This window comes from Bos taurus, chromosome 21, assembly GCF_002263795.3.
Source record: "Bos taurus isolate L1 Dominette 01449 registration number 42190680 breed Hereford chromosome 21, ARS-UCD2.0, whole genome shotgun sequence".
Taxonomy (NCBI): Eukaryota; Metazoa; Chordata; class Mammalia; order Artiodactyla; family Bovidae; genus Bos; species Bos taurus.
Window position 1 is genome coordinate 29,791,613 of NC_037348.1, and position 502,474 is coordinate 30,294,086.

General features: G+C 43.5%; 3 protein-coding genes, 1 long non-coding RNA gene and 1 other non-coding gene across 8 annotated transcripts; 2 read left to right on the top strand and 3 right to left on the bottom strand.

Moving 5' to 3' along the window:
* The first annotated feature begins 38,322 nt into the window (after nt 1-38,322).
* OTUD7A (OTU deubiquitinase 7A) lies at nt 38,323-442,992 on the top strand. Of its 3 annotated transcripts, XM_005221993.5 has the most exons (14): nt 38,323-38,410; nt 238,547-238,674; nt 274,173-274,266; nt 275,822-275,976; nt 352,917-353,099; nt 362,725-362,943; nt 387,612-387,713; nt 391,348-391,475; nt 392,208-392,320; nt 411,585-411,712; nt 413,755-413,904; nt 432,488-432,602; nt 432,793-432,877; nt 433,978-442,992. In XM_005221993.5, exons 4-14 carry the CDS (start codon nt 275,826-275,828, stop codon nt 435,421-435,423), a joined length of 2,820 nt encoding a protein of 939 aa, XP_005222050.1. In that variant the 5' UTR covers nt 38,323-38,410; nt 238,547-238,674; nt 274,173-274,266; nt 275,822-275,825; the 3' UTR covers nt 435,424-442,992. The 3 variants fall into 3 exon arrangements, with proteins under 3 accessions (XP_005222050.1, XP_010815397.1, NP_001193897.1); XM_010817095.4 differs by lacking the exons at nt 38,323-38,410; nt 238,547-238,674; nt 274,173-274,266 and adding an exon at nt 275,038-275,215; NM_001206968.2 differs by lacking the exons at nt 38,323-38,410; nt 238,547-238,674; nt 274,173-274,266 and having other exon boundaries at nt 275,826-275,976; nt 392,229-392,320; nt 433,978-435,732.
* Nucleotides 173,264-181,917, top strand: LOC132343355 (small ribosomal subunit protein bS16m-like). The gene has a single exon (XM_059879310.1). It carries the CDS (start codon nt 173,859-173,861, stop codon nt 174,189-174,191), a length of 333 nt encoding a protein of 110 aa, XP_059735293.1. The 5' UTR covers nt 173,264-173,858; the 3' UTR covers nt 174,192-181,917.
* A 5,941-nt stretch (nt 442,993-448,933) lies between the features above and the next one.
* Nucleotides 448,934-460,125, bottom strand: LOC132343356 (uncharacterized). Its single transcript, XR_009492148.1, has 2 exons — nt 459,018-460,125; nt 448,934-449,779 (listed from the first exon to the last, which is right to left on the bottom strand). It is a non-coding gene; the product is annotated as an uncharacterized lncRNA (long non-coding RNA).
* An 18,119-nt stretch (nt 460,126-478,244) lies between these two features.
* Nucleotides 478,245-478,317, bottom strand: TRNAK-CUU (transfer RNA lysine (anticodon CUU)). Its single transcript has one exon. It is a non-coding gene; the product is annotated as a tRNA-Lys (tRNA).
* Nucleotides 478,318-488,782: 10,465 nt separating this feature from the next.
* On the bottom strand, nt 488,783-499,777 carry LOC530472 (relaxin-3 receptor 1). 2 transcript variants are annotated; one of them, XR_003031416.2, is made up of 2 exons: nt 498,293-499,775; nt 488,783-495,253 (listed from the first exon to the last, which is right to left on the bottom strand). XR_003031416.2 is itself a non-coding variant. In XM_024982016.2 (2 exons), the coding sequence occupies exon 1, from the start codon at nt 499,646-499,648 to the stop codon at nt 498,491-498,493; it is 1,158 nt and encodes a 385-aa protein (XP_024837784.1). In that variant the 5' UTR covers nt 499,649-499,777; the 3' UTR covers nt 488,783-495,253; nt 498,463-498,490. The 2 variants fall into 2 exon arrangements, 1 of the variants encoding a protein (XP_024837784.1); XM_024982016.2 differs by having other exon boundaries at nt 498,463-499,777.
* Nucleotides 499,778-502,474: the final 2,697 nt, after the last annotated feature.

The window sequence follows — 502,474 nt, forward strand, 5'->3', positions numbered from 1 at the left end:
AAGAGCCTGTTTGATTGTAGCATGCCCCCCAAAATTAAGGAGACACCTGTGAGCACCAGAACCCTTCTGGGCACTGGAAGAGACTCCCATCCAGGGGCAATTATGCTAAGAAGGTGGATCCAGCAGCCCCAGCTCACTCTTCTCTCCCCATAACGCTATGCCTGCTATTCCTATGTCCCTCTGCCACTTCATTACTGCAGCAATACCAAGTAAGTGCCTTGCCCAGGGGTCCAGCTTCTAATCCCAAGAAACGTCCTTTTCTTCCCAACTTGACTACTTTGACTGCATGTGACAGCCTGACACACTGCCGCATGTGTATGTGCACGTGCCCAGCTTCTTCTGCCTGAAAGCACAACCATCGCGGCACACACTGTCCCCACCTTTATGTGTTCTTCAACATGGAGTACAGTATCTCGGCAGGCACCATGGACCTGGGTAAATGTTGAGTCATGACCCGTTCATTGTGTGTCCGAGGAGAGGCAAGGTGGGACGGCTCTGCAGGACATCCTGGGAAATGCAGCCCTTCCTTCCAGTGCTTTATTTGAAGTCAAGGTGCAAATGGGTTCCCAACCCAAAGCACAGGTCAGTCCCCACTGCCCTGGAACCCAGGACTAGACCCCTGTGGTCCAAGCCAGGTTGCCTTACTGCTGCTCACCGATTCCTTTTACGGTCCTAAATGTTGCCTTCTCAATTACAAGTGCCTTGAAGGGAAGGCCTGTGACACATACTACCAAGATTACCATGTTTGTGTTTAATCAGTATTTGGTGATTCAGTTCTTGATTTGTTTTTTCCAGGGGATGTTTGTCTGAATGACCTGTTGCAAGAGCGGCAAACTTCTGCCTGGAAATGAGAGGGTCCACAGAACCACCTTCTGCTGTTTTCTGTTTCATGCACTCTGCTACAGTGAAGTCAACATTTCATCTCTAGCCAATGTCACAGGGGAGCTACTGTCACCAACCCGTTTGCCTGTGAGTAAACTGAGGTGCGGAGAGTAAGAAATTTCTTTGAAGTCAAGCCAGCACCCACATTCTTGGCCACTTGGCTCTATTTCCTACTTCGTGATCAACCATGTTCCAGGCTCAGAGCTGGCACAGCCAGGACAGAGGACAGGGGGCCTGGAGGGCTCCTCCACAGCTCTCTAACTTCCCCAGGAAGTGAGGGGCTGAGGGGTTCTGTGCCTCTAACCTACTCTTATAAGTGTGCAGAGAATCTCCAGTTAGCAGTCAGTCCAGGAAAGATGTGAAATGCTGTTTGCTGAACTCAAGGTGCCACAAGGGAGACTCAGCTAAGCTGAGAGCCAATAGAATGGATTTCTGTCCTTGGAACTAAGGGGTGAAGCCTCTTTCTGACAGCCAGCACCAACTTGCCAGCTGTGGGGGTGGCTGCCAGGAAAGCGGATGCCCCAGGCCCAGCCAAGCCTTCAGATGATGCATTCCCAGATGACAGCCTGAATGCAACCCTGTGGGGTTCCTGAGCTGGGGACACCCAGTCAAGCATACCCAGATCCTTACCCGGAGAAACAATGTGAGATGATAAATGTTTGTTGTCTTTAGCTGCTAAATGTGGGGGAAACTTGTTACAAAGAATAGACAACTATTAACATTATGTATTTGCATGCACTGTCTCCTGTATTCGATTTTATTTTTTAATTAATAATTTATTTTTGGCTGCTCTGGGTCTTCTTTGCTGCGTGCAGGCTTTCTCTAGTTGTGGCTTCTCATTGAGGTGGCCTCTCTTGTTGCAGAACATGCTTAGAGCTCTAAGCACAAGGGCTCAATGGTTGCAGCTCTTGGGCTCTAGAGCACAGGCTCAGTAGCTGTGGCATGAGAGCTTAATTGCCCCTGCAGCATGTGGAATCTTCCCCAACTAGGGATCAAACCCATGTCCCTTGCACTGGCAGGCAGATCCAACCACTGGGCCACCAGGAAGTCCTGTATTAGATTTTAGATTCCTTAAAATGATGATTCAGATTTATCACATTGTATCTGGGATAAGGCCTCAATCTTGATAGGTATTCCAGAAATGTTCATTGCTTCTATTAATGAATCAGTGGATTTCTGATCAACTTCAGGGCTCATTTTGTCACACATTTTTTAAGAATCTCATCAAAGTCTGGCATTCAACTGGGCTCTAGGTCATGTCTGAGCTGGGGGCCCAGAGGCCAACTCTGAGATGAACTATGAGCATGCTCAGAGTCATCCCAACTGAGACTCCCCATTCTCCACCAGCCTCTTTGGTCAAGGCTGCCAAGAAGCTCAGATACTAGTTGAAAAAAAAACCCATAATTATAATGAAATATTAGACAGAAATAATAAAAGTAAGTTGCTAGAGCCATGAATGCCCTCACTGCCTGTGACGGGTACGGGGACATGAAAGTCTTCACAAGGGGTGACGCATGAATCACTGCTGCACAGGGATTGCCCAGAAGACAAATGGAGACGGGGTGCCAGGAGGGAGCAGTGTGTGCAAAAGCGTGGATGCATTCTCAAATTTCCCAGAATTCCCAATTGTCCCCCAATTCCCAACATTATCAGCACTCCCAACATTCCCCAAATTCCCAATAGACACTCTCAACTTTCCTAACTATCTGAACCCTCCCAGGAAGCATCATGTACCAGATGATTTCCTGACCTCTGAAGGTAAATAGACCAGGGGCCAGACCCTGCTGGGATGAGCAAGAATTGGAGGTTTTCCTGTTGCTTCTGTGACTGCCAGGCAACTGAAACCTATATTTGCCTATATTTACCTATATTTGGAAGTTGTTAGAGGGCAGACCAGAGAAGGCAATGGCACCCCACTCCAGTACTCTTGCCTGGAAAATCCCATGGACAGAGGAGCCTGGTGGGCTGCAGTCCATGGGGTCACTAAGAGTTGTAGATGACTGAGAGACTTCACTTTCACTTTTCACTTTCATGCATTGGAGAAGGAAATGGCAACCCACTCCAGTGTTCTTGCCTGGAGAATCCCAGGGACGGTGGAGCCTGGTGGGCTGCCATCTATGGGGTCGCACAGTCGACACGACTGAAGCAACTTAGTAGTAGTAGTAGTAGTAGAGGGCAGACACACTGAAACCATAATCACAGAAAACTAGCCAATCTGATTACATGGACCACAGCCTTGTCTAACTCAATGAAACTATGCCATGCCATGTGGGGCCACCCAGGACAGACGGGTCATGGTGGAGAGGTCTGATAGACTGTGGTCCACTGGAGAAGGGATTGGCAAACCACTTCAGTATTCTTGCCTTGAGAACCCCATGAACACTATGAAAAAGCAAGATGGTAGGATACTGAATCAGGAACTCCCCAGGTCAGTAGGTGCCCAATATGCTACTGGAGATCAGTGGAGAAATAACTTCAGAAAGAATGAAGGGATGAAGCCAAAGCAAAAACAATACACAGTTGTGGATGTGACTGGTGAGAGAAGCAAAGTCCGATGCTGTAAAGAGCAATATTGCATAGGAACCTGAAATGTCAGGTCCATGATTCAAAGCAAATTGGAAGTGGTCAAACAGGAGATGGCAAGAGTGAACGTCGACATTCTAGGAATCAGCGAACTAAAATGGACTGGAATGGGTGAATTTAACTCAGATGACCATTATATCTACTACTGTGGGCAGAAATCCCTTAGAAGAAATGGAGTAGCCATCATGGTCAACAAAAGAGTCCAAAATGCAGTACCTGGATGCAATCTCATGGATGCAATCTCAAAAATGACAGAATGATCTCTGTTCGTTTCCAGGGCAAACCATTCAATACCACAGTAATCTAAGCCTATGCCGCAACCAGTAACACTGAAGAAGCTGAACAGTTCTATGAAGACCTACAAGACCTTTTAGAACTAACACCGAAAAAAGATGTCCTTTTCATTATAGGGGACTGGAATGCAAAAGTAGGAAGTCAAGAAACACCTGGAGTAACAGGCAAATTTGGCCTTGGAGTACAGAATGAAGCAGGGCAAAGGCTAATAGAGTTTCACCAAGAGAACACACTGGTCATAGCAAACACCCTCTTCCAACAACACAAGAGAAGACTCTACACATGGACATCACCAGATGGTCAACACCGAAATCAGATTGATTATATTCTTTGCAGCCAAAGATGGAGAAGCTCTATACAGTCAGCAAAAACAAGACCAGGAGCTGACTGTGGCTCAGACCATGAACTCCTTATTGCCAAAATCAGACTTAAATTGAAGAAAGTAGGGAAAACCACTAGACCATTAAGGTATAACCTAAATCAAATCCCTTATGATTATACAGTGGAAGTGAGAAATAGATTTAAGGAACTAGATCTGATACACAGAGTGCCTGATGAACTATGGATGGAGGTTCCTGATACCGTACAGGAGACAGGGATCAAGGCCATCCTCATGGAAAAGAAATGCAAAAAAGCAAAATGGCTGTCTGGGAAGGCCTTATAAATAGCTGTGAAAAGAAGAGAAGCAAAAAGCAGAGGAGAAAAGGAAATATATAAGCATCTGAATGCAGAGTTCCAAAGAATAGCAAGGAGAGATAAGAAAGCCCTCCTCAGTGATCAATGCAAAGAAATAGAGGAAAACAACAGAATGGGAAAGACTAGAGATCTCTTCAAGAAAATTAGAGATACCAAGGGAACATTTCATGCAAAGATGGGCTCGATAAAGGACAGAAATGGTATGGTTCTAACAGAAGCAGAAGATATTAAGAAGAGGTGGCAAGAATACACAGAAGAACTGTTCAAAAAAGATCTTCATGACCCAGATAATCACGATGATGTGATCACTCACCTAGAGCCAGACATCCTGGAATGTGAAGTCAAGTGGGCCTTAGGAAGCATCACTATGAACAAAGCTAGTGGAGGTGATGAATTCCAGTTGAGCTACTTCAAATCCTGAAAGATAATGCTGTGGAAGTGCTGCACTCAATATGCCAGAAAATTTGGAAAACTCAGCAGTGGCCACAGGACTGGAAAAGGTCAGTTTTCATTCCAATCCCAAAGAAAGGCAATGCCAAAGAATGCTCAAATTACCACACAATTGCACTCATCTCACACACCAGTAAAGTAATGCTCAAAATTCTCCAAGCCAGGCTTCAGCAATATGTGAACCGTGAACTTCCTGATGTTCAAGCTGGTTTTAGAAAAGGCAGAGGAACCAGAGATCAAATTGCCAACATCTGCTGGATCATGGAAAAAGCAAGAGAGTTCCAGAAAAACATCTATTTCTGCTTTATTGACTATGCCAAAGCCTTTGACTGTGTGGATCACAATAAACTGTGGAAAATTCTGAAAGAGTTGAGAATACCAGACCACCTGACCTGCCTCTTGAGAAACCTATATACAGGTCAGGAAGCAACAGTTAGAACTGGACATGGAACAACAAACTGGTTCCAAATAGGAAAAGGCGTACGTCAAGGCTATATATTGTCACCCTGCTTATTTAACTTATATGCAGAGTACGTCATGAGAAACACTGGACTAGAAGAAGCACAAGCTGGAATCAAGATTGCTGAGAGAAATATCAATAACCTCAGATATGCAGATGACACCCCCCTTATGGCAGGAAGTGAAGAGGAACTAAAATGTCTCTTGATGAAAGTGAAAGAGAAGAGTGAAAAAGTTGGCTTAAAGCTCAACATTCAGAAAACGAAGATCATGGCATCTGGTCCCATCACTTCATGGGAAATAGATGGGGAAACAGGGGAAACAGTGTCAGACTTAATTTGGGGGGGCTCCAAAATCACTGCAGATGGTGATTGCAGCCATGAAATTAAAAGCTGCTTACTTCTTGGAAGGAAACTTATGACCAACCTAGATAGCACATTAAAAACCAGAGACATTACTTTGCCAACAAAGGTCCATCTAGTCAAGTCTATGGTTTTTCCAGTGGTCATGTATGGATGTGAGAGTTGGACTGTGAAGAAAGCTGAGCGCCGAAGAACTGATGCTTTTGAACTGTGGTGTTGGAGAAGACTCTTGAGAGTCCCTTGGACTGCAAGGGGATCCAACCAGTCCATTCTGAAGGAGATCAGCCCTGGTTGTTCATTGGAAGGACTGATGCTAAAGTTGAAACTCCAATACTTTGGCCACCTCATGTGAAGAGTTAACTCATTGGAAAAGACCCTGATGCTGGGAGGGATTGGGGCAGGAGGAGAAGGGGACAACAGAAGATGAGATGTCTGGATGACATCACCGACTCAATAGACTTGAATTTGAGTGAACTCTGGGAGTTGGTGATGGACGGGGAGGCCTGGCGTGCTGCTGTTCATGGGGTCGCAAAGAGTCGGACATGCCTGAGCAACTGAACTGAACTGATGGACAGAATATTTGTATCCCGGAAAAATTAATATATTGAAGCCCTAACCCCCAAAGGAATGGTTTTAGGAGATGTGTGTTTGGGAGGTGATTAGATTTAGATGAGGTTCCGAGGGTGGGATCCCTATAATGGTATTAGTGCCCTTATAGGAAGAGACACATTATAGCCACCTTATAGGAAGCTTATGAGGACACAGGGAGAAGGTGGTGTCTGCAAGCCAGAAAGCAGGTCCTCACCAGAACTTGACCATGCTGGGACCCTGGCCTTGGCCTTCCAGCCTCCAGAGTGTGAGAAATAAATCTCCGGTATTTAAGGCACCCAGTGTATCATACTTTGTTGTGACATGTTGAGCTGACCAAGACAGAGACTCTGCTTATAGAGGAAGGTATTTGTCTTCAATTACAAAAGCCAAGAAAATTCAGATAGTCTTGTTCTCCAACCCCCACAAACTGGAACATAGGCTGTGGCCTGGGCCAGGCCCACAGTATGTGGGTCTGCAGAGAACATAGAGTTCTCTGTCGGGAAAGTTCAGAGGTGACACTGACACCTGGGGACCTGAAACATCATCATCCCCCTCTGCTAGAGAGGGGACAACTAGGGGTCAGGTAATAAAGGGAGACATAGTCCAGGCCTTGTGGGTGATGTCCAGGATTTATGTGTTTAAGATATACAAAGTGGCTGGTACACCATCATCATCAATCCATGCCCAGTATTGATTTCTTCAGTCTTCATTAATGAGCTTCTTAAAAGGGATCCCTTCCCTTATAGGGCAGGTGGCTTTGCTCTAATCCAGTTCTTCTTAACTAAGATCTGCTTTCACAGAACTTTCATTCTGGGCCTCATACTCACGCTAAGCTGCACATCAAAGAGACTGAATTGCTGTTATCAATTTCTTTAGATGAGACCATTTCTTATCTGGAATTTTACTGGTATAGAAGAAAATTGCTCTCAACATTATTATTGTGATTTGAGAGTCTATTTATCTACTATTTTCATTTTTGTTTTTGTTCTAGGAACAAAAAATGTTGGCAATTTTATGTCTTTTTTTTTTTTTTTTTAGTTTTCATAGCAGTAAAAGATTCATTCAATAATGACGTTTATAATTTTTCAACTACAGGTAGGATTATATATATTTATTCTTCAAAGCCTTGGCAATAAAGCTTTCATCCAACTATACTCTGATTTTTTATGTGCTTAAATTTTTCTCTAGAGAATAAATAAAATGGAATAGCAGGGCATGAATCTCTAAGTTTTTTTTTTTTTTTTTTTAATGGAGCTTTTTGTTTATATAAGATAATTTTTCTTAAGTATCCTTCCATGGGAGAAATGAAATTTCAGGCAATTCAGGTCTCCCCCTGCCACACACACCATACACACACACACACACACACACACACACACACACACACACACACTTTCCTTTTCCTGCCAGTATGCCTATGTTTTCGGTGGTTTCTTGGTGCTGTGGTGTCAGAGAGGGATGGGGATGAGTGTCTGTCTCCACTGTGTCATCCTCTGTCTGCCACCCCCTGAAGGGCTTGCCTGCACAGGGGTCCCTGTTACTGCTGCGTGCAAGCTGCTGCTCAGTTACCCTGCACTTGTGGTTGCAAGGCCCCTTCATAATAATTCAGTGATTATTACATGACAATCAGTGAATATTACATGAATTATTACTCATAATAATTTGACTCCGACCATCTCCACCTGCCCTCCCTGCCAGGCTCTCCGGGGGATTGCCCTGGGCCTGTGGCTCAAGCCCCATGATTCATTTCCTTTTTTCTTCTCAGGTAAATATCTTTATATATATGTTTATAAATATATTTATCCTTCCCGCCAGCCCAGGAAAATTCAATCTACTCTTCAGACTAAGAGAAACTGACTCAAAATGAGCACGTATTGTCTCTCAGGGCCCAACTTTTGAAACTCAAGATGATGTAAACATCATTCCTGTTTCAGATTTGAATTTCCGAAAGACCAGTTTTGAGACATTACAGCTATGTTGTGAAATGCAGGCTCTCACTCTGCTGTGTGTGGTACATACAGAACACACCAGCAGTGCCCCACAGTACTGCAGGGCAGTTAAGATCAAAGGACGCCTGGAGGTATTGTGGACAAAGACTCTGTAGTTTCCCCATCAAAATAGGACCCCCCTGCAGATGTAAATATTTGAATGTCATCCAGATAGGGCCTTTTGCATCTATCAGATCCTTTGGGGACACTAATGATGACTGAATTATGCATTGTGGGAAATCACAAGCTAGGATACTTTGGGAGACTGGGCTTCATCAGAGACCATTGAAGCAGCCTGTGATGTGCCCTCAGGGAGATGACTTGGTCAGTCCCCAGTGCTCCATGCTGTGGGGAGCAGGGGTATGGGGGCCTGTATGAAGAGAGACAGGTGGTGGGGGAGCTGGGAAAATCTGGTTTGGGGATTTAATCACACAGCATGGGTGACTCCTTATACTGCCACAACACAGAGGAGGAAGCAAGCAGGCACAGTGGAGTGTGAAGGGTATTTCTTGAGAGGCCCAGTTCTCTAGACACCCTCCACACAGGACTCCCAGAGACTAGCGTGGACGGCACTGGGGTTGAAGGCTGGTGTACCTAGACCCAGGTCTTCTCAACCTCCTCACGTGGCCCACAGTATACACAGTCCCCAGCCTTCCAACTCCCTTCAAATGAGGGTGTCAAGATGGACTCTCTCTCTCTCCTAATTCATTCAACCAGAAGCCTTTTCCAGTTTAACTTCTCCTGCTCCAGGCTAGGGTTGTATCTCCATTATGGAGGTTGTGGACTTCCCTTGCTTCACTTAAGGGATGAATACAGTAGACTGCAGCTGAGGTTGGGTATGTTTCGGGCTCAGCCCTCAAATCACACACCAGAGCTATTCTGTGCTCTTTCAGGCTGGTCCTGAACAGCCCAAATCACCATGCTTCTCTCTGCAGGAGGAAGGGAGAAATATGGAAAGTGGGTGCTGATGAGCCAGGGCTGAAAGTGACCTGGGTTCAGAGTCTGATGTGTGGAAGGTATGTATAGGAAGAAGAAAAGTGGGGGTGAAATCATGGAATTTGGAAGATATTGCAAGCACTTAAAGACAAACAAAAACCTGGTTCATGGTTTGAAAAGTGAGTTTTCAAGGATACCACATCCTCCCTTCTCTGGGGCACTATACTTGGCCTTCTGTGTCACCCATGATCTGGTTCTCATAAAGCACCACCATCAAGTCTGTTCTGCAGGGTTTTCCCAGCTTGCAAGAATCCAGGGCTCTTCACTTGGGCTCAAGGGCACCTTAGGGACAATATCCACATTGGTTCCTATGGCAGGAAACATCACTTTCAGAAGCCCTACTCTGTATTCAAAAAAGATCTTCACGACCCAGATAATCACGATGGTGTGATCACTGACCTAGAGCCAGACATCCTGGAATGTGAAGTCAAGTGGGCCTTAGAAAGCATCACTACGAACAAAGCTAGTGGAGGTGATGGAATTCCAGTTGAGCTATTCCAAATCCTGAAAGATGATGCTGTGAAAGTGCTGCACTCAATATGCCAGCAAATTTGGAAAACTCAGCAGTGGCCACAGGACTGGAAAAGGGCAGTTTTCATCCTGATCCCAAAGAAAGGCAATGCCAAAGAATGCTCAAACTACCGCACAATTGCACTCATCTCACACGCTAGTAAAGTAATACTCAAAATTCTCCAAGCCAAGCTTCAGCAATATGTGAACCGTGAACTTCCTGATGTTCAAGCTGGTTTTAGAAAAGGCAGAGGAACCAGAGATCAAATTGCCAACATCTGCTGGATCATAGAAAAAGCAAGAGAGTTCCAGAAAAGCATCTATTTCTGCTTTATTGACTATGCCAAAGCCTTTGACTGTGTGGATCACAATCAACTGTGGAAAATTCTGAAAGAGATGGGAATACCAGACCACCTGATCTGCCTCTTGAGAAATTTGTATGCAGGTCAGGAAGCAACAGTTAGAACTGGACATGGAACAACAGACTGGTTCCAAATAGGAAAAGGAGTTCGTCAAGGCTGTATATTGTCACCCTGTTTATTTAACTTCTATGCAGAGTACATCATGAGAAACGCTGGACTGGAAGAAGCACAAGCTGGAATCAAGACTGCTGGGAGAAATATCAATAACCTCAGATATGCAGATGACACCACCCTTATGGCAGAAAGTGAAGAGGAACTCAAAAGCCTCTTGATGAAAGTGAAAGTGGAGAGTGAAAAAGTTGGCTTCAAGCTCAACATTCAGAAAATGAAGATCATGGCATCCGGTCCCATCACTTCATGGGAAATAGATGGGGAAACTGTGGAAACAGTGTCAGACTTTCTTTTTCTGGGCTCCAAAATCACTACAGATGGTGACTGCAGCCATGAAATTAAAAGACACTTACTCCTTGGAAGGAAAGTTATGACCAACCTAAATAGCATATTCAAAAGCAGAGACATTGCCAACAAAGGTTCGTCTAGTCAGTGCTATGGTTTTTCCTGTGGTCATGTATGGATGTGAGAGTTGGACTGTGAAGAAGGCTGAGCACTGAAGAATTGATGCTTTTGAACTGTGGTGTTGGAGAAGACTCTTGAGAGTCCCTTGGACTGCAAGGGGATCCAACCAGTCCATTCTGAAGGAGATCAGCCCTGGGATTTCTTTGGAAGGAATGATGCTAAAGCTGAAGCTCCAGTACTTTGGCCACCTCATGTGAAGAGTTGACTCATTGGAAAAGACTCTGATGCTGGGAGGGATTGGGGGCAGGAGGAGAAGGGGACGACAGAGGATGAGATGGCTGGATGGCATCACCGACTCAATGGACGTGAGTCTGGGTGAACTCCGGGAGTTGGTGATGGACAGGGAGGCCTGGCGTGCTGCGATTCATGGGGTCGCAAAGAGTCGGACACAACTGAGCGACTGATCTGATGTGATCTGACTCTGTACTCACCTATCCTGGAGAACCCTGGGCCATGACTCACTGGTCAGTAAGGACCCTCTGGGGAAGGTGAGAAAAAAGGTCTCCAGCTACAGTTACCAAAATGTACCTGGAGTCTGGAGGGATGGTTGAATTTCTAGGTTTTAACAAGATGTTGGCATTTGTTTTGTGTAGTCAAGGGATCAACCCACAGAATGCTAGATTTGGGAAGGACTACAGAAATCTGAGAGGAAGGTATGGCAACCCACTCCAGTATTCTTGCTTAGAGAATCCCCATGGACAGAGGAGCCTGGTGGGCTACGGTCCAGAGGGTCACAAAGAGTGAGACATGACTGAAGTGACTTAGTATGCATGCACAGAAATCTGAAACTCTCTTTCTTGTTGCTGAGGACTGTATCCATCAGCTTGAGATTTCATAATAAAGCACCACAAACTTGTGGCTTAAAAGACAGGTATTTATTCCTTCACAGTCTGAAGCTGAGAATTCAAGGTCAAGATGTCAGTAGAGTTGGCTTCTCCTACGGCCTTTCTCCTTGGCCTCCTCACTGTGTCTTCATGTCGCCTTTTCTCTCTGTGTCCATCATTGCTGTTTCTTCCTTGTCTTATAAGGACACCAGTCACATTGGATGAGAGCCCCACCCTGTGATCTCATTTAACTTAGTTACATCTATAATGGTCCTATATCCAAATATAACCAATTTGGGGGTTAAGGCTTCAACACAGCAATTTGGGGGACACAATGCAGTTTATAACAACAATCCATTCTCTTCTGCATGACCTGGAACAAGAAAGTATTATAGTATCTGCTGGCTCCAAAATAATCAAGGGTGTGAATGGAATGAGTTGGTGCATTGAAAAATATTTCACTTGTCTGAGTCTGTATTTCTTCTTGGAAAACAGGAAAGTTGATATATATACATACATAAATATGTATATATGTATATATATGCTGTAAGGATGGGAGTGTTGGAAATGTTTGTAAGATGAGTACTTAATAAACAGTGCCTATCCTTGTGAACCATTAGCATCATTCTGGACACTCCAGGGAGGCCCAGGGTCCAGTGAAGCCCTCAGCCTCCTCTGAGAAGCATTTATCTGGAAGGTTGCTGCACATGGTGCTATGTGACCAAGCAACCCCCGGCTTGGCACCTGGGCCAGACGCACACAGGGCTTGACTCATGCCATCTGTCCTGTGGGAACATTACGTAAACTTTCCGTGGGATCCTGAATGAACATCTGACTTCCCTTGAGGACCGGATCTGCTGCTGGGAGCACATCCTGTGCTTCACTACATCTGTCTATATTCTTACATAAACTTCTTCACTTGAAGTCTCTGGAATAAGATATTTTTTACCATACAGCCTGGAAAAAAATTTTGATTAGAAACAGATAAATAGATAGATGGATGTACAGATAGATAGATAATGCATAGATAGATGATAGATAATCTTCCATAATAATAAACAGGGTTCATACAGTACTTAAAGTTGCAAACTAGAACAAGGATTTTATGGAACTACTTTGAAATTCTTATCACTAGGGGGATGTTCTACCAGGATCTGGGGTCAAAGAAAGGGCTGGGGAAGGAGGGCAAGCAGCAGCAGGGAAGCTGAAGTGACTGATTATGATGACAAAGGAGGCCACACAGTGGGGCAGGGAGAAATATCTCGGAAAATAAAGATAGCTAACTTCCTGACAAAATGGAATAACAGGATTTAAATTTACTCACACTGGACACAACTGACTTTTCAAAAAGACAAAATAAATGCAACAATGGTGTTTTGCCACTGGACATTAGGCAGCAAAGGAAAGTAAACCTGAGAGCTGGAAACAAAAGAAGCAAGACTGACAACTGTCTTGAGTTTCCAGACTGTAATATGATGAGGTGGAACCCAGAGCCCAGAAGAGTCTTTGAATGGAGGAGACAGAACTGAGACCCCAGGAGAACAAGAAGGATAGAGCACTCCATGTGCCAGGTGGGCACTGAGTGGTCAGCAGAGGAAGACTGAAGCGTGCGTGTAAAGACATTCACTGGAGGCTGAAAAAGCACTTCCTGAAAGGAGCACAGAGAAAAGGGCTTGGCACTCACACGGGCCAAAAATCACAACTATTTCCACTGCCAGGCTGGTGCGTAATTTATGGGGCATTGGGTCGTTTCCTAGGAAAGAGTCTTGCCTCACTGGCGGGCAATACTTAGCCCTGTACTATTCGGTCCTATCTAGCAAATAGTAAAAACAGGACCCTAAGGATGAAACCGTTTCCACATAACCTGATAGCAAACACGTTACCCAACCAAACTTGGGTCCGCTTGCCTGTGCACAATGAAGCCAGCCAGCAGACGATTAGCAGACTGGCACCAGGTCGTGGTGAAGGAAAGTGCAACATTTATTGCAGGCACCAAGCAAGGATTCAAGGCAGCTAGTGCCTTAAAGACTCAAACTCCCCAGAGGCTTTCAGGGATCGGTCTTTAAAGACAAGGTAAGCAAGGGGGCTTGTGGGATGTGTTATCAGCTCATGGAAATTCTTCTGATTGGCTGGTGGTGAGGTAATTGGGAGTCAACTCCATCAACCTTCTGGTTCCAGCTGGCCTGGCGTCTACCATGTGCTTGTGGCAGCATACAGTTAACTTCTTCCACCTGGTAGGGGTTTTAGGCTCTGCCAAACAGCTCAGAGGACATGGCTTAGAACACTATCTGTAGACTGTGAGGAAGAACCAATGTATTGCTGAATGGCTAACCTATTATTGTTTTATCTTGCATGATTGTTTTCTGTTCATTTCCTCACTTCTGATTAAATTTACTCTTTGGAAATCAAGGAAAGCCTAGGACGCTACATTTTTTCAACAAATAAGAGGCAGGTGGTGGACATGGTTGGGGGTAGGGAGAGTCTGTTTTGGAAAGGCCTCAAAGGGTTCTGCTCAGTTACAAATGGAGCTTAAGAATATTTACATGAATACAAAAGTCAAGCACTCAACAAGATAAAATTCACAGTGCCAGATAGCCAATCAAAACCCACCAGACATGCAAAGAGCAAGAAAATACAATCTGGAATGAGAAAACAAAAAACAACAAACCCCAAACTGATAGAGGTGTTAGAACTGGCAGAAAACAACATTACAATTGTGGTTTCAACTCTATTACAGATCTTCAAAAGAGTTAAATAGTTAAATATGAGCTAAATAAAACTTTCAGAAATGAAAATTACAAGTCTGAGGTGAAAAATGAAATACACGGGATGGCAGTAAGAGCATGCTAGACATTGCAGAATAAACAGATTTACAAATATGAAGACATTAGCAATAGAAACTATTCAAGAAAAAACACATACAGAAGAAAAAATATACAATAAATGAATGAAAAGAGCATTTGTGAAGGGCAGAAGAAACTTGAAGTCATATAATACAGGTGTAATTGGTATTCATAAAAGGGGCAGGGCAGAAAATGTATCTGAAGAAATAATGGCCTAGAACATTCCAAATTTGATTAAAACTACAAGCCCAAAGACCAAAGCAATTGAACAAAATCTGAACACAAGACATGAAAAAGTTATACCAAGATATCCTTGGGAGAAAAGCTATGATAAACCTAAACAGGGTATTAAAAAGCAGAGACATTACTTTGCTGATAAAGGTCCATATAGTTTTTTTAGTAGTAATGTATGGATACGAGAGTTGGACCATAAAGAAGGCTGAGGGCCAAATAACGGATGCTTTCAAACTGTGGTGCTGAGGAAGACTCTTGAGAGTTCCTTGAACAGCAAGGAGATCAAACCAGTCAATCCTAAAGGAAATCAACCCTGATATTTATTCAAAGAACTGATGGTGAAGCTGAAGCTCTAATACTTTGGCTACTTGATGTGAAGAGCTGACTCAATGAAAAAGACCCTGATGCTGGGTAAGACTGAGGGCAAGGGGAGAAGGGGAAGACAGAGGATGAGATGGTTGGATGGCATCACTGACTCAATGGACCTGAGTTTGAGCAAACTTTGGGAGATAGTGAAGAATGGGGAAGTTTGGTGTGCTGCATTTCATGGGGTCATAAAGTCAAACACGACTGTGACTGAACACCGACAACAATACTACAATCAGATTGCTCAAAATACTTGATGAAGAGAAAATCTTTTATATAGCCAAGAGAAACACTCATTATATACACAGGAACAAAAATAAGGAAGACAGCAAATTTATCATTTTAAAAAAGAAGAAGACAGGAAAGAGGGTGGAATAACATCTTTAAATCCCTGGCTGAAAAAACTGTTAACCTAGAATCCTATATGTGGAGGAAATACATTTCAAACATTAAGACAAATAAAGACATTTTCAGACACACAAAAACAAAATAATTACCACACAACAAGAAATGCTCATGGAAGCTCATCAGACAGAAGAAAGATAGAAAGAAGGGTCTATACAAAGGAATGAAAGGACTAGAAGTGTAACTACCTTGGGTAAATACAAAAAGCTATTTCTAAGTATCTAAATCTTTTCAAAAGAAAATTGTTTAAACAATAATAGCAATATAGTTTGCAGCTTATAGGGCTTCCCAGGTGGTGTTATTGGTAAAGAACCCGCTTGCCAATGCAGGAGATGTAAGAGACCTGGGTTCAATCCCTGGGTTGGGGAGATCCCCTGAAGGAGGGTAGAGCAACCTCTCCAGTATTCTTGCCTAGAGAATCCCACGGACAGAGGAGCCTGGCAGGCTATTGCAGGACTGAGTACACACATATACCCATGCACATGAGCAACTTTACATAAATAAATTTGACAACTTAGATGAAATGGACAAATGTCTTTTGAAATACACAAACTAGAAAACACACTCAAGAAGAAATAGATAACATGAAGTATCCTCTATCTACCAAATAAATTAAAATATACTTAAAATCCTTAAAAAAAGAATACCTTTTAGACCCAAGCATCTTCACTGAGGAATTTAACCAAGAAAGAATACTCATTCTGCACAAACTCTTACACAAAGTTGAAGAGGAGGGAATATTTCCCAATTCATTTATGACACCAAAATTATTCTAATACCAAAAGTAAGTAAAGACATTACAAGAAAACAAAACTATAAGGATTAATGTTTTGAACATACAAAAAATTCTTGACAAAGTACAAGCAAACTGAGCATAGCATATAGAAGAAATCAGATAGGTGACCAATTAATTAATACACCATTGATTCTAGTCATTCCACAGCTAGGCACTTATTTACCCAACAGTAATCAAAGCGTTTGATTTGTGTTTGATCCCCGGGTCAGGAAGATCTCCTGGAGCAGGAAATAGCATACCATTCCAATATTCTTGCTTAGAAAATTCCATGGGCAGAGGAGCCCGGCAGGCTACAGTCAATGGGGCTGCAAAGGGTCAGACATGACTGGGAAACTGAGCACACAAACAAAGCATTAAATCCATGTAAAAACCTATACAGGAATGTTTTTAACAGCTATGTTTATGACAGCCAAAACCTGTAAACATCCCAGATCTTCACCAATAACTGAATAGAGAGACACAGACTGAGGTATGATAAAATGGAATACTACACAGCAACAAAAGGAGGAATTAATGATACATTCAGTAACATAAATGAATCTCAAAGTAATTGTGCCAAGTGAAATGACAGTTTTATTTAAATTCCACAAGATAGAAACTAACATATAGTGCTAACAGATCAGCGGTTGTCTATGGATGGGGGCAGACTGGGGAGATGTGTGAGGAGTGATTACAAAGGGACATGAAGAATTTTGGGAGGTGTCACATATATTTATTATCTTGATTACGAGATGTATTCATCTGGTAAAACATCTCTAATTGTAAAACTTGTGTCCACCTTATTAAATGTCTATTATATCTTGAATAAAGCTATTTGATAAAGAAAATAATAGTAACTTTAAAAAAAAGAAATAAAGTATTTGAGTCAGAACTTTAAAAGCTACTCTAATAAAAAAGTGGTTTCTGCTCCCATTTAGGATATAGAAAGTCACTAAGGATGTAGCACAAGAGAGGAAACCAAATAACCTGAAGAATCCTAGTTTCTAAAGCTCATCAGAGAACTAAGAATGTAAATAAACCTAAATCACCTGAAATCTAGATATTAACAAGTCCTTCTTACAAAGAGACACAATATTGTTAAGACAATATTAAGGTGTTAAATAGCCCCAAAATACTGTCTGAAAAAAGAGTACTAATGAATGTATATGCAAAACAGACTCACAGATATTGAAAACAAACTTGTGGTTACCAAAGGGGAGACAGAAAGGGAGGGGGATAAATTAGGGATATAGGATTAATTGGGCTTCCCTGGTGTCTCAGATGGCAAAGAATCTGCCTGCAGTGCAGGAGACCCAGGTTTGATCCCTGGGTTGGGAAGATCTCCTGGAGAAGAGAATCCCAACCCACTTCAGTATTCTAGCCTGGAGAATTCCATGGACAGAGAAGACTGGCCATCTACAGTCCATAGGTAGAGTCAGATGTGACTGAGGAAGTAGCACACGCGCGCGTGCACGTGCGTGCACACACACACACACACACACACACACAGGATTAACAAACTACTATATAGAAAATAGATAAGCAATAAGGATATACTGTAGAACAGGAAATTATAGTCATTATCTTGTAATAAACTATAATGGAGTATAATCTGCAAAAATACTGAATCACTATGTCATACACCTGAAACTAATGTAATATGGTAAATCAACTATATTTCAAAAAAATAAAAGTTTTTTAAAGCTGTTAAATATCCCCAGGTTAATCTATAAATTCAACACAAGTTCAACAAAATTCCAGAAAACTTTAAAAAAGAAATTGACAATTTAATATTTGAATTTATATAAAATGCAAGATACTTCAATAAAAATAATAAAGAAATAAAATAAAACAAATTTGGGAGACTTATTCTTTCTGATTTCGAGACTTCATATTATACAACATTAATTAAGACTGTGGTGTTGGCATTAAGATAAACAAATATACAAATATAACAGAATGGAATCTAGATTTGATTTTTGATTATGGGTCCAAAGTAATACAATGTGAAGAGAAATCTTTCAATAAAGCATGCCAGAACAATGAGAGCCAGTAGCAATAAAATGAACATTAGCCCATTATGCTCCACCATAGACAAAATTAACAGTACATGGATCAGACACCTAAACTGAAAACTGAAAGCTATAAAACCTCTGGAAGAAAACAGAAAATGGCTGTGACCTTGAGGTAGTAACATAAAATGCCAAATTATAAAATAAACACGTGTAGTGTGTGCATGTTAAGTCCATTCAGTCGTGTCCAAGTCTTTGCAACCCTTTAGACTGCAGCCCACCAGGCTTCGCTGCCCATCAGATTTTCAGGCAAGAATACTGGAGTAGGTTGCTGTGGCCCTCCTCCAGGGGATCTTCCTGACCCAGGAAATGAACCCACGTCTCTTAGTCTCCTGCATTGGCAGGTGGATTCTTTACCACTAGCACCAAATACCTTATTTGGAAGCCAAAAATAAACATAAATAAATTGAATTTCATCAAAATTTAAAAGTTTTGCTCTTTAAAGTTAACCATTAAGAAAATCAGAAAGGCGACATTTGAGTTATGCCCCCTCACCTGCAGGCTCAGCGGAAAGCAACTCATGAATGGCCGTAAGGAACAATTAACAGCACCTAACTCTGTTGCACTTGAAAGAGATTCCAGGTGGAAAAGGAAGAAGATCTTGCTTTGGGTTCAAAGCCCATCAGCTGACTTAATTTCTCATATATATTCTTGAACAGTGCCATTGCTTAAGAGATCAAGCCCTGAACCTTTGGAGTGGGAATACTGACTCCAAGACCCTAGATTACCAGAGAACTAACCCTAGGGGTAGTGAGAAGTCACACAAAGGAAACCACTGGAATACAAGACCTGGCATCACCCAACCACCAATAGCACCCTGTGCAGGACACCTCATCTAAACAACAAATAAAACAAAAATACAAACCCAATCATCAGCAGACAGGATTACCACCTCACTCAGACTTGGTCATCAGAGGAAAAACAAACAAACAAAAACTCAGCACAAATCTCACCCTATAAGAAGCTTACACAAACCACTGGACCAACCTTTGGAGAGCAGAAATCAAAAGGAAGAAACAATTCAATCTTGAAGGCTGGGAAAAGGAGACCTCAAACACAAAAAGTTAAAAAAAAATAATGAAAAGGCAGAGAAATACTACACAAATGAAGGAACAAACTAGAAACACAGAAGTCCAAATAAATGAAGAGGAAATAGGCAAACTACCTGAAAAAGAATTCAGAATAATGACAGTAAAGATGATCAAAAACCTTGAAAACAGAATGGAGAAAATGCAACAATCAATTAACAAAGTCCTAGAAGAATTAAAGAATAAACATGCAGAGACAAACAACACAATTACTGAAATTAAAAATACTCTAGAAGGAATCAGTAGCAGAATATCTGAAGCAGAAGAATGAATCAGTGAGCTGGAATATAAATGGTGGAAATAACTTTTGAAGAGCAAAATAAAGTAAAAAGAATGAACAGAACTGAGGATAGTCTCAGAGGCCTCTAGGACAATATCAAATGTACCAACATTCAAATTATAGGGGTTCCAGAAGAAGAAGAGAAAAAGAAAGGGTATGAGAAAAATTTTGAAGAGATTATAGTTGAAAATTTCTCCCACATGGAAAAGGAAATAGTCAATCAAGTCCAAGAGTCACAAAGAGTCCCATACAGGATAAACCCAAGAAGAAACACACCAAGACAATACTAATCAAACTAAGAAAGGGTAAACACAAAGAAAGAATATTAAAAGCAGCAAGGGAGAAGCAACAAGTAACATACAAGGGAAACCCCATACGCTTAACAGCTCATCTTTCAGCAGAAACTCTGCAGGCCAGAAAGGAATGGCAGGATATATTTAAAGTACTGAAAGGGAAAAATCTACAACCAAGATTACTGTACCCAGCAAGGATCTCATTCAAAATTGATGGAGAATTAAAAATCTTTTCAGATGAGCAAAAGTTAAGAGAATTCAGTACCACCAAACCAGGTTTACAACAAATGTTAAACGGACTTATATAGTCAAGAAATACAACAGAAGAAAAAAGATCTACTAAATCAACCCCAAACAATTAAGGAAATGGTAATAGGAAAATATATATCAATAATTACTTTAACTATAAATTGATTAAATGCTCCAACCAAAAGACACAGACTGGCTGAATAGATACAAAAACAAGACCCATATATATGCTGTCTACAAGAACCCACTTCAGACCTAAACACACATACAGACTAAAAGTGAGAGGATTGGAAAATATATTTATTCCATGCAAATGTGAAGCAAAAGAAACCTGGAGTAGCAATCCTCATATCAGACAAAATGGACCTTAAAATAAAGAAGATTACAAGAGATAAGGAAGGACACTACATAATGATCAAGGGATCAATCCAAAAGGAAGACATAACAGTTGTAAATATCTATGCACCCAACATAGGAGAACCTCAATACATAAGACAAACACTAACAGACATAAAAGGAGAAACTGACAGTAACACAGTAATAGTAGGAGACTTTAACACACCACACACACCAATGGACAGATCATCAAAACAGAAAATTAATAAGGAAACACAAGTCTTAATGATACATTAGATGAGATGGATCTCATTGATATCTTCAGGACATTCTATCCAAATGCAGAAGAATACACCTTCTTCTCAAGTGCACATGGAATATTCTCCAGGATAGACCACACCTTGGGTCACAAATCAAACCTCAGTAAATTTAAGAAAACTGAAATCATATCAAGCATCTTCTCTGACCACAACACTATGAGACTAGATATCAATTACAAGGAAAAAAAAAACTGTAAGAAACACAAACACATGGAGATTAAACAATACGCTTCTAAATAACCAACAGGTTACTGAAGAAATCAAAGGGGAATCAAAATATTTCTAGAAACAAATGACAATGAGAACATGACAACTCAAAACCTAAATGGGATGCAGCAAAAGCAGTCCTAAGAGAGAAGTTTATAGCAATACAATCCTACCTCAAGAAACAAGAAAATTTGAAGCTGTGATAAAAAATCTTCCCCCTAAACAAAAGTCCAGGATCAGATGGCTTCATAGGAGAATTCTATCAAACATTTAGAGAAGAGCTAATGCTTATCCTTCTAAAACTCTTTCAAAAAATTGCAGAGGAAGGAACACTTCCAAATTCATTCTATGAGGCCACCATCACCCTGATACCAAAACCAGACAAAGACAACACAAAAAGAGAAAACTACAGGCCAGTATCACTGATGAACATGGATGTAAAAATCTTCAACAAGATTTTAGCAAACAGAATTCAGCAACACATCAAAAAGCTCATATACCATGATCAAGTTGGGTTTATTCCAGGAATGCAAGGATTCTTCAATATATGCAAATCAATCAATGTGATACACTATATTGACAAGTTGAAAGATAAAAACCACATGATAATCTCAATAGATGCAGAAAAAGACTTTGACAAAATTCAGCATCCATTTATGATTAAAGTGAAGTAAAGTTGCATAGTCATGTCCAACTCTTTGTGACCCCATGGACTATAGCCTACCAGGCTCCTCTGTTCATGGAATTTTCCAGGCAAGAGTACTGGAGTAGGTTGCCATTTCCTTCTCCTTTTCAAGAAATGGGCATAGAAGGAACCTATCTCAGCAGAGTAAAGGCCATTTATGGTAAGCCTACAGCAATTGTGAGTTTCAATTGTGAAAATCTGAAAGCATCCCCCCTAAGATCAGGAACAAGACAAGGGTGTCCACTTTGGCCACTATTATTCAACTTATTTCTGGAAGTCCTAGCTGCAGCAATCAGAGGAGAAAAAGAAATATCAGGACTCCAGATAAGAAAAGAAGAATAAGGCTCTCACTATTTGCAGATGACATGATATTGTACATAGAAAACCCTAAAGATAGTATCAGAAAATTACTAGAGCTAATCAGTGAATTTAGCAAGGTTGCAGGATACAAAATCAATACACAGAAGTCATTTGCATTTTATATACTAACAATGAAAAATTAGAAAGAGAAATTAAGGAATCAAATCCATTCACCACTGCAACAAAAAGAATTAAATACCTAGAAATAACTTACCTAAGGAGACAAAAGAACTACACACAGAAAGTTATAAGACACTGATTAAAGAAATCAAAGACAACATAAACAGATGGAGAGATATTCCATGTTCCTGGGTAGGAAGAATCAATATTGTGAAAATGACTATTCTACCAAATGCAATCTACAGATTCAGTGTGATCCCTATCAAATTACCAATGGCATTTTTCACAGTACCAGAACAAAAAAATTTCACTATTCATATGGAAATACAAAAGACCCCAATTAGCCAAAACAGTCTTGAGAAAGAAGAACGGAGCTGGAGGAATCAACCTTCCTGACTTCAGATTATACTACAAGGCTACAGTCATCAAGACAGTATGGTACTAGCACAAAAACAGAAATATAGACCAATGGAACAAGATAGAAAGCCCAGAAATAAATCCATGCACCTATGGGTACCTTATTTTTGACAAAGGAGGCAAGAATATACAATGGGACAAAAAGACAGTCTCTTCAATAAGTGGTGCTGGGAATACTTGACAGCTACATGTAAAAGAATGAAATTAGAACACTTCCTAACACCATTCACAAAGATAAACTCAAAATGGATTAAGGACCTAAATGTAAGACCAGAAACTATAAAACTCTTAGAGGAAAACATAGGTAGAACACTCGATGACATAAATCAAAGCAAGATCCTATATGATCCACCTCCTAGAGTAATGGAAATGAAAAGAAAAGTAAACAAGTGGGACCTGATTAAACTTAAAAGCTTTTGCACAGCAAAGGAAACTATAAGCAAGGTGAAAAGACAACCCTCAGAATGGGAGAAAATAATAGCAAAGGAGACAACTGACAAAGGATTAATTTCCAAAATATACAAGCAGCTCATACAACCCAATGCTATAAAAACAAACAACCCAATCAAAAAGTGGGGAAAAGATTTAAACAGACATTTCTCCAAAGAAGACATACAGGTGGCTAACAAACACATGAAAAAATGCTCAACATCACTCATTATTAGAGAAATGCAAATCATAACCACAATGAGATATCACCTCACACTAGTCAGAATGGCCCTCATCAAAAAGTCTACAAACAATAAATGCTGGAGAGGGTGTGGAGAAAAGGGAACACTCTTGCACTGTTGGTGGAATGTAAAGGAAGATGGTATAGAGATTCCTTTAAAAACTAAGAATAAAACCACCATATGACCCAGTAATCCCACGCCTAGGCATATATCCTGAGGAAATCAGGGTTGAAAAAGACACATGTATCCCATTGTTCATTGAAGCACTATTTACAATAGCTAGAACATGAAAGCAACCTAGATGTCCATTGACAAATGAACAGATAAAGAAGTGGTACGTATACACAATGGAATATTAACGCAGCCATGAAAAGGAACATATTTGAGTCAGTTCTGATGAGGTGGATGAACCTAGAACCTATTATACACAGTGAAGTGAGTCAGAAAGATAAATATTGTATTCTAATGCACATGTATGGAAAACAGAAAAATGCCTGAAGAATTTATTTACAGGGCAGCAAAGGAGAAACAGACATAAAGATCGACTTATGGACATGGGGAGAGAGGAGGAGAGGGTGAGATGTATGGAGAGACTAACATGGAATTTACATTACCATATGTAAAATAGATATCCAACAGGAATTTGCTGCATGGGTCAGGAAACTCAAACAGGGGCTCTGTATCAACCTAGAGGGGTGGGATGGGGAGGAAGATGGGAGGGAGGTTCAAAAGGGAGGGGATACATGTATACCTATTTCTGATTCATGTTGAGGTTTGACAGAAAACAACAAAATTCTGTAAAGCAATTCTCCTTCAGTAAAAAATAAAGAAAAGAAAAGAAAATCAGAAAGGCAAGCCATAACCTAAGAGAATGTATCTGTAATGAATGTATCCAACCAAGGACTTATATTCAGAAGACTGAAAGTGTTCTTACAAAACAATAACAAAATACAAGTTATAAATGAGGTAAGGACAATATTTGAATAGCCATTTCACAAATAAAGAAATACCAATAGCTGATAAGCAAATGAAAATGCGTCTAACAATATTAGTCCTCAGGGAAATGCACATTAAAATCACAAGGAGATACCAGTGCATGACCACTGGAATCACTAAAATTATAAATTAGAAAACAAAACACTGACCTTACCAAGTGTTATGAGAACACGAATAAATTGGAATATTCATGTCATACTGGTGGGAATATAAAATGATACAACCTCTTTGGAAAACAATTTGACAGTTTGCTAAAGACTTAAACATTCTCCTGCCATATAAACCAAACACTTTACTTCTGCTTTTTATTCAAGAGAAATCATAAGTTTATGTCCACACAACAACATGTAGACAAATGTGTATAGCAGTTTTATTTTCAGTAGTCAAATACCGGAAATAACAAAAATGTCCATCAATAAGTAAATGGATTAAAAAAGTGGCATATCTACACAACGGTAAGGTGGTCTGGTATTCCCACCTCTTTAAGAATTTTCCAAAGTTTGTTGTGATCCACACAGTCAAAGGCTTTGGTGTTGTCAATAAAGCAGAAGTAGATGTATTTCTGGAACTCTCTTGCTTTTTTGATGATCCAATGGATGTTGGCAATTTGATCTATGGCTTCTCTGCCTTTGCTATAGCTTGAACATCTGGAAGTTCACGGTTCACATACCTTTGAAGCCTGGCTTGGAGAATTTTGAGAATTACTTTGCTAGCATGTGAGATAAGCACAGTTATGAGGTAGCTTGAACATTCTTTGGCATTCCTTTCTTTGGGAATGAAAATTCTTTTTTTTGGTGGGGGGTTGTGGAAAATTCTTAAAGAGATGGGCATACCAGACCACCTTGCCTGCCTCCTGAGAAATCTGTATGCAAGTCAAGAAGCAACAGTTAGAACTGAATGTGGAACAACAGACTGGTTCAAAATCAGGAAAGCAGTAAGTCAAGGCTGTATATTGTCACCCTGCTTATTCAACTTCTATGCAGAACATCATGTAAAATGCCAGGTTGGATGAAGCAGAACCTGGAATCAAGATTTCCAGGAGAAATATCAATAACCTCAGATAAGCAGATGACACCACCCTTATGACAGAAAGCAAGGAAGAACTAAAGAGTCTCTTGATGAAATTGAAAGAGGAGAGTGAAAAAGTTGACTTGAAACTGAATATTCAGAAAACAAAGATGATGGCATCCGGTCCCGTCACTTCATGGCAAATAGATGGGGAAACAACGGAAACAGTGAGAGATTTTATTTTCTTGGGCTCCAAAATCACTGCAGATGCTGACTGCAGCCATGAAATTAAAAGACGCTTGCTCGTTGGAAGAAAGCTATGACCAACCTAGACAGCATTTTAAAAAGCAGAGACATTACTTTGCTGACAAAGGTCTGTCTAGTCAAAGTTATGGTTTTTCCAGTAGTTATGTATGGATGTGAGTTAGACTATAAAGACAGCTGAGTGCCAAAGAACTGATGCTTTTGAACTGTGGTGTTGGAGAAGACTCCTGAGAGTCCCTTGGACTGCAAGGAGATTAAACTAGTCAATCCACAAGGAAATCAGTCCTGAATATTCATTGGAAGGATTGAAGCTGAAGCTGATGCTGAAGCTGAAACTCCAATACTTTGGCCACCTGATTTGAAGAATTGACTCATTGGAAAAGACCCTGATGCTGGGAAAGATTGAAAGCAGGAGGGGAAAACAAGGATGAGATGGTTGGATGGCATCACCAACTCAGTGGATGTGAATTTGAGCAAGCTTCAAGAGTTGGTAATGGACAGGGAAGCTTGGCGTGTTGCAGTCCATGGGGTCGCAATGAGTAGGACATGACTGAGCGACTGAACTGAAGTACACAATGGAATATTACTCAGCAACTCATGCAACATGAATCTCAAAATAATTATTTGAGTGAAAAAGCAAGTAAAATGTGTATTGTATGTGCATATATATAAATGTAAAAATTAAAATTAATATGTCGTGACTGAAAGCAATTAGTGGTTGTTTGGGAATAGTGATGAAGGGAGATCTTAGGGGTGGGTAATCGAAAGGTTTGTTCATGATTGTGGCTTCATAGTTGTATATATGTCAAAATTGGTCAAATTTTTAACTTTATGTGTTCTAGTATAGTTCAAGTTTTCCCCAATAAGAAAACAAAATTCTATTTTTAAAAATTACACAAAGAGCTCCCAATAGCCAAAGCTAGAACAATTTGAGAAACTAAAGTAGTTTTGGATTTATAGTCCAATGCATAAAATCAATATCCATGTGTCCATACAGATATAGATAAATGATTAAATAACTGAATTAATGCGAGAGAAGAGAAAAATATCCCAATAGATAGTCTTCTTTCAAGGAGGGGAAGCATAATTCTCCATTACCTATGTTTAGGCTGCACATAGTAAATTTCTTCCCAAAAGTATAGTAAGGAGAGGGAGAAAAAGGAAGTAATTTTACAGTGGAGAAACCTGACAAACACTGTCTCAGTCAGATGATCAAAGTCAATATCAGCAGTAATAAATGGTGTTGACACTACATTCCTTTGATATGATGTGATGGGAACAACACTTCTGTGCTTTTCCTCCTAAAAATACATAATCCCAGTCTAATTATGAGGGAAAAAATCAGGCAAGTTCCAATGAAGGGGTACTCTACAAAATACTTGACTAATACACAAAATGGACAAAGTCATCAAAAACAAGGAAAGTCTGAGAAACCATCACAACAAAGAGAACCCTAAGGAGATATGACAATTAAATATAATATGGTATCTTGTGACTACAAGAGATTCTGGAACTAAAAAAAAAAGAATATGGACTTCAATTAAAAATAATTATCAATATCAGTTTGTTAATTGTAACAAATGAACCATATTAATGTGAGATATTAACAATAGAGGAAACTGAGTGTGAAGTGTATGAGAACTCAAGTAATTCTTCTGTTTAAAATGAAATCAGAAGTTATAGTGAATGATAATAAAAGTATAATATATTTAAATGCAGGAATTGAAGCTAAGGATGAACTAAGAAAAACAGGTACAAATATTTATATTATATAATGTGCAAACTACAAAAACTGAATAACTAAAATCTAAATTGGGTAGATGAAGGAAAAGTAATGATAGAAGGTCAATAAAATAGAAAATTTACAAACAGTGGAAAAAGCTAATCCTCCGAAAAGACTTGTCAAACTGCAACTTCAGCAAGATAGGTCAAGACTAAAAAAGAGAGAAAACAAAAATTATCAATATCAATAAGGAAAGAGACATCACTACAGATACAGATACTATGGACATAAAAAGGATAGTAAGGAAATATTATGAGTTTTTTTTTAACAAAATTTCAACAACTGAGATGCAATTCTTTGTAAACTAAAAAATTACACAAACAAGAAATATAAAGTCTGCATATATCTGTCACAGACATTGAATGCTTACTTAAGGGAGATATAACAACAATCTTACACAAAAAGTAGACAAAATGGAAATATTTCTGATCTCATTTTATAAGACGACTATAATCTTGAAACCAAACCAAAGAAATTGCAAACAGAAAACTACAGATCAAATACAATGAACAAATATGCTAAAATCTTTAATAAAACTCTGAGAAATCAAACCTACTAAGAACTCACATCTCTTATGTCTCCTGTACTAGCAGGTGGGTTCTTTATTGCTAGTGCCACCGAGAAACCCATATTCAATTAAAAAGGGTATTTAGGAGGGCTCAAAATTAAAAGAGGAGACAAAATGAAGTTAAGAGAGGAGTTTGAAGCCTCGGGCATGTACAATAAACGTAATGCCCCAATCCTAGCCATAATAATGTCAATCCTCACTCTAGAGGACTCTTTACCTGAGGTTCCATTACCCAATACCATATGTCTGGATTTCAGCAAAAATTTACAAGGGATGATAAAACAGGAGAAAAACACAGTCTGAGCGATAAATGAAGCAATAGAACTTGGTATGGTTAGTTTTATATGTCAAGTTGACTAGGCTATGTGCATGCTAAGTAGCTTGAATCATGTCAGACTCTTTGCAGCCCTATAGACAGTAGCCCACTAGCTCCTCTGTCCATGGAATTCTCCAGGCAAGAATACGGGAGTGGGTTGCCATGCCCTCCTCCAGGGGATCTTCCCAACCCAGGGATTGAACCCACATCACTTATGTCTCCTGTACTGGCAGGCAGGTTCCTTATCACTAGTGCCACCTGGGAAACCCATATTCAATCAAACACTAATATAGGTGTTGCTGTGAGTATATTTTGTAGATGTAACTAATATTTATAATCAGTTGACTTTACATCAAGGACATTTTCCTTGATAATGTGGGTTCAGTTCAGTTCAGTTGCTCAGTCGTGTCCAACTCTTTGTGACCCCATGAATCGCAGCACGCCAGGCCTCCCTGTCCATCATCAACTCCCGGAGCTCACTCAGACTCACGTCCATCGAGTCAGTGATGCCATCCAGCCATCTCATCCTCTGTCATCCCCTTCTCCTCTTTCCCCCAATCCCTCCCAGCATCAGAGTCTTTTCCAATGAGTCAACTCTTCGCATGAGGTGGCCAAAGTACTGGAGCTTCAGCTTTAGCATCATTTCTTCCAAAGAAATCCCAGGGCTGATCTCCTTCAGAATGGACTGGTTGGATCTCCTTGCAGTCCAAGGGACTCTCAAGAGTCTTCTCCAACACCACAGTTCAAAAGCATCAATTTTTTGGCGCTCAGCCTTCTCCACAGTCCAACTCTCACATCCATACATGACCACAGGAAAAACCATAGCCTTGACTAGACGAACCTTTGTTGGCAAAGTAATGTCTCTGCTTTTGAATATGCTATCTAGGTTGGTCATAACTTTCCTTTCAAGGAGTAAGCGTCTTTTAATTTCATGGCTGCAGTCACAATCTGCAGTGATTTTGGCGCTCAGAAAAATAAAGTCTGACACTGTTTCCACTGTCTCCCCTGTTTCCCCATCTATTTCCCATGAAGTGATGGGACTGGATGCCATGATCTTCATTTTCTGAATGTTGAGCTTTAAGCCAACTTTTTCACTCTCCACTTTCACTTTCATCAAGAGGCTTTTGAGTTCCTCTTCACTTTCTGCCAAAAGGGTGGTGTCATCTGCATATCTGAGGTTATTGATATTTCTCCCAGCAATCTTGATTCCAGCTTGTGCTTCTTCCAGTCCAGCATTTCTCATGATGTACTCTGCATATAAGTTAAATAAGCAGGGTGATAATATACAGCCTTGATGTACTCCTTTTCCTATTTGGAACCAGTCCGTTGTTCCATGTCCAGTTCTAACTGTTGCTTCCTGACCTGCATACAGGTTTCTCAAGAGGCAGGTCAGGTGGTCTGGTATTCCCATCTCTTTCAGAATTTTCCACAGTTTATTGTGATCCACACAATCAAAGGCTTTGGCATAGTCAATAAAGCAGAAGTAGATGTTTTTCTGGAACTCTCTTGCTTTTTCCATTATCCAGCAGATGTTGGCAATTTGACCTCTGGTTCCTCTGCCTTTTCTAAAACCAGCTTGAACATCAGGAAGTTCACGGTTCACATATTGCTGAAGCCTGGCTTGGAGAATTTTGAGCATTACTTTACTAGCATGTGAGATGAGTGCAATTGTGCGGTAGTTTGAGCATTCTTTGGCACTGCCTTTCTTTGGGATCGGAATGAAAACTGACCTTTTCCAGTCCTGTGGCCACTGCTGAGTTTTCCAAATTTGCTGGCATATTAAGTGCAGCACTTCCACAGCATCATGTTTCAGGATTTGAAATAGCTCAACTGGAATTCCATCACCTCCACTAGCTTTGTTCGTAAAGATGTTTTCTAATGTGGGTGGGCCTCCTCAAACCAATTAAAAAGCCTTAAGAGCAAAATGAAGGTTTCTCTTAGGAAAAAGAAATTATGCCCCAAGAGTGCAGCATCAACTCCTAATGAAGTGTTCCAGCCTACCTGTCTACACTACTACACTACTGACTTTATACTTACCAGACTCCAAAATTGATTAGCTGATTTGTTGAACCCCTATTCAGCCACGTGTATTTCTTTTAGGAACCCTGACTGACATAGGCTGTAATAAAAAATACATAATTTGCAAGAATACATGGATAATATAAACAGTGAGATGGATAGTCTAAGAAAAAATAACAGAACATGTCAGAAATTAAACATTCACTATAACAGAAATGATGAATATCTTTGATGGGTTCATTAGTAGAACTGACATAGCTGAGAAAAATTCAGTGAGTCTGAGTAAAAATCAACAGCAACTAGAAGCAAAAAGAAAAAAAATAAATGAAAAAATAAGTACGGAACAGTCAAGAACTGTGAGATAACTGTAAAATCATAACATGTATGTAATTAGAAAACCAAAGTAGGGGAAAAAAAGGCAAAATAAATAGCTGAATAACACCAGAGAACTTTACAAAATTAATGACAGACAGGAAACCACAGACCCAAGTATCTCAAAGAACAACAAAAAGGATAAAACAATACCACACATCACAAAAACTATACCTAGACACATTATAGTCAAATTCCAAAATACCAAAATCTTGAAAGAAATCAGACCATGGGGTTGAGGGGTAGGGATTACTCATAGAGGAAAAGGGATAACAATTACAGCAGTCTTCTCATAAATCATGCAAGCAAGAAGAGGGTTGAGTGAAATGATTTTGGATTGAAAGACAAAACAACCAATCTGGAATTCTGTATCCAGAAAAAATATCCTTCAAAGGTGAAGAAGAACACACTACACCTGTCAGAATGGCTATCATCATAAAGACAAGAAATAACATATGTTGACAAGGATATGAAGAGAGGGAATCCCAGTACACTGTTGGTGGGAATATAAATTGGTGTAGCCACTGTGGAGAACAGTATGGAGGTTCATTAAAAATTAAGACTATAACTACCATAACATACCATACTATCCATCACGCAAAACACTAGGCTGGATGAAGCACAAGCTGGAATCAAGATTGCCAGGAGAAATATCAATAACCTCAGATACACAGATGACACCACCCTTATGGCAGAAAGCAAAGAAGAACTAAAGAGCCTCTTGATAAAAGTGAAAGAGGAGAATGAAAAAGTTGGCTTGAAACTGAACATTCAAAAAACTAAGATCATGGCATCCGGTCCCATCACTTCATGGCAAATAGATGGGGAAACAATGGAAACAGTGAGAGACTTTATTTTCTTGGGCTCCAAAATCACTGCAGATGCTGACTGCAGCCATGAAATTAAAAGATGCTTGGTCCTTGGAAGAAAAGCTATGACCAACCTAGACAGCATCTTGAAAAGCAGCGACATTACTTTCCTGACAAAGGTCTGTCTGGTCAAAGCTATGGCTTTTCCAGTAGTCATGTATGGATGTGAGAGTTAGACTATAAAGACAGCTGAGTGCCAAAGAATTGATGCTTTTGAACTGTGGTGTTGGAGAAGACTCTTGAGAGTCCCTTGGACTGCAAGGAGATCAAACCAGTCAATCCACAAGGAAATCAGTCCTGAATATTCATTGGAAGGACTGATGCTGAAGCTGAAACTCCAACACTTTGGCCACCTGATGCAAAGAACTGACTCATTGGAAAAGACCCTGATGCTGGGAAAGATTGAAAGCAGGAGAAGTGGACGACAGAGGATGAAATGGTCAGATGGCATCACTGACTCAATGGACATGAATTTGAGCAAGCTCCTGGAGTTGGTGATGGACAGGTAAGCCTGGAGTGCTGCAGTCCATGGGGATGCAAAGAGTTGGACACGACTGAGTGACTGAACTAAACTGCCCATACTATCCAGCAATTCCACTCTTGGGTGTCTGTCTGAAGAAAAATAAAACACTCATTCAAAAAGATATATGCACCCCAATGTTTATAGCAGCATTATTTACAATAACCAAGATATGGAAGCAAACTAAGTGTCCACTGATAGATGAATAGATAAAGAAGATGTGAGATATATATACATTCCTTTTATGGTCAAGTAATATTCCATTATATATAACACAAAGAATGAGATCTTAACATTTACAACAATATAGATGAACATATAACGTATTATACTTAGTGAAATAAATCAGACAGAGAAAGACAAATACTGTATGTTTTCCCTTATATGTGGACTCTAAAAAATGAAATAAAATAAGTGATCAAATACAACAAAACAAAAACAGACTCACAGATGCTGAGAATGAACTAGTGGTTACCAAAACAGAGATGAATGGGGAGGAACAAAATAAATGAAGGGGATTAAGAAGTTATTATAACTACCAGTTATAAAATAAGTAAGTTATAAGGATGTAACATACAGCACAGGGAATATAGTCAATATTTTGTAATAACTTTGTATGTTATATAATCTATTAAAGTACTGAATCACTATGTTTTAAACCTGAACCTAGGGCTTCCCTCGTGGCTCAGTTGTAAAGAATCCACCAGTCAATGCAGGAGACAAAGGTTCAATCCCTGATCTGGAAAGATCCCACATGCCGTAGAACAACTAAGCCTGTAGTCTCATCTATTGAGCCTCTGCTCTAGAAACCCAAGGTTGCAAATACTAAGGTCACATGCTGCACCTACTGAAGCTTCTGTGCCCTGGAGCCTGTACTCCTCAACAAGAGAAGCCACCACAATGAGAAGCCTGCACACAGCTAGAGAGTAGACTGCTCCACAAGCAGAGACAAGTCTGCGCAGTAGTGAAGACCTAGCACAGTCAAAATAAATAAATAACCTGAACCCAATATATTACTGCTAGAGAGTAGACTGCTCCACAAGCAGAGACAAGTCTGTGCAGTAGTGAACCTAGCACAGTCAAAATAAATAAATAACCTGAACCCAATATAATACTGTAAGTCAACTATACTTCAATTAAAAAGGGAAGAAGACATTTAAGACTTTCTCAGGCAAAGAGAAGCTGAGACTATTCACCAGCAGATCTATCCTTCAGGAAATGTTAAAAGATTTTTTTTCAGACAGAAGGAAGATGAAACAAATCAGAAACTTGGATCTACAAAAAGATGGCAAGAGTATTGGAGAAAGAATTAATGAAAGTAGAATAAAATTTTTAATTTGTTTTATTCTTGATTGATCTAAAAGATAGTTGTTTGTTTACAGGAATATTAGAAGTAGAGGAAATTACACACATGGTTAAGCGAGTGAATGACAACATCACAAGGAATGAGGAGGGGGGGATTGGGAACACATGGTTATAAGATGTCTATACTACATGTGACACTGAATAGTATTATTGGACAGTGTACATAAATTAGTTAAAAACAACGAGAAAAATAACTAAAAATTCTTCAAAGAGGTATAATTGATACTCTAAGAGAACAGATAAAGTCGAGTCATATAAAATGCTCAATGAAAACCAAAGAGGGTAGAAAAATAAGCCACAGGCAACAAGTAAAAAATTGTTACAAACATGGTTTATATTAACCCAAATTTGTCAATAACTATGTTAAATATGAATAGTTTAGCACATGAATTAAAAGACTGCTGCTGCTAAGTCGCTTCAGTCGTGTCCGACTCTGTGCGACCCCATAGACGGCAGCCCACCAGGCTCCCCCGTCCCTGGGATTCTCCAGGCAAGAACACTGGAGTGGGTTGCCATTTCCTTCTCCAATGCATGAAAGTGAAAAGTGAAGGTGAAGTCAGTCAGTGGTTTTCTACTCTTAGTGACCCCATGGACTGCAGCCTACCAGGCTCCTCCTACCAGATTTTCCAGGCAAGAGTACTGGAGTGGGTTGCCATTGCCTTCTCCAGAATTAAAAGACAGATGTTGCCAAAATGGATAATAAAACAAGATACCACTCTATTTTGTCTATAAGAAGCCCACATTAAACCATAATCTGTTTGGTTAAAGGTTAAGGTGTGAAGAAAGATACCATGCCAGCCCTAATCAAAAAATAGAGTAGCTAAATTAATTTCAGACAAAACAGACTTGAAGTGACAGTATTAGGTAAAGGTGAGGGGAACTGTACAATCACAAAGAGACCCATTCTCCAAGAAGACACAATAATCCTACATGTGCTTGTATCTAACAACAAAGCATCAAAATATGTGAAGCAAAAACTGATAAACCTGCTAAATGAAATGGACTAACACACTACTACAATTAGAGATTTCAAAAGTTCTCTTTCAAAAATTGATAGCTCAAATAGGTAGAAAATCAATAGGGACATTGTTGGCCTGAACAACATCAATCAATCACCTTTATCTAAGTGACATTTACAAATACTCTATCCAAGGACAGCATAATATACATTCTCATTGTGGGCCATAAAACACACCTTATCAAATTACAGAAAAGTAGAAATCATACATAGTATGCTCTTAGACCACAATTGAATTAACCTAGAAATCAGAAACAGAAAAGTAGCTGAAAATCTCTATAATTATTTGGAAACTAAACAATACATTTCTAAAAACATTTGCCTCAGAGAGGAATTCTCAAGTTTAATTAAAATGTATTGAATTAAACAAAACTGGAAATACAATTTATCACAATTTGTTGTATACAGAAAACCTGTGTCTAGAGAAAAACTTACGGCATTAAATGGAAAACAGGAAAGAAAAAACTCAACAAGCTCTATATTAGCATGCATGCTAAGTCACTTTAGTTGTGTTTGACATTTTGTGACCCTATGGGCTTCTCTGGTGGCTCAGATGGCAAAGAATTCACCTGCATTGTGGGAGACCTGGGTTCGATCTCTGGATTGGGAAGATCCCCTGGAGGAGGGCATGGCAACCCACTCCAGTATTTTTGCCTGGAGAATCCCTATGGACAGAGGAGTCTGGCGGGCTACAGTCCATGGAGTCTCAAAGAAGTCAGAAACAACTGAGTTACTAAGCACATCACGTGGACCTTAGCCTGCCAGGATCCTCTGTCCATAGGATTCTCCAGGCAAGTATACTGGAATGGATTGCCATGCCCTTCTCCAGGAGATCTTTCCCATCCAGGGATCGAACCTTCGTCTCTTAGTCTCCTGCATTGGCAGGCCGGTTCTTTACCACTTGCACCACCAAATTACTTCTATCCAGTATATGCAAAGAACTCTTAAAACTCAACAATAAGAAAAATAATTTAAAAATTGGCAAAAGATATGAACAAACGTGTCACCAAAGAAGATAAACCAGTAGCAAATAAGCAAGTGAAACAATGCCACACATTATTTTTCATTAGGGAACTTAATATTAAAGCAACAATTAAATTTCTTCACACCTATGAGAATGCCTAATATATAGTAAATATCAAGTGTTGGCAAGGATGCAGGTAAGTGGGACTCTCATATATTGCTGGTGGTTATAGAAATGGTATAAATACTCTGGAAAACTGTTTTTAGTGTTTCTATAATGATAAGCAAGTTTACCAAAAGACCTAGCATTAGTACTCCAAGGTATTTACCCAACTAATTTGAGAACTTGTCCATGAAAAACTCTGCATGCAACTCTTTGTATCAATAGAACACCTATTTACAGTCACTCCAAACTGAAAACCTTCAGTGGATGAATAAACCAAAAAAACATACAAATGCAGAAGGTGACTGTAGCCATAAAATTAAGACACTTGCTCCTTAGAAGAAAAGCTATGACAAACCTACACAGCATTTTAAAAAGCAGAGACATCACTTTGCTGACAAAAGTCTGTATAGTCAAAGCTATGTTTTTTTTTTTCAGTAGTCATGTATGGAAGTGAGACTTGGTCCATAAAGAAGGCTGAGCGCCAAAGAATTGATGCTTTAGAATTGTGGTGCTGGAAAATGCTCTAGAGTCCCTTGGACAGCAAGGAGATCTACCAGTCAATCCTAAAGGAAATCAACCCTGAATATTCTTTGGAAGGACTGATGCTGAAGCTGACGCTCCAATACTTTGGCCACGTGATGTGAAGAGTTGACTCATTGGAAAAGACCCTGATGCTGAGAAAGGTTGAAAGCAAAAGAAAAAGGAGGCAACAGAGGATGAGATGGTTAGATAGCATCACTGACTCAATGGACATGAATTTGAGCAATCTCAAGGAGATAGTGGAGGACAGAGGAGTCTGGCGTGCTGTGCTACAGTCTGTGGGGTCACAAAGAGTCAGACACAACTTAGCAATTGAACAACAATACCCAATAATAAAAAGAACTATTGATAAACGTGGGTGAATCTCAAAGCCATGATGATGAATGAATAAAGTCAGTTATAAAATGCTGCACGTTGCATAATTCTGTGTGTATAACATTCTTGAAAAGACACGCTACAGCAATGGAGACAATGCAGAACATATCAGTGGTTGCCATATGTCTGAACATATTAGGGTTTGGAAAGGGTGTGGCTATAAAACAGCAACAAGTGGGAGTTCTTGGGGTTATGTATCTTAATTGTGATGGTGGTTACAGTAATCCAAACTTACAGGGCTGTATATCCAAAAGATCCATTCTACTGTATTTAATAAGTCAAATAAACTACTAAAATGATATATATTTAGTAATTCACATATATACACATATGGTGTATATATAACTCCCCGGTATAGGTACACCTCCCTGGTGTAGGAAATGGCAACCCACTCCAGTACTCTTGCCTCTAAAATTCTATGGGCAGAGGAACCTGATGGGCTACAGTCCATGGAGTCTGCTGAGACTAAGCATATACATAACGTTTAAAAAGCAAGCAAGAAATCCTAAACCAAGAGCGAAAGGATTGTTAAGAAATGCATGAGAACAGTACTTCTTGTCCCTCAGTCGATCAGTTGAGTCTGATTCTGCGACCCCATGGACTGCTGCATGCCAGGTTTCCCTGTCCTTCACTATCTCCTGGAGTTTGCTCAAACTCACCTCCATTGAGTCGGTGATGCTATCCAAACATCTCATCCTCTGTCAGCCCCTTCTCCTCCTGCCTTCAATCTTTCCCAGCATCAGGGTCTTTTCCAGTGAGTCAGCTCTTAGCATCAGGTGGCCGAAGTATTGAAGCTTCAGTTTCAGCCTCAGTCCTTCCAAGGCATATTCAGGATTCCTTTGGGATTGACTGGTTTGATCTCCTTGCAGTCCAAAGGACTCTCAAGAGTTTTCTCCAACACCACGGTTCCAAAGCATCAATTCTTTGGCCTTCTTTATGGTCCAACTCTCACATCTTGAACGCGAATACTGGAAAAACCAGGACTTTTGTAGGCAAAGTAATGTCTCTAGTACTAGTAACCTTTAACATATGGTATTATTTGGAAGAACCGGGCATAGCTACATTGAGAGGGTGATACGAAAGTGGGCAGTAAGCTGTGGGCCCGCCTTGGCATCAGAGAAAGGAACAGTTCCAAGTCGTGGTGTGAAAATACTTTTAAGAGGAAGGTAAGAAAGGGAGAAAAGTCAGAATATCGGTTTAAAAAGCTAAGGGAGCAACTTCAGATGAGATGTGATGCACTGGCCCCAAAGCAGGGCTTGGCAGAAGAGCCGAGACAGGATGGATGGGAGAAAGTTTGAGATCCTGAAAAAGAAAGTGTGAGCAGAAAGCAAGAAAAGATAAAGGTGGGCGCAAACAGTGTGAGGCAGGCAGACGGGCAAAGGCAGGTTATTTCAGCAGTGTCTTTTGCAGTTTCTGAGGCAGGTACCAAGGGGCACCTGGAAGAGCGAGCGCAGGCGCCTGGGAAGGCGGGCGTCTGAACGCCCGCGAGGGGTGTCCGGTGTTCTCCCCAGAGACCGGGTCTAGCCGCGGGTGGCGGCTGCGAGCACGCGCTCTCGGAGCCGGCCGGCGGGGCGGGGGCGGGGCGGAGGTGGGGCGCGCGCACGTCCACGCGGGGCGAAGGAGAGGCGAGGCAGAGGCCGGTGACGTCAGGGGGCGCGCGCGGCCGCGGGCGGAGCGGAGAGGCGGGCACAGCGCGCGGCCGCGGGCGGAGCGGAGGGGCGCGAGGGGCGGAGCAGAGCGCGGGAGGAGGCGGGGGAGGAGAGGCCCCCGGACAGCGAGCGGCAGCTGGGTAGGGGGCCGCGGAGCCGGAGCGCGAGAAACAGCTGATCCGGTTTTCCTTAAAGCCAGAGAAAATGGAAGTCGGGTAGCAGCTACTGCGGCGCTGCGGGCTGACTGAGCGGAGCGGCGCGGCAGGTGAGACGGCGCTGGCCGCGGTGCTGCCGGCGGCAGTGGGGCCGGGGCAGCGGGCCCGGCAGGTGCGCTATCCGTCCCAGTGCTGCGTTGGGTGCCTCCGCAGCTTCGTGACGGAGCAGGTGGGCGCAGAGGCCGGGCGGCCCCGGGTCTGGGGCGCGGGGGTCGCGGGCACAGCGCGGGGCTCGCCGGCGCGTCTGCATTGCGGGCTCGGCTCTGGACCCCGCGGGCGCCTCGGCCACCGGCCCTATCCCGACGCGGCGCGCGTCTCCGGGCAGGGTGCGGCGCTCCCGCTGGGTCGCGGACGGTGTCTCCTTCGGGCCCCGGAGCCGTCTGCACTGGAACGTGATGACGGGCTCGGGGACACCGGCTCCTCGGTCCGTTGGGCGCACTGGGGTCCCGGGGCGCCGGAGGACTCCCAGGCACGGCCCGGCAGCATCGCGTGAGGCCGCCGGCCGGGTGCCCGGGCCGTGGCTGCGTGGGCCACCGCGGCCCGGTGCGCCGCTCGCTCGTTCCTCTGGGTCTGGCTGGACAGTGGGCGAGCGGCTAATGCAATTTGGCTGTGAACCTGGAGGCCTTCCCTGGCATCTTTTCACTGGAGGGGGTAAAATCGCATTTGCTGTGCTTTAAGTGCTCCTTTAAATTCGGGAGATGTCAGTGATGTCATCATTAACAAAAACTTTCCTTCATTGGACACAACCGCCCAAGTGCACCCTCCTCCAGTGAAGCTATTGCAGCCCTTTGAGAATCTTTGCTACAAAATAGATTTGTCTTTGCTCTGTGAACTCACCAACCTTACACAGGTGAAAACGGTTTTTGTTTTTATTTCTTGGCTTGAGAATGAGTAGATTCAAGAGAGGCTGAAGGGAAACTTGTTAGATCCTCACAGATCCGGGAATCACTCCATCCATATCACAAGCATCCAGGGGAAAGTCACGCATGACACTTCAGTGGCTATTACCCGGCTTTATCTTTATAACTGAAAGTGAGCTATAAGATGAGAAAAATTAAAAGACATTGTATTTGAGGTGGCAGATGATGTGTTCAGAAAAGGTAGACAGTGTGGCCTATATCTTCACAGGCCCTGATTGCTTCAGGAAAATCTGCTGGTCTTCTAGCTCTCCATCACCACCTCCTCCAGGACTCCCCACCATGATGGGCCTGGGAGCAGTCTGCTCTGGAGAAAGGGGTGACAGCTTCTCTGGGGCCCTCCCTGCCTTTCCTGTAGCAGCTGTGTGGCCCACCAGCCTCCAGGGCTAGTTTAACACCTGAAGAGAGTTGAGAGAGTGCAGAGGCTGGGACTTAACCTGCATGGCACACAAAGTTCTGGGGAAATTTCTCCCCATAAATGGGAGCAGAGTGCCAGCATTATTGTGTGTGTAAGTGTTCCATTAGTATGGACTGTGATGGGAACAGAAGTAAGCAAGTTCCCAAGACAGTCTGCACTTCTACTGAAGCCTAGCATATTGAAAGGATATTCAGTGAGGGACAAAAATATTGACATTTGTGTATTTAATAATTAATGACTTCCTAATTGGTGCAAAGAAGCATACCTTAAATTATTAGTGTGATCATATTGGGTCTGTAAAGAATTTAATACCACAGGCCATGCAAAAGTTTGAGTCCGGTCAGGAGGGTAAGCTTTCAAAAACCTTGGATTGGTGGGAAGAAAACCGGAAGTAGAGCATCACCTTAGGCTTGGCATTCAGGGTGGCAGTGGATGGAAACCATTGCATTACAGAGTCTTGCCTCATGTGGGTCTCAGCCTGGGTCCTGTGTGAGGCCCCTAGCCCTGGGAAAGGCTAGCTTTCCCCTTTTCTGCGGGAAAGCTGAATTGTCTGTTCTCCCCTGTGGAGAAGGAGAGTGGCATGTCCGTCTGAAGCAGCCACGTGCGCATGGCCTGTCACAGCCTAAAGGTGCCAGATTTATTCACAGTGGCAAGGCTGCCTGAGACAGGAAGCCTTATAGCAGAACTGACTTTAAATATACATCTTTTCAGCAACTTTGCCCCCACTGCATACGGTTATTTTAGAAATCGACCTTCTAAGTCATTGCTGAGATTTTTTTCTATAATTGAAGTAGCCTCAAGTGTGTGAAAATTGGCTTTTAAGTCTCTGAGCTATGAACTCTTTAGAAATTGAGTTTGTGAAACCACTCTGGCCACATATCCTTTTTTTTTCCCCCACCTGTAGACCTGTGAAAGTATTCATTGTAATTTTTTTTTTTTTTTTAATTTAACTCACTGTAGTACTTTTGATAATACAAAGCAAGTGTTTTCACTAAATGTTGAGATATTAGCCACTGGTTTCCTAAAACATTTCAAAATCCCTCACTTTAAAGCCTTTTCATGCCCCTTTCATACTTAGAGTATCACATCCGATTCTAAAAAGCCAAGATTGCCTTGGCTTTTCTTCTTGTTTCCTTTGGATGTTAAGGTCATTTAATTCTTGTCTTAGGCCCAAAAGATAAAGGCTGAGTCAGCTCCCGAGGGGCCAGCAGGGGGCGTGCTAAATGCATCTTGGCAGGCCTTTACCTGAGCCACCTTGAAAAGTATGGAGGATCCCCAAACTAGGGGTGCATACCTGTGAGCCCCACATCTCTGTGTGCCTATCGCCCAAGGGATGGACACTGAAGGAAGGATATGCTTTAAATAGCCAGAGGTTGCGGCTTCTAGAATGGGTCTCCCTCCATGGGGCAGCTTTAATGGCTCCATGTCTTTGGAGAGTGATGGTTGGTCCCAGTCAGAAGATTCAGTGCCTCCTCAGACAGCAGAAGGGAGAGTGTTGGCTTGGAGAGGAGCGACTTGGCCTCACAGAAATCCCTGCCTATATCTTGGTCCTGGAGAGGGCATGATGGTGCCAACCAGGACAGCCAGTGGATGTGTCTCCCATCCCCCAACAATATTTTCTCTTGGGTTTGACAACTATTGACTTAAACCCCAGGACTCTGTGTCAGTAGCACCTCTCAGGGGGTTTATTTGCTGGCCTTGCCAACATTATTGGCTCAGGGTTTCTCAGATGAAGAAAAGCAAATGTTTAATCCCTGTATGTGTTTTTACCTGAAGAAAATGAAAATGGGAGAAAAGAAGCAACTGTGCTTTTCACTTTAGTGTGCTTAATCTGATTTTAAGTGTGTGCCATGTTATTCATCAGAAAGTTCCTGGTGAGTCTGGAGAGCTGAGCTCCTGCCGGGAGGGTCATCTTGCCAAGCTGGGAGGGTTGTGTCTCAAAGCTTGGATGATCATCAGTGTTTCTAGTTATATGGTGACTTCCTCAAGTTCCTTGTAGAGCCCACATGCTGAAGGGAGAGATAATACCTTGAAGGGAATAGATCTTTTACTGGACACCTATCCAAATGCTATGACTGGATAATTCTTTATACTTCTTATTCTGTCAAAATGCTTTGTAGAATTGAACTGTTGATTTTAGAGAGGTAAAAGGAAAAAGTTTTCCAGCTTTGTGCTTCTCTTGGAGCATTTTAAATGGCTATAGGGGAAGTGCCACTCAATTAAAGACAGGTGGCACCTGATCCTTTTGGAAGCTGTCCATCCCTGAGGATGACCACAGGATATCCTACGCAAGAGGGAATCCTGAGATCCACAGGCTTTTAAAAGGAAGCAAAACATGCTGGTTCCTTTTTATGGTATATCTAATTTGAAAATATTTTACCCTTGGAAACTTGGAAGCAGAGTTTCATTTGCCCTTGATAGACTGCTGCATCCCCCGAGCAGTCTGTGTGTCTGACCAAGAAGAAGATGACTTTAACACAGATGTGACAGAGCCAGTCAGGGAGAAGCTGCCCTCTCGTTTTGGGGATGAAGCTCCTTGCCATTCATAGTAACAGAATGAGTACATGGGTTGAAAACAAGTCATTAAAATTCTGAAAATGAGAGGTTGATGCTGCCATTTTTACCTACCCATGTTTTGGAGGTGTGTTTAGCTGGCTGGTTTACACATGGTATTTCTTTTGGAGCTGGGGGTGTGTGGGCTGTGGTCAAGGCAGGGATTAGGAGAGAGTAGACCTTACTTTTCCTTCTGCATTAGCCACAACCCACCACCCTGAATGAGGCATGGCCCTGTCATGCTCTGCTGCTGCTGTTGCTGCTGCTGCTAAGTCGCTTCAGTCGTGTCCGACTCTGTGTGATCCCATAGACAGCAGCCCACCAGGCTCCCCTGTCCCTGGGATTCTCCAGGCAAGAATACTGGAGTGGGTTGCCATTTCCTTCTCCAATGCATGAAAGTGAAAAGTGAAAGTGAAGTCGCTCAGTCGTGCCCGACTCTTAGCAACCCCATGGACTGCAGCCTATGAGGCTCCTCCGTCCATGGGATTTTCCAGGCAAGAGTACTGGAGTGGGGTGCCATTGCCTTCTCCGTGTCATGCTCTAGGCCACTCGTGAGAAAAGGAGAAAGTTAACCTCCATGTCTCCAAGGCCTTATCTAGTGAAGCTGCAGGATTCCACAAACCCCTAGTGCTTGCTATTAGATTTCTTCTGTCCACCATCTGACATTCTTAGAAGTCAAATGTACATTCATGCCAATGCAAGTTCTAAATACATGTCTCTTGCAGTTAGGGATAAAATAAACTCATTTTCTGGGTTTGAAGGATCTCACCTTTCTCCTTGCAAGGAAATATTTGTTTGAGCTTAGTTTATCCTTCCATAGTTTTCCTTATAAATGTGATGGATATTTGATGTCTGAGTGAATATGCATGCATAAAATGCAGTATAAGTTTTACAAAATACAAAGGCATACCTCTGAAATTCTTTTTCTTTTCTGCTCAGTGTTTCATTCAATTGTTTTATTAAATCAGCAGTTTCTCACGATGCTAGGGATGGGTGTGAATGGACCACTCACCCTCCTTGAGATTCAGTCTCTCAGTTGCTGAGATGAGTGTAGGAGCAGATGTCCTGGTGTTGCCCCTGCCAACTTGAGCCTTGCTACTGCTGTGAAGGCCCCCCAATTCTGCTGCCCCTGAGGCTGACACACCCATGGTTTACTCAGATCATCTCTCTGGTTCCATATTAGAAGTTGCCTATGATGTGGGGCTCCTCAGATATTAGAGTATGCTCAGGGCTGGCCTGGCAGGACTGTGGAAGAGACCCCACGATGGACCACATCCTGGGATGTGATGTGCCTCCTTCCAAGAAGGCCACCCTAACCCCCAAGACTGAGTCAGTATCCTTTTATCTTGGGGGTCCAAAGACCATGGTTCCAATCCATTTCCCCACACTTCTTGTAATGATGATTTGAAGCTTTGGGAATATGTATATTATCAAAATATGAGGCAACATATTTGCATGTGTAATTTTTCATGCATTAAAAGGAATTGTCCAGCATCCAATATATATATTGTTCACTTTTTCTTTTTATTTATTAATTGAAATATATTAATTTACAATGTTAATTACTGCTGTACAGCAAAGTGATTCAATTATATATATATATACACACACACATATACTTATGTATATACACATTCTTTTTTATATTCTTTTTCCATTATGGTTTATCATAGGATATTTAATATATCTGCTATTATAATAGGACCTTATTGTTTATCCAGTCTAAATATAATGGTTTGCATCTGTTAACTTCTGCCTCCCAACTCATTCATCACCCAACCCCCTTCTGCTTGGCAACCATTAGTCTGTTCTCTATTTCTGTGATTCTATTTCTGTTTCATAGATAGGTTCATTTGTATCATATCTTAGATTCCATGTATAAGTGATATCATATGGTATTTGTCTTTGTCTTTCTGACTTACTTTACTTAGTATGATAATCTCTAGTTGCACGCTTTTTCTTCTTAAAATGGAGTATGTTTTGCCAGTCTTTTAAATAATATCATGCTATCTCTTGAAAAGAATCATCCCTGAGTAGATAAGAAGATGGTTGAGTTGCTAGCTGACTTGGACAATGTGACAGGCTGTGTGACCTTGGGCACAGTCCCAAGTGGCCCCCCAAGAGGAGAATCTCTTCTCTGGTTTTGTGTAGGTTTGGGGGGAGAATCAGATGAGAGAGTGTGCAGTGAGTCCTTCAATTCTAAAGAGATCATTCCAGTAAAAGGACGTGGGAAGCAGTGTGCCCATCTCATTTACCACGAGCCCATTGCTCTCCCTTGCCAGTGTTGTCTGTTGATGGATTTACAGCTTACACTTGTAACTCAAGGCCTAGCTTCAGTGAACTTGCTTTTAACTTTTTTTGCAGAGGAAGCAGGAGGCATGGGTAAGAAGAATGGAGGACCTTCTTTGGCTTAGTGATTCTTATTGTTTATCTGGAATTGTCAGCCAGTTCTGTTAAAATAGGCTAAAGGAAGTTCCTCCAAGTCAGGTAGACTACAGACCCCCTGAGAGTTGGGCTGCATCTCCTACCTCTAGCAGGCCCCTCGGTCTCATCAGATGGGTTGTTACAGAACACACTTTCTTACTCTTGGAGTTGATGGAAGAATTAGTCCTTTACATGGACAACTCGTGGGTGGAAAGAGAAGAAGGAGAAAAGCATTCCAGAGATGGGGTCCTGCTAGTCCCAGGGACAGGGAAGCCTGGTGGGCTGCCATCTATGGGGTCACACAAAGTCGGACACAACTGAAGCGACTTAGCAACAGCAGCAGCAGTCCCATGTCTGTGAAGGGCAGTGACCGTGGCCTGAGGCCCCACCAGCATGGGTGGTCTTGGCATTTACCCTTGGGGGAAGTGTGTGGCTAAGCTCTGTGTCTACACTGCTCTCCTCACCCTGAAAGAGCCCCTTGGCAGGGCCGGCTGCTGTTCTTGGAGCACGTCTCTGGCCTCTGAGACCAAGGGGCATCCTCTCATCATTGGTGTTGAATGTGGTGCAGGGCAGAGAAGTCTCTGTGGCTTCTGAGGGACAACACAGGCCCCTGTGGGAGGAAGTGGCTTTTTTGCAAGCCCTGTCACTTGCTGCTGCTGTGCTGCTGCTAAGTCGCTTTAGTCGTGTCCGACTCTGTGTGACCCCATGGACAGCAGCCCACCGGGCTCCCCCATCCCTGGGATTCTCCAGGCAAGAACACTGGAGTGGGGTGCCATTGCCTTCTCCGTGTCACTTGCTAGGTCACGTGAAAGCTGCATGGCTGTTTCGCTTGGCACTGTAGCTGCATAATTATTGGTAGGCGAATTGAAAGGCCACACTGGATCTCTTGGGAGCCTGTGGCCTGGACTTGTAGGAATGGGTTGCACTTCATGTCCACGTCTCTTGATTATTTCGTTTGTAAAATCTGTCTGGTCTGAGGTGCCGACTGTGAACTAGGCCCTCAGGGCCCCCTGGTTCAAAGTGGCCAGCAGACTCTGGCTTGTCAGGCCTGGCATGTGTGGGCAACCTCCTTCTCCCCTGGGTCATCTGCCCACACTGCCCATGACTGACAGCATTTCCTATGGTTTCTTCCACCCAACTCCACTTATCCCATGAATAGTCTGGAGAGCCTTGTGTTCAGAAAGACTTTGTCACATAGGGTACGTAAGGCTTCTGGGTTTTGGGAGGGGTGATACAGGCAAGAAATTCCACTGCTTCAAGTTAGAGGTTTGTTAGAAGACTCTGTGCTGCTGCATTTAAATTAGGAGATACTGTGGAGGTTGCAAACACCACAGTAAAGCAAAACACATGAAGTCTTTTGGTTCCCAGTGCATATAAAAGTTACATTTACACCACCGTCCTATCATCTATTAAGTGTACAATAGCATTATGTCTAAATATATCTCTCTATATGTACACCCCTTAGTTTAAAAATACTCTATGGCTAAAAAAATGCAAGCTACCATTTGACAATACAGGGTTGCCATAAACCTTTAGTTTGTTAAAAACAAAAATGCAGTATCTATGAAGTGCAGTCAAGCGAAGCCCTGAAAGGAGGTCTGCCTGTAGTAGGCTGTGGGGTGACTGGAGGACCAGGTGGGAAACGTGGCCATGGAGGAGAGTCTGTGTGTGGGCCCTGCAGGTCAAGGCGGGGCCTGCTGGGGAGACTCCCAGCCTCTGGACCAGGCCCCCACCTTGGGCATCTCTCTAGTCCTCTGTTTCACAGGTGAGGTGGAGACAGGTAGCTGTTTGACCTCTGATACCTTATTCAAGTCCATATTCTGTGCCCAGTAAGCCCCTTCTTCTCTCCTAGTGCTGACTAATCAGGGGAAAGAAAGGCCCACTCACTGTTGCGAGAGAACAGCTAGGGAAAATTAGGCGTCTTTTGAGAATGTTTGTATCCGTTTCTCTTGCTGAGGAGAATACAGAGCATTTGAAGAAGGATTTATAGTTAGAAATGGGCTGTGTGGTCAGCATCCCTCCTTCTGACTGTGAGGCTCCAAGGAGAAGGCTGTGCCCCAGCCTGTTCAGAACAGGCTCTCCATGCATGTTTATGAAATGCATTCACTAGTCCTGTGGGAATTAAACTTAGAAATTTAATTATTCTTTCTAGAATTGTTTAGCTCCCATGAGTTCAAAAGTGTTAGGGTTGAGAATGAGGCTCATGTCAAATTTGACACATTTTCCAACTTGAGCCCCCCAGTTTGGCAGTGAGCAAAGAAAAAACAAACAGCAAGTTATTTACCGACTCACCATGCTGTGGCACACTGCAGAGTGCCATTCTCTGGGGAGGTATAGTTCTGTCTTTTCCATATATGTGTCACAGACACTGTATGCGGTCTCAGGGAATATTAGCTACATCTATTTGATAAGGAAAATAACTGCATTCCTGATTTCTTTTAAAATTGGAATATAATTGCCTTACAATATTGTGTTAGTTTGCACTCCAGATTTTGAAAAATCCTCCTCCCCACCTCCTTTTACCTGTCTGGGGTGCGGAGGGCCTTAAAGCAGCAGTCCGCATCATCCATGTGGCTCAGCCTGGGGAGTGGGTGGGACCCCAAACTTAGTACTTCCTCTGGGACTCCCTCCACATACTGACAAATGTTCTGCCCTCTCTGGCCCCCTGAGCAGCACTGCCCTCTTGCTCCTTGCCATACCTCTCTCCTAGGCTTGTCTCCCTGCTCTGGAGAGCCTCCAGGGGGCTGCTGGTGCCCCCAAACCTCGCCCCTGAGCAAGATTCCTTACTACCCACCTCCCTTTTATTTCAGTTTGCCAAGAGGATAAGATCTACCCAACTTCCCGTAACAGAACTATGACACCATAATGGACAAGTCTGTCCCCATGATATTGAGTGGGAAAATGATGCTTTCTGGATAAAGTATGCTAGGATTTTTTTTTTCTTTTAAGTAATTGATAAGACTTCTCTGTCACTATCCTCTCTTGGTGTTCTCTTGCCTGCAAAAGTTGTCCAGAAAGGAACCACTGTACTCATGATGATAAAGTGGAGGTTCATGATTCAACACTGTAGCCTTAGTGTGAAACAGCCCTTAATGAGGCTGGAAGGTTGATGGTCCCTCCCCTCCCTTCCCACACCCTGAGTGAGGCCAGGTGTGGGGCCCTAAGGATGGGCATTGCTGAGAACAGGCTTGTGATCAAGTAGTAACCCCTGCAGTAAGATGATGCCCAGGGCACTAGAAAGTCTAGTGTTTGAGAGTATGTCTGGTGGCTCACACGGTAAAGAAGCCACCTACAATGCTGGAGACCTGGGTTCAATCCCTGGGTCGGGAAGATCCCCTGGAGAAGGGAACAGCTATCCACTCCAGTATTCTGGCCTGTAGAATTCCATGGACAAAGGAGCCTGGCAGGCTACAATCCATGGGGTCACAAAGAATTGGACATGACTGAGCTACTTTGACTTCCCTTTCACTTGGAGCAATCTGGAGACCAGACCCCTCCCCCCCCAGCCCCCAAATGTACATTCTTCCCTTAAACTAACCCTAACAGAGAGGAGGAGAAGCAGAGACATTTTCCAATCAGGAGAGGGTATTGGCCATCCACTCCCCGTCGTGATGAAACAACCTGTCTAAATGCATAGAGCTGCCAAGCCTGCAGCAGGGAGGATTGGGTTCCTTGTGTTCCTCCCACCAGTTCCTTGTGTTGCCCAAGAGATGGGCAGTGACGTTTTGTCCTGGGTTTCTGGTGGCATCTGTGGACCAGTGGGCAAAGGCATGAGAAAGCACCTTCGACATAGACATCTGGATGTGCCAACAGCAGACTTCCTCTAAGGGTCCTGGGTGCTGGCCTGGGCTGAGCATGCGTGACACAAGGGAAAACAGGGCACTGCGTGATCACTGGGCAGCTGTCAGGCTGGAGGGGAGGTCATACCTGAGGCATCCTGTCAGCGGAGCTCAGCCAGGCGGGAGCCATGCTTCCTCCATGGTAGACGGGTGGGGTGGGGGCCTCTGGGGCCCAAGCACATTTTCAAGAGAGGCAGAGCTCTTCACAAGTCCAGGTTGGGTTTCTTCATCTAGACATGAGAGTGTACTTTATAAATTGTTTAAGACTGTGGCTCATACAGTAAAGAATCTGCCTGCAATACAGGAGATCTAAGTTCAGTCCCTGGGTTGGGAAGGTCCCTTGGATAAGGGAATGGCAACTCACTTCTTGACTGGAAAGTTCCATGGACAGAAGAGCCTGGTGGGCTACAGTCCATGGTGTTAAAAAGAGTCGGACACAACTGAGCGACTAACACTTAATGCACTTACACAAATGTAAGAAACTGTTTTGAGGGTTTTTTTTTTTTTTTTAACATTGTTATTATTGTTACTTTTCAGAAGCAGAAATAAAAACCTGAAATGTAGAAATAGCCTAAGTCATTTGGAGACACGTAAAATTTTGCGTGAAGGTGTTAGGTGGCTCCTAGTGATTCACAGAGGAGAATGGCCCCCAGGCATCTGCTGCAGGCCCAGCAGGCTAGAGCTAGACCCAAGGCTGCACGCAGGCAGAGCTCAGCTGCGGTCAGGCTGTGGGACTTTTCTGTGGGACCCAGCAGGCATGAGGCTGCATGCCCATTCCCTGGTGCTGTGCCACATCCTCCCCAGGAGTTGTGTTTGCCCCAGTTCCCTGCATGTTTCTGAGTACTTGACTCTGGCTAGCCGGTGAGTGTCTGCTGGATGGACCCCCATGCTCAGGGCACTGAGTGGAGTGGATCCAGATCAGATCCCTGCTTGGACCACCCTATGGTTCTATACTTGCTCTGTCCAGCCACTCCCATGGGGTCCTCTGTCCCCAACATACTCTGCTTTTCAGAGAGTCCACAGAGGAGGTTGTGGGTACCCAAGTGACTGCAGAGGTTGTGGGTACCCAAGTGACACTCAGAGCCTCTGAGTGTCCAGGCCAGTGGGGGTGGGACACTGCCATCCCTGGGTCCCCTGTGGGCAGGGATGTAGGAGAGGCTGTGCTTTGGGGTCAGGCACACTGGGTTCCATTTCCATGGTGCTGTCTCCTACTGTGAGTCCCTGGCTGGCACAGGTTGTCTCCTAGCCTCCGCATCCTGGCAGGTGACAGCAGACCCAGGGGTATCCGTCAGCTCTCTGCAGCTTCTCTCCAAGCTCCTCTCTATTCAGGATGGAGTCCTAGGCATTTGTTCCCTTCCAGCAGAGTTGGGAAGAGACCTATCCCATCGCTGGGGGCCCTGGTGACCTTGGGGAGGGGTCTCATTACTCTGAGTTCCCATTTCCACATCTGGAAAAAGGGGATGCCCAGGTACCTTGCTGGGTTTTTGTGAGGACCACAGAGGCTGGTGGACAGGTGCTTGTGTCAAGATCAGAGAGAGATCACCCCGGAAACAGAAGGGAGAAGCGACCCTCTGGGAGCCCCAGAGTGAGTCCCACAAGTACCGTCTTCCTGAGTTGGTGGAATGCTCCAGGACACAGAACAACCTGGAGTAGGATAGGGCGGTCTAGACCCTTTGGACCTTCATAGGAATTCACTTTGCATTTTCCTTTTCAGGCAACAAACTGGAGGATCCTTCAAACCTTTGTCCAGTGTGCATCATCGACATTCATTTTTCAATGGATTATTAATAATTTAGTTGACATCCGGGGAAACCTATTTTACTGCACTTGGCTCTTGGTGTTTTTAGCATAAACCATTTGTTTTGGAGAAACTGTTTGTAAAACGCATCCATACAAAATACTGAAATCTAGAAAACAAAACTAATACAGATCTTGCCACATCCTGTCCCCAGCCCTACAGAAAGGTGGGAGAACAAGTATTACTCCATGGAAATAGAAAGCATACTAGTTTTTACCCTTTCTCCTTTGCTCATTCAATTTGGTTGAAAAATGAGAAGGCCATTATTTACACAGGCTAACAGAATTCAAACAAAACAAGAGTATGTAGTAAAATGTGAGTCACTTTCTTATGCCAGGCCCAATCCCTCTCTCAACAGGCACTGTTAATTGCTCCTGGGTATCTTTCTGAAAAAATTCTGTGGATGCTCAAGTATGTATTTTTTTTTTCATATTTAAACACATGGGAGCATACAGTGTCCATTTTCCTCTGGTTTCCCTTTTTCTCACTTAATCATGTTGGAGATTATTACATTTTTAGTCTTTCGGTCTATATAAAATGTACTCATCTAAATTTAATTTAATAATGACAGATTTGCTGAATTTAAGCTCAGTGTCTTCTATCTTGGAGTTCCCAGCATGTCCCTTCCTGGGCTGGTGGGCCAGCCTGTAGTAAGTGCATAGTCCCAGAGTACGCAGCGGCCGGCCCATCACAGGGCTTCTCCCTTCTGTTTCCGGGGTGATCTCTCTCTGATCTTGACACCAGCACCTGTCCACCAGCCTCTGTGGTCCTCACAACAACCCAGCGAGGTACCTGGGCTGGCCCTTGAGCAGGAAGGAGTGCCCCTCTATCCACGCCCTGCCATGTGGGTTAGGCGGGTACTCAGAAAGAAGAATTAATTAGGGAGAAGCTGTAGTTTCCATTCAGCCCCTGTAAAGTTAGGGGGAAACTCTGAAATGTGTTTGCCAGCTGCCATGAGTGGTATCAGCTTAGTTCTGCTCTGAAAGCTGACTGAAGTGTGTGCCCCGCTTCTCTCCTCACCCTCCCGTGCCTCCTGTCTCGTTATTTATGTTTCCATTCCGTCCACGGTCTAGACACATACTGTTTGCCCTCTCATGGGTAACCTCAGCTTCCAGTTACCTGGTCTTTGTGCTGTGTTTAGATGGATTCCAGGATCACACAGTACTGGTCCTTTATTAGTAATTCTAGAGGAATTGTCAGGGCCTTTCTTTCAATTCCTCTTTCAGTTGGAGTTCATTGTAGAGTTTGTGGATTGTGATCCCCACTCTCTTCTTAAATGGCTCATGACCCTCAGTGGAGAATTTTTTCGAGCTCCAAAATATCTCCTGCATGAGTATAAAACTCTCGTGTCCCACCTTCCCTTTAAAACTTCATAGAAATATTTCCGTCGTTTAGCATTGAGGATTATTGTTCAGGTATTTGAGCTCAGCCTGTCTTCTGCCTGGATGTTCATATCATTCTTTTGATTCATTAACTTCTCCAGGCTATTTCTGTATGTTCATCTTTCTGTATCACTTTTTTTAAAAGCTGCGCACAGTATATCCCATCATCTGACAGAGATAAGTCACTGTTTCTTCTGTGTCTTATATATGTCATCTCTTTGAGAAACTCAGTATTTCACATACTTTGCCATTTCATTTGCTTGTGTCTTTGGTTGGTTGGTTGTGTTTATTCTATTTTTTAATGGCTTCTAATGTGCTCATCATTCCTACCCCATTTATTTTCTTTTTCTCCATTTCTTTCCCAAGCTCTTGTCTTTCTGTTGGTTAATAATTTCTTCTTTGATTTTTAAAAATCTTTTAAGGAGAGTACAGTCGGCAGGATAAAGGCCCCTCAAAGATATCAATATCCCAATCTCCAGAATCTGTGAATATATTGGGAGAATTGGAATTGGAAAAGTAAAATTGAATATGGAGTTAAGGTTGCTACTGTCTGACTTCAAAGTAGTGGGATTATCCTGGGTTATCTTAAGTGGGCCCAGTGTAGTCAGAGGGTACGTGAAAGGGGAAGATGGAGGACCAGAGAGGCGTCAGCACAAGAAAGACCAGTCCTGATGTTGTTGGCCACAGGAGGCCATGATCCAATGCATGTATGTGGCCTCCAGACTGGATACAGCAAGGAAAATGGGGCTTCCTACAGTGGCTGGAGTCATGACCCCCCAATGACGTTCATGTCCCAACCTCCAGAAGCTGGGAATATGTTCAGTTATTTGGAAAAGGAGACTTTGCAGATGTAATTAAATTAAGAATCTTGAGTTGGGGAGATTGGCCTGATTTTTCCAGGTGGGCCTGAGTAACCCCAAAAGAGCCAGGAGGAACAAAGTCAGAGCAGACCTGAAGATGGACTCAGAGGTCAGGGACGCAGTTTCTGGAAGGCGAACACCAGCCAAGGAATGGGAGCAGCCCCTGGACACTGTGCAAGGTAGGGTACCTTCTCCCCTGGAGCCTCCAGAAGGAACACTGTCCTGCAATACCTTGGCTTTAGCCCAGCAAGACCCATTTCAGACACCTGATCTCTAGAACTGTAGGAGGATATGTTGCTCTGTTTTAAGTCACCAGATTTGTAGATTTGTTGTGATTTGTTTCAGCAGTAACAGGAAACTCACCGAGACTGTAGGGGAGTATGTTACTAAAAAAGTTCTTTACCTCTTTCCTTAGGAGGCTTTCCTCTGGGCCTACAGGTGCTTACCCGCCACCTCCACCCCATTTCTAAGCCTGATTCCCAAGTTGGTTACTTTGTGACTTTAGTCAGTGCATTTTTGAAGAATGGGGTAGGGTTGCACTTCATTTCAAGTTTATAGTCTGGAATGCAAGAGTACACTCTTCAGGTTGTATTTCTTTTACCCAGTTAGGAGCTGTGTTCCCCAGTTCCTCATGAATAAATTGGGTGTTGCTCCTGGCAGGCCTCAGTGTCATGTGTTTGCTACCTGCCTCTGCCTCTATACGAGGCCAAATCCACAGGCCACGGTCTACTCAGTGGTTCTGCGCACATGTCCACATGATCCTTTGCAAGCTGCTGTGGCACGGTCTTTATCTCCCCAGGGGTCAGGAGTGGGGCACTGGCTTGCTGTGTCTCTTCCTGATGCCATTGGTCTGGTCCACCCAGGGATTTGTGTACTCTGCTCGTGTCTGTTTTCTTGATTTGTCAAAAGTGGAATATATTTCTCTTTCTAATTCTCTGTCTCCCTTTTCATTGTTTTGAGGGCTTTCAGAGAAAGTGTGGAGGAGTAAACCATTCAATGGAAACTGCTTTCTGGTGGGTGCAGGTGTAGATGCTGAGGGATTTTACTCACCATCTTTGGGGAGCTCCTTGTGCTTTGAGAGAGAGAAATGGGTCACCGTTTCTCTTGGGGTCTGGACATTGTTGAGCATTTGTGGCTTTGGGATTCCTTTTCCAAGAAGATTTTTTGTTTTACTCCAGAATGCTTTTTGTGTAAAAGCCCTTCCATTAGATTAGACAAGCTATTGTATAAAAGATTTGACCTCCCATGCTAGCAGCCTGGGAGAAGGTGGCAGATACGTGCCACACCGGACCTCTGGCCCAAGGCTTCCCTACCTCTGAGGCCAGATCCTGCCCCTGCCATGCCCCAGCAGCCTTGAACTCACTTCCTGTGTCTCCAAAATCTGTGTGGCTTTTTGTATGTTAATCAATAAGGCCTGAATGAACACTTGCTGCTTTAATCACTAATGAATATTAAATTAATGCTGTAATCCCTAAGCAGTAGGATAGCCTCCAGTGATTGCTGTGTGTTTTTCTGACACTATCTGGTTTAAATCTCACAGCCATCCTGTGAGGCAGGTGTCATGGTTCAGCCTCATTTGGCCGTTAAGCCAGGTTGGAGTGCCTGGAGATGCCATTTGTCTGTCTTACGAAGCGCAGGCTGCCTTCACAAAGGCTGGACCTGGTCCTTGACACCCAGGAAGTGTGTGCTTACTTTGCTGGGTTGAGTTGAAGCTTATGAACTTCTTTCATTCTTTTCCAAGCTCTTTGTGTGTGCAGATCTGTTGGCCCCAGATATGTTCGGAACAGCTTCCTTGTAGTGATCTAAGATTCATTAGTTTTAAATGTTGAATTTTAGATAGTTATATGTTAGCAACCTTCAGTTATGCAGTGTTTCTCTCTCATTCAAAACCCAGGGCGACTTAGAGGTAGGAAGCCCTAAATTCTGAGGAATGAGAAATCATGAGGATTTTGCTCCAGCCAGACCCCCTCTGGGCTGTCCTGTGCACACACAGCCCCTCTAGTGTGGCATCCCTGGGGTGACAGACTAGTTTGCCAGCCAGTCAGTGTACAAGGAGGGGAGTGCCCCCACTGTCTCTTCAGTTACTGGGAGAGAAATCCACTGTGCAGTAAAGATGATAAACTGATAAGTAAAAAGATTGTAAACTAGAATCTCTAATTTTTTTTTTTGCCTGCCTTTCATTTTGTAGGGTCCATAGGGTTGTAGTCATGGGGATGAGTGACTGGTGGGCCACGGCCTCAGAGAGGCCTGCTGGGTCAAGCCTTGCACCCCTCTAGACAGATGGTCAGCAGCACCCGAGAATCAGGTGAAATGATCACTGTGCTGTTGCCAATGTGGTGGCAGGACAGAATGTACCTAGTTTTTGAGAAAGACCACGTCCTTGGGTTCCCTGTACAACCAGAGTGTGCGACTCAGAGAACGTAGCCTTGTAGCCTTCCTGAAGCTTCTTTGGACACCTGGGATGTTGAGAGAATGAACTTCCTCCTGCCCGCTCCTCTGGGCCTCCCCCGGGCATGATTCATGCTGGGATCAGTTCTGTGACATCAGCTTTTAGCTTTTCAAAGATTGCCTGTTACCACTTCCCTCTCTTCCTTCCTCTCCCAGTTTGTCATTTATTAGTCTGTGGTCTTCCCACGTGGCACAGTGCTAATGAATCCACCTGCCAGTGCCGGAGATGCAGGAGACAAGGATCTGCATTGGGAAGATCCCCTGGAGTAGGAAATGGCAACCCACTCCAGTATTCTTGCCTGGGAAATTCCACGGACGGAGGAGCATGGCAGGCTACATGCAGGTCATAAAAAAGTCAGACATGGCTGAGCGACTGAGCATGCATGTTTGTTCTGGTATCCTGATTTTCCAGCAGTTCTCTTGTGGTATGCCTTCATTTAGCCCCTGCAGTGCATTCTGGACACTTTCCTCGGTGTTGCCTTCCACCTGGCTCATCTGCCCTCTACCCGATCCACATCAAATCTACTGTAAAGAACAGTCACTTGGTTTTAAGTTTCTGTGATTGTGTTATTCATTTCCATAAATTTTCTTAACTTCTCATATTCTTGTCTTTTTAAGAGGTATCATATTATTTACTTAGGTTTTGATCACTTTAAGAAGTACTTGCATCTGTCAATTAAAACTGTATGTTATGGTCTCTGAGTAATGATTTGTTATCTGAACTTCTTGATGGTGGTGAGCTGGGAGTTTTTGTCTGGTGTTACTGTTTGCTGGGCCTGCTGGCCCTGTTCTTGGGGAATCACTTCTACTTGTGTCTCCTCACTTGATTATAGCTCTGTCGTTGCTTGGTGCCAGGGTGGGTGCATCTGGCCAGTGAGATCGTATTTGCTTCTGTTAGATCCACGGGGGGCTGTGAGCCCAGGGTCACCTTGCGTGTCAGCTCCCTGGGTTGGTGGTTTTGGAAATGGTGGCTGTCTGAGGTGAGCACCCGCTGAGACTTTGCCCTTCCACTCTTTGTCATGCAGCCACTCCAGTAGCTGTGGCAGTGCTATGTCTGTGGCAAGGATGCAGTCAGTGGGAGGTCAGGACTGGACTGGCCACAAGACACAGATCCTGTGCGCCTGTTGAAAGGGTGGCTGACTCTGAAGTTGGCACCAACTTGGGGAGTAGAGCTACTAACCGACAGGGCGGTGGTGAGTATGTATGTCTGTGTGCCAAGGCCTGGGAATGCCTTGATGAGTCGTTTCCTGACAGTGCCCTGTGGTGGTAGGAGGCTCTGTTGGCTGTAAAGAGACAAAGGACTGGCAGGCCCTTCCCAGCTAAGCATACTGCAATTTCCAGAGTCTTGCTTGGTTCTTTTTATCGTATCAACAAGTTTAAATGCAAAGCAATGGATATAGAAGAGCACAAGATACCCCAGGAATGAGTGCCAAGTCGGTGCAGGGAAGGGAGGAGGGCAGTCCGTACACTCTCTGCTGGAATATTCTTGAGCCTGTTACGTAGCTGTCTGAGGTTTCAGCTGTAGAAAACTTGAAGAAAAGAAGAGCACAAAGCATTTTAGAGTGTTGGCTGTAGCTAGGGAACCACTACTTGAAAGTTCAAGCTTAGGCACTCCCTCTAAGCGGACTGGTGCAGCCCGCCCCCTCGCCCCGGACACACCACGGTTCATGGATCTCTTGCCACATCTTGGCTGCTGGCTCCCCCGCCCTTCCCTGGATGCAGAGCCCTTCCAGCACCAACCCCTGTGTCTCCCATGACACCTTTATGATTTCCCCACTCATGGCACCTGGGAGCCCTGCTCTGCGTCCCAGGGTGTGTGCTCTCCCAGGAGCACGAAGGCTGGGCTGCAATTCTTTGTGTTGGTGCACCTCACCCATGGGATACCTTCTTATGGCGACCAGGCCATGACATTGGAAAAGCTCTTTAGATTTCCAAAAGAAGGGAACACTTAACTGTGTTGCAAGTCCTCGTACCCTTAGTGCCCTGTGCCCCCTGTAGAGCCTTGCAATACCCACCTGCCCTCTGAATCTGTGCACACACAGTACATACAGATTTGGTGGCCTGAGGTAACTTTGTTGCTTCCCGGGAGTGTAGTATTCATACCACATCACTGTGGCCTGGGTCTTCACAAAGAGCCACCTTCTTCCGGTTGTAAAGGGTGGGACCATGGTTAGTTGTACTCAGTGGAGGAGAGCTCCTGTCGTGCTCTGATGTGTTCCCATGCCCTTCATTCATTTCCATTGTCTGCTCTGTGGTGTGCTAGTGTGCACTGCTGTCCTGCTCTGGACACTGTTCTCCTGCGCGTAGGGAACCAGGCAGCATTGTCTCAGGAGTAAAAGGCTTCAATCACCTCTGCAGCCGGCCCTCTGTGTCCATGGGTCCTGCATGCATGTGTTCAATCCACCACAATCAGTGATGTTCTAAGAACTATTCCATAAAGTTCCAGAAAGCAAAACTTGAATTAACTGTACTTTGACAGGTATTTACATAGCATTTACATTGTAATAAGCATTATAAGTAATCAAAGGGTGATTTAAAGTGTAAGGAAGGATATACAGTGAGGTATACGCAAATATGATACCATTTTACATAAGGGACTTGAGCATCTGTGGATCTTGGTGTCCTCAGGGGTCCTGGAACCAACCTCCCATGGATACTGAGGGGTGACTGTATTTGATCCTGGAAGGTTTGAATCAGTTGTGCTTTTATATAAAATATCCCCAGGTGTTCCTATTAATTACATCTTGAACTTCCTCTGCAGTCTGACCACTGCTGCTGCCCTGACACACAGGGCTTATTCAGTGCAACCCAGTCCACCCAAAGGGATGGCAGACCTACTGGGCATCCGTCTTCCTCATCATAGTTTAGGGGAAGGGCAGGGAGGACTCTGTGGTGTCCAGGAGTGGTGGGACATTTTATTAACTGTCTTGGCATTTAATTTTTTGCAAAATTATGCTGCCCTTGACTTTGTGTCATCTCATTCATTCAGCAGATATTTTGTCTAAACATTTTCTTCCTCCTAAAAGTAAACAATAGCCTTTGGGAAAAATACTCAGTGGAAAAGAAGTAATCATGTGCAAAGAATGTTTCCTCTGGTTTTGTTTTCCTCTTCAGCTGGCATTATTTCTTGAGCTTTTCCCACATTACTGAATAGCCTTAAACTGAGGTCCCCACGGCCACATGGCACTGAGTGGGCTGAACATGCTATAGTCAGTGAATGATCATGGACTGTGGGCTCCGGAGGGCTAGGCAGGCAGCCCTGCCCGGCACGTGCTCCAGGTCAGACAATGGGTCATCTAGTGCAGCATGTCGGTCACCACACATGGGAGAGCCTGTTCTTACTCCTGAGGCCACTGCCGGAGCCTTCCTTTCAGTCCTGATCAGGGGCCCCCGAGGTAATTTTACTCTGGTCTCTGTCACACACCATCATTCCAGCTTTCTGAGCTTAGCAACAGTGTACCCAAGGAGTTTAGATTCCACATCCTTCCTCTACAAGCCAGCAAAAGGACGTCTGGGGCGGTAGATAGAACAGTAGCCGCCCTTGGAACAGCAGAAGGAACTCAGCACCAGGAGAGGTTGTGTGGCTCAGATTCCAGAACTTGGGATTCTTGGGCATTTGAATTGGGGAATGTGGAAGAAGTCAGGCCCCTGGGAATGACAGGAGAGACCCAGGAGGCAGGAGGTCGAGAGAGACTGGGGGGACAGCAACCAGCAGTGGATGGGCCTCTGGGAGAGTGGACCAGACGAGCAGGCTGTAGGGGCAGGAGGCTGGAGACCCAGTCCTGCAGGGGGTAGAACCAGCATCAGCAGAGAGGAGCAGGAGGAAGCAGCCTGGATCCCACGTTCCCAGGGCTGGGCGGCTGACAGCTGCCTCCCCACCCTCCCCACCCCCACCACCCCCACCACCCCCAGGACTGTGGGCGCAGCTGTTTGCTGGAGACCCTGGGCTCCTGTCCCTCCCTCCACCCCTTCTCCTCCCCTTCTTTCATCTCTTCCCCTTCCTCCCCTCCCCCTCTCACTTCATCTTCCTCCTCCCTCCCTCCCTCCCTCCCTCCCTCCTCCTCCGGGGGAGAGCCACCAGTGTGCCCCAAGGGTCTGCTGGCCTCTGTTTGCTATAGGCAGAGTGCTGGCCTCTCCGCCCCCACAGGCCCTTCTTCACTGTGTGTAGGACCAAGTTAGAGCCTGGGGTCCTGGCACATCAGTGTGGAGAGAAAGGAGGTGCAGTAAGGGAGGAAGTGTCTCTGGAGATACTCGAAGGAACCTGGTGGGGAGAGCACTGGGTAGTCGAGGACCTTCAGGCGGGCCCCATCCCTTACAGTGGGTGTTTGCCTGAGGTCTCAGGATTTATAAAAGATGCCAGGCTGATTCTCCTGCTCAACTGGCTCCCCTGACCCCCAGGGTACGTTGTGTGGTAAGAACCAGTGTGTGGCCAGCTTCACGAGGATAGAGGATCGAGAAGCTGGCTGATGTCCTGGGGGCACACAGGTCCACCTGCCTGTTGGGAAAGCTGGGGCCAAGCACTGGAGAAAAACGGGACGGAACTCTAGGCCTCGTGCCACTTGGCGGCCTCTTTTATTCACCTGCCCTGAGAGCAAGGCTCAGGGCGGCACAAGGTGTGTGTAGATGTCAGGGTGCAGGGGTGTGCCATCCAGGGCAGGTGAGGGCATGCCTAGGACCATTCACCCTGGGGAAGGTCAACACATCAAGGATCCTGCTTCGTACGATTATCATTGTAAAACAAGTAGTGTGATGGAAATAGGCAGGTGTTTGGATGGCAAGGAGCCATCGTATTTGTGGTACCTCTCAGGAGCCCAGCAAGGAGGAGCAGCCTCCTGCCAGCTGCAGAGGGGAGAATGGATGCCTGGCTTGCTGCGGGGAAGCGGTGTCTCCTGGCTCCCCTCTGTGCTGCTCTGTAAGTGATGGCCTCACCCCTGGCTCACGGGGACAGTGAAGCCACGGGTGGTGCCCTAGACGGTGAGCAGAGCCCAACCACGCCTGCAGGATGTATATAAGTGCCCATGGAGCAGGGCAGGCCTTGCCTTAGGCCTTGTTCCATGGGGCCCACCTGTCTACCTGGTACTAGCTCTTACCTTTTGTGCAAGGTTGGGAGGGTTAAATTTGGAATTTAATATTTGTTATTTATTTAAAAATCCTCTATGAGTCCTTAACCTTGGGGGGCCCTCTGTGTTCTGTGGAATCAGACACTCTGAGTGCCCTTGGGCCGTGTGTCAGGACTGGAGAGACAGGCAGATGCAGCTGTGGAACTGCTTGTGAGTATTGATTTTGTTTTCCGTTGCCTTTTGTGCCACGGTGTGTGGGTTCCTGGGCCACTAGAGCAGCCTCTGCCTGCAGGGTCCAGATAAGAAGAGGCCGTGGAGGAGGCAATGGAGGGACCATCTCCCCCATCTGCATGGCCTCGGCCCAGGGTCCAAGAGTAGAGGAGAGCTCAGGTTCTCTGGGAAATTGTGAAAAGGTGTTTCCAGATGATGAACAGGGGATGAAGGGTCATTGCCCTCCCCGTTTTCAGATTTCCCATGAGCATGTCCTTGGAGGTTTTGCTGGACTTTGCAGAGGAAATTTCATTTGAAAGCTCGGGGGTGTGTTACACTGGCTGGGTGGTCCTCACACAGGCCACATGTTAGCTGGGCCTCTGTGACTCCAGGGCATCCTCGATGGTCAAAAGTATTTTGGTGCGAGCTCAGAGCTCACCCTGCACAGAATGGAGGCGGTTCCTGGACTGTACATTGTATGTAACAGACTGGCCCTGCTAGTCCTTAAACTATTTTGTTTGAGTCACAAGGACAGAAATAAATAAATAACAGGCCAAAAAGGATTACTGTGACACGGCCAGGGTTTGTGCATTGTCACTGAGCCCAGCGAAGGCTCATCTGTGATGCTGCTGCAGATGTTTGCAGGAAACGTGGCTGTCGCCTGCCGTGAGCCTGGCAAGTGGACATGGTACCCACTTTCATTTTAAGTTTTAAATCTTTTTTCATGTTCTTTTCCAGTATGGTTTGTTACAGCATGTTGAATGAATGGTAGGACCTTGTTGTTTATCTATCTTATATATAATAGTATGTACCAGTTAATCCCAAACTCCTAATTTGTCCCTCCCTCCCCTCCCCCTTTGGTAACCATAGATTTGTTTTCTATGTGTGTCTCTTTCTGTTTCATAGATAAGCTCACTTTATCATATATTTTAGATTCCACGTATAAGTGATATCATATGGCCTTTGACTTTCAAGTTATAAATTTTAAAGGAAGAGCTGGAAACAGAACAGGTAGAAAAAGTTACTGTCAGAACGTGTTTTAAAGAGACCAGATTAATGAAGGCTCAGTTGTAATTTTTATTTTCGAGGAAACCATTTTAAAAATTCTTGTCATGTGGAAGATGGAAGCATCCAAGAGAAATCCCCCAGGAGATGGGTGAGATTGGCTTCCATGTGTGCAGGGCATTTTTCTAGGGCTGTCAGGAGGGCGATCCTGGGGAGGGTGGACAGAGCAGGGCGGCCAGGCCTGATTGGCCTTCCTTTACTCGTTTCCCTCGTTGAGTGAGGACTGAGGTCTGCACCGCTGAGGTGTGAGGTTGGTCACACACCTGGCAGCATCTCAGCCCTCTCCTGTGGGTCCCAGGAGCTTTCATTGCAGTGCATGTTGCATTATCCTTTGGGATCTTCGGGGGCAGGTGCTAAAGGTAAATCCATCTTTCAGATTGTGGTGAATTGGGAATTTTCTTCTATTCTGTTCTTGCTTCAGTCAGGAGAGACATGCTTTAAATAGGGAAGTGGCGATGTCATTTCCAGGCACTTTCCCAGCACTAAGTAGGTCAGGGTTTTGTCACAGTTTTGACGAGATCACAGGTGAGTTGCTGTAAATTTGGAGAGAGTCACGAATCTTGTCAGAATACAGAGTGCACTTGCAATCTGGTTAAATAGTCTTAATTCCTGGCCTGTGGAGTCCTCTCGCTCCCCACTCCCCACACCCCTCCTCACGGCACAGTCTCTGCTGAAGACTTAGAGGGTGGGGGAGTGGTGGTGCAGTGGGTCCCTGGGGACATGCCTTCCCTGCTGGCTGAGGACCATCTGTCCTCTTGCCTGCCTGACAAAACCAAGTCCTGGACGTGGATGAGAGAACCGTCCCTTCCTCCTGACCTAAGCTTTTTGTGCAAGCGCAGCCTCATTCAGAAAGGTACATAAGCGCACACAGACTGACACCCCTGTGATCACACTGGCACCCGGCCACTGCTGTCCCCGTGTCTCATGCCGCATACCTGCCTGGCCTCTTGCACTTCTTGTCTGCGAGATCCCATAGCACATGCTCTTCTCCGGCTCCTTTGGCTCCTCAGGGTGTTTGTGAGGTCTGTGCAGGTCCCCATGCTTCATTGGCTCTCGTTCATTCCCAGTGCTGTGTGAATAGGCGACATTGCCTGCTGACAGGTGTCGGGGTGGTTTGCAGGGTAGGATCTTGGGAGCAGAGGGCTGTCCTGGAACATGTCTTTGCTGGACATTTGGCTGCAATGTCTGTTGCGAGCACACCTTGGAGTGCAGGTGCTGGGTCACGGGGCTGCGGAGCTTCAGTTCAGGAGACCCTTTGGCTTCCCCAGCAGGTAGAGGCCAGACTAAAGTTTCCCAGGCAGAGAGAATAAACCCCAGTGGCAATATGGGACTTATTGGATTGACATGAGTTCAGGTAAGGATCCAAAGGCACTTTAGTCAGCAGTTACACTCAGACAGCTGACAAGAGGAGAACTGGTCTTTATAGAGGTGGATTCTGCATTTAAATGAGGGGTTTCTATCCCACTGTCTGCTGTGTAGCTCACATAACTTTTTCTCACTGTGCTCAGCTGATGTCATCTACCAATAGGACATGTCCTGCCCTGATAAACCCACTCTGGGTGGGGGGTGAGGGACTAAATCACATCTTCCTACTCCCCAGGGTAGGCAGAGGCTGAGTAGGCCCACCATGCCATCACTGCTTGTTACATGTGCTGCAGAAGCTGCATCTTATATTAAGCTGTGTCTCAGGATGGCCCTGGGGCTAAGGAAACCCGCCACGCACGTGTCATGTCCTGGGTACCTCGTGACTTAACTCAGGCTTCGATCAGCATCACATCCACACCCTCTGAGGTTGGGGATCAGAGACAGGGCTACCCTCTTATCACAGATGATGAAACAAAGGTTCAAGTTAAGTACTGGTCCAGGGTCTCAACTTGACTAATAAGAAAAGGGGGTCTGGCCTGTATCTTCTGGCCACAAACCCCGTGGTATTCCGCTACAGTGCAGCCCCCTCCCCTGTTTATCAAGCAGGTAATTGAAAGGTGGTATTTTATTGTACAGTGACTCTTAACAGATTTGTCTGGACAACTGGCTCCTTTGGTCTTGGCAGAGGGCAGCCTTTGCAGCCTCCTTCTTGCACAGGTGATGGTGCACCTCTCCAGCCACAGGAGCAGTGGTCCCACTAGGGTGAAACCATCATAGGCCTGTCATTTGGGTATTCATTGATGTGCTAGTTCACACCGATTCTAAAAAGTTATTTTAGAAAATTCAGGTAATGGGATGTAGTCCATCCAGTCATGTGACAGGATGGGGAGCACATGTATACCTGTGATGGATTCATTTTGATATTTGGCAAAACTAATACAATTATGTAAAGTTTAAAAATAAAATAAAATTAAAAAAAAATTTTTTTTAAATAAAAATAAATAAATAAATTTGAAAAAATAAAAATAAAAAATAAATCTTCGAGAACATTTGGCAGTACTGTAGATTTTAACCTTTCCTGTTGGTGTGTGGTATTTTCTGAAACCTTAGAGTTAACCTCAAAAGCATATTTTCCAAAATTATTGATGTGTATGATAGGAAGAAATAAATAGACCAAGAAATAGTATAGTTAACTTCATGGTATGTCTGTCATTAAAGGAAGCTTGATTACCTCCAAAATTACCTTTGATGATTCTAATAAAAAACAGATTTTTATTGTTAGTAGGGTGAGCTTTGTGCTGTGACTTTCTAATATTCTATAAAATTATTTCAGAAACTGCCACCCGTACCTTGAAATCTTCAATGGGGACTATCAGTCAAAATTAGTTGGTTTTATTATCAAAAGAGATTTTCATTTTGTGTAAATTGTTTAGGTCAGTTTGGACCAAGTTAAAGAGCTATAAACATAAAACAACAAAATAACCCCTAAATTGTTTTTTTTTTAAGTAAATAAAACATCTTCCTGTGTCACTTATCATTTTTTATCTGTGTAAGTGATACAAATCATATCACTCCCAGAGAAGCAATTTAGTGTGTAAGGATTCCAGCCCTGATGTGAGAGTTTACATGTCACAGTAGGTGATCCCAAGTCAGTTTTTATCAGGGATGTGGGCGCTCTTGTTCCTCCCAGGAATCCTGCAGGAGACACACCAGTTCCTCACTCTGGTGGCGGGAAACCAGGTGGCAGTGGCCAGAGCTGTGGAGACGTAGGGAGGCTGGAGCGTCTTCCTTGGCCTTTTCCTCCAGCCGTTACCCTCAATTTCAAATTCACGTGTGCTTACCGCTTTGGAATACCATCGTGGTGACTGGTGCTGGTAAGTTCCCTGGCCCACGGCATCTGTGAGGGATGTCAGCGCCGCTGACACACTTCGTGCCTGTGCTGAGCAGAGGCCAGCGCCGCCTTCAGGCATGGGATGTCTTTGGGGTCATGTTTGACTCCACTGTTTCAGAGCCTCAGATAATGGTGTGTTCCCTTCAGAGTTCAAGGTGAAATCCCTCTGAACCCTCATCCTGTTGGTCACTCTGTTCTTTGGTCCAGGAACCCTCAATGTGCTGGCAGACCTGCTACCAGCGATGGCAGAAGGAACAGCACATGAAAGAGAAGGCCTGCTCACCAAAGCAGCCACTGCCGAGTGACTTTGTCACTGCATGGAGGGACATCCAGTGCCCAGACCAGCATCCGCCCACTACGGGGAGCAGCACAGTCACCGCTGCTAGCCAGGGGGAGGAGAGGAGGGGGATGCGGCTGGCTTCTACATTGTGCTTAAAGCCATGCTCAAGCTAGAGGGGGCCTGAGTGCCCACCAGCCTTGCCCTGGGAGCACATGGACACCTGCTGGGAGGACAGCACACCCAGCGTCACGCAGCTCCCACCCCAAATCAAGTGTGGGATCACTTGATCCATGAGATCTGCTCTAATGTTTTGGGATCTCAAAGGATTCCGTCAGGATCATGATCAGAAGTGAATCTGACAAATGTCTCTCTGATTATTAAATGGATTGTGAAGGATTTGGGAATTTGATTCTAAGAGAGGATCCTAGAGATCAATTAGGATGGTGGGGGCTCTCCAAATTGGGGGAGGGTCCTTAGGATCACCGAGGAACAGGGTGGGATGGTCCTCAGAATCACTGCGGAGCAATGGAGGGGGTCCTCGGGGTCACTGAGGTCTTGCAGCCCTGTGGGCCCTGGAGACAGTTGAGGACCGTTTCGGCTCATGTGATGGAGGTGGAGAGAGGCCTGGCTTTGGCATCTGGTCAGTGGTGTGCAGTGGACGGATGTGAGACAGAGCACGGTGTGCAGGTGGAACCAGGGCCTGGTATGACCCTGGGGGTGTGCTGGTTGGCTGAGGTAGTGATACTTGAGCTCTTCTAAAGGGTTTTCTGCCAATCAGAAAGTGTTGTTTCTGTTTGTGTTTTTAAGTTTGAAGTCCAGTGTATTCTTTTTAGCTATTTCTGGTTTATTGACTGTGCCAAAGCCTTTGACTGTGTGGATCACAGTCAACTGTGGAAAATTCTGAAAGAGATGGGAATACCAGACCACCTGATCTGCCTCTTGAGAAATTTGTATGCAGGTCAGGAAGCAACAGTTAGAACTGGACATGGAACAACAGACTGGTTCCAAATAGGAAAAGGAGTATGTCAAGGCTGTATATTGTCACCCTGTTTATTTAACTTCTATGCAGAGTACATCATGAGAAACGCTGGACTGGAAGAAACACAAGCTGGAATCAAGATTGCCCAGAGAAATATCAATAACCTCAGATATGCAGATGACATCACCCTCATGGCAGAAAGTGAAGAGGAACTCAAAAGCCTCTTGATGAAAGTGAAAGTGGAGAGTGAAAAAGTTGGCTTAAAGCTCAACATTCAGAAAACGAAGATCATGGCATCTGGTCCCACCACTTCATGGGAAATAGATGGGGAAACAGTGGAAACAGTGTCAGACTTTCTTTTTCTGGGCTCCAAAAAATCACTACAGATGGTGACTGCAGCCATGAAATTAAAAGATGCTTACTCCTTGGAAGGAAAGTTATGACCAACCTAGATAGCATATTCAAAAGCAGAGACATTACTTTGCCAACAAAGGTTCATCTAGTCAAGGCTATGGTTTTTCCTGTGGTCATGTATGGATGTGAGAGTTGGACCTTGAAGCAGGCTGAGCGCCGAAGAATTGATGCTTTTGAACTGTGGTGTTGGAGAAGACTCTTGAGAGTCCCTTGGACTGCAAGGAGATCCAACCAGTCCATTCTGAAGGAGATCAGCCCTGGGATTTCTTTGGAAGGAATGATGCTAAAGCTGAAACTCCAGTACTTTGGCCACCTCATGTGAAGAGTTGACTCATTGGAAAAGACCCTGATGCTGGGAGGGATTAGGGGCAGGAGGAGAAGGGGACGACAGAGGATGAGATGGCTGGATGGCATCACTGACTCGATGAACGTGAGTCTGAGTGAACTCCGGGAGTTGGTGATGGACAGGGAGGCCTGGCGTGCTGCAATTCATGGGGTCGCAAAGAGTTGGACACGACTGAGCGACTGATCTGATCTGATCTGATCTGATTGATACCATGTCTAAGAACTTTTCACCTAGGCTAGCTCCTGAAGATTTCCTCTAATTCTTCTAAAATTTTATAGTTTTACATTTTCCATTTGTGTATTTGATCCGTTTGAGCTAATTTGTTCAGGTGTGATGTCTCGATGGAATTTCGGTGTTCTGCCTGTGCATGTCCAACTGGCCCAGCACTCCTGGTTGAAAAGATGAGCCTTCCTCCATTGAATTGTTTTTTCACCGTTGTCAGAATCAGTTGGCTGTTCTTATGTGGGTCTGTTTCTGTTTTGTTTTTACTTCTGCTCACTGATCTACTTGTCTGCCTCTTGCTAATATTTCACTGCTTCAATTACTGCAGCATTATGGTAAGCCCTAGTCTCAAGTACAGCAATGTCTCACATCCCATTCTTTTTCAAAATTATTTTAGCTGTTCCAGTCCCTTTGCTTTTCCATAAACATTTTAGAATAATCATGTCTATTAAAAACAGCTTGGATGATTTGAGAGAATAACATTGAAACATGTATTATATGTGAAATAGATCGCCAGTCCAGCTTCAATGCATGAGACAGGGTGCTCAGATCTGGTGCACTGGGATGACCCTGAGGGATGGGATGGGGAAGGAGGTGGGAGGAAGGGTCAGGATGGGGAACACATGTACACCCATGGCTGATTCATGTGAATGTAGGGCGAAAACAACCACAATATTGTAAAGTAATTAGCCTCCAATTAAAATAAAACAAAACAAAACAAAACAGCTTGCTGGGATTTCCAGTAGGAATTTGGATAGAATTGACATCTTTACTACATTGAGCCTTATAACCCATGAAGATGGTTTGTCTCTCCATTTATTTTGATCTTCTTTGATTTCTTTCATCATTTCACAGATTTCAATATGTATCCCATACATGTTTTGTTCAGTTGATGCCTAAGCACTTAATTTTATCTGAATGATTATAAATCATATTGTGTTTTTCCACTTTCCACATGTGCTTTGCTAGTATGTAGATTTTTGAATATTGATCTCTTATCATGTGACCTTACTGAATTCATTGAGTTCTAGGAGGTTTTCTATAGATTCCTTAGGATTTTCTTTGTAGACTATTTCATTATCTGTAAAGAACATTATTTCTTTTTCAACCTGTTAATATATGCCTTTTATTTTCTTTTCACACCTTATTCTACTTGCTAAAACTAATATTGTGTTGAATAGCAATGGTGAAAGTGGACATCCTTTCTTGTTCCAGATGCCCTTAATCAGTGTGAGAAAGATCCTTTGAATTCCTAGTTGCTGAATATTTTATCTTGTGTGTATGTTGGATTTTGTCAAATGTTTTTCTGAGGCAGTTTATATGACCATGTGACTCTTAAATGGGAAGCCCACATGGTCCCTGTTAATGAGGGAATGAGGAAGGTGGGTACTTCTTTTGTGATGTCTTTGACAGGTTCTGTTATTATGGTTGTGGTGGCCTCATAAAATCAGTTCACAGTGTTCTTAGTAAGCCTCTTTATGAAAGAAATCATGAGTTTAACATTGCATTGCAAATATTTTTTTAGGTATTCTCAATTTAAAGTGGTTTAAATTCATGAAAAGTGTAGGAAAGAAAAACAAAATACTTCAGAAGAACTGAAAAGTGATTAAGTTATACAAGTTACCTCTTCTAGGTTCTGTTCCAGAGAGAATAGTGAAAGACAGCATCTGTACCACAGTTCTGCATTAGAATATTTAAACATTTCAGCACCAAATACCACCTTTGGAGTTTGCCTTAAATATGTATGTTGAATAAAAGGCAGATTATAAAACAGTGCTGAGTTTCAGGGAGGAAAAAAAAAGTTTTATTTATTTATTTTTTTGGTTTTGCAGTAGCTCAATCATGAGAGAAGTATTGAGTTGGTCATCTCAATCCATGTATATACATATATATATATATATATATAATAATTAAATATTTAAATCTAGATCCAAAAATAGGGCAGTTTTGGAGAACAAAGAGGAAGCTATAATTTAAAAAATAATGAAACAGTAATTGCATTTCCTGTCCAACATATCCAGCTGTGACTGCCTCTGGCTTACTGTTTGCAGTGAAAACCAGTGACATTTTGTCTTGTTCCATATTGCTTGACCATTGTATTTGGTAACCAGTAGAGAGGGTTTCAGGAAGAGCAAACAAGTTTATACTTCCTTTTTACTTGCCAGGTATAGCAAATAGAAATATAAGCTGCCTATTTTTATCCCAAATATTACAAACTTATTAAAAACATTTATTGTTTATCTGAAATTCATTTTTAACCAGATGTCTGTTTTTCATCTGGCAGCCATAGATTTTTCCTTGTTTTTTTCTATACTTTGAACCTTGCTCATTTTCATTCAGGGTAAAACCATCAGAAGGTGTAGAGGAATGTCAAAACTCTGTAGCAGTTGTTTTATTTCATGTCAGACAGTTATCTTCCTGGCAGGTGAACATGATGGTGGACCTTGTGTAATATTTCGTGTTTTTTTCTCTTATGGGTGCCTGCATCAAGGTGTGAAACTCTGGGCGGAGGTTTCACCCTCTAAGGACCAGTCTGTACCCTGTACCGACAAGGCCTACTCACACTGTGCGGTGATCTCACTCCATTCTCTTGCCAGCATCTCATGATTCAAGAAGATTCTTACTCATCCATATATTCCCACCTCTGTCTCATTTGCAGTTACCCTCTTAGGATGCTGCCTGAATTTGTGTCCATGCAATATAGATACGTCATATGTCTTTCATCCTCCTGGGTCAGATGTGTAAGTAGAAACAGAGTTTTTCTCTTGCATGCTTTGCTTTGTGCTGGTGTCGTCTGTGGTGCCTGTATTAGATGGTGGGTTTGTGAACACCCTGAGGCTTCAGGTATCAGCAGGAGGAGGCCTGGTCTCAGCCACCATCCTGCTGTCTCTCTTTCCAGCAGCACTAATCTCTAGAGTCCCCAACCTGTCCTCTTCTGCTTTCATTCTGTTGGGCAGCTGGCAAAGCCACACTATGAACTTGAACCTCTTTGCTGTGGCCAGTATCCTTGTATCTGTTAGACTTCATTTTAATCCAGAGGACAGAAATGCCCCTGACTCTTGTTTGTATTTTTGGCTGCTTTGGGGACTCATGAAGCTGTTAGAATCACAGCTCTGCTAAATAACAAAGATAAAGAGAATGGCTCTTGTAAGGGCCGAATACTCCTTACAGTCAAGTCAGAGAAAAAGCATTACAGTCAGTTTACCAGCAGCTAAAATGAAGTCCTTCCTCCCTACACCATGGTCTTGCTGTTTCATTTGTAAGATCCCAAAGAACACGGGGCCCTGGATGGGGGTGAGTTTGGGGTCCCCCTTGAAAGCAGTGTGGCAGTTTCTAGTGTAATTTTCTTCATGCTTTGTGAACACTGAACTCACTGTTCCTGCATTTGTGATTGATCTCAAACTTCTAAATTTCCAACTAAATTCACTTAGAATGCAGGTTAAAATATTCCTTGTGATGGGCTATTTTATTTACTCAAAATACAGAATTGAGAAATTTGATAATTTCTAGTATCTCTGGAATTCTGAGGATATTTAAATCTGGCCTACTTCCTAAAATGTCAAGAAATTTTTAAGTATAACATTTTATATTGACTTAAGTATGTTTTTGGAGAAGGCAATGGCACCCCACTCCAGTACTCTTGCCTGGAAAATCCCATGGATGGAGGAGCCTGGTAGGCTATAGTCCGTGGGGTCGCTAAGAGTCGGACACGACTGAGCAATTTCCCTTTCACTTTTCACTTTTATGCATTGGAGAAGGAAATGGCAACCCACTCCAGTGTTCTTGCCTGGAGAATCCCGGGGACAGGGGAGCCTGGTGGGCTTCCGTCTATGGGGTCGCACAGTCAGACACGACAGAAGTGACTTAGCAGCAAGTATGTTTTATTGCTTAATTTGCATAAATATTTCCTAAGAATTGGGGTTTCAGTGCTCAGAATATATATTTTTGTATAATTTTGGAGTTAAAATAGGAAGGACAAAATTTACTGCAGTTTTATTCCCATTTGGGGGAGTGTTTCTGAAGCCATTAAACCTGAATAAAGACTTTTCCAAATGGAAATTGTTTCTTTTATAAATATTTTCTGTTTATTAACTTTAACACTTAAACATAAAGAACTTGCTTTGGTTTCTAACAACTAGAAATTATACACACACTTGCATTAAATAAACATTGGCCAAGCCTTGTGTGCACATGTGCAGGGGACTCTTCAGAGTCTGGCAATTTGAGGATATGCCCCTCTTTTATCCCCTGGGCCTTCTTCTCTGCCTCAGTTCCCAACTGTGAGCCTCTGGACCTGTTGGGAAATTATGTTGTAAATAAACCATCTTTATTTTCCTATGGGAAAGGAGCCTAGAATTTCTTCTTTTTTAAAAGGTATTAAGAATGTTACCTTACCTTGATTAGAAGGGCTATCGTTCCCCTCCCCCCACCCTCCACCCCACCAGCAAAAATTAACCCAGAAAGTAACATGTGTTGGCGCCAAGATGTGGCTCTTGTGTACTGCAGGTGGGAGTATAAAATGGTACAGCCACTATGGAATATAATACAGTGGTTCCTCAAAAAATAAAAATAGATTTACCATATGATCAACAATCCTCCTTCTGGGTATGTACCTAAAAGAAGTAAAAAGCAGGGACTCTAAAAGATATTTGGACACCCGTATTCATAGCAGCATTATTCACAGTAGGCAAAAGCTGGAAACAACCCAAGTGTCCACTGACAGATGAACAGATAAACAAAATGTGGTATTAGCATCAAAGGAGTTGTTGTTCAGTTACTCATTCGTGTCCAACTCTTTGTGACCCCATGGACTGCAGCATACCGGGCGTCCCTGTCCTTCACTATCTCCCAGAGTTTGCTCAAACTCATGTCCATTGTATTGGTGATGCCATCCAAGCCACCTCATCCTCTGTCGCCCCCTTCTCCTCCTGTCCTCAATCTTGCCCAACATCAGAGTGTTTTCTAATGTGTCGGCTCTTTGCATCAGGTGGCCAAAGTATTGGAGCTTCAGCTTCAGCATCAGTCCTTCCAGTGAATATTCGGGGTTGATTTCCCTTAGGATTAACTGGTTTGATCTCCTTTCTGTCAAGGAATTCTCAAGAGTCTTCTCCAGCACCACAGTTCGAAAACATCATTTCTTCGGCATTCAGCCTTTTTTTATGGTCTACCTCTCACGTCTGTACATGACTACTGGAAAAAACCATAGCTTTGATTATATGGGCCTTTGTTAGCAAATGAAATAATATCAAATGAGATATTAACCTTAAAAAGGAATGAAGTTCTGACACTTGTTAGAACATGGATGAATCTTGAAGACACAGTGCTCAGTGAAATAAGCCAGGCATATAGGACAAATACTGCCTTAATTGCACTTGGTGAGGTGCCTAGAATAGTCACATTTATTGAGACAGGAAGTGGATGGTAGATACCAGGCACTGAGGGAGGGGAGAAAGGGGACATGTTTTTTTGAGGTATAGAGTTTCAGTTTGGGAAGATGAAAAAGTTCTGGAGATGGATGGTGGTAATGGTTGCAGGGCAGTATCAGTATACTTAATGCCACTGAGTTGTACACTGTGTTGATGTTGTTGTTTAGACACCAAGTCATATTTGTCTCTTTTTCTGCCCGGCTCCTCTGCTTATGGGATTCTCCAGGCAAGGATACCATTTCCTTCTCCAGGGGATCTTCCCAACCCAGGGATTGAACCAGCATCTGCTGCATTGGCAGGCAGGTTCTTTACTGCTGAGCTTCCAGGGAAGTCACAAACTGTATGTTTAAAAGTGGTTGAAAAGGTAAATTGTATATGTATCTGGCCAAAATTTTTAAAAAGTATCATGGAGGTGTGCCCGTCTAGAGGTCAAGGGACTACTTATGCCTTCCTGTGGGTTACTTACAACACCTTCAGGCACTTTAGGTTTTGTTTCAGGGTCTGTACCCTGAGCCCCCATATGTTTTTCTGGCTGCCCAACATTGTCTGTCTGGTGTGGCCAGTGGGTGAGAGGGCAGGATGCCTGAAGTACCTTTGGTTCAGGCTGGATGGAGGGGGCAGTCTAGATTGTGAGCCTACCAGCTCCGCTTTTTCTTTTCCCTTTTTTGGGGAAATAAAATGGAATACACAGACAATAAGAATACTTTTCAGCTGAGTCTCAGCAAACACGCATCTGTGAAAATCCACATCCCCATCAAAATACGGAAGGGTTATGCCTGAAAATTTTCTCAGACCCTGCCTCCAGCTCACCCCAGGCAGCTGCTTTTTTGATTTCTCCATTATATATTAAATTTCCTGTTTTAGAACTTTTAAGAAAGGAATCAGGTGGTAGGTACTCCACACAGTGTGGGGTTTCTGCGATTCATTTGTATTGTTGCTTTATCAGCAGCTTGTCCCTCTTCCTTCTTGTCTCTCTTTCATTGTCTCACGGTGCCAGGGCTTGTTTGGCTACTTTCTTGTTACTGAAGTGCTAGGCTGTTCCTAGTTTGGGACTCTTATGAATAAGGCAGCTGTGAACATTTTGATGCAAGGCTTTTTGTGGACTGATGCTTTTGTTTCTCTTAGGTTAATACCTAGGAATGGAATAAATGGGTCGTGGGGCAGGCCTGTAAAAGACTGCTAGACCATTTTCATACCCCTACCCATGAGGCTTTAGGGTTCTGGTTGCTCTGCATCCTTGCCAACATTTGGTACTGCCAGCCTTATTTCCGTTAAGGCATCCCAGTGGGTGTGCAGTGGTGTATCATTGAAGTTTTAATTTGCATCTCCCTGGTGACTAATGATGTTGAAGTGCCTGGCCAGCTCTTTGCTTCACTTTTCACCGGGTGGTTTGTCTTCATATTACTGAGTTGTAGTTGTGACTTTAAGCAGAATTTTAAAATGTCTATGAAGTTATTAATAACTTGTCATTTATCAGTTATATATATCATTGCTTTCCATGTCCTAAAAAAACTTTTGCCTACTGTAAGTCATGAAGATATTCTACTTCTTGAAGTTCTGTAGTTAACTTTACTGAGGTTGTGATTCAGCTTCAATTAATTTTTGCATATGGGGTGAGGTAGGGTTTGAGGTTCATCTTTTTCCATATGGATATCCAGTGTTTTCTAGCACCATTTGTCCAAAAGACCATCCTATCCATGCTAAACTGTTGTGGTGGCTTTGTCAAAAATCAAATGGTCGTGTAAGAGAGGATATATTTCTTGTCTCTTTATTCTGATCCATTGATCCATTTGTCTCATTATGTCAGTATCATACTGCCTTGGTTACTGTACCTTTATGATAACATCCAAGATCCTGCCCATCACACTCTCCTGGCTTTGCAGGACGATACAGTAGATGATATTCACATTGTTTGCTCACTCATGTTCCTCATGTGTGAGACAGTGGTGCTGCTGCTGAGTGATGGTGATGACCATGTGAATTACCTATGGTGGTACCTGGCACAGTGCCACACACAGGACATACTCAGTAAGTGTTTCTCTTCCTTTTTGATTGTATACCTTCACTATATCTCTGGCATGACTGGGAAGTCAGTAGAGAAGCAACAGGATGAAATAATTTTTTATTGAAGTATAGTCGATTTATAATGTGTTAGTTTCAGGTATACAGCAAAGTGATTCAGTTATATAGCTAGATAGATATTCTTTTTTATATTCTTTTCCCTTAGATTGTTACAAGATAATTGAGTATAGCGCCCTGTGCTCTAACAGTAGGTTCTTGTTGTTTGTTGTATATATAGTCGTCTGTATATGTTATTTCCAAACTCCTAATTTATCCCTTTACCCCACCTTCCCCTTTGGTAACCATAATTTATTTTCTGTGTCTGTGAATCTATTTCTGTTTTGTAAATAAGTTCATTTGTATCTTTTTTTTCAAATTCCACATATAAGCAATATCACATGATACTTGTCTTTGTCTGGCTTACTTCACATAGTATGATAATCTCTAGGTTCATCCATGTTGCTGCAAATAGTATTATTTCATTCTTTTTTATGACTGAGTAGTATTTCATTATATGTATATGTGTGTGTGTATATATATATATATATATGTGTATATATATATATCTCACATCTTCTTTATCCATTCATGTTTCAATGGACATTTAAGATAAAATAATTTTAATTATGATCCTGGATTCTGTGGCAGAGGACAAAACCAAGGCACTGTCTACTTCATTTCAATATTGACCTTGACTGTTTAATTTTGCAGCATTCTCTAATTTTTTAAAGTGTACTTCTCTAACCTTGGTTTTTTTATATGTAAAATGAAGATAATATCCTTCAAGGTCACTGTCAGACACATTTGTATTAAAGCATGTGAAAACAGTTTGTTGGAGCTAAAACATTTTAATAGCGTCAATCGCCATCTTTCCCACTCTCTCTCTACTAGGATTGCAAACATTCAGGGGGCAGGGGATATATTTCCCCCTTTTTGTGTTTTACTCAGGCACGAGAGCTCACATCATTGATCTGGTACCTATTTCATTTTTTTTTTATTGTCATTAATGTAACTGTGTCTATCAGGATTTTCTCAAGGACCACAGATAACACAGTGTATTTGAGTTCCTCTCGTGTTTATTGTCACACTTTACAAATAACGCATTAAAATTATTTAGTAGGAGAGTTTACAGACTCAAAGAGACAGCTCCTTCCTTCTTGGATTTGATTTAAGACACAGAGCAGGGCGGGTGTGAAGCAGCAGCAGCAGCGATTGTAGGATGCAGGCACCCAGACCTGAGTAAGTGGCAGATGGTGGTGTGAGACTGACCGTCTGCTCTCGAGTTGTCCGTGCATCCTGGGGTGTGTCTAGAATATTCCCTAGTCCCTTAACACAGAGGATAGGTGGGAGTCCCCTGCAAGGGCAGAGTGGATGTGCAGAGGTTGAGAGAAGGGCGAAAAGTGGCTCCCTGGAGGCAGAGATTGCCGCTGTCATGCTGAGCCCTGAGTGGAGGCTTTGAGAGCTGTTTAAGAGTGTCTCGGGTTAAGTGTGTCTGGATCTCAAGCAGCAAACTCAGGTGTCAAGGAAGAGCCCTTTTCCTTTGCCATCTGTCTGCTCTGATTCTGATGCTTAGCCTCCATTCCCTGTGCCACAGTCATTTGGGGTGCCCTCTGCCTCCCTGCACTGTGCCCCAGGTGGGCTTTTCAGAGCCGAAAGGAGGTGGTCTGCAGAGGGAATGGCTACCCTCCTGCCAGTGGTCCACACAGACGGACCCTGAGTGTCCAGGCTGCCACCTGCCTGACTGTGTGTGCACCTGGAGGAGGTCTATACCTCTGGCATACCTCCGGTGACATCCTGACCTCTCGTGTGCTCATATCACTGCATGGTGGCTTCTGCTCCCTGGAGCTATTACCCTGTTGGGGGTAGAGACCTACGGAACCAAGAATGAAGACTGCAGTAACTTTCAGAACAAAACTGGCATGAATGAGGATGAAGTGTGGGAAGCCTTCCCTTATTTGTATTGATGACCCCAGGCCACACCTACACCAGAGATTTGCTGGAGCTGAGGGAAGTGCCAGCACATCCCCAGCCCTGGCCTGGATCTAGGACCGCACTTGCTGGAGCAGGGGGTGCCAGCTTCATGCCTCCAGACTTGACTTGCAGACTGTCCTGTGACTGCCTCCTGGTGTGCTGTGCTTGCTCTCCATGCCCTGCCCTGCATTGTTTCTTCATCTGGTTAACTTGTTGACTCAGTATTCATTCCTGTAACAGATGTTTATTGAGCATGTACTGTAGAGCAGGGACAGCCAATGCAGAAGGAAAAGAGCACTTTCTGCACTCAGATGAAGTCAGGTCAGTGCCACTGGGTGTTCACATGTGACCTGCCACCTATGTGCTGGTGTGACCTGGCTCCCAGCTCAGGGACTCGGCCCAGGCAAATAGGGAGAGGGAGGTCTGGGATCCCCACCCAGTGGGTGGGCCACAGTGAACACCTTCTTATTAGCCAGCCCTACAGTAGATCCAAAAACCCAGGGAGGCAGGTTCCTGGGACAGAGGAAGTCCAGATGGATGAGAAGATATTCCAGACATATTTCAATCAAGGCCTTATATTTTCTCAGCCTAATCAAACAGTTTACTGCACACTCCTTCTTTGATAAATAGCTAATCTCATTAAGGGATGACTAAGGACTACAAAAGAATTATAAGAGAAACATGAAAATAAAGAAAAAGAAGAACACAAGCCAAGATTACGGGAAAATGTGGATGATTCAGAGATTAGCTCAAGAGTTCAGAAAAGTAAGTTTCCAGGTGCTCAAAGAAAATGCTGGCATCATGATCTCTTAAGTAGAATTGAGCATAGAAGAAAGATTCAGAGGATTGAGTGAGACAGAAGAGAACAAAGCCCACGACGGCAGAATTTAGGGGAAAAAAGTTGGAGGAGAAAAAAGTAAAAATGATAGTGACACAGAGACTAATTCAGAAGCCACAAAATAGGCCTCATCGGACAGGGACAGGGTGGAGGAAATGCCAAAAAGGAACCAAGTACCACTGTGATTTGATTTCCTAACAAAAAGTTTTAGAAAAGAAGGGGGAAAATTAAGTAGACAGTCAAAGAAAACTGTGTAAATATCCAGACCAAACTTATTGCATTTAGTTAAGCTTTTAAAAAAATGACCAAAACTAGACCCTTATTTTATTATTGAGTTCAGTCGCTCAGTCATGTCCAACTCTTTGCGACCCCCATGGACTGTAGCACACCAGGCCTCTCTGTTCATTGCCAACTCCCGGAATTTACTCAAACTCATGTCCATTGAGTCTGTGATGCCATCCAACCATCTCATTCTCTGTCATCCCCTCCTCCTGCCTTCAATCTTTCCCAGCATCAGGGTCTTTTCCAATGAGTCAGTTTTCACATCAGGTGGCCAAGGTATTGGAGTTTCAGCTTCAGCATCAATCCTTCCAATGAATATTCAGGACTGATTTCCTTTAGGAAAGGCTGGTTGGCTCTCCTTGCAGTCCAAGGGACTCTCAAGAATCTTCTCCAACATCACAGTTCAAAAGCATCAATTCTTCGGTGGTCAGCTTTCTTTATAGTCCAACTCTCAATCCATACATGACTACTGGAAAAACCATAGCTTTGACTAGATGGACTTTTGTTGGCAAAGTAATGTCTCTGCTTTTTAATATGCTGTCTAGTTTGGTCATAACTTTTCTTCCAAGAAGTAAGCATCTTTTAATTTCATGGCTGCAGTGATTTTGGAGCCCCTAAAATAAAGTCAGCCATTCTTTCCACTGTTTCCCCATCTATTTGCCATAAAGTGGTGGGACCAGATGCCATGATCATAGTTTTCTGAATGTTGAGCTTTAAGCCAACTTTTTTACTCTCCTCTTTCACTTTCGTCAACACACTCTTTAGTTCTTCTTCGCTTTCTGCCAGAAGGATGGTGTCATCTGTGTATTACATTATACCAAAAAAATCAACTCAAAACGGATTAAAGACTTGCATATAAGACTTAAAACCATAAAACTCCTTGAAAAAAGCAAAGGGCATAAAATCCTTGATGGTGGTCTTGGTGATGGTCTTTTGGATATGATACCTGAAGCAAAGACAGGAAAAGTCAAAATGAACAAGTGGAACTACAATAGACTACCAGTTTCTGCACAGCAAAGGAAACCATCAACAAAAAGGAAAGGCAGCCTGTAGAGCGGGAGAAAATATTTGCAAATCATATATCTGATAAGAGATCAACATCCAAAATATGTAATACAACTCAATAGGAAAAGAAAACGAAGAAACAAACAGTTTGAGTAAAAAAATGGGAGCAGGGGCCCTGAACAGACATTTTTCCAAACAAGACATACAGATGACCAACCTGTTTAGGAAAAGGTGCTCAACACTGAAAATGATCAGGGAAAGATGAATTAAAAGCACGATGAGATACCACTCACGCCTGTCACTTAACTGTCATCCAGAACACAGCAGATATGGGCAAGTATCTGTGAGGATGTGGAGAAAAGGGGACCCTCCTACTCTGTAGATTGGAATGTAAACCAGTATAGCCACTGTGGAATACAGTATGGAGGTTCCTCAAAAAATTAAAACTAGTACTAACATAGCCAGTAATTCGACTTCTGGATATATATCTAAAGGAAATGAAAACAGGCTCTCAAAAACACACCTGTATTCTCATGTTCATTGCAGCATTATTCACAGCATTTGCACTGCTTCTGCTGCTGCTAAGTCGCTTCAGTCGTGTCCGACTCTCTGCGACCCCATAGACAGTAGCCCATCAGGCTCCCCCGTCCCTGGGATTCTCCAGGCAAGAACACTGGAGTGGGTTGCCATTTCCTGAAAGTGAGAAGTGAAAGTGAAGTCGCTCAGTCATGTCCGACTCTTAGCAACCCCATGGACCGCAGCCTACCAGGCTCCTCGATTCTCCAGGCAAGAGTACTGGAGTGGGGTGCCATTGCCTTCTCCGATTGTATATATATATATACACAGAGACACAAAGGAATATTATTCAGTCATGAGAAAGAAGCAAATCTTGCCATTTGTGAGAACATGGATGAACCTGGAGCACATTATGCTAAGTGAAATAAGCCAGGCAGAGAAAGACAAAAACTGCATGGTACCACTTATTTGCTGCCAAGTCACTTCACTCGTGTCTGACTCTGTGCAACCCCATAGACGGCAGCCCACCAGGCTCCCCCGTCCTTGAGATTCTCCAGGCAAGAACACTGGAGTGGGTTGCCATTCCTTCTCCAATGCATGAGAGTGAAAAGTGAGAGTGAAAAGTGAAAGTGATGTCGATGTCATGCCCGACTCTTAGCGACCCCATGGACTGCAGCCTACCAGGCTCCTCCATCCATGGGATTTTCCAGGCAAGAGTACTGGAGTGGGGTGCCATTGCCTTCTCTGGTACCACTTATTTATGGGATCTTAAAAAGAATTTTTTTTTAACTTAGAAACAGAGAATAGAAACGTCCTTGACAGCATCGGGGGTGGAGGAGATAGGGAGGAGCTGATGAAAGGAAAAACTAACAAAGAAAAAGGAATGACTGAGTCGTGGTGATTTTCTTCACTTCCTTGCTGCCCTCCATCTGGCATTGGGGCAGAAAAGGTAACAAGCATCAGTCATGGTAGAACATGCTGTGCCAGCCTCTGCCGAGTCGCACCCTCTGAAAGGAGCCTGGTGGATTCTGAGTGGAACAATGGATGTCCCAATAGTTCCTTATTTAGCCAAACTGACCAGTGTAAAGACAGAGACAATGGACAGATATTCTTAAGCGTGCCAGAAATTAGAGAGCTTAGCTGCTGTGAGCCCTTCCAAATAAGGGTTTTGAATAAAACCATTGAATGTCGACATCCAGCCAAAATAGAAGTGTATAAAAGTTCCGCACTTGTTATAAGATGGATGGTGCACCTCAAATCTGTTTAAATATAAAAATAAGAAAGATCAGCCGTCTGTGTGAGTTACAGTGGCAGCACATAGTATAGATAATATAAACCTTACAAATAGTAATATAATTTAGGAAAATCACTGGGAGGGGAACAGGAGGGGTCAGGGAAGTATGTAATGTCCTCATCTTTCTTAGCATTTTCACTAAATTGAAAATGCTTTTTTACAACAAGAGCTGTAAGTTCAAGGTTTTTCATATATATGTTACCTTTAGAGCAGTCTTTTAAAAAGATGTCTTCTATAGCAAAGAAATGTTTCTCTGAAATTTAGCAGTTCTTTCTGTTTTTCTGTCACATCCTTGCTTCCCTTTCTTTGTCCTCAATGAAAAATGCTGCTCACCGATGCTCAGTGTGCTGTAAGGATTGACAATACCTAGTGAGCTGGCATCCATGAACAGATGATGAGAGTGCTATGGAAGTGAAGCAGGTGAAGTGATCAAGAATAGAGAAGCGATGTGGCTGAGGAAGGCCTCAGGAAAGAGATGCTTAGATCAGCCCAGATGCTGATCTACAGCCCACCAGGCTGGGGAGCAGGCTGTAGAACCCTGGATGGGAAGGGACCTGTTCCAGAAACAGAACAAGGGCCTTGTGTTTGGTGCCTGCTTTGTTAGTAGTCCAGCAGATGGCCTGTCTCCAGTGTAATCCTGTCCCTACTATACTCTTCCTGCCTTGAACTGTGTCATCGTGTTTTTTACCTACCTAACCATCATTTAGCACTGTCTGGAAGATACCCAGTGAAGGTGGCAAGATAGATGAGTGAATGAACAAATGAGTGAGTGGATGGATTTTTGAGGGTGTAAGTTAATGACATATTACAGTTTGTGCCATTAGCCACATTTTATGTTTAAAACTTAGTATTTTTTTAAATAAGATTGCTTTTTGGGAGCCTTGTAAAATCCACGTTTAGGTGGCTAATGATGGCCCAGGACCAGCCAGCTCAAGATTCTAGCCTCTCATGAACCATATAGATTTATCTTCTGAGGGTTTTAGGTTCTGAGGTACTTGTGCACTAAGAGAAATTAAGTTCATGGCCAAGATCCTCATCTGTGTTTATCTGAGAAGAGAGTGAGTTAAGATATTTTCTATCAGATTCCAGAGGCAGTGCCCTTCTGGCTAACTTCACCTGTTCTTTGCCATGAGACATTGAAATCACAGATATGGTGACTTATGGAAGCAGGGTAGTAAGTCATTTTATTTCCTTTAGGATAAATGTATCCTCTCTCTTGGCAAGACTGGCTGCTGGGAATCTGCATATATGGATCACATATAGATCCATTATTTCGTTTAGGGTGATGTACTGCTATATATGTAGAGTGTTCTGGTTCTGAAGCCTGTGGGGTGAGACAGTGGTGGCCTCCACCCTAGAAGCCTAGGTTAGTGAGATTTGAGGGAGGTTCCTGACTTAGAGAGAGATGGGGAGACGTCCCAGGAGTGGTGCTCTGTGGATGCATTGTTTTTTTTCTTTGAAACATGAGCTAGAGCATCCTTTGAAACAATGTGTTTCAACACTGCAATCCCAGCTCCACCAGTCAAGCTTTTTTGTCCTATTTCACTCTGGAGTTTGTATGTGGAACAGTAGATATGTTAGTTTTCCACCCAGAAAATTTATAAAATTGAGTTTTGTGTTGCTCTGTTTTGACCAGTCATGGTCCATAGAGACTTTGGCAGCTTCCGTTCGGTCACCAACTGTCCCTCTACCTTGAGGTTCTGTCTGCACCTGGATGTTTCCTGAGCTCGTGTTACAACGTTTGTCTTCGAGATTTGCCGTCTTGGTTATGGCGGGCCTGCTCTTCCTTTCTGAGCCATTCCACTGGACCAGCCAGGGTGGTCACGGAGCGCTGCCTCTTGTTGGCTCCTGGCCTCCCTCCAGGATTGAAGACGAAGCCTCTGCTGACTGATTGCTCATTTCTATCATGCTGGAAAGTCAGGGCAGCTGATGCGGTGTGCTATTGAAAGGAAGCTCTCTGTGTACCTCTTTGCAAGTGAAGGTGCTTGTCTGCTTCTTTGTGATGATTTTGCCCACAGGGAGGCTAGGGGGCCAGGCTGGGACACAGGCCATGTCAGAATACTAGTCCTTCAATAGGACCTGCTCCTCTTGGAGCCTCTCTTTTCTCATCTCTAAACTGGGTACACTGGTCAGACTGCTTGTTTTCTTCATTGTTGTTTCTTTGTCTTTTTGCCAGCAAACAGATGAAACTAGGCAGAGCTGAGAACAAGTATCCAGAGTCCCAGTGAGTCCCCATCACATCCAGTGGGTCTCAGGTGTGCTGACCTGAGAGGCTGGTGCTGGCAGAGCCCAGGCCTGTCTCCCCCTCATGGTTCTACCTCTCACACATTCGCCTGCATTTCTCACGGTGTGACTGTCATTCTCTTTCCACGTGGGCTGACTCCCTCCTGACACCCCTCATTTACCTGGTGGCAGATGGCTGCCAACAGCTCCCTCACTTCAGACAGCTACCACCCATGACACCAAAGCACAGACAACTAAAGAGCAAAATAGGTGAGTTACAGCAACGTGTAAACTTCTGCACCACAAGCAAGGCCTTCAGGGAAGTGAAAAGACAACCCAAGGAATAAGAGAAAATATTTGCAAAAAGGAACTCATATCCAGCATATATAAAGAATTCTTACAATTCAGTAGAAAAAAAGATAAATATATAGACCAATAGAAAACAAACAAAAAATTTGAATGGACATTTCTCCAAAGATGATACGTAAGCAGCACATATATTTCCCAGGTGGTGCTAGTGGTAAAGGACCCACTTGCCAATGCAGGAGACGTAAGAGACATGGGTTTGATCTCTGGGTCGGGAAGATCCCCCTGGAGGAGGGCATGGCAACCCACTCCAGTATTCTTGCCTAGAGAATTCCATGGACAGAGGAGTCTGGTGGTCTACAGTCCATGGGGTCTCAAAGAGTTGGGCACAATTGAAGCAACTTAGCACAAGCAGCACATGAAAAGATGCCCAACATACAATCATTAGAAAAATACAAATCAAAACCACAATGAGAGTCTACTTCACACCCACTAGGATGTCTAGAACCAGAAGAAAAAGATCAGCATTGTTGTGGAGGTAGAAAGATTAAAACCATTACACATGGCTGGTGGAAATATAAAATGGTGTAGCCTCTTTGAAAAACAGCTTGGCAGTTCCTCAAAAAATTAAACAGAATTTCCATATGACCCAGCAATTCTGCTCCTGAGTATATATTGAAGAGAAGTGAAAACACATGTCCCCACAAAGGCTTGTACATGAATATTCAACAACATTTTTTATAACAGCCAAAAAATAGAACCAACCCAAATACCCATCAACTGATGAATAGATAAATAATATGTATTCCAGTCCACCATGGAATGTTATGCAGAGTGGGATCCTTTTGTAAGTACGTGGGGACCTTGTGCCCCTGTAACACGAACCTGGCGAAGAGCTGAGTTAGAGGGAGCAGTGGGTGTCCATGTGGGAAGATGGTAGTGTGTGTATCAATAGTGATGTCAGGATGAAGATAAATAATTGCCTTTGAATCATTTAGTCCAGAGCCTGGCACACCACACACACCAGCTGCAGCGGTTCCATCAGTGTCATGCTACACCTGGAAGAATGGAGAAATATGGTGCCCAAAACATGATCCCAGGATAAACTTAACCTCAAGGAACCCGAAGACAAGTCTGAGAATATTAACTGATAATGCCCAGTTGCCTGCTTGTATGACAATCTTTACAGGTTTCTGTATGGTACTGTCACTACTTTCTCTTGTTGCTTCCTGTGATATTAAATATTAAGAGATTGCCGACAGACGTGAATAACAAGATCATTTGAGGGGAGCGAGACAGGGATGAGCTTTCTCATGAACCTTTGTGTCTGACACTTGGAGCAAAAGTTAAGTATAGTTTTACTGAAGTGTAATTGATATGCAATATTACATTCATTTCAGATGTACAGCATAGTGATTCAGTATTTTTATAGATTATACTATGAAGTTGTTTTAAAATATTAGCTACATGCTCTGTGCTGTACAATATATCCTTGTTCAGTTCAGTTCAGTTCAGTCGCTCAGTCATGTCCGACGCTTTGCCACCCCATGAATTGCAGCACTCCAGGCCTCCCTGTCCATCACCAACTCCTGGAGTTCACTCAAACTTACGTCCATCAAGTCAGTGATGCCATCCAGCCATCTCATCCTCTGTCGTCCCCTTCACCTCCTGCCCCCAATCCCTCCCAGCATCAGAGTCTTTTCCAGTGAGTCAGCTCTTTGCATGAGGTGGCCAAAGTACTGGAGTTTCAGCTTCAGCATCATTCCCTCCAAAGAAATCCCAGGGCTGATCTCCTTCAGAATGGACTGCTTGGATCTCCTTGCAGTCCAAGGGACTCTCAAGAGTCTTCTCCAACACCACATCTCAGGCATCTCATCTGCCATGAGAGCATTTCCTGCTTCACAGTGTCCAGGTGATGAGGACAGGGAAAAAAGGAGGAATTTGAGTACCTAGAATACTCACAAAGCCATAATTCAGTTTAGTTCAGTTCAGTTGCTCAGTCGTGTCTGACTCTTTGCGACCCCATGAACTGCAGCACGCCAGGCTTCCCTGTCTATCACCATCTCCCGGAGTTCACTCAAACTCACGTCCATCGAATCAGTGATGCCATCCAGCCATCTCATCCTCTGTCGTCCTCTTCTCCTCTTGCCCCCAATCCCTCCCAGCATCAGAGTTTTTTCCAATGAGTCAACTCTTCGCATGAGATGGCCAAAGTACTGGAGTTTCAGCTTTAGCATCATTCCTTCCAAAGAACACCCAGGGCTGATCTCCTTTAGAATGGACTGGTTGGATCTCTTGCAGTCCAAGGGACTCTCAAGAGTCTTCTCCAGCACCACAGTTCAAAAGCATCAATTCTTCAGCGCTCAACTTTCTTCACAGTCCAACTCTCGCATCCATACATGACCACTGGAAAAACCATGGCCTTGACTAGGCAGACCTTTGTTGGCAAAGTAATGTCTCTGCTTTTGAATATGCTATCTAGGTTGGTCATAACTTTCCTTCCAAGGAGTAAGTGTCTTTTAATTTCATGGCTGCAGTCACCATCTGCAGTGATTTTGGAGCCCCCCAAAATAAAGTCTGACACTGTTTCTACTGTTTCCCCATCTATTTCCCATGAAGTGATGGGACCAGATGCCATGATCTTCACTTTCTGAATGTTGAGCTTTAAGCCAACTTTTTCACTCTCCACTTTCACTTTCATCAAGAGGCTTTTGAGTTCCTCTTCACTTTCTGCCATAAGGGTGGTGTCATCTGCATATCTGAGGTTATTGATATTTCTCCCAGCAATCTTGATTCCAGCTTGTGCTTCTTCCAGCCCAGCGTTTCTCATGATGTACCCTGCATAGAAGTTAAATAAGCAGGGTGACAATATACATATGACAAAGCCATAATTACTGTGGTGATAATTTCAATATCACAGCCTATGTGAGTAATATATGTATAATATATTACACATATGTACATACATGCAGACCTCATTTTATTGCACTTTACGCACTTCTCAGACATTATTTTTTTACAAATTGAGGATGTGGGGCAGTCTTCATACAATTGTTTCTTCCCCTGAGGAGACAGTGTGTCAAGAACTTGGCACCATTTTTCCCGATAACATCTGCTCAATTCTTGTCTCTGTCTCACATGTTAGTAGTTCTCCTAATATTTCAAGTTTTTTTAATTGTTATTATGTTTATTATGATAATCTTTGACAAGTGATCATTTTTTTCTTTTTTTACTGAAGTATCAGTCAGTTCAGTTCAGTTCAGTTCAGTCGCTCAGTAGTGTCCGGCTTGTATAGTTGTATTCATTTCAGGTGTACAGCATAGTGATCCAGTATTTTTTACAGATGGTAACTATAAAGTTGTTTTAAAACATTGGCTGCGTTCTCTGTGCTGTACAATATATCCTTGTAGCTTATTTATTTTACAAAGTGCTAATTTGTAGCTTGTAATCCCTTCCCCTTCTCTTGTCCTTTTTCACCACCCCTCTCTCCACTGGTAAGCGCTCCTTTGTTGTTTGTATTTTTGAGTCTGTTTTGTTATATTCACTTCTTTGTATTATTTTTTTAGATCCCACATGAAAATTTAGCCTATAACATTTGTCTTTCTCTGACTTACTCTTCTCAGTTTGATAATCTCCAGGTCCATCGATGTTGCTGCAAATGGCATTTTTTCATTCTTTTTTTATGGCTGCATAAGATTCCATTATCCTGGAGTAGGAAATGGCAACCCACTCCAGTATTCTTGCCTGGAAAATTCCATGGACTGAGGAGCCTGGCAAGCTTCAGCACATAGAGTTGAAAAGAGTTGGACATGACTGAGCAATATTCCATTGTAGTTACACACCACAACCTCTTTATCCATTCATCGGTTGATGGATACACAGATTGCTTCCATGTCTTGGCTATTGTAAATGGTGATACTATGAACATTGAGGTGCACATATCTTCTCAAATTAGTGTTTTTGTTTTCTTTCAATGTGTACTCAGGAATGGAATTTTTGAATCATATTCTATTTTTAGTTTTTTGAAGAATCTATGCAGTTTTCCCCGAGAAGGCAACGGCACCCCACTCCAGTACTTTCGCCTGGAAAATCCCATGGACAGAGGAGCCTGGTAGGCTGCAGTCCATGGGGTCGCTAAGAGTCGGACACGACTGAGCGACTTCACGTTCACTCTTCACTTTCATGCTTTGGAGAAGGAAATGGCAACCCACTCCAGTGTTATTGCCTGGAGAATCCCAGGGATGGGGGAGCCTGGTGGGCTGCCATCTATGGGGTCGCACAGAGTCGGACACGACTGAAGCGACTTAGCAGCAGCAGCAGCATGCAGTTTTCCATATTGACTGCACCAGTTTACATTCCCACCAACAGTGGGATTCCCTTTTCTCCATACCCTCTCCAGCATTTGTTATTTGTAGACTTTTTGATGACAGCCATCCTGAATGCTGTGAGGTGATACTGTTGTTTTGATTTGCATGTCTCTAATATTTAGTTGGGCTTTCCTGGTGGCTCAGGTGGTCAAGAATCCGCTTGCAATGTGGGATACCTGAGTTTGATCCCTGGGTTGGGAAGATCCCCTGGGAGGAGGGCATGGCAACCCACTCCATTATTCTTGCCTGGAGAATCCACATGGACAGAGGAGCCTGGTGGGCTACAATATGGAGCATCTTTTCATTTGTTTGTTAGCCATCTGTGTGTATTCTTTGGAGAACTGTCTACTCAGGTCTTCTACTTGTCTTTTGATTGAGTTGTTTGTTTGTTTTGATATAGAGCTATATGAACTTTTCATGTATGTTGGATAGTAACCACTTGTTGATCACATCATTTGCAAATATTTCATTCCGTTCCATAGATCTTCTCATTTTGTTCATGTTTTCCTTTGTTGTGCAGAAAGCTTTAAGTTTAACTAGGTCTCATTTGTTTATTTTTGCTTTTGTTTCCATTGCCTTAGGAAACAGATCCAAAAAAGTACTGTTATGATTTTTGTCAAAGAGTGCTTTACCTGTGTTTTCTTCTAGGAGTTTTATGGTTTCCAATCTTACATTTAGATCTTTGATCCATTTTGAGTTTATTTTTGTGTGTGGTATGAGAAACTGTTCTAGTTGAATTCTTTTACATGTAGCTGTTCAATTTTCCCAGCACCACTTTTGAAAAGACTGTCTTTTCCCCATTTTTATTCATGCTTCTTTTGTCATAGATTAATTGTGTGGGTTTGTTTCTGGGCTCTCTATTCTGTTTCATTAATCTCTATGTCTGTCTTTATGCCAGGACCGTGATGTTTCAATTCCTTTAGCTATATAGTATAGTCTAAAGTCAGAGAGCATAGTACATCTAGCTTTGTTTTTTTTTGTTTTTTTTTTTTGTTTGTTTGTTTGTTTCCTACTCAAGACTGTTTTGGCTATTTGGGGTCTTTTGTGGTTCCATATAAATTTTAGGATTATTTGTTCTACATATGTGGAAAATGTCATGAGCATGTAGATAGAGATTGCATTAAATCTGTAGATTACATTGGGGAGTATGGACATTTTAACAATATTGATATTTCCAAATCATGAGCACAGAATATCTTTCCACTTCATTGTATTATCTTCAGTTTTCTTCATTAGTGACCTGTAGATTTCAGAGTACAAGTCTTTCGCCTCCATGGTTAAATTTATTCTTATATATTTTATTCCTTTTGACACAATTTTAAATGGATTTCTTTGTTGCTTTCTCTTTCTGATAGTTCATTGTTAGGATGTAGAAAAGCAACAGATTTCTGCATGGTAATCTTGTTTCCTAAAACTCTACTGGATTTATTTATTGGTTCTAATAAATTTTGGTGGAGATTTTAGTTCACACACACGAACACACACACACACACACACTGTCACGCCAGCTGCAACACACACACTGTCACGCCAGCTGCAAATAGTGACAGTGTTGCTTCTTCCCTTCCAGTTTGGATGCCTTTTATTTCTTTCCCTTGCCTGATTGTTGTGTCTCAGATTTCAAATACTTTGTTAAACACAAGTGGTAAGAGTGGACATCCTTATCTTGTTCCTGATTTTAGAGGAAAAATTTTTAGCTTTTTACCATTGAGTATGATGTTAACTGTGGGTTTGCCGTAAATGGACTTTATTATGTTGAGATATGTTCTCTCTGTATTGACTTTGAGAGTTTTTATCATGAATGGTTATTAAATTTTGTAATATAATTTTTCTACAAATATTGAGATTACCGTATGACTCATCTTCCTTTTGTTAATGTGGTATATCACATTCATTGGTTTGCAGATATTGAACCATCTTTGCATCTGAAATAAATCCCACTTGATGGTGATGTATGATTGTTTTTATAATTGTTAAATTTAGTTTGATAATATTTTGTTGAGGATTTTCACATCTACTGATACATTCATCATAGATATTGGCTTGTAATTTTACTTTTTATAGTGTCTTTATCTGATTTTGGTATCAGAGTAGTGATGACCTCATAAAATGAATTTGGGAGTATTCCTTCCTCTTCAATTTTTTGGAGTAGTTTGAGAAAAATAGGTATTAGCTGCTGTTTATATGTTTGGTAGAATTCACCCATGAAGTTGTCCAGTCCTGGACTTTTGTTTTCAAGATGCTCAACATCACTCATTATCAGAGAAATGCAAATCAAAACCACTATGAGGTACCATTTCACACCAGTCAGGGAGATTTTTAAAATTCTTATTATTACTAATTCAGTTTCACTACTAACGATTGATCTGTTCAGATTGTTTGTGTTTTCCTGATTCAGTCTTAGAGGATTATATGTTTATAGAAATTTATCCACTTTTTCTTTGTTGACCAGTTTTTTTGGCATATAGCTGTTCACAGTATTCCTTTATGATTTTTTTGTGTCTTTGAAATATCGGTTGTAATTTCTCCTTATTCTTACTGTGTTTACCTGAGTCCTCTCTCTTTTTTTTCTTAGTGAGCTTAGCTAAAGTCTTGCAAATTTTGCTCATGTTTTCAAAAACAAATTCTTGGTTTGATTGATCTTTTACTATTTTGTTTTTTCTTTTTTTGGTCTCTATTTTATAGTAATTTCCTCCTGAATTTTATTATTTCCTTCTGCTGAAGGGTTTGTTTATTCTTATTTTTCTAATTTCTTTAGATGGTAGGTTAGGTTGTTTAAGATTTTTCTCATTTCTTGAGGTAAACCTTTCTCACTCTAAAATTCCCTTTTAGAATTGATTTTGCTGTATCTCTTAGTTTTTTTTTTTTCAAGATTTTTGAAAGTTGTGTTTTTATTTTTATTTCTCTCAAAGTATTTCATGATTTCCTCTTTCTTTTTTTAAAATTTAATTTAATTTTATTTAACTTTACAATATTGTATTGGTTTTGCCATATATCAAAATGAATCTGCCACAGGTATACATGTGTTCCCCATCCTGAACCCTCCTCCCTCATTTTTTGTAGTGTGCTGTTAAGTCTCTGTGTGTTTGTTTCCCTGGTTTTTTCCTCTTAATTTACTTCTAGTTTCATACTGTTGTAGTTGGGAAAAGTGTTTGATATAATTTCTGTTCTCTTACATTTGATTAGACTTGTTTAGTGGGCTGCCGTGCGCTCTGTCTTTTCTACTGTTTTTGTGTGGAATGGCCTGTAGATACATATATTAAGTCCAACTAGTTGCATATGTCATTTAAAACCACTAGTGCCCTATTACCTTTCGACCTGATGACCTGTCCATGGATGTAGTGGGGTGTTATCATCCTCTACTACTATTATACTGTTGTCAGTGTATCCCTTTGTGTCTGTTACTCTTTGCTTTATTTATTTAGTTGCACCTATATGAGGTGCATATATGTTAGTGAATATTAGAGCCTCTTATATCGATCCCTTTATCAGTGTATAATACCTTTCTTTGTCTTTTGTTATAGGGTCTTTTTCAAAGCCTAATTTGTCTTTTTTTAGTATTGCTACCCCATATTTCTTTGGTTTCCATTGCATGAAGTATCTTTTTCCATTCCCTCATTTTTGGTCTGTGAGTCTCTTTTAAGCAGCATATAGATGGGTCTTCTTTTTTAATCCAATCAGCCACTGTTTGTCTTTTGATTGGAGCATTTAATCCATTGAGATTTAAAGTAATTGGTGATAGTTATGTACTTATTGCTATTCTGTTATTTGCTTTCCAGTTGTTTTGTTTTTCTTTGTTCTTTTTCCTCTCAGTTTCTTCCCTTGTGGTTTGATGATTTTCTTTAGTGGTATACTTGCATGCATTTCTCTCTATTTTTTGTATATTCATTGTAGGATTTTTGATTTGTGGTTACCACGGCATTCATATGTATTGACCTATAACCGTAAGAGCTTATTTTAAACTGTCATTTAAGTTCAGACACATTCCATAAGATCTATATTTTGTACTCTCCTCACACACAAATTTTGTGGTTTTGATGTCATATTTTACATTCATCCCTTATCTGATTGTTGTAGAGCTGGTTTTACAATTTTGACTTTTAATCTTAGTACTAATTTATTCAAGTGGCTGATTCATAGCCTTTTCTAGTGGGACTTTGGCTTTCCTATAAATTACTACTTCTTGTAGCCTTTTCCACTTACAGAAGACCCTTTAACACTTATTTTACAGCTGGCTTAGTATTTATGAAGCTCTTAGTTTTTCCTTGTCTGAGAAGTTCTTTTTTCTTCCTTTGATTCAGAATGATAACCTTGCTATATAGAGTATCTTAGGTTGTAGGTTTTTCCTTTTCAGTATTTTAAATATGTCATGCCACCCCCTGCTGGCCCTTCAGAAAAAACCAGCCAAAATAAACAGAGTCTTGTTTTCCCTTGTACATGCCTCTTTGCTTTTCTCTTGCTGCCTTTAAAATTCTCTTTAACTTCTGCTGTTTTAATTATGATATGTCTTGGTGTGAGTCTGTTTGGGTTCATCTTGTTTGGGGTTCTTTGTATTTCCTGTACCTGAATATCTGTTTCCTCCTTCAGTTTCAGTAAGTTTTTAGCCATAATTTCATCAAATACATTTTTGAACCCTTTCTCTCTTCTCCTATGGGGCCCCTATAGTGTGAAAGTTAGTACATTTGGTGTATAAGAGAGATCTTAAAGTGTCCTCATTTTTAATTATTTTTCCTGTTTGCTGTTCTGATCAGGTGATTCTATTATACCATCTTCTAGATCACTTATGCATTTTCTGTGTCACCTACTCTGCTGCTGGTTCCTTCTAGTATGTTTCATTTCATTTGTTGTATTCTTCAGCTCTGACTGGTTCTTTTCTCTCTTTTCTAGTCCCTTGTTAAAATTCAAATTGTGTTCAGCTGTTCTTTTCTCAAGTTCAGTTACTATTTTTGTTAATAATTCTTGAATTCTTCACTGGTAAATTATTTATCTCTATTAGTTGTTTTTTCAGGATTTTTTTTCTCTTTCATTTATAACAAATTCCTTTGTCTTCTCATTTTGTTTATCTTTCTCTGTTTCTATCACATTAGTTGAAATAGTCACCTGTCTGGTCTCGAAGGGATATCCTTGTGTGAGAACCTCCTGTGTGATTTGTGTGTGTCCAGTGACTTTGCTGGGGGAGCTGGATCTGATGTGAACATTGGGTCATATCTTCCCCCAGGATGTGTTGGCAGCTAACAACATGGTGGGGGGTGGGGCTGGAGATGAAGGGGCTAGAGCTAGAGCCAGGGCCAGGTGTGAACCAACTTTCTCCTGGGTTCAGTGACCATCATCGCTCTATCAGGGGCAGGGCAAAGAAAAGGTCAGCTCAGTGTACTTATCTTCCTGGTGTCAGACCCTAGGACTGGGTACCCAATATGTGGTTACAACCCCTCACTCACTTGGGAGGATCTCTGAGCCCATTAATACCTTTAACTCTTCTATATACCCCCCCCAGCAGTGCTTGTACCAACCTGATCACTCTCTTCCCTTCCTGCCTGACTTTGTGTGGCTTTCACGGCCTTGGTTGTAGCAGTCTTCCTTCAGGTCTCCAGGTTGTTTCCAGTGGGAATGTTCCGCATGTAGATTTATTTTCGATGTGTCTTCCTACTCCACCATCTTGATCTCAACCCCTGATCAGTGATCTTTGATGTGACTGTTGCAAAAAGATTATAGCCTGCTGAAGGCTTAGCAGTTAGGTATTTCAATTAAGGTATATACATTAATTTTTTGACAGAATGCTATTGCACACTTAATAGACTAGTAAACCTAACTTTTATGTACATTGGAAAACAAGAAAATTTGTGTGATTCACCACTTATTGTGATATTTGCTTTATTAAAGCGATGGTCTGGAACCAAATGCATAATATCTCCAAGGTCTGCCTGTATAGTATATAAACAGTATAAATATATATGAAAATTAGTTATTGACTTGTGCACCTAATATGTGATCACATTTTAAAACAGATTATGCAAATTAAATAAGTTGAAATCTTAAAATTCCATCTTATAAATAACCACTTTTGATACCTACCTGGAATGATTTTGTTTCTGTTCAAACATATAGATTGTATTTTTTTTTCACTGAACATATATGAAATATCCTTGTGTGCTAATAAATGCAGATTTATAACATTTTTTTCTTTTACTTTTTGTTTTCAGATAATTTTAGACTTACAGGAGGCTTGCAAATGTAACATTTACTTAAGTTTCCTACATTTAACTTAGTGGCAGCTTCCTTGGATCTATTCGGCTTCCATAGAAGTGCAGAGTTTTTAGCTTTTGTTTTTTCCCTGAGCCATTTTGCCCAACTAAAAACAATTGATGGACTTATTTTATCCACAGTTAATAACAGTCGAGTAAGGGCTCTGTCCTTCATTAGATCCTTGCTTTTAAACTTTACTTTTGTAGATCAAATCCACTGTTGTTTTAATCTCCTAGTATTTGGAGATTAGAAGCTGTTTCATTTTACACTTGGCAAATCTGGAAATTTATGGGCTCTCTCTCCTTTCATGACTCCTTGCAAATCAGCCAGTTCTTTTCTGAGCTCATGTTTCTTGCTTCACCTTATCAAACCCAGCAAACAGCAAACCCCACGCATACCTGATACTGAGGCCTCCACCCTTAAGTGCAGGATCTGCCCTCCAGATGTTACCTGGAAATAATTTCAGTGAACCTTTCCTCATTCTTGCAGTCTCAGATAAGAGTGTCCTTCCTGCTCTTTGCCCAACCCCCATGGCCACATCTACATAAACTAATATCATTTACAATAGCAACCCACTACTAGACACCCATTTCATTTTTTTTTTCAGTATATATTTTTAAATTTATTTATTTATTTATTTTTTTGGAGGCTAATTACTTTACATAGATACCCATTTCTGGGTCAGTCACTGTAAGCTCAGTTGTGCTTTGGTAACAAACAACTTTAGGATTGCAGTGGTTTACACAGGTGTATTGCGCACTCTCCTTTTGGGCCTATCCTGGGTCGTTAGCGGCCTGTGGAATGCAGACTGATGGAGTGGTCCCTGCAGAAAATGTTGCAGGTGGGCAGAGGCAGAGGTGTTATGGAGGACTGTGCAGTGCCCATCAGGCTCCCTCCAGGAAGTGGCAGGACACTTCTGCCTGCTTTTTTATTTGCCAAAACAAGGCTGTGGCTTCATTCCCAGGGTCAGGGGAGCCACTGTCATCCATCACCTGGAAGGAGGCTGGACTGCCTCAACAGCAGCAGCAGTGGTCACCATAATATCCTTTTGGTGAAATTATCAGCTTCCATTTTTCTTCTTAGAAACAGAGATGTTATGACCATCCTGTGTCCATACCTCTGTTTGATCCTATCCTTTCATTTTTCTGAGGATAAGTTGATAGACATAGATTAACTGTGTTAAAATGTTTGATGTCAAGGCTGCTACTGGCCCACACGGCACGTCTCTGTGTACAGATGGGAAGCAGGCAGGCGGGTTTGTCAGGTTGGTGGCCACTTGGGGTCAGCAAGAAGGTGGGGTCCTTCACAGCCCGGGCCTGGGGTATGTTTTGGCTGGAGACTGGCAGCTCAAATTCAAGCTCCACTGGCCTTCCTCCCCTCAGAGGGTAAGGCAGTGTACCACCTTAGCTGTGGGAAAGATTCACCAAAAACCCAGGAAGTGCAGGTTGCCATTCAGAACCAGTTCGTGCTTTCAAAAACCACTCGTGTGTACTGACTTTCGAGCAGTAAGTGAAGAAAGGCCCAGAGTAGAAACATTCATTGTATGAAATTCCTTCTAATCTGTAAACGATATTGAGTTTCTGGATAGAGCACGACACAACAGAAAAACGTGACTGAAATACACCAAATCTCCTGGTGTTGATGTCTTATTTGTGAAAGGGAAGCTGCCTTCCTTAGAATTCTGTGGTTTTATCAATGCTGGCTTCTCCAGACTTGTAGCAAAATCTCTCAGGAGAGCTGTGGGTGTTTGGGAAGTGAGCCAGAGTGGTGTGAAGACAAAGAGGAAAATATGTAATGGCTGAACTTGGAGGAAAAGCTCTGGGCAGCAACCTGAGTGACCTTGAAATAGGTAGGGCTTGGAAACCCGCAGGCTGGAGACCCTGTCATATGACGCTGTCATAGAAACCACAGTGTTCATAGCCTCGGTCCGGACATACCCAGGAGCTGCCTCGCTTTGTTATTTATTTCCGACTTGGGTTCCCATGAATGCAGTTCTACAGTTTTATTGTTTTTGTGAGTTCAACTAGAGAGGGCAGTTTGGCTTTTTAAATTTCTTTATTCACGTGTCTTTTTATATGTGTTGCATGACGGGTTCGGGTCCCCTTTCTAGTGCCGTCCTCTGAACATGGAGTGGGTGGGCCCTGCTGGCTGTCATCCACGCCGATTCCATGAGGGTGGGACCTTGTCTCCCACCACGGTGGACCCTACCCTGTGCACTTCTCAGCACCTGCCTTAGAACTTACTGGTTGTTTCAGTCATGTTTTACTGATATGATGCATAGTTTTTTTAAGTACCTAAGGCAGTTGTCCGGAGAAGGCGATGGCACCCCACTCCAGTACTCTTGCCTGGAAAATCTCATGGGCGGAGGAGCCTGGTAGGCTGCAGTCCATGGGGTCGCCAAGAGTCGGACACGACTGAGTGGGCCTTGGCTGAAGGACAGTGGCAGAGGGGCCAGAAGCTCCAAACGCGTAAAGAATCGGAATGTCCATTACCCAGGTGACCCAGAGCTGGTACCTTGCTGGAAAGATGTGTCTTCATCTGTAAGAGAGGTTGAATGTACATCACTCCGCTGCCCTCCAGGATGGCCGTGATGATTAGGTGGAGGACAGATGTGAGGGGTCACCCACATTTGGGGCCACAAGCTCACAATGGCAGAGTGGTTGCACTGTGAGCCATCTGATTCATAGCTCTTTATGAGGGGCCGTTACTTTTGCTGCTAAAGTTGGCTGCCCATAAAGCACTGTGCCTCAGAGGGAGCAGAGCGCAGGGTATAAGCCACCATCTGCCCTGCAGTTTGGGAATGTGGGAAGGACCACCCTCCCTCAAGAAGCCCTGATCCTGTTGGCAGAGAGCAGGCTGCAGTAAGTGTCCATGTGTGGGGAAAAACTTCACAAATGTCCTGGCGACATCACAATACATGTGACGGGGAAATTTTCACAAATGTCCTGGCCAAGAGTATTTGGGAAGACATTTCCGCATGGCGTGGATTTGGGCAATTGCAAGCCTAGTACAGCATCCTGGGCCTCCTGAGAGGCAGGGGCGAGGCTGGGAGTTCTCATCTGTGCCTCTCCTGAGGAACCGGGGACAAATGCTAATCAGGAAGGCCCACTGCCTCCTTCACAGCCTCTGGGACTCCAGAGCCGGGACAGGTGACCCTGAGCATGTGGAAGGTCCTTCCCATCTTAGCAAGGGAGGTCGGTCACCCAGAGCTGCTGTGTCACAAATACTTGGCCAATGTGTACATGGATTCATACCTGTGTACATATTAACAGGTCAGGAAACATGGAACTTAGCATGATTTTTCAATTCCATTTTCTTAAATGTTAGAATCCATCTTTATATCTTAGCGTTGCTGGAGTTAGGATGTCGGGGGCACGCCATGACCAGGGTGGGCAGGCCTTCCAGCTTTCCAGGCTTTTGACACCCAGCAGGCCTGTGTCCCAAGCCTGGGTGGTGGGGCAGGCCCTGGAGGATGATTCTGCCCAATGAATTGTGACTGGGAGTGATTGTGTGTCTCTTCCAGGCTGGAGTGTTGGTGTGAAGGTGTGTGACCCTTCAGAGCTGTCCTGCCCTCTGCTTGGTGATGAACAGTGTAGGGGTGGGGTGGGGGCTGCCCCATCAGTCTCTGGCCCTGAAGTGGGAGAGGTCCTAGAGCACCACCTGATTGACCTCAGTGCATCATGACTGTACTGCAGGGTCTGGAAATGAATCAGGTGGGTGTGAGCTGCCAGGGTACTGGCTGGAACTGATGCTCTCACTGCTTTTTCCTCTTTTTCCCTTTATTTTTTCCCCTTTCCTCTTTCCCCCCTTTTTCTCTACAAGCTGTTATCAGACTGATCCTGTATCTTAGAACCAAGACAGTATGATAATTCCTCTGGTTGGTTTCCAGCTTTCCTGGCTAAGGAATCTTCAGGCATTCTCAACAAAACCGGAAAGAAGACACTTGTCTGCAGTGGCAGGAACTGGGCATGCGCATTTCAGGAGATTCTTATTTATTGAAACATGTTGAAAACTAAAAAACTCTGCAAAAATGGTTAACCTGGAGGTTTCCCCATTTATGTTTCATGATGCTAAAATAGGTTCCCTTAAAAGATAATGCTTTCCTTCAGTAAGTTTGGGAAAATATTCTATATTCTCAGTTTGTCCTTGAAGATTAGCAGTGCCCACTATAAGATCAAAGGCTCTGAGAAGACCTGCAGTTTAGTCAAGCGGAATTCAGTATTTTTCAATCCTCCTCTACCCCAGCCCCATACATCTCTCAGGCCCAGTGTTTACAAGGAAGTTAGTACGTGAAATGTGCAATTTGCCAGATCCTGTTGCGGTAGAATGGTGCTTGATCCCATCTAAAAGCTGCAGGATGTGTCATCAAGGAAGTCATTAGGATATAGTGCTTATTATGACATAGTTATTCCTTTTCTAGTCTTTTCTAACAGCAATTTTTTTGAGCTCCATCTGTATACAAGGCTTCCTATCCTGGCTGTACATAGAACACTCATGTGCAGCCCAGGACCCTGTGCGTCAGTGTCAGTGTGGGGAGGGCCCTCGGAAACCTGCAGGTCCCTGGCCCTCACCAGCACCCGCACAACAGGGCTGTCCTGGCACAAGGCCTGGGGATCAGCATGGAGAACACGCAGTACATGACAGATTCCCTGACCTGTGAGAGACCCCCCTACCAGATGCCTTGCTTCTGCCCTCTCTCTGCCTGGGGCTGGGTTCTGGAAGGTCCTGGCCTGGAAGACCCAGCGTGGGACCCTAAGGGAGCCCACATGATGAGTCTAGACCTCATGGCTGTGTTTGTGTGCTTTAGAAACGACAGCTAGACACCTGTATTTTAGTGGAGGCCGTCACGTGTTAGGGCCAAGGCCACTGAGGACCACGGGGAGAGTTCGCCAAGGTGGCCACTGTGAGGCTGAGGGGTGGGTAGGGGGCTGGGGGCCAAAGCCCTGGACAGGGCTGTGCTTCCCGCGAGGCTTGGTGCACAGTGGAGGGCCTGGCCTTCACACCTGTGGCCGGGTACCCGCACAGTGGTGCGATGGAGGGAGATGCTGGTGGGGATGGCAGGAGAGGGGACTTCACAGCAGCTGGACAGGCTCTTCATCATGGATGCCTTGCCTTTCAGCCGTCATGAGAGGGATCTGGACTCCTTTGATGAGGCAGTTCTTCTGGAATTTGTTCAGGCTCAAAAGACATAAATTGGCCCTTTAATCGGGCCATGACATGACTTCAGGGCTTGAGTTTTAACCGTGCTGTGAAGCCTCTCCCAAGGCTGCAGCTTCTCTCCTGCAGGAAGTGCTGCTGGAAATGAGGCAGAACAATTCAACTTCTGCCCCTTTTACATTCAGATGACCTTGCGGTGGCTGAACACAAGGTGCTGTCCTCGGCCAGCAGATGCTGTAGCTGCCCGATTCTGCAGGTCAGCACCATGGGCACAGGGCCTCTGGGGAGAGTGGTAAAGCCCCAGATGGACGTCCCTGGAGCTGGGTTCAGCAGGGACATTCTGGTCTGATACGGCACTGGGTGTGGTGATTCAGGGATGCTTACAGAAATATGGAAGTGCGGTCGCATTCCCAGGGTATCTTCGTTAATGCTCCCCAGGTGCGCCAGCTGTGCAGCTGGGGTGTGAGGCTGGGGACAGGACTGAGCAGGACTCAGGTCAGCGCCTCGCCCTTGAGTGGCTGAAGAGCGCCTCTCAGGGACCCAGCATCTTCCTATCTGCTCACTCCTCCCCCACCAGGTCTACTCGGGCCACCCTGTGTGGACGGGGATGTGATGAGCGAGACACTGGCCCATTAGCACCCCTCTCTGGCTCCACCCAGCCTAGGGGCCTCACTCCCAGCTCTCCCCGCCTCCCTGGCCGAGGCCACGCCTCTCCCTGCAGCATGTGGGCCTAGGTAGCCTCGGTGGGCCCAGTGCTTCCCGTGCTTCCCTGCCCCCAGCCCTGGGAGCGCTTCTCCAGCTGCCTGCAGGATGCTTTCACCTCCAATGCCCACATATGTTCTCATTCCCTTTTTCTTCTCAAAGGACCAAAAGATGTGTGTGCTCATGACACACACACAACATGCACAGTAAGCCACAACTTACCCTCATATGGGCTTCCCTGGGGGCTCAGACTGTAAAGAATCCAGCTGCAGTGCAGGAGACCTGGGTTTGACCCCTGGGTCGGGAAGATCCCCTGGAGAAGGGCATGGCAAACCACTCCAGTATTCTTGGTTGGACGATTCCATGGACAGAGAGGCTAGTCCATGGGGTAGCAAAGAGTCAAACATGACTGAGGGACTTCACTTCACTTATGCTCATATATGTTTATTTATGCTGCACACACCACACACACCACATGTGTGCAGTCACGTGCACTCACACACACACACACACACCATGCACAAGTGCACTTATGTACATCCATATGCGTGCCCCTCCTGTACAGAAGAGCCCAAGGAGGTGACAGTCTGATGCACTAAATGTCCTTGATCCCTGCTGATAGGGGTAAAGGACAGGGTGGAAAGCCAATCAGCCACAGCCAGTAGACTTCGCAGGCTCCCTCCAGCTCCCTGAAATGCCGCGTACAGTGGCCTGGGATGCAGTGTGAGAGTCCAGGCTGGACCTTCTCCAGGGATCAGGGTCAGGAGCCCGGAGGAGAGGCAGGGCCTTTGCTCAGCCATTGACCACCCTGTCCATACAAGTCCTTTCCTGCTGCAGGCCTTGGAGCTGGGCCCGTCCCACCCTACTCTTGGTGGACACCTGCCAGCCCCATTCCCAAACTGACTGCATGGTCACCTGTGTTCTGGTTCTCATCTGTCACCAGGATCCTTGCTGCATTCTTATTCCCGCTGCCTCCTCCCCCTATAGACACATACAAGCCACACACATAACCATGTATGCACATACACCACGTACACCCTGTGTACCAGACATCACACCCCTCATCTTCCCCACACCACGTGACATACTGTGCACACTCCCCCAGCATGCATACCCATCACGTCAATCACAGGCCCCTATAATTCATTTATTCACTCTGTCTGCCTCCCTCTGTCCCTGCTCTCCTGTTGCAGCCATCACTGTCTTTCTCTGACCTGAAATATTATTATCTTTTCCACCAAATGTCATTTAAATTGCTCCTAATGGTAGAGACTGAGACAGGAGGTTAAATCTGTGCACCCACTCTGGAGTGCCCATTATGTGCATAATGCATTTAATGCATTTTCTCCTTGGCTCTGCCCCTCCCTCCTCAACAGGACACCCTCAGGCCCGGCTCCTGTGGTGTGCACATGCAAGGCTGCTCCATCCGCAGACACTTAGCATGGCATGAGCCTGATTGAATATGGGGCTTTCCTATCAGAAGAAGCCCTGCCTTGCCCTGCTGGGTGTCCTTCAGCATTCAGAACCTCCTGGGCACAGATGTCAAACTGACTGACACTGCAGACCTGAGAGAGACAGGTGTTCGTGAGCAATTCCGGAAGGGACCGAGTTAGTCCTTAAAGCACCCATCCTCCAAGCTTAGTCCAGAACCACTGGGCATATGGCTCATTTTAGCAGCACGTAGAGGCTGCTGAAATTACCAGTGGTGGTGGTGGTTGTATTAATCAGCTCAGGCTGCCATTACAGAACTCCACAGACTAGGTAGCTTAAACAACAGACATTTATATCTCACAGCTCTGGAGGCTGGATGTCCAGGATCAAGGCACCGGCATGCTGGTTTCTGGGGACGCCACGCTCCTCTGTTGAAGGTGGTCACCTTCTCACCATGTCTTCACCTGGCCTCTTCTGTGCATGCATGGGAGCGAGAGATCTCTAGTATCTCTTCCTCTTCTTGGAAGGACACTGATCTTACCAGATCAGGGCCCCACCCTTAAGACCTCAATTAAGCTTAATTACCTCCAAGGCTCCTATCTCAAGATATGCTCATGTTGTGGGTTAGGGCTTCAACAGGTGAATTTGGGGAGCATGCTATTCAGTCTGTGACAGTGGCAGAGTTTTCAGCTCAGCTCTGCTGCCTGCTCTGGCCTCCTTCAACTGCTCTCCCTTGTCTCCTGTGTACCTTTCATGTAGGTAGGTAGCTAGCTTTCTGGAGCTCTGGGTGTGAGCTCACAGTTAGGCCAGCATACCACATTGGCAGGGATACTTTCTCTGCCTCCTGGAATGGTCTCCCTCCTCCTGCCACCTGATAAGCTGCATTGTCCTCTTCAACCTGACTGCCTGGTACTAAATTCTACAAGAAGTGCTGGGGAGAGCCTGGAGCAAGTCTTTTGGATTTATCACTGTGTCTTTCCCTGGAAATGGGGGAAAAGACACTTGATGTCAGTGGGTCCAATTAGATAGACTTTGTGGAAATTTTCAGTAGATTAAACAGTTATATTCACAGGAAGATAATTATTATACCTGTTATCACTGAAAATATCTCAGTGTATCAAAAATCTGTTCAGGTATAAATAACAGGAAACTGACCGGTGGATTGCCTCTCACACATAAGGAAGGAGGTTCCTAGCATTGGTCCAGAGGCGTCACCCTCTGGTTAACATCTCTGTAATTCTCCTGACCACCTGGCCACAAAATGGCTGTGGAAGCACTAGCCATTATGTGCTAGTTCAAGGGAGAAAGAAGGGTCAGTGCCAGCTGTTTATAATTTTTTTTAAATCAATATTGCGAAGATTTCCTAGAAATCTGACAGGGAGGTTTATACTTGGGTTTTACTAGCCAGAGCTGGGTCATATGGCTACCTCTGGCTCAGAGGGAGGCAGAGAAGAACAGTGTTGTCTCACACTAACTGGCATTGGCTTACACTCAGCAAGATCTATCACCTGAGGCCAGGGATGTGAACCCACCACCACCATTCAAACTAGGTTCTGATGGTGAATCAGGAGGGGACTGGTGCTCGATAGACGACAAACAAAAGCAACCTCTCTCATGGGATATGATTTACTGCCTAATAGCTGGGATTCAATGTTGCCAGTGCTACAGAAGCCTGGTGTGCTGCAGTCCATCAGGTCACAAAGAGTCAGACATAAATTAGCAACTGAACAACAAAAGAGCTGCCAGTGGTAGAAAGGTTACTAGATTCTCTGACAGGGACTCTTCTCGTGTTTCTTACCTGGGCTGTGAATAGAAAACAGTATGGAGGGCGAGGAGTCAGGTGTGAATCTCACCTGGTGGAATGCAGGTATGGGTCCTGACCCAAGTGTGTCCTCCACTCCCTCCTGCCCACCAGCTGCTCCCTGCCTTCCCCATGCCTGTCTCCATTCCTGCTGGCGTCTGTCTTGTGCATGCTCCATACCTCTCTGTGCCTTGGCTTCCTGTTGGCTTTGCTTTTCATTCAGTCACTGCTTTGGTCAACTGTGCAAGAAGTCTAAAAAGTGTCTTCAACAGGTAGTGCTGGAAAAGCTGGACAGCTACACAAAGCTGACATGATGTGACTCGAACACTCCCTCACACCACATGCAAAAATAAACCCAAAATGGATTGAAGACATAAACATAAACCTTGAAACCATAAAACTTCCAGAAGAGAACATAGGCAAAACACTCTCTGCCATACATTGTAACAATATTATCTTGAACCAGTCTCCTAAGGCAAAAGAGATAAAAGCAAAAACAAACAAACAAAAAACAACCAAAATAAATGGGACCTAATTAAAGTTAAAAGCTTTTGCGTAGCAAAGGAAATCACTGAGAAAATGAAAAGACCTACAGAATGGGACAAAATTATTTGCAAATGATGTGATCAACAAGGGAATAATATCCAAAGTACATAAACAGCTCATACAACTAAATATCAAAAACAAACAACTAAATCAAAAGATGGGGAAAGAACTGAATAGCCGTTTCTCCAAAGAAGACATACAGATGGGCAACAGGCACATGAAAAGATGCTCAATATTGCTAATTATTAGAGAAATATAAATCAAAACAATAATGAACTGTCACTTCATACCAGTCACAATGGGGAAGTGACCAATGATTTTACCAATAACAAATGTTAGGGAGGATGTAAAGAAAAGGAAACCCTTGTATACTATTGGTGGGAATGTAAATTGGTGCAGACAACTATGGAAAACAGTATGGAGGTTCCTCAGAAAACCTGAAGTAGAACCACCATATGATCCACCCATCACACTCTCAGAGAAAAATGAAAACGAATTCAGAAAAGGTACGTGCACCCCAGTGTTCTTAGTGACACTATTTTCAATAGCCATGACATGGAAGCAACCAAAGGGTCCTTCAGCAGATGACTGGACAAAGATGTGGCATATATGTGTAGTGGAATATTACTCAGGCATAGAAAAAATGAAATGCTGCCATTTGTAGCATGTAGATGGACCTAGACAATACTGTACTTAGTGCAATGTCAGGCAGAAAAAAACATGCTGTATGGTGTCCCTTATCTGTGACATCTAAAAAATAATACAACTGAACGCATATGCAAAACAGTGACTCACAGAGTCACTTGTGATTACCAAAGGAGAGTGGGAAGGGGGAGGGGCAAAATAGGAGTATAGGATTAAGAGATACAAGCTACTATGTATAAAATAGATAAGCAACAATGATACATTGCATCACATAGGGAGTTAGAGCTTTTATCTTGTAATTACTTATAATCTGCAAAAATACTGAATCACTATGCTGTATACCTGAAACTAATGTAATATGGTAAATCAGGTGTTGTTACGTAAAAAGCAAAGTTAAGGAAAGGCAGGATGCTGGGTGCATGATTAAACATTGTAACAGGAAGCGGGCCTGGGGCTCAGGAAGATCAGGGCCCGGCTCCCCTCTCAGGCGCCTGATTGATCTGTGCAGGAGCTCAGCACCGCTGCACTGCAGTCATGAGGTGCAGGGAGGGTCTTTGGTTCATTCTTTCATTGACTCTAAGCCTGTGTGAGTGGCCTTGTGTGCAGAGCCACGTGAGGCCTTGGGTCAGGCTGTCCCTGAGCATGAAGGAGATCCAACAGGCTCAGGTGTCTCTAGAAAGGAAAGGGCCCCAGGGTCTCTTGCTCTCGACTTCTAAACATGGAAACGAAGTCCTAGATATTAATCCATGTGCTTGGCCATCCCGAGGCAAAAAGGAGTGGAGTTGGGAAGGATGGCCCCGTGCTAGACTTTGGCTCAGGCACCTTCTGTTCTCAGCGTGTCTTGTTTTGTGAGAAGTTCTTCCCAGCCCTGGATGTGCTCATTTAAACGGGGTGTGTGTTGGGAGGTCCTAGAAGGTGTGTGTGACTGTGGACGCTTGACTGGATTTCAAGGCATGTTGGCTTCATCTCGGGGCCTGTGTAATAGGAGGCAGAGTTTTGCTCAATGAAAGGTTACTTTGCTCGGAAATTGTATCCTGGCACCTTGCTGATGGTTTGGCAATTGTCGAATGATGTTTCAATTGAAAATTTTTGAAGGATTTATGAGTTTATTTTCCCCTTTGGATATCAAACTTTTATCTTCTCGGTTGTGGAACAAAATAACATGTGTTTGGATTTTCTCTCTTCTGACTCATAGTCCGTTTGGGCAAGTGTAACCAAAATACCACAGACTGGGCAACTTATAAACCACCGAAATTTTATTCTCACATTTCTGGAGGCCAGAAGCCTAAGATCATGGCCCCAGAGTGGTTGTGTCCTGGCGAGGGACCTCCTGCAGCTTGCAGATAACCTGCTTCTCCTGGTGTCGTCACATGGTGGGAGGGGTGAGGGAGCTCTGGGGCCTCTTATAAGGACACTAATCTCATTCACAAGGGTTCCACCCGTATCACCTAGGTACTTCCTAAAGGCCCACCTCCTAATACTGTCATCTGTAGGGATTAGGATGTCAGCACATGAATTTGGGGATGGGACAGGCTGGGACCTGGGACCCTTTGCTGCAGTGCTTCAGTGTTTGCACTCGGATAAACCTCTCCTCTAGCAACAAAATACAAAGAAACTATAATGGGCTAAAAATAACTGCAATTAGAGCAAATTTGGGACAAGATACAGAGACCAAAACACCCACCTGCCTCTTTTGGAGAGCAGGGAGCAAAAAGCAGGGTATTGCGCATGCCCCCTGCACACAGCACCACCACTGAAGGCCTGGGCAAACCCCCTAAACCACCCCTCCAGCCTGAGCCCTGGACACACCCTCTGCCCTCGCCCCACTGGAGCCAACTTGGGCAGGGAGCAAGCAAGGGACGCTGTTGCCTGTTTTAGTTCACTCTGCTATAAGGACCCCAGTACTCTTGCCTGAAGTTCTTGTCTGGTCTCTGATCAATTTCTATTGATGAGAAAAGCCAAGAACCCTGGTATGAACATTCAAACCATAGCAGACTCCTTCTCCATGTAAAAGTACCACATGTTCTCAGGTGTCAGCTTTTCAAAAGACAAATGAAAATGGCGCCTAATACCAGTTTTTAAAAAAGCTTTGATTAAAAAGCAACTAGGGGCTTCCCTGGTGGTCCAGTGGCCAAGACTCTGTGCCCTCAATGCAGGGGGCCCGAGTTTGATTCCTGGTCAGGGAACTAGATCCCACATGTCACAACGAAGACCCAGAGCAGCCAATAAATAAATACTTACAAATTGGCAACTATAGGCCGGGAAACTTCCTCTGTATCAGTAAGTATAAAAACAACCTTTTGGTAGGAGAGACTCTCAGAACTGGATGGTTTCCCTCAGTCCTTGGGAGAGTTCAGGTGACATGACATAGACCGTGGGGTGAACAGTATCCTAGGGGAGTCTTGTCACTCCCTCCTGTGTGCCATTTGCTTGTTTGTTTTCTGATCTCTGATTCCAGGTCCATTGTACTTCTGTGAGAATCTAATCAAATGTAGCACATCCGCCACTGGGAGACCAGCTAAGGTGGGGCTCCGCTTGCACACAGCAGAGGGGCCTGTGTTGCCGACACAGCTGTGGTGCCAGGAGGGCCTCGCAACCTCACCAAGCCACTGCAGGCAAGTCAAGTGGTCCGTCCAAGTAGGAGCTGGGGTGTGTCCTGGTCAGCCCCTGAGTCATTTTAAGCCCAGATACTTTTATTGGATGTATATCTCCATTTTTTGGCTGCTTATTTGGGGCCAAATTAGAATGCCATTTGGAGACAGTCAGACGGTCAGACAGTCAGCATTTAATACATAAATGCTTCATAATAGGAACATAGAGTTAAAAACAGACATTAAATAAGTTCTCAAACCACAGTGACTTGTAGTAACTCACAGTAACTCACACAGGCATAGTCACATACCTTTTCACCGACATGTGTGTATGAGTTTGCATGTGTGTGAATACGTGTGTATATGAGTGTGTATATGTGTGTGTGTGTCAGTATGTGCATGTGTCAGTGTGCACATGCACACACACATCTGTTTCCCTGCTCTACCACATGTGTAGGGTGATGACAGCGAAGAGCCTGGGGTTCAGTGGACAGGAGGCCTAGTCTGTACTGTCGCTCCTGTGGGAAGGTTGCTTGGTCTCTCTGAGACTCTGCAGCCCCTGTGTGTGTTGGGGAATGATGTCAGTGACCCGCCGTCCAAGCCTGCGTTGGGATTACGTGAAGCAATGCTATAAAAACACTAGTACACTGCCTGGCACAGAGGAACTGGCAAATAAGGGGTAATTAAACTGAATGGACCCAGAGGTCTACTGATGTCTACCAGCAAGAGAGGGGGACCTGGGGTTGGGCGGCACACATGACCCAAGGCCACCACCCCCTATTTTCTGGAAAGTGGGAGAGCCATGTCCTATGATGCAGGGCAGGGAGGGGTCTGTGTGTTCTGTGGACCCTGTTGTCTGTTCCCTCAGGCTGTGTGCATTGCTGGCTCCCCAGAGGCAGGGCTAGGAGAGCAGCAACACCTTTCCAGTGGGAGACCCACTGCTCCTGGCTTAGCATTTGTACTGGGATTGTAAGTACTCTGTAGTCACTGTTATTGATTAGACAGTTTGACAGGACATCTCTCTTTTTAATAAAGGAACTGATTTCCCTTCATGATCTTGGGACACCAGGAACAGGCACTGGTACTGACAGGGAGACAGGTGGGCGTGAACCCAGGGCCATCAGTGATCACAACGGGTGCCCTGTGGGTGCACATCTCTTCACGGGTCTGTGAAGTTTCCGACGAGAAGGCTGGAGTGCCAGAAAACATATGAACAGGTCTGTGTAACCACAGGAGCCTTGAATACCTGCTGCAGTGTGTGCCACAGACTGTATTGAGCTTTGAGTCATTTGCAGTGGGTTTAAGAGGTTGGCTTGGATGGTCTCTTCTTATATCTATTGCTGAAAGAATGACTGACTGATTCACAAGGAAGGGCACATGGATGAGAGGCCAGGGAAAGTTCCTGTCCAGAGATGTACTGATAATTGCAAGAGGAGCTACATGCTGCTGGAACTGAATGAGACTCAGAGATCTGTTTAATACCAGCAAAGGTCTTATACAAACTCTTAGCAGAAAATGATCGTAGTTCTCTGGACAGAATGAACCTCAGTGGATTGGAAGCCAACAAGAGTTTAGCATAATATAATTTAGTTTTACGGCCATGATCACATTAGATTAGTTGGAATGAAATTCCCAAATACATAGAAAATCTCCAGGTCTCTAAACTTTAATTTGATATACTGCCACATAGAAATGTTCTTAAAATGTATTCTAAATAATATGGCATTTTGAAAATTTGGGGAAGCCAGAGAAAGCCTTGAAAATGTTCATCTTACTCTTCTGGTCTCTTTTCTTGCTTGGTAGCCGAAGGAGTGTTTTTTAATATTTATTTGTAAATTTTCATCTGTTTGGCTGCACTGGCTCCTAGTCGTGTCACGGGGGATCTTTAGTTGCAGCATGTGGACTATAGTTCCCTGACCAGGAGTCGAACCCAGGCCTACTGCATTGATAGCTTGGAGTCTTAGCCACTGGGCTATGATGGAAGTCCCCTGAGGGGGTATTTTAATTGGTTTGTATTTACTGATTGAATGCGGTATTTGTTGTATACTTTGTTGGGTTTTGGAGCAGGGTGATCCTGAGACACCCCAGGCTGTCCCTTAGCTGTCAGGACCTGAGAACAAATCCACTGAGGTCGTCCATTCCTCCCAGTGGAGCATCAGGTTGAGACCATACCTTCTCTTCCTGCTCATGAGAGAAGCACATTCATTTCTAAGTAAAGGTGCTGAGTGTGATGTAATTAGGTCTTGGATTTTGCCAAATATGAATCTATTAGCTCCTCCCTGTGCCTCTGTTCAGTGACCTGTTGGTAAGTCACAGGCCTCCCTTTGAAGGCCATGCTTCCATTCTCCCACCATGTGCCTGTCCAGACAGATTGAAGCGGTTAAGCCCGCCTATTCTGGGGAGAAGAGATAAGTAGGGACATGGACACGTGGTGAGTGCCTGCCAGCCAGACGCCAGCCCAATACCCACTCAGGCTCTTCCCCTACTTGGGGCCCTGAGAGGTGGGCCAGCCCTCCCCACCTTCAGGGAGGACGCTGGGCCCTCAGGAGAGGCCAGAGGGGTCCAGATTGCCCTGTGCCAAGCCTGGCCTTCCAGCACAGGCCCACTGCTGAGCTGCCCACTCTCTCCAGATTACAAGTAACCTGAGCTCATCTGGCTTTTTCCAGTTCATTAAAAACCAGGCTTAAGGCTCCTTCTGCCTGTGGCACCCTCAGGGCTAGTGAGGCTTCCAAGGGGTTGCCCTCCTGCTTCAATCTAATCCTGGGCCCCCCTCCTCCCCAAGAGCTGGGGTACAGCTGCCATGGCCTTCTAAGTAGTCTTGGGAAGCATTCCTGCCTCCAGCCTGGTTTAGGGGAAGGAAATGGTCAAGGGTGGGTTAAGGGCAGTTCCTGTCTGCCTGTGAAGAGCCTTCCAACACAGTTGCTTTCTGATGCCTGTCTCCTTCCCAGGCCTCCCAACATGTACTTGGGGCAATCGTGTATTTCTCCTGCCTGTTACTCCTTTGAAGTGAAAGTGAAGGTCGCTCAGTTGTGTCTGACTCTTTGTGACCCCATGGACTGTACAGTCCTTGGAATTCTCCAGGCTAGAATACTAGAGCGGGTAGCCTTTCCCTTCTCCAGGGATCTTCCCAACCCAGAGATTGAACCCAGGTCTCCCACATTGCGGGCAGATTATTTACCAGCTGAGCCACAAGGGAAGCCCAAGAATACTGGAGTGGGTAGCCTTTCCCTTCTCCAGGAGATCTTCCCAACCCAGGGATTGAACCCAGGTCTCCTGCATTGCAGGCAGATTCTTTACCAACTGAGCTATCAAGGAAGCCCTGATATTTCTTTCTTTCTTTTTTTTTTTTAGTTTTTTGTGGACATACATGCTTTTATTTTTTTTTAAACTTTACAATATTGTTTTGGTTTTGCCAAATATCAAAATGATATTTCTTTACTGATACCTTTTACTCCTTTACCAGCCACTTTTGTGCCTTTTGTGAGCAGTTCTCTTAGAGTTCAAGAGAAATAGATAGTCAGTGCTTAAACTGAAAGAGTCTGCACACATATGGGGTTGACCTCCTTCGTGAATGGGTTGGATTAACATGCCTTGTACTCATCCCTCTGTGTGTGCGTGTGTGTGTGTGCATGCGCACACACGCACATGTGTTTATTCACACATGCTCGCAGGCACCGTCCAGCCCGGGGTCATTGTGCTCAGAGCGTCACATGATAGCTCTTCTGTATGTGGGGGGTCTGCCAGCTCCCTCCGGTCCACCAGAACTGGGCCCCCTCCATGCCAGCCTCACCTCAGGACCAGTGCAGTCTTCTGGCAGACTGATCTGGTTCAGACATCAGGCCTGGCTCACAGCACCAGACTGAGAATTGTGCAAAGCGGAGGGGAGGTCACTGAAGGGTAAGGCAGACATGACCCCTGGCAGAGCACTGTACAGGGAAGGTAGGAAGGGAGGAGAGTACAGTCCTGGGGAAGGAGCTGGGCAAGGCAGGGGGAGTGCCCTGAGCTTCAGAAGGGAGAGCTTCCTGGGGAGATCCTAGTTCAGAGAGTGGGTGGGCACCCCAGTGTGTCCTGTTAGCAATAGAAGGTCCCTGTGGGGACTGTGCTTTTAGGACTGCGTCCCAGGGGCTTTCCCCAACATGCTTTAGGGGGAATGCAGGGTACAGGGGGATGTACACCTCCTCTACCACCCTGCTCTGCTATTTGACTCCCAGCTCTTCATGTCGTTCCTTTCCAAGAAAGTGCTGCCTCAGAAGGGTCTAGGAGCCTTTGCAGAGCTGAGGCACAAAAGGGCAGATGATGACCAGGACAACACCAGGATTCAGGTAGATTGACTTCACCTCATGGGACAGAAATGTGTATCTCCCATCTGTCACACTCTGCCCCCTTATATGCCAGGGCAACGTCCCTCCTACCCTCCAGTTGGAGACTGACCTGCCATCCACTGTCATCACCCTGACCTGCCCCACAGGGACACTTTGATGCCCGGGAGAGACATGTGGAGCTGGGTGACTCGACTCTGGGCTGAGAACTCCTGAGTTCTGCCCTTGGAGCAGCTCCCTGGGGCAGTGGGCAGTAGCGGGTGTTTGCAGTTTCTAGGGCTTTTCGCCTGGCTTAGCCTTGTGGGGCAGGCAGGCATCACACATCAACTACTGCAGACCATTGCTCTCAGGTGGTCACTGCAGAGGGCGTTTAAGTGACAAGCTGTCTGAGAACAGGGAGACAGATCTCAGAGGCCAGTCTTTCAAGTTATAATTAAAACTCTGATTCAGCCCTGTGGCTCGGCAACGTGTGGGAAAAAAAAGTGGCTCCTGTTGGAGCTGAGGCCACCCAAGGGACAGGCTTCAGACAGGGTGCTGGCCTCCTGGAGGTCCTCAAGAGGAAGAATGCAGTGGGTCCCTCAGCCTCCCCAGAGAGCCCAATCACTAAGCTCAGAAAGAGGGTGGCTGAGGGACACTGGTGGCTCAGATTCCAGTGAGGAATCTGAGCCACCAGTGTCTTAGGGACAATAAGGAACAAGCTTAACATACACAATTTTCAAGAAATATTTTGTGAATGAGGAAGACATAAAAGGAAAATGACATTTTGCAAATGCCTTTTTTTTTTTTTTTTTAACAGTTCTACTTCAAGATTTTGAAGTGATTCTGAAGTCTGATGTAGAAAGATGTTTTTAGTCCTGATCCCTGAGCAGCAGGCCCTGTGCCACAGAGGCGGATATTTCCGGCCTCTTGATCAGAACAGCCAGTGCCAATCTGAGGTTCTCCGCTCCATGACCCAGTGACTTGGCCCATTCTGAGCCTCTGTCATCTTCTCTAGAACATGATTACTGGTTGTGGAGATGAGTGGCTTTCAGCTGTTAAGATTTTTTAAAATTTATGCTATTAAAGTATGGTTGATTTAACAGTGTGTATTAGTTTCTGATGTACAGCATAGTGATTCAGTTACACATGCCTGTGTGCTAAGTCACTTCAGTCGTGTCCAACTCTTTGCGACCCTGTGGACTGTGGCCCACCAGGCTCCTCGGTCCATGGGATTCTCCAGGCAAGAATACTGGAGTGGGTTGCCATGCCCTCCTCCAGGGGATCTTCCTGACCCAGACATTGAACCCACATCTTCTGTGGCTTCCTGAACTGTAGGCAGATTCTTTACCACTGAGTCACCTGGGAAGCACTCAGTTTTATATGTGTATATAGATATAGATATCCTTTTTTGGATTCTTTTCCATCATGATTTATTGCAGCGTATAGAGTATAATTCCCTGTGCGAAGATAAACTAAGATAAATAAGTCTTCGTTATTTATCCATCCCATATATAATAGTTCACATCTGCTAATCCCCAACTCCCAATCCTTCATTCTCTCCCTGCCCACCCTCCTCTCTCTGTGTCTGTGAGTCTGTTTTTTAGGTGAGTGCATTTGTGTCATATTTTAGATTTCATATGTAAGTGATATCATGTGGTATTATCTTTCTCTGTCCAGTTTTCACTTACTTTGATAATCTGTAGGTCCATTCATGTTGCTACAAATGGCATTATTTCATTCCGTTTTAGGGCTGAGTGATATTCCATTATATATATGTACTGCATCTGCTTTACCATTCACTTTTCAAAGGACATTCAGGTTGCTTCCATGTTTTCTGGCTATTGTAAATAGTGTTACTATGAACATTGGTGTGCATGTATATTTTCTAGTTACGGTTTTCTCTGGATATTTACCTAGGAACAACAAAAATCGTAACTCTACTTTTACTTTTCTGAGGAACCACCATGCTGTTCTCCATGGTGGCTGCACTGACTTACATTTCCACCAACAGTATAGGAGGGTTCCCTTTTTCCACACCCTCTCTGTCCTGTTAGTATTTTCAATTGCCCTGGCATGCCCTGCTCAAGTAAAGTCTTATCCGCAAAAGTCACAGGACACAGGCCCATCCATGAATCCTCCCCTCCCTCAGCCAAAAGGGTGCCCAAAGGCCTGGGGGGTTTCGGGGGCTCCCTCTCACTCTGGGATGGTGCAGAACCTGACAACCCAGCTGTCTTTGCACTGACTCCTAGGAGGGATTCAACTCATGCCTGAAAGATTTAGACCTTAAATAGTCCATATATAATTGTTTTGTGTGAAATCAATGGTAACTGCCTTCCAAAGACCACATTACAAAGAAGAAATAACTATGACTTCATTTCTTTCTTTTTCCTATCAAATAACTCAATTCATTAACAAAAATATGTAGGATGTTAATATACCCCCAGCCTAGTTATTCCTACAGGTCATATGTGGTGCAGCTAGATGGAATTTTCATAACATCAGATTTACTTCGTAGTTACTTCTGTTGTGAATATTGGCATAACTGAGTATAATGTGAGATTAAAATATTATGCTTTTTTGTAATTTCATGTAAAAGCTATCGATAAATAGAAGATAACTACACTGTTGGAACATGGAGGTTACATGACACTAAAGTAGCATTACTTTAATATGATACGTAGACACACATTATGTTTATTCCAAATCGATGCTGTTTGGCTGATTGTTTCAGGTAAACACTGTATATATATAGATAGACTGATATATATATATGTATATGTACTTTATATAGTATATGTATATAATCATATTTATTATCATTGGTATATGTAATATATTATTTTATTCTAGCTTTACATATTTGTATAAAGAATCATCAGTCACACAACATAAGTTTAGGATTTAAAAGTATCCTGATTTCTCTTGACTTTTAGTTGCAAACTGAAATTAATCCATAGTGAACCTCATATTCCTGTGCACACACACACATATGCAACACAATTTTTCCATAGAACATTTTAGCACTCACAAAGTAAATGATGTTTAGCCTAATTTGTTTGGGTTTTTTTTAAGAGCTTTAAGATGTTACTGTTGTTCCAGAAATGCCATCTTATGTACTTTGAGAAGAACGTCTGTGTATCCATGGTGACGGCCCCTGTGCATTCCCGGCTGGCAGCCCTCAGGCCCAGGAGCCGTCCTGACGGGCCCTCCGAGTGCTGAGCTCCCAGCAGGGCTGGGTTCTGGGCAGTCTCGTTTTCTGTGGCAGCCCAGGGCTGGTGGGGGCAGAGGATCAGTGCCTTGTCCTGTGGGCCCGGCCAGAGGCGAGAGGAGAGCACCTGTCTGTGCCAAGGGCGTGGCTTGTCCTCACACCTGGGCCCCGTCCTCTGGAGCTCCACCTGGCAGCCCTGCCCGGGCTCCGTCCTGCTTGTGCTCCAGGTGGGAGGGGTTTCAGCCCTTGTTCACTGGGAGAGCTAATTGCAGTGTGGGGTTTCTGGCCGTATCTGCTTTCCGGAACCATTTGTGGAAACCTGATTCCGTTCTTTTCAACAATGCGGCTGCTGGATAATGCCGTACATTAGGCTCTGTGTATGCGTGTTTCCTTTCGGTGGTGATTGCTTCCTGGTCTGTTGGTCTCTGGCTCATCATTCAGAGACCTGAGAGTGTGTGTGCAGCATCTGTGGAGGGGGCCCAAGGATGTCTACGCACATGAGTAGAGCCTTCAAATGACTGTACCACGGGTGGAGTCATCTGTGGACGCCCGTGGCTCCTGACACTAGGACTCAGGCAAGTGCTCAGCCAGCCACTTGTTGGGAATCTTAGATGAGTGAAAAAAACAAAAACTCCAATCCTGGTTTTTCTGTGCTGTGAACCAGGTATGACATTCCCTTCACAGCTTCTTTCTCGGAAGGACAGGAGGAACTTGAACTTCTAACAGCAGGAGGCTTCTGGGGTCCTGTGGACGGGGAAGCAGGACTCAGCCCTGGACGTGGCTCTGTGCAGCCACAATGGGGAACCTTGGAAGTCTGCCACCAGGGGTGACAGGAGCCTAGCCACGGGGGCTACGGGGCCAGCTGGCTGCTCTGCCCCTGCTGGTTCCATCACTGTGACCCTAGAAACACTAAGGTCGTGGCCCCACAGAATCCTGGGGACACCCAGCCTCGGGGAAGACAGTGAACATAAGGCCCAGCATCCCTCCTCTGCCTCCATCACGGGGCAGGTTGGGGTGCCCTGGGCCACCATGACCCTGGCCACAGGCTCTGGCCATTCCTCGGGTGGATCAAAGTGTCCTTGTCTGACTGAGCCTTCAGTACTCTGGTGTGGGGCCCTGGGGCTTTTGTCTCAACAGTGTGCTGAGCTATAGCATGGGCCCTGATTATTTCCAGACCCCATGTGTTCATGCCTTCGGCATGTCCAGCACTTCCCTTCCACACTCGGATGCTAAGGCCCAGCTGAACAAAGGTGGAGCTTCTTCAGGGAACACTGGTCTGCCGGTCTCTCCAGCCAGCCTCGCATCCAGCCTCTGTGAAGGGGTACACCCCCTACCAGGGGTGCAGGACACTGGAAAAATATGCAGGTATCTGCCCACCTGCTGAGGACAGTGACCACGGGCACATCAGGATGGGACAGACATAGCCATCGTGGGAAGGTTTCCTTGAGGCAGTGACTATGACTTTCAAGTCTGAGGGATGAGTAGGTGCAAAAGAGGTGAAGAGGGGAGAAAAGAACATTCTGGCAGCAGGAGTGGCCTGTGTGGAGGCCCTTCAGCTGGAGTGGAGAGTGTAGGAGGTGCTGGGCAGCACAGGGCAGTGCTAGGTGTTCATGGTAGGAGTCGACCAGTGGGAAACATTGATGGGTTTTCGAGTGCTGACAAAGAGCAAGGTTTCTTTTGTGTCTTGAGAAGGGACCTCTTTCTGGGCTTGGAAGGCTACCTGGCTTTGGTAAGGTTAAGGTGGACCTAGCTCCAGGTGGGAAGCACTGCTTGGCACAGAGATGGAGTCAGGTTCTGTTTCTTCCTCCTCCCGCTTCCACATCTGTCTCCACCCCTCAGATCCTCCCAGCCCTTCCAGAAGTCTCCCAAGATTTTGGCTGGTATGTCTCTGGGTCTGCGTCTTCTGAACACACAAACATGACGTGTGCCCCAGTGAGCATGTGTCCCTGGAGGGGAGGCCTGCACGCAGCTGACTCGCCCAAGCCTGTTACCTGCCGAGCACATGGTAGACATGTAGTGGGACCAACAGTGGATGATGGATAGAGGTTCTGTGGAAGCAGGGAGGAGAGTGGATCTGTCAGACCTGCGTTTGAGTCATCTTCCTAACTCTTCCTGTCAGTTTCTCCTTGGGCAAATTACTTAATGATTCTTAGTGTTCTTTAATCTGTAAAACAAGGAGCAAGCATCTACCTCTGGGTGTTGAGAGCCTTACATGAGGAGGAGTGTGGCAGTTTGTCATCAAGTGTCCTTCCACTTCGGAGAAGGCAATGGCACCCCACTCCAGTACTCTTGCCTAGAAAATCCCATGGACGGAGGAGCCTGGTAGGCAGCAGTCCATGGGGTCGCACAGAGTCGGACACCACTGAGCGACTTCACTTTCACGTTTCACTTTCATGCATTGGAGAAGGAAACGGCAACCCACTCCAGTGTTCTTGCCTGTAGAATCCCAGGGACAGGGAAGCCTGTTGGGCTGCCATCTATGGGGTCGCACAGAGTCGGACACGACTGAAGTGACTTAGCAGTAGCAGCAGCAGCAGTCCTTCCACTTGAGTGCAAACCAGTGTTGTTACTGTGCTGGGCAGACCCTGCAAGTCCCGGGGGCAACAGAAGGTCCCTGCCCCCAATACTTGGCACTGCCTAGAGGCCATGTTGCTGGGGTCTGCTGCCCGCCCTCACGGGGGGTTGCCGTGTGCACATTCAGGCTGAGTGCTCAGGGCACTCTGTGCCTTGTGTCATTAAGAAGCATCCAGCTGCAAAAGGGATGTATATTCCTAGATTATATGACAGAGTTCTGCCTGAGTCACAGCCTTCTGCTGACTACTCGCTCCTGCAGCTTCTAAAGTGATAAATACCCTTCTGGCTTCTGTGTCTGAGGTGTGGTTTCTAGGATTAGACTGTAACATGGGGGCCGGTTGGAAAGCTTGGGTTGCAGATGAGGAGACCATGTCCTCAAACCTCTGGCCTCCTCAGCCTGTGACCCCCCCACCCCAGCTGAAAGGAGGCCCTGCATCCCGAGTCAACTGGCAGGAAGGCTTTGGGAGAAGCTAGATGTGAGCCGGCAGGACCTGGCCCCTGGCCCCTGGCCCCGAGCCACTACTCAGGAGCCGAGAGAAGGAGCATCTTGCTTCTGTTTCTGATTATGTTCTCTCATCTGCAAGTTGAGAAGAAAAATAGAGCTCTGGGACTGGAAAAAAAAACTGCCTCTAGATAAAAAGAGGCAGTTTCTGCAAATCCCCGACGTGGGCCCTGGTTCGTCACCGGGCAGCTGGAGGCCAAATCAGCTCAGTCGTCATCATCACACATCCCCTCAGTGAGTTCTGACCCCCTCGCCTCCTGAGCCCGACACTGCCCCAGACATGCCACCTTTTCCATCTCGTTGGAGCAACCCCTGATTTTGTGGCTATCCCAGCTCCGCTTGCATCCCTTGTTGCCCCATGGTCTTTTAGGGACACTTGTCAGATGGTTTTTCTCCTCTGCTTGGCAGTTTCTCATCATGCTCACAAGGAAGCCTGTGCCCCCACCACCATGTGACCTCAAGCCCACTCAACCTGGCCCTCTCCTCCTGCCCAGGCTCCCCTCTGTGCTTGTTCTCTTGGCTGGGTCCCCTCTGGCAACTCCGGCCTTCTCTCTGTTCTAGGACTTAACCCCAGACTCACTCTTGCCTTAAGACTTTTGCACTTTATTTTCTCTCTGCTCAAAAAGCTTTCTCCAGTTGGTTTTGTGACCCTGTCCTGGCCACACACCCCTCAGCTCCCTGTCTCTTCCTTGAGGGCCTCTGCGGCCACCTCATCTCCACCCACCCACTGCGGGTCTGTGTACCCAGCAGCCCTGCCTCTGTGCACCTCTGCTGGCCAGACCGCTCTTTCCCTTGGACCTTTCACAGAGGTGAGACTGTGACTCCTGCAGGTGAGGACCAGGCTTCTTGTTGTTGCTGCTGCTGCTGTTAAGTCACTTCAGTCATGTCCAACTCTGTGCGACCCCATAGACGGCAGCCCACCAGGCTCCCCCATCCCTGGGATTCTCCAGGCAAGAATACTGGAGTGGGTTGCCATTTCCTTCTCCAATGCATGAAAGTGAAACGTGAAAGTGAAGTCGCTCAGTCGTGTCCGACTCTTAGCAATCCCATGGACTGCAGCCTACCAGGCTCCTCCACCTATGGAATTTTCCAGGCAAGAACACTGGAGTGGGTTGCCATTGCCTTCTCCAGCTTCTCTCTACCTGCTCTCAAAGCCATGGGTTTCCTAAATGCAGGGCTTTCCTCTGTGTGTGGCATTCTCACGGTCTCCCAGGAGCTTCATGGGCAGGGGAGCCAGAACATAAAGGCTGACTCTTGTGTTTTCTGACCCGGGAGTAACTGGTCATCTTCTTGGGATGCAGTGTCTTGCTGTCTACTTTGGGACTTCTGGGGCTGTATATAGTGGGTTTACTCTTGGCCATCTCCTGGGAGATTTGGTCCTTCCTCTTGACTGGTGCAGTGAGCAGAAGAAAAATCACATCTCAGGCCGAGTAACATTGACCTCTCTCTTCTGCCTGCCTGGCCAACACTAGAAGCTGCCTGACTTATTTTAGGTGTATGCTTCCTCACTACCCACCTATGAGCATGGGAACCTGCTCTGATTTGTCCATAGCCACAAATCGGGCAGCTGGGACAGCAAGCACAGCCCACATCAGGCACCACTTAGCAAATGCTTATTGAATGGAAGAGTGAACTGTGCACACAACAGCACGCAGCTCATAGGAACCACCTTTATATCAATGACCTCCCTCATCTCAGTTTCCAGGAAGGTTAAATTTACTATGGAGTGAATTGTGGCCCCACCCAAACTTCATCTGTTGAAGCCCTACCCTCAGTGGGACTGTATTTGGAGATGGGGTCTTTAAGGAGGCAGTTAAGGTTAAAAGAGGTCATGAGGGTGGGCCCCGATCCTTATAAGAAGGAGAGAGACTCCAGGTATGTGTGTGCACAGAGGAAGACCATGTGACGACATAGGGAGACGGGAGCCACAGGCAAGTCAAGGAGAGAGGCCTCAGGAGACATCAGACCCCTGGCACCTTGAGTAAATAAATACCTGCTATTTACCCTCCCTTCCCCACCCCCCGCCCCCACCCTGCCACGCCCAGTGTTTTCTGATGGTAGTGCTAGCAGACTAGGATAATGTCCAGTAACAGATGTGCTGGGCAGAAATAGTCCAGCACTAGAGACTCAGAACACACACAGACTGTTCCTTGGAACAGTGGCAGTAGGAGCAAATTCTGTTTTTATTTATTTCAGTTATTCAATTAAAATTTAAAAAAAATTTTGTTGGAGTAGCTGATTCATAGAGTGGTACTAGTTTCAGATGTTCAGCAAAGTGAATCAGTTATACATACACATAGATCTCGTTTTTAGATTCTTTCCTATATATGCCATTGCAGAATATTGAGTAGAGTTTCCTGTGCTCTACAGTAGGTTCTTATTAGTTACCTATTTTATATGTAGTAATGTGTATAAGTCAATCCTAATCTCCCAATTTATCCCCCCCACCCTTATCCCCTGGTAACCAGGTAAAGTTTGTTTTCTACATCTGTGACTCTATTTGTGTTTTGTAAGTAAGTTCACTTGTACCCGTTTTTAGATTCCACATGTAAGCAATATCATATGATATTTGTTTTTCTGTGTCTGACTTCACTTAGAATAGCAATCTCTGGGTCCATCCACGTTGCTTCCTGTGGCATGGTTTTGTCCTTTTTATGGCTGAGAGTAGTATTCCATGGTGTATGTGTATCACATCTTCTTCATCCTTTCCTCTGTTGATGGATGTTTGGGTTGTTTCCATGTCCTGGTTGTTGTAACAGTGCTGTAGTGAACACCGAAGTGCATGTATCGTTTTGAATTATGGTTTTTTCAGGCATATACCTAGGAGTAGGATTGCTGGGTATATATTGTAGGTCTATGTTTAGTTTTTTAAGGAACCTCCATGCTTTCCTCCATGGTGGTTGTGCCAGTTTACATTCCCACCAACAGTGTAGGAGAATTCCCTTTTCTGTATACCCTCTCCAGCATTTACTGTTTGTAGAATTTTTGATGGTCATTCTGACCAGTATGGGTGGTACCTCATTGTATTGATCATTTTGATTTGCATTTGTCTAATAATTAGTGATGTTGAGCATCTTTTCATGTGCCCTTTGGTCATCTGTATATCTTCTTTGGAGAAATATTTGTTTAGGTCTCCCACACATTTTTTGATTGTTTTTTTTTATTTTTTTTTATTTTGAGCTGTGTGAGCTGCTTTAATATTTTGGAGAGTAATCCCTTGTTGGTTGCTTCATTTGCAAATATTTTCTCCCATTCTAAGGGTTGTCTTTTTGTTTTGCTTGTAGTTTCCTTTGCTGTGCAAAGTCTTTTAACTTTTATTAAGTCCCATTTGTTTATTTTTTGTTTTATTTTCATTACTGTAGGAAGTGTATCAAAAAAAGATCTTGCTGTCTTGCTAGAATTTATGTCAGGAGTGTTCTGCCTATTTCCTCTGTGAGTTTTATAGTGTCCAGCCTTCCATTTAGATCTTTAATCCGTTTTGAATTTATTTTTGTGTGTGGTGTTGGGGAGTGCTGGAATTTCATTTTTTTACAGGTAGCTATCCAGTTTTCCCAGTACCACTTATTAAACAGACTGTCTTTTCTCCTCTGTATATTCTTGCCTCCTCCATTATAAATTAGGTGACCATAGGTGCATGGGTTTATCTCCGCACTTTCTATCCGGATCATTGATCTATATGCTTTTGTGCCAGTACCACACTGTTTTGATTGCTGCAGCTCTGTGGTATGCAAGTTTCTGTTTTTCAAAGAGTATTTTAACTTAGGAAGTATGAATCTGTGATTGGGATAGAGTGTGGGTCCTGATGTAGGTAACTCCCTTTGGATGACCAATAATGTGATTTACAGAAGGAACCTCAGGGATAGTGCTGTTTGTGCGTCATGGAGGGGGCTGGGCTGTCCATGGAGAAGATCAGGGCAAGGTCCCGGTGGTCTCTCAAGCCTGTCCGCTGACTGATAGGGGGACAAAGAGGCAGCAGGACAAAGAGAGCAAAGCCAGCAGAAGGGGAGGGAGCCCAGCAAGGTTTCAGGTTCCTGGGTGAAGAAGGCCTCCCTGGGGGTAACATGGAATGAAAAACCAGGATTATCAGACTCAGGTCCTTGGAGGTGGCTCTCGAGACTGGCTTTGACCAGAAACAGCCCAGAAATGCCTTGAGCCCAAGGAGCATGATGCTGATAGGTTCATTCTCCTGAGAAAAGAGGAAAAGCGAACCCAGCTGGGCATCACGGCAGCAAGGCTCTCCTTCCAGCATTGCCTGGGACTCGCCATGTGCCATCAGGGCTCAGAACCCCACTGTAAGGAGAACCCCACTGTAAGGAAATGAGTGGGTTGGGTAACCTAACTCAGGCTGTGGGTTCATGGAGCTGTTTCCTCAAGTGATATCTGATGTCCAAGAACAGCAAATGCAAACTTTAAAACTCGTTGAAGAGTGGACCTGACTTACATACCCTTAGTTATGGGTCCTTGGGGAATTCAGTGAGAAGATACATCTCATGGTATATCCATGTAGTGATCCTGGCTTTAAGAATTTTGACATTACAGGTTAGGATTGTCCAAAATTAGACCCTTTACAGAGGAGCACTATTTATAATTTGCTCTTCCAGGGAAACTGAGCTGTGTGGTTTTCCTGTTTATAAAGAAGATGATATCATTTAAAATAATGAAATTTCAGCTAAAAACTTAGAGGTTTTATTACTAATAAGGTAATATATTAGGTTAAATATGTATGGCAGTGCCACCCCCCTCTCCAGGCTGCTTCATGCTCACCAGATGGTAGGCACCTTTGAAGATGCAGTATTTCTAGTGAGTGAGCTGTCGAAATAGTTCATTGATTCTAAAATGCACGTCTCCCTCATATTCTATCACCCCTGAAGTTGCTGGGAGTCGTGCCCCTGTCTAGGTCCAGGGCTGGTCATGACTGGTTGTCACGGCCCAGGCTTGGGCACACCTGGTCATGGTAGTTTGTGGTATCACTGCTTTGTGTGTGCTGAGTTTTATCTGCTGGCTAAAACATATTCAGAGGGATCACACCTGACCCTGCACTGAAGAGAGATGGTGCTGTGTGTGCAGAAGGAGGCAGAGCAGTGGCACTTGGATTTCACCTTAATGGAACAAGTAATTGTCTTTAAGACATGACTGTGAATCAACACTTCCTTGCCCACCACAATCAAGTGCTTTCTGTATCCTAAAGAAGGAAGCTCTAGAAAGGTAGATGAATTTATCGTTCTTTTTTATTGCTGAGATACATATAAAAAGATGATTCAGCCTGCCATAAACAACAAAACACCCCACCCCCCAGCTTGCAGAAGGGAGTCTGCAGCTTGGAATAATGTCCCAAAGGCAACTGACCGCAGCTTCTCTCCTGAGGCATCATTGATTAAGAATTCCAGGAAGTCTTAAGTTTCTTTTTATGTTTGTGCAAGAGTAATATTGGAAAGAAACTTCTGTCTAATATAAATGTAACATAAAAACTAGGAGTACTAGAAAAATGTGGAGTCCTAGTTGACCTAGAAGCTTACTTTCATTCTTAATTTCTTTAACATTGTATTTAACAACTATGGCGATAACTGTGGTTGATTTATGCGTCAGCCTGGCTAGGTCATAGTATCCGGATTTTGGTCAAACACACATGAGTGCTGCTCTGGAGGTGTTTTAAAAATATGATTGATGTATAAATGAGTAGACCTTGAGTAAAGCAGATGACCCTTCATGATGTGAATGGGCCTCATCCAATCAGATGAAGCCTCAGTAGAACAAACTTAAGTCAGCCTGGGAAGAAGGAATTCTGCTTCCAGATGGCCTTCCACCTCAAGCTGCAGCATCAGCCCTTCCCTGGGTCACCAGCCAGCCAGCCCACCCTGTGGGTTTTGGACTTGCCAACCCCCATAATCATGGGAGCCAATTCCTTCAGTCAACCTGTCGTAATTGGTAGGTAGGTAGGCACATAGAGAGAGAGAAAAGAGACATATAGATAGAAACCTACCGACACATACCCCCTACTGGTTCTGTTTCTGTGGAGAAGCCTGACTAATTCAGAGACTCAGGTGTAGTAAACATGGCCGTGGTTCTCTTACCAAACCAAACCTGGGTCTGCTAGCCTTCGTGCAAGAAAAACCAATCTCCTGACACTGGGTTGTGGTACAGGAAAGTGCAGCTTTTATTGCAGGAGCCAAGCAAGGAATTCAGGCAGCTAGTGCTCAAAAGAGCTGAACTCCCCAGTGACTTTCAGGGAAAGGTTTTTAAAGACAGAATTGAGAAAGGGGGATCGTGGGGTGTGTCCTCAGTTCATGGATGTGATTCTGATTGGCTGATTATGAAGTGATTGAGAGTAAACATCGCCAACCTTTTGGTTCCAGCTGGTCTGGGGTCTATGGACTTGTGGGAAGCATGCAGTTAAATTCTTCTACCTGGTGTGGTTTTCAGTGGACAAAACAGTAGACAAAACAGCTCAAAAGATGTGGCTCAGAATATTATCTGTAGCCCTTGAGGAGGAACTAAAGGTCCTTGACTTTGTTTAATGGCTAAACTATTACCATTTGCTTGACTCTTTTCCTTTCTTTCTGCATTTTTTGCACTGCTCTGATTAATTTTACTCTTTGGGAAAACCTAAGAAAACCAGGGAAGACCTAGGAAGCTACAGTTTTTCTACAGACAAGAGGCAGATGGAGGACATGAGGGTGGAGCATGTCTGTTCCGCAAAGGCCCCACAGGATCCTACTCGGTTACAATTCCTGCTCTGAATCTTGTTGCATTTTGTGCAAGCTCTTCAAGCCTCATCTTAGCCTTCAATGAAATGTGAATGATGCCCCCTTCTCACTGGCTTATCACTGGTTTCAGGAACAAGGCTATTAAATTTACCAAGGTAGCAAGCTTTAAGAGAAGAGCTCGCAGCTCCATGCAGGGGAGGTCACTTAGCACCACCACTGCATTCAGCATCATGTGCCCTGGGAGGCTTACCTATGAGTGCAGAGAGGTCAGAGTGTTCCCTGTGGCTCCCAGCTGTTGTCCCAGCCCTGCTGCTGCTGCTAAGTTGCTTCAGTCATGTCCGACTCTATGTGACCCCATAGACGGCAGCCCACCAGGCTCCCCCGTCCCTGGGATTCTCCAGGCAAGAACACTGGAGTGGGTTGCCATTTCCTTCTCCAGTGCATGAAAGTGAAAAGTGAAAGTGAAGTCGCTCAGTGGTATCCGACTCTTAGCGACCCCATGGATTGCAGCCCACCAGGTTCCTCCATCCATGGGATTTTCTAGGCAAGAGTACTAGGGCTCTATAAAGGCAGATGAGGAAGCACTCTCTGGGACCTGCCTGGGAGGACATAGGAAATTCACAGGACCATCAGCCCCCTGTTGTCCCCTCAAAGAAAAATGGAACTGGAGGAATCAACCTACCTGACTTCAGGCTCTACTACAAAGCCACAGTTATCAAGACAGTATGGTACTGGCACAAAGACAGAAATATAGATCAATGGAACAAAATAGAAAGCCCAGAGATAAATCCACGCACATATGGACACCTTATCTTTGACAAAGGAGGCAAGAATATACAATGGATTAAAGACAATCTCTTTAACAAGTGGTGCTGGGAAATCTGGTCAACCACTTGTAAAAGAATGAAACTAGAACACTTTCTAACACCATATACAAAAATAAACTCAAAATGGATTAAAGATCTCAACGTAAGACCAGAAACTATAAAACTCCTAGAGGAGAACATAGGTAAAACACTCTCTGACATACATCACAGCAGGATCCTCTATGACCCACCTCCCAGAATATTGGAAATAAAAGCAAAAATAAACAAATGGGACTTAATTAAACTTAAAAGCTTCTGCACATCAAAGGAAACTATTAGCAAGGTGAAAAGACAGCCTTCAGAATGGGAGAAAATAATAGCAAATGAAGCAACCGACAAACAACTAATCTCAAAAATATACAAGCAACTCCTCCAGCTCAACTCCAGAAAAATAAATGACCCAATCAAAAAATGGGCTAAAGATCTAAATAGACATTTCTCCAAAGAAGACATACAGAGGGCTAACAAACACATGAAAAGATGCTCAACATCACTCATTATCAGAGAAATGCAAATCAAAACCACTATGAGATACCATTTCACACCAGTCAGAATGGCTGCGATCCAAAAGTCTACAAATAATAAATGCTGGAGAGGGTGTGGAGAAAAGGGAACCCTCTTACACTGTTGGTGGGAATGCAAACTAGTACAGCCACTATGGAGAACAGTGTGGAGATTCCTTAAAAAACTGGAAATAGAACTGCCTTATGATCCAGCAATCCCACTGCTGGGCATACACACTGAAGAAACCAGAAGGGAAAGAGACACGTGTACCCCAATGTTCATCGCAGCACTGTTTATAATAGCCAGGACATGGAAGCAACCTAGATGTCCATCAGCAGATGAATGGATAAGAAAGCGGTGGTACATATACACAATGGAGTATTACTCAGCCATTAAAAAGAATACATTTGAATCAGTTCTAATGAGGTGGATGAAACTGGAGCCTATTATACAGAGTGAAGTAAGCCAGAAGGACAAACACCAATACAGTATACTAACGCATATATATGGAATTTAGAAATATGGTAACGATAACCCTGTATACGAGACAGCAAAAGAGACACTGATGTATAGAACAGGCCTATGGACTCTGAGGGAGAGGGAGAGGGTGGGAAGATTTGGGAGAATGGCATTGAAACATGTGAAATGTCATGTATGAAACGAGATGCCAGTCCAGGTTCAATGCACGATGCTGGATGCTTGGGGCTGGTGCACTGGGACGACCCAGAGGGATGGTATGGGGAGGGAGGAGGGAGGAGGGTTCAGGATGGATTTTCTTTTAAAAATTTAGAATTAAAAAGAAAAAAAAAAAAGAAATGCTGGAGAGATTGTCCAGTCCATAATTGCATGTGTCATAGCTTCTCCTCCTCCTGCCACAGCTTTCCCTCTTTGGAACATTGTAAACCCACCTCCTCTACGGCAGCTCTCTGATTGAACTCCTGCTGCTGCTGCTAAGTTGCTTCAGTCATGTCCGACTCTGTGCGACCCCATAGATGGTAGCCCACCAGGCTTCCCCTGGGATTCTCCAAGCAAGAACACTGAAGTGGGTTGCCGTTTCCTTCTCCAATGCATGAAAGTGAAAAGTGAAAGTGAAGTCGCTCAGTCGTGTCCAACTCTAGCGACCCCAAGGACTTCAGCCCACCAGGCTCCTCCGTCCATGGGATTTTCCAGGCAAAAGTACTGGAGTGGGGTGCCATTGCCTTCTCCAGATTGAACTTCTAAGGGTATCTAAACTGGATGTTATAAGACTGTTCTGAGCAAATGAAGTGAAACCACTGTAGTGCTAAAGTCTGTAGTCAGCTCTCCGCCCAGTGAGCACCTGGTGGAAGGGAAACCTCGGCATCTTGGGATCACCCACTGGCTGGGAGAGGCCCCCCAGCAAAGCCTGTGCATGCGTCCAGGATGAACTGTGTCTTCCTACGTTACCCATTGGCCTGGATGAGGAGGGGGCATGTCTGAATTTGTCTAGGTTTCTTTGAGTCCCAAGTTGCTGTTTTTCAGAGATAGTCTCCTGTTCAATATGAAAGAAACATAGTGAACATAACTAGATTGTATTATCACTTAAAATATTCACAACCCCAGTATTTTTAAACTTAGTTTTTACAGATCTTTATTGAGTATCAGAACAATGACTAAACTCTGGAGAGGAAAGAAATTACCTGTTATTTCAATGAACCTAAAAACATTTGATTTTTTATTTTTAAGTTAAATCTCAAGTAAATTAATTCATAGATCTGGGTTTATACAGTTGCCTGTAAACCCCAAGAGAAGCAATAACATTTTATTTACTTACAGGTTAAGATGGTCTCTCTTCTCATGAAATACTCACTTGAAAAGCCAGAGTAGATTCTTACTGAGGACCCCCAGGAAAGGGGCATTCCCTAGCCAGTGGGCCAGGAGGAAGAGAGGCTGCTGAAATGATTTCCTGATTTCCATTTCTCAGATGTAAGTTCCATGAAGGCAGGGTTTTTCTTTTGCTTTTGTTCACTGCTCCATCCCCAGCCTTTAGAACAATGCCAGCTAGCACTTGTTTTTTGTTTTTTTTTTTAAGTTTTTTTTTTAATGCTCAGCCGTGTCTGACTCTTGCGACCCCATGTACTGTAACCCGCCAAGCTCCTCTGTCCATAGAATTCTCCAGGCAAGAATACTGGAGTGGGTAGCTGTTCCCTTCTCCAGGGGATCTTCCCAACCCAGGGATCGAACCCAGGTCTCCTGCATTGCAGGCAGATTCTTCACCATCTGAGCCACCAGGGAAGGCCAAGAAAATTGAAGTGGGTCGTCTAGCACTTAGTAGGGGCTTACTAAATGTTTGTTGAATGAATTAATCAATCACTTATCAATTTATAGTTTTCTCCCATCTCCCACATCATATGCCAGTAACAGTGGGCACTCAGCAAAAATAGGAAGTGACCATTTTATATTAGAATATATGTATATCATTGGGACTATTACATTGCCTTCTGCATGGTGAGATAGAATTATTAAATAATCTCTTTAAAGATCTAGCTGTCCATGTAAGGTTACTTTGACAGATATTAAGGCATACCACACATATCCAGTGATTAATAATTGTAGTCTCATGCAAGTACAGACAAATAGGCCCATAGCACAGAAGAAGGAACTCAGAAACAGACTTCCATAGGACAGGAGCTTAATTTATGTTAAGGTGGAACCACAAATCAATAGGGAAAGTCTCAATACAGAAACTCTCCATAGAGGGAAAATTCAATATAGAGAGAAAGGAAATTGGATCTATACCAAACACCTGAACTTATACAGTTAATTGAAGAAGGTTCAGGTGTAGGAAGGACCTAGATGAACCTGAAGAGCACAAATAATAAGGCAAAAAAAAAAAAAGAATTTGATCACATTAGAGTTAAGAATTTCTGTTCAATGAAGGTGAACTTGGATTGCACCCACAGTCACATGACATTTTGGGGGGAATCTCACCTATATCAAGGAACAATATGCAGAGAACTCTTCCAAATCAACAGGAACCAAGAAGAGCCCAGATGGAAAAAAGGACAGAGTATCTGATCAGACATTTTACAGGACAGGAAACTCACAAGGTTAGAAAGCAAAGGAAAGAGGCTCCAAGTTGTTTTTAATCAGAGAAGCATCATTGGAGGGCAACTGATGGACTTTAGTTAAAGTGACGTGGAAAATGTGGTAAGCCTTCCACTAGTAGCTCTGATCATGAAAACAGAAGAACTTAAGAAAATGACCCCTCACTACTGCTTCCAGAACTGCGATTTAATAATAATTGAGAATGAGCTGGAAATGTGTGTCATTGTGGTTCAGAAAGAGGCAGAGACAAGCGTAGAGATGCTTTCTAGGAAGAAGGCAACAGTAGACCACGAAGGGGTGATGGAGCTCAGTGGTCAGAGAGGCCAGGGAGACTGGACAGGCAGGAGGCATCCCTCTGGCCCAAGGGGCTGGAGGCTGGAGGGAAAGGAGATGTTGGCCCTGATTTCCCCCAGGACCTCCACAGCCTAGCCGCTCCCAACCCCCTGCACTCTGGTTGGTGATCCAGGTAAGGTGATCCAGCCACCTCCAGGCCAGAGTCAGCCCACAGGGTGAGAACTGAAGCAACTGAGGCCCTGATGGATGCTGGCAGGGGACAGGACAGGTCCTGCCCCCTTTTATGTAAAAGGGTGTCCCCAGCCCTTCCTGGGGAGGTTCTGGGAAGAGCTGGGAAGCTAGGCCAAAAAGCAGAGCTGCACAGGTACCCTGAGATTCCCTCATAGGCAGAGAGTGGGGCAAGGCCCAGTTGGTTTAGGGGTCATTCTCAGTGTTCATATGTCACCTGCCATTTCGTGTTGACCGTGAGGTCTGTGGTGTTGCCTGTGGATGGTGGTGAGAAGTGTTATTCCCCAGAGTGCTGGGCAAGACCCCTGGGACTGTCCTCTGTCCCCCTTCCACCCTTAGGCTGCTGCTCCCTGAGGAAGCCCGTCATGTGAGTGTTTCATAAGCACTCCGGGGGGGCAGCCACCGTCCTGAGTGGGCTCTGAGGTTGCAGAGGTGAGTGTGCCTGCCTTCTTGTGGGGAAGACAGCACATAAACAAGAAAATGATCTGGTGGTGATAACCGCGGTGCAGAGAACTGAGGGTGGCATGGCAGAGAGAGCCTGGCCCACTTCAGCCTGAGTGGTCAGCGCAGGCTCTCAGAGGAGACGTTCAGATTGAGACCTGTACTCAGGGAGGAACCAGGCTGTGGGAAAACAGATGAAAGAAGTTCCGAGTTCCATAGTGGCCAGCTGGTAGGGGGAGAGGAGGTCATGAGGCCTGGGATACCAGGGATAGAGGCAGATCTGGGCAGGACAGGCTTTTGTGAGCTTGGCCATGGACCTTACATGTGAGGGGAAGTCACTGGGAGGTTTTCAGTTGGGAGTGATGAAATCCAGTTTCTTCTTAAAAAAAAAAAAAAAAAAAAAAAAACACCTCACTTCCTGCTTTGTGGGGCTTGGATTGTAGTCAAGCCCAAAGGATGCAGGGGTATCAGGCAGAGGGGCAAGAAATGTTAGAAAGTGGCCAAGGTGAGGGCACAGAGATCATGAGAAGTGGAGAGATGAGATCTGTGTTCTTATCTGCCCACTGGCTATAAGTGAAGCCAGGGAAAAAAAGAAGAAATCAAGGGAAGCTTAGGCTCTTGGCTGGGAAGCTGGGTGGGTGCTGGTACTGTTTATTAAGCTGGGAGAGGAAGAGGAGGGAGTTGCAGAGGGTGTGGGGTAGGAAGTGGAGAGCTCTGGCTGGGCAAGCTGGGTTGGAGTGAGTGGAAACATCAAGAGGGTAGGTAGACGCAGACGTCCAGAGTTGCAGGGAGATGTCTGAACAGAGGCAGGACTGTGGCCTTCTCTGCATCACACAGATGCTGCATTTAGGGGAGTGTGTGGATGGAGATGGAGACAAGGGGCAGCCCCAGTTGAGCCCTGCACCCCAGGACCTTCGTCCCTGAGAGCTGGAGAAGGAGGAGGCCCAGGAGAACCACAGGAAGGCAGGTTTCACAAGGGGCACAGGCCAGCTCTGAGGAATATTCTTGAAGGTCAGTTCATATAAAATCTACTTCATGGCAGATCATAGAACGCAGGTCAGCCTGGTCAGCACAAACCCGACTAGAAAGCCTTTTAGCTGTGGGTTAACTGGGACTTTTTGTACCTGAATCCCTTGTCACAGGCTCATGTCACAAATACCAGTTTAGGTAAACTTTTCCTATTCTACATGCTAGAAGCAGAGATGTGGCTTCCTTCACCCTCCTACTCAAAAAGAGGGGCAAAGCAATAAAACCAAAAGATAACATGAATGATGGAATAGAAAATTTGGAAAAATACCTAATAAAACCAAAAGATAACATGAATGATGGAATAGAAAATTTGGGAAAATACCTAATAAATCATTGTGCTGGACTTAGTCTCTCACTCGTGTCTGACTCTTTACGACCCCATGGGCTGTAGCCTGACAGGCTCCTCTGTCCATGGGATTCTCTGGGTAAGAATACTAGAGTGGGTTGCCATGCCCTCCTCCAGGGGATCTTCCAGACCCAGGGATCGAACCCAGGTTTCCCACAGATTGCAAGTGGATTCTTTACCGTCTGAGCCACCAGGGAAGCCCAATAAATCATTAATTTTGTATATTTAACAAAAATCCAACTTTCTAGGGAGCAAGTGACTCAACTAAGATGATAGTTCATTGAAAAGTCAAGACTAGAAATCAAGAATTCTCCCTCTCATCCCCCTGTTTCCACAACAGATATTCTGGACAAAGAGGTCACTTTGTATAGTAGTTTGTATTTGTTAATCCCAGACTCCTACTTTGTCCACTATACATAAAATAGACAAACAAGATCCTACTGTTTAGGACAGGGAACTTTGTTCTATATCCTGTTATAACCTATAATGGAAAAGAAGAATCTGAAAAATATATAACTGAATCACTTGGCTAACACAATATTGTACATTAATTATAGTTGATTTTTTAAAAAGAAGTCACTTTGGTATATGTCCCAGTTCTCTGATTCTTACCCCATCTTACAAGAGGACCTTAACCTGTGACTCTGTCTCTCTGAACCCTTCCCCTTGGGCAGTTCCATAAAGGGGACACTTCCTCTTGCAGGCTGGGGGTGCCTCGAGGCGGTGTGTGCTGCCCCCAGGCTGCTGTTAGTGGGCTGAGGGTGGGCAGGCCCAGGGGGTTCTGTAGGTCACGGAGTCCATTACATTGTCTGAGTTGCTGCAGGAACTGAAAGGCAGCTCAGAAGTGGGGCCAGTCGCCGCCCCTGAACGCCCGCATCTTAGGGTCCTGGATGGAATTGTGCCCTCCCCACATGCTTAGACTTCAGGGAGCTGTTTTGTGCTTTCTCTGCTTTTTAAAATATCATCTATTTAATGCCCTCTCCCCTTTCTTTCTTCTCTCTTCCTTACTTCCTTCTTGTTAGAGGATTTCTTTGAGTTGAGAGACCTGGGGTCCAGTCATGGCATCCCCTTTTAGGGCTTCAGCATTCTCATCTATAAAATAGAGACTTTAGGGTCCCAAGCCAGCAGCATCAGCATCAAGGGAGCTTTCTGGCATTGCACATTCTTGGCCCTCCCAGCCCTCCTGAAGCAGAGTCTCTGGGACTGGGTTCAGCCACCAGGTTCTCACGTCCCTGCCAACTGGACACCCGCGATACCAGTGGTCCCTGCAACTGATGGCCCTGGTCCCTCTGGGAGGGAAGACATTCTTCATTTCCCAGGATGCTGACTCCACAGGGCCGTGGAGCTGCACCTCTACATGGGAGACCCTTAGAATCCAGAGATGCATGCAGCTGTGAGGACGTTAGATTGTGCCCTCACCCTTTCTCCCAGCTGTTGAGAATCCTCTGACCGGATGGGGCCCTGGAATGAAGCCTCCCAGCCCTGGCACCCAAGGCTCTAACTGTGTGAAAATGGTGGGGAGACAGCATTGGTGGGGTTCAGCGCAGAACTGCTTTGCGTAGTTTCACCTCTGTCTTCACCAGAAATACAACTACTGGTGTCTTTTTGCAGCTATAACTGTGACAAGGAGAATAATAAGGATTGGCATTTTCTACTCCCTTTTCCCACCCACTCCCCACCCGCTACTCTACCACCTTCCTCTGTTGCTGTGCTCTGGGGCCAGAGCATCCATCACCAGATGGATCTGAGAACTGGAAGAAAATAAGAGGCTGAAACACTTCGTATTAGAAAAGGGGAAAAGCTTCTGCTGAATGAAAGACTGGAGCAGTCGAAGGAGAAGAGGAGGAAGGGGCCACGGTCAGTTGGGGAGTTTAGGGAAGTGGATAAGCCCCAAGTCGTGACACGGTCAGTCCCCATCCCTGGTGACCTTAAGGAAGGTGTCCACTCCCAACTTTGTTACAGAAAAGCTGAGATCATCTAGTCTAGGGTTAGGGTGAAGGTTAAGGATTAGGGTTAGGATTTTCTTTAGAATGTGCTACCTATTGAAATTTACATCAGAATGTGAACAAAAGGGTCCAGGACTTTTGCAGTTAGTCACATCAGACTCAGGCTTTGCAGATGGCTCAGTGGTAAAGAATCTGCCTGCCAATGCAGGACATACAGGGAACAAGAGTTTGATCCCTGGGTCAGGAAGATCCCCTGAAGAAGGAAATGGCAACCCACTCCAGTTTTCTTGCCTGGAAAATTCCATGGACAGAGGAGCTGGGCAGGCTACAGGCCATGGGGTCACAACGAATCAGATACAACTGAGTGAGTGCACACACACACAACATTAGATTAGCAGGGGAGGATAGGGGTTTGAAGTGTAATCATGGAGAAGATGGGTGTGTTACACTATTGCTACATCTGTTAGTTTCAGAGAGTGCATGTAAGAAGTGGCCTGACTTTTATTTTTTTCTGAAATTAATATTTAGCACTAGAAACTTTGACAGCATTGACATTTTGGTGGGAATTACTTTCAGACACTTTGGGAATGATTGTGTTTCTTGGGAAATACCAGACCAGGTGAAGAAACAAATTTTCCCACTTGTTTGAACGTGAAGCTAAATGTGATTCTGAATCCAGATTAAATCTGCATCAGATTCTCTTAGTTTTTACCCTGCCTGGGGAAAGGTATGGCTTGCAATGCTCAGGATTGCTTACGTTGAATACTTTAGATGTTCTTTGTAACCATCTCTCAGTGTGTAATGGGTGTATCATCCTTGAGAGTCTCCAAAGTTTGAAATTAATTTCTAACCTCTTTAAGAGTTTAATGATGCCAGAGATCTAACTGGGCATGAGAGATGTTCATAGTTGTATGACAACAGCCAGAGAGACTGGAGAGAATGGAATTTGGAGTTGGAGTCCCTGGATCTGATAATTGTATGGCCTTGGAAAATTCACCAAACCTTGAGCCTCGGTTGGTTCACGTGTGAAATGTACATAAAAGAGAATCCTGGAATGTTGAGGATGGAGCAGTGGAGATGATGTGAACAGCACTGTTTAAGCAGGCCTGGCAGATCTGGCTTCTGTGCTGTGGATGACTTTTGGGCTCTCAGTACCTCTGGTCTAAGGATGCCCTTCCCTTCAGCTTGCGTTGGTGCATGTGCATAGAAATGGCCCTGCTCTTGCACCCCAGTACCACCTGCAGTTGATTGGCAGGTGCCTCACCCAGGCCAGGGCCAACACAGTCCCAACTGTGGGCTATTGATGACTAACCCAAGGAGGGTACCTGAAGGGCAAGCCGTTCTTTCCTGGGACTTTGCACAGTGTTCCTCAGGAGAGTCTTCTCACCGTCAGTAGCCAATGGGATGAAAAACAGAAGAAGAAGTGATGGGAGTCAAGAGAGCACCGTTTGGATACCGTATAGCATAGCATTGGTTCCTGCCCTGTCTGGGGCTGAGACTGCTCCTGGCTCTTAGAGTATCTGCCCTTCCCTTGTGTGTTTTCACCAACCCATGTGGGTTTCTGTAACTGCAGCCCAAAGAGCCCTTTGGCATGATAACACTTTTGTCAGGTACTTTAGTACAAGGTCTTTTCTGTATTTCTCAGGGTCTGAAATTCAGATTTAATGCATTAGCACAAGGAAGAGAAAATACAGATATTAATATTGGAAAGGCAGAAACAAAACTGTTACTCTTTGTAAGCAATGTAATTTACCTAGAAAATCCAAGAGAACTCATTCATTCACCTAGTTATTAAAAAATGAACTCTTGAGTGTTACTCTGAGTCTTGCATTGTGGAATGACAAAATGATTAGAGTATTCAGTATACTATCCAATTACAAGCTAATGATATAGCAGTAGGTTTTTAGGTTAAATAAAGCATATAACAAATTCTTTGATGTTGGACATGTTTGGGCCATTACTGGACGATTCCCTATATTTTGTAGTGTCTTATGCCAGTGTGAATTCCCTGATTTCTTCTAAGGATTGAACCGTATCTAGAGATCTTCCTATATTGTACTCATGGGAGAGATTTTACACTCATGTCAATTCTTTGCTAGGTGTGACATTGCCTGCCATTTCTTATAAGCCTTTCTGCATTGTCTTTACTCAAAGGCTTTCTCACCATTATGACTTCTTTGATGTACTTTGGGGCTTGAATTAAGTCTAAAGAACTTCCCACATTTTTCACACTTCAAGGTTTCTCAGCAGTATGAATGCTCTGATTTCCAGCAAGTGGGTGCTGTGCACTGAATGCCTTCCCATATTCATCAACAGTCACAGGGCAGCTCTCCAGTATGAGTTCTCCAGCATTCCAAGGCTAAATCCTGGATGAGAGGCTTGCCACCTGCCTACAGCCTTTGGGTCCTCCTGCATTATGGCTTCACTGAAGCAGGGTAGGAGATGTATGTTTTCTGCACATAGTCGTCTCTCCATAATTGATCAGCACCCACCTTAACTCCAGACTTGGAAAATTCATCATTCCTATTAGAGAATCAAATCCTTTCCTGCTGTGTCCTTTAAGATCTCCATTTCAAGGTAAGACATAGCTTCACTTGCTGAGTCAACAAATATGTGCGATTTTTTTGTTCTTTCCCATACAACCACCAAGGGCCCCTTTCATTATTCCAATAATGCAGTCACATCTGGCTTAGAGAGCACAGCATCCTGCCCTGAGATTAAGCTGCATGTTTCTATGGCCACGTGGTGCTGGACCCTCTTGGGAGCAGAGTCCAGATGGCTTCATGGTTCCAGCAGGACATTCCCGCCTCTGCATGCCACGGTTCTCTGCATCGTGGTTGTCTGCCTGCAAGATCTGATCAGTTCTCCTTGGGTGTCTCACTTGGAGAAGTATTTCTGACATCAAATATTGGTATTGAGATGTAAACCACATGTTGCCTCCTCTTTGAGGTCCTTCATTTGCAGAAGAGCAGGCCTCATGCACATAATGAGATAGAGTGAGGAGGGAGGCTGGGCCGTCTCTGACAGCACTCCAGGTTCCTGGGTCAGAGCTCTGGTGAAGCTATGGTTCTGAGCCACTGAGAAGCCCCCTCAAAGGTCTGCCTGAAGGTCCCTCCTAAACATCCCCATCCCAGGGCAAGTTGGCTCTATCTTCTTCCTGGAAACCTTCATTCTCAGACCTTCAACCTGATTTTTTTCTCAGAGACATTTCTCTGCAGCTGCCTATGTGGTGATGGAGGAAATAGCAGGGCATAGAGGGCACAGGGTACAGTGCACACCCCACGTGGTGCATTCACATGGGCTTCACCTGTCACCTGTCTCCCAAGCACCATCCACAGCTCACCACCGCACCCATAGCCAAGGGACACACCCCAGCCTTGAGCCGCAGTTCCTTCCGCTTGCTCACTTCCTCTTTGTCTGGCTCCCACAAGAGGAAGTTCCTATAACACGATGTCCTATTCAAGCTCCGGGCCTCTTTGCTCTCAGGGCCCAGGCAAATTCAGAAAGAAGTGTTTTTGGAAGACAGAGAACTTGCTAAACTAGATAAATAATAATAGTTGCTAATATTAATTGAATGCTTATTCTATACCTAGCCCTATTTTGTGTGTATTACGAAATGTATCATTGAATCTTCTGACCTGCCTTATCAGGAAGTTGCTACTTGCCCCATTTACAGATGAGGAAACTGAGGCTCAGGAAGATTATGTTGCTTGTTCAAAATGACACGCCTAATATGTGGCTTGAATAGGACAGCTTTCACTGCTATGTGAGTGAGTGAGTGACGTCACTCAGTCCTGTCCGACTCTTTGCAACCCCATGGACTGTAGCCTACCACGCTCCTCTGTCCATGGGATGTTCCAGGCAAGAGTGCTGGAGTGGGTTGCCATTTCCTTCTCCAGAGGATCTTCCCAACCCAGGGATTGAACCCAGGTCTAAAGACTCAAATATCCTGGCTCCAGTACAAGGGTATTCTTAAGTTATTTTCTCTCTGGTTTGTTTACTCTTGTTTTTGTGGTTTTAGTTCTGTGACTCTGACTGATGGTGCCGGGAACAAGTGCTCTTGGTACGTTTGGTGCTACTGTCTTACTCTGTGCAAAGGCACCAGCACTGGGACCCACCTTTGTTTTTGCACACGAGTGTCAGCATAGTGAAAAGACAAGCACCATCTTAGAGTAACTGTTTTGACCTTGTGGGTCCCCTGGAAGGGTCTCGAGGAAGCTCCACTCTGGGGTTCTTTCACCACCGTTGAAGTCCAGGCCCCTGGGTGCTGGAGACATCATCCCTGCCACACTTGCTCTGCTTTTTCATTTCCTGTTTTCTAGCAGCTGGAAGTTCTACCCTTTTCCCCTAGTCTTTAAGCACTTCCTCCCTTGGTTTCCAGAATGCCACAGCATTTTGGCTTCTCCCCAGCTCAGTGGCCACCCCTGGGCTGGGCTTGCTTTTCCACATCTCCCTGACCTTCAGATGTTGGAGTTCTTGCAGACTCAGCCCAGAATCCTATACTCTTTAACTCAGCTCTTGTTTGGTGTTTCAAGGCCCGTGGCTTTCAATGCCAGTTTTGTGCAGATTCCCAGTTAGTCTTCCACTCAGAACTGTCCTCCAAGCCTGGGGCCAGTGGCTGGTCACCCAGGTGATGTCCCCACATTAACATGGGATTCTAAAAGGAGATCTGCCTGTTGGCCAGCTCCTGCTTCGGGCCTCCTGATGTTCAGGTGATTTGGATTCATGCATCGCACCTCACTTTTTCCCGGCACAGTCAATCCACCATGAAATCGTAAGAAATTATTTCTAAAATTACCTGCTTTCTGTTGTCACGGCCCCACATCAGGACTGTTACTGTCACTGTCCTCTTGGTCTGCTCTGCCCCTATTCCAGCCTCTCCTGCACACCATCCCCCTGACCAGGGCCCCAGGTCAGGTCCTCCTGATTCTCCCATTTACCACTCCTTAGGGCTTCCACCTCCCTTCCGGCACTTACATGGCCCTGTTCCTCACTTTCTGACGTCACCTTTTGCCTCTTCCCCTGCCCATCCTGTCCAAGCACATTGACCTCTAGTGGACTCCGTGGACAGACCCAGCCTTCAGCCACCTTTGGGCTTTCTGTTATTGCTTGTGAAACTCCTTTCAGTGGGCCTCATTTCAGTGACCCCGGCCCACAGCTGATCTCCTGCATCCACTCCCTCACCTGCAGACTCCTGTATCATCTCACTCCACAGCCCGTCATGACCCTGACCCTTGGATTATCACCACATGGTGAGCCCCTACCAGTGTGGGTTCTGAGCCAGCCAGCTGGAGCCCACCTGCCTTGTTCACAGGAGGAGGCAGGAGGGTGCAGTAACCACCTCAGGAACAAGGGCATCTCCCAAGAGCCCCCGCCCTCCAGTGAGAAAGCACATACCCTCAAATGGCCAAAGGACCAGGGGAAACAGTTCAAAAAAGAAAAATAGAAATGACAATTGAGGTTTCAAACCGTGTCCAACTTCCCTAGTAATCGGTTTCTGGAAAACCACCTGGCAGTGTGTACCAGCATCCTTGAAACTCATACTGAGTGCCCCACAGACCTGCTTTTCTGAATCTTTCCTAAGGCTGTCACTAAAGATACAATGCAGAGCTATATGTGAGGATGTTTATCCCTTCTTATTTAAAATCTGCCCTGTATATTTGGAGGCAGTAAAAATGCCCCTCAATAGGAGGCAGGTTAAATGAGTGAACAGTGGGGTGAGGTGAGTGGCCCAGTGTGGCTGAGTGTAGACAGTCCTTCTGGGGATGGAAAGGCTACGTGGGGACCAGGCAGTGCAGGACATCAGGCACCAAGAATCTACGGGGAAGGGAGGGTGTGTGGTCCTAGCTGACCCAGGATAGACCTGGGGTATGTGTTGCCTTTAAAATGTTGCTGCTGATGCTGCTAAGTCACTTCAGTCATGTCTGACTCTGTGCGACCCCATAGATGGCAGCCCACCAGGCTCCCCCATCCCTGGGATTCTCCAGGCAAGAACACTGGAGTAGGTTGCCATTTCCTTCTCTAATGCATGAAAGTGAAAAGTAAAAGTAAAGTTGCTCAGTCATGTCTGACCCTTAGCGACCCCATGGACTGCAGCCTACTGGGCTCCTCCGTCCATGGGAGTTTCCAGGCAAGAGTACTGGAGTGGATTGCCATTTAAGATGTACCATTGTCAGACTCTAAAATACATTCTTGTGAGCAAAATTGAAAAGCTGTGCCTTTCAGGAGAGACAACTGAGTGCCAAGGATGGTCTTACAAAGTTGGGGAAACCTGGGAGGGTCACGTGTTAAGTACAGCCTCCCATGGCCCCAAACTTTGAAACACTCGAGCTGGTCTGGTTTGGGGTGTTCTGGTTACTTACTGCTTCATAGCAAATGACCCCACAACTTAGCACATAAATCATCTATTAAGCTGGATTCAGGCACAGTGAGGAAGTCTTAACCTCTGTTCTATGACGTCTGGGGCCCCAGCTGGAAAGAAAGAGGAGATTAACCTGAAGCCTTATCTTGGAGCCTGGGTTTGGATGATGCGAACGCTGAGATTGACCACAGATCGCCTGCACATGACCTCTCCACGTGGCCTGGCTTCCATGGTAGCATGTTGGCCTCAGGGCCATTGGTACAGGGTTCCAGGAGTCAAGGCTGTATCACCTGTGAGCACCCGTTCTTGGAGGTCACCCCTGCCTGCTGTGTTCTCTTGATCCTACAGTCATGAGCCCACCTGGAATCAAGGGTACAGGTAGTAGACACCTCCTCTTGGGGGAGGGGTGGCAGGGCCACACAGTAGGAGAGCAAACATGATGAGCATCGCTGGGATACTGGGGATGCCTTCATCTTGTAGAATAATTTGCCACAGGTGTATTAGTAACTTTATCCAGGCAAACAAGAGGCTGATACATAAATCTGCTGTTAAAATTTGCCATGAACACCCACTAGGTAGATCCAGAATATGTCCCCCTGTGGTCAGTGCATCCTTCTCCCTGGGGAAAGTCTACAGAAGCTTCTGACTGTTTAGAACACAGGAATGCAAGGAATTGAAGGGCTGGGCCCAGCATCTCCAGCCTAGTGCCGGCTTGTCTTCTGTAGAGATGTACTTGACGGTCAACTTGGCAGAAGACTCATGCAGATCCCCTGGTCCTTTCTCCTCTGTGGAAGGCAGTGTGAGCCACTCTTTCTTTCTGGGGCTCTTCTTCCCAAAGAGGACTCCTTCCTCTGTTCTCCCCACATAACTTAATGTGGGGAGACTTAGTTACTAAGTGAAGACCCCATATTGAATCCTTTTCCCAGGCAGGGGCATCTTCCGGGGTCACTGAAACCTCGGTCTTCAGAATCTACAGGCCCAGGACTGACTGTCACAGATGCTAAGCTCAGGAGGGCTTCTGCATCCTGCAGCACTCTCTCCCGTAAGGAGGCTTGATTGAGGGTTCTTGTTACTTCAATTCAAGAGTTTAATTCAGAGTGAGGTTGATTACCCCCCTGATATCTAAAGGACAAATAGCTGTTTCTTGCATTTCAGGAACCCCTTTAAGTAAATGATATAGTATATACATAAAGTAGAAGTTAGCTTCAACATTAAGTGCTTGCATGTCCATTATTATAAGTGGAGAAAGTAGCAGGAAATTTCATGGGGCCAGCTAAATTGATGTCTGGTTGCTTTATTTTTAAGTGAATCTGTAGAGCAGAGAGGCAGATAATGCAGAGGCTTTTAATTATAGCTTTGGTGGCCTGCCTGCTTCATCATTGTCACTCTTGAGTCAAGCCAGGCTCTTTCCTGTATGACCGTGGAGCACTCCCCCAGGAGGGATGTATCACAGCACACCGTGCTGCTCTGGCCTGGGCCTCTGGGCCACCCTGTGTATGTTTGTATGTATGTTATTTGTTCAGTTGTGTCTGACTGTATTGTGACCCCATGGACTGTAGCCCATCAGGCTCCTCTGTCCGTGGAATTCTCCAGGCAGGAATACTGGAGTGGGTTGCCATTCCCTTTTCCAGGGGATCTTCCCTTCCCAGGGGCTGAACCTAGGTCTCCTGCATTGCAGGCAGATTCTTCACCGCTGAGCCATCAAGGAAGTCCCTTGTCCACCCTAGGAAACTTCAAAGGCCTTCACTGAAAGTAGACAGATATACAGTTCCCAACCTCTTGCAGATCCCCTTTGTAACTCTTTCAGAATTGGTAGGACCCTTGGAGAATGTAAATTCCAAACCCTTCTTTACCAACGACAGACCTAGAACAGCCAGGCCCCTTCCCTTTGTGTCACTGTGTTTTAGCCACCCGACCCCCAACCCCACGCCTACTGTGTCCCTCTCACTCACCCCCTCCAGGCCTTTACAGTGTCCAGGAGGAGGGCTCTGGTGACCAGAGGTGGACAATGACCATTTGGTTTGCTGTTCTGGAAATTTCACCAGGGCCCAAATCTGTGCTGAAAAAGATGTGACAATACTTTGAAGTTCTTTCCTGGAGATTCAAACCAGACAAACGTCAACATCTGTTTGATATACAGAGCTAGGGCAAGGAGCAGGGTTCTTCCTCTACCTGCTTCTTTACAGTGAGGTATCCAGCAAGAATGTGCATCTCTTTTTCTTGTGTAACAAATGCTATTTGTATGAAGTGAGATAATTCTGATGCCAGGTTTGCTTCCCGTGCGGCCGCTAAGAACACGGATAAAATGCATATGCTGCCGGGCTGCCTTTGAGTGCAGGTTTAAATCAGTGAAGCAGACTTCTCAAAGTGTGTTAGCACTCACTGTGTGACTCTTCCTGGTGGGAGTTTCATTTCTAAGATCCCAGCCAGTTGTCCATTCTGGGTCACAGTGCTGCAAAAGAAAGGGACACAGGGCCTCCAGGGGTGAGCTGACCTCTGGGCTCAGCTGTGCACGTGGGCCCAGGAAGTGCAGTGTTTGACCTTGACAGTGAACCTGGGAGAGAGCTAAAGGGTGGACAGCCTTTTTTTTTTTTCAAAATAACACGAACCCCTCTGTGGAAATGAACTGTTTGGATATATTCAAAGTGTCTAAAGATACTTGAAGAATGTGCCTTCCAAAACCCCCTGTACGATAGATCGAGTGGCCAGGCTCCTTTCCTTTGTATCCCTGTATTGTAAACGCTACCCCCACACCCCATCCCATGCCCACCTACCTCCCAGAGCCCCACAGAGGAGCCTTGAAATTCTTCTGAGGTAGAACTTGGACCACAGCTTTGAGTTACTGTCCTTCGACTTTCTGTCTGCTCCTTCCACCCCTCTGCCTCTTCCTGAGATAGAGGCCCCTGCATCCCACTGATCCACACTTGGCCAACCACCAGGGACTCTGTGTCTAAGAACCATTCCCTTTCTTCCTAACCTGCCCGTCCTGGGGACCCCTCCAGGCACACAACCGCCAGGTGCTGTCCCCCCACACTTCACCCCAGAAACCAAGTCAGAGATTGCGGGGGGGAGTCTTTTGTCCCCTCCCTGGCCACCTTTCCCTTCCCAACGAAGACTGCTTGTCGCCCCTGCCTGCTTCACTTTCCTGTGTCTGTCTCCTTTCTCCCTCCTTGGCCAGTGGAGTCGTGGCTCTGAACACCATGGCCACCTTCTGACCAGGCTCCTGCCTTTGCTACTTTGCACAGAGTGCTCCTCTGTATGCAGAATGGTCTGTAGCCCTTCCACTTAGCTGCCTTTAGGTAGAACCCACCCCCCACCACATGAGGTCTCACTCAGTGTGCCTCTGGGGTGGAGGCCCCTGCCTGGCTGGGCCTCGGCCTGCTGGGACTACTGGCCCCAGCCTGATACACCAGCCCTGGACCTCACCTGCCCAGCACTGAGCCCCACCTATGCTGCCCTGCCTTGTGCTGTGTTCCCAGCCTGGCCTCCTTCATGGACAGAGGGTGAGGGGCCTCCCTCCATCTCCTGGCCATGCCTTTAGCACAAGACCCCAGAAATCCTTCAGGGCCTCCAGAGTCCATGCAAATTCCCTGACACCCTACTAGGTAAAGATCACATTCAATATGGTTCAGCATTAACCTTTTGGATCATCTTGAACCCATAGGAATACCAGCTATTAGTGGGGAGCTATAGACTGCACGCTTGTGTCCCCCTAAAATGCATTCACTGAAATCTTAACCACCAGTGTGTTGGTGTTAGCTGGGGGCTTTAGGAGATAAATTTAGGTCATAAGGATGGAGCCCTCATGAGTGAGGTCCTTTATAAAAGGGACCCCGGAGAACGCCCCTTCCCCATCCACTGTGTGAGGACACAGAGAGAAGGCACTGTCTATGCGCCAGGGAGCGCCCACCAGACACTGAATATGCCAGCACCTTGATCTTGGACTTCCCGGCCTCCAGGTCTGTGAAAGCGGATTTCTGTTGTTTATAAGCCACCTCATCTATGGTATGCTGTTATAGCAGCCCAAATGGACTAAGACAAGGGGTCAGGTGGCTTTATAACAAGACACTCCATTTCACAGAAGGATTAATGATAGGAACCTATTAAATGAATAGTAAACATTGCTAGTATATACTTAAAGCCCAGTTTCATTTCCTAGAAAATTGAACAACTGTTTTTAGGGCCAAAATGATGTTAACAGCTCAGCTCTGGGATTGCACATCTCCCAAAGGGTGTTGTAAGGACCCTTCAGTTCCTGTGGACAGGCCTTAGCAGTCATGTCCCAATGCAAAGCTCTTTGGTACACAAGGAATGCCCTACTTTTTCCTCGGTGGTCCTGAGTTTTATGGTCCTTTGATTTCAATGTAGTTGTAGTTTTAGTTTTAGTAGAGCAGAGCAGGTCTCCACTGATAACGGAACTACAGCTGTCGTCACCGTATCCTGCGAGAAGGCAGCCATGTTCAGACTCTGGCCACAGTAAATTGGGAATGCTCTGCCTGATAAGACACTTCTTTTCCTGCAATTCAGCAAGGATAGGACACATCTCAAGAATGGGTCTTCCCTTTCTTGGCCAATTTCTCCCCATGATGCTGAACTGGATTTTATCTGAGGCTCCCTCCCTTAAATTCCTGCTTCTCTAGATTGGATGGCTTAGTGTGGCTGGGCAGTTCTGATGCTCACCACCCAGGGTCAGCACAGACCCCACGGGTTAAGAGCGTGGTCCCTAACAAGCCTGCCTCACTTCAAACACCAGACACAAGTTCCACAGCCCCCAGGTAACCTGAGGACCAGCTGCTCTTCTGACTAACGGCTGCAAGTTACAGTTTTGTAATTAAGGTGCAAATCAAGACCAACCAAATGAGGAGACACACAGGGAGCCTCCCTGCCCTCTGTCTGTGGAGCTGGAGCATATGACCCACCTGGCACAGATGTGCTCACCAACCAGGAAGGTCCCCATTGTGTCCAGAGTTTTTATTGGGGTCTCACTATGGAGACATGATTGATTGGATTACTGGCTATAGGGAACTCAGTCTCCAGCCCCAGTTCCCTCCCAGGAGGTTGGGAGGTTAGGCTGATAACACTTAACTCAAAGTCCCAACCCACTAACCACTAACCACATGGCTAGTCTTTGTGGCCTGGGCAGCCTGTCCTGAATCATCTTGTTAGCATCAGTGTAGCTGTGATCCAAGGGATCCACCACAAAGGACAGACTCTCCTATCACTTAGGAAATCCCAGGGATTTAAAGGTTACCTCCCACGAAGCCAGAGACAGAGGCCAGAGAGATTCTTTACTAGAGAATAGTCTGTCATTACAGGTTAGTAAATTATGCCGTGGTTTCTAGTATAGATCCCAGTGTCAAACTAGGAGATTTGAATTCCAGCTTTGCATCAGCCATGTGACCTTAGGCAAGTGACTTCAACTCTCTAAACCTCTCTTTCTTCCTCTGTAAAATGGGGATGATGATACCCCATAGGATAGTAGAAGCAATGAAATAAAACAGTGCACATTAAGTGCTTATAACTGTTCTTCACAAATAGTATACCTTCAGTGTCACTTGTCACTATGTTTATAAAGAAGGGCAATCAGGGTCATGAAATATTACCTGTGTACAAAACCTAACTTAAAAATGTTGATTTTCTTAAGCTGTTGCTTTATACCTCAAATCAATTGACTGTTCCTGGTTAGCAAAGTGCAAGTGAGTAAAAGTGGTTTTAAATGCATGATACTCTTCTCCACCTAGAAAGTATTCATTTGTTCATCCACTGAAGTTTTACCAGACCTCCTGCTCACCAGCAGCTGTGTCTGGAGCTGGGGGCATTGCTGTGGGAAGTCTCACCCCCGCCCTCAGGACACCTTCTCAGCCACATTACAGACTCAAATGGTAGGAGTGTCTTAGTCCTGGCAGTTAGGACAAAGTGCTATAGACTGGGTGTTTTACAATGGAAATGTATTTCTCATGGTTCTGGGGTCTGGAAGTCCAAGATCAGGGGCTAGCATGGCCAAGTTCCAGCGAGGACTCTCTCCTGGGTTGCAGAGTGCTGTCTTCTCATATCCTTATTCCATGGAAGGGGTGAGGGAGCTCCCTGGGGTCTCTCAGAAGGTCACTAACTCCATTCAAAGCTTCTACCTCCTAATACCATTGCACTGAGACTAGGATTTCAGTACATGAATTCTGGGGAGACACAAACATCCAGACCACAATTAGCAGTGAAGTGCAGTGGAGCACAGAGGGAGCTGGTCATTCATTCCTGTTCCTGGATGCTATCCAGGCCTTCCTGCCTTCCTGTGGCTGCCTGTCAATTCAGTCAGTGGATCTCCAACATTAGCTACAGTCAGGCCATTCCGGGCAATCCCCTACAGCATGGAATCCATTCCATAGATCATAGCCAGAATATTTTTTAATGGACTAGAATGAAAAATAGATGTACTTTAAAGGGTAGCCAGGGTAATTTTTGGTTCATACGTAAATGCCCTGACTCTCATGTAAAATGCATCTCTCACGGTTGTGTGAATTTAGAAGTGTGAAAAGCACTGAACTCAAAGGCGAAGTCGCTTCTCACCAGGTGGCTGTGGAGGCCTCTGAGGAAGGATGGGATGCTGAGAGGGCTGTGTGTCCTGAGCAGAGGGAGCAGGAGGCCAGTAGTGCTCCCTCTCCCCCTTCCCCTCATGCTCTGCCAGGAGCTCAGAAGACCAGCCTCAGCCTCCCAAACCAGCCTCAGCAAGGTGGTCAGGGCAGCCCATCCATGAAAGTGTCCTCAGCTGGCCGCACTTAGACAGCAGTCAGGAGCCCCATGTTGGGTTTCAGGGGCTGAGAGCATCTTCACCTCTGACCTGGGCACCAACACACAGGAGCTGCCAGCCATCAGCGGGGTCAGTGAGCAGAGGGAGAGCTGTGGGTGTGCAGGGTTCCAGCATGTTCCAGAACATTCCAGAAAGTGCATGCCTTTGCCCTGGGCTTGGCCCTTCTCCAGCACTCTCCACAGAGTGGTTTTTCACCACCTGTCCACACACCTTGGAAGTGTTCTGCGGAATAAGCCTGAACCGTACTGGGCAGGCGCCAGGCCCTGTAGTAGGGACACCTACCTGGGCTGCTCTCAGAGGCAGCCCCTGCTGGGGAGGTGGAGGGAGCTGCTTCTCTGGGACCCAGCCCAGAGCTTCAGCTGTGACTCAGAGCAGGGTGTGTGTCGGTGTCCACTCAGGTAGAGTATTCTTGTTCCTTGGAGTATTCTTTTTCCCTGGAATATTCTTCTGTTAATTTTTAAAAATTTGTCTTTACCTCAAATTCTAATTGTATGACTTGCAGACTTAAATCAAGCTTTTAATACGCTGCTGCTGGAAACCAAACTAGTTGGAGAAATCAAGGCACTCCTATGTCTGTGGCCTGGGTTTTTGAGACGTCCATGTCCACCCCCAGGTGTAGCCAGTTCTGACTTTGACCTCCTGAGGGAGGCACTGACATGATTCTCTTTCTTGTTCTCTGCCTCTGCTACATTGCCCATTTCTAAAATCATTTCCTTTGGGCATTCAGGAGCAAGACTTTGTCCCCTTAAACTAAAAGCCCACTCAGTAGGATGGGGTTAGGAAAATGGTGTCTCCCATGAAAAAGATCACATTTTGTTGCTTGAAAATTCAGTTTTCCAATAATGTTTCCCCCCAAATATTTGCACAGCTAAGCCCTCAGATTCGCCAGGCATTTGCGTCCTCATCGTCTTCTCTGCCAGGCTGTTTGATTTTGTGATCCTCTCTCTCTCATTCCCACCCTCTCTGGCCCAGCAGACCAGGTCCTCTTCATAACCGCAGAGAAGGCAATGGCACCCCACTCCAGTGTTCTTGCCTGGAAACTCCCATGGACTGAGGAGTCTGGTGGGCTGCCATTTTATGGGGTCGGACAGAGTCAGACACGACTGAAGTGACTTAGCAGCAGCAGCAGCTTCATAACCAACTCATAACCTCTTCTTTAAAGGACTTACTGTTTTTTATAATGGACTCATAACCTGTTGTTTAATTGGCATTTTTAATACCAAATATTCACTGTCTGTCTCACCTACTGGAACATCAGCTCCCCCAGGCCGGGGATTTTTGTCTGTTTACTCCTGTGCCCTGAGCACCTAAAATAATTTTCATTACGTGATTATTTGTGGAATGAGCAAATGCAGGATTTTTGTTATATTCACTGAGACAGTGGAAATGCTGCAGGGAGTGAACAGAGTTCATTTACTTGAGTGTTTGTTGATTAATTGGAAACAACAGTGTCACTTTGTATATTTCATATAATTTAAACCTATCAGGAGCTCCAGCATTCAGCTTACCCTTCTCAGTTTTCATACAAAAAACAGAAATACAAATACTAACAGTCAGCTAAATTTATACAGATAATAAAGAGGATAACCTGGAATTTGAACTGGGTTGAATGGGAACGATGCTGCCACACAAGGCAATGAGCTTGGTCAAATAATTTCTCAATCATCATCTTAGGAAACTGCCAACACATAAAGGATTTATATAAATAAAACTCCAGCTTAGGTTTCCCACATTCTATAACACAAAGCAGAATACCTGCCAACTAATATTTGTTCATTTAATGTTTGTGGAATTACACATATATGTAATTCTAATGTGCAAGCATGCTCAGTCATGTCCGACTCTTAGCAAACCCATGAACTGTAGCCTGCCAGGCTCCTCTGTCCATGGGATTTCCCAGGCAAGGATTCTGGAGTGGTCTGTCATGCCCTCCTCCAGGGGATCTTCTTGACCCAGGGATCGAACCCTCATCTTCTGCAATGCAGGCAGTTTCCTTACCACTTGAGAGAGTAGAGAAGCCCTTAATTATAATAGCCAGCTAATATCAACATCCATTGGATCATAGAAAAAGCAAGGGAATTCCAGAAAAACATCTACTTCTGCTTCATTGACTATACTAAATAAAGCCTTGACTGTGTGGATCACAACAAACTGGAAAATTCTCAGAGAGATGGGAATACCAGACCACCTTACCTGCCTTCTAGAAAACCTGTATGGAGGTCAAAAAGCAATAGTTAGAACTAGACATGAAACAACAGACTGGTTCAAAATTGGGAAAGGATTATGTCAAAGCTATATATTGTCACCCTGCTTATTTAACTTATATGCAGAGTATATCATCCAAAAATGCCAGGCTGGATGAAGCACAAGCCGGAATTGAGATTTCTTGGAGAGATAGCAATAACCTCAGATATGCAAATGACACCACCCTTATGGCAGAAAGTGAAGAGGAACTAAAGAGCCTGTTGATGAAGTTGAAAGAAGAGAGTGGAACAGCTGGCTTAAAACTCAATATTCAGAAAACTAAGATCATAGCATCCAGTCCCATCACTTCATGGCAAATAGATGGGGAAACAATGGAAACAGTGAGAGACTTTATTTTCTTGGGCTCCAAAATCACTGCAGATGGTGACTGCAGCCATGAAATTAAAAGACGCTTGCTCCTTGGGAGAAGAGTAGTGACAGACCTAGACAGCATGTTAAAAAGCAGAGACATTACTTTGCCAACAAAGATCCATATGGTCAAAGCTATGGTTTCTCAAGTAGTCGTGTACAGATGTGAGAGTTGGACCATAAAGAAGGCTGAACGGCAAAGAATTGATGCTTTCGAACTGTGGTGTTGGAGAAGACTCTTGAGAGATTTCCTCAAGACAGCAAGGAGACTAACCAGTCCATCCTAAAGGAAATCAGTCCTGAATATTCACTGGAAGGACTAATACTGAAGCTGAAACTCCAATACTTTGGCCATCCGATGCGAAGATCTGACTCATTGGAAAAGACCTTGATGCTAGGAAAGATTTAAGGCAGAAGGAGAAGGGGATGACAGAAGATGACATGGTTGGATGGCATCACAAACACGATGGACATGAGTTTGCACAAGCTCTGGGAGATGGTGAAAGACAGGGACGGACGTGCTACAGTCAATAGGGTCGCAAAGATTTGGACATGACTGAGCCTCTGAACGACAACAATATCAAATTAATCAATAAAATCTGCTAAAAATTGAAGATACACAGGAAAAAGCACCACTTTCAACATTATTAATATTGGAACAAGTGCTTTCATTACTTGACATCATTTACAAACTTCTGGAATACACTGCAAATTAATAAATGAAGTGCGAAGTGTGCATGTGTGCTCAGTCATGTCTGACTCCTTGGGACCCCATGGACTATAGCCTGTCAGGCTCCTCTGTCCTTGGAATTTTCAAGTCAAGAATATTGGAGTGTGTTGCCATTTCCTCCTCCAGAGGATCTTCCTGGCCCAGGGATCAAATCTGTGTCTCTTGTGTCTCCTGCATTGGCAGGTGGATTCTTTCCCACTGCGCTGCTTGGGAAGCCCTCAATAAATAAAAGTGTTTGTCAATACTAACCATAGTTAGAATTTATCATAGCACATCTTTATCATAGCACACATGTGCTTTATCATAGTACATAGCACATTTATCATAGCACACACAACACATATGGGCCTATAAAATATTTTGCAGAAGCCATTTTAAATTCAGATATATATAATATGAACATAAGGAATAAGTTTTTTCTTTGCAGACTTTATTATATGCTTTCATTTTAAAGTGTATATGTCCATGGTTCCCCTACGTTGCTGGGAAACTTTAAAAACTGCTGCTGTCTGTCTTTCAGTCCCAGCCATTCTGATGTGATAGGCATAGGATTAAATCTGTATATTGGGATTTTTTAAAACTACCCAGGGGATTCTAATGTGCAGTCAAGTTTAGGAACCCCTGGTATATGCAGTGCATGAAGAATCATCTCATGTAGTATCTGAATCTGCCCCAGTATTCTTTGATTTATTAAATTGTACCCTGTGCATTTGAATGAATAAACACTGTGCCATCCACCTGCCAGGCATTATGCAGATGCTGGGCACATAGTGGTGAATGAAAAAAGACATAGGCCTGCCCTCATGCAAGGTTGCTATGGCAGAGTAAGACAGACAGTATACAAATTAATAAATCCAAAATGTTAAAGATTGTGTAAGGTGAGCAGAAGATCATGAACAAGATGCTGTTATGGAGAATGAGTGGGGATCTCAGCAGCAAGAGGGCATGGATGAATCCTCCAGGACAAGTAGAGCTTGTCACGTCCTAAGGACAAACAAAGGGCTCATGTGGCCCATGGGAGAGGCTGACGAGAAGATGGAGAGAGGCATGTGGTGCAAGACTTTGGGAGCCATGCCAGTGACCTTTGCCTTGGACTTGGAACCTTGTCAAATGGTTGGTGACTTTTAACAAAGCAAGGGAGTAGGAAGAGGTGGGAGATAAGGTTCTTGGTGGAGGCTATACATTCATTAAACCAAGGAATGAGAGTAGATGGGCAAGAGTGATGTTGTCTTAGAAATGGAGGGAAGTGGATGAATTCACCATGTTTTTCGACATAGAATCCACTGGAGTTGCTGGTGCATTATAAATGTCATGCAAGCAAAAGGAGGGAATCAAGGATAATTCCAGTTCCTACTGAGCAAGTAGGTGAATCTTGATGTCAGTTAATGTCAGTTAATTAGGGAATCTTGATGTCCCCAATGGAAAAGGAGATTGTTGGTGAGCAGTTGTGAATGAATGTGGATTTGGGAATAAAATCAATAATCTATTTGACATAAGTTCCTGTTAGACATCTAAAGGAAATGACAGATAAGCAGTGGAATAAACCAAGACACAGATCAAGAAACAGAATGCTAATTTGTGTGTGTGTGTGTGCAAGTTGCTCAGTCTTGTTCAATTGTTTGCAGCCCTATGGACCATACAGTCTATGGAATTCTCCAGGCCAGAATGCTAACAGCGCCCCCAGAAATTTCCTTGTTTACCCTTCTAGGAACTAACCTCCTAAAACTTTGCTAAATTCAATAATTCTGATAATTTTCCTAAGAACTTCTTAGGGTTTTCTATATGTCAGGTCATGTCATGTGTGAATACATTCTGTTTAGATTTACTTCTTTCCTGTCCAGATTCTGTTAGCATGTCACTGTTTTTCTTATTTCACTGGCCAGCGCCTCTAGGACATTGCTGATTACAAGGAGCAAGTTGGAACATCCTTACTTTGTTCTTGCTCTGAGGTGAAAAGTGTTTCCTCATTAACTATGTTAGCTGTTGGCTTTTCAGAATGCCCTTTATAAGGTTGAGAAAATGCCTTTACAGTCCTAGTTTGTTGAGAATTTTTATAATGAATAAATGTTTGATTTTTTTCAAATGGTTTCTCTGCATTTTATTCATCTTCTGAGGTTGTTATATGGTTTTGGTCCTTTATAGTATACTACTGTATGACACTATTTTCAGATGTTAAGCAACTTTGAATTGTTATTGTTCAGTTGCTTAGTCATGTCTGACTCCTTGTGACCCCATAGACTGCAGCACACCAGGCTTCCCTGTGTTTCACCATCTCCCAAAGTTTGTTTAAACGCATGTACTTTGAGTCAGTGATGCCATCCAACCATCTCATCCTGTGTTGCCTCCTTCTCCTCCTGCCTTCAATCTTTCCTGGCATCAGAGTGTTTTCCAGTGAGGTAGTTCTTCACATCAGGTGATCAAAGTATTGGAGCTTCAGCTTCAGTATCAGTCCTTGCAATGAATATTAAGGACTGATTTCCTTTAGGATTGACTGGTTGGTCTCCTTGCTGTCTTAGGAAATCTCTCAAGAGTCTTCTCCAACACCACAGTTCAAAAGCATCAATTCTTTGGCTCTCAGCCTTCTTTATGGCCCAACTCTCACATCTGTACATGACCACTGGAAAAACCATAGCTTTGACTAGATGGACCTTTGTCAGTAAAGTGATGTCTCTGCTTTTTAATATGATGTCTAGCGTATTGTTTGTCATATCTTTTCTTCCAAGGAGCAAGTGTCTTTCAGTTTCATGGCAGCAGTGATTTTGGAGCCCAAGAAAATAGTCTGTCTCTGTTTCCATTGTTTCCCCATCCATTTGCCATGAAATGATGGGACTGGGTGCCATGATCTTAGTTTTCTGAATATTGAGTTTTAAGCCAGCTTTTTCACTCTCCTCTTTCACTTTCATAAACAGGCTCTTTAGTTCCTCTTTGCTTTCTGTCATATGGATGGTATCATCTGCATATCAGGTTATTGATATTTCTCCCTGAAATCTTGGCTTGAAGCTTGTGCTTCATCCAGCCTGGCATTTCACATGATATACTCTGCATATAAGTTAAATAAGCAAGGGGACAATAAACAACGTTTCCTAATTTTGAAACAGTCTGTTGTTCCATGTCTGATTCTAATTGTTGCTTCTTGACCTGCATACACATTTCTCAGGAGGCAGGTCAGGTGGTCTTGTATTCCCATCTCTTGAAGAATTTTCCACAGTTTCTTGTGATCCACACAGTCAAAGGATTTGGTATAGTCAATAAAGCAGAAGTAAATGTTTTTCTGGAATTCTTTTGCTTTTCCTATGATCCTACATATGTTGACAATTTGATCTCTGGTTCCTCTCCTTTTTCTAAATCCAGCTTGTACATCTGGAATTTCTCAGTTCACATACTGTTGACACCTAGGTTGAAGGACTTTGAGCATTACCTTGCAGGCATGTGAAATGAGTACAATTGTGCATTAATTTGTACATTCCTTGGCATTGCCCTTCTTTGGGATTGGAATGAAAACTGACCTTTTCCAGTCCTGTGGCCACTGCTGAGTTTTCCAAATTTGCTGGCATATTGAGTGCAGCACTTTAACAGCATCATCCTTTAGGTTCTGAAATAACTCAGCTAAAATCCCGTCATCTCCACTAGTTTTGTTTGTAGTGATGTTTCCTAAGGCCCACTTGACTTCACACTCCAAGATGTCTGGCTCTAGCTGAGTGATCACACCATCATGGTTATCCGTGTCATTGAGATCTTTTTTGTACAGTTCTTCTGTGTATTCTTGCCACCTCCTCTTAATATCTTCTGCTTCTTTTAGGTCCGTACCATTTCTGTCCTTTATTGTGGCCATCTTTGTATGAAATGTTCCTTTGATATCTCTAATTTTCTTAAAGAAGTCTCTAGTCTTTTCCATTCTATTATTTTCCTCTATTTCTTTGCATTGTTTACTTAGGAAGTCTGTCTTACCTCTCCTTGCTTTTTTCTAGAACTCTGCATTCAGATGGGTATATCTTTCCTTTTCTCCTTTGCTTTTTGCTTCTCTTCTTTTCTCAGCTATCTGCAAGGCCTCCTCAGACAACTATTTTGCCTTGAATTTCTTTTTCTTGGGGTTGGTTTAGATCACCACCTCCTATGAACCTCCGTCCATAGTTCTTCAGGCGCTCTGTCAGTCAGATCTAATCCTTTGAATCTGTTTGTCACTTCCACTGTATCATCTTAAGAGATTTCAGTTCAGTTCAGTTCAGTCGCTCAGTCGTGTCCGACTCTTTGCGACCCCATGAATCGCAGCATGCCAGGCCTCCCTGTCCGTCACCAACTCCTGGAGTTCACTCAAGCTCACATCCATCGAGTTGGTGATGCCATCCAGCCATCTCATCCTCTGTCGTGCCCTTCTCCTCCTGCCCCTAATCCTCCCCAGCATCAGAGTCTTTTCCAATGAGTCAGCTCTTCGCGTGAGGTGGCCAAAGTACTGGAGTTTCAACTTTAGCATCATTCTTTCCAAAGAACACCCAGGACTGATGTCCTTTAAAATGGACTGGTTGGATCTCCTTGCAGTCCAAGGGACTCTCAAGAGTCTTCTCCAACACCACAGTTTAAAAGCATCAATTCTTCGGTGCTCAGCTTTCTTCACAGTCCAACTCTCAGATCCATACATGACTTTGGTTAGGGTCATACCTGAATGGCCTAGTGGTTTTTCCCTGCTTTGTTCATTTTAGACGTAAACTTTGCAATAAGGAGTTCATAATCTGAGCCACAGTCAGCTCCCAGTCTTGTTTTGCTGACTCTGTAGGGCTTCTCCATCTTCAGCTGCACAGAGTATAATCAGTCTGATTTCAGTATTTGCCATCTGGTGATGTCCATGTGTAGAGTCGTCTCTTGTGGTGTTGGAAGAGGAGGATGTTTGCTATGACCAGTGGATTCTCTTGGCAAAACTGTTAGCCTTTGCCCTGCCTCATTTTGTAGTCAGAGGCCAACTTGACTGTTACTCCAGATATCTCTTGACTTCCTACCTTTGCAGTCCAGTCCCCTATGATGAAAAGGACATCTTTTTGCTATTAGTTTTAGAGGGTCTTTGTAGGTCTTCATATAATCGTTCAACTTCATCTGCAGCATTAGTGGTTGGAGCATAGACTTGGATTGCTGTGATATTGAACGGTTTGCCTTGGAAATGAACTGAGATCATTCTGTTGTTTTTGAGACTGTGTCCAAGTTCTGCATTTTGGACTCTTCAGATGTATAAGCAACTTTGAATTGTTGAGATAGACCCAAATTGATCATGACATGTAACTTTTTGTTGTTCCTGAATTTAGGTTATTCATATTTCATTAAGGATTATTTTATCACTGTGTTCATGAAGTATACTGATTTATAGTTTCTTTTCTTGTGATATCTTCATCTGGCTTTGAGTAATGCTAACTTCATAAAATGAGTTGAGACATGTTCCCCCTTCCTATACTTTATAAAAGCATTTGTGAAGTATTATTTTTCATTTAAATGTTTGGTAGAATGTACCATTGAAGTCATTTTGGATAAGACTCAACTTTTTTTTATTACCAATTCAGTTTCTTTCCTTGTTACCAATCTATTTAGATTTTCTGTTTTCTTCTTGTGTAAGCTTTGGTGATTTGTGTACATTGAAAAGTTTTTCCACTGTATGTGCATTTTCTAACTTTTTTGGCATGAAGTTATTCACAATATTCCCAAGTAACTCTTTTTTGTTAAAAAAAAAAAAAGAATTAGTTTTATTTTAGGTTGTATCTTTGTGAGGGAATGAGAGGAGGCACCAAGACTGCTGTGTTGAAAGCTCACTATTGTGATAAACTCAGCTGTTTTGGCATAGGAAGGTGACAGTCGACAGAAATCTCGATGTTTGGTTGCTGTTGCATATTGCTCTTCCACAGAAAAGTCTGCTGGTCCCTGGTTCCTTTCTGCTACCATCTCTCTACTGGTATCTTGTCCATCTTCATTTTAACATGTTCTGTGGCTGCCTGTGGTATACCATCATTAAGAAAGGCACATGGGGAGGCTTGTTTTCTGAACTCTTCTGTATCTGAGAACACCTTTCTGTTGTCCTGCCCTAAGCCAGACAGCTTAGTTGGGTAGAAAATATTTAAGTTATTAGCACTTATTTCTCTCCAAAGTCCCTAGATTTGGTAATGCTGTTTTTTGAATTTTTATTTATTTTTGGCTGTGCTGGGTCTTCGTTGCCTTGCAGGCTTTTCTCTAGTTGCGATGCAAGGGCTTCTCATTGCAAGGGCTTCTCTTGTTGCAGAGCACAGGCTCTAGGGAATGTGGACTTCCGTAGGTGCGGCCCCAGGCTCCAGAGCACAGGATCAGTAGTTGCGTCACAAGCGCTTACTTGCTGAGGCATGTGGCATCTTCCCAGACTAGGGACTGAGCCCACATATCCAGCATTGGCCAGGCAGATTCTTTACCACTGAGCCACCAAAAAAGTCCTGGTAATGCTGTTTTTGAACTTCAAAAGATCCAAAGAAGTTCAAGAGCAGCCTGATATTGTTACTCTGAAGAAATCATTAAGTTTTCTGTTTGGGCTTTGTAGTATTTTTCTATGTGCTTAGAATTTGGAAATGTCACCAGGGTGAGATTTATGATTGGCTTTTTTTGTTGATTGTTACTGGACTGCATTGAGCCCTTCTAATACGTGTGTGTTTTATCAGCTCAGAGACTTGGATGTGATGTCTGTGGGTTTTGTTCTAACTTATTCCTTTAGAAGACTTGTACTTTTAACGCTTTAACATTTGTTTCTCTCTTCTTTATGTTCCACATCTATTATCTTAAGCATTGTTCTCATTCCTGTGATATTTTCTTTTGTATTTTTAGGAGAGCTTCTCAATTTCATCCTCTACGCACTGACATATTTATTTCATGCTGCCCCAGTTCTGCCTTCTCTACCCCTGTGAGAACTTGTAGTGCTCTTTTTAAATTTTTTATTTCATTCTAACCTGTTCTGGTCCTTATAAATTCATACTTCAGTTTCAAAGCTATGGCTTATGGTTTCCTCCTAAAAAGAAAGTAGTTTTAAAAAGTTACAGTAAATACTTTTGAAAATTCTGATTTTTCCTTTAGGTTTCAGAATAACAAAGCTTTATTTCCTCTTCATTATATTGCAAGTTTTAATTTTTCCATGAACTCAACCGCAAGTGAGTTATTACAACAGAATTATTTTTTTAAATTGAAGTATAGTTAATTTAAGGGACTTCCCTGGTGGCTCAGCAGTAAAGAATCTGCCTGCAATGTGGGAGACCCAAGTTCCATCCCTTGCTCAGGAAGATCCCCTGGAGAAGGAAATGGCAACCCACTCCCGTATTCTTGCCTGGCAAGCCCCATGGACAGAGGAGCCTGATGGACTACAGCCCATGGGGTCACAAAGAGTCGGACAGAACCAAGCAACTACACCACCACCACAGTAGTGTTTTGTTAGTTTTAGGTGTATGGCAAAGAGAGTCAGTTATACATTATTCTTTTTCACATTCTTTTTCCTTAGTGGTTATTATAAGACATTGAGTATAGTTCCCTGTGGTAAACAGTAGGTCCTATTTGTTTACCTATTGTATATATAGTAGTATATATATGTTAATCCCAAACTCCTAATTTATTTCTCTCTGCCCCTGCCTACCCTGTTGGTAACCGTAAGTTTGGTTTCCATGTCTGTGGGTCTGTTTCTGCTTTGAAATAAGTTCATTTGGGTCATATTTTAAATCCCACATATAAGTGATGTCATCGGGCATCTTTTCCTCACTTCACTTAGTATAATCTCTAGGTCCATCCGTGTTGCTGCAAATAGCATTATTTCATTCTTTTTGATGGCTGGGTCATATTCCATTGTGTGTGTGTGTGTGTGTGTGTGTGTGTGCGCGCGCGTGCCACATTGTCTTTATCCATGCATCTGTCAGTGGACACTTAGATTTCTTCCATATTTTGGCTATTGTAATGGTGTTGCTATTGAGAGAGTAACAGGCAGGAAGGCCAGGGGTCTCCAAAAGGAGGAAATAGGCTGCAAGTGTCAGACATTTTTTTCTCTCTCTCTTAAGCGGCAGGAGGAAACAAACTGCTAATGTCATATTTTTTCCCCTTCCCTATACAATTTTAAGAAGACGTTTCTTTTAAAATTCTGTGTTGCCATGACAACACCTGGTTCCACCTGAACTTAACTTTTCTCAAACCTTGAACTAACCAATGCATTTTTCTTATGGAAATGTCTTAAGCTATGTTAATGAACTATGTATTTACCCTAGACTCTGTCTTCAAGTAGGTTTCACCTAAGACTCAGAACCGATTTGACAAACCGGTAGGTTTTACTCAGGCAAATGTTCTTTTAAGCTATGTTAATGAGACTGTATTTGCTTGGAAACCTGCCTTTCTTCAAGATTCATGTCAATCATTTTATGGCCAAGGACAACTCACCTTGTGCCAGTGTTTTCTCAAAATGTATGTTGTAGGTGAGGGGCCTGGTGCCAGTCTCTGAGTTTTGAAATATTTCCTTTCTCTAATTATCAGACTGCTAGTAGCTAAAGCATCTGGCTAAAGACTAGCAGGGGGGCACTCTTTCTGCCCCCTACTGATGTCTATGTCAGAAGCTTTCTCTGTCTCTTCTATACTTTAATAAAACATTATTACACAAAAATTCTGAGCAGTCAAGCCTCATCACTGGCCCTGGATTGAATTCTTCTCCTCCAGAGCCCAAGAATCCCAGCATCTTTCATGGCTCAGCAACAACCTTTCACTATGAACAGTGAATTGCATGTATCTTTTTGAATTATAATTTTCTCTGGATATCTGTATATATGCCTAGTAGTAGAATTGCTGGATCATATGGTAGCCCTATATTTATATTTTTTAAAATTTATTTATTTATTTTAATTTGTTTATTTTTTAATTGAAGGATAATGGCTTTACAGAATTTTGTTGTTTTCTGTCAAACCTAGACATGAATCAGCCATAGGTATACATATATCCCCTCCCTTTTTAACCTCCCTCCTGTCTCCCTCACCACCCACCCCTCTAGGTTGGTACAGAGCTCCTGTTTGAGCTTCCTGAGACATACAGCCAATTCCAGTAGGCTATCTATTTACGGTTAGATTTTGAGGGAGCCTCCATACTGTTCTTCACAGTTGCTGCACCAATTTACATTCCCACCAAGAGTGTAGGACAGTTTCTTTTTCTCTATACTCTCGTCAGCATTTATTATTTGTAAACTTTTTAATGATGGCCATTCTGACTGATGTGAGGTAATACCTCATTAGTTTTGATTTGCATTTCTTTAATAATTAGCAAATTTGAACATCTTTTTACCTGGCTATTGGCTATCTGTATGTCTTCTTTGGAGAAATGTCTCTAGGTTTTCTGCCCATTTTTTGGTTGGGTTGGGTTTTTTTTACATTAAGCTGTATGAGCTGTTTGTTTATTTTGAAAATTGATCTCTTGTCAGTAGCATCATTTATGTTTTCCTTTGCTGTGCAAAATTTTAATTAGGTCCCTTTTGTATGTTTCTGTTTTCATTTCCATTATTCTAGGAGATGGATCCAAATAAATTTTTAAAATATTTTATTATATACATATATATATATATATAATTTTTGTTTGTTTGTTTTGGCTCCATTGGGTCTTTGTTGCTGTGTGTGGGCTTTCTCTAGCTGTGGCAAGCAGGGGTTACTCTCTAGTTGAGGTGCTTGGGCTTCTCGTTACAGTGGCTTCTCATTGCAGAGCACAGGCTCTAGGGTAAATGGGCTTCAGTAGCTGTGGCATGTGAGCTCAGTTGCCACATGGCACATGGAATCTTCCCAGATCAGGGATTGAACCTGTGTCCCCTGAATTGGCAGGTAGATTCTTAACCACTAGACCACCAGGGAAGTCCTCAAATGAATTTTGCTGCAATTTATATCAGAGTGTTCTGCTTACATTTTCCACTAATAGTTTTATAGTATCTAGTCTTATATGTTGGTCTTTAATTCATTTTGAGTTTATTTTTGTATGTGGTGTTAGAGAATGTTCTAATTTCATTCTTGTACATGTAACTGCACATTTTCTCCAGCATTTGTAATACTTCTGATGTCTGTGGATTGGTACTGACATGCCCTCTTTCATTCATGATTTTGGTAATTCATGTCCTCTCTTTTGATGTCTTGGTCAGTCTGGCTAATGGCTTGTCATTTTTGTTAATGTTTTCAAAGAACCAACTTTTGTTATTTCTTTTTGTTTTTCTGTTTTCATTGATTTATATTCTGATCTTCATCATGTCTTTCCTTCTGCTTGTTTTGTATTTAGTTTGCTCTCCTTTTCTAGTTTCCTGAGGTGGAAGCTTAGTTTATTCATTTTAAAACTTTACTTTTTCTACACAGCCTTTAAAACCTTTTACTCCTGTTTTTAAAATTAGCATATTGTATAGTGATTTTTTTTGTACAGTGATGGGTTTAACACACCTGTAGATTGTTGGACCACTACCAACCATAATTAGTATGCAGGAGAGTTTTATCACCCCATGAGACTCCCTCAGGCTGCCAGTCTGCAGTCAATCTTCTGCGCTCCTAACCCTGACACCATTGCTTTGTTCTCTTCCCCTATAGTTGTGCTTTTTACAGAATGTCATAGAATTGGAGTCATACAATATGTAGTATTTGCAGGCTGGCTTCTTTCACTTAGCATAGCACAGTTGAGATTTACAGCAATTGTGTGAATTAACAGTTAATTCCTTTTTATTGTTGGATATTATACCATCATATGGGTATACCACAGTTTATTTATTCACCCTTTGGAGGACATCCAAGAAGTCCCCACATTTGTCTCTCTTGGGTAAAGTTGCCATAACCATCCATTTACAAGGATTAGGGGGAACTAAGTTTGCATCTCTCTGGAATAAATACCTAGGAGTGGGACCGCTGGACTATGTGTAAGTTTATGTTTAATTGCCAAGCTACATTCCTACTGGTTTTTGCTTTATGGATTTTGAAGCTGTTTTGTTTGGTGCCTGCACTTTTGGGATTGTTTCCCTTGGTTGGTTGTTTGGTGTTCATTACATAATATCTATCATTAGCTAACATCTCTTAATCCATGGTAGTTCCCTTTGCTCTGAAGTTGACTGTATCTGATGTTAATATAACCACTCCACTTTCTTTCAGTTAATGTTTTTATGGAGTATTTTTGCCATCATTTACTTTTTACCTGCCTATGTCATCGTATTTAAAGTGGGTCTCATGGAGAGATCATATTACTGAATCTTATTTTTTAACCCATTCTAGTAGTCATAGTCTTTTAGTTGATATATTTAAACTGTTTGGCATTAATGGAGTTATTGATATGTTTGGGTTTAGGTTAGCAAAGTTATTATTTGTTTTTCCTTTATTCTCTCCTTTTTGTCTGTTTCTCATTTCTGTCTTTCTTTGGAATATTTTAATATGTTTTAGTATTCCATTTTAATTTATTTTTTATTCTCTTTGTTAATTTCTCTAGAAATTATAATAGTAATACTTACCTTTCCATAGTCTCTGTAGAATTTTACCACTTCATGTGAAATGTAGAAACCTTACAACTACATAGTTCCCTTGACTTTCCCCCTTTGTTGGTAAGTTTATTATGTATTACATGCACATACACTGAGAACTCCATCAGTGTTATTATTTTTGCTTTTAATCATTATATATATTTTATAGAAATGGCCCCCCAAATGAATAATCAGTTATATTTTGCCCACACCTTTGTCATTTCCATTGCTTCTCATTCTTGAAGCTCTGAGTTTCCTTTTCAGATCATTCGCCTCTTGTCTGAGGAACTTCCTTTAACGTTTTTTTAGAGCAGTTCTAGTGACTAATTCACTTTGTTTCCCCTCATCTGAGAATATCTGTATTTCATTTTCATTCTCAAAGATTATTTATGCTGGATGTAGCATTCTGAGTTAACAGTTCTTTTTTGACATCCTTTAAAAATATTGTGGCTCTCTGATTTCTGATGAGGAATCTACAGTTACTCAAATCATTGTTCTTTTATTCATAAATGCAGTGATTTTCCCCAGCTGCTTTCAAGATTTTTGCTTGTATTTGGTTTTCAGCTGTTTAATTGTAATATGTCTGGAATTGGATTTTTTTTTTTTTAATTTGGATTTGCTTTTGAGTTTCTTGAATCTGTGAGTTTGTGTTTCACAAAAATTTGGTGAGATTTCAGCTATTATTGCTTCCACTTTTTTTCCGCACTAGACTCTTCTCTTGGAACTCTGATGGGATAAATGTCAATAATTTTTTGACATTTTTCACAGGTCCCCGAGTCTCTTATATTTTTTCAATACTTTCCCTCTGATGTTCAAATTATATCATTTCTATTGATTTCTCTTGCAAGTCAGTGACTCTTTCCTTTGTCATCTCCATTCTGCTGTTGAGCCTGTTTAGTTAACATTTTTGTCTCAGTTATTATATTTTCATTTCTAAAATTTTCATCTGATTCTTCTGTATACCTTTTATTTCATTGTTGATACTTTTTACATTTTCAATTGTTTGGCCTTACTTCTAGGAGTATGGTTATAATAACATCTCTGTTTGGTCATTCCAACATTTTTGTCATCTCAGAGTTGACATGTGCTGATTCTCTTTTCGCTTCCAATTTCAGATGTTCCTGGTTGTTCATAAACCATGTAATTTTGATTGTAGTCTGGGCATTTGGAATATTATGATATGAAAATCTGGGTCTTGTTTAATTCTAAGGAGGACGTCAGTTTTTTTGTTTGTTTGTTTGTTTTTTGTTTATTTTAGCAGACAACTGATCTGGTTAAGTTCAGCCTTCAGGTACTGGCCTTACTTCCTTGGGATGTGATCTAATGTCAAGTCTGGGGTTTCAGAGCCTTTAAAATGCTATTTGGATCTTTCCAGCTACGCACCGCTATATGACACATCTTTCAGTTCACTTCAGTTTAGTCGCACAGTCGTGTCCAACTCTTTGCGACCCCATAGACTGCAGCACACCAGGACTCCCTATCCATCACCAACTCCCGAGTTTACTCAAACTCATGTCCATTGAGCTGGTGATGCCATCCAACCATCTCATCCTCTGTCGTCCCCTTCTCCTTCCACCTTCAATCTTTCCCAGCATCAGGGTCTTTTCAAATGAATCAGTTCTTCGCATCAGGTGGTCAGGGTATTGGAGTTTCAGCTTCAGCATCAGTCCTTCCAATGACTATTCAGGACTGATTTCCTTTAGGATGGACTGGTTGGATCCCCTTACAGTCCAAGGGACTCTCAAGAGTCTTCTCTAACACCACAGTTCAAAAGCATCAATTCTTCAGTGCTCAGCTTTCTTTATAGTCCAACTCTCACATCCATACATGACCACTGGAAAAACCATAGCTTTGGACCTTTATTGGCAAAGTCACGTCTCTGCTTTTTAATATGCTGTCTGTGTTCGTCATAACTTTTCTTCCAAGGAGTAAGCATCTTTTAATTTCATGGCTGTAGTCACCATCTGCAGTGATTTTGGAGGCCCCAAAATAAAGTCTGACACTGGCCTTGCTTCCTTGGGATGTGATCTAATGTCAAGTCTGGGCTTTCAGAGCCTTTAAAATGCTATTTGGATCTTTCCAGCTATGCACCACTACATGGCACGTCTTTCAGTTCAGTTCAGTTTAGTTGCTCAATCTTGTCCGACTCTTTGCGACCCCATGGATTACAGCACACTAGGCCTCCCTGTCCATCACCAACTCCCAGAGTTTACTCAAACTCATGTCCATTGAGTCTGTCACATTACACGTCTTTCAGGCAATGTCCATTCAAATCCTTCGCTATTTTTTGATCGGTTAGTTCTCTTATTATTGAGTTGCGAGGCTTGTTTATATATTCTGGATGTACGTTCCCTGATCAGATACAGGATTTGCAAATATTTTTTCCAGTTCTGTGGGTTGTCTTTTCACATTCTATGTCCTTTGAATCAAAACTGTTTTTGATTTTGATGAAATCCAATTTATCTATTTTTTCATTGATTCCTTAGGCTTTTGGTACTGTGCCCCAAAATCTATTGCCTAGCCCAAGATCACAAATATTTACTTCTGTGTTTGAGTTTTGTAGTATTAACTTTTATGAAATCTAGGATCCATTTTGAGTTAATTTTTGTGTACATTGTGAGGTAGGAATCCAACTTAAATCTTTTGAATGTTACCATCCAGTTGTCCAAGCATCATTGGTTGAAAATAACTTTCCTCCCACAAAATTGTCTTAACACAATTGTCAAAATTCAGTTGACCATAAATGTAAGGATTTATGCAAATACTACACTGTCTTAATTATTTTAAATCTTTAGCAAGTTTTAAGACCTCTCATTTTAAGATAGTTCTGGCTAGTCTTGGTCCCTTGATAATCGTAAAGTCAGCATAACAACTTTTGCAAAGAGCCAGCTGGGATTTTGATAGGGATATACTTAATCTGTACATCAATTTTAGGAGTGTTGCCATCTTGATGATATTAAGTCTTCTGATCCATGAACGTGGAATGTCTTCTAACAGCAGTATTGGAAGCTGGAAGACAGTATATTAATAACTTCAGTATGCTCAGTGCAAATACCTATAAATCTAAAATTCTATCCCCAGTATCTTTGCAAAATAAAGGGAAAAGAAGTCAACATTTAGTGACAGAGCATAGATAAATCTTCAAAGTCTGTTGCTGCCAGGGAAAGCAGAAGGAGTGGCAACTGGAGGAAATATATATATATATATATATATATATATATATATATATATATATATCCTGTTTTTAGGATGAGCAATTTGAAAGTATAATCAAGTCGAGGAGGAGAAATTGATGACACAGTAGAAATTAGAGGGATCATGTCCCTTAATAATCTTTAGTAGATGAAGGGGGGTATCCTACAAAGGAAGTTAATGGGAAAGACATTGATAATCGGTGAGGGTACAGAAGCTAAAGGGTTGGTGATGGAAAGATGACAAAATTATCCACAGACCACTAAATAGGCAGCAAAGGCACAAGATAAGACTGGAGAGGCTGTTTGGATACCTGAAAGGAATAGAAAAGCATGAAATAGTCATCTTGCAGAATGGCAAAGTGAAATTTCTAAGGAAATATGACAGTTGACAATTTTGAGTTCCTATCTGAGGTATATGGTATAAATTTGAAGAAATTTCAGTCATCAGTGTTTTAAAATTTTTTCCAACAATGTTCAGATGCTTTGGTACAGTGCAGAGTAAGTAGAAGGGAAGGGAGGGGAGGACGAGCAAGATGCTAATACTGTTTGTAAACTCATGGCCATGTATTGAACCGCAGTGTTTAGGCTGGTCACTTAGAAAAGTGAGGACTTGAGGAGGAAGATGAAGTATGAAAAGTGACAGGACCAGCAGATTGGAGGTCCAGAGAAATGGCAGACTGACGGATGCACAATGGATACCACATAGAAATGAGAAATTTTCTTTGGGACACTAAGCTACTGAACAAGTTGTACTTAATTGTGGCTGCACTTCATAGTCTTCTGGGGAACTTTTAAAAAAAAATGTTGTCTGTGGGTTCCAACCCCATTGATCCAGAATTTCTGAGCATCTATGGCTTTGAAAAGAGCACAGGTCATTCAAACATGCAGAATGACTACAGCAGAGCCTGGAGTGCTGGGAGAACTTGGGACTGGAAGGCAGAGCTGCCACATTGAACAGCCCCCAGTGGCATCACAGTCATACAGTCCATGGCAACCCTATTTGGCAGGTTGTAGCAGTTGAGAGCTGCATTGCCTTTCAAGAAGGCAATGGCAACCCACTCCAGTACTCTTGCCTGGAAAATCCCATGGATGGAAGAGCCTGGTAGGCTGCAGTCCATGGGGTCGCTAAAAGTTGGACATGACTGAGCGACTGCACTTTCACTTTTCACTTTCATGCATTGGAGAAGGAAATGGCAACCCACTCCAGTGTTCTTGCCTGGAGAATCTCAAGGATAGTGGAGCCTGGTGGGCTGCCATCTATGGGGTCGAACAGAGTCGGACACAAATGAAGCGACTTAGCAACAGCAGCAGTTGAGAGCATCTATAATTGAGAACACAGTGGAGGAGAAATACACCCATTAGAGTCTTGGGGATTTGAAACATATCTGGAGCAGTGATTCTCAGCCCTGGGGAGGGGGAAGCTTTGAAAAAAATCTCAATGCCAAGATGGCATCCCAGATTAATCACATTAAAATCAGTGAAAGTGAAGTCGCTCAGTCATGTCCAACTCTTTGTGACCCCATGGACTGTAGCCTACCAGGCTCCTCAGTCCATGGGATTTTCCAGGCAAGAATACTGGAGTGGGTTAGCCATTTCCTTCTCCAGGGGATCTTCCTGACCCAGGGATCGAACCCGGGTGTCCAGCATTGTAGGCAGACACTTTACCGTCTGAGCTACCAGGGATTGCTAAATCGGGACTTTAAAAAACTCACATGACATTTTCATCGTTCATCCAGAAGCCTTGTGGAGAGTGCTGTGCCATTTTTATTAAGATAGGAAACACTGGATGGGGTGCAGTTTGGGGAGGAGATTTTTATCATTTTATGCAGAGATTGCAGTATCTGTGCTTCAACCAGGTGGAGATGTCGAAGAGGCAGTTAGTGCCAGGTCTGAAGCTAGAGAGACAAGGCTTAAGTTGAAGTGAGAAAACTCCCCCCAATTCTGGGTGAATTGTCGATTGCTATATATTTTTAAAGCATATTAGTCTGGGGATGTTCTGATGAAATCCCTAGTCATTATAAATAGCCACACATATGCACTCTGCTTTGTGCAGTGTTAACAGAACTAAAGAGGGGAACACAGTTCTGGTATGGATGCAGGATGCTTGTAACATACAGTTATAAGAGAGAGTGTTGAGGAAGGATAGGTTCTGTAGAGTTTGTCTGATCATACAGACTAATTTCATATGTTGGTAGATAGATAAAAGACTCATAGATTGGTAAAAGACTCAGGCTCCTACAAAATCAGTGCAGAGTCAGACCAGCTGAGTCTCCTGACCTACATGGCAGCATTATCCTTGACCATGTGCCCAGAGGGAAATGATGGCATACTTGAGCAGGAGAAGAGCTGTTGTTTCTTGTTTTTGTGGGGTTTTTGGTATGAAAAACAGGTTGCTGTTTTTCTTCATTCAAATTGTACTCTCCCATTCCCACGTTTCTAGATAGACTTAAGAGGAAGTTGCTATCTCAAAGCAGTTTTTGAACTTGACAGCATGACCTTTTAGGTTGATAATTTACCAACTTTAAAATTAAACAAAAAAACCAGCATTTGGGGATTTGTGTAAAATAAACATCTAAGACATTGCTTTTTGTGTGTTCCATTAAAGTCCTTCAGATGCACTTCAGACCATTTGGCAGAGTGTGTATATTCACAGTTGTTTCAGGGGAGCATCTGGACGTTGTTTTGGGTGCTTGCCTTACTGTCTGAAGGATCATCAGTGGGTCAGCTGCATTTGTGGAAGCTGCTCTGCATCATCATTTATTTTCATGAGCTATGTCTTTCCAAAGCTCAAAACATTCTGCAGTTATCTTAAAGGTCTTCCTCATTAAATTCTAATTTATCGTGTAAAATATTATTTTGCCCAGATGACAGTGACCTGTAAGTACATTTAGAAAGTGAACTTACATTTTGTAGTGAGTTTATATTTATGCCTCAGAGCCAGGGTAGATGGTATACTACCCGGAAAAATGTTGGAACAGACCAGAATTGTCCAGGGGGCTGGTTTCCCAAACTCCATCTTACATTGTTGTTTAGTCTGTCTCGGTCTCATCTGTCTGCATCCCTGGGGTTATCTGAAATAATGTTGCAATCCCTTGCACCATCGTGTTCCAGTGGCAGCAAGGGCAGCAGCACTAAGAGGGATGCAGTAAGATCTAACCTCTGTCACATCCTCTGTCTGTGCCAGGCACCCTTGATAACCCTATTTTATCTCTTCAGTAAAGGAGAAATGGCACCCTGTAAGGAAAGTGTCATTTCCATCCTCATCTTGCCCAGGTTTTAGGGTAGAAGAGTTAGAACCCTGGCCGTATTTGCTCCAGTTTGAGTCACAGAGATTCAGCACCTGGAGATTCGACCTGGAGATGAAGCCTTAATGCGTCTGCTTCTGTCCCAGATAGGAGCAGGAGATGGGATGTAGGGGTAAATATGGTGCCACAGGAAGGTTGGGTTGGTATTGACAGGCATGGAGTGTGAAGAGCCCCCATAAGACGCACGCCTCTATCTTTTCCACCTGCTCAGTCTCCCCCGGTTCTGGCATTACAGCTGCTCCTTGAGGTGAGCTGGAGAAGTCTGCTTTGAGGGCATGAATGGGTTCTCGCCATCATTCTTACAACAGGAAGCAACGACGATGGCCACCGTGTGTCCAGCACACGGCTTTTGGCACTCTTCTGCTCATGTGCACGAGGGATGCTGAATAATTACTCGGCCTGCGGGTTTCATCAAAATCTCAGTTGTGGGTTGCCGGGCTCCTCTGTCCATGGGATTTCCCAGGCAGGAATACTGGAGTGGGTTGCCATTTCCTTCTATAGGGGATCTTCCTGACCCAAGGATCACACCTAAGTCTCTCGCATTGCAGGCAGATTCTTTACCAGCTGAGCCACCAGGGAAACCCAACCAATTTCTGTGGAACTTATCTTGTATAGGATATTCCAGCTTATACATGAGCTCAGTACTTTGTTTAGGATTAATAAAAGTAGAGTGTACTGGAAAATAATTGATGTGTTCATGTCTTCAGAAGGAAACATGTCATTGCTGGCTCATAGGATATACATGTCTTAAATTTTAATCTAGGCAGTTTGAATAATTACCTAATTTAAGTTGAGTAATACCAAGCTGTTTTCCAAAGAAAAATCTGTTTGCTTCATATCCTCACCAAAACTTGGTCTAACAGACTTTAAAATTTATGCTCATGTGATGGATGTTTGAGTATCTCTTTTCCTTGATAACATGAAATTCAGCACCTTTTCATAGTGTTTGTAACAACCCCACTCTGAAAGCAGTCTGAATGCCCATTGAGGGTAGAATGTATAAACAAATTGTGATATATCAGTGCAAACGAATCCCATGGTATTATAATGTTATGGATGTTCTTGTGCCCATTTTTTAAGTGACCACATCTGAATATTCCATTGAGTAAATACCCAGGAATGGAATTGCCGGTTTACAGGGTATTTTGTATGTTTTGCTTTGATAGATAGCTGCTGAATGGTTTTCTATGCTGTTGTCCTAATTTATAGTTTCATGAGTGCAATTAACTTTTTCATAAATTTTATTTTGATATAATTCTGCACATACAGAAAAGTTGCAAGAATAGTATAAGAACTCTCATATGTATTTTACCCATATAAGCCGATTACAACCATATGTTTACCTTATTTGTACCCTCCACTTACCCTTCCTCATTCCCTTCCTTTATCTATATAATATAATGTTTTATATATATATATATACACACACACACACACACATACATATATACACATATATATATGTATGTGTATATGGCAACCCACTCCAGTGTTCTTGCCTGGAGAATCCCATGGGAAGAGGGGCCTGGTGGGCTATGGTCTATGGGGTTGCAAAGAGTCAGACACGACTGAGCAACTAACACACATACACACACACACACACACACACACACACACACACACACACACACATATATGCCGTGCTTAGTCACTCAATTGTGTCCAACTTTGCAACATGGACTGTAGCCTACCAGGCTCCTCTGTCTGTGGGATTCTCCAGGCAAGAATACTGGAGTATGTAGCCATTACCTTTTCCAGGGAATCTTCCTGATCCAGGGATCGAACCCAGGTCTTCTGCATTGCGGGCAATTCTTTAGAGTCTGAGCCACCAGAGAAGCCCATATATAAAAGTATCTGTAGGTATATGAGCATATATTTTATGTATATTTATCTGTTAGCAGTTTTTCTGAACTATTTGAGACATAGAGATATCAAGCCCATTTATCATGAAAAACTTAAGTGTATATTTCCTGAAAGAAGCCATTATCTTACATAACCACAGTACAATTAACTAAATTCAGAAATTTTAACATTGGTATAATTCTGTTATCTAATCCATAGTCTAGACTCAATTTTATAAATTCTCCCAGTAATTTCCTTTATAACTGTTTATTTTTCTGGTCAAAGGTTTAATTCAGAATCTTAGGTTACACTTAATTGTATGTTTTTAAAATCTGGAACATTTCCTAAACCTTTATCTATCTTGATCTTGATGTTTTCAAGAGTACGGACCGGTTAATTTGTAGAATGTTCCCCAATTTGGGTTTGCTGAGGTTTTTTGATTATTAGTCAGATTATGCATTTTCAGTAATACCTCAGAAATAGTCCTACCTCCTTCCTAATCCTTTCTATCAAAAGACATGTAATGTTGATTTCTTTCTTTACTGGTTATCTTAACTGGTCACTTGGTTATGTAGCTAGGTTTCTCCCCTGTAAAAGTAATGTTTCCCCTTTATAAATGAGTAGCATTTTTCTCATCCAAGTTTTGTCTCCTACTTTTAGCGCCCTTTGATGAATTTCTCACTCTGTCACTTGTCTTATGTTGACATCTTCTGTGTGGAAGAACTTATTTGTTCATCTGTTTCTATGAACTTGTAGACCTTATTTTAGCTAGAGAGTTTTATTCTATTGCTTCCATTATTCCTTTTAATGCTCAGATTGCTCCAGATTTAACTGATAGAGGATTCCTTCAACCGAGCTCGAGTCCTTTGAATTTGTGCCCATTGTTATTTTAACACTTCTTTTCTTTCCTCTATGACAAGGTATTCCAAGATCATTTGATGATGCTTCAGCTCAGAAATTGGAGAAGGCAATGGCAACCCACTCCAGTACTCTTGCCTGGCAAATTCCACGGACAGAGGAGCCTGGTAGGCTGCAGTCCATGGGGTCGCTAGGAGTCAGACACGACTGAGCGACTTCACTTTCACTTTTCACTTTCATGCATTGGAAAAGGAAATGGCAACCCACTCCAGTGTTCTTGCCTGGAGAATCCCAGGGACGGGCGAGCCTGGTGGGCTGCCGTCTCTGGGGTTGCACAGAGTCAGACATGACTGAAACGACTTAGCAGCAGTAGCAGCAGCAGCTCAGAAATCAGCCTTTTTTGGAAGTCCTATTTCCATTTATTAGAGAATGTTATTCCTAAAGGCAGAGAAGGCGATGGCACCCCACTCCAGTACTCTTGCCTAGAAAATCCCATGGACGGGGGAACCTGGTGGGCTGCCATGGGGTCGCGAAGAGTCGGACACGACTGAAGCAACTTAGCAGCAGCAGCAGCAGCATTCCTAAATGAAGACATAGGTGCTGGATGTGCTCATTGCTTCTAAGCCTTTGCAGAATTAAGAAACGTGTATATATATGTAGAACTACTTATCCATCATGGGCTTCTCTTGTGGCTCAGGTGGTAAAGAATTTGCCTGCAATGCAGGAGACCTGGGTTAAATCCCTGGGTTGGCAAGATCTTCTGGAGAAGGGAAAGGCTACCCGCTCCAGTATTCTGGCCTGGAGAATTCCATGAACTATACAGCCCATGGGGTTGCAAAGAGTCAAACACGACTAAGCGACTTTTACTTCACTTCATTTATCCATCTATCAGAAAAACAAGAGTTTATATTAATACTTTCAACCAATCAGCACTACCCTTTCCATATTTGTAACTCCTTTAACCAGTAGTGGGATACCTTCCTTTCAGTTCCCTTAATACATTTACTTATTTGCTCAAATCTAGAATATATGGGAAGTGGTATCAGAATTACCATTAAATACAAAGGAAAAAAATAAACCAACTAACTGTAGTTTGGTATTTGTGTGGGAGTATTTTTAGGCAAAATAAGTGAAATTCACATTTTAATTCCACGGTTCAGTAAATTCTGACCAATGCATGTACTCATGTAAATTAAACCTCTATCAAGATATTGAAGTTTCTCATCACTGTGACTTTCCCCAGTCAGTACCCTCTTATTGTTGTTCAGTCACTAAGTTGTTTCCAACTCTTGGCAACCCCATGGACTGCAGCATGCCAGGCTCCTCTGTCCTCCACTATCTTCCTGAGTTTGCTCAAATTCATTCCAGTTGAGTTGGTGATGTTATCTAACCATCTCTGTCACTTTCTTCTCCTTTTGCCTACCCTGTCTTTCCCAGCATCAGGGTCTTTTTCAGTGAGTTGGCTCTTCACATCAGGTGGCCAGAGTATTGGAGCTTCAGCTTCAGCATCAGTCCTTCCAATGAATATTCAGGACTGATTTCCTTTAGGATTGACTGCTTTGGTTTCCTTTCAGTCTAAGGGAGTCTTCTCCAGTACCACATTTTGAAAGCATCAATTCTTTGGTGCTCAGCCTTCTTTATGGTACAACTCTCACATCCATACATGACTACTGGAAAAACCGTAACTCTGACTATATGGACCTTCTTCAGCAAAGCAATGTCTCTGCTTTTTAATATGCTGTCCTGGTTTGTCATAGCTTTTCTTCCAAGGAGCAAGTGTCTTTTAATTTCCTGGCTGCAGTTACTGTCCATAGTGATTTTGGACCCAATAAAATAAAATCTGTCACTGTTTCCACTTTTTACCCTTCTATTTGCCATGAAGTGATCAGGCTGGATGGCATGATCTTGAAAGTGAAAGTGAAAGTCACTCAGTTGTGTCCTATTTTTTAGGACTCCATGGACTATACAGTCCATGGAATTCTCCAGGCCAAAATACTGGAGTAGGTAGCCTTTCCCTTCTCCAGGGGATCTTCCCAACCCAGGGATCAAACCTAGGTCTCCCACATTGCAGGAAGATTCTTTATCAGCTGAGCCACAAGGGAAGCCATGATCTTAGTTTTTTTTAATATTGAGTTTCAAGCTAGCTTTTTTGCTCTCCTTTTTCATCTTCATTGAGATGATCTTTAGCTCCTCTTCACTTTCTACCATTAGAATGGTATCATCTGTGTATCTAAGGTTGTTGGTATTTCTCCTCTAGAGGCAACCATTTTTCTAAACTTTTTTTAGTGTAGATTTGTTTTGCCAAGTCTAAAACTTCATGTAAAAGGAACTATACTGTTTGATTTCTCTTATTTGCAGCTTTTGTGAGATTCACCCACATGGCTTCATGTAGCCAAGGTTTGTCCCTTTTTATTATTGACTATTAAGTATTACCCATGGAGGAGGGCACAGCAACCCACTCCAGTATTCTTGCCTGTAGAAGAATCCCATGGACAGAGGAGCCTGGTGGGCTACAGTCCATAGAGTCCCAAAGATTCAGACACGACTGAAGCAACTTAGCACAATAAGTATTACCTCGTAAAAACTACCAAAATTAGTTATCCATTCTCTTCTTGATTGACATCAGATTGTGATATTGTGAATATTGTGGCTTTGACCATTCCTTTACACAACTTTGTGTGGACACGTGTTTTCATCCTCTTATATAAATACCTAAAAGTGGAGCTGCTAGATCATAAGGTTGGTGTGTGCTTAGTTTTGTAGAAAAGTACCAAATATTTACCAAATTAGTTTCATTATCTTTATAATCCCTCCAGGATTATGAGAGAATTCTAGGTGCTCCACATCCACGCCAACATTTGATGTCAGAGTTTTAAATTTGAGCCATTCTACTTTGTATCAGATAGGGTATCTCTCTGTGGTTTTAACTCCTGATAGCTAGTGATATTGAGCAGATTTTCATGTACTTATTGTCAGTTCTGTATATTCCTCTAAAGTTCCTTTACCAATCTTTTGTCTTTTTTTTTTTTTAAGTGGGTTGTCTTTTCAATGTTGTCATAGTTTTTTAATGATTCTGCAAATAAGTCATTTGTCAGGTATATGTCTTATGGATATTTTTCCTAGTTTATGATTTGTCTTTTTTTCTAAATAGTGTTTTTGATGAGTTGATATGTTGAATTTTGATAAAGCCTAATATATTGATTTTTTTTTCTCTTTTGTGATTATTAGTCTTTGTATCCTAAGAAATCCTTACCTTCCCCTAGGTTGCAGAGATATAATCCTAAATTTTATTCTAAAAATTTTATAGCTTTAGCTTTAATGTTTAGTTTTGTGATCCATCTTGAATTAATTTTTATGTGTGGTATTAGGTAGGGTTGAGGTACATTATTTTTCCATATGAAAATGTAGCTCTTCCCCATACCATCTGTTGAAATATTTCTTTTCATCATTGAGTTGCTTTGGCACATTTGTGTGTCTGTTTCCAGACCCTCTGTTTGGTCCCACTGATCTGCATATCTGTCTTCACATATATATCAGACTGTCTTCACATATATATCATTTTTATTACTATAGCATTGTGGTAATTCTTGAAATTTTATAAGACTTCCATCTTTAGTCTTTATCAAGATAATTTTATCTATCTTGGGCAGTTGAATTTTCATTTAATTTTTAGACTTTTTTTTTAAATCAGTTTCCTATAAAAATGCTGCTGGTATTTGTAAATAGAATTTCATTGAATCTACAGATCAATTTTGGGAGAATTGACCATGATAGTGACTCTCTGAATCCTTAAACATGGTATATTGCTCCATTTGTTTAGGTAGGTCTTCTCTAATTTCTCTCAACAAAGTTTTATGTTTCAGTGTAGAAAGTCTTGGTATTTCTTACTAAATTATTCATAAGTATTTTTTCCAAAGTCATTGTAAATTGATTTAGTTTAATTGCACTTTCTGACTGTTTACTGCTAATATATATAGATACAAATGATTCTTTGTATATTAGCCTTGTAACTTGCAGTCTTGCTAAATACATTTATTTGTTATAGAGTTCTTAGAATTTTCTGTTCTGACATTCATGTCATCTGCAAAAAGAGAAGCTTTTCCTTTTCAACCCTTTTCACTTATTTCACTGGCTGGGATCTATCCAAGTGTTCAGACTGAATATGCTTACCTTGGTCCTAATATTAGGGGAAAACAGTTTAATATTATACCATAAAGTCTGATGATAGGTATAGGATTTTTTAATATAAGTGTACTGGCACTGAGGTGCCTGGGTTGGGGTCATGGAGGGGTGAGGCTGTTTCAGTGTTGACTTTTAACAGTTGGTTCTCTATGCTGCCTGAGGCACTAGAGCCAATTACCTACCATGCAGGCACTGGAAGGCTCCAAGGCGTCTCAGCTGGTCCACAGCCCCAGCGCCCTCTGGCTGTGCCATGGTCCAGCTCACTACTGTCCTCTACAAGGCCTGCCATGGAGGCCACTTAACCATCCGCCTTGCCCTGGGTGGCTGTACCAAATGGCCTTTTTACCACATTGTGGTTTCCCCCAACAAGTGTCCCAAGGATGGCCATTTCATGGAGCAGCTGGGCTCCTATGATCCAATGTCCAATAATTATGGAAAGAAACTCATTGCTCTCAACCTGGACCAGATGTGGCATTGTATTGCTTGTGGAGCCCACCTCTCTAAGCCTGTGGAAAAGTTTGTGGGTCTTTCTGGCTATTTCCCTCAGCATCTAACGGTGGTCACAAATGCTGAGAGGTTGTGACAGAAACAGGCATGATAAGTGCTCTTAGCTGCTCAGAAAACAGATACAGAAGCTACAGAAACAAGAGAATTGACTTCAGTGAACATAGCAGTGGGAACAAGGTTGAAGTCCTCTTAAAATATTTGTGCGAAGTTCTTACTTTTATTATATTTAGAGGTCTATAAATAGAATTAAGTAAAAAAGTAATAATAATATTGTCTATTTAATTTTTTAACAGTTATAGCACTACTCAAATTTTCTGTTATTTAACATCAACTTTGAGGACTTCCCTAGTGGCTCAATGGCTAAGACTCCACGTTCCCAATACAGGGGGCCCTGGTTCCATCCCTGGTCAGGGAACTAGATACCACATGCTGCAACTAAGAGTTTGCATGCCACAACCAAGACCTGTGCAGCCAAATAAGTAAAAATAAATATTTTTAAAAATAAGTCAATTTTTGTAATTTTATTTTTGTTTTTTTGAATTTGTCCAATTTGTCTATCAGTTCAGTTCAGTCGCTCAGTCGTGTCCGACGCTTTGCAACCCCGTGAATCGCAGCATGCCAGGCCTCCCTGTCCATCACCAACTCCTGGAGTTCACTCAGACTCACGTCCATCGAGTCAGTGATGCCATCCAGCCATCTCATCCTCTGTTGTCCCCTTCTCCTCCTGCCCCCAATCCCTCCCAGCATCAGAGTCGTTTCCAATGAGTCAACTCTTTGCATGAGGTGGCCAAAGTACTGGAGTTTCAGCTTCAGCATCATTCCCTCCAAAGAAATCCCAGAGCTGATCTCCTTCAGGATGTACTGGTTGGATCTCCAAGGGACTCTCAAGAGTCTTCTCCAACACCACAGTTCAAAAGCATCAGTTCTTCGGCACTCAGCCTTCTTCACAGTCCAACTCTCACATCCATACATGACCACAGGAAAAACCATAGCCTTGACTAGACGGACTTTTGTTGGCAAAGTAATGTCTCTGCTTTTGAATATGCTATCTAGGTTGGTCATAACTTTCCTTCCAAGGAGTAAGCGTCTTTTAATTTCATGGCTGCAGTCACAATCTGCAGTGATTTTGAAGCCCCCAAAAAATAAAGTCTGACACTGTTTCTACTGTTTCCCCATTTATTTCCCATGAAGTGATGGGACTGGATGCCATGATCTTCGTTTTCTGAATGTTGAGCTTTAAGCCAACTTTTTCACTCTCCACTTTCAATTTCATGAAGAGGCTTTTGAGTTTCTCTTCACTTTCTGCCATAAGAGTGGTGTCATCTGCGTATCTGAGGTTATTGATATTTCTCCCGGCAATCTTGATTCCAGCTTGTGCTTCTTCCAGTCCAGCATTTCTCATGATGTACTCTGCATATAAGTTAAATAAACAGGGTGACAATATACAGCCTTGACGAACTCCTTTTCCTATTTGGAACCAGTCTGTTGTTCCATGTCCAGTTCTAACTGTTGCTTCCTGACCTGCATACAGATTTCTCAAGAGGCAGGTCAGGTGGTCTGGTATTCCCATCTCTTTCAGAATTCTCCACAGTTGATTGTGATCCACACAAAGGCTTTGGCATAGTCAATAAAGCAGAAATAGATGTTTTTGCATAGTATAAGTTAATCAATAATATTCTTTTCATGAAACTAATTGTTGATTTTGTTGATCCTATCTACCATCTATGTGTTTTATTATGATCTTCCTTCTAATTCCTTTGTGTTTATTTTGCTAATTTTTTCTCCCCCTTTGAAATGGCTGCTTGGCTCATAAATTTTTGGTCCTTTTTATTTTCTCATTATGCACTGAAAACAATAAAACTCCCTCTAACTATTGCTTTTATTACATCCCACAAGTTTTGATAGGAAATATTTCAATTAATTTAGTTCAGAATCTTTTATTATTTCAGTTTTGATTTTTCTTTCACTCTTGAGTTATTTATTTCATCTTCTTTTTCATAGGGGAAACCTGATAGCTCAGGTGATTTTTCCTATTGACTTTATTTACATTTTTGAACATGTAACTATGAAAATATAAAATATATATAAATGTACACAGAATAATATAATGAATCCCCATGTACCCATCTTTAATGACTATCCAGTCATGTCCAAACTTGTTTTTTCTTGCCTACTGCTACTTCAGCCTCCTATATTATTTTGGAGCAAATCCTATGGTTATTTGTATGGGTTAAATTTTTTAACTATATGGGGATTTGCTAGTTATCTGTCTGACTTGTTTCTTTAGAGAACATTTTAAGTTCATCATTTGAAATTTCTTGTGATACTCTTTACGTCCCAAAATATAAGAAATATTTTGTTAATGTCCCGTGCATACTAAAAACATTTGTATTCTGCAGCTCTTGAAAGTGTAATTCTATATGTCAAATAGGTGAAGTTTGTCAAAAATACATTCAAATTTTTAATGTCTCCACTGATATTTGATCTGATCACTAGGAAGTAATTGTCTTTATCAGTAGTAAATGCTTCTACCTCTCATATTAACAGAGCTACACCAGTTTTCTGGTGATTATAATTTGCATAGTGTATTTCTTACATTACCTTTAAAATTTCATCTTTTCTGTATCTTTACACGTAGGAAAGCTTTTATAAATAGTATATTGTTGAATTTTGTATTCAGTCTGCCAATTTATTGCTTTTAACTGAAGCATCTGGTGTCTTTACATTTAATTTAATTAGTGACACATTTAGGTTTAAATCTACTCATCTCATCTTGTGCTTCTTTACTTGTTTTACATCTGCTCCTCTCGCCCCCTGCCTTGTTTATTGCCTTCTTTTGGATTCTTTTTCAAATCGATTTTTCAAAATATATCAAGAATTCAACCCCTTCTCACCACCCCCACTGCTGCTGTCCCGCCCAGACCATCTCCTTCTTCCTCTGGGTGAGGCGGTGGCCTCCTGACTCATCTCCCTGCTTCTGTCCTTCCTCCCACTCCCCGCCCTCCCCCGGCCATCTGCTCACTAAGCAGCAGCCAGAGTGAGCCTCTCAGCATGTCAGCTAGTTTCCCCTCCCTACAAAGCCTGCTTGGTGCCTGTGTAGAGTGAGCGCTGTCCATGGTGCTTAGGGGAACATCATGGCCTTGTGCCTGCGGGCCTCGGTGCTGCCCAACTGCCCTTGCTCCGTGTACTTGAGACATGTGACCACCTGCAGGTCCTCTGACAGTACAGAGCCCCACCCTCCTCCCCCAGGGCTGGACATTCTCACCCTGCCATGCACATGGCATACCTCTTCCACGCCCTTGTTCCAAACGTTTTTTCCGTGAGGTCTGCCCTGGCCACCCCTCGCCCTCCACCTGCTCTTGACCCTGTCCTGTTCTCGTAGGAGTCAGCTCCCTCTGTCACCCTGTACAGTGCACCAGTTATGGTGCCCTGTGTTGTGTCTCTGCCTCTGTTAGAAAAGAAGCCCCTGGGGCATCTCTGCCCTTTTGTTTAGGAACATATCAAGGCCCTGAAACAGAGCCTGACCCAGGGTAGACACTCAGAAGCTACTGGTGAAGAAATGTGAGAATTTCATTTTTTCTCTTGTAATTATTTGAAAGTTACATGCACTTATGTCTCTTATTTTAATGTTACCATGGAAACAACAGTGTGCATACTTAACTACTCAAAGTCTCAAGTTAGCCAACGCTGTTACCTTCCTTCTGGGCTTTACAATGACCTGTGAACACTTTTAAGATACTCCATTTACTTTAAGTTTTATTTTTTGTGTGTTTTTTGTTTGAGGGGTAGGGGGTGTTTACTTTTTGAGGAAGAGGCAGGATGAAAGTATGAAAATGCAGTTGTTTTGTGGGAAACTGGATCCAGTATTTGAAGTGTGTGACTGAGACATGGGCCTCGAATTTGCCTTTTGATAGAAACCAAGTGTTTGTCAGTTCTTTGGCTTCACACATTCATGAGCATGATGAGGGCCTTCAGTGGCTTCCAAAGACAACTGGTTCCAGGTGAGTGGCATAAAAATGCCTCTGATATTTGTAGATCCCGCACACACAAGTTTCGCTTTGAGAAGCCGGGCTGTTCCTCAGGAATGAATGTTGTACCAGTCCCTGGTCTTTCTGAAGCCCCCACCCAGGGGTGAGCACCCCTCCCAAGCGGTCCTCAGCCTCTCTGAGGACCACTGCATTTAGCATCTGATCACAATGTGGCATTTGTAGAAGCCTGGCATGAGTGTGAGAGTGATTTCAGTGAGCCTGGGAGGTGTAAATGGAAGTTTAAAATCCTCATTGGAGGAGCAATTCGAATAGTGTTAAAGCCAGGATGGCTTCTTGGCTTTTCCGCCCCCAGCCTGTCCGAGCACAAAGGCTAAAGGATGCAGATGTCAGGCCTGCCCTGACACCCACGCATCACGTCTGTGCCTCTCTGGACCACGGTCCAACTGTGGGGATCACATGCCATAGGCAGGCAGCACTCAGCCTCTGCGTCCTGTCTCAGGAAGCACCATCTTACTGGGGTTATGCTTTCTGTTGGGCTGGATTTCAAAACTCACAATGAGCAGCACACTGCAAAGATATGTCACTGACAGTGCTCGTGCACACCACCATCAAGGCCCTCAACAGTGGCCCGGCTCTGGCCCTTTCCTCCCAGGAAAGCAGTTGCTGTCCTCCTGGTGAGCAGATAATCCGCCTGAGTTGCCCAGGAAATAGGGCTCCCTGTGTTGCTCTATCAGGATGCCTCTGCTGCTGCTAAGTAGCTTCAGTCGTGTCCGACTCTGTGCAACCCCATAGGACCCTCTGAAGTTGTGGTCGGCTGTTGGGGTGGTCCAGGGACCTAGAGCAACCCTGGTAAACCTTCCCCTCCTCTCTGATTAGGTCTGTATTCAACCACATTCCTCACTTCTCCAGCCAGTGAAGCAATGAAAAGAATTTTTAAAATGTTATTGATGCCCCCCAATTTATACTTCCCTTCGCTAATAAATATTGTGTATAAATTACTAGCTACACCTGTGCACCTATTTATAAATATAGAAGAGCCTTTTGCACTTGTTTCTACAACGAGATGTCAATGGTTCCGTGCCATCCATATTACTGTGATACTTCCTTTCCTCAGCAAACTTTGTGTCATGGGTGTCCTTCCAGATCAACAAATCAAGTCTGATTTATCTTTTCTAAACATATGAATCCATCCAGCTTATCCAGCTATTCTCTGTTGAGAAGCATTCTGATTTTCTCATTTTCTGCCACTTCAGAAGTCTTTATTAAGTGTCATTGAACAGTTTCTAATATACTACTAGTTTTTATTTCTATAAGATATATTTCCCAAAATGGGATCACTGAGTCAACAAGCTCTTTATTTTGAACTTGAATTGCTATTTTCAAATGACTTTCCCAAAAGGGCTTAGAAATTTACATTCGTACGAAAAATGCAAAAGCATAAAGAGTTCCCTCAATCCCTTTGTGTCTGGGTGTCATCACCAGCTTCTTCGCCAGTCTGTCTGAAAATGATATGGTTTTGGAAATTTGCATTGTTTGTTCACGATTACTGCTCAGAGTGAGCATCTTTTTTATGCATTCTTGGCTTTCTGGATTTTTTTCCTATAAATTGCCTCTTCATGTCTTTTGCCTGAGTTTCTGTTGAGTCATTTGCCTTTATCTTAAGACTTTATTTAAAGGGAGGTTAGCACTTTACTGAAATATGTGTTACAACTATTTTTGTGTTGTTTGTTTTGTCATATTTTGAAATATTATCCTGTTAAGTATTTTTTATTATTTTCTTTGTAATTACTGAGTATCTTCCATTGTTTAAAAAGGTCTTGCTTATGTGAGAGTCATACAGCTATTTAATATTTGAATACATTTTCTTGTGGTATGTTTACAGTTACATGTCTTACATTTATGTCTTTAATTTACCAGGAATTTACTTCTGTGTATAGGTGGGGTAGGGTATAAGTTTGTTTTCTGTCAGATTCATTTACTAAGTAAACTATTCTTTTCCCTGAGAGCTACAGGCCAGTTGGGTGTACATTGGTATCATAATGTATTGACTAGCACACCTTTATGGTAAAGCAAACCCTCCCTATTATTCTGTTCTTTGGTTTTCTTGTCTGCTTTTAAAAATAGATGTAAAGTGCTTAAGAGAGTGCCTCATTTTTTTGTGGAAAATACTAAACCTCTATAAGTGTATACAGAACAGTAGTATACTGAATCCCCATAGATTCAGCACCTGATGTCTGTGATTATCAAGTTGTGTCCAGTTCTTGATATTTTTCTATACCCTCACCCACTGCCACTTCAGCCATAAATATAAAAAATGTTTGCTGTGTTTATTCATGTTACTACTATTCCTATCAGTTCATACTTTATACTTCAAAATAATTGCATTCAGTTCCCCCAAAATACAACATTGGAATTCTGGTTGACATTGTATTCCAGTTTTGCATTTGTTTTGAAGCAGCGTTTTTATGATGTCATCGTCCCCTGGGAGGCATGATCAGTGTTTCCGTGCTGTCCTGTCTCCATATCCCTGGCTTTCTATCCTCCTCTGGATGGCTGGGTCTGGAGGGCCTGTGCGTGTCTCTTCCTGAGTCCTCCTTGTCTTTCAGATGCTGAGCTTTGAGTTCTGAGTTCTTTTTCTGAGAGGACCCAGACAGCATCCATCTACAGTTGATTCCCAAGGTGACAGTTCCAGCTATGACTCTTAAATCATTCAACAGACAGTAGTTGACCATTCAGCATGCCCTGGACAGACAGCAGTGAATCAAACAGATGTGACCTCTGCTCCCTGTTAGTCAAGGTCACACTCAGAACAGTGAGCAAGGAGCTGCCCTGATCTGGTCAGTGCAGCCCAGGAAGGCTTCCTGGAGGAAACAGTATTTAAGATGAATTCTGAAGGGCCAATAGGAATGAGCCATGCAGTGGAGCAGAACATGAAAGCTGTGCAAAAGGAGGCAGAAGGTGGGAGGAACTTCGAGAAAAAGCAAGATCCTGTTTTTTGGGACTCAGAGGATGAGTAGCCCATGTTGACTGAGTCTGGGGATGTGGGTGGGGGTCACAAAGAGCTGGAATGTGCTGGGCTCAGGGGAGGGAATACCAGCAGATATTGTCATCACCATCATCAAGATCTATCCACTCTGCCCTGGACTCTGTGCTGAACCCTTGGGATGTACCACAATATCACAATATTTCACCCTCAGCAGTGAAACGAGATGAGATATAAAAAAAGCATGACAAATGCTCTGTCACTTCAGTCATATCCGACTGTTGCTACCCTATGGACTGTGGCTTGCCAGGCTTCTCAGTCCATGGGATTCTCCAGGCAAGTATATTGGAGTGGGTTGCCATGTCCTCCTCCAGAGGATCTTCCCAACCCAGGGACTGAACCCTCAAGAAGAAGGCAGGGCTCCAATAAATCACCCACTTGGCCACATTTACTCAGCCATCAGGATCCTGAGTCAGGATTGAAACTCGGATGCCAGAGCCCACCATGGCATGCTGAGACACCAAGCAAGTGACACTTCTTGGTTTTGGCTGCTGAATGCAGAGGAGTTAGTGATCCTGCTCATGGTCAAGGGGAGGATTCTGGGCTGCCATTTGGGTGAGATTTTTACAACCACAGCAGAACACACAGACTGATACCCAAAGGAAAATATAGCCAAGAAAATGGGATGTGACCCCAGAAACAAGTATTCTATGGGAAAAGGCACTGGAAGAAATGCTTAGAAGTGGTGGAAGGGAAGGCAGAATACAACCATTGGACCACATCTAGCTTTATTAGTACAGCATTTCCCCATAATATGTTATGTAGTTACATGAGGCAGTATGTATGTATGTATGTGTATATATATATATATATATATATATATATATATATATATATAAAGTTACATGAGGTCATCTTTATAAAGTCAGCATGTCAACGGCATGCCTGTTGGATGTGCCACAGAACTTCCTAGAGTGATTTTCCAGGTAATGGGCGCACACTGCAAGATTCACTTTTTGGCTCTTTTAGCCATATGTCACGAACAGCTTTCTACCGTGAACTGTGTGTTTTGGTTAGTTTACTAAGCTGAAGTTTCACCACTGAATTTATCCTCCCTTTGATCTAAGGGTGAAACCAGCATAAGGCAAAGCAAGTTGAACTCGGACACAGGATAAGCTATCTTGCCACCCCTTGGGCAGGACTGGACCTCTCTCTCTGAGTCTCATTTCATCACAGTTACCTCTAGCCCAGAGTAAATATCAAGCCCACAGGTCAGAGCCATCGGGAGCTTCTTGTGGCGTTTCTGCTGTTTAAAAAATTCCATTGAATCCAGATGTTCAGTGTGTCTGAGTGGTTGAGAAAAGAAAGAAGAAAAAGAAAGATAGCTCTAAGTCATGTCCGACTCTTGGATCCCATGAACTGTAGCCTGCCAGGCTCCTCTGTCCATAGGGTTCTCCAGCCAAGGATACTGGAGTGGGTTGCCATTTCCTTCTCCAGGGGAACTTCCCGACCCAGGAATTGAATCCAGGTCTCCCACATTGCAGGCAGATTCTTTACCAACTGAGCTACGTGGAAAGCAAGTGAATGTAAAAACACAGGGCCGTGGAGTGAAGGAGGGGCTGAGGCGATGCTGAGTCTGGTTTTTTTTTTTTTTTAATATATATATATAATTTTAATGTCGAAGAAGAAATTCCAGAAAGTTAGGAGAAGAGAATTTGGCCTGCCCTGGGCTCTCCTTCTTCTGCTCCCAGAAGGAATAGAGCATGTTTGAGAAGGGTTACTCTATGTGATGATGTATTGACATGTACTTTTTTATTGGGAATAATTTCCTATCTTAATCTTTTTAAATAGACTTTATTTTTAGGGCAGTCACAGCAAATTTAAGACATTTTCTATATACCCGCATGCCCCACACATGCATAGGGACCCCATTATCAACATCCCCCACTAGAGCAGTGTATTTGTTACAATTAATGAACCTACACTGACACCTAGTCACCCCCAGTACATACATAGTTCGCATGAGGGTTCATTGTTGGTGGTGTCCATCCGGTGGTTTTGGGGAAATGTAAGATGACATGTAGAGCCCCTGACCTGTACATGTACATGTATAGAGTGTCATACAGAATAGTTTCATTGCCCTAAAATCCTCTGTGCTCCACCTCTTTGTCCCTTCTTGCCTCCTAACCCCTGGAAACCATGGATCTTTTCATTGTCTGGGTAGTTTGTCTCTTCTAGAAATTCACACAGTTGAAATTATACAAGATGTAGACTTTTCAGATTGGCCTCCTTCACACAGTAAGATACATTTAAGGTTCATCCCTGTGTTTTTGTACCTTTATACCTCATTTCTTTTTTGCACTTAATAATTTTCCCTTGTCTGGATGCACCATTGTTTATTTAGCCAATCACCTCTGTAGAACATAGACATCTTGGTTGCTTCTAAGTTTTGGCAGTTATGAATAAGCTGCTATAAATATCTGTGTGCTTATCTTACTTCTTTAAAATGCAAAATCAAAATACATCTCCCAACTTCTGATTATGGAACGCCTCTATAGGATGTAAAGGGGGGAATCTTGCTTAGAGAAGAATAAAAATGGACACGATCCAACTGCATTTGGCTACCACATCAAATAGTAACAGTATTTAAATTGATAAATCAATTTCTGGGGCTTGAATACCACAGCTCAGTCAAACTATGCCACAGACATTTGATCCCAGTAGTCCTGTGCCACCCAGTTACTGAAACCCTTAAAGAGATAACCTCACCAATTAGGAAGAAAAGCGGATCTTGGAGCCAGTCCTCATTATGTTTTATATTTATATATTTAAAAATTTTTACCTTTGACATCACCGTGACTTGACCAAGAAACTGCTATATTCTGCTCCAGTGCAGAAGGCATCAACTTGCACTGAGCTTGAACTGTCCATGGACCTTTCTGCACTTTCTTTCATCATTATCCTCCCCACAGACCCTTTGAATCTCACTCTGTGTGATGACAGCAACCCCTTGAGTGCAATCCCATGTGGGAGATGAGGATACCAAGGTGTAGAAAGCCTACGTGTCCTGCCCAGAGTCATGTAGATCAGAAATGACAGTGTTGGGATTTAACTCAGGTCACCTCCTCCGAGCCCACTGTGCTGCCCCTTTGCAGGAAACACACTTGACCCCATGTCATCCCATGTGATTACTGCATTGTGATCTTCAGGAAATAAAATCCCCCAGCACACAACTGAAGAACGGACTGAGTTAGCCTTGGTAGGCTTGCTGGAATGTAGACATTTCATAATCAGATACATAGAGGCTATTTGGAGCGTGGGAAATGGACAGATGGACTCTCACAAGCAAAGCATTGACAGAAGTCCACAGCAGGATAATGAGAGAAGACAGAGAACCAGCACTAAAAGTGGAAGATGGGGACCTGGAGGAGAAAAGAAGAGTAAAATACCATGACAGAGACAAGAATTTGAAGTACAAGAAATAATCTCTGTTAGGCTGCTATAACAAACTACGACAAACAGGGGGACTTAACCAGTAGAAATGTATTTCATACAGTCTGGAGACTGAAAGTCCGAGATTAGGGACCAGCATGGTTGGGTTCCAGTGAGGGCTCTCTTCCTGATTTGCTGACGGTCACCTTCTTGCTGTGTCCTCATGAGGCAGAAAGAGATCATCTCCCGCATGCCTCTCCTTATAAGGACACTCATAGGTCATGAAGGTCATAATTGCCTTCTAAAGGCCCCACCTCCTAATGTCATCACGATGCACATTAGGACATCAACATATGAATTTAGGGAGATACAAACATTCACTCCATGATAGGGATCATCAGTATCATGGGAGAGAGAAGGGAAAATATGAGACTCAATGGGAGAAATGAGGGTAGAAAGCAAAGGGCGGAGGGCCTTGTGCACACGAAGAGGAAAGTGGTGGGGCAGGTGTAGGCAACAAGGTCGAGAGATCAGATGATGGAGGAAGGCTGGAACTGGGACAGAGCTTTGGAGGAGGCCTTGCGGTCCAGGGAGGCGGTGAGCTGTGCTGGACAGCAGGGTGCTGTGATCCTGGGCGAGGCATGGGAGCTGGTTCCTGACAGGAATGCGAGTGAGATGGGATTAAGGTCCAGGAGGCAGGGGATTAAAGTCTGAAAGTAGAGAATGAAAATAAGACCCCATTTTAGTTATATTATTTTTTTCTCCAGGCACTGTATGGAATGCCCTTGAAGGTATACCAGGTGTCAGATCTGCTATGTCATTTTAACTTTAAAAGAAAAAACATGGAAAGGCCACACTCAGCAAGCCTTGTCTTCAGCTCTTTGCTCTGAGCACTTGACACCTTCCCAGCTAGTCTAAATTCAAGCTTCTACAGTAACGAGAACAATGGTGACTGTGGCCAGTTGCCGGCACGTCCTGGGCATTGAACTTCCTTGCTGTTACCTCTTCCTTCTCATGACACTCAGTGTTTGTGTTAGGACACAAGCCAGGCCCGAGAGTCCATGCTGTTTTGCTAACCTATGGGCGTCACAGTTATGAATTTCAATTACCTATTTACCCAATAAACTATATAGGTGTCCTTATTTGACACTCTCTAGGTATCTGTGTGCCAGACGCTGGTTTCCAGTGAAGGTTAACAGACATGGCCCACCCCTCCCTGGAGCTTCCAGTACAATGAAGGATAAAGATACTAACACATGCACATGTATCTACTGCAATTAACGTGAAGCACAGTTAAGAAAAAAAGTGAGTTCTATGAGAAAATACAGATGGGACTTAATAGGTACATTAACCAGTGGAAGCCTCTTAGCAAGTGACATAGGATGTGAGAATGTGTGTGAATCAATGCAGGAAAAGTTGCTGACAAAGGAGGAAGAATGTGTAGAGGATCTGAGGGGAGACACTAAGAGGGACAGGAGTGAAATGATGGAAGGAAAAAGTGTAAGGGAAAACTTGGAGGGGTAAGGTGGGGGCCAGAAGTCTTCTGCTCCTGGGACATGGAAAGGAGCTTCTATTTTGATTCCATATGTAGGAAAAGGCCACCTTAGAATTTGAGGTCAGGGCAAAACATGCTCTGGTTTCAAACATCAGTAAAGTTCCTCTGTGGGGAATAGAATGGGGCTGGAAATAGAAAGGAGAAGTGGGGATCATCTCAGCTGCTCTGTGCCAGACACTGGGACATGGGGGTGAGGCAGAGGGATGAACCACAGAGTATGGGCTTCCAGGTGGGAAGTCTAGGAGGGCCAGGGTATTGTTCTGGTGATGAGAGGGTGATGGATTTGGGACCTAATGGGGAAGAGAATCTCTTCCAGGTGAGTGAGCCCTGGGACCCACCCAGTACCCCTGCAGGCTGCTCTGGGTGGCCTGTCCCACACGCTCCTGTCTCCACCTCCACTGGCCTCGCCATTCTGATCATAGGCTTGATGCGTGATTGTAAAGTGAAGACTTTTGTTTCTTGATACAACACAGTGAGGTAGGCTGAATGTATTTTTCTATTATTGTTGCCATTTTCCACCTTAGTTTCAGGTAGCTCTTCCCAGAACCTGGGTCCCATCATGCAATGAGAATCATTCTCCTGTTGCAAACTGTTGACCCAGGGAGTCCTTCCAGTGCTGCCCCACCTCCAGAGTTCAAACTGACTCCACAATGTGCTCATGGCTGGTGGGGACAGTGACTTAATGCAGCGATTGGGACCGCCATTGCAGTGTCCCGCTGACTGTGGTCCTGCGTGAGCTGTGTCCTTGAGGGTACATTCATGGGGAATGTGTGTTTTAGAAAGAGAGCTGGGTTCAGTTCTTGCCTCTTTTTTTTGGAAGCAAAATCATGGTTTAAGAGTTTAAGAACATGTAAGTAAGGGAATTACATGTAACAGTTTGGAGTAGAAAGGGAGTCTCAAAACCACTACAATTTTAAACCAAGTCTTCATGATTATAAATCTATGCAATAAAAAAATTCATATCCAAATGAAAAAGTTTCAAGTCTTTTCAAGCACATAGAAGAGCTGCTATCAGCTAATGAAAATCTATATTTATTTGCTTTAGATTTCTAAAGCCTTTCAGTGCTTTTATTTTTTAATGTTTTATCTTTAAATTTTTGTTAGAGTATAGTTGATTTACAGTGTTGTGTAAGTTTCGGGTGCATAGCACAGTAATTCATAAATATATAATATAATATATAGTAATACATATATATACATATTATATAATACAATAATACATATTATTGTCCCTTATAGGTTATTACAAAATACTGATTATAGTTCTTTGTCCCATGTTTTGTTTTTTTTCTTGTGCTTCTCAAATATGATTGTTGATGAAGGTTCCTGCTGACATGGGGCAACATTCTGTTTTCAGTTTTTGCGTTTTCCATTTGATGTAACAAAGCTGCATCTACCTTTCCTTTCTTTTTTCCTTCCTTTTTTCCCGAGTTAAACTGTTAAAGATTTTTTTTTTAATTATTACATTTTTTCCTACCTCTTTATCAAATTGTGTGTTGACTTTTTCAAGGACCTCTTTTATATTAGGCACTATTGTTCAATTCAAGAGTGTAATTCAGGAGGCAGGGACAATATTTCTATTGAATTCTGAGAGTCCAGAATAATGCAGGCATCATCCAGGAATAAAGTGGACAGGTGTTAGCCAGGCTTTGGAAAACACCATTGCAGAAACAGTATTTCCCAAGCCTGATGCAGAATCGATTACTGAGGGGGAGGGTATAGACAGAGAAGAGAAAGGAGCCCATGACAGAGCCCTGGGCACTGAAGAGTTTGTAAGTTGAGAGAGGTAGAGCCAAAAAAACCCCCCAAACAACCCAGTTCCTAGCTCAGGGGTTAGGTGTGTGCTAGAATGGCAATGGCACCCCACTCCAGTACTCTTGCCTGGAGAATCCCATGGGCGGAGGAGCCTGGTAGGCTGCAGTCCATAGGGTCACTAAGAGTCGGACATAGGGTCACTAAGAGTCGGACATGACTGAGCGACTTCACTTTCACTTTTCACTTTCATGCATTGGAGAAGGAAATGGCAACCCACTCCAGTGTTCTTGCCTGGAGAATCCCAGGGATGGGGGAGCCTGGTGGGCTGCCGTCTATGGGGTCGCAAAGAGTCGGACACGACTGAAGTGACTTAGCAGCAGCAGAATTACAAAGCATAGAGTCATCAGTAGAGAGAGGATGTTTGAAGCCATGGGGTGAATGGAAGGACTTAGCACAACAATTAGTTAGACAGTGACTAATAGCCCCCAGGTCGCAGGAGTCATCTGCAAGGTTTGTTTCCTGGGTCTGCCTGGAGCCTGCTCCATGTTATCCTCACTGAGGCTAGTAGAGCTACAGCTATCTGGAAGGTCACCAGGGGTGATGGTGGGAGGACAAGAAGGACCGACAATGAGATGCATCCACCGAGAATGACACACATCACTTCTCACATGTCACTGACCAAAGCAGCTTATAAGTTCACACGTTGCTTCCAGGGACCAGGGATGTGATTCTGCTCAGGGTCTGGGAGCAGGGGAAGTGCAGAGATTAGTGAGAGGGTCACTGCCCGCTGCAGGGCAGTTCAGCTCACCAGTGATCTGGCTCAGTTTTCTTCCCATGCAAATACCCAGTGAAATGCTCCCCATGAGAAACAAAGTCACCTAAGCCTAAAGGTCAAGGATTCATCGCTTTGTAAGAACCAGAGGCAGCTTCTCTGAGTCTGCAGACCCGTGAACTAAAGAGACAAGTTAGCTGACACCATACAGCTACATATGCACTACACACACATACACACACGCTCAACCACACAGACACACACATAGTCACGTGACCACACACACAACACACTGCCTACACTCATAGAACCTCACACACACAACATATCCACATACACTTGAGCACAGAAAACATAAGAAACTACACACACAACTACTAACACAGTCAAACACCCCTCACACACAACATATCCACACATACAACCATACAACTACACCCACAACTGTGCATACACTCAACCACATAACATATATACAAAATCACACACACAGCCCCCACACACAAGCATGCACACACGTGAAACCAGACATATACGACTACTAACACAAGCATACACTTGTCTTATATACACATAACATAACCACACATACTCAACCACACACAATCACGCAGTGACACACACCACACACAGCACATACACAGCCCCCCACTGTCCCACACATACATAACCCCACACACAAACATGCACATGTATGGAACCACACACACAACCACATACTCACAAACAAAATCGCACACACACAACTATTAACACAGTGATATACCTCATGCACACAGCATATCCACATGTGCAACCACACAGCTGCACACACAACCACACGTACACACTAAACCATATGCCCACACACAGTCACACAACCACGCACTCCACACACAGCCCCTGACAGTCCCACACATTCACAACCCCCATACACACAAACATGTACACACATAGAACCACAAACACAACCACATATACAGACACACATACATAACCACACAGTTGCACACAGAACACACACATTCAGCTTACTCTCAGTTCTTTGAAGCCCTCTCCTGCCTCCCATGGCTCCCACCACCCACTCCTTGTGTCCTTAGGGCTGCATTAAAGGCATCTCTAGTGTGTGATATTGACAGAAGCATAATCTGAGTACGTCACAAAGCTCACAAGCCATATAAGAGAAATAGAAGACTTTATTTTATTAAATTTTCAACTTCTTTGGATGAAAGTCATCATTAAAAATAAAAAGACAAGCAACCAATCTTGGGAAATTTATTAAAAATTGAATATCCTTGATACACAGAGTGCCTCAATTCAGTATGAAAAATAAACGAGTTAATCAGAGAATATATAGAAGAGATTTGCAGAAGAAATCCAAATAGTCCATATACAAATGAAAAGTTCATCAATCCCGTGAGTAATCAGAGAAATGCAAATTAAGGGAGTAAAAAGCAAAAACAAAGTCTGAGGTACCACATTTTGTTCACCAGGTTGGCAGATATTTAAAAGACTATATATATATAAAGACACTCAGTCTTGGCATGGATGAGGGGCCAGACCCTCACGTGGTTAGTGAGTGATGATACATAACTGAGTTGTGATTTGTGATGGGTGCTTTATCTATCTAAATATCTGTCTATCTAAATGTGACATCTAGTTGCATTTTGACCTGGCATTCCCACTTCCAAAAACATTTCCATCAGCCGTTTCTGCCTTTGCAGGCAAATATAGCCAGAGGAAGACCCACATTTCATGACAGAGCCTGTGACAGGTTCAGTGAATCCCAGTACATTCTCACAATAGAAATCTGCTCAGACAGTGGGGGATGAATTATGTTGGGGCATGGGACATGGAATATGCCATGGCATATGAGAAACAAGTCACCCAAGAACAGGTAATAGGATATTAATTGTACCACTGAAAAGACTGAGGGAGTACATGTATGCAAAGGAAAGGTCTAGAAGGATATAAGACTGGCATTTCTTTGTGCAAAGCTGAGCACTTAGCCAGTCCCTACCCCACGATGTCATACCAGTGAGGGAGGGAGTATGGATCAGGTGGTGGTCAGTGTGTCCTGACTTACACCAGTGCCACCATCTAGATAGGCTGTGCTGTGTGGGCCAGGCTGAGCGGGGAGACAGCCAGCCTGGCCTCCTGGCCCTCCCCAGGTAGCCCCTTCATTTCTGGCCCTGCTGCGTGGCCTCACCCAGCTGCTGTGTCAGGCTCCTTGGCAGCGTCTCCCTCCTGCCTGTCTGGGCCCCTCATCTTGCCTCTTTTCCCACCCATTCTTGCTCTCCTGCATCCTTTGTCTTCCATTTCCCCATCATCCTCCCAGCCTCTCCCCACAGACCTGCCTCCCTTGTGGGCTTCACTGTCCTGGTAAATGCCGAGGTACTTCTAGGGGGACCACTGACCAGCAACATCTTCCCTGCCCTCTTCCCAACTGTGCCACTGTCAAGGGGCCCTGGGATTGGAGTCACAGTTGCCAGGACAGTCAGACGAGGTATCCAGAACTTTCCTTTTTGACAAGCAGTTGAGAGCCCCGGGTTCTGTAAGATAAGGGGTGGACAGGGTCGTGCTGGGGTCCTTTTACCCGAGCATCCTGCAGTGGCAGCATGGCCCCCAGCAGCCCAGCATCAGCAGTGCTGTCAGCTCCTGACACCCTCTTAACTGATTTCCTCTGCAGTCAGGACTGGACCTCAGCACAGGAGAAGTTTTGCTTTTTGCCCAACATAATTGGTGATTTTATTTTTATACAATCACGTGAAATTTAACTTATTAAAAGATAATAACCACAAGGAATGAGAAGTTCTGAGAAGACTGTAATTCTCTGTAACAAAGTTTAGCTCTGGTGTCCTTGTGCTCCCTGGCTGGTGGCAGCTGGACCAGCTCTGATCACTTCCTGGGCCACAGCTTCCTCCTTGCAGGCCACCTTCAAGCCTCACCTTGTGTTTTCGTTGCCTTCGGGGCCTCCACTCTATGCAGACTGTCACCCCATGCCATGTGGCTAGTGTTTTCTAAGTTGAAAGTGCATGCAGAAGCAGGTGTGCACACCTGTAGTGTCCAGGCAGGGAGCGCTTTGGGGACAGCTTGTGGACCTCTAGGAGGAGCTACCCACTTTCCGAGAAAATCCTCCAAGAACCCCTGGGGTAACAGCCACAGAGTATATACTTTTATGGGGTCCAAGACTGCCCAGTTTTCTTAAAGTGGGGGTTATGTCGGCCTCAGAAACGTCAAAGCTGTTTCAGGATCACTGAAATAGAAGGGACTCAGGCTGTTTTTGGTGCCACCCTATCCCTGCCCATCAGACTGTACCTCCACACCCTACTCCAGTTCCTTTCGGGGGTTCTGGGTGAACCACTTTCTCCCCTCACTGTTGATCTCAGAGGGACTGCAGGCCCTTTTGCAGCTCATGTCATGTCTGGGCTTAATGCCCAGAATCCAGGCAAGGGACCAGGAGGTTTTGCAACAGGCCAAGACCAGCCTCTGTGTTGGTGGAACTTGCCTTCCTCTTCCATTTACACACCAGATCCCACTCTTCTTAATTATCTATATTCACTCAGTCAGCTGGTCAACAGATATTTTTCTAAGCAGACTAGAAGTGAGGAATCAGATGACAAAGATGCAGGTCCTGACCTCAGGGAAGCTCAGGGTCAACACGGAGGCTGATGGCCAGAATATTTGCCTTCAACTCTGCACACCACAACATGGGCGAGCTGTGTACAGCAGCTGTCACTGGGCTTTGTGGGTGGAGCTCTCATGATTTCTCAATGGCCTCCGTTAATTTAAGAGAGAATTTTAATTATATGGGCAGAAAACGGAAACCAAGTAATGATCACATGGATAGAAAAAGCATTAGATTGTTTTGTGTTGGACGGAGTAATTAATGTCTTTCACAAATGATGCTGGAGAAAATGAGTAAGGTTCTTTTAATCGATTTTCAACTTTTGTTCTTGAAAAAGCTGTGAAAAGCTAATTAATGGTGGCAGAAGATTATGAGGGAGGAGAGTATGAAAGGAATACTGATGGAGCCCGGAACCCCAGAGTGGAAGGAGGAGCCTGAGCCCGCTTACTTTACACAGGACAGAGTCAAAACCCAAAGCCTCCAGGTTCTTACAAAACATGCATGTGAAACAATATCGCTTTTGGCTTTGCCAGAACTTAATGACATTGTCCTAGCACTTTGTCCCCCTGTTGTAAAGCCGTGTCATTTTGTACTGTCATATTCTTCCCTGATTATCTCAAGAGAATACACAGGCACACACACATACATGTAAACATACACATAAAGCACACATACTGGTTATAGAAAAACAAATAGCAACTTTATTGGATACAATGTTGATGGAACTAACTTACACAGCCTGATCTTCCTATCTGTAAGTGTCTTGTCCATAACTTTAAACACTTCCAAAATTCCTTGTCTGTTTTAGAATGTTTAATTAATTTACCATTAATATTATTACCATTTACATTTTTATTAAGCCTTTACAAGGAGGAGATACATTTCTTAGTCTCTGGGTACAAAATGTTTTGGCTTTTAAGCTTAAAAGCAAAAAGAACAAATGAGTATGATTATTTTTCATCTGACACTGTTGGATTTCCTTTGCTTAGAGATGAACAATCCATTGACAGTTTTTCAAACTGATTTAAGAATAAATAACAGCCCAAGGCCACCAGTTTTTCTTTCTATATAGAAAATATGCCATAGATTTTCCATGATAGGGTAAACTAGACATCCTGAAAACTGTTCTTCTAGATTGAAAAGCTGAATTAGATGTAGGAAACCGCCTTTGAAATACAGAACTCATTTCATTTCAATTTGATTTTTAAACTATTCAGTCACTGTGTTTTAATGAATAGGCAAACAAACTTCATGTCCCCATGGAAATTACATTTCAGTGAGACTAGTAGACAATCAATATAATATATATGTGTGCAGTCAAGGCTACAGAGAACAAACAAAGCAGAGAAAGAGAATTTGAAGTAGTTAGGACCCCACAGAGGGAGTTGAACATCTAGGCAAGTGGGTCTTGGAAGGCTTCACCAAGAGCTGATCGTGGAAATCTGGAGGAGAAGAAGGAAGAGCTGGGAGGCCTGGGCTCAGGATGTCCAGGAGGAGAGGTGATGGACAAGACCTGTAGCTGGTGAGTGCTGGCGTTTTCAGGCCAGAAGGAATGGGGTGGGGATGAGAGACGGGGAGAAGTAGAGGGGATCAGAGGAGAGTGCCATGCCATTCAAACATTGTGAGGTATGGTAGGACTTTGGCTTTCCCTTTGAATAAGATGGGGCGTAGTTGGAAGGTCCTGATCAGGGGGACATGATCCAACTTAGGTTTAACAGGATCCCTGTGGCTTCTGTGTTAAAACTACATATGTGTAGTTTGGGGCATGGAGATTGGGAAGGTATTTGAGTCCCATCAGAACATGTGTTCCTTCTCTGCAGCACTTTCTCTTGGTTCTAATGCTGGTAATATGCAAGTTTATTGACCCTTGCTCCTTCCATACATGTTCATTTCTGTGGAAGTCCTGCCTACTCTTACATCCTGTATCATTGCTAATGCATCTCAACAACATGATCCCTTTGTAGATCACAGAATAAAGGTGTTAATACAGACTGCATTATTGAAATAATTAAGTAATTTTTTAAAAAATTGGTAAGTCAGAGTAGTTATCAGTAAACCTTTCTAAGCCTTTCTCTCTGGTTGTTTCTTTGAGTTTCTGGGGAAAAAATGATTGATTTCATTTTCATATTTTTTTTTTATAATTGTATAACTTCCTTGTAAGCCAGCGTGAACCACAGCAAGGTGTTTGAGTGTCACTCCACCACTTAAACTTGGGCAGTGTCTGTGTCTTAATCTACCCTCTGTGTACAGTGTGCTGCTAAGTTAGGAGGGAATAAATACAATTTTATTCAGTGAAAATAGTTATGTATTCTTCACAAAAAAGTCAGTTTGGATTTTAGCAAAAGGGGGAAATGCTCAGATATAAAGCAGAGCAATGTGTTGACTGGTTAGTTTCCTTTTTAATTTCCATTTATTTCTTCAGCATGCTTTTACTGAGTAACTACTACATACCCTAAACTTTCCTAGGTCCTGGATATTCAAGTCAAGCAAGTTCCCAGGATTTAAACTCTGCAGAGAGAGCATGCACAGGATGGATGGACAGGTGGATGGATGGATGGATGTGTAGCGTTATTACAGATTCTGATAGTGCTGCAGAAGAAGTAATTGGTCCAGCAATAAAATGAGAGGCAGGGTAGTTTAGACAAGTGAGCCATAGTGGGCTTCTTAGCAGGGGTGAAATTGAGGCAGAGACTTGCAATAAAAGGAGGAGGAGAGGAAACACTGTGAAAGCTCTTCTGACAAAATCACAAGTGCAAAAAGAAGTGAAGAAATCAACTTGCTTGTGTGGGGATGGATGGAAGATTCAGCCTGAAATGCTGACAGTCTGCTGCCAGAGGCACCTGGAGAGGTGGGTGTGGCATCGAGTTGCAGGACCAAAAGACACAATGAAGGCTTAGAAGTTCGGGTTCTATTTCAATGCAATGGGAAGCTATTGATGGGTTTCAAGCAGAAAAAGCCATGATATAATTTACATCTTTTCAAATTCTTTTTGGCTGTTTGGAGAAAGGATTGGAGGAAGGGGCCGATTGATTTGCTGATGTGAGTAAAGCATTCAGACTGAGCGAAACAATCAATAGCCTACTAGCAAATGTCTAGCTACATGCCAGTAAAGCTGTTTTTCAAAATATGTGCAGACAGAAGTTGGATTGGAGAAGTCCTTCATGAGCCTATTTATTAACTTTATGTAGGGTTTTTTTTATGGTCCATAGATCCTTATTGCTTATCCTTTTATTGAAGTATAATACACCTCCAGAAAAATACACATCAAAATGAATTATAAAAATGCAAACATCCCTTTGTAATCACCTCTCAGACCAAAATAGGGCATTATCTGCAGCCATTCTGCCCCCTTGTGTTTTCTGCTCACCTGCTTCCTTCTCCCTCTACTGGCTCTCTCGGTTGTCATGACCTCTATCTTGTAGATTATTTTTGCTTATTTTTAAATTTCATGTGATGAGGCAAATAGTACATCTGTTGTATGTACCACTGGGTCATTGGTTCATACTATGCTATTAATATGCTGTTTGTCCATGTGTGAATACCATTCTATCTTTGGTTATCTTTGGAGTGCCTTCTTGTTCTGAGCTCTGTGAGCAGTGCTGCTGTGGAAATACTTACCCTATATTTTGGTATTCATGTATGCATTTTAGTTGGATATATGCCAAGTTCTGAAATTGCAGATCATATTATATATGTATGATCAGCTTTGGTAGATCCTAATGGCAATCCACTCCAGTTCTCTTGCCTGGCAAATCCCATGGACAGAGGAGGCTGGTAGGCTGCAGTCCATGGGATCGCGAAGAGTCGGACATGACTGAGCAACTTCACTTTCACTTTTCATTTCATGCATTAGAGAAGGAAATGGCAACCCACGCCAGTATTCTTGCCTGGAGGATCCCAGAGATGGTGGAGTGTGGTGGGCTGCCGTCTGTGGGGTCGCACAGAGTCGGACATGACTGAAGCGACTTAGCATAGCAATGTTGCAAGAAAGGGAGATGTCATTGGCATGTCCTGGGGCCAGCAGGAGTCCTTATGACAGCCCACCAAGAGAATGTTCTTGGCTTCTTGCATGAAACAATTTAAGAGTAAGGGGAAAGCAAGTTTATTTAGAGAGATACACTCTCCATAGGCAGAATGTAGGCTGTCTCAGAAGGTGAGAGCAGCCCCAAGGCATGGGGGCTGTAGGTTTTTATGGGTTAAGTAGTTTCACAAGCTAACAAGTGGGAGGAATATTCTTGCTATTTTGGAGTAGAGTGGGGATTTTCCAGAAAATGAGCCATTGCCCACTTTCTGGCCTTTCATAGTCCTCCTCAGAGCTATTATGGAGTAAGGGGGAGTGATTTTTAGTATGACAATGAAGATATAATGAGCTAAAGATCAATGTCTGGACTCTTTTCAAAGCCACCTTGGTTTCAGCTGGTTCCAGCCAGTCTTTATCACATCCCAACAGCTATGCCTGTCTTAATTATTTAGCGTTTGTATCCTGCCTCTTTTCTTCCTATCTCACTGCCAAGTAATTTTCCAAAGTTGTTGAACCAATTATACTCTCATCAGCCCCATAGGAGACCAGTTGCTTCATGTCTTCATCAACACTTGGTATTTTCTGTTTTATTAATTTTATCCATCCACTGGATAGCTAATTGTGATTTTTTTAGAGATTTGTATTTTTTTATTTAATTTTATTTATTTATTTTTGGCTGTCCTGGGTCTTCATTGCTAAACAGGCTTTTCTCTAGTTGCAGTGAGCAGTGGATACTCTCTAGTTGCAGTGTGTGAGCTTCTTCTGGTGGCTTCTTTGTTGTGGAACACGGGCTCTAGGGCGTGTGGGCTTAATAACTGTGGCACACAGGCTCAGTAGCTGCAGTTCCCAGGCTCTAAGCACAGGATTAACAGTTGTGGCATATGGGCTTAGTTGCTCTGTGGCATGTGAGATCTTCCCAGACCAGGGATCAAACCCGTGTCTCCTGCACTGGCAGGTGGATTCTTTACCACTAGACCACCAGGGAAGCCCTCTAATTGTGATTTTACTTTATCTGATAACTAATGAGGTTGAGCAACTTTTTATTGATTCTTGGCCATTTGTGTGTCCTATTGTAAAGCATTTGTTCAGATATCTTTCTATTTTTTCTATTGCATTTAACTATTTCTTTTTCTGTACACTTTCTGAATATCAACCTTTTTTATTTTATGAATTTCAATGGTCTTTTCTCTCTGTGTAGTTTGCTGTTTTACCCTCTAAATAGTATTTTCTAGTGAAAAGAAATTCTTAATGTATTTGCTTAAAATAGTTGGTAGTTTGGCATCCTGTTTCAGAAACCTTTGCCTATCCCAGGTTTAAGAAGGTGTTCCATTGTATCATTTTCTGGAAGATTTATTGTTTTACCCTTCACATACAGAAATACCATCAACAGGAACTGTGTATGCTATGAGGTAGGGATCAAAATACATGTGCTCATATGGCCATCCCATTGACTTAGCACTTTTCCCGTAGAAATAGACTTCTCAAATACTATATTATATAATTTCAGTCAAGGATGATCTCCTTTGTAAAGCTGCCTATAACAGGATGTCAGTATTTAAATTTAGACACAAGTGTGGAAATGTAGCTGATATTGCATCCCAAAGTGAGGTGGTGGGCCAAAGTCCACAAGTCAGGAAGGAAATGAGCTAGAATCACTCCTCTGGTTTTTGGACTTCTCAGGCTGATCAGGGATCTAAAGGAACAAATCAGATATGGAAGAAGGGATTCTATGATGAGAAATGTTTGCAAAGGCCATTAGAGGTCAGCTCCTCTGATGAATAAAGGAGAGGGGTGGTTCCCTCCTGCTTACCTGGGGCCATTAGGCTGAGGATCGGTGGGAACATTGGAAAACAAGGTGCCATCTTTTGGTTTGGAGCAGAGTGAACCAGGGTCTAGGCCTCACCTGGGCATCTGTGGGGTGATAAAAGAGTTCAGCCCACCTTCCTAGAGGCTGTGTTAGTCCTGTTGGGCCCTTACATTGGGGTCACTTGGGGGAGCAGAAGGACACCAACAACAAGAAGCCAGAGATGTACATCAGTTCCTAAGAATGCTGAAGTTGCCACAGGCCACCATTATTAAGAGCAGGCATGTGGCCACTTAGGTCAAGGAACCTATAAGTAAGTGACCCCATCTGCCTGCCAGTGTTAGAGATGCAAGAGACACAGGTTTGATCTCAGGTTGGGAAGATCCCTTGGAGTAGGAAATGGCAGTCCACTCCAGTATTATTGCTTGGAAAATTCCATGAACAGAGGACCCTGGTGGGTTGCAGCCCATGGGTTGCAGAGTCAGAAATGACTCTGAGAAGCACATGAACAAGGAACCAATAAAAATGCCTGAAGGGCAAGGGAGCCTTCAACATCTGCTGGGTCTAGAGTGTAGGATAACGTGGAGTATCCTTCTCCTGTTTCCAATCAGCAAAAGATGCCAGGCATGGTCCCCTCATAGCAGGCAGGAGCCACCACCATACCAGGAGGACAGAGGACCGTTTATTTGTGATGCAGGTTATGTTTGTAAATCAGGGGGCAGGCCAGATTCTCACCCAGTGGAAGAAACACCCCTTCTGAGTTCCCCAAAATATATACATTTAAAGAGGTCACATGGAGGCAAGTTTGAAGTTGTATTTTTATTATATCCCCCAAGTCATGTTCATTCAGTTTCCTAGAGCATTTACCTGGGCAGGTAACTATCTCACAGCTCAGGACTGCCTGAGGCTGAGGTGCCTGACTGCAGGGACTGTCACAGCTCTGTGGGGCGAGTCACCTGCAAACCCACAGGGGCCTTCAGTGCAGGAACCTATCTTGTGCCCTGGGGTAGACGTGTGTTTCTTTGCTGCACAGTTCTGTTCAGTTCAGTTGCTAAATCGTGTCCAACCCTTTGCAACCCCACGGACTGCAGGATGCAAGGATTCCCTGTCCATCACCAATTCTCAGAGCTTACTCAGACTCATGTCCATCAAGTCAGTGATGCCATCCAACCATCTCCTCTTCTGTCATCCCCTTCTCCTCCTGTGTTCAATCTTTCCCAGCATCAGGACCTTTTCCAATGAGTCAATTCTTCACATCAGGTGGCCAAAGAATTGGAGTTTCTGCTTCAGCATCAGTCCTTCCAGTTAATATTCAGGACTGACTTTCTTTAGCATTGATTGGTTTGGTCTCCTTGCAGTCCAAGAGACTCTCAAGAGTCTTAACCCTAATCTCTTTAACAAGTGGTGCTGGGAAATCTGGTCAACCACTTGTAAAAGAATGAAACTAGAACACTTTCTAACACCATACACAAAAATAAACTCAAAATGGATTAAAGATCTAAACATAAGACCAGAAACTATAAAACTCCTAGAGGAGAACATAGGCAAAACACTCTCTGACATACATCACAGCAGGATCCTCTATGACCCACCTCCCAGAATATTGGAAATAAAAGCAAAAATAAACAAATGGGACCTAATTAAACTTAAAAGCTTCTGCACATCAAAGGAAACTATTAGCAAGGTGAAAAGACAGCCTTCAGAATGGGAGAAAATAATAGCAAATGAAGCAACTGACAAACAACTAATCTCAAAAATATACAAGCAACTCCTCCAGCTCAACTCCAGAAAAATAAATGACCCAATCAAAAAATGGGCCAAAGAACTAAATAGACATTTCTCCAAAGAAGACATACAGAGGGCTAACACACACATGAAAAGAGGCTCAACATCACTCATTATCAGAGAAATGCAAATCAAAACCACTATGAGGTACCATTTCACACCAGTCAGAATGGCTGCGATCCAAAAGTCTACAAATAATAAATGCTGGAGAGGGTGTGGAGAAAAGGGAACCCTCTTACACTGTTGGTGGGAATGCAAACTAGTACAGCCACTATGGAGAACAGTGTGGAGATTCCTTAAAAAACTGGAAATAGAACTGCCTTATGATCCAGCAATCCCACTGCTGGGCATACACACTGAGGAAACCAGAAGGGAAAGAGACACGTGTACCCCAATGTTCATCGCAGCACTGTTTATAATAGCCAGGACATGGAAGCAACCTAGATGTGCATCAGCAGATGAATGGATAAGAAAGCAGTGGTACATATACACAGTGGAGTATTACTCAGCCATTAAAAAAATTTTTTTGAATCAGTTCTAATGAGGTGGATGAAACTGGAGCCTATTATACAGAGTGAAGTAAGCCAGAAGGAAAAACACCAATACAGTATAATAACACACATATATGGAATTTAGAAAGATGGTAACAATAACCCTGTGTACGAGACAGCAAAAGAGACACTGATGTATAGAACAGTCTTATGGACTCTATGGGAGAGGGAGAGGGTGGGAAGATTTGGGAGAATGGCATTGAAACATGTAAAATATCATGTATGAAACGAGATGCCAGTCCAGGTTCGCTGCACGATACTGGATGCTTGGGGCTAGTGCACTGGGATGACCCAGAAGGATGGTATGGGGAGGGAGGAGGGAGGAGGTTTCAGGATGGGGAACACATGTATACCTGTGGTGGATTCATTTTGATATTTGGCAAAACTAATACAATTATGTAAAGTTTAAAAATAAAATTAAAAAAAAAAAAGAGTCTTCTCCAACACCACAGTTCAAAAGCATCAATTCTTTGGCGCTCAGTTTTCTTCATAGTCCAACTCTCACATGCATACATGACTCCTGGAAAAACCATAGCTTTGACTAGATGGACCTTTGTCAGCAAAGAAATGTCTCTGCTTTTTAATATGCTGTCTAGGTTGGTTATAGCTTTTCTTCCTAGGAGCAAGCGTATTTTAATTTCATGGCTGCAGTTACCATGTGCAATGATTTTGGAGCCCAAGAAAATAAAGTTTGCCACTGTTTCCATTGTTTCTCCATCTATTTACCATGAAGTGATGAAACTGGATGCCATGATCTTAGTTTTTTTTGAATGTTGAGTTTTAAGCCAGGTTTTTCACTCTCCTCTTTGACTTTCATCAAGAGACTCTTTAGTTCTTCTTTGCTTTTTGCCATAAGGGTGGTGTCATCAGCGTACTGAGGTTATCCTCCCAGCAATCTTGATTCCAGCTTGTGCTTCATCCAGCCCAGCATTTGCATGATGTACTCTGCATATAAATTAAATAAGCAGGGTGACACTATAGCCTTGACATACTCCTTTCCCAATTTGGAACCAGTCCGTTGTTCCATGTATGGTTAAAACTGTTGCTTCTTTACCTGCATACAGATTTCTCAGGAGGCAGGTCAGGTGGTCTGGTATTCCCATCTCTTTAAGAATTTTCCGCCATTTGTTGTGATCCACACAGTCAAAGGCTTTAGCGTAATCAATAAAACAGTAGATTTTTTCTGGAACTTCTTGCTTTTTCTGTGATCCAACAGATGTTGGCAATTTGATCTCTGGTTCCTCTGCCTTTTCTAAATTCAGCTTGAACATCTGGAATTTCTTGGTTCATGTACTGTTAAAGCCTGGCTTGGAGAATTTTGAGCATTACCTTGCTAGCGTATGAGATGAATGCAATTGTGCAGTAGTTTGAGCATTCTTTGGCTTTGCCATTCTTTGGGATTGGAATGAAAACTGACCTTTTCTAGTCCTGTGGCCACTGTTGAGTTTTCCAAATTTGCTGGCATATTGAGTGCAGTGCTTTAACAGCATCACCCTTTAGGATTTGAAACAGCTCGACTGGAATTCCATCACCTCTGGTGGTGTTTCCTAAGGCCCACTTGACTTCTCATTCTAGCATATCTGGCTCTTTGCTGCACAGTTGCTTGCATTTTTAGGTGCTCAAGCAATCTTTGCCAAAGTGGAGAGAAAAACACAGTAACAAGCTGCTGAAGGGGAGAGAAAAAAAATCTACTTTCAGGGCACTGTCCTGATACGCAGCTTCCCAGCCACTCACAGGAGAAGGAAATGGCAACTCACTCCAGTATTCTTGCCTAGAGAATTCCGAGGACTCTGGTGGGCTGCTGTCCATGGGGTCTCACAGAGTCAGACACAACTGAAGCAACTTTGCATGCATGCATTGGAGAAGGAAATGGCAACCCACTCAGGTATTCTTGCCCAGAGAATCCCAGGGACAGAGGAGCCTGGCGGGCTGCCATCTATGGGGTCGCACAGAGTTGGACATGACTAAAGCGACAGCAGCAGTAGCAGCCACTCACAACTTAACCATAGGGAAAGTGTTAAAGAATGCAAGTGGTGCATCTTAATTGGAGATGGCATGAACAAAATGCATTACGTATCCTTTATTTATACCTACCTCAGTTTTGCATTATGTTCTTGAAACCTCAGTGCAAACCATGGGATAGGCTCTTAAACTTAAAGCTAGGGGCATTCTGCATGGTTGCTAGAAAGCAATATATCTTACTCTAGGAGGCATTAAGGAGTAAATCCTTTCTCATTCTTGAGTTTATTTTTTCCCATTTTTCAAAACTGTAGGTTTTACAGATATCATTGTGCAACTTAGAATTTATTCTCTCTGGAGAATAAGGTGACTTCAAGGTGGTTTATAGCAAATAAGGTTTGCAGAATTATGTAGAATGGTGATAAGAATTCAGGTGAGAGGCACAGTATGGAAGTTCCTTAAAAAACTAAAAGTAAAGCTACCATATAATCCCACAATCCCAATTCTGGGCATGTATCCAGAAAAAAAAACTCTAATTCAAAAAGAATACATGCACCCTAGTGTTCATTACAGCATTGTTTACAGTAACCAAGACATGAAAGCAATCTAAATGTCCATTGACAGATGAATGGATAAAAAAGACATGGTGTGTGTGTGTATGTGTGTGTGTGTATGTATGTATATATATATATATATATATATATATATATATATATATATAGTGAATAATGGAATACTACTCAGTCATAAAAAAAGAATGGGACTTCTCTGGTGGTCCAGTGGTTGAGAATCTACCTGCCAGTGCAGAGGACACAGGTTTGATCCCTGGTCTGGGAAGATTCCCACATGCCATGGAGCAGCTACATGTGTACTACAACTACTGAGCCCATGCACCTAGAGACCATGCTTGACAGCAAGAGAAACCACCAAAATGAGAAGCTCATGTACTGCAGATAGACAGTAGCCCCTGCTTGCTACAACTAGAAAAAGCCTGTGTGTAGCAATGAAGACCCAGTGCAGCCAAAAATAAATAAATAATAAACTGGTTTAGAAAATCAAGCTTTCATCAGCTCACAAACCAGCCAGTTAGCAAGAAATTGGTTCTCTCTCTTTATCAATATTCTAAAGCGTTCCCTTTAACTCTAAATTTTATGAAGCAACTCAAAAGTCTTGTTGTGAAGAATGCAGCCACATTATAGAGAAAAGGAGGTTAAGTATGTGAGGTTTAACAGTTATAATCTCAAGAACAAATTACTTTAAAATATAGTGAATTAATAATTTGAAACCATATGATCATCTCAATAGATGCAGAAAAAACCTTTGATAAAATTCAGCACATATTTATGATTAAAACTCTTCAACCAGTCCAGGTTTGATGCACGATACTGGATGCTTGGGGCTGGTGCACTGGGACGACCCAGAGGGAGGGTATGGGGAGGGAGGAGGGAGGAGGGTTCAGGATGGGGAACACAGGTATACCTGTGGCGGATTCATTTCGATATTTGGCAAAACTAATACAATATTGTAAAGTTTAAAAGTAAAATAAAATTTAAAAAAAACTTCAAAAAAATGGGCATAGAAGGAATCTACCTCAACATTGTAAAGGCATATATGATAAGCCTACAGCAAACATTATTCTCAATGGTGAAAAACTGAAAGCATTCCCCCTAAGATCAGGAACAAGACAAGGGTGTCCATTGTCACCACTGTTATGCAACACAGGTCTGGAAGTCCTAGCTACAACAATCAGAGAAGAAAAGGAAATAAAAGGAATCCAGATCAGAAAAGAAGAAGTAAAGCTGTCACTGTTTGCAGATAACATGATACTGTACATAGAAAACCCTAAAAATAGTATCAGAAAATTACTAGAGCTAATCAATGAATTTAGCAAAGTTGCAGGATACAAAATCAATACACAGAAGTCACTTGCATTTCTATATACCAACAATGAAAAACCAGAAATAGCAATTAAGGAAACAATCTCATTCACCATTGCAACAAAAAGAAATATCTTGGAATCAACTTACCTAAGGAGACAAAAGAACTGTACACAGAAAATTATAAGACACTAATGAAAGAAATCAAAGATGGCATAAACAGATGGAGAGATATTCCATGTTCCTGGGTAGGAAGAATCAATATTGTGAAAATGTCTATACTACCAAATGCAATCTACAGATTTAATGCAATCCCTATAAAATTACCAATGGCATTTTTCACAGAACTAGAACAAAAAATTTCACAATTCATATGGAAACACAAAAGACCCTGAATAGCCAAAGTAGTCTTGAGAAAGAAGAATGGAGTTGGAAGAATCAACCTTCCTGACTTTAGGTTATGCTACAAAGCTACAGTCATCAATACAGTATGGTACTAGCACAAAAACAGAAATATAGACTAATGGAACAAGATAGAAAGCCCAGAAATAAACCCATGCACCTATGGGTACCTTATTTTTGACAAAGGAGAGAGTATACAATGGGGCAAAGACAGCCTCTTCAATAAATGTGCTGGGAAAACTGGACAGCTGCATGTAAAAGAATGAAATTAGAACACTTACTAACACCATACACAAAGATAAACTCAAAGTGGATTAAGGACCTAAATGTAAGACCAGAAACTATAAAACTCTTAGAGGAAAACACAGAACACTTGATGACATAAAGCAAGATCTTCTATGACCCACCTCCTAGAGTAACAGAAATAAAAACAAAAGTAAACAAGTGGGACCTGATTAAGCTTAAAAGCTTTTGCACAGCAAAGAAAACTATAAGCAAGGTTAAAAGTCAACCCTCAGAGTGGGAGAAAATAATAGCAAAGGAAACAACTGACAAAGGATTAATTTCCAAAATATACAAGCAGCTCATACAACTCAATACCAGGAAAACAAACATCCCAATCAAAAAGTGGGGAAAAGACCTAAACAGACATTTCTCCAAAAAGACATACAGGTGGCTAACAAACACATGAAAAGATGCTCAACATCGCTCATTATTAGAGAAATGCAAATCAAAACCACAATGAGATATCATCTCACACTAGTCAGAATGGCCCTCATCAAAAAGTCTACAAACAATAAATGTTGGAGGGGGTGTGGAGAAAAGGGAACACTCTTGCACTCTTGGTGGAATGTAAATTGATACAGCCACTATGGAAGATGATATGGAGATTCCTTAAAAAACTAGGAATAAAACCACCATATGACCCAGCAGTCCCACTCCTAGGCATATGCTGCTGCTGCTGCTAAGTTGCTTCAGTCGTGTCCGACTCTGTGCGACCCCATAGGGGGCAGCCCATCAGGCTCCCCCATCCCTGGGATTCTCCAGGCAAGAACACTGGAGTGGGTTGCTATTTCCTTCTCCAATGCATGAAAGTGAAAAGTGAAAGTGAAGTCGCTCAATCGTGTCTGACTCTTAGCAACCCCTTGGACTGCAGCCGACCAGCCTCTTCCATCCATGGGAGTTTCCAGGCAAGAGTACTGGAGTGGGCCGCCAGTGCCTTCTCCGGCATATACCCTGAGGAAACCAAAATTGAAAGAGAAACATGTATCTTATTGTTCATTGCAGCACTGTTTACAATAGCTAGAACATGGAAGCAACCTACATGTCCATCAACAGATAAAGAAGTTGTGGTAGATATACACAATGGAATATTACTTAGCCATAAAAAGGAACACATTTGAGTCAGTTCTAATGAGGTGGATGAAGCTAGAACCCATTACACAGGGCGAAGTGAGTCAGAAAGAGAAAGATAAATACCGTATTCTAACACATATATATGGAATCTAGAAAAATGGTGCTGAAGAATTTATTTACAGGGTAACAGTGGAAAAACAGACATAGAGAATAGATTTGTGGACATGAGGAGAGGAGAGGAGAGGGTGAGATGCATGGAAAGAGTAACATGGAAACTTACATTACCATATGTAAAATAGATAGCCAAGGGGAATTTGCTGTATGGCTGAAGAAACTCAAACAGGTGATCTGTATCAACCTAGAGGGGTCGGATGTGGGGGGAGATAGGAGGAAGTTTCAAAAGGGAGTGATTATATGTATACCTATGGCTGATTCATGTTGAGGTTGGACAGAAAACAGGAAAATTCTGTAAAGCAATTATCCTTCAATAAAAAATAAATTAAAAAAAAATAATTTGAGGCATAGTAAAGGTACGTATCAGGAGATGACTGTCATTGGAAAGATAGTTTGTGACTCAGAGCTCCCTGGAGGAAGAGGCACACCACACCACAGCGGGCCACCAGGGGAAGCACCAAAGCAGTCAGAAGGCAGAGGGAGTGATGGGAAAACATAAGTAAGAGCCTTTACTGTGCTTTCTATGGGAAGGACCTGGCCAAGTAGGGGCTTAGGACTGGCTAGTTTGAATAGTTTGAGTAGGTTTGGGGCCCTAAGTGGTGTCCCTTCCTTGTTGTTAGGTTCCTGGCCTTGGGGTGATTAGGGCAGCAGGGACAGTGGCCTGGAGTCTGAGACCCCAGCAGAGGCTGTGGTTGGGCATGTGGGCTCTGGATTGACTGGTTTGTATATGTTTGTACGCTTGAGAACAGGTTCTTTACTGTCTCTAGGAATTGGGCCTCTGTTGTTTAGTCACCAAATCATGTCCTACTCTTTTGCAACCCCATACACTGTGTAGCTCCACCAGGCTCCTCTGTCCATGGGATTTCCCAGGCAAGAATACTGGAGTGGGTTGTCATTTCCTTCTCCAGGGGATCTTCCTGACCCAGGAATCAAACCTGCATCTCCTGCATTGGCAGGCGGACTCTTTACCAATGAGCCACCTTGGAAGCCCCAGGAATTGGCTTTGGAACAAGTCATTTCTCCAAGGTAAGCAGGCCTCAAGTTGTGAGAGCATCATATGTAGAAATTAAGAGATTATTACTTCACAAGTGCAACTCCTGTGCAGTGCCAGCTCATTTGGGAATGGTAAGTGTGAAGCTGAATCCATCCCCTATACCTAACACTGAGTTAAATCTTGGAGACGAGAGTTTTGGGTGAAGTAGTAAAGAATAGCTTTATTGTTTTGCCAGGCAAAGGGTGCCATGGTGGGATAATGCCCTAAAAACTGAGTGTCCCAACCTGGAGAGGGTAATGAGTAATGAATGGTTCAAAGAGGATGTGATCAGTTCATGGATAGTCTTCTGATTGGTTGGTGAGAAGATCAGTCTTCTAGTTCCAACCAGTCTGGAGTCTGCATTCTATTTTTTTTTTTTTTCAACCAATCTCAACATTTTATTTTATTTGCATTTATTTTATTTTTTAAATATAAATTTATTTAATTGGAGGCTAATTACTTTACAATATTGTATTGGTTTTGTATTCTTGTGGGCAGCATTCAGTTAACTTCTCTCAACTGATAGGGGTTTTCAGTTCAGTACAGTTCAGTCACTCCGCCGTGTCCTACTCTGTGACTCCATGAATCGCAGCACGCCAGGCCTTCCTGTCCATCACCAACTCCCGGAGTCTACTCAAACTCATATCCATAGAGTCGGTGATGCCATCCAGCCATCTCATCCTCTGTCGTCCCCTTCTCCTCCTGCCCCCATCCCTCCCAGCATCAGAGTCTTTTCCAATGAGTCAACTCTTCACACGAGGTGGCCAAAGTATTGGAGTTTCAGCTTTAGCATCAGTCCTTCCAATGAACACCCAGGGCTGATCTCCTTCAGAATGGACTGGTTGGATCTCCTTGCAGTCCAAGGGACTCTCAAGAGTCTTCTCCAACACCACAGTTCAAAAGCATCAATTGTTTGGCACTCAGCTTTCTTTACAGTCCAACTTTCACATCCACATATGATATGACCACTGGAAAAACCATAGCCTTGACTAGACAGACCTTTGTTGGCAAAGTAATGTCTCTGTTTTTGATTATGCTATCTAGGTTGGTCATAACTTTCCTTCCAAGGAGTAAGCGTCTTTTAATTTCATGGCTGCAGTCACCATCTGCAGTGATTTTGGAGCCCCCAAAGTAAAATCTGACACTGTTCCCACTGTTTCCCCATCTATTTGCCATGAAGTGATGGGACCGGATGCCATGATCTTCGTTTTCTGAATGTTGAGCTTTAAGCCAACTTTTTCACTCTCCACTTTCACTTTCATCAAGCTCTTCTTCACTTTCTGCCATAAGGGTGGTGTCGTCTGCATATCTGAGGTTATTGATATTTCTCCCGGCAGTCTTGATTCCAGCTTGTTCCTCTTCCAGCCCAGCATTTCTCATGATGTACTCTGCATGTAAGTTAAAGAAGCAGGGTGACAATATACAGCCTTGACGTACTCCTTTTCCTATTTGGAACCAGTCTGTTGTTCCATGTCCAGTTCTAACTGTTGCTTCCTGACCTGCATATAGGTTTCTCAAGAGGCAGGTCAGGTGGTCTGGTATTCCCATCCCTTTCAGAAAACTGCAGAACAGTTGAAAGATATTGTCAAGTACGTCCCCTGAGGGGGAACCTGCCCCGAGGCTGCACTGTTGTTTCTTGATTGTGCCTCTCCTGTCTCCGTATCCTCTCTCTTCCCTAATACAACTGTTTGAACCTGCCCCCTTGAAATTCAAGGAAGGTCTTGGAGGCCTAATGAAGCACATTTTCTGTAATCAATTGAACCACAAAGGCCTTGTGCCTGTGCAGGGGAACCCTACAGGATCCTGCTTGGTTTCAGGAGGAAGTGCAAATTTCCTGGGCCTGCTGGCTACACTCTTATGTACTGGGGTGTTGGTACTCGCGGGCCCTCTCCTGTATCTCACACATCTCCAGAGGAGTTCCTGACAGCTCATCCTCAACCTGGCATTGCACTACCACAGGATGTTCACTTAAATCATGTAACCCATGATTTGGGCACTGAGGAGCACCAAGTGCTGTGTAATCTGGAGTCGCAAAACACACCTCAGAGGACACTCTAGACAGTGGGGTACAGTTTATTATGCAGCCCAGTGGGTCCAAGGGGAACCAGTTCCCAACAAGGACCCTGATATTTCTGAGAGGCCCAGTTTTATACCCCCTGCTATGTGAATGGTTACATGTTAGCAACCTCTTTGTTGTATATGACTGAGTTTTACCACAAATAGGTGCTAGAAGAACAAACAATTAAGGATAAAGAGGGGGAAGAGTGATTATACATCCTGGGGGGATGTCTCCATGGTTAATCTAACAGGGGCAGTCTGACCTTAGCTACAGTCTCCCTTTGTCATCTGTAGGGAGGGAAGTCTCCTGGAGACCTGGTTTCCATTAGCAACAGTTTGCTCACTCTTGGGCAAAGTTCATGCCCAGTTCACATCTTGTCTTTAAGAGGGATGACAGGCTTCAAGATGGAGTCTCTCTTGCTTTTCTTACACTGGCCCCAAAACAAGGACAGCCTTCCATTCCACCTAGCAGTCCTCGAGAGCAGGTGCCATAACTGCAAAGATGTTTCCACCTTGGCCCATGTTGGCTCAAGTTCAAATTTAAGTGCTTCAAGTGGATAGGGCTAGCTTTTTCTGTCCCTGTTGGTGATGGCATGATGCAGACAGTGTTGAAAGATTGGTTTTAATCTCTTCCCCTTTCTGTTCAGCAACGGGGAAGGCCCAATGTCTGCACACTTTGACCTTGGTCCCTTTTGGGTGTTCCCTGCAGTCTTCTCTCTAGGTGTATGCTCAGTTGTGTCCAGCTCTTTGCAACCTCATGGATTGTAGCCCACCAGGCTCCTCTGTTGTTCTGACAAAAGTTAAAACTTTTGTCTCAGGTTTAAAGGATTCGTTAACAAAAGAAACCACTCTTATACACAAATAAACAATTTAATATTTAATAGAGAATTATCTAACTTAACTTTCAATAAACAGTCATTAATAAGAAAAAGAAATAGGACAGCAGATATATCACCTAACTGGGTTTTGAGCAACATCCAGACTCAAACATTGCTGGAAGTCCTGTGTTACAGCAAGCAATCTGGCATTACAGTTGTGAAAAGGTCCCAGGCAGCATGTCCACTCCAAGGGTAAGACTTCAAAATTGCAGTTTGGGGGTTCCCACTTATAATCCCAGGCCACAAACTGATATCATCATCAGCTTGCAAGCAAATTGCAGCTCCAGTTTTATGTTAATGCTGTTAGTTGTATCTTATAAATCTTGGAATGTTGTTAATTCCAGGAATGGTTGACCAGACCTCCTCCAGGGTCTCAACTATCTCAAGATCCATCCCCTACTTTATCTATGGTGTGAAGTGGCTTGAAGTCACAGCAGGTACATAGTCAGAGCAGTGTCCAGGCAGGTCAGAAGCAAGGTCAGAGGCTTGCTCTGCTTTTTGTCTCTGAAGCCTGAATAAGACCACTTCCATTTCATTTCCCTAACATCTGACCATGAATTTTCCAAGCAAGAATACTGAAATGGGCTGCCATTTCCTGCTCCAGGGGACTCTTCCTGACCCAGGGATTAAATCTGTGTCTCTGGCATCTCCTGCATTGGCAGGTGGATCCTTTACTACTGCACATGTTAGATGTTCCAGACTTCTCTGGGTTATACCCACAAACCTCTCCAGACACAGGGCCTGGGTGTTACAGTTTAATCATTTTGAGTCTCATACTGGTTGCAGTAGCAGTGATAGTTCTAAACATAAAAGCCTTTTGTTTTGTTTTGTTAATTAGCTTTAATTGTTGACTTTCTTAAATTTAATTTTTATTTTGTATTAGAGTATAGTTGATTTGTATGCAAGTCAGGAAGCAACAGTTAGAACTGGACATGGAACAACAGACTGGTTCCAAATAGGAAAAGGAGTACATCAAGGCTGTATATTGTCACCCTGCTTATTTACCTTATATGCAGAGTACATCATGAGAAATGCTGGACTGGAAGAAACACAAGCTGGAATCACGATTGCTGGGAGAAATATCAATAACCTCAGATATGCAGATGACACCACCCTTATGGCAGAAAGTGAAGAGGAACTCAAAAGCCTCTTGATGAAAGTGAAAGAGGAGAGTGAAAAAGTTGGCTTAAAGCTCAACATTCAGAAAACGAAGATCATGGCATCCGGTCCCATCACTTCATGGGAAATAGATGAGCAAACAGTGGAAACAGTGTCAGACTTTATTTTTCTGGGCTCCAAAATCACTGCAGATGGTGACTGCAGCCATGAAATTAAAAGACGCTTACTCCTTGGAAGGAAAGTTATGACCAACCAACTAGATAGCATATTCAAAAGCAGAGACATTACTTTGCCAACAAAGGTCTGTCTAGTCAAGGCTATGGTTTTTCCTGTGGTCATGTATGGATGTGAGAGTTGGACTGTGAAGAAGGCTGAGCACCAAAGAATTGCTGCTTTTGAACTGTGGTGTTGGAGAAGACTCTTGAGAGTCCCTTGGACTGCAAGGAGATCCAACCAGTCCATTCTGAAGGAGATCAACCCTGGAATTTCTTTGGAAGGAATGATGCTAAAGCTGAAACTCCAGTACTTTGGCCACCTCATGCGAAGAGTTGACTCATTGGAAAAGACTCTGATGCTGGGAAGGATTGGGGGCAGGAGGAGAAGGGGACAACAGAGGATGAGATGGCTGGATGGCATCACTGACTTGATGGATGTGAGTCTCAGTGAACTCCGGGAGATGGTGATGGACAGGGAGGCCTGGCGTGCTCGATTCATGGTGTCACAAAGAGTCGGACACGACTGAGCGACTGATCTGATCTGATAGTTTATTTACAATGTTGTGTTAGTTTCAGGTGTGTAGCAAAGTGATTCAGTTATACATATGCATCTGTCCATTCTTTTGCAGATGCTTTTCCCATATGAGTTATTACTTAATATAGAGTCGAAATTCCTTGTGCTATATGATAGGTCCTTGTTGGTTATTTTCTATATAGTAGTATGTGTTTGTTAATCCCAAACTCATAATTCATTCCTCCCCCACCTTTCCCCCTTCAGTAACCATGTTTTCTTTGAGTTAGTTTTCTGTGAGTCCATTTCACAGTTAGTTTTCTGTGAGTCCATTTCTGTTTTGTAAATAAGTTCATTTGTATCATATTTTAGATTCCACACATAAGTGATATCGTATGATATCTGTCTTTGTCTGACTTACTTCCCTTAGTATGATCATCTCTAGGTCCCCCCATGTTGCTGAAGATGGCATTAGTTCACTCTTTTTAATGTCTGGCTAATATTTCATTGTATATACCTACCACCTCTTCTTTATCCATTCATCTGTCCGGTGGACATATAGGTTGTTTCCACATTTTGGCTATTGTATATAGTGTTTCACTGAACTTTGTGGTGCTTATAGCTTTTCAAATTAACGATTTTCTTTGGATATATAGGAGCAGAATTGCTGGGTCATATGGTAGCTTAATTTTTAGGGTTTTAAAGAACTTCTGTACTATTCTCCATAGTGGCTATACCAATTTACATTCCCACCAACAATGTAGGATGGTTCTCTTCTCTCCACACCCTCTCCAGTATTGTTTATAGACTTTTTGAGGTTGGCCATTCAGACCAGTGTGAGGTGATGCTTCCTTGTATTACGTTGGTATAAACATAAGTATGGTTTCAGACTATGAATTTTAAATCATTGTAACTAGACTCAAAAACATCTTAATAATCCAAATAGGAACCATTACAATCAACACATTTTTGCCAATGAGAAATAAATTTGTTTATTCCTGTAGCATGAAAATCCATGCCTTGGGATTCAGTGAACTCTTAGAAGGCATTTTCTGCCTCCTACTGGTTGTAGGAGCATTTTAGCAGCAAAAAGTTGTTGAGATGCTTGAAGAAGTGGTAGTTGGTTTGTGAGAGGTCAGGTGAATATGGCGAATGAGGCAAAACTTCATAGCCCAATTCATTTAACTGGTTGTGGAGGACAATTGGGCCGTTTGTGTTGACCAATGCTGGCTGCAGGCATTGCAGTTTTCGGTGCATCTCATCGATTTGCTGAGCATACTTCTCAGACATAATGGTTTCACGGGATTCAGAAAGCTATAGTGGATCAGACTGTCAGCAGACCACTTAACTGTGACCATGACCTTTTTGAGTGCAGATTGGGCTTCCCTGGTGGCTCATTTGGTAAAGCATCTGCTTGCAATGCGGGAGACCTGGGTTTGATCCCTGGGTCAGAAAGATCCCCTGGAGAAAGAAATGGCAACCTACTCCAGTACTCTTGCCTGGAAAATTCCATGGATGGAGGAGCCTGGTGGGCTACAGTCCATGGGGTCACAAAGAGTTGGACACGACTGAATGACTTCACTTTTTTCACTTTTTTGGGCTTTGGGAAGTGCTCTGGAGCTTCTTCTCGGTCCAACTATTGAGCTGGTCATTGCTGGTTGTCATATAAATTTGACTTTATGTTGCATGTCGTAATCTGATCAAGAAGTGGTTCACTGTTGTTGCATAGAATAAAAGAAGACAGCACTTCAAAACAATTTTTTTTATTTGGGGGCAGCTCACAAGGTACCCATTTATTGAGGTTTTTCATCTTTCCAGTTTACTTCAAATGCTGAACAACCTTAGAATGGATAACATTGAGTTGTTTGGAAACTTCTCATGTAGTTATAAGAGGATCAGCGTCAGTGATGCTCTCAGTTGGTCTTTGTCAACTTCCAGTGGCCATCCACTGCACTCCTCATCTTCAAGGCTCTCGTTTCCTTTGCAAAAAACTTGAACCACCACTTCACAGTAGGTTCATCAGTAGTCCTGGGTCAAATGTGTTGTTGATGTTATGGGTTGTCTCTGCTGCTTTATTACCCATTTTGAGCTCGAATAAGAAAATTGGTGGAAATTGCTTTTTGTCTAATATCATTTCCATAGTCTAAAATAAATACATGGGCTTCCCTGATAGCTCAGCTGGTAAAGAATCTGTCTGCAATGCAGGAGACCCTGTTCGATTCCTGGATCGGGAAGATCCGCTGGAGAAAGGATAGGCTACCCACTCTAGTATTCTTGAGCTTCCCTGGTGGCTCAGCTGGTAAAGAATCTGCCTGTAGTGCAGGAGATCTGGGTTAAGTCCCTGGGTTGGGAAGATACCCTAGAGAAGGAAATGGCTAACTCACTCCAGTATCTGGCCTGGAGAACGGCATAGACTGTATAGTCCATGGGGTCGCAAAGAGTCAGACACAACTGAGTGACTTTTACTTCACTTCTTCAAAATAAATATAAAATATACAGCAAGTAATGTCATTAGCAAAAAAACAAAAACATTAAAATAAGGCAAGAAATGCTCATTAAAATGATGTATAACATAACCACATTTATTTAAGAATGTGCTCAAATATCAAACAGTAAATTTCAACAAGACAAAACCACAGTTACTATTACACTAACCTAATAGTTTTGATTTGCTTTTCTCTAATACTGAGCAGTATTGAGCATCTTTTCCTGTGCTTTTTGACCATCTGTATGTCTTTGGAGCCTTTATATATAGCCTCTTCTGGTCTTTTGCCTTTGCTACAATTGGAGTGTTTTTCTCAATACTGCTGAATTATGCATGCATGTGTGCTCAGTCGCTTAGTTGTGTCCTACTCTTTGCAACTCTATGGACTGTAGCTCACCAGGCTCCTCTGTCCATGAAATTTTCCAGTCAATACTGGAATGGGTTGCCATTTCCTTCTTCAGGGCATCTTCCAGACCCAGAAATCGAACCTGCATCTCTTGCGTTTGCAGATGGATTCTTTACCACTAGCACCAACACTGGTGGGATGGACTGAGAGTTTAGGATTGGGAGATGCAAGCTATTACATTTAGAATGGATAAACAACAACATCCTAATGTATAGCAAAGGGAACTATATGCAATATCCTTTGATAAACCATAATGGAAAAGAATATTAGAAAAAATAATGTAAAAGAAAATTCAGTTGGCCAGCACTCACTTTGGCAGCACATTTACTAAAATCAGAGTGATTCAGAGAAAATTATCAAGGGCCCTATGCAAAGATCAGTCCTGGGTGTTCATTGGAAGGACTGATGCTAAAGCTGAAACTCCGGTACTTTGGCCACCTCATGCGAAGAGTTGACTCATTGGAAAAGACCCTGATGCTGGGAGGGATTGGGGGCAGGAGGAGAAGGGGATGACAGAGGATGAGATGGCTGGATGGCATCACCGACTCAATGGACATGAGTCTGAGTGAACTCCGGGGGTTGGTGATGGACAGGGAGGCCTGGCGTGCTGCGATTCATGGGGTCGCAAAGAGTCGGACACGACTGAGCGACTGAACTGAACTGAACTCATGTAAAGATGATGTACAAATTTGTCAGGCATTTTCTATTTTTTGATGTTACTGAATTGTAAACTTAAAAAACAGTTAATGGCAAATTTGATTATCATTTTATTATTATTATTTATTTAATTTTTTAGTTATTTTACTTTATTTTTTATTTGACTTATGGGATAAATTAAGAGTTTTGGATTACTATATATATACTGCTGCTGCTGCTGCTGCTAAGTCCCTTCAGTCATGTCCGACTCTGTGCGATCCCATAGACAGTAGCCCACCAGGCTCCCCCGTCCCTGGGATTCTCCAGGCAAGAACACTGGAATGGGTTGCCATTTCCGCTATATATAAAGTAGATAGCTACCAAAGTATAGCACAGGGAACCACACTCAACATTTTGTAATAACCCATAAGGGAAAGAATCTGAAAAAGAATATAGATAGATAGATAGATCTGAATGTTTTTGTTTTTATTGTTCAGTTGTTAAGTTGTGTTCTACTCTTTGTATCCCCATGGACTACAGCACACCAAGCTTCCCTTTCACTATCTCCCAAATTTTGTTTTGGGAGTTTGCCCAAATTAATGTTCACTTAAGTCAGTGATGCTATCTAACCATCCTCTGCCACCCTCTTCTCCTTCTGCCTTCAATCTTTCCCAGCATCAGGGTCTTTTCCAATGAGTTCTGCCTTTGCATCACATGGCCAAAGTACTGGAGCTTCAGCTTTAGCATCAGTCCTTCCAGTGAATATTCAGGGTTGATTTCCTTTAGGATTGATTCATTTGATCTCCTTGCAGTCCAAAGGACTCTCAAGAGTCTTCTCCAGAGTAACATGGAAACATACACTACCGTTTGTAAAATAGATAGCCAATGAGAATTTGCTGTATGAACCAGGGAACTCAAACCAGGGCTCTATAACAACCTAGACGGGTGGGATGGGGAGGGAGGTGGGAGGGATGTTCAAATGGGAGGAGACATGGGTAAACCTATGGCTGATTCATGCTGATGTTTGATAGAAACCAATGCAATACTGTAAAGCAGTTATCCTTCAATTAAAAATAAGTAAATTAAAAAAAATCTTCTCCATTACCACAATTTGAAAGCATCAATTCTTTGGTGCTCAGCCTGCTTTATGGTCCAACTCTCATGTCTGTACATAACTACTGGAAAAACCATAGCTTTGATTATATATTTTTGTATTGTTGTTCCACTCTATTTAGTTCTAGAACTGGAGATTCACGTTGTTAAATTATTTTATTCCATTCTTACAGGCTGAGTGTACTTGAGGGGAGTTATATTGTTTCAGTCTGTACTTCCTGTTGTTCTGAGACTGAAAACCTCACTCGCTGACGAATGCCTTGCCACAAATATGGGGGTCACATGTCTTCATCTGAAGTCCTGTTTCATTTTCAGGCTTTCTCATGATAAGCCCTATTTCCCCATGTTAATTAGATCAAAGAAGTAAACAAAGGATTTTAGAGGGATAACTATATATCCTTCATTTTTGATATTCATACTTTTGCTCTCACAAATACTGCTGAGGTTAGGCTGTTGTATATGGTTTTTCTGTACTAGAAATCTACTTTTGTAAGATAAAATCTTAAACTTGTCATTCAAGGGATGTGTACATTTTAAGGTTTCACCTATGCTGGCACATCTTTTTAGAATTCACACTCCTACCAGTAATGTGTGAGATGCACATCTTCACCATCACTGGATGTTAGAGTTTTTTGTTGTTTTGCAAATCTCATTAAATTAATTTAAAAAGTTGTGTGTTTTACTTTGTATTTTCTTAATTGCTTATGAGGTGTGGTAGGTAGTGAATTCTTTCATACTCTCATTAACTGTCCACAATCCCTCTTTTACAAGAATAGCTTTTGCCCATTGTCCTCAATGACTGTTGTTCTTTTTTCCCTTCAGTTGTACTGAGATATAATTGACATACAGCACTGTGTAAGTTTAAGGTGTGCAGCATAATGATTTGAGTTACATATATTGTGAAATGATTACCACAGTAAACTGAGTTAACATTCATCACCTCATACAGATAAAAAATCATCTTCATGATGAGAACTCTTAGGCTCTACTCTCAACAATCTTGAAATATATCATACATTATATCCTTAGTAATTATTTATCCTGTAACCAGAAGTTTGTACCTTCTAACTACCTTTCTCCAGTTCCCCCACCCATCACCCCCAACTCTAGTAACCACAAATCTGATCTCTTTTTCTATGAATTTGGTTGCCTTTTTTGTTTGTTTGTTTTTTAGACTCTACATATAAGTGAGATCATACAGTATTTGTCTTTTTCGGTCTGGGTTACTTCACTTAGCATGATTCTCTCAAGGTCCTAAGGTCCTTCTGTGTTGTCCCAATTGGCAGAATTTCCTTATTTTTTACAGCTTAATAAAATCCCATGTATGCATTGTGGTGATGTATGTATGCACGTATTCGTTCATATATACACAACTCACAGCTTCTTTGGGCACTGAGTTATTTCCATGTCTCACATTTTCTTTGAACACCGGTTGCTATGAATATGGTGGTGCATTTATCTCTTCAGCATAGTGTTTTCATTTCTTTGGGATATATTCCCAGAAATGGGCTTTCTGGGTCATATAATCGGAGAAGGCAATGGCACCCCACTCCAGTACTCTTGCCTGGAAAATCCCATGGATGGAGGAGCCTGGTACGCTGCAGTCCATGGGGTCACCAAGAGTCAGACACGACTGAGCGACTTCACTTTCACTTTTCACTTTCATGCGTTGGAGAAGGAAATGGCAACCCATTCCAGTATTCTTGCCTGGAGAATCCCAGGGACAGGGGAGCCTGGTGGGCTGCCGTCTATGGGGTCGCACAGAGTCAGACATGACTGAAGTGACTTTGCAGTAGCTTAGCAGGGTCATATAATAGTTCTGGGTTTTTTTTTGAGAAACATCTATATTGCTTGCCATAGTGAGCACCAATTTACAATCATGATCATTTTTATTTATCAACTTATAAGCTGTTTGTACATTAGAAAGTCTAGCTTTTTTTGAACTGAGTGTTGGAAATAATCTCTCCCACTCTTTTTACTTTGTGTGTATTGTGTTTGTATCTTGCTGTAGGAATGCATACCAAAGGCAAGAAGTATGAGAAGTATAAATTTTTAATAAAGAACTTAAAATCTAACTGATGGAGATATATACTGCATGTGTAGATGGGGAAACTATATTGGAAGACATCAGTCCTTTTGATGTTAATATATAAGTGTAATATACAGTTTTAATCAGTACCTTAAGTTTTTTGTTTTAGCTGAGCCCAAACCCATAAATATTGGCAAGAGATGCTTGGAAAAGAATATTATAAGGAGACTAGTTTCATATACTAAAAGTATTATATAACTATACTAGGTAAACAGTATAGCATTGGCACAGAGTGGGAAAAAAATCACTGAAAAAGTTGATTTTATAAACAGATTGAAGCATAGATGTATTTTCACTCAATGGGAAAAGATGGCATATTTAATTAATATTTTGCCCTAATCAGTGATGTTGGAGAAAAATAGAACTAGATGGCAACAATATGCTTTATAAAGGAATAAATTTCAGATGAGTTTTACATTGGAGTGTTGAATAAAAAGTCAAATCACACAAGTATAAGAAGACCATCCAGGGAGGTCTTCTTAAGTCAGACAGAAATCTCAGAATGATAAAGAAAAGGATTGGAAGATTTGACTACATGATAAGACTTTAGCATATTTTCTTTTGGTCTTTTATATCTACACTTTTACATTCTTGGTCTTGCTAAGTCTCTTCAGTCATGTCCAACTCTTTGCGACCCCATGGACTGTAAGCCGCCAGGCTTCCTCTGTCCATGGGATTCTTCAGGCAACAGTACTGGAGTGGGTTGCCGTTTCCTCCTCCAGGGTATCTATTGAACCCGTGTCTCCTGCATTGCAGGCAGATTCTTTACCACTGAGCCATCAGGGAGGTGATGCCATATATGAATTTCTCGTATTATTTTTTACTTCTTTGGTGTTTCCCCATGGCATATAAAACTTCAAAAATGCAATTTAAGTGTCTCTATATTCTATTTTATGCATGTGCTCTCATTTAATTTAGAACATTAAGTTTTTGAACAAAAGTCACAACTCCTTGAAGTTATGTTTCAAGAGTACAAAGCACATTCCATAATCTCTTGAATAGAAATTTGACACACAAGACACATGCTGGCGGGTGGCACCAGCTCTCAGGGTGAGGCACTTAGGTGCCATATGCCAGACCAAACCTTGTGCTCTCACACTCCAGTGGGGAAGCAATGCTTAATGAGTTTTTAGCATCATTTGGTATAAATTAGGAGGAAAATTAGTAATCCTTCTTCCTATACCATACCTACGGATAAATAGAAAGTGAAGTACACTCTCACAAGGACCTCTGATTACAGATATGCAGAAATTAATGTGTGAAATCAGCAATGTATCCAGGAGATTTTCCTCTTATAGTACCCAAAGGATTTTTAAGAGTTTTAAGAGGAAGAATAAAAATTTGATTCTGTAAAATTATGACAGTGATGTCCAAGTAATGTCATGTTCTGGAACAGATGACCAGAGGAAGGAGGGCAACTTGAATTGATGTTGCTACAAGCGAGTGGAAGTTCTTATTTCATTTTCTCTCAGAATAGAGTTTTGTGGAAATGGTAATATAGCAGTTAAATAAAAACACACAAAAACAACAAACAATAAACTGCATTTGAATCAGGAGATTTGGATTCAAATCCCTAAACTGTCAACCACCTGTTGTTAATCATGGATGAGTCACTTTACCTCTGGGATCAAGCTTTCCATTTGTAAAATGAAGGTGTGGGGTTTTAGGTTATTTCTAAAGTCACTTCAAGCTATAATTCTCTGCTTTTGTAAATTTTTCATGGCAGTCCTATGATAATGATGGAAAAATGTAACCTTGATTCATCATTGTCAACATTGTCATCATGACCAGTGAAGTGAAGTTGAAGTGAAGTTGCTGAGTCATGTCCGATTCTTTGCAGCTCCATGGCCTACCAGGCTCCTCTGTCCATGGAATTTTCCAGGCAAGAATACTGGAGTGGGTTGCCATTTCCTTCTCCAGAGGATCTTCCCAACCCAGGGACTGAACCCAGGTCTTCCGCATTGCAGGCAGATGCTTTACCATCTGAGCCACCTATCTGTTAGTCATTTATCTAATCCTAGAAATGGTCCTTCAGTAGTTTGCTGTGAGGCCATGTTTTCCTTCTTGTCCAGTTTTATAAATGCTGTGGGACGGGTGGGCAAACATGCTAGTTAGGCTGGCAAGTAAAACCAAGAGTAGTCTAGATGACTTCTGATGGGCAGGAGTTGTGGTGTGCTAAATCCAGTCCAGTGAAATTCAGTACTGATGACAGTGGAATAGTAAATTTAGGTTGAAAGATAAAATCAAAGAAGCAAAGAACAGCTTTTTAACCAAGTAGCAAAAGGGAACCTTTCACTGTTGGTAGGAATATGAGTTAGTGTAGCCACTATAGAAAACAGTATGGAGGTTCCTCAAAAAACTAAAAATAGAACTACCATATGATCCAGTATTGTGCTCCTGGGTATATATCCAAAGAAAAAGAAAGCTGTAATTTGAAAACATATGCGCACCCCAGCTTTCTTAGCAGCATTTACAATACAAAATATGGAAGCAACCTAAATGCCCATCAACAGATGAATGGATAAAGATGTGAAGGGTGTACACACACACACACACACACACACACACAATGAAATATTACTCAACCATAAAAAAGAATGAAATTTTGTCATTTACAACAATGTGGTGGACCTAAAGGATATTATACTTAGTGAAACGAGTCAGACAGAGAAAGACAAATATTCTTGTTCTCACTGAAATACGAAATATAAAAATGAAGCAAAAAGTGAACATAACAAAACAGAAACAAATGTAGAGAACAAACTAGTGTTTAGCAGTAGGGAGAGGGGGAGGACAGGGGCAAGATAAGGGTTGTGCTGCTGCTGCTGCTAAGTTGCTTCAGTCGTGTCTGATTCTGTGCGACCCCATAGACGGCAAAGATAAGGGTAGGGGATTGAAATATACAAACTAATATGTATAAAATAAATAAGCAACAAGGATATATTGTATTGCAATGGGAAATACAGCCATTACCTTATAAAACTTTAAATGGAGTATAATCTATAAAAATATTGAATCACTATGTTGTACCCCTGAAACTAATATAATATTGTAAATCAACTGTTCAATAAAAATAAAATAAGTTTTAAAAATTTTAATTAAAATTTTTAAATAAATAATTTGTTAAAACTGAGCCATCTATTAAACAATAACTTTATGCCTATTTCAAAACCACTATGAGGTACCATTTCACACCAGTCAGAATGGCTGCGATCCAAAAGTCTACAAATAATAAATGCTGGAGAGGGTGTGGAGAAAAGGGAACCCTCTTACACTGTTGGTGAATGCAAACTAGTACAGCCACTATGGAGAACAGTGTGGAGATTCCTTAAAAAACTGGAAATAGAACTGCCTTATGATCCAGCAATCCCACTGCTGGGCATACACACTGAGGAAACCAGAAGGGAAAGAGACACGTGTACCCCAATGTTCATCGCAGCACTGTTTATAATAGCCAGGACATGGAAGCAACCTAGATGTCCATCAGCAGATGAAAGGATAAGAAAGCTGTGGTACATATACACAGTGGAGTATTACTCAGCCATTAAAAAGAATACATTTGAATCAGTTCTAATGAGGTGGATGAAACGAGCCTATTATACAGAGTGAAGTAAACCAGAAGGAAAAACACCAATACAGTATACTAATGCATATATATGGAATTTAGAAAGATGGTAACGATAACCCTGTATACGAGACAGCAAAAGAGACACTGATGTATAGAACAGGCTTATGGACTCTGTGGGAGAGGGAGAGGGTGGCAAGATTTGGGAGAATGGCACTGAAACATGTGAAATGTCATGTATGAAACGAGATGCCAGCCCAGGTTCAATGCACAATGCTGGATGCTTGGGACTGGTGCACTGGGATGACCCAGAGGGATGGTATGGGGAGGGAGGAGGGAGGAGGGTTCAGGATGGATTTTCTTTTAAAAATAAAAAATAAATAAATAAATAAAATAAAATTTACCCGGAAATGCAAAAAATCTAGAATAACCAAACAATATTGAAGGGAAGGGCAACTTTAGGAACTTGTACTACTTGATTTCAAGATTTATTAAACTGCACTAATCAAAACATGTAATACTGGCATAAGGATAGAAAAAAAATTTTTAATTAAAAATTTTAAATAAATAATTTGTTAAAACTGAGCCATCTCTTAAACAATAACTTTATGCCTATTTCTGAAACTATAGTAAATAGAATGGGAGAAATGGGTCCCAACTAATCACAGCAGTGAGCTTTTCTATCCTGTGGGCCAGATCATGTCTGAAGGTTTCTTGGCTTGTCATCTTGAATAAGAGATATAATTGTCATGGTATAATTTCTACCATTTTGAAATAAAAAACATACCTGGTGGAGAATGAAAAGGTTAAGAAAGAAGAAGGCTTGGCTGCTGTTGTTGGGAGAGAAAGCAAAGACCTCCCTGGAGGAGCAGTAACAGGCCTGTGGGCTTGGTTATCACAGAAGGACTTTCAGGCAGGCAAAACGCCTCTGGGGCTCCAGTAAAACATGGGAATGAGCTGGCCGTGGCCTTCAAAAAGCAGAATAAAGTATCATTAGCATCTCAGAGCAACTGAAGAAGTGGCACAGTGTCAAAGCTTTGACTTGCATTCTTATTCTAAGTGACTTACTGCTGCGTGACCCTGGGCAGGTTACTTAACTCTTCTGGGTTCAGGAGAAGTGGTCATTAAGGGGGCCGTATTATCTCTAGAAGCACATGATTATTGTGAAACCTAAGGATGGAGCATATGGTCTGTGGTAGCACAGCCTGGTCCAGCAGGCTCTTCCCCAAGAGGGCTGGCTTGGCCAGGGAGGCTCCAAGCCCCAGAACCACCTTGAGTTGGAGCAGCAAGAAGTCAAGGCTGCGGCCAGGCTCTGTCCCTGAGTCGGGATCCCTGCTTGGCCCCTCAGTCACCTGTTCCTGCTCCCTAGGGCTGCCTGCCTCATTGCCATGGCTGACGTGGATGGCAGGCAATGCTTTGATGTTGCCCTGCCCGCCTTGAGTTGGCATCCTGCCCATGAGTGGACCTTCTCTTCCAGGGGCAAGGATCAACCCTGTCTGCTCAGACCTGGGCCATCTGCCTCCCCCAGCTCCCAGGTTCACCTGACCCTGACCTGACCTAGTCCACTGCCCAGTTAGTGCCACTTGGACCCCAGTCAACTTCACACCCCTGGTCGAAGATACTCCCATAGCCTGAGCTCAGCACATCCGGTGGGGTTGTGCTGTGTTATGAACATTGCTTGTGTTTTCACAAGTACATTTATCACTGACCCACAGCCTAATGAGGGGTGTCAGACCCAGTGGCCTCTGTGGATGCAGGAGGTGATTTTGAACTCTGAAGAGAAGAGGCTTGCATGCTGGGAATCTCCTACAACCAAGGTCCTCAACTCTTGATTTGCATAGAGCCTAGTTAGTACACTGCTCATATACCCTCCATCTGAGCAGAGGTTGGGAGTGGAGAGGAGATGGGAAAGGGACCCCTCCTCCTGGCCCAGATGTCTGGTCCTGCTGCCTGACCCAGGAAGAGGAAATGTTCAGGGGCTGGAGGGCATAGAGGGTAGGGAGGGCTGGAAACCTCAGTACAATCTTAGAAATCAGAGCTGTCCAGAAGAGGAGTGAGCAGTCCCCCCAGACCCCCCTGAGCTGCGATGGAATCCCAGCCCCTCCCCTGCCCCTCTCACCAGAGTCTAGACAGACTGCCTCTTCCCCCCTCATTTCCCTCCTGCTCTCTGCTGCCTTCACTCTCAGGATTGCAGCCTGGCCCCGGGGTTTCTGAGTTGGCCCAGCCACTAGGACATCCAGCCCTCCAGGCCACAGAGGCTGCTGCCCCCGACTCTCCATCATCCTCTCGTATCCTGTGTCCTCCAGGTGGTAGACACTCCTTGGGCCAGCAGCTCTGTTGGAACCATCCTGCTGAGCTGCTTGGCTAGCCCCTTCTTGAGTTCTCTGCCTCTCGTGGAGCTGCCTGGCCAGCTCTCCCAGCAGGCACATGGCTCCCACACCCAGATGGTACCAAGGACATGTGACGTGTGGGTGGGTGAGCCAGCAGCCACAGTGCAGGTACACAGCCCCCCTTACTGAGGTTTGGATTCTGCCTTAGAGAAGGGCATGGAGATTTCAGACCCTGGGAAGCAGACCAGGGCTCCCTTCCCTCCCTGGTGATGCCACGTTGGTGGCAAACTCTGCATGTGACTTGCCAGGACTGCGCCACTACTCATGTGCTGCCTGCAGTCTCAACACCGTGTGTGGTCTCAGAGCACTCATCACTGTCCCCGCTACAGAGAAGCCCCCATCCTACCTCCCCACCCCCCACACACTGCACACTAAAGAGGCACCGAATCCTTCTGCAGTCTCCACGTGCAGGGCATCATCTTTGCAGCTGCAGTCTGCAAAGAATTCCTCACCCTGCTGAGAATTCCTCTCCATGGCACTGGAAGGACAGGTCTGTGTCCTCCCACTACCCCAGGACTCTCCTCAGCTGCAGTCACGAGAATTCCCTGAGGAAGTCACGAACACCTGGTCCAGGTACACAGAGCAGTCACTCAACAAACGCCACTTCTCTGCGCCTTCTGGGAACTGCTCAGGGTGAATTTCCAAGCCCAGCATTTCCTCTCTCTTCTCCGGCCTCTGAGGCTCAGCAGGGAGCAAACTGCCCTGCTGGCCCTGCGCTCCTAGCCCTTCTCCTGTTTCAAGACTGCGGGTCTTCAGGGCAAACACAAATGTGCTTTACTTGCACCCCACCTCCTGCAACTCCTGACAAAGTAGGTGCTCAGTGAAAGTTTGCTGGTTGAGATATCTGCGAAGATTCCTTGCAGGATAAGGAACTTGAAGGAACCCTGGCTTGTGAAGGGCAGAGACACGTTGGGATAGGCGGAAGGGAACCCAATGGAAAAACACAGCAAAACTTAAGTAGGGTGGGAGGCAGCGGGGTCTGGGTGGTCTGAGGGAAGAAACCACCCCAGGGGAGGCCAGAGAGAGCCCCTGTGAGTGGTAACCTGCCTGGGATGGCCCGGAGTCTCCCAGGCAGCCTCTGGGCACCTGCCAGCCTGGCTACCCTGCTGGGTGACCACAATTCATTTTTACCTGCTTTTTGCCAGCAGTCAGGCCTGGGAGTATGCCTGGCCTTCTTTCATCTTTAGCCCCTCTGTATGCGTATATATTTTACTTTAGAATAATGTCACTTTACAGCCATGAGCTCCCTTCTGTCCCCAGAGTATTTTCAGAGGCCCCTCCCCATCAGTCTCCACCTGGACCTTTGGACCAGCCACCCATGGTAATAGATGAAATGGAGATGAAATGGCTTTCCAGGGTGTCACCATCACCATGTCCAAGCCAGCCACATCCTGCCTTTCAAGACAGCAGTATGGGTCTAAAATGGCTATTTGATTTTAGAAACATGTCTTCCAGAACTAAAGTGCACGCAAAGCTTCAACATCCTTCCCTTTGGCTGATAACCTTTCTCTCCCCTCACTGTATTCTCAATCTAAACATGTTTATAAATCACTGCAATTTTCTTGCATTTCCCTCTAGAGGAACTTGGATTCTGAAAAGCACTTCAGCCTCCCAAAACTTTACATAATTTATTGCAGACATATTTTGTGCTTGCAGTATCTTCCGGTACAAAAAGAGAATCTCCCTTTTATTTCCAGAAGTTGTTACAGACATATTCTGAATTTAAATGTCTTGAAAGTTCAGCCAGGACATGCTGCAAGTGTTGATTCCCTTTGATAACTGGAAATAAAACTGCATCCCAGGAGGACCGAGGTCTCCATACTTTGTGCCTTCCTGAGTGACAAAAGTTCTGAGTGGTTTAAAGCCCATTTCATAGAAATTCACTTTTCTTTTAAAACTCTTAAAAGACTAAGAAATAAAGCCAGTGTGTGAAGGTTATGTGTGGAGGAGAACCCTGTATTTTTACAAGTGAGCTAGGCATCCCAGGAGCACAGGCTGGGAGCCTGCATGGGAGATGTTGGGAGGCTCAGAGAAGTTTCATGAAGAATAGACATTTGAGTCGGGACGGGAGACCTCCCTTTCAGTGTTCTTGTGGGATTAAAGGAAGAGAAGTTTCATGAAAAATAGACATTTGAGCCGGGACAAGAGACCTCCCTTTCAGTGTTCTTGTGGGATTAAAGGAAGAGAAGTTTCATGAAGAATAGACATTTGAGCCAGGACGAGAGACCTCCCTTTCAGTGTTCCTGTGGGATTAAAGGAAATCCTGTGACACATTCAGCCTATTACATTGTGTGTAGTATGTGCTCAGTAAATAGGAGCTGCAGTGAAAAATCATGATCATTATTACCTTTGCTAGAGTTTCTGTGGCATCCACTAACATGAAGTGGGCGATGAATCTGGAAGAGAAACATCCCCTGATAATGAAAATATTTTTAATTTCTTTTATTGAAGTATTATAGTTGATTTACAATGTTGTATTACATTATGTTCTACTGTATAGCGGAGTGATTGAGTTATACATATATATATATATATATATATATATATATATATATATATTTCTTTTCCATTACAGTTTATCACAGGATATTGAATATAGTTCCCGGTGCTATAAGTAGGACCTTGTTATTTATCCATTCCATATATAATAGTTTGAATTCCTGATTCTGAAATATTACTGTTGGAGACTTTTTACCTCCCCCAACACCACAGGCAAAGTCACCTCTTTCTGGTCTCCCTGGCTTGAGAGCAGAATTCATCAGCCCCATGTAGTCCTGCTTCTGTGGGTCCCTGCCCTCCCGCCTCCACGCCTGGCACCGGCTCCTGTGGGCTCCAGGACCCAGTGCTGGGGCTCCTGGAGCTGTGCCCAAAACTGTCCACTAGCGGGTCTGCATCTGTAACTCAGTTTAGTGCCTGGTCATTTCCCCTTCAGTCTTGGGGCCAAATGTATTGAGAAACAAATTGGTTGTTTGTCCAGACCAGTTGTGGTGTACACTAAAAGGTTCACATCCCAAAGCAAGTCAGTAAAATGTAAATTTGGTACAACTAGCCCTCTTTCACCTGGCCTTGACATTCCTTCTCTAGGAATCTTAGAAATGGCTTTTTAAGATTGCTGGAAATTTGTTGAGATTTTACTGGTTTTAATAGATTAATTACAGATGAATTAATATCACAATATTGTCTACTTGTCCAGGAAATATTCTCCCTTTATTCAGTGTTCAACTCCTGTTTTATAGTGGAGTTTTATAGGTTTCCTGGATGATTTCTATACCTTTGTAATTAGACTTTTTCATAAGGACTTTTTAGGATATTTTACTCTGCATATTTCTCTTTTTTTTTTCTTTTTTTTTTTAAGCAATAACATGTGGACAAAAAAAAAGTGCTTTGAAAACTGTGTGAATGGTTTAAAGAATAAACTACACAGCTGTGCACCGGTCACACAGGAGGAACATGGTTGTACCCCAGAATTCATGGATGCGCCCACTCCCCGACCCGCAGAGGTCACCACTGTCCTGAATCATCCATGTTTACACAGGTCTCCCTCAGCATCCTGATAAAGCCATTGTAAATGGAAAATATCCCAAGTCAAAATGCATTTAATACATAAAACCTACCAAACATCATAGTTTAGTCCAGCTTCCTTCAAACCTGCTCAAAACACTTATATTAGCCTATAGTTGGGCAAAATCATCTAGCACGAAGACTGTTTTATAATGAAATGTTGACTATCTCATGTAATCTGTTGAATACTGTACTTGAAGCAAAAAACAGAATGGATGTCTGGGTCCAGGCTGGTTGTCAGTGTATTGATGGTTTACCCGCATGGTGGGGTGGCTCACTGCCACTGCCCAGCATCTCCAGAACAGGTTATGTGGTTTAGCACTCGCCCAGGAAAAGATCCAGATTCAAGAGCTACCATATCATCCTTCAGTCCTGCTCCTGTGCATATTCTGGATAAAAACACAGTTCGAAAGGATCCATATACCCCAGTGTTCATTGCAGTGTGGTTTACAATAGCTGAAACATAGAAACTACATAAGTGTCCATGGACAGAAGAGTGGATAAAGAAGATGTGCAACATATATACAATCAAATATTACTTAGTCATAAAAAAGAATAAAATAATGCCATTTGCAGCAACATGGATAGACCTGCAGATTTATAATACTAGGTGAAGTAAGTCAGACAGAGAAATACAAATATGATATTGCTTATATCAGGAATCTTGAAAAAAGATAAAAATTTATTTACAAAGCAGAAACAGACTCACAGACTTAGAGAACAAGCTTACTAAATCTACGATTACTGGGAGCTGGGGGTGGCGGGGGGCGATGACGAGGGGGCGGGGGAGAGACTGATTGGGAGTTTGGGATTGATAGGTGTACCCTGGTATATTTAAAATAGATTACCAATAAGGACCTACTGTATAGCACAGGGAACTCTGCTCAACACTCTATAATAAGCTAAATGGGAAAGCAATTTAGAAAAGAATAAATACATATATATGCATGACTGAATCATTCTGCTGTACACCTAAAACTAACATAGCATTGTTAATCAACTGTACTTCAGTATAAAATAAAAATTTTTAAGTTTTTAAAGTACAGTTTCTACTGAATGGACATAAATGTCACACCACCCTAAAGCTGAGTGAGTATTGTAGAACCATCCTAAGTCCAGGACCATTTCATTCCCAAGCTAAACTGCCTGGATCGGCCTGCTATTTGCACTTTATATAAGTGGATTGTGTGCATTCTCCTGTGGCTTGATTCTTTCCCTTAGTATAGTTTATCTGTCCAGCCATGTTGATGTCTGTAGCCATCATGCACTCACTTTGCCTGAAATTTGGATTCCATTCTGCAGTTGATGAGCTTGAGTGTGCTCTCAGGTGCATGCGTGTGAGGCCCAAAGGATGTGGGAGAGTTCCCGGGATGCTGGTGCCTTTCGTCTAGGTCAGGACATGCAGTGTTCCCAAACAGCTGCACTGCATTTGCCATTGACCAGCATCCAAAGAAGATTCTATAGGATTTTCTCTATATCCTTGTCCATATATGGCTTTGTTCCTTTAAATTGTTTTGCCACTCTGGCTGGTATAAAATATTTTCTCTTTGTGATCTTATTTTCCATTTATTTTCATAAAAATAGATGGTCAGAATTTCTTTCTGACATGAATTTTTTCTATGTCTATTACTTTTTTGTTCTTACATTTCTGCACAATTTCTACAAAATTTCTGCTTATTTCAATGGCCCATTTTTTTGTTTGGATTTTCTTTCTTTCTTTTTTTTTTTTTAGTAAATCTTAGGAGTACTTTAAATTGTCTGAGTACCATTTCTTAATCAGTGATGTGTCTGGTAAGTATCTCCTCACATCATGTGGTCTGTCCACTCATTTTCTTAACAGTTTTAATACTTTTATGCAAAGCAGTTTATAATTTATTTTAGCCATATTTATGCTCTTGTTTTGTCTTAAATTCTTCCTTACTTCAGAGTCATAAGAAATTTCCCATATTCTCTTCTAGAATTTGTATAGTTTAGCCTTAATTTAGAAATTTATTCTTGGCATGATGGGGTCCAATTTCATTATTTCAATTTGCATGATCACTTGTGTTAGCATTGTATAGTGCAAAGTCTGTTCTTTTCCAACTGCTCTGGAAAATCATCTGTCATGTATCAAATGTCCATATATATATATATATGTGTGTGATCCTTTTTTAAGGTTTTCTATTCTGGGCCACTTCCCTACGTGTCTATCCCTGTACTGTAATGACAGAGTGTCTTCATTTCTGTCATTTTGTGATGAGTCTGGTTACCCCACAGGGCCTTTCTCCACCTCATCCTTTATCTTCAGTGTGCATTGAACTTTAGGCTTCTAAATACACTTTGGAATTAATTTGCCAGTTGTACACATGTACACATCACACCCCTCCACCCAACACACACATGTCCTTTAAGATATTAAATGCAATTATCTTAAAGGCCATGTGTGTGAACCTTTAGAAGTGTAATGTCTCCACATCTATATCTCCACTTATTCAGACCTATTTTATCTCCATGAGGTTTCTGTACACTTTTTGTTAGATTCATTCCTGTATATTTCACATTGATGCTATTGTATATCGCATTTTTTACTTGGTTTTCTAAATCTTTCTGGTTCATACACATAGAATTGATTTTGTATATTCATTTTATATCTGAAAGCTTTTATTCTAATAATTTATCAGCAAGATTATGTTCTATGTATTAAGCCATATTTTCCACGAATTAATGCAGGTTTCTCCTTTTAAACTTCTCATGCCTTTCACTTTAATTAACTTATTTATGCGTCCTTAGTGCTCTGGCTAAGACTGCCAGGAGATTGGTGACCTACAGTGGTGACAGTGTGCTTCCCTGTTAGCTCAGCTGGCAAAGAATCCACCTGTAATGCAGGAAATGCCAGTTGGATTCCTGGGTCAGAAAGATCCCCTAGAGAAGGGATAGGCTGCCCACTCTAGTATTGGGCTTTGCTAGTGACTCAGATGGTAAAGAATCCGCCTGCAATGTGGGAGACCTGGGCTCAATCCCTGGGTTGGGAAGATCCCCTGGAGGAAAGCATGGCAATCCACTCCGCATCCCTGCCTGGAGAGTCCCCATGGCCAGAGGAGCCTGGCGGGCTGCAGTCCACGGGGTCGCAAAGAGTCGGACACGACTGAGCGACTAAGCACAGCAGAGCACCAGTGGTGATTGTGTGACCTTATCTTATTCATGATCTTAAAGGAAGGGCATTCAACATTATACAACATTTCACCACGAAGTGTAATATTTCCTGTCATCTTTTAGAAGATATCCTATATCAGGTTAAAGAGCGTCTATTTCTACTTTGCTACAGAGATTCTTTTATCATGAATGGATGTTGAATTATATCAGTGTATATCTTTTGAAATGGTCATATGATTTTCCTCTTTAGTTTATAACGTGGTGAATTTATAAGGTTTACACAGTGAACTTATTTTGTTGACAATTAATATTAATTTAGGATTTCCTTTTTTAATCTTGGACTAAGATAACTCATTTTGCCCTTTTATTTTTAACCTTTAGTTTTAATAGCAATCAGTTGATTAATAATCCAAGTAAATACTATATTATCGTTTCTTTTAACTAATAATTATTTCTTGTGTCTTACCTTTTCCCATTGGATTTATTTTTCTTTTTATTTGAGTATTTTCTCTCTAAATATTTTCAAGAGTCTGTGGGCAGTGAACCTTCTGAGCCTCTGTATGTCTGTGAACATACATCATCTTTTTCTTGAAAGATAATTTGTCTTTCCATATAGTCCTAGGCTCCAAATTCTACTCCCTTCACCTCCTGTCTTAAAACATATTTCTCTTTGAATGCTGTGTGCCCAGTGGAAAAGTCTTTAATTTGATCTCATTCTTTTGTGTGTTTATTTTGAAAATATTTTATGGTGGGAAAATATACATAACATGGGGTTTTCCCTGGTAGCTCAGATGGTAAAGAATCTGTCTGCCATGTGGGAGACCCGGGTTTGATTGCTGAGTCGGGAAGGTCCTCTGGAGAAGGGAATGGTTACCCACTCCAGTGTTCTTAACCGGAGAATTCCATGAATGGAGGTTACAGTCTGTGGGGTCACAAAGAGTCAGAAACGACTGAGTGATTAACACTTTCATGCATAACATAAATGTACCGTAAGTGTCCATTCAGTAGTATTAGATACATTTACATTGTTATTCAACCATCACCACCATCCCTTCCTAGGACTTTTCCCCTCATTGTAATAACTCTTTATTCATTAAATCCTAACACAATTCCTCATCTCCCAGCCCCTAACAACTTCCATTCTACTTTCTGCCCCTAAGAATTCAACTATTCTGGATACTTCATGTAAGTGGAATCATACAGTGCCTGTCCTTTAATTACTAGCTTATTTCACTTATAATGTCCTAAAGGTTCATACATGTTGTAATGAGTGTAAGAATTTCCTTCCTTTTTTAAAAAATTTTTTAATTGGAGTGTAGTTGATTTACAATGTTGTGTCAATTTCAGGTGCACAGCAAGTGAGTCAGTGATACGTATACATACATCCGCTCTTTTAGGTTATTTTCCCATATAGGCCATTTCAGAGCGCTGTGTAGAGCTCCCTGTGCTATACAGTAGGTCCTTATTAGTTTCTATTTTATTTGTAGTAATGTGTATACATTCAGTCCCGACCTTCCAATTTATCCCTCCTTCCTTCCCCCCTCGTTTGTTTTCTGCATCTTGGATGATGTAGACATTTCTCCAAAGAAGACATACAAATGACTAACAAGCATGTGAAAAGACGCTCAACATCACTAATTATTAGAGAAATTCAAATTAAAACTACAATCAGGTATTATCTCACACCGATCAGAATGGCCATCAACAAATCTACAAACAGTATAAATGCTGGAGAGGGTGTGGAGGAAAGGGAACCCTCTTGTACTGTTGATGGTAATGTAAATTGGTATAGCCATTATGGAGAATAGTATAAAGGTTCCTTTAAAAACTAGGAATAAAACTACCATGCATGCGTGCATGCTAAGTTGTTTCAATCATGTCTGACTCCTTGCGACTCTATGGACTGTAGCCCACCAGGCTCCTCAGTCCATGGGATTCTCCAGGCAAGAATACTGGAGTGGGTTGCCATGCCCTCCTCCAGGACATCTTCCCAACCCAGAAATCGAACTCACATATCTTATGTCTCCTGCATTGGCAGGCAGGTTGTTTACCACTAGTGCTACCTGGAAAGCCCCATAAAACTACCATATGGCCCAGAAATCCCACTACTGGGCATATATCCTGAGGAAACCATAATTGAAAAAGACACATGTACCCCGGTGTTCACTGCAGCACTGTTTACAAAAGCCAGGACATAAAAGCAACGTAGATGTCTATTGACAGATGAATGGATAAAGAAGTTTTGGTACATTACTCAGCTATAAAAAGGAAACATATTTGAATCAATTCTAATGAGGTGGATGAACCTAGAACCTATTATACAGAGTGATGTAAGTCAGAAAGACAAATATTGTATTAATATATTAACGTATATATATATATATGGAATCTAGAAAGATGGTACTGATAATCCTATTTGCAGGGCAGCAAAAGAGATGGAGACATAAAGGACAGACTTTTGGACACAGTGTGGGAAGGAGAGAGTGGGATGATTTGACAGAGTAGCATTGAAACATATATATTACCATATGTAAAATAGATGGCCAGTGGGAATTTGCTGTATGATTCAGGGAACCCAAAGCCTCTGTGACAACCTAGAGGGGTGGGATGGGGAAGGAGGTTCAAGAGGAAGGGGACATATGTATATCTGTGGCTGATTCATGGTGACATAGGCAGAAACCATCACAATATTATAAGCAATTATCATCCAATTAAAAAAAAAAACTAAAAATAGAGCTACCATATGATCCAGCAAATCCCAGTCTTGGGCATATATTCAGAGAAAAACACAATTCAAAAAGATACACACATCCCAGGGTTCACTGCAGCACTATTTATAATAGCCAGAACGTGGAAGCAAACTAATGTCTGTCAACAGAGGAATGGATAAAGGAAATGTGGTTCATGTATACAATGGAGGATTACTCACCCATATAAGAAATGCAGTAATGCCATTTGCAGCAACATGAATGGACCTAGAGATTGTCTGACAGAGAAAGGTAAATATCATATGATATCACTTAAATTAATTTCATTCCTTTTTTAAGACTGAATCATACTTCATTATATGGCTAGACCTTATTTTTTTTAATCTGTTCATTCATTGATGGGAACTTGACTTACTTCCACCTTTTGGCTATTGTGAATAATTCTGATCAACAAGACTGTACAAATGTCTGTTCAAATCTCAGCTCTACCCAGAAGTAAAATTGCTGTATCATATGGTAATTCTTCGTTTAATTTTTTGTGGTTCCTCATCTTGATTACAGAGTTTTATATAGAAGTTTTCTATAGAAGCTGTACCATTTTACATTCCCACCAACAATGCAAAAGGGTTCCAATTTTCTTGTTTGTTTTTTTTCCCTCCTAATGGCTATGAAATGGTATCTCACTGTGGTTTTGGTTTGCATTTTTCTACTGATTACTGATATCAAGTACCTTTTCATGTGATTATTGGCCATTTGTATATCTTATTTGAACAAATGGGTATTAAAGTTCTTTATTTTTAAACTGAACTCTTTGGGTTTTCTCTTGAGTTGTAGGTGTTCTTTATATATTCTGGATATTAATCAATCACTTATCAGCTATATGGTTAGCAAATATTTTCTCCCATCCCATAGGTTGCCTTTTCATTCTGTGTCATTTGATGTGCAGAAGTTTTAATGAAGTTTAATTTTTTTTGTTGCTTGTGCTATTTGTAACATATCCAAGTTATCATTGCCAAATCCAAGATCATGAAGATTTTCCTCTAAAAGTATACTTTTAGCCCTTAAATACAGGTTTTTGATCCATTTTGAAGTCACTTTGAGGTATTTGGAGAAGGGCATGGCAACTCACTCCAGTATTCTTGCCGGGAGAATTCCATGGACAGAGTAGCCTGGTGGGCTACAGTCTGTGGGGTTGCCAAGAGTCAGACATGACTGAGCGACTAATGCTTTAAGGTATGGTGTAAGGTAAGGGTCCGGCTTTGTTTTTTTGTATGTGGATATCCAAGTTTTCCCAATAGTGTGAGAACTTTGTTCTTATCAAAATTGATTTGGCTATGGATTCTCATTCTTTTGCATTTAGTTTTAGTGTCTTCCAATCTCTTCAAGAAAATTAGAGATACCAAGGGAACATTTCATGCAAAGATGGGCTCGATAAAGGACAGAAATGGTATGAACCTAACAGAAGCAGAAGATATTAAGAAGAGGTGGCAAGAATACACAGAAGAACTGTACAAAAAAGATCTTCATGACCTAGATAATCACGATGATGTGATCACTGACCTAGAGCCAGACATCCTGGAATGTGAAGTCAAGTGGGCCTTAGAAAGCATCGCTACAAACAAAGCTAGTGGAGGTGATGGAATTCCAGTTGAGCTATTTCAAATCCTGAAAGATGATGCTGTGAAAGTGCTGCACTCAATATGCCAGCAAATTTGGAAAACTCAGCAGTGGCCACAGGACTGGAAAAGGTCAGTTTTCATTCCAATCCCAAAGAAAGGCAATGCCAAAGAATGCTCAAACTACCACACAATTGCACTCATCTCACATGCTAGTAAAGTAATGCTCAAAATTCTCCAAGCCAGGCTTCAGCAATACGTGAACCGTGAACTTCCTGATGTTCAAGCTGGTTTTAGAAAAGGCAGAGGAATCAGAGATCAAATTGCCAACATCCGCTGGATCATGGAGAAAGCAAGAGAGTTCCAGAAAAACATCTATTTCTGCTTTATTGACTATGCCAAAGCCTTTGACTGTGTGGATCACAATAAACTGTGGAAAATTCTTCAAGAGATGGGAATACCAGACCACCTGATCTGCCTCTTGAGAAATCTGTATGCAGGTCAGGAAGCAAGAGTTAGAACTGGACATGGAACAACAGACTGGTTCCAAATAGGAAAAGGAGTATGTCAAGGCTGTATATTGTCACCCTGCTTATTTAAATTATATGCAGAGTACATCATGAGAAACGCTGGACTGGAAGAAGCACAAGCTGGAATCAAGATTGCCGGGAGAAATATCAATAACCTCAGATATGCAGATGATACCACCCTTACGGCAGAAAGTAAAGAAGAACTAAAAAGCCTCTTGATGAAAGTGAAAGAGGAGAGTGAAAAAGTTGGCTTAAAGCTCAACATTCAGAAAACGAAGATCATGGCATCCGGTCCCATCACTTCATGGGAAATAGATGGGGAAATAGTGTCAGACTTTATTTTTCTGGGCTCTAAAATCACTGCAGATGGTGACTGCAGCCATGAAATTAAAAGACGCTTATTCCTTGGAAGGAAAGTTATGATCAACCTAGATAGCATATTCAAAAGCAGAGACATTACTTTGCCAACAAAGGTCCGTCTAGTCAAGGCTGTGGTTTTTCCTGTGGTCATGTATGGATGTGAGAGTTGGACTGTGAAGAAAGCTGAGCGCCGAAGAATTGATGCTTTTGAACTGTGGTGTTGGAGAAGACTCTTGAGAGTCCCTTGGACTGCAAGGAGATCCAACCAGTCCATTCTGAAGATCAGCCCTGGGATTTCTTTGGAAGGAATGAGCTAAAGCTGAAACTCCAGTACTTTGGCCACCTCATGCGAAGAGTTGACTCATTGGCAAAGACTCTGATGCTGGGAGGGATTGGGGGCAGGAGGAGAAGGAGACGACAGAGGATGAGATGGCTGGATGGCATCGCTGACTCGATGGATGTGAGTCTGAGTGAACTCCGGGAATTGGTGATGCACAGGGAGACCTGGCCTGCTGTGATTCATGGGGTCACAAGGAGTTGGACATGACTGAGCGACTGAACTGAACTGAACTGCATGTCTATTTAAAAATTCAGTTAGGTTTATGAGGATATGTGATTTACCTATGTGGATGTAAGAGGTCAAAGGGGAAACCAGCCTGGGTTCTGGAGCCCCAGGGCGCTCAGGATCTACAGGGACCAGACTGGCCATCCCCAGGCTGTGGGTGCACCCCCTGAGAGGCAGTCTCTGGATGCAGGAGAGGTCCTCAGACTTCACCCAGAACCTGTGTGTTAACATGGAGGAGAGCGGGGTCCTGGTACTATGTATAGGGCGTGACCCAGCTCCTTCCCCTCACCTGTGCAGTCATGGCCCTCCTAGCTTATGAGCATCCTGGAGGTCTGATGCCTGCAAGAAAAGCTCACATCACAGATAAGCAAGTAGATTTCAGGAGTCAACATGCTACTCGTGATATTTGCCCACCCCACCCCCCCACTGCTGGGATGCACCCTGCACTCACCTGGACTAAGGTTGGTCCACAGGAACCCTCCTGACTCAAGATCCTATTGGTGACAGTCTGACCTCCTGGCCTGGTACACCCCACCAGGAACAAGGAGTGGTCATCAGCCTGACCTCTTGAATTTCCTGAGGACCACACCATACCCTGGCAAGGATGATGATGAACAGCTTTCTAACTTTGTGATTCCCTGTGGTCTGTGCCACCTGAGGTTCTCATGGGATGTCAGAAGTTCAGCTTCTGTCTGTGAGCCTCTCTGTGCACCTATCCTGGAGCATCAGCATAGCCCATGAACTTCTCATGACTCTGACCTCACAGTCACTTCCTTGAGTTGACACTCACTCAGAAGACTTTTCCTTTTATCCTGACCTAACTCTCAATGCCTTCATTTATTTAAAAATTAAAAGGTGGGATGATGTGTGAGGCAGGGAGATGCAGGGGCATGGAGTTCACTGTCAAGACCATTTCAAGGTCAAACTCTGTATCTTGATTACAGTGGTGGTTACACAGGTGTATACATTTTGTTGAAATCTATTTCCTTAAAGGGCTTCCCTGATAGCTCAGTTGAAAAAGATAGCTCAGTTGGTCCACCTGTAATGCAGGAGACCCCCTTGTGGCTCAGCTGGTAAAGAATCCGCCTGCAATGCAGGAGACCTAGGTTCGATCCCTGGGTTGGAAAGATCTCCTGGAGAAGGAAAGGGCTACTCACTCCAGTATTCTGGCCTGGAGAACTCCATGGACTTACAGTCACAAAGAGTCAGACACGACTGAATGACTTTCACTTTCATGCTTTCATGTACTTAAAATGCATGTATTTTATTATATGTAACCTATTTGTCAATAAAGCTTATTTAAACAATCTTTAAAGACCATTTCAAGTTCATACCATACCAAATATTTTAAATCATTTTAAAATTTGAAATATAAAAAAGTTTTAAATTCTTACTTCTAATGAGATGTAAATGTTTTCTTTCATTATTGTCTTTTCCAGAGTTCTCAGGGGCTGTGGTCTCACGCCATCCACTGGGACAACAATGGCCCATTTCCAGCAGAGGCAGTGCCGCGTTGCCCCGGGTGCCTGACTGCCACCCACCTCCAGTGAACTGCAGTGTCTGAAAAGTGAGTTCCATGTTCATGGGGTCTGTCATGACTATGCTGGGGTGGGGCAAGTGCAATCAACATTTCCAACAGGAGAGCTTGTTGTGGTCCTGGGAACAGATGACCTGAAAATCAGGTTTAAAGCCAGGGAATGAGAGTGCATTAATTTATCTGCTGAAGTCCATTGAGAGGAAATTATAAAATGCATTTCATGTTGCATTAAGATTTGTGTTTAGAATAGTAAACATCACCCTTCTAAAGAACGTGGCTGTAGTGAATAACAAGGAGGTAATTTGATTTATACTAGTGCAGAATTTATTAAGCCACTCTGTTGCCATCTGTAGTTATCATGATTGATTTTTAAAATATTAGAAGAATAACTTAAGCAAAAGACTAAAGTCTCATATTAACATATTAATTGCTTTTATTTTTAATGTTTTTCTTAGTGCTTGTCCAGAAATAGAATTTTTATCTAGTTGATATTAGAGTAGCAATTCTTTTACCTTATGACTCTTCAAACAAATCTCTTCATTTACTTTTTTGCCTCCTTTTCCTTTTGATAAACTCCAAACTCTTAGGAAAATGGAAAAAGGGGGCAATGAACACCCGTGTTCTTCACTCAGATTTACTAGATGTTTACCCAAGTACACACTCAGATACATACATACACGGAGAGATTGTGAAGATGGATGTGTGTGTGTTATGGATGCGTGTTCAGTTTTTTCTCTGAATCATTTGTACATAAGTTGCAGACATCATGACATACTTTGCATATATCTCTTAAATTCATAGGCTGTCTTCTTCAAAACTGTCCTATAATACCATTATCACCATGGAATTCAACACTGATAAAGCAATGTTTTCCGATATATAGTTCCAATTCAAATACCCCTGGTTGCCCCCCAAATATCCTTTATAACTGTCTTCCCTTATTTAGTATTCAGTTAAATGTCATTCACTGAATCAGTTATATCTCTTTGTTGTTAGTCACTAAGTTGTGCCCAACTCTTTGCGACCCCATGGACTGCAACACGCCAGGCTTCCCTGTCCTTCACCATCTCTCGAAGTTTGCTCAAACTCATACCTATTGTCGGTGATGCCATCCAACCATCTCATCCTCTGTCGCCCCCTTCTCCTGCCTTCAGTCTTTCCAAACATCTTGAGTCTTTTCCCTTGAGTAGGCTCTTCATATCAGATGGCCAAAGTATTGGAACTTTAGCTTCAGCATCAGCCCCCCCAAGTGAATATTCATGGTTGATTTCCTTTAGGATTGACTGGTTTAATCTTGCTGTCCTAGGGACAGCTCTGTTTTTGTTTTTGTCTTTTGCAATGTTCACATATTTGTAAAGAATCTGAGCAAAAAAAAAGAAAAAAAGAATCTAAGCCTTTCGTTTTGTAGGGTATCTCGCAGGAGTTGTCTGACTGTTCTTCATCCTTAGCTGCAGGTAGACATCTCGTGTATTTGCCTCGCATTTACATCATCATGACCTAGTATTGGTAGTGACAAGTTCAGCTGGCCAAGGTGATTTCTGCCAGAGCTCTCCTTTATGATGTTACCTTATTTATTTCTTCTAATTAGTAAGTAATCTGTGGGGTGAGGTTTGAGATCATAGGAATATTCTCTTTCCCAGATAATTTTCACCAGTGATTTAGCACCCATTGCTGGTCGTATTATGATTTTTCACCAATCATTCAATCTGCGCGTCAGACTTCCTTCCCTGTAACATAGTCCCCCCTTTTTCACTTTTTCCACATCTGTGATATCACACAAGGGAGTATCTGGCTAGTCAAGAGAAGGACTCTGAAATCAAACTGTATAGGTGTGCCCCTTGTCTCTGTCACATGCTGACCAGACGACCTGGGTAAATGCTTCACTTCACAACCCTCAGTGCCCTAGTGTTTAACACTGGAGACAGGAGTAAGTCCTGCGAGAGGTGTCCATTGGGGCTGGAGCCATGGGTGGCACTCACTGGGTATGATTACAGAGGCAGGAAGGATGGTTGAGTGCCCAGTGAGTGCTGCTCCAACCCTGAGTTCGTTTGTAACCCATGAAAGCTGATTCAGACCTTTGGCCAAAAGGCTGATGAACGTTAATGACAGGGCAGAGCTCTAGTCTGAGTGCTCATAATCGTAAGTCCCTACACTTAGAAGGTTGCGTAGAGAAGCAAACTCATGGCAGGAAGCATCCACCAGCGAACAGTGTCCCCATGAGGTGACTCCACCCCCTGTTCTGGTTACTCCTCACTCTCACAGTCACACTCCCTTCCACCCTGCTGCAGGCCTGGACCTCCCTGGCCTGCTCTCTGTCTGCCTTTCAGTCACAGATAACTAATTGGACTTCTTGTCTGAAGGTTATTAGATTTCTTTCTGTTTCGATTTAGTCACTGTGGTTTTATTCAGTCCCTATGGTTTTATTTTCTGGCTGAGGAATCTTCCTTAAGAATGTTTTAGAAATTTTACCAAGGAATAGTATTGTGAATATACATGTGATTTACAAGCTACATGTGGACATGGATTAGATTGCTTCTGGAGAGTACTTGTAGCTACTAGATTATCTTCAAAACACTTCCTCTGTACATTTTACGTGTCTCATTTTCTTCCCCACAGTGCTTTCTTTTTTTCTATTGAAGTGTAGTTGATTTACAATGTTGTGTTAATTACTGCTGTACAGCAAAGTGACTCAGTTATACATGTATATGCATTCTTTTTTATATTCTGTTCCATTACAGTGTATCATAAGATATTGAATATATTTTTCTGTGCTATAAAGTAGGACCTTGTTGTTTATAAAAGCTTGCATGTGCTAACTCCAGCCTCCCCCTTGGCAAACTTCCCTGCGATTCTTAAAAGCAGATGAGGGCTGGTGTGATAAAGGATGCCTGTGGCTGCAGCCAGTGTGCTTCCTGCTTGTCAGACAGAGCTTGCAGGATGGCTCTGTGGTGTCCCCTGTTCTCCTGCTTTCTGGGGCGATAGCCAGCCCAGCTGGCATCCCCAACCCAAAGTTCCCCTGAAGTTTCCCACCTCCTCCTTCTGGTTTCCTCCTTCTTAGCAGTTTATGAGCTGGGGACCCTCTGCCTGTCTCTGTGTGCCTTTGGGATGAGTTCCCTGGGGAAAGAACTAGGTTGTAGGTCTGACATCAACTTGATGGGATGGGTGGAGCCAAGTTGAAAATGGGATCTCTGCTTCTGCAGAGACACAGAAGAGAGCACTTGGGTTTGTTTGTTTTTTGATACATATTGATTTATTTACAATACTGTGTTAGTTTCAGGTGTACAGAACAATGATTCATTTATACATATATATATTTTTTTACATTCCCTTTCATTATAGGTTATTACAAGATATTGAATATAGTTCCCTGTGCTATACTGGAAATCTTTGTTGATTACTTGAGTTTCATTTGAACATGTGGGTAGAAATATCAGGACGGCCTTTTTTTTTTTTTCATTTCCTAGTATGCACCATGAGGAATTTCTGCCCCCTTGAAAACCTGAGTTACCTAGTTTTGAGAGGTGTGCTCCAAACCAGCATGCTTAAGGATGGCCTTGAGGCATCTTGAAGGCTCAGAGAAGCCCCTCTTGGAGAAGCCCCGTCCCCGAGGTTGGCAGGCCCTGGGCCTCGCAGGGGCCCTCCCCGGCAACCCTGGGCCAGAACCCTGAGTCCCTCTCTTCTGCTCCCTTTTCCTGCTTCCTTGTGCCTGACAGGAAGGGCCTCAGTCTTCTCCTGCAGCTGCTTCCCTGGATCCCAGGAGCTCACGTTTTTCTGGGGCAGGTGTGATCAGGGTGCTGTATTTGTCTGTGTCACACACACCCACACTTCCCCAGGAAGAATGGGCCCATGCTGCCCCAGACTAGGTGACACATCAGGTCATGAGGAAGGTATCAGAGCCAGGGGCCTGAGCTCCCCCTGGGGGACCTGGTTCTGCCCATTGGTGCCAAACTCTGGGGCAGTGGGGTGGGGATGCTGGGCAGGCAGGCTGTGCTTCCTTCCATGTGAAACATCACCTCTTGGGCTCTGAGGTTCTGGGGTCTCGGGGTCAAGTGCTCACTCCCACTTTCTAGCTGGGTGGCCCTGACTCCCCAGCTGCCCAAGGAGTCAGTGGTTCCCCAGGGGGTTGGACTCTGAGCAAAAAAAAAAAAGGTTGAAATCAACTACCTCAAACTTGATGCTCTCCAAAGCTGCAAAGCTTCTTACTTGATCTTGAGCCAGCACTTAAGTGTTTGAGTGATATTGGCTTCACCATTCTTTCCTCAGGGGAGTTGTACTTATATATTCTGCTTAAAAGTGTCATTTCTTTCTTAACTCAGACAGCTGATCCCATAAACTTTAACTTTGTGTGCATCACCTTTTGTGAACCAACCTTTTAAAAATTATTAATATGTTTTATTTACAAAACAGAAGTAGAACCACAGACACAGAAACAAACGTACGGTTACCAAAGGGGAAAGGTGGTGGGGAATAAGTTAGGAGTTTGGAATTAGCATATACATTGGAATTAGCATATACACACAGTTATCAACATATATATAAAATAGAGGGCTTCCCAGGTGTTTCAGCAGTAAAGAATCTGCCCGCAATGCAGGAGACCTGGGTTCGATCCCTGGGTGGGGAAAATCCCCTGGAGGAGGAAACAGCAACCCACTCCAGTATTCTTGCCTGGAGAATTCCATGGACAGAGGAGCTTGGCGGGCTACAGTCCATGGAGTTGCAAAGAGTCGGACACGACTGAGTGACTAACACACACACACACACACATATAAAATAGATAAACAACAAGGACTGCTATATAGCAGAGGGAGCAATACTCAGTATCTTACAACAACCTATAAGGGAGAAGAATCTAAAAAAGTATATATATTGTTGTTGTTGTTTAGTTAATAAGTCTTGACTGACTCTTTTGTGACCCAGTGGACTGTAGCCCGCTAGGCCCCTTCTGTCCATGGGATTTCTCAGGGAAGAATACTAGAGTGGGCCATTTTTCATTCTCCATGGGCTCTTCCCAGCCCAGGGTTTGAATCCATGTCTCCTACATTGGCAGGCGGATTCTCTACTGCCACCAGGGAAGGCCTGTATAAGATAAGTTCTTTTGATATGACATAAAAGCAAATCTTCTGAAAGAATGGTACTCCAGAGGGTCTTATTAGGTGTCTAAAGTTATTAGTTTAAGAATATATTTGCAACTAAATGAATAGATAATTACAACAGTAATAATCATATATAACCTATTTTTGGTACCCACTGTGGGCGAGGCACTGTGTTGTGTAATCACCTCCAGATCCATGTAAAACAGGAGCTACTCTCCTCATTTCAAAGGGAAGCAGTGAGAGCCAGGAACGAAATTGATTGTCCCAGTTTATTTGCAGGCCTGGTACATTTGTATTTCAGTATAAGTGTTCCTAGTGATTAAAGCTTGAAACTCAGATATCCAAAGAATACAATTAGTAGATTAACACATTCAGGTCATAAAGTTGTCAGGTAAGTATAGGAACTGATTGGGTTCTTAAAAATCTACCCATCTCACTGTCAGCTATTATAAAATATACAGAGCCATCCAGGATGATGCAGTCTGTAGATGTCTTTTTCTTTTTTATTTGTTTGTTCCTTCATTTAGGTAAACTGGCTTCTTCTGTTTGGAGAGATAGATACTTAGATAAAACTGAATTTTATAATAGCCTGTTCTAGCATAAAAGCTGAAATTCTCCTTTGCTTGTGAAATTTAATTATTTTTTAATGGAAAAGAGCTATCACATCTACTCCCTTTGTTTCACTTCTTGTAAGTATGCTGGAAACTTCCAAGTGTAAATATCTAGCTCACTGGAACTTCTGTCTAAATATCCCCTAGATAGCTTTCCCGACCTCTTTAACATGCACACACACACACACAAACACACAGACACACAGTTATGCAAGGATGCATACATGCTTATGCACACACGCATATATATGCATCCACATCCAACATAAACACAAGTACACATACTCATATACGGACACACAGAAGCTCACACACATAGACGCCTACACATGTGCACAAAGTCACACGTGAACACCTCAATACACATGCACACATGGTCTGTAATCCAAGTAGAGTTCATTTTTATATGTGGTGTGAGGTCTAGATTGAGGTGTTTTTGTCTCTTTGCTTTTGCATATGACTATCAATTCGTTCTAGGCTCACTGTTTGAAAAGTCTGTCCTTTTCCCATCAATTGCCTCGGTACCTTTGTCAAAATCTCAGCTGTTTTCTGTTCCATTGATCTGTGTATCTATCCTCTCCCAAATACCACACTGTCTTGCCCACAGTAGGTTTATAATGCATTTTTAAGCAGCATGAATCCTCCAGCTGTTTTTCTTTTTTCAAAATTGTTTCAAAAATCTGGTTCCTTCATCTTTCCGTGTAAGTTTTAGAATCCACTTGTCCATGTCTACAAAGAATCCTGCTTAGATGTCGAATGGGATTGTATTTAATTTGTAGATTATTTGAGGGTAATTGACTGCTTAACTGCACTGTATCTTGCAATCCATGCTAGTGGTACGTCTCTTCATTTATTTAGGTCATGGTTGGTCTCTTTTGTCTGATTTTTGTGAGCTCCCTGCAATTTTGTTTCAGGAATATGTCCTTGCTTTGTTGATCTTCAGGTCTATACACATCCTGCTCCACCTGTTTGGCCCTGTTCGTACTTCCCACCCACCCCTCATATTCATGTGGAGATCAGCTCTCTACCTCTTTACTTGCAAAATTCTTAGTTCTTCTGCAGATGAAAGATCACTTCCTCAGCCCCGTTAATTCTCTCCTCCATGCCTATGGTCAACACCGAAATCAGATTGATTATATTCTTTGCAACCAAAGATGGAGAAGCTCTATACAGTCAGCAAAAACAAGACCAGGAGCTGACTGTGGCTCAGACCATGAACTCCTTATTGCCAAATTCAGACTGAAATTGAAGAAAGTAAGGAAAACCACTAGACCATTCAGGTATGACCTAAATCAAATCCCTTATGATTATACAGTGGAAGTGAGAAATAGATTTAAGGGTCTAGATCTGATAGATAGAGTGCCTGATGAACTATGGAATGAGGTTCGTGACATTGTACAGGAGACAGGGATCAAGACCATCCCCATGGAAAAGAAATGCAAAAAAGCAAAATGGCTGTCTGGGGAGGCCTTACAAATAGCTGTGAAAAGAAGAGAAGCAAAAAGCAAAGGAGAAAAGGAAAGATATAAACATCTGAATGCAGAGTTCCAAAGAATAGCAAGAAGAGATAAAAAAGCCTTCTTCAGTGATCAATGCAAAGAAATAGAGGAAAACAACAGAATGGGAAAGACTAGAGATCTCTTCAAGAAAATCAGAGATACCAAAGGAACATTTCATGCAAAGTTGGGCTCAATAAAGGACAGAAATGGTATGGACCTAACAGAAGCAGAAGATATTAAGAAGAGATGGCAAGAATACACAGAAGAACTATACAAAAAAAATCTTCATGACCCAGATAATCACGATGGTGTGATCACTGACCTAGAGCCAGACATCCTGGAATGTGAAGTCAAGTGGGCCTTAGAAAGCATCACTACGAACAAAGCTAGTGGAGGTGATGGAATTCCAGTTGAGCTATTTCAAATCCTGAAAGATGATGCTGTAAAAGTGCTGCACTCAATATGCCAGCAAATTTGGAAAACTCAGCAGTGGCCACAGGACTGGAAAAGGGCAGTTTTTATTCCAATTCCAAAGAAAGGCAATGCCAAAGAATGCTCAAACTACCACACAATTGCACTCATCTCACACGCCAGTAAAATAATGCTCAAAATTCTCCAAGCCAGGCTTCAGCAATATGTGAACCGTGAACTTCCAGTTGTTCAAGCTGGTTTTAGAAAAGGCAGAGGAACCAGAGACAAAATTGCCAACATCCACTGGATCATGGAAAAAGCAAGAGAGTTCCAGAAAAGCATCTATTTCTGCTTTATTGACTATGCCAAAGCCTTTGACTTTGTGGATCACAATAAACTGTGTAAAATTCTGAAAGAGTTGAGAATACCAGACCACCTGACCTGCCTCTTGAGAAACCTATATGCAGGTCAGGAAGCAACAGTTAGAACTAGACATGGAACAACAGACTGGTTCCAAATAGGAAAAGGAGTACATCAAGGCTGTATATTGTCACCCTGCTTATTTACCTTATATGCAGAGTACATCATGAGAAACGCTGGACTGGAAGAAGCACAAGCTGGAATCAAGATTGCCGGGAGAAATATCAATAACCTCAGATATGCAGATGACACCACTCTTATGGCAGAAAGTGAAGAGGAATTCAAAAGCCTCTTGATGAAGGTGAAAGTGGAGAGTGAAAAAGTTGGCTTAAAGCTCAACATTCAGAAAATGAAAATCATGGCATCCGATCCCATCACTTCATGGGAAATAGATGGGGAAACAGTGGAAACAGTGTCAGACTTTATTTTTGGGGGGCTCCAAAATCACTGCAGATGGTGACTGCAGCCATGAAATTAAAAGACGCTTACTCCTTGGAAGGAAAGTTATGACCAACCTAGATAGCATATTGAAAAGCAAAGATATTACTTTGCCAACAAAGGTCCATCTAGTCAAGGCTATGGTTTTTCCTGTGGTGACGTATGAATGTGAAAGTTGGATTGTGAAGAAATGAGCACCGAAGAATTGATGCTTTTGAATTGTGGTGTTGGAGAAGACTCTTGAGAGTCCCTTGGACTGCAAGGAGATGCAACCAGTCCATTCTGAAGGAGATCAGCCCTGGGATTTCTTTGGAAGGAAGGATGCTGAAGCTGAAACTCCAGTACTTTGGCCACCTCATGCGAAGAGTTGACTCATTGGCAAAGACTCTGATGCTGGGAGGGATTGGGGGCAGGAGGAGAAGGAGACGACAGAGGATGAGATGGCTGGATGGCATCACTGACTCGATGGACCTGAGTCTGAGTGAACGCCAGGAGTTGGTGATGGACAGGGAGGCCTGGCATGCTGCGATTCACGGGGTCGCAAAGAGTCAGACACGACTGAGCGACTGAACTGAACTGAACTGAACTGAACTGATAGTGAGATAGCTAAGCGTATAATCAGATAGACACAAAGCCAAATAGAAAAGGGAAGAGATTGAAAAGTAGAGAGATAGGTAAGTAGTCAGGTTGGCAGGTAGGTAGAAATAGAGAAGGGAGGGAGGGATATAGTTTAACTTAAGTTTAATTAATCTTAACAAAATTCTAAGAAAGATATGGTATATTCCCCCCTTGTATAGATGAGGAAAAGATTGAAGGGGCTTTAGTGACCATCCAGAGGTCATTCTTACAGAGGATGGCAGCACCCAGGTCTCATCAGTCTGGCCTTTCTCCTTTGCTTCTCCAACTTCCGTCACTGCCTTACCAACTGAGCCTTTCCTTTCTCTTGTTCCCTTCAGTTTTCAGACTTGAGCCCACCTGTCATTTCTTATCTAATTGAATAGCTTCTGCAGAAAATAATACTTCAAGTAGATTGTATCATTTGAGCACAAAGCAGAGCTCTGAAAGCCAGAAGTAAAATTAAAAGGAAGGCTGTGGCTTTTTAGACATTGTCCTACAAATGAGATTCTTTTCCCTTTCAATAGTTTTAATTATTCTGTACTACATGGATATTCTCATATGCCTTAGAGAAATGTTCATATTGACACCTCAGGGACAGGTCATGTCCTGGTGCCATAGGTAATGCAGACATTCCTCTTTGACAAACAGTTGTTTTGGATATTTCCAGCTGTGCTGCAAAGAACATCCTTGTGCACTTGAGCATGCCTGACTCTATGAAAGATACCAAGAGGCAGAATTACATTTAAAAAACTTAGATACTGAACAAAATGCTCTCCACTGACCTCACCACAAACCCCATATACTCCCCCTAGTGGTGGAAAAAATAACCCATTTCAACCCATCAGGGCTGATTTTTCCAAATAATTTTTAAATGTAATTAATTTATTTTTAATTGGAGGATAATTGCTTTACAATATTGTTTTAGTTTCTGCCATACATCAACATGAATCACCTGTGGTGGTAGTGGTGTAGTTGCTAAGTTGTGTCTGACTTTTAAAAAAAAATTATTTATTTTTTAACTGAAGGATAATTGCTTTACAGAATTTTGTTGTTTTCTGTCAAACATCCACAATAATCAGCCACAGGTGCACTATGTCCCCTCCCTCCTGAACCTCCCTCCCATCTCCCTCCCCATCCGACCCCTCTAGATTGTTACAGAGCCCCTGTTTGAGTTCCCTGAGTCATACAGTAAATTTCCATTGGCTATCTATTTTACATATGGTATTGTAAGTTTCCATGTTACTCTCTCCATACGTCTCACTCTCTCCCTCCTCCCCTCCCCCTGTGTCCATAAGTTGGTTCTCTATGTCTGTTTCTCCATTGCTGCCCTGAAAATTATCAGTGCCATCTTTCTAGATTCCATATATATGCATTCATATCAGTTCAGTTCAGTCGCTCAGTTGTGTCCAACTCTTTGCAACCCCATGAATCGCAGCACACCTGTCCATGACCAACTCCCGGAGCTCACCCAAACTCATGTACATCGAGTTGATGATTCTATCCAGCCACCTCATCCTCTGTCGTCCCCTTCTCCTCCTGCCCCCAATCCCTCCCAGCATCAGTATATGATATTTATATTCCTCTGACTCACTTCACTCTATATAATAGGCTCTAGGTTTGTCCACCTCATTAGAACTGACTCAAATGTGTTCCTTCTTGTGGCTGAGTAATATTCCATTGTATATATGTACCACAGATTCTTTATCCATTCATCTGTCAATGGACATCTAGGTTGCTTCCATGTTCTAGCTATTGTAAATAGTGCTGCATTGAACATTGGGGTACATGAGTCTTTTTCAATTCTGGTTTCATTAGAGTATATGCCCAGTAGTAGAATTGCTGGGCCATGTGGTAGTTTTATTCCTAGTTTTTTAAGGAATCTCTTTACTGTTCTCCATAGTGGCTGTATCAGTTTGCATTCCCACTAACAGTGTAAGAGAGATTCCTTTTCTTCATACCCTTTCCAGAATTTATTGTTTCTAGACTTTTTGATGATGGCCATTCTGACCTGCGTGAGATGATACCTCATTGTGATTTTGATGGTATTTCTCCACAGAAGACACACAGAATGCTAATAAACACATGAAAACACATTTTTTGATTGGGTTCTTTGTTTTTCTGATATTGAGCTTCAATGAGATACTATATTTTAAAGATTAATCTTTGGGCAGTTGCTTCATTTAAAGTTATTCTCTCCCATTCTGAGGATTGTCTTTTCATCTTGTTTATGGCTTCCTTTGCTGTGCAAAAGCTTTTAAGTTTAATTAGTTCCCACATTTGTTTTTGTTTTTATTTCCATTACTGTAGAAGATGGGTCATGGAGGATCTTGCTATGATTTATGTCAAGGAGTGTTCTGTATATGTTTTCCTCTAAGTGTTTTATAGTTTCTGGTCTTACATTTGGGTCTTTAATTCATTTTGAGTTTATCTTTATGTATGGTGTTAAGAAATGCTCAAATTCCTTATTTTACACATAGCTGTCCAGTTTTCCCAGCACCACTTACTAAAGAGACAGTTTTTTCTCCATTGTATATTCTTCCCTCTTCTGTCAAAGATGAGGTACCCATAGGTGCGTGGGTTTATCTCTGAGCTTGCTATCTTGTACCATTGGTCTATATTTCTATTTTTGCGCCAGCCATACTATCTTCATGACTGTAGCTTTGTAGTACAGTCTGAAGTCAAGAAGGTTGATTCCTTTGGCTCTCCATTTCTCTTTCTCAAGTTTGCTTTGGCTATCTGGGGTCTTTTGTATTTTCATACAAATTGTTAAATTTTTTGCTATAGTTCTCTGAAAAATGCTACTGGAAATTTGATAGGGATTGCATTGAATCTGTTGGAGAAGGCACTGGCCACCCACTCCAGTACTCTTGCCTGGAAAATTCCATGGATGGAGGAGCCTGGTGGGCTGCAGTCCATGGGGTCACTAAGAGTCAGACATGACTGAGCGACTTCACTTTCACTTTTCACTTTCTTGCATTGGAAAAGGAAATGGCAACCCACTCCAGTGTTCTTGCCTGGAGAATCCCAGGGATGGGGGAGCCTGGTGGGCTGCCGTCTATGGGGTCGCACAGAGTCGGACACAACTGACATGACTTAACAGCAGCAGCAGCATTGAATCTGTAGATTGCTTTGGGTAGTAGTATAGTCATTTTCACAATATTGATTCTTTAAATCCAAGAACCTGGTATTATCTCTTCATCTCTTTATGTTGTCTTTGATTTCTTTCATCAATATCTTGTAATTTTCTGTAAACAGTTCTTTTGTCTCCTTAAGTAGGTTCATTCCTAGGTATTTTATTCTTTTTGTTGCAGTGGTGAATGGGATTGATTGCTTAATTTCTCTTTCTGATTTTTCATCATTAGTGTATAGGAAGGCAAGGGATTTTTGTGTTTTGATTTTGTATCCTACAACTTTACTAAATTCACTTATTAGTTCTAGTAATTTTCTGATAGGATCTTTAGGGTTTTCTGTGTATAGTCATGTTATCTGCAAACAGTAAGAGTTTCTTTTCCAATATGGATTCCTTTCTTTTTTTTCCAATCTGGATTCCTTTTATTTCCTCTGATTGCCATGGCTAGGACTTTCAGAACTGTTGAATAATAGTGGTGAGAGTGGGCACTCTTGTCTCGTTCCTGTTTTGCAGGATATGCTTTCAGTTTTTCACCATTGAGAATAATGTTTAATATATATGGCCTTCATTTTGTTGAGATAGGTTCCTTTTGTGCCTGTTTTCTGAAGAGTTTTATCATAAATGGGTACTGAATTTTATGAAAAGCTTTTTCTACATCTATTGAGATTATCATATGATTTTTATCTTTTAATTTGTTAACACATGTATCATATTGATTGATTTGCATATACTGAAGAATCCTTAAATCTCTTGGATAAACCTGACTTGATCGTGGCATATGATCCTTTCAATAAGTTGTTGGATTCTGTTTGCTAAAATTTTGTTGAGGATTTTTGTATCTATGTTCATAAGTGATATTGGCTTCAAATTTTATTTTTTGTGATGTCTTTGGTTTTGGTATCACAGTGATGGTGGCCTCATAGAATGAGTTTGGAAATGTTCCTTCCTCTGAAATTGTTTGGATGAGTTTGAAAAGGACAGGCATTAGCTCTTCTCTAAATGTTTGATAGAATTCACCTGTGAAACCATCTGTCCCTAGGCTTTTGTTTCTTGGGAGATTTTTGGTCACAGTTTTTATTTCAGTGCCTGTGACTGGCTTGTTCATAATTCTGTTTCTTCTTGTTTCAGTCTTGAAGGTTGAACTTTTCTAAGAATTTGTCCATTTCTTCCAGGTTGTCTGTTTAATTGGCTTATAGTTGCTCATAATAGTCACGTATGATCTTTGTATTTCTGCATTGTCTGTTGTAACCCCCTCCTTTTTTCAATCTAATTTTGTTGGTTTGAGTCTTTTCCCTTTTTTCTTGATGAGTCTGGCGAGTGTTTTGTCAATTTTGTTTATCTTCTCAAAGAACCACTTTTAGTTTTATGATCTCTGCTATTGTTTCTTTCACTTCTTTTTCATTGATCTTTTTCCTTTGTACACAGATTCTTTTACCATCTGAGGCACCAGGGGAGCCCCAAGTTTAGGTTGTCTATTTGATGTTTTTCTTATTTCTTGAGGTAGAATTGCATTACTATAAACTTCCCTCTTAGAACTGCTTTTGCTGCATCCCATAGGTTTTGAGTTGTGTTTTCATTATCATTTGTTTCTAGGTATTTTTTAATTTCCCCTTTGATTTCTTCAGTAACCTGTTGGTTATCTAGAATCATAATGTTTAATCTTGATTCCCATAAGGATAACAGCTGATCTTTCAATAGAAACTCTTCAGGCCCGGAGGGAATGGCAAGACATACTTAAAGTGATGAAAGAAAATAACCTACAGCCCAGATTACTGTACCCAGCAAGGATCTCATTCAAATATGAAGGAGAAATCAAAAGCTTTACAGACAAGCAAAAGCTGAGAGAATTAAGCACCACCAAACCAGCTCTCCAACAAATGCTAAAGGATATTCTCTAGACAGGAAACACAAAAATGGTGTATAAATTCGAACCCAAAACAATAAAGTAAATGGCAACGAGATCATACTTATCAATAATTACCTTAAACATAAATGGGTTGAATGCCCCAACCAAAAGACAAAGACTGGCTGAATGGATACAAAAACAAGACCCCTACATATGCTGTCTACAAGAGAACCACCTCAAAAGAGGGGACACATACAGACTGAAAGTGAAGGGCTGGAAAAAGATATTCCATGCAAATAGAGATCAAAAGAAAGCAGGAGTAGCAATACTCATATCAGATAAAATAGACTTTAAAACAAAGGCTGTAAAAAGAGACAAAGAAGGACACTACATAATGATCAAAGGGTCAATCCAAGAAGAAGATATAACAATTATAAATATATATGCACCCAACACGGGAGCACCGCAGTATATAAGACAAATGCTAACAAGTATGAAAGGAGAAATTAACAATAACACAATAATAGTGGGAGACTTTAATACCCCACTCACACCTATCGATAGATCAACTAAACAGAAAATTAACAAGGAAACACAAACTTTAAATGATACAATAGACCAGTTAGACCTAATTGATATCTATAGGACATTTCACCCGAAAACAATGAATTTCACTTTTTTCTCAAGCACACATGGAACCTTCTCCAGGATAGATCACATCCTGGGCCATAAATCTAGCCTTGGTAAATTCAAAAAAAATGGAAATCATTCCAAGCATCTTTTCTGACCACAATGCAGTAAGATTAGATCTCAATTACAGGAGAAAAAAATATTAAAAATTCCAACATATGGAGGCTGAACAACATGCTGCTTAATAACCAACAAATCACAGAAGAAATCAAAAAAGAAATCAAAATATGCATAGAAACAAATGAAAATGAAAACACAACAACCCCAAACCTATGGGACACTGTAAAAGCAGTGCTAAGGGGAAAGTTCATAGCAATACAGGCATACCTCAAGAAATAAGAAGAGAGTCAAATAAATAACCTAACTCTACACCTAAAGCAACTAGAAAAGGAAGAAATGAAGAACCCCAGGGTTAGTAGAAGGAAAGAAATCTTAAAAATTAGGCCAGAAATAAATGCAAAAGAAACAAAAGAGACCATAGAAAAAATCAGCAAAGCCAAAAGCTGGTTCTTTGAAAGGATAAATAAAATTGACAAACCATTAGCCAGACTTATCAAGAAACAAAGGGAGAAAAATCAAATCAATAAAATTAGAAATGAAAATGGAGAGATCACAACAGACAACACAGAAATACAAAGGATCATAAGAGACTACTATCAGCAATTATATGCCAATAAAATGGACAAATTCTTAGAAAAGTACAACTTTCCAAAACTGAACCAGGAAGAAATAGAAAATCTTAACAGACCCATCACAAGCATGGAAATTGAAACTGTAATCAGAAATCTTCCAGCAAATAAAAGCCTAGGTCCAGACGGCTTCACAGCTGAATTCTCCCAAAAATTTAGAGAAGAGCTGACACCTATCCTACTCAAACTCTTCCAGAAAATTTCAGAGGAAGGTAAACTTTCAAACTCATTCTATGAAGCCACCATCACCCTAATATCAAAACCTGACAAAGATGCCACAAAAAAAGAAAACTACAGGCCAATATCACTGATGAACATAGATGCAAAAATCCTTAACAAAATTCTAGCAATCAGAATCCAACAACACATTAAAAAGATCATACACCATGACCAAGTGGGCTTTATCCCAGGGATGCAAGGATTCTTCAATATCCACAAATAAATCAATGTAATACACCACATAAACAAATTGAAAAATAAAAGCCATATGATTATCTCAATAGATGCAGAGAAAGCCTTTGATAAAATTCAACATCCATTTATGATAAAAACTCTCCAGAAAGCAGAAATAGAAGGAACATACCTCAACATAATAAAAGCTATATATGACAAACCCACAGCAAACATTATCCTCAAAGGTGAAAAATTGAAAGCATTTCCCCTAAAGTCAGGAACAAGACAAGGGTGCCCACTCTCACCACTACTATTCAACATAGTTTTGGAAGTTTTGGCCACAGCAATCAGAGCAGAAAAGGAAGTAAAAGGAATCCAAATTGGAAAAGAAGAAGTAAAACTCTCACTGTTTGCAGATGACATGATCCTCTACATAGAAAACCCTAAAGACTCCACCAGAAAATTACTAGAGCTAATCAATGAATATAGTAAAGTTGCAGGATATAAAATCAACACACAGAAATCCCTTGCACTCCTATACACTAATAATGAGAAAATAGAGAAATTAAGGAAACAATTCCATTCACCATTGCAATGAAAAGAATAAAATACTTAGGAATATATCTACCTAAAGAAACTAAAGACCTATATATAGAAAACTATAAAACACTGGTGAAAGAAATCAAAGAGGACACTAATAGATGGAGAAATATACCATGTCATGGATTGGAAGAATCAATATGGTGAAAATGAGTATACTACCCAAAGCAATCTATAGATTCAGTGCAATCCCTATCAAGCTACCAACAGTATTTTTCAGAGCTAGAACAAATAATTTCACAATTTGTATGGAAAAACAAAACACCTCGAATAGCCAAAGCTATCTTGAGAAAGAAGAATGGAACTGGAGGAATCAACCTGCCTGACTTCAGGCTCTACTACAAAGCCACAGTCATCAAGACAGTATGGTACTGGCACAAAGACAGAAATATAGATCAATGGAACAAAATAGAAAGCCCAGAGATAAACCCGTGCACCTATAAACACCTTATCTTTGACAAAGGAGGCAAGAATATACAATGGAGAAAAGACAATCTCTTTAACAAGTGGTGCTGGGAAAACTGGTCAACCACCTGTAAAAGAATGAAACTAGAACACTTTATAACACCATACACAAAAATAAACTCAAAATGGATTAAAGATCTAAACATAAGACCAGGAACTATAAAACTCCTAAAGGAGAATATAGGCAAAACACTCTCCGACATACATCACAGCAGGATCCTCTATGACCCACCTCCCAGAATATTGGAAATAAAAGAAAAAATAAACAAATGGGATCTAATTAAAATTAAAAGCTTCTGCACAACAAAAGAAGCTATCAGATCAGATCAGATCAGATCAGCCGCTCAGTCGTGTTCGACTCTTCGCGACCCCATGCATCACAGCACGCCAGGCCTCCCTGTCCATCACCAACTCCCGGAGTTCACTGAGACTCACGTTCATCGAGTCAGTGATGCCATCCAGCCATCTCATCCTCTGGCGTCCCCTTCTCCTCCTGCCCCCAATTCCTCCCAGCATCAGAGTCTTTGCCAATGAGTCAACTCTTCGCATGAGGTGGCCAAAGTACTGGAGTTTCAGCTTTAGCATCATTCCTTCCAAAGAAATCCCAGGGTTGATCTCCTTCAGAATGGACTGGTTGGATCTCCTTGCAGTCCAAGGGACTCTCAAGAGTCTTCTCCAACACCACAGGTCAAAAGCATCAATTCGGCACTCAGCCTTCTTCACAGTCCAACTCTCACATCCATACATGACCACAGGAAAAACCATAGCCTTGACTAGACGGACCTTTGTTGGCAAAGTAATGTCTCTGCTTTTGAACATGCTATCTAGTTGGTTGGTCATAACTTTCCTTCCAAGGAGTAAGCGTCTTTTAATTTCATGGCTGCAGTCACCATCTGCAGTGATTTTGGAGCCCAAAAAAATAAAGTCTGACACTGTTTCCACTGTTTCCCCGTCTATTTCCCATGAAGTGATGGGACCGGATGCCATGATCTTTGTTTTCTGAACGTTGAGCTTTAAGCCAACTTTTTCACTCTCTTATTTCACTTTCATCAAGAGGCTTTTGAGTTCCTCTTCACTTTCTGCCATAAGGGTGGATTCATCTGCATATCTGAGGTTATTGATATTTCTCCCGGCAATCTTGATTCCAGTTTGTGTTTCTTCCAGTCCAGCATTTCTCATGATGTATAAGCAAGGTGAAAAGACAGCCTTCAGAATGGGAGAAAAATAATAGCAAATGAAGCAACTGACAAACAACTAATCTCAAAAATATACAAGCAACTCCTGCAGCTCAATTCCAGAAAAATAAGCGACCCAATCAATAAATGGGCCAAAGAACTAAATAGACATTTCTCCAAAGAAGACATACAGATGGCTAACAAACCCATGAAAAGATGCTCAACATTACTCATTATCAGAGAAATGCAAATCAAAACCACAATGAGGTACCATTTTACGCCAGTCAGAATGGCTGCGATCCAAAAGTCTACAAGCAATAAATGCTGGAGAGGGTGTGGAGAAAAGGGAACCCTCTTACACTGTTGGTGGGAATGCAAACTAGTGCAGCCACTATGGAGAACAGTGTGGAGATTCCTTAAAAAACTGGAAATAGAACTGCCATACGACCCAGCAATCCCACTGCTGGGCATACACACCGAGGAAACCAGAATTGAAAGAGACACGTGTACCCCAATGTTCATCACAGCACTGTTTATAATAGCCAGGACATGGAAGCAACCTAGATGTCCATCAGCAGATGAATGGATAAGAAAGCTGTGGTACATATACACAATGGAGTATTACTCAGCCATTAAGAAGAATACATTTGAATCAGTTCTAATGAGGTGGATGAAACTGGAGCCTATTATACAGAGTGAAGTAAGCCAGAAAGAAAAATACCAATACAGTATACTAACGCATATATATGGAATTTAGAAAGATGGTAACGACAACCCTGTATGCAAGACAGCAAAAGAGACACAAATGTATAGAACAGTCTTTTGGACTGTGTGGGGCAGGAGGATGATTTGGGAGAATGGCATTAAAACATGTATAATATCATACAAGAAATGAATCGCCAGTCCAGGTTCAATGAAGGATACAGGAAGCTTGGGGCTGGTGCACTGGGATGACCCAGAGGGATGGTGTGGGGAGGGAGGTGGGAGGGGGGTTCAGGATGGGGAACACTGTACACCCATGGCAGATGCATGTTGATGTATGGCAAAACCAATACAATATTGTAAAGTAAAAAAAATAATAATAAAAAAATTAAAAAAATAATGTTTAATCTCCATGTGTATGTATTTTTTACAGTTTTTTTATAATTTATATTTAGTCTGATCGTGTTGTGGTCAGAAAAGATGCTTTATAGGATTTCAACTTTCTTAAATTTACCAAGGTTTGATTTGTGACCCAAGATGTGATCTATCCTGACAATGTTCTGTGTATACTTGGGAAGTATGCTGCTGCTACTGCTGCTAAGTCGCTTCAGTCGTGTCCAACTCCGTGCGACCCCATAGACGGCAGCCCACCAGGCTCCCCCATCCCTGGGATTCTCCAGGCAAGAACACTGGAGTGGGTTGCCATTTCCTTCTCCAATGCATGAAAGTGAAAAGTGAAAGTGAAGTTGCTCAGTCGTGTCCGACTCTAGCGACCCCATGGACTGCAGCCCACCAGGCTTCTCCGTCCATGGGATTTTCCAAGCAAAAGTACTGGAGTGGGGTGCTTGGGAAGTATATTCTTTGGTATTTGGATGGGATGTCTTGAAGATATCAGTTGGGTTCATCTGGTCTAATGTGTCATTTAAGGCTATGTTTGCTTATAAATTTTCTGTTTTAATGATCCGTGCATTGGTGTAAGTAGGGTGTTAAAGTCCCCTACTATTATTGTGTTACTGTCTATTTCCCCTTTTATGTCTGTTAGTGTTTGCCTTATGTATTGAGGTGCTTCTATGTTGGGAGCATAAATATTCACAATTTTCATCTCTTCTTGAATTGATCCCTTGATCATTATGTAGCGTTCTTCTTTATCTCATGTAATATTCTTTAAGGTCTATTTTGTCTAATATGAGAATTGCTGCTCTGGCTTCCTTTTGATTTCCATTTGCATAGAGAATCTTTTCCCATCCTCTTACTTTCAATCTGTATGTGTCTCTAGGTCTGAAGTGGGGCTCTTGTAGACAGCATATATATAGGCTTGTTTTTGTATCCATTCAGCAACTCTGAGTCTTTTGGTTGAAGTGTTTAATCCATTTACATTTAACGTAATTATTATATATACATTCCTACTGACATTTTCTTAATTGTTCTGCATTTGCTTTTGTAGGTCTTTTCCTTCTCTTGTGTTTCCTGCCTATAGAAATCTGTTTAGCATTTGTTGTAAAGTTGCTTTGGTGGTGCTAAATACTCTTAACTTTTGCTTGTCTGTAAAACTTTTTATTTCTCTATCAATTTTGAATGAGCTCCTTGCTGGGTAATCTTGGTTGTAGATTTTTCCCTTTCATTACTTCAAATATATCCTGCCATTCCTTTCTGGCCTGCAGAGTTTCTGCTGAAAGATCAGCTGTTAACTGTATGGGGTTTCCTTTGTATGTTACATGTTGCTTTTCCCTTGCCTCTTTTAATATTTTTTCTTTGCATTTAATTTTTGTTGGTTGATTAATGTGTCTCAGGGTGTTTCTCCTTGGATGTTTCTCCTATTTCCTTTCCCATGTTAGGGAAAATGTCAACTATAATTTCTTCAAAAATTTTCTCAGACCCTTTCTTTTTCTCTTCTTCTTCTGGGACCCCTACCATTTGAATGTTGGTACATTTAATATTGTCCCAGAGGTCTCTGAGACTATCGTCAATTCTTTTCATTCTTTTTTTCTTTATTCTGCTCTTCAACAGTAATTTCTACCATATTATCTTCTAACTCATTTATCTGTTTTGCCTCAGGTATCCTGCCATTGATTTCCTCTAGAATATTTTTAATTTCAATAATTGTATTTTTGTCACTGTTTATTTATTCTTTATTTCTTCTAGATCTTTTTAAATGTGTTAAATGATTCTTGCATTTTCTCCATTCTACTTTTGAGATTTTGGATCATCTTTACTATCATTATTCTGAATTTTTTTCAGGTAGTTTGCCTATTACCTCTTCATTTGTTTAGTCTTAGGGGTTTTTACCTTGTTTCTTCATTTGTACAATAGTTCTCTGTCTTTTCACTTTATCTAACTTACTGTGTTTGAGGTTTCCTTTCCCTGGACTATAGGATCATAGTTCCTTTTGCTTTTGGTCTCTGGCCTCGTCAGGTAAGGTTTCTTCAATGTCTTGTGTAGGCTTTGTGTCAGGAGGGATTTGTGCCTGTGTTCTGGTGGGAGAAGGTAAGTATTTCCCTCTGATAGAGCTGTGTGAGGTGGTATGATTTGGGGTGTCTGTGGAATGCCTGTCTGCTGATGATTAGGTTTGTGATCTTACCTTGCTTGTTGTTTGGGTGAGGCTTCCAGTGCTGGGTGCTGTCAGCAGTTAGGTGGTGCCGAGTCTTGAATATAGGCAGAGGCCTTCATGCGAGTTCTCACTAATTAGTACTCCCTAGGGTCAGGAGTTTTCTGGCAGTCTAGTGCCCTGGACTCAGCATTCCCAACCCAGAGGTTCAGGCCCAATCTCTGGTCAAGAAACCCCTAAAAAGCTGATTGTTATGGCAATAAAGGGGATTTAAACAAACAAAACAAAACAGAAAAAATAGAAAAAAAAAATGAACCCCAGATAAATGGTGAATGCAAAATCAGAAATACAGAATATAGAAACATGAACATACACACACAAACACATACACACAAACAACCAAAACCAACACAGTCTGAAGTGAATGACATACCGAGAGAGTGGCCCAGTGAGCAAAGGAAACCAGAATTGTTATCAATCAATTAAAAACAAAACCAAACCAAAACCAAGACCAAAGCAGAGTGTCAACTAAGGAATAAAGCAAAGAAAACAAATCAAACTAACAAACATAGTGGAAAAATAGAAAGAAAAGAATAGAAAAGTAAAGTTAAATAATGTATATAAATATATATTAAATGATAACTACAACAAGAAAAGAGCAAAACAAAACAAAAACAAACAAAATCACAGAACTGCAGAAAGCCAAAGTAGAAGTAAAGGCAATTAAAAGTGTGATTTTTTAAAAAGTTCTCAAAAGCCTAAACAGAGATAATAATGATAAAAATAACAAACCACAGCTACAGAGAAAAAAAAGAAAAAGAAAAAAATCCTAAACCAACTACAGAAAAATCAAAATATAAGAATAGTAATAAATGTTTTCCTTGAGTCTCAGCTGTCAGCATTTTTCCCCCTCTGTGAACCATGGCCCACCTCTGCTTCCCTAGGAGACCCTCCAGTACTGGGTGGGGGTGGGGGGCTGGTCTCTCTGGACCTACTGTGGTGACAGCTGAACCTATTCTGGCCCTGCTCCTAAGTGTTCTTGCCTCCAGTTTCACAGCTTCCAGAGCTAGGGCATTTTCTTTTGTGGGAACACTCATTGTCCTTTTATATATTCCTTAGAATCAGAGTCTACCTAATTGATCATGTGGATTTAATCTACAGCGTTTACAGCTGGTGGAAAGGTTTTTGGTCCTCTTCCTTAGCCACTCCGCCCCTGGGGCTCAGTTGTGGTTTTATCCCCACCTCTGCATGTGGGTCATCCATGGGAGTCTGCTCTTGAGGCTGTCCTGGAGGATTTGGGACTGCCCCAGTGAGCAACGGGCATGGAGGTGGTGTGGCTGCTTGAATCACAGAGCCCCTGTTAGTGCCAAATTTGCAGGGAAGCTGATAGCCATGGGTGTGGGAGATATCGCACCATTAGGGATTTTCCCCAGCCTCTGGTAACTCTGCCCCAGTGAGGGCCAAGCATAGAGGTGGCATGGCTGCTTTGATCAGAGACCCCAGAGGCACCAGGTGCACCATGAAGCCAGCAGCCACAGGTGTAGAAGATATGGTGCTTTTAGAAAACTAGTCTCTGGTAGCTGGCATTCAAAGGGCCACCCTCTCTGTTGGTCTTTCTCTGTTGGTCAGCTGTTGGCGCCAACAAGTGGGAAGAGAAAGCCTGCACGTGACTCAGCAGTCATGCCCTGCCTGTATAGCTGCCAGGCTTCCCTCCAAAGGCATTCCCTGCCACAGTTTCCTCTCTCCCATCACCTCAGGCCATCACCCCATAGTCAACAGCAGTCCTCGCCCTGGAATTGCTCTCCATTCCCTACACTCCTGCTGCCAGCAGTGACTTGTATCACTGTCCAAGGTACGTAGGGCCACGGCATGGATTGTCTGTGTGGTTCTCACTCTATTCAGAGTATCACAGATCAGCTGTTTCACTCTCTGACAGCTTCAAGTGCTTTCCCTCTGTCCCAACTGATTGCCCTGACATGGAGATTTCAGCTCCCTCAGTCCCCAGGTACAGATCCAGCCCCGCTCACTCTCCTCCTCTTTTTCCCTTCCTTCCTTCATCCTACTGAGTTTTGCATGGCTCTATATATTCCTTTCCAGTGGTCAGGGACTCCTGCCAACTCTTAGCTGGTGCTCTGTGAGATCTTCTACATCTGAAGATGTATTCCTGATGCATCCGTGGAGAGAGATGCACTCCACTTCCCATGCCATCTTCAAGACCCTCCAAACTTAAGTTTTTGAGGAGCCAATCTGTGGGGTAGGGGTTGGGTGGGCATGGTTAATGGGTATCTTATAGTTAAATTTGTATTCCCTTCATTGTTACTAAGATTAATTACCTTTCCATATATTGATTTGTCATGTGGGCTTCCTATAAACTTCACATTCATATGATTTGCCAAATTTTTTCTTGTTCTGTGAATCTTTAATTATTTGGATATGTTCATTTTCTATTCTGAATGTCAGTTCCTTGTTCATTATATATTTTCCAAAATTTTCTCCTGTTCTGTCTAACTTTGAAGTTTTTACAGGATTTGTGTTGTCATTCAGTTTATTTATTGATTTGGCACTTTCGCTGTTATTCATTTCATCAAATTTTTCTATGATGGCTTTTGCTTTTTGTATTTTAAGAAGACTTTCTGTATGAGTCAGGACAGGCTAAATGCTACAACAATCGTCCCCCAAACTCTGGTGCTTTAACACAGTACAGTTTTACTTTTTGCCATATGTCAGTCAGCGCAGTGTGGGTAGCATGGAGAGCTCTCTCTCCCTTCCTTGCTCCCCCATCTCACCTCTCCTCTCCTCCTTCCCTCTCCTCCTCCTTTTCCCTCTCTCTCCCTTCTTCCTGTGCTTCCTGTTCTTCTTCCTCTCTTCCTCCCCCTCCCCACCCCTTCCTCCTTCTTATTCTCCTCTCTCTTTCTCTCTCAGTCTATTTTATACACACATAAACACACACATTTTACATCCTCTCCCTGGTCTCTCTGTCTGCCCCTTTCCACACTACTTTAATCACAGTACTTTTATGTTTGATGTGTGGTAGAACAGACTTCTGAATCCACTTTGATCTTTATCAAAAGTGCTTTGGAATTTCTTGCTTCTTTATTCTTCTTTGTTTTAGAAACTGTCATATTCCATAACAGGTCTGTTCTGGTGGTATTGAAGTTATGGTATGAATTAGAATCTTAAAAATAGTCTTCTCATCCTTTTAGTTTTCTTTCTCGCCTTAAATATTGTTTTCTGTCCAAACAGAGAGTTTATTTCATGTTTGATGTGTGAACCCTAGTTAATTATAGAAACTTTTAATGAAGTGGATCTTTTGTTTTTTATAAAAATGATTAATTGGCTAATGTTGGTATGTTAAAAAGGTATTGATTTTTTTTATGTTGGTCTTGTTCCAGCCATTTAAAATGTTCTTCTTTGTTCTAAGACTTGGTCATGGGCTTGTTCTAAATTTGGATGGCACTGCTTCTAAAGTTTGTATTATTAGGTAGGATAATTGTTATAAGTTTGGAATACCCTTTAATAAGTAAAGGAAGTTTTCTTCTATTCCTCGTTTATTTTGAGTTGTATAATGAATGATGTGAGCTTTTTGGCATCTTTTGAGATGATCATATGGTTTTTCTTCTGGAAAGTGTTAATATAGCATACTCACATTAGGATCATGTTTGGCTGTTAGTAACAGAGAGAAGAAATAATAGGGAATTTAGTAGGAGGGAAATTTTGCTTCTCTCTCATGAGTCTGGGGTAAGCATTTCAGGGATGGCAATTCCACGAATCCCCAGGACTGCCTTCCTGCCTTCTGAATCTCCCTGTACCCTTATCTCCATTATCCTACTGGGGCTAGGGCTCCAGAGTCCTTTGTCTTTCTCTGTCTTTTTCTACAGTTGGATTCACTTACCCATCTTTTAAGGTTTTCATCCATGTTTATAAATGACATTCAGTTCAGTTCAGTTCAGTCGCTCACTCGTGTCCAACTCTTTGCGACCCCATGAATCGCAGCACCCAGGCCTCCCTGTCCATCACCAACTCCCGGAGTTCACTCAAACTCACGTCCATTGAGTCAGTGATGCCATCCAACCATCTCATCCTCTGTTGTCCCCTTCTCCTCCTGCCCCCAATCCCTCCCAGCATCAGAGTCTTTTCCAATGAGTCAACTCTTTGCATGAGGTGGCCAAAGTACTGGAGTTTCAGCTTTAGCATCATTCCTTCCAAAGAAATCCCAGGGCTGATCTCCTTCAGAATGGACTGGTTGGATCTCCTTGCAGTCCAAGGGACTCTCAAGAGTCTTCTCCAACACCACAGTTCAAAAGCATCAATTCTTCAGTGCTCAGCCTTCTTCACAGTCCAACTCTCACATGCATACATGACCACAGGAAAAACCATAGCCTTGACTAGATGGACCTTTCTTGGCAAAGTAATGTCTCTGCTTTTGAATATGCTATCTAGGTTGGACATAACTTTCCTTCCAAGGAGTAAGCGTCTTTTAATTTCATGGCTGCAGTCACCATCTGCAGTGATTTTGGAGCCTAGAAAAATAAAGTCTGACACTGTTTCCACTGTTTCCCCATCTATTTCCCATGAAGTGATGGGACCGAATGCCATGATCTTCGTTTTCTGAATGTTGAGCTTTAAGCCAACTTTTTCACTTTCCACTTTCACTTTCATCAAGAGGCTTTTTAGTTCCTCTTCACTTTCTGCTGTAAGGGTGGTGTCATCTGCATATCTGAGGTTACTGATATTTCTCCTGGCAATCTTGATTCCAGCTTGTGTTTCTTCCAGTCCAGCGTTTCTCATGATGTACTCTGCATAGAAGTTAAATAAGCAGGGTGATAATATACAGCCTTGATGTACTCCTTTTCCTATTTGGAACCAGTGTGTTGTTCCATGTCCAGTTCTAACTCTTGCTTCCTGACCTGCATACAGATTTCTCAAGAGGCAGGTCAGGTGGTCTGGTATTCCCATCTCTTTCAGAATTTTCCACAGTTTATTGTGATCCACACAGTCATTAGCCCATGACTTTTTCTCTTTTCTGTTCTTTCTTTTCTAATTTTGACATCTGAATTATTCTCCCTTTATGTAGCAACTAGGAATCTAAGGTCAGCTATAAATCACAAAGCATTTGACTTACTTGGCTAGAACTGGTAGATATTTATTAGAGAAGAATGATGGGAAGTCCAGAGGGGTGAAGTCTAGGGCCTGGGCAAAGTTCAGTGTTACCATCAGGATTGGACGTGTTACTCCACCAACCTGCATGTTGGGTCATCCTCTGGCTTTCTCAAAGACCGAAGATGGCAGATATACTTGGAGATGGTATTTCCTTGCCTAAGGCAGAAAGAAGGAAGAAAGCCAGTGGGAAAGGACTATGTCAGTTAAGCCTGACCGCTTCTATCAGGGAAGCAACGGCTTTCCCATAAACTCAACACGGTTGACTCCTGTCTCTATCAACATAGACCTGAATCATTCAGTGCAGCTGCATCCGGATTGGTGAATCTGAGTTCAAGGAGGGGAGATTTCAATGACCAACTCTGAACCATTTGGATTCATTACCCAGTACTAGGAATATTGTCAGTCTCTAAAAGTCAAAGGTTCTCCACTGCAACCTGATAAACCAAGACTTTACCAGTGGTAGGTGAGTAGGTATGGAGTAGGCAACATCTAAGAAAATGAATGAGTACTTTCCTATTTCTTTCTACACTCTTGATCTATTTTTCACTGTTACCAAATCTTTGTGTCTTTGTTTGCCTAGCACAGTACATGTCCATTCTCTACTCAGAAACTCCCAGTGGTTTCCTACTGGCCTCATGTTAGAATCTAGCTTCTCACCTTGACAGCCCACAGGTCTGACCCTGACCTTCACCTGTAGTCACCATGCCCATAGTTCTCCTGCTTCTGGTATCTCTGGACCCAGAGACATACAGATGTGTTTTTGCCTTTTGGCCTGTGCTCATAGTGTCCATCCAGCTTGGAATGTCTTCTATTCAGCCTTCCTAAATCCTCAAAAACTCATCCTACATTTGGCCTTTTCATTCTGCCAGGCAGAAGGAACTGACTCTTTCTAGTATCCTAATTTTTTTTATAAATCATATTATAGCATTTATACCAGTCTAAGTTGAATAATGGTTATTTTCATGTACACCCATCAGATGGAGTAGGAACTTGGATTTAGTATTTTTATTTTATTTGTTCACTCAGCAGATTTATTTAACATCTGGTATATTCCAACTTGTGGTGAGGTTAGTGCAAAAAAATAGGAACCCTGACCTTCGGGACAACCCTCACAGAGAGAGACGAGGAGGCACGTAGGTCAGCAGTGGCAGCCCAGGACCCACACACATACTTGAAGTGTTCCTTTCATGTCAGTGAGACCATGGAAGGAGCCTGACCCTTTAGGCTTTTTTTTTTTAAGACTCTTTTAACTTGTTAGCAGATATACCTTTTCCCAGAAGACCTGGATAAAATGATTAAAATCAACAGGGGAAGTATAAATCTGATTAATGAGTTGTTTAGATCTTTTTAAACCCTTGTTGATGGCACATTGGTCTGGTTCAGACATACATTTTATGCCTGTGTAACAGCTAGATTTGTGAGCCTGGAGAGTAAAAGCATAAATCCTTTAAAGCAAGGGAATCTTGCAAGCATTCCAATGCTGAAGGCTTGAATTGTGCAGGGAAGCTCTGCTGGAGATTTTCAAGGATGCAAATAATGTTCTGACATCCAAGCGCCCTTAGAAGGTGATCATTCCTGATGTGGGCACCCTCCACAGTTCCACGGACATTACTGTCCTCTAAAAGTGAGCATAAATAATGCCATGTCGTGTGGCCTTAAAACTTTACTTCCATGTTTAAGTATTATCTTCAAAATGAGTGATTATTATTCCTTGTGGATTCTCTAATCGTCTTCTCTTAATGTGAGTCCAAGGTAGGAAGCAGCATGGGAAGAACAGTCTGTAACTCTTTGGGGTTCATGAGCCTTAGTGTGATGAGACCTATACATCTGTTCCCATACTAAGAACTGTTGAAGATTTTTAGAGACTTAACCTATTAATGTGTCATCTCCATGTACACAATAGAAAACCTCAGTAGATCCTCCACTTAGTACTATTAGCAAAAATATAAGTTTTAGGAGAGACTTTTTTCCATCTTTCCATCCTAGGAGAAAAATCATTAAAATGTATGACTGAGTGTCTACTAAGGAAATAGTTTACTTCTGATCATACACTGATGCACGTGCTGTGTTTTAAAGGTGCTGGACATTTGGACCTCGGAATGTCTGAAGGCCCCATACCATTATAAAGGGTTGGTGAACAGTGACCTTAGGTCTAAGTGGGTCTTTGTGGGAGTCATAACTCTGCTACTGAGCTCTCTGATCTTCAGTAAGATGGAACAGAGCCACTTGCCTTGTGGAGTTGTTGTCTGAATGAGAGTTAACCCACCTATAAAGTCCTCAGTATACCCCGTGTCATCCTGGGCCCTTGACAAATCGTAGTTATTTTCCTCATTTAGCTATAGAGAGAATTTACACCCACGGGAAGAATGTTTTTCATTGTCCAGCTCCTTTCAAATAAATTGGAAAGCCAAGATGAAATGGTTAAATCTGTAGTAAAATACAGTCTAACACAATTGAATCCTACAGAAAGTCTAAACAGTAATTTCCACAGGAAAAAATAAATAGGGAAAGTTGTAAAGGGTTTCCTTCAGAAGAAGCATCAGGAATAGATTGATTCACAGGGAATATCTACCTAACATTTAAATGCCAGGTGAGTCCAGTACTACTTAGGCCATTGCAAGAGAATTGAGAAAGAAGATAAGCCTATGGTTTTGCTCTGTGTATAGGATGTTAACCATAAAACTGTCAAATTTACACAAAAGATTGCACATAAAAATAAAAGCCATATATCAAGTTAATACATTAATATGAAAATAGGAGTTTTAAATAAAAACTAGTGAACTGAAGAAAAACGCACATAGGAAATGAAATACCAACAAATGATTAAAGATTTATTTATTCTAGAAGTATGAGTAAAGCTTAATATTAGAAGTTAATTGATAGAATTCATTATATTAATAGATATTAAGAAAAAAAATTATGTGAAAATCAACATCCATCCATAATAAAGCTACTCAATAAGGTATATGGGTACTTTCTAAACGTATGTACGAATATGCGTATAGCCCAAAAGTCAGTAGCCAGCATCTTACTCAGTGTGGCAATTCTACTAAAGTTAGGAGAAAAGCAAAAATGCCCATCCTCTATGAATAGTTAATAGTATATTGAATTAGTTCAGTCAGAGAACTGACTGAACAAGAGAAGAAAGAGAAGTTAGAGCAAGAGAAAGAGAGCAAGAGAAGAAAGAGGGTTAAAACCTGAAAATTCAGAGCAAGATAATCTCTGTTTGCATAAGATGTGATTGTATATCTAGCAAAATGAAAAATAAGGGGGAATAAATAACCAACGGATAAATTTCTATAAACACTAAGTAAGAATTTAGTAAAAGAACAGGATATAAATTTAACAACCAGAAGTCAATAGTTTTGTTTAGAAATATGATAACCAGTTAACACACATATTGGGAGAAAAGATACCTTTTTTGGATATCTAGGCATAAATATGGGGTTCCCTGGTGGCTCAGTGGTAAAGAACCCACCTACCTATGCAGGAGATACGGGTTCTATCCCTGAGTTGAGAAGATCCCCGGAGAATGTAATGGCAACCCACTCCAGTAACTTGCCTGGGAAATCCCATGAACAGAGGTGCCTGTTGGGCTATAGTCCTTGGGATCACAAAAGAGTTGGACATGACGTAGTGACTAAACAATAGCCAAGGCATAATTTAAACAGAAAAATACAGAAATAGACCCAATTGTATATGCAAACATACCATATAGCAATGAAAGCATCTGAGATTAGAAGGGCTTCCCCACTGATGGGTTTTGCTCTTAAGTTGTGTTGAAACAGTTGGATAGACAGGTAAAATGCTAAAATTGAATCCATTCCTCACTTGATACTCCAAGATCAAGTCCAACTGCATCAGTGCTTTCAATATGAAAAATAAAACCCTTTAATAGATAATTTTCAGAGCAGTTTTAAGTATACAGCAAAGCTGAGCAGAAGGTGTGGACTGTTACCATGTAACTCCTGTCCCCACACACATGGCCTCCACCTCTGTCAGCATCCCACACCAAGGCAATACGTGTGTTACAATCGATGAACTGACACTGGCACATCCTTATCACCCAAAGTCCATAATGTCCATTGAGGTTCACTCTTGGTGTTGTGCATTTGTTGGTTCGAAACCTTGGGCGTTCTCAGGGTGAAATCCAAAACTGGCCCACATTCTCGTATGTAATGAAACTAACTTACCCAAGCAAAGGGACAAATGCTTGGAGTGCTTTCTAGGAAGCTGGGCCGTCCTTTGTTTTAATTGGTTGTATAAACCTTAGGAACTTATCATTTAAACTTGACATCAACTTGCTGATTTAATTAGAAACGAAAGCCTAATATGTAATAAAATGGGAGGAGAGTGCAGTTTTAGCCATATTTCCCAAAGCATGGAATGAGCCAGGCCCCCAGCCTCCACATGTGACACCCACAGTGCTGTGTGTGTGTGCATGTGCAAGGGAGAGCCTGAGAAATCAGTGTGTCAAGAGGCCCTCTTCTGTGGCAGTTGCTTCTGTCTTCTCTGGTTGGGGTTCCTGTGTATGTAGTGTGACAGAGTTTACGCTGTTGCAGGGGTTCAGGCAGCACTGCTGGGGCCGAGCATGGCTAGGGTTGATCGGGGGTCAGCAGGACACTGAGGGGAGCCACACAGGAGACACCCCATATGTGGCAGGCAGTCCAGAGCACCTGGACTGGGCATGCAGAACACCCTCTCGGGACTGTGACTGTGCGGAGTCAGGGGCCTGGGAGGGAGGGAAGGAGGGAGCCAGGGGTGTGAGGGGCTAGGCCAGGCTGCAGGGACCCAGAGAGAAGGGCAGGGGAAGCACCTCTGTGCTCTGGGCTTCCAAGTGACCCTTGAGAGGCTCCCAGCAGGAGAGCTGTCGGTCCAGTCTGTCTGCCTATGGAGGAGAAGGTCAAGGGCAGGAGACAGCTCTCATCCCAAGGGAAAGACCAGGGTACATCTCAACAGCGCTGCCTAGCTCTCCCTTCTCAAACCTCCATCACCTCACACACAGAGAGGAATCATGCAAATACCTACTCAATAGATAACAAGGACCTACTGTGTAGCACAGGGAACTGTACTCAATATCTTGTAATAACCTATAAAGGAAAAAAATTCTGAAAAAGAATATATGTATATATATCTGAATCACTTTGCTGTATACCTGAAACTAACACAATATTGTAAATCAAATATATACTTCATTAAAAATAAATAAATCATATGTTAAAATCTATAACATTTTTTAAATTAGCGTACCAATTATTTTTTTAAAATACCTATCAAGGATAAAGAGCATGTCCCCCAACATGGTTTAGGAAAATGCCTAGCCAGGGGCCTGGTCCTTGGAACATGGGCAGTGATTGGCCAGAAACAGAATATTCTGGCCAAAGCCCTATATTTTGCAGGGAGAGGACAGAGCCCAGGGATGGGCTTGGATGGTCACCTTGAATCCCCTCCCGGGTTCTCCCCAGGGTCCTACTGTGCATTTTCAGGCTTTTCTGGACTCAGGGACTAAGGTACAGCCAGGAAAGAGGGTGTTGGTCACCCTGCCTGTGTCTGAGAGTGATAGGGGGCGGGAGGGGGGGCACTTGGTGCCTCTGTTGCTCTCGGGAGCAGGCACCTACCTGTCTGGGTGCACGCCTACATGTAATCAGTTAGCAAGCTTTCTGGTATGCCCAGCAGGACTGGCTGAGGGCAGCACACACCCCTTCTGCCATCCAAGCTAGCTCTTCAGTACTTCCAGAGGCAGCAGTTCTGCTCCTCAGTGGAGACTTGGGCAGGCGAGGGTGGTCCTCATCATCACAGGTTGGATAATAGCTCGCACTTACTGAGCATGCCCTGTGGGCCAGTGTGTTTCATGCACTAACTCCTTCAGACTTTAGACCAGTTAAGAGGTACTGTTATGATTCTGATCCACCAGTGAGGAAACTGAAACAGTATACCTGAGGCCTCACAGGAGTGGTGATGGAGCTATTTTGGCACTGAGAGAGGCTGATTCCAGGCCCAAGCCCCATCCCTGGACTGCACTGCCTCTCCCAAGACAAAGCCACAGTTGAAAGAGCTTGACATGCCCCTGTCCCCAGGACAGTAGGCAAGACCCTCAGAGAAGTTCTGTCCAGGGGCAAGATGCAGAGCCTGGACATGGCCTCCCTGGTCCTCACAGGATTAGGACAGGCCAGGGGTGCCTTGGCCATGAAGGGTGGGTCATGGGACCCAGCAGTGCTCTCTGGAGGACTGGCATGAGGGGGCAGGGGTGAGGATGGCCAAGATGGCTGGGAGCCCATGTCCCCATTGGCCTGGCTCCTCCTGTGTCATCACAGTGCTTGAATGTGGGGCCTCTGTGTGGTGGGGGCATTAGATTTAAGAAATAAGTCTTGGATTTCCCTGGTGGTCCAGTGGTTAAGAATCTGCCTGCCAATGCAGGGGACATGGGTTCAGTCCTTGGCCCAGGAAGATTCTAAGGCCATGCTGCAACTACTAAAGCCTACTTGCCCTAGAGACCATGCTCTGCAACAAAAGAAGACACCACCAGGAGAAACCTGTGCACCACGACTAGAGAGTAGCCCCCACTCGCCGCAACTAGAGAAAGCCCACAGCCAATAGCAAAGACCCAGCACAGCCAAAAATAAATAAATGATAGTTTTTTAATAAAAGAAGGAAGTCTTCAAGGGGACATGCACATTAACCTCTTGCTGCACCAATGTTTATACTTGAATGTGGTGAAAAGTTCTTTTGAGGTCCACCCTTTAATTTCTGTCTGTGCAGAGGACAGGGCACAGAGGAGGAGGTGTGGCATGAGTCTTCATTACAGCACTGGTGAGAGCCAGTCTCGGTCTCAGCACAGGGCCTGGTGTAAGTGTAGAAATGGTGTAAGCTGAGTCATACACAGCGGCCCAAAGGTGGAACCAACCAAGTGTGCAGCTACAGATGATGGCTCCACAAGGTGTGGTCTATCCATACAGTGGAATGTTATTCAGCCTTGTTGTGGCCGCATGGTATATCCTCCCAAAATTCATGTCCCAAAGCCCTAACCCCCCAGCGTGATGGTATTAGGAGGTGGAACCAGCGGGAGGTAACTGGGTTTAGATGAGATTGTGAGGATGGAGCCCCCATGTTGCTATTTGTGTCCTTGCCACAGGCGGACCCAGGGAGAAGGTGGCATCTGCAGCCAGAATATGGGCTCTCACCAGATGCCAGATCTGCCAGCACCTTGATCTCAGACTCGCCAGCCTCCAGAACTATGAGAAATCCATGTCCCTTGTTTGAGCCATCCAATCTGTGGCATTTTGTGACAGCATCCTCAACTAAGATGAGCCTTAAAATGAAAAGAAATCCCAACACTTGCAACAACACACGTGCACCTTGGAAGACCCCATGCTGAGCAAAATAAACCAGTCAACAGGGGACAAATGTTACGTGACTTGTTAAGAGGATCCTGGAACTGTCAAACTTAGAAACAACGTAGAGCGGTGGTTTCCAGGGGCTGGGGGGACGGAAAGGGAGTTCACGTTTAATGGGGCAGAGTTTCCACTGGAGAACATGAAAAAGTTCCAGAGATGATGGTGGTGATGATGGGTGCATAATAATGTAGAACATATTTAATGTCACTGAAATGCACTCTTTTTTTTTTTTTTACATCCCCTAGTAAAAACAAGTGTTGTCATCCTGTTGACGCCACCAAAGCCTGTTAGGACTATTAATTTTGTTGTTCATTTAGGCATGCATGGTTGCCACAGTAACAGCAATCTCATAGTTCCTTCAAGCCCTCTGTGCAGTGAGCATCTGTTGAGAGTCCTATGAAGGTGCCATGGTTTCTATCCTTCCTGTCACAGATTGAACCCCTGCCTTGCTCTCTCTTTTTTTTTTTTTTTCAGATCTTCATTTCTTTTTTTTTTTTTAATTTTATTTTATTTTTAAACCTTACATAATTGTATTAGTTTTGCCAAATATCAAAATGAATCCACCACAGGTATACATGTGTTCCCCATCCTGAACCCTCGTCCCTCCTCCCTCCCCACACCATCCCTCTGGGTCATCCCAGTGCACCAGCCCCAAGCATCCAGCATCGTGCATTGAACCTGGACTGGCATCTCGTTTCATACATGACATTTCATATGTTTCAATGCCATTCTCCCAAATCTTCCCACCCTCTCCCTCTCCCACAGAGTCCATAAGACTGTTCTATACATCAGTGTCTCTTTTGCTGTCTCGTACACCGGGTTATTGTTACCATCTTTCTAAATTCCATATATATGCGTTAGTATACTGTATTGGTGTTTTTCCTTCTGGCTTACTTCACTCTGTATAATAGGCTCCAGTTTCATCCACCTCATTAGAACTGATTCAAATGTATTCTTCTTAATGGCTGAGTAATACTCCATTGTGTATATGTACCACCGCTTTCTTATCCATTCATCTGCTGATGGACATCTAGGTTGCTTCCATGTCCTGGCTATTATAAACAGTGCTGCGATGAACATTGGGGTACACGTGTCTCTTTCCCTTCTGGTTTCCTCAGTGTGTATGCCCAGCAGTGGGATTGCTGGATCATAAGGCAGTTCTATTTCCAGTTTTTTAAGGAATCTCCACACTGTTCTCCATAGTGGCTGCACTAGTTTGCATTCCCACCAACAGTGTAAGAGGGTTCCCTTTTCTCCACACCCTTTCCAGCATGAAATGCACTCTTAAATAGTTAAAATGGGATTTCATGTTTTATATGTGTTATAATAATTAAAAATATGCAAGATTCAATGTATTCATGGGGTACTTACTATTAAGGTTGAAAACAGGTCTGTGATGGGAAAAGGATACTCTCTGAAATATAAGTACTGGTTACAAAGAGGAAATTTGAGATACTACCTGCCTTGCAAAAGCCCCCATGTTTGGGAGGTGACGGCCGCCTGGTAGGCAGGTGCTCAAGGAGAAAACAGACTTGATTCAGACAGTCGGCCGAGCCCCAGGTGCACCTCCTATGACACGAAGCAAAGCCTCAGCCTCTGTCTGACTGTCAGGAGAGTAACATGCTCTTATCTTCTGCTTTGTCCTCTAGGTGGAAGTGACCAAAGAAGTGGCTCTCCTGGCCGAGGCCCTGGTACATGGAGAGAAGGAAGACAGCAATCCCTAATTGGAACCATATACATTAGGTCAAATCATTTTCTTATTGTCAAGCCATACCAACCCAAAAATCACACCCCAGTCAGAGCCATGTGCAAGCTGGTGTAGGGACAGTGAATGTCTGACATCACAGACGCCACTGTCTTAATCCTCCATCTTCAGGGCCTGGCACCTTCTATGAGCTTACTTCCCCAAGTCTTACAGATGCTCAGGTGGACTCAGAGAGGTAACACAGCACGTCACCTCTTATCAGAGGGGCTGAGCTGGGGTTGGGATTAGGCCTGCAGTTCTGGCTCTAAAGCAGCAGCAGTCAGCACAGACCTAGCGCTCGAGCGGAGCCCATCCCAGTGAAAAAGAAATGGGGGATTCTCATCAGTGGCATGAGATTTAAACTCACCCCCATTACTTGAAAATTTAATTAGATGCTCACCAGGATAATATTTTCCATCATTTATACTTAGCAAACTTTCTGTGAAGGTCCAGATAGTAAATATGTTTGGTTCTGTGGATCTTACAGTTTCTGTTTTAACTGCTTGACTCAGCCACATGCAAAAATGACCACAGATTGTACGACAGGGAATGGGCAGGGCTGGTTCCAATAAAACGTTATTCACAAAGTAGTGGACTATAATTCGCCAACCCCTTCTTGATGGAGACAGAGGTGCATTTGTGCTTTATCAGGCACGACCGTGTCACCAGTTGTGGGAGTCACCCTCACATGCCAGGTACTGTTTGTTTCTCCCTAGCAACTGCCTGGTGCAGTTAGCCTGTGATCAAGCTACAGGGTGACATTTTATTCCTCTAACTGGGATTACTCTGCTAGGAAATCTGAGAGCTTTATGAATTTTATTGATTGTTCTTGTGAGTATGACAACTCTTGGGAAAATGGCAAATGATTTATCCTCTTCAGCAAGCATAGTATTTCTGTTGACTCTGGATTGGTGTGGAATATTTCCTAAGAGCCAAGTAAGGACTGAGGTAGGCATGGGGATGGGTCACTGTTTAAGATGTAGGTAGGATATAGCAGCAACACAATTACATTCGTGGAAGTGCTAGCAGCTCTAAATGAATCTCTCTAAGATTCATTAAGTGTTTGATTATTTTAGAACAACCAAGTCTATCTTCTTTTCAATTGGTTGTCACTGGAATTGACATAATCTAAGATGGGAAGTGGGCTTTCCCAATGGCTCAGAGATAAAGAATCTGCCTGTCAATGCAGGAGATGTGGGTTTGACCCCTGAGTTGAGAGGATTCCCCTGGAGTAGGAAATGGCAACCCAATTGAGTATTCTTGCCTGGAAAACCCCATGGACAGAGGAGCCTGGTGGGCCACAGTCCATGGGGTGTCAAAGAATTGGACATGACTGAGCAGCTAAACATGCACTCAGGGTAGGAAGACTGAATTGGGAATGCCCTCTCTCTCCTATGGCACCTACAAAGGGAATGACATTTGAGTCTGACCTTTATTATTTATTGTTGCACACAAATAATCAGGCATTGTCCCACACTGGCTCAGATATGTGTCACACCAAGTGGAACTGGTTTCTTCTTTCCATCACGTTTGCCTCTCTGTTCTCTCCTGCAGATGGATGGTTTCTAGCCTGCTTCCAAACCCCACCTCGGCTGAGTGTTGGGCGGCCCTCCTACACGATCCTATGACTCTTGATATGGACGCAGTCCTGTCAGACTTTGTTCGGTCCACGGGGGCAGAACCTGGTCTGGCCAGAGACCTGCTGGAAGGTAGGCCTCCTCCAGGTCCCCCAAACCACCCTCTTGGCCGTAACTGCCCCCAACACAGTGACAAAAGATAAGTTTTCTCTTCCTGACAAGGGTGGTACCTAGACTCCTTAAAAAGTCAAAGAGGGTGGGGATGAGGTGTGGTGTGGTTTGTTACTCTTGACTTTCTTTAGGGAATTGAATAGATCACCCAGCTCTCTATAGGAAAAGAACAGAAGGCATTCACTTGGTTTTGCTTTGCATTAAAGCTTCTAGATATTGAGTCAAAGTCTATCAATAACAGTCTATCAGGCTGTTTTTTTTTTTAAAGAAAATAGGTTCAGTAAAGCAGAAATTAGAAACCATTAAAAAGAAACACTTTATTGAAGACCTGAGCTGCTTATCTGTGTCTTAGCTGAGACAAAAATATTTCAGGCCAAGGTTTTTGGTGAAAAAAACACCTAATAGCAATCAAAATAGTTGAAAATAATTCACAAGCAAGAAGGCAAATTCATGCTCAAGCTTTTAGATTGGATATCATTCACTTCATGAAAAATGTGCTTAGTCTATATTTAGAATGTTTTGAGATAGTTATTCAGCTATAATGAAACAAAAGTAATGTTTAGTTTCAGTCTCTAAAATTGACTTATTTTGCGTATTTTTACAGTTTCTTTTCTTTTTTTTTTTTTGTGGTGGAGTAGAAAGAAGTGGGAAGGACTGATTACAGCTTCTCAGGAGAGTCATGTGTGTGAAAGAGGAGTTATAAACAATTACTCTTTGCTCCAAATATATAAATTCCTCCTTGTGAAATTAGCAAATACTTGGTCAAATTGTGTAAGTCACAATGATTCCTTCATTCCCTTAAGGAAAAATATGACTCACTGTACATTTGCATTGTTGGAGGTAATATTCTATCCTGTTGAAAATTAAGACTTCCCTATTGGAGGATTCTGATAAAATGGGAGTCATTTCTAAATTTCCCTGAACCTCCCAGAATTTCAAACATTCTTGGAGTTTAGCATGAAATATGCTTAGAGAATATATGTGATGTATGTGAATCAAAGTGCTGTTCTAATGTTTCCCTGATAGCTTTTCCCTGCTTTTCTTAGTTTTAGTGAGCAGTCATGTAGGGAAGTAGGTTTACAATGAGATTGGCAACAAGGACTGGGATAAGTCCAGACTCAACAATTTACTGGCTAAAAGATGTAGGGAAGATTATTTTATTTCCCTTAAGCCTTAGTTTTTGTCTATACATTGAACCTAACCCACCTTCTAGGGTGATCGTGAACATTAGAAGTTGCGATGTAAATGCTTGGTGGGTGGCATGACCAGCATTTAGAGATGCTCAAACAGTAGCAGATGAAGGTCTTGTCTGCTGCTGCCCTCTTTGCAGGTAGTACTGACTTTGCCATTGATATGTGGTTAGTCTTCAACTGGAAGCAAGAGCTTTCAGCTTTTTTTTCTTTAATTTTATTTTTTAAGGGAAAATGCAAGAAAATAACTTTTTGTGTAGAGTTCTAAGAATTTGAACACGTGTGTATATTTGTGTCATTACTACCTCTCTCAGAGCACAGAACCATCTTATCAGCCCCAAGAACTCCTCCTGTTCTCTTACAGCCATGCCTTCCCCAGCCCTGGCCACTGGCAATGCCCATTCCATTTCTTTATCACTTAGGTATTGTCTCTTTCGAGAACGTCATATACATGGAGTCACAAAGAACCTAACCTTTTCAAATGGGCTTCTTTTCACTCAGCATAATTATTTTGAGATTCATCTGAGCTGATGTGCTTGTCTATAGTTTGTTCCTTTGTTTTGCTGAGTGATACACCCATTGTAGAGGTGGACCATGGACTGTTTAGCCACTCAACTGTGGGAGGCATTCAGTTGTCTCCAGTTTTTTGCGGTTATAACTAGAACTATAATACGGTTGCGGAGAAGGCAATGGCATCCCACTCCAGTACTCTTGCCTGGAAAATCCCATGGACAGAGGAGCCTGGTAGGCTGCAGTCCATGGGGTTGCTAAGAGTCAGACATGACTGAGTGAACTTTCACTTTTCACTTTCATGCATTGGAGAAGGACATGGCAACCCACTCCAGTGTTCTTGCCTGGAGAATCCCAGGGACGGCGGAGCCTGGTCGGCTGCCATCTATGGGGGTCACACAGAGTCGGACACGACTGAAGTGACTTAGCATAGCATAGCATAGCATAGCATGATACATTTGAGGACAGGGGTTTTGTGAACACAGTTTTAATTTTTCTAGGGTAAACACAACAGAGGGATTGCTATTTCAAATGGTAAGTATACATCTAAAAGAAATTGCCAAACTGTTTTCCAGAGTGCAGTACCATTTAGTATTTCTATCAGAAACATGTGGGAGTTCTAGCTACTCCACACCCTCACAATTGGCTTTTTTAAAAAAATTTAACCATTGTAGGTTTAGAATGTCATTTCCTCATCATTTTATTTTTCATTTCCCCAGTGACTAATGATGCTCAATTGTTTTCATTATTTTCCATTGGTGTATTCTCCCTGGTGAAATGTCTGTTCAAGCTTTTTTCCAATTTCTCAGAAAAATTAGGTTGCTGTTTTTTTACAGTTGAGTTTTGAAAGTTCATTATATATTCTGAGTATAAATCCTTTGTCAGATACATGATTTGTGAATATTTTCTCCCAGTCTGTGCTTGACTTTTCACTCTCTCAGCAGTGCTCTTGGCAGAGCAGAAGTTTTTAATTTTGCTGGAATCCAATTTATCATTTTTTTCTTTTATGGATTATGCTTTGGGTGACACATCTAAGAACCTTTGCATAACCAGGTCATGAAGATTTTCTCCTGTGTGAACTCAAAAGTTGTGATGTCTGACTCATTTGGGGCTGATTTTTGTATAACACGTGAGATTTAGAGCAAGCTTCATTTTTATGCATATAGATGACCAGTTCAAACCATTTTTTGAAGATTATCCTTCCTCTGTTGAATTGCATTTACATAGTTGTCACAAACAAACTAAGTGTGTCTATAGGAAACTATTGATGTCAATTCAGTTTTATTGATCAGTATGTCCATTCTTTTGCCAGTGCTATACTGTCTTGATTAGCTTTGTGGCAAATCTTAAAATCAGCACGATTCTTTCAGCTTTGTTCTTTTTCAAAAGTGTTTCAAGTAGCCTGTATTTTTGCCTTTCCCTATAAACTTGAGGATTAGGTTATCTCTATCTATAAAATTTCCTGCTGAAATTTTTATTGGAATTATGGTAACTCTATAAATCATTGCCAACTATGTTATGTCTTTGAATCCATGAAGATGTTGTAGCCATATTTTCCATTTATTTAGGGCTTGTTTGAGTTATTTCATTAACAGTTTATAGTTTTTAGCATATTAGATCCTATACATATTTTGTAAGATACATCTTTGGGGAGGGATTGAACTTCTATATATGGTTTAAGTTCATTTTCTAATTGTTCATTGCTAGTATGTAAAAATATAATTGATTTTTGCATGTTGTTCTTATATCCTACAGTTATACTACACTCAGTTATTTGTTCAAGTGTGTGAGTATGTCTGTTACTTAAAAGTTTCTATTTCTGCACTTATGTTGTTTCCTTTCCAATGTATGCCTTTTATTTATTTTTCTTGACTTATTCTTCACTTATTCCTATTTATTGCACTAGCTAAAACCTCCAGTAAAATGTGGAATAAGAGTGATGAAAGGGAACATCCTTGCCTTGTTCTTGATCTTAGGGGGAAAGCTTTCCATCTTTCACCATTATGCAGAGTGGGTTTGGTTGATGTTCTTTGTCAGGTGAAGAAAATACCTTTCTGTTCCTAGTTTGCTGAGAGTTTTATAATGAACAGTTTTTGGTTTTTTTTTCCAAATGCATCTTCTACATCAATTGATATGATTGAGTTCTTTCTCTTCTTTAAATTGCTAATATAATGTATTGCATTGATTGCCTTCTAATAGTAAACGAGCCTTTCAGCTATTATTTCTTCAAAGATTTTCTACTGTACATTTTTCTCATCTCCTAATGGGACTTCGATGATATAAAGGTTAAACGTTTTGTTACTGTCCTACATATCCCTACAGTTCTAATCATTTTCTTTTCTGATATTTTCTCTGTCAATTATTCACTTCTGTTGATCTCCTTATAAAATTACTGAATCCTCTGCCATCTCCATTCTGTTACTGAGCCCATCCAATGATTTTTTATTTTAGTTGTTGAATTTTTTCATTTCTAACATTTCCACTTGATTCCTCTTTATGGCTTCTGTTTCTTTGCTGAGGCTTTCTGTATTTTTCAAGAGTGTTTGTTCTGTCTTATTTGTTGGAAAATATAATAACTACTTTAAAGTCTTGGTCAAATAATTCCAATATCTGTGGCATCCCAGCATTGCTGTTGATATTTCCTTGGTTTTTTGTTATGGTGAGTAAATTTGGATTGTATCCTAGACATTTTGAATATTATGTTTTAAGACTTAGGTTGTTTTTTTAATCTTATAACAGATATTGTTTGAATCTTATAGTAGATTTTGTTTTAGGAGGTAATTAACCCCGTAGGGTTCAAATCACAAGTCCTCAGTTCCCCGAGACTTCTGTAGATTGTGGTTTCAATGTTGAGTCTTTGAGAAGTGCTATTGGATCTGTCTGGTGTACACCTAGTGGCAAATCTAGGACTTAGGCAATCGTTTGCCCCATATTTTACTGCTCCAGGTCCCTGGAATCTACTTAGGGTCAGATCCATGTACATGCAGCTCAAGAATTCATAAACAACTTTAAGGGTTTGCTTTCCTAAGCCCCTGCCATATCATAATTGCCTTGATAGTTCTGAGTTCCTGGGACTCTGCTCTCCGGCCCAACAGCTAGCACCCTAAAGCTCTGTTTGCCCCCACACTCTTCCACATTTGATTTGGCTGTACCCATCTCAGAGCTGAGCAGAAGCCAGAGGGAGAGCAATAGCAGTGGGGCCCACCACACCCACTGGAATCCACAGCTCTTCTGATTGGAGAAGAAGGTTCCCTGCCTTCCTATTCTGATTTCTTGCCATCTCTCATTGCTCCACAGGATTGCTTGAGGTCTAGGGCACAAGAGAAATGAAAAAAAAAATTGTTAAAAAAAAGATAAATAAGAGGTTTCTACACTCTCTAAACATTGGATACCCCTTCTTATTTTTTGAGTCGGAGTAGAGGTCTTCCGTTGGAGCTAATGCCCACTTCTGGGTTCCGGGCTACATGAGTTCACATCAGAGAGACTAGAAGTAAAAAGCGATATTACCACATGTTCTATGGTTTTCTTCCTCAGTCTGCCTGCTTACATTTACTTCTTTGGATGCTCACTAGCTGCTCCAGGCATGGTGTCCAGGCAAATAGCTGATTTCAGTAGGAGAGACACATGTGGTATCCTTCCATCATATACCCTGCAAACTATCTTCTGTTTTTGCAAGTGGGAAGCCCAAGGTTCCCTGCACATAGCAGGTTCTTTAAGTTGTCAGTTATTTGGGTCAATTATTTTCTAAAAGTCAGTGTTTCAAAGGACAAACTATTTTCATTGTGAGGTCTCAGACCTAACGGTAAAAAATTTTCAGTGATGGCAGAAGCTGGGTGAAAGGTACATGGGCCTTCTCTGTAGTACTTTTTAAACTATTTGTATGTTTTTATGGAAACGACTTTAAGCAACTTGGGCTTCCCTGATAGCTCAGCTGGTAAAGAATCCGCCTGTAATACAGGAGACCCTGGTTTGATTTCCTGGATTGGGAAGATCCCCTGGAGAGGGAAAAGGCTACCCACTCAAGTATTCCTGGGCTTCCCTGATGGCTCAGATGGTAAAGAATCTGCCTGCAATGCAAGAGACCTGGTTCAATCCCTGGGTTGGAAAGATCCCCTAGAGGAGGGCATGGCAACCCACTCCAGTATTCTTGCTTAGAGAATCCCCATGGGCAGAGGAACCTGGTTGGCTACAGTCCATGGGGTTGCAAAGAGTTGGACAAGACTGAGTGACTAAGTACACACAGCACATGGAAACGACTTAAATGTCCATCAACAGATGAATGAATAAAGAAGGCATGGTGTATATATACAATAGAATATTAGTCAAATTTTCATGTAAAAAAAAATGAAATAATGTCATTTGCAACAACATAAATGGACCTAGAGATTATCATACTGAGTGAAATAGCCAGACAGAGAAAGACAAATATCATATGATACCACTTTTATGTGGAATCTTAAAAAAGTGCTACAAATTAACTTATTTAGAAAACAGAAACAGACCCACAGACAGAAAACAAACTTATGATTACCAAAGGGGAAAGTCAGAGAAGGATCATTTAGAAGTTTTGTATTAACAGATACATACTACTATGCATTAATATAAAATAGATAACCAACAAGGACCTACTGTATCGCAGAGGGAACTGTACTCAGTATTTTATAATAACCTATAAGGGGAAAGAATTTGAAAAAGAATGTATATATAGATACATATTATGTATGTATGTATAGCTCAATCACTTTGCTGTACACCTGAAACTCAAACAACACTGTAAATCAACTATACTTCAATTTTTAAAAAAGAGTAAGTGAAAGAAAACCAACTATTTGTGTGTTTTTAATTAATTAATTTCAAAATAAAAAGTTCATGGAATATTACTCAGATATAAAAAAGAACACGTTTGAACACAGTTCTAATGAGATGGGTAAACCAAGAGCCTGTTATACAGAGTGAAGTTAAGTCAGAAAGAAAAGACAAATATTGTATATTAATGCATATATATGGAATCTAGAAAGATGGTACTGATGATCTTATTTGCAGGGCAACGAAGAAGACACAGACGTAAAGAACAGACTTTTGGTCACCACGGGGGAGGGAGAGGGTAGGAAGACTCAAGAGAGTAGCATTGAGACATATACATTACCATATATAAAATAGATAGCCACGGATATTTGCTGTATGATGCAGGGAATCCAAAGCTGATGTTCTGTGACAATCTAGAGGGGTGGGATGGGGAGGGAGGTAGGAGGGAGGTTTAAGAGGAGGGGACATGTGTATGTTTGTGGCTGATTCATGTTGATGTAACAGAAACCATCACAATATTGTAATTATCCTCCAATTAAAAATAAAATACAATTTTTTAAGAAAAGTTAAAAACATACAAGAGTGGGAATCACAGAATGACAGAGGGAAACAGTAGCAGTTCAGTTCACTTCAGTCACTCAGTCGCGTCCGACTCTTTGAGACCCCCACGGACTGTAGCACGCCACGCTTCCTGGTCCATTACCAACTCCCGGGGCTTGCTCAAATTCATGTCCATCGAGTCAGTGATGCCATCCGACCATCTCATCCTCTGTTGTTCCCTTCTGCTCCTGCCTTTGATCTTTCTAGGCATCAGGATCTTTTCCAATGAGTCAGTTCTTCGCATCAGGTGGCCAAAGTATTGGAGCTTCAGCTTCAGCATCAGTCTTCCAATGAATATTCAGGGCTGATTTCCTTTAGGATGGACTGGTTGGATCTCTGTGCCGTTCAAGGGACTCTCAAATGTGTCTCCAACGTCACAGTTCTAAAGCATCAATTCTTCCATGCTCAGCTTTCTTTATGGTCCATCTCTCACATCCATACATGACTACTGGGAAGACCATAGCTATGACTATATGGAACTTCATCAGCAAAGTAATGTCTCTGCTTTTTAATATGCTGTCTGGGTTGGTCATAGCTTTTCTTCCAAGGAGCAAGCATCTTTTAATTACATGGCTGCAGTCACCATCTGCAGTGATTTTGAAGCCCAAAAATATAAAGTCTGTCACTGTCTCCATGTTTTCCCCATCTATTTGCCATAAAGTGATGGAACCGGATGCCATGATCTTTGTTTTTTTGAATGTTGAGTTTTAAGCCAGTTTTTTCACTCTCCTCTTTCACTTTTATTAAGAGGCCCTTCAGTTCCTCTTCACTTTCTGCCATAAGGGTGGTGTCATCTGCATATCTGAGATTATTGATATTTCTCATGGCAATCTTGATTTCAGCTTGTGCTTGATCCAGCTCAGCATTTCACATAATGTACTCTGTGTATAAGTTAAATAAGCAGGGTGACAATATACAGGCTTGATATACTCCTTTCCCAATTTGGAACCAGTCTGTTGTTCCATGTCCAGTTAAAACTGTTGCTTCTTGACCTGCATACATATTTCTCTGGATTTTTTACAGGAAGCAGGTAAGATGGTCTGGTATTCCCATCTCTTTAAGAATTTCCCACAGTTTGTTGTGATCCACATAGTCAAAGGTTTTAGTGTAGTCAATGAAGCAGAAGTAGATATTTTTCTGGAATTCTCTTGCTTTTTCTGTGATCCAGAGGATGTTGGCAATTTGATCTATTGTTCCTCTGCCTTTTCTAAATCCAGCTTGAACATGTGGAAGTTCTTGGTTCATGTACTGTTGAAGCCTGGCTTGGAGAATTTTGAGCATTACTTTGCTAGCATGTGAGACGAGTGCAATTGTGCGGTAGTTTGAACATTCCTTGGCATTGCCTTTCTTTGAGATTGGAATGAAAACTGACCTTTTCCAGTCCTGTGTCCACTGCTGAGTTTTACAGATTTGCTGGCATATTGAGCACAGCACATTCACAGCATCATCTTTTAAGATTTGAAATAGCTCAGCTGGATTTCTATCACCTCCACTAGCTTTGTTCATAGTGATGCTTTCTAAGGCTCACTTGACCTCGCACTCCAGGATGTCTGGCTCTAGGTGAGTGATCACACCATCATGGTTATCTGGGTCATGAATATCTTTTTTGTGTAGTTCTTCTGTGTATTCTTTGGAGAAGGCAATGGCACCCCACTCCACCTCTTCTTAATATCTTCTGCTTCTGTTAGGTCCATACTGTTTCTGTCTTTTTTTGTGCCCATCTTTGCATGAAATGTTCCCTTGGTATCTCTAATTTTCTTGGAGAGCTCTCTAGTCTTTCCCATTCAATTGTTTTCCTCTATTTCTTTGCATTGATCACTTAGGAAGGCTTTTCTTACCTCTCCTTGCTCTTCTTGGAACTCTGCATTCAGTTGGGAATCACAGTACAACAGAAGGAAAGAGCAGCAGAGGCTGATAGAAATCTGGCAGAGACCAAGGAGAAGAAGTTGACACCAATCAACCTCCAGGTCAAAGGGTGTGTCCTTACCTGGCTGCTAGCTTCCCTCAGGCCTGCCCTTTGCTTGTTGGTCAAGTGATCCCCTCTGAAACAAAGGTCAGGGTGTATGACTTTGTTCACCAGATTCCTCTGATGTCCCTTCTGCCTGCAGAATAAACTTCTCCACAGGGCACTGAAGTCCCTTCAGCATCTGGTCCTGCTCCATCCCTTCTACCTCATCTCCCACTGCATCCCTTCACCATCCTTCTCCCCAGACACCATCCACATCTGTGCTTTTGTTTAAACTCATGTCTCATGCTGCGCACTACTCCCCACACACTCATCTCATTCTTGATTCTACTTCTCTTCCAAGTTAGACCACAAGCTGCATGATAGGAGAGACCACTCCAGGTTTTGCCCACTGTGTTCCCCCACCACCAGGCACATGCTGGCCCCTTGATAGTGTTTTCTGGCTTCTGTGGATCCAGGAACCAACAACCAGATGGAAATCCTCAGGCACACGGAGACAGACAATGAACAGCATAAATGAGTTAGATGGCATTTTAGTCATTAGTGCTACTGAGAAACCTGTATTAAAGGGAGCAGTAGGGGATGCAGGTATGGGTACAATTTTAAGTTAGTGTTGTCAGAGAAGGCCCAACTTTTAAAAAAATGAAATTTGAGCAAAGATTTGAGGTATGAGAGAGTGGATTCCTGGGAAAGAAGTTTCTAGGAAGTTGGGATGAATTGGCTATTCCTTGCCATTTCTCAGAACTTTATAGACTTCTATTATAACAAATATTTGGTTGTGTCTTCTTTGACAATTGATTACATACTTTTTTCCCTCATTAAATTAGAAGTTCTCTGGAAAAGAATCTGAAAAAGAAAATTATACATAATACATAAATGTGTGTGTGTGTGTATAACTGAATCACTTTGCTATACACTTGAAATTAACACAACATTGTAAGTTACATTTCAATTTTTTAAGGTAATAATAGAATCATTCTAAAGGGAGTTTTCCTGATTAAATTAAAACAGAGATATAAATTTTAAAAGAAAAGGAGTTCTTAAAACAGGGGCAGTAGCATAACAGCAATGGTTAACTTTTTTTGGTGCATTGTTTTATGTCAGGCACTAGGTGCTTTAAATGTGATGTCTCATTAATATGTGCAACACATTAACAAAGTCTTAGCTTTCCCATTGTATATGGAAGAAAACTGAGGTAAGGAAAAGTGCTTGAAGTTGCACAGTCAGGACATAGCAGAACCACATGTGAATCCACTGTGACACTAAGTACCAGATTTTTTCCTGCAAGACTGGATCATCTACCATTTATTCCTCTGTCCTTGTAGAGAGTAGTAGCATTTTGTATGCTGTGTCTACTCAGTAGACTAGTCACTGGAGGAATGTTTGAGTAACCTATTTTATGATGTAACTAATTAGCATTTCAAATAAAATACCACTTCAAGAGACCACAAAAACTATTCAAAAAATAGAACTAATAGCTAACATTCATGTGCCAGACACTGTCTGGTCACTGGACATATATTAAAAGTTGGTTTGAAAAATTTTCAAGTCGGAGGCCAAACACATGAGTTGTTTTTAAAGTGTCAATTCCCTGCTTAAAGCAACTCAGACTTTCACAATAGCTGTGAGTTTCAGGCCTTGCAGCTTTACCAAGATGTTCATTCAGTGTTTCCATCCCTCACTTACATTGCTATCCATGGGGAAAGTATCCTTGAATAAAGAAGCCAGATTACATTTAGAACAAACATTAACTTGAAATTAACATTTCACATGTCCCTAGTCTAATTTTTCATTATCTTTTTGGAATTTGCAAAATTAAGGAAAACGGTAACAAGTGATTTAAATCGTATTCTAAAAATTACATATACACATAGGGAAGCTATGCACATATTTTAAGATGCATGTATGTTTACCAGTTGACTTGGTAATTTGATTAGCAAAGTTTATGGAGTTGTTTATGAGAAAATATACCCTTTTCTAATCCTGAGTCCCTTGGGTTTAAAGTATATTTTGTTGGGAAATTCACAGATGGTGGTCCAGCTACTATGGAGAGGCTTCTCCCAATCACTTGCCAGTCATATTGACAGATAATTTCATTAACCTGTACATTTGACCTTTGAAAATATTCCTGCGATTTAGGGACAGCAGCTGCTTACTTGGATAAACACAGTAATGCTCAAAAAATATACACCCAAGAAATGGGGGAGGAGATGGAAGCAACTCAGGGGAGCATGTGTTTAGTAGAAGTCTCTCCTTAGCCTAACAGATGGTCATGGGATCTACCCACAGGGAACCCACAAGACTGCAGATGGAGTATTTCAAAGTGGGAGGAGCCCAAAAGCCCTCTGCCTGGAGCCCCACCAGTTGCTGTGGCTAGCCCAGGATACTGTGGCTCCAAGAACCACCCTAACTTACTAAACACCCAGGAAACTGAAGTAGGCTCCAGAATGGTCACTCTTTTCAATTACAGTGAGAAATAAAAGAAATAAAAGGCTGGACTCACCACACCAGAACATCTCTTCTCTTCAATCAAGCTAGATCTGAAGCCCAATCTTAAACACACATCACCTAATTTACCAGGAAAATTCACTGCTCTAGTTTTTTTCAAATTTGTGTGATTAGAGAGTTAATGTGAGCAAGACCCACATCCCTGAGGGGGAGCAAAAAAACAGCCTGGTAACTGTGAATCTGAGAGGGAATTAGAAGAGAAGGCCTGATGGCCTCTGGCCAGAGCCAGGATTACCTGTGAGTGTAAAAATACTGAAATGAAACCAGTTTCCTCTGACTACTGTCCTGTCCCCAGAGGGGTGCAGCTCTGCCATTAGATTAGACATATTTGAAATAAAATAACCAAAAAATCCTGTCCAGGATCAAACTTCCAAGACACGTCCTCTGGCCTGGTCCCATTTGAGAGGAAACATTTTCTCTTTAGATGGGTGATTATATTTAAATACATGTGAAAATAAACAAGCCAGTAGGGCGTCTGTAGTGAGTTCTCTTTTGGCATGCTAATCAGTTAAGTACATTCGTCATTTCCTTTCCCTTAAGGAAGATTGTAACCCCAGGTACCATCACTGGCTGCTTAAAATTAAATGCTTCCTCTCTGGAAAGCCAGCCATATCCATTGCAGTGTTTCTGGAGGATATCTCCACCTGGGCTACCCCACCTTTTTGTGTTCTACCTTCCTCTCCTGATAGACACATTACTCCAGGGCTCCCAGCCCCATGTATTCATTAACATGGACTAAATGGAATTGCTTTGAAGAGGCATCCCCCACAGCTTGTGGATGGACTTCTTAAGGGAGTATGATGTAGTTAATAATGCAATGATGAGATTAGAAATGAAGCAAGATTAGCTCAGTTGATTATTTATTAAAACTGGGAGATGCAGTGTTCATTGCAGCACTGTTTACAATAGCCTGGACATGGAAATAACTTAGATGTCCATTGGCCAATGAATGGATAAAGAAGTTGTGGTACATACACACAATGGAATATTACTCCACTATAAAAAGGAATACATTTGACTCAGTTCTAATGAGGTGGATGAATCTGGAGCCTATTATACAGAGTGAAGTAAGTCAGAAAGAGAAAGACAAATATTGCATATTAGTGCATATATATGGAATCTAGAAAGATGGTACTGACAATCCTACATGCAGGGCGGCAAAGGAGACACAGACATAAAGAACAGACTTTTGGACTCAGTAGAAGGAAAGAGTAGGATGATTTGAGGAAAAAAGCACTGAAACATATGTTACCATATGTAAAATAGATAGCCAGTGGAAGTTTGATGTATGATGCAGGGAACCCAAAGCCAGTGCTCTGTGCTGACCTGGAGGAGCAGGTTGGGGAGGGAGGTGGGGGCAGTTTGGGAGAAAGGGGATACAGGTATGTCTATGGCTGATTCATGTTGATGTATGGCTAAAACCCTCGCAATATTGTAAAGTAATTATCCTCCAATTAAAATTTAAAAAATTTTTAACTGGGTGATAGACACAAATAGATTCATTATAATCTTCTTTGTATTTCTAGATGCTTATACAACTTTCTATAACAATAATTTAAAAGCAGCATTGGTAAACTTCTGCTTCCAGCCAAGATGGGTTAGGAAATGGGTTTACCCTTATGCTTGAGAAAAAGGGAGAGAGCAGTGTACCAATACAGTATACTAACGCATATATATGGAATTTAGAAAGATGGTAACGATAACCCAAAAAAAATAAATAAATAAATATTATATAGGAAGTTTAGTTTCTGTTTGAACTCATCTTTTAAGAAACTGTGTTCCCAAATGAAACTGTGGGGTAGGATTAGTCATTTATATTAAAAAAATAAAGCCCAGCAGTATCAGAGCTGTGGTATACTTATTGAAAAAAAAGAAATAAGGGCCTAAACTGTAGACATGAAGGTCAGTGATCCCTGAAAGATGGAAAACATACAAGGTACTACTACCTGTGACAGCTGATCTGTCAACCTTGAGAGTTTCCAGGATGTGGTGTGAAGAGGGATCCAAGATGGAGGCCGGCCAACTCCGCATCATGGGGAGTCAGAGCTGGGAGTCAGGGAAGTGAAGGAGATCGGAATACAGAGAGGAGATGAACAGGAATAAGATAACAATGAACCAAGGGTTTGCCTCTGCTACTCAGCATTTGTGTGAGGAAGTTACATGCAGCTGGGGAAAGAGCCAACTAAGATTAGAGGGAAGAGTGCCCACCGCCAACACAGAGCCACGAACAGTGTCTATACCAACAGATCAAACAGGAAAAGTACTGAATGTGATTTCTAGAAGGATCTTGCCTCAGTAATGGCAAATAATTAACTGTGGAGTAAAAACTGCCCTGGTCACACCTAACAAACCAGAGAAAAAAGTGAAAATTTTAGTCACTCAGTCGTGTCTGAATCTTTGTGACCCCATGGACTGTAGCTGTTCGTGGAATTCTCCAGGCAAGAATACTGGAGTGGGTAGCCATTCTCTTCTCCAGAGGATCTTCCTGAACCAGGAATTCTCATGCATTGCAGGCATTTTTTTTTTTTTTTTTTTACCATGTGAGCCACCAGGGAAGCTCCAACAGACCATGTTAAGTGAGACCCAAAAGGATCAAATTATTTCCAAGAAATGTAACTACATTCCAGAACAAAGCTGAGTTATAGTTATTAGAATATAAATGCATTCAGCACCAAACCAAAATTCACATTGTCTATCATCCAATCAAAAGTTAGCAGAGGGGACTTCCCTGGTGTCCCAGCAGCTGAGAATTTGCCTTCCAACGCAGGGGTTGCCATTGGATGTGGGTTTGATCCCTGTTCAGAAAACTAAGATCCCACATGCCACAGAGCAACTAAGCTTATGCACCACAACTCGAGAGCCCACATACCACAATGAAGAGCCAGCATAGCCAAAAAAAAAAAAAAAAGAGCAGAAATGCAAAGATGTGGGAAAGCATGACCCATAATGAGAAATTTTATTCATTCAAAACCAACTCAGAGCTAACATAGAAGTTAGGATAATCAGACAGGACGTTAAGAGTTATTAAAAGTTGTAAAAACAGCAGAGATGGATAAATTGTATTCTGTATGTTCAAAAATTTAAGTAAAGGTGTAGAAATATTTTTAAAGACCTAAGTCAAACTTTCAAATATGAAAACTACATAAGATTAGAAATTAACTCAATGGGATTAAGAGCAGATTGAATATTATGGAAAAACAAAGATTAATAAGCATAGAGACATGATAGAAGCTATACAAAATGAAGCAGAAAAAGTAGAATCAAAAAAATTTAAAATGTGTCAGTGAGCTGTGGAAGAAATGTTGTCAGCCTAAAATATGTGTAATTGGAAGAGGAGCATGAGGGATGAAAAAATAAGTGAAGAAGCTAGCAGTACTTAGGGGAAACTTCATCACTAATCTTTTTAGAAAAGAAACACGGTCTCAAATCAGTGACCTCAGTTTCCACCTTAAAAACTAGCAAAAGAAGAGCAAATTAAACCCAACGCAAGCTGAAGCAATGAAACAATAAAGATCAGAACAGAAATAATGAATAAAAACAGTAGAGAACTCAATGAACTCAAGAGTAAATTCATTGAGATCAATAAAACTGGTAAACCTCCAGCCAGATATCAGGGAAAGTGAAGATAAATTCACACATAAAGAATGAGATTGCCTCAGTACAGATTGTATAGACACTAAAACTTTTATAAGGGAATATTATGGACAAGTTTAAACCAATAATTACAACTTATGTGAAATTGACAGATTCCATAAAAGGTACAAACAACCAGAGCTGATGCAAGAAAAAGTAAATAATTTGGATGTATCTGTATCTCTTAAGGTGATTTAAGTTGGAGTTAAAAGCCTTCACACGAAGAGAACAGCAGGCACAGATACTTCCCTGATAAATTCTACCACACATAGAAGAAATGATAGCAATTTTATACAAACTCTGCCAGAAAATCAAAGAAGAACTATACTTAGCATTTCATGCTACAAGACCAACATTACCCTGATACAAAACCAAACAGCCCAGAGCAGATCGTCTTCATGAAGATCAATGTGAAAACTCTAAACAAAATTTTGGCATATTGAATTCAGTAATATATAAAAAGTATAATACATCATGACCAAGTGGATTTTATTCCAAGAATGCAAAACTAATTTAACATTCAAAATAAATTTGATTTACCATATTGACAAACCAAAACATAGAAAACTATATGATCATCTCAATAGGTATGTAGAGTCTTTGACAGAATCCAACATTTATTCCTGACTTAAAAAAAAAAAAAAAACACTCTCAGAAAACTAGGTATAGAGGATACTTTCTCAATGTAATGTAGAGTATTTACAAACCAAACAAGGAAACAAAAAGCCCTACAGCTACCAAGATATTTGTGAAAGAAAGAATGCTTTGCACCTAAGACCAGGAACAAGACAAGAATGCCAACTCTCACCACTATATTCAACATTTCCCTGGAAATTTTAGCCAGTGTAGTCAAGCAAAATATAATTTAAAAAACCATCCAGATTGGAAAGGAAGAGTAAGCTATCTGTAGTCACAGAAGGCATAGAGACCTATGTATAAGATCCAGTGGAATTACAAAAATTATTGCAACTATTAAGTGAGTTCAGCAGTGTTGCAGGATATAAGATTAATATACAGATATAAATTCCATTTCTATATATTTGCAATGAATAATTGGAAACTGAAATTTTTAAAAATAACTTTTTCAGTAGCATCAAAAGATATAAAATACTAAGGATAAACCTGACAATAATGTGTAAGACTTACACACTGAAACTATAACACATTGCTTAGAGAAATTAAAGACCTAAATGGAGAAATGTTGCACATCCATGGCATCGCAATATTGTTCATTCTCCCCTAATTGATCTTAAACTCAGTACAATCCCACTCAAAATCTTAGCAGAAAACTTAACACACCTATGGGCACTTTATCTTTGACAAAAGATAAGGAATCTACAGTGGACAAAAGACAGCTGCTTCAGTGAGTGGTGCTGGGAAAACTGGACAGCTACATGCAAACGAATGAAACTAGAATACTTGCTAACACCATACACAAAAATAAACTCAAAATGGATTAAAGACTTAAGTGTAAGGTCAGAAACTACAAAGCTCTTAGAGGAAAACATGGGTAGTATACTCCTTGACATAAATCACAGCAAGATCCTCCATGATCTACCTCCTATAATAATGGAAATAAAAACAAAAATAAATGGGACCTAATTAAACTGAAAAGCTTTTGCATGGAAAAGAAAACAATAAACAGATTAAAAGACAACCCTCAGAATGGGAGAAAATAGTTGCGAATGAAACAACTGACAAAAGATTAATATATAGAAAAATATAAGCAGCTTATACAGCTCAATATTAGGAAAACAAACAGCCCAGTCAAAAAATATTGAATACCTAAATGGGCATTTCTCCAAAGAAGACATATAGATGGCCAATAGACACATGAAAAGATTCTCAACATCACATTATTCAGTTCAGTTCAGTTCAGTTCAGTCGCTCAGTCGTGTCCGACTCTTTGCGACCCCATGAATCGCAGCACGCCAGGCCTCCCCGGCCATCACCAACTCCCGGAGTTCACTCAGACTCAGTCCATCGAGTCAGTGATGCCATCCAGCCATCTCATCCTCTGTCGTCCCCTTCTCCTCCTGCCCCCAATCCCTCCCAGCATCAGAGTCTTTTCCAATGAGTCAACTCTTCGCATGAGGTAGCCAAAGGAGTTTCAGCTTTAGCATCATTCCTTCCAAAGAACACCCAGGGCTGATCTCCTTCAGAATGGACTGGTTGCATCTCCTTGCAGTCCAAGGGACTCTCAAGAGTCTTCTCCAGCACCACAGTTCAAAAGCATCAATTCTTCGGTGCTCAGCTTTCTTCACAGTCCAACTCACATCCATACATGACCACAGGAAAAACCATAGCCTTGACTAGACGGACCTTTGTTGGCAAAGTAATGTCTCTGCTTTTGAGTATGCTATCTAGGTTGGTCATAACTTTCCTTCCAAGGAGTAAGCGCCTTTTAATTTCATGGCTGCAGTCACCATCTGCAGTGATTTTGGAGCCCAAAAAGGTAAAGTCTGACACTGTTTCCCCATCTATTTCCCATGAAGTGATGGGACCAGATGCCATGATCTTCGTTTTCTGAATGTTGAGCTTTAAGCCAACTTTTTCACTCTCCTCTTTCACTTTCATCAAGAGGCTTTTTAGTTCCCCTTCACTTTCTGCCATAAGAGTGGTGTCATCTGCATATCTGAGGTTATTGATATTTCTCCCGGCAATCTTGATTCCAGCTTGAGAAATGCAAATCAAAACTACAGTGAGGTGTCACCTTATACCAATCAGAATGGCCATCATCAAAAAATCTACAGAGAATAAGTGCTGAAGAAGATGTGGGGAAAGGGAACCCTCCTACACTGTTGGTTTCAAAGTAAACTGATACAGCAATTACAGAGAACAGTATGGAGACTCCTTAAAAACTAGAAATAAATCTATCATGTGACCCAGCAACCCCACTAACTAAAGAAAACCATAATTGAAAAAGACACTTGTATCCCAGTGTTGATAGAAGCACTGTTTACAATAGCCAGGACATGGACGCAACCTAGACATCCATCTATAGATGAATGGATAAAGAAGCTGTGGTACATATGTACAAGGGAATATTAGTCAGCCATAGAAAAGAATGAATTTAAGTCAGTTCTAGTGAGGTGCATGAACCTAGAGCTTGTTATACAGAGTGAAGTAAGTCAGAAAGAGAAAAACAAATATAGTGTATTAACACATGTATATGGAATCAAGAAAATGATATTGATGAACATATTTGCAGGGAAGGAGTGGAGACGCAAATGTAGAGAATGGACTTGTAGACACAGGGAGGGAGGAGGACAGTGGGACAAATGGAAAGTAGCATCAGCATATATGTACAGTATCAGGGGTAAGATGGATGGCTGGTGAGAAGTTGCTGTGTAGCACAGGGAGCCCAGTGTGCTGCTCTGTGATGACCTGGAGAGATGGGATGGGGGAGGGGAGGGAGGCTAGGGAGGAAGGGGATGTATGTATAATTACGGTTGATTTGTCGTGTTGTATTCCATAGTTCATCAGGCACTCTATCTATCAGATCTAGGCCCTTAAATCTATTCCTCACTTCCACTGTATAATCATAAGGGATTTGATTTAGGTCATACCTGAATGGTCTAGTGGTTTTCCCTACTTTCTTCAATTTAAGTCTGAATTTGGCAATAAGGAGTTCATGGTCTGAGCCACAGTCAGCTCCTGGTCTTGTTTTTGCTGACTGTATAGAGCTTCTCCATCTTTGGCTGCAAAGAATATAATCAGTCTGATTTCAGTGTTGACCATCTGGTGATGTCCATGTGTAGAGTCTTCTCTTGTGTTGTTGGAAGAGGGTGTTTGTTATGACCAGTGCATTTTCTTGTCAAAACTCTATTAGTCTTTGCCCTGCTTCATTCCATACTCCAAGGCCAAATTTGCCTGTTACTCCAGGTGTTTCTTGACTTCCTACTTTTGCATTCCAGTCCCCTATAATGAAAAGGACATCTTTTTTGGGTGTTAGTTCTAAAAGGTCTTGTAGGTCTTCATAGAACCATTCAACTTCAGCTTCTTCAGTGTTACTGGTTGGGGCATAGACTTGGATTACTGTGATATTGAATGCTTTGCCTTGGAAACGAACAGAGATCATTCTGTCGTTTTTGAGATTGCATCCAAGTACTGCATTTCGGACTCTTTTGTTGACCATGATGGCCACTCCATTTCTTCTAAGGGATTCCTGCCCACAGTAGTAGATATAATGGTCATCTGAGTTAAATTCACCCATTCCAGTCCATTTCAGTTCGCTGATTCCTAGAATGTCGACATTCACTCTTGCCATCTCTTGTTTGACCACTTCCAATTTGCCTTGATTCATGGACCTGACATTCCAGGTTCCTATGCAATATTGCTCTTTACAGCATCGGACCTTGCTTCTATCACCAGTCACATCCACAGCTGGGTATTGTTTTTGCTTTGGCTCCATCCCTTCATTCTTTCTAGAGTTATTTCTCCACTGATCTCCAGTAGCATATTGGGCACCTACTGACCTGGGGAGTTTCTCTTTTAGTATCCTATCATTTTGCCTTTTCATACTGTTCATGGGGATTCTCAAGGCCAGAATACTGAAGTGGTTTGCCATTCTGTTCTCCAGTGGACCACATTCTGCCTGATAGATAGAGTGCCTGATGAACTATAGAATGAGGTTCGTGACATTGTACAGGAGACAGGGATCAAGACCATCCCCATGGAAAAGAAATGCAAAAAAGCAAAATGGCTGTCTGGACAGGCCTTACAAATAGCTGTGAAAAGAAGAGAAGTGAAAAGCAAAGGAGAAAAGGAAAGATATAAACATCTGAATGCAGAGTTCCAAAGAATAGCAAGGAGAGATAAGAAAGCCTTCTTCAGCAATCAATGCAAAGAAATAGAGGAAAACAACAGAATGGGAAAGACTAAGGATCTCTCCAAGAAAATCAGAGATACCAAAGGAACATTTCATGCAAAGATGGGCTCGATAAAGGACAGAAATGGTATGGACCTAACAGAAGCAGAAGATATTAAGAAGAGATGGCAAGAATACACAGAAGAACTGTACAAAAAAGATCTTGATGACCCAGATAATCATGATGGTGTGATCACTGACCTAGAGCCAGACATCCTGGAATATGAAGTCAAGTGGGCCTTAGAAAGCATCACTACGAACAAAGCTAGTGGAGGTGATGGAATTCCAGTTGAGCTATTCCAAATCCTGAAAGATGATGCTGTGAAAGTGATGCTGCACTCAATATGCCAGCAAATTGGGAAAACTCAAGCAGTGGCCACAGGACTGGAAAAGGTCAGTTTTCATTCCAATCCCAAAGAAAGGCAATGCCAAAGAATGTTCAAACTACCGCACAATTGCACTCATCTCACATGCTAGTAAAGTAATGCTCAAAATTCTCCAAGCCAGGCTTCAGCAATACGTGAACCATGAACTTCCTGATGTTCAAGCTGGTTTTAGAAAAGGCAGAGGAACCAGAGATCAAATTGCCAACATCCACTGGATCATGGAAAAAGCAAGAGAGTTCCAGAAAAGCATATATTTCTGCTTTATTGACTATGCCAAAGCCTTTGACTGTGTAGATCACAATGAACTGTGTAAAATTCTTCAAGAGATGGGAATACCAGACCACCTTACCTGCCTCTTGAGAAATCTGTATGCAGGTCAGGAAGCAACAGTTAGAACTGGACATGGAACAACAGACTGGTTCCAAATAGGAAAAGGAGTACATCAAGGCTGTATATTGTCACCCTGTTTATTTAACTTATATGCAGAGTACATCATGAGAAACACTGTACTGGAAGAAACACAAGCTGGAATCAAGATTGCCGGGAGAAATATCAGTAACCTCAGATATGCAGATGACACCACCCTTATGGCAGAAAGTGAAGAGGAACTAAAAAGCCTCTTGATGAAAGTGAAAGAGGAGAGTGAAAAAGTTGGCTTAAAGCTCAACATTCAGAAAACGAAGATCATGGCATCCAGTCCCATTACTTCATAGGAAATAGATGGGGAAACAGTGGAAACAGTGTCAGACTTTATCTTTTTGGGCTCCAAAATCACTGCAGATGGTGACTGCAGCCAAGAAATTAAAAGTCTCTGTGTATCCTTAAAGCCAAAGTGAATCTCTTATAGGCAACATATAGTTAGGTATTATTTTTTCATTCATTCAGCCACTCTTTGGATTCAAAAATTTAGTCCTTTTACACTCCAAGTAATTATTGACAGATACAGACTTATTATTGCCATTTTGTTTGTTGTTCTCTGATGTCTTTTTTAAAAATTCCTTTGTTCCTTTTCCCTCTTCTGCTGTCTTCCATTGTGATTTGATTATTTTCTATAATGGTATTCTTTTATTTTTACTTTATATTTCACATATCTATATATAGGCTTTTGCTTTGTGGTTATCATGAGGCTTACATAAAACATCATATTTGTGATAGTCTATTTTAAGCTCATACAACTCAACTTTGAACACATGCAAAAGCTCTACATTTTTACACTCCTCGATATGTCATATTTTTATGTCAGGTTTTCTTTGTACATTCTAAATTTGTTAACAAATTTATTGTGATTATTTTTAATACTTTTGTCTGAATCTTGATGGTAGGATTATATGTGATTCACCTACCACCATGACAACATTAGAGTATTTAAAATTTTAGCTATGAAGATGGCGGAGGAGTAGGACAGGGAGAACACTTTCTCCCCCACAAATTCATCAAAAGAGCATTTAAACGTCGAGTAAATTCCACAAAACAACTTCTGAATGCCGGCAGAGGACATCAGGCACCCAGAAAAGCAATCCAACTCTTCGAAAGGAGGTAGGAAAAAATATAAAAGACAAAAAAAGAGACAAAAGAGGGAGGGACGGAGTTCCGTCCTGGGAAGGGAGTCTTAAAAAGAGAGAAGTTTCCAAACACCAGGAAACCTTCTCACTGCCGAATCTGTGCCGAGCTTTGGAAGCACAGAGGGCAACATAACAGGAAGAAAAAATAAATAAACAATTAAAACTCGAAGATTGCGAGTCCTACGGTAACTCCCCCAGCGGAGAAGCAGCGCAGACGCCTGCACGCGCCATTAACAAGCGGGGGCTGGGCAGGGAGGCGCAGCGCGGGCTGCATTGCTTAGAGTAAGAATCTGGCCTGAATACCCTGAGCACTATCTGAGTGAAATAATTTGGGCTAGCAAACCAGACTGTGGGATATCTACCACGCGAAAAGCCAGCCCCAACCTAAGACACCGCCAGGCCCGCGCACGGAACAAAGAATTGAACAGAGATAGCCGGCTGCAGACCTTCCCCCTCCGGTGACAGGCAGCCAGAGCCGGAAGGGGGCAATCGCAGCCCCAGAGAGACATTATCTATAAAACTGTAAACAGGCTTCTTTGCTAACTAAAACTTCTTGGGGGTCTGGACGGTTAACATCTGCCTAAGAAGGTGCGCCAGTTTTACGCCCAGATAACCGAGTGGCGGGGAGGCGATAAGTCGCAGCATTGGCGCTCGCCAAACACCTCATCACTTGAGCTGCTCGAACCTGGGAAGAGCACAAAACTCAGGCCTAACTGAGTCTGCGCCTCTGAGGACTACCCGAGTGCCTGAACCTGAGCGGCTTGGACCTGGGAGGTACATGCAACCCAGGGCCAGCCTCGGATTGTTCCCGGCGGAACAACCTAGAGCCCGAGCAGTGTGGGCAGGGAGGCTACACGCGCCGTGAGCGGGGGCAGACCCAGTGTGGCTGAGGCACTGCGAGCGCACGCCAGTGTTATTTGTTTGCAGCATCCCTCCCTCCCTCCCTCCCCACAGCGCGACTGAACAAAGAGAAGAAATACAGTTCCACCCATCAGAACACTGACACAAGCTTCCCTAACCAGGAAACCTTGACAAGCCACCTGTACAAACCCACACACAGCGAGGAAAAGCCACAATAAAGAGAACTCCACAAACTGCCAGAATACAGAAAGGACACCCCAAACTCAGCAATTTAAACAAGATGAAGAGACAGAGGAATAGCCAGCAGATAAAGGAACAGGATAAATGCCCACCAAACCAAACAAAAGAGGAAGAGATAGGGAATCTACCTGATAAAGAATTCCGAATAATGATAGTGAAATTGATCCAAAATCTTGAAATTAAAATGGAATCACAGATAAATAGCTTGGAGACAAGGATTGAGAAGATGCAAGAAAGGTTTAACAAGGACCTAGAAGAAATAAAAAAGAGTCAATATATAATGAATAATGCAATAAATGAAATTAAAAACACTCTGGAGGCAACAAATAGTAGAATAACAGAGGCAGAAGATAGGATTAGTGAATTAGAAGATAGAATGGTAGAAATAAATGAATCAGAGAGAATAAAAGAAAAACGAATTAAAAGAAATGAGGACAATCTCAGAGACCTCCAGGACAATATTAAACGCTACAACATTCGAATCATAGGGGTTCCAGAAGAAGAAGACAAAAAGAAAGACCATGAGAAAATACTTGAGGAGATAATAGTTGAAAACTTCCCTAAAATGGGGAAGGAAATAATCACCCAAGTCCAAGAAACCCAGAGAATCCCAAACAGGATAAACCCAAGGCGAAACACCCCAAGACACATATTAATCAAATTAACAAAGATCAAACACAAAGAACAAATATTAAAAGCAGCAAGGGAAAAACAACAAATAACACACAAGGGAATTCCCATAAGGATAACAGCTGATCTTTCAATAGAAACTCTTCAAGCCAGGAGGGAATGGCAAGACATACTTAAAATGATGAAAGAAAATAACCTACAGCCCAGATTATTGTACCCAGCAAGGATTTCATTCAAGTATGAAGGAGAAATCAAAAGCTTCTCAGACAAGCAAAAGCTGAGAGAATTCTGCACCACCAAACCAGCTCTACAACAAATACTAAAGGATATTCTCTAGACAGGAAACACAAAAATGGTGTATAAATTCGAACCCCAAACAATAAAGTAAATGGCAACGGGATCATACTTATCAGAAATTACCTTAAACGTAAATGGGTTGAATGCCCCAACCAAAAGACAAAGACTGGCTGAATGGATACAAAAACAAGACCCCTACATATGTTGTCTACAGGAGACCCACCTCAAAACAGGGGACACATACAGACTGAAAGTGAAGGGCTGGAAAAAGATTTTCCATGCAAATAGGGACCAAAAGAAAGCAGGAGTAGCAATACTCATATCAGATAAAATAGACTTTAAAACAAAGGCTGTGAAAAGAGACAAAGAAGGTCACTACATAATGATCAAAGGATCAATCCAAGAAGAAGATATAACAATTATAAATATATATGCACCCAACACGGGAGCACCACAGTATGTAAGACAAATGCTAACAAGTATGAAAGGAGAAATTAACAATAACACAATAATAGTGGGAGACTTTAATACCCCACTCACACCTATCGATAGATCAACTAAACAGAAAATTAACAAGGAAACACAAACTTTAAATGATACAATAGACCAGTTAGACCTAATTGATATCTATAGGACATTTCATCCCAAAACAATGAATTTCACCTTTTTCTCAAGCGCACATGGAACCTTCTCCAGGATAGATCACATCCTGGGCCATAAAGCTAGCCTTGGTAAATTCAAAAAAATAGAAATCATTCCAAGCATCTTTTCTGACCACAATGCAGTAAGATTAGATCTCAATTACAGGAGAAAAACTATTAAAAATTCCAACATATGGAGGCTGAACAACACGCTGCTGAATAACCAACAAATCACAGAAGAAATCAAAAAAGAAATCAAAATTTGCATAGAAACGAATGAAAATGAAAACACAACAACCCAAAACCTGTGGGACACAGTAAAAGCAGTCCTAAGGGGAGAGTTCATAGCAATACAGGCACACCTCAAGAAACAAGAAAAAAGTCAAATAAATAACCTAACTCTACACCTAAAGCAACTAGAAAAGGAAGAAATGAAGAACCCCAGGGTTAGTAGAAGGAAAGAAATCTTAAAAATTAGAGCAGAAATAAATGCAAAAGAAACAAAAGAGACCATAGCAAAAATCAACAAAGCCAAAAGCTGGTTCTTTGAAAGGATAAATAAAATTGACAAACCATTAGCCAGACTCATCAAGAAACAAAGGGAGAAAAATCAAATCAATAAAATTAGAAATGACAGTGGAGAGATCACAACAGACAACATAGAAATATAAAGGATCATAAGAGACTATTATCAACAATTATATGCCAATAAAATGGACAACGAGGAAGAAATGGACAAATTCTTAGAAAAGTACAACTTTCCAAAACTCGACCAGGAAGAAATAGAAAACCTTAACAGACCCATCACAAGCACGGAAATTGAAACTGTAATCAAAAATCTTCCAGCAAACAAAAGCCCAGGTCCAGACGGCTTCACAGCTGAATTCTACCAAAAATTTAGAGAAGAGCTAACACCTATCCTGCTCAAACTCTTCCAGAAAATTGCAGAGGAAGGTAAACTTCGAACTCATTCTATGAGGCCACCATCACCCTAATACCAAAACCTGACAAAGATGCCACAAAAAAAGAAAACTACAGGCCAATATCACTGATGAACATAGATGCAAAAATCCTAAACAAAATTCTAGCAATCAGAATCCAACAACACATTAAAAAGATCATACACCATGACCAAGTGGGCTTTATCCCAGGGATGCAAGGATTCTTCAATATCCGCAAATCAATCAATGTAATACACCACATTAACAAATTGAAAAACAAAAACCATATGATTATCTCAATAGATGCAGAGAAAGCCTTTGACAAAATTCAACACCCATTTATGATAAAAACTCTCCAGAAAGCAGGAATAGAAGGAACATACCTCAACATAATAAAAGCTATATATGACAAACCCACAGCAAACATTATCCTCAATGGTGAAAAATTGAAAGCATTTCCTCTAAAGTCAGGAACAAGACAAGGGTGCCCACTTTCACCATTACTATTCAACATAGTTTTGGAAGTTTTGGCTACAGCAATCAGAGCAGAAAAAGAAATAAAAGGAATCCAAATTGGAAAAGAAGAAGTAAAACTCTCACTATTTGCAGATGACATGATCCTCTACGTAGAAAACCCTAAAGACTCCACCAGAAAATTACTAGAACTAATCAATGATTATAGTAAAGTTGCAGGATATAAAATCAACACACAGAAATCCCTTGCATTCCTATACACTAATAATGAGAAAACAGAAAGAGAAATTAAGGAAACAATTCCATTCACCATTGCAATGAAAAGAATAAAATACTTAGGAATATATCTACCTAAAGAAACTAAAGACCTATATATAGAAAACTATAAAACACTGGTGAAAGAAATCAAAGAGGACACTAATAGATGGAGAAATATACCATGTTCATGGATTGGAAGAATCAATATAGTGAAAATGAGTATACTACCCAAAGCAATCTATAGATTCAGTGCAATCCCTATCAAGCTACCAACAGTATTCTTCACAGAGCTAGAACAAATAATTTCACAATTTGTATGGAAATACAAAAAACCTCGAATAGCCAAAGTGATCTTGAGAAAGAAAAATGGAACTGGAGGAATCGACCTACCTGACTTCAGGCTCTACTACAAAGCCACAGTTATCAAGACAGTATGGTACTGGCACAAAGACAGAAATATAGATCAATGGAACAAAATAGAAAGCCCAGAGATAAATCCACGCACATATGGACACCTTATCTTTGACAAAGGAGGCAAGAATATACAGTGGATTAAAGACAATCTCTTTAACAAGTGGTGCTGGGAAATCTGGTCAACCACTTGTAAAAGAATGAAACTAGAACACTTTCTAACACCATATACAAAAATAAACTCAAAATGGATTAAAGATCTCAATGTAAGACCAGAAACTATAAAACTCCTAGAGGAGAACATAGGCAAAACACTCTCTGACATACATCACAGCAGGATCCTCTATGACCCACCTCCCAGAATATTGGAAATAAAAGCAAAAATAAACAAATGGGACCTAATTAAACTTAAAAGCTTCTGCACATCAAAGGAAACTATTAGCAAGGTGAAAAGACAGCCTTCAGAATGGGAGAAAATAATCGCAAATGAAGCAACCGACAAACAACTAATCTCAAAAATATACAAGCAACTCCTACAGCTCAACTCCAGAAAAATAAATGACCCAATCAAAAAATGGGCCAAAGATCTAAATAGACATTTCTCCAAAGAAGACATACAGATGGCTAACAAACACATGAAAAGATGCTCAACATCACTCATTATCAGAGAAATGCAAATCAAAACCACTATGAGGTACCATTTCACACCAGTCAGAATGGCTGCGATCCAAAAGTCTACAAATAATAAATGCTGGAGAGGGTGTGGAGAAAAAGCAACCCTCTTACACTGTTGGTGGGAATGCAAACTAGTACAGCCACTATGGAGAACAGTGTGGAGATTCCTTAAAAAACTGGAAATAGAACTGCCTTATGATCCAGCAATCCCACTGCTGGGCATACACACTGAGGAAACCAGAAGGGAAAGAGACACGTGTACCCCAATGTTCATCGCAGCACTGTTTATAATAGCTAGGACATGGAAGCAACCTAGATGTCCATCAGCAGATGAATGGATAAGAAAGCTGTGGTACATATACACAATGGAGTATTACTCAGCCATTAAAAAGAATACATTTGAATCAGTTCTAATGAGGTGGATGAAACTGGAGCCTATTATACAGAGTGAAGTAAGCCAGAAGGACAAACACCAATACAGTATACTAACGCATATATATGGAATTTAGAAAGATGGTAACGATAACCCTGTATACGAGACAGCAAAAGAGACACTGATGTATAGAACAGTCTTATGGACTCTGTGGGAGAGGGAGAGGGTGGGAAGATTTGGGAGAATGGCATTGAAACATGTGAAATGTCATGTATGAAACGAGATGCCAGTCCAGGTTCAGTGCACAATGCTGGATGCTTGGGGCTGGTGCGCTGGGACGGCCCAGGGGGATGGTATGGGGAGGGGGGAGGGAGGAGGGTTCAGGATGGGGAGCACGTGTATACCTGAAATTTAAAAAAATAAATAAATAAATAAAAAATTAAAAAAATTAAATAAAAAAAATGGAACCACCAAAAAAAAAAAAAAGAAAGTAATAATAATGTAAATAAAATATTAAGCTAGAAAAAAAAAAAAAAGAATCATTCCTGTGAGATTTAACTAAAACTTTGTCATTAAAAAAATGAGGGTACTCTTTATTACTTTCAGTAGTTGATGACAAGTGATAAAAGTTATAAAAAAAAAAAAATTTTAGCTATATATTTACCTCTATTAGTGAGTTTAATGCTTCATATGTTTCATGTTACCAATTAGCATTCTTTTGTTTCATCTTGAAGAACTCCTTTTAACATTCCTTTTAAAGCTGATGTAATGGTAACAAAAGCATTCAGCTTTTGTCTGGAAAACTCTTTATCTCTCTGTTAATTCCAAAGGACAACTTTGCTGGGTAGAGTATTTTTGGTTGGCAGTTTTTGCCTCTCAGCACTTTGAATACCATCCCACCATTTTCTAGCCTGCAAAGTTTTGCTGAAAAATTTGCTGATAGTCTTACGGAAATTCCCTGGTACATAACATGTTACTTTTATCTTGCTGCTTTAAAGATTCTCTTCTTGTGCTTAACTTTTAAGTTTCATTACATTGTGTCTCAGTGTGGGTCTATTTGGATTGAGCTTGTTTGGAATTTTCTGGGCTTCCTGGATCTGGATGTTCCTTTCCCTACATTAGGGAAGTTTTCAGCCATTATATCTTTGAATAGACTTTCTGCCCCCTTCTCTCTCTTATTTTCAAATCCCTGTAATGTGTAATTGATCATCTTTATTATGTCTCTTAAAAGCTCTCTTCACTCTTTTTCATTCTTTTTTTCTTTTTGCTCCCCTGATTGGATGAATACCATGCTCTGTCTTCTGGTTCATTGATCCTTTCTTCTATTTCATCTGATCTAATGTTGAATCTCTCTATTGAATTTTTAAGTTCAGTTATTGTATTCTTTAGCTCTGTGATTTCTCCTTAGTGCTTTGTTATATTTGCTATTTACTGAAATTCTAACTTTGTTCAGGTGTTACTCTCCTGATGTCAGTGAGCAGCTTTATGGCCATTATTTGGAATTCTCTATCGTGTAAATCACTTATATCCATTTCACTAAGATCTGTTTTTAGAGGTTTATCTTGTTCTTCTGTTTGAAACATATTCTTCTATTTCTTCATCTTCCTCAACTCTGTATGTACTAAATAAAACAGCCACCTTCTTCTCCCAAGTCTTGACAGGGTGATCTTGTGTAGTTAAATGAGTCTTATCATTTAGCCCAGCCCAAGCTTTTAATTGTCTCTCAAAACTTTGTGATTTTCCAAGCTACTTTTTTTGCACTTGGTGGCTCCCAGTAGTTGAGAATGTGCCAAGACTGTCAGTGTTCCAAGGGAAGGATCATAGTTAGCACCTAGATGCAGGCCAGTTGGAAGATTAACCCATAGGCACCACCTGGGAAAGAGTATAGTTAAGGCCCTTCCATGGACAGACTTAGAGATGGGCAATTTTTTCCTGCTCCCTCTGTGCCAAGCCTGGGTGTATAGCTCTGGGGTGTGTATTTTGGGGCAGAGGATAGGGAATTCTCCTATACCCACTAGGAACTGCTTCTTCATTTGCTTCAGTCCCATGTGACTTACGAATGCAAATCCTATTGGCTGTCAGAATGAAGAGGTCCTAGGTTCCATTCCTCAATCAGCAGTCTCAAAATATAGGGTTCTAGACATGTGTTCCTTCCAGGGAGATACTGATTTCTTGTTGTTGGATCAGGCTGGAGGAAGAAGATGAAGAAGGTGTCCATCGGTATCACCAGGCTCTGGGGAAGATTATTTCCATTCCCTAGATGCCTTCTCAATTAAAAGCCTCTCCCTCAGGTATCAGGTTTTAAAATATGCAGGTAAACCCCTTTCAGGGAAAGACAGAGAGAGCAACATTTTAGCTTGAGCAGAACATTATATACTTTTCAACTGGCTGCTAAGAATAGATGAAAAGAATATCTCAATGTTGTAAAATTTCCACCAGACCCTTTCCCAAAGCATACAGCTTAAGATAACTTCAGTACAAGATTATCCAGAAAGAATGAGTTCCTGTTAAGGAGGAAAGCATGCCTTTAAGCAAGATATATTGTTGCTATATAATCATTAACACAGTGCCTACCTGACTGCTCAGACATAGAATATGTACCTCCTCCCTAAGGGGCCTTGAACTGCTTATCAACCTGCCTGAAGTTAACTATATCAATCTCACTGAGCATGATTTTGAGATTCACTTGTGTGTGTATCAGTAGCTCATTTCATTGCTGAGTGATATTCCAGTTATGTGTATATACCTCAGTTAATTTATTTGTTCACTATTGGGCATCTGAGTGGTTTCCAGATCTGGCTGTTACAAATAAGACTGCTAAAGGCATTCTTATGTGTCTTTTTTAAAAAAAATAAATATATTTATTTTAATTAGAGGCTAATTAAATTACAATACTGTGGTGGTTTTTGCCATACATTGACATGAATCAGCCACGGGTGTACATGTGTCCCAAACCCATCTCAAACCCCCCTCCCACCTCCCTCCCCATCCCATCACTCTAGATTCTCCCAGTGCACTGGCTTTGAGTGCCCTGTTTTATGCATCAAACTTGGACTGGGCATCTATTTCACATATGGTATTATACATATTTCAATGCTGTTCTCTCAAATCATCCCACCCTCGCCTTCTCCCACAGAGGCCAAAAGACTGTTCTTTATATCTGTCTCTTTTGCTGTCTTGCATATAGGGTCATCGTTACAATCTTTCTAAATTCCATATATATGCCTTAATGTACTATATTGGTGTTTTTCTTTCTGACTTACTTCACTCTGTATAATAGGCTCCAGTTTCATCCACCTCATTAGAACTGATTCAAATGTGTTCTTATTAAAAACTGAGTAATATTCCATTGTGTATATGTACCAAAGCTTTCTTATCCATTCATCTGCCAGTGGTTATCCAGGTTGTTTCCATGTCCTAGCTATTGTAAACAGTGCTGCGATAAACACTGGGGTACACGGACATGTGTCTTTCAATTCTGGTTTCTTCAATGTGTATGCCCAGCAGTGGAATTGCTGGGTTGTATGGCTTTCTCCTTGGAAGGAAAGTTATGACCAACCTAGATAGCATATTGAAGAGCAGAGACATTACTTTGCTAACAAAGGTCCGTCTAGTCAAGGCTATGGTTTTTCCAAGTGGTCATGTATGGATGTGAGAGTTGGACTGTGAAGAAAGCTGAGCGCCAAAGAATTGATGCTTTTGAACTGTGGTGTTGGAGAAGACTCTTGAGAGTCCCTTGGACTACAATGAGATCCAACCAGTCCATTCTAAAGGAGATCAGCCCTGGGTGTTCTTTGGAAGGAATGATGCTGAAGCTGAAACTCCAGTACTTTGGCCACCTCATGCGAAAAGTTGACTCATTGGAAAAGACTCTGATGCTGGGAGGGATTGGGGGCAGGAGGAAAAGGGGACGACAGAGGATGAGATGACTGGATGTCATCACCGACTCAATGGATATAAGTTTGAGTGAATTCCGGGAGTTGGTGATGGACAGGGGGCCTGGCATGCTGTGATTCATGGGGTCGCAAAGAGTCGGACAGGACTGAGCAACTGAACTGAACTGAACTGAACTGATGGCAGTTCTATTTCCAGTTTTTTAAGAAATCTCCACACTGTTCTCCATAGTGGCTGTACTAGTTTGCATTCCCACCAACAGTGTAAGAGGGTTCCTTTTTCTCCACACCCTCTCCAGGACTTGTTTGTAGACTTTTTGATAACAGCCATTCTGACTGGTGTGAGATGGTACCTCATGTGGTTTTGATGTGCATTTCTCTGATAATGAATGATGTTGAGCATCTTTTCATGTGTTTGTTAGCCATCTGTATGTCTTCTTTGGAAAAATGTCTGCTTAATTCTTTAGCCCATTTTTTGATTGGGTCGTTTATTTTTCTGGTATTGAGCTGCATGAACTGCTTATATATTTTTGAGATTAATTCTTTGTCAGTTGCTTCATTTGCTGTAATTTTCTCCCATTATGAAGGCTGTCTTTTCACCTTGCTTATAATTTCCTTAGTTGTGCAAAAGCTTTTAAGCTTACTTAGGTCCCATTTGTTTATTTTTGCTTTAATTTCCATTACTCTGGAAGGTGGGTCATAGAGGATCTTGCTGTGATATATGTCACAGAGTGTTTTGCCTATGTTTTCCACTAGGAGTTTTACAGTTTCTGGTCTTACATTTAGATCTTTAATCTATTTTGAATTTATTTTTGTGTATGGTGTTAGAAAGTGTTCTAGTTTCATTCTTTTTTTTTTTTATTTTATTTTATTTTTAAACTTCATTCTTTTACAGGTGGTTGACCAGTTTTCCCAGCACCACTTGTTAAAGAGATTGTCTTTTCTCTACTGTATATTTTTGCTTCCTTTGTCAAAGATAAGGTGTCCATAGGTGTGTGGATTTATCTCTGGGCTTTCTATTTTGTTCCATTGGTCTATATTTCTGTCTTTGTGCCAGTATCATACTGTCTTGATGACTGTAGTTTTGTAGTAGAGTCTGAAGTCAGGTAGGTTGATTCCTCTAGTTCCATTCTTCTTTCTCAAAATTGCTTTGGCTCTTTGAGGTTTTTTGTATTTCCATACAAATTGTGAGATTATTTGTTCAAGTTCTCTTAAAAATACCATTGGTAGCTTGATAGGGATTGCATTGAATCTATAGATTACTTTGGGTAGTATACTCGTTTTCACTATATTGATTCTTCTGATCCATGAACATGGTATATTTCTCCATCTATTTGTGTCATCTCTGATTTCTTTCATCAGTATTTTATAGTTTTCTATATATAGATCTTTTGTTTCTTTAGGTAGATTCCTTAGTATTTTGTTCTTTTCATCACAATAGTGAATGGGATTGTTTTCTAATTTCTCTATTTTCTCACTGTTAGTGTATAGGAATGCAAGGGATTTATGTGTATAATTTTATATCCTGCAACTTTACTATATTCATTAATTAGCTCTAGTAGATTTCTGGTGGTGTCTTTAGAGTTTTCTGTGTAGAGGATCATGTCATCTGCAAACAGTTTTACTTCTTCTTTTCCAATCTGAATTCCTTTTATTTCTTTTTCTTTTCTGATTGCTGTGGCTAAAGCTTCCAAAACTCTGTTGACTAATAGTAGTGAGAGTGGGCACCCTTGTCTTGTTCCTGACTTTAGGGGAAATGCTTTCAAATTTTCACCATTAGGGATAATGTTTGCTATGGGTTTATTATATTTGGCTTTTATTATGAAAGTGAAAGTGGAGAGTGAAAAAGTTGGCTTAAAGCTCAACATTCAGAAAACGAAGATCATGGCATCCGGCCCCACCACTTCATGGGAAATAGATGGGGAAAGAGTGGAAACGGTGTCAGACTTTATTTTTCTGGGCTCCAAAATCACTACAGATGGTGACTGCAGCCATGAAATTAAAAGACGCTTACTCCTTGGAAGGAAAGTTATGACCAACCTAGATAGCATATTGAAAAGCAGAGACATTACTTTGCCAACAAAGGTTCATCTAGTCAAAGCTATGGTTTTTCTTGTGGTTATGTATGGATGTGAGAGTTAGACTATGAAGAAGGCTGAGCACCGAAGAATTGATGCTTTTGAACTGTGGTGTTGGAGAAGACTCTTGAAAGTCCCTTGGACTGCAAGGAGATCCAACCAGTCCATTCTGAAGGAGATCAGCCCTGGGATTTCTTTGGAAGGAATGATGCTAAAGCTGAAACTCCAGTACTTTGGCCACCTCATGCGAAGAGTTGACTCATTGGAAAAGACTCTGATGCTGGGAGGGATTGGGGGCAGGAGGAGAAGGGGACGACAGAGGATGAGATGGCTGGATGGCATCACTGACTCGATGGACATGAGTCTGAGTGAATTCTGGGAGTTGGTGATGGACAGGGAGGCCTGGCGTGCTGCGATTCATGGGGTCGCAAAGAGTTGGACACGACTGAGCGACTGATCTGATCTGATCTGATCTGATGTTGAGGTATGTCCCTTCTGTGCATGCTTTCTGGAGAGTTTTTATCATAAGTGGGTGATGAATTTTGTCAAAGGCTTTCTCTGCATCTATTGAGATAATCATATGGTTTTTATCTTTCAATTCGTTAATGTGGTGTATCACATTGATTGACTTATGAATATTGAAGAATCCTTGCATCCCTGGGATAAAGCCCACTTAGTCATGATGTATAATCTTTTTAATATGTTGTTGGATTCTGTTTGCTAGAATTTTTTTGAGAATTTTTACATCTATATTCATCAGTGATATTGGCCTGAAGTTTTCTTTTTTTGTGGCATCTTTGGTTTTGGTTTTAGGGTGATGGTAGTCTCATAGAATGAGTTTGGGAGTTTACCTTCCTCTGAAATTTTCTGGAAGAATTTGAGTAGGATAGGTGTTAGCTCTTCTCTAAATTTTTGGTAGAATTCACCTGTGAAGCCATCTGGTCCTGGGTTTTTGTTTGTTGGAAGATTTTTGATTATAGTTTCAATTTCTGTGCTTGTGATGGATCTGTTAAGATTTTATATTTCTTCCTGGTTCAGTTTTGGAAGGTTATACGTTTTTTTATGGATATGTGGTTTCACTTTTCTTAGATAAATACATAAGAGTAGATATCTAGGATCATAGTTAAATATAACTGGATCATTGGTGGTATGCGTTCAGTTTTAGAGAAACTGCAGGACCTTTTCATATAGTGTTTGTATTGTTTTATACTTCCACTGTAACAGTGTATAACAGTTACAGTTGCTCCATAATCTTAATGAACAATCTTTGGTGTTGTCATCTTCTTTACTTCAGCCATTCTGGTGCACAGGTAGTGATATCTTGCAGCACTTCTTGTATTACTTAAAATCAGGAATGTTTACATCATCAAAGTCTGGTGTCATGGTGAATTTTTTTTTTTGTATTGCTACTAAATCACCCCAGAATTTAGCAGCTTAAACCACTCTTGTATACATTCACATACCATTTCAGAGGACTGAGAACCCAGAAGTGACTTAGCTGTGTGGTTCTGGTTCCATCTTTCATGAGATTATAGTCAAGTTTGAGCTGCATCATCTGAAACTTGACTGAGATTGAGGGATCTGTTCCGGGATCCTTACATGGTAGCCAGCGGGTCTCCACTCTTCATTGGCGCTTGGCCGGGGACTTCAGTGTCTCACTACATGCCTGATATCCTCATAAGATATGAGTTGATTGAGAGACAGAGGGAAAGGGATGGAGGGAAAGAAGGAATTGAGACAGAACCCGCAGTATTTCACAATGTAATCTTGGATGGGACATCCTATCACTTCTGCCATATCTGGGCATACACAAACCAACTCTGGTAGAATGTGGAGGAGATGAAACAAAGGTGTAAGTAACAGTAGGTGGGACCTCTGGGGGCTGTTTTGAAGTCTGGCTACCACATGTGGAAGAAGATAGAAGCAGCTACTGACAAGGGAGAGAAATTGTTGTCTGGGCTGATTGGAATATCAATCAGCTGAAGTGTTTCTGTGAAGCTTGCTGAAGCTGGCCATCCTGTGTCCAAGTTCTAGTCTACTGCTTCCTAGCCTGCTGGAATCGTTGGACCAGGGGGTTTAAATCTGAGCCTCAGTTTCTGCAGATATAGAATGGTGGTGTGATTAAATGAAATCATACATGTACAGCACTAAGTACATAAGGGCCCAGGTAGAGGGTGGTTACCAGTGCTTCATACAAATTGCAGTTTTATGCCCTTCACCCGATGTAATTTTATCTCATTTCAGTGTCAAGGACTAGATGTGCCAAAGCCCATCTGGGAAGATCCTGATGGACTACTGATAAACCCTTGGAAAAGACCAGCTTCAGATTCATTTTCTGTTTGTTTCCTGATATTTGGGAAGTTTTATTCTATCACTGTGTGTCACTTGCCCTATTAATCATGGCTCTTCCTCTAATGGTTTGTTGTGAAATGTTAATGCTTATTCCATGATCTAGGAACTGTTAGCATACTTCCCTCTTGCCTGAATTATTTTGGTGATATAATCAGGCTCATAAGAATAAGTAACACTGCTTTTAATTTGGTATTAACTTTGGACTAACAGTGAGTCATAATAGACTAATTTAAAAGGGACAAGTGTATAAAACTATGTGCTTATTTATATTTTTATATCTGTATTTATAAGTATTCTATTTACATTTTTTTATATATTAATAACTTTCCCCCACTTTTTAATAGTTCATTTCTTTTTAATAAACATACACACATTACAACCCCAGTAGGGACAAAACAGTGTTCAGTTAAAAGCCTTTCTATCTCCTCTTCATCTAGTTTCTATCCCCGGATGCTTTTAAAACCAGATGTATTCTGAGTAACAACCTAACATATGACATTGTACAAAACCTGGTTAAAAGTCAACTGCAAAGTATTTACAATTTAAAACCAAAAAACACAAAGTTTTAAATTTTCTTATTGAAGTATTGTATGCACATAGAAATTACAAAAAGTATAAGTTTAGAGCCTAATGAATTCTCATAATTCATCACTGATAATCATCATTGACAGAAATTAAAAACTATGACATTACCAGATGCCCAGAAGTCCCTTTCCTCCCCGCTCCTTGTACTAACCTTCCTTCTCTCCAAAGGCAACCACAACTGTAGTTTCTAACATCTTAGATTTGTTTTTTTTCCATTCTTGAACTTTGTATACATGTAATCATATAGTATATATTCTTGTATGTCTGACTTCTTTTGCATATAGATAGACAGAGAGAAAGACTGAAAAAGAGATAGAGACTGAGACAGAGACAGATATAGAGATAGATATGGAGATAGAGATAGATCCAGCTTTCCAGGGTTATTAAGTCTTTCCAAAGAACAACCTTTTGGCTTTATTAATTCTTTCTGTTGTTATTTGTCTATTTCACGAAGCTCTGATCTTACCTTTATAAATGCTTACTATATTTGATTATAGATCTATCATCTCACTGATTTTTCTTTAACTGTTCTTTGTCCTTTTTTTTCCCCTTCTTATCTTTTGGTTAAAATTGCTATTCTTTTTAACCGGTTAATATGTGTACTTGAATCGGGGTGGGCAAACCTTTCTGCAAAAGGACAGACACTCTAGGAGAAGGCAGTGGCACCCCACTCCAGTACTCTTGCCTGGAAAATCCCATGGACGGAGGAGCCTGGTAGGCTGCAGTCCATGGGGTCACGAAGAGTCAGACACGACTGAGCGACTTCACTTTCACTTTTCACTTTCCTGCATTGGAGAAGGAAATGCCAACCCACTCCAGTGTTCTTGCCTGGAGAATCCCAGGGATAGGGGAGCCTAGTGGTCTGCTGTCTGTGGCGTCGCACAGAGTCGGACACGACTGAAGCGACTTAGCAGCAGCAGTAAACACATTAGGCTTGGCAAGCCGTGTGCAGTCTCTGTTACATATTCTTTTTTTAACTATTTAAAAATGTAAAAGCTGTTCTTATCCTGTGCACTGCACAAAAACGGGCAGGCTGGAATTGGCCTGCAGGCTATAATTTGCCAACACCCAAGTTAGATTATTGATGTTCAGTTCAGCCTTTTCAAATATTTATATTGAAGACTAGACATTTCTGCTAAACTGACAAGCTTTTAAGGATTTTTCTGTTTATCTTTTTGTCACTAATTTCTAACACACAACACAAAACAAGGCAAGGGCAAGCACTAATTCAGCTAGTAAAGATACACAAACCACCTTTGGATTCAGTATATACAGACAGTGAAAAGAAGAGTAGCCAGAGGTGCCAGGCCCTAGGTCCTCATCCCTCACACCAAAAAGGTGGACACTGAAACACTGGAGCCACATGTCTGCAATGTGAGCCATGGGATCCCCATGGCTGAGGAGTCAGCTCTAGGGTGCACTTAAATCTATACTATTTTCATCTGCTGGTTCTATCAGTTACTGAAAGCACCTGTTCAAACCTCCAACTGTGATTATGGATGTGTATGTTTCTCCTTTATTTTCTTTTGGCTTTTGCTTTATATACTTTGAGGTTAAGAACATTTAGTCTTGTCACATCTTCCTGTTGGACTGTGATTCCATTATCATAATCAACACTTTTTCTTCTAACTTTATTAAAATTTTATTTTCTTTAAAGTCTGCTTTCCCAAAATGAGTATTTCTATATTCATTTGGTTAGTGTTCGCACTGTGTTTTTCTTTTTACTTTCAACCTTCCTGACACCTTGTATTTAAGATGTAGCTCTTCTAAGCAATATATAATTAGGGTTTTTTTATTCAGGCTGATAATCTATCTATAACATGGAGTATTTAGTTTACCCACGTTGAATGTGATAACTGATATATTTGGTTATAGACCTAATATCGCACTGTTTTTTTTTTTATTGTTAATTGAAGGATAATTGCTTTACACTGTTGTGTTGGTCCATCACACTGTTTTTCCTATCTGCTCTTTGTTCCATTTTTTCATCCTTCTTGACTTATTTTGTGTAAATCAAGGTATTATTTATTTTTCACTTTCTGATTTCTTAGCCATGAATCCCTTAGTATTGTTTAGCAGTAACTATAGAGATTATAACATGCACACTTGAAAACAGAGTTCCCCCTTAAATTAGTGCCTCTGCCACACTTCAGATAGTTCATGGAACTCAGAATTTAACTCCATTTACCCCCTCCTGACTTTTGTGCTAATTCTGTCCCATAATTTGATTCCATTTTAAACCCCATAAAGCAAGCATCATTCTCTATGAAATTAGTACTTACTTAGACATTTTAGAAACTTTCCACTGCTTTTTTATTCTTTCCTGGACCTCTGGGCTCCAATCTGGGATTATTTCCTTCTGTCTAAAGAACCCCCTTAAGTATTTTCCTTAGTGTGGTACACTGGCAATAAATGCTGTCAGACTTTACCTGAATTTTTTTTTAATTTTGCTTTTACCTTGGAGGAGAATTTTTACAAGATACAGGGATCTAGACTGTCATTTGTTTTCTTTCAGTGCTTTGAATATGTCATTCCATCTTCTTTTGGCATTCATTATTCCATTAAGGAGTCAATTGTGTATCTTCTTATTGCTCATCTGAAGGTAATATGTTTTTTTTTACCTCTTCCTGGCTCTAAAATTCTGTTCTTCCTAATAGATTTCCAGCATTTCTTTGGGGTTCACATGTGTGTAAGTCACTTATTTGTGTCCGACTCTGTGACCTTATAGATTGTAGCCCACCAGGCTCATCTGTCCATGGAATTTGCCAGGCAAGAATACTGGAGTGGGCAGCCATTCCCTTTTCCAGGGGATCTTTCCAACCCAGGGGTTGAACCTGGGTCTCCCACATTGTAGACAGATGTCATTTCTGAATCTGTGGCTTGATCTCTTTCATGAATTTTAGAAAATTCTCTCAATATATTTTTTTAAATATTTTTTCTTTCTGGGACTCAATTATACATATTTTGGATACAATGCTCCTTGCCTGTGCTTATGCTTATAGATTTACACTTATTTTCTTATTCACCACCCTCCTGCCCCTGCTCTGTTTGTGTGTGTGTGTGTGTGTGCGCACGCACACACATGAGCTTCAGACAGGAGTTTTCCTTCTGACCTGTCTTCCAGTTTATCAGTTTTCTTTATGTGAGTACCAAGTCAACTCTCAAACCTACCCATTGAGTTTTTAGTTATTCTGTTTTTCACTTCTAGAGTTTCCATTTGGCTTATTTTACATTTCCCAGTTCTCTACCAAAATTCTTTAACTTCAACGTATTTGTTATAATTAAAGTATATGTTTGTTGAGATCTGTTTTTCTGTTCCTACTGTTTGGTTTTCTGTTATTTCTCTGTCTGTCTTAATTTCTCATCTTCCTGATCATTTTAATAAATGCTGGATATAGGATTATATATTAAAATTTTAAGGTACAAATTTAGGCTCTGGATGAGTTTATCATTTTCCAGAGAGGATTCAATTTGCTTATTTCAGGCAGTTTGGATTGGGGTATTAACAATGCAAGACTACTTTAATAAAATAATCTGAGATTTAAGTGATCTGAAGTTGGACTTATTTCCATAGTATGACTGCTCTACTTCTAATTCACTCTGACTCTTGAGATGTCATCCTTTCAGGTCCCAACTAAGAGCTCAGGTTGTTGACCAAGGTCTGTTCTTCTCCATGAACCTTGAATTCAGTTTTTGTCTTCCAAGATCAAGATTTGTTGAAAGATCTGCCCACTTTTCAGCCTCTCAGCCACTGTTCTCATCATTGGTGATACTCCCAGTAGGGAAAGTGACTCTCAGTGCAAGTCTCACCTCCCCTGTCGTCGATCTCCTCCCAGATCTTAGCCTTAAAATTCCGCACTGCCCTTGTGTTCTCAGATGTTATCAAAGAGGCTTCTTTCTTATACCTTGCCATGTTTTCTAAGTTATTCCAATGTGTGTTAGTCTGAAACAACCTAGTCTTCCATTGCCAGAAACAAACCTCCCAAGTATGATTTGAATTTGTTTACTGTGATATCAGTGATCAACACTTCAGTATTAAAATAAGCATACAGTAGTTTTATGTATGGTATTTTTAATTAAAAAATCCCTAATTGGCTGATGTCAGCATTTAGCTTTTCTTAAAATAGTATTACTTAACTCACGTGTGGGAAAAATGTGGTTGTAAATATTGCCTATTTAATTCCCAGGTTGATTACGTCCTTCAAAAACAGAAGTTGTACATTAGACAGTTAATGTGACAGATATCAACATCAGCTATGTCGCTTTGCAGTGTTGTTGTTTATTCAGATGAATTGTGTACAGGATGTATGTTCCATTGCTATTAGATGTCATACATTTTGGCAGCAAAGGGAACTTTTCAAAACTATGAACACTGATTGTCTGCCATGGTTTACATTTTACAAGTCATGTTAGAAAATTCAGTTAATTTTGTTAACCATCTAAATCCTGACCGATTTATTTTAAACAGCTCCACGTGACAGTAGTATTAAGAATGACTTCCCATGTTGAGAGGCATGTGGCATGTTTCCAGGTCCACTTTTTTGCAATGTTAAAAGCATTTATTGAACAAGTGCTATGGTAAATAAAGTGAAAGTGAAGTCGCTCAGTCAAGTCCAACTCTTTGCAATACCACGGACTGTAGCCTATCAGGCTCCTCTGTCCATGGCATTTTCCAGGCAAGAGTACTGGAGTGGGTTGCCATTTCCTTCAAAAACGAATATAAATCAACTCCTTCCCTAAGAGGAATTATAGTCTAGTAGGCATGACAAAATGAACATTACCCACCTTCCTCTTTTGTCCTCTTGCTGCTTACGATCCTCCTTTGCTGTCTCTTGTAACAGGATATCTTTGTCTTCTGTTCCTTATATTCTCTTGGTCCAGCTCCTTGTGTTTCTGTGTGTGTTTATTACTGGAGGCCTCTAAAAGCCTGCCCCAGGTCTGCAGCCCCTTGTATCTCCCTGAGGCTAAAATCAACTTGCCAGGGCTTTGCAAGTGAAGATTGAAAAACAGTAGAGCAAAGTTTCAGAATAACCCTGTCAATCTAGCCAGAGATGCTGATATGAAATCTAGGTTATTCTGTCTTTGCTTGCCAAACATTGCAAGCCAAAACCAGTGATGACTGGAATATTAGGAGGTATGCAGATCACTGGATTCAAACTGGTGATTTTGGTGGAGGGTCATCTAGATGTTTAACTTAGGCTGAGATAAATGAGCTGTGTTCATAATAATGTTCTCCTGTAATGGAGACTGACTCCATGAATATCCAGAAAGGCCCATTGATATCAATACCAGCACTGCTTCCACAGTATGGTTCCCCACGTCCTCCACAGAGATAGCTCAGTGCTCGGGGTGTGAACCTCATCCTTCATCACTTCCTGCCCATGTGCAGTCTCGCTTGTGACTAGAGAAAGGTAGAGGGGTGGGAGGAGGGCCCTGCTCCAGAGCCACAGCCTCAGACCCTTCATGCAGTGCTGCGGCAGCCACTTGGGAATGTAGAGATCAGAGTTCCTACTTAATTAATAGATGTTTGGCCTCAGGCATAGATTAAACCATTTCAGAAAATGAATCTGAAAAACTCGTTCATTGTTCTGCACTTTCAACAGTTGGTTCCATAATTTCAGGCCTCAGTTCCCAGTGGATGGGTGATGGTGGGAGGTGGGGGGCGGCGAGCATGAAGGTGCCTTGGTGGCTTTCTCCCCAGGAATCTCCTGGCCATGCCATACTTGCAGATTCTACACTGCTCGTGCACCTGCACGTTGGGAACTGCCCGCGGCCCTGCCCTGTCAGGATATAGGCCCAAGGGGCAGCTGTCGTCTGCCCACCTGAGCCTGGGTTGGTGCTCAGAAGAGGGCGGCTGGGGTTTCAGACGCAAGCAGCCCTGCAAAACTGAATGCGTGCACGGCCGCGGTCCCCAGTGCACCCCCGTGTGTCCGTGTGTCCCCCACACCCTTCACCATGCAGGCACCCTTCTGCGTCCGTGCCTGCCCTGGAGGGAGACAGAGTAATAGCTGCCCTCGGGAGCCTAGGTGTGCACATACAACAGTGCACACACACACACACACACTGCACAGTCGCCATCCATACCCACCACACACACCACATAGCATATTCACCCTGCACGCCCACCATTCAACCCCTGCCAGACAGCACACACGCTCATCACATAATATACATCACACATACACACACACACAACATGTGCACACATCTCACATGCACACCCACTTTACATGCATTCACGTGCCGCCTTGTGCACACACATCTCACCACATATAATGTGCACATAGGACATACAACATACATGTCACACACCAATCACATGCACCACACATGCCATGCAACCTAGCACATAATACACCCCACACACCATACAAGGCATATTTACTACACATGCAAAAGTGTACACACCACAAATGCTTGGAAAGTCTGCAGACCGTGTCAGACCTTGTCTGACATATGCCACACAAGGCACCAGAAATACTCATTACACATGCACATACCAGAGACAGAACCCTATACCCACTCCACCCCCTTCCCGTATATAAGGCACACACGCACATTATAGCCCATGCACGTAGCACACACACAACACACGAGCTCACTCCACACCACAGGTCTGTCAGCACCTGCCCCTGCCTCTGCCTTTGATGCTGTATCCTGGCTCTTCCCTGTCCCTTCTGACCACTTCCCAAGCACCCTTGTGAATGAGGGCAGGGTAAGGGCCTCATCTGGACAGAAACAGGAAAGGAATAGGAATGAGGAAAGGAATGCAGATGTTTCAGTTAGGATTGAAAATATGTATGTATCTTATATATATGTATGTACATACAAATATTTTAAAATGATACACACACATAACTTTTATTTTTATGTATAATTTGCTATTTCTGAAACAAAAATTCAATTTGTGTCTCCAGCATCAATTCAGTTCAGTCGCTCAGTTGTGTCTGACTCTGCGACCCCATGAATTGCAGCACACCAGGCTTCCCTGTCCATGACCAACTCCCAGAGCTTGCTCAAACTCATGACCATTGAGTAGGTGATGCCATCCAACCATCTCATCCTCTGTCCTCCCCTTCTCCTGCCTTCAAACTTTCCCAGCATCAGGGTCTTTTCCAATAATTCAGTTCTTCACATCAGGTGGCCACAGTATTGGAGTTTCAGCGTCAGCATCAGTCCTTCCAATGAATATTCAGGACTGATTTCTTTTAGGATGGACCAGTTGGATCTCCTTGCTGTCCAAGGGACTCCCAAGAGTCTTCTCCAACACCACAATTCAAAAGCATCAATTCTTCGGTTCTCAACTTTCTTTATGGTCCAACTCTCACATCCATACATGACTACTGGAAAAAATCACAGCTTTGACTATACAAATCTTTGTCAGTAATGTCTCTGCTTTTTAATATGCTATCTAGGTTTGTCATAGCTTTTCTCTCAAGGAGCAAGCGTCTTTTAATTTCATGGCTGCAGTCACAGTCCACAGTGATTTTGGAGCCCAAGAAAATAAAGTCTGTCACTGTTTCCATTGTTTCCCCATCTGTTTGCCATGAAGTGATGGGACCAGATGCCATGATCTTAGTTTTCTGAATGTTGAGTTTTAAGCCAACTTTTTCACTCTCCTCTTTCACTTTCATCAAGAAGCTCTTTAGTTCCTCTTTGCTTTCTGTCATAAGGGTGGTATCATCTGAATATCTGAGGTTATTCATATTTCTCCCAGCAATCTTGATTGCAATTTGTGCTTCAACCAGTCCAGCATTTCACATGATGTACTCTGCATGTAAGTTAAATAAGCAGGGTGACAATGTACAGCCTTAACATATTCCTTTTCCTATTTTAACCAGTGTGGATATTGTTCCATGTCCAGTTCTAACTGTTGCTTCTTGACCTGCATACAGATTTCTCAGAAGGAAGGTAAAATCTTGATTGCAATTTGTGCTTCAACCAGTCCAGCATTTCGCATGATGTACTCTGCATGTAAGTTAAATAAGCAGGGTGACAATTTACAGCCTTAACATATTCCTTTTCCTGTTTGGAACCAGTGTGGACATTGTTCCATGTCCAGTTCTAACTGTTACTTCTTGACCTGCATACAGATTTCTCAGAAGGAAAGTAAAATGGTCTGGTATTCCCATTTCTTTAAGAATTTTCCACAGTTTGTTGTCATCCACACAGTCAAAGGATTTAGCCTAGTCAATGAAGCAGATATTTTTCTGGACTCTCTTGCTTTTTCTATGATCTAACAGATGTTGGCAATTTGATCTCTGGTTCATCTACCTTTTCTAAATCCCAACTTGAACATCTGGAAGTTCACGGTTCACATACTATTGAAGCCTGGCTTGAAGAATTTTGAGCATTCCTTTGCTAGTGTTGTGTGGTAATTTGAGCATTCTTTGACATTCTTTTTCTTTGGGATTGGAATGAAAACTGACCTTTTCCAGTCCTGTGGCCACTGCTGAGTTTTCCAAATTTGCTGGCATATTGAGTGCAGCACTTTCACAGCATCATCTTTTAGGATTTGAAATAGCTCAACTGAAATTCCATCACCTCCACTAGCTTTGTTCATATTGATGTTTCCTAAGGCCCACTTGACTTTGCACTCAAGGATGTCTGGCTCTAGGTGAGTGATCACACCATCGTAGTTATCTGGGTCATTAAGATCTTTTTGTGTATTTCTTCTGTGTATTCTTGCCACCTCTTCTTATTCTGCTTCTGTTGGATCCATAACGTTTCTGTCCTTTATTGTGCCCATGAAATGTTCCCTCGGTATCTCTAATTTTCTTGAAGAGATCTCTATCTAGTCTTTCCCATTCTATTGTTTTTCTCTATTTTTTTTTGCATTGATCACTTAGGAAGGCCTTATCTCTCCTTGCTGTTCTTTGGAACTCTGCATTCAGATGGATATATCTTTCATTTTCTCCTTTGCCTTTCACTTCTCTTCTTTTCTCAGCTATTTGTAAGCCCGTCTCAGACAACCATTTTGCCTTTTTGCAGTTCTTTTTCTTGGGGATGGTTGTGATCACTGCCTCCTATACAATGTTACGAACCCCCATCCATAGTTCTTTAGGCACTCTTATCAGATCTAATCCCTTGAATCTTTTTGTTACTTCTACTGTATACCTGAGTGGTCTAGTGGTTTTCCTACTTTATTCAATTTAAGTCTGAATTTGCAATAAGGAGTTCATGATCTGAGCCACAGTCAGCTCCTGTTCTTGTTTTTCCTGATGGTATAAGGCTTCTTCATCTTCAGCTGCAAAGAAAATAATCAATCTGATTTCAGTATTGACCATCTTGTGTTGTCCATGGGTAGAGCCATCTCTTGTATTGTTGGAAGAAAGTGTTTGCTATGACTCTTGGCAAAACTCTGTTAGGCTTTGCCCACTTTATTTTGTACTCCAAGGCCAAACTTGCCTGTTACTCCAGGTATCTCTTGACTTCCTACCTTTGCTTTCCAGTCCCCTTTGATGAAAATGTCATATTTTTTGGTGTTAGTTCTAGGAAATCTTGTAGGTCTTCATAGAATCATTCAACTTCAGCTTCTTTGGCATTAGTGGTTGGAGCATAGACTTGGATTACTGTGATGTTGAATGTTTGCCTTGGAAACAAACAGAGATTGTGCTGTCATTTTTGAGATTGTGCCCAAGTACTGCATTTTAGACTCTTCTGTTGACTATGAAGGCTGCTCTATCTCTTCTAAAGGCATTCTTGCCCACAGTAGTAGATATAATGGTCATCTGAATTAAATTTGCCCATTCTGATCCATTTTAGTTCACTGATTCCTAAAATGTTGATGTTCACTCTTGCCATCTCCTGTTTGATCACTTCCAATTTAGCTTGATTCATGGACCTAACATTCCAGGTTCCTGTGCAATTTTGTTCTTTGCATCATCAGACTGTACTTTCATAACCAGTAACATCCACATCTGAGCATTGTTTTTGCTTTGACTCAGCCTCTTCATTCCTTCTGGAGCTATTTCTTTGCTCTTCTCCAGTAGCATATTGGGCACCTGCTGACCTGGGGAGTTCATCTTCCAGTGTCATATCTTTTTGCCTTTTAACACTGTTCCTGGGGTTCTCAAGGCAAGAATACTGAAGTAGTTTGCTATTCTCTTCTCCAGTGGACCATGTTTTGTCAGAACTCTCCACCATGACCCGTCCTTCTTGTGTGGCCCTACATGGCATGGCTCATAGTTTTATTGAGTTAGACAAGGCTGTAATCCATGTGATCAGTTTGGTTAGTTTTATGTAATTGTGGTTTCCATTCTGTCTTCCCTTTGATGGGTAAAGATAAGAGGCTTCCTGATGGGAGGGACTGGCTATGGGGGAATCTGGGTCTTGCTCTGATGGGTGGAGCCATGTTCAGTAAATCTTTAATCCAATTTTCTGTAGATGAGTGGGGCTTGTAGTTTGGCCTCCTTGTAGTTTGGCCTCAGGTAGGGGTACTATGGTAGGGGTAATGGCATTAATGGCAACCTCCTTCAAAAGGACTTATGCCAGCACACTGCAGCTCCCAGGACTGTTGAATTCAGTGCCCCAACCTCACAGAAGGCCACTGTCGACCCACACCTTTGCCAGAGACTCCTGGACACTCACCGGCAAATCTGGGTTAGTCTCTTGTGGGATCACTCTGCCTTTCTCCTGGGTCCTGGTGCACACAACATTTTGTTTGTGTGCTCCAGGAGTCTGTTTCCGCAGTTCTGTGGAAGTTCTATAACGAAATCCCACTGGCCTTCAAAGTCAAATGCCCTGGGGGTTCTCAGTCCCTTTGCCATATCTCCCAGTTGGGAAATCTGTGGTGGGCCCTAGAGCTTTTGCAACAGTGTGAGAACATCTTTGGTATAATTGCCCTCCAGTTTGTGGATCTACTACTTGGCGGCTTTGTGGTGGGGCTGATGGCGACTCCTCCAAGAGGACTTAGGCCACGTGCTGTGCCTCCCAATCTGCTGCAGCCAGAGCCCCTGTCCCCATGGCAGGCCACTGCTGACCCATGGCTCTGCAGGAGACACTCACACACTCAAAGGCAGGTCTGGCTCAGTCTCTTGTAGGGCCTCTGGGTCCTGGTGCACACAAAGTTTTGTTTGAGCCCTGCAAGCATCTCTGGTGGATATGGGGTTTGAGTCTAAACATGATTTTGCTCTTCCTACCATCTGGTTGGGGCTTCTCCTTTGCCCTTGGACATGGAGTATCTTTTTTTGGTGGGAGCCAACATTCTCCTGTCAATGATCGTTCAGCGGTTTTTGCAATTTTGGAGTTCTAGAAGGAGAAGACGAGTGCATGTCCTTCTGTTCCACTATCTGGTGACTTGTGGGACACTGTTGTTTCTCTGTTTTGTACATAGTAGTTTGTATCTGCTAATCCCCAGCTCCTAATTTATCCCTCCCTAACCACCTTCCCCCTTGGGTTTGTAGTTTGGCCTCAGGTAGGGGTACTATGGCCTTGTTTAGATTAGTCGTGTTCTGAGCATAGAGAGCCCAAGCACCTGGACATACTAGAAAGTTACACTTTGTTTATAAGCTCTGGAGTGTGTGAGACCCCAAAATAGAACTTCTCAGGCTATAAGTTCTTAGTCGTTTATATATATTCATACAACACTATAATAATTAATAATAGTAATTCAAAAAATAAAATTAAAAGACACTTAACTCCTTGGAAGGAAAGTTATGACTAATCTAGACAGCATATTAAAAAGTAGAGACATTACTTTGCCAACAAAGGTCCATCTAGTCAAGGCTATGGTTTTTCCAGTAGTCATGTATGGATGTGAGAGTTGGACTATAAAGAAAGCTGAGCGCCGAAGAATTGATGCTTTTAAACTGTGGTGTTGGAGAAGACTCTTGAGAGTCCCTTGCAAGGAGATCCAACCAGTCCATCCTAAAGGAGATCAGTCCTGGGTGTTTATTGGAAGGACTGATGTAGAAGCTGAAACTCCAATACTTTGGCCACCTCATGCGAAGAGCTGACTCATTTGAAAAGAGTAAGCTGGGAAAGATTGGGGGCAGAAGGAGAAGGGGACAACAGAGGATGAGATGGTTGGATGGCATCATTGATTCAATGGAAATGGGTTTGGGTAGACTCCAGGAGTTGGTGATGGACAGGGAGGCCTGGCGTGCTGTGGTTCATGGGGTCGCAAAGAGTCAGATACGACTGAGTGACTGAACTGAACTGAATTCAACAAATGAATTATTATCTGCTGTATATATAGAAATCATTTTCTTTCATTCAGTCCCTGTATATACATGACCAAATTGAAAGTTGTCTTCAGCATTATTTTATTATTATATTTAAAAATTTACTAACTAGGTGATATTTCACATCATTACGACACTGGGAGTTTCAATATTTACTTCACCGGCTAACACAAAATACTATCACTCAATGCTAAAATTAAATGTTTCACTTGCTTTTCTATATTATTTAACCAATTGTCCAAAGTGGTTCAGTTCAAAATTCATTTTAGTTTCTGAATATGTGCATATTTGTTCAAAACAAAACCAAAGGGAGCTAATTAGTTACCTAGACAAACAAATGCATGTTTACCCAGCTTTCAGGTAAACCGAGACCTGCATTTTAATGCTAATTAAATTAATTCAGATGTTAGTATGAATTCATCAAAGAAAATTAAGAGATTACAACAAAATAATGAAATAAAAGCCACTTATGTTCCTACCCTTTAAATCACCGTTCCTTGACCTTTTTGGCACCAGGAACCAATTTCATGGAAGACACTTTTTCCACAGAAGGGACGTGTGTGGAGGGATGGTTTCAGAATGATGCAAGTGCATTACATTTATTGTGTAATTTTTGCTTCTGTTGTTATTACATTGTGATACATAGTGAAATCATTACATAATTCATCATAATGCAGAATCGGTGGGAGCCCTAGAGCTTGTTTTCCTGCAACTAGAAGGTCCCATCTAGGGGTGATGGGAGACAGTGACACCCAAAGTGTGTTGCTTATGTCCAGTCTATTCCGTAATCTTGTTTTGGTGGCTGTCATTGCAGGAAACCCTGCTTCACAAAGTAGGATGTGGAAATGGAAGCAGGCTTTTCAGTGATTTTGTGGCAATCTCAGGATATTTCACTTTGACTTTAATGAAGAACATATGGAGATTTGAAGTTGTCTCAAACACACTTTTATGGCTGCTGTCATTTGCGATCTCAAGCAGTTTATCCTCTTCTAGCATGGACAAAGTCAGTTCACCTGACTTACTCACAAATGGGTCCTAGATATATTCCTTCCCATTCTTTTGTGATTGGGAAGTAATGCTCAAACTCTTTTGAAAGCTGAGATAGGTGATCATGCACCAGCTGGGAGAAGGAAGGTCCTGGCTCAGTCTCTTTCAAAATCTCTGCTAAGGTTTGAAACATGTCAAAATCCCTGTGGTAACTCATTGACCCTATAATTCTGGTTTGGCTTTGAATGCAACCACTTTATCTGCTGACCTGAATTGAACACAGTTGTCATTCTCCCTGCAGTGACAGATTGAGTTTGTTGAGCAGGCTGAATATGTCACACAAGTAAGCAAGTTTTGTGACCAATTCTGTGTCACTGAAATGTTTTACCAGTGCTGACTGTTTTTCAAAAAGAAATCTCTGGAGCAGCTCTCATAACTCAAAAGCCCTGGCCAATAATCTACTTTTAGAAAGCCATCTCACTTCTGTTTATAAGAGAAGATGTGTGTGCTCTGTGTCCATATCTTCACAGAGCTGCATGAACAGACATGAGTTAAGGGCATGTACTTTAATGTGGTTGATAATTTTAATCACATCCTGAAAAATGCTGTTAAATTCAGGTGACATTTTTCGGGTAGTCAGCATTTCTCAATGGATGACACAGTGCATAGACTCACATTCAGAAACAACCTCTTTGACCTGATTAGTGAAACCAGAAGGCCTTCAAGTCTTGGCAGCCACTCCATCTGTGCATATACCAGCACAAAATGATCAATTCCATTTTCCTGATGTGATCATTCAAAGACTTGAATAGTTGTGCAGCCATGACATTGGTTGGCAACAAAAGTGCACATAACATATCCTCAGGCACATCCCCCAGAAAAATATAAGCACAAAAACAAGCATTGTTGCCTTCTTGTTAACACTGGTAGACTCGTCAACCTGGATTGTGTACGACAGTGACTCATTAATCCCCTCTAACAACTGTGCCTCATATCGTTTGTTAGTTCCTCAACTTGTCTATTTCATCAGTGGTGCTGAAAGAGGAGCACATACCACTTTTTGAACTGAAGACACTCGTAAAAGTTCACAAAAAATGTCCTTAGCAGTAGGCAGATCAACTCTTTGCCAATTGTGAAGGACTTCTTAGAATGATATTCTTAGTGCAACACATTTGATGAAGTGGTGGCCTTCAGTAATTTCTTCTATTCTTCATGTTGTCGTTTTGCTTTTGAAAAACTCTAAAGGATTGTCTTTTAATCCAGGGTGCTTGGTTGCCATGTGGCAAAGCAGTTTTGAAGGTTTCGTGGCTTCATTGGATAGCCGGTAGCCACATATTACACAAAGTGGGCTTGGAGAATGTGAATCAGCTGTTATAATAAACCCATAATTTAAGTAGGCATGTGTACATGCTAAGTCTCTTCAGTCGTGTCCCACTCTTTGCAACCCTACAGACCATAGCCCGCCAGGCTCCTCTGTCCATGGGATTGTCCAGGCAAGAATACTGGAATGGTTTCCATGGCCTCCTCTAGGGGATCTTCCTGACTCAGGGATTGAGTCTGTGGCTCTTAAGTCTCCTGCGCTGGCACTAGGTTCTTCCACTAGCACCACCTGGGAAGCCCAGTTTAAGCAGGACTCTTGTATTTTCTTTTAAATGCAGCTTTCTTTTTGTCGGCAGCCTTAGAGTTTCCTATTGTCTCATCACTGTGTCTTCCCTCATTTTCATAAAAGCTCTCCAGCATATTTGTTTTTTAGTCATTTTGGCTGGGGTTAGCTTGTGGGCTTACCAAAAATGTAACTGAACCAAGTACACAGTACAGATAAGAGGCACAGACGAAAGTGATAAATAAAACAATAGGCAGGCCAATTACAGACTAAAGTAAGTGTCGGATTCTGACTTAAACCTGCCGTCAGAAGCAGCTTAATTGTCATTTGCCACTCACTGATAGAGTTTGGACATGGGTCTGCAAGTACTTGATTTATCATGGCCTCTGTGCAGTCAGACCTCTCTGTTAATGATAATCTGTATTTGCAGCCACTCCCCAGCACTAGCATCCCTGCCTCAGCTCCACCTCAGATCACCAGGCATTAGGTTCTCAGAAGGAGCACACAGCCTAGATCCCTGGCATGCGTAATTCATGGTGGGAACTGTGAAAATCTAATGTTGCCGCTGATCTGGCCAGAGGCGGACCTCAGGCGGTAAAGTGAGCGACGGATGGGGAATGGCTGTAAATACAGAGGAAGCTTTGTTTGCTTGCCTGCTGCTCACCTCCTACTGTCAGGCCCACCCAGTTCCTAACTGTCCATGGCAGGTGGGGTGGGGTGTTCAGGATCCCTGCCTTAGAGAGAATCCCAATAATGTTTTGCCATAGCCTCTTTTAGTTTTTCTTATACGTATGTACACATACACATATATGCAGATGTAATATGTGTATATGTGTGTATGCACACGTACACACGCCCAGGATTTGTAGATATAGATATATTTTTCCCCATGTAGGACAGTGGGGACATCTAGCAGTTTACCAAATCCACCCTCTTCTCCCTGAGAGGGACTTCACCGCCCAGGCCTCCTGCCCTTGGAGGGGTCACGTGATTGGCTCCCGCCACAGAAGGGTCATGAGAGTGACAGTCACAGCCAGCACAGCCCGTCTGAGGGTATGAGGCCTGAGGGTGACCGTGGTGGAGCAGGGGATCCATGTGTGGATTTCTGGGCTCTTCCCCTCTGGCTGAGGGGCCAGGGTCCGCACGGTAGCCTTGGGGGACATGTGTTACAGGCGGCCCCTGGGTATCTGGGGGACCATATGGAGTCTGTGTGTGAAGGGAACACACCTCTCTCTGTGAGCTACTGAACTGAGCAGGAGCCAGGGATGGGGTCCTGCCAATTACCATAGCTTAACCTACACTAATTACTGCATTATTTTTATTAAATACTGAGACAGTACAAAATCACGGTTGTCAGAGTCAATTATAAGAATAACGCACTTTTGAAGCACCCAGCTTTCAAACAGGGGAGTGGACTTTGTCGTGAACTTGGAAGCCCCCGTTGGGGTTCTCCCTGACCTCGTCTCATTGTCCCTCCCGCCAGGGTCCCCACCACCCAGGCTGTGGGTTCTCTTGCATCCCTTATGCACCTTCAGGGTGGTACCTCCTGCATCTGTATCCCCAGTCAAATGCTGCTTCACGTTGCATGTTTTGAACTTGACATAAGTAGACTGAGATGATATGAATCTTTAGGGACTTGCTTATATCCTGTAACAGTATGCCCTGAGATCCCTGTGGGCTCTTGTATGAAGTGTAAATGATTTTTTCATCACTGCATGGCACTCCATTGTTTGAAGAGATAAAAATGTGTTGGTTCAAAAAAAAAAAAAAATGTGTTGGTTCAGTCTCCTTTCGGTAGGCATTTAGGCTGTTTCTTGTTCCTACTGTTATGACCCAGGCTGCCATGCGTGCTTTTCACCAGCTCCTTGGGCATGTGGTGGGTGAAGAGGCATCTCTTTAGGGTATATTCCTCAATATAGGAATTCCTAGATATGGGATTGCTGGGACTGAGGGTCCATGGCATTTTAGACGGAATGGCCGGGAACAGCCTCTCTGATGCAGGGCACGCTGGAGCAGCGGGAGCCGGGACCCTCTTACAATCATCCAGGCAAGAGGTGCGGCCAACCTAGGGTGGGAAGGGTGGAGGTTTTGAGAGAGGATTAGATGGAGAGACTATATTTTCAAGTAAAGCCTAAAGGATTGGCTGATGTGGAGTGTGAGAGCAAGAACAGACTAGAAGCTGACACTAGATTTTCATGTCCAAGTCGAGCTCTGTGAGGCCAGAGAGCAGAGGAAGCTCAAGCCCTGGACTTGGGCCACGTCACGCCTGGGATGCCCTTGGACACCTGGATTCATTTGCCTCAGCTGCTGTCACTGAGGACCAGAGACTGGATGGCTTAAACAGCAGACATTTCTTCCCATAGTTCTGGAGGCCAGGAGGTCCCAGGCCAGGGAACAGGCTGATGTGGCTGCTGGTGAAGGCTCTCATCCCAGCTGGCATCCTCACATGGCCTTTCCTCTGTGCTCTCATGACGTGAAGAGGGTGAGATCTCTGAGGCTACTTTCTCTTCTTATAAGGACACCAGCCCTGTTAGATCAGGGTCCCAATCTTTATGATCTAGTATAACTTCCATTTCCTTCCTGTCTCCAAATGCAGTCACCTTGGGGATTAGGGCTTCAATGTATGAATTTTGAAGGGGCACAGTTTGGTGCACAGCAGTCCCCAAGGTGAAATGCTGAAGTAGGAGCTGACCCAGGGACGGAAATCCAGGGGAGGTCAGTACTCAGAGGGTGTTTACTGGGAGGAGCCAATGTGACACCCAGAGAGTCGGTGTGGATGCGGAAGAGAAGTGGCCCCAGGGCTGGAGGCGTGTCAGCAAGCAGAGGCCAAGAGGCCTAGAAGGATCCAGAGAGGGAGACCCAAGAGGGCCATGAGTGGCAAGGAAGCCGACCAGCGCCAGAGCGTGATGTCCTGTCACCGTGCCCCACGCAGGATGTGGTCAAAGCAGAGAGTGGTTGCCTCTGCGTTCCTGTGGGAGCCGTGGGTGCAGATGACAAGGGTAGCGTGGGCGAGAGGCGGGAGCGCCATGGAGCATGGTGGCTGCTCCTCTTGCAGCCTTGCAAACCTTGCACGAGTGCTTCTCATTTAGGAACCTGGAGCCTGTCAGGAAAGCAGTCTCGAAGTGCCGTTGCATGCTTCTTCCCCATTTCTGGAGGAGAATGAAGGAAGAGAAGGGCGCAGGGGAGGCAGCCGCTGCTCTCCGGCAATTTCTGCTGCTTTGTCCAGTCCCCATCCACACGCATCCTTTGATGCACATCGAAATGAGCAGGCAACTCCGCACCATCCAGCATGTGGCTGAAGACGCTTCACTTCTCACAAACTTCTCACAACTCCATGAGGCGCAAGCCCCATCTGGAACTTCGCTCATCCCTCACCTGGTTGGCTTGTGACCATCTTTGATGAACTGTGACTTGAGGACTGAATTAAGAGCTTATTCACACTTAGCCTTCTGTATGTTCTATGACAAGGAAAGGAGAAGAGTACTCTTTGGTTCATCTTACCATAGATAAATAACAAGCAAAGGAGAAAATCTGCAAATCATCGTGGCCTTGAACCTGGCCCCTGGCAGACACTTGTTTTGAGTGTTTGTAACACCTGCCCTGCTCCACTTCCCACTCACCCAGCACCCAGACCTTCACATTCAGAGTCTGTGCCATTAACTCAGTATCGTTTTCTGCCATTCACATGCTGGGCAATTGCTGGTTTAACAGTTGTGAAATTTACTCTGCACTTCCTTCAAATTTCTGCTGGCAAAAATCTTGTAGTTCTTTTGATGTGTGTGGGACCTCGTCCCAGGCCATCTTCCTAGTTACAAATCTGAAAATTAAAAAGAGCCGGGCACACCTGCACACTTAAAAAGAAGGTCACTGCTGGGTCTTCAGAAAATAGGGTATTAGCCTCAGTCATGGAGAAGGCAGTGGTACCCCACTCCAGTACTCTTGCCTGGAAAATCCCATGGACAGAGGAGCCTGGTAGGCTGCAGTCCATGGGGTCACAAAGAGTCGGACACAACTGAGTGACTTCACTTTCACTTTTCACTTTCATGCATTGGAGAAGGAAATGGCAACCCCCACACCAGTGTTCTTGCCTGGAGAATCCCAGGGACAGCGGAGCCTGGTGGGCTGCCGTCTATGGAGTCTCACAGAGTCGGACACAACTGAAGCGACTTAGCAGCGGCAGCAGCAGCCTCAGTCAAGGGAGGAGGGGCCGCTTCTGCTGGCTCAGGAGACTCAAGGCCCCCACATTCATCAGAACCTATCTCAGTGTTCTCAGGATCTCATGCAGCTGTCAAGCCCTCATTCTTTCTGCTCACTGTCCGACCCCATTCATGGGAATCCTGGCAAAACTTTAAGCTTGCACAAATCAGCCACTCACAGCATCAAAAAGGTCTGAATTTGGAATCAAATTCATATAGCATAGCTATATGAACTCAGAGGTTCCTAAAGGGTGCTCTGACTCCACAGCTGTACCTGGAGCTGAGCCCCTCATCCCTTGTTACCCAGTGTGGTTGCCTGGTGCAGCAGGAAGGAGAGCCCCTCACAGTCCTGTTGGTTCTCCCACAGCAGCCAAGAACCAGTTTCATCTCTGTGCTTCTGCATTCCTGGCACTGTGCCCAGTACCACCTGTACCCATTAGCATTGGGTGAAGAAGATGGGTGAAGAAGATGGAAGTCACTCCAGCATTCCCAGAAGGGATGGAAGCTAGAGGTTTAGGAAGTTGCAGAAATGGTGCCCTGGCAGGAGCTGTGCTCGGTGGGGAGAGGAGTCACCAGCACTCACTGGGCATCCTCCTTGCAGTCTCAGGAGTCTAGGATCACCTCCACCACCAACTACCCAGTGGCCAGATCACCCCAGCAGGTATGTCTCAGGGGGCTGCCCCAAACCTCCAGCCAGCCTCATGCCTGCAGGCTGCTCAGACATCTGCTCACAGTGCTCCAGAGAAAACTGGCCTGAGCTGCTCCTCCAAATCTTATATGAACACCTCTTACTGGAGACCATCCCAGATCAGTGACCAGGACAGGGCTTCCAGGATCAGCTCCGTGGGTTCCTCTCCTGTGTTACAGGCAGGGTGTGCGACGGCATCAGGCAAAAAGGCATGTGGATGCTGAGTGTGGACCAGGCAGGGCTGGTCCTTCTGTTGCCAGCGGTGATTGTACCGAACACACCTTTCATTGCTGTGCTTTTCTCAGTAAACAGTCCTTCGGTGAAACCCCCTCACATCAGTTTTGTGTGCATATCCATTCTCTTTAGTGGCTGAGTCATTTCCAGACATGGATTGCCATAACTCAGCCAGCCATTTGATGAGTCAGCTTGGTCCTGAATGCCTCCCTCCCACCTCCCTCCCTGAAGATCAAACACTGGGAGCACTCCCAGCTCTCCATTCTCTGTCACTCATGGGGGAGGGCATCTCATCTCTCACCTGTATTGCTGCAGTCACCCCCTAACGTTCCTTCTGCCTTCAACTTGGCCCAGTTCCAATGGTCTCTACTATTTCACCGGAGTAATTGTTCTTAAATGCAAACACTTAATTTTTCTACAATAGAAATCCCACCCTTTTAGATTGTCACAGAACCCCTGTTTGAGTTTCCTGAGACATACAGCAGATAACCATTGACTATTTTACATATGGTAATGTAAGTTTCCATGTTACTCTTTCCATGCATCTCACCCTCTCCTCCCCTCTCCCTATGTCCATATGTTCTTTATGTCTGTTTCTCCATTGCTGCCCTGCAAATAAATTCTTTGGTACCATCTTTCTAGATTCCATATATACGCATTAGTGTTTTCCTGTGGTCGTGTATGGATGTGAGAGTTGGACTGTGAAGAAGGCTGAGCGCTGAAGAATTGATGCTTTTGAACCGTGGTATTGGAGAAGACTCTTGAGAGTCCCTTGGACTACAAGGAGATCCAATCAGTCCATTCTGAAGGAGATCAGCCCTGGGATTTCTTTGGAAAGAATGATGCTAAAGCTGAAACTCCAGTATTTTGGCCACCTCATGCGAAGAGTTGACTCATTGGAAAAGACTCTGATGCTGGGAGGGATTGGGGGCAGGAGGAGAAGGGGACAACAGAAGATGAGATGGCTGGATGGCATCACTAACTCGATGGATGTGAGTCTGAGTGAACTCTGGGAGTTGGTGATGGACAGGGAGGCCTGGTGTGCTGCGATTCATGGGGTCGCAAAGAGTTGGACACAGCTGAGCAACTGAACTGAACTGAACTGATACACTATTTATCTTTCTCTTTCTGACTTACTTCACTCCATATAATAGGCTCTAGATTCATTCACCTCATTAGAACTGACTCAAACACATTCCTTTTTATGGCTGAGTAATATTCCATTGTGTATATGTACCACAACATCTTTATCCATTCATCTGTTGATGGACATCTAGGTTGCTTCTATGTTCTAGCTATTGTAAATAGTGCTGCAATGAACAATGGGATGCATGTGTCTTTTTTCAGTTTTGGTTTCCTCAGGGTATATGCCTAGGAGTGGGATTGCTGGGTCATATGATGATTTTATTCCTAGTTTTTTGAGGAATCTCCATGCTATCTTCCATAGTGGCATAGATATTTTTCTACAATAAAAATCTGATCCAGCCCTACTCCTATTGAAAATGCTTCAGTGACTGGTCTTTGCCCCTGGGATAAAGTCCAGACTTCATGGCACACTTCACAAGACCCTTCAAGGGATGCTCTCTCTCAACATTTCCCTCTCCCTGAATCCTTCAGCTTCCCTAACAAGGCCTCTCCTGACTCCTCCTCTCTGGGCTTTACTCACATGTAACTGCCGTCAGTGCTCAAATGTGCCGGATAGTGATACTTCCAGGTTTATTCAAGTGTTGTCCTCTCCCTGCTCACCTCCTCCTGACTCTGCCAAAATAGCTTTACTCTGCTCTGAGATCTCAGCCTAAGTGAGACATCCTCCAGAAAGCACCTCTGGTCATCCTCCCAGCCTGAGTTAGAGCCTCGCCTAGGTCCCTTGTCAGACCCTGATTCATGCACAACACTTAGGTCTCATTGTTGTCCTCTGACCTCCTGTCTCTCTTCTCTGCATTAGTTAGCTGGTTGCTGGCAGTGATCTATCCAAACACTTACTCAGGCTCTTTATTTCCCCCTCACTCAGCCTTCTTAGCCCTTGGCCTTTCCATGTTCATGCTTGTTACCTCATGTTTGCAGCCCCAGGTATCACGTCTGCATTGTTGTCAGTAAGAGTGGGGAACAACAGCACAAGGCGGCTCACCTCTTACGTCTATATAAAAATTCTTTTCAGACACCTCCCAGTAGAGTTTGGCCCAGATCTGAGCACTGAGGAATGACATCTAGAGATTTAGTGAAGGAGGAAGAGGTGCTATTTAGAGGAAAAGAAGAGAGCAGCATTGGAGTAAGAGAATACAGTGCCTTTGAAGAAGTGAGAGTGGCAGACACCATGCTGTGCGTTAGCTACTGCTTCTCCCACCACCCGAAAAGAAGAGGGAATCAGGAAGGATGGAGAGGTCAGCTCTGTGAATGGGTACAGAGCAGTGACCTTGGATTTATCTGCATCAGGGTTGTCGATCATCTTGAAAACAGCTGCTTTGTAGAGCAGTACTCACAAAAGCCATCTTGCGGCAAGTCAGAGAGTGAAAGTTCACAAACGTAACATCTCTTGTCCTCCAACCTCTGTTTAAATTGTCTGCACGTACTATAGTTGGTAACAGAATACAAAATAGTGCTAGTAAGTTTTTTATTAATATATCCAAAATATCAGTCATATAAAATTTTTATATTATGAAATTTTTATATTATGAGTTGTTATATTTGGACAAACTTCTGGTGAGCTATAACCTCTTGGAAGATTAGTTGAGGCAGCCTTTGGACTGATTTCCTTCTACATATTTCTGTAAAAATAAACTAAAACTAACTGTATAATTACCAGTTCACTTAAAGGACTGGGTATTTCCATTGGTTCTTTCGGTTTCTGTCTGCATTTAATAGCCAGGAAATTCAATATTGTTGCCTGCAAAACGTAAATGAGATCTTCAGCTTATGGCAATATGGCAGACAAAACATTATAGAAAAGTTTTCACTCTAAAACACTTAAAATATGGGTAATTTACCTTAAATCCTTTTGAAATTTTATTTACTGTTTGTTTTAGATAACTAATGTATTCGAACAGTTCAAAACTTAAAAGAACTTAAAGCATTGAACCCCCTTCTGGGCTGTCTACCCAAGTCCTCCCTGACCTGTTAGTTTCTTATTTACCCTTCCAACCTTTGTGTAAACAGATGAAAGTAAACATTTATATATATATTTTTTTCTGTCCTTACTGAAAATGTGACATTATGAATATTTCCCACCTGGCTTATTTCACTCCTAGGGTATGCTGGAGACCTTCCCGTGGCCCCTTCGTTATTCCTTCATGCACATCAGAACATTATGTCGGGGGGAGTGGATTGTAGTTTATTCAAATATTCTCTTATAGGTGGGCATTTAGCTCATTTCATTATTTTACTGTTATAAACAGTGCTACAATGACCATCTTGTACCTACTGCATATTTATTATTCTTTAATCGCTAAGTTGTGTCCAAGTCTTTTGTGACCCCGTGGACTGCAGCACGTCAGGCTTCCCTGTCTTTCACCATCTCCAGAAGCTTGCTCAAACTCATGTCCATTGAGTTGATGATGCCATCCAACCATCTCATCCTCTGTCGCCCCCTTCTCCTCCTGCCTCTAGTCTTTCCTAGCATCAGGGTCTTTTCCAATGAATCAGCTCTTCACATCAGGTGGCCAAAGTATTGAAGCTTCAGCATCAGTCCTTCCAATAAACACCCAGGACTCATCTCCTTTGGATGGACTGGTTGGATCTCCTTGCAGTCCAAGGGACTCTCAAAAGTCTTCTCCAGAACCACAGTTCAAAAGCATCAATTCCTTGGTGCTCAGCTTTCTTTATGGTCCAGCTCTCACATCCATACATGACTACTGGAAAAACCATAGCTTTGACTATAAAGACCTTTGTTGGCAAAGTAATGTCTCTGCTTTTTAATATACTGTCTGGGTTTGTCATGTTTATAGATATTTCTGTAAGATAAATTCCCAGAAGTGGGGTGGCTGAGTCACAGGATGAGGGTGTTGTAATTTTGGTGAATCCTGGAAAATTGCTTTGCTTGCTTGCTTGGGGAATATATCATTCCATACTTTATCCAGCCAGCAGCTAAGCAAGACTATTCACCCCCTAACTTGGTAACCAGGTGGTTGCCAACTTTTGTATTTTGACCCTCTGATATGTGTAAAATGGTTTCGCAGATTTTTTTTCTAATATATTTGTAAATTGCATTTCTTTTGTGAATAAAATCAAGCATCTTTTCATACGTTTCTTATGTTTCATGGACGTTTATAATTCTTTTTTTGTGAGCTCTCTGTTCGTGTCCTTTGCCTATGTGTCTTTTGAATAGTTAGTCTTTTTTTCCTTATTGGTTCCGGGCAAAAAACACACACACTGCACACTCACACACATGCACCACACATGCACCACGCAGGAGAACACAGAGACATGCACCTCTCGTATCTGCTCTGTGTGCCCAGTTGGGGGGCCATGGCTGCTTGTGGCTCACAGCTAAGGCCTCCACAGGTGTCATCCCAACCAGAGGATGTCACCTCACCCAAGACTCTACCCTTCTGGGGGGAGACTCCCATCCAGTGCCTTCTTTATGTCCAAGTGTAACAGCTCAACCCCTTCCTGATACCCACCAGGGTTCTTAGCCTTCCCCAATCAAAAAAAGTTGACTAGAGACCAGACAAGAAATGCAGGCAAGGTTTTATTGGAATCCCTGCTGCTGCAGGTGGGAGCAAGAATAAGTAACAGGTTCCCGTGCTCACTGGCTTGCTAACTGAGGGGTAAGCATGTTCCTTATATGAGGTGAGGGTAGGGGTATATGTGTGTGCAGGGGGCATGTGCAGTACCCTGCTTTGGCTCTCTTTAGAAGTGGCAGTTTGGTTTTTCTGTCTTTTGTATCTTTTTGTCCAGAATTTGCCCTAACTGCAGGAAGTAGCAGTTTGGTTTTCTGTCTTTTGTATCTTTTTGTCCAGAATTTGCCCTGACTACACCTGCATGGGGTTGTTTTTAGTCCCATACAGTTTCTTTGTATATTCTTGCTTGAGGAGAGAGGTCCAGGTACAAGTATTGCAGCACTGAAGCTAAGGGTCCCAGATCCCCGCCTATCCCATTACCACAGAGTGGACATCTCTGAAGGGCCACCCCCACTCCCATGCCACCTGCCAGTTCAGCCGAGGCTCTATTGCACCTTCACCCCCCACAGCGTGCCTCCCCTCATATTTTCTCATTAACAGACCTACCTCAAAGATGATGCCTCTTATGTGACAGAAGTTGCAAACATCTTCCCAGTGACATTTGCCTTTTGATATTTTGTATAAATAGAAGTCTCCCTGGGATTTCCCCTTACATTGCATGGTTTTGTCTGATTGTTCATGTATCAGTTATTGAGGTGGTGGGGTGGGTTGGAGGCCTGGAAGTGCCCCTCCCCACTAGCTGCTGTTATGTTTCAGAGCCCCCTGGTTATTCTTAGTTTACCAAATGAACGTTAAACTCTACATGTCTGACTCCAAGAAGGAAAAAAAAAATGCTTATATTTATGAGGTCAGATTAAATTTACAAATTAGCTATGAAGAAATGGTGATATTGAGTCTTCCAAACTAAGAACATAGTGTATGCAGTTCTACTCTTGTGCCTTTTGGGGATATCATAATTATTCCACATATGTGTTTTACATATCTCTTTTAAGTTCATTTCTCAGTATTTTTCTTTTAGTTTTCACTATGAATGGAATATTATCTTCCATTATGTCTTCTAACTTATTTTTGTTTATATTTGAAGGCTATTTTTCATGTATGTCAATTCTGTATCCTTTGTATTGGTGCTATTCACAGACTATGTCCGGCTCTCTGCCTCCCTCTAGTGGGAATATGGATGCATTACTCCTCCTGGCCCCTGTGGCTGGATGGGCCCTTTGACTAGTTTTTGCCATGGGGTTGTGAAAAGACTGTGGTGCTCAGAGGGATTGGGGGCAGGAGGAGAAGGGGATAACAGAAGATGAGATGGCTGGATGGCATCACCGACTCTATGGACATGAGTTTGAGTGAACTCCAGGAGTTGGTGATGGACAGAGAGGCCTGGCATGCTGCTATTCATGGGATCGCAAAGAGTCAGACACGACTGAGCAACTGAACTGAACTGTGAACCCAAATGAGGTGACACTTCTGAGTCAGAGTGTTTAATCCTTAGTTGGAGATGCTCCAGGACTTTCTGTCCCTCTGACACATTGAAGGGCAGTTTTTAAGAGTAGCTGCAGAGCTGGAGCTGACCCACAGCAGATTTTTGGGCTGAGCAGAAAAACAAACCTTTGTTGTGATGGTCTCCCAGGTTTGGAGGCTGTTGCCATAAAATAGCAGGCATTCTGTGAATAGCCCATGTCAGTGTGCTTATCTTAGTGTCTCAGAGTAATTTCTGATGTAGAGTTTTTACTTTTTATCTAATATGCATATATTCATCTTTCTTGTGTCTTGTTGTAATATGTGCCTGGGATTTGTTTTAACCGGGTCTAGTAAGAGACACACACACACAGAAATGACTGTCATGAAGCAAGAAAGTTTCCCTCACAGTTCTGTAGAGGCGGGAGTCCTAGCACACAGGGCCACCCGGGGAAGCATCAGGGTCAGAAAGCAGAGGGAGAGAGGGGAGCACGTGAACACAAGGTATGCTCTTGTTACTGCAAGAAGGAGTGGGCAAGGCAGGGTAGCTGGTTTAGGAGTGACTGATTGAGTCACTTCAGCAGGCTGCAGCGTGCAGAGGCTGCCCCTGAGCCATCTCTGGCCCTGCATGATTGCCCAGAGCAGGAGGGCCTGACAGAGGAGATGCTTGGGGCTGTGGGCTCTGGATTGGCTTGCTTTCCTTACTGAAAGGCACACTTGCTGGGGAGTCACTTGTCGTTACTAAAAACTGAGAGTTCTGGGAAGAGTGAGCTCTCACAGGTCAACAAGACCTCAAAAATATAGAAATTAAACTGTATGATTAATCCATCTCCACTATGAACAGAACTCCTTAGCATTATAAAGTGGCCTTCTTCATCTTCCGTAATGCCTTTTGGCCTAAATTCAGCTTTATTTGATGTAAGATTATGACCACCTATATTGCCTTTTGTTGTTGTTATGATTATTATTGTTGTTTTATCTCTGCCTGGTAAACCTGATAAACCATGGTTCCTCCCCTTTAGTTATAACCTTTCTGAATCACTTCACTCTGAATATAGCTCCCATATACAGCACAAGTTGGTCCTTGCTTTTTAAAGTAATATGAAAAATCCTTTTCTTTAACTAGCTGCATTAAACCTATTTAAATTTATTGCTATGACAGATATGGTTGGTCTTAATTCTGTCATATTATATTTTCTATTTATATATAAATATTTAAATGATTTTCACTATATTTTATTAGCTTTTTATTTTAAAATGTTTTTTCTGCTGTTTAGACCACTTGCATTTTTTATCTAGTGTTTACTTTTTAAAATTCTACTTTTATGTACTGCTATCCTCTTTCCCTTTTTCCTTTGTTTAATGTAATTATTTTTTATTGAAGTATAATTAATTTACAATATTATGTTAGTTTCAAGTGTACAGCAAAGTGATTCAGTTATACATATATATGTATTATTTTTTGAGATTCTTTCCATCATATGTTATTAGCAGATATTAAGTATAATTCCCTGTGCTATACACATTTTATATATATATACATATACATACCTATTTTATATATAGTAGTGTGTATATATTAATTCCAGACTTGCAGTTTATCTTCCCCCCCCCATCCCATTGTCTCCTTTGGTAACCGTAAGTTTGTTTTCTTTGTCTGTGAATCTGTTTCTGTTTTGTAAATAAGTTCAGCTGTATCTTCTTTTTTACAGTCCGCATACAAGTGGTGTAATGTGGTATTTGTCTTTCTCTGACTGACTTAGTCTGAGGATCTCTAGGTCCATCCATGTTGCTGCAGACAGCATTATTTCATTCTTTTTGTGGCTAAGTAATATTCCATTGTGGGGCTTCCCCGGTGGCTCAGTGGTAAAGAATCGCCTGCCACCGCAGGAGACACAGGTTCAATCCCTGGGTGGAGACGATCCTCTGGAGAAGGAAATGGCACCCCACTCCAGTATTCTTGCCTGGGAAATCTCACAGACAGAGGAGCCTGGCAGTCTACAGTCAGTGAAGTTGCCAAGAGTCAGATATGACTGAGCAACTAAACAACAAAATATTCATAAATGTATATATACACACACACACATACCACATCTTCTCTACCCATGTCAATGGACATTTAGGTTGCTGCTCTGTCTTGGTTATTGAAAAGAGTGGGGCTATAAACATTGGGGTGCATGTATCTTTTCAAATTAGAGTTTCCTTCAGATATGCCCAGAATGGGATTGCAGGATCATATGGTAAGTCTATTTTTAGTTTTTTTAAGGAACCTCCATACTGTTATCCACAGTGGCTGTACCAATTTATATTCCCACCAACAGTGTAGGAGGATTCTCTTTTCTCCACACCCTCTCCATCATTTATTGTTTGTAGATTTTTTGATGATGGCCATTCTGATCAGTATAAATTGATACCTCATTGTAGTTTTGATTTGATTTGCATTTCTCTAATAATTAGTGATGTTGAGTATTTTTCCATGTGTTGGTTGGCCATCTATATATCTTCTTTGGAGAAATATCTATGTAGATCTTCCATCCATTTTTTGATTAGATTGTTTGTTTTTTTTTATATTGAGCTGCATAACCTACTTGTATATTTTGGATATTAATCCTTTGTCAGTTGTTTCATTTGTAAATATTTTCTCCCATTCTGTATTGTTTATGGTTTCCTTTGCTGTGCAAAGGCTTTTAAGTTTAATTAGGTCCCCCTTGTTGATTTTTGTTTTTATTTCCATTACTCTAGGGGGTGGATCAAAGAAAATATTACTGTGATTTATGTCAAAGAGTGTTCTGCCTATATTTACCTCTAGGAGTTTTATAGAATCTGGTCTTACATTTAGATCTTTAATCTATTTTGAGTTTACTTTGTTGATGCTGTTAGAGAATGTTCTAATTTCATTATTTTACATGTAGCTGTCCAGTTTTTTGAGCATTGCTTATTGAAGAAACTGTCTTTTCTTCCTTGTATATTCTTGCCTCCTTTGTTGTGGATAAATTGACCATATGAGGGTGGGTGTATTTCTGGGCTTTGGAATTCCTAACCACAGCAATCAGAAAAGGAAAAGAAATAAAAGGAATCCAAATTGGAAAAGAAGTAAAACTGTTAAACTGTTTGCAGATGATGATGCTGTACATAGAAAAAGATGCTACCAGAAAGCTACTAGAGCTCATCAATGAATTCAGTAAAGTTGCTGGGTACAAAATTAATACACAGAAATTTTGCATTTCTATACACTAATTAATACCACATGATAAATATAATTAATACTGCTATATGTTATATATGAAAGTTGTTAAGAGAATAAATCCTGATGCTGCTGCTAAGTCACTTCAGTCGTGTCCAACTCTGTGCAACCCCATAGATGGCAGCCTACCAGGCTCCCCCGTCCCTGAGATTCTCCAGGCAAGAACACTGGAGTGGGTTGCCATCTCCTTCTCCAATGCATGAAAGTGAAAAGTGAAAGTGAAGTTGCTCAGTCGTATCTGACTCTTAGCAACCCCATGGACTGCAGCAGCTCCTCAGTCCATGGGATTTTCCAGGCAAGTATGTAGTACTATATGTCATTTATATCTCAACAAAACTGGAAGAGAAACAAAAAGAAAAAAAAAGAGAATTTAAGAAATTACCATCGCATCAAAAAGAATAGAATGCCTAGGAATGAACCTACCTAAGGAGACATAGGAATGGTGCTAAAGCTGAAACTCCAATACTTTGGCTACCTCATGTGAAGGTGACATTGGAAGAGACTCTGGTGCTGGGAGGGATTGGGGGCAGGAGGAGAAGGGGACGACAGAGGATGAGATGGCTAGATGGCATCACTGACTCAATGGACATGAGTTTGAGTGAACTCCGGGAGTTGTTGATGGACAGGGAGGCCTGGCATGCTGTGATTCATGGGGTCGAAAAGAGTCAGACATGACTGAGTGACTCAACTGAACTGAAGGAGACATAAGACCTGTACTATGAAAAACATAAGTCCCTGATGAAAAAAATAAAAGCTGACACAAACAGATTGAAATACATACCTTGTTCTTGGAGAAGAAGAATCAATATTGTTAAAATGACCATATAACCCAAGGCAGCCTACAGATGCAGTGCAATTCCTGTCAAATTAAAATGGTATTTTTGGCAGAACTAAAACAACAAAAAAAATTTAATTTGTATGGAAACACAGAAGACCCCAAATATCCAAACAGTCTTAAGAAAAAAGAACATAATTGGAGATATCATGCTCCCTGACTTCAGACCATATTACAAAGCTGCAGTCATCAAAATAGCATGGTACTGGCACAAGAAGACATATAGTTCAATGGAACTGGTTAGTTTTGTGATTTAAAATATCTTTCTGATATTTAGAAGTTATGTTTTTATCTGGTGATTATTTAAAAATTTCTACCTTGATGTATTATTCTTTCCCTTTTTCTTATAGTTGGTGTCAGTGATCTGCCTCAATAAAACTAATTTTATCTTCTTCCTCTTCCCACTCTCTTCTACCATCCAATTTAGTTAGTATTATATCATTCACATGTTTCTAGTGTTTTCCTTAGTCCTGTTACATATGTTCACCCTCCACTCTTGGGCGATGGATCAGCCCCAGGGCAGCCAGTAGCAGCAGTCAGGCTAGGGAGCCCTCTGCTGCTGAGTGTCCTCCAACATCGGTTCCAGTCTTCCCCAGACCCCCTTCCCAGCCACTCCAGTGGGACCTCTGCCTCAACCCCCGGCAGCACTTTGACCAACATCCAACAACAGTCAGTGAAGGTTTACACACTAAACGAGGACCAGCAGTGGGACAACCAGGGCACCGAGTGTCACCCAGCTCCGTGGAGCAGCTGAAGGGCATGTCTCTGCTAGTCAGAGCCTGAAAAACTTGGTCCACTGGAGAAGAATGCAAACCACTTCAGGATTCCTGCCTTGAGAACCCCACGAACAGCATGAAAGGAAAAATATGTGACACTGAAAGAGGAACTCCCCAGTGTGGTAGGTATCCAATATACTACTGTGGAAAAGCAGGGAAATAGCTCCAGAAAGAATGAAGAGGCTGAGCCAAAGTGGAAGCAACACCCAGCTGTGGATGTGTCTGGTGGTGAAAGTAAAGTCCAATGCTGTAAGGAACAGTGTTGCCTAGGAACCTGAAATGTTAGGTTAAGTCCATGAATCAAGGTAAATTGGATGTGGTCAAACAGGAGATGGCAAGAATGAACACTGACATTCTAGGATATAGTGAACTAAAATGGATGGAAATGGGTAAATTTAATTCAGATGACCATTGTGTCTACTACTGTGGGCAAGAATCCCTTAGAAGAAACAGAGTAGCTCTCAAGGTCAACAAAAGAGTCTGAAGTGCAGTGCTTGGCTACAATCTCTAAAATGACAGAATGATCTCCATTCGCTTCCAAGGCAAACCATTCAACATCACAGTATTCCAAGTCATGCCCCAACCACTAATGCCGAAGAAGCTGAAGTTGAACGATTCTCTGTAGACCTTTGAGACCTCCTAGAACTAACACCAAAAAAAAAAGATGTCCTTTTCATTTTAGCAGACTGGAATGCAAAAGTAAGAAGTCAAGATATACCTGGAGTAATAGGCAAGTTTGGCCTTGGAGTACAAAATGAAGCAAGGCAAAGCCTAACAGAGTTTTGCCAAGAGAACACACTGGTCATAGCAAACACCCTCCTCCAACAACACAAGAGACGACTCTACACATGGACATCACCAGATGGTCAATACTGATATCAGATTGATTATATTCTTGGCATCTGAAGATGGAGAAGCTCTATACCATCAGCAAAAAAACAAGACCTGGAGCTGACTGTGGTTCAGATCATAAACTTCTTATTGCAAAATTCAGGTTCAAACTGAAGACAATGGACACTAGTCCATTCAGGTATGACCTAAATTAAATCCCTATGATTATATAGTGGAGGTGATAAATAGATTTAAAGGACTAGATCTGGTAGGCAGAGTGCCTGAAGAACTATGGATGGTGGTTCATACTGTTATACAGGAGGTGGTGACTAGAACCATCCCCAAGAAAAAGAAATGCAAGAAGACTAAGTGGTTATCTGAGGAGGCCTTACAAATAGCTGAGAAAAGAAGAGAAGTGAAAGGCAAAGGAGAAAAGGAAAGATATACCCAACTGAATGCAGAGTTCCAGAAACCGCAAGGAGAGATAAGAACATCTTCTTAGGTGAACATTGCAAAGAAATAGAGAAAAACAATAGAATAGGAAACACTAGAGATCTCTTCAAGAAAATTAGAGATACCAAGGTAACATTTCATGCAAAGACGGGTACAATAAAGGACCTAACATGAGCAGAGGCGATTAAGAAGAAGTGGCAAGAATACACAGAAGAACTGTACAGAAAAGGTCTTAATAAACTGGATAACCACGATGGTATGGTTGGTTACTCATCTAGAGCCAGACATCCTAGAATGTGAAGTCACGTGGGCCTTAGGAAGCATCACTACAAACAAAGCTAGTGGAGGTAATGGAATTCTAGCTGAGCTATTTAAAATACTAAAAGATGATGCAGTTAAAGTGCTGCACTCAGTATGTCATAAATTTGGAAAACTCGGCAGTGGCCACAGCACTAGACAAGGTCGGTTTTCATTCCAATCCCAAAGAAGGGTAATGCCAGAGAATGTTCAAGCTGCCACACAATTGCACTCATTTCACATGCTAGCAAGGTATTGCTCAAAATACCTCAAGCTAGGCTTCAGCAATACATTAACTGAGAACTTCCAGACGTACAAGCTGGATTTAGAAAAGGCAGAGGAATTGAGATCAAATTGCCAACATCTGCTGGATCATAGAAAAAGCAAGGGAATTTAAAAAAAATTTACTTCTGCTTGTTTGACTGCACTAAAGCCTCTGACTATGTGGATCACAACAAACTGGAAAATTCTGAAAGAGATGGGAATACCAGACCACCTTACCTGACTCCCAAGAAACCTGTTTGCAGGTCAAGAAGCAATAGTTAGAACTGGACATATACCCAGTAGACTGGTTCAAAATTGAGAAACTATATCAAGGTTGTACATTGTCACCCTGCTTATTTAACATATATGCAGAGTACATCATGTAAAACGCACGGCTGAATGAGGCACAGGCTAGAATCAAGACTGCCAGGAGAATTATCAGTTACCTCAGAAATGCAGATGATACCACATTAATAGCAGAAAGTGAAGAAAAACTAAATAGCCTCTTGATGAATGTGAAAGAGGAGAGTGTAAAGTTGGCTTACAATTCAGCATTCAAAAAACAAAGATCATGGCATCTAGTCCCATCATGACATGGCAAATAGATGGGGAAACAATAGAAACAGTGACAGACTTTATTTTCTTGGGCTCCAAAATCACTGCGGACAGTGACTCCAGCCAGAAAATTAAAAGGTGTTTGCCTCTTGGAAGAAAAGGTATAACAAACCTAGACAGCATATTTAAAAGCAGAGACATCGCTTTGCTGACATAGGACTGTCTAGTGAAAGCTATGGTTTTTCCAGTAGTCATGTATAGATGCCAGAGTTGGACCACAAAGAAAGCTGAGCACTGAAGAATTGGTGCTTTTGAACTGTGGTGCTGAGAGTCCCATGGACAGACAGCAAGGAGATCAAACCAATGAATCCTAAAGGAAATCAACTCTGAATATTCATTGGAGGGACTGATGCTGAAACTGAAGCTCCAATACTTTGGCCACCTGATGCTAAGAGTGGACTCATTAGAAAAGGCCCTGATGCTAGGAAAGATTGAGGGCAAGAGGAGAAGGGGGGCAACAGAGGATGAGACAGTTGGATGGCATCACCGACTCAATGGACATGAATTTGAGCAAACTTCAGGAGATAGTGAAGGACAGAGAAACCTGGCGTGCTGCAGTTCATGGGGTCCCAAAGAGTTGACCACAACTTAGCAACTGAACAACAACAAATTATATATGTTCAGATGTGTATATTTGATCTTCCAACTTTGAATACTGTCTTGTACTCCCATGTAGTACAGCTGAGGCAACTGTGGTGGCGTCTGCTTTCTACCATTTTCGTTTTGGCAGAATATTCTCCTGTCATTTGTATCTGTGCCTTTGCTTTTACTTGGCTGCACATTTAAATACGTTTACTGCTCCCTCAAATTTCCCTTTGCTAAACCTCCATTCATTCTTGACTGGCTGGTACTCATCTTCTCCTAATTTTCTCAAGAACAATCCATGAGACTGTTATTTCCTGAACTCATACCTGTTTTAAATGGGTTGTCTGTAGCCTTTATCCATGAAAGAATAGCCTAGATGGGTATAAACATTTCTTAGCTCACACTTCTTTATTTCTTTCAGTATCTTCAGGCATTGAATTTAGCTGCCAAGAACTATGTTACCAGCCTGATTGTTTTTCCTTTTTGCTGAAATATTCAAATAATTCTCTTTATCTTTAAAACATAATAATATTATAAGGCTATATCATGAACACTGTCCTTTTATTTCTTTATTATACTAGGGCAATCTTCTTGTGGCCTTTCAATCTGTAAGATCAAGTATTTATGTTAGAAATTCTCTGTTTTGAAAGGCTAAGTCTGTGATTGCTTAGATTTCTCTCCTGAAACTGACATCTCCTCTGCTCCTTATTTTCCTCCCCTTTTCCCTGATTGGGTACCCAGGATCACGAGATGATGGCTATCCCGTTTTTGTTTCTTCTTAATTAATCAAAGGATATTGTGGAGCTTGTATATTTTAAATTGTTTAATATGTACATTTGTGTGAATTAAGTTTCCACAGTGGTTAAGAATATGCCTGCCACTGCAGGAGACACAGGAGACATGGGTTTGATCTCTGGGTCAGGAAGATTCCCCTGGAGGAAGAAATGGCAACCCACTCCAGTGTTCTTGCCTGGAGAATCCCATGGACAGAGGGGCCTGGTGGGCTACACTCCATGGGGTCACAAAGAGTTGGACATGGCTGAGCACGCACACACACACACAATTTTTCTGAAATGATGAGATAAAGCATAATATATGGGCATGGTAGTATGTATTGTTTTAAATTTCTTTTTTTGAGAATCAGCCAAAAAGGGAATCACAAGCACCCAGATGTGGACCACAGTGTCTGTTCATGGCAATGTGATTTCACATGACAAATGCTTTCCTTATCTTGAAGTTTCATGAAATTTTATTACCATTGCATTTTAGCATACCATTTTGTTGAGTTTGCCTGATGATAAGGGAATAATAAATTACTTCCATATGATAAGAAAAATGCTTTCCCTTTTAATCATAGCTTTCTTGTTTTGAGCTCCAGTGATGTATGTGTGGCATTCCTTTCACCTGTAGTCTCTGTCTCCCATTTCCTCCATAACCTTTTGTTTCTTTATTTCTGTCTCATTTTGTTCACTTTACTAATTTTCATTTTTCTGTTTTTTACTGTGGTAGCTGTACCTGTTTTCTCTCTGCTTCCTTATAATGGAACTTCATCTCTGAAATTATTTTAACTCTTTTTTTTCCACTTTTCTCCCCTGAGTTTAGTCAGTTCCTGTTTCACAGCTTCCCATGGGCTCATACATTTCTGCTTCATTGTTTTCCTTAATGGATGTGATGCTTTAGTGCTAAATTAAAGCATACATACCCCTTCAGGAGACAAAATGAAATACGGTGTTTAACTTGAGATCAGACCCCACTTGATGTTCCTGTTGAGACAAAAATCAAAATGAATTAGAAGTGTAAAACACAAGCACCTCACCAGTAGACTATGCTGGAAGGTGAAACCTGTACCTGCTGGTACCCAGTCACCTGCAGGTAACAAACACAAACCGAGGCAGCGCCCAGGAGGAAACATTTGTCAGGCAACTGCCTCCACCGCTCGAGGCTTCAAGTTGAGAAACTGCAGACAGTGATACTGTCCTACCAGAAATACTGACCTTGGAGCAATACTGCTGGAACATCTTTGGAAACTCAGGTCGGCTACAGGAGAAAAAGACTATTTCTAGCTGTGCAAATTGCTCTTGCAAATCAAATCAGGATTCTGCACGTAAAGAATCGGAGGGGAATATTGATTGGATAATTGACTAGCATCTGCCGTTGTTGAACATTTGGCCTGGAAACTTAGGATACAGACTATAACTGGACCTATGGTTATTCCCATAGAGGTGGACTTAATCTTCAAAATGGGATATAAATTAAGAGGAAAAAAAGAACAAGAAGAAAAATGGTGGGGGTGGGGGGAATCAGTGTGCTCTAAGGGCAGGGAAAGGCGAGGAGCCAGCAATGGGGACAGAGTGTTCAGTCATAGGACGCAGGGGCTGTTAGGATGTCATGTTGGACAGAGGCCTTCTGGTGTCTGCCTAGTGGCCTGGTGGCCTGCTAGTGTTCAGGGGATGGCCTGAGTGACACATGAATGAGAATTCCGTGTCGTACAGGTGAGTCTGTGGGGAGCAGAGTAAAGACCCAGCAGGTGAAAACACTGGCAAGGTTGGGGTGGAAGGATCCGGAAGGAGGGAAAGTCCTGTTACTGAGTCATGATGGCACAGGAGAGGGCACAGGAGAGGGAGATTTCAAGGGTGGTCAGCGGCCAGGAGCCCTGACACCCACAATAAGGTCGGGTTCAAGGGAACTGTAACCCCCAGAAGCTTAGGCTTTGATCAGGACAGACCTGGATTTGAATCTCAGTTCTGTCACTTGCAAGCTGGATTTCAACTGTAAGTGACAGAGGTTAGACTATTCATAATAAATGAAAGCTTGTTATGAATAGTCTCAACACTAAGAGCTGTCCGTGTGCTCAGAACTGTACAAATGCAGTCTCCTCGCCGCACTCACCCCTCCTTGGCACTTCCATTTGGTGCATTTTATTATCCCAATTGCACAGAAATGTAACCTGAGGTTTCCCGTGTCACGGAAGTAGCCAGGGAGTGGGGCCAGACCCAAAGCCCGGGCTCTTTACTGCTCTGCTGAACCCTCCTCTAACAAGTGAGCTGGCTTCAGGGCTTGTAGCCTGTGGCTGCCCCAGTCACCCAGCTGTGCGTTCCGCCCGGCCTCAGCCCACTCCATCACTGTGGTGGTGCCACCGTGGTGGGCCTCTGTGCCCTTTCACCTCATCTTCCCTCCGTGTGACATCTGTTGGGACTCTCCCAGACTGAAGAGCGGACAAGATGAAAGGGGATCTTGAAAGGTGTGCTCTCTGAGCACCAAACCCTACTCCTAGGCCATCAGGAGCCTGTCCCTCTCCACTATATTTTCTGTCTTTAGATACAGTCTGTATGACCCGCCAGTGTCAAGCCCATCCCTGGGGCATCCGTCCCTGTCCACGTGTCTGTAAGTTACCACTTGCATTCCTGGTTGTCCTGAGCAGCTGTCTTTGGAACTGTGCAGAGCTGGAAGCAGATCTCAGACCCCCTTAACTTCTGAGGACTCCATCTGCTGTCCATCGTGCTTGCTTCCCCTTCAGTGGCCTCATGGACCCTTTCCACGTGCATAGACACTGGGGTCCTGGATCCCTGAGGAATTCTGAATTCTTTAAAATCTTAAAGTCACGCACTTGGGGCTCATTTGGGAGCTGTGATTTGTGGACAGTGCTGCTCCCTCCGTCTTCGCTCTCACCTCATACTTACTGGATCTCCATTTGCTAAAAGGTGTGGCCCAGGTTAGAACCAGGATGCTTGCCGGTTAAGGATATGACAGGTGTTTAGCAAACTGGGCAGGAGTCCAGGGCAGTGATGGGAGAATACAATGGAGGCAAGAGCAAGTAGGAAAACTCAGCGAGTGAGAGGTCTCTGGGCAGGAGATCAGAGCGGACTGGCCTTTGCTGATGGCTGGACACGTGCTTCCCAGCATAACCCCAGCTGATCCTCTAGGCATGCAGGAGGAACATACCCTCACCCTGGAGCGCTGGTCCACAGAGGCTATGCATGATCTCTGGGATGCTGCCTTCATGCTCCAGCCTGATCACCTGTGATGGGAACGTAGATCAGGGGCTCTGGAAGGATCTCCTGTCGGGCATGGGTAGTAACAGCAGGACACACTGTTTCCCAAGGGTGGAGAAGCACAGTTGGCTGGCTCCTGGGAGCAGGAGCTGGGGTGGGGCACAGCTCTGCTAGGACCAGGTCTTGTGTACAGGACAGCCCTGCAGGAAGATGCAGTCGGTGGGAAGATGAGATTGGAGGGTTCGCATGCACTGTGGTGCAGCAACCTTCTAAGCCTCACTTCCTGTTTGTGAGGAGCCAGAACAATTCCTGCTCCCCGTGGCGCTGTGGGACGATGAAATTCCTGGCTCACTCAGTGCTCCACGCGGGCTGTTTGCCTCACAGCCAGTATTTGTGGGGCTGGTGCCATTGCTAATACATGCCCCCATATTAACGTGTCTGCATTCCATGATAAGGTTGCGTTCTCAGTGCCTCTCCTCCACCTCCCCTCTCCCTGCCCTTTCTCCCCGACAGTTTCAGCCCTCCTGGGACATTTGCTACCCTTGGCCCTGCTTTAGAGCGAGGTGCCCACCCAGGTCATCACCCCTGCTAAGGAATAATGTCCCTAAAGGCAGAGCCTGTCCTGCCCTCGGTAGACCACACGCTGGAGCACAGATGCCCATTTGATAGACACAAGCACTTAGACTAGAAACTGCATTTGCGACCACGCAGGCAATATGTGTACACTGTGATTGGTAGTTGTATGTAAGAGTGAAAGAGAGTGCTTTTATTTCTGCTTCAACTGGTTTCTGTGACACAACTACCAAATGGTAATGGGGCTGCCTTCCGCAAAGGACTCCCACCTGTCACCACTTACAAAAACACCCCCAGACCTTGCTGAGGTTCAGCTGAATAACCTGAATGATTTCGTTTGCTGTTCTTCCCCACTGAGATATGCAAAGATGCTTCTGTTGTGTCTTTGTTACCTGACTGTGAAAGAAAAAAATTGGATTAAATTGTAAATGATTGTATGATAGAATTTAAACATTTTCTGATTGATAGTATCAAGTCTGTGGCAGGAAAAATAAATTAGAAAGACCAGAGGAAGATGTTCAGATATTATTTTAGACATTCAAAGCCTCGTTCTGTTGTCTGTACCACTTAATTAGTCAATATAGTAAATACCTGCATTTTGAAGTTAGTTGGGAGAAGATAAGATTTTATTTGCTTTTTAAAACTAGAGCTAAGCTTTTAATTCTTTGCCTTTAAAAAGTACATGGTTGCCTAATGGAGTCGGATGCAATGTGCGCTACCTCCTTCCTTCCATTGCAAGTCCACCAAATCTCAGAGTCAGGGATCAGAGCTCCCACTCTGAGTCCAGACCCCATCAGCTTCCCCTCGTGCTGTGAACCCCCAGCACCCATCCCCACCAAGTGTGCCCAAGGCGGGCAGAGCTGTCTTGCCTGGTGCCCCACCCAGTTCATCACCTGAGCTCTGAGGTGGCCTCCCACCAAAGCTCCCACTCAGCGAGCACCCCCGACCCCGAGCCTCTGCCCTCTCCAAACTAAGCTTCAAGGCAGCACTAAAATACTGAGCGAGAGCCCAAAGAAAACGTGGAAATTCTTTTTGTTTACTTTTTCTTCCTCTGTGCTTTGCTTCCCTCGGAAAATAAGCTCTGCAACTAGGTTTTCAGAGGCATGGAAGGTTCTGCAGGGTCTATGAATCTAAGGCCAGGATAGTAGGTACGTCATGTACCTCAGAGGGACCTCGGGCGTGAGTGAGAAGTTCTGCTTTTAGAGTACACATCCGACCATTTTACTCCTTCGAAAAATGAGAACTAAAACTACAAGGGCCTACTGTATAGCACAGGCAACTATATTCAATATCTGGTAATAACCTATAATGGAAAGGAGTCTGAAAAAGAATAGGCCTATATCTGTGCAGGTATAACAGCCTCTTTGCTCTATACCTGAAACACTGTAAATCAACTATGCTTCAGGTTTTGTTTTTTTTTTTTGAAAAGGGTAATGAAAGTGTTCTGGGATTGTGTAATGTGGATAGTGGCACAACTCTGTGACTATACTAAAAACCATTGGGTGAAAAACCAAAAAAGGAAAAGCACTTTTTAAAAAAACAAGAACTCCTGGTGGGGAGTTTGAGTGAACAGGTGCTAACAGAGACCCTTCTTTGCAAGGTTCTTTCCTAACATGCGACCATTATTCATGCATCAGTATTGTAATCTCTTGTCATTTCTCATCTCCAGGCAAAAACTGGGACCTCACGGCCGCTCTGAGTGACTATGAGCAGCTCCGACAGGTGCACACAGCCAACCTGCCACCTGTGTTCAACGAGGGCAGGTGCCCCAAACAGCCTGAGCGAGAGCCACCCCCTCCCGGGCACACGGCCGAGCGGCCCTGCCTGCCCAGGCAGGACGACATCGCCCAAGGTACCTGCTGCGGGGCCCGCCAGGCGCCAGCTTCCTGGTCCAGCGTGGTTTACAAGGGGGCTGGGGCAGGGGTGCACAGAAGGGTGAGGTCATCGCCTTTCCCAGCTGCAGGCACATGGGGCTCTTCAGGCACCACGCCTCACCCTGTCGCTTACAGCTTCCACTCCTGCCTCAGGGGCGAGGAGAGTGAGTCCACTTCTCTGGGATCCCCCATTCTTCCTGGAGTTCTGGTTTTCCCAAACCGGACGTCTCTCACCCTTTCAAAACTATTTCCTAAGCGGCGTAGCCTCCAAACCTGTTCAACACTGATGTTCATTCTCCCGTGCGTTTCATTTTCCATGTCTTAATTACGAAAGTGGGAAAATTTCATTGTGACAAAGATATATAAAGGAAACGTGAGAGTTTTCTTCTCCACATCTTCCAAACCTCCCGGAGATGAACCAGTGGCCCCATCCTATTCTGCTCCTTCTGCTCCTTCTTACTTTGCTTGTTGGGAATGCAAACACACCCGAGTCGGATGCACGTACTGCTCTTGGCAGAGTGCTCGTTTCCTTGAGCAGTAAGTCACGATCGTACTCTCTTCATAGTTTACACCGTAGTATACGATTTTTCTAAACCATGTCTCTTCATGGTGATTCTGTCTTTTCTTAGATTTTGTTGTTAGTGGTGGTTTTTTGACACTACAGGCGCTGCTATAATAAACTTTATACCATAACTTGTACGTCCTGGTGCTTTTATTTCTATCGGTGGGCATTTCCAAGGTGGATTTGCTGTACCAACACATATGTTTTTTTGTTTAATAACTTCAGGACTTGGTTCCCAAACACATTTCCGTTCACCATGTATGAAAACTGGGTGTTCCCTTCATTTTGCCAGGACTGGGCGTTCTCATGATGGTTTTACTACTTTGTTTTTCTACTTGGCAGGGTAAAAAATAGTTTCATCTTGTCATTTGCTTGTTAGCCAGTTGGATTTCCTCCTCTGTGATATACTTATTCACGTACTTTGCCCATTTTTATATTAGTTTGCGTTCTTCTTATCAATTTGTAGCATTCTTTATAACGAAGACTAAACTACAAATATATTTTGCGTATATGTGTATATACACATATATATACATCCCACAGTATTATTTGCTTTGTCACTATTCACAGAAAATTCTGCCTTACAAAATGTTTATATTACTATACATTCATGACTAATGGGTAACCTCTCCCTTTCTTTAGAAATTCTCCTGAAATTCAAAGTTACTGTCATGTTTTATTGTATTTGTTTTTTAAATGTTGTTCTTAGGTCTTATAAGCAATTTGAAATTTTTATAAATAATAGCTAAGAATCTAGTTTTGCTTCTCTGGATTGAGAATGAGATAGTCTAGCATATCTATTCAGTAAAGCATCCCTTTCCCACTGAACTAACACGCCAACTTGGCTGTACATTAACGTAGCAAAAAATGTATTTGGCTCTGTTTCTGGAATCTGTGACCACCCAGCCTGCTATACTTGACTCTTACAGGTTCGTATAGTATCACTCTGCAAAGGCTAGTTCCTTTATTGCCGTTCTTTTTCAAAACTTTTTCACTATTTTTGGATATTTATTCTACCATATTAATCTTAAAATTGGAATACCGATTGGAAGTAGATTGGGTTTTTATTTTATTTCAGGGATAATTAGTATATGGTAATACTGTTTTTCCACTCAAGAATATTGCATATACCACTCCATTTATTCACATTCTGTTAAGAGTTTAGGCACAGAGAAAAGCAATCTATTTTTTATCCAGTCATGTCATAAATTCTCTTATTAATATAGTTGTTCTCAGAGAGTCTCTTGCATTTTCTACATATACAGTCATAAGATCTGGAATGATTTAATACTCCTCTTAATATTTACACAATGGATTCTTATTCTCCTATGGCCTTAGGTCAGCCTTCCCATGCTGTTGAGTCATTGCTGTTTGTTTCTGTTAGCTCAACCTGATTATTCAGGCTATATTGGAAACTCTATCTTGGATTATTGTCCTATGCTTACTTACTCTGTTGTCCAGAAAAGCCAAGTTTGAGTTAGAAAGTTTAATGCTCATTATCTGTTTCTTCTCTTAGCTTTTCTTCTCTTTCCACTACTGGGCTGTATTTGTGGGTGTGTATGCATTCATAATTGTGAGGTCATCTGGCTCTAATGTGCTTTTTAACAATATATAGAGTATCTCTATGTCCCATATAATTTTTATCTTTAAATCTGTTTTAGTTGACATTAAGCCTCTCCCCTGCCTTTCTCTTGGTTCATATTTGCCTGGAATAACATTTTTTCGACCTTTCTTTATCCTTGTATATCAAATATAATTCTTACAAGTAATTTATCATCAAGTATCACTCTATTATTCAATCCAAGAGTCTGTCTTTTAAGCAGTGAATTTAATCTACTTATTTTATTTTTATTATTGTCGTATCTGTGCTTCTTTATGTTGCGTTTTATTTGCCATGCTTTCTTTGTATGGTTTTTCCCCTTTTCTGTCTTTTCTGGCTAAGTAAATTTTTCAACTAGTTTGAAAGTTATATATTCTCCTTCATGTTATAGTTACCTCTGTCCTATTAAAACCTATATTTAGGTTTTCTCTCTATTAATTGTTAGAACTTATCAGCAGCCATATTTCACCCTGTTTTTATCTTTTCCCTTCCTACCTCCATGTACCCTCAGTTATATTTAGGTTCTTTTTATTGCTTGTTTAGACAACAGTCAACTTCTTTATTTACTTACATTTATCTTTTGCTAAAAGAATACTTTTCCAAAGACTTTTCTAAAAAAAATTTGCCTGATCAGTCTCCTAAGGCCATCAGAACCTAAAGATGTTTCCATGATGTACTTAAATTTTCGTTTGATGGAATAACACTCTGGGTCCAAATTATTTTCCTTTAAAACCATTCCCCTCCTCCATTGTCTTCTTGCATCTCATTTTCATGTCTTCTAAGAGATTCCCTTGATTTGCTCTTCTAACATCCTAATTTGGATGTTAGATGCTCTTCTAACATCCTAATTTAACATCTTCACGTGAACCATTCTGTTGATCAGCATTTCTCATTCCAAATTTGCGCTTTCTCATTATTTTTATTATTTCACATCGTAATATTTCATCTCTTTGAACATATCTACTAAGTGTATTTTAAAACCTTGTTCTCCTGACGCGTTCCAGCCCAAGTACTTTGTGAACTTCCTATAACCATGTTCTCACTGCTGAGCTGTTTCCTAAGTTTTGCCTGTGAGCACACAGTACCTTGCAGTTACCAGCCATCTTAGCTCGTGGTATCGGGGGAAGAGGACAAAGGCGTGGGCTCTGTTTTGTGTTCCTCTGAACGAGAGCATGGAGGGAAGTGCACTCAAAGTGGCTAGCTCTGAATGCTTTAATATGGGCTCAAAATGTTCTCCACTGGCTCTCTTTGCCACAGTTGGCTTTCCTGCTTAGGGAACCTCTCAGCTCCTCTGTTCTAGAAATTACTCATTTGCAGGAGCTTCTACTTTCTGTTGTAACTGTCAGCTCACAGGGAATATAGGAGAAAAGAAAGAAGGCCTGGGGCCAGCCCACCTGTTCGTGTTGTGGTTGGTGCCCAGTTCCACGAGATTTGCCCTGATGCTTCTCCAGTGGCTTTGGCCATGGCAGTGGCTGGCCTGCATTGTGGTGATGATGGTTCAGGCAGTTACCCCCACAGGGCTAGCTGGGGGGAGGAAAAGCACAGCCAGAACACCCGCCCTCAGCCCTCACCCCTGGAACCCAGCTCATTCCCACGCATCTACTCCTGTGGGCCCCCTGGGTGGGTTAGGAAGAGGATATTGAGGTGTGGTCACTGACTTGGCCGTCTTGTTATCCCATTCTTAAATTCTCCTTCATCCTGCCCTTAGATCTGACCTCTTCTAATCATTTAGCTTGGCCTTTCTGTGACTGTGTGCTCCTTCAGCACCTTACCGGACAGCCTCCCAGCATCTCTCCTGCACTGGAAATCCAGAGAGCTGACAACTTGGCAGTTCCTGCTCTTTCTGAGCAGCAAACAATCTAACCCATTATCTTATCCTTCCAAGGAAGGGGCTAGAAGGATCCTTCTCTCTGTTTTCAGACAGATTAGCAGAATCAGGGCCTTATACGGATACTTACCACGATCTTACTATTATCAGTAAAAAAACAAAAAACAGAAGTCTATCATAACATAATTTCATTAACTGAGCCTTGTGAACAAACATGTGTATTTTTATTTATTTATTTAATTTTGGATGTGCTGGGTCTTCATTGCTGAGTGGGCTTTCTCTGGCTGTGGCGAGCAGGCTTCTCACTGTGGTAGCTTCTCTTGTTGCAGAGCATAGGCTCCAGGGCATGTGGGCTTCAGTAGTTGTGGGCTCACTAGTTATGGCACACAAGCTTAGCTGGCCTGAAGCATGTGGAATCTTCCCAAACCAGGGATCAAACCAGCATCTCCTGCATTGCAAGGTGGCTTCTTAACCACTGGACCACCAAGGATGCCCTATATTTTTAACAAGTAGAAATTGTAGTTTCTGAATTAGATCTATATATATCCTTTAATTGAATTCTTCCTGAAATCACAGTCTCCTAAAATGGAAGATCAAGCCCTCCACATTCTAAATCAACAACAATAACTCATGAACCACATCTGGCCACTGCCTGTTTTTTCAGTAAAGTTTTATTGGAACCCATTGTTTATTCACTGTCTATGGCTGCTTTCATGCTGCAAAGACAGAATTGAGTAGTTGTGACTGAGAATTGTATGGCCCACAAAGCCTAAAATATCATCACCACAATGTGGGTTCATGTTACCTTGGGTGTTCAAGCAAACTGTTGGGTCTTGAAGGATGGGGCAGTTCCTCTTTTCCCAGATTCCAGATTTAGAAAAGTTGGCTTCCCTGGTGGCGCAGACGGTAGAGTCCGCCTGCAGTGCAGGAGACCCAAGTTCGATCCCTGGGTCGGGAAGATTTTTGTCTACCTGCTTTAAAATGTACCCAGAACTTGTTTTAATATGATGAGACACACAGACAGGGACACAACTGTCCTAGAAGAAGAGGTTCTTATACTCACGGTTCCCTGGACACAGGAGGCATGGCACACCCTGTAGGGTCACACGGTGAAGCACCAGGGTTGGTCAGAAGGCAGAAGGGACGGAGGAGAACAAGGGCAGCAGCCTGCATTGTGTTCCAGTGGGAAAGACAAGGCAGGGTAAACAGACTTAGGATTGGCTGGCGTGAGTAATTTCAGCAGCTCTTGGTGGGCATAGGGGCCATCTCTTGTTGTCTGGCACCTGGCCCAGGGGTAACTAGGGCAGTGGCATGGCCTGCAGGTGTGAGCCAGATGGAGGAGGTGATCCACAGTATGGGCTCTGAGTTGGTTTGTCCTGGGTGAGTCCTAAGAATCTAAGTATCTAAGAATTGGATAATTCCGTAGGGAAATTCTCTCCCCATTCAGAGAGGCCCCAGATGCCAGAGCCTCCAGAATACAGAAAATAAGAAAACAGACTTAATACACATCCCCTGACCTAAATCATAGATAGCTTTTTGTTAGTGTGGGTTTTTAAATTTCATTATTTAATTTATTTTTATTGAAATACAGCTGATTCATAATATGTTAATTTCTGCTATACAGCAAAGTAATTCAGTTATACGTTTGTATACATTCTTTTTACATTCTTTTCCTCTGTGGTTCATCACAGGATATTGAAGATAGTCCCTTATACTATACTAAATCATAAGTGCTTGGGCTGGCTTTGTCAAGGGTCAGAAAATTCTGTATATTCCCTCCATATTTTTTTGTAATCTCTCTGTATTTCTCTGGGGCATAACTTTGAACATGGTAATTCCTGTTTTATTTTATTTATACTTCCAAAAGAAGAATTGCTGAATTCATGTTTAAAGAATCCATTTGTGAGTGTATGTGCGTGTGAGTGTGTGTGTGTGTCTGTGTGATTATGTATGTGCATTCATGGAGGTGGTGGTTGGAAGGAGTTAGAATTCGGAGCATCTGTTTCGTGTTATGTGGTCTTTAACGTAATTCACTTTTAGTTCAAAAGGACTTTTCCCCTCGGATTCCAAATATTAATATTTGGAGTGGCTTAATAGCATCAATTTATACTATGAGTCACAGCGTTTCCAAGGTCCTCATCAGTTGGCAATAGATGCTGATTGATAAGCCATGAAGACGTGTGGATGACCTTGCCCAGCACCTTGCCTCTGCTGAGAGCAATGTGGGTTCATGTTACCTTGGGTGTTCAAGCAAACTGTTGGGTCCTGAAGGATGGGGCAGTTCCTCTTTTCCCAGATTCCAGAAAGGTAGCTCGTGGCAAGAAATGTGTCCTCAGCAAGGTCTGTGAGGGGCAGAGAGGCATGGGGTCTCCTCTGCCCCTGCCCTGGGGGACAGGACAACCAACTGGCCCATGTGCTCCCTGGCTCCTCTTCCTCATGGCCTGTGTGGTCTGATCTCTCTTCTTGTCCTTCTTCAAAATACAACATACTTTAATCGTCTTGAATTCATCTCAGAATGAAATTGAAGGTGAATCAGAACTATCTGTTTTGAAATACTCTGTCTCTGAGACTTATCATGGAAATATATGAGGCCTCTGAGAATTAAATTTGAGCTTAAAATTAACTTATACCAGGTCAAAGGCCTCTTGTTTTTCATCTGCTTTAGCAAAATTACTTCAGTGGCAGTGCTGTCAACTACTCTTGCTTGTGGGGGGACAGAGCTTCCCTTCTTGATGAAGGCATGGGCGTGGGCTTCCTGCCAGCACAGCAGCGACAGAAGCACGGCTCAGAGAGACATCAGCAGAGACAGAAGCTGACCGATGAGTAGGCTAATGTGAGTGGGAGTCCATTCAACTTAAGTGGCCACAGGAACTGATGAGTCTACCACGGGTAGAAAAGATTAGAAAATATTCATTGAAATGCCGGTCTGAATTTTGTTTTCTGGGTAAAATTAAAAGAGGACTAGTCCCTTGTTAATGGAGAAGGCGATGGCACCCCACTCCAGTACTCTTGCCTGGAAAATCCCATGGGCGGAGGATCCTGGTAGGCTGCAGTCCATGGGGTCACAAAGAGTCGGACACGACTCAGAGACTTCACGTTCACTTTTCACTTTCATGCATTGGAGAAGGAAATGGCAACCCACTCCAGTGTTCTTGCCTGGAGAATCCCAGGGACGGGGGAGCCTGGTGGGCTGCTGTCTATGGGGTCGCACAGAGTCGGACACTACTGAAGTGACTTGGCAGCAGCAGCAGCAGTCCCTTATTAAAAGAATTCTTCATCATTACAAATATTGATTGTAAAACTGAAAACTTATTCCTAATATCACACATTTAAGAATTCTTTAGCTATTAAGCACAGAGCTTTAAAAAATAAGCATGTTTTTTAAAATATCTTCGACAAAGGAGGCAAGAATATACAATGGATTAAAGACAATCTCTTTAACAAGTGGTGCTGGGAAATCTGGTCAACCACTTGTAAAAGAATGAAACTGGACCACTTTCTAACACCATACACAAAAATAAACTCAAAATGGATTAAAGATCTAAACGTAAGACCAGAAACTATAAAACTCCTAGAGGAGAACATAGGCAAAACACTCTCCGACATACATCACAGCAGGATCCTCTATGACCCACCTCCCAGAATATTGGAAATAAAAACAAAAATAAACAAATGGGACCTAATTAACCTTAAAAGCTTCTGCACATCAAAGGAAACTATTAGCAAGGTGAAAAGACAGCCTTCAGAATGGGAGAAAATAATAGCAAATGAAGCAACCGACAAACAACTAATCTCAAAAATATACAAGCAACTCCTACAGCTCAACTCCAGAAAAATAAATGACCCAATCAAAAAATGGGCCAAAGAACTAAATAGACATTTCTCCAAAAAAGACATACAGAGGGCTAACAAACACATGAAAAGATGCTCAACATTACTCATTATCAGAGAAATGCAAATCAAAACCACTATGAGGTACCATTTCACACCAGTCAGAATGGCTGCGATCCAAAAGTCTACAAATAATAAATGCTGGAGAGGGTGTGGAGAAAAGGGAACCCTCTTACACTGTTGGTGGGAATGCAAACTAGTACAGCCACTATGGAGAACAGTGTGGAGATTCCTTAAAAAACTGGAAATAGAACTGCCTTATGATCCAGCAACCCCACTGCTGGGCATACACACTGAGGAAACCAGAAGGGAAAGAGACACGTGTACCCCAATGTTCATCGCAGCACTGTTTATAATAGCCAAGACATGGAAGCAACCTAGATGTCCATCAGCAGATGAATGGATAAGAAAGCTGTGGTACATATACACAATGGAGTATTACTCAGCCATTAAAAAGAATACATTTGAATCAGTTCTAATGAGGTGGATGAAACTGGAGCCTATTATACAGAGTGAAGTAAGCCAGAAGGAAAAACATAAATACAGTATTCTAACGCATATATATGGAATTTAGAAAGATGGTAACAATAACCCTGTGTACGAGACAGCAAAAGAGACACTGATGTATAGAACAGTCTTATGGACTCTGTGGGAGAGGGAGAGGGTGGGAAGATTTGGGAGAATGACATTGTAACATGTAAAATATCATGTAAGAAACGAGTTGCCAGTCCAGGTTCGATCCACGATACTGGATGCTTGGGGCTAGTGCACTGGGACGACCCAGAGGGATGGTATGGGGAGGGAGGAGGGAGGAGGGTTCAGGATGGGGAACACATGTATACCTGTGGTGGATTCATTTTGATATTTGTCAAAACTAATACAATTATGTAAAGTTTAAAAATAAAATAAAATTAAAAAAAAAAATATGACTTCTTGATGGTGGCATTTAAATCAGATGATTGACTTCCTAATAAAGTAACGGTTGTATTTTAGAGAAATTCTACAGTGCATTTCTCATCCCTTGCTGGAAAGCTTAGGCAAAATAAAAATTTTTAAGATTGCCATGACAACAGAAAATCCAGACAGAATAGAGGCAGGCAATGGCTTAATATTTGTGTCCTGGGAATCTTCCTGCAGGGTGTGTTTATAAGAGTAACTGTAATAGAGGTGACCTATCTTAAAATCCAAGCCACTGTGGAGGAAGCCCAATGGATCGCTTCTCACTTTAAAAAGGCAAAAGCATAAAAGCAAAGGAAGCCCCCTGTGTAGAATGTCATGCCTCGAGAGCTCTGCTGAACTGAGTTCCATGTAACTTCAGACCCAGGAAGCGAGGCTGCTGATCTTTACGGACGCTGAGGAACATTTGTGTGGTGGACTTGCCCTTTGTCTCCTTCTAAGTGGTTTCCTGACTAAGGGCCGTGTGCCAGGTGGTGGTGATGTTAACCCAGCATGAAGGAGGCCTGCTGAGAACACTGGGAGGCCAGCAAGGCTGGGGAGGGAGAGGTAATGGGTGTGCAGGTGTCCATGGGTGTGCCTCTGCGTGTGTGGCAAGTGTGTACATGTGTGTGTGTCCATGTGTGCTGCATGAGTGTGCCATGTGTGTTTACATGTGCATATGCATCCTGTGTGCTGCTGTGCACACATGTGGGATGTGTCATGTGGGCTAGTGTGCACGCCCATAGAGCCCCCCTCACTCAACCCCCCTCACTTTCCCCCACGCAGAGAAACGGCTTTCGAGGGGGATCTCCCACGCCAGCTCGGCCATCGTGTCCTTGGCACGGTCCCACGTGGCGAGCGAGTGCAGCAGCGAGCAGTTCCCGCTGGAGATGCCCATCTACACGTTCCAGCTTCCAGACCTGAGTGTGTACAGCGAGGACTTCCGGAGCTTCGTGGAACGAGACTTGATCGAACAGGCGACCATGGTGGCCCTGGAGCAGGCAGGTGGGTTCCCCCCCATTCAGGCCCCCCCGGTCGGGAGGAGGGGGTGGGGGCAAGAGGGATGTGCGGTCCAGCCCCACCCTCTGTCGACTTGGGTGCCTGCAGGCCCTGCCCAGCTCTGCCTGGCGCCAGTGGTGTGGGGTGAGGAGCACGTGGTGCTCAGATCTCCTGAGAGTTCTCTTTGTTCCTAATCCAGCCTGGCCAGGTCAGGTCCCCCCAAAAAGAACCCCAAGCTGTTTTGCCCTAACTTCTCTCCTTTCCCATCCAACTGTGATGGCCCAATTGGGTCCTGAACGAAAGACCCTATGCTTGGAGAGAAATAGGAGACCCTGGCACTTCCTGTGGACACAGACAAGTTCATGGCCTCTCTCAGCCTCAGTTTTCCCCTCTGCAAAGACCTGAAAAGGATGGATGCCGGCCTGGTGAGGTTGAGCATTAGACAGCACGGTGCCCTGTGGAACTGTTCCTGCCCTCCCCCACCCACACCTTCACCCCCAGCTCCAGGTTAAGGAAGCACACAGCCTGACTTTGGTTTCCTGCTCTCCTTACTGTTTCTCTGACATCCCGATGAGGACAAGATTCAGGGAGTAAACCAAACTTGTCTTCTTTGGAGTTTCTAAGAATAAACTAACTAGTTCCAAACAAATTCTGAAACAGACCTTGGTTCTTTCTGAGACAGGCAGCCTCTGTCTCACTCATGATCATTTGCACTATAAATCTTTGCGTAGTCACATGTTTGGGGCTTCTCAGACATGCATGTAGAGGATCCTGTGCCCTTCTCAGGCCCCTGTGCATCCTCCATAGGGCCACTAAATCCCCAAAGATGAAGAGGGGCTGGTGGTGAGTGGGGCCTTACTTGTGCTGGGCAGGCTGGCAGCCAGGTCCCAGCCCAGGACTTGGAAGCCTCACCCTGGGGGTATTTGGCTTAATAACAGGATCCACATTCCCGATAACTGTGTTGGATCTGATGTTGTGACTGTTTTCTCCATTGCTGCACAGCTGCCAAAGGCAGCTCAGAGACCAACCGCCACTCCTGGTTCTGTCTTACCTCCAGGTCTTCTCTCTGGATTAGCCACAGTAGCTCAGATGGTAAAGAATATGCCCACAGTGCCAGAGACCTGAGTTCAATCCCTGAGTGGGGAAGGTCCTCTGGAAGAGGAAATGGCAACCCTCTCCAGTATTCTTGCCTGGAGAATTCCATGGACAGAGGAGCCTAGAAGGCGACAATCTACATAAGGCTAGTCCATGGGGTCGCAAAGAGTCGGACACAACTGAACAACTAACACTAAAGCCCTCTCTCTAGAGGCTGGCTATTTCAACAATGCCTCTATGTGGTAGTTTAAACCTAATATTCACTAGTCACAGGGAAGGGAAAATTGGTATAATTTACAAAGGAAAAAAATTCATAAACTAATTTCTCTTGAAGGCCATGGTAGCCAAGTGCTTGACAAAGTTCAGCCTCGAGCATGGTCAGTAGCACTGATAATTGCTGCCTCATTTAAAGCCCCAGTCCCGGTAAAGGGCACGGAGTCCACCATACCAGCCTTCTCCTCCAGCCTTATCATGCTCAGCAAGAGCTTTTGCTCTTTTGGAAGGTCTTTTCTGTTATTTTTTTGCCATGGATCACATATTAATTTTTACTTACATTTTACCTTCCAACCCAGCATTTTTAAAGGGGCACTGCTTGACTCTTTGCAAATGTTCACTCTCTGATGACGAGTCAGCTGGCTTGTTTTGCATTTTGGGTTTTCCTCTGACCTGGGTGCACTTGGATGCCTCCTTTCACCTTTCTCTTCAGCCTCTCCTGCCTGTAAAAACCTTGAGCCTCTGCTCCTTCAAATGGCTCTTGGGGGGTTGTTTGTTCTCCCATTAATCTGTCGGTGTCAACCTACCAACACCCTTGTTGGTGTCATGGAAGCAGCCAGCAAAGCATGTGGCGTGTGTGTTCTGTGACTCACTCTTGATTTTCAGGGGCTGCAGACAGCATCCCATCAGTGCTGAAGGAGGCCTTTGGAGGCTGGCCAGTGCCCCAGCCTTCAGGACCACGATCCCAGGCAGGGAGAGTCTGAACATCAGGGTTCTGCCGAGAACAGGGAGATGAGGACTGGAAAATAGTGGAGGGTAGAACAAATGTGCATTCCTCTCTGACCCCCTGCCTACCATCCATCGGCTTCTCTGTACTTCTCTTTAAGCCGTAGACTGATCATCCTTCAGGCCTTTTCTGTGCCTGGATCCTGGTGGGAATCTGGCTGAGGCCCAGGAGTCCCGCCCAGCCCCCCACCTCAGCTGGGTGAGGAGCCGGGGACCTGGGAGACAGCCTCGGCTTCGTCCCTCGGGCCCTGCTGTCACTCTCCATAGGGCAGACAGAGCTCCGCTGAGGAACAGTGGGGAGAAAGCTGCTTGACATGGCCACATGTAGCGCGTCAGTTCCCTTGTCCAATAATTTAGTGTTCAGATCACTGTGAACCAACCATTGATAAGCAGTATAATTTACTGGGTTTATGGGAGGTGGAAATACGGATCTCAAAAAAATTTTAGTGAAAAAAATCTGCTTCTTCAAGACTTAATACAAGTCATGTTTGGAAGGAAATATAAACTCTGTCTCAGGGCCTCAGGGTGGGGGACTTTTCTCCCTCCCTGGGGGCTCATGTGATCCAGACCCATACTCCAGCTCCATTCCCTCCAAGCCCAGCACAGAGCAGGCATCCAGAGTGGCCTCCCAGCTCCGCATGGCACGCAGGCAGCCCCACCTGTTTGAGGAGCCTCTGTTTCGAGTGGCGAAGCTTCACCTCCCGCAGAACCCACAGGAGAGGGAGTGCCATTCTCTGCAGGCCTTAAAATCCCGGAAGACATGACCCACTCCAGCCCCATGACAGGAGGGGACGACAGGAGGGCCAGGTCTTCAGGACATAAAGCCACTGACCCCCTGAGAGAGGAAAGGAGATGCCTCACGTTCTTCATTTAGCCTGAGAATTCAATAAAGTATTCGTCTCTCAACCCGGTTATCCTACTGAGTTCACCCTTAAGAAGACTCAGAGATCATGAGTCTCTCGGTTTGGAAAGTAACATCTGGCACCCCTGCCCCTTTTGGACGCCCCTGAATGGGATGAGATGGCATGATGCTTCAGCGAGTATGTGAGTCCGAAGGCAAGACATGTCTGCATCACTGCACACAGTGACTGCACACACAGGACGCTGAGGTCTAGACGTCAGGAAAAGTGGGGACGTCTCTGAGCTGTGGTGTTGAGTCTGTCTCCACAGGAGGAGGGTGGGATTGGAGTGAATCTGACGGAGAAGTTCTAACGTGTGCAGGTTTTTGAAGGCCTCGTGACTCAGCCCAGCCCTGCCAGGTCAGCTGGAGCCTCACTTCCTTCCATCTTAATGTAGGAGATAAGACAGCTGCCAAAACTGCACCCACAGCAAGCCTGAATTGCAGTCCCACAGACACCCCGTCCAGGTGCTGGAAATCCCATCATTATGAACCACGCAGGTGAAGTTGTTGCCCTCATGGAGATGAGGTTCTAGTGGGGAAGAAAGATGATAAGGCAGACCATCAGTATGGCACAAGACCATGCCGTAGGTGCTCCGAGATGAAGGGAGGGTGCCCACGGCAGGGTTCTTGAGGGCAAGGAGGAATGAGCCATGGGACACACTCAAAGCCTTGGCTCATTAAGGAAGGTGGAATATGGGAGCAGATGGAATGAAGGCTAGAGGGGTTGGAAAGGAAGGTGATAAAATGGCAGGCAGGGGCCAGGAAGCAGTCCTGAGCCTCAGGGTTAACTGTAGGGAGGTTGTGCAGCCCCAGGAGGGCTTTAAGAGGGGATGATGACATGTTTGTATTCACACTGACATGTCCTGGCTGTTCTTTTGAGAGTGGACTCTGCAGAGGAAAGTGGAGCAGGAAGAGCAGCAGATAGCCCAGAGCCTTGGGGGTAGCAGTGGAGGTGGTAGGAAATAGCTAGATGTGAACCAGGATCTGTTTTGAGGAAGGTCCTACAGGTCTTACTGATGGATTGGATGGGGCAATAGCAGAAAAAGAATCAAGCATGAGCCTGCTTGATGGTGGGTAGATGGTGGTGCCATGTGGAGACACAGACCCCTGGAAGGGGGGTTGGCGGTGACGTAGAAGCAAAGTCTCAAATCCTATTGAGACTTGGAAAGTTGGCATCTGGTTGAACATGTGAGCCTGGAGTTCAGGAGCAGTCTGAGCTAAAGAAGCAGATGTGGGAGTTAGTGTGGGATGAAATCCAAGGGAGGGGATTCACTCATCGTAGGGACCTCCCACCGCGCCCCTAACAGCCCTGTGCACTGTTGGGTACCAGCTGGATGAGGATGTCTGGAGCATGGGTGAAACATAACGGAGACAGAACAGGAATGAATCCTCACAGTCCCCTTGGAGGAAATCTCAGAAGCATTTGCAGAGCACAATGATGCCCTGAGAAAGTGATTCAATGGCCCTAGGGGTATGTGGTGGCTGCAGAAGGGCCGCGATATTAAAGAGGATCACAGGGCAAGAATGAACTCGCCTTTCTCATAGAAATTGTCTCGTTATGCTTTTTTTCATCCAAGTGTTTTCGTGAGTGACAAGCAAAATGACATCTTATTTTCAGCTCTGGTAACCATCTGTTCATCAGGCACTCTGTCTATCAGATCTAGTCCCTTAAATCTATTTCTCACTTCCACTGTAACTTATATGCAGAGTACATCATGAGAAACACTGGGCTGGAGGAAGCACAAGCTGGAATCAAGATTGCTGGGAGAAATATCAATAACCTCAGATATGCAGATGACACCACCCTTCTGGCACAAAGTGAAGATGAACTAAAGAGCCTCTTGATGAAAGTGAAAGAGGAGAGTGAAAAAGTTGGCTTAAAGCTCAACAGTCAAAAAACTAAGACCATGACATCCGGTCCCATCACTTCATGGCAAATAGATGGGGAAACAGTGGAAACAGTGGCTGACTTTTTTTGGGGGGGTTCCAAAATCACTGCAGATGGTGACTGTGACCATAAAATTAAAAGACACTTACTCCTTAGAAGGAAAGTTATGACCAACCTAGAGTGCATGTTAAAAAGCAGAGACATTACTTTGCCAACAAAAGTCTGTCTCGTCAAGGCTATGGTTTTTCCAGTAGTCATGTATGGATGTGAGAGTTGAACTATAAAGAAGGCTGAGCACCGAAGACTTGATGCTTTTGAACTGTGGTGTTGGAGAAGACTCTTGAGAGTCCCTTGGACTGCAAGGAGATCCAACCAGTCCATTCTAAAGATCAGTCATGGGTGTTCATTGGAAGGACTGATCTTGAAGCTGAAACTCCAATACTTCGGCCACCTGATGCAAAGAGCTGACTCATCTGAAAAGACCCTGATGCTGGGAAAGATTGAAGGCAGGAGGAGAAGGGGATAACAGGATGAGATGGTTGGATGGCATCACTGACTCAATGGACATGAGTTTGAGTATACTCCGGGAGTTGGTGATGGACAGGGAGGCCTGGCGTGCTGTGGTCCATGGGGTTCTGAAGAGTTGAATGCGACTGAGCGACTGAACTGAACCATCTGTTGTGCGCTTCCCCAGTGGCTCAGTGGTAAAGAATCTACCTGCAATGCAGGAGACTCAGGTTTGATCCCTGGGTCAGGAAGATCCCCTGGAGAAAGAAATAGCAACCCACTCCAGTGTTCTTGCCTGGGAAATCCCATGGACAGAGAAACCTGGTGGCCTATAATCCATGGGGTAGCAAAAGCATCAAACACAGCTTCAAGACTAAACGACAACAACCATCTGTTACAAAGCCCAAAAAAGTTACTTAGAAAAGGCAGAATAAGTGACTAATAGCCCCTCACCCATATGTAACACCACAGCCTTATATTGGTGATGTTCATCTGATTTTCTTCTTTGTAGGAGCTCAAGATTTCATTTTTGTTTCTTAACATTCACAGTACTAGTTCCCATGGTTTTTTGGCCTGTTCTTAAATGAAGTCATTGTGTGGGGAGACATGAATGATCACGCTGTCAGAGCTTGGAGTAGAAACTGTGAGCCATATTCTCAATCCTGTTGCCCCTGTGAAGAACCCTTAATCTTGGGCATCCCATTCTGGATACAGCTGGAGACATTAGAATAGCGCTGGGCCATTTTTGGTTCTCCAGAGGCTGTAAGGTATTGGCATTTACCATAGCTGGGTGATCTTCCAGGATGGTCACAACTGACTCACAGCCTCAGGAATGCTTTCAACTGGTTAAGAGTCTTTACCTCTGGGACCCAACTTAAATCAAAAGTTAAGCTGAACTTAAATTGATTTAAATCTTTTTGTTGTCTTCATGTGGTCTTTCCTGTAAAAGACCTTCAGGGGAGAGAAGGAGGCAGAATGAGCTCTGTGGTGTCTCTTGCAAGGACATTGTTCCTGTCAGATTAGGGCCCCACCCTACTGGCTTCCCTGGTGGCTCAGAGATTACCTGGGTTCAATCCCTGGATTGGGAAGATCACCTGGAGAAGGAAATGGCAACCCACTCCAGTATTCTTGCCTGGAGAATCCCATGGAGGAAGGAGCCTGGTGGGCTACAGTCCACTGGGTCCCAAAGAGTTGGACACAACTGAACGACTTCACTTTCTACTGATCTCATTTAACCTTAATTACTTCCTTAGAAGTCCCATCTCCAAACATAGCCATGCCAGGGTTAGAGCTTCAGCATATGAAGGGGGAACACAAACATGCAATCCATAACAGTTGGGTTATTTCAGACTTTTGGGTATGTAAAGTATGCAGTATGAGCTGCAGCTGCTTGGCACTGGAGCGGTGACTTTGCAGCCCTGGAGCAACTTTGAGGAGATACCCCATGTCCAAGGGCGAAAGATAAACCCCAGCAAGATGGTAGGAGTGGCAAAATCGAGTTTAGAATCAAATCCCATATCTGCCAGAGACGCTCAGAGGGCTCAAACAAACCTTGTGTGCACCAGGACCCAGAGACCCCACAGAGACTGAGACAGTACTGTGTTTGAGTGTCTCCTGTGGAAGTATGGGTCAGCAGGGGCCTGCCACAGGGGCAGGGGCTCTGGGTGCAGGAGACCTGGGTATGGCATAAACCCTCCTGGAGGAGGTCACCATTAACCCCACCATAGAGCCGCCAGAACTCACATAGGACTGGGGACAGACTCCTGGAGGGCACAAACAGAACCTTGTCTGCACCAGGACCCAGGAGAAAGGAACAATGACCCCACAAGAGACGGACCCAGACTTGCTCTTGAGTGTCCTGGAGTCTCGGTGGAGGTGTGGGTCAGTGGTGGCCTGCTGCAGGGTTGGGGGTACTGAGTGTAGCAGTGTGTGCATGGGACCTTTTGGAGGAGGTCCCCATTATCTTTACCATTATCCTCATTACATCCACCATAGTTTGGCCTCAGGTCAAATAATGAGGAGGGAACACAGCCCCACCCTTCAACAGAAAATTGGATTAAAGATTTACTGAGCATGGCCCCGCCCATCAAAAAAAGACCCAGTTTCCCCCTCAGTCAGTCTCTCCCATCAGGAAGCTTCCATAAGCCTCTTATCCTTCTCCATCAGAGGGCTGCTGCTGCTACTGCTAAGTCACGCCAGTCGTGTCTGACTCTGTGCAACCCCACAGATGGAAGCCCACCAGGCTCCTCTGTCCCTGGGATTCTCCAGGCAAGGATACTGGAGTAGGTTGCCATTTCCTTCTCCAATGCATGAAAGTGAAAAGTGAAAGTGAAGTCTCTCAGTCGTGTCTGACTCTTAGCAGCCCCGTGGACTGTAGCCTACTGGGCTCTTCCGTCCATGGGATTTTGCAGGCAAGAGTACTGGAGTGGGGTGCCATCGCCTTGCAGACAGACTGAAAACCACAATCACAGACAACTAACCAATCTGTTCAAATGGACCATAGCCTTGTTTAACTCAGTGAAACTATCAGCCATGCCGTATAGGGCCACCCAAGACGGACAGGTTGTGGTGGAGAGTTCTGACAAAACGTGGTCCACTGGAGAAGGGAATGGCAAACTACTTCAGTATTCTTGCCTTGAGAACCCCATGAACAATATAAAAAGTCAAAAAGATAGGACACTGAAAGATGAACTCCGCGGGTCAGTAGGTGCCCAGTATGCTACTAAAGATCAGTGGAGAAATAACTCCAGAAAGAATGAAGAGATGGAGCCAAGGCAAAAACAACCCCCAGTTGTGGATGCGACTGGTGATGGAAGCAAGGTCTGATGCTATAAAGAGCAATATTGCATAGGAACCTGGAGTGTTAGGTCCATGAATCAAGGCAAATTGGAAGTGGTCAAACAAAAGATGGCAAGAGTGAACATCCACATTTTAGGAATCAGTGAACTAAAATGGACTGGAATGGATGAATTTAACTCAGATGACCATTATATCTACTACTGTGGGCAAGAATCCCTTAGAAAAAAATGTAGTAGCCATCATAGTCAACAAAAGAGTCCAAAATGCAGTACTTGGATGCATTCTCAAAAACGACAGAATGATCTCTGTTCGTTTCCAAGGCAAACCATTCCAATATCACAGTAATCCAAGTCTATGCCCTGACTAGTAATGCTGAAGAAGCTGAAGTTGAACAGTTCTATGAAGACCTACAAGACCTTCTAGAACTAACACCCAAAAAAGATGTCCTTTTCATTATAGGGCCTGGAATGCAAAAGTAGGAAGTCAAGAAATACCTGGAGTACCAGGCAAATTTGGCCTTGGAGTACAGAATGAATCAGGGCAAAGGCTACTAGAGTTTTGCCAAGAGAATGCACTGGTCATAGCAAACACCCTCTTCCAACAACACAAGAGAAGATTCTACACATGGACATCACCATATGGTCAATACCAAAATCAGGTTGATTATATTCTTTGCAGCCAAAGATGGAGAATCTCTATACAGTCAGCAAAACCAAGACCTGGAGCTGACTGTGGCTCAGATCATGAACTCCTTATTGCCAAATTCAGACTGAAATTGAAGAAACTGGGAAAACCACTAGACCATTCAGGTATGACCTAAATCAAATCCCTTAGTTTATACAGTGGAAGTGACAAATAGATTCAAGGAATAGATCTGATAGAGTGACTGAAGAACTATGGACAGAAATTCATGACATTGTACAGGAGGCAGTGATCAAGACAATCCCCAAGAAAAACAAATGCAAAGAGGCAAAATGGTTGTCTGAGGAGGCCTTACAAATAGCTATGAGAAGAGAAGCAAAAGGCAAAGGAGAAAAGGAAAGATATACCCATTTGAATGCAGAGTTCCAAAGAATAGCAAGGAGAGATAAGAAAGCCTTCCTCAGTGATCAATGCAAAGAAATAGAGGAAAACAATAAAATAAGAAAGACTAGAGATCTCTTCAAGAAAATTAGAGATACCAAGGGACTTTTCATGCAAAGATGGGCACAATAAAGGACAGAAATGGTATGGACCTAACAGAAGCAGAAGACAATAAGAAGAGGTGGCAAGAATACACAGAAAAACTATATAGAAAAGATCTTCTCGACCCAGATAATCATGATGTGTGATCACTCACCTAGAGCCAGACATCCTGGAATACGAAGTCAAGTGGGCCTTAGGAAACATCACTACGAACAAAGCTAGTGGAGGTGATGGAATTCCAGTTGAGCTATTCCAAATCCTAAAAGATGATATTGTGAAAGTGCTGCACTCAATATGCCAGCAAATCTGAAAAACTCAACAGTGGCCACAGGACTGGAAAAGGTCAGTTTTCATTCCAATCCCAAAGAAAGGCAATGCCAAAGAATGTTTAAACTACTGCACAATTGCACTCATCTCACATGCTAGCAAAGTAATGCTCAAAATTCTCCAAGCCAGGGTTCAACAGTACGTGAACCATGAACTTCCAGACTTTGAAGCTGGATTTAGGAAAGTCGGAGGAACCAAAGATCAAATTGCCAACATCTGCTGGATCATCGAAAAAGCAAGAGAGTTCCAGAAAAACATCTACTTCTGCTTTATTGACCATGCCAAAGCCTTTGACTATGTGGATCACAACAAACTGTTGAAAATTCTTCAAGAGATGGGAATACCAGACCACCTGACCTGTCTCCTGAGAAATCTGTATGCAGGTCAAGAAGCAACAGTTAGAACTGGACATGAAACTATAGACTGGTCCCACATTGGGAAAGGAGTATGTCAAGGCTATATATATTATCACCCTGCTTATTTAACTTACATGCAGAGTACATCATGAGAAATGCTGGACTGGATAAAGCACAAACTGGAATCAAGATTTCGGGGAGAAATATCAATAACCTCAGATATGCAGATGACACCACCCTTATGGCAGAAAGCAAGGAAGAACTAAACAGCCTCTTGATGAAAGTAAAAGAGGAGAGTGAAAAAGTTGGCTTAAAGCTCAACATTCAGAAAACTAAGATCATGGCATCCAGTCCCATCACTTCATAGCAAATAGATGGGGAAACAATGGAAACAGTGACAGACTTTATTTTGGGGGGCCCCAAAATCACTGTAGACGGTGACTGTGGCCATGAAATTTTAAGATTCTTGCTCCTTGGAAGAAAAGTTATGACAACGTAGACAGCATATTAAAAAGCAGAGACATTACTTAGCCCACAAAGCCTCGCCTAGTCAAAGCTATGGTTTTTCCAATAGTCATGTATGGATGTGAGAGTTCGACTATAAAGAAAGCTGAATGCTGAAGAATTGATGCTTTTGAACTGTGGTGTTGGAGAAAACTCCTGAGAGTCCCTTGGACAGCAAGGAGATCCAACCAGTCCATCCTAAAGGAAATCAGTCCTGAATATTCATTGAAAGGACTGGTGCTGAAGCTGAAACTCCAATACTTTGGCCACCTGATGCAAAGAACTGATTCATTTGAAAAGACCCTGATGCTGGGAAAGATTGAAGGCGGAAGAAGAAGGGGACAACAGAGGATGAGATGGCTGGATGTCATCACCAACTCAGTGCACATGAGTTTGCGTAAACTCCAGGAGCTGGTGATGGACAGGGAAGTCTGGTGTGATGCAGTCCATGGGGTCGCAAAGAGTCAGACACGACTGAGCAACTGAACTGAGCTGATGCACTATGAACATTCTTGTACGTGTTTTCAATAAACACAGGAATATGTTTTTGAAGATGCATACCTAGGAGTGGTATTGTTATGGAATCCAAGCTCGTTCTGCTCACAGCACAACAGACTAATAAACTGAGAGTTGAGTTGTTTTACCAGGAATAAGGACTTTATTTGGAAAGCCAGCAAACTGAGAAGGTGGTGAACTTGTGTCCCAAAGAACCATCTTGCCTGAGTTAGAATTCAAGTTCCTTTTACATGAAAAAGGGGAGGGAGTAAAGTCAAACACTTCCTGGTTCCCATCAGCTTCCAGAGGGGATATGTTAATTTCTTCTCTCTGCAGTCATTCACAGGCGGGCCAGGTCAAAATATTTCCTGTTAGCTAAATAAAGGTGTTTTAGCTTAATGCTCATTACCTGGGAGGCAGGGTTTCTGGAGATGGGCCATTATGTGTAATTTAAGTTTATAGGTAACATCCCTTTAGTGATTAACTTAAAATACAGAGCCTCTTCCCTATTACAGTATTGCTGGGTTATAGGATTTACATATGTTCAGCTTGATAATAGTTTTCCAAATACTTTTCCGAAATGGATGTACCGACTGACTCTTGCACTGTTGAGAGTCCTGGATGTTCTGTATTTTTTTTCCTCCCGTTTTACTCACTGTGCTGGATGTATGTCCCATGGTGGCTTTAATTTTTATTTTCTGATGGCTAATGAAGTTGAATATCTTTTCATGTTACTGTCCATTGGTTATCCTCTTTCACTGGATGCCTTTTCAGGTTTTTTGCCCGTTTTTAACCTTCATCTTCTTGTTTGATTTGTGGGAATTCCTTGTACATTATGAATATAAGTCCTTTATCAGATGTGTATTACAAATACCTTCATCCACTCTATGGGCTGTCCTTTTACTGACTGATACACTTTAATGAACAGATGATCCAATGCTAAAGTAGTTCAATTTACCTTTTTTTCCTCTTTTTTCAGAACTTCTATTTTGGTTTAAGAAATCATTGCCTACCCCAGGTTTCTGAAGATAAAAACTCTCTTTCACAAATCTACAACCCACCTGAAAAATGACTTTTACACGTGGTGAAAGTCCATTTTCCCATATGTTTACATACCTACCCTGGTACCGTTATTGAAACCATTTTTATCTGCTGTACTGCAAGGTAACATTTGAGATAAAGCAGGTGATTGTATATGTGAGGGTCTGATTTGGACTCTGTTTTGTTCCTTTAGTGCGTCTGTCCTTAATACAAGATGACCATCGTTTTATAAGTCATATCATGGGGTATAAGTCCTCCGGCTTTGTTTTTCTTCTTATGATTTGTCTTTGCTATTCTCAGCCTTTACATTTCTACATAAATTAATGTGTATATATGCTATATAGAATAATTATATATTTAATATGAAATCTATGTTAATTCCATATAAATCTATAGACCAAGTGAGAGAAATTTGTATCTTCGCAATATTAAATTTCCTAATCAATGAACATGACATGTTCCTTAACTCTTTCACAAATATTTTTTAATTTTCAAAGTAAGGGTCTTGAACATTATTCATTAGATTATCTCTATGCATTTTATGTATTTTGTTACATTGTAAAGAAATGCTCTTAAAGTGCCAGCAACAGCTGAGATATAGAAATACACTTTATTGTTATTTATTAATCTTGTATTCTAGAACCTTTCTAAATTTATTTATAAACTCTAGTAGCTTATAGAATTTTTTGGACTTTCTAGGTCCATGATCTATAAAAAACAAAGAATGATAGTTTTATTTTTTCCTTTCCAATTGGAGTGGGGGTAGGTTCTTTTTGTCTTACTACATTGTATAGGTCTTCCAGGAAATTTTTGAATTGGAGAGTTAATAGCAGATATCCTCGACTAATTTCCAATCTCAGAGGGAAATGTACTATTTCACCAGTAAATATGATATTAGCTGTAGCATTTTTGTAGATACTATAATACATATGAGATTAAGGTAGTTACCTTCCATTCCCAGTTTGCTAAGTTTTTATCTTTCGTAAATGATGTTGAAAGTTATCGAATGCTTTTTCTTATCCTTTAAAGTGATCATGTGATTTTCCTCTTTTTCTCTGTACATTGGTGGGTTATATTGATTGATTTTCAAATGGTTACCCACTCGTACATTCCTGGAGTAAACCTCAAACCTCATTTAGTTATGGTATCATTGCTTCTGTGTATCACTGAATTTGATTTGCTAGTGTTTTGATTAGGATTTTGACATCTATGTTCATGAGAAATATTCTTTTGTTTCCTGTAATGTTCACATTAGCTTTTAATATGAATATTAGTTTAACCTCATAAAAAGAGTTGTAAAGTCTATCCTCTGTTTCTATTCTGTGGAGGAGTTTCTACAAGATTGATGTTATAACTTTTTTAAATGATTGGAAAAATTCACTCTGAAACCACATGATCATGTGGCTGTGTTTTGTGTGTGTTTTAAAATTATAGACTTGATTTCTTTTAAGAGATTTTGAACTATTCAGAATCTCTTTTTCTTCTTATGTCATTTTGAAATGGCTTTGAAGAATTTGCTATTTTATCTAAATTCTCAGATGTTTATGTTAGCTCATAATTTTTTTTTAATGTCAGTAGGATCTGTGATGATGGCCGTTTTTTTCTTTTTTAAAAAACATTAATTCATTTATTTGACTGCACCGTTTCTCAGCTGTGGCACCCAGCACCTTCTGTCTTCACTGCAGCGTGGGAGATCTTTTAGTTGTGGCGTATGAACCCTTAGCCATGGCAAGTGGGATCTACTTCCTGGACCAGGGTTGAACCCACCCCCTCTACACTGGGAGCACAAGTCTTAGCCACTGGGCCATCAGGGAAGTCCTAATGGTCCTTTTTTCATTTCCAGTGTTGATACTTTGAAATTTCCTTTGGTTTTCATTAATAATGTTGCTAGGGACATGTGAATCTCATTAACCTATTCAAGGAACCTATCTTGGTCTCCATTGGCTTTTCCTTGGTACATTTATTTCCTGTTTCATTAACCTCTACTCTTAATTTTTATTCCTTCTGTCCTTTTCATTTGGGTTAGATGTGCTGTTCTTTCTTCTGGCTTCATGAAATGGAAGTTTATATCACTATATCTTCTTTGGCAGTATGCTATAATGTTGTAAATGCTCTAAAGCCATAAATGTCTTTCTGTGCAGTGTTTTGGGCTTCCCTGATATCTCAATTGGTAAAAAAAAAATCCACCTGCAGGAGACCCTGGTTCAATTCCTGGGACGGAAAGATCCACTGGAGAAGGGATAGGCTACCCACTCCAATATTCTTGGGCTTCCCTTTTGGCTCAGCTGATAAAGAATCTGCCTGCAATGTGGGAGACCTGGGTTCAATCCCTGGGTTGGGAAGATTCCCTGGAGAAAGGAAAGGCAGTATTCTGGCCTGGAGAATTCCATGGACTGTGTAGTCCATGGGGTTGCGACTTTCCCTTTCACTGATGAGTGATCCTCATGGGGCCATTCTACCTTGTTTTGTGCTGAGGCTGAGGTGACCACCCCAGAAAAGGAATATCAGGCCAGGATCACCAGGCCTCCGTGGGGGAGGTATCCAGTTTTGACTTTTCCAGTGGGGTGAACATGGCAGTCATGTCATGGAGGTGACAAGTCTGAAAGGGATACCTGTTGCCTGGATGCCATCTCCCCCTGCCAGAGGTTCCAGTCAGCAAAAGCATTGATCACAGACTCTTGGAACTCAAAGGGACACTGGGACTGTAGGGCCCCAAAGTAGCAAACGTACTAGAGTTTGCTGGGCCACTTCCAACTTAGCCTTATGGGCTGGCTCCATGAATGGGAAGCTGGTTTGCAAGTTGGAGGTCATAAAGGACCAACTAGAATGCCCAGGTGAGGCATATTGCATCTCCAACTCAGAATCTAAGTAGGAGCCCTCTTTTGGCAGTGGATTGTGATGGCTAAGAGACTGCAGTTTTCCTTGACCACCAGAGAGATTGATAATCGCAAATCCCCAACAGCATCCCAAGAAACTTGACTTCACAAGGAGGCTCTTAAATTTTGTTGGGACTTTTCAGCCACCCAGCTGCCTGAGGTATGATATGACAGAGTCCAGGCCCCAAGGCTGACTTCTGATGTGCAAGTCAGCAGTTGTCATCTACAAGGTGAAAGCTCGGACCCCATGAGTAGAGGCCTCCTGTGCAACCCTGACTTACTCACCAGGAGTAAATGGCAGGAGCATTTTCCCCATTCACCCTTCTCGACTTGCGGCTCTTCTGATCAGAATAATCCCCTTTGGCATTTATGGGATGGGACATCCATGCATGTGAACTTAATTCCTATTGTACGTTCAAGTTCAGAAGCAGCAACAAGTCTGCACTGGATTGGACCCAGGGGCACTGCACACAGAATTCCACGAGCTTCCGTTCCCCACTGTGAACATACCCAACTCCTGTCAGTTGAGCTCAGAGGCCACTTCCCCTTGTGTCTGGGTAGGATGGTAACTTTGGACCTTTCTCCAACAGAACCATAAAAGTGTGAGTGCCTCTCCTCACCATAAGGTGCCCCAGCTCACTTGGACAAGTGCATGTGACCTGTGGTCCCTGCTCTGGGGCAGAGAGACCTGGGCCTCATCCCTATTCAGTTCAGTTCAGTTCAGTCGCTCAGTCGTGTCCGACTCTTTGTGACCCCATGAATCGCACCACGCCAGGCCTCCCTGTCCATCACCAACTCCCGGAGTTCACTCAGACTCACGTCCATCAGTGATTCCATCCAGCCATCTTATCCTCTGTCGTCCCCTTCTCCTCCTGCCCCCAATCCCTCCCAGCATCAGAGTCTTTTCCAATGAGTCAGCTCTTCACATGAGGTGGCCAAAGTACTGGAGCTTCAGCTTTAGCATCATTCCTTCCAAAGAAATCCCAGGGCTGATCGCCTTCAGAATGGACTGGTTGGATCTCCTTGCAGTCCAAGGGACTCTCAAGAGTCTTCTCCAACACCACAGTTCAAAAGCATCAATTCTTCGGCACTCAGCCTTCTTCACAGTCCAACTCTCACATCCATACATGACCACAGGAAAAACCATAGCCTTGACTAGATGGACCTTTGTTGGCAAAATAATGTCTCTGCTTTTCAATATGCTATCTAGGTTGGTCATAACTTTCCTTCCAAGGAGTAAGCATCTTTTAATTCATGGCTGCAGTCACCATCTGCAGTGATTTTGGAGCCCAAAAAAATAAAGTCTGACACTGTTTTCACTGTTTCCCCATCTATTTCCCATGAAGTGATGGGACCAGATACCATGATCTTCGTTTTCTGAATGTTGAGCTTTAAGCCAACTTTTTCACTCTCCTCTTTCACTTTCATCAAGAGGCTTTTTAGTTCCTCTTCACTTTCTGCCATAAGGGTGGTGTCATCTGCATATCTGAGGTTATTGATAGTTCTCCCTGGCAATCTTGATTCCAGCTTGTGTTTCTTCCAGTCCAGCATTTCTCATGATGTACTCTGCATATAAGTTAAATAAGCAGGGCAACAATATACAGCCTTGACGTACTCCTTTTCCTATTTGGAACCAGTCTGTTGTTCCATGTCCAGTTCTAACTGTTGCTTCCTGACCTGCATACAGATTTCTCAAGAGGCAGGTCAGGTGGTCTGGTATTCCCATCTCTTTCAGAATTTCCCACAGTTTATTGTGATCCACACAGTCAAAGGCTTTGGCATAGTCAACAAAGCAGAAATAGATGTTTTTCTGGAACTCTCTTGCTTTTTCCATGATCCAGCAGATGTTGGCAATTTGATATCTGGTTCCTCTGCCTTTTCTAAAACCAGCTTGAAAACATCAGGAATTTCACAGTTCACATATTGCTGAAGCCTGGCTTGGAGAATTTTGAGCATTACTGTACTAGCATGTGAGATGAGTGCAATTGTTCGGTAGTTTGAGCATTCTTTGGTGTTGCCTTTCTTTGGGATTGGAATGAAAACTGACCTTTTCCAGTCCTGTGGCCACTGCTGAGTTTTCCAAATTTGCTGGCATATTGAGTGCAGCACTTTCACAGCATCATCTTTCAGGATTTGATATAGCTCCACTGGAATTCCATCACCTCCACTAGCTTAGTTTGTAGTGATGCTTTCTAAGGCCCACTTGACTTCACATTCCAGGATGTCTGGCTCTAGGTCAGTGATCACACCATCGTGATTATCTGGGTTGTGAAGATCTTTTTTGTACAGTTTTTCTGTGTATTCTTGCCACCTCTTCTTGATATATTCTGCTTCTGTTAGGTCCGTATAATTTCTGTCCTTTATCGAGCCCATCTTTGCATAAAATGTTCCCTTGGTATCTCTAGTTTTCTTGAAGTGATCTCTAGTCTTTCCCATTCTGTTGTTTTCCTCTATTTCTTTGCATTGATTGCTGAGGAAGGCTTTCTTATATCTTCTTGCTATTCTTTGGAACTCTGCATTCAGATGCTTATATCTTTCCTTTTCTGCTTTGCTTTTCGCTTCTCTTCTTTTCACAGCTATTTGTAAGGCCTTCCCAGACAGCCATTTTGCTTTTTTGCATTTTTTTTCCATGGGGATGGTCTTGATCCCTATCTCCTGTACAGTGTCACGAACCTCATTCCATAGTTCATCAGGCACTCTATCTATCAGATCTAGGTCCTTAAATCTATTTCTCACTTCCACTGTATAATCATAAGGGATTTGATTTAGGTCATACTTGAATGGTCTAGTGGTTTTCCCTACTTTCTTCAATTTAAGTCTGAATTTGGTAATAATGAGTTCATGATCTGAGCCACAGTCAGCTCCTGGTCTTGTTTTTGCTGACTGTATAGAGCTTCTCCATCTTTGGCTGCAAAGAATATAATCAATCTGATTTTGGTGTTGACCATCTGGTGATGTCCATGTGTAGAGTCTTCTCTTGTGTTGTTGGAAGAGGGTGTTTGCTATGACCAGTGAATTTTCTTGGCAAAACTCTATTAGCCTTTGCCCTGCTTCATTCCGTACTCCAAGACCAAATTTGCCTGGTACTTCAGGTATTTCTTGACTTCCTACTTTTGCATTCCAGTCCCCTATAATGAAAAGGACATCTTTTTTGGGTGTTAGTTCTAAAAGGTCTTGTAGGTCTTCATAGAACCGTTCAACTTCAGCTTCTTCAGCGTTACTGGTTGGGGCATAGACTTGGATTACTGTGATATTGAATGGTTTGCCTTGGAAACGAACAGAGATCATTCTGTCGTTTTTTGAGATTGCATCCAAGTACTGCATTTCAGACTCTTTTGTTGACCATGATGGCTACTCCATTTCTTCTGAGGGATTCCTGCCTGCAGTAGTAGATATAATGGTCATCTGAGTTAAATTCACCCATTCCAGTCCATTTCAGTTCACTGATTCCTAGAATGTCGACATTCACTCTTGCCATCTCTTGTTTGACCATTTCCAATTTGCCTTGATTCATGGACCTGACATTCCAGGTTCCTATGCAATATTGCTCTTTACAGCATCGGACCTTGCTTCTATCACCAGTCACATCCACAGCTGGGTATTGTTTTTGCTTTGGCTCCATCCCTTCATTCTTTCTAGAGTTATTTCTCCACTGATCTCTAGTAGCATACTGGGCACCTACTGACCTGGGGAGTTCCTCTTTCAGTATCCTATCATTTTGCCTTTTCATACTGTTCATGGGGATCTCAAAGCCAGAATACTGAAGTGGTTTGCCATTCCCTTCTCCAGTGGACCACATTCTGTCAGATCTCTCCACCATGACCCGCCCATCTTGGGTTGCCCCACGGGCATGGCTTAGTTTCATTGAGTTAGACAAGGCTGTGGTCCTAGTGTGATTAGATTGACTAGTTTGCTATGCATATGGTTTCAGTGTGTCTGCCCTCTGATGCCCTCTTGCAACACCTACCGTCTTACTTGGGTTTCTCTTACCTTGGGCGTGGGGTATCGCTTCACAGCTGCTCCAGCAAAGCGCAGCCGTTGCTCCTTACCTTGGAGGAGGGGTATCTCCTCACTGCCGCCCTTCCTGACCTTCAACGTGGGATAGCTCCTCTAGGCCCTCCTGCGCCCACGCAGCCACCGCTCCTTGGACGTGGGGTTGCTCCTCCCGGCCGGCGCCCCTGGCCTCGGGCGTGGGGTAGGTCCTCCCGGCCGCGCTTTAGTGCACCGGTTGCAGCCGCCCACCCTTTCATGAAAGCAGCTGATGTTGGGGAAGAGAGGTAGGGAGGGGCCAGCAGGTGCAGAGGGAGAGAGCCAGGTGTGGTTACTTTCATATCTGAGTTCTTTTACAATTAAGTCAAATGAATTTCCCATGATCTGGTCCATCAGAAACCCTATATCAATTTGGGGGCTCCTTGGAATCAGACAGGAGGGGAGTGAGCATCAGCCCCATTCAGCCCTACTCTTACTGCTTCACCTCCAAACAACTGTTAATAGATAAGATAGTTGGGCCCTTACTCACTGGCCCTTTGCCCATCACCTGGGTAAGAGAGTTCCCCACAGAATCCTGGGACTATCTTTTTCTACCTCCTGACCTAGCCTCCTGACCCCATGTCCTGTCTCTTTGAGAAAGCCCAGTCTCTGTTGGAATCCTGTCTCCATCTTTAAAAACTGTTCAGAACTGTGAAGATCCTACTCTGCAAGCTGGTTAGTCAGCCCAACATAGGTTCATGAATGCTGGAAGAAGATATGAGATTTCTGGGTCAGAGACAGAAGACTTTATCATTCACAGTACATCAGGCAGCATGAACTCCATGTTTATGTGAATTTCCCTTGCCCTCCAACCCCCGTAGGTGATGCAGAAGCAGGGATGGGAGATACTGTGCACGTAGTAGATTTGTTTCACTGTTCAGAACCCTAACCCCCAACACACAAGTCAATTGAAAATATGACTACTAAATATGTTATGGGCTTCCCTGGTAGCTCAGATGGTAAAGAATCTGCCTGCAATGCAGGAGGCCAGGGTTTGATCCCTGGATCACGAAGATCCCCTGCAAAAGGGAATAGCTACCCACTCTAGTATTCTTGCCTGGAGAACTTCATGGACAGAGGAGCCTAGTGGGCTACAGTCCATGTAGTTGCAAAGAGTCAGACACAGTTGATAAACTAACACACACAAATGTGGTATACACCTGAGATTTATCCTAAAATATATGTAAAGCAAAACTTGACAGACTCAAAAGAGAAACAGACACATCTAAAATCAAAATAGGAAATTTTACTAGAATTCTCTTGATAAATGATACAATAAATATTCAAAAAAATCAGCAGGGATTAGATGAAGATAAATAAAAAAGTTAACCCAATTTATATACATACCACATGGCACCTACCAATTGCAGAATAAATATATATTCTTTTCAAGTAAGAAATTTTCCAAATTGACCACATGGTGGGCCATAAAGATTGTATCAATAAATTTCAAAGAATTTGAAATCATTCAGACCTAATAACTATCTGACCTTACCATACAATGAAATATCCCTCTTTATCTTACACCTTAATAATGTTTACTTCATCCAGTATCAAAGTTTACCAGCTTTACTTTTGCTTGTTTTTGAATGATGTATCTTTTTCAGCCTACTTACTGTCAAATTTCTATATCATCATATTTATAGTTTCTTTTATAAACATCCTATAGTTGGTTTTGAAAGCAGGCTGATAGTGCATTTTTTTTATGGTGTCTTTTAATTGAAATCTGGCTTCCCTGGTGGCTCAGTGATAAAGAATCCATCTGCCAGTGCAGGAGACACAGGTTCGATCCCTGGGTCGGGAAGGTCCCCTGGAGAAGGAAATGGCAAGCCAGTCCCGTATTCTTGCCTGGGAAATCCCATGGAGGGAGGAGCTATAGTCCATAGAGTCTCAAAAAGTCAGACATAACTTCGGGACTAAACAGCAGCAACAACAGCAAATTTAATTGGAATATTTAGTCCAATCACTTTTAATATAAATGCTCTTTTGGTTTAAATCTGTTATCATGGTGTTTTTTATTGTCATATTTCTTTTTTTCTCTCGTACTATTTTGAATTATTTAAGAATATTTATCATTTTGTTTTCCCCTCTAATATCTTGTTAGTTATACATTTCTTATCATTCTTTGTGTGGTTACCCTATAGTTTACAACATGCATTTTTGAGCTATTAGAATTTATCTTAAGTTAGCACTTTTACCTCTTTCTGCTGTCATGTGTTTTTAGTTCTACATATAATTTAACCCAAAAAAGCCATTACTAGTATTGCTTTGAACAGCCAATATTTACCAATATATGCAGTACCCTTTTTTTTTTTTTTTTGTATACCCTCCTTCCATCAAAGTCATTTTCCTTCTCTCTGGAGATCTGTCTTTAGTATTCCTTACTGTAGATCGGATGGTGGTAAATTGTTTATTTCTATTTATCTGAGGTATAGAATTCTAAGTTGGTAATAATTGCCTTTCTTCAAAACACCTTGCATAGATTGTGAAATTGCATTTGATCTATGCATCAATTTAGAGAGAATTCACATCTTTACTGTGTTGAGAGTCTTCCAGTTGTGAATATAGTATGTATCTCCATTGTTTGGGCTTCCCTGGTGGCTCAGAGGTTAAAGTGTTTGCCTGCAATGCAGGAGACCTGGGTTTGATCCCTGGGTTGGGAAGATTCCCTGGAGAAGGAAATGGCAACCCACACCAGTATTCTTGCCTGGAGAATCCCATGGACGGAGGAGCCTGGTAGGCTACAGTCCACGGGATCACAAAGAGTCGGACACAACTGAGCGACTTCACTTTCACTTTTCTTTCCAATTACTTAGATCTTCCTTGATTTCTTTTATCAGCATTTTCTAGTTTTTAGCATACAAGTACTGAAGATACATGTTTCCTCGCTTCTTGAATTCATACATTTATAGGTTTTGTTTGTTTTTTGCTTGTTTGTTTTACAAAATTTGGGAAGTTTTCAGTAGTTATTTCTTTGGATACTTTTTTCAGCTTTACCCTATTTCTTCTCTCCTATGGGACTCTGATCACATGATCTTTTTTAGTTTATTTTCTGTCTATTATTCAGATTCTTTATTTCTCTGTTATGCCTGGTCATTCACAGATTCTTTATTCTCTTCATTCTGCTGTTAAACACATCCATTGAGGTTTTTCATCAGTTGTTGCATTATTTTTGTTCAAAAATCCTCATTTGGTTTTTCTTTGTATCTTTTATTGTTGTTGAGCCTTATTTTTTTTGACTGACATTTTTCTATTTTTTTCCATTTGTTTCAAGCCTGTTTATAATTGTTGAAGCATTTTCATGATGCCTGCTTTAAAATCTCTCAGATAATTGTAACATCTGTATCATGTGTGTTGGTGTTGGTTACTTGTCTTTCCTCTTTCCATTTGAGGTCTTCCTGGTTCTTGGTGCAAATAGCTTTCAATTAAAAATTTTATGTTTGGGGTATTGTTATAAGACTCTGAATCTTATTTAAAGCTTATGTTTTAGCAGACTTTCTCTGACAGCACTCCATTAGGTACCGTGCACCACTGATTGATAATCACCAGACAGGAGTGGACGTACAGGTTTTTATTTAATTGGGTATGATCGCTTTACAGTCTTGTACTGGCTTCTGCTACAGAGCAATACAAGTCAGCCATATATATATGTATCCCTTCCCTCTGAAGCTTACCACCCACACCCTCATCTTAGGCCTCTATGTTGTCACAGAGCATCAGGCTGGGCTCCCTGTGTTATATAGTAGCTTCCCACTGGCTATCTATTTTACACATGGTAGTGCTCGTCAGTCCCACTTTTCTAGAGTTCATATGTATACATTAATATGCGATATTTGTGTTGCATGTACAGGTTTTCCAAGCTGCCTCTGCTGACACCTAATGTGGGGTGAACTTCTTGGTACTGCTGGATGGTGGTGGGGGACCTCATCACCCTCTGATGGGGGTGAAAGGCCAGGCTCCCTGTGTGTTCTCAGTTGGGGTGGGGGTGGACTCCTCATTACCATCCAGCAGGGTTGAAGTCCTGACTCTGCACCACCTGGCAGTGGGGGAGGGGTGGAGAGTGACTCATTGCAGCCTGGCAAGGATGAAGTCTCTGCTCCCCACTCTGCTAGTTGGTAGGAGGGCTACAGTTCGTTCTACAGATATAGCTGGAATACAGTGGCTATTTCTAATCTGTGGCTGTCAGGCTCAACTAACCGTCTCCTGGTATTCTGTCTAGAGAGAGCATCATTTTTTTTTTTTTTTAATGATTTCCATTAGTTCCAGACTGTCACCTTCTCTAGCATCTAATCTGGGGTTTGTGAGCCAAAGAGGAACCCAGGGCACTTACCACCAGGCTGAGCTCAGGTCTTGAGTTTCTTAACCAGTCTGCCTTCTATCCGCCTTTCAATCTGCCCATGCTGTTTTATACCTAATGTCCAAGGGTTTTAGTTGTACTTAGTAGAAACAGTAGGGGGAGAAGATGTCTACTCTGTTTTCCTGGAAGCAAAAGTCTCAAGATGTGTTAATGAAATTTAATATGACTCTACCAAAATACCTACAGAGGTTTGATGTATAAAATTAAATGTAGTCAGAGAGAAAAAGACAAATATCACATGATATCACTAATATGTGGAATCTAAAAAAAATGATAGTGAGTGAGTGAAGTCGCTCAGTCGTGTCCGACTCTTTGCAACCCCATGGACTGTGGCCTACCAGGCTCCTCTGTCCATGAGATTTTCCAGGCAAGAGTACTGGAGTGGGTCTCCATTTCCTTCTCCAAAAAAAAAAAAAAAAAGATACAAAGAACTTATTTACAAAACAGAAATAGGCCTACAGACACAGAAAAGACAAATTTATAGTTATCAAAGGGGAAAGAGGGGGATAAATTAGGAGTTTGGGATTAACAAATACACATTACTATGTGTAAAATAGATAAACAATAAAGACCCACTGTATAACACAGGAAAATACATTCAATATCTTTGAATAGGTAATAACCTATGATGGAAAATAATCTGAAAAACAATAGGTATATGTATGTATGTATAACTGAACCACCTTGCTGTATACTGGGAGCATTGTACATCAACTATACATCAATTTAAAAAAATTAAATTTAACCATACTCTCAAAGGTATGTATACATCAACAAATAATGATTTTTTAAATAACTTTTGGGAAGAAAAATTGTGTTCAAGGAAATTACACAAAAATTTTGTGTAAAATATGTTCCCAGATTCAAGAAGAGAAGGCTTTAATCTTGAGTTTCTTGTTAACTGATGGAAGGATTTGGCTATTTTTTATCTTAAAAGAAAAAATATCTCTGTTTTGTCTGAGCATAAGTAGCCATCACGCTGGTGGCTCAGTGGTGAAGAATCCACCTGCCAGTGCAGGAGCCACAGTAGACTCGGGTTCAGTCCCTGGGTCAGGAAGATCATCTGAAGGAGGAAATGGAAACCCACTCCAGTATTCTTCCCTGGAAAATCCCATGGACAGAGAAGCCAACAGGCTACAGTTCATGGGGTTGCAAAATTGAACACGACTGACCAGCTGAGCACACACAGCCATAACCCTCCGCCTTACCACTGAAGTTCTCTAGAATCCTCTAGAAAATCACCCACTGATATTAAAGCTTACTTAGCAAACATCCGTGTTTGTCCTGGGATTCTAAACATGAGCTTCTGTTCCAGGTCGCCTGAATTGGTGGTCCACCGTGTGCACGAGCTGTAAACGGCTTCTTCCTTTGGCCACGACAGGGGACGGGAACTGCCTTTTACATGCGGCCTCACTGGGTAAGCCCTGCAGTGTAGACAGAGGGTGGCAGTGCCCAGGCCTTCTCTGTGTATCATTAGAGGACAATCTTATACTAAGTAGAGTGACGTGCATCACTGTCAACTGAAAAGATCCCCAAGGGATGGAGCCAACAACCCCCAGCCTTCTTGTCAAGCAGCTGGCAGGCTTGGTGGGGGCATAGAGCGCGCATGAGAAAAGATCTGTCCTGATAGAAGGAGGCCTGAGCAGACCTGCAGGGATGGGCAGTAGACATCGGGGTCTAGAGCAATCAAAGAGGACTTCCTGGAGGAGCTGAGATTTTCCTGAGGCTTGAAGAACTTGAAAGAATATAAATAGGACCCTCCAGGCAGGGAGAGCACACGGATAAAGTGGAAAGTCAGGAAATAACAGGGTGTTTGGGATCAGGGCTGAGCCCTGTTGAGCTTGAGCAGAAAGTCTGTGGGGCAGTGCGTGAGGCTGGGTAGATCTGGAGCCACCACACTGACTGCAGCTGATGCACTTAGACTGAGAAAAAGACAGACATGGGTAAGTAACACAGAGATCAGCACACTCAGAATATGCTGCAGAGAGGTCAGCAAACTCTTCCAAGAGATGTGAGCTTCCTGGTTGCAAAAAGCGACACCAGCAAATGCACAGGTGCGGGTGGCAATGTTTGGATGGCAGAAGGTCACAGTACACTTTCTGGAAGATCATGTAACCCCTCTGGACCCAGGCTTACATACACATGCAGGACTGGATTTGTGCCAAGGACCCCAGCATCATAGCTGGTGGTAACTTATTACTCCTGCAGTCTGAGGACCCTCTCCAGGGATGGGCCCCTCCAACAAGAATATGGTCCTTGTTGGTCAAACTCACCTCCCCAGGTAAACATGACCTGAATTCAGTGCTGTGACCCAGAGCAAGGATGCCCCAGACCTCACTTCAGACCTGTAGTGAGAGGTCTGTTCTATAAGAGGTGGACTGAGCTGAGCCTGAAAAGTGTTCGAGGGAAATGCAGGGTGTCTGGGACAGGCCCCGAGATACCCAGAGGAGGATGGAAGCCAAGTGCAAAGGAGACATTCCACGCTCCTTAGGCTTGACCAAGGGTGACAGGGAAAACAAGGGCCCCACCCACTGCCCCCTTCTGTCTCAGTATTAACTCATTCCTGTCTGTTGGCTCCCCGTTCAGCATAGTGAAATAACAATCAGCAATTCCACTGCCCAGCGATGTCTGCTTTTAATATTTTGGTATATTGTCTTCCACACGTTTGTATATACTTCCAGTGAAATTAGGATCTCACAGTGTTCACGGTTTGGAATCCAATATTTTCCCCTTAAAATTGTAAATTGAATTTTTCACGTTATTCTTCAAAAACATGTTTTGCAAGTTGATTCTTCAAAAACATGTTTTGCAAGTTGTGTCTTATTCCATCATAAAATATTCAGTATCCCTCTCTTATGGAACTTACTTCACCTTATTCTGTATCAAACCTAGAGAAAAATTACAAAAGAAGACATCTCTCCTCTTTGCAAAGTCTCAGGCACAGGAATGCCTTTGCCCTTCTAACACTCAGTGTACACAGGCATTGCCCCCGTCATGACCACAGGTGGACAAGGCCACAAGCCAGGTGGTCACATGCTACCGTGGTCCTGACTGATGGCAGGTGTCTCACAGTAGCACAGCAGGCCCCCCAGTTCTGCCTGGGAGGAGAAAGCCTCCTGCAGGTGGCCCTTGCTCTTGCTGTGAGAGGCTGGGCCGAGACTGAACCTGGGACTCACGGCCGGTTGATTCTTTCCTCCCAGTACTTTGTTTCCCCTTGGTACTCAAATTGCTAAACTATGTACAAGCAAGTCTGCTCAAAGTGGCCACTCTACACTCACCAGCAGTGCTTACTGGACCTGCTGACCAGCCCTGCCATTGACCTAGGGTGTGGGGCACGCATAGAAATGACAGTAATCCTGGGGTCAGGCTTGTGGGCAAACGTGTGGGACAAGGAGATTCTCTGCACAAGAGACCCAGACAAGGAGCCATGACTAGTAGACTGGACCCAGGACTTGCCCTGCCTGGGAGGAGGCTGCAGGCAGGTCGGAGGGATGAGAAAGCTCAGCTCGGCCAGTTCATAAAAGGAGCATTGATGGCCATCTTCCTCTGTCTGTAGAAAAAGACTGCAGAAAAAGACGACCGGAAAGCCCACAGCAGGCCCCTGTTATCACATCTTTGCACAAAAGGATGCGCAGCCAGACTGAGCCTTTGATCATCAGTCAGTGTGGGTCACTGCTCTCCAAAAGCTCTCCAGAGGGTCCCAGCTCACTTCAAAGCCCACCTTTCCACTCTCCACCTCGCCCCTTCCATCCCAACTGCAGACACCTTCCCCTCCCTAGTACACCACATGGGGCCCCTCGGGGTTGGCCCTGACCTTTTCCTCCACCTGGGATGGTGACTCAACCCTGTCCCTAACCACTCATGTCTTTGTCCCAATGTCTCCACTCACACTGTGACCAAACCACCCAGCACTCTGTCCTCTTAGCCTGCTTTGTCTCCGCTTACATTGCCACTGCCTGCAACATAGTGTGTTACATGTTAATTCTATGGCTGCCTCCCCTCCCTTCCCCTCAGTGTGGACTCCATGAGATTTTAGGAATTTAGTCTGCCCTAGTTGCTGCTGTGGGTATTCCCATCACTTAGAATGGTGCCTCACCCTTACTGTAAAATAAGTATGGAATTAAGTGGAATTAATAGTATTCAGTTAAACAAATGAACAAATGAATGAATAAATTTCCCTAGTCTCTCCCTGTAGCCAGAGCTGCATCTCTCTTGGCGCTTCTTCCATTGATTGGGTTTCTTAACCACTTCTGAGCTTCCCCAAGGATGTACTCAGAGATGCTGGGTTGTTCTTATGACCCCTGGGCCAGGTGGAGCACTTCCCTCAGAAGCAGGTGCTCTCCCAGGGCCCAGATGTGTGCAGAGATGCCTCAGGGCTACAGATACTGGATGCAGCAGACCCTCGATGAAACTGGGGTCTGACTGCCATCCTGCCTTGGGGCCCTGCATGAGGACACATAATCCACCGTCCCCACAGGCTCTCTCCCACTCCAACACAAGGTCAGAACCACAAACATTACATCCCTCAGAACAAACCTTGAGAGGTTGAGGGCAGCCTGCGAAGGGCCCCCAAGACTTAGTGAAGTGGCTGTTGCTTTAAGAAGGGGCTGTGCTCCTTCATTCCGTGCCTGCATCTGCAGGAAACATCAGGAGGGAGGGCAGAGGGGAGCTGCTTGCTAATCGAGAGAACTGAATATCTTGCTACTGCATTATCTGTTGACAAAGTTGTGGGGGCCAGGACTGGTAGGTGGTGGTGGTCTCAACTCTTCTGTTTTGCCCCTTCCTCACGTATTTTCTTGTGGCTCAGAAGATAAAGAATCTACCTGCAGAGCAGGGGACCTGAGTTCGGTCCTGGGGTCAGGAAGATCCCCTGGAGAAGGGCATGGCTATGCACTCCAGTTTTCTTACCTGGAGAATTCCATGGACAGAGGAACCTGGCGGGTTACAGTCCATGGCGTCGCAGAGTCGGACACGACTGAGCGACTAACACGTTCACTTTACTTTCACATCTTTCCTCTCTCCTCTACTCCTCACGGACCTCCTGGCTGCAGGAATGTGGGGCTTTCATGACCGGGACCTGGTTTTGCGGAAAGCTCTCTACACCATGATGAGGACAGGGGCCGAGAGGGAGGCCCTGAAGCGAAGGTGGAGGTGGCAGCAGACACAGCAGAACAAGGAGGTGGGTACCTGTCAGCATGGCAGAGCCAGGACGGTGCCAGGGTGCAGCCAAGGCCAAGATGGGGTCCTATTTGGGGCCCCAATATCAAGTCTGTCTTATGAGATGCGGCAGCAATGGCTCCATCACCTACTCAAACCCACTAAAGAGGAACCCATTCCAACAGTCAGCCCCTGCCCACAGTGACCAGACATCCACTCCCCTCGCCTGTCCTGGTATAATCATGAAAACCACCTACCCTCACTCACAAGGCTGTCCCAACCTGAATGGTGAGTTAGATGGTCACCTGTGAGGTCGCTGCTGGTGCAGCCGCTGATTGGCCCTGGCGTGGCCCCAGCCCCAGGGTGTGTGCTCAGTCCAAAGAGAATGTTTATCCCAGAACCTTAGTGCGCACTGGCCCTTTGCTGGCATGGAAGCCCTTAAAGATGGGTCTGCCCAGGTCCCTGCACACATATCAGTGGTCAGCACCCAGCCCAGTACGTGTGCAGGTTCCATTCGGTCGCTCTAACCCCTGAGAATGACCACTGGTGCTGAATGCACTTCTGACAGCATAGAGGTTGGAGGTTGGGGGTTCTGAACAAATTCTGTCCAGAGCAAATGCTGACAGTCCTTGGCCACTAACAGTGCTCACCCCAGGCTGACCAAGCCGGGAAGTCGGGCTCTCAGCCAGACTGATGTGGGTGCAGGGCTGAAGAGGTGGACGCCACCTCCTAACCCCACCCCCCTTCGTGCCAGTCAGGGCTGGTGTACACGGAGGAGGAGTGGGAGCGGGAATGGACGGAGCTGCTGAAGCTGGCCTCCAGCGAGCCACGCACACACTTCAGCAAGAACGGCGGCTCAGGCGGGGGGTAAGTGCTGCCCCAGCCCTCCCCATGACGGCATGGGAGGTGATGGGGGGGATGTGGGACCCCCAAGCTGGGGACAACACAAGGAAGACTCCTGCCTTCAGATCTTAGATTCTACCAAGGACGCAGGGCAGGTGGTAGGGGATGACAGGACCCTGCCAGATGTTTGGAAGAAAGTGTACACAGTCACCGTGTGCATCTCCTGAGCTCAGGCATGGGGGACTCACTGTCCAGCCAGCCTGGAGAGGGCCTAAGCTGCCCACGCGCTCACCAGGCTCTGAAGCTTCAGGCTGCTGCTGGAATCCTAACCACTGGGCCACCAGGCAACGGTGGTGGTCTTTTAAAATAACCTCCATGAAACTTGGGCCAGCAGGGTTCCAGAGCAGGTAAGCGTCATGCTGGAGCCTGGCCCCATGGTGAGTGACGTGTACAGCCCCACTCCTGCCCAGACCCTGGCCCTCCGGCCCCAGGACAGATGGGAACAGACCCTGCACTGCTGCTCCCAGCATGGACACTGGCCCGGCAGTTTTTCCCAGAAAGAACCAGGTTAAACATCTGAAGAGGTCGGAAGGGAGCAAGGGTCAGACTCAAGGATGCACTTGACCAACCTCCTTTCTTCTTTCCGCAAGACTCGCAGTAGCCAATCCCAAGGCTCACTGGCGGAGCCCCAGCAGGAGACCCTGGAGGCAGGGAGGCGTGTCCACGACTCACTCAGAGAGAAGGCTGGAGACCAGGTTGGGGTCCAGGCAGGGCGAACCACCAGCCAGAGAGCCATCATGGATAGGCTGTTTAGAACTGGTGACCACAGGGAGGACGCTCTCCCAGACCCCAGGAAGGCAAGACCATCATGAGCTCTCTGCCGAGTTCAGATGCGTGAGAAAGCCTGAATGGCAACTGTATCAGTAGATGCAGATGCGGTGAGAACTGTGAGAGCAAGGCCAGGCAGAGGCCGGGGGCTTCCGCGCAGGCGCACTCAGAGCTACAGTACTCATTCTTTCTCATGCTCCTACTCGCAAATCACAACATGTCTGTTTCTTGTGGCTAAAGCAAGAGAAATCAGACATTCTGTGCTACTTATTGCACCTCCAGAGACTTGTGAAGTGCTACCTCCAAAAGGCTGCTGCTGGAGTTTGTAGTCCCCTCCAGCGAAGGTGAACTCAGCTTGCCCATCACCAGAGCTGCTAGTGGGGCCATGGGTAAGAGGGCTGGTCCCCAGAAGGAAAAGAAGACATGGGAGAGAGAGGAAAATAACTCCACCCCAAGTCATGCGGGTCTGCATGGAATCCAGTGTTGGAATGAAGTTGCCCATCACCACCTGGCACGTGCAGCCCCAACCCCGACTATGGACACTCTGGGGGAAGAGAGTGTGTGTGCAATGGGAGGAATCCATTACTTGTTATACAACTGGTAAAATCTATGAAAGCAGTTAGTGACGACCTCTGGGTGCTTCATCTGGTTTAATGGCAACTTAGAACTAAGAAAGGGGTCTTCCTGGTGGACCCCAACCAGACGCCCAGACTCAGATGTCATGGATTAAGAGTCCCAGACTGGGTGCATGATCTTGGGCATGTCTCCCAAGCTCCTGGACCATCTTTGTTGTTCAGATGTAAAATGCATTTGGTAGTAAGGGCCCTGCTGGGCTATATTAGTTTTCCATGGTGGTGGAGTAAACCACACCAAAACTGGGGGGCTTAACACAGAGACACTGGATTTTTTCCTGTTCTGGAGTCAGCATTCTGCTCTGGAATTTTCTGGAGCCTCTCCTGGGGCTGCAGCATCTGGCAGTTAGTCTGGGTGGTGCAGGACCATCCAAGATGGCCTGATTCACAACTCTGGCTCTTGCTGAGCCTCCATCTAGATTTCATCCTTGAGAAGGCTCAGGACCCTTACAGTATGGATCAGGGCAATAAGAGGGGGCAGCCTACACTGTAGAGGTTCAGCTCAAGCCTCTACTTGCATCAAGTTTACTAATGTCCCGTGGAAACATTGGCCAAAGCAAGTCCCATGGCTGAGCCAGCCTCTGGGCAGATAGACTCCATCCTTAATAAAAGGAGGGGCAAAGTCCCATTCAGTTCACTCGCTCAGTCATGTCCAACTCTTTGTGACCCCATGAACTGCAGCACGCCAGGCCTCCCTGTCCATTACCAACTCCCAGAGTCCACCCAAACCCATGTGCATGGAGTCGGTGATGCCATCCAGCCATCTCATCCTCTGTCGTCCCCTTCTCCTCCTGCCCCCAATCCCTCCCAGCATCAGAGTCTTTTCCAATGAGTCAGCTCTTTGCATGAGGTGGCCAAGTATTGGAGTTTCAGCCTCAGCATCAGTCCTTCCAATGAACACCCAGGACTGGTCTCCTTTAGGATGGACTGGTTGGATCTCCTTGCAGTCCAAGGGACTCTCAAGAGTCTTCTCCAACACCACAGTTCAAAAGCATCAATTCTTCGGTGCTCAGCTTTCTTTATAGTCCAACTCTCACATTGCAAAGGAACAAATACACAGCAAGAAGGCTCTGTGACCATCAAAGCAGTCTGCCACATTCTCTGATTCTGTTGGCACTGGGCAGTGAAATCATGGGTTTGAAAGTGGAAAGAAGCTTTTATGACTAGAAACATAATGTTTATTAAGACATTGTCACATTCAGCCTGTGAGTTGGCATGCCTGCTACCTATATGGTATGTTGTAAGGCCTATCCCAAATACCTGAAATGTATGGTTTCCCTGACTTTCCATGGTTCATCTCCCTGTCCATAGTGTAGTGGTTATGACACTCACACTGGCTCATCTGAGTGTCTGATATTCCACCTTTAGAAATTCATTCCTGTGAGTCTTGAAAACGGTGGAGCCTTAGGGGCTTTCCGGAGTCTCTGACTGTAGAGCAAATCCCTTCCATGAGTTTATATGTCCCATGAGTTTATATATACTCTGAACCTTGACCTCCAGACCCTAGACCTGTAGGAATGGAACATAAAAATAGCTTATTGTTCTGGGCAGTGAGGATTGAAGAAAGAAAGCCATGAACCTCTGCTGGGCACCTATCTGCCTTACATACTACCTAAGTGCCACTGCCTTACACACTTCATCTCCACTTTATAAATTAGGCATTACCCCCCTTTACATGTTGGGAAACTAATGTTCTGAGAAATTAGTTGACTTACCTCTGGTTTGTAACTGGTGGAGCTAGAATGCAGACTGAGACCTGTCTGAGTCCAGGACCCTGCAGTTTACCATGGAAGACGCTATGACAAGTTTTATAGCTTCTTAAGAAAGATAGAATTTTTTGAGTCCTTGCATATCTGAATTTCTCTTTATTCTGTCTCACCCTTGATGGATAGTTTGGGTATAAATTCTCTTTAAATTCATGATATGAATGATGTCATGAAAGATGTTAAATCAGACAGAAAGCTATCAACTTCCTGGCACTCAGTCAAAGTTGGCTAATTTGAAGTGAAACAATTATATGAAATCCAAAGACTAAATATGTTCAACTAACTTCTTACTCCACCTTTACAGACTCTGAAAAAGATTTATTCATTAATGCAACATGTATTAATTGCCTGAGGCATGCTGTGCATTTCCAAACACACTATCTCATTCTGTCATCACTGTAACCCTATGAGATAAAGGTTATAATTCTTATTTAAAGTATGAGGAAATTTGGATCAGGATAAAAACTATTTGCCCAGGGTAGTCTGCTGAGTGGAAGAGCTGTAGTTCAAATTCAGGTGTCATGCCTCCCAGGTCTCCTGGTCCCTGTTTTTCCTCCTACCCCTTAGCTCAGAAGCCTCTTTCTGTTCTTATAGAGAATTGAGTTCTTGCTCTTTTCTGTGGGTGATAGAATGGGGCCTCTTTGTTTTGTAGTCTAATGCCAGGATGTGTTTCAAGGGAGTATCATTTCAGATCTCAGCCTTCGTTAACAACAGGCTAATAAACCTTTGCCATCAGGTGTCTTTCTGTGTGAGGTACAGAAAGGTATTTTCCAACTCAGTCTCTCTGGGTCTCCCTTTTCCTCCTCTACCAAATACTGAAAACCTTTGTAAGCATTAGTTCTATGATAAATTAATGAGAGGAATTACTTAAAAATTTCAAGCAATTTTCAACAACCACTATACTCTTTGGAGGCAGGGAATAAATCAGGACCCTCTCAGTTTGAAGAATACCATGTAAACCCCATTAGGGAAATGAAAATTAAAACCACTACATACCTATAAGAAAGTCAGAAAAAAAATATACTGGCAATACCAGGTGCTGGTGAGAGTGCAAAGCAAATTTTACATCACATTGTTGGTGATATAAAAATGACACAACCACTCTGGAATACAGTTTGACAGATTCTTGTAAATTTAAAAACACATTTGCCATATGACCCAGCAGTCCTACTCCTAAGTATTTACCCTAGAGCACTGGTTCTCAACCAGGAATGATTTTGCCCCCAGGGGACATTTGGCTAGATTTAGGGAGAAGGCAATGGCACCCCACTCCAGTACTCTTGCCTGGAAAATCCCATGGACGGAGGAGCCTGGTAGGCTGCAGTCCATGGGGTCGCACAGAGTCGGACATGACTGAAGCGACTTAGCAGCAGCAGCAGCAGGGATATTTTGATTGTCACAACTGGAATGTAGTCTGAATACTGCTTGAATCTAATGGGTAGAAGCCAGGGATGCTGCTAAGCCTTCTAAAGTGCACAGGACAGCCCCCCAAACAAAGAAATAGCTAGTCCAAAATTTCAGTAGTGTCAAGATTGAGAAAATCTGCCCCAAAGAAATGAAAATGTGTGTTCACACAAAGTTCTATGTAAAATGTTTATAGAAGTTCCATTCATAATTGCCCAAAACTGGAAACAACTCAAATGTCCTTTGATAAAAAAAAAAACTGGAGTACATCAATATTATGAAATACTATTCAGGAATTAAAAACAAACTACTGATATATGCAATGACTTGCATGAAAGGATCAGGTCTCAAAAAGTTATGTATTGTATGTATGATTTCATTTATATGACATTATCCAAAAGGCAAAACTATAATGATGGAGAACAGATCAGGGTTTCATTTATTTAGAATGAATGTCTGAGTTTCCAATATCATTTCTTGAAAAGACCATTCTTTCATCATTGAATTGCTTTTATGTTTTTCCAATACCTATAGGCAATATTTATGTGGGTTTGGGAGATTTACGCTGGGTGGGAGATTCCGTATTATGTTCCATTGAAATATGCACCTGTCCTTTTGACAGTGTCATTTTATAATAAGTCTTAAAATTAGGTAGCATCACTCCTCTAACTTTATTCTCCTTTTTCAATATTTCTGGTCCTTTTTTTTTTTTTTTTTTGCTTTCCCATACATATTTATAGAATCAGTTTATCTATATCTGAAAAATATTCTGCCAGGATTTTTATTGGGATTACATGAAGTCTATACATGAATTGGAGGATTGAAGTCTTTAAAATGTTGAGTGTACTTACACATCTTTTTCCATGTATTAGGTAGACACAGTATGCTTCTTCATATATTTAAATCTTCTTTGATTTGTTTTATTAGCATTTTATAATTTTCTGCATAAAAGTTCTATACATGTTTCAGTTCAGTTCAGTCGCTCAGTCGTGTCCGACTCTTTGCGACCCCATGAATTGCAGCACGCCAGGCCTCCCTGTCCATCACCAACTCCTGGAGTTCACTCAAACTCATGTCCATCAAGTCGGTGATGCCATCCAGCCATCTCATCCTCTGTTGTCCCCTTCTCTTCCTGCCCCCAGTCCCTCCCAGCATCAGGGTCTTTTCCAATGAGTCAACTCTTCACACCAGGTGGCCAAAGTATTGGAATTTCAGCTTTAGCATCAGTCCTTCCAGTGAACATCCAGGACTGATCTCCTTTAGAATGGACTGGTTGGATCTCCTTGCAGTCCAAGGGACTCTCAAGAGTCTCCTCCAACACCACAGTTCAAAAGCATCAATTCTTTGGCGTTCAGTCTTCTTCACAGTCCAACTCTCACATCCATACATGACCAGTGGAAAAACCATAACCTTGACTAGACGGACCTTTGTTGGCAAAGTAATGTCTCTGCTTTTGAATATGCTATCTAAGTTGGTCATAACTTTCCTTCCAAGGAGTAAGCGTCTTTTAATTTCATGGCTGTAATCACCATCTGATATATACCTGAATATTTCATTTGAAGCTATTGTAAATGATTGTGTGTGTGTGTGTGTGTGTGTGTGTGCACGTGCTCACATACATGCACATGTATATGTGTTTTCATTTGGATCTGCAATTGTTCATTGCTAGTTATTGCTAGTTACTGATGTTTGTGACTTTGTATTCTGTGATGTTACTAAACTCATATATCAGTGCTAAGAGGTTTAGATTCCTTGGGATTTTCTACACAGATATTCATATAATCAGTGAGTAGGGGTAGGTTTATTTCTTTCTTTCTAATCTCTATGCCTTTTATTTCTTTTTCTTATTGCACTAACTAGAATTTCTAGTATGATGTTGAGCAGACATGATGAGAGAGGAAACTCTTCCCTGATTATCACTCTTAGTCAGAAATCTTTCATCAATAAGATATTTGTTATAGATTTTTAGTAGGTATTTTTTATCAGATTGAGGAAGTTTCCTTGTATTTTTTTTGTTGAGAATTTCTATCATTAATGAATGCTGAATTTTATCAAATACATTTCTACATCAGTTAATATGATCATGTGGATTTTTTTCTTCTTTAGACATTAATATGGTAGGTTACGTTGGATGATATTTGAATATTGAACCAGGGATTTCATTGCAGGGAATCATTGCATTCCAGGGTTTAATTCCACTTTCTCTTGGTGTGTTAAAAGTTCTTCTTTTGTTATTTCAATTTGGCATATTATGTTGAGAATTTTTGTATCTATTGCCATGGAGGTTATTGAACACAGTTTTCTGTTTATGCACTACTGTCTTTGTTTACTTTTGGTGCCAGTGTAATGCTAGTCTCATAAACAAGTTGGAGACAATTCTCTCTCCTTCTGGGCTTCCCAGTGGCTCTAGTAGTAAAGGAATCCACCTGCCAATGGAGGAGACCTAAGAGATGCAGGTTTAGTCCCTGGGTTGGAAAGATCCCCAGGAGAAAGGAATGGCACCCCATTCCAGTATTCTTGTCGGGAAAGTTCTATGGGCAGAGGAGCCTGGTGGGCTGTAGTCCATGGGATTGCAAGGAGTCGGACATAACTGAGCATGCGTGTGTGCACACACACACACACACACACACACCCCTCTATTTTTTCCAGTAAATTGTCTATAATTGGTGATGTTTTTTCTTTAAATGTTTGGTAGATTCACAAAATCTGTGAATTCATCTGCAATCAGATATTGCCTTTTCAGAAGTGTATTAACTATAAATTCAGCTTCTTTAACAGTTATAGAAAATAGAAATAAGTAGTTTTGGGTAGCTTGTTGTTTTGAGAAATTGTTCCATTTCATCAAAGTTGTTGAATTTATGTGCATAGTATTGTTTATGATTTTCTCTTGTAACTTAATACCTCAGGGGGACTTTGGTGATATGCCCTTTCTTTTCAGATTCAGCAATTAGTGTCTTTTCTTCTTTCTCTCTCTCTCTCTTTTTTTTTTTTTGATCTGCATTGTTAAAGTTCTGACAATTTTATTGATCATTTAAAAGAACCAATTTTGGCTTAATTGGTTGTCCCTGTTGGTTTTTAGATTTAAATTTTATTGATTTCTGTTCTTACCTTTAGAGTTTCTGCTCATTCTGTTTGCTTTAGGTATATTTTGCACTGATTTTTCTACTTTATTCAGGTGAAAGCTTAGATTATTGATCTGAGATATTTTTCGTAATATATGTATTTGGGGACTATAAATTTCCCTCTTAAGAGCTGCTTAGCTGCGTATAACAAATTGTGATATGTTGCATTTTTATTTTCATTGTTTAAAATATTTTCTAACTCCCCTTGAGATTTTCTCTTTGACTACTGAATTATTTAAAAGTCTATTGTGTAAGATGGTTTTGTTGTCTTTCTTTACTAATTCTGGTTTAATTGCCTTATGATCTAAGAACATAATTGGTATGATTTAAATCATTTAAAATGCCTTCAGCATATTGTCTGTCTTTGTGAATATTCCCTGGGCATTTTAAAAAGATGTGTATTCTGTACTTGTTGTAAAGTGTTCTGTTGATGTCAGTTAGATCCAGTTGATTGATGGTTTTGTTCAGATTTTCTATACCCTTGCTGATTTTCTGTCTACTTGTTCTTTCAGCTACTGAGAGAGAAGTTTAGAGCCCTGCAATTATACTTATGGCTATTTCTATTTCTCTTTTCAGTTTTGTCAGTTTTTTCTTCTAAGTATTTTGAAGTCTTATTGTTAAATCCACATTCATTTAGGACTATTCCACCTTCTTTCTGAATTTATCCTTTGATCATTGTATAATATCTCTTTTTATCTGGGGCAGTTTTCTTTGGTCTGAAGTCTACTTTGCCTGATATTGATAAAGCTTCTTGAAATTGACCTCGATTAAAATTTTTATGATCTGTAATTTTCCATCCTTTTATCTTTAACCTACCTATATCATTATATTTGCAGTGAGTTTCTTTAACACAGCAAATAGGTATTATTGATTCTAACAATTTCTGTCTCTTAACTGCTACATTTATATATCTGTATTTAATGTAATTATTGATCTGTTTGAGTTTTGGTCTCCTGTTTTATTATTTGTTTGCTTTTTCCCATTTTTTTTTTGTTCCTCTCTTCCCCTTTCCTTGTTTCAGTTATTTGAATTTTTAAGATTCTATTTTAATTTAATTTTTATGATTTTAACATCTTTTCATAGAGTTTTTAAGTGGTGGCTCAAGTAATTACAATATACATATTTTAAGCAATTCCTTTTGGAATTCAAGTGCAATTCAAAATCCTTGCTACCAAATAGCTCCCTTATTCTCTCCTTTATGGTATAGTTTTCTTATGTATTTCATCTACATACTTTAAATATCCCATCAGCCAATATAATATTTTTAATGTGGATCTTCAAATATATATTAAAGAACTCAAGAGGAAAAGGATACTCTATTATATGTATGCAAATCATGACTATTTCTGTTGTGCTTCCTTCATTTCTGATGTTCCAACATTTTTCTGGTATCATTTTCTTTCAATCCAAACATTTTCTTTTAATTTTGAGGGAGATTTTCTGGTTGTGAGTTCCATTACTAATTCTTCTGAGAATATGTTTATTTCACCTTTTACACCTAAAGGATATTTTTAACAGATATAGAATTCTATCAGTAGTTTACCATCCTTTTCTTGCAGCACTTTAAAAATCTCGTTTCCCCTTCTTCTCCAGTAGTTCCTGATGAGAAATCTATAAGTCACTTGAATTACTGTTCCCCTGTTCAGTGTATCACTTTTCATCTGGCTGCTTTCAGCAATTTTCCTCCATCCTTAGGTTTCAACAATTTGATTTTGTTGTGTCTGGCAGGGCTTTCTTTAGGTGTATCCTCCTTAGTTCTCTGAGCTTCTTAAATCGATAGGTCTGAAGTGTTACCCAGTTTAGGAAGCTTGCAGTCATTATCTCTTTAAGTTTTTTTTTTTTCCTTTTTAGGGGCTGTGTACTCTTTCTCCTTCTGGAACTCTGATGACATGAGTATTACACTTTTGGTACTGTCTGAAGTCACTGAAATTCTCCTTTTGTCAATCTTTTCTTCTCCCTCTTCTTCAGATTGGGTCATCTGTTGATCTGTCTTCAAATTTACTGACTCATTCTCTCTCATCCCCAATCTGCTATTGAGTCCACTCAGTGAATTTTTTCTTCCAGTTACTGTATATTTAATTTCTAACATTTCCATCACTGATTGGAGCGTTTTCACAATAACTTCTTTAAAATGTTTGTCAGATAATTCTGACATCCACCAACTCAGCGTTGGTAGTCTTTTGACCGTTCTCTTCCTTGGGAAAATTGAGATTTTTTGTGGTTCTTCATGTGTCAAGTACATTTGCATTGCATCCTGGACATTTTGGATATTACAAGACTCTGAGTCTTGTTAATAATCTATGAAAAATTTTGACTTTTCATGTTAAGCAGGTAGGTTCACACTGTAAATTTCAACCTGCCTTCTCTGGGCTGTGGTTTTCAAAGCCTTTGCTGTCCTATTTGCCTAAGCCACACATTACACAGTCTGTAACCTGGGCAGGCTTCTGAACTGTGGTGTTGGAGAAGACTCCTGAGAGTCCCTTGGACTGCAAGGAGATCCAACCAGTCCATTCTAAAGGAGATCAGCCCTGGGATTTCTTTGGAAGGAATGATGCTAAAGCTGAAACTCCAGTACTTTGGCCACCTCATGCGAAGAGTTGACTCATTGGAAAAGACTCTGATGCTGGGAGGGATTGGGGGCAGGAGGAGAAGGGGACGCCAGAGGATGAGATGGCTGGATGGCATCACTGACTCAATGGACGTGGGTCTGAGTGAACTCTGGGAGTTGGTGATGGACAGGGAGGCCTGGTGTGCTGCGATTCATGGGGTTGCAAAGAGTAGGACACAACTGAGTGACTGAACTGGACTGAACTGAACTCAACTGAACTGAACCTGGGCAGGGGACATTCAATAAGTCCTCAGAGCCTTTGGGGTACTGATTAGGGCAGATCAGATCGATAATCACCCAGCCCAGAGTTGAAGAAAGGGGAGTCCAGGAGTTCATAAACAACCTTATGGGATTGTTTTCTGAAGTCCTTCCTGCTTTATAATCTTCCAGGTACTTTCTTGTTCCCTGGGACTCCCTTTTCTGTCCTCCAGCCATAATGTGCTGCTGTACACCTAGCCCTGTCCAGCGCCCCTGCTCACGAAGGGCTCATGTATGTTTTATATTGTCTCTCCTTCCCAGTGCAACATCCTATTGGTGCAGCCAACCCAATCCTTCTTTTTGATTCTCTTCCAAACCCTAGCTCAGTGCTGGCCAAATGGGGCTGCGTGTACCAACAGAGCCAGATCCAGGACCAGCAGGTGTGGTGCTGAGCACTTGTGCCTCCACACACACCCCAGGGGAGACATTCCTGCCTGGGGCCCGTGACACCAGTGCCCAGACTTGACCTGTTAGGAGCCAGGGAGCAAAGGCCAGCCCTCTTGGGATGAGTGCTCACACCATTCTCCCACACAGCCTTTGACTGGGATCTGGAGCAGGGAAGGCTGGCTTTCCTAGGGGATCAAGATTCACTGGAGATGGGGAAGGACAGCAGCGTCTGATAGGAATTAGAGCCATGTCATCTACTGAGCACACACGTGTTACAATATGATCTGTATCGAGCAGGGCTATGAAGCTATCATTATCATCACCAATGGCAGAAAACAAATTCAGGAAATTAGTTCTCAGCATCCCTCAGCCCAGAAGGGACAGAGCCAGGATTTGAACTTGAACCTGATTGCCAACATAAACCCACCCTCTTATCAAATCAGAACATCCTGATGCACAATCATGCAAATGATCCTAATCAGGCATGAAGAGCAAGAATCAACAACTTATCCTGGAATTTGTGATGAAAATAATCAATTTTGTTCTTTAACCTTTTATAAAGCAATAGCTTACTTTTTCTCCATTGGATGAGACAGGTTATGGAGCCTGAGAGGCTGTTAGAACAAAGAGAAAATGAGACAGAGAGGGGGACCTTTTCGAGGACTCTTGGGCAGCCCCCACTGAGTGACTGACGTCCCAGGCCTGCATCGCCCCAGTGTGCTGCTCATTGTGCAACTGACTTCCCACAATTTCATTGCTGTGCTACATAATTTCATAGTAGGTTTGCTACTTTTATTTTTTATTGGGCTTTTTCAGAAATAGCTAGACTCTTAAATGGTTTCCTAATGTACAGTCTCAGAGATATGAACTTGTCAGTCTTTTTTACATTTATTTTTATTTGGCTGCACCAGGTCTTAGATGTGGCACGCAGGATCTTTAGTTGTGGCTTATGGGATCTAGTTCCCTGATCAGGGATCAAACCCAGGCTTCCTGCATTGCGAGCACGGAGTCCTAGCCACTGGACCACCAGGGAAGTCCCTTAATTCAGTCTTTTAAGGAAACCTGAGTGGCATGCTGCTGCTGGGAGGTACTCACCCCTCAGACTGGCACTCTGGGGTCAGGGCTTGGCCTGTTGTGGGAAAGGAGGCATTCTTACAAATATTCCTCAAGATTCTGTGACTTCTGTCAGTGAACCAAGCAGGAAGACTGTTCACCTAATGAGTTCTCACATTTGCAAATGCGGAATCCATTCAAAATTTTTAAAGACATTGCTTATTGAAAATATGATTGAAGCTGTCGCTTCATCTGTCAGGAGCCTTCTCTGACCTTCCTATTTAAAGAAGCCCCCATTTACCACCATGCTTATTAACATCTGATACTTTTTCTTGTTTCATCATCTGTTAATTGTCTGTCTCTGCCACTTAGCCCTGCATACATGTGCACACATGAACACCCACATACACACACCTAGCAACGGTGCTATACCTATAGCAGGCACTCAGGAAGTATTTGTCACACAGATGACCCCAGCTTCTTCATTTTAGGCAGTGAGATGAGTCCTCACCCCTAGGCCTTGGCCACTGTTGAAAAGCTCTTTGTCAGATCCCGAGACCCTCTTGGTCCCTTCAGAGTGCCACCATCCTTCCGTCCTAGATCCCCAGACCATAACTCTTAGCAAGGTCCTGGCTGCCTGCACTGTTGTGCCTTAAGAAATCTTTTTGAAAAGCTGCCCATCTGGGCAGACACGGTCCCTGACCAGATACAGAGGCCCACCTCAGGGCACTGGCTGGCCTCAGCCCCTGTGAGCCCCTCAGGCTGACTCCCCATCCAGCTTCCTCTCCACCTATGTGTCAGCTCATCAAAAATGTCCTCATGGCTCCAAACCTGCCCAGGAGAAGGGGTCAAGCCCCACCACTGGCAGAAATGCTGCCAGTGACACATATGTGTCAACTGAAAACAATGCACAGCGCAAACATTGAGAATTATGTTTTATTTGGCAGACAAAACTGAGGGCTTAAGCCCAGGAGGTAGCCTCTCAGATAGCTCAAAGGACTGCTCCAAAAAGGTAAGGGAAGAGCCATGTGGGAGTTTTTACAACACAGACCAAGTGGTCAGAGCATCAGAAGATTACAGTTAATTAAGGAAAATCAGACATCTGAAGTTAAGAAGTACAGTGCTTTTCCGTGCATTGGGAAAGTGCAAGAGTCTGGGCTCCCTGAAATTATTCCTTTGATATGCACCTCAGCTACCCGGGGCCAGTATCCTGGGCTTTCTCATCCTTCGCGTCCTCCGGGTGCACCATTGTGGGTGGCTGCAGCGTCTGTTGGTTTGATGGTGGGCATCCTGAGTTCCCTCCGAGTTCGCCATCCAGGCAGCTGTAAGGTGATGGTTTGGTGGCTGCGACATCCTCTGCTTACGGACATGGCAGGCAACAGTGTTTTCACTGACACATGCATAACGAGTGCTGTGCAGCTATGGGAGGGGAGGAGACCGCATACTACGGCAGAGGCCTCTCTGGATGACCCTTAGGAAAAGCAAGGGTCGGCAAAGTCCATGGGGTACCCTGCCTTTCACCTAAAGGTGGTGGGGAGGGTTTTATGTAGAAGCTAAATATGCACATATATTCATAGTCCTGTATATGTGTGTATGCACACACAAACACATATGTGCTTGTATTTTTTAAGTTTTTTTGAAATATAGTTGATGTACAATATTGTATTGGTTTCAGGTGTACAGCAAAGTGATTCGATTGCACATATATACATATTCTTTTTCAGATTATTTTTCATTACAGGATTATAAGATACTAAGTATAGTTTCCTGTGCTATATCGTAGGACTTTGTTGTTTATATTTTTATATATAGTAGTGTGTATCTGCTCGTCCCAAACTCCAAATTTATCCCTTCCAATACCTTTCCCCTTTGGCAACCATAAGTTTGTTTCCTATGTCTGTGGGTCTGTTTCTGTTTTGTAACAAGTTCATTTGTATCAATTTTTTAGATTCCACAGATAAGTGATATCATATGGTATTTGTCTTTCTCTGTCTGACTTGACTTGACTTAGTATTATCATCTCTAGGTCCATCCATGTATGCTTTTATTTTCAGATGAGAGGGTACACAGGATACTGATAACTATGTCACAAGGAGAATCACCATGGCTGGAGTGACTATACAACTTATCTAAATTGGTACATTGTGGAGAGTGAGAGTGGCCACCGGCCATTGGTGACCCATAAAGCAGGACTTCCCTGAGCAAAATAGGAGGTGTGGACACCGCACCTTGGGGAGGGCAATAGGGAACATGTCCTGGGGGGGCCTGCACCCAAGCTGCCCCTCTGTGTAGCCGGGTGACTGCCCTTGGGCAAGACCCCACTGGCTGCCCAGACTGGATTCCTTGTCCATGACATGGGCTCTTGCTGGGATGTCCTCTAAGGCTGTTACTGCCATTTAAGCCACCCCCGAATCTGCACTGTACCTTTTCATTCCTGCCACCAGCTTCAGTGCCATCTGGACTCACTCCACCATCCTTGCGTCTTGGTCCCACTGCCTCTGCTGAGGGAACCCATCTTTCTCAGGGGGTTTTCACTGGTGGGTGGGTGTCCCTGTGCTCCTGATCCCCCCTCCCCAGGTACACACTGAAGTAAAGGGAACACATTTGTTGTGGCCTGGGGCCTGTGAGGAAGCTCTCAGACACACCCAGGTGTGAGGATGAAGCAGTTACATTGCACATTAGTCTTCTTAACCAATAACTAAGTGTTTTAGGGATGTTAGGTGTCTTTTCCCAGAGGAAAGATTCTGTTTACAACCCCACATCTAGCATTGCTAAGTAAACTCACAGGAAGTTGATGTGAAGTCTTGGGATGAGAAGTGGACGTGAATATTCAGGACTGGCTTTGCTGGAGCTTATTTCTACCAGCAGGCTCAGTCACAGTAACTCACACGCACAGGTCACTGTTCCAAAGTCTTCTCCTGTTTGCCCATTTGCACCTCAGAGGAGCCTGAGGAGTCATCAAGCCAAATTCCCAGCCTGCATCCAATGAGCAGGAATATTTGCTGAGGCTCCAGAAGCACAAGGGCATGCAGGGGTGTTGAGGGGAGAGCACAGAATGAGGACCCACTCCCAGTTCAAACCTGCTCCCTGTGCCCTGGGAGCAAGGAGCCGGAGCAAGTAGGGAAGGACTTAGAGATTCTCTGGCTGCCCCCAGGGTGGAGCTGGGACCCTTTCTTCCGCCCTCTGGGCCACTGAGCAGAGTCACAGTTGACCTTTGGCTCTCATGTTCAACACCAAAACAGGATTTGCTCTGCTCTAGGCTCATCTCCATAACTCTCCTCCAGTTGGGCTTGCACCCCCATCACTGCTGTCTGTGTCCAGCTATGAGACTTGCAGATGTATGTGGAGCAACTACATGCCCCAACCCTAGCACAGATCTGGGATGGATGGGCAGACAGGTGGGTGGGTGGATGGACAGGTGAATGAACAGAAGGATGAATGCATGTGTTCATGGATGGATGGAAGCATGCATGCATGCATGGATATGCGTGTGGCATTGTGTTAGACTCGGCATGTGTATGTTTTAACGTGCTCCTCTTTTGCGTCCCTTCCTTCCCTGAAAAATTCAGTCCTAAATCCATAAGGTTCATCAAAGCAAGATGGGCATCTGCAGTGGGCAGGGTGCAGGGTGGCAGGACACAGAGGACCAAGGCCAGGGTGTCAGAGCCAGATGGAGTGAAGAGGGCAACTCAGGGGAAGGGCAACATCACTGGTGGAGATTTGGAGAAAGGAGTTAGAAGTAGAATGAACTCTGGAGTGTTAGATTGGAATGGGCAGTATCAGTTGACTCAAAGTTTCAGCTAGATAGGTAATGGATGGATGGATAGGTAGATGATAGATAGGTAAATAGATAATGGATAGATAGATGTATAATACATGGATAGATAGATGACAGATGAAAATGTTTGTGTACTCATGTGAGGGTACAAACACACACACGTCTCCCAGCTCTATTTACCAAGTCTAGGGGAAGTGACATTAGCAATAATCATATTTTGGCTTCTAAATACCATTATCCACCATTTGGGGAAAAAAATAGAAATGGCTAAATACAGGGCTGAGGCAGAAGAGATATAAGATGAATCTTCTTGCCTGAAAAATATACACAACCTAAAAGTTGAGAGTGATGTTTTTATTTGGTGGACAAAGCTGAGGACTTAAACCTGGGACACAGCCCCTCAGATAGCTCGAAGAGATTGCTCTAAGAGGGAAATAGGTGAACCAGGACAGGCGTTTTTTGTAACAAATACCAAGTAGTCAGAACATCAAAAGATTACCAAACATTCCACGTTAAGGAATTGAGTGCTTTTGTGTGTGGGGAGCAGGGGGAGATGCAAGAGTCTGAGCTCACTGATCGCTCTGATGTGCACCTCAGCTCTCCAGGGCCAGGATCCTGTGTTTTCTCGTCCTGAGTCCACTCGGGGTGTACCGTCAGGAAGAGGCGGGTGGCTGCAGCAGCTGGCTGCTAGATGGTATTGGGGGGCATCCTGCTCTCATCCTGAGTTTCCTCAGGGCTCACTGTTGGGGCAGCTATAATGACTGATGGCTGCAACACCCTTTGTGTACTGATACGGCAGGCAGCATTTTTAGTTTGCAACCTGGACTACCTCCTTCTGCTGAAAAGCAAGGATGTGCTCTAAATAGTGACGGGGCTGTCACATAGCCATAGATCCCACTTGAAAGAGCTCCAATGACCAGGTGGGTATCTGAGCATCAGAATAACCACACTGATGGGTTATAACTCACTGAATCAAATAAAAGCCGAGAATCCAAACTGATATCAATAAATGGTATTAAGACTTGGTGAGGAGTGGAATGTGTCTATAGGTTCCAAGTTCCTTCCCATAAAATGCTTATTAATTATGGATGGGAAGTCAGCAGCTCTAAAACCACTAAAAGGGTGCGTCATAAGCCAGTCTGCTCCGATTGTGAGAAAATACAAAACCAGACCACAGACATCAAGATTGCTGGGAGAAATATCAACAACCTCAGATGTGCAGATGATACCACCCTTATGGCAGAAAGTGAAGGAGAATTAAAGAGCCTCTTGATGAAAGTGAAAGAGGAGAGTGAGAAAACTGGCTTAAAACTCAACATTCAGAAAACTAAGATCACGGCATCTGGTCCCATCACTTCATGGCAAATAGAGGGAGAAAAAAGTGGAGACAGAGGCAGATCTTATTTTCTTGGGCTCCAAGATCACTGCAGATGGTGACTACAGTTATGAATAAAAGACACTTGCTCCTTGGAAGAAAAGTTATGACCAACCTAGACAGCATATTAAAAAGCAGAGACATTACTTTGCCAACAAAGGTCCGTCTAGTCAAAGCTGTGGTTTTTCCAGTAGTCACATACAGATATGAGAGTTGGACCATAAAAAAGGCTGAGCACAAAAGAATTGGTGCTTTTGAACTGTGGTGCCAGAGAAGACTCTTGAGAGTCCCTTGGACAGCAGGGAGATCAAAGAAGTCAATCCGAAAGGAAATCAACTCTGAATATTCATTGGAAGGACTGATGCTGAAGCTGAAGCTCCAATACATTGGCCACCTGATGCGAAGAGCCAACTCACTGGAAAAGACTCGGATGCTGGGAAAGATTGAGGGCAGGAGCAGAAGTGGGTGACAGAGGATGAGATGGTTGAATGCATCACTGACTCAAAGGACATGAGTTTGAGCAAACTCCAGGAGATAGCAAATGACAGGGAAGCCTTGCATGCTGCAGTCCATGGGGTCACAAAGAGTCAGACATGACTTAGTGACTAAACAACAATAAATGAACATTCTACACAATACCAGGCCTGTGGTCTTCAAAACAGCCCAGGTCCTAGAAGTCAAGTACCCTGAGGAATGTTCCAAACTGAAGACAGAGCTTCAGAGGCAAGCTAAAGAGACACTACAGATGAATACAGCACACCGTCCAGAGCTGGAACTTTTCTTTCAAAGGCATTGCTGGGGCAGCTGGCACATGGTGACTAGGGTCTTTAACTGTGACCACGTGCATCAGTGCATTAGTGATTAGATGAATTCCAGAGTCTGGTGGTGACACAGGAGAATGTATCATAGAAACGTAACCTTGTTCACAGGAAATGCACACAAAGTTCTACCAGGGTGATGGGATTTCAGGCTGATAATTTACTTTCAAATGGTCCAGAAGGGGAAAAAAATTATTTATATTATACAACTTTTTTGTGAGCTTTTGGGTATTGCCATTTTTTTAAGTATTAAAGTATATTGAATCACCAAAAAAAAAAAAGAACAGAAAAAGCCATAGGTGCAATAACAACAAAACTCCAAGGTGATTGTGAGGCATCTCTGGGGATGCAGAGCCTTTGTTCTAGAAGCCACTCAAGCAGTTGACCACAGGCTGTGCACACCCCGGACAGCCCCACCCTGGAATCCTCAAGTGGGTCACACTTGCTAACTCTGACCCCCACCTACTCCAGTCATCAGAGATCATCCTCAGTTAATTCAGAGCACCCTCTACCTTCAAGTGCCCCAGAGGCCCCATCAAGCTGGGGGCACTGGCTCTCCCCTCTCCATGCTTCTTCCCTTTGGGGCAGCCTGGTTGTTGAGGATATCAAGGCTACAGTCCTCTGCCCATGTCCTAGAGTCCTAAGTGATGCAGATTTTGGAGCCTGCCTGAGCCTCAGACAAGAGCCAGGGGACAGGCTGAGGAAAGTCTAAGTGGCTTGGTTGGGCAATCTGTCACTCCCTCCACTTCACTCAAGGAAGACTTCTCACCGCCCTCTTCAGTCGGGGTATTCCCTAGAAAGGCCCACAGATCTTGGTAGCAGTGCTCGCAGCAGCCCATCAAATGTACCCAAGCATACCTGCTGCCCTGAGGGTAAAGCTTCAGCCTAAGCTGCTGGATGTGGGCATGAGCCCAAGGGAGAGCCTCCATTCCTCCTCAACCCCCCAGAGAACCAGCCCCCATGTGGCCACCCACTCTGAGCAGGACGCCTCTGCACCAGGGAGACTGCGTCTTAAAGGGGGCTCAGCTTCCATGTTGCCAGGTTCTCTGCCTCAGCTTCTGTCCTGAGACCACCCAGCCAGGGTAGGGGTGGAGGGCTGGGTCCAGTGTGCTTGCTGCCATCAAGTGGTGTGGAGGGAGGTGGCCACAGATGACTTCAGATGGCCGAGATGGCCAGGGTCTGTGCAAGGAAGGGTGTTCCATCCGCCGCTCTCCCTCCTGACTTGGTCCAGTGACAGGCTTGCTTCACTGTGTCCCCAGCATGGACAACGCCGAAGACCCTGTGTACGAGAGTCTGGAGGAGTTCCACGTTTTCGTCCTTGCCCACATATTAAGGAGGCCCATCGTCGTCGTAGCAGATACGATGCTGAGGGACTCAGGTGGGGAAGGTAAGTTTACCCATAATGAAATAGATGTGTTTTATTCATCACCCAGAAAGTGTAGCATCCCAAGTAAGGAAGGGACCGTTGAACATAACGGCTGAGCCTCCAGAAAGACACAGAACCTTACTTTGCCTGAACAAAGCCTTTATTATTTCTCCTCAACTCCATGTTTCTTTTTCCTCCCCATGCAGGGAGGGGGGAGGGGTTTACTCTCCTTTTATCTTTTTTTGGCCACACCACTCAACTTGTGGCATCTTAGTTCCCTGACCAGGGATTGAAACTGGGGCCTTGCCTGTAAAAGCCCAGAGTCCTAACCATTGAACTTTCAGGGAGTTCCCAGGAGGGATTACTCTTGGCTGTCCATCCACCCTGTGTTTTGATGGCAGGAGAAATCTGGCTGAGTAGGGGGTCAGGATGAACCCCAAGGGGCTCCTGGCCCCGCCAGTTGCCCATGCCCTCCAGTAGTGCCAGCCTTGTCCCAGGGCCACTCTGCCACCCCAGTCCCCTCCTGCCCCCATTACATGTTTTAAAGAAGAAACAAGAAAGGCGTAAAGTGCAAAGTCACCCAAAAGGTTGTGATGGGACCAGAGCTGGGAAGAAGGAGGAAGGGATGGAGGGCTTTCTAGGGTTGGTACCTACTTCACACCCCCTCTCCCTTGGCCAGGCCAGTACTTCCCAGGGTGGACGCTGCCTCCCACTTTTTAGACAAGAAGCCCGAAGCCCAGAGAGGCCACACAACGTGCCCCTACCCCTGGCTGAAGCCTTGGAGGAAGCAGGATCGACCCAGGGAGGGAGGGCTCCAGGCGTGTTCTCCCTCCAGCCTTTCTCCTAGAGCCCACAGGATACCACCTATGGGCTCTCTGAAGAGAAGGGACCAGAAGGGTCATTCCAGTGCAAGTGCCCTGCCTCTCGTGGCTGGTATAACCACAGAGGGCAGGGGCCTGGGGTGCTTTGGTCACTTCCAGTGACACAGGCCTGCCGAGGTCCGCAGCCTTTGGGTGCAGAGCCAGGCCTCGCATCAGGGTCCCTATACTCATCAGATCCCAAGGGCTGGGTCCACACTTCCTTCCCTTGTCCTGTAGCCCTCTCAAAGGTTGGACCCACCTTGCCTCTCAACAGAGAGAGGCCAGAAGCACAGTCACTGATATAGACAGAGGAAGGGTGGGGGAGGAATCCTGAGCTCATCAAAGTCATCCCTGAGGTCGACTGTCCTTTCCTTCCACTCAAAGGAGGGCAGTGAGTCACTGACTCCAAGGCCAAGAGACAAGGTCTTTTGTGATTAAAAAGTAGAGGCCTTATCAGGGCATGTATTTCTAGTATTTACTGTATCTCAGTAAGAATTTAGGCCTTTCCCCCCTTTTGGTAAGGAAATGAACAAGATTACGTCCCAGTTGCTAAAGGAGCCAATCCCCATCTCTCATTTCCCATCTTACTTAGGACTTGGGCCTGGACTGCTCTCATTGAGTTTCTCAAAACCCAGAACAGACAGGCTCTGGCGCAGCACAGATGTTGTTCTGTGTGCAGGTGCTTTTGTGAACACAGGAAAACACAGGTTTCCAGGTAGCTGTTAGTGCACGTCCTGGCTGACCACCTGGGGCAGGTGTTTTGGTCACCTGAGCAGGCCTCAGGGCTGCAGGCAGGCCCAGCAGGTCACAGCAGAGTCCCCTCAGCCCTGGTCCTCTTGTTCCCAGGGCACAGCCTGACAAGGCACCGGGACAAATAAGCCAGGAGGACGCTGCCCAGGGAGGCAGGTTGGGGAGGGTGCCCTGTCAGGCACAGGACTCGGGGTCTAATGATCCTGGCCCCTGTGAGCTGGGCTTCCTAATCCATTGTGGGCTGAGCAACACCCGGCTCCCAGGGAGCTCCTGCTGGGTGGGAGGAGGCCCCTCTACTGCAGAGTGGATGATGGGTGATGCCAGCACCCAGGGCTGCAGCCTGAGCCCACGCTCCGTTCCCTCTGCCCTGTCACCTCCCCCGGGTTGGTGAGGGCTGCTGTCCGTGCCCCCTCCAGCTCCAAGTGCCCTCCTCACCTTTGTTTGTGTCTGCAGCGTTCGCTCCAATCCCCTTCGGAGGGATTTACCTGCCTTTGGAGGTACCTCCCAACAGATGCCACTGCTCACCTCTGGTTCTTGCCTACGACCAAGCGCATTTCTCTGCCCTTGTGTCCATGGAGCAGAGAGACCAGCAGAGAGAACAAGGTAAGCCTGCTGCCACTTGACAGTGGCGGGGACAGAGGGGCCAGGAGGGCAGGAGGCGGGATGTGGAGCCCTCCCTTGAGAAGGGCACTCAGCAGTGATGGGTTTTGCCTAAAACTACCGTATGCATGCAAAAAATATTGAAAATAATGCCATTTGCAGCAACATGGATGGAATGGATTTAGATGATCATTATCATAGATGATCATACTAAAAAGCTTAGATTATCATACTAAGTGAAGTAAGTCAGAGAAAGACATATCATGTGATATCACACGAGGAATCTAAAGAAAGACACAAATGAACTTATTTACAAGAGAGAAACAGACTTACAGACAGAGAAAACAAACTTATGGTCAAGTGGGGAAGGATAAATTAGGATATACGCACTACTATATATAAGATAAACAACAAGGACCTACTGTATAGCACTGTACTCAATATTTTCTAATAACCTCTAAGGGCAAAGAATCGGAAAAAGAATATATATAACTGAATCACTTTAAAATACGATGAAGTTAATAATTCTGTCACCCTTATCTAGCCTTTACTATGGTTCCCTTCACTTCTACGCATATTTTATATGGATGTAGTTAATCTCAGATGTAATTTTTAAAAGCTGTTCTAGTGCAGTCACCTAACTATAGCTCACTTTCTTTGTAAATAAAGTTTTATTGGAACATAGGCACACTCATTCAAAGGCGAATTATCTGTGGCTACTGCTTGTGTAGCAGTAGCCACCAGGACTTCCCTGGTGGCTCAGACAGTAAAGCATCTGTCTACGATGCGAGAGACCCAGCTTCGATCCCTGGGTTGGGAAGATCCCTTGGAGAAGGAAATGGCAATCCACTCCAGTACTATTGCCTGGAAAATCCCATGGACAGAGGAGCCTGGTAGGCTACAGTCCATGGGGTCGCAAAGAGTTGGACACGATTGAGCGACTTCACGTTCACTGCTTTTGTACCCTAAGAGCAGTTGAGAAGCAGTGTCAGAAACTGTGTGGCATGCAGGGACTAAACCACTTACTAATGAGTGCTTTATGAACAATGTTCGCCAGCCTCTGCTCTGCAGGAAGCTTAGAATCAAAAGATGGATATTTCCATTCAAATCATTACATGGGAGCTTCCTGTCATTTCAGTGCTGCAGAAAGTCTTACCAAGCTGGGCCCACAGGCCGTGCACTGCACAGTCCCAGCCGCAGTCACATAGACTTGTGTGGGGCCTGTCTTTAGTCAGCGCATTATGTGTCTGTTGTGGAGATGGTGGGATTTTGTTTGAAATGTTAACGGCTGATGGATGTGTGATTAACTGAGCAACAAAGGGGGAACTCTTCCTTTTTCACTTCTGTGTCTGGTTAGACAGAGGCCTCAGGCGACCAAGGGAAGGAAAGGCTGAGTGATTTCAGGGTCCCTGCCATCGGACATGGTCCCAGGAAATCTGCTGGCTCATCCCATGGTGATGTGAGTCCAGAAGGAAGGCAAGCAGGGCTGCAGGCAGCTGAGGGATGTCACGTCCTTTTGCTGAGCTGTTACAGACGTCTCACTGTAGCCACATTTAGGCCTTTCCTGTTGTCTCTCTGCATTTTGGCCCAGTGAGAGCTGGCAGCTCCCTCATGGCTTTCGGCTCTTGTGGCTCACTGTGGCTCTTGGGAGACAAGAGGGCCCTTTCCCAGCCTCACCCTATCGGCAAGTGATTGAAAAGACCTTAGAAGTCAGATGTTAGCCATGAGTGGTAGGTCAACGGCTCCTAACCTGGCAGCTCTGAACTCTAGTCTTCTATTGAACTGTACAGAAAAAAATGAAAAAACTATAAAAGAAAGATGAAATAATAAAACCATCACATCAAGATGAAACATTGTAGAAACGGCATGTTGCGTATAAATTTTGGAGAATTTTAATAAAATTGGCTGTGTTTTACTTCAAAATTTTTAAAATGAGGGCCCTTTCTCAGGACTGGGGTCCAGGCCGCTCATCTGGTCTTGCAGTGACTCTCTGGTAAAGGGAAGATCGTGGTCACAGGGCCTTCCAAGCTGAGTCCCCGCCTCACAGAAGGCACTGAGCTTTCTCTCAGGCCTTCTAGTGCTGCTTTTGGATGCTTTCCAGGCCAGTGTGAAGGTGCTCATCAACAAAAGGACAAATGTGGGGGAGTTCCACAGCTTAGCAGGCAGCATCACAGAGGTACGGGTGGTTTCACCTCTGAAAACTTGCTTTGCCATAAGTGGGCTGTGGTCCCAGCGTGGTGTCTGGGGCTGTGCCGTGGGCTCCTACAGCTCCCCCTGCTGGCTCCCTGCTCGTAGCAGTGCGGTCCCTGCCCCCACGGTCTTCATGTGACCAGGGCTGCACATTGACCCATTCAGTTCTCACGACCACTGCACAAGCAGAAGCACAGCACATGTGAGTGGCTCCCACTGGCTGGGTAACCTCAGTGCTGCATACCAGGCCCTCACACATTGGGAGAGAACACGAATGCTCTACAGACTCTGAGGCTTTAAGTGTTGCTGCCAACACGTCCCCTGTGCCACCCTCGCTAGTGCGTGCTGGTAGGCGAAACCGTGCTTCCTGCTTCTCCCATTGGCCTGAAGTCCAGTGGTCCTACAGGACTGGGGCTGAGGGTCATTCAGTGATGCTACCTGTTGCTTGCAGGTTTGAAGGACCCAAAGATGAGGTGTCCTTGCCTTGGGCCCTCACCACCTTGTAGGGGAGACAGGCAACCCCACCAAGCCACACTCTGTCCAAGGCAGTATATGCGCCAGACAGGCACCAGCTCCATTCAGCAGGAGAGTGATTATTCTAACTAGAAATAATGGACAGATGGAGCTGAGCAAAGGTGCCGTGCCAGTGCAGGATGTGGCTGGCACCTGTCATGGAGGCATGACGGCGCTGGGCCTGGGCGCTGCCACGCCCTCACCGTGTGGCCCGAGGGGCGCCATGTGCCTCCCAGCCTGTCCCCTTCTCTGTTGTGCAGTAACACCCACCTCCCTGGGAGTGAACACCTTTGCCTCCCCTTGTTCACCCTCCTCACCCCCACCCCATCCTCTGCCCTTTCTCTTCCACCCATTTTCCCATTGGTCTGTTTCTAACTGGACATGTGTAAGGACCTCACCATTTAGTTGTGAAGTGACCACCAAGGGATAGTCCCTCCACACACGGAAGTTCTCAGTCACCCCTGGGAATGGTACCACCTGTCCCAGAATCAGGCCTGTCCCCTGATCCATATATGTTCCTTCAAAGATAAACCTAAAGGCCTCAGTTGGCCCCCTTCCTGGCCACCCAGTGTCTCCCTGAAAGGATCTGCTGTGGGCAGGAGCAACAGAGCAGACAGTGTCCGAGGAGCCATCACCAGAGGAAGTCTACCCCATAGTTCTGTGGGGTACTGTCCTACCTCTGGCCTGACATCAGAGACTGCCGGCGGCTTGCCACAAATACCAGATCCTAGCAGTTCCACTAGGATGGAATGGTGGTTGGGCATGGTGGTGAGAAACTGAAAAAACATTAGGAATCTGCTTGGGGGACAGGCTTATCTTCTCTTCTCAGCCTTTATGAGGCCAAGAAAGTGGAAGCAACCACAGAAAGCCATGTGTTAGCACCCAAAAAAAGATGACTCTGAATAGCATTGAGCTGCAAGGGTGGTTGCTGCTCTGCTTCTGTAACAGGGAGTCCTGAGGTAGGTGGTCCAGGGCTGGTGCATTAGCCCTAGACATCCTCAAGGACTCAGGCTCCAGCCTCTCCCTGTTCCACCATCCTTATCATGTGATTTCAGCCTCATGGTTATAGAATAGATGCTGTAGCACCAAGCATCACATCCACATTCCAGGCTGGGCCAAATGGCTCTTTTCTTGAAACTTAGTCATTTTATTTGGGAAGAACACCTTCCTCCAGTACCTGTGTTGGCATCTTACTAACAAAGGCTGAGCTCCACACTTGCATTTGTCCAGCTGTGGAGCAACCTCAGAAATGAGTGCATCAGAGGAAGGAGGGGGTGAGGTGGTAGGTGGGGGTTCACTGAGCCAGCTATGAATTAGGGAGAGAATGTGATGTTTCCAGGCAGTTGCATCTGGACTCTCCTCTTTATTTCACCAGCAATGACCACCTATCTAGGGAAGGGCAAAGATGCAAAAAAAAAAAAAAAAAGTAGGTTCTTCACCAACTCGGGTCCTCATCTGGAAATAAACCACATATGCTGTTAGGCTCTCAATCCCCTAAAAAGCAGGGGTGCGTGAGGCTGTCAATGGTGTGCTCCTTAGGAGAAAATCCAGTTTATTTAAGCACAGAAAGAAGAGCAGCCCTCCTCCCAGGCCATGCACTGCCCGTGGGTGTCAGGTTTGGGGCTGACCAGGTGAGGGTGGCACAAGCGCCATGCATCCCACCCATGGCTGTGCCCCCGTAGGAGGGGGGGCAGGGACTGGGTAGGTGGTCCTGCTGAGAGCCAGAGCCAGGCTTGGCTCCTGGCGACTGACTTGATGGCACATTCCTATGCCTCTGACATCTAAATGCCACCAGGGAGTTTATGCTCAGAGGTTTTCTCTCCTAGAGCCCTGGGCTTATGCCAGGACGACCTCCCCAAAGCAGTCAGGAGCCTTCTGATCCTGCTGAAGTGAGACCTCGGCCTGGTGAGGGGCTTCTCACTCCCTCCTTCCAGAAGGTCTCCAGCTCTGTACCTTCAGGCTGGGTTGCACTCTGCCCCCCAGGAGCTGCCCAGGAAGCTCTTTACAGACTCTGACGTCACCACTCCTGTAGCATCCTTGCCTACGAGGACCAAGGATGCTCAGTGAGAGGAAAGGTCGTGAGGAAACCATCCTCCCCCTCCCTGCCCTTCCCTGCTACGCCTCCCTCCATTCACTCCCTGGTGATGGTTAGAACCGCTTTCGGCTTCGGCTGCAGGTCATCAAAACCCAGCTCGAGGTGGCTCAGGCAGTTAGGGGGCTGGTTCTCACACACACTCAGCAGTGCGGGGCAGGCAGGCGCCCTGGGGCAGGTGGGACATTCAGGAATGTCAGAGATGACCAGGTGACTCCGCCTCACCTGCAGCCTCCTCACCTTTTGTTCCAGACAAGCACCTGCCCCCAGCCCCCAGCAGCAAGCGGGTCCTGTTTGACCCCAAACTCCCATGTCTAAAAGGATTACCAGATCTGGGACAGGAAGTACACACAAAGATCCTAGTGCATCTTGTCCTGGAAGAAACAAGGGGTGGTGTCGGGAGGGCTCCTGGGCCGATGGATGAGGCTCCCACAGGCGAGGTGGACAGTGAGGACCATCATTGGGAGGAGTGGTACCACACTGAAGTTGCTTCAGTCCATGGCCTCTTAATGACACTCAGGGAAAGTTTTCCTCATCAGTTCTGCAGGAAGCTCGGAGCCACGCGTGACCTTGGAGACTGGTAAATAGCAGGAAAGCATCAGACCAGATCCTGCATTCCCTCGGTGAACTGATGACAGGTCCTTTGTCTGAGTTAAGGTACCCTGGCTTGTCATGAAGGGAGAGGCAGTCTCGGTAAGGTCTGCATTCATGTGTTGAAGTCCTATCCCCCAGGCCTCGATTGTGACTGTATTTGGAGATGGGGTCTTCAGAGGGGTAATTAAAGAAAAATGAGGTGATTAACGTAGACCCTCATCTACTGTGACTGTTGGTCTTATAAGAAGAGTAGATTAGGACAGAGACACAGCAGAGGAAATCGCGAGAGGACACAGAGAAGAGAGTCACCTGCAAGCCAAGGAGGGAGGCCTCAGAAAGAAATGACTCTGCTGACACCTTGTGCTTAGACTTCCGGGCTCCAGACTGTTATTAATAAATGGCTGCTGTTTAAGCCCCTCCCTCTGTCTTTCGTCATCATGGCCACCCAAGCAAACCAATACAGACAGAATGAGAATACCTGGTTACTCAAGCCCTTGGGAATGAATGAGAACCTGCCACGTTTCTCGTTACGTCTGGCTCAGCTCATCATCATCACCTTCTTGACCAGCGGATGCTGCGTTCAGATCCATCAGTGGCCTGATCAGTGTCTGTGAGCTCTCTGCCCTCAGCAGCTCGTGTGTGGGGATCCTGGGACCCACTGTAGCTGGTGGTGAATTTTTTTTTTACAAAATAATACTCTGCAAGCTCTATAAATCCACACCCCAGCAGATGTTTCGAATATGGCTAGTCTTATAGCTCTGCTCCAGGGGAAGGGGTGATCCCACTGGGGAGGTTCAGCAGAACAAAGAGCAGGACCATTCGATGTATGGTCGAGGGCCTGGAGAGCCTGCCGTGGGTACAAGGTGCTCCGAGAGCTGGGGCTGGAACTGGGGACAGACAGCTGGCCCTAGGTCAGGGGGACAGGCTGAGGGCGAGCCCCAGCTCTCTTGTGTATCGCTGCACAGCTTGAGCCACGGGGAGGTTCATTCAGCAAGTGTTCACTGTGACAGCACACTCGTGGCGGTGACAGTACTGGATGGCCCACACCTCACACGGTGAGAGCCTGGGGTTGGGCTCCTTCCTTCAGGGGTCAGCAAGGCTGCAGGCATGGGTCCGAGCAAGGCAGAGCCTCTCCAGGTGACCTGGGCTCCAGAGACAGGGTAACCCCAAATCTCTGTGTCCTCTCGCGATTTCCTCTGCTGTGTGTCTCTGTCCTAATCTACTCTTCTTATAAGACCAACAGTCACAGTGGATGAGGGTCTACGTTAATCACCTCATTTTTCTTTAATTACCCCTCTGAAGACCCCATCTCCAAATACAGTCACAATCAAGGCCTGGGGGATAGGACTTCAACACATGAATGCAGACCTTACTGAGACTGCCTCTCCCTTCATGACAAAACAGAGGTCATGAACTCTGTTTTCAATCTGTATTTTATGCACAGCTCACAGTTAAATGCCAGTCTATGTTTTATGATTTCCCAAACCAGATATAATGCGACATTTCGTTTCCAATCTATTTGACAACGAACTCTGCTTTTTCTTATAGGATTGATTTATAATAAACAGCATTCATTTCCTATTAAGTAGAAATTGGTCTTAACAGGGCTATAAATATTATTAAATGTTCCATTTAAATGGATTTTATAATATAACTTTGTTAATATAGCAACCTAAAATGATAAATTAACCTTTTTCTAATCAAACTGGCCCATCTGTGAACCTATTTAAATACAATAATAGAGGAACCACATACCACCCCACCTGTTACTGGACATTATAAGAATCAGATAAGTTCACAGTAGCAAGAAGTCTTTAGAAATTCCTAGCATTCCCTTTGCAGTCAGGCTTCTTCCTGTTCAGCCACTTTCTAGGTTTGTGGTTTGCCACTGAAAGACACACTCAGGAAGGGTGTGGAAGGCCAGCTGCCTCTCCACGTGGTCTGCAGGCAGCCTCGCTGGGCCACTGGCCACATACCGCTGCTGCTCCTGCCATAGCCTCGAGTGTGGCTCCCAGAGGTGTGGGCCACCGCAAGGCCTGGGGACCAGACGAGGGTGTCATCTTTAACATTACTGGGTTTTGACCCACAAACATCTCAAACAGCCCCCGCGTGGCCAGGAGCAGTGGGTGGAACTTCAAGGCTGTGAGTTCTGTTCTGGGCTTACAGGGGGACATGAGTTCAGAGAGCTGAGTTTTGCTGATCAAACGCCCAAGAGTCCGGTTGTCCACCGACACCTGCGCCACTCCAAGGAACATCAGCTCTGAAGGCCGGGGCTTAGTTCCAAAGGGATGCCAGCTGTGCTCAACTACATGGCAAGAACTGGCCACGGGTCTTTCACTAGGAAACTGGGGCCTGGAGAGCTGAGGGGGCAGGAGACATGGACACAGGCTCCTTCAGGCCTCCCCAAGGTGTCTGGTCCCCCAGCCACCATCTCCCTGACTGCTGAGTCAGCCCAGCCCGCATCTCCATATGAAGTGCTGTCTCTCCCCTCAGGCTGCCCCAGGCTACCTGTGGACCTGCAGGCTTCTGATGGGTGGTGTTGGAGCAGGACATGGCCTTCATCAGTCCTCCTGCAGAAGAGGAGGGAGACAAAGCCCCAGGTGCCTGTCCTGCCCCCTGGACATGGGGAAGGAACCTCGTAGTCAAGCAGCGTGACAGCCTGTTTCTGCTCTCCAAGAAGCCCCCATCACTGTTCCCCAGGGTTGCATCTAATGCATGAGAGAACCTGTGTCCAGAAAAGAAATGGACAGCTTCCTGACAACCCAAGTACACTTAGAGAATTGTCTCTGGGGACGTTTTTCTGGGGAAAGGGTCTATGGGGAAGAACGCATCCTGACCAAAGCCCAGTGGGCCGCCTGGAGCGTGAGGCCACAGGCAGCTCATCAGGCAGGAACTCGCCACATCCCTGGCATTCAGGGAGGGGAAAGAGCTGCCGCCATTGCTGTGCACCTTGAGGAGTCGTGAAGCAAATCCTCATAAAGCAAGTCTGATTTTTCCCAGAGGCACAAGGATGCAAGGTTCTTACCCAGCCAGGGAACTCTGCGTCAGGCCCACCAGAGGTTGTTCTTGGGCACTGATGGGCCAGAGCCAAGGCCACGGTGGGATCAGGTGCAGGGAGAGGAGGAGGATGACAAGGACCACCTTTCAAAGGCTCCTGTTCTTCATTGCCAGGCTTCCCAGGAGGCATGGTGGTAAAGAATCCACTTGCCAATGCAAGGGACTCAAGAGACGCAGGTTCGGTTCTTCATCGACCAGATTTCTAGATGTCTTAAAGCCACGTGTCCTGTCTTTCTCATCTTTGCGTCTCCAGCACCAAGACACTGGGGAGCAGTTAATAAATGTTGAATGAGTGAATAAACAAGATTAGATGCTCACAGTCTACTGATGTCAGATAATTTTTTAAAAGGAGGGGGAGGCAAGGTGCCAACAGTAGTGAAAGGAAAAGTACACACTGTGGAGTAAGGCCGGCCTGTGGCCGGGGCAAGTCACGTAGCGCCGGAGTTCACGTCCTCCTCTATAGAATCGCAGCAAGAACCCTGGAGCTGACGCAAGACCTGTAAGTAACGAACGTAGAGCTCCTGACACAGTGCCTGTATTGTCGGAGAGTTAGACACAGAGATCCGTAGAACAGAATAGGAAACTCAGAAATAACCCCACACAAATATACTGAGAGGATTTTTGACAGAGAAGCAAATGAATTCAATGGAGGATGGATAGTCTTTTCAGACAAATGTTGAGGAAGCAATTGGAAATCCATAAGAAAGAAAAGGAGTGTAAACTCAAACCTCATTTATACAAAAATTAAAGTTGACCATATAATAAAAGTAAAATGTCCAACTGTGGACCTAGAGGTAGGTCAAGAGTTTTTACATATTGTCCTATTTGTTCTGTGTCTCTGGAGATCCATGACTAATAGAACCACTAATCTGTTCTGCGTCTCTAGAACTTTGTCATTTCAAGCATGCTGCAAAATGGGAATCACACAGCATGCAGTCATTTGGGATTGGCATAATCCAAAAAAGAAAAAAATAGGTTGGATCTCTACTGTGCAAAGATGGTGGGGAGAGGTGCGGGGGGACAGGAAGGAAGGAGGAAAAGAGGAAGGCAGGGAAGGAGGAAAGAAGGAAAAACAAGTTACAGACTGAGAGAAAATATTTGAAAACCACATATCAACAAAGGATTTGTATCTAAAATATACAAAGAACTCTCAAAACTCAATAGCAAAAAGAAAACCCTCCAAACCATCCAAACAAAAAATGGGAAAAGATACAGACAGACATTTTACCAAAGAGGAGATAGAGAAGACAAATAAGCCCATGAAAAGCTGGTCAACATTAGAACCACAAGATATCACTGAACACCTATCAGAATGACTAAAATCTTAAAAACTGACACCACCAAGTACTGGGAAGGATGTGGAATAATTGGACTGCTCCTACACCGCTGGTGGGAAGGTTAAAGTGGTTCAGTCACTCTGGAAAACAGTTTGGTGGCTTCTTGTAAAACTAAACATCACTTCTCATGCTGCTGCTGCTGCTGAGTCACCTTAAGCTGTGTCTGACTGTGTGACTTTATGGATGGCAGCCCACCAGGCTCCTCTGTCCATGGGTTTCTCCAGGCAATAGTACTAGGATGGGTTGCCATGCCCTCCTCCAGGGGATCTTCCTGACCCAGGGGTGGAACCCGGGTCTCCTGCACTGCAGGCCCCTTCTTTACCACTGAGCCATCAGGGAAGCCCTCACTTACCATATGACCCAGCATTTGCAGTCCTGGGCATTTATCCTAGAAAAATGAAGTTATGTTCACCCAAAAGCCTGTACACAAAACTGCTTTATTTGTCATAGCCAAAAACTGGAAACAACCCAAATGTCTTTCCTGGGTACATGATTCCTGGGTGCATACTGTCTCACAGAATCATACTCAACAATAAAAATGAATGCCTGTGATTCATACAATTACTTGAGTGGACCTCAAGGGAATTATGCTGAAGGAAAAAAAAAAAAAAACCAATCCCCGAAGACTGCATTCTGTATGATTCTAGTTCTATAGCAGTCTTGAAATGACAAAATTATAGAGATGGAAAACATATTAGTGGTTCTGTTAGTCAGGGATTTCCAGAGAAACAGAACCTATGGGATACATATAGATACATATATAAGAGGAGATTTATTATAGGAATTGGTTCACATAATTATGGTGCCCAAGAAGTTCTGCTGTCTGCCAACTGCGAGCTGTAGAACCAGGAAAGCCTGTGGTGTAATTCAGTCTGGGTCCGAACACCCAAGAACCAGGAGCACTGGTGTCTGAGGGCAGGAGAATATCAATGTCCTGCTCAAACAAAGAGAGCCAGTTCCTCTTTCCTTGGCTATTCTGTGCTATTTGAGCCCTCCGTGGAATGTATGATGCCAGCCCATGTAGGTGAGGGCAGTTTTCTGTATCCAGTCTACCAATTTAAATGCTAATCTTTTCCAGGACTGCCCCCCAGACACACCCAGGTGTTATGTTTACCAGCTCTCTGGCCATCCCTTGGTCCAGGCAAGTTGATACATAAAATTAACCATCATGGTGGTAGACAGGGATTAAGGACCAACAGGGTTATTTAGAAGCACGTTGTTTAAATTCCAAAAGATGCATGTTCAAGATTCTCCAAACGTCTTTCTTGGTTATGGGTTTTTATTTAGTTTTGGTCTGAGAACAAACTTTTTATGATTTCTCTTCTTTTAAACCTGTGAAGGTTGGCTAAGAATATGTTCTGTTTTGGTGAATATTCCATGGGATCTTGAAAAGAATGCGTGTTCTGCTGTTGCTGAGTTCCATAAACGTCCATTAATTCAAGGGCTCTGGTGACGTAATTCAGTCTTCTATATCTTCGCTGATTTTGTCTGCTTGTTCTGTTGGTTCCTAAAAGTGGCAGTCTCCAACCATAATTAGTGTGTCTTTCTCCTTTCAGTTTTGTTAGTATTTGCTTCATGTCCTCTGAAGCCTGTGCACACAGGTAGGATTGTGATAGCTTCATGGAGAATTGACCACTGAATCACTATGTAATGTTCCTCTGTATATAACAGGACTTGCACTGGAGTCACTCCAGTTTTCTTCTTAGTATCTTTTAACCTATGTATGTCTTTATATTTCAAATGGATTTCTTGCAGTCAATATATACATGAGTTTTGCTTTTTATCGACCTGACAGTGTCATCTATTAATCAGTATGTTTTGACCTTAGACCACTCACATTTAATGCCAGCTCTCTTCTGTTTGTTCCATCTATCTTTATTCCTTTTTGTCTTTTACTGTCTTCTTTATTTTTTATTTAATTTTATTGGAGTATAATCAATTTACAATCTTGTGTTAGTTTCAGGTTTACAGCGAAGTGAATGAGAAAAAATATATATATATATACTCTTTTTTAGACATTTTTTCCATATAGGCCATTCCAGATTATTGAGTAGAGTTCCCTGTGCTATACAGTAAGTCCTAATTAGTTATCTGTTCTGTATATAGTAATGTTTATGTCAATCGCAATCTCCCAATTTATCGCCCCCAGTCCACTGGTAACCATAAATTTGTTTTCTACAACTGTAACTCTGTTCTGTAGATAAGTTCATTTGTACCCTTTTTAATATTACATATGTAATTGATATCATATGATATTTGTCTTTCTCTGACTTCACTCAGTATGACAATCTCTGGGTCCATCCATATGCTATATATATATTCTTTTTATGGCTGAGTGATATTCCATTATATATATGTACCATATCTTTATCCATTCATCTGTCAGGGGACATTTAGATTGCTTCTATGTCTTAGCTGTTCTAAATAATGATGCTATGAGCATTGAGATGCATGTATCTTTTCAGGTTATGGTTTTCTCCGGATATATGCCTAGGAGTGGGATTGCTGGATCATATGGCAGTTCTGTTTTTCGTTTTAAGGATCTTTTGCTATTCTGGATTAGCAAGGTGTTTTCATCCAGCCCATTAAAGATGTCACTCCATAGCGTAAAAAAAAAAAAGATGTCACTCCACTATCTTCTTACTTGTTTAATCATGAGAAGTCTGCTGTGATCCTTAGATTATTTCTGTATATGTAATGTGTCTTTTTCCTTTGGCTGCCTTCAATATTTTCTCTTTGTCTTCCGTTTTTAGCAGTTTGGATGTATTATGTATATCCAGATTTGTTGCTGTTGTTTCGCCTGCTTGCTTTTTTCTTAGCCTCTTGGATCTGGTAGGGTTTGTCATTTGTTTGGGAAATATTTAGATAAGTAATGTCAGCCATTATTTATTTAAATATCTCCTCTGTTTTGTTCTGTCTCTCCTTTCCTTCTGGGATTACACTTGCACAGATTTGGGGGTATCTGATATTGCCCCACCAATCTTGGATGTGCTGGTCTGCAAACCCCCAACTTGTTTTTTCTGTTGCCATCTAGTTAACATCTGTTGACCTGTCTTATTGTTCACAGACTCTTTCCTCAGGTGTGCAAAGTCTACTAATCAGCCTCTCAAAGTCATTCTTTATAATTGTGTTTTTTTTTTTTTATTTCTAGCATTTCAATTTGAGTCTTACAGATTTTTTCTCTCTGATGAAATTAACCATCAAATTCTGCAAGATATCTCCTTTTTCTATTTAGAGTCTTCAACTTATTAATCAGTTATTTTAAATCGTTGTCTTATAGTTTAAACATCTGTGTCCTGTCTATCTTGCCCTTCACCTGGCTTCACCTGTCAATGGACTGGTTTTCGCCCATCTTTCCTCTTGCCAAAAATATTTTGTTGAAAACCAGCCATCTTGAATAGAGCAATAAAGACTAAGGTACATCACTTTGATTCCTTTTGTTTTGCTGCATGGAATTTGGATCAGACTAGATCCAAACCCTGGTTACCCAGCTTCAGATTCTTCTAGTAAGATCTTGTGTCTGTAGTGGGTCTGGTATTTCTCACTGTCTGCTGCATGCTTTATGCTGAGCCTCACTTTGGCATGGGTCTCTCTCCATATCCTGGCCCCTTTTCTAGCAGTAGATCGCTACTCCTCACAGCTTCTTAGCCTGGGTATGGGAGGGAGAGCCGAGAGGGTACTGTTTCTTTGTTCTGAGTAAGCCTCTATCTCAGGCAGGCACTGTGTCCCTGGATCTGGGGGGAGGGAGTGACCTCCCCCAGCTGTAGTTCTGGGCTCAACACATATTCCTGCCCCTCCCCCAGAGAAAAAGAGACTTATTCCCTATTTTCTGCTCCCTCCCCATGCTTTACTGGAGAAAGGCCCTAAGATCAGTGGTGTGTGCTGCCCTACTCTCTGCAGTTTCTTCCTTAGTATAGAACTCTTTGAAGGACACTTTGTGAGAATACTGGCCAGTCTTTTTCTGAGTACCAGCTCAGGTCCCACAGAGAGAGGGCTGTGTGTGCTTGAGGATTTCCCTTATGTCTGTGGCCCCTAGGGTCCTGTATTCTTTCCACCAGTCTACATCCTTCCTTTACCAACTTGTTAACAATTTTAGCTGAAATCTTAGTGGGGTCCAGCTGAAAGAAAAAAAAGTGAAAGTGAGGTCGCTCAGTCGTGTCCAACTCTTTCCCACCCCATGGACTGTAGCCTATCAGGCTGCTCTGTCCACGGCATTTTCCAGGCAACAGTACTAGAGTAGGTTGCCACTTCCTTCTCCAGGGGATCTACCAGACACAGGGATCGAACCTGGCTCTCCCACATTGCAGGCAGACGCTTTACTGTCTGAGCCACCAGGGAAGCTGGGGTCTAGCTTAGTCTGCCCCAATTAAGCTCATGTCCATACCTCCTCAAAGACACCTGTCTTTCCTTCTATCTGGGGCTAGCCAGTTGTCTGTGACTTCAGCTCTTGGACAGGTTAAAGGAAAGTTGTGAATCTGCACTTTGTCTAGCTTGTCGTTGTTATACGAGTGGTATATCCCTTCTTATATCCCTCAAAGAAACCAGAAGTCTCCATTCTTTTTTGCGAAAATAAGTACTGAAAATTGGTTGCTGCTTTGGTTACCAGCTTTGTCCAGGCTATTTTGAGATGATGCCTATATGTTTCCAGGTTACCAGGGAATTCTCCATGTAAGAACACTGGAGTATGTAGCTGTTCCTTTCTCCAGGAGATCTTCCTGACCCAGGGACCCAACCCAGGTCTCCTGCATTGCAGGCAGATTCTTTACCCTCTGAGCCACCAGGCAAGCCCCCAAAGTATTAGTTACTCAATCGTGTCTGACTCTTTGTGACCCTGTGAACTGTAGTTCACCTGGTTCCTCTGTCCATGGAATTCTCCAGGCAAGAATACTGGAATAGGTAGCCATTCCCTTCTGCAGGAGTTAAAAGATAGGAGCATGCCTTTTCAAAGGGCCTTGGGGAGGGAGGGAATTCACAGGCTTATTTTGAAAAGTATTTGCTGTTCCTGACATTTGCCACCAGAGGGCAAGTCACCACATCAGTCTCCTTCTCACAGGGTGAGGTCAGGCTTCCCAGGCTTCCAACAGGGAAAAGTTAGGTGTGTAAAGTGAGAAGCAGAGGCATCTTAAGTACCTGAGTCTCACAGAGGGCCTGTTTTCAAGGCCTCCCGCTAGGCTGTACAGGTGGGGCTCCTAAGCCCTGCCACCCTGACCCGAGGGCCACAGCTATGCTCTCTGCACAGAAGATGCCTTCTGACGTCCAGGCTGAGAAGCTGCTAGGAGCCTGTTGGGTGGTCAGGCTCTAGCACCTACAGGTGATTCCAACCTTCTGCTTTTTGTGTTTGGGGGGAGGCAGACGGTCAGGGTGGGGAGCCCAGGACGTCCATCCCAGCCCAGCTACTGAGTAGAGGAATTCCCAGGGGCCCTTTGGTAGGGAAGCTGAGGAGGCTGCAGAGCTATACTACATTAGTTGGTTTATCTGACAAATAAGCCAAAGTCATAGTGGTTTCAAGTGACAAGTTTGCTTCTCCTGCAAATAAAGCCTAAAACAGATGTTCCTGATGAGCAGGCAGGTCCCCTCCAAGTGGGGAATCAGGAACCCACTCCTGATGTAGGGCCTCCATCATCAGAAGGCTAGAAGGTGGGAAGGGTGTTGGGAGAAGGCCCGCCCACCCCTCACCACACTGCCCAGGGCTTCACACAGTGCTTCTGCTCATGCCCCACAGATGCAAGCAAGCCTGTGTTCTTTCCTAATGCTAGGGTGGGGGCTGGGAGATATAGCCAAGCCTGGGAAGGTGCCCCCAAGGCACCTCTTCCCTAGGAAGGTGGACAGCCAGACCCCAAATTGTCCATATTGTACCTACAGAAATTACTTCTAACAGATTATTATTCTAGAACAATGTTTGCCAGATTTGCTTGATCTTAGACCCATGGAGGGAGAAGGCAGTGGCAGCCCACTCCATTACTCTTGCCTGGAGAATCCCAGGGACGGGGGAGCCTTGTGGGCTGCCATCTATGGGGTCACACAGAGTTGGACACTACTGAAGCGACTTAGCAGCAGCAGCAGCAGCAGCAGACCCATGGAGAATGCTTATTTAAAATAGAATCCTTGGGTCTGTTTCTTGGACACTCTGGTTTGGCCATCTGCATGGGGGTGTGGAGTGGGTGGGTACCTTTACCAAGCTCTCCCTCCAGGAAGCCATCCTGCCCTGTCTACAGAGGGAGCCTCTACCCCCTGCCCCAACCCAGGGGTGGGAAGCCATGCCAACCTTCTCTCTGTTGTTGTGGTGACTCTTGGGACTATGGCACCAGCTCCTGGGTATGACCCAAGGGAGGCTGGTCCTGAACCAGCCCTGCAGCCTCTGCCCCCACCATTGTGACTACTCCACAGCTCAGCCCTGGGAGGGACGGCTATGAGTCACAGCCACACCAGACAAGACCAAACAGTCTGTGGCCAAGGTAGACCAAGCTGCCCCTGACCTCCCAAACTAGAGCACAGTGCCGCCCAGCCCCATCCAGGTGAAAAGGAAAATCTGGAGCAAACCTGTTTCCCTTAAACGGGGGCTAGGAAATGGCAACCCACTCCAGTGTTCTTGCCTGGAGAATCCCAGGGATGGGGAAGCCTGGTGGGCTGCCGTCTCTGGGGTTGCACAGAGTCGGACACGACTGAAGCGACTTAGAAGCAGCAGCAGCAGCAGCAGCAGCAGCAGCAGCAGAGGGTGGGGTGGAAGAAGACTATGTGTGTGTCTTTATTAACACTAGAGGGCAGCACCGAGTCAGTATTGCCTGTTTCTTACTAGAAAATCAACTATTAAATGGGTATTCAGTCTTAGATTTTATGTATTTGTTACTTATTGATTTGCCTTTCTGTTTTTGCCATGACACCTTTGTCATGAATCTTGGGGAAATGACACCAGATTTGTGGCCCGCATCTCGGGAGTAGGGGTAAGGAATGTGCAGAGGAGTAAGAAGGCAGAGTAAACCCCAGACAGGATCAGGGCCCCTGCACCCTAGAGTGGCGACTGGGGACTCAGTGTCCTCAAAGATGGGGCTTTCTGTGCCAAAGGAAAGCAGCATTTGGGAGGCCTCGTGTGCTCAATCAGGGTCAGGCAACATCTGGCCACCAGCACAGGAGTGGGGCAGACGCGTTCCAAGGCCAGAGCAGGCAAGGATAACCCTGAATCAGGGAGGGCCCTGCCCAGCTGTCAGCTTCTAACCCACTTCCCCATCTAGATGGTAGTCCAGCCTCACCTGCCTCGTAAGCCGGTGGGACAGCGGGGGTGAGACCTCCCTGTGGAGGCCCCAAGGCCCCAGCAGGTCTGAGTGTCACACCTGAAGGGGCAATGGTCCCTGCACCCACATATACCACCCCCAGCGTTTGGGCAGGCCGGCTCCCCAGGTCCTGCGTCCACCCCAACCCTTCTGAAGTGGGCTCAGGTCCCTGGGGACTGAGGCATGTTTTGATGAATCAGTCCCTCTGTGCAGTAAGGGGCCTGTCTCTCCTCACTGCTTTGTTCAGTCGCTCAGTTGTGTCCGACTCTGTGACCCCATGAACTACAGCACGCCAGGCTTCCCTGTCCTTCACTATCTCCCAGAGTTTGCTCAAACTCATGAGTCGATCATGCCATGCAACCATCACATCCTCTGTCGCCCCCTTCTCCTCCTGCCTTCGATCTTTCCCAGCATCAGAGTCTTTTCCAATGAAGTGGCTCTTCGCATCAGGTGGCCAAAGTATTGAAGCTTCAGCTTCAGCGTCAGTTCTTCCAATGAATATTCGGGGTTGATTTTCTTTAGGATTGACTGGTTTAATTTCCTTGCTGTCCAAGAGACTCTCAAGAGTCTTCTCCAGGACCACAGTTCAAAAGCATCAATTCTTCAGCATTCATCCTTCCTTATGGCCCAACTCTCACATCCGTACATGACTACTGGAAAAACCGTAGCTTTGACTATACAGACCTTTGTCAGCAAAGTGATGTATCTGCTTTTTAATACTCTGTCTAGGTTTGTCATAGCTTTCCTTCCAAGGAGCAAGGGCCTTTTAATTTCATGGCTGCAGTCACCATCTGCAGTGAAGATTTTTGGAGCCCAAGAAAATAAAGTCTGTCACTGTTTCCACATCGCCACCTTGTCCACCTACACGTTCCCTCCTCAGAAGGTTCGGTGGTCTGCTCCAGAACAGCTCACCAAAGCTCCCTCAGGCTGCTGTTCACCCTCAGGGCGCTATTACCACCTGACAGCAGAAGCTGTATGTCAGCTGTTCATCCCGCCCTCAGTATAGGCTGTGAGCTCCCTGTGGCCAAGGCCATTGTTTCCGTGGGTCCCACACAGATAGACCTGCCCAATGAGCTCATGCATGAGCAGACGGCAGGCAGCCCTCACTCCCCTTCTCTGGGCGGAGCTGGGTGGGCCTGTCCTCAAGCCCTCTCCCCATTGACCTTGCTCAGTGCACTGTCTGGCCTGGGTCCGGTCCGTAGAAAGGGCAAAAGCAGTAATAGCTTCTTTTTGTCTGCTGCCCCAGGAGGGCACCTGCCTTTTGATCCATGTCGAGGCCAAATCATGTCTCCAGACTGCTCTTTGGCATCCACAATAAAGACATTTTCTAAACTGTTAGTGGTGGTTTTGAAACCTCGGGCCTTAAGGCTCCTGCCCACGTAGAGGTCCTGTGTACACCTCCATCCGGTTTCCTTAATCACAGCAACACCTGGACTCCGTGGACTTTGCCTGTCCTCCCTAGGGGATGCCGGGGCTTCGAGCCTGCGCCCCCACCCTGGGCCACCTGGCACAGGTCTCTCTCTTTTGTGTTCCAGCCGTGATCCCCCTGACGGATTCGGAGCACAAGTTGCTGCCTCTGCACTTTGCGGTGGACCCCGGGAAGGACTGGGAGTGGGGGAAAGATGACAATGATAACGCCCGGCTGGCCCAGTAAGACCCTACCCTGTGCCCCTCTCTCCCCACCAATGCCATTCGAGGCGGGCTGTTGCTGGGTTTCCCGGGGAGGACCTGGGCAAGGTGCCCCTGCTCCTAGTAGCTGGCTGGCTGGCTGGCCTGCCGGCAGGAGGGGTACATGCGGGCGGGCTGGGGTGCATCTCACTTGCTGTTCCTCTCTCCCTAGCCTGATCCTGTCACTAGAAGCCAAGTTGAACCTTCTGCACAGCTACATGAATGTGACGTGGATCCGGATCCCCTCTGAGACCAGGGTGAGCTTGGCACGTGCCAGGACAGACCAGCAGGCACTCTCAGCTTGGGGTGGGCAGGCAGGGTGCACCCTCCCCCACGCGGGGCCCCCTGATGCTGGCCTCCATCCTGCCTACGACCTGCGAAGCCCCGGCTCCAGCTGAAACATGTGTCTGTGCTCCCGTGTGCTTGCGGGTCTGGGCATAGGCATGCGCTCCGACTAGGGGAGTTTTTCTCCCCTTATTTTCTCCAGAAGGAGAGGCATAAACACACCCTCAAAATAATCTGTAGACAAGTCACAACACAAAACTCTCTCTGCCGAGATGGGAACATGCTGAGCTGCCATGGAGCAGAATTAATTATAAGTCTGTGTGTTGGTCCTTGAAAAGGCAGGGAACCCGGGCACGATTCCTCGGCACTTCCTCTTGTTCTCTCCCCCCGGGAGGGTAGAGCTGTGAGAAAGGGGGCTGGTGCCCCACTTGCCCCCCTCCCTCTGGTAAGACCATGCTGGCCCTGCCTCCAGATGTTAAGAATGATTTGCTTTAAGTATCTGGCTGATGTTTTTGTGCCCTCACTTTCCTGGTAGTGAAATCTCAGGAAAGGGGATTTTTTTTAAAAAGCTTACAAGTAATTGCCCCCCCCCCCCAGACATCAGTTTAATTAACCATAAAGTGGGGCCCATAACTAATAGTTTCTAAGTTTCCATGAAGAAGGCAAGGAGGGCAGTGCCCGGCGCACAGCTAGTAAGTACCCAGGACCAGTTGGCACTGATCAGAGTGCTTTTGTACTTCAGCCTTTACTCCTATCAAGTTTTCACAGGGCTCCCTGATGCAGGCCCTGATACCCTGTATGGCATAAGTGACAGTCAGCGGCAGTCTGGTTCCAGAGTCCAGCTGCCTGGACTACATCATGACGTGGCTGTGGGCCCCTTTTTAGGGCCCACGAGGGCTGTGAAGGCAGCAACTCCAGATCGAGGATCAAGAGACTCGGGCTGGGACACAGCTCAGGCTTGGGACAGTCAGGCTGGACGCAACACCAAGGGGCCGGGGTTTGCCTCCTGCGGCAGCAAGGGGAAGGCTGATCTCTAACCTCCTCCCTTTCCTGCCCTCCCTCTCCCCTGCAGGCTCCTCTGGCGCAGCCGGAGTCCCCGACAGCCTCCGCGGGGGAAGATGTGCAGTCCCTGGCCGACTCGCTGGACTCGGACCGAGATTCGGTGTGCAGCAACTCCAACAGCAATAACGGCAAGAACGGCAAGGACAAGGAGAAGGAGAAGCAGCGCAAGGACAAGGACAAGACCCGCGCGGACTCTGTGGCCAACAAGCTGGGCAGTTTCAGCAAGACACTGGGCATCAAGCTGAAGAAGAACATGGGCGGCCTGGGCGGCCTGGTGCACGGCAAGATGAGCCGCGCCAACTCCGCTAACGGCAAGCACGGCGACGCGCCCGAGCGCGGCAAGGAGAAGAAGGCCAAGGCGCGCAAGGGCAGCAAGGAGGAGTCGGGCGCTTCAGCCAGTACGTCGCCCTCGGAGAAGACCACGCCGTCGCCCACGGACAAGGCAGCGGGCGCGTCGCCGGCCGACAAGGGCGGCGGGCCCCGCGGCGACGCCTGGAAGTACAGCACAGACGTGAAGCTGAGCCTCAACATCCTGCGCGCTGCCATGCAGGGCGAGCGCAAGTTCATCTTCGCCGGCCTGCTGCTCACCAGCCACCGGCACCAGTTCCACGAGGAGATGATCGGTTACTACCTGACCAGCGCACAGGAGCGCTTCAGCGCCGAGCAGGAGCAGCGGCGCCGCGACGCCGCCGCCGCTGCAGCCGCCGCCGCCGCCGCTGCCTCCACGGCCAAGCGGCCGCAGCGCAGGCCGGAGGCCGAGGGCGTGCCCGGCCCCGAGCGCGCCTCACCAGGCCCGCCGGCCGGGCAGCCCACGCAGCTGGTGCTTAAGCTCAAGGAGCGCCCAAGCCCGGGGCCCGGAACCAGCTCCCGGGCGGCACGGGCGGCGGCAGGCGGTTCGGCTTCCCCAGGCCCCAGTGGCAGCGCGAGGCGCGCGGGCGCCAGCGGACCGGTACCCGGCCGTAGCCCCCCGGCGCCGGGACGCCAGAGCGTCATTCACGTGCAGGCGGCGGGCGCGCGGGAAGAGCCGTGCGTCCCAGCTGTAGGAGCGCTGCGGCCGTGCGCCACGTACCCGCAGCAGAACCGCTCGCTGTCTTCACAGAGCTACAGTCCGGCGCGCGCCGCCGCCTTGCGCACAGTCAACACGGTAGAGTCGCTGGCGCGTGCCGTCCCAGGAGCCCTGCCCGGGGCGGCGGGCGCGGCCGAGCCCAAGTCGCAGACCTACACCAACGGCTTCGGCGCGGCGCGCGACGGCCTGGAGTTTGCCGACGCCGACGCGCCGGCCGCGCGCTCGAACGGTGAGGGCTGCCGGGGAGGCCCGGGTGCGGGCCCAGCGCAGAGGCGCTGCCAGCGCGAGAACTGCGCGTTCTACGGGCGCGCCGAGACCGAGCACTACTGCTCGTACTGCTACCGCGAGGAGCTGCGGCGGCGGCGCGAGGCGCGCGCGGCCCGGCCCTGAGCGCACGGCTCGGCCCTACCGCCGGGCTGTCCTCTCCAAGTTGTCGGTGTCTCCTCTGCGCCCTGGTCCACCGGGAGGCCGGCGATCCTCTGTCCGTGCTGTGTACGTGTTTGGTCAAACGTTCCTAATGGTGCCTGAACCTACACTGATGCCACTCAGGTAGTAGACGGATAGGAAACAAGTCATACTGTTGGAAGTGGGTGTGCTAGCTAGCATCTGCCTCGTACCTGTGGAAACTCAATAGCCATTGCAAGGGTATTTTTGTTCCTCGATAAGAGAAATAAAGAAATTTGCAGCCCTTTGTTTTTAGAAGGGAGTGTTTTACATGCTTTTTTTTTTTTTTTTTTGGCTTTTTTTTTTTTCCCCCTAACCCGGCGACTGACCTCTTCCATGTAGCGGTCACCTGCGTGCAATCATTGCCACCCAGGGTTTCGAGGCAAACGCGCGGCCCTGGGACCGCGGTGGCGGCTCTGCCTCGGGCTTCCACCTGTGCCCTTCCGGGGCCCCTGGAGGACAGGGTGCTCGGCCGCCCACTGGCGCCCTGGTGGTCTCACTGGCCCCTTAGGAATACGCGGCTCCATCTCATAAGCAAAACCTCCTCCCACAGCCCCCGGCTCGAGCGACACTCACACTGCCATCAAAGCCACGGGCGTCTGTAGGCTGGGCACGGGACAAGCTACCTCGCGGGGCGCGGTGATGTGTAGCGGTCACTCCCGGTGCGGGGCAGCTCAGGTGACAGGAGCTTTCCAAAGACACCGTGGGGCCCGAGGGCAAGGTTCCGAACTCACGATTTGGAGTTGCCCATATATGAGCAAAGATGACAGCCTGTTCACATTTCTCCTTCGAAGACCCTTCCCCAGTGAACTGTCGCCGGAGGGGCCCCTCGGAAGCGACCATCAGTGCCCCAGGAGAGAGGCGAGGACTTGACTTTGCGGTCACTGTTTAACCCCCCTCTAGGCCGCCCTGAAACGCGGCCCGCCCCTCTTTCCAGAGGGCAGGGACTGAGGGCCGCCGGGAAGGAAGCCCACCCCGACCTCCACCCGCATCTGTCTGGGATCAGCCAGGTGGAGGCGCGCCGCTCCCGTCCGGGTCCCCTCCGCATGGTGGCTCCAGAACACGTTAAGGGCAGCCCCATCCCTGAGCGGTCCCTATATTGGTGCCTCCTTACATTTCTTGAGGAAAAAAAAAAAAAATGTGTCCTTAGCTACCCTGTTCTGAGCAGCAATATGCAGCGTCTTCCTTCCAAGATTACCTCTGGAGAATACCGTTCTTGGTCAAGGACACTGAGGCGTTAAACCTGCCTCTCTAAGGAAATACCTTGTTTCCAAGAAATACAGAAATGATGGGTGAAATCCTCACTAGCAAAAGAATCCTTTAAAACCTGTGAGAGCCTTAGAATAGCCTCTAATAATCCCAAGAAAGAGAGAAAGTGCCCCGCTTCGCTGGGGGTGTATCTAAAGAAAACACGGGAGGCAGATCATCTCTTCATTGGAGCCAGCTTCTCCTTCTCCAGAAAGGATGCTTTTCCCCGACATAAAGAGCAGCAAAAAAAAAAAAAAAGATTTTTTTTTTTTACTTGTTTGAATTATTATAATAAACTAATTTGAATATCTCCTGTGAGTAATTCATTTTTGTTTTTAATTATCCACAGCAGGTGGAGTTTTCAGTCATTTATTCAAGTTTTACATAAGTGGTTCTTTAAAATTATTTATTAAATAGGACGTTAAATTTTTTGGAAGTTTTACTTTTCATGCTAAACAATACTTTCAATGTGTGGTAATCACTAACATTCATGACCCTCATATTACTGGGGTTTCTTTTGTTGAAAGAAAAAAAAAGCAGTTTTTAAAAAAACTCTCATCAAGAGGGTTTGTGGCAGCTTTTTGAACTGATTCTTCACATCATGCTGACCAACTGCTTTGCCATCCAAAGCTGTGAGGTCACAGGAAATAAATACTGCTTCGCGTGTAGATGCCGGCTCCTGCCCTGCATCTCACAGAAGGTGGAACAGCCAGCTTGGAAAGAGCTTCCCTGTGCATTCATAAACCAAACACATAGGCACAGCAAGTCAAGGCAGAAAGTAACTTCGTGTTTGTTTTTTAATTTTTTAACATGAAAACAGCCAAACAGAAATTTCCAAAACTGGCTATGCAAATATTTTATCTTTCTCATGTTCTCCGCCAAGTTAAAAAAAAAAAAAAAAAACTAAAACAAAACAGAAAAAAAAAGGCAGTCTATTACAAAACAGTCTATTTGTAATACGAGAGGAAGAGCTAGGCAGTGTAATTTGTACGTATTATAAAAAACCAGTGATCTGTTCTAGCTCCTCGAATTTCAGTCACCTCTACCCAACCCCCATCTGACATATGTGCCATAAATAAGAGCCTGAGATCCAACCCCAACCCTAGCCCCCAGGCTCCTCCTCTCTCCCTAGAGTAGACAACCCTCTGTCTCTCCATGTGGTCACTAGCCACTCCATGTGCAGAGCACCTGTGGTTGTCGCTCCCTGGTGGGGGACACGATGCCCTTGGTCAGCATTGTTTACAAACAGCCATTTCCTCTTGTGAGAGATCTGGATCTATCCTTCCTCTAAACAGTGTTAAAAACAGAGGCCCCACTGTTGCGCTAAATGTGACGGTCCAGCCCCTCCGTGTTCACAAGAGCTTTACCCCTCATTCCTGGCCAGACATCTCTTAGACCAAATGAATTCATCAGGCTGCGCGAGAACCATTAGAAACAGCTGTGTTTTTCACATGTGGGTCAAGAGATCCCTTAATGTCCTTCTGTGACCTGGGGGCCCTTGGTGGAGCGAGGGGAAAGGAAGTGGGGTGGGGCACTAGAGAAAAGGAAAACAGCCAATCTATGTTCTAGAAAGGCCATGAGCCCCACCAGGGCACAGGTCCCCGACGCAGACAGTCCCACCTGTGAGCTGTCTTCCCCTCCAACCTGGTCTGGCCAAACTTCCCTTTCTGGGAATGTTGGATGTCTCTACGTGACAGCAAAATTCCAGAAGGAACCCCAGATACTTCTAAACCCCAGTGGAGGTTATCTCAGTCATTTGCTTCACACTTTCTGCATCTGCGTGACCTGGGTATATGATTTTTTAAAACTAATATATTGTGAAAGGAAGGCGTTTTTAAGTGTATTCTGTTTGTAGATTTTATGCTATGTTGATATTTTACAAGCCAAGTTTAAACTGTACTATAGAAATTATTTTTATATTATTTTCAGAATATGCCACAGAGCAATATTTTGCACCCTTATATTGTCACGGGGTTGTCCCCTTGGAGGGCTAAATTTAGGTTGGGTAGGGCTCCGGTGTGGACTCTGGGGGATGAAACACTTTCTGCTATGTGTTCACATCTGATCTGAAAGTGGAACTCTGTGAATGTCTCTTCCTTTTTCCATGGAAAGCTCGATTCATTTCCTGTTCCTGGATTTCGGTACTGCACCTTTCCTCTTAAATGAATACTTTCTATTCACTAAGTTACCGTGGACTTTTTCTTACCTATCACCACCCAGTAGCTCCAGTGGTGTTCCGAAAAGTTGGGATGTATTACTTTACAAACTTCATGTTTTCCAAAGTCATTTGATGTGTTAATTCTGGTAGCGTACCATCAGGAATTTAGTGACTCAAGATAGAGGGGCACACCTCGGGGTGTGAAATGTTCCTGGTAGTACCCACTGTCTTTGAGGCGGGGTCATGGCTACATGATTCTCACCCACTTGCTTAGCAACCATGAGCTTATTTTGCAGACTATTTTGCAGAAATAAACTTAACTGATCAAAACATATTTCACGTTAGTTAAGGAAAAAAGGGCTGTACCCATCAATGGTGGGAAATTTGTGCGAGGTTAAAAAAAAAAAAAAAGGCTTTGCCAAACCATGTGTTGTATTCTCTGTCTTTCATGTTTACAAGAGATGTGGAGTGACGTGCATTTGGGACGGTTTCCTGCTTTAGGATATGAGTCAGTTTTCCGCATTGTGGTGTGGACTTTACAAATTAAGTTCCTCGAGTGCTTTTTTCTTTTTCTTTCTTCCAATGCTTCTAATAAATAAGAAGAGAACATGTGTCATGGCTCATCAGGCCCTGCCTCATCAGACCTTGGCTGCTGTGACATTGCCTCCATCCACAGTCTGATTCTGCTGTCTCCTGAGCGCAGGCATGTTCAGGAAAGGGCCCTGCAGAGATTGGCACCCGTGACACCAGGGAACAGGTGCCCCCTTCGAAAAAGCCTTAAAGTGGTGGCTCTCTGGAGACCTCGGGGCCATACCTTACACTTCAGTCCTAACTGTAAACTCTCTTTGCTGCTGGCTGCTTTGATGGGGGGCTCCAGGGTAATGAGGGGCACCCAGCTTCATTCTTGTTTCAGTAACACTCTCCAGTGGGGGTCCTGGTTCCCTAGAGCATGGTTCTAATGATGGGTCTGCTGACACGGGGGTGAGTCTAGGACTCTTCATCCCAGGCACCCCTCAGTTGAGAAAAGTTTCATGATTGTTCTGAGCAATGTGCCACACTGTCTGTTCACAGTTATGCTGGTGGCTTTGTTCCCCCAAACCAGTGCTTTCTCCCAGCAGAGAAGAGAGAGGGGGCTGCCCTCCATGGACCCCTCGGGAATAAACGTGTGTGTAGTTTGTGCAGCGTCAAGATGCCAAGGCCCCCCTGCCCCGGCTGACTTGGTACATACATCACCCAAGGAATGGCATAGAAACTAGAATCTCTAAACAAGGTTAGCAATATTACTATTTCTGTGTATTTTGCAAAATAATTGGCTGAAATTTTCAGTTTTGCTACTTGATTGCAAAAACAAAATTCTACCAACCCTAATTAGTGTACACAAAGTGCCCATTGCTTATCCTTTTTCATTCTTTCAAGAAAACATCTCAAGGGTATGCACAGACATACACACACTCAGTTCTTTAACATAGGATAAGGGTTACCATATCTTGAATATGCTCAAGACTAAAGTAGCCCATTTATTTTAAAGAGGATAAATTAGTGGAGCCAGTTCCTTGAGAACGTCTATGATAGCACAGACACTGAAAGGTGACTTTAAATGAAGGGACAACCAGGTCCCTACAAAGACCACTCCCACCCCCGTACTTCCCCAGCCTCTGCACCAATGACCCAAGCCTGCCTCAGGGCCTTAGAACATGCCCTTCTGCCTGGCATGTCCTCCGCTGACACCCATTCTCAGGCACATGTCTCACCCTTCACTACCTGCCAGGCTGCACCAGTGTCACCTCTCAAGGAGACCTTCCCTGACTTCTTTAATAAGCCAACACATCCCACCCTCCTGCTGCCCATTTATCGCCATTTGAAGGCTGCATGTGAAGTATCCATTCATTCATTCATTGTATGCCCCCTCCAGCTCCACAGCATGTGAGCTCCATGTGGGCAGGAATTTTGGGTATGTTTTGCTCGTTGCTGTACCCCTGGTGCCTACAACAGCACCTGATACATATTGGATGCTGGAGAAATACTTGTTGAAAAAAGGAAATGAAATCAGTCATTTGACAGCTGTTAAGAACCTTACAAGTATCAGTTTCAGCCTTTATCAAATAGAGTCTATTCTTGCCCCTAAATGGGGAGAATTTTAGCTGATAAGGCAGCCTGTGGTTCATGAAGACCAGATGTGGCAGTGAGCACCAGGCCTGATGGTGGCAAGTATGCCACGTAAAAACGCCTGCCCTGGTGGCCCTCCCTCACAGAGAAGGGACTCTGCTGTTTACAGAGGACCCTTTGGGATAGGCCGAGGTGGGGACAGTTTCCTCTAGGGCAGCTCTCATGATCATGCCCCCTCCATGAGGTCATCGTGGGCCTGGACCATTCTGGAGAGGCCCTTATAATGGGTCCTTAGGACGCCATGCCTTCCGTATCTCCAGGGAGACAGGCCTTCCTTCCTTCCTTAGAGCAAACTCAGTGGCAGCAGATGATTCAGCCAGGAAAGGGAGACAGCCCGAGCACTAGCAGGATGCATTGTCATGTCACCAGAAGCAGGCCTGCAGAAGAAGGAGACGAAGGGGACTGTACTGACAAAGTTGGGGGCCCCCAGTTGCCCCCTCAGTCATGGGTATGTCTGTGATGCAGGGGGCACAGCCCAGCCATTGCAGAGCCAAGCAACACAAAATCCTTGGGCCCAGCTCCCAGGTGGCCCCACCCGCAGGTGGGGGAGGGAGGCCTCCCCTTCCACACTATCTGTCCTCTCCCGGCTGATCTTCCCACATACCTGACCTTGGCGTTTACTTCTAGGTCCTTTGACCAAATGTGTTTTCCTCTAAGAGTTGTTGGCAAAATACTGTTACAAGCTTCTTATAGGACCCTTGTCCTACTGTGGCCTGGTTAAAAAGCCTTTGTCCTTCTCTTCTTCCCCTTCTGTGGTTTTGATGCCATTTCTCTGGGTGCCATACTTTAGGGTCCCTCATTTTTGGGGGGAAGAGCTCCCTCATAGCACTCTCTCGGCAGCTGCCCAGCAGATGGTGAGTGGGCCCACACAGGTGTGTCCCTCTGCTTGAATTGCCAAATAAACAGGCTTCCTCTCACTGCTGCCCTGACAGATGGGGCAGGATGAGGGGGTGGTCCTGCCAATCCTCAGAGATGGCAAGCTTGCCAGGACTGCCCCCTCAGACCTCGCAAATTTGTCTCCAAGGCAGGAGAGCCCTGCAGCCCACCCAGTTTTTCCCACCTACCTGGAATGGAATCCAAACACCTGCCTTGGAGTGATGATTTGGCAGGTGGGGGTGGGGCAGCTTGTCCCATTAACTTGTGACCAAAACTAGAGCACGGCTGGAGACGGGCCGTGGCCCAGAGTCCAGGAGGCAAACACCACCTCCCAGAGCCAGTCATCATTCAACATCCTGAGCAAGCCCCGGGCCCTCCACCAGCCACGGAGCCCTTAGAACCACAAGGGTCTTCCCTGGGTCTCCACTCGGAGCCTGAACCCCGCTCACCCTCAGCTCTGACCGTGGTCTCATTTACCGATGGGTGTGGATGTGCAATTGCTTGGTTTCCGCCCATGTGCCCTGGCAAGTGAATGTAGTTTCTCCGTCTCTTTCCCTGCCTTTTTTCTTTCACAGGTTCATTTGACTGATTTGGGGATGAGATACATTACTTTGTTTCCCCGGTTTACTTATTACCAAGGATGAAAGAAAACACTGAGGCAGAAAGGGGTCAGAAACCTTGTTACCTTGACCAAGTCGTCCTGGGCCCCTTTCTACCTGCAAGTGTTGCTTCCAATTCAATGCAAATATTCTTTTCCATCTTGGTCCATCCTTGGAGAAGCAACCCATTGTAAGAGCTTGTCTTTGGTGGTTGGGTTGTTACTTTGTAAAGTATTAAAGCACTAAACCAATTTTTGCAATATGTAGTAAATCTTGCTTTCATTTTGGAAAACTTCCAGTAATGACTACTACTGCACTTTTTATAGAAGAACTGTATTTCATTTCTTTCTTTTATGAAAGATTATTTCAAGTAACAATAGCTCTGTAATCTGTGTGATACGGCTTCTCCATTACTTGACACGGAGAGAAGCTTTGATGCCTACTCAATAAAATTAACATGTTTGTAAAGCACTGGCTGGTCCAATTATTTACCCAATCCTGTGTCCCTGGCAATACATCATCTAAGAAAAGCTTTTGGCTCAGATGAAGAGGATTCTAACAGGCATCCTTCCTCACCCAAATTTAAGAGTTCTTCCAATCAGAAGAGTTGTAAAACAAGCAGTTTTATTTTGTGAGACAAAGGTTTCTGTCAATGGTCAGGACACCATCTGTCAGAAAACAATAGAACTTCTGTAAATGTGTGTTTGCCAGACATCAGCAAGAGGGCAACTGGGAGGGCAAGAGAATGAGAGGATTTTATGGTGGGGTTTTATTTGTGCATGCTTTTCTGTTCAGGAGAGGCACGTGTCTGTAAAAGAAAGTAAGTGGGCTTTCCAGAGGCTCAGATGAGGTCCAGGGCTGCAGGCCTGTCCCAGGCAGGTGATGGGCCCCTGGAACAATCAAAGCTATGTGCCTCTGGGTGCTGGAATGGGGGCAGCGGTGGCGGTGGTGGCCACTGTGCTCTGCATCAGGCATGTTCTAGGCTTCATCAGACTCTATCCTTGTGAATTAGATGTCAAAATCCCCATCGTGTAGACAAGAAGTGAAATTTGGCGAGGTAAGTGGTGAAACCAAGATTCCAGCTCCAATTTGCCTGATGGAAGAACCCGAGCTCCAAGCTGCAGGGCCTCCCAGGAGCATCTCCCAGCCTGTCCAGTGGGTCAACTTAACCTACAAGTCTTCTCGCTTGGAGAGTGTGGGTGACACGGTTGGGAAGGAGAGGAAAGATGCTTGGCTGGGGTAAGATGTGCCAAGATGTAAGATGTGCTGTGGTCCTGGGGTCAGTGTCCTGCCAGGTCTCCACCTTCCGTTTCTGGCTCAGACATTCTTCTCAGCTAGAAAATGGTAGACTGTGCTTAGTTATTGCAGGACAGGTGGCAAATCCCAGACAAAAGGCACACTCCTCTACCAGCAGATTCGAGAGGTACTTAAAAGGCTGTACAGGATGGCGGGAGCCCTGCACAGTAAGAAAGAAAGCCTGGCCCCTAAGTTTCAATGACCTTGAGAAAGGCATCTCACCTTCCCAGGTCCCTGTTTTCTATAAAATTTCAGTATATTCTGAAAATTTTTTTTAATTTAAATTTATTTATTTTAATTAGAGGCTAATTACTTTACAGTATTGTATTGGTTTTGCCATACATCAACATGAATCTGCTGTACCACCATACAACACAGGTGTACACGTGTTCCCCTTTCCGAACCCCCCTCCCTCCTCCCTCCCCGTACCATCGCTCTGGGTCATCCCAGTGCACCAGCCCCAAGCATCCTGTATCCTGCATCGAACCTGGACTGGTGATTCATTTCTTACATGATATTATACATGTTTCAATGTCATTCTCCCAAATCATCCCCCACCTCCCTCTCCCACAGAGTCCAAAAGACTGTTCTATACATCTGTGTCTCTTTTACTGTCTCACATACAGGGACATTAGGGACCTGAGGGAAGGTTCTATATCCCCAGCAAGTCCTGGAATATGTGTATCATTTAGGAAAATAGAAGCCATATCAGTTATCTTTACAGAGAGAATATGAGGACTTGGTTGAAGAGGGATCAGAACACCAAAAAAACACGAAAAGGGCCCATAGAGGTCACACAGAGAGAGTGCAGCTCATCACAGGGCTGGAGGCAAAGCCCAGGGGCCAGGTGGTTACAAGCTACAACCTGAGAGGTGGGGGGTGCCCAGGGCAGAACACAGGCCTCTGAGAAGGGGGAGCTGGTGTCTTGAGGGGGACACAGTACGGCAGGACCTTCCATGTGGGGGATATGTAACTGGAACAAACTGCAGCTGGCAAGTGGTGAACTATTGCCAGGACAACGCTAAGAGGTACTGGAAGCAAAAGAAAAGAGGAAGTCCTGTGTGTGTGTGCGCATGTGTGCGTGCACACTCAGAGGGACATGTGCATGTATGCATATGTGTGTGTGCGCATATACACGTATTTTCTGTATACACACATGTGCACAGACACCAAGAAAGGGGGAAAACAAGAAGAGACACGTCCACCAAGCCTGTGTCTGTCAGTCGTCAGGGCCCGTGGTTGGCATTCCTGACTTCCTTCTTCCAGGATCAGTCGTTTCCTTTGCCCTCAGCCAAAACCTCAGCTTGTTGGGATCTTTCATTTCTAATGAAATAACCCAAACTTTCATCCCCGAAAGGTCTGAATCATCACAGCCCTCTTTCGGGTGCTGTAGTTGACCATTAACTTTTATTGGGGGACATGGATATAATAAAACACACCCCCAAGAGTCCCGTAAATGTCACAGATCACCCTTCTGTGTAGCAGCAGCTCTGCTTTTCCTTGATAATTAGAGTTCACCACCAGCGAAACAGCAGCTCCCTTCTCTGAGTTGAGGCAGTGGCCTGAGAAGCCACTGGCCAGGTCTCAGTCCCCAGTCCAGTGACACCACACAGCCTCTGGGGGAGCCCCTTCCTCCCTGGGAATGGGGACCTACAACCCCTAGAGCTCAGGATGGGGGGCAGGAAGCACAGTTCTTGGTTACAAGACAAAATGGTGACAAGAGCCACTCCCACTCCCAGATCGTATGTGCTGGCCAAGGAACAGACCCCACCATATGGCCATCACCGATTCAAATCATCTGGTCCATTCTGGTCTGAGCTCCTGCCTTTCCGGGAGCTGACTCCCTGCTGACACCAATGCTCAACTTCCCGTGGGCCATTCCAGGCTCCATCAGGCCTGCTGCTGCTGGATCAGCTAGACACACAGTGAGTGAAGCCCCTGTGCGTGATCCCATCACCATGAAGCTGAACTTTGTCTCCAAAAGCAACACTGTGTGGAGCTCCATCATGGTAAGTGAGGCATCTTTTGAATCCATGAATGCTAGTTTCTGGCAGAAGCACTGCAGGCAGGGAAGGCACATCTGAATCCACACATGTCTTTTCTAGTGAGAGAAATGGCCTTCCTTCCACAATGAGAAAGGTCCAGCGCCCTCGGCCAGCTGCGTCTGACTGGCCGCCCCAGGGAGGAATCCGCACAGAGTCTCTGTGCTGGTCCCCGCCATCAAAGGTCTCTCAAGCTTGGCAGGTGGCCTCCAGGCTGGCCTTGAGAAGGGGAATCATGTAGTTTCATTCACCCCCAGCTTCCTTCCCTACAGACAGGTTCCTCTGTACTGGGGCCCATTAAACAAACATCAGGATGCCTAGAGAGAGGGTTGAATGCTATTACAGGGCCTGTTGTCTCATTCACTCGATTCCCGAGAGCCTCCTCTGCCCCCGGTACTTGTAATGAGCGTAAGCATGGGACACATTAGCCCCGTGGTCTAGGAGAGCTGTCCACAGACGGCTTCCTTTGCACCACATTCTCCACACCTCCTTGTCACCGACCTCTGACTCCTCCTTTCCAAGTTCCTGACTGTCCGGTCAACTCTTCATCCCTGTCCATAAATCAGGGTGGATCAGAATTCTTGGTGAAGTGAGGTGAAGGGTTAGTCGCTCAGTCGTGTGTCTCTTTGTGACCCCATGGGTTGTAGTCCACCAGGTTCCTCTGATCATGGAATTCTCCAGGCAAGAATACTGGAGTGGGTTGCCATTCCCTTCTCCAGGGGATCTTCCTGACCCAGGGATCCAACCCGGGTCTCCTGTGTGGCAGGCAGATTCTTTACCATCTGACCCACCAGGGAAACCCTGATTACTTGAGAGTGGCGTTAATGATGTTTGATGCCAGATTGTTCTTTCTTTGTAGAGACTGGTCCTGTGTGCATTAAAAGATGTGCAGCAAGCTCCTGGCTGACCTGTATTCACTAGATGCCAACAGCTCCCTCTACCCAGGCGTAACAACCAAAAATGTCTCTGCTGCTGCTAAGTCACTTCAGTCGTGTCCGACTCTGTGTGATCCCACAGACGGCAGCCACCAGGCTCCCCCATCCCTTGGATTCTCCAGGCAAGAACACTAGAGTGGGTTACCATTTCCTTCTCCAATGCATGAAAGTGAAAAGTGAAAGGGAAGTTGCTCAGTCATGCCTGACTCTTAGCGACCCCATGGACTGCAGCCTACTAGGCTCCTCCATCCATGGGATTTTCCAGGCAAAGTACTGGAGTGGGGTGCCATTGCCTTCTCCAAAAATGTCTCTAGACATTGCCAAATAGCCCCAAGGTGGTAGGAGGAGGGAAAGAATCACTGGTGTAGGTGAATTCTTCTGGCTGGCTTTCAGATCAGAAAAGCGACAACCATTTATTCGCTCCAGCTCTGTCTACTGGCATGATTTCCCTTCCCCAACAGCTTTCAGGGACACTTGAGATTGGGGGCGGTGGGTAATGCCCTCACCACCCACCCTCAAGCTGGAGCCCCCACATCACAGAGAACCATCTGAAAGCAGGTGTCCGCGGCCATCTATCTGGTCAGTGGGAACTCCCCGAGACGTGTGAGTTGAGGGAGAGGAGGCCACAAGCAAGAGGACACGTTGCAGGGTCTGAGCCACTTCTCCACGCACCTTCTGGGTTTTCTCGACATACCGTCTCCACGAGAAGACAGATTGCAGCTGCGCAGACCCAATCTCGTGGGAGGGCGGGGCAGATCACACCCGGTCATAATGATCAGAGGTCAGGACTGTAGTCAGCTGATGTCTCTGTCAGCCGTTCAGTCCCCACCAGAAGCCAGTAGTAGCCAGGAGCCAGAGAAAGGAGAATAGTCACATGCAGAAGAGGGGAGAGCTTTGCCCAGAGCCCTGGCACTCTGCACAGTGGTCTGCTTGCTGGCAGCATTGCTGTTGGCCACACTAAGTGCCACTGAGTCTATTAGGAGATGACGTCTGTGGGCCCATCTCATACCTGATGGCCTTACGCGTTCTTTGGTAAAGGCTTTGGGAATAGCTGATGGGTTGCCTTCAAAATCCAAGAAGTCTCCACAAACATCATGCCTCCTTTTTCAGGTATAGCAACATTTCTCTCACTTTGTTGGGCTGCCCTGAAACACTCCATGATCTCCCCACAGCATTCTTAAGTAGATGGGTCCCTGAATATTTATGGTGGCGGGGGTGGGGGGCGGGGTTCTCCCTCTTTTGTGTCTCAGGGAGGCAGGTGCCATCTGCATGAGGATATCAATAGTGGGATCGAGCGTGGCATTTTGTGGGCCCTCTGCCAGCTGTGCAATGGCAGAGAGCAGGAAGACGGGACAAGTCCTGGGCACCTCCAGGCACCAGCAAACAGTTTCTGGTGGTCCTTGCAGATAGACAGAGAGAACCAAAGCTACCCTCCAGCCTCTGCTGTGAAACAATAAGGGGATGCATTGGGAAGCCTCTCAAGTCATTGATAGCCCCAGAGATCTCTGCAGGTCCCCCAGAATGCAAGTTAATCACCTTTGATTTATTCTCATGGTAAGGATGGGAAAGGCCAGGACTTTCACTTTAGTTCCATTTCTACTGAAGTAGCATCCATTCCAAGGCAGGGGAACCGACATGGGGGCTCAGCCGGCTGCCAAGTGTAACCCCTCCAGCCACACATTGGAAGCTGGGGAAGTGACCACAGACCCACCAGCGCTGCAGACTCCCACCTTTAGGATGAAACTCTTTTCATCTCACGACCACCACAAGCCGCCCACTTTGACTGTGGAATCACAGTGGCATCTTTAAGTCACCAGAAATGAGTGACAACTCAGAGCCAGTGCTGAGTCCCTGAATTATCACAGTACACGCCCCACCCTGGGGTGATCAGGGAAGAGACGTTTGTCAGAACACGTCTGCCTGTCACAGGCCACAGTCGCCCTAAGGCAAGGTCTCAGGCCCCCTGGAGGAGGTCAGGAAGGGGTGTGCAGTATCAGCGGGTGATATAGCAAGGCTTTCTCAGAGGAGCCAAGGGGTTCCAGGCCTGGGAAGCGGCTTAGACCTGCCAAGTCCACAAACCTCTGCGACTCTACAGTGTGGCTACCTAAGCAAGGAATTTTGCTTTCAAATCAGAAGTAATTTTTAACAACAATAATTTTATTGAGGAGTATTTTATGTACAGCCAAAAGCACAAATATCAAACACAGTTGGGTGTGTTTTCACCACTAGCAGGGTTGAGATCAGAATACCCGCCACAGTGCACCCCGCCCCCAAAAGCAGCTCTTATCCAGACCACTCTAGAGTTACAGACTCTATATATGTATATATGGAATCAATATATGTGCTGTTTGCTGCCAGTTCTCATTTGTTCCACAGGTTTTGAGGATTCACCCATGTTGTTCAGTCACTAAGTCACATCCAATTCTGTGACCCCACGGACTATAGCACACCGGGCTTCCCTGTCTTTCTCCATCTCCTGGAGTTGGCTCAAATTCATGTCCACTGAAGCAGTGATGCCATCCAATCATCTCATCCTCTGTTGCCCTCTTCTCCTGTCTTCAGTCTTTCCCAGCAATAGGAAATTTCCAAAGAGTCGGCTCTTCACATCAGGTGGCCAAAGTTTTGGAGCTTCAGCTTCAGCATCAGTCCTTCCAATGAAGATTCAGGGTTGATTTCCTATAGGATGGACTGGTTTAATCTCCTTGCTGTCCAAAGGACTCTCAAGCATGTTCTCCAGCACCACAGCTTAAAAGCATCAATTCTTCAGTGCTCAGCCCTCTTTATGGCCCAGCTCTCACATCCATACCTGACCACAGGCATTGTTTCTTTGTAACTCTATCGCTGGGCACTGTGACTGTATCACAGTTTATATATCCATTTGCATGTTAATGGACAGGTTGCTTCCAGTTTGGAGCTATTATGAATAAAGCCACCAGAAGCCTTCATGAATCTTTGGTGTACATAAGGTTTCATTTCTTCTGGCTAAATACAAAAGAAGCAAAATTAGTAGCTCATAGAATGAGTGTGTATGTCACGTTATTAGAAATTTCCAAACAATGTTTCAAATAGATTGGTATGGCTTTCCAATTCCACCAACAATGGTTCTGGTTACCTGAGACTCCAACAGATACAGTCCATCATTTCTGATGCCCATGCAGTAGCACCCACGGACTTCCAGAAACTCCACTCTCTGGAGCAGGCTGTCAGCACACACAGGCTTGTGCGTACCTAAGTTGGGCACATGTATAGAAGTGCGAGACTGGGCAGGCCCGTGGTGTGTCTGTACAGACCTGCGCCATCTGTCTCTCCTGCCTTCTGCCCTCCTCCTGCCCTCTTTCTCTTGGAAGCTGAACTCCATCTGCCTTCTGCCCTCACCAAATTCAGGTCTGTGCATATCCTTGCTTGGGTGTTTAGTTCCTGGACATCAAAACTTTTGTCTGATTTGCCCCCACCCTCAGAGGCCCAGCCCATGGGTGTGACTGGCACCTTTTCTTTCTGTGCAGAAGAGGAACCTTCCCTTGTGTGCCCAGGTGAGCCCAGCAAGCAGCCGTCCAGGGAATGGGGGTGACTACCTGCTCTGCATCTCCCAGAGAGCGTCTGGGAGTGAGGCCCTGGGGCTCAGTTCAGCTCCAAGCAGGAATCACCAGGTAAGGAGGACTTCTCAGGGAGCAAAGAGTTGCATCAGACAGAGAAGGGGATAAAGGTCTGTCCAGCAGGTGGAGTGAGCACTCCTTACACAAACTCTGATCAGAAGCCTGCTCTGTGCTGGGCTCACCAAGGCTGGGGACCCAGGAATACGACAGACCAGGTTCCTCCCAGCCGAGGGCGGGGGAAAGCAGAAAGGGGTCAGCAACCGGTTAGTGTAGAGGCTCCTGGGAAAAGGATGGACAAGGACAATGGGCCCACGGCAGTGGCGACCTCCACTCTGGGTCCAGGACCAGGAAAGGCTTTGGGGAGCCCCCGCAGGGGACTTGGGGACATCCTGGCACAATCTGGCCACTCTGACACCAACAGGGAGGATCATCACTGCAGCTCGTGGACCAAGAAATCACGGCCCAGAGAAAGTAATGGTATCCACCCTGGGTCCCACAGCCAGGAAGCAGCAAGTGGTCTACAGAAGGCTCCATTGGCCCCTAGGTCCGTGTTTGTCCCACACGTGCCCACAGAGGGAGGGGAAACCAGGGGTTTCAGGAAGATCTTGTGTCCAGCAGCTGGTGGCACTGGTCTGCCCTAGAGGTAGGGGACCAGGAAGAATATTCTCTCTGGCCACTTAACCTCTACCTGTCAATCTGAAGGCTTGAACTGCTGGATCTCAGTAAAAGCATCACAGTTGGGGGGATCAGCACTCACCATGGGAACTAGGTCAGAGCATCCGTGCCTCATGCCTTGTGCCTCTGGAAAGCCAGACAGCCCAAGAAGGGAGACTGGGAGGAGAGGATGGTGAGCCCCAAGGACGGGCTCCAAGGGTCTCCAGGGATGTCAAGGGTGTGAACATAGGTCAAACTGCTTCTTGCCTGTCAGTCAAAGGATAAGCTTCCATCGGAGCTCCTGTTCTTTTGGAAAACTGCTAGCCACAATCAGTGACACAAGAGGGAAAGCCACCTTATGACCATCATGGAAGGAAAAGTCCCCAGATGAGATGGCGTGGGCTCAACCCCAACCTGGGGAGATGAATGAGGAGCTGACAGTTAAGCCCATTGATGGACCACAACACAGAGCAGAGGGAAGAGCAGAGGGGCTGCTGCTCACTCCAGCATCTCAGAGTGAGCTCTGGACCATCCCATCCTGATGGACACATAGCAGGAACTAGCTGATTGGCGACTTCGTCTACACCACACGTTTTGGAGGTTTTTGGATTTGTGAGGAAGGAGAAATCTTGGTGCTGAACCCAAGAGGATGTGCTGTGGACAAGAGAATGTGGGTGAGGAGGCTCGACCTCTGAGGAGCAGCACTCAGCTGTCACCCATGGCTGGCCCTTGAGTCCCCTCACTATTTCTTGCTTCTCCACCTGGAACCTCCTTTCTAAGGCAGACCTCAGATATACTGTGGGATCAATTCCTGATCAATACTGCTATAAAATGAATATTGCAATAAAGAAAGTAGCACTATTTTTTTGGTTTCCTGGTGCATATAAAAATTAAATTTCCATGTTGGAGAAGGTGTAGAGAAGAGGCAACCTTCCTACACTGTTGGTGGGAATGTAAGCTCGTACAGTCACTATGGAGAACAGTGTGGAAGTTCACCTAAAAACTAAATATAGAGCTACCATCCGATCCAGCAATTCCACTCCTGGGCATATATCCAGAGAAAACTATCATTTGAAAATATATATGCACCCCAATGTTCACTGTAGCACTATTTACAATTGTCATTAGGGAGCAACCTAAATGTCCATCAACAGATGAATAATGAAGTTGTGGTACATATAATACAATGGTATATTACTCAACTATAAAAATGAAAAAAGTAATACCATTTGCAGCAATATGGGTGGGCCTGGATTTTATCATAATAAGTGAAGTAAGTCAGAGAAAGACAAATGTCATATGATATCACTTATGTGTGGAAACTAAAATATGATACAAACGAACTTATTTACAAAACAGAGATAGACTCAAAAACATAGAAAACAAACTTACGGTTACCAAAGGGGAAAGGGGTGAAAAGGGGTACATTTGGAGTTTGGGATTAGCAGATTGTTGTTGTTGTTCGGTTGCTAAGTCATGTCCAGCTCTTTGTGACCCCATTGACTGCAGCACAGCAGGCCTCCCTGTCCTTCACCGTCTACCAGAGTTCACCCAAGTTCAGTGAATCAGTGATGCCATCCAACCATCACATCCCCTGTCACCCTCTTCTCCTCCTACCCTCAATCTTTCCCAGAGTCAGGGTCTTTTCCAATGAGTCAGCTCTTCTCACCAGGTGGCCACGTATTGGAGCTTCAGCATCAGTCCTTCCAATGAGTATTCAGGATTGATTTCCCTTAGGATTGAGTGGTTTGATCTCCTTGCAGTCACAGGGACTCTCAAGAGTCTTCTACAGCACCACAATTCAAAAGCATCAGTTCTTCAGCATTCAGCCTTCTTTATGGTCCAACTCTCACATCTGACTACTGGAAAAACCATAGCTTTGACTATATGGACCTTTATTGGAAAAGTGACGTCACTGCTTTTTAAAACGCTGTCTAGGTTTGTCATAGCCTTCCTTCCCGGAAGCAAGCATCTTCTAATTTCATGACTGCAGTCACCATCTGCAGTGATTTTGGAACACAAGAAGAGAAAATCTATCATTGCTTCCACTTATTCTCCTCCTATTTAACAGAAAGTGATGGAACCAAATGCCATGAAGTTAGTTTTATGAATGTTGAGTTTTAAGCCAGCTTTTTCACTCTCTTTCACCCGCATCAAGAGGCTTTTCAGTTCCTCTTTGCTTTCTACTATTAGAGTGGTATCAACTGCATATCTGAGGCTGTTGATATTTCTCCTGACAATCTTGATTCCAATTTGTGCTTCATCCAGCCTGGCATTTCACATGATGTACTCTGCATATAAGTTAAATAAACAGGATGACAATACACAGCTGTGTCATATTCCTTTCCCAATTTTGAACAACTCACTTGTTCCATGTCTGGTTCTAACTGTTGCTTCTTGACCCAAATATAGGTTTCTCAGGAGGCAGGTAAGGTATTTGATATTCCCATCTCTTTAAGAATTTTCCACAGTTGTGATCCACACAGTCAAAGGCTTCACATAGTCAATGAAACAGAAGTAGGTATTTTTCTGGAATTCCTTTGCTTTTTCTACGATCCAAGGAATGTTGGCAATTTGATCTCTGGTCCCTCTCCCTTTTCTAAATCCAGCTTGTACATTACATCTGGAGGTTCTTGATGCAAATACTGCTGAAGCCTAACTTGAAGGATTTTGAGCATAACCTTACTAACATGGGAAGTGAAGGCAATTTCCAGTAGTTTGAACATTTTTTAGCACCGCCCTTCTTTGGGATTGGGATGAAAACTGACCTTTTCCAGTCCTGTGGCCACTGTTGAGTTTTCCAAATTTGCTGGCATATTGAGTGCAGCACTTTAACATCATCATCTTTTAGGATTTGAAATAGTTCAACTGGAATTCCATCACTTCCACTAGCTTTATTGGTAGAAATGTTACCTAAGGCCCACTTGACTTCACACTCCAAGATGTCTAGCTCTAGGTGACTGACCACACCATCTGGTTATCTGGATCATCAAGACCTTTTTTGTACAGTTCTTCTGTGTGTTCCTGCTACCTCTTCTTAATCTCTTCTGCTTCTGTTAGGTCCATATTGTTTCTGTCCTTTATTATGCCCATTCTTGCATGAAATGTTCCTTTGATATCTCCAGTTATCTTGAAGAGGTCTCTAGTTTTTTTCCATTCTATTGTTTTCCTCTATCATTGTTCATTGAAGAAGGCCTTTTTATCTCTCCTTGCTATTCTATGGAACTCTGCTTTCAGTTGAGTTTCTTTCCCTTTCTCCTTTGCTTTTTGCTTTTCTTCTTTCCTCAGCTATTTGTAAAGCATCCTCAGACAAGCACTTTGCCTTCTTGCATTTCTTTTTCTTTGAGATGGCTTGTTCACTGCCTCTTATACAATGTCATGAATCTCTGTCCATAGCTCTTCAGATACTCTGTCTACCAGATCTAATCCCTTGGATCTATTTGTCACCTCTACTGTATAATCATAAGGGATTTAATTTAGGTCATACCTGAATGGTCTAGTGGTTTTCCCCACTTTTTTTAGCTTAAGCCTGAATTTTGCTATAAGGAGCTGATGCTCTGAGCCACAGTCAGCTCCAGGTCTTGTTTTTGCTGAAGGTATAGAGCTTCTCCATCTTTGGCTGCAAAGAATATAATCAGTCTGATTTCAGTATTGACCATCTGGTGATGTCCATGTGTAGAGTCATCTCTTGTGTTGTTGGAAGTGGGTGTTTGCTATAACCAGTGTGTTCTCTTGGCTAAACTCTCTTAGTCTTTGCCCTGCTTCATTTCCTACTCCAAGGCCAAACTTGCCTGTTACTCCAGGTATCTCTTGACAACCTACTTTTGCATTCCAATCCTCTATGATGAAAAGAACTTTTTTTTTTTTTTTTTTTTGGTGTTAGTTCTAGAAGATCTTCTAGGTCTTCATAGAACTGGTCAGCTTCAGCTTCTTTGGCTTCAGTGGTTGGGGCATAGACTTGGATTACTGTGGTGTTGAATGGTTTGTCTTGGAAATGAACCAAGATCATTCTGTCATTTTTGAGATTGCACCCAAGTACTGTATTTCAGGTTCTTTTGTTGATTGTGAGGGCTACTCCACTTGGTCTATGGGATTCTTGGCCACAGTATTAGATATGATGGTCATCTGAATGAAATTCACCATTCCTGTCCATTTTAGTTCGCTGATGCCTAAGATGTCGATTGTTCACCCTTGCCATTTCCTGCTTGACCACATCCAATTTATCTTGATTGCAGTATTGTTCTTTAAAGCATCAGATTTTACTTTCACTACCAGACACATCCACAACTGAGTGTCATTTCTGCTTTGGCCCTGCAGCTTCATTCTTTCTGGGGCTGTTAGTAATTGCCCTCTGCTCTTCCCCAGTAGCATATTGGACACCTACCAACCTGGGGGGCTCAGCTTCCGGTGTCATATCTTTTGCCTTTTTATACTGTTCATGGGGTCCTTGTGGCAAGAATACTGGAGTGGTTTGCCAATCCATTCTCCAGTTTTCAGAACTCTCCACTATGACCCATCCATCTTGGGTGGCCCTGCACGGTATGACTCATAGCTTCACTGAGTAACGCAAGCCACTTCGCCATGACAAGACAATGATCCATGAAGAGGGGATTAGCAGATACTTACAATATATATAAAATAAATAAATTCCCACTGTATAGCACAGGGAACTATACTCAATATCTTATGCTGTGCTCAGTCACTCAGTCATGTCTGACTCTTTGCAACTCCATGGATTATAGCCTGCCAGGCTCCTCTGTCCGTGATTCTCCAGACAAGAATACTGGAGTGGGTTGCCATGCCCTCCTCCAAGAGATCTTTCTTCCCAACCAAGGGATCAAAACCAGGTCTCCCACACTGCAGGTGGATTCTCTACCATCTGAGCCACCAGGGAAGCCCTTACAAAGAAGTCCATTGGCTTCTCCAGGTGATCTTCCCAACCCAGTGATCAAACCCAGGTGTCCTGCATTGCGGGCAGATTCTTTACCAGCCGAGCCACCAAGGAAGCCCCAGTATCTTATAATAAACTATAATATAAAAGAATCAGAGCATGCATATATATATAAAACTGAATAACTTTGCTGTACACCCGAACCTAACACAAAGTTGTAAATTAACAATACTTCAATTTTAAAAAGCATTAAAAATAAAAGTTACATTCCCAATATACTATAATCTATTAAGTGTGCAATAGCATATGTCTTTTGAAAAGCAATATACATACCTTAATTAAAAAGTACTTTATTCTAAAAACTGCTAATCATCATCTGAGCCCTCAGAAATAGCAACAGCAAAAACCTCTGATCACAAATCATTGTAACAATATGATCATAATGAAAAAGTCTGAAATGTTGCCAGAGTCACCAAACTGTGACAGAGACATGAAGTAAGAAAATGCTGATGGAAAAATGGTTCATATGGTCTTGCTCAACACAGGCTGATTCAAAATTGGGAAAGGAGTACATCAAGGATGTATATTGTCACCCTGCTTATTTAACTTATATGCTGAGTGAAAGTGAAGTTGTTCAGTCATGTCCGACTTTTTTCGACCCCATGGGCTGTAGACTGCCGGGCTCCTCCGTCCATGGGATTTTCTAGGCAAGAATACTGAAGTGGTTTGCATTTTCCTTCTTCAGGGGATCTTCCCAACCCAAGGATCAAACCCGGGTCTCCTGAACTGCAGGCAGACTCTTTACCGTCTGAGCCACCAGGGAAGTTTAGATACAGAGTCCATCACACAAAATGCCAGGCTGGATAAAGCACAAGCTGGTGTCAAGAATGCCGGGAAAAATATAAAAAACCTCAGATATGCAGATGACACCACCTTTATGGCAGAAAGCAAAGAGGAACTAAAGAGCCTCTTCATGAAAGTGAAAGAGGAGAGTGAAAAGCTGGCTTAAAACTCAACATTAAAAAAACTAAGATTATGACATCCAGTTCCATCACTTCATGGCAAATATACGGGGAAACAATGGAAACAGTGACAGACTTTATTTTCTTGGGCTCCAAAATCACTGCAGATGGTGACTGCAGCCATGAAATTAAGAGACACTTGCTCCTTGGAAGAAAAGCTATGACCAACCTAGACAGCATATTAAAAGGCAGAGACCTTTGTTGACTTTGCCAACAAAGATCTGTATAGTCAAAGCTATGGTTTTTCCAGTAGTCATGTATGGATGTGAGAGTTGGACTATAAAGAAAGCTGAGCACCAAAAAATTGATGCTTCTGGACTGGTGTTGGAGAAGACTCTTGAGAGTCCTTGGACTGCAAGGAGATCCAACAAGTTCATCCTGAAGGAAAGCAGTTCTGAATATTCATTGGAAGGACTGATGCTGAAGCTGAAGCTCCAAGACTTTGGCCACCTGATAAGAACTGACCCACTGGAAAAGACCCTGATGCTGGGAAAGATTGAAGTCAGGAGGAGGAGGGGACGACAGAGGATGCGATGGTTGGATGGCATCACCAATTCGATGGACATGAGTTCGAGAAAGCTCTGGGAGTTGGTGATGGACAGGGAAGCCTTGCGCGCTGCAGTCCACAGGGTTGCAAAAGAGTCAGACCTGACTGAGCAACTGAACTGACTGGCTGATATACACAGACCACATTTTCTTTATCTGTTCATCTGTTTATGGACTCTTCTGTTGCTTCCAATCCTTGGATATTCTAATAATGTTGCAGTGAACATAGATGCATAAGTATGTCTTTGAGATCCTATTTTCCATTTTTTTTTTGCATGCATATACAGAGGTGAGATTGTTAGATTATATATATGGTAATTCTATCTTAATTTTTTAAGGAATTGTCACACTGTTTTCCATAGGGACTTCAGTCCAACAAATTAGATTTAATTATTAGAGAAAGTCATTAATTATGAAAAAGCAATGACTATCTGGTTTTGGATTTCTATCAAAGGCAAACCAAGAGAACCACAATAGTTTAAGCTAGTCCAACTGCCATTTAAAATTGTTCACAAATGTGTATCTGTTGCCAGAAGAAAAATCTGCCAGTCAAATTCTGTATCAGATTTACCATAAGCTGATACAACAAAAATAACATTGAAGGATATAAATGATCAATAGGACTTAAAACATACTTATAAACTGCACTGGTATTATACCATCAAGATACATACACACACAAAGTTCTTGACAATCTCCATGAGTCCAATTTCAGTCATTTTAGAACTCTAAGAACATGCATCTACTATGTATTCAAAACAAGTAAAAAGTAGTGGAAATGGTTATTTAGTCACACTGATACTTTACAATCGTAAGACTATTTTCACAGACAAACTATTCACCGAGAACATACATAGAAATTGCCTTTAAATATTATACTGTTTAATATACTGCTCATTTTTTTAAACTATAACTGTTAAAAAAATTGATATGTCTTAAATATTTGTGCTAAAAAAGTTACCAGAAACAAAATACTAAAACCATTTTTAATTTCATAATGCATCATCCCATTTATCTTTGGCTAAATGTAAAATCATTTTTTATTACCTGAACACAACATTGATATAGACAAAAGGGAAATGGAACTCTCTGGGATTCACTTTGCCAGGAAATCCAAGAAGTACAGGAAAAAAATAAATTTACTCATATTAAACGTTACTTTTAACATAACTACTCAATGCTTATTCGGTGCTACTCAGCATATTATAATTGCAAATAAAATTGACTTGGCAGTATTTTCTCACAAGTCATTAACTACACAATGCTATTTTACTCTCATAAATAGCCAATCTTCTATCTTCCCCTTCAAATGCTCTTTCCAACTACTGCTCCTTTCCCAGGTCAGTAATGAATGGCAAGATAGCAATGCTTTATGTAACCCATGGATTCATATGAAATACAAATCTATGAAAATCTATGAAAAAAGTAACTCACTAAAGCTATGAACCACTGAAATCTGGTATTATCCAGCCAGCAGTTTCAATTAACTTCTAAAAAGAAAACAGATTTTATACCTTTTTTTCATAAAGAAGAGGCCCTTGAAAGCATAGCACTCTCTCACCTGTAAAAGTAAAAAAGAAAAAAAAGTTCTGAGTTAGTTGTGACTTCTCTTCATACATAAGAATATTCACATCTGGGAGAGTCATCACACTTGTACTGTGGTATTCCTCAAAATTTAGGCAAGTGGGTAAGGCAATGTATTCATCAACACTTCAGATCAAACTTCAACACAACAAAAACACCTTAGCATCTAATGTAAACAATAAAAAAAACAATTAGGATATCAATCTATTTAAATCATCTGTCACCTGCTAAGCAAAGAAAATCTACAGATCCCTGGGCTGGGGAGATCCCCTGGAGGAGACATGGCAACCCATTCCAGTATTCTTGCCTGGAGAATTCCATGGGCAGAGGAGCCTGGCGGGCTACAGTCCATGGGGTTGCAGAGTCAGACACAACTGAGCGACTAAGCACACAGCACAGTAGCGATCTACTGGCGGGGCTGGTTTATTTTCCATTGTACATCTGGATTTAAAGAAATGTTAAGTTTAGGAGCTTATGCTTTATCTATTCTTCCAACCCTTTTAAATGATTAAACTATGAAAAACATTCTATTCCTAAAAATGTCAATGTGCATCAAATACGGCTGTTTTTGTTTTGGTTTTTTTTGTTTGTTTTTTAAGAAGTTCCACTGTGTTCATGCCTTCAATGTGTTCAATGATGTACTGGGTGTTGGGCTGCTTCAATGAACAACAGCAACAAAACACACACAGACAAGAATTCTAGCCTTTGGAACTTATACTCTATGTTGAACCTACCATTAAAACTCGCAAGACTAAGTATAATGTTAGGGACTGGAATAATATCTGGAAGTTATCCCTATTCATCAGACAAATCAGAGCAGCAATTCCTGGCAGTACCTAAAAATATAATTTGATTGTAGAAGAATAGATTTTTCACATAATTTTCAGTCCACTTGGTTTCAAAAGTGCCAACACAGTCAGCTCTTTAAGCTCTATTTAAGCCACTGGACGTTTTCCTAGAATTTTTCTATAAACAAGTAGAAGAGTATTACAAAGGAAACCAACTGTATTGAAATCATTATCAAAACATTTAAAATATCATGTTCTATGGTATTATATGAGGGCTTCCCTGGTAGCTCAGCTGGTAAAGAATCTTCCTGCAATGCAGGAGACCCTGGCTCGATTTCTGGGTTGGGGAGATCAGCTGGAGAAAGGATAGGCTGCCCACTCCAGTGTTCTTGGTCTTCCCTGGTGGTTCAGACAGCACAGAATCTGCCTGCAATATGGGAGACCTGGGTTCAATCCCTGGGTTGAGAAGATCCCTGGGAGAAGGAACCAGCTACCAACTCCAGTATTCTGGCCTGGAGAATTCCATGGACAGAGGAGCCTGGCAGGCTACAGTCATGGAGTCGTAAAGAGTCATATGGGACTGAGCAACTTTCACTTTCACACCTTCGTGGTATTTTATGAGCTCCTCAAGTGATGTAAATATTTAGCTGCTGATCCAATAACTACCACAATTCTGAAGTAACGAAGAGTCTGCATTACATCTATATGTATCTCCCAACTATAAAGCTGAGATGTGAACACTTGCATACAGCTAACACTGTTGTGGGTTTTTTGTTTATTTGTTTAGCTTTGCTTTTTGTGGGAAAGGGGATCTACATTCATAACTGAAATACTAAATTTTAGACAATAGCAAAAAAAAACTTTTTCCTCTCTGAGTTTACAGATCTTTTGGAGTATGAACACTGACCCTGAATTAAGAATCCCTACTCTAAAACATCTGGTTTTTAAGAAAAATAATCCATAGAAGGTAGTCACACACCTTCACAGGGTGAGAGAAAGCAGGTATTAAGATTCAGAGCGGGGGCTTCTGTGGTGGCTCAGGGGTAAAGAATATGCCTGCCAATACAGGACACGGGTTCAATCCCTAATCCGGGAAGATCCAACATGCTGCAGAGCACCTAAGCCCCTGTGCCACAACCATCAAGCCTGTGCTCTGGACTCTGGGAGCCACAACTGTATTGAGCCTGTGTGCTGCAACTGCAGAAGCCTGCACGCTCTAGAGCCACTGCTCCACCGCCAGAGAAGCCACCACGATGAGAAGCCCACACACCGAAACCAGAGAGTTGCCCCAGCTTGCCACAGCTAGAGAAAAGGCCGCATTGCAATAAAGACCCAGCAGAGCCAAAAACAAATTAATTTAAAAGAGAGCAGAAACACCCTTGGTAACCTCTTAAATACTCCATAAAGTTACAAATACATGGGTTTTGTATGACTCAAAGTAATTCTGATGTACATTAAAGTTTGAAAACTCCTTACAACAACAATTTTTGCAGGTTTCTTGACATCTATGATAACACCATCTATGATAATTCCATACTTCCATAATAATGAAAGGGAATTCTAAAGTGTTCTTGCTAGCCTTATAGAATTTCACTCCACTTTAGTTTCTGTTGTCTCCACTTTAATATAAATTAATAGATGTGTTAACTGTGGAAATTAAAGGGCTGTTGGGACTTCCCTGGCGGTCCAGTGATTAAGACTCTGAACATTCACGGCAGGGGGCAGGGGTTTGATCCCTGGTCAGGGAACTGGGATCTCCCACATGCCCCAGGCATGGCCAAAAAAATAAAGAGCTGTCTTCCACTGGAAATCGGATTCTACCGTTAGCCAAGATATGTTGATCAAAAACAATAAAACTCAGCTTTCAAACCGTCATGGAATGAGGACCAGGCGCAGTCAGGAGCACATTGTTGTTGCTGTGGGCCATTTCCCCCCGCCCCCCAACCCCGTTACCAAGCAACGGTTGGGGGGGCAACCATTAGTGGTCCTGCTCAGCCATTGGTGGGCTCCGTAGCGGGCCCCTCCCCCAAGCGACCCAATGTCAATGAGCAACCCTTAGTGGGCCCCTTCAGCTAAAGGTTGGCGGAGGAATGGATCTCAGGCGTGTAAGAGACTGATTCTGGCCTTCTCCCCGCCTCCCCCGCCCTCCAGCGTTCCTTCCAGTGCACCGGGCCTCAGGCCAGTGGGTAGGCTGGGGCCCTAGGGAACACGTGGGGGCAGTATCCTGCAGAGCGCCAGCGCCCTCACCAAGGTCACCCACTGGCCAGCTGAGGCCTTGAGGCAACGGTGAACCTCGCCTCCATCCCTGCCTCTGTGACCTAATGGCAGCGGCAGTCGCCCTGGGTCACCGTCTGTGGGACCTGGCCCCTGCTCTTTGGGTATGGTATTGTTTGGCCTCACTGTGCCAGGCTTCCCAGGTGGCGCTAGTGGTAAAGAACCCGCCTGCCAGTGGAAGAGAGGGGTTCAACCCCCGGGTTGGGAAGAGCCCCTTGGGAAGGAAGTGGCAACCCACTCCAGTATTCTTGCCTGGAGAATCCCATGGACAGAGGAGCCTGGCGGGCTACAGTTCGCAGAGTCCGACGCGACTGAAGCTACTTAGCACAGCGCAGTGCGTGGGGCACACGGACTTGTGTTTTGTTTTTCACAAAATCACTGTTAATCAAATATTATTGCAGTTAGTCAAACAACTGCTGTTCTGAAAAAGATGACATCAAGACAATGGAACTTATAAATGGAAACATAATACAACATTAAAGGTAGCTTATTTATTGCTTTACAAGGAACGGCACAGCAAGAGCGCACTCACATTTCCAAAAGATCTACGCACTAGGCTCTTCGGGAAACAAACGGATGCCTTCAAGCAACACAAAGGGGATCCAAAAGCTCACCCTGGTTTTCTCCTGTCCCTACCCACCTCTCTGAGATAAAGAGCCGGGAAACCGGTTCCCAAACGGTGGCGGTAGAAGAAGGGGACGCTGCAACTGCCCTAAAGCAGCGACTCCCTTGGGGAGCCGAGCACCGGGGCTCAGGCGATCCCGACAGGGCCGCCATCTCATAATGCAGTTCTCCAACCCCCAAGCGCGAAGCCCACCCCACAGCCACAGCGCTGCGGCTCCACCAAGCCGGACCACCGAGGAGCTCGAGGCCGCCCCCTAACTGTTGTCAGCCCACGCAGGGGACCGGCACCGGCTTCGCTCCCTCCCTTCTGCACATCACATCACTTACCCTACGGCTACCACGGCGCACCCGGGGCCTCCCTACAGTAGGGTACTTTCTCCGAGCCCTCTTCCTCAGAAAAGCAACAAACACCGAACCAAGACTATGCCATGCGGCAACGGCACCCTCTCCCGTTTTAGCGCTTGTCTAAGGCTTCCTGGTGACTCAGAGGGTAAAGCGTCTGTCCGCAATGCGGGAGACCCGGGTTCGATCCCTGGGTTCGATCCCTGGGTCGGCTCGATCCCCTGGAGAAGGAAATGGCAACCCACTCCAGTATTCTTTCCTGGAGAATCCCATGGACTGAGGGGCCTGGTAGGCTACAGTCCACCGGGTCGCAAAGAGTCGGACACGACTGAGCGACTTTTTTTTTAAACGCTTTCCCTTCAAGGGATTTTTCTCCCAATAACCCACTGAAATAACCCGCAGGAATGCACTCCCCCTCCCCCCCCCACCCCACCCCGCGGAAAGTCCTGCCTGCCACCTCCTGGAGCACAGCCCTTGCTAACCCCAGCCCCCCAAATCTGAAACACCTGGAGCCGGCCTCCCACTCCTTTGTTACCTAGCCCAAGCTCTTTAAGGACGGGCCAATAAATCAGGAGCCAAGTTGTTGGAAGGAAGAATAACGATTTTAATCCGAAAGCCAGTAAAAGAGAAAGGCGAACAGACTCAGACTCAAAAAGCAAAATCTCCAGTTCAACAACTCCTATTATAAGGAAGAAGGGGAGAGAAGGCCGGGGCTGCAGCCCTGACCAGTGGCTGAGCAGGACCGCTGCTGGTGGCTTAATAACAGTTACTCCCTTTCGGGAGGCCCCACCATGGTGCCCACCAGTGGCTGATTTGTTGTTATTTAGTCACTAATAGTGTCAGACTCTGCCACCCCGTAGACTGCAGCAGTCAGACTTTCCTGTCCTTCATTATCTCCCAGAGTTTGCTCAAACTCATGTCCATTGAGTTGGTGATGCCATCCAAACATCTCATCCTGTCACCCCCTTCTCCTCCTGCCCTCAATCTTCCCTAATATCAGAGTCTTTTCCAACAAGTCCGCTCTTCTCATCAGGTGGCCAAAGTATTGGAGCTTCAACTTTAGTATCAGTCCTTCCAATGAATATTCAGGGTTGATTTCCTTTAGGATTGACTGGTATGATCTCCTTGCTGTCCAAAGGACTCTCAAGAGTCTTCTCTAGCACAACAGTTTGAAAGTATAAATTCTTTGGTGCTCAGCCTTTATGGTCCAACTCTCACATCCATACATGACTACCAGAAAAATCATAGTTTTGACTAGATGGACCTTTGTTGGCAAAGTGATGTCTCTGCTTTTTAATACACTGTCTACATTTGTCATAGCTTTTCTTCCAAGGACCAAGCATCTTTTAATTTCACGGCTGATTTTGGAGCCCAAGAAAATACAGTCTGTTACTGTTTCCATTTTTTTCCCCATTTTTTGCCACGAAGGGATGGGATCAGATGCCCTGATCTTAGTTTTTTGAATATTGAATTTTAAGCCAGCTTTTTCATGCCCCTCTCTCATCTTCATCAAGAGGCTCCTTAGTTCCTCTTTGCTTTCTGCCATTAGGGTGGTGTCAACTGCATATCTGAGGTTATTGGTATTTCTCTGGGCAGTCTTGATTTCAGCTTGTACTTCATCCAGCCTGGCATTTCACATGATGTATACTCTGCATATAAGTTAAATAAGCAGGGTGACAATATACAGCCTTGACGTGCCCCTTTCCCAATTTTGAATCAGTCCGTTGTTCCACCTCCAGTTCTAACTGTTGCTTCTTGACCAGAATACAGGTTTCTCAGGAGGCAGCTAAGATGGTCTAGTATTCCCATCTCTAAGAATTTTGAACCGTTTGTTGTGACCCACACAAAGACTTTAGCATAATCAGTGATGCAGAAGTAGATGCTGTTTTGGAATTCCCTCACTTTTTCTATGCTCCAGCGGATGTTGGCAATATGATCTCTGGTTCCTCTTCCTTTTCTAAATCCAGCTTGTACATCTGGAAGTTCTCAGTTCACATAACTGTTGAAGCCTAGCTTGAAGGATTTTGAGCATAATCTCGCTGGCATGTGAAATGTGTACAATTGTGTGGTAGTTTGAAGATTCCTTGGCATTACCCTTTTTTGGGATTGGAATGACAACTGACATTTTCCCGTCCTGTGGCCACTGCTGAGTTTTCCAAATTTGCTGGCATATTGAGTGCAGCACTTTCACAGCACCGTATTTTTGGATTTGAAATAGCTCAGCTGGAATTCCATCACCTCTACTAGCTTTGTTCGTGGTGATGCTTCCCAAGGCCCACTTGACTTCACAAAGGATTAGAAGTCCATTAGGTGCCTTTTTCCTGGGGCTCAGAGTCATGCTCCTGGAATTTAGACTTCTGGTCCTGCTTCAGCACCATTTATAAGTGATTGGCCAGTGCCTCCTCCTCCCACCACTGCTGACTACCTGTCCTATGCTTTGCCCTACTTAACTCCCGCTTTGGACACTCCTCTGAGCTCGATTTGCCTAGGCCCCTTGAGCAGACAGGCCTTTCAGGGCTCCTGCCCCAGCACCACCCCCAGGGCATGCCAGGATTGGTAGCTCCAAGGAGCTTGAGCAGGGCAGGGCGGGGAAGGGGCGGTGGTCTCTTGCCATCCTCCACCCGCTAATTCTCTCCTCCACCCCCACCCCAGGGCCACCTGAGGTTATTAAAGACTAAATTTGATTTTGTGTGTTGGGGCTAGAGGAAGGGAAACAATGCCTTACCCGCAGTAAAAGGATGGAAGAGGTCCAACTGCGGAAGCACACGTGCAGTATGGGACCCCAATGATGTGGAATTCCAATGGCCAAAAAGAGAAAGCTGCATCTGAAGCCTACTTGCGACAGCACCATGAGTAGTTCCTACACTGTTGTTGTTTAGTCACTAAGCCGTGTCCGACTCTTTGTGACCCCATGGACTGCTGCACTCCAGGGCTTCCCTCTCCTTCACTGTCTCCCAGAGTTTGCTCAAACTCATGTCCATTGAGTCAGTGATGCTATCCAATCATCTTGTTCTGTCACCCTCTTCTCCTCTGGCCCTCAATCTTTCCCAGCATCAGGGTCTTTTCTAATGAGTCAGCTCTTCACATCAGGTGGCCAAAGTATTGGAGCTTCAGCTTCAGCATCAGTTCTTCCAATGAATATTCAGGATTGATTTCCTTTAGGATTGACCAGTTTGTTCTCTTTGCAGTCCAAGAGACTCTCAATTCCTGCATCAGTTCAGTTCAGTTCACTCCCTCAGTCCTGTCTGACTCTTTGCGACCCCATGAACTGCAGCACGCCAGGCCTCCCTGTCCATCACCAACTCCCGGGGTTCACCCAAACTCATGTGCATCAAGTTGGTGATACAATCCAGCCATCTCATCCTCTGTCGTCCCCTTCTCCTCCTGCCCCCAATCCCTCCCAGCATCAGAGTCGTTTCCAATGAGTCGACTTCGCACGAGGTGGCCAAGTATTGGAGTTTCAGCCTCAGCATCAGTCCTTCCAATTAACACCCAGGAGGGGTCTCCTTTAGAATGGACTGGTTGGATCTCCTTGCAGTCCAAGGGACTCTCAAGAGTCTTCTCCAACACCACAGTTCAAAAGCAGCAATTCTTCAGTGCTCAGCTTTCTTCACAGTCCAACTCTCACATCCATACATGACCACTGGAAAAACCATAGCCTTGACTAGATGGACCTTTGTTGGCAAAGTAATATCTCTGCTTTTGAATATGCTGTCTAGGTTAGTCATAACTTTCCTTCCAAGGAGTGAGCGTCTTTTAATTTCATGGCTGCAATCACCATCTGTAGTGATTTTGGAGCCCCCAAAATATTAAGTCTGACACGGTTTCCACTGTTTCCACATCTATTTCCCATGAAGTGATGGGACCAGATGCCATGATCTTCGTTTTCTGAATGTTGAGCTTTAAGCCAACTTTTTCACTCTCCTCTTTCACTTTCATCAAGAGGCTTTTTAGTTCCTCTTCACTTTCTGCCGTAAGGGTGGTTTCATCTCCATATCTGAAGTTATTGATATTTTTCCCGGCAATCTTGATTGCAGCTTGTGCTTCTTCCAGCCCAGTGTTTCTCATGATGTACTCTGCGTATAAGTTAAATAAGCAGGGTGACAATATACAGCCTTGACATACTCCCTTTCTGTCGTTCCATGTCCAGTTCTAACTGTTGCTTCCTGATCTGCATATAGGTTTCTCAAGAGGCAGGTCAGGTGGTCTGGTATTCCCATCTCTTGAAGAATTTTACACAGTTTATTGTGATCCACACAGTCAAAGGCTTTGGCATAATCAATGAAGCAGAAATAGATATTTTTCTAGACTTTCTTGCTTTTTCCATGATCCAGCAGATGTTGACAATTTGATCTCTGGTTCCTCTGCCTTTTCTAAAACCAGCTTGAACATCAGGAAGTTCACAGTTCACATATTGCTGAAGCCTGGCTTGGAGAATTTTGAGCATTACTTTACTAGTGTGTGAGATGAGTGCAATTGTGCAGTAGTTTGAGCATTCTTTGGCATTGCCTTTCTTTGGGATTGGAATGAAAACTGACCTTTTCCAGTCCTGTGGCCACTGTTGAGTTTTCCCAATTTGCTGGCATATTGAGTGCAGCACTTTCACAGCATCATCTTTCAGGATTTGAAATAGCTCCACTGGAATTCCATCAACTCCAGTAGCTTTGTTCGTAGTGATACTTTCTAAGGCCCACTTGACTTCACATTCCAGGATGTCTGGCTCTAGGTGAGTGATCACACCATCGTGATTATCTGGGTCATGAAGATCTTTTTTGTACAGTTCTTCTGTGTATTCTTGCCACCTCTTCTTAATATCTTCTGCTTCTGTTAGGTCCATACCATTTCTGTCCTTTATCGAGCCCATCTTTGCATGAAATGTTCCTTTGGTATCTCTGATTTTCTTGAAGAGATCTCTAGTCTTTCGCATTCTGTTGTTTTCCTCTATTTCTTTGCATTGATTGCTGAGGAAGTCTTTCTTATCTCTTCTTGCTATTCTTTGGAACTCTGCATTCAGATGTTTATATCTTTCCTTTTCTCCTTTGCTTTTCACTTCCCTTCTTTTCACAGCTATTTGTAAGGCCTTCCCAGACAGCCATTTTGCTTTTTTGCATTTCTTTTCCATGGAGATGGTATTGATCCCTGTCTCCTGTACAATATCATGAACCTCATTCCATAGTTCATCAGGCACTCTATCTATCAGATGTAGTCCCTTAAATCTATTTCTCACTTCCACTGTATAATCATAAGGGATTTGATTTAGGTCATACCTGAATGATCTGGTGGTTTTCCCTACTTTCTTCAATTTAAGTCTGAATTTGACTATAAGGAGTTCATGATTTGAGCCACAGATCAGCTCCCAGTCTTGTTTTTGCTGACTGTATAGAGCTTCTCCATCTTTGGCTGCAAAGAATATAATTAATCTGGTTTCAGTGTTGACCATCTGGTGATGTCCATGTGTAGAGTCTTCTCTTGTGTTGTGGGAAGAGGGTGTTTGCTATGACCCAGTGTGTTCTCTTGGCAAAACTCTATTAGCCTTTGCCCTGCTTCATTCCATATTCCAAGGCCAAATTTGCCTGTTACTACAGGTGTTTCTTGACTTCCTACTTTTGCATTCCAGTCCCCTATAATCAAAAGGACATCTTTTTTGGGTGTTAGTTCTAAAAGGTCTTGTAGGTCTTCATAGAACTGTTCAACTTCAACTTCTTCAGTGTTACTGGTTGGGGCATAGGCTTGGATCACTGTGATATTGAATGGTTTGCCTTGGAAATGAACAGGGATCATTCTGTCATTTTTGAGATTGCATCCAAGTACTGCATTTCAGACTCTTTTGTTGACCATTATGTCCACTCCATTTCTTCTAAGGGATTCCTTCCACAGTAGTAGATACAATGGTCATCTGAGTTAAATTCAACCTATCCAGTCCACCATAGTTCACTGATTGCTAAAATGTCAACATTCACTCTTGCCATCTCTTGTTTGACCACTTCCAATTTGCCTTGATTCATGGACCTGACATTCCAGGTTCCTATGCAATATTGCTCTTTACAGCATCAGACCTTGCTTCTATCACTAGTCACATCCACAGCTGGGTATTGGTTTTGCTTTGGCTCCATCTCTTCATTCTTTCTGGAGTTATTTCTCCAATGATCTCCAGTAGCGTATTGGGTACCTACGAACCTGGGGAGTTCCCCTTTCAGTATCCTATCATTTTGCCTTTTCATACTGTTCATGGGGTTCTCAAGGCAAGAATACTGAGGTAGTTTGCCATTCCCTTCTCCAGTGGACCACATTCTGTCAGACCTCTCCACCATGACCCGCCTGTCTTGGGTGGCCCCACACGGCATGGCTTAGTTTCATTGAGTTAGACAAGGCTGTGGTTCGTGTGATCAGATTGGCTAGTTCTCTGCAATTATGGTTTCAGTGTGTCTGCCCTCTGATGCCCTCTCACACTCCTACCGTCTCACTTGGGTTTCTCTTACCTTGGACATGGGGTATCTGCATAGGAAATTCCTGCATAGAAAAGCTTTAAGGCTAGCAATCTGACTGAAAAAGGATAGGTAATGAAGTCTGCATCTAGAAATTTCATTGTTTACCAAGTTCCCTGCCAGTTTATTTAGTCCTCTGACGGCCATTTGTCAGGTCCTCCTCCTCCCCTTCTCCAGCCTGGATCACACGGAAGTGAAAACAAAGCGGGAGACGGTAGGCAGGCTTGGGGTTTTACAGCTTTTTGAGCTAGTGGACTTTTGGCCACCTCCAAGAGATGCTAATGTGAATACCACATTGAAACCACTCGGTGGTGTGGGTAGGGGCTCTCAGGAGCTCTAGTCCTTTAATGTCTCAGCTCAGAGAGAATTCAGGGAGGGGCAAGATGATAGATAAGGGGTTTATTTTGGTACTGATGAACCTATTTGCAGGGCAGGAATAGAGACACAGATGTACAGAATGGACTTGTGGACACAGTGAGGGAAGGAGATGGTAGGATGAACTGAGAGTAGCACTGAAATATATACATTACCATGAGTGAAATAGCTAGCTGGTGGGAAGCTGCTATATAACAGGGACCTCTGCCCAGTGCTCTGTGATGACCTAGAGGGGTGGGAAGGTGTGTGGAATGGGAGGGAGGTTCAAGAGAGGAGGATACAGGTATATTTATGGCTTATTCCCATTGTTGTAGGGTAGAAACCAACAGCATTGTAAAGCAATTATCCTCCAATTAAAAACAAATTTAAGAAATTGAGCTTTTTTCTAAAAAAAAAAAAAAAAGTGATTTATTAGAATAGGAATTTGTGAGGCTTACACGAGGGTGGATGAGAGGGTGCCAAGCCCCAAGAACTTACTTGGCTACAGTTTTATAAACAAAGGAAAATGGGGTGGAGGGCGGTGGGCAGGAAAGACCACCTTCTTCCTCATTCTTGAGTAGGCATCATACTTCCATCATCAGTTCTTCTCCAGGTTGGGCAAAGGAGTTTTCTCCCTTGGTCAAGCCAGGACTGTCATCGCACTATGGAAAAATTTTTTCAAGTCAGTACAATGAGGGTCTTTACTTTGAAGTGTCACCTTTCCATAAATTATTGTTTTTTGTATGTGTGTGTGCGCGCAGAGAGTATGTCCTAGGGATCATTAACTTATTGAGCTCACTGGGCAGAATATGGGTCTCATGCCACCATTGTTTTATTGGGTTGGGGCATGTCCCATGCTTCCGATGCATAGTTTTTGTTGCTAAGCCAGCCTGCTTGGTTTTATGGTCAAGAACTGCTTTCTTGAGTAATCATTAACTTACAGAGGTCTCCCATACTTTTTTCTTTACTTACAATCCCCTAATGGGATTAACTATTTAATCATTTACTGTTTGTTCCTTTACTGTGTCCCTATCATTGTTATACTGATGTCAGGGCTCTGCACACCCCTATTTGTGCAATTTTCTGTCACCTATTTTCTTTCAGCTATTATTGAATATACACGCAATTTAGATGAATTTCATCTTGTCATACCCCTGTTCCAAAAGTCTGTAATTTACTCAGCTGCAAAATGGGGAGAACAATAGCACCTTTCCATTGATTTACTATGAAATTGCATGGAAAGGGCTTCCCAGGTGGCATAGTGGTAAAGAATCTGCCTGCCAATGCAGGAGACACAAGAGAAGCAGATTCAATCCCTGGGTAAGGAAGATCCACTGGAGGAGGAAATGGCAACCTACTCCAGTATTCTTGTCTGGAAAATTCCATGGACAGAGGAGCCTTGTGGGCCACAGTCCATGGGGTCGCTAAGAGCTAGACACGGCTGAGCATGCACACACCTTCCTTTCGTGGAAAGGCTTACCGAGGCACTGAACAGTGAATATGTGCTCAACAAATATTACGGAGGATAAATCCCAAAGTACTTAGTTTGGCATTTTAAGTCCCTCCACAAACAGTCCCCACCCTTCCTCCAGGCTTCATTCTTGTCTCCATGCCTTTTCTAAACCCTCCCCTGAACATATTATGCACCCAGTGAATTCCAGACCCGGCTCTATTTATCTGACTCCAAGTTCTCCTTCAATCTTCCTTTAACACAACCCCTTCTTTGACCACAGAAACCCACAAAGAATCCTCACTCCGTCTCTCTGTACAGAATCTGGTCTGCACTACTTCTTAGAGTACACAAAAAGGGGGCAAGGGCCTCTCTGTGACCCGTCTTTGTGACCACCAAAACTCTGAAGTACACTTCTTTTTTTAAAATTTTTTGAATACAAAATATTTTAAAGTAATCCAATAATTCAATTTTTAATATAAAAATGAAGACAGTGAAAAGTGTCTTTCATACTTCAGTCCCTTATCTGCCCCTTCCCCATCAAAGGTACTACTCTTATAAGTTGTTTGAGTATCTTAGCATCCACATTGTGTTCTTTCTCCATTTATATTAAAATCAAAGTTTTTGCTTTATGTTTTAATTATTCAAGTACTATTTGAATATTTGAGTCATCCACGATGCAACAATTCAGAGATATAAAATACAGGGCAAAAGTTGAGGTAAGGACTCCTTTTATTTTCCCTCATTTACTCCCCCACCCCCACCCCCATCATTTTGCATGGACACTTTTCTATGCTCCCTAATTGCTTTTTCTTTTTCTATAAATGGACTATATATATTGTTCTGTGTCTTCTTCTTTTTTAACTTCATGATATGGCTTAGAGGTCACTCCAATTGCATATGTGTCCTTCTCACATTTTTAACTATTCATGACATACTATAGTATAAATAGATCATATTTATCTAAATTTGGGCTTCCTAGGTGGTGCTAGTGGTAAATTAGCAGGCTAGTGCCTGCCAATGCAGAAGACATAAGAGACACAGGTTTGATCCCTGGGTGGGGAAAATGCCCTGGAGGAGGAAATGGCAACCCACTCAGTATTCTTGCCTGGAGAATCCCACGGTCAGAGGAGGCTGGTGGGCTACCGTCCATAGGGTCACAAAGAGTCGGACACGACTGAAGTGACTCCGCTTGCATGCATCTAACCTTAGTTCTGTTGCCGGACATTTAGGTTGCCTTCAGTTTTTCATTGTTAGAAATACATGCCTTTCAACCTTAACCTTTGTGCACATTGTTTTTATATTTTTAGGACCTTATGTGCAGAATGACTGAGTCAAAGACTGGACATTTTAAGCTTATGAAAGCCTTCATCTACTTACATTTCAACCAGCAGTTAAAGAGAGAGCTTGTTTTCCCACATCTTTACCATACATAGTATTACCAGTCTGTAAACACTTGTTTTAATATAAGAGTAAGTCATTTGTGTAAAGAAAGCCAGACATTAAAGACAATATACTTTAACAATGGTGTTAGAAATCAGGATAAGTGGTTAACTGGTGAAGAAGAGGAATTGACTAGAAAGGGGCATTAGGGACTTCAGGGTTCTGGGAATGTTCTAAAACCTTAACCTGATGTGATTATATGGGTGTTTACAAATGTAAAAATTCATCAAGTTGTACACTTATGAATCATGCACTTTACCATATCTATATTTTTAAACAGAGAGTCTTTTAAATTAATTAATTTATGTATTCATTTGGCCGCACCGGGTCTTAGTTGCAGCACACAGGATCTTTAGTTGTGGCATGCAAACTCTTGGTTGTAGCATGTGAGTTCTAGTTTCCTGATCAGAGCTAAAACCCCTGCTCCATGCATTGGGAATGTAGTGTCTTAGCCACTGGACCACCAGGGAAGTCCCTATCATGTCTATACCATACAAAATATTTTTTAAATCACTTTATTTTATATTTTATTATGAAAATTTCAAACATACAGGAAAGTAGAAAAAACAATATATTACATATCATCTCAATTCAACAATTGTGAATGTTTTCCCATATTTGGCATATATATACATATCTGTGTTTGTATGTGTGTAAGACATCAGGACCTATTACACTTGATTTCTTCAGTATATACTTCCAAAATAGAAAAGCATTCTCTCCTACATACCACAATACCGTTATTATACCCAACACAATTAACAATAATTCCCTAAATTCATATCATTCCCATTTCACATTTCCTCACTTGTTCCTAGAATATTTTTATCTCTGTTTGTTTATTGCTTGTTAAAATAAGATCCATTAAATGACAAGGTATTGCATTTGGTTGTTAAATTTTAAAGTCTTTTCAGATCTAGGCAGGAAGTTCTTAAAGTAGGTGTCCCTGTATACAATTCAAAGGGTTCATGAACTTGGATGGGGGAAAAAAATACATCTTTATTTTCATCAAATTCAAAGTGAAATTTAGTATTTCCTTTCATGATAAATTGGGAAGATCCCCTGGAGAAGGAAATGGCAATCCACTCCAGTACTCTTGCCTGGAAAATCCCATGGACAGAGGAGCCTGGTGGGCTACAGTCTGTTGGGTCTCAAACAGTCAGACACGACTGAGTGACTTCACTTTCATGATAAATGAAGATAACAAAACTGATAATATCTCTAGCACCTTTGGCTTTGTCACAATAAAAATGAGATGTTTTGTATCACTTGAGTTCTTGCGTATATTTCAGAAATACTATTTAGTCATCATTACTTTGAAATTACTGTAATTATTAGATCTGTTTCTAGATTATATTTGTTGTTCAGTCACTAAGTTGTGTCGGACTTTCAGCAACACCATGGTCTGTAGCCCACCAGGCTCCTCTGTCCATGTGGGCTTTCCAGGCAAGAATACTGGAGTGTGTTGCCATTTCCTTCTCCAGGGGGTCTTCCTGACCCAGGAACCTAACCTACATGTCCTGCATTAGCAGGCAGATTCTTTAGCACTGAGCCACCAAAATGAAGCATGTACCTTACTATAGCATATTTTAAAATATTTTCATAACTGTACATGAGTGTCAGGACTTCCCTGGTGGCTCAGTGGTAAAGAATCCACCTGCCAATGCAGGAGATGTAGGTTAGATCCCTGGATCAGGAAGATCCCCTAGAGAATGAAATGGCAACCCACTCCAATATTCTTATGTGGAAAATCCTATGGACCGAGGAACCTGGAGGGCTACAGTCCATGGGGTGGCAAAGAGTTGGACACCACTCAGCAACTAAGCAAGAATAACAATAATTTCAATATAATTGTTTTTCTTTATAATCCTCTGTTTTTATATTTTATACATTTAAAAGCATTCTGGAAAAACAGTTCATTGGCTTCACTGGACTGCCACGGGAGTGAGAGGGGAGCCCTTGACACAAAAAACAGTCCATCCACACACATATACTTTATTATTTGTGGTTCACGACATTTGCCTTTTGAAGAAACTGATTCTTTTGAATGTCTGATAATCTGCATTTGTCTGTTTATTCATGGGGTTACTGAACTCATTTCACTTTTCCTATATTTCCTATAAACTTAAGTCACATCTAAAGACTCAATTAGATCTAAGTTGAGAGTTTTTGACAAGAACAATTTATAGGTGATGCTCTGCACTTGTCATTGCAACATATCAGGAGGTACATGATGTCTGGTTGTCTCATTAGTGATGCTAAATTTGATCACTGGGCTAAGGAGGTTAAGATACTTTCATTTTTGCATAATGAGACAGTATGTAAATGAATAGAAATTTAAAACTATAAACAAGAGTAAAGGGAACTGTACAATGAACCCTGGCATACTCCTCTCTGAGCCTCCATCAGATCAGATCAGTCGCTCAATCGTGTCCGACTCTTTGCGACCCCACGAATCGCAGCACGCCAGGCCTCCCTGTCCATCACCAACTCCCGGAGTTCACTGAGACTCACATCCATCGATTCAGTGATGCCATCCAGCCATCTCATAGCTATTAACATATGGCCAATCTTGTGTCTTTGGTACCCAATTATTCCACCCCTAGCAAAATACACACAAATTCCAAATATCATGTCTATTTCATTCCTAAACAAGTAAGTACATATCTCTAAAAAATAAGGGCTTTTCAAAAAACACAATAATACCATTATTGCATTTAAAAATAGCTCCTTAATATCTTCAATTATCCAGTCAGTGTTCAGATTCCCAGCATTGTCTCATGTGATCTTCTGATTCTATTGTGTATGTCAGATTATAATCTTATGACTGGTTGGTTCAAATCAGGATCCAAACACAGTCCATGCATTTCATTTGATTGAATTCATTCTATCTCTCTCTTCTTCTTGCCATTTACTTGTTGAAGAAACTGGACCACTGAGAATTAGCACAGTTTCTTAAAATGATTTATTTATTGAATAATTAAATATAAAGTCTCCAAGTATTCCATGGGAGAATAAAATGTTTAATTTAGTATATCTTTGAAAACATTCTTTTGGTACAAACTGTTATAAATCATTAGCCAACATAATGAATCACCAGTCAACAATACGAAAATGTTGTCTGAGACTGCAGTCATTTCTAAATGCTACTTCTGATGGAGCTGTGATCATAATGTCCTCACTTGAGCTGAATGTAGGTCCACATCCAAACCATTGTTTTCCTACAGCTTTGGAAATTAAGGGAAATGAAGATGATGACAACTACTTAATATAAGGTATACTGAAATAAATTTAAAATCAAAATCACCTCCCAAAAGAACAATGATCATGTTAGTTTCCTGGGGCCATCATAACAAAATACCACAAACTGGATGGTTAAACACAAAATGTGGCCTCACAGTTCTGGAGGCTAGAAATCCAGGATCAAGGTGCTGGTAGGTTTGGTTCTTTCTGAGGGCCCTGAGGGAGAATCTGTCTCAGGATTTTCCCCTAGCTTTTAGTTGTCTGCCGGCAAATTTTGGCATCCCTTGGCTTATAAACGAATCACCCTGATCTCTGCCTTTATTTCACATGGCATTCTCCCATGCGTCTAGGTGTGCATTTCTGTGTGCATGGGGTGTCCATATTTCCCCCTTTTATAAAGACATCAGTCAAATTGGATTAAAAATGCAATCTACTCTGATATGACCTCATAACTAATTACATCTGTAACAACCCTATTTTCAAATAAGGTCACATTCTGAAGTCCTAGGGGTTAAAACTCCAGCATATGACTATCAGGAGGACTCAAATTCAACCCATAACAATGATCTTTAATTTAAAAAATGGATGTATATTTAAAAGTAAATATATCTTCATTGACTTCCTCATCAATTTACTAGCTTGCTTTTTCTCTGGCCGAGTTGCCTTTTTAAAAATTCTACTTCACCTACCATCACCTAGAGATTAAATATTCCTTTGTAACAACAGAAGTATTTAGGGATCTTCATTTTTTATTGTGAAATTTTTCATGTGTTTCTTCCAAAGCCTGAAACTGTATCTTGAATTAATGATTATAACATATGGTCAGTGTGGAGAATGTTTGAGAATTGCAGGGAATACAGAAAATATTTAAGACAAGAAAAGAATTTTCATTTGTGAACATAAAAGCAAAGTTTTGACCTAAGGAATTGAGTTCTTTTAGGGAAACATACTAATGAAAAGATAATTACTTGCTTTGAAGGTTTTTTTTTTTTTTTTTTTTGAGTTATAGTTTATTTACAGTGTTGTGTTAATTTCTGCTATACAACAAATTGATTCAGTTATACATACATATACATGTATATACACACACATGTATGTACACATACTTCCCTTGTGGCTCAGATGGTAAAGAATCTTCCTGCAATGCAGGATCCCTGGGTCAGGAAGATCCCCTGGAGAAGGAAATGGCAACCCACTCCAGTATTCTTTCCTGCCTGGAGAATTCCATGGACAAAGGAGCCTGGTGCCTCAGTTCATGGGGTTGCAAAGAGTCTGACTGAGCGACTATCACTCAGCACTCAAACAGACACGTATATTTACCTTCTTTTTTTACTATTTTCCATTATGGTTTATCACAGGATATTAAATGAAATATGAGACTCCAAAATTGCTGCAGTTTGGATCACTAACTTAGGAAAAAAAGGATTAAGTCCTGTGTCTGTCCACAATAGCTACCTGATTAACTAATCACTAAAACAATCTTACAGTGGTTTAAGTGAAGCCCCTCAGTTGTGTCTGACTGTTTGCAACCCCATGGACTGTAGCCTACCAGTAATGGAGTGGGTTGCCATTTCCTTCTCCAGAGGATCTTCCCAACCCAGGGATCAAACCCCTGGGGTTCACACATTGCCGGCAGGCGCTTTACCATCTGAGCCACCAGAGAAGCCACAGTGGTTTAAATAGCCCATAAAAACCACAAGCCCTTCCCATATGCCAAAGTAAATTAATTTACTTAGAGGAATTCAAGGATATGAAATGAATATGCATAGGAAACCCTGTGAATCAAAGCTGATATCCAAACTAATTTTCGCGTATGGCAGAGCATAAAGTAAAAACTATGCATTTCAAACATCTTGACAGAGATCACTTCAACCCTACAATTTCATTAATTTTTCATGTCCTCTATCTCTTAACCTTTGGCATTCCACTGCCTTTCAAATAGACCACTCAGTAACAAATACTTCTCTACACATATACTCTTTAGCTGTGTATTTATAATCTGAAATTGTTTTCTAGTTTTAATGTTTCCTTTTTAAACTTGTTCAGTTTTAGTAGTTTTTAATGTATTGTTTGAAAACAAGAACTTTTGGTTTGAGGTCACTTTTTAAAGATGGTGAGAACTGATATCACGTTGGAAAGACATCATAAAGCAACCGCCCAACGTGGGGCTCGAACCCACGACCCTGGGATTAAGAGTCCCATGCTCTACCGACTGAGCTAGCCGGGCAGTTGATGATCTGTGTTTTTCTTAGGTCCTTTCAAAAATATCAAGATTATTTTAACCTGTTTTAAGACTTGCATGTAAATTTTTTCTCATAATTTTTTCGGTAAAGTTTTCTTTTTTTTTTTCTTTTTTAACTACTCTCAAAACTGTGTTTCATTTCTGATTGTGTGCATGGAAACTTATACTATTTTAAAAAGTATATAAACGGCCCTCTAGCGGTGAGCGATGAAGGGGACTGATGCAAACGACCCCGAAGCGGAAGTGAGCGTAGGGTGACTGCTGTTTATTCCGGAGATCTCTGCTGGCAGAGCGCTCACCCCTGCAGCTCCGGGGACCCAGAACGTCCTCGACACCTCCGTGGCCAGACACAACATCTGGCTCGGAGGAACGTCCTGCATACCTTCCAGTGAAAATCAGAATACAAAGCACAGCTGTAGAGCGGGCTGGCCTCTCACGGCCCCCGGTGGCTTTGAGGTATCTGGCACTTTTCTGTGGCGCGAAGGTGGTTCAACAAAATAATAGACGGTATAAAAGCTAACGTAGTCTCAGAAATTAACTGAATTAGTTATGGCGTTTGCTCACACACAGCTAAAAGGTGAAAACATTTGTCTTTCAGTATGATAGCATCTCTGTGTGGGAAGTGCCCATTACTGCAAACCTCTCCACACTAAAACGAAAAGAATTAAAGATTTATTCTGCTTTTCTAGCAGTAATAGAGTCCCAGTTGATGAGGGAGTGCTCTTCTTTCTAGGGTAGGGGGAAAATATAAGATTAGAAAAAGCAGAAATCTGCAAACCCTTGTAAAGGAGGCTTATCCATCAAGGTTAAATGATTGAGGCTACATGGGTTACCTTCTAGAGGCAGGGGGGACAATCTAAGTGTAACATGGAGATATCAGACTGTCACCATCTGAGAAAGTAATCTTGAGTTTTGCTAGTGGTTTACTAACCTTCAGCAAGATTGTGTCTTCAGTGGTGATATAATCTGAAGTATGCAAGATCAATGGTAATTATTTATTCTAGCCAAAAAAATGTTTTACCTGGATCTATCAATCGGGGCTTCCCAGGTGGCTCAGTGGGTAAAGAATCTTCCTGCAAAGCAGAAGAAGCAGGAGGGAAAGAGGGGTGGTTTGATCCCTGTATTTGGAAGATCCCTTGGAGGAGAGCCTGGCAACCCACTCCAGTATTCTTGCCTGAAGAATCCCATGGACAGAGGAGCCTGCTGGGCTACAGGCCATAGGGTTACAGTTGAACACAACTGAAGCGGCTGAGCACACAGGCACATCAACCATTAGATATTAATTCCAATTTACCGGAAATAAAGAAAGTTGAGGAACCAGACAAATGACAGCACAAAGAAACAGAAGCACAAAATCAGAAAGTGAGAAATTTTCCATAACAACCCACCTGGTGTGTTCAACAAGTAAGTATTGTATTTTTAAAAATGACTTTTTGCTAGGTTAAAAGAGATACAGTGGCTATAAATAATCAGAGGCAATGGGTAATTCTGGATTGGGTACCACCCTGTACTCTGTATGTGTTTCATTTTTTTAAATTACAGTAAAATAAACAAAATTTACTATTTTAACCATTTTTAAGTGTATAGTTCAGTGGCATTCATATATTCACATTGTTGTGCAACCATCACCACCATCCTACTCCAGAACTATTTCATCTTCCCAGATTGAAACTCTGTCCCCTTTAAACAATTCCCCATTCTCCCCTCAGCCCCTGGTAACCACCATTCTAATTTTTGTCTCTATAATTTTTTTTTTCTTGGCTGCGAGGGGCCTTGGTTGCAACACATGGGATCTTCCAGTTTCAACATGTAGGATCTTTAGTCATGGCATGTGGGAATTTGGTTCTCTGACCAGAGATTGAACCAAGGCCCCCTGCACCAGGAGCCCAGGGGCTGAGCCACTGGATCACTGGGAAGTTCCTTGTCTCTATAAATTTGATTATTCTAAGTGCCACATGTAAGTGAAACCACACAATATTTTATCTTTTTGTGTCTGGCTTATTTCACTTAGCATAATGTTTTCAAAGTTCATCCGTGTTGCAGCATATATCAGAATTTCCTTTTTTGTTAAGGCAGAATAAATATCCCATCTCATGAATATACTACATTTTGCTTACCCATTCATCAGTTGGTGGGCATTTGGGCATTACTCACAAAAGGCAAACTTTTGTGAGTAATGCTGCTCTGAATATTGGTGTACAAATATCTGTTCAATTCCCTGCTTTCAGTTCTTTGGGGTGTATATCCAGAAATGAAATTGCAGGATCATATAGTAATTCTGGGCTTCCCTGAGGGCTCAGATGGTAAAGAATTTGCCGGCAATGAGAGAGCCCCTTATTCAATCCCTGGGCTCCTTATTCAATCCCTGGAGAAGGGAATGGCAACCCACTCCAGTATTCTTGTCTGGAGAATTCCATGGACAGAGGAGCCTGGTAGGCTGTAGTTCTACGTGTAATTTCTTTAGGAAGTTCCTATAGAATTTTAATCTTTATGTAAGTCACCTCTTTAATGTGGGCCTCTGTTTCTGCATCTACAAAATATAGGGAAGTGGGATGACAAGGGATGAGAGTGAGAGAGGAAAGGCTAGAAAAGGGAGAACTTAAAGAGGTCTCTAAGGAGCTCATGAATTCATGACCATCTGCTGCTGCTGCTGCTGCTAAGTTGCTTCAGTCATGTCCGACTCTGTGCAGCCCACCAGGCTCCCCCGTCCCTGGGATTCTCCAGGCAAGAACACTGGAGTGGGTTGCCATTTCCTTCTCCAATGCATGAAAGAGAAAAGTGAAAGTGAAGTCGCTCAGTCATGTTCGACTCAGCAACCCCATGGACTGCAGCCCACCAGGCTCCTCCGTCCATGGGATTTTCCAGGCAAGAATATTGGAGTGGGTTGCCATCGCCTTCTCTGTCATGACCACCTAGACCTCTGGAAAAAAGTACTGGTCGCTTCCCTTGAGCCTCTCTGAGTAAGTGGCAGGAGAAAAGCTTTTCTTATTCTGAAGAGACACAACTTGATTTCCATTAGATGTTGGGCCTGGGGACCCTCTAGGTAGAATAGAGGATGGGTGTCCAAGGCTGCGGAGGCTGGTGGCACGGCTGAGGTCTCTGCTGGGGCCCCTCATCTCAACCTACCGTTTCCTTCTCTACTCCCTCCACTTCTCAGCTTACCTGTTTGTGTTCAGAGAGAAGACGGGTGAAGCCAGGGTCTAGGCCAGCCTGAAAACACTTGAAATTTTAATTAGGAAATTTCCTTGAGAGGAACTGTACCATCTTCCCATGTCACCATGGAGATGGCTGAGATGAGCACTCTGAAGACCCTGGTACTCCCTTCTCCTTCCTGCCTCCTTCTGGGTACCAGCCAGAGCTAAACCACACTCCTTGTGGTCTGGGGAGATCTTTGCAGCCAGCACGATCTTTCTGTTCTTTCTTTTAGATCTCTCCAGTGTTGTCTACTGCCTCAGGATGAAGCTCAAAGTGAAAACTCCTTAATGAAACCTGTCTGGTCTTGCCTGATCTTGCTTCAACCTATCTCTCTGGCCCACCCTGACCTGTACTAAATTTTATAGCAACTTTGGGCTAGAAAGGACTTCCCTGGTGGCTCAGACGGTAATGTATCTGTCAACAATGCAGGAGACCAGGGTTCAATCCCTGGGTCAGGAAGATTCGCTGGAGAAGGAAGTGGCAATCCACTCCAGTACTCTTGCCTGGAAAATCCCATGGACAGAGGAGCCTGGTAGGCTATAGTCCATGGGGTCGCAGAGTTGGACACAACTGAGCGACTTCACTTTCCTTTCACTTTCTGGGATAGAAAGACAAAGCCATGGACTTTCAGGCTTCCAGGATGCCAAGTGCACTTCTAAGTATTTAAGTTGCAGTAGAAATGTTTGCTTTTGCCATTTTGTCAGCGTGTTTAATGATAGAATATACAACTTCATTTGGAGTAAAGGTCAAAGGTCTGAATGAAGTGAAGTTAAAGTCGCTCAGTTGTGTCTGACTCTTTGAGACCCCATGAACTGTATAGTCCATAGGATTCTCCAGGCCAGAATACTGGAGTGGGTAGCCTTTTCCCTTCTCCAGGGGATCTTCCCAACCCAGGAATCTAACCCAGGTCTCCCGCATTGCAGGCGGATTCTTTACCAACTGAGAAATGTCTCAAATGCCCCCAAAGAATAGAAGACCTGGAACAGTGGGACTACCTGCTGCCCCCTGTGTAAGGCTCTGGTTCTCGCCCTTGATTTGCTCTGTATCATGAGGCAAGTCTCTTTCCTACTCTGGGCCCCAAATTCTTCACCTACATAACAAGACACATGAGGACCTTGCAGGGCTGTGTCTCCTCTGGTGTCCTGGTAGTTCTTTGGCCTTCCCTGAGACTAGCTGGTAGACTGTGGACGGATTCCCACGCCCTTCCCACTCAGGTCCCAAATGACATTCCTGCACATTGAAAGGACAGAAAGGAAATTGTGAGCCCACGTGCTCACAATGGTGCTTTTGTTCTTTTCAGCTCAATCTCCCAGTCTTCCAGATCAATATCCATTCCCCAGCCCTGAAAGTGGTGGGCAACAGGGCTTGTGGAGGCTGTGGAAGGAAGCCAAGAGTATTTAGCAAACACTTAATACTAATAACTGCCAATTGTAGAGTCTCTGCACTGTGAAGTATCTCCACATTCTCAAAGGACCTTCAGCTGGGTTAAATGATTCGTCTAAGACCACACAGCCTACAGAGGAGCTGGGCTTGACACATCCCTGTCAAGCTGGTGCTGGGGCACCTTCAAGGCCCCCAATGCCATAAGCACTTCTTCGTGTACCCCTTCCCATTTTCCATGACACAGGCACTTTCCAATGTATGGTATATGTGTTAATTCATTTCAGCCTCATAACAGTCCTGGGAGGAAAGTGGTATTGTTATTATCATCATAAGGTTAAGGAAACTGAGACCCAGAGTAGTGAAGTAACTTGCTCAAGGACACACAGTTAATGAATCTGTATGTTCTAGCTGCTCAAGATGGCTGTTCTCTTGCTCTCTGTACACCGCCTGCCTGACCAGTCCCTGCTTACTCTTTTGACTACCCAATCCTCTTAATCATAGGGCTTAATCAGTAGCTGCCTGTGCACTTGCCCCCTGCCCCAGCTGCTGGTTTCCCTGGAAACTGATAAGCCAACCTGATGTCAATCCCCCTTCACCCATACATGGTAGCCTCCTCCTTCCCAGGAGTAACGAAGATGACTGCCATATCCTCCCACCTGCCATACAAGGTGGCAGTGTTGCGACAGGACCTTTATTTATTAATATTTTTGCTTAAGGCATGTAAGATTCCATAGAGTTGATGTCTGTGTTACTGTCTACAGAGTTTCTTCGGTCTTGCAGTTGGGCAGTTATAAGACTTGCAGGCATGTCGGGGGCAGCATAACAAATCATAGAGCTGGAACTCGGATAAAGTAGTCTAGCCACACCCACACTTTGGTTATTATGCACCAGTCAACTAACAAGTTCTTAAATCTGAACTTTCATTTTCTGGGACTTATGAAACATTTCTTGATTGGTTGAAAAAGAATTATAGCTGAAAGAGGTCTGATGCTATAGGGCCCAGCAGATGAGTTGAGGGGCCAAGGCTGCCTGTGAGACCAGAGGTCTGATCTACAGGGGCAGCCATTGCTGGGCATGCAGGACCACCAGCTCTTCTAAGTTTATTTAGAAAGGAAACAGGAATTTGAATTTTAAGCAAAAATTCCTGTTTTTCAGATGTTGACACCTAACTGTTTTTTAAACGCCAAAACATACCAGCTGAAAAAAACCCACCCATGGGTTACTTGTAACCTGCTGGCTGCCAGTTTTCACCTCTGGAATAGACTGAGTCCGTCCCTCCCACCATCTGAGGCATGGTGGGGAGTAACTCCTGCCACCAAGCGTGAAAGCAGATGCCCATGCCTCTCCACCAAAGATATACCCTCCTGGGCCAGAACCCCCCTCACCCTGAGACCCCCAGTCGGCACCTGATCTGGTGGGTCAGACCAGGATGGCAGGCTCAGTTTGAACACTTCTCACCCAGAGACTGTCCTCTGTTTTCCTAGGACTGCAGCTGTGGAGGGAGGGGCTGCTCCAACCATGCCATTGTTCAGTTTTGCCACACACAGTGGGCACAGGAGAAGCCTGTACATTCTTGGGGGTGGGGCGCATGTGTGTACCTTTGACCTTCTTTTGGGAGGCAATTCATTACATGGAGCCTCAGAGCTGGAAGTCGCCCAATTGCTTATTTATGAAGTAGGGAATAGGTCCCCACAGGGCCATTTTAAGACCTCAGACTTGAACAGATATTTGTACATCAGTGTTCACAGCAGGGTTTTTCACAATAGCCATAAGATGGAAACAATTTAATTGCCTAGCAGCAGATCCCTGGATAAACAAAATAGAGTATATGCATACAATGCAACAGTATTCGATCATAAAAAAGAATGTAATTTTGACATATGCTACAACATCAGATCAGATCAGATCAGTCGCTCAGTCGTGTCCGACTCTTTGTGACCCCATGAATCGCAGCATGCCAGGCCTCCCTGTCCAGCACCAACTCCCGGAGTTCGCTGAGACTCACGTCCATCGAGTTGGTGATGCTATCCAGCCATCTCATCCTCTGTCGTCCCCTTCATGGATGGACCTTAAAAATTATGCTGAGTGAAGTAAGCCAAACACAGAAGCAGCACTGTAAATATGCTTCCACTTTACATGAGGCACCTAGAGCAGTCAAATGCATAGAGGCAAAGTAGAATAGAGGTGGTCAGGGGCTGGGCAAAGCAAGGAAGGAGAGGTGTTATGAAATGAGTATGGTGTTTTGGTTGGGGACGATGAAGAACTTTCAGCTACAGACAGTTTGTGACAGTTATACAACACTGTGAAGGTATTTATTGCCACTTAATTGTATACTTACAAGCAGTGATAAATGTTATATTTTACCACAACAAAAAATATCTGAAGCCTCATTACACTTATTATTGGAGTCCCCACCCCCGTACTGTATCAAACATAATAACATTTTTAAAAGCTGTATGAATTGAGGAAGGCAGGTTTTCTGCTTTTTAGCTATGTTGCACTAGCTTGTGGCAGGCCAACTATCTTGCCCAGATCTGCTAGGAAAGCTGGATACAGTAAAAAGCAGTTGAGACAGAAGACAGAATAGTGATTACATTTTGGGAAAGCAGTCATGGAAGAGGGTGTGAGAGGGCCTCCAGGGATGTTGGTCATGATCTTTTTCTTATTTACGTGAGTTACCTGAGTTCTTAATTAACTGAGTGTGTTCACTTTGTGAAAATTTGAGTTAAACATTTACAGTGTTTGCTCAAATTTTCAAAGTATTAACACTATGCTTCAATACAAAAGTTTATAAAAATCCTACCTGAGTTGAACTGATGTATTTATGCCTTTAGACATTTATGTACTCATGCATTCACTCATAGCTTCTTTTTTTCCTTTTAAGCATTCGTACAAACTCATGCATTCCCTTGTAGTTTCTTTTCTTTTAAGCATTCTTGGACTGTGTCTAAAGTAAAAAAAAAGTCCCTCGTCTGGAGAAGAGATGGAGAATACCACATTTCTCCCAGAAAGTTTGACTGAGCAGATACAGGACTAGGTTCAGAGGTTCCTCATGCAAACGCACTTTCCTTTTTTAAAAAAAAAAATTTATTTTATTGAAGTATAGTTGATGTACAGTGCTGTATTAATTTCTGCTGTACAGCAAAGTGATATAGTATTACATATATAGTATATATAATACTATATATAGTATTATATATGTAATATATTTATAATACTACATATAATATAATATTATATATAATATAATATATATATAACAAAAATAAATCTGTCTACAAAACAGAAACAGACTCACAGATAGTAAACAAATTTGTGGTTGCCAGGGGGAGAGGTAGTGAGAGAGTATATATATATAATATAATCCATATATATTATATATATTATTATACATTGATTATATTATATAGTTCCAAAGAATAGCAAGGAGAGATAAGAAGGTCTTCCTCAGCGATCAATGCAAAGAAAGAGAGGAAAACAACAGAATGGGAAAGACTAGAGATCTCTTCAAGAAAATTAGAGATACTAAGGGAACATTTCATGCAAAGATGGGCTTGATAAAGGACAGAATGGTATGGACCTAACAGAAGCAGAAGATATTAAGAAGAGGTGGCAAGAATACACAGAAGAACTGTACAAAAAAGATCTTCACCACCCAGATAATCATGATGGTGTGATCACTCACCTAGAGCCAGACATCCTGGAATGTGAAGTCAAGTGGGCCTTAGAAAGTATCACTACGAACAAAGCTAGTGGAGGTGATGGATTTCCAGTTGAGCTATTTCAAATCCTGAAAGATGATGCTGTGAAAGTGCTGCACTCCATATGCCAGCAAATTGGGAAAACTCAGCAGTGGCCACAGGACTGGAAAAGGTCAGTTTTCATTCCAATCCCAAAGAAAGGCAATGCCAAAGAATGCTCAGACTACCGCACAATTGCACTCATCTCACATGCTAGTAAAGTAATGCTCAAAATTCTCCAAGCCAGGCTTCAGCGATATGTGAACCGTGAACTTCCAGATGTTCAAGCTGGTTTTAGAAAAGGCAGAGGAACCAGAGATCAAATTGCCAACATCCGCTGGATCATGGAAAAAGCAAGAGGGTTCCAGAAAAACATCCATTTCTGCTTTATTGACTATGCCAAAGCCTTTGACTGTGTGGATCACAATAAACTGTGGAAAATCCTGAAAGAGATGGGAATACCAGACCACCTGACCTGCCTCTTGAGAAACCTATATGCAGGTCAGGAAGCAACTGTTAGAACTGGACATGGAACAACAGACTGGTTCCAAATAGGAAAAGGAGTATGTCAAGGCTGTATATTGTCACCCTGCTTATTTAACTTATATGCAGAGTACATCATGAGAAACGCTGGGCTGGAAGAAACACAAGCTGGAATCAAGATTGCCAGGAGAAATATCAATAACCTCAGATATGCAGATGATACCACCCTTATGGCAGAAAGTGAAGAGGAACTAAAAGCCTCTTGATGAAAGTGAAAGAGGAGAGTGAAAAAGTTGGCTTAAAACTCAACATTCAGAAAACGAAGATCATGGCATCTGGTTCCATCACTTCATGGGAAATAGATGTGGAAACAGTGGAAACAGTGTCAGACTTTATCTTTTTGGGCTCCAAAATCACTACAGATGGTGATTGCAGCCATGAAATTAAAAGACGCTTACGCCTTGGAAGGAAAGTTATGACCAACCTAGATAGCATATTCAAAAGCAGAGACATTACTTTGCCAACAAAGGTCCGTCTGGTCAAGGCTATGGTTTCTCCAGTGGTCATGTATGGATGTGAGAGTTGGACTGTGAAGAAGGCTGAGTGTTGAAGAATTGATGCTTTTGAACTGTGGTGTTGGAGAAGACTCCTGAGAGTCCCTTGGACCGCAAGGAGATCCAACCAGTCCGTTCTAAAGGAGATCAGTCCTGGGTGTTCATTGGAAGGACTGATGCTAAAGCTTAAACTCCAATACTTTGGCCACCTCATGAGAAGAGTTGACTCACTGGAAAAGACTCTGATGCTGGGAGGGATTGGGGGCAGGAGGAGAAGCGGACAGAGGATGAGATGGCTGGATGGCATCACCAACTCTACGTGGGTTTGGGTGAACTCTGGGAGTTGGTGATGGACAGGGAGGCCTGGTGTACTGCGATTCATGGGGTCACAAAGAGTTGGACACGACTGAGCAACTGAACTAAACTGAACTGAACTGAATATAATCTATATATATTATATTATATATATATATTATTATACATTATCATAATATATATTATACATTATATAATATTACATATCATATATTATATGTATATAATATTATATAATAGATATCAATAATGTTAGAATATATGTAATATAGTATAATATAATATGTTGTATTATAAATTATATATATAATATGTATATATTATATATATATATCAATAATATTATAATATATATAATATGTTATAATATGTTATGATATATTATATTATATAAATTATATATACAATATTAGAATATATATTATATATATATAATTATATGTGCATTATATATATTATGTTATAATATTATATATTATATATATCACATATCATATGATATATAATATGTAACATATTATATATCCTATATCAATATTATATATTATATAATATATTAATTTATAATATACATTATAGTATATTATTATATAATTATAATATAATTATATAGTATATGTTTTATTTTAATATATTAATATATAATTTTATTTTATATAATTTTATAATTATATAATATAATTTTATATAATTGTAAAGATATTATTATATAATTATAATTGTATAATTATTATATAATAATATAATTATATTGTTATTATTATTATATTATTAGGCAATTTCTAATCCTTCCTCAGAGCCACTCAGCAAGGAGATAGGGATTTCCCACGTATAGGGAAATCAGGGCTCAGAAAGATATGGGGATTTGCTCAAGGTCACACAGACAGTTAGGGACAGAGCCGTCCAGATCCTCTCCCACAAACTACAAAGCAACAGAAAGACATGCCAGCACATTGCTGAACAGTCTCTCAAAATACTTGCCATGTGGATTCTGGCATTCATCAAAAGAAATGTTTATAGAGATCAAAGTTAAACAGCTCCAAGAGAGCTCTTAAAGTGTCTTTTGTACAACAGAGCAAAGAAGTCGAAGACTGACCATGCTGGAGACGCAGGCAAAATGATCAGGGCAAGCAGGGCTTGGGCAGCATTAGAGTCCCAGCCACCTTGGGTGCCCTGCGCCCACCCCACTCCCAGGCTGAACTGTATTGGTCCTGAGAGGTCCACGTGACTGACTGCATCAGATATCTTTGCTTCATTTTTTCCCCTAGAACCTCTCTGGCAGACATCTAGACAGGGATGAGAGAGAAGCCACGACCCGTGGGGGTTAGGGTGATCACCATTCAGGTTCACCCGCACTTAACACTGAAAGTCCCAGCTGCTGGAAACCAGTCTCAGGCAAATGGTTGCTCACCCTGTGTTGGAGAGGCCTGCCTTCCTCCTGGGACCTTGTCAGATTGAGAAAGCCAGGCTGTGACATGGGCTCCCTGTGTGACCCGTGGCTTCTTCTTTCTGGACCTCAATTTCCTCATCTCTAAAACAGGGGTTTGGCTAGGACCTCTGAGGAGGGTGCTTCTAGCTTATACATTCCTCGGTTTCTGAATCTGTGTCTCACTGAGGTCCCCCGTTTGCCACCTTCCTTAGGGCAGGGCTAAGAAACCAAACATGAAAGCCCACGGGGACCAACCCCATTGGATTCCTGCAGGAGTGGCGCTTCCCACCTCATGCCCTCTCCCCGTCCCTCCCCCACACCCTTGCTTTGTTCATTCATTAAGGGTGTCAATTAGGAGGTGATTATTCATCCTAACTACAACAGAAGGACATTTAAAATGGAGCCCACTCCACTCTTGGGGAACTGAAAGTAGGTTTACAGATTCCTGTTTACTTGACATTTTAATCAGCAAGCTGAGAGCAGAGAAACTTTAAGTGGAAGGGTCAAGAGTCATGGCCACACACATTTCCATTTCAGCAAGAAATCTTCCAGCACCCACTCCAGGCCAGAGGCTATTGTGAGGGTGACACAGTAGAGATCAAATAGAGGATCAGAGAATCAAGGTCCCTGGCTTGGAAGAGCACCTGCTCAGCCAGGGATGGGGTTGTACTCATAAGGGGCTGAACACGGGGTGCCCTGTGGCAGGTGCCATGAGCGTCCCCAGGAAATAGGGGAAGCCAAAATAGACGGTGGTTGGATGGCATGACTTTATCAATACAAACTCCCGTAACCGGGCGGGGGTGGGGGGCGGCCAGAAACATTTTCAATCAGGCCCAAGCCGGTGTTTGTGGTTCTGAAGTGCTTTAAGAGAGGTGGCTGAAAATGATTTGAGAGGTGAGGGAGGGCAGGAAAGGGAAAGGGGATTTGGCCTCAGATGCTGAGAGGTTGTGGGTGGTGGCGGCAGCCAGGCCAGCAGAGCAGCACCACACAGAATAAGCAAGGACCGTGGGACACAGGCCAGTGCCCCATCTACGGGCCTGGCCCCTCCAGGCAGAGGGGACAGCATGAGTGGACCTGTGCAGGGTCCAGAGAAGGCCAGGGGGAGAGCCCACGGTGCAGGCACAAGATCCTGGGCTTCGCCTTGTAAGTTCCTGCTTCTCATACTGGGGTTCTCCGTGGTGCTAGACAGGAGCCTCCGTCACTTGAGAATGGGCTTGTTATTTTTATTGTCGAATAAACATACATATAGTATGAAGCAGACTGCAAACTGGATGAATTCTGAAGATAAAACTCAAGGTTTTAAGGAATCACTTCACTCACAGCTGAATGCAGAGCCCTTCAGGTACTTCAGTGGAGAAGTCCGGGTGCACTGCCAGGCAGCAGGGACCCAGAGAAGGGTTTAAAGCAGAGAAGGGGCAGGGTCAGCTCTGCAGTTTACAGCCCAGAGGAGTGTCTGAAGAGGGTAGGAATGATACAGGAAAGGATCCTTTGGGCTGAGGCTGGATGCAGGCTGAGGTCAGGAGGGGTTCCCGGGTTGGGGGCCAGTGTAAGCAAGGAAAGAGGGGTGAGACTGCTGGGCGTGGAGGCATACTGTGAGAGACAGGGCTCGCTGTGAAAGAAGCTCTAGAGGGATGCAGAGATGGGCTGCTGATGCCGGAATGACAGCCTGGCAGAGTGCCATGTCTTGGGAGTGGGGAAGGGCTATCACTTCATTTCTAAGAAGGCCACACGGTTATGTCAGCTAAGAACACATTGGCTACCTCCTATGGGTTTTGACATGTACTTATGAACTTGAACTCCAGACCAGCTTTGACTCTCTGCTCTGCCAGTTAGCTACAGTGGAATCTGGCACAATTTATTCACCTACTCCATGCTTCATCTTTCTCATCTGGGAAATGGAGATCTGGTAACAACAAGGCATCTGACAGCAAACAGTGAATGTTAGTTACTCATATTTTCATTATTCAGTCTTGAATGTTTCCTAATTTCTATTACAATTTAGGTTTTGCATTATTTAGAAACTTTTTCTCAAACATCGAATTTTGTTTTCTTGACTTTGTTGTTATTGACTTCCAAATTCCTTGGACTGTGGTTGGAAACTATAGGTCTATTTTTGAGTTTTTGTTGAAACTTGTTCTATGGCTAGTTCATGGTCAATTTTTTTAAAGTATTTCATGAACACTGGAAAAAATGCATATTCTCTGTTAGGTGCAGGGTTTTATACTTATCCATTTGATCAAGCTTGTTAATTGTGGTGTTGAAATTTTCTATACCCTAATTGTTTTTAGCCTGTTGAACTCTCAATTACTGAGACAGGGATGTTAAAAATCTACCACCATGATTATGGATTTATCCATTTCTCTCTTAAAATTCTACCAATTGTTACGTTATGTGAATATAAACTAAACTTTAAAAAATATCTTACTGGAGAATTGTTATTTTGTATCATTATATAATGATCTTCTTTCTCCCTAATAATGCACTTATGCCTTCAGACCCCTTCTGGTGGTAACAATGCTACACACCAATGGAACAGCACAGCCATTTTATTTTCTCAGATTCCTACTTGGTGTTGGAGAAGACTCCTGAGAGCCCCTTGGACTGCAAGGAGATCCAACCAGTCCATTCTGAAGGAGATCAGCCCTGGGATTTCTTTGGAAGGAATGATGCTAAAGCTGAAACTCCAGTACTTTGGCCACCTCATGAGAAGAGTTGACTCACTGGAAAAGACTCTGATGCTGGGAGGGATTGGGGGCAGGAGGAGAAGGGGACGACAGAGGATGAGATGGCTGGATGGCATCACTGACTCGATGGACGTGAGTCTGAGTGAACTCCAGGAGTTGGTGATGGACAGGGAGGCCTGGCGTGCTGCGATTCATGGGGTCGCAAAGAGTCGGACACGACTGAGCGACTGATCTGATCTGATCTGATCTGGTGTGCCATTTTCCATCGTCTTTACTTTCAACCTGTTTTTGCCCTTATGGTTAGGTGTGTTTGTGTAAAGAGCATAAAGTGGGATTATGAGGTTATTTTTAAAATCCAGCCTGTCAGTCTCATAAATTACTTGTGTGTGTGTGTGTGTGTGTGTGTGTCCTTGTGCCTGGAGCCTGACACAATCAGCCTTCCAGAAATGTTTGCTGAATGTGAAATTGATCCCCATGGCTAGAATGAAAACACAGGATAAGGAGTGCTGCCGCTTATTGGGAATGGACTACACAGGGGCCAGTGCTGTGGGGAGCATGGTCTTCATATCGATGGGGGCCTTGAGGCCCAGGGAAGTCAGATGACCTGCTTGAGGTCACACAGCCAGAAGCACCCCAAGGCCTGTGCTTTCTCCTCCAGGGCCACTGCCTCTACTGTAAAGAGCGCCCCTTTTGCTTTTGTGATGCCTGTCTCCCCCCACTCAGTGCCAGCCTCCCTGGGCCCAAGGCCTCTGTTGAGGCTCCATGTTAGAACACGTGGAGTGAGTCCATGGGCCTAAAAGGAGGCTGGAAGGAATGAGTTGGGGCTGCAGACTTTAGCCAGAAGGTGAGCACTCCTCCCCACCTTCCCCAGCCCCTCTCTGCAGGCAAGCTCAGCCCACAGAATGTCTGCATTAGTTCCCTAGGGCTGTCATAACAAATGAGGTGCATACATGCTCAATTGTGTCTGACTCTTTGCAACCCTACAGACTGTAACCCACCAGGTTCCTCTGTCCAAGGGATTCTCCAGGCAAGAACACTGGGCTGGGTTGCCATGCCCTCCTCCAGGGGATCTTCCTGACCCAGGAATTGAACCTGAGTCTTCTGTGTCTCCTACACTGCAGGCAGATTCTTTACCCACTGAGCCACCTGGAAAGCCCCAAATGAGGTGGCTTAACAGAAATTCATTCTCTCACAGTTCTCTGGAGGGTAGAAGGCTGAGATCAAGGTGTCAGCAGGGCCACGCTTTTTTGGAAGCCTCTAAGGAAGAATCCTTCTTGCCGCTTCCAGCTTCCAAGGAGTTGCCGGCAATACTTGGCTTGTAGATGCTTCACTCCAGTCTCTGTTTCCATCTGTATATGCCATTCTCCTGTCTGTGTGTCTCTCTGTTTTCATGTGACCTTCTTATAAGGACACCAGGCATTGGATTCAGGGCCAAGCCTAATCCAGGATGACCTCATCTTAACTTGATTACATCTGCAAGGACCCTATATCCAAATAAGGTTATACTCGCAGATGTCTGGGGCTGGATTTCAGTATACTTTTTGGGAGGACACAATTCAATGCATAGCAGCACCTGCTTTCAAATAAGGTTGTCAACCTGAGCATCATGCTGTCTGTAACCAACCCCAACCCACAGTGACTCTGGACCCTCTCATCCCCACACACTGTCACTCCCCATCAGCCCCCTCCCCTCCATGCTCAACCCCCACCATCTCTCCTTCCCACCAGCACTGCCGTCCCTCACAGCCCTTTGTGAACTCTCACCCTCCAGCCTCCATCACGGGCCACTTTGAAAGAGCTGTCTACATTTGCACCTTCTAGCTTCTCCCCTCCCACCCTTTCCTCCAGCTGCTAGAGTCTGACTTTCCCCATCCAGTCACTCCCATTTTTTCTCAGGAGGTCAGAATTCAGCCAAGGGTGGCCTTGTACAGGTCAATGGTCAGACTCCATTTTTCAGACAGTGTCTTGATGTCTCTGCTTCAGCCCAAGGCCACCTCCTCTTGCAACCCCCACATCTACAGCCCTCACATCTAATCAGTTCCTGTTAAGACAAAACAACTGTGGAAGGCAGTGAGCCATAAGCTGTCTCCTCATTCACTCATATCATTTGTTTTGATTAACTCCAGTCTGACAACTCATATTAGAGGCAGGAAGGGTGGCAGGCCTGGGATGGTGTCAGCTCTGTTGCCCATTGGCTATATGCCACTTCACTACTTGGAGCCTCAGTTTGCTCTTCCATGAAATGGGAATAATGTGACCTGGTTCCCAAGGATACTGTGAGAATGAATGGAGACGATGACATAAAGAAGTTCTGGAGAATGAAATAGGTGAACGAAGGTGGATCCAGAGATGGCCTGGCCAGCCGACCCGGTTCACAGGAACCTGGATTTTAGGAGGAGTCTTCCTGAACCCAGGGGAGGCTTTGGAAAGCCTGCTCAGATTGAGGAAAGGAGAAAGAGACAAAAGACCACATCATACACAGGCAAACAGGAGAGTGAGGACTTACACAACAGTGTTCATTCATTCACCAAACATTTATTGAGAGCCTACCGTATAAGCAATACAAGGGAAGACTCAGACACAGATATTTACAGTTTATCGCTGAAGAAGAAATAGAAACATACTCAGCATCCAGTTCGCTGTCCTCGTGTGGGCAGCACACTGCACAGGGGACCAGGAAGAGCTGTGTGCCTGCCCTTGTCCTCCGAGGTGGGCAGAGGAATGGCAGGGAGGCAGGCAGAGTGGAGCGCTAAGAGCCAAAACAGAAAGGTTTCAAGGCGCACAAGGGAGGGACACAGAGTAGGACATGGGGGCCCCCAAAACTTTCACAGAGAGCGTGCTGGGGTTGAGAAAAGGTCTGCAACATCCGCCTGGGGTTCCAACACTTAGAATGCTCCAGGGAGGACCTGGGGGTGAGGTGACTTGGAAGAGAAAGGAAGGCTCAGCTGCCCCTCTGTCCTGAAGGGAAGAGAGAAAGGCGGCCAGGGTCAGGAGGGTCTCGCCAACAGGCCAGGCTGTGTGACACAAGCGAGGGGTGCAGGGAAGCGTCCTGTCCTCTTCAAGGAAGAATTCAGCAGAGAAAGCGTGCCAAGGCTGAGGCGCTGGGGTCTGGCTGCTCCAAGGGGCAGGGGCTCACCTCTGCAAGTTGAAAATGACATTCAGCAGCTGCCCACCTGTCTCCTGGCACAGAGTCCATGGCTCTGTACTTCCACCCACCTGGAGTGGTGTCGGAAGTCCGAGCATCCCCTCATGCCTCTCTCCTACAGGCCGCAGAGGGGGCTGGGATATGCTGGGATAATGACAACATCATGTATCCTTGCAATTCATTCAGGCCATGACCCCTCCTCCTCCCTGCCCTGCCCTGCAGTACCTGACACCATGGCCACTCCAGGCTCCACGCGCTCATTCAGAGCACCTATTCTTCTGCAGGCACCTGGCTCCTTTGTGGCCTCCGTGCCCAGGACACAAGTTGCCATTTGGCTTCTTTGAGCACTTTTACCCCCCTTCTCCTTCTTGGCAGCTGGCAGATGAGCCAAAAGCACGTAAGAGTTTGGGCTTTGGAGTCAGGGAGCTGCTGTTGGAAATGTTTGCTGTGCTGCCTCATGAGCAGTGTGACCTCAGGCAGTTCCCTAACTTCTCTGAGCCTTCATTTCCTCCTCACAAGGTAAATAATACTGCATACCTCAAAATCCTTTTTGAGGACCAAGCCTACACAAAGCGCTGTGCCTGCCTCATTGTCAAGTGCTCAACCAATGCCGGATCATTGCTCTTCTTGCTCAACAAGTTTGGGGGTTTTGTTCTTTCCCTTCAAAAATCTCATTTATTCTGCACTTCCGCAATGCCCCTCTTCTCGACATCTAGTGATGCCGCACTCTTCTAGCTCACCCTTTCGCACTGTCTTCCCAAAGTGCCCCATCCCTCACGCCTGCCTCCTTCCTCACTGTCCCTTCAATACTGGTGTCAGGACTGCGCTGAACGCCCCCTTGGCGGAGGATGGTCTCTCTGGGGCACACCTGGGTCCTACTTCCACACACATGGCAGTTGCAGGGGAAGCCTCAAGAGTGCAGGCTCAGAGCTGGGCCCACGGTTTGAGACTACAATATGGGCATTTGATGAGACCCTCCACACGAGCCATAGAGTCCTCTTCTGGTCAACATGATATTTGCACGACATGAGCCAGTAAAATTCACCCTGACCTCGATAAAGGAAACAGTTCACAGGAACTAAGAGTTAAATGAATAGTGTTGTAGCAAGAAATGACCCTAAAAAGAGTTTGCAGGTAAAGAGTGGATAGAAAAGAACACAGAGGGGGTAAAAATTAATCATTGATCTGGAAATGGTCACAGGGAATTATCAGCCCACTCATTTTATAGATAAAGAAACCAAGGCTGAGGCAGGCACAGTGACTCGCTTAAGGCACATAGCAAGGCCAGATCAAGGGCTTCTGCACAGGCTGATTCCAGATTTAATGTCTTTGCCTCCCACGCCCTAGGGTCCACTGTATGGCATTTGTGGAGTCATTAGTGTAACTTTCTACAATATTCTTTAAACAGAATGATTTTGGAAATGACCATTGGCCTCAGGTTCTATTTAATAAGCTATTATTTCTGATTTAGAGCACTTGCAGCTCCCACACAGTTCTCATGTTCTCTTGGGAGAACACCCCATACCCCACCCTTTTAGTTCTTAGGGCTGGTCCCAGGGACAATGGGGGATGGGCTGCAGGAAGACAAATGAGAACAACAGTAGTTACTCTTTATCCCTCCTGTTGCTCCCACCAAAGATTCCTCTGCATGTGAGAGAGAAATAAGCTGCAAATGACTCAATTTTAAAATAACACTGAGAAAAATAATCAAGGCTTGGAGCTACCAGTGAATCACTGCAGTTCTTTACTTTGTAAAATATTATTTTCTTTTTAAGTGGACAAGTACTCCAAGGAATACAGATTCTTCTGTATTATGGTCCTTTAGAGGGGTCATAGTACCACCCACACCATGAGGCACAGGGCCTATCATTCCACCAGGGGTTAGCTGTGGGCCTCACCCTTCCACCCCTTCCGACTGCTCTGGGATGACAAATCACAGACATTTGAGTTGACCCAAGATCCTGTGTGGGCTCCGGACGTGGACACCAGGCAGTGGGGAATAGGTTTTTTCCTCTACTTTAAAGCATCGTCTTCCTCTATCGGAAATATCAGGCATGAAATTTATGAGCAAATCTTTGCAAAGATGCAAACACAAATTCTGACCTCTGACCACCTAATCTCAAATGGTGTGTGCTGAGAATGCTTTATGGTAGCTCTGCATCAATATGAAGATCCAGTGCTGTCTACCAGAGAAAGAATTTAAGTCAGTTGCTTTTTGATTTACCTTCAGTGATGCCTTTGGAGAGCAAGGGGAAGAGATGCTGACTGTTAAGGCCTGTAGCATGCAAACACTCCCACCTGTCCCATATCAGTCACAGGGTCTCCAGGCTCAAAGAGATTGGTGAAATCATCCAGCAGCTCCACACCCCTATCTGATGCATCAACTCTGTCTCCATCAGTCTCTGTTGTAATGAATTCTAGAACAGGGAACTCACCACCTCATAAAGCTCAGGTGCTCCAAAATGGGAAAGGCCTGCCATAACGAGGGATGGAAATCTGCTTCCCATGACTTCTTTCCCACTGGTCCCAGTTCTGTCCTATGTGGGCCACTCAGGTCACTGCTCACCCCCCACTGCTCCCCCCTCCCCCACCAGCTACATAGCTCCAGACCTCCTGAGCAGCCACTTTTCATGCAACAGCTAGCATGCTCAGTCACAGCATACTGCCAGATGAGTGTGTTTGGGTCAGTCAAGCCCCCAGGATCTAGAGAGAACAAGTAGCAGGCGGGCCTTGCAGATGAAAGCTCAGAAATCTTGAGCCATCGAGGGCTACCTCATAATCTTGAAATCCCTCCACTCTGGTTTCCAAAAACCACTCACATCCCTCTCTCACAGCTCTCTTATAACAAAGGGAAACATAAACCAGGAGTCTGATTAAATGCCTTAAAGCTCAATGAATGGAGCTCACACTGTTTGCAGAGATTGTGCCAGGAGGATCAAAGGGCTAGATACAGAGGAGTCCCCAGGATTCATCTAACCCTCACCTCTCCTCATAGGAAAGAGGATGCTAAGGCCAGGGAGAAAGAGACTCACCCTGGGTCGCACAGAAGGTTAGAGATGAACTCCCAGGCTTAAGTAATTCCCACGGCCAAAGGGCCCGCTTCTCCAGTCAGGCACTGCCCCTTGACATCATCACTCCAATACCAACTGGCATAATCTGCCCCATCACTCTTGGTACTGACGGGGCGGCGTGTGGCCCTTACTGAGAGGTGTGGTTCTCCGGGTTCAGGCCTAATCAGAGAGCCCCGTAGCTGGGGCGCGGCTATCTATCGGACAGCCGGGTCGGAGGTCCGCTGGGTGCTTGGCCAGGCCGCACAGCTCTTGCAGGCCCTGGCGGAAGTCGCGGCGCAGCAGGCAGTAGAGTAGCGGGTTGAGGCAGCTGTTGGAGTGCGCCAGGCAGATGGACACCGGGAAGAGGTAGGCCTGCACCAGGAAGTAGGCGCGGTCCCAGGGCACCGCGTTCAGCTTGATCAGCACCCCCCAGAACGTAAGCGCTTGGTTGGGCAGCCAGCAGAGCACGAAGACCAGCAGCACGCAGGCCAGCGCCCGGGTAACCCGGGAGCGACGTCGGTGCCTGACTCCAGACGACCAGCGTACCCGCTGCCGACGCAGGAAGCGCAGAAACAGCAGCGAGCAGGTCCCCAACGTGACCAGCGGCAGCACAAAGGCCACGGTGATCTTTTGTAGATGGTAGAAGGCCAGCCAGTCGGGACCGCCGTCGGGGAAGCGCAGCAGGCACAAGCGTTCGCCCCCGATGCTGGCCGCTGTGGCGAATAGGGCGGTGGGTGCGGTAGCCAGGACTGCGGTGGCCCAGAGCAAGCTGCACACGCAGACAGCCCACAGGGTGCCCGGCCGGCGGGGGCGCAGCGCCCTCGCCACCGCGTAGTAGCGCGCCACGCTCATGGCGCTAAGGAAGAAGCCGCTAGCGTACATATTGAGCACCGTAAGCGTGAGCACCACCTTGCACATGGCACCCCCGAAGGGCCAGCTGAAGTCGCGCACCATGTCCACGGCCCAGAAGGGCAGTGTCAGCACGAACTGCAGGTCGGTGGCTGCAAGGTTGAGTAGGAAGCAGTTGAGCAGGGAGTGCCGGCGCCGCTGCTGGGACCGCACCAGGACAAGCACCAGCACGTTGCCCACCAGCCCCACAGCGCACAGGGCCAGGTAGGCGCCCGCGATCAGAGCGCGCAGTGCCAGCGCCGCTCCGGCCTCTGCCACTCCCTCCAGGCCGTCCAGGCTGCGGGGACCCCAGGTCGGGCGAGTGCTCTCAGATCCGTTGCCCAGCGAACTGTTAGAGGGCTGCCGAGACGATGCGTCTCCAAACCAGTTCAGGGGGAGCACGGCCCCGAAGGCGCGGGCCATGCGACAGCTGCCTCTGGCTGACTCCATCGCCCTTGGTGGAGCTCAGGGATCTGCTCAGGTCCACTCCGAAGCCAGAGGCTAAACTGGGACGACTAGCGGTGTTCAGTACCGCGCGGCAGCATTTTTAAAGGGATGAAGGCTTCCCTGATTGGTCAGTTGTACTCGCGCCCTGCCCTAAGCGCTTCCAGGCCGTATTTCTATTGGCTACTTCTTTACCTTCGATTTCGTCAAGAACTGAGGACCCTCAGCCAGAGTGGAGGCCGGAAGCTGAGAGGTTAGGTCGGAGGAGAAGGCTTCTGCGATTCACGTGGGCTCAGGGTTGCGGCTGTGCGTGGGTCGCTGAGTGAAGACGCAACGCTAGAAACAGAGCGCCTCCCGCAACGGTTCAACCTTCGGGACTGGAGAAGGGTTCCGACAAGTTTCGCCTCGGGAAGCAGCATACCCCTCCACCTTCAGCCTGTGCGGGCCCCGAAATACTCAACGGGAGACTTGCTCGGGACCAAATAGCAGGGACTGGCAGTCTCTTTGCCTCCAGCCCTGCTCCCTTAAACGGTCCCCCAACCCCGGACTCCTCTTGGTAAAGGCATTTCTCTAGCTGTGCTTTAGCGTTGGGCACTCCTCATCCCCTCTCCCCTTTTGTTCCGTTCTCGGTCTCAAAGTGCCCGAGATCTTCCCATGGCCAGATTTTCTTATGGCTGGCTCTTTCTCAGCACTTGGGCTCAAATGTCACCTCCTCAGAAAGGCCTTCCCGCAACTACCTCGTTCTGTACTTCCAGAATTTTTTATTGCATACCTTCTATGCAATCCACCTTGCTAAACACTAGGGATGCAGCAATACACATGGAACATATCTTCTCCTGGGAGATAAAGACAAGTAAATGAGATGATCTCATATAGGGGAAAGTGCAAAATTAAAAAAGAAAAAATCACGGTAATAACTCAATGAGTGTTAGGGCAGGAGGCTCAAGGAAGGTGGTCGGGTTTAAGGATGGGAGGGTTCCCAGGAGAAGGGGAGACCGTAGTCCCCTTTATGTTACTTACCAGCTGTGTGTCTTAGGGCTAATTGATCTACCTTGCCTACCTGTAAAGGAGGAGGATGATAACCTCTTGTGAGGGTCATGGGAGAACTAATCAAGCTAAGAGAACCCCCTTCTCCTCCTCATTCTGACCTCCTGTTTTGCTGAAGGCCCTCTCTATGGTGCTCAGTCCCCCATTGGCTTTAGTCTGGAGCTCCCACTCTGAGGAGCCCTTTCCTTCTTTCCTGCTCTCCTGGAGTTTTGGGACAGCATACCACCAGGAGCTGGGAGGTAGTCTCCAGAGGGCAGGTCTTCCCGGTGTCTCCTATCCTTAATCAGTGACCACAAGCAGATTCACTGCCAGACCTCCCTTACCTGGGAAACAGAGAATCTGAAGCAAGTGGGATTCTCTCCCCAGTGGTCACAAAAGAGGAAATTAACCCAATTACTCAGTTCTAGTCTGGGTCAGGGGCCTTCCCCTGTGGCTCAGTGGTAAAGAATCCACCTGCAATGCAGAAGATGCAGGTTTGATCCCTGTGTTTTGAAGATCCCCTGGAGGAGGGCATGGCAACCCTCTCCAGTATTCTTACCTGGAGAATCCCATGGACAGAGGAGCCTGGCGGGCTATAGTCCATAGGGTTGAAAAGAGTTGGACATGACTGAAGCAACTTAGCCAGAGCTGGCCAGAGCCCAGATGAACCAGTAATCTGATAGAAAGTTTGCAAAATTAGATCATACTTCCCCAGAGTTTCCCTTTAGTGGGCCCTGGTGGCCTAGGAATTTTTCTTCCTCTTATGGGAGTTGTCATTGAATGTCAGATAGCCCGAGTTCTAGTCTCTGTGCCCTGGCTACTAGCTTGGTTTGTGGTTTGGGGCAAGTGACTTGCCCTCTCTGGCCTCAGTTTTCTTGTCTTTAAAATGGTCTGTAAAACCTCTTATGGTTCTCACAGGCTAAGAGTTCTCTATGTATGTCTTGTTTTCATTCATTCATGGATGATCTTTGGGGTGCTTCAGCCCAGGATCTCCTCTCCCCATTGCAATCAGAAGGTAAGCCAGATCACATGCCTCTGTGATGCTCTAGGACATCTTATTTAAAATAAACTCCTCACTCCTTCCCTGATCATAAGGCCATTCCTGATCTGGGGCCAGCTCACCTCCCTGATCTCATCTAATAGCCCTCCAACCTGCACTCCCTTCTGTGCGAGGCTCCACCTGCACTAGCCTCCGCTGTCCCTCCAGGGTACCAAATTTTCTCCTGTCTCTGGGACTCTGCACTCACCAGGCCCTCTGCTTGGGGTGCTTTTCCCCAGTTTGTCCCAAGACTGACTTTTTAAAAATTTTTATTTTTGAAAGTTAATGTATTTTATTAAAGTATAATTGATTTACAGTGTTTCAAGTGTACAGCAAAGTGATTCAGTTATATATATATTTTTTCTTTTACAGATTCTTCCCCATTATAGGTTATTACAAGATATTGGATATAGTTTCCTGTGCTATCCAGTAAGACATTGTTGTTTATCTATTTCATATGTAGTAGTGTGTATCTACTTCATGTATCTAGTTCATCCTGAGCTCCTAATTTATCTCTGCTGCCGCTAAGTTGCTTCAGTCATGTCCGACTCTGTGTGACCCCATAGACGGCAGCCCACCAGGCTTCCCCATCCCTGGGATTCTCCAGGCAAGAACACTGGAGTGGGTTGCCATTTCCTACGCCAATCCATGAAAGTGAAAAGTGAAAGTGAAGTCGTTCAGTCATGTCTGACTCCTAGCAACCCCATGGACTGCAGCCTACCAGGCCCCTCCGTCCATGGGATTTTCCAGGCAAGAGTACTGGAGGG

Coding starts and splice junctions, on each gene's coding strand:
- LOC530472 (XM_024982016.2), bottom strand. CDS start 499,648: ATGGAGTCAGCCAGAGGCAGCTGTCGCATGGCCCGCGCCTTCGGGGCC.
- OTUD7A (XM_005221993.5), top strand. CDS start 275,826: ATGGTTTCTAGCCTGCTTCCAAACCCCACCTCGGCTGAGTGTTGGGCG. Junction 275,977..352,916: donor GGCCAGAGACCTGCTGGAAG/GTAGGCCTCCTC, acceptor TCTCATCTCCAG/GCAAAAACTGGGACCTCACG. Junction 362,944..387,611: donor GGTGGCCCTGGAGCAGGCAG/GTGGGTTCCCCC, acceptor CTTCTGTTCCAG/GTCGCCTGAATTGGTGGTCC.
- LOC132343355 (XM_059879310.1), top strand. CDS start 173,859: ATGGTCCAGCTCACTACTGTCCTCTACAAGGCCTGCCATGGAGGCCAC.